The sequence below is a fragment of the Scatophagus argus genome, chromosome 21 (genome assembly GCF_020382885.2).
Source record: "Scatophagus argus isolate fScaArg1 chromosome 21, fScaArg1.pri, whole genome shotgun sequence".
NCBI lineage: Eukaryota > Metazoa > Chordata > Actinopteri > Scatophagidae > Scatophagus > Scatophagus argus.
The window spans coordinates 17,031,860-17,572,957 of NC_058513.1; the positions used below are offsets into that span (position 1 = coordinate 17,031,860).

The 541,098-nt window shown below is 44.1% G+C and overlaps 23 protein-coding genes and 1 long non-coding RNA gene across 46 annotated transcripts; 10 read left to right on the forward strand and 14 right to left on the reverse strand.

Annotated features, from left to right (window-relative positions):
* Positions 1-8,632: 8,632 nt before the first annotated feature.
* thrab (thyroid hormone receptor alpha b) lies at positions 8,633-163,445 on the reverse strand. Of its 4 annotated transcripts, none has more exons than XM_046377791.1 (11): positions 163,121-163,445; positions 99,683-99,751; positions 72,339-72,417; positions 35,994-36,374; positions 27,213-27,274; positions 22,825-22,925; positions 21,887-22,034; positions 21,404-21,609; positions 15,879-16,025; positions 13,700-13,958; positions 8,633-12,776 (listed from the first exon to the last, which is right to left on the reverse strand). In XM_046377791.1, exons 4-11 carry the CDS (start codon positions 36,047-36,049, stop codon positions 12,526-12,528), a joined length of 1,230 nt encoding a protein of 409 aa, XP_046233747.1. In that variant the 5' UTR covers positions 36,050-36,374; positions 72,339-72,417; positions 99,683-99,751; positions 163,121-163,445; the 3' UTR covers positions 8,633-12,525. The 4 variants fall into 4 exon arrangements, with proteins under 4 accessions (XP_046233747.1, XP_046233746.1, XP_046233748.1 ...); XM_046377790.1 differs by lacking the exon at positions 163,121-163,445 and adding an exon at positions 118,708-119,194; XM_046377792.1 differs by lacking the exons at positions 99,683-99,751; positions 163,121-163,445 and adding an exon at positions 118,708-119,194.
* Positions 163,446-172,183: 8,738 nt separating this feature from the next.
* On the reverse strand, positions 172,184-176,839 carry ormdl3 (ORMDL sphingolipid biosynthesis regulator 3). 4 transcript variants are annotated; one of them, XM_046377806.1, is made up of 4 exons: positions 176,713-176,839; positions 175,515-175,738; positions 175,003-175,154; positions 172,184-173,772 (listed from the first exon to the last, which is right to left on the reverse strand). In XM_046377806.1, the coding sequence occupies exons 2-4, from the start codon at positions 175,686-175,688 to the stop codon at positions 173,637-173,639; spliced, it is 462 nt and encodes a 153-aa protein (XP_046233762.1). In that variant the 5' UTR covers positions 175,689-175,738; positions 176,713-176,839; the 3' UTR covers positions 172,184-173,636. The 4 variants fall into 4 exon arrangements, with proteins under 4 accessions (XP_046233762.1, XP_046233761.1, XP_046233760.1 ...); XM_046377805.1 differs by having other exon boundaries at positions 175,515-175,724; positions 176,645-176,835; XM_046377804.1 differs by having other exon boundaries at positions 176,645-176,835.
* An 8,454-nt stretch (positions 176,840-185,293) lies between these two features.
* wnt3 (wingless-type MMTV integration site family, member 3) lies at positions 185,294-203,898 on the forward strand. The gene is made up of 4 exons (XM_046376922.1): positions 185,294-185,373; positions 197,292-197,533; positions 200,244-200,509; positions 202,652-203,898. Exons 1-4 carry the CDS (start codon positions 185,294-185,296, stop codon positions 203,129-203,131), a joined length of 1,068 nt encoding a protein of 355 aa, XP_046232878.1. The 3' UTR covers positions 203,132-203,898.
* A 3,261-nt stretch (positions 203,899-207,159) lies between these two features.
* Positions 207,160-225,708, reverse strand: LOC124052536 (vesicle-fusing ATPase-like). The gene is made up of 22 exons (XM_046376921.1): positions 225,553-225,708; positions 223,805-223,890; positions 223,589-223,685; positions 222,660-222,699; positions 222,067-222,233; positions 221,805-221,912; positions 221,475-221,550; positions 220,675-220,830; positions 218,910-219,109; positions 217,783-217,948; positions 217,540-217,614; positions 217,039-217,226; positions 216,300-216,395; positions 215,568-215,724; positions 215,237-215,370; positions 214,794-214,860; positions 214,606-214,685; positions 213,101-213,235; positions 212,766-212,879; positions 209,308-209,363; positions 209,009-209,081; positions 207,160-207,654 (listed from the first exon to the last, which is right to left on the reverse strand). The coding sequence occupies exons 1-21, from the start codon at positions 225,562-225,564 to the stop codon at positions 209,051-209,053; spliced, it is 2,241 nt and encodes a 746-aa protein (XP_046232877.1). The 5' UTR covers positions 225,565-225,708; the 3' UTR covers positions 207,160-207,654; positions 209,009-209,050.
* A 1,344-nt stretch (positions 225,709-227,052) lies between these two features.
* On the reverse strand, positions 227,053-234,344 carry psmd11b (proteasome 26S subunit, non-ATPase 11b). 2 transcript variants are annotated; one of them, XM_046377509.1, is made up of 13 exons: positions 234,187-234,344; positions 233,141-233,242; positions 232,804-233,000; positions 231,630-231,687; positions 231,270-231,464; positions 230,072-230,216; positions 229,887-229,947; positions 229,455-229,517; positions 229,054-229,179; positions 228,566-228,601; positions 228,429-228,480; positions 228,183-228,325; positions 227,053-228,070 (listed from the first exon to the last, which is right to left on the reverse strand). In XM_046377509.1, the coding sequence occupies exons 1-12, from the start codon at positions 234,275-234,277 to the stop codon at positions 228,183-228,185; spliced, it is 1,269 nt and encodes a 422-aa protein (XP_046233465.1). In that variant the 5' UTR covers positions 234,278-234,344; the 3' UTR covers positions 227,053-228,070. The 2 variants fall into 2 exon arrangements, with proteins under 2 accessions (XP_046233465.1, XP_046233464.1); XM_046377508.1 differs by having other exon boundaries at positions 227,053-228,075.
* An 856-nt stretch (positions 234,345-235,200) lies between these two features.
* On the forward strand, positions 235,201-241,129 carry cdk5r1b (cyclin-dependent kinase 5, regulatory subunit 1b (p35)). 3 transcript variants are annotated; one of them, XM_046378179.1, is made up of 3 exons: positions 235,201-235,506; positions 236,767-237,861; positions 238,447-241,129. In XM_046378179.1, the coding sequence occupies exons 2-3, from the start codon at positions 236,957-236,959 to the stop codon at positions 238,466-238,468; spliced, it is 927 nt and encodes a 308-aa protein (XP_046234135.1). In that variant the 5' UTR covers positions 235,201-235,506; positions 236,767-236,956; the 3' UTR covers positions 238,469-241,129. The 3 variants fall into 3 exon arrangements, with proteins under 3 accessions (XP_046234135.1, XP_046234137.1, XP_046234138.1); XM_046378181.1 differs by having other exon boundaries at positions 236,770-237,861; XM_046378182.1 differs by lacking the exon at positions 238,447-241,129 and having other exon boundaries at positions 236,767-237,865.
* Positions 241,130-242,332: 1,203 nt separating this feature from the next.
* On the reverse strand, positions 242,333-325,665 carry myo1d (myosin 1D). Its single transcript, XM_046376529.1, has 22 exons — positions 325,153-325,665; positions 308,856-309,064; positions 308,181-308,274; positions 306,742-306,907; positions 306,174-306,227; positions 305,821-305,916; positions 305,065-305,181; positions 304,115-304,318; positions 303,576-303,721; positions 303,342-303,456; positions 302,800-302,970; positions 291,229-291,299; positions 289,452-289,526; positions 288,784-288,916; positions 288,023-288,189; positions 284,959-285,166; positions 276,055-276,278; positions 275,242-275,380; positions 274,630-274,734; positions 274,327-274,440; positions 268,334-268,488; positions 242,333-246,532 (listed from the first exon to the last, which is right to left on the reverse strand). The coding sequence occupies exons 1-22, from the start codon at positions 325,245-325,247 to the stop codon at positions 246,376-246,378; spliced, it is 3,015 nt and encodes a 1,004-aa protein (XP_046232485.1). The 5' UTR covers positions 325,248-325,665; the 3' UTR covers positions 242,333-246,375.
* On the forward strand, positions 260,892-262,630 carry LOC124052366 (calponin homology domain-containing protein DDB_G0272472-like). The gene has a single exon (XM_046376530.1). The coding sequence runs from the start codon at positions 261,026-261,028 to the stop codon at positions 262,514-262,516; it is 1,491 nt and encodes a 496-aa protein (XP_046232486.1). The 5' UTR covers positions 260,892-261,025; the 3' UTR covers positions 262,517-262,630.
* A 739-nt stretch (positions 325,666-326,404) lies between the features above and the next one.
* LOC124053061 lies at positions 326,405-330,636 on the reverse strand. Its single transcript, XM_046378022.1, has 9 exons — positions 330,622-330,636; positions 329,712-329,786; positions 329,417-329,479; positions 328,649-328,699; positions 328,531-328,573; positions 328,246-328,428; positions 327,899-328,168; positions 327,501-327,590; positions 326,405-327,084 (listed from the first exon to the last, which is right to left on the reverse strand). Exons 2-9 carry the CDS (start codon positions 329,784-329,786, stop codon positions 326,678-326,680), a joined length of 1,182 nt encoding a protein of 393 aa, XP_046233978.1. The 5' UTR covers positions 330,622-330,636; the 3' UTR covers positions 326,405-326,677.
* Positions 330,637-333,427: 2,791 nt separating this feature from the next.
* pdk2a (pyruvate dehydrogenase kinase 2a) lies at positions 333,428-340,522 on the reverse strand. Its single transcript, XM_046377495.1, has 11 exons — positions 340,310-340,522; positions 339,569-339,710; positions 338,992-339,063; positions 338,546-338,730; positions 337,687-337,776; positions 337,495-337,572; positions 336,997-337,070; positions 336,803-336,901; positions 335,373-335,483; positions 334,897-335,010; positions 333,428-334,708 (listed from the first exon to the last, which is right to left on the reverse strand). The coding sequence occupies exons 1-11, from the start codon at positions 340,425-340,427 to the stop codon at positions 334,565-334,567; spliced, it is 1,227 nt and encodes a 408-aa protein (XP_046233451.1). The 5' UTR covers positions 340,428-340,522; the 3' UTR covers positions 333,428-334,564.
* Positions 340,523-346,336: 5,814 nt separating this feature from the next.
* Positions 346,337-391,751, forward strand: tbkbp1 (TBK1 binding protein 1). Of its 2 annotated transcripts, XM_046377443.1 has the most exons (11): positions 367,138-367,226; positions 368,775-368,903; positions 369,038-369,153; positions 370,980-371,105; positions 373,416-373,520; positions 375,151-375,298; positions 377,141-377,343; positions 377,859-377,920; positions 383,264-383,379; positions 384,941-385,719; positions 386,917-391,751. In XM_046377443.1, exons 4-11 carry the CDS (start codon positions 370,986-370,988, stop codon positions 387,043-387,045), a joined length of 1,662 nt encoding a protein of 553 aa, XP_046233399.1. In that variant the 5' UTR covers positions 367,138-367,226; positions 368,775-368,903; positions 369,038-369,153; positions 370,980-370,985; the 3' UTR covers positions 387,046-391,751. The 2 variants fall into 2 exon arrangements, with proteins under 2 accessions (XP_046233398.1, XP_046233399.1); XM_046377442.1 differs by lacking the exons at positions 368,775-368,903; positions 369,038-369,153 and adding an exon at positions 346,337-346,798 and having other exon boundaries at positions 366,968-367,226.
* A 26,882-nt stretch (positions 391,752-418,633) lies between these two features.
* tbx21 (T-box transcription factor 21) lies at positions 418,634-439,079 on the forward strand. Of its 2 annotated transcripts, XM_046377254.1 has the most exons (7): positions 418,636-419,567; positions 430,095-430,249; positions 433,095-433,216; positions 433,565-433,723; positions 434,516-434,577; positions 434,893-435,179; positions 438,396-439,079. In XM_046377254.1, the coding sequence occupies exons 1-7, from the start codon at positions 419,020-419,022 to the stop codon at positions 438,416-438,418; spliced, it is 1,356 nt and encodes a 451-aa protein (XP_046233210.1). In that variant the 5' UTR covers positions 418,636-419,019; the 3' UTR covers positions 438,419-439,079. The 2 variants fall into 2 exon arrangements, with proteins under 2 accessions (XP_046233209.1, XP_046233210.1); XM_046377253.1 differs by having other exon boundaries at positions 418,634-419,567; positions 434,893-439,079.
* Positions 439,080-439,138: 59 nt separating this feature from the next.
* Positions 439,139-451,308, reverse strand: osbpl7 (oxysterol binding protein-like 7). The gene is made up of 22 exons (XM_046377255.1): positions 450,712-451,308; positions 447,914-448,119; positions 447,654-447,797; positions 447,519-447,572; positions 447,321-447,434; positions 447,083-447,235; positions 446,848-446,971; positions 446,321-446,439; positions 446,124-446,213; positions 444,998-445,151; positions 444,764-444,870; positions 444,485-444,653; positions 443,712-443,858; positions 443,453-443,589; positions 443,124-443,261; positions 442,663-442,726; positions 442,434-442,512; positions 441,923-442,067; positions 441,657-441,807; positions 441,283-441,409; positions 440,930-441,052; positions 439,139-440,438 (listed from the first exon to the last, which is right to left on the reverse strand). The coding sequence occupies exons 2-22, from the start codon at positions 448,040-448,042 to the stop codon at positions 440,330-440,332; spliced, it is 2,577 nt and encodes an 858-aa protein (XP_046233211.1). The 5' UTR covers positions 448,043-448,119; positions 450,712-451,308; the 3' UTR covers positions 439,139-440,329.
* Positions 451,309-451,759: 451 nt separating this feature from the next.
* Positions 451,760-454,379, reverse strand: mrpl10 (mitochondrial ribosomal protein L10). Of its 2 annotated transcripts, none has more exons than XM_046377199.1 (5): positions 454,272-454,379; positions 453,885-454,051; positions 453,374-453,541; positions 452,897-453,041; positions 451,760-452,546 (listed from the first exon to the last, which is right to left on the reverse strand). In XM_046377199.1, the coding sequence occupies exons 1-5, from the start codon at positions 454,309-454,311 to the stop codon at positions 452,326-452,328; spliced, it is 741 nt and encodes a 246-aa protein (XP_046233155.1). In that variant the 5' UTR covers positions 454,312-454,379; the 3' UTR covers positions 451,760-452,325. The 2 variants fall into 2 exon arrangements, with proteins under 2 accessions (XP_046233155.1, XP_046233154.1); XM_046377198.1 differs by having other exon boundaries at positions 453,374-453,538; positions 454,272-454,326.
* Positions 454,380-454,569: 190 nt separating this feature from the next.
* Positions 454,570-458,129, forward strand: pnpo (pyridoxamine 5'-phosphate oxidase). Its single transcript, XM_046377197.1, has 7 exons — positions 454,570-454,949; positions 455,812-455,936; positions 456,026-456,125; positions 456,320-456,373; positions 456,469-456,597; positions 456,675-456,745; positions 457,314-458,129. The coding sequence occupies exons 1-7, from the start codon at positions 454,641-454,643 to the stop codon at positions 457,477-457,479; spliced, it is 954 nt and encodes a 317-aa protein (XP_046233153.1). The 5' UTR covers positions 454,570-454,640; the 3' UTR covers positions 457,480-458,129.
* Positions 458,130-459,113: 984 nt separating this feature from the next.
* On the reverse strand, positions 459,114-464,341 carry prr15lb (proline rich 15 like b). 3 transcript variants are annotated; one of them, XM_046377201.1, is made up of 3 exons: positions 464,143-464,341; positions 462,449-462,488; positions 459,114-460,066 (listed from the first exon to the last, which is right to left on the reverse strand). In XM_046377201.1, exons 2-3 carry the CDS (start codon positions 462,455-462,457, stop codon positions 459,704-459,706), a joined length of 372 nt encoding a protein of 123 aa, XP_046233157.1. In that variant the 5' UTR covers positions 462,458-462,488; positions 464,143-464,341; the 3' UTR covers positions 459,114-459,703. The 3 variants fall into 3 exon arrangements, with proteins under 3 accessions (XP_046233157.1, XP_046233156.1, XP_046233158.1); XM_046377200.1 differs by lacking the exon at positions 464,143-464,341 and adding an exon at positions 462,804-464,128; XM_046377202.1 differs by lacking the exon at positions 462,449-462,488.
* A 1,169-nt stretch (positions 464,342-465,510) lies between these two features.
* On the forward strand, positions 465,511-470,393 carry cdk5rap3 (CDK5 regulatory subunit associated protein 3). Its single transcript, XM_046376559.1, has 14 exons — positions 465,511-465,667; positions 465,923-465,968; positions 466,136-466,267; positions 466,466-466,566; positions 466,711-466,759; positions 467,060-467,238; positions 467,375-467,511; positions 467,688-467,832; positions 468,170-468,271; positions 468,384-468,465; positions 468,570-468,658; positions 469,413-469,618; positions 469,786-469,957; positions 470,255-470,393. Exons 1-14 carry the CDS (start codon positions 465,662-465,664, stop codon positions 470,318-470,320), a joined length of 1,512 nt encoding a protein of 503 aa, XP_046232515.1. The 5' UTR covers positions 465,511-465,661; the 3' UTR covers positions 470,321-470,393.
* A 695-nt stretch (positions 470,394-471,088) lies between these two features.
* nfe2l1b (nfe2 like bZIP transcription factor 1b) lies at positions 471,089-479,232 on the forward strand. 3 transcript variants are annotated; one of them, XM_046376558.1, is made up of 6 exons: positions 471,089-471,348; positions 472,390-473,196; positions 474,194-474,415; positions 475,141-475,230; positions 475,391-475,483; positions 475,745-479,232. In XM_046376558.1, the coding sequence occupies exons 2-6, from the start codon at positions 472,639-472,641 to the stop codon at positions 477,122-477,124; spliced, it is 2,343 nt and encodes a 780-aa protein (XP_046232514.1). In that variant the 5' UTR covers positions 471,089-471,348; positions 472,390-472,638; the 3' UTR covers positions 477,125-479,232. The 3 variants fall into 3 exon arrangements, with proteins under 3 accessions (XP_046232514.1, XP_046232512.1, XP_046232513.1); XM_046376556.1 differs by having other exon boundaries at positions 471,091-471,348; positions 475,328-475,483; XM_046376557.1 differs by lacking the exon at positions 471,089-471,348 and adding an exon at positions 471,400-472,289 and having other exon boundaries at positions 475,328-475,483.
* Positions 479,233-480,814: 1,582 nt separating this feature from the next.
* Positions 480,815-484,714, reverse strand: cbx1b (chromobox homolog 1b (HP1 beta homolog Drosophila)). 3 transcript variants are annotated; one of them, XM_046376562.1, is made up of 6 exons: positions 484,532-484,714; positions 483,516-483,597; positions 483,019-483,175; positions 482,671-482,824; positions 481,620-481,714; positions 480,815-481,484 (listed from the first exon to the last, which is right to left on the reverse strand). In XM_046376562.1, exons 2-6 carry the CDS (start codon positions 483,568-483,570, stop codon positions 481,343-481,345), a joined length of 603 nt encoding a protein of 200 aa, XP_046232518.1. In that variant the 5' UTR covers positions 483,571-483,597; positions 484,532-484,714; the 3' UTR covers positions 480,815-481,342. The 3 variants fall into 3 exon arrangements, with proteins under 3 accessions (XP_046232518.1, XP_046232516.1, XP_046232517.1); XM_046376560.1 differs by having other exon boundaries at positions 484,543-484,696; XM_046376561.1 differs by lacking the exon at positions 483,516-483,597 and having other exon boundaries at positions 484,532-484,682.
* A 960-nt stretch (positions 484,715-485,674) lies between these two features.
* snx11 (sorting nexin 11) lies at positions 485,675-493,955 on the forward strand. 2 transcript variants are annotated; one of them, XM_046377211.1, is made up of 7 exons: positions 485,675-485,880; positions 486,976-487,010; positions 487,304-487,390; positions 489,488-489,588; positions 489,841-489,936; positions 490,045-490,269; positions 490,920-493,955. In XM_046377211.1, exons 2-7 carry the CDS (start codon positions 486,987-486,989, stop codon positions 492,208-492,210), a joined length of 1,824 nt encoding a protein of 607 aa, XP_046233167.1. In that variant the 5' UTR covers positions 485,675-485,880; positions 486,976-486,986; the 3' UTR covers positions 492,211-493,955. The 2 variants fall into 2 exon arrangements, with proteins under 2 accessions (XP_046233167.1, XP_046233166.1); XM_046377210.1 differs by having other exon boundaries at positions 485,676-485,880; positions 486,971-487,010.
* A 141-nt stretch (positions 493,956-494,096) lies between these two features.
* skap1 (src kinase associated phosphoprotein 1) lies at positions 494,097-525,388 on the reverse strand. 3 transcript variants are annotated; one of them, XR_006842033.1, is made up of 14 exons: positions 523,748-523,981; positions 522,779-522,884; positions 522,178-522,203; positions 521,847-521,963; positions 509,042-509,122; positions 508,838-508,921; positions 508,632-508,756; positions 507,737-507,800; positions 505,854-506,057; positions 503,486-503,539; positions 503,255-503,364; positions 495,115-495,217; positions 494,911-495,013; positions 494,097-494,743 (listed from the first exon to the last, which is right to left on the reverse strand). XR_006842033.1 is itself a non-coding variant. In XM_046377215.1 (13 exons), coding segments are annotated over exons 3-12 (933 nt in total). In that variant the 5' UTR covers positions 522,179-522,203; positions 522,779-522,884; positions 525,246-525,388; the 3' UTR covers positions 494,097-494,743; positions 495,115-495,124. The 3 variants fall into 3 exon arrangements, 2 of the variants coding, with proteins under 2 accessions (XP_046233171.1, XP_046233169.1); XM_046377215.1 differs by lacking the exons at positions 494,911-495,013; positions 523,748-523,981 and adding an exon at positions 525,246-525,388; XM_046377213.1 differs by lacking the exon at positions 494,911-495,013.
* Positions 525,389-525,431: 43 nt separating this feature from the next.
* Positions 525,432-531,203, forward strand: LOC124052688. Its single transcript, XR_006842034.1, has 3 exons — positions 525,432-525,688; positions 526,866-526,961; positions 530,259-531,203. It is a non-coding gene; the product is annotated as an uncharacterized LOC124052688 (long non-coding RNA).
* A 264-nt stretch (positions 531,204-531,467) lies between these two features.
* Positions 531,468-533,678, reverse strand: hoxb1b (homeobox B1b). Its single transcript, XM_046377218.1, has 2 exons — positions 532,563-533,678; positions 531,468-532,293 (listed from the first exon to the last, which is right to left on the reverse strand). The coding sequence occupies exons 1-2, from the start codon at positions 533,119-533,121 to the stop codon at positions 531,983-531,985; spliced, it is 870 nt and encodes a 289-aa protein (XP_046233174.1). The 5' UTR covers positions 533,122-533,678; the 3' UTR covers positions 531,468-531,982.
* Positions 533,679-533,850: 172 nt separating this feature from the next.
* Positions 533,851-540,426, reverse strand: LOC124052682 (homeobox protein Hox-D3-like). 2 transcript variants are annotated; one of them, XM_046377216.1, is made up of 3 exons: positions 539,958-540,426; positions 536,121-536,472; positions 533,851-535,066 (listed from the first exon to the last, which is right to left on the reverse strand). In XM_046377216.1, exons 1-3 carry the CDS (start codon positions 540,126-540,128, stop codon positions 534,486-534,488), a joined length of 1,104 nt encoding a protein of 367 aa, XP_046233172.1. In that variant the 5' UTR covers positions 540,129-540,426; the 3' UTR covers positions 533,851-534,485. The 2 variants fall into 2 exon arrangements, with proteins under 2 accessions (XP_046233172.1, XP_046233173.1); XM_046377217.1 differs by lacking the exon at positions 539,958-540,426 and adding an exon at positions 537,501-538,569.
* Positions 540,427-541,098: the final 672 nt, after the last annotated feature.

The following is a 541,098-nucleotide window of genomic DNA, read 5'->3' on the forward strand; positions in this document are numbered from 1 at the left end:
GATACCAGGAGGCTGGGGTTTGTAGTATTTACGTCATATCCTGTACTTTGTCAGTCACAGAAAAGCAAACTGAATAAACTTAAATACTACTCTTAAACTACTCTTTGTATTACCCTGAAAATATAGAACATGTGGCCTCCTCCACCTCTGGATGGAGACAGAAGGAGAGCGCTCCACTCTCAGTACAGTGAATGGCCATGTGTTTCCCTGTGTACTGTGTCCTCTGTCCACTGTGCAGCAGAGACCCCAGCCCAGGATGTACCTGCAGACTCTGTTACACTCTGCAAGCACCACGACTGATTTCATTTGCTTTCCCTTTGGCTTCTTACGTGCTGCTTCACTGATCTCCCTTTAGCATGTCCTGATCTTGGACTGCGATGGCGCACAAACCTGGACCTTTCAGTCGCTCACAGAATTCAGTGCAGGAAGAATGTTGAAAATGCAAGTCAATAGTGTGGATGTTTTTATGTAACCTGATAGTGTCATAGTCATATTACATTTTTTTTGGCTCTGGGAGAGCTTTCATAACATAAAGACTAATAGCTGACCTTGTTTGCAGTTCAAGGTGTCCTGAAAAGTTTGTTAGAACTGCAGCTTATGGGGGGGAATGCTTTTGGGCTGATTGCAGTACTGCAAGAGGCCACAAGGGTAAGCTGGATGGCGGCAGTGAGTCCTGCTCATAAAATACATCTATAGTCAACACAGTGCGTATAAATAAAATAAACAAACAAAAAAAACACTGGCGCAGTGCTGCCACTGGATTTTAACAGCAGCATTCTGCCACTGGGGGCAGCAGTGAGCAAACTGCTGCTGAGAGCACTCAGGAAGGTGAGGGATGAAGAAATCCTGCGCCATCTTTAGAGACAAAGTACTTCTTGATTTGCGTTACTTTAACATTTCTGAGCGCTAACGAAACTACGTTCAACATTCTCCCCACAATGAACTTCATAAACCACAGAGTGGCTGAAATATCCAAGTTTCATTATACGTACGATGACAATCCTGCATTGAAACGTCACGTCAATGTTTTGCGCTTCTGTTGTTCCCAGAAGTCTCCAGATGACATAATAAAATAACAGGACTCGCCTGGATTACAGTCTGTATGGAGAGCCGTGACAGCAGGTTGACATTCCTTTAGTACGACTGACAAAAACACCTCACATCCTGTCTTTGGCACCTTCCGACTAACCCTGATCCTGACCGGACAGGTTGGGAGCCCTGAGCGTCTGCAGAACACATCGCAGTTTTCCCAGCAGCCTCTGCAGTCACAGTGAAGCAAGGAACTCTTGAAGTAGAGATACAAAAGTAAGAAAAGCAGTTGTATTAGCTGTTGTTGTTTGTGGGTTTTTTCATTTGCATGTTGATTTCTCTGTACGTTTTGGAAAACATCTGCTGCTGGTTTGAAGTCGTGTGTTTCCATAGTAACAAATACGCTGAGCAGAAAAAACAAAGACGTCCGAAGCGAACCCGGAGAACAACACATCTGCTGAGTCTGAGGTCGACTTGTTTCTACTGGTTGTACTCGCTGAAATATCCAATCACACAAGGCTCGCAAAATGATTTGTGTTTAAACGTCCAGACCTCGAAATGTTTACGTTAAATCAAGACAAAGTAAACTCCTGCATGCTGTCCATTCATTCAGATCTACACACAAATGTCCTGACCTTCACTGTTTACTTCCCTTGATTTATCATATATTCTGTTTTTCTTCTGTACAGGCGCGTAAACATTCTTTCATTGTGAGCCTCTCACTTTGTAACGGGACAGTGGATTGTGAAATACAGACACACAGACAGTTCAGAGACATTTGTACAACATAACCCCATCGACAAATAAAGTCTGACGTGGAAACATCTACCAGCACCGACTGCTGCGCACAAGACGTAGAACTGTGAGTGTCCACCAGCGAAACATCTGTCCTGCTGCCGAAGCGGCGTGTGTCTCTTCGCTAAGAGTTTTTCAGAGCATACATGCGAAGCTTCCTGTACATGCGATGCCGAGTCCTTTCAGTTGTAAACAATGTGAGCGTAACGGTGGTACAGTAAAGAAGACGTTCCCAGTGGACGTGAAGCCTTGGAGAGGTGACGGTTGGTGATTTTTGCTGGTGCTGTATAAAGTGGCTTGGACCTGCTACAGAGTGGAAAACGGTTTCTAAATTGATCCCTTTGTTTAGGTTTCAAAGTTAGCTGAGCAGAGAGCGATTTCCTCCAGTTTTGCATACAAGAGTGGGCTTGCATGCTGTATGTGCCAAGAGAGGTGAGTTTATGGTGTTTACGCTGTGAGGATGTTTGACAGAAGAGGGAACAAAGGAGACGCGTTGGACCAAGAGCAGAGGGAAGAGAGGGGACGGAAAGCACCCTTTGAGGCCGGTTTTAATCAAACCTGAGCAGTTCTGAACCAATTCAAAACCTTATTTTCAACCTGACAAGCATTGCATATTTCTCCTCACAAGCACAGATCTCCCCCACACTAAACCACACATAGTTTATCTAATCTCTGATCTATAGCTCTGATTGATAGACTGTTAATAGATGGGCTAATTTGTGTACATTCTTAGCTGTCTAGGCATGTGATTTCCCACCCGTTTTACAAAAATACCCCACGACTATAAATCTCCTAGCAGCACAAAACTTTGCCGCTATACCACCTATAAGTGCTCTTAGTTCTGTCTTGGGATTTGGTGCACTGGGCAGCTGTCTCAAACAGAGGACAGTGTCCACTCAAAGCTAGTCAACGTGCTTAGTGGCCTGATCGGGAACTCCGCGTGCCACTGGGTAAGGGATGGGGCGAGTAGTGTCAGCTCGTTATCGATACATCTCTCTATTTACACACAAGTGACGGCCGAGAAACACTTTGTTAACAGTCACAATTCATAAATCACAACAGTCTGAACGCACATCTCAAATGCTGCAAAAATCTGATGAAGCCCCCACAAACAGATTTGGCACTTTGATTCCACTGTTCAGCTCGTGGGCTTCAGTATTCTCTCCTGACGGTTTTGTTGTTACGCCCCCCCAATAGGGGGATACTGACTTAGATTTAGTCATTTAATATCATGTGTTGCCATAACCTAAAAATCACCCTGCACACTAATTCACTTTTTCCACAGGATGCATTTTCTACGAGCCGGCCTTCATAATGCATCCTGTTGTGCCCTATGAAACCTGCTGGGCAACAACACCACAGAGGACGAGGATACAAAAGCGATCAATAAGGCCATCATTTGGAGAGAGAAACAAAAGCCCTCAACTGCATCCTTGGCAAAAAAATAAATAAAATAAAACAAAATAAAATCCACTCTGTTCTGCGAGTAACAGTCTGGCTTTTGTTTGTTTGAATCGCTGCAGCTTTTCTTTTGAAATATCACCCACTCTGGCAGTTCGGTCTTTGTCTTGTACAACCTCACCCCTCCCTCATGTAAACGGCTCTCAAGACCCCCCCATTAGCCTGCTGAACACAACGTTAGATACATTCTTCAAAGGGAATAATATGACAGGACTCTGTTTTAGTCTTCTTTTTCTTTTTTTTTTTTTTTTTACAGACTTCTGTCACGTACCTCGGCCTTAAAAGGTGCTTTGGAGGGTTCGGGAGGGGAAAGCGAAGCAGGTCGATTGAATATCAGCACCGGAGACGGCGAGCACAGCTCTCTCACATGGACATGGACGCTGAGATTCGCATGCACACACACCTACGTACATGCACGGCCTTGGTTTCAGTCATGCCGAGGATGAAGAGAAAGCACACTGAAACCGAACAGGCGGGCGGACGGAGGAACAAAGCCAGTTTGCCCGGCCTGGATGGGAGCCTCGTACTGCTGTATGTACACCATTAGCCAACTGGGTGAGGGACGGCTGGATATTGCTGCTGGCACTCTCACCATAAAGGGAGAAAGTGCAAAGACTCAGTTATTACTGAAAGCGAGGGGTGACTTTGTTTTTGCACACTCTGGCATGTTTTTATGGGAGAGGTCAAAAGGGGACGTTCTGGACCTTTAAAATAAAAACAGGCTGGCCCAGAATAAAAGTACAGACAAACAAATTCTTCTAGGCTTTTGTTGTTTATGGAAGCTCATTTCTGCCAGGAGAAGAAGATTAAAAAAAAACAACGTTTTGAGTTTTTAAGTAAAAAATATGATATCGTGTAATAATTTGGAGGTGGCAGGCCACAGCGAGGAGACACTGAGTTGAAATCTTAACTTTTTGAGTCCAAGTGTGAGCTACTATATCAAAATCTCGACTTCTTTTTTCATAATTTATCATGATGTCCCTCCTCGATGTTGTGAGGGTGCTGGCACCATGAGGGGATAATCAATTGCATTGCGGGTGTCCATGTTACAACCAATAACATAACGGTGAAGCAGTCAGAGAAGAGAAGCGAGTTTGCCAGGAAGACTCTGGACAGGATTGTTTGACGTAAAACTTAATCCAAATGTTTTCTAATCATCAAATGAAGCTTCACCGACTGACCACCCGATGCCAATCAAGTGGCTTAATCTAGAATTCTATTTAACCTCCAAGCTTGGTGATTAATTAAACTCCTTCTGATGAGATTTTAATCACTGATGATTTGATTTTAACGATCCAAGCGAAGCCTTTCTGGCACTCCGGGCAGCAGTTAACACCTTTGATTTTCTATCCTCTATGTTCACATACGGCCTTACTTTATTATACTCTCAAACAATTTCTGCTGCATCACACAACACACTCGCCAAAAATACACACAACATAAATCACACGTACACTCATGCATAAACTTGTTTAAATTCATGCTGAGTGTGAGAAGGTAGTTCTTTAGAGTAATGAAAGGCTGACAGGATGATAACTAATTTGACTGCACACCCAAATTAACTTCTTCACTTGCTAACAGTCTTAAATTTTGTCCTGCTTGTCCATACTGTCCGTCTGGGAAGAGGGACTCCCTCCTCTGCTGAGACTTCCATTGTTCACCTGTTCAGGACTTTTTAGGAGGAAAGTTTCTCCTTGTCCCAAACAAGAGTCTGAGCATAGCGAGCGTGCAGACGACAAAGTAGGCTTTTTATGGCAGAAATGGACTTCCATACGGTGCAGCACCAAACCCAAAGAAACACGATGCGCAAACACACCCAACCAAACAACACAAACAGACAAACACGACACTCCCCCACGTCCACACATGAAGAAATGCGTTTTCACTCGGGGTTAAGAAAGCGATGAGGGCACGATTCCTCGTGATCGAGGTAGACTCAGGATCCGGTTCCTTGAAACCTGGATGTCTACACCTTTTCAACCTCATTCACGAGCCAATGCAGAACAGAACAAAAGGTACACTGCTGATTGTAAACTGAGAAGACAAAAAAAAGATGAGCTGGTTTTTTTCATCTAAGGTTCATCATCATTTATTAGAAAATGTTCTTTTACCTGAGAGAATCCTTCAATAGCTTCCTTTACCCAGTCACAAAAAGTGGTCTGTGTTTGTGTGTGTGTATGTGTGTATGTGTGTGTGTGCGTGTGTGTGTGCGTGTGTGTCAGGAATGGGTCCAGCTGATGCTCTCATGAGTGGGCGCTTTTTAAAAGCAATCACAACATTCGTATTCTCCCAAAAATGTATGAATACGATCTGATGAGACGGCAAATGCGTCAAAAGGTTCACTCGCTCGCTTATTGCACTTCATTAAAAAAATAATTGTAAACTTTATAATTATAATCTGCCTAAACTCTACGTTTTAGAAGAAAAAGAATTTTAGAAAATGGTGGGAAGGGGATTTGGTTTGGATTTTTTTTATTTTGTCACGATTATTAAGATTCTTCCACTTATCGCAGGTTGGTCTGGGCCATTCAAAGTGCATTTCAGTTAAGTGCTCAAGTACAACTGATGGTCAGCAGGTTGCAGATGTTCATCTTAGTGGGCTGATGTGCATTTCTCAAACCACTTCCTCACCAAAGCACCATGACGTCATGGGTTAAGTAGACTTACCACATGCATCCCACTGCTGAACATCGACCGCCCATCTTACTCTTAAACATTACATTAACTTGGTCACAGGTTAGAAAAATTAAAGCTCTGCACACATACTGCAGAAGGACTGAATTTAGAGGCTTGGCTAAATCACCAAATAATGAGAGCATGGCGCCAAGTAGACACAAGTTGTACCCAAACCTCCAAACAACACACGTGCATACACACACACACACACACACCACTTTCTGAACAGTTTACAAAAAAACAGCACATCTCATAGAATCCTTATTCTCCACAACATCACCAGTACCCCTCCTAGTTGTTCTACTGTGAAGAGTTACTGACTCTGAAGACCAGCCAGTGAGCCGGGCTGAAGGCCTGCTCATCCGGGCAGTCCTGACCCTCGCCCACACAAAGCAGCAAAGGTCTTAAAGGTCACGCAAAGAACCTCTGGATATCGAGCCAGGCCGAATATGACGTGAGAGGCAAGACCAGCTCGTTGCTGTTACGTCGAGCTCGTCTTTCGAAGGGAGCTGGAGGAAAATTGCATAGACATCTTGCTACTTGTATGTCTTCACAAACTACATTTGGCATAAGGGGGGTGGGGCCAAAGACAACCAAAAAAATAAAACATCACAGACAATATCCTCCCCTTGCCCAACGTGTCAACATGTGAGAAGAAACCAGGATCACAATACAGGAGGACGGGATTGGACGCCCCATGAAGCCAGCCCTGAACGGCCAATGATCAATTTGGGTTCGTAGACCAAAGTGACTTTCAGGTCTAACCGGTAAGAGCCGAGTACAAATATGGTGCTCGGTTCAAACTGCCATCATGGTCTAAGACTCCATTATTAGAACTGAACTGTGAGAATGCACGTTCTTCTTCTGCCATTCGGGTTTGTTGTCCAGTCGATGTGGTTTAGCGTAACTGTTTTAAGTCACATCTGGATTTTTTTTCAGGACACAAGACACTGAAAGTGACAGAGTAAATCCGTTTTATGACTACTTTATATTAAAAACTGAGCTTGCAATTTTCCAGGCTGGCTTCTAGGAGACGGTGGGGTGGTGGACAAACGGGGCAAATCCATTCTGGACTTTTCCAACTATGATGCGGGTGTTTTGCAGCCAGCGTAGCTGACAAATACCAACCGGCTGATGTTGTGTTCACATCTCCCCCTCCAACCCCACCCCCCACTTTATCCAACAACACAACCTCACCGCCCTGCTAAACTTTAGCTTCTGCGGCTGCTGGCGACACCCACATCACAAGTTTGGAGTGACTGAATCTGAGTCCATAGATGAACACACACACACACACACACACACAAAGACAAAACTATAGGCATTCATGTGTAGCGTGTCATATTGTGTGAGGGGTACAAATCGATCTCTTTGCAAACAAGAAGAGGCACAGGGTTGATGATTAATGTCACGGGGCACTTGAATATGGACCAGCATGCACATGTGAGAGAGTGCACACATACACACGTATGAAGCATCACAACATTACTTTGTTTTTGTTTTTTTGTTTTTCTGTTTTATCCCCTCTTACATGACAGCATAATGGAGCGGTTAAATTCTCTTGCAATAAAATCTTGAGTGTTGTTATGTTTTTTGTATTTACATCCTTGGTTATGGCCAAAATAAAACGTAAATGAAACGAAAAAAGAGTAAAACAAAAACAGAAAACATACAAAAATACATAACATACGATTGCACCTTGCAGATGGGCAATATATCTTCTCAGTTTTGTTGGTTGTTGTCTGTAACGTCTTATGTGGACACCACTATCCTTTCTGCTGGTGTGTGGAAGTTAGGGTCGTGGGTGCCGGGCTCAGGTCCAGCCCCCCCCCCCCTCCTGTCAGCTACATTCAATACCATAAAACACTCAGCCATTACAAAAGTCATAATCCCTCAGTCTCTGGGCCTTTCACATTTTGAGTTGACGGTCTATAAACTGTGCCTTTTAAGTTGGAGAAGTGCTCATGTTAGCAGACGATCATCGTCTTCTCCCGCCATCCGAGGACCAAATCAATAAGACAGAGAGCACGAAAGCTTGAGGGAAGAGTCCTTTTGTAACTTCTACTGATGCGTACACACAAGCACATATTATCTTAACATATACATTTTTTTAAAATCTATATATGCATCTCTGAACTTTCACATGTGCCTGCAAAATATGACTCCTCCCAAGTTCCTTTGAGTTTTGTGTTGTGTGAGGTATGACAAGATTGTTTCAGTTTTTTTTCTTTTTTTTTTTTTTTCTTTGTATTTTCAGTTTCTGTTGCATTATTTTTCCTGTTTAGGTCTCTTTTTTTTATCTCCAAAGTTGTATTTCATATAAAAGAAACAAAATATAAAAAAAAGAAATTCCTGTTTTTGTTGGTTGTAAATTCCTCCTGATAAAAGGGGACGGACAGCTGGACAGACACACGGACAAACAGATCAGTTGGCTTATCAACACAAACTGTAGATGTGACAAAGAAGTGAAATATTTTCTATGTTACACTGCACGCATGGTCAAAAAGTGACTACAGCTGTTTTTTTTCTTTTTTTGTTTTTTTTTTTTTACACAGAGCAGTTTAAGCGTCAAAAAACAAACAGAAAAATAAGAAAACAATGATAAAATGAAACAAACAAACAAAAAAAATCTCCAACCATTTTGTTCAGGAGTCTTTTTTTTTTTAAAGTCATCTCTTTTCATTTTGTTTTATGGATTTATAATCATATATCTTTTTTTTGTCTTAATCTAAATCAGACTCAGAAGGAAAAGCAGCATCATAACCCCTTCTGTCACACACACATTACCCAATCAGCTCACGAGGACAAAAAGGACATCGATAGGTTCGTTTCTTTTCTGTTTTTCAGTTCTTTTACAAAGATGGGTTAAAATTCCAAACCTGCATCTCTGGATCTCTTTCTGATCCTCACCATCACAAAAGCTGGAGGTCATCCTTTCGGAGGGAGCTGAGGGGGTGTGGGAGCGTGGGGGGTGGGGTGGGGCATGGGAGCCGGGGCTCATACGGGGTTTGAGGTGGGAACTGAAGGGGGAGACCGTACACACTCGTAACATCTGCCCTTCCTCTGAGTGTTTGTTAACACCGTCTCTACAACTGGCCACAGTTTCGCCCTCTGTCGCCCGCGTCGATGATGGCAGCGAGGGCGGCGGCCCTCGGCTTGTTGTTTTCCTGTCCCGCGCTTTCTTCTTCTTCGCTCGCATCCTTGCGCTCAAGTCTCTCGTTCCCATCGCTGCTGCTGCTGCTTCGCCGGTCACATTCATCCGGTGGTACTGTAAAAGGACAATGATGGCAAGCCTTGTCTGACAAGGGAGGGGCTGGGATCCTGTTTGATCTGTTTGGTTTTTTTGGGGTGGGGGGGTCCTGAATTTTAAATTCTCTGCGGGAAAGATGATGGGACAAATAAGTACTACAGGGAGATTGAGTTAAGTGCTACACAGCCTACCCTCCCACGCAGGGACCGCTCTCCACCCCTGGGTGGGTCGGATAAAGGATGAGGGTTCAAATGCCGTTGGTCTAATACTGACGACAGGACAGGTTTGGGACTGAGCCCGCTGCGACTGCCAGCCTCTGTTACACAGAGCAGCCAAAACACCACCCTGCTATACGCAGGACAGTGGGGACACTAAGGGGGTGTGGGTTCAACTGTGATGAGTAAGGGGCTGAAGGGAGGGCTGCTGCAGTAGTGCAAAAACTCCACTCCAACACCAGCCTGGCTGGGTGGTGGGGCTGTCATACCGGTGATGAGGTGCAATTCAGTCTGAGCTAGGCTCCAGAGAGGGCACAGTCAAGGGCTGGAGTGGGGCAGGGCAGGTGATGGATGCTTGTGGAGGGGGGGGGGCGATCTTCAGATCAGACAGTCAGACCAGACTCCGCCGTTGTGCCCAAAGGTGGCGTTTCCAGTTCCTCTCTCCTTCCTCCTCCCAGCACTGCTCCAGACGCTGAAGAAGGGAGACCTGGCCGTCTGTGACGAAAACTCGTGATCCCTGCCAGACGTCACTCTGCTTACCTCTGGGGGGGTGCAGATTACTCATCCTGTACAAGTGCCCAGTATGAACTACTGCTTGGCATCCAAAATAAAATAGATTTTCTTAGTCTCTCTTTTCTTCCATTCTCTTCTTGTAAGAGCGGTAAACCCATTTAGATTTGGCTTGACCCGAAGAATTGGAATGGACAGAGCGGGCTTTCACAATCAATTCAAAACTCTTGAATTGTCATTTGGCCAGTACACTACGATATCTGCCACGGATATCTGCAGAGGGATATTACTGTGACTGTGGTGAGTATTGGGTAAAGTGCACGACACTAAAGAGCTTTTGAGATGCCCCTGAAGAGGCTCCACTTCGGTTGAGAACATTCCACCTTTTTACGTCTAATGCACCGTCCATGCAGGAAAGAAAGCTTATTTCCGTCGACATAGTTATGGAGATCCGATGGCAGTCATCGTGAGCGCACTTTCGAAGATCGCCATGATGCAGAAGGAAACCGCCCTTTCTGTGCATGCTAATTCATCGGCCGCGGCCGCCAACGGGCTTTCAGTTACTCTCTGTTATCTATCCTCCTGCTGCAAGCGTCGACGGGTGTCAGCCGGGCTGCACGTCCACACTGTCCTTCGTCGCTTTCGCTGTGAGTCGATTTCTGCTTTGACAGAAACACGTAAATCCAAATTTCAAAAGATGACACTTGGTCCCATATAACAAAAAGAGATAACCCGAATGTAATGGGTACCATTCCCTGGAGCCGGTAAGACCCTCCGGGGGGATGGCTGGCCCTCCTGTCTTCAGTGGTATTTCATTTCAACCAAGTGATAGCACTGAGGGTGTGTGTGTGTTTGCTGTGAGTGTTTTGTCGTTCCATGACTACAAGTGTGCACATACGCAAAAAATGATGCACATTTGTGTGTTAATCTACACATGCGCCAACTCGAATGGTGTATGTCTGTGTGTAGGCTGTGGGCAGCTGCCCTGTGTCCACAGAAGTGAGGTAGTGCCTGACACCACAGGGGCAGTGTTGCTGCCCCAGCCTGGGGGTGTGTCCACTTTGAGGTAAATGGTAGCCTTCTTGGCATTTGCCTGCTCTCAGTGATGCCCATGGTAAAAAAAGGCAAATGTGTATGGAAGCCTGGAGGGGCCACACTGAGCTGAGTCCGTGAGGAGAGGACTCGGTACAAACCCTGCAGGTTAGGGCTGTATATCAACACTGCCGCGCAGTGCATACAGTAAAATGAGGCATTCACGTTACTTTGAGGTGATGTGCGTTTTCATGTTTGCGTGTGTGTGTGTGTGTGTGTGTGTGTAGGATGAGCTTTTTTTGTCTTTCTGCTGGTTGCTGCTATTCAAAAGCTGCTCAGAGGCTGCATTCGGGAAGTTGACCTCTGACCCCTGACTCTGAATCTGCAGTCCACTTTGTAAACCTTTCCTTTCTCTATCCTTCCCTCTCCTTCCAACTCCTCCCTTCTTTCTTTCTTTCTTTCTTTCTTTCCTTCCTTCAATGCACTAACTCCTCTGAGGGAGTGAGAGAGAGGGACTTAATTGTCATTCAGACAGTAGGCTGCTGGCGCATGCAGTACGCTCGATGACAAGGCAAGTCTGCTTGTGTGTGTGTGTGTGTGTGTGCGCGCGTGCATGCGTGCGCGTGTGTGCGTGCACTGTATGTCACAGGAGCCGGTCCGATGACACAAATGAAGGTAGATATGGAGCCATGGTCTGCACGTTTTTCAAAGGTAGACAACACAATTTCATAAAACTGGAGTAGCCTTATATAAATATAGCACCGGTTTCACTGGGATCTAAGAAGAAGAAGAAGAAGAAGAAGAAGAAGCTCCAAAAAACATCTGTAACGGCTCAGATTGAGTTGAGGAATTGATAATGAACTAGGACTGGTAGCTCTGCCTTAGTGCAGCCATTAGAGCACTGCTGAAATTTCAACGTGCAGTGTTTGCTGATTGTGTGTGTGTGTGTGTGTGTGTGTGTTCCTGCATGACTGTGAGCAATATGTCACTGATGTCCATATTTTCTGAACGACTGCTTTAGCAGTTATTCTGAAATAATACTGAGAGGTGTTGACCAGCATGAATGCTGGAAACATGGGCTTCAAAACTTGTCAGTCGGTTCCTGGGGGGGTTTGGGGGGGAACAGACCCCTGCATAAGAGTGCTGCTCTGAAGAACTGAGGTGGAACAGGCTGTGGCGGTGTGTGTGTGCGTGTGTGTGTGTGTGTGTATATCTTGGCAAATGGCTACAACTCTTACTAGATAAGACATCATGCTCAGACAGAAGGGCCCCCACACGGATTGTAAAACAGGGGTAGGTAAAAGGAGGAGAAAGAGGTGGAGGAGATGGTGTCCAAAAAACAAAGATCCTCTGTTTGCTTGACTCTCCTGATGCTGGTGTGTTGTTATTGTTGGTTCCAGTTTTTTAAATCACATACTGTAAATGCGATGTCGGAGAAATGCAGATTCCTGCCGAGAGGACTCTCCCTCAATCCTTCCCCTACAAAAATGATGGCCCTTCCCATCTCCCAGTTTGTCCCAACTTCCTCTTCCCTTTTCGCGTGATGGCGGCTGCGTTTCACACCTCCTGGTCCTCGAAGACCTCCAAGAAGAGCGGAGGGAAGAGTTCGTTGGGACACTCCACCTTCATGTGAAGGAAGCGGCTGGCGTGGCAAGCCCCGATCATCCGCAGGTCCGTCACCTTCATCAGGAGCTTCGGCCAGAAGTGGGGAATGTTGTGCTTGCGGTAGTTGATGTAGTGCTCAAACGCCAGCAGGTAGGTCTCCTGGCACTTCTCGATCTTGTCCATGCAGGTCAGGCCAGATCGGTCTGGTCACAGGACGAGTCGGCGTCGAGGGAAGGAAAGACAGGAAAACATAAATGTTAAGCTTAAGAAGAGAGGGAGGAAGAGAGGAGGGAGGGAGGAGATGAAAAATTATGAATAAGAAATCAGTAAGTTGAGGTGGTAATGACTGTGTGTGAACACTCTGACAGGAAGTGTTGCTATGGACACTTACCACTGTGAAATACAGTATTCAACAACGGCTTTTTTGTTTGCTTAACCAAATGCAGTATGAAAGACACTTATGGAGTCTTTCGAATCTGTTGAATCTAATCCGTTCAGCAGCTTCAGCTTTTCTAGTTAGCAAATCTAAGTAATTTAATGTGGTGCTGGTTAACCACACCAGCCAAACAGTCCGCGTTACTGAAGCTCGCTGTGAATCAGCTGGCTTGTACAGTTGGCGAATTGAACAATAAGTTTGTTTATTTGTATCATCAACTCCTGTTTTCAAACTCTACAGCGCAGCACCTCACAAATCTCATTAAATATTCTTACTTCTTAATAACCTGTGGACGCCCTGGGGATAATCGCACTGCTACTTGTGCACGATTACACACATCCTCTGTTTGTTTGCTTCCTGAGCATATTATGTGACGTGTCCTAAAACCAAAATGTGTGAGAGTTTCAAACTGAGAGCAAAGGCCTTTTAATCACATTTAGGTGGAGCTTTAGATTTCCTCCTTCCAGCACTGAATATGCATGTGGACTTCATCTTCTTCTGGCTGTAATTGCATTCTGAATCACGACAGGCTACAATATATATTTTCCAAAGCAGCGGGTAAGGACTAGAAATATGCAGTATGTGGTGCAGCAGAGCCTCCAAGGGAACATTTACATCACATTAAGCTCAAACTAAAGACACTGTAATGCAGCTTCACGTTTTAGAAAAGAACCTGAAGTCAACAACAACCTGAGCTCATGAGCAGCACGGCCTGCAACAGCGCCACCTCGGTGTCGTCCAGGTTGAACTGTGCCAGACTCTTGCCCAGATCGAAGATGGCGTCTGACACGACGCCCAGGCCGCCGTTCTTCAGCTGCTCCCGCTTCACCGCCATCTCCCCGCTCAGCGTCAGCGTCTCGCTCTCGGGGTCGTAGCGCATGGCGGCTCGCAGGGACATGATCTCCATGCAGCAGCCCTTCAACAGGATGATCTGGTCTTCACAAGGTAGCTGGTGACAAACAGGATTTTTTTTAAACGTTTAACAAAACAACAAGGTTATTCTTCAGGATTTCTTTCACTCTGAGGAAAATGGGCAGCAATCTTAGCTTCAACTCACTGACAGTGTCAGATCACACCTTAAAGTACTCATGATGACCCATAACACTGTAAATGGACTCGCCCCTTCTTATCTGACCCCACTAAACCTCCTGTCCCACACTGTGCATTCAGCTCAGAATTCAGGCCTGTCAGTCCTCAGTGTTGAAAACAAGTCATTTGGCTGCTTTTACAGACAATCTGACTTCATTAAGGCCTTTAAATGAAAACCTAAAACCCATTTCCTCATCTCAGCTTTAAGTTAGCGCTCAGCCGGCACTCCTGTTGCCGGCACCTTTAAGGTGGATCAGTCTCAGTCAACAACAAACTGCGTTTCTCCTCCGTTGTTGTTTCTGTATTCCTTAAGCTGCAAGCTGCGTCTCTCTCTGGTTTTCTCCTCCTTCTCTCTTTTAACTCAGGCTCTTCTTCTTCTTTGTGAGGGCTTCCTATTCTTTGCCTGTACTCTATAGACTGCAGGTATCAGAAACGTCATTGTAACATGTGCATTCTGTCCTCTTTGTCCTTCATTACTTTTTGTTGAAGCTTGTTTGTTCTTGCTCCATTTCGCTATATTGTAAACATTACACGAGTGTCGATGGACGCTCAGTAATGATGTAGACGGGAGTGCAAGCAGGTCCGAACTCCCCACCAATCAGCCATTCAGGAGTCGGAAGAAGAATTAGAAAGAAAGGAAGGAAGTAAAGGAAGACAAACATGTTTTTCAGCTGATGGATGCTCTGATTTACTATCAGGGCTGAAAGCCATTAGATTAAATGTGCTGAATTACACCTCACCTTAATGTAAGCTTGCTTTGCTTCTTGTCTCACTGCTCTTGACTGCAGAGAGGATTCATTTGAATTCATCGGCTTGATTTGTGCCTGTGAGCTTTGCGTCACTTTTAGTGGCTTGGCGAGTGCTGCTTTTCTTCCTGTGCTTTCTCATCAGCAATTCACCACAGCGAACACGTCTCATGTCTCATGGCTAAACTGTCCCGCCACCTCCTTCTTTGGATTAAGAAGTCTTTGTTCACAATATAATCAATTATATTGTCTCTAAAAAAATCACGCATTACATGCTTCACTGTCTGGAATACTAAAACTCCATCTGTAAAATTAATAGAAAATCCAGCAGCAGCATGACGAATTTATTCTAGTTTACATACTCATTTGAATAGTAACATCCATCATAATAGCAACAAATGTGGAACAAAAGAACAATCGAACTGATTTAAAATATGCTGATTAGAATAGTAACGACCCTACTTTCAAAAGTATCTGTGATTTGTGGTCTTAAAGAAGGGTCCTGTGATTCATTACAGACTCCCACTCACACAGCTATTCTTTCCTCACACACACACACACACACACACACACACACACACACACACACTGCAGCTGTCCCACTAGACAGCAACTCAGCTGCCCTGATAATTATTCAATCGCACAAGGTCTCATTACAAACAGCAGACACAAGAAACATGATTACATGTTGCTAATTAAGGCGGGGCAGACAGGAGCTGAGGTCCTTCTCTGATTGTCACCAGCAACAAAAGCTGCTTTTCGAAGCCAGACATGCTCAGTGAGCGCCACAGCGAAGTGTAAGCGATCGGCATATTAACCCGGGCCTCGTGTTTTTCTCTCCAGCGACAGAAATATTTAGACTCTTGGCACAGTAAGCTGTGAATGTGAATACTGCCCATAACTCCTGTCCCACACGTCGCTGAGGTGCTGCTAATTCTGCTACACAAATTCACCTCCTAAATCTCCCATTTCTTCAACCAACGCACGCTCAGCGGCCGACAGGAGCTCGGCTGTGTCTGCTAACCAGCACTCACCTCAGAGAACATGGGCAGTTTTTTGGCAAAGTCGACGACTCGGGTGATGGCAGGAGTGATGATCTTGGTGAACTCGCTGAAGGCCTCCAGGTCCACCTTGTCTCCGTCTGACGTGGGCGCGACCGGGGACTGGCCGATTTTGTCTGGCTACATGGGGAGGTAAAAGCGGGTGGCTGATTAGAGACCAGCTGAAAATGGTATCAGACATGACAAGCAAAAGAGCCGTCTGTTTTATTTCATTTTATTGAGAAATCCCACGAAAAGACCAAAAGCATTAACGAGCTGATTGGACTCATCCATGTTCCATAAATGCTCCACAAACTGTTCCTTTGCCAAAGGTGCTGCAGTTTATTTTGACTCAGCTCGACATACCTTCTCCTGCTGCTGGAAAATACTCACCAGAGCCTCAAATGTGCTAATCCGCAGCTGAAAATACTCCTCAGCAAATTCAGCTTTTACTGCCGCTTGAGTAAAAAAAAAAAAAACTTTCCGACCATTACTGAGTCTTTTCACCGTATATTTGAGATCTGATTTACGCTTACATTTACACAGTGAATATTTGCAGCCTTACCTCTGAGGTGGAGCAGGAAAACGTATATAGCAGAGGAGAGGAGAACATATCTGAGCTGAGCAGGTCAAGTGTACTACTATATGAAAACTTGGTATATGAGAAGAAGTTTCAGTTGATGTGAGTACGGACGTGTCCTCAGAAGTAAAGAGCACAAAAGAGTAAAATTAAGTTAGAGAAGAACTGATTTCGAGTAAAATATGGCAGAGGAAACAACAGAGTTTTAAATGGTTTTACAGGCTTTTTGCTCCTCTCTACAAAGAGCTCACTTGCCTTGGGAGACAAATTAAACCAATTTATCAGATAAAGACAGCAGACTGTGCTCCGTGAAAGGAATGGGACACTTCCTCAAACAGATAGCAGTTACTGCGGAGTGGAAACTGCAGCTCAGTAATACACATGTTTACAGAGCTGTGTGAATCGAGGCCGCGGCTATGAAAAATACTGTTTCACCCTCCACTGAATAAAGCGAGTGTCAAGGCTGAAGTCATTTACTCAGACTGGGCTTCAACAATAAATGGGATGAGATAAAAGTATAGAAATAATCACCTCGCCAAAGAACCATCAATCACCATCATCCAGAGGGGGAAGGATTGCGTAAATCAGTGCAAACTTGGCCAATCCTTTGCTGCGCAGCTGAGAGCTGAGCAATTACGGAAAATTTGAAATAATCACAGTAATAACTTTGAATGACTTGTCATGTGAGAGCCAAAACAAAGCCGTGGGTTCACCAACTTAAAACCTGGCCAAACAAAACCAAAACACTGTGTAAGTTATATAACAAAATGTTGTCTTTGTAATTTGGATGTAACGACACTTTAAATACAAGTTTAAAACTACCTAAAGGAGAGTTTAACCATCCTTGAACAAAAATTTAAAACACAACACTGCAAGTAATGACAAAAGTGTGTGTGTGAATTCGCTGTGAGTGGATGTGCTGTTTATCTGTGGATGTCCCTCACATCTCAGGCCTGTAGGGCTCCACGTGGACTCGTATGAGTTTTACTGAGACGGTTTATTCGTCGCAGGACCATCTGGGTGGCACTGCGGGAAAACACTTGGCTACAGTAAAGCTGCAGAGCTGGAGAGATGTGCAGCGATAGCACGAAGCCGAACGTGGGATAAGCTGTCCCAAAACAGGCGTGCGATGAAGACGTTAGGACTCTGACGTGCACACAAAGTCACAACAAAAGCAAACTGGAGAGGAAGAAAAGGGAGGGGAACTTCCTTACTGCAGTCTCATCAGTATTGTGGCGAGCCTCAACTCTTGACCTTTTATCAGATGGATGAGAGCTGCAAAGTTTGCTCCGGCACAACCCGGAGAAGAGCAATGAGGGCGAATATGTTTTAATCTGGCTGATGGATGGTCGAGCCGCTGTGCTCTGAACTGCACACGTGGTTAAGTGATTAAGATGCATTTTTAATGAATAAAGATAAATGTATTGTTTTAGTAGAAAATATCACCGAGCAGTCGCGGTGAAACTGCCTCAGAGGAAAGTCCGATTCTTACTGTCCCATAATGAATAACATTACTGTACACTGAAACCAGGACTAACTGATCAATACTCACAACTTAATGGTTACTTTTCCCCACACTGCAAAACCAAAATGAAACAGAGACATCTGAACCTCCGGTTGTTTCTTCCCAGGTATTATTATAAATCATCTGGTAATAATATGCTGCAGCACAGTGCGCTGCATGACAAGGTGAAAGGCTCACCTCATGACTGCAGCACTGCAGGTACGCGGTTCAAAAAATGCTGATGTTTTTCAACGTTTAACTCTGAGCTCAAACAAAACCATATGTCCCCCGCACACCTCCACGCTGTTCGCCTGGTGTTACTCAGTCCAACGGCCAGAAGGAGACGGGAGACAAAGTTAACAAGTTCACAACCTATTGAAAACAGGAGATTTGTGTGATTCTGAAAGGTTGCCTGAGGGTTTTGTGCTTCACTTGGCCTGGAAAACTAAATAAAACACCTGGAGCGTAAAATGTGGACGGACCTTTACGGGCAGGATAGCAGGAAATAAAGGATAGTTACATCCTGCCGTATGAGTAAATATGAGTGAAATGCATTCATATGTGGTAATTTCAGCAAATTTATTCCATATGCACATGGAATAAATTGATTATTTTTGGATCAGAAGACTCATTTCTACTTTTTTTGTCAACACTGGGACATTTTTGTTCCCCCATCAGATGGGAAGTCGATCTTGGCTTCGCACACGTCAAACTACCTTTGAACTCAAAAAGGCAAATCTTTTAAGAAACACATTAATATGCAAAAAGCTCCATGCGTCTGATGCATGTGTGGTTTATGCTTGGATTCTGGCCTGTCATTACTTCACATCAGTCACTTACAGCATGATGAGAGGTGTGTTGCGTCAAACACGTGCTAATCAAATGGCTCTCAGATGGACAGACGTGTGGACACGCACGTACACACACAGCTGTATGAACCGAGTCTCTTGTAAAAGTTATTTCCAGATGCCTGCCCACAGAGCGTGAGGGAGAGAACACTGTGTAGCTGTAACTCCGACCGGCGGGCAGGACGCAGGAGCGAAGCAGGCTTCAGCAACGTGCTGCTGCTCGCTTTGAATCCAACCCACTGAGCTCTTTAGTGCCCAGTGAAGTACAGCTGCTGCTGATCAGGTGCCAGCTAACAGGAAATGTCCTGGTCACATCTAAGTCTAACCCGAGAGCTGAGGTGTTGGGATGGGAGGCGTTCAGGATATGAAAGTGCTACCAAAGTGACTGTGTGCTGTGTCACAGTTTGGACAACAACTCTGAGCATCCTTTCGACATCTGCAGGGTCTTGAATGAAGACAACAGATGATATGAGTGCGGGTGTGATGAAAACCCTCCCACCCATCACGTCTCGCACATCTTCTCAGTCCTTCCATCATTAATATTTTGAATTACAGAATCATTCATTTATCAATTCATAGTCTGCTGGTGAAGTTTACTTTCCAGACTGGATCCACATGCAGCAGCACTCTGTCTGCTCCGCGTACTGAACTTAACCAATTCAGGTCAGTAATTATTTTGCCTGCATTTCTTTGCTGCTCTGCTGCTTCTTTCTTCTTCCCTTTGCCAAAAGGCCACAGTCCTTTGCTTGACTTGTTGCCGGGCTTACTGCAATCAGTGCATCATTCAGCAAAGTCACCCTTGACTGAGTCGTCATTTGCGAGTTGAGGTTGAGTGTGTGAGGAGTGGTGTCACTGCTGCAGTCCTCTCAGGACTGAAGAGGCTCATCCCGGTCGGCTTAGCATGTAAATTTAGATATTCAGGGTTCGGTGGCTGCAGCCTCCAGAGTCCTGTTAGTGGGTGAAGCCTGTGTGAGATGAACCACGCTCAGGGCTTTTTCACAGCACCGTGGGTTACTGTACTGATCAGCCTTTTAAATCCAGGCTGCGTGGACCTGACAGCTCACTTCACACAAAAACAAATTAACATACAAACTGGGTTATGAATTTATCTTTTCTTTAAGGAAATTCTACTCTTGCACAGTCCATGTGTTAAGTTTTCAGACCCTACCAAGTTTTTTCGCTCGTACACTCAGGAGAAAAAAAGGTGAATCCAATTTAAAATGAGCGTGAAACATTGAACACGTCTGAAAACATTCCCTGTGTGCTGTGCCTTATCCCCATATGGCCCCCTTCCATCACACTCGGCCATATCCTTCTTGTTGCCTAGCAACTCCCTCCACAATACGTCCACTACGTCTAAAGCGCTTTCAGCCCCTTTTCCACTGAACCCACACGCACACACTTGATTCCATCACACCTACACCTCACAGATCCCAGCTTCCTACAAGCCCCCTCATTTGGCCATGAGAAACTGTTAATGAGCACTTCAAACAGGGTGAGCACCTCAGATAATCCACAGCCAAACCATGAGGTCAGCGTCTGTCTGATAGCAGCCAGAGACGCAGGGACGGGGCTGTCCAGGATAAACGTTGGACCAGCGCTGCAGGAGGACAGTTAAACAGAGACACTGTGACTGCCAGCATCCCTGCCAACTCGCACATGAGAGCTCATGAGTGAGGATTTGCACTGGCTCAGATAAGGAGGGAGCTCACAGGAAACAGACGGTAAAAAAATAAAGGGGGAAGTCAGGGTAAACTCCGAGTGACAGTGAGAGAGGAAACAAAGAAATGAAGACGGGAAAGAGATTAAAGCAAAAAAAAAAAAAAAAAGAGGAGAGTGTCGAGGTGTGAATGAAAACCATGAGGGGAATTAGGTCTGGTTAAGAGCCCAGAAGGATTAGGATGAATAAACCCCCAAATGCTGGAGAGAAGTGAGGAATAAAGACACGGGGAAAAGAGAGGGAAACAGAAACAGACAGCAGGGAATACAGAGCGATAAAGCAATAAAGAGCTACTCTGACAGTCAGGCATGTGAGGGAAAGAGCCTCAGCACACGCAGATGAAATGAAACGCTATCATTTCTGATTTTAGCGCGCGTGTTTGTCTGAGGACGTAATCCATATTGTCCTTCTGCTCGCCTCTGATGAGTTTCAAAGCAGAAAAACTGAAGCACAAACACTAAAAGCACAGTTTACAGTTTGAAATTACCCCTGAGGCTGTGTCACTGCTGTTGAAAGTGGGATATGCACAATAAGCTTCATGCACCATAAATTTGTTTTATCCTTTGATATGTTTTCTTTAGCAAAGTGTCACATGTTAACGACATTCTGGTTTGTTATCTCAGATTGGGCTGTGCTCAGCAGATTAACAGCTGCAGCACTGACGTTGATAAAAAGAAGTCAGACAGGGCAAAAACAAACATCCCTCAGCTTTAGTTATCAGCCTGAAGTGTTGATTTATTTATAACCTGTCCGATGGTCTGACTGCTCCTTTGCCTTCTCAGTGATACTGTTCTGATCGCTGCAATTAATCATAAAAATCCTGAGCTAATAAACCAGAATTAGCCTTTAAAATCAATTTCTTCTTACCAGGAATTTGCGTTTCTGTTTCCACTGGGAGCCCTGAGCGTTGGTGTGTCTGTGGGCCTCCGTCACCAGGTGGATCAGCTCCCACTCGTCGCCGGTGGGCTCCGGACGGTTCTGGAGAGTTTTCACCATTTCCTCCTTCTTGCGTCGCTCCCTGTTCTCCTCAATAAGGCGCCGCTTAGCCACCCGCTTTGAGTCATCCAGCACCACTGGGAGGAGGGAAAAGGCAAACAGGCGAGAGAAAGCAAAGGAATGCAATCAGCGACGTCTAAAGATGCAGCTTCTACATAAAGTTTCTACATAAACCTCCTACACAAAGTCCTCACATCGCTTAGCTCCCTTGATTCCCTACAGCGTCCTTAAATCTTCCTTTCACTTTTCCTAGGAGTTTCAGACTACAATATGAAACGATTAACTTAAACAATAAGCGGGACTCGTGTCCGTTCTCTCTGTCTGTGTGGTTAAGAACGCAGGGGCAGCACTCACAGTCCATGGCCATGCCCACCGCGATGCACTTCTTGAAGCGGCAGAGCTGACACTGGTTGCGGGTGATCTTGTCGATGATGCAGCAGCCATCGTACTTACAGGAGTAGGAGGGGTGGAGGTTCTTTTGAATGGTCCTACGGAAGAAACCCTGCAGACAGACAGACAGACAGGCGGAGGGACGGACAGTTCGTGGACAAAGGAGAGGAATGCAGAGACAGAGAGGGACATATAAAGAGGGTGGAACAAAATGTTGAGTCTACCACAAAGTTATGCTGTTTGTCACAGGCCGACACTTCGTCTCCCATTGATGCTGCTTCTGCGTGATTGAATTAATTCAGAGATAAAATCTTTCATCTGAAATTTGCTCCTTCTTGCTACTAAATCTGAACCAATTTGCTACAAACATAAACACCCAAGTGCTGTGATTGTTGGAGGGCAACAGTGCAGGAGTGAGTTGAACAAGTCATTACTGGGAAATCAGTTTTGACTGCATTATTAGATTAAAAGTATTCGAAATCTCTGCATTACTGACTGCTCAGCTAACAAATGAGCACGATTCTGATGTCCTTAAATGGCGGCCGAATCAGTCAATCACACGTCAGATGCATCAAAAAAGCCATCAGTGGTGCCTTGGATATCACAAGTCGAACAGAAGGAACAGAAGCAGGAAGACAAACGATACAAGACTGACAGGTTGTACAAACATGTCCGCATATCATCTCTCTGTGGCTGTTGCACTCACATCGATACCAGTGACAGTGTCTGTGTGTGCCTGCGTGTGTGTGTGTGTGTGTGTCTGCGTGTGTGTGTGTGTGTGTGTGTGTGATATCGGAAGCCTCAAGAGTCTCATTTTGGGTTTTCTGGCAGATATTATGCAAATTCTAAATCTGATGTGCCTAAAACTCTGGGACTGTGTGTGTGTGTGTGTGTGTGTTTACCTTGCAGCCCTCGCAGGTAATGCAGCGGTAGTGGTAACCTGTGGCCTTGTCACCACACACCACACATGGCTCATCCTTTTCGAGGTAGCTGGGGATGTACCCTGACAGAGAAAAGCAGAGGCAGGCGAAATATAACAACATATCGTTTATTTTTCAACCGTGAAGATGTTCCACACAAGCCTCCTGACACACACGCACACACACACACACCCGATACGTCCCTTCACCTTATTCCTACTCCTCACCACTGGAAAAATTTCCATCCACTGTTCTCATACTGTAGAATAAACACACCACAAGCTGGAGTTACGAGCTTTCCAACTCTCTCTACCTGTTTTCAGATGTCCAGTGTTTTTCTTGGGCCGAGCAGAAGCTTCCATATAAGATGCAGTACGTAAATACTCAGAAGTAAGAAGGTAAAAGTACACATAGTGACCGAGAAAGGAAAGGAGCACAACGTTTTGTAGTGACGAGTTCCGGTTTTGCCCGAGCGTAATCTTAGCATACAACAGTTAGCCTACAGTCCTCCACATTAGCTTAGCGACAACACGGCAACATGTGACCTGCACAGTAAGCACTTTTCCAACAGGGAAGCTGTAGAAGAGCTGTGGAGCTTTTACAGGTGGATTCCCATTTTGTTTGCCTGTGACAGGACGACATGATGCACGTTCTTGCAGATTGTGCAATTCCACTGATCACCAGTGGGCGGCAGTGATGTGCCAACAAATCCAGCAATGCACCGGCAAAGGAAGCGAAGAAGTGACTGCCAGGATGTAAACAACGTGCGATTCAAAATGTTTTATGAGGAGGAAAATGCATGCGACTTATTTCCCAATAAAGACCTGCAATTCGTTTTGGGTGAGAAACACTGAATATAAACGCAACTTTTGTTTCTTTGCACAAAATCCACAGGGCACGCTGAAAGGTCCACAGCTCCTTCAACTTGTAAAACAACAGGCAGTTCAGAAATATTCCAGATACATTTAGTAAATTCTACCACACCCACACAGTGGCTCTGATCCATTGCAACTGCCTCCCTCCCTTTACTTTACCTTCTTTTCAAAGTACAATATGTGATCCAAATGTCCGCCCTGACCCAGGAGACTCTAATTACTCTCTAATTGACAGAACGAACACTGGAAGACAACTGCCTTTAAGTTTTTAATGTTTTCTGGTCTAACATGTTTGTAAACTTCAGCTTGTGCCTTCATATTGACTCATGACATTCATTTTTCATCGTTAACTCATCCTCTTGAATTACACACATAATAAACATCCCTCAAATCAACGTGGTCTGAATGGGGTCTTTAGTGTTATTATGATCTGACTTCACCTAAACAGAATTAGTTCCAAGTATAAGGTATGTAGGTAGTATAAACCTGAGTGATCTAAATTTAGAGTATTTGGATTTTTCTCTCTCTGTGCTCGTCTTCCTCTCTCCGTAGCCTACCGTTTGCGTTCAGCTCAGGAATAGGACGCTTTGTTCTTTTTCCATACGAGCTGTAAGACCAGCGAGGCTGAAGGAGGGAGCACAGACACACAGGAAATAGCAGATTTCCAGCCATTTCGTATGATATATAGCTCAGAGACTGGGAGGGGGAGGAGACGATACACTGCAAGTCACAAATGCATAAATGTGGGTGTCAAGGTCTGAATGAACACACACACACAAACTACACAGGGTGTACATACATGTGTGTGATGTTCATATCACATATATATGTGTGTGTGTGTGTGTGTGTGTGTGTGTGTGTGTGTGTACCAAGGCGTGGTAAGAGCTGTGACTGGCAGTGTCAGTTGGGCTCTGCCTTCTGGCTTTGTTACAGATTTTAGAGGAGGAGGAGGAGGAGGAGGGGGGGGAGCAAGAATAGGATGGTGGGAAAGAGAGAAAAAAAGAGGAGGAGGAGGAGGAGGAGGAGGAGTGAGGGGGCACAAGTGACATTTTGGCCAAATTAGTTTTTATATACTTTCAAGGAGCCTGAGCTCTTCCTGTTTATAAGCAAAAAATCCATTTGGAATCAAAATATGAATTTGGATTGGGGGGGGGAGCAAAGCACTCAAGTGAAGATCTGTGTGGAGGAAGCGCCCAACTGTGTTTGCTAATAAAAAAGTAGTGAAAAAGGATGAAACTCAGAGAGAGAGAGAGAGAGAAAGAGAGAGAGAGAGAGAGAGAGAGAGAGAGATCAGGAGACAACGAGAAAACAAAACAAACTGAAAGGGGGAGGGTGCAGGAGGAGAAGAGGTGTAAGAAGAGGCAGAGAGAAGAACAACAGACCAAAGGCAAGATAACAGGAACATCAGAAAACCATCATATAGGAAAAACGTCAGGCCCACTGTGTTGGCAAGGCAAACAGCAGCAGCCGGATCTCCGAGTCAGCCTGCTGTGGCTGTGTTTGCAAGCCGAGCCAAAAATCAATACTGCTGCAGCTCTCTGGCTCTGGCTGCCCGCCCCTCCCAGAACAAGCCCTGCAAAACCTCCACCAACGAAAACCCGGAAAAGAGAAGGAGATTTTTCTAGTGTGGCTGAGGCAAGATAAATATTTTGTCTTCACAAGTTTCCCAACATAACATAACATCTGCCATTTCATTTGTTCAATGCGTGTGGATCAGGCTGGTATGAATCAGGTCCCTGAAGGAGTCTCGGGATTGTTTCTCACTCGACAACAGGACAGCGAGGTGATGTCTCACTCCGTAAACATCAAAGATGTCAGGACACAATAAACTATACACTCACTGGCTGCTACTTTTCCCATCCTTCACAATACAAAGGCTTCATTTTATGGTATTTACGTGTGACTCTTTGTTTATTATATCAACTGTCACGTTCAAATTGTTCATTTTGTTTAAACAACAGAGCCAAAGTGATTTAATTTATGGTTTATTTCACAGCATGAATGTGCAAATCCTTAGACTAGAAAAGGGAGAAAACACCAATGTCTGCCATGCTTATTTGATAAATTAACTATTTAATCAATAATAACAATGGTAATGATGAAAAAACCCAACTGATTAACTGTTACAGCTGTGTGTGCGTGTGTGTGTGGGGGTGTGTGTGTTTCATCACTAGCATGTGTGGGTGGAGCAGCCAAAAACTTGTGTACACAAGCAGAAGTAACAGTTTAAAATAACTGCGTGAGTTCCCAGTCGGTGTCTCTCAAGTGTGATCACAGTACAAACAGTACAATGTACAAAAACTGCTCTTTTTCAGTTACTCCCCTCCTGTACTACACGGTGATGTTATGATCTGTCTAATCCTAACGTATTTTTTACTTTATGAAAGTTTATTCCAAAGCGCGCGTCTTTGCTTAATGTGCACGGTGACTTAACTGCATTAGAAAAGCTGCTCGTACGGCTTCAGTGTCCTGCCGAAGCGTCAGCTCTGATGGTCGAGCTCCCACAGGAAAACGCTGACATCATTACAGAGGATGTAATTTAATCTCAGAAAGCCGTGCCCCTCAGGCAGACATATTGTCATACTTTCCCAGCTCCAGTGGACCGTGGCAGGTAGAATCTGGTACAAGATTCCAGCAGTGAGCCAGAGAGGCAGGCAGCAAACCTGCAGGGAGGGGAAACATGTGGAGCGGACTGGCCTGGGAGACATATTTCATAAATGCCAAATCATCCATCCTGTGGACTCTGATTTTTATGTTGGTGTGCCTCCCACCCAATCTCATTCAATATCTCCCTCTCTTGCTTCCTTAAGCTCTGGGGATTTGAAGCTGTCACTCAGACGGCGTGTCACATCCGACAAGAAAGCAGACGGAGCAGAGAGCTGTCGTTTATTGATGAGAGTTGCCAAGATGTTTTATTTTTTCGTTCTGGAGGTGACAAATCGGAAGCGTAATGTGCACAAGGCAGCGATGAATAATGTAACACTGGCTTCTGTGCAGTCACTCAACAACTGCCTGAATTCACTGTGCTGAGACTGACGGCTGCGATTCACACCAGCAATGTACCAAACGCGGCTGGAGAAGTGATTTCTAAACTCTCTGTTTCCCTGCGTTCGGAGAGCTTTTGTTCTCTGAAGGCGTGCAGCCTCTCCATCAAAACACCAGATTTTACTGACACCACAACCACTACTGATTCTGCGCGTCCGTCTGATTCTTTTCTCACTGATTTCTGATCAGTTTTCCAAGTGGAGAAAATGTAGGCCTTCAGCAGGTTTTCAGCATCAAGGCAACAGTTTTGTTATGTGTGTGAACACAGTGTAGAAAAGGTGCATCCATGTGTCTCAGGTGTGCAGGAGCTCCACTGTTTAACTGCTAGGTAATTTGGAACTGGTTCTCCACTGGAATTCACAAGCTCGGAGGCATAAAAGTCCAATGGATCAAATAGTGTGGAACCGGTTCTCTAGTGGAACCGGTTCTCGATTCCCATCAGTTACTTACCAGTCATACTCTTCACCGAACATTGGCTGTTCTTCCTCTTCCTTTTTGGGCCATTGAGCCACCTGAGAGAGAGAAAGAAAAGGACAAAGAATGGAGAGAGAAAAACAGTGAGATACGAGTAAAACACCTTTCTGTATCTGAATGCAATAAACGCCTGACTGGACGGGTCAGACCGCATCTGCAGTTCTTCCGACTGGCAATGATGACGATCGGAAGAATCAAGCTAACGAGAATGTTTTCGTAACACAAAAAGGCGTGCGATCAGACGCCATCTTCCAGGTTACGCATCTCACTAAAAATCAAATGTTCATACCTGGCGTAAATGGTGACTATGAGGAGAAAATATAAAGCATGAGTGTAGACAGAGTCATCAGTTCATGAAAAAGAAACTTAACAGGTGTCGAGATATTTGTTGGCATCCCGTAATCCTGTAGCAGCTACCCACCTGCTGCCCTCGTTAGGTTAAAAACTGGGAGCCTGATTCGCCACCACTTTACGACCAACAAGTAAAGGTTTAATCTATGTGCACTATGTCAGCGGAGAAGGTTGAGTGGCTGTGCTGCGCAGAAAAGGCTCTGTTCTCCAGGGTTCACACTAAATCCAAGCAGCAGGAAAATGATTTTGTGGGGGATACAATTAACCCCCCCGACCCACCCACCCAAAAAACAACAACCGAAAAACAACTCTGACAAAACTGTTATGTATGAAGCAAAGCAGCACACACATGCACTGAGGAACACCTGCAGCCACACTGACACATGTGAAAGGCATGTAAAGCTCAGAAGGGAACTGGCTGCTCTGAGGGGAATTATGAAAGTGCCGAGATGGAGGAGGGTGAGAGTTAAGCTGATGGGGGAGAGTCTGAGGGAGAGTCGGTGAGAGCTTCTTGTCGGTGCTGGATGTGTTTTTGAATCCCAGGAGTTGAGCACTCAGGCACTCCTGATAGCCTCCAGCTCTCCTCCCACACCACGGCCCTTTAATGCCAGCTCCAGGAGGGGGAGCAGGACTCCATTAGCACCATAAATAAAACAAGGTCCCGCTCTGTCGAGGTGCACCACACACAGGCCGACGGGTTACGTTCGCTCTGTGATGGAGCTGTTTTACAGTGAGTTCTGTATCACGTAGAGGAAACGATCCCCCTCCTCGGCCGCTCTGTCTCATGTTAGACCGCATGGTCTCTGGAGGTCTACATATACAGGCTTATTTGTGATTTTGAGCTGCATGCATTAATAAAGCTCTGAGCCAAAATACCATGACTGATTGACCACAATACACCTGAGAAGATCTTGTACAGTGTGAGGAGGAAACCATATGGGGCTCCTTTCCGGCTCCTGACTTAGCATGAAACTTTTCCTATGAGCTTTTGTTTTCTCAGCAATATTGTAATATATACTTTATTTACATACACTGGGCCTTCACACTTCAGTATAATTCAGTAAACTACATCTACCAAACTCTCACCTAAAACTCCATTGTTCACCTCATCCAAGTGGCTCTTCTGTCCCGACAGCCGCTCGTATAATATGACCACGTTTCACACCACGAAACAGTGTTTCCCCACAGAAACACAACAATATGGCTGCCTGCTAAGCTCGAGAGTGGCTGTAATTGAGCCTAAATGCCAACTCAAACTGCCCTTCACATTTTACCTTGGATTCAATTATAGCACTGTCTTGTTTTCAAGTTGTGCTTCCCTCTGCCCTTTTCAAAATATATCAGATGGCTTAACAGGGCATTAAATTACCAGTAAGCCTGCTGAGTTAAAGTTTGATTTATTTGTTATTGTTGTGCCTGTAGCATCTCATTAGAAACTCATCTGTGGCACAAGTAAAGCACATAGTGTTCCTGTCCTGCAGGCTGTGGGAGGAGCATGGAGGACATCTGACAGGACGACTCTCTCCAAAGGCTGGAGGAGTGAGGATGCTAACCTACGAAGCGAAGGCTGCAAGGTGGACATTTCCAAAGCCTTTTGAGCAGATGTTACATGTTGGCTGAGAAAAACCAAAGCAGAAAAACAAGGTGGGGTTTTCTGCTACTAAAATGTAAATGTTGCTCCCTCTGCCAGTTGGCATCCACATCACTCCAAACAGCTGCTGCAGGCGACAGCCGTCAAATTGTCAGCTATATGACATGTGGCTGCATGTTGATTAAACTGGATAAGAAAGAATTCAGGTCTCTAGAACTCCTACAATGGCTCACCTTCTCTCTGCATCGAGATCCTGCACCCCAACAACAACAACAACTTCATAAGCGAAGATGTCACATGTTAAGCAACTGAAGAACTGGCACAGCAATGATACAAAAATGAAATGATAATAGAAATGACGCCTCGCTGGTTAAGCTCCAGTTCTGACCCTCTATTAAGATCTGATCAATCCCAAAATAGCATCCTGAAAGAATTAGCAGCCTCGCAGCTTAAAAAAGAGCTTAGCACTCTTGGCGGAGCCTCAGAAGTGCTTTTCACTGCTCCAAGAGCTCTCAGTGGAAAGATTTAGAGAGAGAAACTGTGTCAAGTGGCCCAGAGAAGCGAAAGGAAAACAAAACCAAAGCACAGAAAAACACAAAACACGCAAATTTAGTTCAGTGCGAAAGTTCCCACGTGTGGTCAGATGCGCTGCAGGAGGCGTCGCCTTAAACAACAGTTCAGTTTCTCGTGTATGTTGATGGTTTCAATCACTCTTTTACAGAAACATCTGAACAAATAAAATTGATTTGGGTACTTATGCAAAAAAGCTGGCAGCTTGGCCAGATTGAGAAATGTGTCAGACAGCTGGTGAAGCGCGTGGGCTCATGCATGAAAACATCAGCCACAACTGAGTATTTTTTGATGGAATGTGAGTTTTTGCAGGTTCAGGCACGACGCCGTGTGTTGCACAGGCAGACCACAGAGCGCTTTTCAATTTCCAACTTAAACTCTGACGGGATATGGATTGCAACACACCTCTAAATATGCAAGGTCCCTCACAGTGTGCCTCTCAGGAACCTGAGCCAACCCCAGCAGAAGCCTGCACACTGTGCTTTCCCTCCATCCCAACCCACACTCGGTAGGTAAATGAACTTGTAGGAGTTTGATTCCTGCGGCTCGAGAGCTGTGCAAAACACGTGCACATGTTGCTTAAACAACAACAGGAGAGTCAACAACACCAGCCTGCAAACGATGACATGAAAAAGACTTACAGTGCCGACCTGATGACGCAGTGGGGCTGTAAAATATGCATGGCCGACGAGTTGCTGAAGTTTCTGACTAGCTGCTGTAACGGCCCTCATGCATGGACTCAGTCTGTCTGGGTTTCTCACTCTCTCTCACACCCTGATGTGTCTATGCTATCTTTAGCCTGCTGACCCACTCAAATGCATTCTTCCTCTCCTCCCTCTCTCTTCTCCAGTCTATGGGACTTTCTTGCTGTGCTGATAGTACCACCCAGTCTGTCCTGATTGGAGGACAGCCAGAGTCTCCACCTGTGACTCTGACAGCGACTGTGGGGTGTGTCAAGCAGGTAACTGCCGAGCACAAAAGCATACCAAGATGCAAAGCAACACAGCAGGTAATTCCCCTTGAGTTAGCACACTCAAAGAAGAGGGCTGCTGCTGTTCTGTATGATTACTGTTGTCAACAAATCCAATTAAAAGCTCAAAGCCCAAATGTGTTTGTCCAATTCATTTCATCTTTCTGTTGTATAAGATGAAGTGATGAATAACAAGTGAGATGAAACAAAGGGAATGATTTAACAACGTTAAGTGGAGAAGCAGTAGTTTGGGAGTGTTTGAAAGAAAGAAAGAAAGAAAGAAAGAAAGAAAGAAAGAAAGAAAGACAAAGGAAGAAAAAATATTGGCACTTACGCAATGGAAGTGAATGCAATTTCACTTCACAAAAATGTATTCAGAAAGTCCATACAAAACCTGTTGACAGCAAGCTCTGCAGATTACTCACTGCAACAAGGACATACTGCTCTTCAGGTTTGTTAATATCATCTTCATAGCTGAGATAAATTAAAATTCCAGCCGCCTCCACTGTATTCGGGTGGTGGCAGAAAACCAGCAGACATGCTTTTCAAAACCAAGGCCAATAAAACTAAAGCTATTTGCAGTGGTCTTAACAGAAGACAGTGAGAAAATGCGTCGGTTGTTATCTGGCTGACCTGACCCTTTACAGTGGATAATGGAGGACTGAGAAGCACCTTCTTTGAAACTCACAGAACAAAGCAAAGACTCTCTGAAATAATGCAGAGAATTATATCCATAACAGCGTGTGAATGAGGCCTCCTGTCCTGCGTTTAGTGCTCTACAGCAGCCTATTGTTCAGCACACACGCTACAGGCTTACAGCTGGGTCTGTCCCCGTCCTATACATCCAGTGCGCATGGACACTTTGTTCCCTCGTGTGTCCCGCCACCGTCTAAATTACAGGCTGGCCAGAAGGGGATACAGCATGCCAACTCAAGACAAGACAGCAAGACAACTCCCTGCGTCCACAGCCGATAATAAACGTGCAGCTAAATCCTCAGACATATACAGCTCGTTACATCCTGTACTATAGGATTTAAAAAAAAACTAAATTGCTGCATTTAGCCTGTGTTTAGCTGCATTTATTTGACATCCCGAATGCATTTTGCATCTATAAATTCACTTCCATACTGAGGGCTGAAATATTTCCAGCTGTAATCCAACCACATGTACGCTGCTGAGTGATTAAAAACAAGCCTCTCTAACTGAAATAACCCCCACAAGAACTTTTTTCAATGAATTTATTTATTTATTTTAAATGAAGAATGCAGAAATCAGCTGTTCTTTCATTTTTTTACCTTCCAAGTTAAAATGTTGTCACGGTTTACTGTCACGGACAGCGTTCGTACTCTGATTAGCAGAGTAACTGCTAATCAGAGTAGCATTTTGTGTGGTTACCAGAGTAGCTGGTATTTATGTGAACACCTTCATCACCTGACAGAAATAAAGGTACGCACAGTAACTCCCATCCTATTCGAACAGGCTTTGTGTTTCAATCCCCAGCAGGCAAAGAACTACGTTATGTAAGAAATCATAAAATCCATAGCAAGAGTAATTAACAGTGCCTCTGACCCGGGCATGAGAGGACATCCTGTCTTCACGTCCAGAGGAAGGAAAAACTGAATCTTGTTTACTGAAGACACAGTGTTCTGTAGCATGGCGGGGGAAAGAATCGCATCAACGCAGACACAAGGGCTGCGGTGGACATTACAGTCAGTGAGGAAGAAAACACAGGGAGGAGGAGGAGGAGGAGGAGGTCAAGAAAACAAAGTAATGATATATTTTACATATGTGGCTTGGAAAAGAATTTCTCTCAGTGGGTCAACATGCAAATGTTTTCTTTTTATAGCAGACAGCTCTGACCCTGCTTTTCTCTCTGTGGGGCTGCGTGCACGGCAGATGGATCTTCCTCTCTCTGCGTGAACAGGCAGGTTTGGTTGTGTTCCCAGACGCAGATACTGTGAGCTATTATCACCCATCTCCTGCCATTGACAGCTGAGCACAGCAGCTCATACCTGTGGTGAACATGGCATTCTGACGAGCACTGATTCCCCATCCGACACGTTCAAAAGTCAGAGCAAAAAGACAAACGGCACTACGTACAAATTCACCAAGTAATAAAATCATGACATCACGGGACCTCCGCCCTGCGATCCGGTTTCGCACGTTCCCCCCTGAGGCTCTCAGATCATCGGTTGAGAACAGGCCTCCTGAAGAGCAGATCAACAGCAAAGCTTTTGCCACTGTAAACGCAACACAGTGCAAGCTGCGCTGACACATGACGCAAGCTGAAACTCCACTCCCACGTCTGAGCCAAAGGCAGCGTGATAAAGTGATGAGCCGATATCTGAAGCAAACTCAAAACGGAATCCAACTTTTCTGGTTTCAGCAGCTCAGAAACCTTCAGAAAAGTGAGTGAAAAGTGAGCTGTTTGATTATCAGAGAATCCTCAGTGCTGAAAATGTGATGAGCACAGCATCAGACAACCTTCAGTCCACAGGTACAGGCGTCCTGCGCTGTCTGCACGCTGGTAACCACAGCATCACTTCAAAGAGGCCGAGCAGTTCAAAACAACAGGCTGGCAACATGCAGGCGGGAGGGGCAGAGATTTAATAAAATCACACCACTGACATCCACTCTGAGCAGCAACTGCTCCAGCCTGAAGCCCGAGAGCTTTTAATTATGTGTGAGCGCTGCAAGGCCCTGCAGCCAGCACTTCCATACAGGAGCCGCGACACATGCGGAGATGGTCAAGTAAAGCAGAAATGCCAGCGCACGGGCTCCTACATCCACAAGAACTCAACAACTGTTCCCATCCCCCCGCAGCAGAGCTGTTAATCTCGTGACAGGTGTCCATGTTAGCTGAGGAATCTACGCAGGCTCCACCGGATTGATGTTCTTAACACGAGCTGGTAATACGGCACATCGGGAATCTGATGCTGCATTCTGGGCTGCCAGCTCGTCCCTCCACATGGCAGTAACGGCATGGGCTCGTGGGGTTCACATAAATTTATTCTGGTGGGATACAGATTGCAACACACCTCCGAATATGCAAGGTCCCTGGGCAACCTGAGCCAACCCAACACACACACACACACACACACACACACACACACAGAGGCTGCGACTGCACGGGTAACTTACAGTCCAACTGTGTCAGCAATCTGGGCAAACACTCCACTCTGCCCTCCCTCCTGCTTCCTTCACTTCATCTGACTGCTGCACCCATACAGGTACTGTTGCCATGCCAACAGCCCTCGGGAGGGTATGGGAGGAGAGGTCTCAGCGTAAACCGGACGTGTAAGAGCGACAGTTTGATTCCTACGGCCCAGTAGTTTCAGATAAATGTAGAAAGAGTCAAATCTGAACAGCCTGAGTCTGCTGCTGCCTTCATGTGCTCCTCCTGCCTGCTTGGCTAAAAGTACTAAATGCATGTTGTAAACAGCAGCGCTCTGATCAAATAATAAACCTGCTAAAATGTTTCTTTAGCCATAATGTTTGAATTATTATTATTGTTATTAGAAGAAAGGGATATTTGAGGTCTTGATCTGACTGGTAACACTTCATTTGAAGGGGTGTACATAAGACTGACATATCACCTGTCATAAACATGACAGCCATTTTATAAACTCTGGAAATCACCTTGATAGTTGTTCCCTGTCGTCAAACTGGTGCTGTAAAACTGAATGACATCTTAATGACAAGTCCAATTATGCTAACTTTAGTTGAGGTCAAAAAATCAACCACACAGTTTAATGATGATAACATTAACACATCAATAATGTCTTTATGTCTGACAACTAGGCCTGCTATGACATGTTTATGACAGGTTATGATGTCAGGTCATAACAAAGACTTCTCAAACAATGTTATGGCTGGACAGTTTTAAGTATCTGGGTGTCCACCTCAACCATAAACTGGACTGGTCACATGACACTGATGTCCTGTACAAGAAGGGCCAAAGTCGCCTCCACCTTCTGAGGAGACTGAGGTCCTTTGGAGTGTGCAGGCCCCTCCTAAGGACTTTTTATGACTCTGTGGTAGCCTCTGCTATTCACTACGCTGTGGTCTGTTGGGGACCGGGCAGCACGGACCAGGACAGGAAGAGACTAAATAAGCTGGTCAGGAGGGCCAGCTCTGTCCTGGGCTGCCCACTGGACTCCGTGGAGCAGGTGGGTGAGAGGAGGACGTTAGCCAAGCTGACATCCATCATGGACAACACCTCTCACCCTCTGCATCAGACAGTGGAGGCTCTGAGCAGCTCCTTCAGCAGCAGACTGCTACACCCTCAGTGTAGGAAGGAGCTACAGCAGCTCCTTCATTCCCACTGCTGTTAGACTGTACAGCTCAACAGTCTAGTCCTCTTTCCTACCTTATGAGGACTCGTATATATAGCTGTATATTGTACTGTGTTTACTGTACTTGTAAACTGCTAATTTAATTATCTACCTTTGCTTTTTGCCCTCTTTGTCTGTTCTTGTGAGCTGCCATGACCAGTGAATTTCCCCACCGCGGGATCGATAAAGTTCATCTCATCTTAACTTTGCATAAAAAAGGTATTTTCTGTAGGCACAAACATGTGACATGTATTTATACTTCCAAACACACCTTGTAGAAGCAACACCTTATCAGCATTACAGCTCTTAATATTCCCAGACAGAGAGATACACCTAATTATTTAACTTTCTTAATTCAGAGGACATAATGTCCCCTAAACTTATCCTGGCAGTTTGCTGATTAAGTGAACTCCGCTCTCGGACCAAAGCAGATTGTCACTGACTGATAACCCTCTCCGTCACACAGAGGCCACTTCCTCTAGCAGCAGCACTGTGACAGAGGCTCCATTCCACTAATATTATGTTTTCATTAATGAGAGGGGCTTTAACAATGCTGTGTTTGTTTGCGTTCAGGCTGGTCTGACTGGCTCTGCTCCTCAAGAGCTGAGGAGGGAGGAGCGTCTGGGTCAGACGTAGCTGTAAGGCCTGCTTCTCTGAAAACAATTCAGGCGAGAGGAAGAGAGTGGCGGCGCAGGCAAAAAAGAGACCATGCTGTTTAGCTCGTCTGGGGGAAAAAATGGCCCAGAGACATAAAAACAGAGATTTAGACGATAAAAACGAGACTGAAAATAAGGATTTTTTTTTCATGTCCTCAACAGGTCTGCTTCATTTCAGGGATCTGTTAGCACCAGTGCAAAGGAGGGGCTGACAAAAAGGCCCTCGAAAAAGAAGCAGCGGAGAATTTGTCCTTGAAAATAGTAAGACGACAGCGTCCGACTCACCGTTTCTCTTCTCCCTCTGATGGGTTAGGGTCCTGCTCCTTGGGAACGTGTTCCATTCACCTTAATTCCATCCAGCAGCCAATCATGAGAGACTGAGGCAAGCCCCACCCTCGGATGCACACTTGTCATTCGCCGGACGGGAGGGGACAGTCACTGAAACATGACAGGGTCCCGTCCCTGAGGTTTTGGGAGGAAGGTTGGGGTGGGCGAGGGGGGGTCGCCAGAAGGAGTCGACCCCCTGAGAGGTTGGTGTGTGTCGGCTCGATGTGAAACTGGAAGATGCAGGAGGTCCTGTTGATGTAAACGGGCAGGCACTGGGGCCAGGACTTGAGGTCAGTGGGTGTCAGTCTCAGAGGTACGGGAGGCGGAGTGGGATCCAACCTGTAAGAGAACATGGCAAACAGTCACATTACTTTGTCTCAAGAGCTGAAAGCACAGAAGAAGATTAACTGGCCCATGGATTAATTATGTTGTTTGTACCAAAAGAATCACGGTTTCCAACATTTCAAATGTGAACAATTGCTGGTTTTCTGATAGTGAACTGAATATCTGTTGGGAGAACAAATCAAGATGCTGAAAATAATCATTAGTTTCAGCCTTTTACTTTCCTCCCAACAGCACAGAAGCCAAAAAGAAACCCCAGCCTGGCTGATTTGAATAAATCTGACTGGTGGCTCCAGATTTCCAAACCAGATCCGAGACGCAACACGTTGCTTTATTTCATTAATGACCGTTAGCTCAACAGGCTACGCGAGGTTCCCTCTCCCCACTGGACATTGTTTATCTACCCAAAAACACATGACACGCAGGGAAAACTGCTGCAGTAAGAGAGAGGACGGGACGGTGGCCTGGAGGGTCAGAGGGGAAATCTGCCACCTTCAACTGCAGCTCCGACAACTGGATGGTTCCTGGAAAACTGTTTAAGGAACGTCACCTCTTACCTAAGGTTAAGCAGTATTAAGATGAGCAGCTGAATCTGTGTGTGTGTGTGTGTGTGTGTGTGTGTGTGTGTGTGTGTGTGTGTGTGTGTGTGAGCGCTCAGAGGGTCTTGATCCATTAGCCCCTGCCTCCCTCCTCTGTTGTCCAAGGAAAGCTTTATTCTTTCCTCTGCTAATCCCTGACTCAATGCCTTTATAATCCGGAACAGTGGGACACGGGGCATGAGAACGTCCTTAGACATGACTGATATGATTGTTGCTTTTACTGCTAATAGAGAGATTACAGGCCACACAGAAAACAACCTTTCTCTGCTGGCAAATACGTGTACATACATGTTGGAGCCGGAGTCGTGTTACAGCACACTGATTAACGTCGCCCAAAGCTTTCTGCGTGAAGCTCACGGCAGACCTTTAGAGAAATCTGATGCTTTTAAACATCTCAGTAAAGCAGGTTCTGGTGAGAAGATGATTTCGGTGATTCATTTATCATTTAAGCAAAAATGCCAAACATCAGCTGGATTTGCTGTAAATTAAATACCTTCGGGTTTTGAATATTTTGTCAGACAAAACAAGCTCATTAATAGGCCCTGGGATGTTGCAATGAGAATGTATTTATGTATGTGTTTACTACAACAGGGTCTGTGGATCATCTTGAGTAATCAGGTCGTGATTTCTCTCCTCCTGTTGAGTTTTTTAAAAAGTGTCTTCGAGTTCCTTTACATTCAAGAGAAGGCAGACGTTTGTACCGCTGATATCTCCAACAGTCTGGGTGAACTGTCCCTTTAACTCAAAGGAGCAGTGACTTTAATGCACTGAGTGAACACTTTAGCTTCAATCTAGATGTGAATTACACACTCTGAGGCTGATGAAGTTCTCTAACCTTCACCGCGTTGAAAAGCTTTGAATGAGCTTAAAAAAGGCAGAAGGTTTAAATTTACGACTCATCAACACGCAGAAACGAATCAAACCAGAGATGTGATTCAAGAGGACGCAGCGCAGGATGAACTCATTCAAACCACTTTCAACCACCTTTTCATTCACTGCTGCACTGACAACAGCTCATTAGCATCTCAAACATATCACCAACTGCCATCTCTGCAACCTCATACCCGTTTATTGAGTGTCTATTGAAAAGCACCTTAATCAAAAACCTCATTTAACATTAACAAATCAAGCATGCACTTCAAAACACTGCGACACACAGTACACACACACACACACACACACACACACGCTCCACTCAGGCAGAGTTCATACTTTGGTGTGAGGAGGACAGCAGAGTCACTAACCCAGAGGCCTACCACTAACTGAGTGCTCCTCTCTCTGTCGTGTCGACTGCCGCTGCGAGAGGCTCTGGCCTCAGTGCTGCCGTTTGTGTTTGCAGCACAAACAGTAGGTTGTTTACCGCGCCGGGGCAGACGAGCAAAACGGGGCCCGTTGTTTGACCGGCAACAGAAATTAGTATCAGCAAATAAATGAACACATGTCTCACCTCATTCAATTAGCGAGAAAAGCATCTACGTCCTGACGGTTCATTTCTTCCTCTGCCTTATCGTCTCTAAATCCAAAAATAGCTGCAGAGTCGCAACAGGCTGAGACAGGATGAACTTTCTCCTCCTCACTTCTTATTGAAGGAAAGTAAACTAAGATGACACGGCGGATGGATGCTTTGCATGTATTTCCCCTTTTGAAAAGAGGCTGAAACAGTTTGTGGAGCCAGTGTCAGGGTTTCAGCGCTCTGCGAGGCTCGTTTCACCTGGGCACAGCTCACCGAATTCAAGAGGACCCGACGAGCTGTAGAATCTGTGTCCCCGTTAGCAAGCCGGTCTAACTAGCTTCTATCTTCATCTTAGCCTGACTCTCACAGAGCATTACCTTTCGTCGTGTGTTTATGCAGGTAGCAATAGCTGCCACTGTCAAAACTCACAACACACAACACACTCACTGAACACACAACACTGCAGTCAAAGGCACTTCCAGAAGAAGACTCAAAGTACTCTAATAAATCTAATTACCCCCCCCATGGGGCATGTATGCAGTCTCAACTCCTGTGTCCTTGTATGTACTCATTCGCCCTTGCTCACACCCAGGATGTTATGCTTATATTAACATCCTATATATCCAAGGTCAGGGCATGAAAATAGTTTGTCATGTGGTCTGGGGCATGCGAGTACATAACATACTGGAGCTGAGGAAAGGCTGTGGGAATGGGAGGAGATGTGGAGGGAAAGTGAGAGAGAAAGAAGCGAAGATTTGTGCAGCACTTTGCGGAGGGGGGACGCTGGAGGAAAACTGATGACAGGTGAAAGAAAGATTTGATTTAGGTCCCCTGTTGGAAGGACGACAACATAAACCTACGTATCATGGCTGGAAGACAAATAACAGGAACAGAACTGGGAGTGTCAACGGGCAAACGCAAGGTGTTCAACTGGTTCTGAGCACGAATGTACATATATAGAAAAATGAGCGCACACACACAGTACCAGTCATTGTGTAGCTGCTGTATAACCCAGCTCATAGTGAGACTGTATCAGGAAACAAATCATGTGTTAAGACATGAGGCTCTTTAGTTTTATGAACTGCTTTAGTACTTCTGTAACAGCCAAGATCTTTATTCTAAGACTATAAAAAGAAAAAAAAAACTCTCTGTGTGGTTAAGGTTAATATTCACACCTGCGCTTTTCCTGCTTTGACAAGCCAAAATGTCTGGAAACATCCCAGCATGCAGTTACACGAAGCCCCTAAAACGTATCATCTGAGTATCAAACACGAGGCTCTAAAAACCTTTCAGTTTGCTCACCGGCGGAAAACAGAAGCCGTGGTCAGTGGGGGTTAAGGTGCCGACTTCGACCAGCAGCGTCCACGGTTTCGCGTCCGGCAAGCAGCTTCTACTGGATGTCTTTCCCCATTTCTGTCCCCTCATGTCCTGCCACCTCTCCACTCTAACATCACACTGTAAATCAGCTAACTTTGCTTTTAGCTACAGAGGCAGCCACAGGAATTTATTTAGCCATATTTTGATGCACCTCAGAGATTCTGGCAGGAGAAAGGCTGAGAGAGTCCCAGTCAGCATAGACAGGGACTATTAGAGGTCATATTTAAGTAAAGCACCTCAGAACTTGCAGGAATTGCTTTAAGTTTGTGTCCACTTGAGCACACACACATAAACAGCTCAGCTCTGCTTTCTAATGCACAAGACAACATCTGAAAGGCTGCAATGAAGTCACACTGAGCGTAATTCATGCAAAAAACGAGTGGTTTTCACTCCGATGCTGGCTCGAAAAGTATGCTATCTTCTGTGAAAATAAATGCCAACTTGTGTGCTCTCTGTACAGTAACATATCCTTTGTAGAGTGTGCACGCATGATCACACACACACACACACGCACACACACATCAACTCACATGGCTCAGCCGCATGCACCTTGATTCTCTTCTGTTCCAAGACAGCTTCCAAAATTTAATTGGGCCTGCAAAAACTGGCATTTTTACCTCAAGCGGGTTCACCTTTAATTGCATGCTCTGAAAAACAGCCTTTAAAATGCATCAAAAGAATACCTAGTGAATGCATGCTGGTGCCTGGAGAAGCTCAGAACTAATTAAACACAACCCACTCTCTTTCTTGTGTGATCCAGGCCAAAGAGACCGATGGCCCTCTGCTCCTCAGATGAGGGAGGAGAAATAAAGAGCAGGATGAATCCTTTAGTGTGAAACAGTGTGTGGAAACGGTGCTGAACTCCGGTAAGAAATCATTAAGTTCAACAAAGTACTGATACAATTAGCAGAAAGGAGATGGGGAAGGTGCGACTCCACTTCCTTTCTTGTTCAGAGCAGCAAAATAATTTGGCTAAGGAAATAAGCTCTCACTCCTCCCTCGTTACCAGCGCTGAGGCGCCCTTGAGCACGGCCTGCAAAGCCCAACTGCTCAGTGGCCAACAGGTCAGGATGGACGTCAGAGTCGGAGACTTTGCATCAACATCCCAGTCGAGTTACAAACTGGGAAACTTTGATTGTTCTGAAGCACACGGCCAAACCAACACAGATGCCTCCTGCCAGCAGGAGAAGCACCTTAATTAGTCTTTAATTAAACCCAAATTAAGTTAACACAGTGTCATACTGTCAGCGCAGAGAACTTTTTCCCCGCATGTGTTGTGGATGAGACGCGTGAGGCTCTGTGTTCTGGTACGAGTGCTGCTCTCAGTAAATCTTCCCTGAATTGAAAAAACTAACAAACAAACAAACCTAAAAGTTTTCCACAACAACCAATAAAGTATTAGCACATCCAAAAGTAGACAGTAAACAGTAAGTCTGTTCGAGGTGGTTTTGTCTGTTGTGTCTCAGCCTCAGACTCATCAAGACTGATGTGTCTTGAAGTGTGGAACAGTCGACTTCCTGAAAAAGACCACCACCATCAGCTTTCCGTTTCTCTCAAATCCGAGGCGTCCAGTGCAACTCGCCACCTCTGGAAACTCCTGAAAAACTTTGAAACTAACTTGCTGAGTGACATCAAAGACAGATCGACCAACCGCATGGCTTTTTCTCTTCGTGAAACACGTCTCAGTGGGAGAAAGTTTCCTACAAGCTGCCACGGTGGTCCAGTTTGAAATCGAGTAAAAGAGTAAGCCAGAAGTTTTCGGGTGTCCAGTGCTGGGAAGCGGCGTGACCCCCGTGGACACGTACCATCAGGCTTTCACTCAGGGCTCCTTGACTAATGATTTGAATCAGCAACTTTAAGGAGGGCAGCCGAGCTTCTTGCAGCTGCTGGCGTGTTCCTGCATGCAGCAGATCACATGTCAGCTCAGGTGTGTTAATTTCTTATTGCGCTGAAACAGACCTCCAACGTTCACCTCACGCAATTTTAAATGCACCAAGAATGAACCCAAAATAACCACACAGTGATTTAACACAGGATGTTTAGAAGTCGTTATTTGCTTCCACATTAATGTAACCTCAGCGTTGGTGCAGTCGAGGATGAGGGTGCATACGTGCTCGGCTGCGGCGAGCAAAGTTCAGCCCTTAAGCTCCTGAGGAGAACCCTTGTTAGAATTCACACCATGACAGCAGACGTGGGGTCAGCGCCCCCGAATCCCGCGGGTGGCCTGAGCAATTAGTGGTTAAGTAATGGAACCGGGCCAGGCCAAGTTGTTGATGTGGTGCATGCCGTCTGATGGTGGGAGAAATAGAGGTGGAAGGGTGTGTGTGTGTGTGTGTGTGTGTGTCTGTGTGTGTGTCTGTACCTCAGGGTCATAAGTAGTCACAGCCAAAGAGATCATGTTTCATTATACGTCTCTGCTCACTCCCTCGCCAGGCTAATTACTGTCAGGGGATTATTAATAGGTGCTAATAGGTCACGGAAAAGTGACTAAATGCTATCTGTGCGGCCATTTTTCTAAATGTGACCTTGTGGGGTCTGACTATGCACACGCAGATGTGTGCATACACAAAAGTGTTAATGTTCAACTTATATGTGTGTACACGAGTGGCTCGTCAGGTACGGGACAAAACTACAGACTGTGCATTCATTAATTTATTTATTATGGCGGGATCAACAACAGATGACTCGGCAGCGTGCTACGCCTGAAGCAGGAAACAACTTAATACAGACATGAGCCTCTGCTTTCAAACGCTTTGCACTCTGACCTACTTTGACGCTGAGCTGTCGAGCGACGATCAGCGGCAGTCAGTCCGTCTCGTGTGTCCCGAACGTAGATGTCAAACAAACAAATGCTTCCCTGAAATTCTGACATGTTCTTTTGCTGGGTTTGTAAGAGCACGGTGTTTGTCACAACAACACGTTTACTCAAAGAGCCCCCATTTCACTGTTTGTATCTGTAAGCCTTTATATGGCACACACAGCAAATCCCTCAGAGCAGGGTGGCTGAGAGTGGGAACGCGGTGTCCTACAGCGACTCTGATGCTAACTGTATGTTTCCCACTCTGTTTGCATGTGTGTTTGGGTATTGCATATGGATACGCCTGAACCAGCAGGACGAGGACAAACAGGACATGCGGGGCAGACGATGTTTTTGTTGCCGCTGTCGTTTCTCTTACTCTTTCAGCCTTATCTGTCCCTGTCACCACTTTTCTTTCCTCATCTCCTTTATCTCGCTTTCCACCCTTTTTCTGATCTTTCAGAAGCAGCTACAAACACATGCAAAACAACTACAAAGAAGGAATAAAAAGACAAACAAAGAGACAACAACTACCAAGAGATAAGACACGACCACAAGAGAGAGGGAAGGCGGCTACGAAGCCACAGCACAGAATGAGACACAAAAACGAGCTTTGTGTCTCGTTTGGCCGTCTTACTGCTATGTAGTAGGAGGGAAAGAGGTCCCATCTGTCCCCAGGGGTCCATGTCCCATAATCCATCCACGATTGCAACAAAGCCCCAGAGGTGGCGGGGATGAAGATGTTGAAAGAGGAAAGAGAGGACAGAAGAGTGTGAAGAAGAGCTGGCTCACGTCCACAACAGGCAGACTGGAACTCTTTGAAAACGACAAGGTACCCAGTAGCACCAGCCAGTTTTCTGTCGCTGACCGCTGAGCAGGACCTCACACTCAGCATCAGCGAGGCAGAGCTGGCTGCAGCCTGGCACTGACGAGCAGTCGAACACATAAATTTACAAATGACATCTGGATAAATGCAGATGCAGCTAACGATGCTACCAGCCTCTTCCCTCCCGGCCTCACAAAGTCGCTCATTCTTGGCGTTTTATTGTCCCACTGCAGCAGACACGTTAACGAGTAACATCACGACAGGCTGAAACAAACACAGCAGATGTCACGTTTGATTTTGACTTCATTTTCCTTTGTGTGTCCTGTAAGGCTGCACATGGAACTAAAGATCATATCCAGTCAGTTAACTTGTCCGTTACTGTTTTCAGTTTGATGAATCGTTTAGCCCTGAACTGGCGAGAAAAGTCTAACACAAATTTTGTCAAGCAATATATAATATATTCAGTCTAGAGCAATATGAAGCAGAACCCAACAAATGACTGAAATCAGTCATGAAACCTGCTGCACATTCACTTTCGGTCAGTCAGCGAAACATTCAGCTGATGGCTCTGGGGCCTGGACGCTGAGCAGTGCGGCACGTCTTTATTTTTTTGCACTAAAACGCAAAGCAAAACACATCTGAGGTCAGTAAAATACAACACAGATTCATCCGATGTTCATCATGGATTTTTAAAAGAATCTCACAGCAGCAGCAGCAGCAGCATGAAAGTTGATAGAAAAAAAAAATAAAAGTATGCAGGATTTATTTGCAAAGGGTTACATACACAAGACAAACTGGGCTGAGGTTAGTGGGAATAAAACCCAAGGACCTTCTGTGACCAGTTTGTGTAATTGATGAGACTAAACACAAAACGGCACATTTTGTCAGCGCGGGCTAATCGAGGTAACGTATACTTTCACAAGACTTACGTATACAGAAGAAGATAACAGAACACACACGTGTGTGCTTGCAGCCAAGGTCAAAGATTAAAGTACATCTATAAATAATGTTCACATATTAACTCTTAATCTATGCGGCAGTGAGCAAAAAGAGAAGGGGAGAGAAAAACAATGTGCTCTTTCTCTCCCTGCCTCGCTCATCCCTCCTCTTCCCACCCTCCTTTGGCAAGGACAAGCTAAGGTGCTGCCAAGAATGTGACTGCATTTGGAAAACAAATCCAGCTCACTTCTCTTTTTTTCCCACTTCTTCTCTTTTCCTCCACTGGCGGTTTTGCTATTTTTTTTCTCTTCTTAAGGTGGGCTTGTGAATGCTGCAGAGCGCCAACACCTTCTTTCTCTATGGATTTCAAACTTCCTGCCTTTGGCTCAGCTGGACGCGTTCGCTTCAGCCTCCGCTAACTCCGCTAGCTCCTTCATCCAGACGCACGGCCGGCTGGTTCTCCTGCCTCACGCTCCCTCGTCGGCCCACCTTAAGAAGAAGTGCCCTCTGTTTGAAATTGTTGGACCCCGAATGTGTGTGTGTGTGTGTGTGTGTGTGTATTTTCCCGATTGTTTTCCTGGAGGTGTCCACTTCCCCACACTTGTTCATTTCCTCACGGCTAATGGAGCTAAGTGTCGGCTTGCAACAAGTCAACGCAGGGATGAAGAGAGATTTCATTATTATTGGATTGGGAGATAAAAGTTTTTTGTAAGGAGGAGTCTGTGCAGTTTCAGCATGTAGAAGACCAAAGTTTGCACAAAAAGTCATCCCATTAATGTCTTTAATGATTCAAAGTATCTAAAAAACTGCTTTGCAAGTCATATTGCGGCACACTCGTCCTCCACATGAGCAGTTTTAGTTCTTCTGTTCCCATTCATGCTTGTCAAATGAGCCAGCTGATTTAATTTAAAATTCAACTGATTGTTTAAAGGGTTTTCAATTAAGTCTGCCTTTGATTTGGTAAAAGGTTTGTTTCTGTCTGCATAACAAATTCAGCCTGAGCGCACAACCCTCACATTTCCATTTAATTCCTGTTATTTTCCCACAAATTCCTGTTAATTCCCAGGGAAAGTGTACACCTTGAATATTCCTGGAATTTTGCAGCCCTGCATGCGGGTAACGATTGGAGACAGCAGTCATGCCAAATTTCCTTCTCAGGAAAAGGCAAAGGTGTCAGTATGTGCAGGTGGTGTAATTAGATCGGCTAGCAGAGCTGGGAATTACATGTTAACTGTGTGTGTGTGTGTGTTTGTGTTTGTACTATTTTGTTGATGTGTGTGTATCCAAAATTAGGCAGATTGAGCTGGCATAACTAACACAGCAGGCAAGCGGAGCGGGTTGTGTGTGTCTGGGCCCTGAGCCTAAACTGCAGCACAACTGTGTAACACACACACACACACACGCACACACAGTCACTGTTGCTTTGCCCTCCCTCAAGCTTCCCTCACTTCATCTCACCTGCTGCATCCTCACAGGTGCTGTTGCCATGCCAACAGCCCGGAGAGACGGCTCTTATTCCCAGATTAGAGATGCAGCAACAGGGAAAAACTCCCTGCAAGGCCACAGCAAGGACAGATGTCTGAAAAGAACAGCAAAAACTACACACACATGTCTCCTAACGAGGAAAAAAAGACAGTTTGTTTGATTTCTTGCTACAAAACACTTTTTCCAGCGGTTGAAATGACTATCAAAATGTTTGTCAATTAAAACATTTACCAAATGAGGAGCCTGAGAAGATCTGGCAAAATAACCCAAGGGAGGTTTATCCGAATTACATTCTCACTGTGTATTAATACACACGAGCATCGATTTTAAAGGAGCTGAAGGTGGTTTGTTGTCCATAAACGCGCACTGAGAAACAAATTCTCGTCTCCCAAAGTGGTTGTGAAACAACATCAATTGTTTGCATGTGTGGAAATGTGTGTGTGTGTGTGTGTGGGAGTTTACAAACAGGGCTGGGATCCAGGCACCAGCCTCAGCTCAAATAAAACAAATCAGACTCGCGTCAGGCGTATAAACGCGGGCACAAATAAAATGATATAAATAAATATGTGCAGATTTATGAGGTAAAACAACGAAGCCTCAACAAATTGGGAAGGGGTTCTGAGCTCAGCCCACAACGTGTCCGGTCTCCTCACTGAAGCAGGTCTCTGCTCATGGCAGAGGGCTGTGGCTTCAGCACCGGCTGTGGGTGGAGGTCCAGGAGGTTTAGTAATCTGATCAACAGGCCACTACTGATTCCTGGTGTGCAGGCCTGTAATTCTTTGAACTTTAAGCTGACCTTTACATTTTCATCCTGTTCAGCTTGTGCTCAGTATGGGGCCTCATTGCCGGCTGTCTGGCCTAAATACAGCAGGTCCAGGTTCTGCAAGATGCTATACGTCTCATGAACCCGCATGACACCAACTGGCCTCCTGTCGCCATGTATAAGATGACACCCAGCGACAACACTGAGGGCATTCTGACCATATTTGAGATCTCAGCACCAGCGAGCAGCTTGCCTAAAGAGGAGTGATCTGTGTCGGGCGGGTATTCAGGTCATGTGTGGCGGACTCGTCTTCCAGTTAAAGATGATTTCATAATGTCATAATGAATTAAGGCTGAAAACACCAGCCCTTACAGTAAAACCAGACCTGAATTATGCCTCAGGTTCTTTCTTAATTTCTTAACTGATATAACAACATCACAATTAGCAGTTAACCTCGAGGGCATCGTGTGCTCACAGCACAATTTTCTGTCTTTTCCATGCAGCCACAGCGCATGTTGAGAGAAAGAAAAACATCAAATTAACGTTAAGAATCAATTTTTGTACCACATAAAACCGAGTCAGATTTCTAGTAGACGAGAATTTGATTGCGGTATGAATCAACCCACACTGTGACTGTACTTGAATGTAGACACAGATGTTTTTAAGACACGTTCACAAACCTGCATGCGCACACACACACACACACTCATTCACACACTCGATGCTCTGTGTCACCTCCACCCCCCTCGAGTCTCTCCATTCATCTCCACATCTCTGTCACCTCTGTAATGAGCAATAAAACACATACAGTAAAGAGACCACAGACACACACACACATACACACTCACTCACTCACTCAGGACTAACATGGTCACCTCCCACCCCCCCCCACCCAGGGGTGTAATGAAGCCTACAAGGCCTGGTGAGGCCCCTGAGCCATAACTGCACCCCCATAGCACTTCAATCTCAATCTTCTCCGGAGTGAATGAAGCAGAATCTCTGAAAGAGGAGAAGGTGGTGAATGAGGAGGGGGGCTTGGTGGAGCCAACGGGCTGGAAGGTGATTTTCTTGGCAGACAGTCTGGTGGGGGGTACTGAGGGCCACAGGCACCGGTTCCCACCGACTCCCGCCCGAGTGCCTGTGTGGTCCTGGATCTGCTTCACGCTCGTCGTACACAACAATCGCACACAACAAGATGCAGCTGCCCACATGTGAACCGGAACACAGGCTAACATTTACAAATATATGTTACACACACACACAATCAAGAATTGTACACATGTGGTACACACACACACACAGCGTCTCCAGTGGTGCAAACACTCCACGTTGTTCACAGATTAGGGAAGGACCACATAAGACAATAGTTTCACATTTCTGTATTTTTATTGATGTGAGAGGGCCCATTTCTCTGCTGCTACTTTACTACTGGAATAATACTAAAGTTAATAATGTGATACGTGTCCCTATCAGGGATTCAGCTGTTGTCTGAACAGTATCAGAACAGATCAAGAGGACAGCTTGCAGTTTCTGTGCTCGTAAGTGCGAGAAACCAAACAAAGACAGAAGAAGAGCACGAAGAGAAACAGCAGACAAACACGTTGAGCACCAAGTCAGAGCGATGAGTTTGGAGCTTTCACTGCAAACATCCCTGAGGAGGGGAAAAAAAAAGAAACGGCTACTCAACCCTGTCATCCTCTCTGCGCTTTATCCTTGTTTTCTTTTCACTGATGTTTGATGAACACAAAGACAGAGTACATACAGAATCAGTCCTCAGGCAACAGAGGCAGGATGTTTCTCGTTAGTGTGTCTGAGTTCATCCTAAGTGCCGCTGGTGTGTGTTTGCCTAAAGACCTTGAGGAAAAACTGCATCCGTGTGGCAGTCCATACATGACGCGCCCAGGCTGTGTGTGCGTGAGATCAGAAAAGAAACAGTAAAATAAGACAGAAACGTCTTTGAAGTTGGACGTCAGGAAGAGCTTTCTGCTGCCTGAACATGTCTCCGAGTGTCTGTCGGCGTTACAGTTTGGAGTGACGGCGGAAGCGCAGAGGAGCGACAGCAGCAGGGTGTGCTTCTTCAGGACGTTCAGACAGGCTGAGCAGCGAGTCTACACCTGAGTCGACTGCATGTGTGCAGATGATTTATCATCGACATCACAGTGACTTCAACTGACTGCGTATTTGGTAAAGCGAAGGTCCGGACGCGTGTTTTACAGACTCGAAGCGAAGGCACAGAGAATCCAGGATTCACTTTCACACTTTTAACACACGTGAAATCTTCTTGTTTTATTTCCTTAATTGAGCGTGCAGCCGCTTGCCTCCCGGGACAAAATGAAATAAACCGCATGTGGCAAAGGTTGAAGAAACTCAGCTGCGTCCTTAGACGGAGGGAGGGGCGGCAAAGGGCAGGGCGAGCTGTCAGCGGCGCATCACCGCCACCTCGGCTTTCTGTTTCTGCCTTGGTGGGTTGGAATCTGCGTAATGAGCGGGTGGGCCGTCGGGGCTTTCTGGCAGGGTATCCATAGCTGGTACAGTATGTGTGTTTGTCTAATCACATTAGAATTCATGTGAATGTGTGTACTGTATGTGGATTTAGATGTAAGTTAGATGGGAAGGCCTCTAAGTAAACCACACTGCTTTTGTTGTTTTAAAATACTTATTCAATGCCACACACTAGTATTTGCCATATAGAATCCAGTCAACAATTCTTCAAATGACAGCATCCAAAGTGCAGAAATATGCAAATATTTTTCATTTCAGAGGTATAAGATGTCTCCTGAAATCCGCTCTCAGTGTTTGTGAACGTGTTAGCCGGAGATCAAACGTGAGCGCAGAGGAAGGTGAAAAGAGGCTTCAGGTGTCAAAGTGCTGCACGTTCATCACGCTGCACAGTGAAGCAACACGTTTTCGAGTGCTCCTGTGTGTGTTTCACTGCATGTAATTTGTGGGTGTTGCATGTGTGTTCAACTAAGGATGGGTCAAATGCAGAAGACAAATTCAGTGTGTGTATGTAAAAATATATATACTGCCAATAAAGTGATTCTTCTTCTTCTTCTTCTGAAGGAAGAAATGAAACAATGTTCCCCCTACAAAATAAAGGTCTGAAACATCTCTGGCCAGTTCAGCACACTCAGGTTGCTAATCATCTCCTCTCCGTCGTAGGACTGACCGTCATCCTGTCACTGTCAGCCTGCTGTTCCATGGGTTTGTAAAACTTCAAATACAAGTAATAATTTAAATTTATGAACAAAAGCGAGAAAAAGTAATCAGATGCGGATTAATGTATAAAGGAAATGTGCATGAAAACCTGCAAACGTGGCAAAAATCTGAGCTCTGTACTTTAATTAACCTGTGTGTGCTGGATGAAAACGTCTCTTGGACAAATGGAACATTACGTGTGCTTGGTTAGTTCAAGTCTGAGTGCTTATTGCCCTCGAGGGGAAGACAGCTTCGCATATGTGCTGCACGATGGGGACAAGAATGAGGACGAACTGCAGCGGGACGATCCTGTTCGACCAGATATGGGACGGCCGTTATGGGAGACAGATTGCGACGGAAGCTCCTTTACACCTCACAGAGTCTGTGTTCGAAATAGCACCCCACACACACACACACACACACACAAACATGCCTTCAAGTTGCGCACACACCAACACAAGCATCAAGCAGGGACAGACGTGCGTACAGAAACCCGCCCACGCTCGCTGTATGGATGCATGCACATGGAAAATGGCAGAGGGGTTCACTGCGCTTATATTCACTTCTCCACCGCAGGCTGTTTAAGGCTGCTGAGGAACACACACACACACACACACACACACACACACACACACTCCTTCTCCCTCATAGACCATACTGTGCAGCATTGTATTAATTTGCCCTGCTGACCCCTGCGAGCTCCAACCCTCAGACTGCTCACAATCAAAGGGAGGCCAGAGGACAAACGAAGACAGAGACAGACCGTCGGCATGGTTCACCTCACACTCTGATCCGTATACATTTGATTTACAGTGTGTGCGGGTGTATATGGCTGCTTGCACGCATGCATGCGCACACACACACACACACACATCATAGGGGCAGGAATGCCGTCTGTCGCCACCTTACAGAAACACACCTGTCTGGATTAACAGGTGCTAATAATAATTCATCTCTACACGTTGCTCTGTATGTGTGCAGCTTTTGTTAAATCAACACACCTTGATGTTACTGCACCTACTTTAACTCACTGGAACATTTCTTAAAAGGTTATGAGTGTGGGTTGCAGACTTATTTATAAGGGGATGATTTTGGCGTTCAGTCAAAAATCTGTCGAGGAAAAAGAAAACAAACAAACGTCACAAAGTTCAAAGTTTGTAGATCAGTTGATTTAAGATACCCCTGAAATGCAGTTAAACACATTTTTCCACTCTATGCTGGACCGTCACAGTCATAAAAACCAGCTGAGACTTAATAAGACTCCGATTCATTTATCGAGTGCCAAACATTCTCCAGTTGCAGCTTCTCGAATGCGAGAACGAACCGCTTTTGGAGAAAAAGGCAGGAAGACACTCGACTGGTGTTTTGGGTGAATGTGGAACTGTGACAGTACAAATGAAGGTTTTCTAAAGCCTGCAGCAGGCGAGTCATTTTACTATGAATCCAATACAGCAATAAGACAATTTTGGTCATTAAAAGATAACATGCTTACATTGGAAACGATTAGGGACAAAATCCACTGTCCTCAAGACTGCAAATATGTCTCATAGGTTTATCTCAAGTTATACAAATGAAGGGGGTTTCTGTCAGACTCAGCTTCGTATTAACTTCAGACATTCTTTAAAGGCACTTTGCTGAGAATGAAGACTTTGTTCCCCACCACTTTCAGTGTAAGAGCATTGGAAAAGGAATCTTTTAATGGCTGCTATGAACAGGAATAACAGATTACAGTGAGCGAAAAAACTGCTTCGAAGTCCACATGGGCACGTGAGGACTGCCTCCAGACAGAACTGATCTACATCTGACCTACACTATTCCACTGAATCTGAATCTGTGCCTTCATGGCCAACACATCAGCGTCATTACGTTCCACACACCAACACAGAACAAACATTCACAGGAGGAAGTCGAGTACGAAAAGAAGGAAAAACACTTACATACATTAAGATCACGTAACACATTACAGACATACCAAAAACAGTTTCCCAGGCGTGTTTTAAGCAAAGATAACAATGCAGAATGTAGAGCACAGGGGACAGAGTGGGATTCTGTCATTATATGCTGCTATTGTTGAAATAACTCCTTCATTTATCAATCTGACACAACCAAGACTAACGAGCTGCTGCCTGACAATCAATTAATTACCATAACTGGCTATTCTAGGCCTCACAGGGCATAATGGCAGATCCAGTACGTAGTGTACAGCCAGCAACCGCTCCCACAGCTCTCATTAGTCACGTATGAAGCAACCGGCAGCGACATGAAGACTTCAGAACCTGAGATCAGCAGCGTTTTTCCCTGAAACGGTTAACTCATATCTGTGGGAATACAGTTCAGGGGAGAGCTGTTATTCTTCACTGTGCTACAGGAGGGCGTGAATTGTGAATAAGCTCTGCCCGACGCCATTAGGCCTCGTGCGGGGAACGCGGGGATTCTGGGATGACTGTGGCGTTAGAGCAGCATCACAGATGGAGACATAATGGGAGATGATATGTCGCTATGAGACATTAAGCTACAGCAGCGCATGTCGGATTTGCTCTTCTTAATCTGAGCGAAGGGCTGCGATAGAGCAGTTTTTCTGAAATAAAGCTTATTGCTGCTGCAGGAGGAACAGCTCTGAATATGTGATGACGTGACTGACTGTGGCGAGATCGTTACTGCTCACTGTATACCCTGTGCCCAACATTCGGCATAATGAACAGGATGTTTAACTTTGACAGTGCCCTGATGGTGGGAATATTTAGGAAATACTGATACAGCAGTAAACCTCAACTTCTAATGCACGAATAAGTTATGCTAAAAATAAGTTCACAAATTACAGGCCAGGCTGTGTCACTCCACAAATCCATTCCCTGAGCTGTGCTGCAGCAGCTGGTTCAGCATCCAAACAAGCGACGGAGGAGAAAGAGCGGAAGCCGGCAAAGCGAGGAAGACGCACAGTTTGCGTCTCAGCTTTAGCTTTGACCCACCCAGTGGAAAAAGTTTCAACTCGCACATCAGAATCAATAACCATATAAATGCAATCAAAACTAAAAAAAGATCAGCAATAAATATGAACATGTGGTCTCATGTCTTGTTGTCTGTTGAGATGTAAGCAGTGAAAAAACTATGCCGCCGCACCTGAAGACAAACAGCCTCATCACAGACAGCAGGCCTATCGCAGCTCCCTGCAGCTCATGTGGTCATATCATTAGCCTAATGGGCCGCAGATTAATGTTAACATGCCAGCAGAGCTCATATCGCTGAGATCTGCAGGTCGCTGCACAGCCATCAATAATATAATTGCCTGACATGCTTTGTTTTCTGCTGGTGGCCTCCTACTGTGCACGTGTGATCTTTCCTTGATTACACAACAACCCGTCTCAGTTTTCCTTTGTCGTGAGTGGGTCATGATTACACTTCAGAGTGGGAGCAGGCGTCTTTTCCTCTTTTCTTTTACACAGCAATCTGCAAACTTCTGTTTTGTTTCATGTTGCCGTGTTACTCCTGCTTCATGCTCGGAAACAGAAAGGAGATACACACAGAAGTTTGATGGAGGACTGATCAGATGAGTGACACAGTCTATAACACGCCCTCTATTTAGTCCACGTGATTTGGTCCTGCTGGGCCTACGTCAGGTTACAAAATGCCACTGTGTACAACAAATCATACTTTAATAGGTCCGCCTTTCTCCCTGCCTGAACAGAAAATTGGTACCATGAGAGGATGTTAAGTGAATCATGCGTAACATGTAATTGATTTACTCTCCTGAATCTTACTGGATGTTTGTGTGGCTGCTGATGAAGCAGAATGAGGCACTTGAAGAACTTATGACGGTGATGACTTGTGATGGTGTGGAGGAGGTCGGCTGATCAAGGTGCTCCAATCAGCAACAAGGAGCCGTGTTTCTAGACTGAACGACTCCCCGCCTTATCCTGAAGACGTGCTCATGTAAATCATTACAAAGCCTCATTTTTATCTTGCATGTGGACACAATCTCCAAATGGCACAGGTTTCAAAGCTCCAGGGCTGCAACCGCAGTAATCAGCTGAGCAAAGTACCAGAAATGTGTGGTGAATGACTGCTAAATATCACCATAAAGACTTCCCTTAACCTGCACGGCAGCTGCACACAGCGGACATGCAGCACCACTTAGACGCTGCAGACGTGTTTGTGCGGGTGCAACTGCTACCTGCTGCGGAAAAATCACCGCTTAACAGGATTGGGAATTCAAACCATTCACTTTCTGCTGAACACAATGTCACAGCTAGAGGGGTGCTGGAACGCTTAGCTCCACACACAGGTGGTGGTGGTGGTGGTGGTGAGACACACAAGGCTAAGAGGCATTTGGTGTCAGTGAACAAAGGTGTGAAAGGGTTAAAATGGTGTGTTGTCTGTGTGAACAATGTGGCAACCAGTCTTCAAGAGGCGCCGAGGTGGACCTGAAACATCAGACATGAGGCGTAACCTTTAAAACACCATTTGTTTAGGTCGTTTGTACATTATGGGGACAGTCTGCACATGTTTAAATCTTATTTTTAAATTATCTGTAAGTGATTCATTTTTCCACTTTTTCTTTACTCTTGAGCCATTGCTTCCTTGTCAGCGTTGTTTTCATTTGATCCTGAATGGGAAAGCATTTTGTCCACAGAGTCTAGAAATGAATCCCGGCTCATCCCGGTGACGTCTGATCGTGATGACTGAGATACTGCCGATGCTGATGGCTGACAGGCACATGTGATGAATTAGCGATACAGTGCTGTGAACAGGCACAGTTCCAGCTGTTCCGTTGGAGACCCTCGCTGAGGAAACACAAGGCGGGTGAACCGCACTCAGGGATGATGACTTATGAATGTTCCTGTCTTGGTGTGTACGTGTAGTGTCAGTTGTGGATATGTATTTGGTTTGGTTTCATGCATTTGGCCACAGGTTTGTTTCGTCACAGGAGCTCTGAGCTTCAGCGCTGGGATTTCAATCTGGATAAGAACTCCAACAGCAGCAGCATCTCAGACAAAATCTAATTTACCACAGCGAGGTGACGAGCTACACTGGAGAGCTTTTCTTTTCTTTTTTAACCTTTTAGCACTCTGAAGATGTTTGGGGAAATCATGAGGTGTGAAGCTGTCAGTTGCTGTCAGACATCTGATAACCAGTTTGAAGTATGACACCTTTTAACTCGAGCTGAAGGGCCCTCAGTTAAGTACAAGCAGAGCATCAAAAGCGTTCACACGACTAAGAACTGAATCAATGTGTCAAAACATGTGTACACGAGTTATTTTAAAGCAGGGCCACTTCAACATTCAGTGCAGAGAATGAGACAAGGCTTGTTTAAATAAAGCTAATCTGTTAAATTTGGGTTTGCGCTGTTGGTGCCAACTCAAACTCACACATTTAAACATAACCGTTTAAAGGTCAGCGGAAACATGGCGGCAGGAGGTGTTGAGCATCGCTGTCATCTCTTTCTCGTCTATTAGAGATAACCCTCTGCCTGTTTTAGTCATGACGATCAGTGTTCAGCTTAATCCGGGTGAGACCTGAACCGAGCTGCTTTCACACAACTTAAACAACCTTAAAAGTTTTGGAAAGCTGCTGTCATTTGTGGCTCTGTTTGCTTAGACAGTCTCCCCGCCGTTCTGATTTACACGTTAATAGATCAACAGTCATTTGAAATCTGTGAAGTAAATCATAACGCTGTCACTTCTAGCTTGAAATGTTCCTCTGCCTCTGACATGCAGTGATGACAATGACATGAAAATCAAGCGCTTCTATCAGCCCAGACGTCCATTTTTATTCCTGTGGGCTCTCGCTGGCTGCTCCTATAGATATGAAAATAAGCAGAAGCTTAAAAAGCATCAGTGAGGGCCGAGCTGCTAGCAGTTAGGGATAAACTTAAAAAAAGTATTTGGTAGAGCTACACTGCCAAAAGCAAATATGTATTACGAGTGAGCGAGTAAATGAGGCTCCTCTTTTGTGTAACTGAACTTTTTTTGTTAAAACATTCTCTTTTATGTTTGCACAACTCCCGTTTTGCATCCCTAGACTACTTGTGAAAGAGTAAAATATTAAAGTCTCTACAGATACGCCGCGCTCATGAGCATAAATAATAAGGATGGAGCGTCTGTTGAAGTGTTATCAATGAAAGGCCAAGAGCAACGTGACATATTTAGCTTATTTTCCCCTTAGATTAAAATCTAACACCTGCACTGACAACAGGTGGGGATGAGCACCACAACCCAGTATCATCCTGGAGCTAAATTTATTGAAGACTATAGTATCAATAAGCTCCGATGTTATCGTGGGATCTCTCTCCTGGGGTGTATCATATGTGCAGGGGGCGGGGCCAGTTGTTTCCTCACACACACACACACACACACACATGGCCGCCGAGCTCGCAGTTCATCACTCGCTGTGCTGTTGCAGCTGCTACCGGGGCTGCGCAACATATCGTTACGGCATCCACGTTGCAATGTGCGCTTGTGTAATTGTGTCAAATAGGGTAAATTATCTCAAACACGTCAGGCTACAGCAACAGGAAAACTCACACGAGATTCTCATTTTGCTAAACCAATCTACAGGAAAAGTGTGTTTGTCTTGTAGGCCTGGTCACCTTTCACCACATAGCTTAAGCACACATTGTAAGAACATCATTAGAAATGGCAGATTACCTGTAATTACCTGTAAAGCTGCGAGACACCGTTTGTGGAGTTTATCAGGATTTTTCCCTGTTCCCTCCCTACTAGTCGTACATGTGAAACCCAAAGCGAAGAGGTGGCAGAGGGCTGAACCGACTGAGGTATTAGAGGACAGATCTCGCTGTGTGTGTGTGTGTGTGCGTGTGTGTGTGTGTGTGACTGCATGAACACCACACACCAACACTGAGCAGCCCTGCTTGCTTCTCCAGATTGTTCATTCCTATACAGCAGATATGAGAAAATAAAGCAGTGTTTATTCTGATATCAGTTGTTATGATTCCAGCCTTCCTTCGGGCTGCAGCAGTTTTGTTGCCTGCCATACGAATGTCTTTCTGTGGAAAGTTTTTTTTTCTTTGCTGCGTAATGGGGCTATAAAGCAAACCTGTGCTCTTTGATCTCACTCAAGTTTCAGCAGGGGCTTTGAATGCAGCACGCCTATGGGGATGTTATTTACTGAGCGTTCGAACATCTATGCATTATTTGTGAAGCTGATATAATGATGGCAGTACCCTCTTGGTGCCTTTATTGGCTAAGCAATGAACCATAACCCATTAACAGTATCAATGCATGGATTTAAAGCAAAGTCAGTAAACTGTGACCTCATGCAGCTGGCAAACTGCACCACAGCTGAAACTGTTCAACTGAAATGCATTTATGAAGCCAAAAACCTATATGCAGCCTAATCCTCTCAACAAAAACACATAAGGACCTACTAATATTGCTCATTAGGCTCATTCTATGATTCATTCTGTGATCTGGATAAAACCCATCTGGCAACAAGAGCTGCTCATCATAAAAACATTGATATGAGTGTTGAAAAATATTAAAAGCACAAAGTCTGGGAGTTGCCAGACTGTGCAGGTCGATACACAAGTGCATCACTTCTGCTATAACTCATTACAGCAGTTATATTTATTTACTGTAGCACCAAAAAGGCCAGGAAACGCGGAGAAGATTCAGAGCCAAGCGTGATGACTCATAATCACGGGCCCCCCGAGGCTTCTCCGCAACTAAACAAGCAGTCTAAACAGATAACCTGGACAGCACACTGCATCCACTCATCTGTCACACTCAAACACACACACACACACACACACACCCCGTACACGATCACGCGAGGTAGCACACGAGACAGACCGGCTACTCTGGCTTCTCCGTGCCGCTCGCTAACGCAGCTAGACATGCATGACTGATGTCAGCTGGGAAACATTAAAATAACATGGGACCTTAGGGGACCAGCAAAGAGGATTGGAGCCATCCTGCTTCCCTTCGCTAACGGTCCCTCAGCACTGGGGGAGGCAACACGAGTGTGTGTCCCCTCTGTAACCTCTACACGCTGCAGCTAATCACATTGTATGTGGCCATATAATTACCTTGCTCATTAGTCAAAATCCCGGGTCATCTTTATTAACCGGCAAGCGGTGCGTTGTGGAGAATGGCCACATGTCGCTGTTGTGTCTATGTCTAATTAAATGCACTGCGCTCGCGTAGATTATCAGCTAACAGCCATGTAAGATAAAAAAAACACCAAGCCGTTTGCAGTATCTGGTGCTGTTTTTATTTACATTGTAAAAGTGAGAAGAAAACACGTTTGTTAGGGGGAAGTGATGCATCGGCTCGACTCCACGCGGTCTCTGCTTGCATGATCATGTGACCTCCGACAGGACACGGAATGTCAAGTCGCACGCTCAGAAGATAAGTGGCTCATTTGGACATGTTTCTGTGTACATAGGTCATATTGTGAATTTTTTATCAGCTAACAAGATGTACGTATGAAATGTAAATTAACGGAACAGAAAAACAAGATACCCCTGTACACCGTCCAAGGATAAATTCCATCTGCGAGAAACATTTTCCGGCTCTGGCAAGCAAATATACTACTTTTTCCAAAAAGTGCTTTTTTTCTTGTCCTCTACAGTATGACAATAACACGATGTTCCCATATGTTATGTATCAGTATTTTCCAACATATTATGAACCAACCAGTTTCTCCTTCTCTCTCATGTCTTGTCCTTGCGAGGCCCCTGACCTGAGGGCCCACAATGTGACTCCCACCTGTCATGTTTCTCCATAGTGCTCTAAGAGCGCTGAAAGTGGGTCCCATAAAACTGAATGCTCACATACACATTCCTCACATGCTGGACATCCACCCCCCTCCCGTAGCTCCACACATGCAGCACAAGTGCCACGACTCGAACACATGCTGGGTGTGTTCAGACAGTCGAAACTGAACTCTTTTGCCCGGTTCAGATCATCTTACTCGTCATAAAAGCTGTATATGTTTTGAAATAGCTGGCTTCTCAAAGTGGCCTTTGTCCCTGTGCCCTGGCAAACAGAGTTGCCATGGTAACAATACCCTGACACAGTGCAGTACATGTCAATCAACAACTTCAGCGTCAACCTTGCATTATTTTCTATTCACAACAACCAAAAAAAAGAAAAGAAAAGAAAAAGTACTCATGTGTACGCATATTTTGGAAGGTATTTTCAACAGGTTTACAGGAGCTAAGAGGAGATTCATGGAGACACTGCAACAATAAAAATGCACGTACAAGATGCATGATATTTAAGATGATGACCCAAGTATGAACTACAAACTTTCTGACTCACTACCAGATGTTGACAAGCCAACTGAATGTCTGCAAACTGCTGACTCTGCTCCTCCTCCTCTGCCTACCTGTGACAGGTTAACGTCAATCTGCCAGGTGGGAACGGGTGTCAGGGTACCAGACACAGTACAAAAACTGCCAGCACAGCATCGGACTGATACCTGATACTTTTCTTGGTGCATCCCTTCAAGCAGATAATCACACAAAGCTGTCTGTGTGCTTCACACCAGTGAAACAAGCGCAGGCGAAACAAAAAAAACACATAAATCCTGCATGAAATAACCAAAACTGTTGGCAGAAAATTCTGTTTTCTCAAGACGTGAGAAGCTGACTGAGCTGCTTTCCGGGTCTTTAAACCCGACTGCTACAGGCAAGAACGCTTAGTGTTTGGTTTTTGTGTACATTTGAGGATACATTCCGCCCTTTTTCTTAAAAGCATCAATGTTTTTTCTTGAGTTCAACCTAAGGATTTGCTCCTGAGGCAGTTGGCATCACTCAGGATCCTTCCACACAGTAAGTGAAGGCATGTGGAGCATGTGGATGTGGATTCGGACGGACCCTGCGGTTTTAACTAATGTGAGCCTGCTGAAGGACCTCCTCTGTCACTGACATGCTGGACATTACAGCACAGGTATTAACATCTGTGTACAACACTGGTCACGCAGCCAAACATCTGGAAGTTTGGATGCAGCTTAGTCCAGTTCTGTGACTGATCCCAGGTCTGTCTCTCTAAAAAAGCAAAGACCTTCCTTCTCCACTGTATCCTACAAGCATCCACACATACTCACAAACCAAGCACAAAAGCACAGACACCAGTTCATTTATAATGTGTGCTGCAAAGAAAACCAAGGAAATTTGGTCCAAACACAAACAGGATCAGATTTTTTTTAAAAAAGTGAAAGCAAGCAGAAGGAAAAAAACCCCAAAAGAGAAAGAAAATATCAACATTGGATGTTGCTTTCTGAGCCATTAAACCAGAGCCATTAAATCAATTTCCTCTAATCTGCAAAGGGTCACCCCGGAGCAGGAAATGCCAGCCAGCAATCTTCTCAAGGGAAAAGCAGCTATTGTGCCTGCACACAGACCATAAACTGAAGATCTGATTTAATAAAATGGTGCCTTTTCCCTCTCTGCTGGGGAAGGTGCCCCATCTCTTCTTTCATTCTTTTGTTGGCTAATTCTATCAGCAAATCACACACCTCATTACCACGACTAAGGCACCTGATTAATTCAGAGATCCAGTCTAACAGGCGGGGAAGCGGCAGCGTGACGTATGTTATGCTGGTATGTGTGTGAGGTGGCTTTTAAGGTGAGCAAAAACTGCTCTGAAAAGTGAGAAGAAAAATGCTCCGTACTTTAGAAAATGTTACAACGCACAAGCTTTTAGGGAAATGCTTTAACAAAGACAGGAAGGCCAGATGTACCGCTTCGATTTCAAGCGTGCTCGCTTGCCACACGGGAGCAACCTTTGATGAAAGAGGAGCGTAAAGATGGCAGAAAGTGGAGGAACAACGGGGGAGTCTCACTCTGCTTCAGACATCAACGCCTGTCTGATGCCGTCCCATCGTTTGTCCCATCTGAGTGAGTCAGTGAGGAGACAAAGGGGACAAAGATACGGCAGAATTAGGACATCAGAAGATTTTGGGACAAGGTGAAAGAAGCTCTTTATTAATTAACTGAATCTGGAAGTTTGTCTCCAACATCTGGTGTTAATGTCAGACTTCAGTGTCTGTTTGTCCCTGAGGCACGAGGATGGATTTCACTCTCTTTTAAACTTTTAATTAATTTATTTTTTGGCTGAAATGTGTCTGAGCCTCGTTCCCATGACCTCGTGTATCACATACCCTCCCTGACAATGTCCAGGCTGCCTCGCTCATGCTGTTGTTTCACAATGCTTTTGTTAAACTGTTACCTCACCATGCAAATGCATTATTATTATTATGACTATGCATCACCTGAGGTAACAGCGTGACACTGTTTGTGCAGGATGATAATGGCTTATGTCATCCGATATTCTCTCAGGATAACTGAGTATGCTGGGTGGCTTGTGATGCCTTTTGTGTGTGTGTGCGTACCCTGTAGCCTGTACCGGTCCATTAGCTGACAATGGAAGAGTGTGGGGAGGAAACTACCAGAATGTGCCAACAATGCTGTGAAATGTGAGAATCTCTCAGCAGCCGGCCACAGAGGTGCATCGCTCCCTTTCATTTCTCCTTCTATCCAAGCCCTCTAACATCGCCCCACACCCCTTCCCTTATTACAAACCCGTGTGAACGTGCTGTATCTGCCTCATATTATGTCACTGTGTCTGTGAATGAAAAAAACAGTCTCGGTCGAACAGCAGAGGCTGCACTCTGGCACTAAACAGCTTCTTCTCTTCCCCGTTCGTTACCCTTTCAGTTCTCTTGTTGCCGCAACACATGTTCCAAACCACAACTTCCTGGTGCAGCCGTGAGCTGATTGGCTTAAAGTGGTACATACCCCCGACACACCCACCATGAAATACGTACTGAGGTTCCTGGCACAGGTCGCTGGCCTTTCTGCCTGGGCAATTAGAGGTTTGAATCTCTGTTATGCATCTGTGCACCCACCTACACACATGCATACATGCGTAGAAATATCAGCCCGCAGACAATAAGAAAAACACACACACACACACACACACACACACACACACTAGTGCTCGAGTCAGACCAGGGGCTGTGCTGTGCAGGACAGCTGCCAAGTGCGACTGGCTGTGTCTAAACACATCGCTCACACCTCCTCGCTGTGTTTTTATTCCACTGCTCTTTCACTGATAAGCTCTCAGTAGAGCACTTAATGGGATGAGGTGCTGCTGAATGCAGAGAAGCTTTCATAGATGGGACAGCGACTGTGATGATGTGCAGCAGGCTGCATGTGGGGAAATAGAGCAGGAAACCAAAAGTCATTCATATGGGTCAAAAGAAGTTTTTATGCTACTGAGTGTGATGTATTTTCATACTCTCTGTGGCTTTTCCAAGAGCCCGCCCTTTAAACCACTTAGCCCACAGTGGGAACTTAATCACGGACCACCTATAAGAGCTTTCCACATCGCTTAGCCACTGATGTATGACTGTGGATGCAAGAATGAATGACAGTGGACACAGACAGAGGTAGAGACAGTAAAAGAAATATTTCCTAATGATCTGCTAAAATTAGAAACCTAACAGTGTGGCCTGGAGAAGAGATCCGTTTCGTTCTGCTCGGCTGTCTTTTATAGGGGCTGAAAATTAAGTTAAGGAAATATAAAAGTGCAGTTTTATATGATGAGTAAACACTTGCAGCAGCACATGGCGCTCACTGGGGGAACTCCAGCTCTGCCCTTCTGGCTGTCGACCGTCACACACCAAAAACACCACGAACCTTGGAGTTCAATCCAAGAAAAATGAATGAACTGTACATAAAATAAATAGACCAGCTGAAATAAAATCTGTCATGAAACATCGTAAAAAAGGCATCAAATCAGTACTTTCCTTTCGCATTCTGACTCCCTGTGGTAAAGAATGCAATAACCAGAGAAGTTTGGCTCAGCGTGTTTGCTTTCTGTACATTTTGGAGTTACTTGAGATGGGTTTCAAGTTAAATGAACAGAGCGGATCTCCAGGCTCCGCTGACAGGTAATGACACTAATCTTTCGTAGCAGGAACTGCTCCAACAGTGGTAATGAATTTCCCCTGAGTCAGGGAGAGCATACGGGTGGCAGCACAGCAGAAAGCAGAATCATGGCTAACGCTAACGTGGCCGGGTCATCATTGATTATGGTTATTAAACAGAAAGAAAACGTGTCTCATCTCATCGTCCTGCAGCAGCACAGAGGTGACGGGAAAACGTAAAACGATAAATGAATAAGGTTTAGCACGTAAGGTAGCAAATTATTACGAAATACAAAATACAGCTGAGGCTGATGGGAATGTGATGATACCACGTTTATCAGAAACCAAGTCAATATGCCAAGAGATTTCACTAAAGAACAAAAAGTCAGAGCATTTCCAAATTTGGATAAATTCTCATGGGACCATGAAAATCTGCAGTCTATGCGGTAAATTTTGAGATATTTTAGAGAAGGAGTAAAAATGCTGACTTGGAGGTAAAACCTCACGGGATTAGAAAGCCTAAAGGGTTCATCCCCCTGGGGAACATGAATGTCTGTAGTGAATTTCACGACAATCCATCCAGTGCTTGTTGAGACATTCCAGTCTGGAACAAAGCGGTGGACACACCAACCTCAGACCAACATCCCGAAGCCATGGCACTAGCATGCTCAGAAAGTTAGATCACATATGTGGTAATGGCTAAATCATAGGCCGACAGTTGCAGCGCAACAGGATCAAGGTCAAAGCATAAATTCTGCAGGTTGTAGCGAAATAAAACATGTTTAAGCAAAAACCGTTCAAATTAAGTGCCTGCAAATGCTCAGTTCCTAACCCTAGATATAATATTTCACCCTCACCGTGACGCGTACAGCTTAGTGTCCAGCCATCTTTCAGACTACCATGTTGCAGACTGACTTGAATTAATTAAGTCTCAAGGCCACTTTTCCAGTTTCCAGACCTTGTCCTATTTCAATAACTCACAAGCCGCCGAGGCTGCTCTGAGGACAGGAATAAAGAAAAGCCGAGAAACAGAAGACGAGAGACGGTGAGGAGAGTAAAGGAGGGAGGGAGGAGGAAGCCAAAGCCTGGCAGCTCGCTGCATAAAACCAGTCTCTGGGGTTGTGTGTGTGTGTGTGTGTGTGTGTGATTATGGCAGTAATTAGCTGATCAAACAGATAGACAGTGGGCCAGGCTCATGCAGTGGGTGGGCTCCAATAATCCAGATCATTAGGTATGTGGTTTATATGTGGCTGGTGAAATCTGCCGTTAAGCTCCAACAGCACTGCAGGATAACACGCTAATCACATCTCTGACTACGACCCCCAAACCCCCCTCGAAATGTCCCTGTTGTTGATAAAAAGCTTTTCCTAACAAGAATCTTAAAACTATTTCTCTGGCAGCCAGTGGCTTCGGAGTGAAGGCAAATTCCAGAAAAAACATGCTAAGGGGTTTTATGATGTGATAAAAGACTGATGGAAACAGATTTTTCAAACACACCTTCTGTTCCTTCTGCAGACTAAGTATTTATGTCATGCTTCCTCCCACTGTTACAAGCCTCCAGTTCACCAGAAAGTCCCAAAAAGAAGGAAAAGAGGGGTACATGGTTATAGTAGTACTACTAATTCAAGTGCAGACGGGGGCCCTTTTTTAATTCAACCCCTCTCTCAGTTGGTTTAACGCCTGATGAAAATCAGGTATTCTATATTAGCCTGTATAAACTTGTAATTGGAGAACTACTATAGTCCCTAAAAAATAGGTTTGTAATGAGGACAAGAATGCAGTCAGAGAACAGCTACGACCTGCCACGCTCCGTCACAGCCATCTTTTCTATATCACATCACTGTAGTCTCTTCTTGAAATGTTGCTAAAGTTCCAGAAACCTTTCAGACCCCGACCTGCAGCTGGAGAGCAACATGTCCATAACAGTGCGATGACACATACCTAATGACAAGGTTTTTCGAGGTGCTTTTATTCTTACAAATGTGACCTACTAAAGTTCAGAAACAACAACCGCTGAGCGTCTAACTCTGGCACTCGTCAGAGCTTTTACAGTGCAGCGGGTCATATCAAATTTCTGAGCGTGAACGTACTTGTCGTGTGGGGACTGACCGGACGGAAGCCTGCAAACCAAATTAGGCCCCGGCTGCTGGTTACAGAAACCAGGCCCTAACTTCTATAACTGGCCTGGACCAGGACTGAGCCTTCCACCTCCCACTGCATCCCACAGTGCAGGATAAAAGCGCTCTCAACATCTCGTTTCATCTGTCCCACGGCTGCCACGTCCTTCTAACCACATTTACGAGCTGATTGACGGGACAATGGCCAGCGCTGCCGTTTGCGTTCACGTGTGGTCGTTTGATCGGCAAACAGCCGCCCTGTATGTGCTCTGATGTCATCAGCCAGGTGAAGTACTGTACACACAGCGGGGGAGAAATACATGTTGACATGTGCGCAGAAAAACCTGAAACATGATTTGGCAGCGTAACAAGGATTTCTTTATGCCCTTACTCCAAACGTATGTTTTTAAACACGTCAAATTCGTTCCGATGTAGCTGCCATTTTGGGATAAAATACGGCGTGTGAATATTTACATTCTGTCATACTTGAAGTCACTGGGGATTGTAAACTGTAAAAGAAACACACGTGCACAACCTAAAACAAGCGCATGCACATAAGCACATTTAGCAGGCTGCTGAAACACACACACACACACACACACCAGAGGCACTTATTTTTTTGAGTCTTCTCCAAGTCTGGTATCTGTAATAAGCAGGCGCTCGTGCTGAACAGCTTCAGTGTGTTTCTGTTTGTGAAGCGAGACGACGGCGGCAGGTGAGGAGGGCCGAGACGAGCCAACAGATCGGGATGGAAAGGAAGCGGGCGAGTCGTTAGAGCTGATGCTGCCACAGCGGCAGGGAGACAGCGAAGAGGCTTATTTGTTCCAGCCGATTATCTGAGATGATTGCGCTCGCACAGTGAAATTTCATGATGACGGCCTAAGACGCTGACCTCGAAGCGATTTTGTGGGGAAGAGAAGAACAAATCAAACTGTAATTACTGCCGTGTGAATTATCAGCGACATCTCTCTGGGATACAGATACTGGTATGCACGCTTTCCAGGCAACGCATTGATGCCCTATCAGTATTCCATATTTTCTGTCAACAAATCCCACATTCACAGTCCCACATTCTTCCTCTGTGCCATGGAGCTCCAGTGTTGTCCAAAAACTGTTAAAAACACATCAGGCTGGACTGGCTAACATGAACACACACACACACACACACACACACACACACACAATGCAGTTTATTCTGACCCAATCACCCATTCTGCTGTTCACTAGAGTGTATTAAATGTGTATTAATCCAGAGCCGGAAATCCTCCCCAGCAACTGCAGTATTTACACTGCAGGACTCAACTGTAAGAACTGCCAGCTTGTCCGGGTAAAAGCAAAACGTCGCCTCGGGTAAGTCAGTCTCGCAACTGACTCGCTCAACTGGACAAGAGCCATTAAATAAGTTTGCTAAACTAAATATACTTTGACCCATTTTTAGACATTTTGTGTCTTGAGGTTGGAGAGCCTGGGAAATATGAAGCGATGGATTGGGATTGTTGGTTTTGGTCTTTTCATGGGATGTGTTAAAAATAAAGATGCAGAACAGCACCAGCCTTAACCTTTAATGCCGCATGAAACAGCTGTCTGTCGCGGCCTGTAGCGTTAAAGTCCTGCGTGATGCGGTTGACGTCCAGATTTCTTTTTTGCACACGACACAACAGCATAGTTTGGTCGGTCACATTTAGTTGTCAAGGACAATGTACAGTACACAGCAGCAGTGCAGCAAGCAGCCAGCAAGCTCATAAAAATGCGGGACCTTGAGTCTGGGTACGTTTACTGCTCAGACATCGCTGTTAGCGGTCAGCATAACAGCTCATTAATGCTAACCAGGTCTTGGAAGAGCAGGCAAAAAAAAGACCCAAAAAAAGCATCTGAAAGTAAGGGCGGCGCTGGGGGAGCTGACATCCAACAAATCAAAATGCCGCAGGGAAATGAATGAGTCTGGTCTTCAAACCACCACAAAACTCACTTGTGTATGACAGCTGCAAATACCCACACCCACTCAGAAGCATCAGCGGCAGCAGTGAAGTGCGGCGGTCAGCTGCGAGGTCAGCACTGTGTACTTTCTGCGCTAATGTATTCAATCTCTAGTTAAGCTAATGCCTGTCAGGGTAAGAAGAAGAAGAAAAAAACCTCCTGCTCACTTCAGTCAGTGTGTGAGCAGGTCGACCACACAGAACACACTCTTTCCCTGCCCGCACCCACCGTGTTTGCCAGGAAACCATTCCCCCCGAGCTGAAAGCAAATAGCCCCCGAGCAGCAGATCAATGAGCTGTGGACAGGGTGGCAGCACACAGCGAGTTAGTTCAGCTGATAATGTTCTGATCCCCTGAGTGTGTGTGTTACAGGCTGGGGAAGTGGGGGTCCAAACACACAGCGGCACACACTGCTGTGTGTGTTCGTCCAAAATGTGTTAATTCCTTCATTTTTGTCTAATTTCACTGACACATTCTGGTGATGCACCATTTTTTCCAGTAAGTAAACATTACTGGAAGCTCTAATAAATCATGCATTATGGTGTTCACAGACGGTTTCATAGCACGTCTACATTACACACAAAGTCAATACAACACTGCAAAGAGAAGAGCTCGCTAGCTTACAGCTCATGTGCTGTAAACTTTTCCAGCTGTTTCAGATCAGATCAGACTCTGATGAACTTTTTATTAAATAAGTCAAATTGTCATTTATGTCTGTAAGGGTGTGTGTTATAAGCAGAGTGTGTGTGTTCCACTCCGTCGTGAAAGACGAGGGAAGAAGACGAGCGCTAACGTCTCACCCTGCCACGACTTCACTATGAGCAAAACAAAATGGGAGCCTCTTAAAGATAACATCTAGAGAAGAAACTCCATTAAGTGAGGAAAGTCATGTCTTAAGCAACTTCTGTGTGTGTGTGTGTGTGTGTGTGTTTGTTAACCAACAGAGTGAGGACATTTTGCTGTTTGAAGGGTAAGTCTTGGTGTTAAGGTGCACAACAACAACAACAACAACAGGTGCACAGTGGGCCTGTTTTTAGAGGAAAACTCCTCTTGAAGGCACTGCAGCTTTGTGTTAGACACCAGAGGAAATGAGAGGAAACTCGGTGTCCCTGAACCCATCCCTGTCCTGTAACGATACAAAGGCTTTTTTAGGTAAAAGCATCATATTGATTACACACACACACACACTCACACAGACACAGACAGACACTAAAAACACCTGAGGTCAGAGGGGTCCACACTGCGCAGGTGTACATGTGCGTTAAGCTACCTGTGGGACCGCTGACAGTAAACCGAAAGGGTACATGAGTTCAGCGAATATATAATGGACTCTGGCTCGACCACATTCCTACACTCCCTCACAGCAGTTCTCTGAACACACACACACACACACACACACACACACACTGTCAACAACAGCAGAGAGACCTCATGTCACACACTGGCTGCTTACATCAGTGAAACGCAGCCCTTTGGTAGGTAATTTGGGTAATATGCTCCAGCCTAAGATAGCATAAAAGACATTATGTGTAATGTGTGATGTGTGATGTGTAATTTTCCACAAGAGGCAGACTATTATTTTACTCACATGTAAAATAAGTTGCTCTCGGGCTATGCAGAGCCCCAGGGCTGCATTTACAGAAAGTTACAGGTGACAGCATGACAGCATTTACTCACAATTATTTTATTTAATACCTAAAAAGTTATATAAGAATCAAATCGCAGTGGTTATAAGCATCATCATGAAAAAAAAAAACACTAAATAAGGGCTTGTTCTAATTGTTGTGCATCAAATTAAACCACTAAAACACCATGGCACATCATGGCAAACATGAGATTAAAATCCAGTGAAAAACATTCAGAAACAGATGGACAACAGGCCTGTGATTTTGAGTAGAGCATTATGACTGACACTTAAAATAACTGAATCAGTGAGGACTGTGAGGATAAAAGTCAGCGTATTGTGACGGGGACCAGGACAAAGGAGGGACTGGTCTGAAGGGTTCTGAGCTGCTGAATTTATTCTGCCAAGATTATCTTTACTTTGTTCTTACGTGTGACAAAAGAGTGGCTGGATGAAAAGTGATAGATCTTACTGCCAGATTATACATCACTTTATTTTTCCAATTTCACTGCTGCTGCTGACACGACCGACTCTCAGGCTCTGACTTTACTGTGTGTGCGCAATAAAACATACTATATATACACACATGGCTGCATTCAACATGCACCCACTACAAAAATGTGCATGCTACACAGTTTGTGCATGTGTGTATGAGGTGTGTGTGTGTGTGTGTGTGTGTGTGTGTGTGTGTGTGTGTGTGCACGTGCACTCTGCAGCAGCTATGTCAGCAGCGGTCCTGTAGCACCAGGTGAGATTTATGAGGTGTTAAGAATGCTTGCCTCCAGTCCAGCGAGGGGAGATCCCACCTCCTCGCCGGCCCCTGCCTAACACCCCGCCTGGCTGCTAGTTAAAGACACACAGAGGTACTCATAGACACACACTCACACGTCTGCTTATGTATGCCCATACGTGCACATCAACCCCTGGACCTGAAAGTGTGAGTCTAATGTCTGCACCATCCCTGCTTGGAAAGACTAACTTCCTGGAGCTGAAGACGCCTTCTAAAATATCCCCTTTATGCAGTCCCACTCCAGCCCGCAGCGGCTTTCTGTCCTCTTTGTCCGACCAAAGAGCAGGGACATGTTGTCCTGCGAGGACCTCTCTGATGGAAAAGCTTGGCATGGAAGGTCACTGCTGGAACCAGCGACAAGGCAACACGTTTCACAGCTTTTACAAGCATCATGACTCACCGAGACCTTTCGCTTTAAAGGCTGACACTGAAGATGCTCTCCTTCCAGACACAAAGTATAGAGTTGCATTTTCTGTTGCAGCTGCTAAATATTGCATGGACCGAGTGAGCATGTAAACACACACGTATATATTTTGGTCCTGGTCCTGCCATCAGCTCAGCAAAGGGAAGCTGTGTGGCTTGTGAGCTGGCACCTCCTCACTGTTCACTGCTGATAGAACATATTTTGTGTATCATGTCAGAATCGAGTCAATCAACTGAGGGACCAAGTGACTAAAGCGCTAGAGGACAACCTCTGTTTGTGTCATGTTCAGTTCAACACACAACACATTATACTGTACTGCTTGTACCAATGAATCTGCTATCTGTGCTGAAGGAACACCTACTCACGTCCCAGACCAAAAACTACATTTTGAGTTCAGTCCATTCATTTGCCCCTGAACATTTCCTTTTAGTTATATTACATTCATGCAGAAATTTGGTTTGCGAAAAAAAAAAATCCAGATACAAAATGCTTTTATTAGAATTCTTAAAGGGTTTCGACCTGTGTTATTGTTAACAAACCACAGGATCGCTTTGCTTTTTCCTCGCAGTAGCAACCACCACCAACTCAGGACAGAGCGGGAGATTATTCATTCATTCGGTCAATAATGGAGACATGAAAGCAGACAGAAACGCTGCCAGGCTGGCAGCCTGACGCGATCACCAGTCAGCCTTCTGTTTCCCAAGAGATTTCATGCCCCGTGGCTGACAAATCTGCACAGTGAAGCGAGTTTTATTAGAAACCAGTTAAAAAGCAGGTGGTGTCATTAATCAGTCATTACAACAACAATCAACATTAACTTCATGGCGATACGTAAAACTTGTCTATTGTCTATGTAGTTCAAGATCGTGCACGACATCGTCAGATCGTGTACGACATCGTCAGATCGTGTACGACAACAAATCTGTGATATTACGGTGAAATGATCACCTGTGGCCACAGCGGCACTCACATCACTCACTCCAGTATCACCTGCATCCAGTTCCCACAAGCAGCAGTTAAACCTGTGACTCACACCAGGTCCCTTCGGTCCAGTTTGAGCTCCCGACCATTAAGACCTTTCTCACCAAGCGCCCGTCCAAACCGCTCTGGGAGTTATTCTGTCTCACTGTGTCCGGGCTGCCATGCATTATCTCCCTCTGCTGCTTCCCTTAATGCTGCAGGGACTTAGGGCAGGATTAAACCACAATTATGCGCTTCCTCATTCTCTCCAGCTGTGCGGGAAGAGGAGAGGAGAGGAGACAACAGGACTATGGGAGGCACCGGAAGCAAAAGCCGACTGATGAAGATTCTTTGCACAGAGTCTGAGAAACAGAAATTAAATGAAAGCCGGCATATGGTGCTCCGTCACCTCAGCTATCACGTGGTTACTTCAATTTCCTGTCCTTTCCACAGAGGAGAATCCTTTTACTTAAAGCCAGTTCTGTCATTAATGACCATTCAAACCTGACAATACATTAAGACAAGTGTGAGGCAACACTCAAACATACGTCACCTCAAAACGGTAAACGAGAAAGCACTAAAAGAGCAAAAAAGAAACTGAAAAGGATGCACGTCTGCTCAGTTTAACTTCTGTTGCTTACTGTTAGCAGATCAGAGAAAGCCTGAGCTCTACATGCACACATTCATAAGTCAAATGGCAGAGTTATTGCTGTAGCCTACATGCATTAGTGATGCAATAATCACATTCAGCTCAACTGACAGAAGTGAAACTGGCACATTTACATCTCTAACCACAAAACAAGCGGAAAAGCATACAGCATTCAAGACTGAGTTTTAGTCATCAAAAATCATCAAGCTTCTGTCGGGAAGCAGCATGCAGCAGAAAAAGATTTCATATCCATCACCTTTAAAGTGGACACAGTAAACAAGGAGCGAAGGTTTGTAAAGCTGAGGGGAGCTGCAGATGAAGGTCATCATTCTCTGTGGGTTCATCAGTGCCGACAACCTCTCCCTCACTGTCACACTGTCTTTGTCATTACAGACATAATATACATCATAATATAAACATAAATTACAGCCACTTTAAGGCCCCGAATGTGACTTGTGATGTCTCAGGTTCAAGTCGGACCAGGAACGTCATTTCTCCTGATTTCTTGTTATTTCCCTCTACAGTAAACTCAAAAAAAGAGATAAAATGCTTTAAAAACATAAAGAAAAAACTTTATGGAGCCTGACAGGCTAAACAGGGAGAAAAAAAAGTCAATAAAGCACTTCACGGTGCTGAATAAGCTTATATTGCTGCGTGTGCAGGAAGAATCACACAAGGTGACCCAGATGAGTGTGACAACATTTATATGAATCTTTCATCTAAATTGTGACAGCTGAACTTCAGACGACACTGAAACTTTAAAAGTTTTCAGAGCGGCTCTTGTGGGGAGCGTGTCACCCGTGCATCCAGAGGACCTTACACTCTCATCCTACTGGTTATAAGATACAGAACGGTGAGCGTTCAAGGCCGGACGACAGAGAGGGCACATGTGGAAAATAATGGCCGTACGTGATTATCGAGCGAACACGGTGGGAGACATCCAGACGACATAATGAACCGTCATACAGTGCTGAGTGCAACAGTGCTGAGTCCAGGCCCTGCTGAGTCTGTGATGTGTAAACACACACACTAAACATGCATGAACAAACATGAACCAAACACATGGGGAGATGGGCAGAACATGACCTACCAGTCATACTGGGTGTGTTTGCGAGGGGTTAATGATTTCCCCGGGCCTCCTGCGTCGTGTGGTCCTCCTTGTCTCCGCCCTGGAAGACATAAAAAGAGGATTGTTAGGGTGCGTGAGCAGCTGAGGGTGGAGGGAGGGAGGCAGAGGAGGGAGGGATACAGCATATAGAAAACAAACAAGGCCATACAGTACAAAGGCCAGCGAGGACAGCCACCCCTCCTCCCCGTGAAATACGCCTTTCCCTTCTCTCCTCACTCCTACTTTTGTCTGTCTTCTGCAGACTTTCCTCCCCTCTCGCCTTCATCTTAGCCTGAAGACAACTTGTTTTTCGTTCCCTCTTTCCTTAACTGTTTATTTATATAACTTAATTGTTATATTGCTGTAATGTTATATTTGTCTGCCTCTTTCCGTTTCTTCCTTTTGTTGCCCTTGTCTTTATTCCTCTTCCTCTCCGTTTATGTCTTCCCTTCCTTCTCCCTCTCTCTCTCTCTCTCTGTGAAAACTAAACTCTATCCTCAGAAGCCATGGCCTGCTTACCTCACGGACAGACATGAAAGCCAAACACTCATCCGCGGGCCTGCGTCACAGTCATGCTATAATGGCTGCAGAAAGCTCGTGTTGCTGGTTTTAATGTCTGCATTGAATCAGCCATCTTTAGGTCCAGACTTTGAGGTTTACTAACCCGTCCTCTCAGACGAGGAGCCAGTGCAGCTAGCTGTGCTAACGTCAACTGTGAACTGCCAGGCTTCCAACATTACAGCAGATTTATTCTGAAAGCGAAAAGAGAAAAATTATGTCAAAACTGATTCTGGCGTCTTGACGTGTTTAGCCTAGCTTAGCGTTTAGACTGGACAGCGGGGAAACAGCATGACTGTTCATTGTAAAAAAATAAATACATTTTAGAAAATGCACCTAACAACCTAATCTTATTAATAAGATTAGGATCACTAAAGGAATTGTAGTACATGTTAATTAGTGAGCTCTTAGAACAATTAGACAACAATTAAAACCACTCAATGGCTAATTTCTTTTACTGCTGTCAAAAAAAGAACCTTTTGTAACATCGGTGCTGATTTTAACTAACAAAAATGAACACTGCACGAAAACAGGAAGTGACAGACCTCAGCTTCATGCAAAACAGCAGTGATAGTGAGCTGACGGACAGACATGTCAGCGTACGTTCTGCTTCAGTAGGCCTTTTGACCTTTTAGTTCCTATTTGTCAACCGCAAAATAAAAATCTGACTGTGCACATCTTTGAATGCATCTGTTACCTGGTGAGGTTTCTTAGAAAATGTACGGCTTCATACGAGAAAATAAAACTAAAGGTGTAGAGCAGAAAACATGGACTGAATGAACGAGTGGAAATGCAAAGTAATGTGATAAAATCTGTCAAAATGAGAAAGAAGATGGGAAGAAAAAATGTCTGAACTGGAAAGTGTTTTGACACAGGAAATGAAAGAGGAAGCTGCTGTGTTTTTATGGCCCCCTCGGACAGGAAGTGCAGGAACTAATGCATCTGCATGTGTGTCTCTGGCTTGTACATGTGGATGTGTGAAATTAGGAAGCTTCTCTGTGCAGTACTTATTTGGCAATGTAGAAGTTATCCTGTCATAACTAACTCTGGTATTAAAAAGGGACTGTTTGGTTGTTTTATTCTAACATTGGATTTTCACTTGATTTTGTGGTGGCATTTTAGGTATTTGGATGAAATATCTGGAAACAACTCGTAAGTGAAGCTTGATTTTTCAAGAATTTTATTCAATAGATTAAAAAAACATAACAGCTTGTCCCTTTAAAAAACATATATAGCTTCCCAATTTAAATTAGATAAATTAGATTAAATTAGTTTCTTAATGTGACAAATGCATCCTAACCTAAGCTCCACTTATTATCTTCTTTGGAGCTTTCCAATGAACAAATGTGCTAAGGAAGACTACGACAGGAAGTCAAAGGTTCAGAGAGAACTCAGATACTCCATAAGATGTTCTACATCCTGACAAAAACTATATAGACAAAAGTATTGGGACACCTGGCCTGGCTCACAATCTCCGTTCCAGTTCATCCCAAAGGTGTTGGATGGGGTTGAGGTCAGGGCTCTGTGTGGGCCAGTCAAGTTCTTCCACACCAAACTCATCCAACCATGTCTTTATGGAGCTTTGCTTTGTGCACTGGGGCACAGTCATGCTGGAATAGAAAAGGGCCTTCAACAAACTGTTGCCACAAAGTTGGAAGCATAGCATTGTCCAAAATGTCTTGGTATGCTGAAGCATTAAGATTTCCCTTCACTGGAAGTCAGGGGCCGAGAACAAACCCTGAGGAACAGCCTCAACCCAATACTTGTGTCTATACAGTCTACAGATCTGATATACTGTGACGATCACCTATTCTGAGTGTGCACTTAATGATGTACATGGAAAATGTGATGAAAAAGACAAAAAAACATAAGGATGGATTGCAGCACTGCAGCGAGTTGAGAGCTCGGGTGTCTGGAAGAAGGCGAGCTTCAAAGTCAAGTCTTTTCATTTTGCTAACCCCTCCAAGCACTGCTATCGCTGCTGCCAGTGCGGCCTTTTCACCATCCTGCCGACATGAATGGCTCCCTTTGTTGCAGTGAAACTCCACTGGCAAGTCTCTAATTAGCTGGAGGGCTCTTCCCCTGCAGTCCTGCATGGGCGAAAAGGACAGGGCACAAGGAGGGAGGGAGCTCACTGCGAGGGGCCAACCTGAATGGAGAGGCAGTCATACGATGTCCTCCTGCTGCAGCTGAAACTAACTAATTTGTTCTGAGAAGTGAGGAGGGAAAAAAAAGAGTGTGTATGTGTGTGTGAGAATGAATTTCTCCAGGCTGGAATCTAACAGGTGGTTAACCAGCACTGGGTTGTCAAAAACCAGTATGAATCCTCCAGTTGGTATTCACACTGAATTGCTGGGGAGTGGCTGGCCTACAAAAATGTAACACCTATTCTGCCTGTCAACAGCTGACGATTGGCTCAGTGTCTTATTTATGATCGTTGGTCACGTGACCTGAGTTTAAAGGGGCACGCCACCAGTTTCACACATGAAAGGTCAGTTTTTCCGAGATGGAAACAGTCTGTGGCTCCGAGGGGATAATATGGAAAAAATAAAAAACAACCGTCAGTCGGGACATGCTGAGTTAGACTTGGAGCTTAACATATCTGAAAGAAAATATTCCTCAGACAGAAACCATCTAATGAAAAATGCATTGTGGGAAATGTAGGATTCATGAGTGAACCTTGCTAAGGACTAAATGTCATCTCAGGCTCTGGTGCTTCGGTTTTGACAATTTTTTTGCTGAAGTATCTCTGTCCATTCTACAATCTGTATCAATAATGCAACTTTCAGATTATTCTTACATGACCTCAGCGTATGGATCACGATGGCCTCCCTGTGTTCTGCATGTTTGCTGATGGGGGTAATATGTCAAGTTAGATTTCAGTAGCCTTCGTGTGGCATGTGATCACATGCTTGTTCTATATTTGCACTAACTGGGTAGCCATCTTATATAAACTGTCTGATTGAATACTGGTACAGCATCAGAAAGTACAGCGCAGTATATGAGGCAGGTGTAGCAAGGGTCATGCAGTACATTTAATAAAAACGTTCAGGGTACATCGCATCGCCAATTACTTGCTCTTTTCCTTGCACCGAACATGAATTTGTTTTTTGTATTTTTTTAATCTAGACTCAAAATTATGAAAATTCGTGAGCGACAAACACACCTTCGTTTAAACATCACCTGATGCCAACATCTGTGGAGGCAGCTACGCCAGATGTCAGATCTAAAGAGGCACCTTCCTATTTACTGTTGGCAAAGTGAAAACAGGTGCTGCGAGTTCATAATACGAGGCTGTGAGGTAGCAAAGGCTAATGAACAAAGATTCATTATCAATATTGCATAAAGTGCAAGGTTGACTCTCAGCTACTGAAGATCACAAATCTGAGAAGACAATGAAGTTGTTGTATTAGACAAGAAAATGTACTCTTAGTATTTGTTCATGTGGATTCATTAGTGCTTAAAGACATACACATGGTTCTTGACCAATCAAAAAGAAAAAAAGAGCAGCCTCTTAATGGGAATTTCAAATTATCTGATTGTTCTGAATTAGCCTTAAAAGCCTGGAAATGTTTCAGAAAAAAGGGGGGCTTTCATAAGATCCATCAAAGGCTCAGTCTCATGTTCACCATGACTGATGGTTTGATGCCTATCTGACCGAGTCTGCCCTCCAGATCCCTCCAGCACCACCACATCTTTACATTTTCAAAGAGAGACTATAAAACCTCCCTTGTAAATCCAGTTTATTAAGTTTTAACGCGACTGCCTGCAAGCTCTCGTTTAAACAAATTATGGGATTATCGTGTAAGTACTTCAGAGACTGTTGTGCAACATATTTGTCCTGCTATTTTTCAATCCACCAATGAATACAATAATTAGTTGGTTCAAATCAAAAGGCAGAGCTGTTTTCTTGACATTGAAGCATATGCATCAGTTGTAAGCCTTGTGGCGACTTAAAAGTTCTACATTTCCCTAGAAGTAACTTTGATGCGGGCTGTAAGAGAGGATATGTGCTTCCCCAGCTGTCTAAAAAACACCAAAGTGAAAGCACCACCATCATGATCTCACAAGGAAGTCTAAAACAGAAGCAGAGTCTTCCCACTTTAGAGGACACTCAACTGAAAACATCTTGAGGGTGAATTCTGTGAGTGGGCCCCAAGTTCACCACTACATACCCCCTCTGTGGTGGCATATGCAAGGCTTTGAAGTACAGTCAGGGAGGAGTGTGGGGAATTCACTGGCCTGTCAGGACTATGAATGATGGATGGAATAAATCAGAGCCTGCCTGGCTGTTCTGCCTCCAGGGAGACGGTCTAATGATGATGCAGACCGAGCCGTGCAAGGCTAAACATCGCAAGTCATAAAGAGCTCTGCAAAGTGTCATCTCAAAATACAAAGGCCTCAATTACACCTCCAATTTCAGCAAAAGGGATCACAATCAACCATCAGACAGGCAGGCAGCTGTAGTTGCCTCCAGAAATACTTTGACATGCTCGCATAATAGCTCAGTGTTTTTAAATGGGATGGTCTTGTGAAGTCAGAGCTGAAGATGATTGTAAGTGAAGTATACACTGCAATGGTTTTGATCAACCCGTTATCTAGTGGAGGGAAATCATGTAATTTCTGCAAAAATGCCGGCCAAGATTCCACTCTGCGTGAAGGATATTCTTGTGGCTTGTCTGTGAGAAAGAGCTCAAAACCAATCTGTAGAGTCTTGGTACAAAGCAGATCCCCTGTTAAATGGCTTTGCCAAGTTCACATGGAAACAGGGCTCCTTAGCTCCTTTTCCGCCACTGAAATTGCAGGCCCGGGGGTGCACCAGGCCTTAGTTGACCCCCCACTGGGCCTAAGAATCAGGGTTGTTTTTTAAATGTAAAATATTTTTGAGATGTTCTTTTTTTTTCGTTTTTTCTCAGTTGGAAACAGAGATAAAAAGGCTGGAAATTAGCATTTCTGAGATCAGTGTTCTTTGCCCTCACTGTGCGTACAGAAGGTGGTCGGAGTCTGCTGTGTAACGCGTGGATTTCTGTGAATCTGTTGTGAGTTTGCTGATGTCCATGTGTTTAAGGCTATTATGTAGGTTTTTTTGACTACATATCATTTTGTATTGGGCTGAGACTGCTGCCAAAAAAAAACCCCACACTGGGAGTGTGGCTGAACGCTTCCAGAGCCCACACTGACAGAGGACTGAGGCTGCCGCTGCTGACATGCTGCTTTTGCTGGGAAGAAGTGAAGACAACGTTCAAGAAGACTTTAACCACAACAATTTTCAGTGAAGGACACAGTTTGCGTGAGAGAAGAGAAAAATGAAAAATGAAAAATGAAACACAAAACACAAGTACTGTGAGCGCCAAAGTGCACCACCTAAAAGCAATAAAAGTACAAAGACATCTCTAGTTTTTAACAACGAATGAATCTGAATCTGATAGTAATCTTTGAATGAACTGCAGATTAGACTGACTGTCTGCTGTCACTCGTGTATCTCTCGCATGAGAGTCCTTTAGCGCAACATGCAAACTTAAGTAAGTCAGTGCTGATCAAAATGGACCTCGTCGCCGAGTTTCCCCACACGAGCAGACACATGTTCAAGCGTGACTCCTCTCAGACGAGAAGTGGCTGCTGCCAGCCCATTGTGTCATGTGTATGTGGTCTGCAATGCGAGTCACTGAAGGCATCATCGTGGTAGAACCGCGACATGATGGACATTGCATGACAGCGGTACATACGCGTAAACATGTCTTTTTTGGGAAACTGCATTGGCCATATGGAACTGATGTGAGTTAGGGACAAAACATTTTCATGCTACTTTGGCCGTCGTTCAAAACAAAAACATGTTCTGGGTCTGAGCGCATTTTTTTCACCCTGTAAATGAAACTTATGATGCAGCCTTTAACATCAGGAATCAGTTCTCATGCCATGTGCGCTCACTGTAACTGTGGATAAAACCGTTTATTCACACACAGATGGACAGGGTGTCTCCTGCATGGAGGAATTGTTGGCGTCCTCCAGAGATGTTTTAGCCAGCATCAAAAGGATAAGAACTGAAAATAATGATAGCAATTCAAATCCACTCCAAATGTCTTAAAAAGCAATTTAGCAAACAACCTGAACGGCTTGAATGCACCGCTGTGAAGTTGGTGCTAATGGGAGAGGGGATTTCCTGTGACCTCTCACTAAATAAAAGCCATATTTCAGGTTAAACTCTTAAAAACGCTGCCCAGCAGGGCTACGACTAATTTTCATTTTGTGACTGGCCTGATGAGTGATGGATTTTGTTGGTCCCTAAATGTCAGAAATTGATGAAAAACGCAGGTCACTGTGTCCCAAAGCCCACGGTGAAGTCCTCAAATGTTTTGTTTTTTTTTGTTCACAACCAAAAGATATTCAGCTTACTGTGATAAGTAAATAAAGAAATCTGAAAATATTTGCATTCAACAAGCTCGAATCAGGATTTTGACTTTATTTTCTTACTCAAACTGATGAATCAGTTATCAAAACAGTTGGCGACCGTTGCAGCTCTAAAGTGTCCTTTTGTGTCATGTGCTACCTCCTCCTGCAGACACACACACAAGCTACAGGAAATGTCCTCTAGCCACCATCTGCATGTCAGTTCATTCAGGTTGGGGCCGAGGGGAAGGCGGGGGCACGTTCATAGTGTCACACCAAGGGCGGGCGTTTTTGTGCCCGTGAAGGACTGTATTCTCTATACGAGCAGTCATAAAATGCACGGAGGAGGAGGAGGAGGAGGAGGAGGGCAGCAATAAGGGGAGAGATGACGAAGATGGACACAGAGACTGAAAGACCAGACACAAGGCTTCGTTGATGAGAGGCCGCACAGCTGGATGTTACAAGGAGACAAAAGGGGGGGTGGGCAATGAGAGGACCATGATAAAGAGGGAGAACACAATGCAACAGGGCTTGTCAAAATGAAAATTTACTGTGGGCCAAGCTGCAAATAGCTCTGCTCCGTGCCCTTCACACTGTATTTATGAAGTATGTGTCGAGAGATGCAGGAAGAGGAAAGAGGAAGGAAGCCACGGAGCTCTAGAAATCTTTATCTGCACATGGACATTTTTTTTATTTTATTTTTTTACTGCCAAGGGTTTGTAATCAATGTTATCTTTACTAACTATCAAACACGACACCACTCCATTTTTACAAACTAGAAATATGTTTATGACCCAACAATGAGCTCCGGTCCACATGATCCCGGAAGGAGAAAGGAAGGAGGAAGCTCAACAGGTGCATGACAACAGCTGGGTCCCACCAAAGCTCAGGACGCACATTAAATCACTGTGGCCTCAGAGCCACAGCCCAGAACAGAAGCTATCATCGTGGAGGCTAAATGCGATTAGTGTCCGGCGGTAATCTAGGGCCTATTCATTCCTGCTTAGGGTGGGTGACACATTTGATTCAGAGGATTAGTCCACCTCTCCTCACAGTGCAGGGGAGGGGAAATCAAAGGACCCACATTGGGGGAGCAGTGAGAAAAGGAAGGAAGGAACTGCGAGGCAGAAGAGGAAAGAATATCAAAGAAACAGAAAGGGGAGCAGGAGCCATGAGCCCAACACTCTTCCATAATTAAAGCAGACAGTTCCTTTGTGCAGCCATGTCATTAACATAACCCAGAACACTGCAGGGGCCATGGGTGCACTGTGTTCTGTAGTTAGTGCCTTCAGAACACACGTGACGAGAGGCCGTAAGACATGAGGAGCCGTCTCGTGCTGCAGATTCTACCACATTCAGGTGCACCAGATTCACCAGACAGATAAGTCATCAGCCTTATAGTGGCAGAAGTTCTATTTTAAGTTCTATTAAACATGGAGAGGAGGAAGAAGGAGGAGAAGGAGAACAAACGCAGCACACGGGTTCAGACAAGCTAAATCTTAACCTGTCCTGTCTACAGGTTAGCCAATCAGCAGCGCAGAAAAGAGCATTTATACAGTCCAGTACCACCTCAGAGAAAATAAGTTCCTGTGGCATTAAACAACATTTTAAGAGTCCCAACTTTAATGACTTTAATTTCATGATTTTCTAATTAACCTTTAAAACGCAGCTTTGCCCTCAGCGTGTTAATTTAAATTGAATTATAAATTGTCCCAAGCAATGAAAAACTCACCACAGCAATCACTTTCGTGTCCACAAATAAGCCAATTTAGTACACAGCCAGGCATGCATACACACACAGAGACACACACTCTGCCACTGACAATTGAGCAACCTCCCCAAAACTGCTTTAAGACCACAATAAGAGACATTTGGGAGTTACCAGTTGAGATCAGTCACACACAAGCTGCCACACGAAACACTGAGAAACCACGTGACGCACCACATGTGGTTATGAATATGTTATCTAGGACTCAGTATCTGTCTCTGGCCCATCTGCAACCGCTTTTGCTGCTCGATCTCGGCTTTTGTTTGAGGTTGAAGCTTTCCTCTTTTCCGCTGCACAAATGAAAAACAAGGAGGTGCATGCACACAGACCTGACGAGGAGATCACGTAGCACAAGTCACGATAACAAAACTCGTGTGTGTGTGTGTGTGTGTGTCTGCACACACAAACACCAGGGCTGGGAATCAAGCAGCTAACTCGTGAAACAAAACCTTTCGTTTTTTGTTTGTTTTTTTGTTCATGATGGTATCACAAAGCAGCTCTTTCTTCAGAATTATGATATCCTGCAAGACAGTCATCTGTGATACATGAGCAGCTGAAGATAAGATAAACATCTTAAAATTGCATAATTGTAAAATCAAGAACTAATTATACTGCATATTGTTTTTGATTTACCACCTAATGAGGAGCTGTGAACAGAAGTTCATAGACAACCAATATGATGAAGCGCTACTCAAAAACACACGCAGACTAAGCCTCACAACACACAGATATATGAGAACATCAGTGCCAGTGTCTAAATGTCAAGCAGCCGTTGCGTAGCTAAATGCTTCCCAGAGAAACAGTTAGGAGTTCAGAATGTCTGTGATGAAAGAAGAAAACATCTCAGTACCACAACAGAACCTACTTTGATTTTAGCGTATTGCAGATTAAAGCACTGCAGGCGTGTAGCTACATGGATTATTTGCTCCACACATCAGCCAATTGACGCTTATCAGTTTTTTTCCTGCGTTGAATCGATCGCCCTCTAATACAAATATGACAGCGCTACCACAGCCAGAAGTGGTTGGAAATGTTGTCCAATTCTGATTCTTGACAAAAGCGTTCAATTGCCTGTTTGGCTCATCCTCACAGTCTGTACATCCAAAACTTCATGTTAATTTCAGCCTAAAACCGAACGTGCTGAGACACAGAAGTTCAATTTAAATTGAAAACACGTTAGACTTTGTTTATTTAAAGGGCTGAGTGGTATCAAACTTGAATACTTGTCAAAACCTGTCATATGTGGAAAGACAGCATCGAATGTCTTCCAGGATTCAGAATCATGTTTATTAATTCCTGGACTTGATATTTTCTGATGTTAATCGTATTTTTGGAGATTTTATACTGAGTCAAGGCTCTTGTACTGCTGTCAAATGTGTTGACACCACATTTTGCTTCTTATAACAAATGACAAAGACGTTTTGTAGAAAATCTCAAAGGCATGTGAAAAAGTATCTCTTCAGTCCATTAAGACATTTAAAGAAAAACACAAAATGCTGTGAACAGATTTATTGTCTTCTCACAGAAAGGTGAGCGGCATGAAGTGAAAGAAATACTGCAAGAAATTCACAGAAAACCTTCAACACACAAATCCTTAATGTCAAAGAAAATAATACGTTACCAGTGGATTGATACAGATATCACACTGTCACAGGAAGCAGACACACACACACACACACACACACACACACACACACACACACACACACTTTGCAAAGCCCTTTCAAACCTCAAACTACTTGTATGTCTCTGTATCTTTATGTGTTTTTTCTGGGCTCTTATTATTCACTGCTTTCCTCTGTGGATTCCCATTTTATTTCTGCATGAAAGCGCACGGCGGAGGCCTACAATGTAAGCCCTATGAGGTTTCTCTCTCTGCCAGGGTGTGCATGTGCTAGCTTTGTTACATGGTCTCCGCAGACACAGCTTCTATGCAGACACAGTCAGGAAAGAGGGGGGCTGAATCTAGACTGTCAAAGAGCAATGGCACGACAGAGCGAGCGAGCGAGCGAAGCCTGAGTCGGAAAAGACGACAAAGGCAGAGAAAGTAAAAAATGAGAACAGAGTGAAGCAGAAAGGTGACGAAGTTCAAGCGAAGAGTTTTTTTTTCACTTGCTTTTCTTAAAAAGTGAAAAGCATTTCTGGGGTTTGTGATGGACTACAGCGCGTGCAATTCGAATCCTTCATGAATACAGCAACTTTAAACAGACATTAATTTGTTGGCAGTCAGAAAACGTCAGCTCCCATGAAGACTTATCCAGGATACAGTTACTGTGAAGGTTTCCTCTTTATCCCTGACATCCACACACACTTTCCTTTCACTTTAGCTGTAGTTTTGGTTAAATCCCTTCTTCCCCACTCCTGTTACAGCCATGTCCGGACTAGCCGCATGTTACTCACGTCAAGCTGCTTAGCTTCGCTGAGAACAAATACTGATAACAGGGGAACATAGCTAAGCTGCCTGTGGTTCTTTCCAGAGGTAAAGAAATCTCCCAAACAGAAAACCTCCAGGCCTGAAAAATGAAGGCAACATTGAAAAATCTGCAGTTCCTCCAATGGCCACTTGAGGCTGGCTCCACAAGTGAGTCAATCCCCATTGACCAGAATGCCAAACTTCCCACCTCTGCAACAGAAATAAACATGTTAACATCCTGCACTGAAAAATCATTGTGCAGTTAACACCACTCGTTCCACCTGAAGAATCTCATCCAGCACTCTCAAGACGTGTTGAAACCCTCCCTCAGTCAGAGCCGCGAAACTGTTTTGCTTCACGAGAAATCATTTCATTTTACAGTCATGTCTTAAAAGCTGAATTCTTTAGCAGGACTTAGTGTAGAACACGCCCTTGTTTGTCTTAGCCCGGCTCCAGCTTTTAATGCTGCTCTGCTCTGCACACTACAGTAACGTACACTGCATTATGGTCTTAAGCGTGGCGTTGCACTGAGCTGCATTCCCGGGCTCAGTAATCCTCTCTTCTCCCTCAGACTCAGGACACAGATAAGAAAGGTGTCTACCTCGCTGCCTGCTCGCCTGTGAACACTGACGTGAGAGCGCATTGTCCCAAGCAGGAGAGCTCTGTACCGTGAATCTTCATCGAGTGAAGTCGCGAGCATCAGGTCGTGTGAGCCGACTGCAGATTACACAGAGTTACAGCCTGCTGGGGCCTTTCGGTAACAGTATAATAAAGGCAGTGGCAGAGTGTCATTTGAAGTATGACGAAAGTGACAGAAAGCGCTTTGCTAACATCAAATCAGTAACAAGACATGTTCAACCCTTTTGAAGAGCAGCAGGTCTCACTCCTGGAACAGCAGGAAAGGTTTCCAGAGGCACAGCATTGGGGAATGTCATTCTGAGCCTTTTCACTTCAAGGAACACTTTTGGCAAATGCACTAAATTAGGTTCTTCCTGAGAGTAAGATGATAAGATCAACATCAGTCTGAAGTACAGAGCTGTTAGGACACATTAATAAACTGACTGAAGGTAACCTGTGGGGTTTTTAACTCGATCTCATATATTAGCTTATTTCAGTTATGTCAGTATCAGTCTACACTGTGTTACAGGTGAGAAGAAACAGGTGAGCTGGACACAGGGTCTCCATTACAAAGTTTGTCCAACAGAAAGCCCTCAAGATTTACTTTTAACAGCCACAATCTTTAACTAAAAAAATTAACGAACCCTCACTGAAACATTACAGCTAAGATAAAATGTTTTTGTGTTTTTTAAACTCCAGCTCTTGCTTGGTTTATAATATTCAGCCCGTCTTGGCATGAAGACTGGATGCTGGGGCAAACAGCTTGTCTGGCTTCCTTTAAAATCACAAATGTTTACATTTCTGTTCATGTGAGATTTTAACAAACATGATTTCAATGAATCAGCCGTAACAAGTAACATTTAACATCTGAGAATTTTCATTTCATGTGTTAAATTACAAAAAAAGGCTGTGATTTGTACCCAAACTCAGGTGTCATCGCAGCACGCAATGTGCAAAACGAAGTTAAAGTATTGACTTTAGAAACAGATCGTGTGAACCAGAGGTCGTTAACAAGGGGAAATACAACAACTGAAAGCAGATTTTGGTGCATTTCCTGTCATAACAACAGTGGTATTTGAATTTGTCTTAAGACCCTGCAGAATCAGTGCTGGACAGAATCAAAACAAACACGAGTACAGTACATGAACTCTGTAGTGAGTACAGTTTCCTGCTGAAAGACAGTCAGGAGCTCGGTTTTCCCAGCTGATCTGAACTTACTTTGACTTTGTCACAAGTTCAGGCCAATTCCCACCTCACTCCACTCCTCTCTCCTCGCCAGATAAGCACAGCTACAGCGGAGTGGAGGTCTGGCTGGGGAACAGATGGGTGTCTGACAGGCAGCGAGTAGAAGCACTGTACGTCGTCACTGTTGCTTTTCTAAAACCAGAGCAACAACAGCGCCGTCGGCCGCAGCGCACTCACTGCACAACGGCGGCTGGCCAGAGACTTCCTGTAAAGACGCGACACTCGCTAATATGCATCTGCATCGTCTTTAACCTGCGGCAGCTCACAAAACTCATTTTCCCACGTGTGGGTGAGTGCCGTCATCACCGTCGAGAATCTCTTTTGGTTTGGTTTCCTCGGTAACAGTACAGAACACTTCATGACTCCTGATGTTTTACAGCCTGTGGATCACATGACACGTGGGGTGTAACTGTTGCTGCAGACACGGACCGAGCCATAACAGAGGAACTGCTGTGCTTTTGGTGCTCCAGCACCCCTGTGGACCCATCAGGAAGGAAAACGTGAGAAAACGTGATGCCACCGACACGGTGCATAATTGATGGCTCAACATATGAGCTACTATGCTTTGTTTGGATCGGGTATCTCCAGCAGGGCGGCACTCCTCGTGGAGTAACTGCACACTTTTCTTTTGTGCTCAGAGAACTGGAGACGTGACGGCTTTACGATCTGTGATAAAAATTTGCGATAAAACAGAAATACAAACCGACATCTGCTCAAGGTTCCTGAGAAGATTTTCTTCAGGTCGAATAAATGGTCGATGTACTGTACGTTCATTTGAGAATATTAAACACGGACAAGGTTGCCAGCTGAACAGTGTGAAGGGCCTGTAGTGTCTTCAAGAGAACTTGAAATGCTGTTAGCCTGTTATTCAAAAATAGAAGTCAAGAGCCCTGGAGGACATCCTGTGCTGGTTGAGATGAATACATTACTGCTGAAGTGTAAGGTCGGGGAACAGCTAAAAGACTTCTAACTGTCTGATGCAACAGCTTCCATTGCAATGTAAAGGATCTCTGTTGTCTGATGATAAGGCCAGGCGGCCATTTTGGTTGATTTCACTCATTCAGTGTGACATGTTGCTAACGTTAGCCACCTTCTGTTTGTTGTACTTTTCTTTTGTCTCCATTTTGTGGTCACCACTTCACACTCATCTGGCTCGGTAGCTAACAAGCTCTGCAAGAGGATGACGTCCTCATTCTTAATCCTGATTTAATGTGTCAGCTGTTTCTCTCACTGTGGGAAACGGCAGCCATCGAGCAGGACACCAGACATTATTTGAAGAGCTGAATAAGTTGGAGGTGCAGGTGGTGGACTAGCTTTGTGTGTAATGCCCAGAAACAAACACGCCGCCATAAGCAGCTCTATCTGCCAACTGTGTTACAGACAGCAGATCAAACAGGACAACCTCTAATGTAATAATAATTGGGAAAAAAGTGATCCTTAAACAAGTTAGCAAAGCTCCGCTACCCATTTTGGGCTTTCAAGATCGACCACAATGGGCTCAGACTGGATAAACACGCTGGAGTTTACATTCAGTGTAAACTGACTGGGAACAGAGGGGGTTGTGTTGGATGGATTAAGACTGCTTTGCCAGTTGAAAACAGAAACCAGGATCATCTCACTGTAACAAAGGATGTGCCTTCACAGAAAACTTGTGATGTCCAAAGCCCTGCGAGCCACACGCACTCTTCCAAAACACTTTTCAATCCCTTGCGAGCCTAAATACGTTTGACGCCTTTGTGTGATGCTAAATTAATGCACAGCCATAAAGAGCCAAGTGCACTGAAAATATGGTAATCATAATACCCACACTCTTTGTCTTTTTGTCTTGAACGCCTGGGGATTATTCCTGATGTTACTTTTAAATGAGGATGTGAACAGTCATCACTAGACTGTACTCTAAGTGTTTCCAGGTATCGGCACAAAGCCATTCCACTGCTGTGGCAGAACTCACAGAAGGCATGAAAAATATTAAGTCCTTGCTCTGGTCGGACAGTAAGAGCTGACAAGCCGGACGGGGGAAGACGACACATCAGCTCTGCACATGTGTGTGTGCGTCCCTCCTTCAGAGGAGCCACCAAAATGGGAATCTGAACCAGACCAAATGCAACGGACAACTACAGGCCCACTGCAGAGGGACAAATGAGCCGAGGGAGGCGAGGCAGGAGGGGCTGAGGTTGGCGCCGCAGCCGAACTCCTTAAGTCTCCGGCTTAATGCGCAGCAGGCATCTGAGCATCTCGCACACGCACACAAACACTTGAAAGCTGTCTTGAGCAGCTCTATACACACTAGGTCTTCTGTATGTGAACCCACATAAAAGCAAAGCAGAGGCACCCCTGTGATGACGCTAACAGAGGTTAGCAGATCGTGGCTTTGCACCACACCGGCGCAGTGAATCAGTTTAAGGCAGTTTGTTAGTCAGTGCGACGGACACACGTGATGTATTGCAGAGGAAAACAGAGACGGAGTAGATGAGCGAAGGATACAAGAGGAGGTCACGCAGAGGTAGAGGAGTCATGGGGGGACTCGGATGATGACAGGATGGGAGGAAGAGGAAGAAATCCTCTACTCGACTCAGCTTTAGGCTCCAGGATAGACAACATCTGTAGAACAAATTTTCTTCTGTTGGACCCCCACCCCCTCCCACCCACTTTTTCTTCCCTCGCAAAAAAGAAAAGGCAGATCAGGGAAGAAACAGGACTAGAACGAGGCTACCAAATGCATCTTTACGTTAACATAAATACCAAACTTCTGCAGGCTCTTTCTGACAGCTTTATGACCTCAAAATATGAAAGATGTTTGCTTCCTCTGGGAAGAAGACTTAAAAACAAGTTGTGGAGTTTCCCAGTGGCACTGGTTTACATAAAATAAGTTCGATTGGTTTTGGAATAATCTGACACACTTTGGACATGTTTCTTTTCTTTCTGAAGGCTCTTCCTTTATCAGATTTGACGTATGTGAGAGTGCAGAGGGAACTGAAAGTTATGAGAGATAAAGAGATTTTAATGACCAACCACCCCTGAAGGACACCGGGAGCGACGTGGGTCACAAAGATTAGCTCAGCGTTGCTGGACGAATTCATCACATTGTGACAAAGGAGAAGGAGTGAGAAAACAACAGCCAGACAAGAGGCCAAAGTTATCTAACGGTCAGCGAAACCTTCGTGGGACAGACTGACTGTCAGCCTCCTCTTCCACACACACCAGCAACCCCTGGGGTCAACATGTGGGGTGACAGACGAGGAGGGAAGGGGCCCAGGGTGCTGCAGCGGCCTGCAGTTGATTTAGGATTTTTGAACGTGAGCCAAAATTCCTGAAGGAACACCATAAGCAGGGGAGAAGGGGGCACTATAAAAACCAGTCATAAAAACCAGCCCACAAATGGGGAGGGAAAGAAGGAGAGGGAAAAAGGGAAAGTAGAGAATATGAATGTGTAGTGTGCAGTGTGTGTGTGTGTGTGTGTGTGTGTGTGTGGACATGCTGTGTGTTGCTATGGTGAACAAGATTCTGGGAATGGTGGAAGAATTCCAAACAGGAACACTGGGGGTGCAGTGTGTGCATGGAACCAAATGGGATATCCAGTGGTTCACATGTGTGCATGTAACTCTGTGTGTGTGTGTGTGTGTGTGTGTGTGTGTGCGTGTGTGTGTGTTAACTGTGTGTTCACGTAGAGGAATAATTTCAAGGAGTGCAGTACAGCACGATGGGGCTGTGACGGTAACCCCATGACTGTAATACCTTGGCGGTCGTGTGATGCAACTTTTTGTGTAGGGTCACATGATACGCGTGCCATGTGTTTAAGATCAGAGATGTCACACTCGCCTCGTCGGAAACGCAGCCTCTGATTGGTCGACAGACTCAACGCAAGGAATTATGGGGCTGACGGTGAACGACTAACAACAACTGTAACTGACAAAAACAACACAGAAGATAATTATGTTGGATTTATTGTTAAGGATTTCTTCTTCTCTTTTTTACAAGGTCTTTTAAAGGACGCATGAAGCTCAGGTGGTGAACTACCTTTTCACAGAGGTAAGAAAAAAAATCAATACTGCTACGGCCCTACAGCACAAGTTAAAGAGGGGAGGACGAGGTGATCAGGTTTAAGGATGAGTGTGAGCGCGAAGCAGGCAAAAGTGAGCCCGAAAAGATGAAAAATAGAAGAAAAACAAGGTCATAAAACGTGTTACGGTGCCGTTTAAGAGGGCTGGGCGTCAGCTGAGGATTTAGTGTTTGGCAGTTTGGAAAAGAACTGCACACCACTTGGAAAGCACACGTGTATGGTCTTAGTGCTAATGCACACTCAGAGATGCTCAAGATGAAAATAAATCATTTCATGCACATTTTCCAAATCTGATCTCTTGGAGGAAGCTGCTGAAAAGCTGGCAATGACGCTAGTATTTCATTCATGCTTTTCAATTTGCTAACCTTGGGGATCTTTAATATTTATGTGCACTTTGGCGGAGTGCACCCTGTTTAATAAACGAATTGTAGACAATAAAGCACAATGGCTGCAGGTCCTCTAGCGAGAGAGCCACAGTTCTCTCCCTCCATGCTTATGCATTTCACCTTTTATCTAAGGCTAAGCAAACACTGTTCCCTGCCTTCATCCATCCATGTGAGCCCCTGTTGGATCAGAGGGCAAACAATTTGTTTAAGAACCCACAAAACTCCTCTTCCTGTGAATCGGCCGCCCACCACGAGGTTAAGACTCCTCTCATTTCTCTTGCTCAGCTACCAGAAAACTGCAGCAAATTCACCAGACAGCCTCCTTCAGCCTCTCGGCACCTACAGGGTTTTAAAGGCGTTTTAAATGTTTAAAACCTGCATCGAACTTCGGGATTCACTGCACCGATTCTATACGTGACTATCTTTCATAAATCACTCGTGACACATGTTCTTTAAAATCATTCCAGAGATAAAGGGTGGAATATGTTTTGTATAGACAGCAACACCTTGTGAGACAAACTCAACCTGCAGCCCTCTGCAAGCCTGATAGTGATCATAGCACCTGGTCACAAACCTGTGCAGACAGGTGCAGCTCCAAACAGTGATGACAGCTGCATTATATAATCCTGTCATTAGATCCCCTTTTGTACTACTACAACTACTACTACTACTACAAGTACTCTGCTGTTAAACTAACACGCCTGTAACAAAGACATCTGACTAACAGTAACTGTTCTTAGACTGACAGACTGATAATGTGCTCAGAACAGGCCTGCTATTCAAAAATGAATTTATGAATGTTGGGTTTGGAGTCGAGGCTCAGGTTGCACGCTGTGCTACAGCCCTGGGCCTATCTTTTACAATTTTTAACTCTAATGAATTTTAAACAAACAGTCTTTAACCCCTGTCTCCGTTTTTCCTGAGACACTGACGAACATTAGTTATACTCGTGGACACAGTTTCCTGGTAGACCGCCCTGATGGTGACAGATGTGGTTGCAGGGTGGCAGACTTAACGTACATGACTGTATGTCATCTCCTAATGCAAATCATAAATACATCAGCCCTTGAAACCCCAGCCCTTAACATAAGCACATAAATTTGAAGTAAATCTAAGAATACTGGTCCCTACAGTTCTCTTCTTGCTCTGATGTAACCTGGTGTTGGTTTTAGCTCAGCCTAGACTTGCAGTGATCCTTTGGCCCCCGGCTGTGTGTTCAAACAGGCTCAGTGAGTCTATTTCACAGAGCCCCCCCCCTTTGCCTCCTCTTTATCAGCACCTTCTATTTATAGCTCCTTCACTGCAACGACACAGCTTAGTACAGTATGTTCCATAAAACACAGGCCTGTCCTGACCACATCCCCAGGCATGCCTCTGCAGTCGTCCCCCACTCCCAGTGCATGAGCGTTTGGAGGGTGTTGGACAGACACACACACACACACACACACACAGCCTTGGTCACACAAAGACACAGGGACACGCAGACAATGATTCAGAGACAGCACACAAGGACTGACATTTAGGGGTACAAACAGACAAGGACACACACATATGGAGTCAAATATAGCAGGTGATGCACATACTGGAGTGAAGAGCAACACACACATTTAGATTTACAAATAAATACACTGTATGTATTACGATAAATCATACAAATCTGCAAACAACTAAAAAATTCACTGCTTCCAGCCTTTCATACGGGATTATTTGATGGTTTTTGTCAAACTTCGTGTTAGCAGACTGAACGTCAGGCATCCTCACAGCAGTTAAACTGAAACCGTCCGGACACCCGAGTGAACTCGCCACGGGTGCCGTTGAAGTGGGGAGCTCACTTCACCGCTTACGAAGCAGCGGAGGGGTTTGTCTCCCGATGGCGCCAAAACTAGCCTTCCCTCTCCACTGTTCAGCTTAAACACAAGCTCGTTCAAACTCACACATTAACACTGAGCTGTTTCACCTGCAGGAACCAGACAGACGCGGAGCTGTCAAGCAGAGGGTAAGGACACAGGAACATTACAAACACGTTAAGCTGACTGATAGGAACTCAGCAGCCTCGCTCAGACTGAGGCAGCGTATAGAGAGTTCAAAGGTCAGGGATGTGGTTGACCAGATTCCAAGGAGGAAAAGATAAAGAAAAACAACACAAAGGTCCAGATTTGTAAGGGAGGGGTCACTTTCCATCAGCTGAAAATGCTCAGATCTGACCACAAACACCAAGATCAGGATCTTCCATATCGTTATGAAGCCTGACAGCAGTCCGTGGAGGAACAAATCCTCCAAACCGATAGGCCGGTCGCACTCGCAAAGAATCCACAAAACGCAAAACAGACAAGAGGCAGATGAAGCCCGACCTGGACCTGACTGGCCTGATGTGGTAAGAGAGCAGGAGAAATCATCCCCGGGACCGGGATGTCTGGAGAGCGTTTACCCGCGGCTCAAAGCCGTGCCACAGGCATTAAGTAAGTAAAAACTACTTCTGAACAACAATTCAACAACTTTCAACAATGCACAACAGCTTAAAAATGTTCAAAGAGAAAAGCGACCTCACAAAGAGCCAAACACCGAACAAGGTTTCTAACAGTGTCTTCACACACATAACACACACACACACACGCACAAACAAACACAGGTGTGTCAAACCACACTGGCACCATTTCATCCAAACTAACCTTGACAGACTTGGCTGAGGTTCCGCACACAAGGTGCTTTGCCAAAAGGCACGTGGGCAATTTATGTAATGGAGATAAAACCTTAGCTGGCAGCGCAGAGCGTGATCAAACAAAGAAGGAAAGAAGAGAAAAAGGCTCGGAGACACAAAGCAACATTAACGCCGGTGAGGTGAAGCATTAAGATGAGAACATCAAAACAACACAGAGTGAGACCTCTCCAGTCATTTGGAACTAATATGTGTCATACGAGTCATACCTGTGGCTGCTGTCTGCATTACTCTGACATTCACAGTATCACTCGGGCTGGCAGAGACTGAAGCCTACACTCAGTTAATGTTCAACCTCCCATCAGGCTACATAATGAAGACGTGACATGAGCGGCTAGACCTCTGCGCATGGCGGAGCAGGGAAAAATGTCCCAACGTGGCTTCGGCGAGTCGTGGCGTGTTGAAAGCAGCCCAACAGCTTATAGAGCCGCGTCTTTAATGAGAAGGTGCCGAACGCAGTTCACTGATCTGGAACTCATCCAAGTACAGTACAAAAGGTAGGCTGATGCATTCCTGTGTGCCCATCCCCTCCATGTCTGCTGGAAGGGGAAAATTCTTTGTCAAATATACTGTTCATGTTGGCACAAGGGGAGGTGGTTTATGTGTTGATTTATATCTGAAACAAGCCTTAATGCATCTGCTTCTTTAAATGACTTGTTCCTGTCCTCATCTGTCTTTAATAGCATCTCTGATGAGAAAGAACGCAGCAGAACCAACACTTCAGACCACGTGGACAGCTACAACAGCGTCCACTGTGTGCAGCGAGCCAACGTTCCTATCCTCAGGCGTTTAATACTCTTCCCTCTTCTCCAGTTGTTATTGGAGTCCTTCAAAGTTCACTTCATTTGTGTGGCAAAGGAGTAGGAGTGAGCAGGGACGACTGGAATATTTGTGGCCTGACAACAAAAGAGCTGGAATGTCCTTCTCTAAACTGCTTAATGCTGCCCACCACTCTCAAGCCATTTCTGCCCTCTTTTCCCTCAAATGTTTTCTGTTCTTTGTGTTGTTTTTTTTTATCCTTCTATTTGTCTGTGTCTCTGCCCCTCTAGGAGTAGTGGTCTGGCCTTGATTATGGATAATGTTCGCTGTATCCAGAGCTAACCATGTTTACAGCAATTTGGACACAACAAACATGCTGACTGCAGATATTCTGGCTTTTGTTTTCAGCCTCACAGAGGTGCCCGTGGCCACAAAGACAGCCTTTCTTGGGCAGAAGGGAGCTCTGAAATTAACACCAACTCTTTACACCCGCACCTCTGGATCGAGATAACTGCTGGCCAGAGTACACTCTATCAGATCCGCAGACGTGCACCCAGTATAGAACCATATGAGCCAGCATGTTCTTTCATGTACAGCAAAATGACCCACTTTCTCCTCAGGCATGATGTATTGTACAGCCAGGCTTATCTGCACCGATGCGTTACTCATTAAACTTGTAAACGAGCAGCTCTTTTGTCCTCAGCCAGAGGTAAGAGATACAGCGAGGTCTTAGTCTGCGCCATACATGCTGTCTTTATCTATAATCCTATAGGGCTGAACCCTGACAGGGTGAGAGCGAGAGCGCACGCAGCCAGCGCCGTCTGGCGTGGTCGAGTACTTTGAACCTGTTTTCTCTTTCCGTGTGGATGGCGGCACACAGGCACAGTGGACTGCATAGAGTATATACAGTTTAATGTGGGGGTGGAAACCATGTGAGCCGAGACTTGTGCTCGTATCACCCTCTGCTGCACCTGTTCAGGGCCTCAACTGACACCGCCTTGGGGAGATATGAAGCAGAGGGGAGGGGTGGAAGGAGGACAGAATGTAACGCAAGAATGTGGCCCGCATGACTATTAGCACATTTACTACTGACTTTTAGCGCTCAACACTGCACGTTGAGTGTGAGCACAACTGTGACAAACAAGCACAGAACTGCTTTGGATCCTCTGTCGTTACAAAGAGCAGATCGAGACACCAGCGTGACCGGATTTAAGCATTTATCATGAAATCTTGCAGAAAGAAAGAGGGATTCATCGGGCCTGCTCACATGACCAGTCACATAAAGTGACTCACGATGGCTGGCAACAGTTTGGGTTTTCCAGCAGATACGTATAGCTGCGTATTTACTGAGCCTTTGCATCTGCAAATGAATGTTTAATGATCCAGAGTATGAGGACCTGTCAAAAATAACGCAGCAAAACAATCAGGCGCCCGATGAAAGCTCTAAACCACTTCATTCCTTTTGTGTACGGTAATTACCATCACAGCAAAGGGAGGCTGTCCTCACCGAGAGGCTCGTTCAAATACTTCAGTCAACAAGGTCACACATTCACATCCTGCGTGTTACCATGTACACAGGGATCTGTTAAAAATATCATAATGACATATTTCTTTTAAAAACACAACGCACACAATGCTTAACCACACATCAGAAAACTCTGCCCAGCTGGTAGTCGCATCGTAAGTTGTTTTAGAAGGCAAAGACTGAAGACCTGCTTTGTTGTTGAAGAACACGCACACAGAACTCGTGGAACTACAGATTCAATAGGCTGACAGAGAACACAAACAGTCATTATACAAAATCAACCCTTGATTGGATTGTGATCGAAACTCAAAAGAACAATTAACCGCTTTTTCTGTTGATTGATCGTTAGTCTATCAAAAATGATCAAATGTAACATAAAAACTGTGATCAGTTAAATTCAACCTCACCTAAAATCAGATTTTGCATAACCCAAAGGCTCAGAACTAAAAAATACTAAATTTACTCCAATTTAAAACTTAAAATAAGAAAAAAAAAGCAGAAAAAAGCGATAAATTCACACATTTGAGACGCTGGAACCATCGAATCATTTCAGTCAACCCACTGATGAACTGACCAATCACTGCAGCTTTACATTACAGGTTCATCTGTTATCAAAACTGTGGCTGATTAATGCTTATCAATTTATCAACTTATCAAATCAGGCACAATCACCCACATAACACAGGCGGAGGCAGTGCTGCTGTCAGTAAACAAAAGAAATGAAACAGTAATGTTATCAGCTATAACTACACTACGCCGGACTGTAATGTAAGCACTCAAGCACACAGTATCAGACATAAAACAGATAAAACTTTAAATGCACTACCTTGACACACACCTGTGACAGGTCGCCACGATGTGATTGCCACAGCTGTCCTGCACACTGTGGTTTAATCACACACACCCTCGGCCGTGTTTCATTAACATCTATATCAGATGTCCTATCACGTTCAGTAATTAGAAATCGGCACGTCACACAATCCCCTCGGACCTCGCCGACATGTAGCCGCCACTAAAGGTTCAATAGCCTGCAGCGGACAGGCTACGTGTGCGTCAACATCCCGCCGCCGTTGATCAAGTTGCAGTACAGCGGAGAAAAAGAGCACATGGGGTGCCGTCCGTACACAGAACCAGAACGCTGTTTGGGCATGTAAATACATTAAAATGTAAAAGCTGTAGAAATTTGTATTCCCAGCAGACGAGCTGTCGCTGCAGGGCCAGGGAACATGAGCTCCCAGTGAAACTCAGCGAACTCACAACAGCTCAGTCCGGTTTGCCATTCACTGTTCGTCTGAAACTGGCTAACACTTGATACAATCATATCTGTTTCTCGCCGCCGTATCCAGTTGGCCGTCTGACAGGAGCTGTTGTTGCAGCGGCAGCAGCCCAGTGAGGAACTCAGCGATATGCAACATGAAAGACGTTAACTCGTCTCAGCTGTGATCGCAGGTTACCAAGCCGGGGTCAAAGAGTCGAGCCACTCGGATAGCAAATCGGCTTCACAAACATTTGAGCTGTCAGCACACCTCACACTGTCATCTATATGTCAGTCTGTTCTGTCTGTCCTGGCCTCAATCCACAGTTATGGCTGAGTGATAAAACAGAGAGCTCTCACAGCACGAGTTCAGCTCTGTGTATCCTGTCCTTTGAGCTGCTGAAGATTTAAACTGAACATGACTTCTTATTCTTGTTGTGTACTGAGACTTTCCGATGGCTCCTTTGAAGGCTGAACACATCAATCTTAAAGGTTCAGTGTGGGGTTTTTGAGTCTGGCCCATTTTGTCAGACAGTTGGAGCTTGGACCATACAGCAAAAGTCACGTCAGATAAGATGAAAAGAACTTTCAGTACAGATCGGCCGGTGATATGTTTGAGCTAGTCCAGAAATAGTGTTTTCTTTATCATCAGAGTCGGTTGTTATTCAAGCAATATTTGCTGGGTTCAGCTTCCCAAAAGCTGCAGTAGCCTCAAATGACTTTGGACGTGGATAACCTGCAGTACAAACAGGGCATCACAGAGTTAACAGGTCCCGGAGGCCAAACACATCCAGCCTTTGGAGACATCATAACATCGTAGCTTTTAGCTGCACCTCAATCAGCTCCAACTAATACAAAGCTCTGAGAGGTTAGCAGTCACAACCAGGAACAATATTACCCAACGATACTCTACAAACACTTTCAATTCTGCTCACTGTGGTTTTGCACTTTTCCGCTTGGGCCTTCCCTGACCTCAACCAGCGCCCGTCTTTAATACACATGTTGATCTGATCGTATGAATGAAACAACAGTATCAACACAATGCTGCAAAAGAGGAACATTTTGTGTTTTGCTGAGAGGAGGCAAAAACCACTTCCTTTCAGTGAATGAGAGAGCTGTCCAAGAAACCGCACAGTTTCACAAAATACCACCCACTCTATCTCTGTGATGCTGCAACCTAGCATTACAGCTGCATCTTGTTTATCCTGCTCTGCAATAAAACCAAGTAGCGGAAAGCCTCCTTGCCTTTCACAGCAAAAAGCCCGACACATTAGAGCGCCACGCCCCCGCCGCTACGCTTTGACCCAGCCAAGTCTGCTGGCTGCGACGCAGGTAAAACTGCCTATCACAGCTTTAATGCGACCACAAATTAAGCTACACAAAGAGATACAAGTTCAACCTGGGATTAGTTGGCATCATTATACAGTTATTGTTTCCTCAGTTACTGGAAATGTCATTTAGCTGCACATTAATTAATCTCTGGCTCCTTTGCAGAGCAAAAGAACATTTCCGGTACTCTACTCTGTCTAGACATCCACGAGCCTGGAGGCTGGTTATTAACTTTGTTTATTGATCACCGAGAAAAATGCTTACTCAAATGTCACAAACAGCAAAAAAGAGACAATGTTAATACAGCGACAGCTGCGTCGCACATCCCTCTGACTGCAGTGGTTTCATTTTAAAAGTCACCGTGTCTCTCCTCTGCACAGCATTAACCGTCATAAAGCTCACTTCTTCCAGTTAGTGGCCGGCTGTGCCTGAATGGCCATCTGAGAAATTCAATTCACTCAAATTGAAATTGAGGTTTAGCTCAGGAGCCGCCCAAACGCGTGTGCTGGGATTACCCGGCCAGGTGGTGAAGCAAACTGTCAGAGAATAAAAGTAATTCACCCGCTGGCGGCGAGCCCACGCACAGTTTACCCGTCCTGCTTTACGGATCCTCGCTTCTCCCTGGATGGAGATGAATGTTAGCAGAGCTTAGAGATAATCTGTGTATGAATTCAAATGTGTGTGCGCATGTGGATGTTTGTACATATTTGTCCATTTGATTATGCGTGTGTGCCTGTTTGTATTTGAGGCTGTGAACGTGTGCCCAGGTGGGAGGAGGGTGCGTACACTCGTCTGTCTGCGAGTGTGTGTGTTTGTGTGTGCCAGAGCGGCAAAGTGATTCTCTTGATGGTCATGACAGCTGTGCAGAGAGCAGTTCGGCTCGCAGGCACCTGAGAGCCACGAGGACGAGATGTGTGTGTCGGTGCAGCGCCAGCGCTCACCTGTCGTCCCTCTCACAGAAGCCACTTTGTCTTAATTCGCGTTCTCGGCCCTTACAGCAGTTAGGCGAGTTGCTAACAGAAGGCAGGCTTGAAATGAAAAAGAAAACTTACGTTCACGTAAGAAAAACGTTTGCAGCCTGGAGAATCGCAGCGCCGACGTACAAAACTGTGCTACACCTGTTGGTTCTCTGCGTCTACAGCCGTCATGTTGATGCGTCAGATATATATTTAATTAATGTTTCCTGCATCTTTAATCTCACTTTTCAGGTCATGGAAATTAGGCTGCCACTCAAAACTGCTCCTGCCTTCTCAGCCAACGGACGTCACCACCGACTCTTTACATTTAAGTTTTTCCTTTTGATTTTTTAGAACTGAAACGGATTCAATACTGTATTCAGATTCTATAAACTGCTCTAAAACCACAGCTGCTGCACGTGTCACTGCACAGCACAGGGCTCAAGCTCAGGTGCATGTACAAAGCAAGAAACTGCAACGTGAGAAGGCTCATCAGTCAACATGAAAACCATTGTGAAGCAAAGGTGTGACCTGTCAGCGAGGCACCACACGGTAACCTGGCGATGGCGAAAGGGGAAAAGTTCAACGCTGTGCAAGACCGAGCTGTTCGGTAAGAGCGCTAACTGATGAAGCAAGTGTGTCCATGTTGTGCCTGATCAGCCCTGAGTGATTCCCCAGTCCTCCACATGCAGCACGGCGGCGTGGACGCGTTCAGCCAACATGCACAAAGGTGAGGAGGACTGTGACACACAGCCAGAACGTATTATTTTACAGAATATTCAACGAGTGATTTGGTTGATATTCAAAGATATGTATGGGGAAGGTAAACGCTTATGCCTTTGAATCACGTATGTATGATAGAATGCAAAGTTTTACGACATCCAATTTGATTTGTAAATGAAGGCTGGTGCAACACGTAAAACTGCCATCGGGCTCATATAGCAGAGGAAGAAAGCTGCACTCGACGACAGCTCTGCGGCCTTTTAGAGCACTTGGGACTAATCCACATTGCATTCTAGATCATGATCCAGTTTACTGAGACATCCTGACATGCAAAAGGCTGCGAAGCTGGCACACCTGTCAGAGAGCTGTGCTGTATAGCTCAGGTGTACTGTACATACAGGATCCCTCCCCTCCCGAAACCAAATCTGATATCTGCACCTGTGGAAACAAGACACGGTGCTTCAGCGTGGAAAAATAAAAGTAACCCCGCCTCCACACCAGTCTTTTGACTTTGTGACACTATCGAGGCATCACTGTGACTAAACACTCACAGCTTCCAGAAGCGCTGAGTCACCCAACAGCAAAAATATCAACCGCCAGAGCATCCAGCCATAAAAACATGTCTTACCTTGGTGGTCAGTTGTCTTCACTTTACATCTGATCCCAGCTGTTATCCCGACACAGGTCTCATGGAACTCTGCAAAAACAGACAATCTGTGATTCCTTCATATCTTTGCCAACAAAAGAAAATCATCCATCAGGGCAAACACTCCGGAGAGTGAAAAGGCTTACAGAAGGATCCTGTGAGACAGGAGTTAGCCAAATCCTACAGTGAGCCATAGCTCTGCACAAGGAAATCCACATGGCCACCGATGCATGCATGCACTGCCAAGTCAGGGATGACATGGGAGGAGTCTCGAGAGTTCAAGAGAGGAAAATCCCAGGAGGAGGTGCGAGGTCTTCTTGTCTATGCAAACCGACTTTAGATTTTCATGTGACCAGATTACCACTTAAAGGCTTAGCAGTCTAATCCTTTAGCCAAATGAAGTGTCTAACTTAAGGCTTTGGCTGGCCAGAGGAATCAAAGGCAGTTTTTAGTACGAACGCTGAAAGACTTTCAGGATCTCTTCAGGAATGCATTTCTGCTCAGTAGAGGTAATCATCTCTATTATTTACACCTGAGGTACAACAAGTAGTGGTGTAATGGAACCTAGTTGGTCCACGAGGCAGACTTGGAAAAAAAAAACAATTAGAGAGTGTTCCTGCACCCATGTAGTAATATTCTATGTGCAATCATGTGTTTGACAAAGTGGACCTCAGCCCATCCCTGTGTGCCAGTGACTGCGCATTTCGAGGCTCCTTTAATGCCTGATCCTGTCACCTGTTACCAGTGAAGCTGTTTACCTGTTTACCTCCAAACAGGTGTTTACATAAATATAACATAAATATATTGTCTTCATACAGTAACTGAGTACATCACCAGCTGTTTTGGAAGAGGAGCTGGACATCATTTCACTCATTCTTCTACTCAAAGATGTCGCACTCTTGGCAGCCAAAGCCAGCCAAATAATTAGCTGTAAGCTCTCAGCAAAGTGACAATGAAAAATGCAGCTGAGAATGTGAGAAGCCACCGCTGTTGTTGATGTCGAGTAGATGTTCCTGATAAAGAACATGAATGCTTTACATGCCAGTGCAGAAAACTGTGCTAAGGCAGATGGACAGAATAACCCTGCACATGAACGACTGTTGAAGTACATGATATCATACTGTACATCACATCCAGTCATCTGACACTGAACAGAACCAAAATCTGCCTCTTCGCATTGGATCAAATAAAGTGGCTGGCAGACGCAAACTGAATAATGCTTCACATCTGTGGCTTCTCACACACACACACACACACACATTAACATGAAACACATGCAACAACAAACATAAAAACACTGAGGCTTGGGGTGAAACTAAAATGACTTTCATCCTCTTCCTAGTTTTGATTAGTTTCATCAAATGTGGGGTGTAAAGATTAACTGAGCGACCAGCTCAGACACAGTGAATTCTGCATGGAGATAAACAATCTTTGCAGTTAACTCCCTGTGTGTTGGTTCCCACACCCAAAGAAATGTCAGACTACTGTGAACAACGTTGTCTGAAATCCTCACATGTTCACAGCTGTATAATGAAATAAGCCCATGGCACCTCAGGGATTGCATAAGAGAAGGCAGCGCGTTAGCAGGCGACACAGCGAGGCGAGCGCTGCTTGCTAACGTTAGCAGCTAATGCCGCTTCCAGCTGGCCCAGAACTCCTCGTGGTTACTGTTGCTGTGCTGGAGACTGGATGAAGATAGATGGCACTGACCCAGGAGCAGAGATAAACAACACACCAAAAAATGTCTGCAGCATTTTTGTGGAAAACTCATTCTACTTTGGGAATAGCTAAAAAGCTGTCCATTGCACGACTGCCGATGTTTGTGAACATTTCTGAGGCAGAAGACACGCACATGCAGTTAATAAAACGTCAATTTTAAAACGTCATTCCGGCCGACAAATGAAAGTCAGGAGACAGAAGCTGTGATGCATTTTCAGGTTGTGTTTGTGGGTTGTGTGTTCTCTGCTAATATGTTCGATCTCTTAAAGTACAGAGATGAGCTTATGCTATGCTTCTGTATTTTGTCCAAACAGAGTCTGTGCTGCCTTTTGATGTGTTTTTGAGACTTTGAAAAGCTGCCTTCAGGCTGAGGTAAAGCAGCGCAGATTAGCGCACTTTGCACACCACAAGTTTCAAATGTTATCAACTCATATCCTTTTTCCATTTCCAGCCTTCTTCAGGGCTGGAATAAAGTAGGCAAACACTGAAATACTTCAAATATCAGCTTCAGTAACCACTCAACCACGTGTATGTCACCTCACATTTTCAAAGGCAGTGAAGCCAGTAAAAGGCCTTTAATTTTTAACAGAATGCACCGGAGAGGTCAAAGGGTTTCCACACTCACTTCCATGATGATTTTTTCGTTTTGAATCCACTCCACCGGACGCAGCTTACCTCCTCCACAGGTCAGATCTAAGGTGCAGTTTAAAGCAACACCATTCAGGGCAGCCATGCATCTGATTCCCTGGTTAATCCATATGCTAAGCCAGCTCTCAGCCACTCGGGGACAGATAAATATGCATCGGCACAGGCGGGACAGATAAGAGGGTCAGCTGCTGGGTAGCAGGGTTAAACCTGACAGCAGCTGAGCCCGTCCACAGTATCTGCCCTGTTTCATTTTCACCAGAAAAAAACATCTGAAAGGCCTTTCATTACAATTTTAGGGCACAGACCAAAATGCGTCAGATCAATCAGAACCTGAGGACAGAAGCAAAGCTTTGTTTGGAAACTTTACTTTAATTCTATAGACCTGATTCAGGCAAGTTTCTTGCCAGGCTGCTTGTATTTAGCCAGCATCTAAGATCAAATAACTTTGAGAAAACACGATTATACTCTTAACAACAGACTACTGCGTATGTATCATAACTCTATAGGCACCAGTCACTACAGAAAAACTGAAACCATATCCATATTGTGCAGCCTGCCTTTAACAGCTTCATTGCACCACATTTTTCATGAGGACACTGATAGTGGTCGTAAAATAATATCATAGGTAAACATCATTACTGCAGTCATTGAGCTGAGCAAATATAAGATACGGCGGCGGGGGGGGGCTGACATGAGCCACTTTCATTACTATTCCAGCCTCTGAGCGATGATGACAGGAAAACAGATAGAAGGAGGAGCAGGAGCTCTTCCTAAACTTCGGTGTACACCAGTGGGCCAGAATACACATTGAATTATTTAGTCTATGAGTGGTCTTCGCATGAGCTCTAGTCTTGTGACATACTTTAGTGCACAAAAACAAACAGCCACAGCGATAGGTTGGCGCATGATTTCGAGGTTCAGCAGATGGCCACGACAGATTAAGGTACGAGCTCTATGGCAGGGTTTTAAAAGCTTTATCAGAATATCAGTTTTTCCCTGAGGCACATGTACAACTGACCACATTCTGAACATAAGAACTTAGATAAAGAAATGGTTTATGACAGCTCAGACACTCTGTGTACAAAATGGAGGAAAATCACGAAAGCCAATTAACGCGCTGCGTCTGGGTTCTCTGGAGCCTCAGCCGGCTAACTAGTTCCTACCATCTGTGTGGAAAGCATGTACGGAGCTTTACTGCAGAAACTGACGCTGGACCGAATCATCCGGCAGCCCCGAAGGAGAGTTTCAAAAATCCAAAAGTCAGAGAAAATCTCTTTTGAGACCGAACAGCGAGTGAATAACAAAACGAAGGAATGCCTGCAGATTTATTAGCTGCATTCTTGGACAAGCTACACACAAGGTGAGATTCATTCTCCGATGGCGGCAAACACATGTTTCATTTTAACAAGAGAGCAGACCTGAAGGATGACAACCAGCAGTCAGAAGTGTTCAGACTGAGGAAGACCACCACACTTCAGTTTACTGTCTTAAAACTGCACTGCATTTAAAGCTGACGATCAATATTCCCACCATCTGTGTACCTCTTATTTTCACTAAGCCTTAAAAAGGAAGGCTGTCTTATATTCGGGTCAGGACAGTGTATTTATATAAGCCAGCTCATCTGCTCTGCCATCATCCTGCGACAGCAGCATTCCTACTCATCTTCCAGCCTTCTCAGAAGACCTTTCAGAGCATATCTGAAATATGAGCACAAACAATCGCTTCTCGGCCTTTTGCCTAAGACAGCGGTCGCCTCCTTTTGGTGATATCTCATTTGCCTTCCAGTGGCATTTGGTTAATACCAGCTTTTTGGAGGATATTCCCCTTAGGGGCAGTCGTGGATCAGCAGTTAGGGTGTCGGACCCGTAACCGGTGGATCGCTGGTTCGATTCCCCGTCCCGGTGTCCATGGCTGAGGTACCCATGAGCAAGGTACCTAACCCCCACTGCTCCCCGGGCGCTGCACGCGGTCGCCCACTGCCCCGGGTTTGCTGTGTGTGTCACTTGGGTGGGTTAAATGCAGAGCACGAATTTCATTGGAGTGAGTTCCCTCCAATGACGAAATATGTCACTTTCACAAATGTTTATTACTTAAATAAATGGTTTCAAAGTCAAACTTCTTTATTTTACACGGCCTTTAGCTGTCTTTTCCCCGTTTGGAACCCAACCCAACTTTATACTCATTGTGGCCTTTCATCTGAACGACGTCCTGCTGTCAGACTTACAGCATAGATGAAAGCAGCCATAAAGGTGTGGTGGTTACCTGCCACACAAAGCACAGTACATTTACTGTTCTGGGAACTACGTCACTGCGTAAGTCAAACATGTTCAAACAAGCTCAATATTTGGTTATTTGTGATATATACACAATATGCACAAAGGTATTGGGACACACCTCTTTATTACTGAATTCAGGTGCGGGATGGGGCTGTTTCTCAGGGTTTGGACTCGGCCCCTGACTTCCAGTGAAGGGAAATCTTAAAGCTTCAGCACACCAAGACATTTTGGACAATGCTATGCTTCCAACTTTGTGGCAACAGTTTGTTGAAGGCCCTTTTCTATTCCAGCATGACTGTGCCCCAGTGCACAAAGCAAAGCTCCATAAAGACATGGTTGGATGAGTTTGGTGTGGAAGAAACTTCAGGTTTTCATTTGAAGTTTGACGTTTGGCTCCGACACAGTATGTCTAACACATTTTTATGCTCATCGTGCAGACCAACATCTTTCAGGCAGACTGTGATGCTTAATCTTCACAATTAAAAAAAAAAAAGAAATCTCTCTTGTAAGATGACAGCGTCCCCCAGAACGAGACTACAGCCATTGTTAATCTTTTTAGTCAAATCTGATGTTTGGGACAGAGTTGTTTGTCAAGAGCTTAACATCAGAAACAACATCAGGCTTTTCCATTTCAAAAACTGAAATTGGACCATACAGTGAGGAAGAAAAACATCTGACCCATTAAGTCATGTGCTTTTCCCAGCTCTTGTTCCCAGAGCTGCAAAGATGCAAAGAAGAACTGACTGATTAATCAGCAACTACTACTGATCACTGAAACATATTTTCAGTCTTTTCTTTCCAGCACGGCAAAAAATGCTGGTTTCAGCTTCTCGAATGTAAGCTTGTTTTTGGGTTTTTCTCTGCTGTGGGAAATTCAAACAGGCATTTTACATGATAAGTTCAGAAAGTGATCTGGCCTTGTCTCTTTACAGCCAAATGACTAAATGAAGTACTCGCTGTGGTGAGATCACCGATGAGTGGATTCTGAGGGGATCCTGCCTGCAGTCTGTTTCTGAGAGATGCCGTCATGCAGCTACAACCAGCACTTTCTAATAGAGCAGGACTAAGTGCTCTCGATGCCAGAGAAAGGCCTCAGACAGGAAATGTTGCAGGCTCGCTGACACTTTGCCAAACCACCCGCTGAATCACATCCATCTGTTTGCATATTATGCAAATCAGTTACTTAAGTGTAAATCAGACTAAATGTGTGTTCATCTGTGTTAGAGAGCTCCTTTCCAAATCAGCTTACTATCTCCCCGGACACATTAGCATCACTCTGCACCACCTTTAGGACTCCACCTTCAGCTGTGCTCCTATCCAGGCTGCCTTACACAGAACAAACCTCATTTCCTTTATTTTGACTTGTCACAGAGGAGAGCAGCATGTTTTCTATGATGCTCACTCCAGCTCTAATCCTATTCATTGTTCCTCCACAGCACTGTGTGTGAAATAAGTCATTTCCACGCGGGATTAATCCACCGTGCTTTACTTTTAGACCAATCTGCTGGTTTGCATACTTTAAGAGCTTAGCTGTTACATGAGGCCTCACACACACACACACACACACACACACACACACACACCGAGGGCTGTAACTGAGCCAATGTGGAGATTGATCAGCTGGGCCGTGTCCAAATTAAAGCCTGTCCTCTGCAGACATGCCGAGCATAATAACTCTCTCCTCTTTGCACTTTCCCTTGGCCAGAGAAAACAACATGCACGGGGGGGCAAGAAAAAGAAGAAGAAGGAGAAGAAAAAGAGGTGCAATTGGATAATGTCTTGACACCCACCGCAGAAAAAGGAATGCCTGGCTCTCAGATGTCTGACCCATTTTCTGCTCTCGCCCTCTCACTTCGCTTTATCACTTGCTTCCTTGTTTCCTCTAATCTACAGTAAAGAGGCCGTCTGACTCAGAGTCCCTCGAACGTCTATGAAACGCGGTGCCACAGGAAACCTACATACCAAAACACACGTCACTTCACCAACATACCGAGCCTGAGCTACAATACGCCACTGCAAGAACTGGAACGAGCAAACAGGCCACGCTGTGCCGAAACAGCCAACGATTTTATATTCTCTGTGTGGGCTTTTATGGGGAATATTGTGTGTGTGTGTGTGCACATGTGTGTGTGGGTGTGTGTGTCCTATGAGAGGCAGGCACATGTGCCGTATGTGTTCAACAGTATGCACAATGAGAGGCCTGTGCTCCAACAGAAACGGTTCAATAATCAATTATTCACTGGCTGGAAATACACTGGCGCCCGTTTCTAATAATAAAATCAGTTTGTAGGACTGTTAGATACGAAGGCGCAAATATGCATCTGTTATATTTCACATTAGGCCTCGCTAATGGATAAATTTAAGTGTACTTATGTAGAATAATGAGGAGTAATTTGCCTCCAGGAGCATCGGTGCATATAAGCATTTTTACATCATACAGTAATCTATTGACTCCCATATTAGCGTATACATGGTGTACACAGTGGCACGTGGCAGTTCGGCCAAATTACCAAAAATAAAAAATAAAAAAGATATTTCTTTGAGCACCACAAACGGTGGTCACTTTTTAAAGACTTTGCAAAAATGAATCCATGACATTAAAATAAACAATGAATGTCTTGTGTGATTGTTTGTCTGTCTTTCTTATGGCTCGCTGTGAGCTCTTCACCTCAATATGGCCGAGCTGACCCTTACAAACATACTGAAATACAAATTCAAAGGAGAGCAAAGGCTGAAATGATTAACAGGAAAGTGAAGATTTGTGTTTACCGGGGAAAGCCATGCAAAACAGTCTGTATGGTCCTTTAATTATTCCTGGTGCTCCTTCAGTTAATGTACAGTAGTGACCGCCTGGTTGTACAGCAGCAGAGCACACATGCTGAATGAGGGTCAGCGGGAGGAGGAGGACTATGACTGGTGGGGTGGCGGGGGGGCAGGGGTCGCCTTCGGTCAGCTAATCCCCATGTCAGATCAGGGTCTTCAGACACACTCGTGCTTAGCACACTAACACACACGCACACATACAGGAATATCAAGCAGAAGCAATGGCCTGTAAACACTGTACCGTCACACGACACCCACAGAAACAGGCCCACACAGAACACATGAAGTCACAGTCCTCCTAAATGCTGGCTCCTCGCTCTAATGTTATCTTGTTATAGCTCTCTCTCTCACTCACAAACATGCCAGCAGGGTCCGCGCTGCCTGCTTTGGCACAGAGGAGGACTACAGAGGTGAAAGTAGGGAGGGCTCACTCTGGGGACCAGCTGGAGCCTGTCCAATCTGGACAAGGGTCAGGGACACGACTGAGAGAACACAAGCAGCATTTGGAGCCTCTTCTCAGTGCCCGGCCGGCCTGACACCCTCGTCAGTCACCGCGGGCCACCATCCAGCCAAATCAACGAATGCTTCGTAGGCCAGTTGGATCATTATGACTGTTCCCTTTCATACCTTTGCATGGACGTAGCAATAAATCCATAAACTCCACAGAGTGAGTCAGAATGAAAGTGAAAATAACTGAAAATTACTTTATTAATTCAGTGACAAATACAGAACTGTTCCAACAATTCAGGACTGTTGGCAGCTTGGTGCTCCACTCAGTGTCATCTTGCATTACACAAAGCCAAACAGTTGTTGTTGGGAACAGCACTAAACACTCTCTGGTGACAGTTTAGACGGAGCTGTACAAACAGTGAGGCTGGCTGACTTAAAAATGAGCCGTAAGTGTCTTTGTGTATATCACTACGTGCAGCACTGAGCAAACACTCAGTATCTAATGCAACATGTGTTCCTCACTGGGTAGTGGCCTGTAAAAAGTTGAGTGATAACATTTTAACTAAGAATAGCTGCCTACCGGGTCTATCTGTGCTGGTGTGAATGCGTGATTCTACATGCATGCATATCAACTGTACGAGTGGCTGTGCAAATGTGCAACACTTGCATGCAAACTCTCTGATCTTACGTGTCCAGTGTTGACGGGCCGAAGCTGCTGCGGGGCGGCGGTGCACAGTAATCACAGAGGGATTGCCTCACACTTTGCCGCTTAAGTTTCCTGTTACCCTGTCCAGCTATGTCGAAGGAAACATGAGCCCGTCTTCTACACCAAACACACGGGGCTGCTGCAGAAACGCAGCGCTCCCACGAACAGTCCCGCACACACGCATGCACATAGCCCGCACTGACACACAACACAGCTCCTGCCACATGCCTACACATGATGCGCATGTGTGAAAGACGAGGTGTTACTTTCATTATCAGCGAGAAACTGAATCAACTTTGACCAGCGTCTACTGCCTGCCAGATTTGGCTGATTGGCTGATTGGCTTCCACAGGGGTGGAATGTGCACCCCTGCCAGATCAGCAAGCTTCTTGATTCTTTTATAAAGACACAAATACACACACACACACACTGCCTCAGGGCGCTTGGCGTTCAGTTGGCACTCTGGACCTCCCAGTCAGTAGCTTATTCTTCTGCTTGGCAAGAAACACCAGCAGGTAGAGATGAAACACATTCCCGGGCTCAGGTAACATGCCAGGCAAATCCCAGGTTTAATGAAGCATTCAAATTCAACAATATCTAGGCTGTGTGCAGGGAACTTGGAGATCCTATACTGTTACGTTAATGGTTGTTTACATGTCCCACATTGCTCTCAAACTACTACTTCAAGTTTCTGAAGGCTTAATTTTAAGTGTTGGGATGAGGATTCAGTTATGTTTGATTGTGTTTATTAAAGGCAGACTGCCAGCACAAGGCCAGTAATTCGCCTGTTATTTTAAATCAACTGTGTGATTATTTGTTAGTTTTACACCTACAGCAGAACACATTTCCCTTTCAACAATCCGGAGCACACCTTTCACCTAAATCTTACTGTGACGCATTAAAATCTCACTCCAGAGCCAGAGTTCAAATGATTAAAACAGATATGACACTTGGTGTGAAAACCACCACTGACTGACTGAAATATATGCCTTTTAGTCACAAATACTGTAAGAGCAACTGTGAAGCAGCACTAACAAACTGGCACCTTCAAATAATTAACCCCCATCACCCAGTTTTTTTTCTTTTTTATCTTCCATTTAAACAGCTTTAAGGTTCAAAAAAGTCATCTTATTCCACCCTCTCTGACAATATTACATAATTAGGGCTGCGACTAATGACTATTTTCACTGCAGATTAAACTGCTTTTCTGGATGAATAGATTTGTACATAAAATGTCAGAAAATATTTGAAAACTGTTTGTTGAAACAGGCCAAATTGCAACAGGATATTTAGTTTACTACCCAGCGTGATAAAAAAAGAGGCTCAAACACTCACATTTGGGTTTGAGTTGGGCTTGGCTGCACAGCATGAGGTTGTAATAACAGCTTTAAAAGGTTAAATCCATATGGAGGCCAAGCATCAGCAAATGAAGCTTGCAGAGTTGCTTTGCCCCTTCTCAGGCAAGATTGTGACCTTTGAACCATGCCTCTAAAGGGCTGCCGTAGATGCAGAGCTTAAGCGGAGGCAACTGGACTTGAGTTTAAAGCGAAGACTTTAAGTTTTTCTGTGCAAGATGAGCTGAATGACTGCGAATCTGCGCAGGCTGCTGTGGATGCTGCTGCTGCATCTGACAAATTCTGCCCACAAAACCACAAATCTTGATATAAATTTATATTAAAACACAATGTTTTTGAAATCACATGCCAAAAGTTCTAATTTAAGTTAATCACAATGATAATGCCTCATCAGAGAGCTTCTTTTTTTTTTTTTTTTACAGCTCAGTCTGTAATCTCGGTCATAAAGCACGAGGAAACTGGCACAGTCACAAATGACAGGTGAGCCGCTGTGTGCAGGAACCTGAGATGATAATAATCAAGCTCTGCCATCTTAGCATCAAACAAACTGTTAAAAGGTGACTCACTCGTATTTCCTGTTACCAACACAGCCTCAGCAAACCACTGCGTATCCACCTGCAGCTGTAATATAATGGCAGACAATTTCCGCCGCCGTCACTGTTCGCTTATTGAATTTGATTAGAATTCACACGGCTGCTGCCAGACTCCAGGAACGGATGACACGTGCGATTCCTTCATCGAATGCACTGACCAGACTCAGCAAGTGGCCGAACCAACTTCCTCTCAAAGGCATGTGGCACCTAATAACGCAATAGCTTCCTGAAAATGTAATAAAATTTGCACTTGACAAGATTGGAAATGTAATGAAACTCAATGTCATGTAAAAACCTGAACAATAATTTTGTGAAATGTCCTGACTGATATTCTAATAACTTTTTTTTATTATCATTTTTTCAAAATTGCAGGTGGAATAAATTTGACAGACAATGTAATGTCTAACTTCGTGTTTGGAAACTTTGGCTTTGAGTAGAATTTGATGCTTTCAACAGGTGTGATCCTGTGCATTAAATGAAACTCCCTGGTTAGAGTGCTGAAGGCTAAACAGCTGATCATCTGAAAATGTCATAAGCTCCCAATAGTGTGATAAGGTATTGTATCAGTGATGAAAATGTTCTTACAATATCATCAGGGCATTTTGTTATTCCTCACCTCATTACTTACAAGTTTTACTGCATTTCCAATCTAATACACCTGTTGCCCCGTCAGACTCGACCGCTGTGAAAACCAGACATGGAACCGAGGTCCAGGACGTTGGCCAGCCCGGGACCCAGCTGGCTTTGAATCAACAGGAGAGCTGTGTGCAATGACCTCCGGCAGGAAGCGACCTGCCGTAACTCAACTTATTATAACCTCAAAGGCTTCAAAGCACAATCCTTAAGCTTTAATGACTTCTTTTAATGTCTAATTATAAAATTTTATACTTTAGCAGCACAGATTTATCTTATTATACTTAAACTGTCATTTTAAAGTGATAGCGCAGAACGGTGATTCCCAATCAGGGGTACTTTTAGCCCAAGAAGTACTTGTGCAGTAGTTTTACTAGCTTCACACAACAGAAATTACTGACCGATTGAAGAAAAATATTCACATATTGCTCAACTTCATAATTGTGATTAAAACCGTACAGTCAATGTTACAAAGTTGGCAGCTGAAACTGAATCTAACGGATAAACAGCTGAAATAGTTTTGCTAACAATAAATAAACAGCTGAACATTTAAATTAAAATTAATGGGGACTAAATGGTGCGACTGAAATCAATACATTTTTGAACAGCAGAATAATCAATTAACAGTTTTTTTTTTTTTAGCTGGATGTAACGAACACATGACTGAAAAGCTCAGAGTAACAAATAACGAATTAACAGCTACAGTTAGCTTACAGCGATGGGTAAACAATTGAAAGAAATGGATAAACAATTGATGAGCCTAAAGCAAAAAACAAATGGCTGAGCTTTTATTCTGGTAAAGATTCAGCTGTTTAATAATAAAAGTAACATAAATAAACAGCTTCAAATATCAAGAGGTGGAGCTTTGCAGACGCTTGCCAAACCATCAGGTGCTGGAAAGAGTCCATCCAGATTTCCTCGAGCATGACAGATTACGAAACACGGAGCAATAAAACTCCAGCCTTTCTTCTCCAAAGCCAACCATTTATCCAGCTCCTCATTCAGGGGTGTTCAAGAGCAATTCAAGCCGTGGAGGCTTTGTAGGAGAAAAAAGAAAAATAAAAAAAAAACCAACATATCAAATCCTACTTTTATTTGCAACAGCATTAAGGAAAGAGCATTAAGCTCACTCTGATGGGATATTAAAAAAAGGTCAAACTCTTCTGTACTCATGGCTGTTTTTCTCCTGCTGTAATGAAATGCTGACCTATATACTCCAGAGCATGTTGGAAAGGCAGAGTAGCCATGGTGGGACTTGGATCTCAGCCAGAACTCTAATTGTGGGGTTTTATAAGCATCTCTTTGCTCAGAGTTATTCATTACCTCAGCAGATAACACGTAGAAGCGTGGAAAATTTCCAAGTGGAATCACGGATTTGTTCTCTTTCCTCTCATCGCATGCATTTTACACTGCAGCCTTCATCAATAAAGCCCCCCATCCGTGCTTTGCTTTGCCTCTGGGAGGCAGCCTACTGTGGCAAAGCGCTCTGTGTACTACACAGAGTACAGCAAATACACAACACTGTACAACGCTGTGCGTACGAGAGCTGAGACCATTAGAAAAATAGTTTCATTTGTCCCAAACTTTCATTGGTATCGACATGTTATGGACCAAACAATTAACCAACTGATTGAGACATTAATCTGCAGATCAATCAATAGTCAAAGCAATCATTGGATACAGTGCAAAGTATGTATGAGTTACATTTTACTGTATGTACAGCATACAATAAATAATCTAACACCACATCTGCAGCAGCAAAACATTTATCACTTTAAAGCAACTCTTCAATTACGTTTTATTACCTTTAACTCCAATTCCCTTCCCTCTTGCCAACATACAAACTGACTCATATTCACAAATTAATTCCTCTTGGGAGCTCTGATTATAAACTGATTATCTTCTGCCCCAGGGGCACCGATACCGAAATTGTTACTGCCAGCTTTATCTCAAATCCACATGAAGGGAATCCCGGCGTACGGCACAACAGCTCAACGTTTACGGCACAGTAGAAAAAAAAGCAGCCACTTTATTGTCTTGGGAAGTGGTTGTTTAATATGTCTGCAAATGTGTAGTGACTTAATTTCTATCCCACTGCATAAACTGAGGCAGCACTCACACAGTGCGAGTGAAAGCAACTCAGCGCCAGCAAATGTGGGATGGACGCTCCCTCGTAAAGTGCTCCGCTTCACCCTGGCAAAAATAAACCTCACGGGTCTCGGTGCCAAGTATTCCCGTTGATGAAAAGCCAGTTGTGAGTGGCCCCAGTTGTAGCCCGGCAGAGCCAAGCTGACTGGTGTTAATAAGTGAGAAGTGCGGCTGTGTAAAACAGCCTCGCTGCTCTCGCTGGCAAATAAAGGCCATTTTACAAATTATTATTTTCCCTGGTGATTTTGGACGGCGTTGAAGCAAAGTCTGGCTGCTACGGAGAGCAGCAGACAGCAACAACGGCTGCAATGGCAGAGAGGAATAAAGACAAGAGGAACCTCTGGTGACCATCTGAAGCCTCTGCTCAACAGAAACAACTGAAGAGCCGGAAACAAACCTGCTCAGGGAAGACCAAAGGGAGGGGCAACACATTCACACAACGCTGGGTCTGTAAGTGTGTTTGTGTGTTAGGTGGTGGTGGGGTGGGGAGGGGGCGTCCACTATCTGAAAGACAGCAGGACCCCCAGTGGTCTGTGTGCAGAATGCACTGATAATCTCTTGTCATGTTCAGTGTGACAGCATGCTTATCAGTGATGGAGCTCCGTGGGCCTCTGCAACACACACACACACACACACACACACACACACACACACACACACCAGCAGCCGCGACAACACACTGAAAGGTTAGCTTCATTCTTCTTGGCTAATGAGGTTTGAATTGTCAGTTAGGACACACCCAACTCATTATTATACACACACACACACACACACACACACACACACATATATATATACATGTAGACATACACAGTGCTGGTTCCAGTGTCTCAATGTAAACATGTTCTACTTTTCCGTTTTGTGTCATTGTTTGTTTAGTATTTTTCTGCTGGGCTGAGAGAAGTTGTGATGATGGACATTTTACACTATTTACTCTGATCAGCAGTGAAAATATAAACCTATTAAATAATACATATATATATAATTACAGAAGCAAAGCAATGACTTGACTTTGGTTATATGGTCACAAAACGCTCCGGCGAACCAGAGACCTGAACCCTGGAGCAGGATTTGTGCTCAGCGACGTGACGTCAAAGCTAACTCTGACTTTCAAGTCTGTTTGACAGAAGGCGGCTAAATTATTACTGCCAACATGTAACACTTTTCATGTCAATGCACTCATCACTAAATCCTGCTTTGACTTATTAAAGTCATAATTCCACTTATCTCACGGCCACAAAAGAAACCTTATAAAATTATGCATTATGTATGTATGTATCGGCCATAACCAATCATACACATAAACAATCTTTTAATCAATCAATTTTTCTTGGATTTGTTTTATTAAGAACAGGAACCAAGATACATACAAAGCAGCACATTTTACAGTTTAAACTTGTCATGGTGAACAAACTATAATGGCAGCAGATCGTTTGGCATTGCTGCGCCGCAGTTTCTCGTTACTTGCACTCAGAACTGGATTTTGCTTGTGAGCAGCAGATTTTTCTGAGGCTGCGAGAAGGTCACCCAAACCAGAAGGTCGTCATAATTTCATTTGTGCTTGGAATTAATAAGTATGCATAATGCACAGGCACAGAGACTATTGTTTGTCATCCGAGCAAACTTTTCATGCATAAAGAGGACGATTTATTCGCTAAAATGAAAAGAAATGCAATCAAATACTCGAGCGCTCTTTGATTAAAATTTGGTTTGTTTACAACAAGCGTATAAATACACTGCGTTTGTAAACACAAGCTATACAGTAAAGCATCACAAAATCTATTAGTCGAGTTCCAGTGCAGAAACCCGTGATGATCAAATTTTGTGGTTGGCTGCATTCGGCCTGGCTGAATAGATCCTTCCATCTTACACATCCATAGCATATGGGTGGTATAATCTAATTAGTCATAGAGGAAAAGCACAGACAACGTGGTGAAGCACCTTGGGGCCCCGTTTCTATAGGATGAGCAACAGTCAACTGAGGTCAAACAGAAAGGCAAAGAGGCAAGAGAATAACAGACGTGTGCTTCTGTAGTCTGGGATGCTCATTTATGGAGGAAAAGGCAACATCAAACAAGTCACATGTGATGCTAACCTCGGCTAATTAGCCTTGCTGGCCCGTAGTTATACAACGTCCTCCAAGGTCCAGTGAGCATGTATGAAAATGCCAGAAAAATCCAAATCAGGGTTACGAAGTCATGAGCTTGACATATGGACAAACAATGTGGCTGCTCCCTCAGGACATCCTCTCATGACATCAGTTTGTGAGGCAGCGTAGGACTGAAAACGTCCTCTCACTGAGTAGGCAGATGTACAGCAGGCTAAAAATGCTCTGGAAGCACTTACCTTTCAAAGCAAAAGAACCTTTTTCATGTCAAAGACAGTTATATTAAAGGCTGTTTCATAAATAATCGCTTGACGTAATTTTTACAAATTTTGCACAAATAGCTTTATGAGCGCGACGCTAGGCGAACATTAGCGCTGTTGTGTTGGGGAAATGCTTGGCTGTGTGGAGATTTATGGACAGATTCTTGCATGGGACATGCTGAAGAACATTAACAGCAATAAAAATTCCATCAAAGACAGGAAACAGAAGTCGGACTCTTACATCACCAGATGCTGCTAAGTGGTGCTATGGCGAGCTTGTCAGTTGTTAGCCTGTCTACGTACTGGCTTTACGTTTGAGCTTATCGGCTACAGGAAACATTAACTTACATACTGACATCATTTACACGGAAATGCCGTGTCTTCGTAGTCACGTTGCTTTATTAAATGAAGAGAGGATACGTTACTGTTATTGTCATCACCGGTTAACTGTTGTGTCCAAGATGTCGTCGAAGAATAGATCATATTGTACGTCATATTTTTTTAACCTCACGGTGTTCTTCTCACTTTTGCTCTGGTCTACTAGTTCAAGTTCAAACTTCCACTTAAATGACAGGGAAATTAGTCATTAGGAACATCCCTACTCTTGACATATCGCACTACCCCGCATGCCCTTTGCCTCTCCAGACGGCTCTGACATCATTATACAGCAGATACAGAGCAGGACATCAGCTGCACAGCCAAGGTTATATAAGTGAACCCTCTATGTTTAAGCACCGCTGCCAAACCGTGGGGAATAGGAAGGGATGGGAGTAGCCGAAGAGGGAGGGGAGGGTGAGAGTGAGAGGAGGGTGAGGGGGTTAAGGGGAAGGAAAAGGAGCGAGGAGGCCAGGAAGAAAGACAGACAGAAACAGGGTCACAAAAAAGGAGGCCCGCTGGGGAGCTCGCTGCTGGGAGGGACTGAAGAAGGTCACCTCTGGGCCCCTGAAGGAGGCCCAGCCAACGAGGGGGAGCGAAGAGAAGAGGATATAGACCAGGTCACACGGGGCAACACCCATCCACCTTCTCTCATGTACAACGCAGTTACATCACTCGGTGGGAGCAAAGCCAGTATTTCCGAGGCCTATCCGTCCATGCATGAAAAAAAAACTGTTTACAATAAATGAAAAGAGGAGCAACGCAGCGCCAGTGTGTGAGACAACATCGGCTAAATGTTTCTGAGAGCTTATCTGCTTGCGTCTCGTGGAAGACTCATCCAAGACGTCTTTGATCACACTTGGTCTATTCACAATCCTGAGAGAAAATGTTTATACTCGAATGGTGGATTTTTACTGGGCTAATAATCAACCCAGGGAGAGAACACTGATTTAAACTGATGGCTAATGATTAATGAACAGTCGGCATCTGGGGCCATACCAGCTGATCTCACATAAATATCAGATGTTTTAGCCCATTTTTGTATAAAAGCCTCAAGACTCTGCAGTGGTTTGGCACCACACACATTTACATAAAAATGACAGACGTTATTTATTACTAATATATGCAATCTTACATTACAAATACCTAAAGAAAAGAAAAAGCTTCCCAGTTTTCATCCAAACATAAATAAAACAACAAAAATTCTGACATCTAAGGCTGAAAACGTTTCACTGTTGAATCCATACACTCCACCTTTCAAAATAAGCTTGAGTGTGCCAGAGGAAATGTTTCTGTTGCCAGCTTGATGGATTCAACTGCGAGAGCACACAGCTTTTAGCCTGTCACTTTCCATCAGCACAGTCCAAGATACTCCTGCGAAATGAATGTGACTGAGAATGGAGATCCTGAAAAGGCTCCGAGAGGGGTGCTCGCATTCGGTGATTTAATAATTACAGCGTTGTAATGTGGTGATGCAGGCCTTCACACACAAACAGCTGCAAACTCAACCAAACTGTCGCCATTACATTAATGAGCTGCCGCGCTCAGTCGCCCAGATTACTTCAGCTGGAGATTTTCACATGGTGTGAACGACTGTCAGTGCTGCCTGTCAGCAGTCAGTCAGGGCGATGGGACATCAGGCTGTATTGTTAAAGTGCTTCTCGGCAGCTTTAAGCATTCGACTTCTCTTACAAGCAGTGCATTCATATCAAGGCAACTTCCTTCCTGAGCAATGTTGTCTTTGAAACAACAGTGCACCCTATTGTACTGAGTTGTTACGGGGCATTTTTTATCTAAAACACGCCACGCCACCCCCCCCCGTACAACTGAGTCACAGCATCTGTGGTAATTTAATACCCGACCCTGACAGTTTTAATGAAATGCACATTGTGCCTCGCTGCAACAGTCTGCTCTGATGCTGGCAATTTCTGATGCACATCAAATTGTGACAAATAAAGAATTCTGATTCTGATTCTGATTCTGACATCAGCTGGCAAGATCACACTGTGATTATCTGTGCTGCAGTCAGTAATGTGACCAGGAAGTAAAAAATTGACTAATTAACTGTAAATGCCAGCCTGCGAGGATCACATGGATCATTTATACAAAATAACAAACTACACTTCTACAAATCATTTCTGGAGATATAATTTGTGTGGATAATACAGTCGAACGAATGGATTATGACTGTTAAGGACCTGATCTTCACACACTGGATGTGGTTTGAGACTAATGTGAGCCCCCCCCCCCACAAATGACATAAGGAAACCCGAGCTGACTTTGGGTGTGTTTTGTTGTTATTATAAAACTTCATCTGGATCAACAGCACTATCATCAACACTAGAATGGTGTTAACAGTAGGAAAACTGATGCACTGAAACTCACTTCTGCAACATTTACAGCAGATGAGACCAAATTAGGGTCAAGTGACTGAACTCAAAAGCTCCCAACAGGACCATCATGGGTGTTATTATAGCTGGTGAGCCTTAATCGATCGGTCTATCTGCTTCTGTTTGTGTGCACGTGTGCGTGATTGGACCATGCGCGCGCCAGAGTGCAGCAGGCTTGAGTCCAAGTTCGGGCCTGCGTGCACCACATAACACAAGCATGATACACTAAAGGGGGGAAAAAAGCACCACTAACGCACCGCTATGCACTCACATCCGGCAGCGTTACCGTTCAACTGACACCAGCCACTAACCAACCAGGAGGAGGAGGAGGGGGGGCATTGTGGCGGAATGGCTGCAGACCAACAGACCCTGCCTCCTGTACACTGAGACCCGTGCGTACCTTGGCTGCTGATCTGATCTGATCTGTCAAAGCAGCCCAGGCTACTGAAGCTAGCGCCGCCAAACAACCGCATGCAACAACCACGCCGCGTTAACGTCGGCCGAAGCCCCATAACGACACTTACCGTCGGTTAACACCACGCGGTCCGCGCACCAGCTCGGGCTCGGATATTAGGGCAGTGGGCGGAAATGAAGCGGGAGAAAGTCCGCGGGTCTCCTCCGGTGTCTGCACTTGTGTAGGCAGCGCTGAGTGGCTCCACGTCCCCCCCCCCTCCGAGCTCCGAGCTCCGGTCCTCCGCTCGGCTGCTGCGCCTCGCACTCTTTCAAATGATCTCCTCTCCTCTCACGGCTCCCGTCCTACAAGGCCTTTGCGTGGAAACGAGTAGATTGTTTCGCCCTTTGCTGTCTTCCAGGAGCGTTTGGACGGGCTGCAACGACAGGAGGGGAAGGAACCAAAAAAGAAATACTACACGGCTCGCTCCTCCCTCCGCTTATGTACAGTACAGAGCAGCGAGCCCGGCGGTGTGACCACTTTATTCAAACTATCTACCGCTCTCTACAGGACCACCACTGTACAGCACACACTGTACACACAAACACATGTTGGGACGAGATGCGAAAGCCTTATTTATTGACTTCACCCTGACTGCACTGAAGCCTCCTGCTTCCTCCTCCTCCTCCTCCTCCCTGTGGGAAGGTGAGATGAGTCCACCTTGTATTAGGGGATGGCAAATTACAGAAGGCACACAGCTGGGTGGCATCTGCTGGTTAATGTCACTGGAAAGACAGTTTAACAGGGAATAAAATAAAGATCAAGTCGATACAACTGAGTGTAAAGTATGGCTGCAACTACATATTATTTAATATTATTTTGTCAATTGATCTGTCAGATATTTTTATATCAGTCAGCTGTTTAGTGAAAGGTCTGAAAATTTTGTCTTTAGACGCAGATATCGTGGCTACAACAATGTAAAATCAGAGAAAAGCAGGGGGTCGTTACTTTTGAGCTGCTAGAACCAGCAATGTTTGGCATTTTTGCTTGATAAATGCCTCAAACAATATGGACAATTAATTCTGTGACAGCAGCTTTGCAGACATTGAAATTTTGTAGGCAAACCAACCCCCAAAAGAGACAGGTTAATCAATAATGATAATAATAATCATTACTTTCAGCCCCAGTATTGATGTTTTTAGAAGCCAAAGCAATACATTTCACTCTGTATCTTGATAACAGAAGTGAATTTGTGACAGAATACAGCATTGATTTTTAATTTGTAAGCAGTGTTGTGCAACACTGCGAGTGATCACAGAACACACACACACACACAAAGCAGAGTGGATCAGTGGATCTCGTCAATAATCCCTGGCTTTTTGTGCATTGTTCCACTTATCTAACACCAACAAATCTATGGATCCAAGTACATGGGAGGATGGAAGAAGGGAATGATAGTCTTCCTCGTCATCATATCTGCATCAAACCTGAGAGATGATATCCTCCAATTATTCTGATCAAAATAATAGCAGGAAAATCAGAACCTTCTTTCCCCATTACAAAATTAATATAATGGCTGCAAATGGGCCGCATGCTGACAACACCATCCTGAAAACATTTAAGATCCCGCTGTCAGTGTAGCTGGGGAATCTGTTGACGTATGACAAAGTGAGGGCGTTTTTTAAAAATTCATACCGTCACATCACGGGGGAGTCCAGCGTATTGAAGGCAGGGGCCGCGAAATAGCATTCAATGGGATGGCTTCAAACGATTTCTCCTTCCGCTCCTCAGTCTCATGAGAAATTCTGTGCTGAGCAAATGTATGCTGGCTGAAGGCTTCAAACAGTTAAACATTTCTGCCGCTAATCCAGCAGACACACATGCAGGAAGTCACCAGCAGCGTCTGACACTGAATGCGCTGAATGCCCAGAAAGGTGACATTTACATTTGATGGTTTTCAATTTCAGAAGTGGAGGAGGTGGTAGAGGAAAAAGCAAACGCTGCTGCAGCACACGCATGAAATATTCGATATCTGCGTGCCTGCACTAGGCTTGGACATTTCACCATGTGGAAGCACATAAAATATCTTGGAGCAAGATGTTGCTACTCCCATGCTGGTGTCGTTTTAGTAGCGCTCGGATTTCCAGGAAGAGTCTCTTCTAAAAACAAAAAGAATAAAGAAATAAAATCAAAGCAGATAAAAACAAAGGACACATTGAGAACTTTCACATGCCGTTGAATCAACTCTGCATTTGATCTGATGTTAGTTTCTGTCCCCATTTTAGGGAACAGTTCACCCAATAATGAAAACTAAGTCGTTCTCTGCTCAAGCCCACGCGAAACGGAAAGTCAGGTGAAGTTTCTTTGTCCACAGAGCTCAACAAAACAAAACAGCATTGCAGCATTTTCCTAAAAACTGACAAAATTGGAAACTCATAAAAAAAGGCAGAAAAAAATAAGTAAACAAGGTGGCTCCATACTGCTCATCTGGAGTAATCCAAGTCCAGCTAATCCAAATGTGTCAATATGTTATTTACACCCTCTTTTAAGCAGATATCATCACTTTGGCTGCTAAGCTGAAAACAATAGCAGGCGTCCCGTCTGAAGTCTCAAGCACGAACTTGAACACAAGTTCACCCCGACAGCGCGGTTGGGACGAGATGATCTTCATGGTTACATATTAAAAAACAAGCTGATGCTGCAAACCCCGGGCTCGAGAGTCCCATCAAGCATGTCATTATACGCCCATCCACCACTCCAACCTTAGTTTTGGCTGTGCTTCATAAATGCCACTCTGAGCTTTGGCACTGGACGCAAGTCGTAAACTGCAGAATCGTCCAAATGAGTGTTATTCCTGGAGAGGCTTGGCTGTAAGGGAGCTGGAGGACGATGCCATGGGAAGCACATCTGGCCTGAAGAACCGCTGGGCCTGACTGAGCACAGCGATGGACAGATGGATAATGGTCCTTCTATAAGAATCCCACCACAGACTGTGGAGCAGTACGGACGCAGCACCTGGTACGTGATTTGGGTTTACCATCCACAGAAGACTCAAAATTCAAAGGAGGATATAAACACAGTCAACTTGTCCCCAGGGTCATGTGATTTCTTGAGTCGTTGGTTTGTTTATTTGTATTGGTTGTTATTTTCCCATTGGCTGCCTGCATCCTTAGACAGTAAAAAATAAAAATAAATTACTTGCAATCCCATAAAAGAGACAGCAATGATTTATTATCTCCTTGTGTCTTTGCATTTTACCTGCACTTGATCATTTTTGTTTTTTTGTTAGCGCTTGTATTACCCCTGTACTGAAATGTGCTACATAAATAAACCTTTGCTGTATTGCTCTCTTAAAACATTGTATGGCTGTAAAATCGTTCACAAACATACAGAAATCAGGCCAAGACGCTCAATTACAGGCATTCATGAGAAAATGAACGCATACAGACACACACAAAGCACTTTAAACCTTGATTATCTTTCTACCTTTCACGTCTAAGTCCAGCTTTAGTTTACAAAATGTCCTAACTTGGCATTTACAGCTTTTGCCAATCAATCCTGTTTTTCATTGCATTTCAAGGGTTGTCCTTGACAACATGAATGTTGTGAGAGTTTTGCCTCCGCTTGGCAGCAGGATTCAAAATTGGATTAAAATAGTGGAAACATGAGATTAAGCCCTGCATTTGCTTTAACTGCGGTGCTTGAGTTGCACTGCAGCTAACTGTGGTCTCCGTTAGCTCCCGCTGCTCGCACTCTCAGGGAATTAATTCCTGCATAGCCTCTTTTACATTTATCCACAGTACGGCACATCAACAGATTAGATTATGTAGAGATTATACTTTTTACATTCAACATTAGTTCATGGGCTTTCTTTAATGCACACAAGTAAGCACGGGCATGATTAGTGATGGACCAAAGCACTGATCAGTCTTTTGAGTAAAAACTAGGTACAAAAGAAAAAATTGCTGTTATGGTTAAATAAGTCAGGTTGAATTTACGATGCGCGTTCTGCAACGTCGCCACCACTGGAGGGCTTTTCTGTGTTTTCGGTGCTCTTGCTGAAACAACTGATGAAAGACAGCCTCCATTTATTTGTTAGGCAAAACTAAATATGATTTCTGTAGACCGTTTGTGGATGACTCTTGCCTCAAAATGGAAAAAAAACAAAAACGAAACAAAAACATGTCAATGTCAGGGTCATGAGCTTTAGACCAGATGTAATCCAGCGGTTTTAGAGTGTGGGCCTTTCACAGACGAAGCCTGGAAAAAGGTGTCCCCTCAGCCCCTTTAGTTGACTTGCATAGTTTTGCTTGGTGATTATGTTATTTGATCCTACATACACTCAACATCTGAGCCAAGGCAGCCTGTTACTGCTGTTTGACCTAACTTAACACAACACAAAGTACACTAAAAAGATTTATCCTCAGGTTTGCATTAGTTTCTGATTCTGGGAAAGTGCAAAAAACAAAACATTCCTAAACAACCAAATCACACGCACACATCCATATGTTATATGATCTTTTGAGAACTTCTGACAAATATTTTTTCACTTCCATTCACAGGACCTCCTCTGAAACTGCCTGCAGCCCCCCTGGGGAGGCCCGCCTCCTGCTTTGAAAACCTCAGATGTAATCTGTTTCCCTTCATTAAGAGACAAGAAGTGTTTGCCATCTTGCACACTCAGGGAGGGTCTTTGTGCAACAATAAATCATCCTCCAATTTTTGCAGTATTTGCAGCTGAGGAGTCTGAGCTGATTGTGTTGATTCATTATCAGTTTTATTAAAACTTGCAAATTAGTTCAGTTCAGCTGGAAAACATCTGATACAGACAGAGGTTCAGCAGGTTCAATCCCTTGTTCAGTCTCACACGAGAGGACAGAAGGTCGAAACAGGTGTGCAGTGGTCATCAGTGACACCCGAAAGCCAATTCACTTTCATTTCAGCATCATTTGCACTTGTATACTTGAGCCTTTCACTGATTATGTACCACTGAAGGGAAGACCAACTTTAATGGCAGGCTGTGACATTTGCCAGCAGATCATCCCTTCGAGAAAGCAGGACTACAAATGAGCAGCCTGAGCCTTTTGAATATGAATGCAGAACCCCAGCAGCATCCACCATTTCAACCCAACCTCTAACAGATCTTCATGTCCATTGGTTGAGGTGTAACACTTTCCAACTAGCCCATATGCTTGTTAGAAAGATGCAAACAAGTGAGAGTTAATCTGACAAATGGCTGTCAAAGCCTGATAGCAGACGGGTTTGCTCTGAATAATGGATCACCTGACCTGCAGCTTGTCCTCTGATCACCTGACCTGCAGCTTGTCCTCTGATCACCTGACCTGCAGCTTGTCCTCTGATCACCTGACCTGCAGCTTGTCCTCTGATCATCTCACCTGCAGCTTGTCCTCTGATCACCTCACCTGCAGCTTGCCCTCTGATCATCTCACCTGCAGCTTGTCCTCTGATCACCTGACCTGCAGCTTGTCCTCTGATCACCTCACCTGCAGCTTGTCCTCTGCCTTAAAGGCATCAGTACGTAACGTGATGTCTCTGTTTTATACAGAAGCCGCCGTGTTGAAGGTTAGTGGGTGATTCACTATTAATCAACTGCAAAACTGACTGTGATTCAAGCAATTGTTGTTGTTGTTGTTTTCAAGTTGCCAAGAGAGACTTTAAGATATCTTGCCTTGACAGAGCATTGATTAATTTTTTCTAATTAACAAATTGACATTTCAGAAAATTTTAACAAGGAAAATGAGTTAGATGATTGCACCTCAGTGGCAGATTATTTTTCTTTCTTGAAAAAAGTCTCACGGGCTGAGATGAGACTCGATAACATGATGGATGTTACTGCAGGGTATAATAAAACTTTAATCTAATTAACCCCTGATTTGAAACTTTATGACCCTTTTTAGCACTTGTCACTCAATATATTTACAGTCTGTAATCATCTCCTACTTAAATGGTTTTCACCATTTGTAGCGGGTCCTCCATTCCCACGCTGGATTGGAGTTGGATGCACAAGAAGCAACACAACATGTCACCCAGCGTTTCTGTTTCTGATTTGGCCTCATTGATATCAGCCTCACTGTTTACTCTCACAGCCATCTCTGCATTAAGTTACTGCTAATGCAAAAAACTGCTACTGCTGTGACAGGAAACACAATGTGCTTGTCATGGGGGTTAGTGCTTCATCAAAACTAATTTTCTGCCTTTTTTATTTTGCTTCAGCAGGGGCTCAGTTTTAAACACTGCAAACTTTCTGATACCCTCCTGTTGTGTGGAAAATGAATCACACCACGACTGATGTAAAATCAAATCTTGGTCGCAATAACTTTTGTCCATGTATGTCGTAACAACGTGACTTTATCTGGCTGCAAACACATACACCTGTCGCTCTGCTGTTGTGTTTCTGAGCTGCTGGATGAACAGTTTAGTTTCGTTAGGGTTGGTTTTTTGGTAGCTGATTACCAGTTACACCAATGTCTCAACATCAGAGTAAGATTAACACGCGGTGTTCATAAGATCTCATGAGGAGAACTCGATAAACACGTCCACAGCCTGCTGGTTTGATGCTGAAAAATGTGCTTCTCTAAAGTTATCTGCTGCAGGGCTTTCTAAAGCTTTAACACAGGAGGATGTAACCATGACTGGGTGTACACACTCACAGTGTTTTCTTCTGGTAGTTTCGGGGATATCAACCCAAATGTATGCTTGTTTTTTCAAACTGTCATGCAGTACCTGACTTTCCCTAAAGGCTGTCAGCAACAACAATCGACATGTCTGTTACTGTCCCTTCCTGTGCAATTATATCAAACCAACATGACATTTTTATTTTGTCCTTTAACAACAAGCTGCTAAAATGCACTGACGGCTTGCTTATCTGACATGACGAGCCTCCACAAATTCATTCATCTCCAGATTCTGAGCCAACAGACGTGTACCTTGTGTAGACCATCACTCGGTTGTGCGGTATTACTGTTTTTGATCTCCACATGATGTTTTGTTTTCACCAGCCCCTGGGCTTTTCATCTCACTGATAAAATCATTCATCATTTCTGTGCCCTTCCTTTATTATTGCTGTATTTGGCAGTTTGAAGGGTGAGAATCCAAACATTCTTTCTCCTCACTTTTCTGCAATAAACAACACAATGTGAGCTTCTATGGAAAAGAGAAAGTGTTTGCTGAGACCAGTAGTGTTAAGGAAGCCAAATGACTCAACGCTGGCCAACTCTCGAGAAAAACCTGCAAGCTTCAGGCAGTATTTCTTCTACCCATGGGATGCTCTTGTACGAAAAAATATAAAAATACCAAAAAGGAATTACACATTTCACATTTATTAAAGGTGCTGTGGTGAGTTGGATCAAAGGATCAAATAAGGTGAGAGAAAGAATCTAAGAATAAAACTATTAGTTACATTTGTGATTATTTTGGATTTGTGTGTTCATTCATTAGTGGTATCTTTTTACATCCCTGTGTTCATGATCTTATCAGTTCATCCTTTACTTTGAAGCACTCAGTTTCCATCACTCTGTTTCTTGAATTTCCCTCGGGATCAATAAAGTATCTATCTATCTATCTAGGGAGCTATTTACAAATAACCGATTAACCTTCTGACATTTAAAGGTAAAATATGCAGCAATTTCCTAAATGAAACTAACACCTGCCTGCATTTCCTTGTTTTCTCATTATTTTGCTGTGTTTCTGGGACAGACATTTCTGGGCGACACGGTTTGTGCAGCACTGCAGCATCCAGAGGTCTGGACTGGACGTAACAACCAGGCTTGCTGTCTGTTTCTCAGCCTGTCATCAGGTGATGCTGGCAGGCAGGCAGGCTGAGCAGAAGGAACAATTAGAAAACATTTGATTTCTCTGATTGGCTGCTTTGTTTTCTGCTCTCTCATTCACTGTGTAGCTCTCTCTCAACGGCCAGAACATCTGACATATTACCCCTTCAACAAAGATGATGATATCAGTACTGTCAGGCAGGCTACACGTGATGGATTAATTGTAAGATGTACAGCAATGAGACATCATGCACCCACTCGAATGACTGAGCTTTAGAAAACAGATCACGTGCATAAGTTTGACGATGGATAGATGGATGCGTATGTCACTCACAGCGGTTCATGCATCAGATAAGTCAGTCGGGAAGATGATACAGAAAATCGTCAGTTTCTGAAGAGGACCACTGCAGGTAAAAATGGCAGAGACATCAGTGAATTTTGGCTGATGTGAATTCAGCTGGGAAATCTGTGAAAAGACTTTTTCTTCAGCCATTCAGTTGTTCCCTGTGGAGCTGCCTTGTAAACATGAAAAACTTTAGCTCACATTCAGCGCTGAATGTACTGAATGCACTTTTTTAAAAGCCAGCATTGTTCACATCCATGTTTACTAGCTTGCAGTATTGCTGTTCCCTTTGTTGGTGCACTGCTGAGATCAGTGGAACAGTGTGTACAGTGTCACCGGCCCTGCCCTTGTGTATGTGCTCGACACAAAATGGGGAACCAGTCGCAGAATCGGCTCCATAGTGCTGCTCGGCGTCAAAAAGCCCACAGGAAGTCTTTAACAGAAACTGCTTTATGAAGTCCAAACATCTATTGCGTCTCTGATATGATAAATGTCACCTGATTATCAATAAAAGCAAGGCGACTAAACCACAGCCCCTTAGTTTATCTGGTAATTCAACGGTGGGCCCCAGTTATGTTCCCTGTGTTACCATGGCAACAGATCACAGATTGAACTTGTGGGTTCAGCTCAGTTTGCTGACGAATCCTCCAATCCTCCTCAATGTGAAAGTGAGGTCAGTGATCGGAAATCAACTCAGAAGCCACTTGTGCTCTTGAAAAACCAAACTTTTGTGCTTGTGCTCGTTGACTCTTTCTTTTAACCAAGTCTTTGGTTTCACGTGCGCTTGGCTTGGCGGCTCGTCCTCCATCAGTTTCACGGTAAAACCTGTGAGTGTCACTTCTTCGACTGTGGCCCCCTGCAGCCTTTTCATCACAACACGATTTATATCTGGATTTAGACACAAACAGCTTATCTTTGAGACGCATCCACCGACTCATTTCCCAAACTTTCTCTGCGCTCCAAACTTGTTTCATCCCTTTGTGCCTTGCTCCTGAGGAAGCTGACTCATGTTCATCATCACAGTGGGCCATTTGCATTTCAGGCCTATTTTCATCCGATCTATTTTTCCTTCTCAAAGGAGAGGCACTTTGATGTCCCTCAAATCTCATTATGGCTGGCGCTCAGCACCGGCAAAGACTGATTTCCTTTGGTTTTGCAGTTGCGGGGAGGAAATGAGAGAAGCAAAATCCCTGTGGAGCAAAATCCAAATGGATATGGCCGGTCACGAGGGGAACCCTTTGAAATGCACAGCGCCAACAGGCTCATTCCATCATGGAAACGTACCTTGTTTAGCGTGATTAACAAGACTCAGTGTGACAACGAGACGTGGAAGTTAAAGTCTGAAGACGACACGTGCACACTCAGGCAGACTCAGCGAGAAGCCTGACCTCCACACAGATGGCAGCGCCCAATCCTACGGTTTTATAGACTTGATTCTAACACTTTAATGGTGCTGTAATCAATAGATTTATATTAACAGTGCCTCGTGATGTAAAAAGGGTCACTGGTCACAGGGTCACAAGCCAATCGCCTCAGCTCTATCTTCACTGAATTGTCTTCAGTCCTCAGTCTGTCCACTCTGTGAACGCTTACGCTAAGCTGTTGTCATAGTAACTGTTTTTGGCGTGGATGGCCCTTAACAGCAGCTCCAAACTTGCAGAGAGAAACTCAGTGTAGACACGTAAATGAGGAAGCAAACCAACCCTCTGTAAGAATGAAACTGAGAGTTTCATTTTAAGATGATGGGTTGCACGACTCTCTGCTACCAGGTGACTGAGAAGCATACTTACTCAGGCACCTTGAGCTGCCCAGCCAGTCTGAGTCCTTCATCAAACACTCGTCAGACTCCACCTGGCTGAGCAGCACAGTGAGCACAATAACAAACTACAATACGACAACAAGTAATTAAGGCAGAGAGATAACTCCATGAAACTGATGGCATATGTAGAGTCTGCCCCTCAAAAGGGCTTGATTTGTTTGGGAAAAATGTCGCTGTGGGTCAAGATGGGTCAGTGTTTTACTTTTGACCAAAAGAAACAAACCGAGTTCCTGACAACATGACAGCACAACCTGAAAACTCCGGCCACAGTTATCACCACCGCTCGGGTGTAAACATATCCTAACATTTAAATTAAAATGAAAAGACAATGCTTTTCTCTTTGTCACGTTGGCCGTTTGCCTGATGAGGACGAGGTGCAGTGGAAATGTTTCCCTTCTATAGTCTAACAAAACTTTGTGACACGTCGACTTAAACAGCTTGTGTCAAGCACAGAAACGACTGCAGAGATGTGACTGCAGCCGCAACGATCTGATTGGGTGCGAATGTTTGCGCAGTGTGTTTATGTCCACCCAGCTGCCAAACCTGCTGGTCGACCCTGAAGTTTAGCTTATCACATGTCAGGAACATCCACCAAGCGTGAACATCAGGGTTTGCAAAGCAGACATATGTGGATGCGTATACACATGAAGACCTTTGGTGCAGTCGGACCGCAGGATTTGGAGACGCAATCAAGCTGCTTCTCTGGGCCTTCTGGGCCGAGCCTGCCCACAGATTTACTGTGAGGAGAACAAACATTTATTCAGCATACGAGTCGGGGTTGATGGGAGCGTCCTGTTCATCACATCGCACAAATGTAAAGCTGAGTGCTAATGGCTGCAAAATAACGGGCTTCTTAGACACTTTGCTCCTGCCAGAATATCAACGTATGTGCGCCATCTTTCTCTGTTTCACATAAACTCTGAGACTAAGTGTGTGTGTGTGTGTGTGTATGTCTGAGTCACGTGTCCTTTTTCTCCATCTATCCTTGCAACACCCAGTCTAAGACACAAACACACACATGCATATAGACGCAAAGTTTACATTTGACAGATTGTTGTCTGGACGCAGTCCCAGTGTGAACAGGCCACGTTTGCTCTGACTGACAGGATGATTTAGACAGAGCATCTGCAACATCAACATGAGTACCGAGGTCATATGGCCACGCCTGCACACACACACACACACACACAATCATGCACATATGCAAGCAACCCAGGAAGAAGAAGAACTAAGACTAAATGAAAAAAAGGAAAGAACAATGTGTTGAAAAGAGTGGGCCAGGCTTATGGGTCATGAAGAATGAAAAGGGATCAACTAAAAGCAGACAGAGAAGGTCTCTGACAGGAATGCTTTATGTCAACATGTTGCTGGCACTGAACTGCAGCCTGCGTCTGTACGTTTGGTTGATATTCCTAAAAAGTAATGAGCTTTGATTTTTTTTTTGCACAATAAGGAGAGCCTCTGGGTGGAAGATCAATGTATTAGGTTATTGTTTTTCTTTTCAGTGGAAGGTTTTGCTTTTTAAAGCTGGAGAACAAAGAAAAATATCCCTGGAAACCTCAGAAGAGTCAATGAATCATTAAATACAGTATTTGATTTATGAACTTGTGATTTATGCATTATTAGCTCAGAGCATAGAGGACGAGACGTCTTTCACTGACCAGCCAAGTCCTCGCATGAAAGACCAGTGCGCATTGGTTTTAAGGCCATAATTAACCACAAGTTGCTCCTGACCCTTTTCCTCAGGTTTCTCTATACAAATGCACAATGTAGTAATGCATGAGCGTCAGCTCTGTAGCTGGATTGTATCTCCAGCGTCTGTAAGGGTTCATTTTGAGAAATTTATTTATTTTATTTTATTTTTTCAATGTTTTACATTTCTGTGGAGAGGGAACTCAGACAGAGAACAGGTTATCTATAATTTGTCACTAATAATTTAAGGATTAGTCACAAATATGAGCACATGTAGGCTACTTGATATATTTTTATTGTGGCTGCCTGTCAAGCTGCAATAAAAAACCTAACTCCTAATCATCCGAGGAGCGGGAATATCGCTGCAAGAACTGCCATGCAGGAACACCTGAAGCACCTTTTCAAGACGAGAGTGGCAGTAAGACAGCACCATCCGGACCCCTTTTTGTCTCCACCCGAGCCTGATACAGTAGGGTTATCAATCTGAGTAGTAGTAGTCGTCACATTAAATAGATTATTCTGTTGTTACAGTCTGTTAATCATTACATTTCTTTGTCCCTCGATGAAGCAAAGATCCATTTGGCTAACTGCATGTTACAGTGATGAAATAAATCCATGTCAAAACCATTTCAGGTCAAAGTATTATTTGTTTGTTTTTAAGAGATGTGTCTTTTTGTTTCAAATATTCCATCCTTAGATGAATCAGTGAGTTAGGCGCAGCCCTGGAGAAGATCAATACCACCTCACATCGTGTCACATGTGTGAAACACGAGGCTGAAACACCAGCATGTTGGGACCGCTGCTGCCCAGAGCTGCTACAGCATGCGTCAGTAATTTGAGACGACAGCAGGTAATAAAATGTTTTATTCCTCCACAGTGTATTCTCTGTGTGAAAGTTTGTACTCGAGTATGCACTGAAGCCACCAAAATAAACCCTGAGGTGACGTCTTGTCTCTCACCTGCTTGAAAACCAATGCGTTCAGGCTTATGTTAATTTGCATCTCTCGCACATCAGAAAGAAAAAAAAGTTTCACCCCAAACTGTTATTCTAGCAAACAGATTTTAAAATAGATGTGATAACTCTGCACGCGGTCTTGAGGCCTGAGCTGCGGAGAACAACACCTCAACGGCTCGACGGGGCACAAGCCCACCTCCGTGAGCGCGGTTCCATAAGCTTTTACGCTTCAATTGCAGTAATTCGTGTGTTGATGTTGAGCTGGTAATAAAAACATTACAGAAAAGTAGAAGAGAATTGCAGCTCTGAAGATAATATTTCAGTTGGCTTCTGTCTGTAATCAAGGCTGACAACAAAGGACCCAGCAGGACTTTTGTGTTATGACTTTGGTGCTGCATGCTGCATTGTGTGCTCCCACCAGTTACTGACACAGTCATGTGAAGCTCTGCATACAAATAACAACAGTAACAGCTTGTCCATCTATCCTCAGCCTACTGGGGAGCAAGTCACCATTGTAGACAGCATTTTAGATTCTCTGGAGAATCAGTCACTTGGTAATACATCCATGGCAGATACATAAACACACCGCCATTCGACAGCGAGAAGGCCAACACCCATTGTTGGGCACCGGAGGTACAGAAAATACTTCAGGATGACAGCATGGCATTTATTTTCCTGTTTGAGAAAGTTTCATAGAGATAACACAACACAACACGTGATTCAAGAGTGCTCCTCTGCACAGCGTAGTGTCATAAAATAAAAATGTGTGTCTGCCTGCGAGATACAGACAGACAGATTTGTAGGATGCCGAGGGTTACCGGTACATGTCTCTTTTTCAAAGTGATAAATGAGACAACACTGACGGTGACAGCTGAGTTATTTTTGATAGATTGTCACTCTGCTGAAATGTACATGATTTTTCCTGTGTTTGGTGTGACAGCTCAAGTGGAAATTCAGTTGAAGAATGAAGTCAGGGTGAATCGCTTTGTGATTTACTTTCCTGCGAGGCCTGCTTTGGGACACTACGGACACCCTGTCAACAAGATGTTCAAGGTGACAGTCAGACCTAAAATAACGGTTATGATTGAGTCCGAGTCCTGCAACAGCAACTCATTTACAGCAGAACTTCAATCATATAATCAAGACGCAGCAGCAATACGTGTGGTGCTGTGAGATGCACATTTCAGCCCACTGCAGCCACACACTGTGTACAGGCACCTGAGGCCTACGTACTGTGAACGGGCACCCATAGCGTATGTGCACAATGCACTTATGTCTCCATGGTGACAATGAGCGAGAAACAATCTCAGATGTTTCGGCGTTGAGGTTGAAAGGACATGAAATCACAAAGAAAACTGCACTTAATTAAAACGGAGCCACTGCTGGTCTGAAAGCAGACGTGTCAACCCTTCGCCTCCTCACCGTGATTCACTTCACCACCGCCAATCTGCTGTCCGTTCGCTGCTGGTCAACCTTGACCGGAGACTATGTTATGTTAGCGCTCATTTAAAGGCCAGGGCCAAAAAAAAACTAAACGCAGAAAAAATATATATATATTCTTGTCCAAACATGCAGATTATGCTCCAGTTTAAAGGATTAGTACACCCATAATTTGAGGAAAAACAAATCACCTGTTTTGTCGTGTTAAAATGTTTTGGATTTAGCCGATTGAGAGACCTGCGACGCCACAGCATGTGAAGAGCTCTGTAGCAACAGACTGATGTCCTTGTCGCCCTGCCTCATCCACAGAGCTAACAGTTGCGTAGCTGCACTGTTACATGCTTTCTGATGCCAAACTCACTGCTCTTAAATGCATTTTCATGCCTTGGAGAGAAAAAAAGAGGCATTATTATGGATTGTCAAGACCACATAAACTAGTGGTTTGCTTGAGCATCCAGGCTGTACAATAAATAGGGCACAACTTGTCACACTGGTTTTACATCAGAAATCATCACTGACGTATTTCAGAATGGCAGATAACAAAAATCTAATTTACTGGAAAGTCAAAACATGACCACAGAAACATCTGCATGCCTACATCCCGCTAGAAGTCGAAAAAGATGCCTGTGAGATGAGCCGTTAACAGTTCCAGCACTCTGCATGCAAATGTTTAAAATATTACATGTAAATGTTCTAATAGCCTTTCAAGGCCGAAGGACACTTGGGGTTGTAGCTCATCATACCTTTAAGTGGCCCTCATCTCTTTTCGAGCAGCTATAGAAGCGCCTTGATCGCCTGTGTTTTGGCTCCTGGGCTCCTCTGCATACTAATGCTGCTGTTTGATAGAACGAACAGCCTCCAGAATCCCTCTGCTATCACCTTTCTTCTTCTGCCAAGCAGGGCACCATCTAATACTCAGGCTGAGTGCATGACTGTTTGAGTGACAAGTGGGGAGAAAGCCTGATAACACATAATCATGAGAATGCGTGTCTGTGTAATTTGTGTGTATACAAAATGCATGTGTGTGTGTGTGTGTGTGAGGCAGTGTAGAGGCATGTCCAAGACTGGTTTCCCCTCTGCAATGCGTCAGGATTCCAGATGCAAAGCCAGCTCCTGGCAGCACTTATAAGGCCTGTATGTTCTGCAAAAACGTGCCTCAAACACATGCCAGCAATTCTGCCTGGGAGCTGGCATGGATGTGAAGAAAATTTTGAATATTTGTCGGTCCATGCGGGTGTGTGTGTGTGTGTGTGTGTGTGTGTGTGTGTGCGCGGGGGACAGACAGCGTTGGCTGGGTGGTGGTGTACTGTACAAAGATCACTTCATTCTGTAGCTGTGCTGAACCCACGAGGGGAAGGCACGAATTCACTTAGAGACGGAGATACAGAGTGCTGTGTCTCATAAGTGACTGAACTGTTCAAAAGAAAATTTGAAATTTTGATAAATGATCTGCTGGCTCTCAATACTTTTCTGTCATGTGAAGGGACAGGTGTTGTTAAGATTTATCTGCAATAGTTTTTAAGAGAAAACATCTTAAAAGCTCAAAAACAACAACTTAAAAAGAGAATGAACACTGCTTTATTTCCTCATATGTACTGCATACAGAAACAAACTCCCACTAGCTGCCACTGTGAAGGGCTGTGTGGGCCAGTCAAGTTCTTCCACACCAAACTCATCCAACCATGTCTTTATGGAGCTTTGCTTTGTGCACTGGGGCACAGTCATGCTGGAATAGAAAAGGGCCTTCAACAAACTGTTGCCACAAAGTTGGAAGCATAGCATTGTCCAAAATGTCTTGGTGTGCTGAAGCATTAAGATTTCACTTCACGATTAAGCGATTAGTCAGTCAACCAAAAATTACATTTAACAGGTTGATAACGAGAATATTTATCAGCTGCAGTCCTAGAACAGATTACAGGACAGGCTATCCTGACCTTAAACATCACAACCCACCTGTGCATGATTTCTCCATCACCACACACCTCAAACAAGCAAGCAAAAGTTAGAAGAAACAGACAGCAAACTAAAATAAATGTTAAAGCCTACAGCTCTCTGTGGAGAGTGTTTACAGTTTACATATTCTAAGCACAGATGTCACAATGCCCCCTCACGTACACACAGTCTGTGCAGTAAACGTAATTCACTGATCATATTCACACCAATACCACCATAAACAAGATCGCAGGCTGCACACAGGATCAAAGCTGTGCTCCGCCACAGACCGACGCTGCAGGTGCAGGGGATTTACCACAGCGAGGAGGCTGAACAGTCCTGCTCAATATTCATGGCAAAGGAGGACAAGATGAGTACATGTCCTCCAAAAAGGACTTCCTGCCTCCATGTTCACAGCAGCAGAGAAATAAATCAGAAAAATCCTGTCGTTTTAGTCCAAAGCCGCCCTGACGCTCATGCTTATGCACTACAGGCCACTCCAGTGGGGAATCGCTTTAAATCCTTAAGATGTTTGTCTTCGTGACACGTTACAAGAATCTCATTAATCAAAAGTGTTCAAGAATTTTTGAGGATGACAAGTCACAACTTCTGCTAATCAGCTTGCACTCAGTCTCAATGCTTCTGCTGGGTGTGAGGAAATGTCAAAAAAAACATTTTGGTCCAAAAAGTCTGTTTTTAGAATTAACTTGCATTATAATAAAGGTATAAAGTGAGTTTTGAGAAAACTGTACTAAAATGTATTTATAAAAACATTTGTTGCACAGCCAATTAGTTATTACTAGTTTTTACTAGCAGTCAGACAAACATGATTTTACTCTCATGGATTTGGCTTCAAAAATTCTTTATTGTCCGTTTTTTTTTTTGTTCCTTCTCAAAATAACACCTTTTTATGGTTACATAACATCTGACGAAATGACAGATTTCTTAGTTCTTTCTTAGTCTTAAATTCAGAGAATCTTCTTTAAAGAAGTGAAGCTTCGTCTCTTTGGCCCTCACCAGGCTAAGTCGCACTGTCAGTAGCTTCTAACACGGAGGAGGAGGACGAGCTGCTTCCTCGCTGTACAGTTAACTTTTTGATTAAGTGGAAACGCCGCTGTGAAAAAAGGAATCGCTTGGATGAATTTTAAGAACACTCAAAGAGGAACCAGATGCTCCTCTGACATAATGTATTGTCAAAATGATTTCTATTGACTATATAATTGCTCTTGAGACAGTGACTTGGTAGGGGGGCTAAGAACAGATTGTATGTTTAAAGGACACAGAGTTATTGATGCCGACAATGTTTTCATATAAAGTTCCTTTAAAATATCTAATGTGATGGTAATAGTAACAGTAACAATATGTAAATGATTATTCTGCCTTCAGATTAACTCTTTTGAACTAAGGCACAACTCAAAACATGTGTGTCCTCACACAAGACTGGCATGAACACTCGCTGTGCCTTCACAAGACGGGCTAACGTACTTTTATTTACCGTGCTGAAGGGCTGCCCTCCACCCGCTGACCCTCCTCACTTAACTCACCTCACTGAACGTACCTGTTTCAAACGGAGCATAACGCGAATGAATCCCAGGCTTTCACAAACCGACTGCAGCCTTTTATTTCCTGTTGTTGTTTTCATGAATATAGTTATGTGGATTAAAAAAACAAAGCTTGCAGATTTTCTTTTTGTAATCAAGTCACTCGTTTCAGCCTGAGCAGCCTGGTTTGTTACCTCCAAACCACATTTTCTTGCTTTCTCTGTTTCGCCTCGTTTCAAAAGTTTGCTCCAAATTCGCTTCACAAACAGACTGTTTGATGGAAACGTAGTTACAGCCACAGTGCTGCAAACTATGTCAACAACCACTTCCTGATTCCTGATTCACTGCTCTATCTCGTACTCTTTTACCCACCTAAAATCACCTGACAAGAGAGAAAGAAACAGAAATCTTGCAAAAACATCTGCTGTGGCTTCTGGACGTCACTGTTGATAATCACAACAAACACACGCGTGAGCACCATAACACAGAAGCTACAGCACAACCACCTCATTTCTCCAAGAAAGCCTACGCTCTCAACAAACTGATGGAGCCGCTCGGTTACCTTGGTGGCTGCCTCTCAATCGTTGAGGCCTCAATGAGCCTTTGTGTTGTTGATAATGGAAGATCTACTTGCTTGGTAATTGCGAGGACCTGAGAGTTGGACATAAAATAGCCCTGGGACAGATGGGTTTGTTTATACTGGAGTGGCCTTGATTGAAAAGTGTTCTCCACGCCTGAAAACATTACTCCTCATTCACCACAAAGAGAAATGCATCTGTCGGTGCTGACAGCCTGTCAAGCAATCACACTATGGGTTACACTCGTGTGCACATATGGACAAGTGGGGTCATAAGAAAGAAAATGAGGACAAAAATAAATACACTCTGCTCTCCCAGGTGTTTTGCTTCAGGTTAACTGACACTTTGACTACAGATCACCTCAAAGATGAAAATATCAATCACACCTGTGTGAAAATGACTGAAGATCACATCATTACAGTCCAATAAAATACACTAGTTAGTAAAACACATATGAGCACAATATGTCCAATCAGTCAGTCTGGTCAGACCAGCATTTCTGACTTCCAACTTCAGAGGACAATCTGTACATTTTAATGAAATCATCACATCAGAGATTTACTCACAGAGCAAATCTGAACAGATGAGCTGCATTTTGGTGACCTTTTGGTACTTAAATATCCATCACAGACAACAGCAAACCATCCTGACAGATCATAGAGGGAACAGAGAGCCTAAGAGTCTGAAAGGAGGAGGAGCGCGAGATTAGCCAAAAAGACAGCAGAGTACTCTAATATGTGTACTGTGCCACATACAGCTACAATGTCCTTGATTGGAAAGTAGTGGGCAACCTTTCACAAATCTTGTCTCAGAAGATGATACTAAAAGAAGACGTGATGCAGCAAAGAGTCTGTGATCCCACTTTAAACTCACATCAAGACCACACGAGGAAGCTCTGCCCCCTCATCCCCTCCTCATCGTCTTCAATTCATCTGCCGTTCACATATCATGGATCTCACACAATGCCTTATCATGCCGCATCCCTGGAAGCACGGCTGTCGAAAACCTCATCTACGACTTGAATCTAAAGCAAACACAGCGTCTCCGCTCCATCTCTGGGTCTGCGCACCCATTTCTCCCCAGACGTCTCTTATTGCACACGGGCCTGAGAAAACAAGACGCCAAAAGCAGTGGAGGAAAAGCTGCAGTGAGGTATGCGAACAGGAAGAGTGCGAGCTCTAATTTCTCATGTGTGCTGGTGCCAAACCAAATGTCTTTGTTGTTGGGAAGTGTTCCCTTGTTTAGCTCTCAGCGATTCCAACTGAGATTTCATTTATTATCATCAAATATACCATGTAATGAACACTTTGGGTAAAAATAAACATATGGAGCGAATGCCAAACACAAGAACTCTGCACCACAGAGGCATGCAATGCTCACTGGGATGATACACTGACTTATTTTTAATGCTCAGACTGTGCTGTATGAGGACGGCGTAGCAGCTTCTAATAAGACTGAGTGTAGCCACATTCATTAAAGAAGGCATCGATTGAACCCCAGTTTGTGATGCGCTGAAAAACAAAGCAAAATCCAGACAGCAGATTCTTGGCTGACATTTTCAAGTATGGTGACACTGAACTGTCCTCTGAGGACCGTCCCTGGTGTGTGTGTGATCGGTGACACAGAGCAGATTGAGGGCCCAGTGTGTTAGCAGGTCATGCCTGTGCACAGTGTGGCACAGTCCTGGTCCAGTTGTACTCTAAGCCCCTTTTGCTCACTGAGGCGTTTCTCCTTTTTCTTCCTTTTTACCCGCTGAACACAAAGCCAAAGCTCACATACTCCTCCTGCTTCCTCATCCTGCTCCTTCTCACTTGTTTTCTTCCAAAAATAAATTGCTGATTCAATTAGTGGCATTTCAGATTTAACTGAATGATGATGTTTGTCAGATATGGTGTACATTGCCTGGAAATGTAAACTTAATAGATGAAACAGCCACATGAGAATGTGTGTTTTGACTAATCCAGTGAATTTAATGCCTAAAAAACATGGACATCAAATAAACCAGTCCTGCTCACTGATTTGTCGCTTTGTTCACCCCAAACTGCACCATATGATCGCACAGAAGGAAACGTGCGGCTCGTGGACGGGAGGCTTAATAGAACCAGAGATATTAACCGGACTGCTAACACTGCAAAACTCTGACGTTTGTTAAATGTCTTTTCTATACATCATTATGTGGTCCAACACTGAGCCTCAGGCAATATCTTTTCCACTCTCTGTTTCCATTAGAGAGGAGTATATTTCTGCACTGTACTGCATATGCTGCAGATGTGTCTCCGAACCAGCACTGCTGCAGACTCTTGGCACAGCTTGAGCCTCCATCACACGCTGTCCAAAGTTTCCAGTTCTTGGCTTCACCGACACCCTTGGCTGCTGCATCTTTCTCCAACCACACCAATGAAATATCAGGCTGCCAAAGAAAAAACAAAAAGCCATCTTCCGATCACACGTACTGTAAGCTGACCTCGCTCACATCTCTCCGTCTCTCTTCCACCAGCTCTCTGTCTGTAATACTATGCAGGCATTTTAAAAGGCCAGCAGGACGAAGGCCCACTGCACTGGAGCAGATCCAGTAAGTGCTTAAAGGAAGGACTGAGAGCTTCCCTGTAGCTGACTAATGCCTTCGTGTAAATCATCCCGAAGAGAAAGAGAGCAAGAGAACGAAAGGGAAAGAGAAAGAAACAGAGAGGGAAGGTCAAACAATAAGAAGCAGATGAGGTGCATGCTTAGAGACTAAGAAGACACAAGACACAAGAAGATTATTTACTGCAGATTAGATTACCATCAGAGGAGCAACGTTTTGCATCACTGCTCTTTTCAGTTTAGCTACTGAGACTACACACATAAATGAGCCCTGAAACACGTCACCTGGTTTGCATGAAGATCAGTGAAAGTAAATATATATATATATATATATATATATATATATATATATATATATATATATATATATATACAGTATATTTTACAAAGTGCATTTTAGTATGCTTGCATTAGCATTAAGCTCAACGCACCGCTGAGCCTCACAGAGCTGCTCGCGTGGCTGCAGACTGACAGTCTTGCACACTCTGATCACAACAATTTAACATGCATGTCGTAGGAGCAGTGGAGCTTTTCTTCTGTTTCACCTATGCAACACTTGTGTGCCGCCTGTTATTTGCCCATTCGGAGCCATAAAAGCTTCTATATCCTTAGTAAACAATCCTTGTGTTTTTGCAGTGACTTGCTAGTAGATAGTTTTTGGCGTGTGTGACTGTCATCACAAATAAAAGACTGTGCATGTGCTTTTGTGTGTGTTTTCAAGAAAATGGAGGTTTGTGTGCAGGCCCAGTGTTAGTTCCCAAAAATAAAGCCCCTCACACAACGAATAACAACCCCCATAACAGACTCAGCTACAGGAGATGCCAGCTGGTCCAAAATCAAAGACATTTTACTGCTAAGCTCCAATGCGGCCGCTCCAGAAGAAAGAATCAATTTATTAAAAGCATTGATATTCTGCTCGTCCTCTGTTTTCAACATCTCATCTTTCCTGAGCAAAGCCCACACTGATATTTCCAGCCGCCTCTTATTGGTTTGGTTAGCACTACAGGCTCAACGGATGATTCCAGAGAGGCCGACGTGAGAAAATCAGAGCTTCACTGATCTGTAGTTCCACACAGAAGTCTTGGCTTTTCTATTTCCTAATATCACGGTGACCTTTGTCAGATATCAGGGTCAGCTTGTGTCTGCAGGTACTGTGTGTGCGTGGGTGTGTGTGTGTGTAAAGGCTGAGAGGATGGATTTCACAAAGAAACATAGCAACAGAAAGACTGGAACAAAATTAAATTCTCCATTTTCGTTCATAGTAGTTCCATTTGTTCACACATAAATAAATTAATTAATTAATTTCCAGCGTCAGTGAGTTCCTTCACACAGGAAACACAGGAGGCTGCTGAACAAATTCACCACAAGTTTATGTTACGGTTGTCAGTTTTACATTATTTCATTCCTTGTTTTTTCCCCCTTTTTTTCCCTGTTAGACAAACAGCTCTAAATGATACACATTAGCCTCAGCCACCACTGCTGTGGTGAAGAATACACTGCGAGGAGGGAATCAGTCCGGCCTGTGGACCGCACCATCTTAGCGCACATCATGGAGGGTTGACCACCGGTCAGGATACGCTGCTGTCCTTTTCCCTAACATCAACAGGTGTCAACTCTTCAAAAAAAGCAGCAGATTAGTCCGTTTGATTGATGGAATGGGCATCAAATAACAGGAAGCTCTGCCCTGCAACATGTGAGTTATGGGTTTCATGTGCATCGATCCGCCAGTCATCTAAAAGTGTCCATGCAGAAAAGAAATGAACTGAAATTCCTCTTCTCACTTTACTACTGTGCTGCCAGTGAGAGGTTTTGGGCTCGAAACGCATCACACCAATAACTGTTCGTCGCCAAAGGTGTCTCCAGAAAGAAAAATAAATAGTTTGGTTTAGTTTGGAAATGTGATGCTTTACAGCCAACATCTGCAGGAGTATTTCGAGTGTCGAGTTGCGCGAGGCTGCGCTGGACGAATTAAAACTGCCTGCGCGGGTGGCGCTGCGCCAGTGTGTTTCCATCACCCCATCTGTCCAGTTTTAAATGTATGCATGTGAACTTGACCACTGTGTTTGTGTGTAGGCTTTGAAAGAAATGAGCTTCGATAGCTGTTTAGTGGTAATTGAGTGGCTAAGTGGCTGAGGACATCCTGCCAAGTCAGCAGCAGCACAGGAAGAGGAAAAGAGGTTTGGCTCTGGGGGGCCGGCGGCTACATTACCTCCCTCCTGCATATTAAATATTTAACATCCATCCACATTATTGTCAACTGAGGACAAAAATGTGGACAAATTACAGGAATGGGCCATAGATCAGGCAGCCGACGTCAGATCAATGTAGTCCATCATTCCTGTATTTGGTAGCAGAGAATTTCTTATGTCAATTTGCGCTGTAAAAGCGTTCATTTGACCACCTCGGCGAGGCAGCTGTGGAGAATTCACGACATATCTTATCTTTTATTACACAAATAACACCATGTCTGCTTATCAGATACATTGAATTGCCTCTCATCCGGTGGTCGTATTTATTTGTGAATCTCTAGGCCAAGCTATAACTTCTGTTCCTTACAGCCTCCCATTTGTAGACGTCCATTTTAATGTGGCGTAAGATGCATCCGTTTCTCATGAATACCTAATATCACATTAAGGTGAAGGAAATCCCTCAACAGTTTTACAACCGGAGCATCAAGCCAAACACTGCTTGCAGCATTCTGAGGGAGCACAAATCAGACGGCTGATGTATACTTATGTGGTGCATCATTTATGTGCGTCTCAGTCTGAAATTCAGCACTTTAAAAGGTCATGCAGATCACGGCTTAGATTCATGAAGACAAGCATGGACTCAGTACGGAACAGCACAAAAAACAATACAAAAGACAAACACAACAATAATGAGAAGTAAAACCAGGAAAACTGTGGACAGACGTTTGTCCGTCTAGCACCTGATTTCGATGCCACACACGCATTCCTCACATCAATAATTTGTGAATCACAGTAAAAGTAGTGCATACAAATGTGCCTCGATCTTGTGCTGCGCTTACGTAAGCCAAATCGAAACTGTCAGACAGTTTACAAATATTTATCAAGACCTAATTTGTGTTTAAGTGCATTATGCATCAGATTGTATTTATTGCACCGCTACAGTTATGCCTACCGCGTACAGTGTGATATTTACTCTCCCTGTTTCATTTTCCTTGGACATGACACTTTCACAGATTTCTCAGTGACACCATAATTAACTATAAGATCAATAGGACTTTAGACAGCTAAAAAAAAAAAAAACAGTTCATATATTATTTCCACAGTAGACTGTTAATATGAAGGCAAAGATGAAGCCATGGCAGCAGTGCATAATTAGCATTAACATTCCCTGGCCTTAAGAGTCTCGAAATACCCAGCTACATACTGTAGATGGTTTGTGGTGAGTTATGCTGCTCTTCTGTAAAATGGGCTGTATATCCAGAGATTTGTGTGGCTGTGGCTTTAAAAGGAAAATGAACACAATGTTCCTGACTGTATGTTCCAGTGAACTGCAGGACGACTCACTCGAGCTGATATATTTTCTATCATCACAGAAAAGGACAGGACAGGACTGCTGCCGCATCACAGTTTAGGGGCTCAAGCTCTGAATGTCTAGACAGAACACATTATAACAAGCCTACAAGGCCACTCTCACTTGTAAACCTGAAATACCATGTGACCATATTTACGCAGGAACCTGTAACAAACGCCCCGGTACCTCATAGTCTTGCAGTGCCCCCCACAGGATACCCCAAAGGGACACGGTTGTAAGCGACATATCTGTGTATTTTAAGCTAAGCATGATCTTGTCATAACCCTAACCAGGTGGTTTTGAGCCTAAACTTAGCCAGCTGCTGAGCATAGAATTGTCACAACATAAAAGTGAAAAGCTTCCTCCCAGTGACACTCCACGGATCCAGCTTGTGTAAGGCGACACATCCCGTCAATGAATCTTCTTTGTCTTGCATTGTCTCTGTCCTGTCATGTGATCAGGAGACCATACAGATTTCCGCCGTAAACCACAGTCTCAATGTTTTGTAGGAGGTGAATGAGAGAAACAAGGAGACAATTATGAAAAAGGAGCTGCACCTCCTGCAAGCTGCCTGAAAACTGTCCACACAAGCCTTTGTTTATGTCCAACATTAACAACGTGCTCCCATTACATGAAGCAACAAAGAGCCACAGTACCTTTACTGCACTCTGCTCCTTTCACAGAGGAAAAGTAAATACCAGGGAATGATTACTCGGCCCTTTATTTGCCGTGTCAACAAATGCAGGGAAACATATAGCCCAGATGGCACATTGCATTGTGGGAATTTGGCAACTGTTCTTTTTGCTTTCAGCATGTTGTACGGCTGAATAAACACGATAACGAATGGTAGAAATGAGAAAGAAAACAGACTCATTTTGATAAGCCGGCTTTTTAACTGGGGCAATGTGTGAAAATTTGATGTGCTGTGAAAAATATTAAATTACTGTTATTAGTCACAAATTAGTGTATCTCATCTGACTCTCAGCACGTTTACAAGCAACACGCAATCAGGGTGACGTCTAACCCACATGTTCATTTCATCTGCATTCAGATCTGCATTCTCGCCCAGAGTCTGCTTATCGCTGAGTGAAATCGTGACCACGATCTTCCTGCCTGTAGCTTCCTATATAACAGTCGCACAGTAGCTGCTGAACCACCGTGTACTGCTGTAAGGCTGTCAGCACAGCAGAGCACACACACAGAGGTAAAGATGCACTGAAATACCAGTTTATTAGACAGGCTGCACAATCTAACAGCATCCTGCACTGAATCATGCAGCAGCATGTATAGATAAGTAATTCTGACATTTACTACACAAGCATTGCACTTCAGTGTATTTTGAGGTACTTGTTACTTTCTGTTTCATGATATTTTAAGGAAAACACTACAGGAAATACTATACGATAGAAACTGACAGTGGCCTCTGGGATCACTGTCCTGTGACACACTGCTCTGGTCTATGAGAAGTCCTGAACATGCCTTCTATTCAAATAAGCAAAACTATGTGCTGCACCACTTAGGCCTTCTCACACTAAGGTATATATGATTATTTATACATTTTGTTATTCCCTCCATAACTACCACTTGTGCTGAGAGAAGGTGCTGCTGCAAGTGGGGTCAATTTGTTCTGGCTGAATGAATGAGTGGTTAGAGCTTGGTATGTCACGGGTGACTGCACTCTCCACCAGACCTCTAAGTCACCAGACAGCAGCTATTAGTGCACTGCCTGAGCCCTGAAGGGATGTTTCAGCTCTCATCAGGCAGTAATGAGGAGAGGGAGTGGGAGGTATACAGGGTCATGTCTTTGCTGCTGCTCTGTTCACTATTAATAATATATAGTCGGAGATCTATCTGCAACCTAAGGTTTGTACAGTCTGCCTTGAATGCCGCCCATTTACACATTTATTTGTAGCTCTATGAAATACAGCCGGTTGTCAAATTGCGGTTGGTGAATGTTTACATGCTAAATGCTGGAACTACCGCGGTGTGACTCCACCAGCCGGTCAAGTTGCAGTTAAAATCCAGCTTGTCTGCCCAGACTCATTTCTCCAAAAGACTTTGATATTTAATAAAAAGGTATGAAGTGTATTTTTTGGCAATATGGAAGTCATTGTATAACTGCAGTGGGAAACTAGTTATCCCCACTTAGAAACTATTTTTTTACAGTGAAGTATACAGAGGACTCACAGAGAGTCAGGACAGCAACTGGTCACTTGTTCTCTGAGCTGTAGGCCACAAAATGTTCTGGCATTTTCAATAGCTCACCTCAATAACAATAAGGAAAACACATTAAGGACACATTTTTTTCTTTCAGTTATGATCACTATCATCCTGCCTGAACAAGGCTCCCTAAATGTTCACACAACAGCTGCTGAATCACTGTTTATACATTCAATACAGCCCAAAAAAGATTTTAAAAAAGAACATTTCTGCTATGAAAACAATACAGCTAGTTTGAAGCAGTATATCTGGTTAACCTTTCAGCATGTCAATCATCACCAAGTCATGCTTTGGCTGAGATCTGTGAGGTACCAGGACTGAGATCAGGGACGTGAAGATGGAGTGTGAGAGTGTGTGTGTGTGTGTGTGTGGGTGGGTGTGTCTGTCAGTATTCACTACAAAGCGTTACTTATTTCCGTCAGGCTATCATTACTTGTCACAAAGCACTGAAGCCACATGCGTAAATGCTGCGTGTGCACAAAAAGGATGCATGTGCCACACATACTGAGACAATATGTGCACGTCCACATGTGAGAGAGAAAGGCAGCAAAATCAAACGGCGGCTTTGTTCAAAGCCATCATTTTAGCACATCATACGTTTCTATAAATGTGCCCTCTTTAACAAACTGACTTTGAAGCTTGAGTAAACAGTTTCTATATTATTAGACACAAACTGTGCATGCCAGAAAAGAGCTAGTTGGTGAACTAATGCTTACGAGCTAAGTGCTAAAACGCTGGTACCGCTTGTCAGTCACAAGAGCTCTAATGGCTTCTCTTCACTTTCTTTGCACTGGGCTGTTTACTCAACCCTGGTATTTTACGCTCAAGGCTGTACATCCCGCTACCGGTCAGTGAGCAAGCTTGTTAGCTCATTAGCTTAGCTTGGCTGCTAACAGAAAGCTCATACGGGTCTGTTCTGTCCGAGGTCAGGACTGTCAAGACCGTTTTCTAAAATCATTCATCAATGACAAACTCGATGCAGATTTTCTTTCCATCTGCAAGAAAATTCATGATTCACTATTTTGCCGTAAAATTATCTTTTATCCAATTACGTAAAATTAAATTAATTAAATTTTGAAAAACAAATTAATTTAGCCACTAATCTGGGAATTGGCTCTAAGATCGCATTTACACAGTTCATTTTTTTTAACACTACATGTTATTAAGCTAACTCTAGTTTTTCTCTGGCCACCTTTGGAGGTGGTGCAGGATTAGATCTTGGGATTTAATGTGGATTTGCACTAATTAAAATCTGATAACCCAGCATGCCTGTCAATTAAAGGTGTAAATAGGGTTGATGTTTATTTTTAATCGATTAAAGGCGCAGACTAATGAGCACCACATGGCATGTCTCTGTGATGTACACAGCTTCCCACTAGGAGACAGAAAGCACAGATATGGAGCTCTGCAAGACAAGAAAATGAGTAAAAATGCATCCATTTCATAAATCCCAAATACCACTGAGCTGCTGGCATGGTGTGGTTCAGACTGAACCAATCATATGGAAAATTCAAAACACTTTATTGGCTCTCTCCCTCTCTTATTTTCATCCAGCTCTCTTTCTCTTGGGCGAGCAAACAGCCAGGGAAGATGGAAGCTCAAGAGCTGGAAAATAACTGACAAGAAAGCGACGATCCACACGCCTTCCAGATGAAGACGTACTGTCCATCTCCATGAAGCTGCCATCTGTAGTGGCTTGTCTTAGGACAGATAAAACGTCCTCGTTGATGGTGCTTCACAGTAGTTGACTTTCGCTGAATTGATGTGAGTCTACAAAAAACTGCTCAGGCTCCTTTTCCTGTGTTTTGATGAAGATGATGTGGTCTCAGCCACCATTTCTGTTCTGAAATTGACTTGCAGCTTGACGGACAGCAGCTCATTACAGGCCACTTCAGATGTTGCTGATTTTGCACACTGCGTTGCATTTTCCCCTCCATCTCCACCATCAGCCTCAGATTTCTATTTACATCCCATAAGAGGAAATAACATATGACAAAGCTGGAATGCAACTGCAGGCCTACTCCTCTGATGTTGGAGTTAAAAAAGAAAAAAACTGATCCTCATCAAACCCCTCTGATTAACCAGAGGAGGAGGGATGGATAGAAAAACAAACAACAAACCACTTTAACCACATATTTTTTTATTTACAAGCAGGCAGGAGAGCTAGAGACTAACGGACGCCTGCGCCGTCATATATTGTACCTTAATATTGCTTTACGGTAAGAATCAAAGATCTGATTTAAAGGTCTGAATTGCCAAAACGTGTGTTTGAACTGTAGAAGGACTCTCATACATTCTGAATGTGTGAGAACTTGGCATCGTGCTGCGCTGACGGCGAAAGAATATTGAACGTTTACCGCGCTGTTCGAGTGCAAATGAATGCAACACTCGTGAGGACGTGCGATACTTGACATACAGCAGTTTGCCCGACAGCAGAGACAGGTGGGAGCAGGATCAGGCGTCAATCAAGACACAGAGCACACCAGCAGAGGTCCATCAGGACGGCGTAACCCTGCACCCAATTAACCTGTGAATCATCGACTCTGATGAGATGCTGTAGAGGGTTAAGCGTTGGGAAATTGAACAGGGCTGCTGCTAGTTTTCTGTCCTACCATCTAATTATGTGTATTTAGCTGGCGTTCCAGGTGTAAATCAGCATCTGATTAGAAAGCTGGCCAGGGGAAGCCCTAAGCTCTGACAACTGACTGAAGTGTTGCTACTGACAGTGCGAGCAGAGCAATGAGCCACAGGTTGCTTGCATGCTGACTTATAAAGGAGCGTCTACAATTTCACAGCATACTATAATCTTAGGGTACCCACTTTCTTTATGGCAGCGTATATCAAAGGTTTGCTCACAGACACACAAGAAAACACTCCCCACTTGCCTCCAACGGTGTGTCTAGCTTTGATATTTTATATTCGTCAAGTGTGTAAGAAGTCATCTTTCTGTGATTCTTGTTGCCAATACAAACAAGGTGAATGAAATTTTATTTGTGGTGTGATAAAAAAAATTCAACACCAGCATCTCTTTGAGAAAAAGATTTGCCAGGTGGATTAAGGCCAAAGGATGTCACATCTTGACCGATAACGGATTGTGGAGGATGATACCACTAACTTATAATAATGAAATACGGGCTAATATGCATTAATTTTCACTGTTTCCAATTCACCTGAAACAAAAGTGTAGCATTTCTCCGCTGCGGTCACTTGTGACGTCTTGCCAGCACATGCGTCGTCAACTGTTGGGTGCATCGTTTGCCAGGTGAGGATGATGTGTTGAAAGGATTCATCACAACTCATCAACGTGAAGGCCGTGGAGTTTGTCCGATTTTGGTTGTGATATTTACCGCTTTCCTGGAATACATCTCCAAACCAACTGGGTCTACATGCAGAGTCAATAATTGTCCGTCTGACTCAGTGCTACTTCGGCGGCACATTTCAGGGCCCTCCGCCTCCACACAACCGCCCACCAAAAACACAGTCTTTAATCTGGCTGTGTTTCTACACAAGTCTGCGTACGTCACAGGAAATTCTCAGATGCAATGCTGTCTGTCGGAACAGGGAGGAAAAGAAGCAAGAGCCTGTGAATGCAATGAGATCAAAGCTCAAGCAGCTTCAAAGAGAAATATGATTTGAACACATGTGCCTTATGTGAGTTTAGCCATTACACGCAGCCCAACAAAGACATATGTAAGAGCTCTGTCTTAAAATGGTCTTATATAAGAGTTGACTGATTTTGTCAGTGGTCTCTGCCTCTTTATGGTGAGAGTGAAATACAGATGGAGACAACGTTTTCACTAAAAGGAATCCCTAACTGCCTTTTGTGCAAGCTGGAAAATAATTATCAAAATGCTTTTAATGTAATCATCATAAATCTATTATTTAACATGGCATTTTTTTTTCCTTCAGGCATTACTTAATAATGCAAACCTCACAATGATTTGAAAATGGGTTGTGGAGTGCAATTTCTGCTAGGAAGATGTTCACACTCTTATTCTAATCTTCCTTGAGATTTAAAAGTCAAAATTGACAACTTTGTCCTTCAGATAACTGCGGTCTCCTCTCAGGACCTTATTTGCACCCAATTCCAATTCAAATAATGCATTTTAACCTCCATGTTTTTAAGCCAGTGCAGTTAATCAGTTATTTCTTTCAAAGTGTAACAGAGAAAATACGCTGAATATGAAGAATCAGAGTTTAGCGCCACACCAGCCTCAGATGACCGCATCTTTTTACTCCTGCTGGCTTTGCATAAGTGCACGTCTGACAGTCACAGACATAATATCACTGCGGTGGTACTCAAAACCCCTGTATAAATACTGTGATATATAGTATGTAAACAATGTCATTTTTTAAGCACCTTTCCAGGAAATGTGTCACACAGTCACTGTAGACATACTGTTACAGTATGCGTTGAAAAGTGTAAAATATAAACTTTTCAGTGAAATCTGGTCCAGTTTTAAGAGGCAGCTAGACGTCGTTTCTGGCCTGTGCTTTTTTACAAAAAATTAAATAATCTGACTTTTTTTTTGTGCGTGTGTGTGTCGGGGGGAGGCGGAGGTCTCTGCTCTTTTTGTTACATAAATCTCTGTTAAATCCTCAAGTTTCCATTGCCTTGTGCTAATAAAAGCATGACCAGGTACCGCCGAAGCAATCGTCTTCACACAGCTAATGCTGAGCTGCCATCCTGCATAACTCTGCCAGCTTGTACTGTGTTTCCCAGCAGAAATTCACCGCTGCTATGCTTTCAATTTGTAATAAATGATGCAAGAAATCACAGATTGTTTAAATCGCGAGCTAGCAGGTAATTGCTGCTCGGTGTATAAATATTCAAGCTAAATGTGTGTGAGCATCAAGCACTTTGTATTTATTAGTCACACTCTTTGGTGTACCACAGAATGAAAACATATTGGGCTACTTTTATTTCACGTCGACATGATTGATGTAACATTTCAAAGACGGTCGTCCTGAGGTAAAAGTGAAGAAGTGAACGCACTCGTATTTATTAGACAACGAAACATCGCAGTGTTGTCTCCTAATGAGTCTGAATGAGACATCTGAGAAGAGACATTTTCACGAAGAGAACAGACCGATTTGTCATCCCATCAAAAATAAATGCAGGTGTGTGTTCTGTTCTTTACCTGAGGAAGACCGAGCACCTGCAGTGACAGACATGACACACTCCTCTCGCTGCAGTATACTGCACAAACACACATCGTCAGCACTCCACACTCCCTGCTGTGCCGAGTCTGCTGCTTCCTTGTGAGAAGTGACCAGGAAGACCGCGTGGCCCACGTTTTATACCATCAGTGGTTTGCAAGACAGACATTACTGATGTCTCCTCTGGCCTAAAGTGGCTAAAGAAAAAAAAACAAACCCCCACTGGCTGTTTTCAGAACAGCTGAAAGTGAGATCACATAATCAATTGCTGTGATTGGTTGTTTACATCTGGATGGTTTTTGATCTGAACAAGTCGTGTTGGACAAAGTGGTGTCCATTGATTTAATGGATCACTGTAAGCCTGCCCCTGAGCAATTCCCAGTTCAAGACCCAATAAAACCTCTAACAAAGTTGTTTACAAATATAAAGCTCGCCCTCCTGCTGGTCAGCAGACTTTTCTCAGAGGTGTCAGAATCGAAATACTGATCTTCTCCATTGATGTCCGGTTGCAACAACTTCCAATTTGGGGCGTTAAATGTGCTAATGAATGGGATGCCTCAGACCTCATTATGATATCGAACACGAGTTAAAAGTCTGTTCTGCCCTGCTGAAGGAAAGATGATGAAGCAAAGTCCAGGCGGACTTCACTCAATAAACTGAGGCAAATAGAGCTTGTTAAATGAGGGACTAAAGATCATTGTCATTGATTTGGTCCTGCTCTTCTTTTGGTTTCCAATTAATTTCAAGCCACTTAACTTGAGATATTAATGAAAACTAATGTTTATACAATAATAGAGCCCTCATTTTGTTCGTTAGATGAACTGGACTGCGTATCTGTGCAAAAAAAAAAAAGGTTTTGTATTGAGAATTTTAAACTGCTGATGTGACTGAAGCGAAAGTGAACTGACTTAAAGCCCTGAGAGACACACTGTGACGAGACACACATTTAATTCCACACGGTGGGTTTGCAGAGACCTTAACAGACACGTTCTGAATGTAAATGCATGCAATGTCCTGCACAAAAACGCACGACTATAGTTAACACATCGATAATGTGCTGCAGTGACATCCACCATAAAGACCTTCAGTATTATCATAACTCATCAGTATGAAAATGATATTTTATGTTTTAGAAGATCTGTTGCAGGGAAAAATACAGTTTTCATTAGCTTTGTTGCCCTGCACAAACTCATGGAAACATTTTTCCAGCTAGAAAGCTGTCAAGAAGACACATGAGGACTGTGACTCAGATAATGGAGTTTAAAAGGGTGGATTAGCGTCTTCCTTTGGTTTAAATACCATAGTTTGCTTGTTTCAGAAACAGTGGTCCTATGGCAACCGCTTTGCTAGAAATAAACAAGAAATAAACGGAAACAAACAAGTCAAGATCACTAATTCCCTATAATGCTTAGAAATGAAAATTACGCTGAAATGCTGATTACTGCGCTGAAAACCATACATAACTGTAAGCAGTACACCGCACACTACAATCTGTAGACATCTGAAAAACGAAAACAGGCCAACCACACACAGCTTTTTACTTTTGTCACTTGTTCGGAGGAAAAACCTCCTTTTCACGATGAAATTCGAGGCTCTTTTGTAATAGAGTCACGGGATTCTTTAAAATAAACAAAACAAAAAGTGTCTAAAAGTACAACTTAAACAGTGACATTCAAAACTCGACCCAGTGTGTGAGGGGACACAAATTTCTAGAGCTGATTATCAGCTGACTCAAAATATTGTATTAAATTATGTAAGTCATGCAGGAGAAGACTGAAAAATGAAAAGAAACCGGAGGGTGAACTATATTAAATCTGAGCAGGGAGCAGATGCCCTCGAGCTGATTTACTTATTTAATATATTATATTGATTTAATTCTGATTTGCGAATCCTTCTCCTTCGGTGGCTTATTATGGTGCTGGATGCAATTTTTTGTCCCCGACAGCTTGCCTCAGGTACATTACAGGTGAACAGAGGACAAAACATCAGGACACCTGGAGGAAACCTTATCAAAGCTACACAGCCAGATACTGGCAGAAAATGATGAGAAACATTACATCCTTTTCACCCAACTTGCTCCAAGTTATATATATATATAAAAAAACGAGCGACAGTTGACAGCTCTTGTATTCTGCTGAGAGTGGGAGGATTAAAGACGGCGAGAAGATGAGAAGAGAATGAGAGACTATCTGAACAAGCCCTTGCAGTGGGGCAGATTACCGACTTCATGAAGCCCGTATCAAAGCAACAGCTGGAGGAAAAAAGCCGTGCAGAGACACACGAGGACGGCTGCAGAAAAGGGAATGAGAAATGCAATCTGCGTAATGGACGTGCGCACAAACAACTGTGTGTGCACGTGTGTGTTTCCATGTATGTATTCATACACAGCTCAGCACCAGCCCACCCTCTGCATCTTTAACTTTAAAGGAAATTTTCCTGTGAAGCTCAGCTGCCCTGCTCTTCTGGGCTAATATTTTATACAGCAGCAAACTAAAACCTTGGGATGAATTCAGAAGCCCTCTGATTGAGAACATCTTAAAAAATGCAAACCCCATCAAAGAGCTGCACTCTGAATCCATATGAAGATGCGTCTGGCTCCAACTCTCAACAGCCACTTTCTTCTCTGGCCTTGATGTAAACCCTCTGGGTTTCGATTATTAAAAGCTCTTCCCATTCCTAAAAAAAGTTTTACAATCAACAATTTCCTCAAACATTTTTTGCTCTGACAGTTTTATGTTTAATTCTAACACCTGTTTGGTTCTCATTAACGTTCCAATAACTTACATTTTGTAATACATGATCTAATAATTTATCTCAACTCTGCATCTCAAAACTAGAGCAAAATTCATTTCCTGCAGAAGATCATCTGCCCCACAGTTCAGAGTAAACACACAACATTCAGTTTTAGTCATGAGTGAAGACAATCTGCATCTGTAAACACAAACCAGTCAGACACAAAGGTCAGAAATGAGAGAAAAAGTAAAAATCAGAGCAGCTACACTGATGATATCTGGAGCATAGAACCAAACACGCTGACCTTTAGGTACTTTAACTCAAGTAAAATAATACAATCTTATCTTAATCAATTTATTTATGCTTTTTTTTATAGCCCCATATCTGGTGAAAATGTGTGTGTGTGTGTGAATCAGAAGCCAAATGACAGCATCAAAATTTTCCCTCCTGAAAATCTTCACTATTAATTTGGATCAGTTTTCGTGGTTCAATCAGGAAACAGCAACGTGTGCTGTTAATCTAATAAACAAGAGGCAAAAAGGAAAAGAAGTGGCCATGAGGTGATACGTGATGAAAGCAGGCTAACTGGCTGCCGAGCTGGCAGGCTTTAATAGCCCGGCTTAAATCTCACTTCCGCCCTCACTGAAGTCAAAGCCATCATTATGTGAACCGTTACAGTTGAATTTGGAAGTGCAGGTGCTGCTCAGTAATCAGTGCACTCAACAAAGGCAGCAGAAAGTTACATAAAACACACAAACGTTAGAGTGAGGTGGCAGTGGGGGACGCAAAGGGGTCAAATCAACAGCAGTGTCACATGTGGAGACCACGGACGTTGATGATTAAACGACAGAACACGACTGATTATGAGTGACTAATACAATTCTGATGCACCTTAATGACAAATCCTTTGTTTGTGATTTGCATGCACAGGAGCTCGGGTCATGTAGTGTGGACCTGCAACTTTCCTCAGCTCATCAATTTAATAATGGAATAATAAGTGGAGTCTTTCTGCCACAAAGTCTCTTGTTCCAGTTTCTCCAGCGTGAGGATTTGCTGCATCTCTGTGTCCTGTCACATCCTGCGTCGGATGCTGCGATGCTGACTTGATGAATCACATCTAGTGACATATCCTTTTTTACATGAACACTTAACATGACATCAAATACGTGGAGGCGTTGTGACAAACAAGCTCTGAGAGGGACATTTTACAGCTGAAGAACAAACAAGGCATGAGAAACCTGTTGAACAACTAGTTGTGACAATACAGCAACGTGGCCATCAGATCATCCACATTTACGTTAACTTTCATGTTAAATATTTCACGTCTCTTTGCTCCCCGTAGCTGAGTGAGAATGGACAGTTTCATGTTTTTCTCTTTAGCCAACAGTTCTGAATATTCATCAACACAAAAGAAAACATCCTATGACAAAGCAACAGGCTACAGTTTCATCCCAACGTGATTTAATATCTCCTCGACATTTGCTTTTGTTGGCATCTGTTGACTGGCAGAAGCTCCACAAACATCTCAGAGCTGACCAGCTCAAGGCACAGACACACAGTCAAGGTGAGGCCCATGGATATTTTATGAACGACCGTGACTTGCTTTTTTCATGCCGTACGGGAGACAAACATCATTTATTTATCCAGCCTGATGTAAGTGGAGCATACACACAGTCTCTGTCATACTACATGTTTTCCTTCCAGTGCCTCAGACTCACGCATTCACCGTGAACTCGCACAAACTCACATAAAACCCTACACATTTGGCCACGCGTTAAATCACTTTTCATTAACACAAGGTCAGGCATTCAGAACACACATGCGCACACAGTTCATGTGCCGACAGAGCTTGGAGCGCGGTTAAAAGGTGTGTGGGCTCGGATCCACCAAGCTGCCAGGCGCTCTGGGTTAAAAGCTTTTAATATGAAAGATGGCGACCACAGCAGCACATGAAAAGATAACACAATAGGTGTGAGAGGACGGGATGACAGAAGACCTGGAGGAAAAGAGAGAATAAACTGGAAGGAAAAGGAGAACAGGGCGTGGGGGGAAGGGACGAATAAAGTCCAGCAGCTATCGATCTGGTAAGGCTGCAATAATGATTCTATTGGTTATCATCTTTTAATTAAAGGGGTACTCCATCAAATCTGCACTGCACTCCCATAAAGTCCAGGGGCTTGTGAGAGAGAAAACAGTGAATGAAATCAAAGCAGCAGAGGGAAAGATGCCCTCAGAATGGGTAAAGCTGCAGAAATACTGGATCCTACATTTCCCAGAATGCAAATAACATTTTTCTCCTCCAGAGCCACAAAAGATATCATCCAACTGGTTTTACAGGCTCTGTAAGCACCCATGACCCATAAACCGACTTTCATATGTGCCACGTGTGGAGCAGAACTGCCACGATTAGTCAATCGAATGAAAGAAAAATATTTGCCGACTATTTCGATAACCAATTAATTATTTTTCCACCAATAATGTCAAAGATTTGCTGGTTCCAACTCCTTAAATGTGAGGATTTCCTGCTTTTCTTGTTTGTCAAGCTGCAGTTGTTTGCACAGTCACACATCACACTTCAATGCTGACTGTCTCAGTGACACAAACAACAAGTCACATGTAATGAGGATTTCTTTTCTCTCCTCGCCCCCAGACATTTTCTTCCTCTTACGCTGGGTCTTGGTGTTGGAACTGATGCTTTGTTGAGCCAGAACTGTAATGCAGAACTTATATTAATGCTTCAGTTAAGCGGCATGAATCACAGAAATCAGTCCAAGACATGACTTTACTAACAGCCTCAGCACGCTGTGTGTATCCGCCTCAACTGGAACTGCAACATAACACTTTCAAAGTCTTCTCTGAAACTGAGCCAGTGAATGAGGATTTCAGACCTTGCTAGGAACACTCCGTCTCGCCCTATATGGCCAATAAAACATTTAATGCTGTGGTAAAGTTAATAGCACTTGGCAAGGCAGCACCATCTTGCCAGCACGCACTGTAAAACATCAGTCTATTCTGTTCCTATCACTCCATTTCCCCTCAGATGCACATAAAAAGACAGTGAAATTGGCTCTGAATCAAGCCTAAGTGTGCTAAAGCTGTAAGGCTTTTACAGTGCACCGTAGCAGGCAGACATTTTGGGATTATTCATTAAATATAGAGTTTTCTATTTATACTGGGACCCCCACGGTAGCTCTGGTGCATGTCATCTCCACATCTTTGTCGTATTAACGTGGGAAAATAACACGCGTCTTGTCAATTATGCTCGCTGGGATCCCAGCGCCGCTACGCTGCAGGACACACGAGCCGTCAAACCTCAGCCAGAATCACCTGTCAGCTCGGTCACAGTCTGAGGCTGTGGACGCTGCAAGCGTTCCTCTGGGAAAATCACACATTAAGCAAAGTCTACAGTCTAAATGACTGAAGGCAAAGATCAGTGCGCAGAGGAGCGTTAAAAAGAGGGCACGTGTTGAGACGCTGTACCCTGGTGCAGATGACTGAACATTACCCAGTGCCTGCCAGTCCTACCATGACCTAAACTGTGTCCGCTTTGGGAGGCAGACACAGAATAAAGTTAAAAAAGTCTTTTCAGCATTAAAGGGAGGGTGAGAGAGCCTGACAAGCCTTACCTGACACAAGCTTAGGGCTGGGTAACGGTACTCAATGTAAAACTGGCTGAACTAGTTTATGGTTCGTTTGTTTTCTTGTATAAAAATGTCTTTGTATTTCACTGCCTACACTAGCCCCCAACCTATAAATCTGTCAGCTAATTTAATCGCCAGCGCAGGCTCCAAGTATTGTTTCAATGCATTAACGTCATTTTGGACAATAAAGTTAACTGTTACTTATAATGTTTGATGGCTCCAAAATTGTGTATTTATGCATAGAATATGTATGAATATTTGATAGTTTTACTCATATCAGTATTAAAATTCCAGCATTAGTCGGGTTCCACTCAGGCTTTGCATCACGTCTGGTATTGAATCATTTAAAGCAATACCCAGCCCGCCTCTCAGCCGTTTCTCTCATTTTCATTGGTGTTGTTTAGTTTGTAAGGACAGCTTTTCAATTTCGTCGCGTCTCACTCCCCTCCAGCGATTTGCCTTTTAAACAAATGGCTAATCTCTGAGGAAATGTGCAAATGGCACAAAGTGAGAGTGAGCAGATTGTAATGGGGATGCAGTGTGTGGCTGTTCATGTGGAATTTTAACAGGCAGCGAAGCAGTTCTGTATGCACACACATATTTCTTGGAACAAAATCTCTCCCTCTCTCTGTCACTATGTGCTGCCTGAAATGAATTCACTTTCCCACATCAGCCAGAGGAAAATGTTATCTCCAGCGAACCAAAACCAATTTGGAATTGAATAAAAGATGTACTTGCCCAAATGACAAATGATAAAACCTCTGATCCCTTGTTGTACACTTCATTTCTTTCTATTGACACCATGACAACAGTTTGAACAGCAGGAACGTTGTTAGTCTCAGAGATAATCATTTCCATGCAAATAAGCAGAGCAGACGGGTAGACGGCACACTTAACGAGCACTGCAATATGATGCCCCACGGCTGATCAATAAACAACTTGTGGAAGTGACTCATCACCAGCGCGCTCACCCTCCTCACCTCAAAGCGAAGTGCTGAGGCAACGCTCTCCCAGCGGCCCCTCCACAACGGACGGGGAGAGATGTGATGGCCCCACTCAGACACAAGTGGCCTGCTGGCAGCGAGTCCATCTCGTCTCATTGATCTGCTCGGCCCGTATCTAAGAAATATGACTGAGGCCTGATTCCCTAATGGGACCGCAAATGCAAGCAGCAGGGCTCTGGCCTGTCCACATGATGTATGCCAGATGGACGGGCCACTCGTCTTCCCATTGTCAGCTAATCGCCCCTCCGCTGTGCCTCGTGTCCAGGTCGGTCCATGGCTAATAGCCGGCAGACCGTGTCTCCCACCCTCAAACCCAACCCCCACCCTGCTTCAGGTCAATGTCATACATACATACATACATACATTTATTTCCCCCTCAGCCCTTTTTGCTCCGTCTCCCTCCATCCACCTTCCCACAGGGGACAGGCTGAGTGCTGTGTGGTTACTGCTAAGTGTTGCAGTTGTGGTGATAAACATTTCTAATCAAACGTATGGCTCCTTTAAAAGACGCGGCATCGTGACTCTGACAGAGTACAGTACACTGTGTTCAGGCACACACTGCTCACAGCTACACACTATCTGCATTCGGACAGGCTTGTAGAATTTGCTCACTCTAATAGCCAATATTCAACTCAGCTGAAGTAATTATATAAAAGCCGACCAAAGAGAAAAGACAGTCGGTCTGATGGTATCTTTGCACAATATTGAAAAGGTGGCTGATAAGATCAGCCCAATCGATCATTTCGAAGGGTAATATTTTCTTTTCTCGTACATAAATTCAAGTCACTTAATCTTGGTATCAAATCTGAGAAACTGTATTAAAGTCAAGTTATTAAAGTAAAAGTGCAAGACAAAGTGAGCTTTTACTCATTGGACTATGAGTATCAGCTCCCGTGTTTTTACCTTTTAGTTATTAGACCTCAAAAGAAAAGTAAACAAACAAAGACAGAAAAGTATTAATAGGCAGATTCATAAACTTGTTTACTTGTTCTTTTGATTTAAAACAGAATCATGATTTATTAAAATATTCAATTTAGGGCAAAGTAATCAGAATTCACATTTCTGTAACTACAGTTTAGACATAACATTTTGAAATTGTAACAGCACCAAAATTTAAATTTAATTTTAAATGACACCCAACTCTAATCACTTTATATATAGAACGATTTCCCCTGTTTCTTTTCTTCCGATTTGTTCAAGCCAACCTGATTGGCTCGTGACCATAAGCGCAGCGTTTGTGCCAGTTTCGCGACCTTTCAGCCCCTCGTAGCGTCTTTATCTCTGAGCAGGTGTGGCGTTGGGGCTCGTGAATAAGTTCATAGCTTGTTGGAGCTTCTCTCTCATTCTTCCTCTCTGGATTGCTGGATCAGGGTGTTCTATAACTTATGAATAGTTCAGTTAATGTTGTAAATACTTAAATTGTTGGTTTAATCCTCTCCCTCCATTTGTAGATTTTTCTGTGTGTCCCCATAGTGAGTTTGTTGACCATTTGGCTCAAGATTTCTCTGTCTACCTTTTATATGACTTAAGGCCCGCCTATGACCACATTCCCATATAAATGAGATTCTTAAAAAGGCAGAACAAAAATAAACTGGGCTATGACAGGATTTCACCACATTCAACACTGTGGGCTCTTGGCAGCACTTTTGGCTCAGCATCACTGTCTGCCATTATGAAACCAAATTTAATGTATTCAGGTCATATTTCCTCACCACATGCTTTGGAGCTTTTACTGACAGGGTTGTGTCCCGCATCACGGTTTCGTTTCAAAAACTGATCCGTTTTGTGTCACTGCACTGGAGGGAATGTGGCTTAGCGGAAAAACACATAATCTCTGCCTGATGTGTCGTTATTGACTCTGATATTCAGGCATAACCGGCCATTAAAAATGTGCATTTTAACTAGCTTTGCCCATTTAAGAAAAATGTAGTTTTAAACAAAACATCTGGCAGTGCCACTGCTTCTGTGGCACACCAGACGGCTCTGCTATATGCTGAGGTGATGTCTTTAATATACAGTGAAGTGTATAACATCATGTGGAGCTAGTGTTTGTTACTTTAAAGAGAAAAGAGCTGCCAACACCCACGTGAGCCGTCGTTACCACCGGACGCGTGGCAGCCATGCTAACGCTAGCCAAAGTGCTGCTTCTCAGAAGATGACAGAAGACGAATAAGAACGATGACAAGCAAACAACTGAAATGTGTTGAACAGCCACACACATTTCAAACCTGGGAGCCTGCACTGCAGCGTGCTTTCTCCAGGCCACAGAGGAAGCCAGGACATGGCTGTACATGGGAGTTAATGGGAGAGATGTACTCGCTGTAGCAGCCACTGCGACTGACCTCAGTGCTCCTCACGAATCAGCCAAAGCACTCAGCTCAAGCCCAGGCAGGGAGGAGAGAAAAAAAATCACTGTGAATAATTTCTTAATGCTTTCACAGAGCAACAAAGAGGGAGGGTCAGGGGGAGGGAGAGAACGGGAGGACAGAGACATATCCAAAAGTTGAAATGGATGATAGTCAGACAGAGAACAAATAAAAACTGGAGACAAAGAGAAAGAGGAGAAGCAGAGGAGCGTGATGATACATAAAGTCAGAGTAAAAAGGAGGAATGGATGAAAGATGTGTTGAAATGAAAAGGGGGTTGGGGTTGGGGGGTTCGGTGTCCAGAGATCCTGCTTCAGTCTGCATTATTCATAGCAGCGCCAGATTCATCCAGGGGTGACTTACATCACTCATCATTTACATGCTATAACCTATGAATTATTAAAATAATGAGTTGTGGGTCTCATGATCCATAAAGTGTAAGGACGACCTCCCTGAGGGGAAACATTGATTTAGAGGTCAGTCACAGGAAGTTAAACCCGGAATAAACTTACATCAGTGGTACAGGGTAGTCACAGTGCGTCTTAAAACATTCATTCATTAAATTTTCTCCAGGAGAAAAGAAAACTACTGTTAGGACTGGTAGTCCCAGTTACCTTTTCTGGACTCTGGTGTTTCAGTAGTAGTTTTTGTAGCAGCACAAGCCATATTAATTTTCTATTTTTGGAGCTGTGCTCCCACTTCTTGCTACCTTGTTCTCGCTCCCTCACATAGTCTTTACTTGGGCAGGCTGCCCAGGTAGTACATTAAGACCACAGCAGTATTAGGGCAACCTAGAGTAGCATTTCATTTCTATTAATTTTTTATCCGTCAGGGAGAACGATCACATCTGTGATCAATTAATGAGTGGACAATCTAACACTATCACTCTATCCCTCCATTCTACCAACAATTGCACATGCTCTGTAGAGAAATCCCTCCATTTTCTGTACCGCTTATCCATCAGGGCTATGGGGGGACTGGAGCCTATCCCAGCTCACTACTGGCGAGAGGTGGGGTTCACCCTGGACTGGGTGGCGAGTCAATCGCAGGGCCGACACAAAAACAGACAACCACACAATCACACCTGGTAGCCAATTAACCTAATGTGCAGGTTTTTGGGATTATGGGAGGAAGCCGGAGAACCCAGAAAGTCAAAAAAGCCACACAAGCACAGGGAGAACATCAAGAACAACTCCACACAGATTTGAACCAGGAACCCTCTTGCTATGAGGCAACAGTGCTAACCATTGCACCACAGTGGTGTGGTTGGTGCCACACTGTGGAAATCAATATGTTTTAGCATCAGTGTACATGAGCCCTGTTTGGTGCATTAAGCAAGCATCAGGAGGGCAGATGCAAACCGATACTCACTGGTCATCCACTTGCACTTGTGTTGTGTATTACTTCGTACCCGCCTCCTAGTCCACGTCTCAGTACACCAAAATTCCTGCCTCTTCTTGCCTCAGCTGTCCCGAGTGTCGAGGCACCAGCTCCCCACGGGCTAACGCACAGAGATTCTTTATGTGCTGATCTCTCTAATCAGGACAGAAACGTAACTAGTCAGTCTTTACTCTCTATGACTGACATACACAAAAATACAAACGGATAAGCTGTCACAGAAACAAGAGGCCCGTCTGCGGTTTAGGGATCAAGACGCCAGCCATGAACCACCAAGTCCCCGGTTCAAGACCAGGGAGGGACCCTTGTTTCGTCTGTGTCTCTCTCATTTCCTGTCATCTGTATTGGTACTGTCAAATAAAGCCACGAAGGAAAACTAGTCTCACATTATATATGTGTTATCATTTACCAGAAAGTGTATATTTTTGATAAAATACACCTGAAGATGTGACGTGCCGACATGATTCCTCCATTTATCTGTCCATAACCGTAAATACACAATAAGGTGAAAAATCATCTTTCCAACAATATTATCAATAACATATTGGAAAAAAAATGCTAACAATATGATATCCACCAAGCTTTTCTATCAGCAACTATAAATAAAAGTTTATGATAAACTTTAAACTTATTTATACGTTTTTTTTGTATATTTTTAATTTTTTCACTACATCTGCTCATGATTTAAGAGCCATTTGAATTTTCCACTGAATCCAAATAAGTCAGACATAAGAAACACAGAGATTCAGTTTCCCATCAATCCAGCCTGAAATATGCCAACTACCAGAGGACAAACAGTCCACATAAGGTATTGTTAGCATTGTTCTGTATTTACTTTGTATTTAAAGGCTGGAGGTTTGGCAGAGAAGGGCCGCATTTTAATCTCATTTTATGAACTATAATATTCTGGGAAGGTGTCCCATCTCCTCGTCTCTCTTCCCCCCTCCTAAGCAGAGTGTTCTTGCTGTACACATTTACCGTAGCTCCTTTGGAAAATATGTACTGCACAGAGTTCAAGCTGCGTTAAGTCGTGCAAAGCATTCGTTCAAATCAATGCAAAAACCACAAATAGCTCAGGCTGCCCGCCGGTAAGTGCACATCAGATTGGTGGAGCAGCTCACAAGGATTTATTAGCAGATTTGCTCTAAGAACTGGCAGAACTATGCTGCAATACTGCTAACTAGTTGTGGTAAAGGTTCTCAGTACTTTACGTGACTTTATGATGAGCAGGAAGAACCGTGTCAATTCGGCAAAGCAATACACTGATATTTGATATATTCATGGCTAAAAGTGCATTTTCTAATTCACTCTTAAAAAAGAATTAAATATACATCAATTCACTTGCGAAAACTAGGTGTTACAACTTCATGAGCATTTTTAGGTCAGAAATGTTGTGATGTTTTTGCACTTTTAGTTGTATCTTTAAAGGTTTAGACTTTGACTACATTGCGTACTGTTTAGCCTGATTAAACCTCCAGGATACATCTAATAATACTGTCAGACAAAAAATAAAAGTTCAAGTGATTATAGGAGAGGAGTTGTTTTCCGACTGTCATATATTTTGGAAATGTGTATCCAGTATCTGTGCCAATTGCAGTCTTTCAATAATTTCTTGAGTTAACTTTCTTTGACTTGAGCAAACCACAGTATCAAGTCACAGGGTTGGACAATAAAGTATATATCATGTCTGGTTTGTTATTAGCCTGAAGCAATTTTGTTTAAATATCAAAATAAAATATTTTAAACTCAATGACAGGAATCATTCAGTGGTGTTTTGCTATTTATCTGCCACCAGCAGATAGTCAACCTACCTTTACTTTAGCATGTGCCAGCTAGCATTACCTGCACGGCCGCCATGTTGTCTCCTGTCATTTCAGGGCCCGCGCCGTTGAACAGAACAGGTATTACTTTCTCCATATTCGTGTCCTAAAGGGAGATATCAGACTTTAATCTGATAGGACGAGTTTAGTCAACAGATCCTGCATAAACAGCCGGAGGTCGCATTTACTACAGCAGGTGGCAGCAATTAAATGAGCAAATGACTGGGCGGGGCGAGGCAGTGAATGGGTGCGTTTGATTTAAGTTTCAGCTCGTAGCGGATGATTCCTGTGGGTACAGCGCAACACCACAAAACTCTGTAAATGTGCTGTTAATGTACGCTGAACACACAAAGGAAATGGAGCTCCTCCCACCTGGAAAAAAGGTAATAAAACCTGGTCTCTTTACAGGTTATACTGCGTGATATTCGTGAAATAAGAAAACTTTATTTCTTTATATTTGATTACCTTGCTGAACAATTTTATTATTCAAATGACTGAAAGTTTATCTCCGATGTAATAAGTGGAAGTGGATGAAAGATAACGCAACACCAACGCTCTCTTGACAAGGACTCTTGTCCTATTTTTTTTAATATTCTACAAATATTGAATAACATGAGAAGTTAAACAAATTAATGAGGCAGTCAATGAAACCTTTTAAAAAATTATCTTTTTATGAATGGTGGTGAAAAAGCTCCTTCATCAGAAAACAAGCAAACACAAAAGTGATTAATTCTTTAAAAACTGAATTTTGGTTGCGTCAATTTTGCTCGTTGTGAAAATGATAAAGCATGTTTTTTCTTGTATGCTAAATAGGAAAAATAAAACAAACAGTATACACCAGGGACATTAGTATTGTGTGCCATTTCAGTGTATGGAAATGGGTCACAGCATATTTCACAAACCAGATTCCTAAAAAAGCTGGGACGAGGTGTAAAAACTCTGACAGAATGAAAACTGTACAGACACAATACGTGAAATATCTTACGTCGTCAGCTTTTTTAATATTCCTAAATACGTGCTTCACTGGTAACAGTTTATAGGTTCACGACTGAGTATGGAAGAGGTGCCGAGGTTCTCCATTCACACAAAAGACACAGCAGAATGAAAGAAAGAAAGAAAGAAAGAAAGAAAGAAAGAAAGAATGAAAGAAAGAAAGAAAGAAAGAAAATGATGTCATTTTAGTTAAAGAGGTTGCTCTCAAGATCTTGCTCATTAAAGAAAGTTTAGAAAACCTAGTGGAAGATCATTTAAAAAGTTTGACTGCAACAACTGTCCAGAGTTCAAAGCAGAAAGGTCCTATTTAATTATTCTTCAGAAGCAACATGCCCTCAAGCAGCAGCTGTCAGTGAGACTTGGTAATAACACAGGAGAGAGACACATTAAAGTTGATGACAAATGAGAGAAGACTCTGGCAGTTTCTTTTGAACAGCATCATATAGATCAAACTATTAATATCCAACTCAGTCATAAGACAGACTTGCATTTTTGCCACATTATACAAAACGGAGATCAACCGCATACCAATGGTAATTGGTCCAATTTTTAGCACATTATTAAGAATAGTGTCAGTTAAATGATTTACATTCAAGAATGCAGTCCTTCGATTGTCCATTCTTTGCAGAGTAGATCCCACCCAGTAGATCACAACAAAGCAATTTGTTGCTTGCAGTGATAAGATATAATGAAACTCTGCAGGCCGAGCTGCAGTAGAGCCTTTCAGGCACAGGCACAGTGCATGACGACGCTTGGTGATCAAAGGCAGAACCGCAGTTTTATGTCATAAAAATGCTAATCGTTAATTACTGCTAATGATCAGAGTGGACTGAGTCAGATTAAAGGGTCTGTTTCATCGCTGCACTCCCCTTTGAACTAAGCAGAACATTGATGCAGGTGCAGGAGCAGGTTGACACGTGAGCCAGAGAAAACGTCTGATGAAAACTGTGGAATCGCTGTGATCAGTCACACTTCAGTTGTGTGCTGAGATGAGCATCTGTACGCGGTCGAATCCAACAGTGCTGGGCGTGTTCTGTCACAGGTTTTATTTCCTCTGGAGCTCGACTCGGATACTTGAGTTACAAAGAAACTAAGGTCAGGAGGATACAAGTATGCCAGTGAGCGAGACGGTGGTTGGATGAAATCACTGCATCCTTCAGACTCGTGATGAGAGTGCGGCTGACGTTGTTTCTGGTGGTTGGATGGTGTTGGATGTGCTGGTCATTAACAGGGCTTTTTCTTCACACTGCTGTAATCCCACAAACCAGTGTAGGTAGTTAAAGGTGTGCTTCTTTACCTGGTAATTAGTATGCTAGCTGGCCTGACATGCTAACGATCGAAGCTCATGTTAGAGCAGATAAATATGCTGTTTAATCCATTCTCACAATTTCAATCTTGAGTTTGTGGCTTTGAAAAAGGCTTCAGTGTTTGCAGAAATCCAAAGTTTGACAAGCCTGCTGTGTGACGGTCACCGCTTGGGGGCCGAGTTTAGTTTGTCTGAAAGAAAGTGGAACACACATTACTCACAACACTCAAATCAAACAGTAAAATTAGCCCACACTGAACAAATCTAAATCCAGATTCTGTTACTGCTTAGTTGCTGCTTAAAATGTTTTCAGAAAAAAAAGTTGTCTGCAAGGTTTGGCTTTAAAATGGGAAATAAGGGTTTGTAATCTGACAGCTGCCATTTTGTTTTTTTAGTGTCAAATCACCAAACTCAGATCAAACTATTAAAACAAGGCAATGTTGATACAAAGCTTCTCTTGCTGACTTGCTCATGACTCGGACTCGTCTCAGACTGAAGTGAGGAGGGCCTGACTCCGGCATCTTTCTCAGCATCCTCTCCTCCCTCGCTTCTTCGTCCTCCCTTTTTCTCCCCCTGCCTGCAGTCTCACAAAGGGAGATAATAAAACACAACAGAAGGTAACACCACCCACCCACAAACACACCCACACACAAACACACACATTGACAAGCACTGTTGGAAAACAATGGGGCTGCGTGTCCTTGAAGAAGGCAAAATAAAACAAAAAAATAACACAAAGCCTGCAAAAAGTGCTCAGTAAGCCCAAGGTAATTAATTAAAAACGCTCAGATTTAGTCACGGCTTAATACCCAGCAGTGCAATGCTAAATTGTGCTGAAGTGAAAGCTAATTAGGCCCGTCTCTTAAGTCATGATGTGTTTTATTTATGATTGTGTTTCGGGAACGTTTTCTCAACTTATGCAGCACTGCCATGGTGACGGGGAAAATTTTACACCGCTGATTTTAAACTCTGGGTGTCACAGAGCATTCATAAATCTTATTACTGGGTGGAATGAGCGTGTTAATGATGTAAAAGAAGAACAGTTTATGAATATTCATAGCGCCTGTGATAGATGTGGGTCCGTCGTTGTGAAGAGGCTTATGGCTCCACCCTGGGCTGACGGCTCATTCTTGGAAGCTCTTCATCATTTGAAGGTGTCACAGTGGACCAGCTCATCTGCAGAAGCACTAAAGCAGCTTTCAGTCTCGAGTCAAACAGCTTGGGCTCAGTGAGACTCTTCTGAAGCTCCACACTGTTATCACAGCTTGATACGTTCTTATAATTACTTGTTCTGTTTTATTAACTGCAGTAAATTAGGACGGCTTCACGACGCACAGCATCAGTTTACAGGGTGGAATTAACACCAGCCAATAATCAGATGCAGGACCATTTCTGCTTTTGCTGCTTGCTCAGGTAGCACAGGTAGCACAACAACATCAGGAAGCCGCTAGAGCTGACGTCTCACAGCGACTAGACACAGACTATCTTGGGAACATTAAAACTACTATAAAATGCCTGACAAATAATTTTCTCAGGTTTACTAGGAGCGATGAGACTTGGGAGGCTCCATGAGTTTTTGATTGTTAAGCTCATGATGAATAATTAAGAAGGATGTTTGTGTCAAGACTCAAACTTGGCAACTGGCTGCCGCTAATGTAGTCAGGATTATTTAATGGTGGAAAGGAAACCACAAGATTTTAAACAAACTTTTGAGAATAATCATGTTTATTTTAGTGATTGGTTGGTTTATGCAGAAAAACAGCTGATGATTTTGTGCATTTGTTTATGAGACAAATTAGATTTTGTGAATTGGGAAAGTTGGGTGTTTTCCCCAAAGAGATAACTTCAGCAACAGATGGAAAAAAACAAACAACTTCAAATTTCTGTCTGACTGAACACTGAGGGAAACATTTGGAATAATGAAAGTACACAACTGAAGGACATTTCAAGGAAGAAACCCTATAAATTCTATCTTTAAAGCTGATTTTAGTAAGACTGACACGCACATTTGTGCTGCCACGGACTGTTCTGCTTCATGCCACATCTGCTCGTCACTGCCTCCTCAGCTGAACGCTTCATGCCGCCCATATGATTTTCCTGTGCTTGGCAGAGCAGCCATTAAACAGTCGTGCTGTACTCTCTGAGAGCCTCATTTCGGTGACAGCTCTGCAGCTTCGAGGGGAGGCTGTCTCCTGTCGTCAGTCCTGCCCTTGGCTTTCTCAGTGAGTTCAAAGACCCCGTAGGGTATCCAGAGCTCATAATTAATTTATCCAATTCTTGTTTGGTTCTATTTATAGTTAACCGCTTCCGTACAGTAACTACTTCCTTCTTCCCCTCTGCATGAAGCAGTCGTGATCAGGCACGTTATTAGCAGGTCGAGCTGTGTCAGTGTCGCAGCGGGGCAACTGAGAGGTGAATCTATGGCTTGTTTAATCTCATCTCTGTTGCTGTCACATCCACCAAAAAACAGAGCACACACTGTGGGAGCCTCACAACACGGGGCATGCATATTTCAAATGCTCGATCCGAGTAGATGGCATCGCCACGTGTTCTCTCGGTTGCTAAGAGCTCGACGGGAGGAGGGAGGGAAGCTGCCTTTCTTGCTAGCGAGGCTGTCATCCATATTGAATGATGTTTTTGGTTGTGTAGCAGCCATGTGATTTTGTTTTGCTCCTACAAGAAGGCAGACATGCTGCCCGCCCAGTCAGCACAAACTCTTCATCGAGTTACAGTAAGACAGAGAACAAAATATGGAATCACATAAAGGGTTCGTTGCTATTTATGATTTTCGTCTTTATTTCTCCCATACCTTTTGAAGTCTCTACATCAGAGGGAAGACACGCGTGATTATTAGATTCAGCAGTGTAGAAGTGCCACAAGGAAAGAATTACCAGTAAAATATACTTGAAGTATCAAAGTAAAAATACTTGTTCTGCAGAAAACATGGTCCCTCCTAATCTGACTACAGTAGTGTAGTAAATGTACTTTGTTACTTTCCAGTTAATACTTTAAATACATTTCAGTGGCTTCACCCAGTGGTTCCCAACCTCAGGGTCAGGGCCCCCACGGAGGGCGAGCAGATAAACCTGAGGGGTCTCCAGATGAGAACAAAATGATTCTGCACAAACATGCGCATTTCTCTCTACTGCCATGAGAAGACTGAACATCAGGCAGTCACTTGATTGTTACTGGATGAATAAACATATAAACCTCTTTGTGTACGTTTAATCCTGATTTAATTACAGACCGGAACTACAGCACAAAGTGGTGAGGCTGCACAGAATACAGCATTCATCTCACTGTGCAGGACATAAATTAGGTCTGGATATCATGGGGCAGATTAGTGATGTCTAAAACATGAATCTTTTGCTACTCACATATTGTTTGCAATCATTCGTCTGCACACACGCCGTTAGCTTCAACTGCACATCTTCCTACATAAAACATTCTGTACATACACGTTCGGACACATATCACCAACATGTTCGACCACATGACTGTCATCTTACAGGGCTCTCGCTACCTGTGCTCGAACATGTTTTCCTTTAACACACAGAGGCACACATGCAGCTCAGCTTTTATGGGTCAGCCGTTCACAGACTGTTTCAGCAGGAGAAAGGAAAAAAAATAACAAAATATCTCATGAGACTGTAAATCTGGATGCGCATAAATGAGTGAATGAGCAGAAAGGAGAAGAGAAAACCTCTGGACACAAAAGACAAGAGGAAAAAGACCAATAATCTCTCCCTTGCGGCATTCCTATTTATAGGGGTAGGATGTCGCTTCAGATTAAGGTCACCGACAGCCGTTTGCTGCCCTCTGCTGGACAGAGTCATCATATTTTGTAAAAAAACTACAGTATTCTGTGTACCTGCTCCAAATCCTTTACACTGAATTTTGATCAGGAATAACATGATCACTGGACAGGTTACCTTTGAACGGTTAGCACAGACTACACATTATGGTGCACTACATGCCTCAAATCTCAGCCACATGGCACAGGATATAATTCAATTAATTGGACCATGAATTCTCAAACCACATCCCACGTTGGCCCCAGGCTTTGCTCTCTTAAAGCTCATATGACATTAAAAGAATATGAAAACGTAAGCCTCTGAATCGAGGGTCTGAGGATGGAGGGCGTCGCGTGCTGTACAGATTGTAAAGCCCCCTGAGGCAGATTGGGATATTGGGAAATGACTTGCACACATGCATTTTGAGAGGAAACGTAATAAGACTTAAAGTCAATTACATTTACGTTGCAAAGATATTAAAAGAAGAACAGTTCTACCCATTTCATTGTGGGGCAGAGCAGAAGTGATAAAGCTGAATATTTTACCAGGATTATCAGCTGCACCAATCAAATCCTCTCCTTTAGTATCGTGTTATTTGACTTATAGCGTTCGATTCTCTTTGTCATGTGACTAAATGGACTGAGGAGAAGATTCAGCAAAATGTAGCCTACAACATCCTCAAAAACAAATAAAACAAACAGACAAACAAAACATAAACCCATCCCCACCAAAAAAAATCAACATGAAGCAGCTTTGTATTACTGAGTCTCAAGGCTGGAGACTACAGTGAGGATTCCAGCAGAGGGCGCTGTCTACATTTACATTGGACTTATGGCCTCAAGACAACTCTTTCTAAACTCGTGTGACAAATTCTGTTCACATCCAAAGAAAAGCTCATAGTGCGATCTGGTTCCCTTATGTTCAAGAGAAGGTGGACGTCTCTACAGCCGATATCTGCACATTTCTGCAACTGAACGACAAACTGCTCCTTTAAGACGCATGAACCCCACACCGGATATGAAATACGTGGTTAAAAACATCCCTTCCTCTCCACAAACACTGGGCTCTTGCTAAATCTTTGTTTTTTCACAGGAACTGATCCACCAGCATACCCTGATACGCCCTCATGCCTCATCATGACTTTCACTTGATCAATGTTTAACAAGCCTGAGGTGTTGTGTAACAGACCGAACTTTGTACAGCACTAGTGTCAGCTTGCAGTGTCCAAATAAACATGGGAGGATTTCTGAATCGAAGCACCAGTTTGGGAAGCGACAGATAGTACAAAGCAGAAGACTTAAGCTGTGGGGTCTACAACACGTAATTGTTATTAGTCTGCTGTACTACAGCCAAACCACAACTTCTCAGTGAGCACTAACAGAAGTGATGACTGGGGACACATCAACATCGTCAACATATCTGGTCAGTTTGAGCTGAACACTGACAGTCTGAGACACAACAACGTGGCTACAACACAACATGAAACAAAGAATTTTGAGATGATAGTTGAAAAATACTGTATTTTGGGTCAAGCACTCAGACAGAACATTAACATCAACGTTTCCTGCCAAAAGTAAGCACACTGACGAGCAAACAGCAGCCAGGAGCGCAGATTCACATTTACACCAACATCCAGTTCGACCTTCTTCTGGAAACGTGATGAACGTGTTTTCACTTTGTGCTATGAAATCCCACAGCTTGTCGCTGAAGAAAAGCCCTTGTGGTGATAAAATCTCACACACATCATGAAGAGGAAATGAAAGCTGCAGCAGACCCGCTCGTACCTACGAACCCACAACTCTTTGGTTCTGTTGGTTCATCGATTCTCAATTATGTCAATCTAATACATCAATCTGCTAAGAGAGCAACACGTATTGATTCAGCTTTAATTCAAATGGCACTGCAGCAATCACAGCGACTAAGCTGCATCTAAACTCGTCTGCTGCCACTGTGAGTAATATTTAATTTATGCTGCTATGGCTACTGCTGTTACTACTGCGCAGTGAAACGCGGGGTCAAAACTGTTCAGGAAAAGGTCTGACGCTGTTTGGTGTCATAACGTTCAGTGAAACAGTAGAAACATTTGATTTTGATCTGCACTTCAGTATAATGTTTAACGTTTAACTTTGGCTCATCATTCATTTCTAAAGCTGAATCGAGAACAAAAATCCCCACGTTGAGGAATCGCATTTGAAAGGCACAGTTCATCCCAAAATCAAGAGCACACATCTTCTTGTGTCAGCTGTGGTCAGAGTCGCAGAGTTTTGGAGATATCTGCTGTTCTCTCTCGAACGAAATGGGACTATTTTGGTTCTGTATCACCACGCAGAAGGAAGTGTGCTTCCACCTTAGCTGGAAAGAAATTAGTTCCTACATGAAACTGCTCACAACAAGGTCTGTGGATGATCTCACCTGGGTCACGATCCCCGGAAAGAGACACTGCCTTTCAGTTTTTCAAATGCATTTTATTTCCATTTGAAAAAGTCAAAGAGCAGCCAGACGTCTCTACAGCTGGCATCTCCAAACCTCTGCAACACCAACCAGAACAACCACGACGGATAAACAGCGACGCAGGAAAGAGGAGAAACATCTTGATGTCATCTTTGACTTTGGGATGAACTGAACTTTAAATGTGACAATGTGCACCCTAAAATTTTTGTATTATTTCTGCACATTAACAAACCAATTCAAAATGAGAAGAGCTGTTGTGTGAAATGGGTCTCAGACACCTCAGCTTCCCAACAGCAAGTGCAGTGCAACGCTTAAACTACTACTTCAATGTCCCTGACGCTTTCAAACTGACAGTAACTATTACCTTTCAGACATTTCTACTCTAATACGAAGCAGCTCTGTAACAACTCAGTCCCTTTAGCGCAGACTACAGAAAAAAAATGCAATTTTCTTGGATTTATGAAAGGATTTGACAGGTTGAAGAGGACACAAAATATTCTTAAAAGATCCAGGCTTGGATTAGACTTCATTTTGCGGATGCTGCTACAGTGAAAAAATAAAATCACCTTCGGTGTTTAATAAGCCAGCATCTCTTTCCAGTTGCTGTGTTTGGAAGCAATCCCAAAGCTGCACTACAGCCGGCAATTTTAAATTAACAAGACTAAATGACTGCCGTGTGAGAAGGTTTTGCTCAGAGTGGCACCACACAGAAATTTAGCATTCATTCGCAGAGCTTTATAGCATCTTTTAGTTCACTGTTTTTGGTTTTCTGGTTAACAAACTCAGAAGTGATCAGCCGTGTTTCCAGCAGGAAGCTGCTTTCAGCTAAAAGCTCCAAACACCCACAGCTTGCTGCCTGCTCAGGAGCTGGTGGAGACCAAAACAGCACTAAGAGGAGAGTGAATGCTGGACTTGGATTCATCAGGTGGCATAAAACACGTCTCCAAGCGAATGCTTCTGTTGCTAACTGTCTTCTGGTAATGTACAGAAGCAACTTTGGCAGACATTTCAGTGCTGCCTCTCAGGATTGTTTGATGCCAATAAATGGCTACAAGATTCAACCAATGCAGCTTTAATTCAGGATGCACTGCAAGGCTAACGTATTAGATGACATTAGACTGCATAGGCGTAGTGAGGACAGAAATACTTATCTCTTAACTCACACTGCAGAACGTTGTGGATTTGCTGGATCAGTGGATTGCTCTTAATTTTATACAGACTGTACTTTGTACACACAGGCCAGATGACTGAACAGACAGGAGGCTTTCTGTGACTCAAATCGGGACAAGAGGAGTCCAAATACGGAAATGGGCAGATAAAAATAAGAAATGCTCAACTTCCCAAACTTGGCCCTGAGTGGAACAGCGAGGGCTAAATATAAAACACTGTGGCTTCTCGTGTCTCGCCTCTGCTGCAGTTCACAGGTCCCTCACCATCTCATTAGAGTACCGCTGGTCTCCTCTGGGCCCAGAAACCTCAAGGAGGAGGAAGCTCCTTGTGTGAATGAAGCTGAATAAATACAGCAGTGTGTCATTACTTAGAAAATAACTTTGATTACTGCCTCAGCGTGCCGGTCGGTGTTAAACGGCACATGACGTTTGTGCGGCTGCATTGTCCTTTGGGCCTGACACCTGTCACATCAAAGAAAACTGTCCTTTCTATAGAAACAGACATAATACTCCTTTTTACAAATGATTCTTAAGGGTCAGTGGAAAACATGTGACTGAAAGAAGGGCCACAGACAGTCACTACAGCACTCCTGTCCCTTTGTCCTCTCTGTAATGTATCTTGTGTCTCTTTCCTGCAGTTTGGTACCATGGCAGCATCCCCAGCAGGCTTCATTTAGAGCGCCGCTCAGCAGAGCCGAGAGCCAGACAGTCACGGATCCTTGTGGATCTGCAGCTCTTTTGTGCTCTCAGCTGTCCACTGGGACTTAGACAAGGAAGTGTCCTCTTCTGCCTTGTCAGTACTTATTAATCCCAAAGATCCTGACGCCGTGCAGCTGGGGCAACTTGGGGATGAGTACAGTGAGCAGGGAGACGGTGTTCACCACAAAATGGACCCGATCGTATTTGGTGTAGAAGCTGGTTAGTATGTACCTGAATCAAAGAAAAACAAGGAGGAGAGAGAGCGTCACAGACAAGCCTGAGCAACACATCAAGCTTACTTAAGTATGTAATAACCTTTCACTTGTATTTCTCCTCCTAATCACTGCACACAGTGCCAACATCTGTGAGATGGTTTCAACACAGTGAACAACAGGACTGCAACCTCAGAAAATATTTACAGAAGAAAAGCATGCACATGCTGCATGATGCCGCACAACATCTACATATAATCCTCATCTCCACAGAGGACCATCAACAGATGGAGAGAGTGGCAGAGCAGCAAACAATCAGAAATGCCTCCAAGGTGCAGCCTGAACGCTGACAGATGATGCACAGATGTGCTTTTCCTGGTGGGACACAATGAACTTCTGAAGCCTCTGAGACTGGTGGGTAAAAGTGCAGCCAACAGCCACAGTGTTCAGGGCTGAGGGGGCAAATCAGCCCCAGGGAATCAGAGTGCTTCCTCTAAACTGAACTCTGCTCCTTAATAAGGACAGAAATGGGCACTAAAGCAGCACGGAGCAATGATACAAATACTGGGCTATTTAACAGAGTGTGAGATGGGCTGATAAGGAAGCAGCAGGGATGCTAATCAATTAGTTCTTTGTGTGTGCTAACTCAAAAACAGAGATGCAAGAAGAGTACAGTTTCTCTGGTAGCTGACTGATTAAGGCTCCTGACATGTGCAGAGGACTACAAAGCACGCACACACACACACACAGACACCTGGTGTGGACGGGTGGGAGGCCAGTGAGGGAATGTGTCCTTGTCATAGTAAAAAATTAATAATTTCCCTTATCGCTTTCTTGAATCCCATCAAGGACCCCACTTCAAGAACAACTGCACTAGATTATCCACGTCTGAGCAAAGACACGTCAACATCAGGGCGCCACATTTCCACTAATTTTTATTTCTGACGTCTTCATTCTATTAAGACGTTACAAAATATTTCACTGGGGCTCCTCGGTGGTCGTCTTTTGAACACTCCTCGAAGACAAACTGACGCCTTAGGGACGTGTCTTTGCTCAGTGGGGACGGTGTTTGCCCACCGAGGAAAACACGACACTCTGGAGTTATTCTGGATGGCCTGTCAGGCTTGAGTGCTCCATGAGGCGCCCGATTCTCAGTGTGCACTCATGTTTAGATCCACTGTCAACGATCAGCCGCTCCACCCAGCTGCCACACAACAGAAGGCCGAGTGGCCTTTGGAGGGCCACTCACAGGACAATGGGCGTGATGGTGAGGAACTTGCGTGAAGCGGTGAACTGCACTCCGTAGTCCATCTGCTCCCAGTGTGTCAGGAGGCGAGCCTTGCCCTGATCTGGGGTCTCAAACGGCGTCCCTTTGACCGTGTGAAGTAGGAGGTACATGCACTGCAACAAAGACACAAAGTCAGACCAAACATAACCTTTAACATATAAAAGCGTAGAAGTAAACTGTACTGGAGGTTCAGTGATAAGAGACTAAGGCTTTTGTCGTTCACTTATTTTTCTCAGAAACTGAGGAACAGAAAGACACTCATGTGTGATCATTACTGGCATTTATTAACAAAGTAAGTGATTAAGAGTGGTGAAGCAGCCAGTCCTCTGACTTTATGCGGAGATGTCCGACCACATGCCAAAGCTGTTCACAAGGCTGCACCGAATGCGTCCACCACTGACTTCACTTGTTCAACAAATGTTTAAGTAAACTGGTAGAGCCGATGGAGCCTGAGGGCCTTCTGCTCCACTCACCAGGTTGTGGATGAGGTTGGTGAGGGTCCAGACCACGGGCACGCTGGCAAAGGGAATGCTGAGCAGGATGATGTGCAGGAGGCCGATGCCCAGGATGTAAGACAGCCACATGCCTCTGCTGTTCATCACTCGGGTGTTGGGGTTCACCTCGCTGTGCGCCGTGCCCACGTTCATGACGGCGGTCGTGCCGATCCGAAAGCACCGTACCTACTGTAGGAAACAATCTGGTACGATAAACAGAAAGAACAGGCTGCTTCTGTGAAAGGTTCTCTGACAAATTATGATCCATGTGGTTATTCAGACTTTTGGCAACAGAACTGAACTGTGACTCAACAGCACTTCCTGTCAAATTTTAATTACAGGACTTGATTCCTCCTAACACCCCACTCAGCTCATTTCTGTGTAGGAACTGGGGCTCTATTTAAACCTAAAAGGTGTTTTTGAGACAAAACGAATAACAGTGGATGTCGTTGTTACACTTCAGCATCCCCTAAATTAATCGTTTTGTAAATTATGTGCATCAAGGCAAATTTTCTTATCAATATTACTCATTAATATTACAATAATGGCAGTGATTTTATCCATGTGGCTCTGACCTACGTGCTTCTGACTCGATCTCAAACAGCCTGCCTTTCACTCATCTTCAGATGCTGTGCACTGAAGCAGAATCGATGATGATTTTAGCGGACACCAGCCGGCCAATCAGAAAGCAGCATTTTCTTTGTCCGCGATATAAATGGAACTAACGCGTAACTAAGGCTAAATTAAGATTACAAGTTAAGTCGGCTAATTTTAACAAGTCAGACAAACTGCTGGGCACGTCGGTTGTGTCAGTATGTGCTGAAAGAGACTGACAAGAGTAAACAGCGTAACAAGCGCTGGGTCATTCAGGCATGCAGTTTTCTTAAGTTCCCACAGCCTAAAATGCAACCGACTACATGATTATCAGCTGCGCGTTACTGCAAGTGGGCCACTTAGCACCGCTAAAGTTAAAAGTATGCTAATATACGTCAGTTATAACTGAGTAAAAAATACACTCACTGCAGAGAAAAATGGCTTCAACTCCGACCTGTACTAGTCCGTTATCACAGTTTTTGTCTTATGGATGCCTTCGCTTATGTAACTGATACCATCACTGGGAGCCCGGCGAGGCTCCGGTGTTTCCATCAGTCATCCCGTAGCAGCTCTCAGTCCTCACCGCGATGCTAACGGTCGTGCTGCGGGCTGCTCGTGGACACACAATCAAGCGAGACGCGGCCACTTTTCCTTCATCTTCCAGACAGCAGCTGGTGACAACACAGCACAGCTCATGATGTCACGTCACCGACGTTCGTGTTCACGGCTGCTCATCGCATTCCGCTGTGATTGGTCGCTAAGTGTCACATGGCCAAGGCTGACCAATCATCGCTCAATGCGTTTGCAGAACGTGGGCTACGCCCCCCTCAGCGTCACAGCGGAGGAGGGATCCGAGGAAGGGGGCGTGATTGATTCGACAACGGAAAAATTAAAACATTTTTTTTTGAACGAGGAAATAATAATTTATATATACATATATATGTGTGTGTGTGTGTGTGTGTGTACGTGTTTTTATGATCCCATGGGGACAAAAACCTGTTTGCACAGCTACACGTGGGGACTCACCTACCTGATGCGGACTAATGCAAGTCCCCATGGGGAAATGAACAACTTTAAGGGTGAAGGGTTAGGTTTAGGCAAGTGATGGTTGGTTTGAGTAAGTCTGTAGGAAATGAATGTAAGTCTATGTAATGTCCCCATTGGGCATGAAAACCTACACTGTGTGTGTGTGTGTGTGTGTGTGTGTGTGTGTGTGAGTATACATATATATATATATTTTACCGTTCTCACCATATTAGTTTAGACTGTTAGCATACTATCATTAGCTAATTTGCAGTAAACAAAGAAACACAGCTGAGGTTGTTAGGAATATCGTCAATTTTACACGTATTTGTGCATAAACCAAAGTATTGGATTAATTAAAAATCTGAACTGATTGTCGCACGGAAGGAAAAGAATTTCATGGCAGTCCAAGTCAAGACATTTCACACCACAAATGTCATTCTCATGGCGGAGCAAAAGTGGGGGGATCGTCCTCCTGCTCTGGGGAACATGAATGTTTATGCAAATTTTATGGCAATCCATCTTGTAGTTGCTGAAATATTTCAGTCTGGGTCATAGCTGTGGTCTGACCAACCCACAGACAGACAGAATAAAAGGCTGACATACCTCTGCAGCTATGCACGCTAAAAATAAAACAGCTCTTACAGCTATCGAACTGATATGAAACAAGTCACTTGAGATAAGGGTCAGTGTGTATTATAGTTCTCCAGATATGATTTAAATTCACCTCATTTAGAGTTTCTGTAATTAAAACCCCTGTTGTTTCTGACGCCTCTCTGGTTAGCACTTGATACTTAAGTACAAAAGGAGGCCCTCGACTACTTATGTACCCGAGGTGAGAGGAGACGATGCTTGAGGCAAAGGAAAAATGACTGATACTCTGGTTCCAAAATCAAAGATCAACAGTGTCATGTTCTAGGTCCCATGATAAACCCTAATACTAATTTAGGTCTACAGTAGCCTGAGGCCAAAGGGGTCATCTGTGCTGTACTGGCATGCGATACCTGACACCTGCTGTTTGTTAGGGTACCCCTGTGACGAGTGGCAGGAAACAGGTTTGGCTGACTGACAGTGGACTCTCTCTCATATGCTCGTAGCCTTGGGTGCTGTGGCTGTGTTAGCTGTGTAAACCTAGAGGTCTGTTCACATGCAAACTATGGATGACAGTAGCGTGAGATCACTGCTGGCACCGGAACAATGGCCAAATACATGACATGGGTAAAACAGACCTCAGGAGGTGGGGGGCGGATGATGACGCCCACAGACACAATGTCAGATCCACAAGTCGTCAACTGCACACATTTCACACTGAGACGCACAATGTAGATTTTAAAGAGAGGCAATAGCAGACGTGCGGTGATTAATGACAAATCAGGCGTTTTTTAATTGGTATTCATCTGAAATGTACACTCCAAACCAAAGCAGGAGGGCGAGTCTGGTTTTTACTGTGAGAAAACCTTGGCTAACGATGACAAAACCCAAAGCTTCAAAGTCCTGCAGTCGTATCAGTTTCTTCACAAGCACGTATTTAATAGATGTTTAGATATGTTCCTCCATAGACAACACTTCTCAGCACTGAATGCCCACAGGTCATCTGGCTGAGCCTCCCACACACACGTAATGTAATCGCCTTAACGGGACTCATGCCAGTAATAAAAGCATTTAAACATTTTCTTCAGTGCCTGTGAACTTAAATGCTTTATATGCAAAGATTTTTTTTTCCTCGTGCAGATTTAAGAATTCATAAACCTGTAGCTACAGGTGAGTTTGGGGTAGAATGTGGGAAATTCACCTTTATGTGCCAATTGCCCCAACACAGCTGGTCCAAAACTGTTCCAAAAACAGCACTTATTTAGGATTATTATAATGTAAATTTCTCATTCATTTGTATTAACTTTCACTGTTGGAAGAGGCAGCATCATAGGTCGTAGCTAATATTTGTGATTGTACTCGTGATTATTTGGTCTTAATTTTGAAGGCTGTTGGAGAGAAATCACACACTTTGCTCTTGGCTTAATGCAGCCTGCATTAGTGATAAAGACACACAGCTTTAAAGTAAATACGCCTACTTACAGGATAACGTTAAGCTGTTTGGTCTTTGATGTAGCAGAGAATGCAGTATTACAATGAGACACAGAGCTCTTCTTTCCTTTTCCTGTTTTGAATCATTTTAAACTGAACAACTTTTTGACTGTTGATCATAAAAAATGAGAAATTCTGAACAAATTAGCTTGGATTGTGCTAAATTATAATGTGCATGACAACTTTTTATTGACTTGAGCTGTAGTTGTCAAGTCACATTGCAGGTTCTCGGCTTTATGCTTACAAGACATTTCATGTTCGGCATGTGCTTAATGATAAAAAGCCTCTGATTGTGAGCGACCAGCAGGTGTCACCATCAACACACACTGAACTGATGGCTGCCATCCTGAAGTCTACACTGTGATGTAACCGACACAAGCACAGTCGAGATGAAACATCTTTTCATACACGCATACAGAATGATGATAATTCAGCTTATTTAACCTCATAAAATCTAATGACATGAATCTGAAATGCTTAACACTTTTGCCTCACGTATGTACAGCACTCAGTTATCATTAGGTACATCTGGTTAAAGTCAATGCACTGTAAAGCAACACTTATTCAGTAAGTTAAAATGTGCAGTTTTTGTTGAAAATGTTTGTATTTCAAATCTTTTGTCAACCCCATTCATGTTAATCAGGTTTACATCCTCTAAATTAAGTAGCATTAGACCAGGTGATATCTGACTGCAGTCTGATTAACACTTAAAATATGCAGTATCATCTGTATTCTGCATTCGTCGTGCTTCCTGCCATTTCATCTGTGAAGTTTGCCAACAATTTATTTTGACCAGTATTCTGTATTTCCAGCACTTTCCACACGTCCCTCCAACATGAATATGCTCAGTGACCTCCACAAGTCCTGAACCTGAGTGGTGTACAGACCAACTCAGTAAGCCAAATTCATTCGTTCATTAAATTCATCACAGCTGATAAATATCATAAAAGAGGAAAATATTCCTAACTTTGTTGGGAAATGTAAAAGGTTGAACATCTGATTTGTGTGTGGTTAAATGTGTCCTGGTTCCCATTACCTGCTGCTACTAAGCAGCGAGAATGTTGCTTGAAAATACAGAAGTACGCTTGGCCGTTATTACGAATGTGCTCTTCAGGTCGACGGGGCTTGTACGGCCTGTAGATGAGCTGGATGTGACAGGAATGACACTGCTGGGGCAGTTCTCTCCAATAGCAGAGGTGGACTTGTGACCCAGGCCGGCTTGGATGATAGCCCCGCTGGAAAAGGCTGACGCAGGGAGTCCATTATTGCCCCTGGAGGAAGCTGAGGATTAGAACACCAAAGAATTTCAATAAAAGAAGTGTCTGTTTGGGGGTCGGCGAGGGGCAGAAGGATGGTGGTGGTGTTGGGGTGGGGGGGTTCCCCTCATTGTCCCAACAGTGATTGAGAGCAAGAGGAGGGGAGTGGGACGGCATTGTGTTCGCAGCTCCTCTGAAGAAGGTGGTTATTAGGGGGGATGGCTAAGGAGGGGTGAGGGATGGGGAGGCTGTTGACTCTTCATCTTGTGTGAACAAAGTCTCTGGCTCATAGCCCTCTTCTGTCCCTCTGTCCTGGACTCCCTTGTTTACGAGTGCCATGAATTCTGTCCCTCTCGACGGGGACCCCCACCAACTCCAACCTGCACCGCCGCACATTGTGGGGGCTTAAGTGCCCTTTAATTAGGCCGCCTCAGTGTCCGGCTGAACACCGCTGAGGCTTTAGGCTCTTCCCCTGTGAGACCTTGCTGAACAGCTCTCACACACACACAGACACACACCAATAGAGAGCTTCCCTTGCACAGAGGGAGGAGATGAAGTGTTTGCTGCTCTAATGAAAAAGGTTTATTTGGGGGTAGAGTTCTTGTCGTCTTTGTCCCCTGTCTTAAAAAGTCCTGACAAAGGCACCGATATTATCTCTAACTCTCTCCCATTTCCAGGACACATTAGCAAGGACTCTGAGGTGAGGCAGCCGTCTCTGAGCACCAAGAGGCACATGACTCCCAAAATTCCCCAGACAAATCATGACACCAAACACGACGGACTTCCTGTGCGGACGGAACACACTGCACACCAAGACTTTATTATCACTGTCTGGTATTAATTAATGAGGCCATTACTTCACAGAAAGAGGCGAAAGAAAATCTGGTTCGTGGTCATGAAATTTGAACGGGAATTTTCCACATTATGAGTGTGAATTCATGCAAAAATATGTAAAGGAGCGTGAATTCACATAAATTCACCCATCATCCACATACACGGCCAAACACATGCACCGCTTTGTCATTGTGATGGAGCACATTGCATTATCATGACAGCAAAAAAAAAAAAAAAGCTCAGGATCCGGAGTATGAAGGGGGAGGTGGGCAAGAGGCATTGGGAATTTGCTCAACTGCTCCAGCAAAATGAGTAATTTCTGGATGCCCCATTGTGTGAAGAGCTTACAGGGTGAGGGCTCTGAAAGGAAGAGGCAAAGGGAGGATATAAACATGGGAGCAAGTGAAATAAAGTGAAAGATGGGAGGAATGAGAGCCACAGAAGAATCATGAAAAGAAGCAGGGCGGGATTGGGCGTGTTCAGGAACTTTTTCGCTACAGCCCACTGTGTGTAGATACCCTCCTAATCCTGGTTTTATTGGCTGCCTGTGTCCAGCCATGCTGGTCGGATTGAGTAGGGAGGGTAGAGAGGTGGGGGGGCGAACACATGTCCCTCTTTGTGGTAATACGCTGATTAGGCCTGAGAAAGAGCCGGACCTGGTTACGGCTTTTCTCAGGTCACCGTAGAAACCGGCCCGGTAGGGGACCTCTCCCCCTCCCGTGCACCTACTGATGCAGACACGCAAGCCGAGGCCTTCCTTTGCAGAGGTCTGCACAAAGCACCACGGCGAGCGTTCTTGAGTCACAGTTCGTTTCGAGATCGGGCTCCAGCGTTCTCGCGTTGCACTTGTGGCCTCAACCTGAGAAACGTGTTGTTCAGATGCAGACGGCAGACCGACTTCTTCGCCTGCACTCGTAAATCAGACCCCCGTCACATTCCCCCGTATCCATCCCTGGCCCTGCACACCGTCTGCAGCTCCTACAGAGCAACTGTCATCCAAATCCTAGAGCTGAGCTCGGCACATTTCTGACGATGCTGTGACACACAGCAATGTTCATGATCGAAAGCAGACCTTCCTCATTGTCAGCACCGCGATGACATACCGCATCTGGACTTGAGGCACTGACAAGTCATCTTTATTGGTAGAGTGTAGAAGACTCCCCACAGCGACTGGCTGGAGAGCAGGCTTCATACTACTTTCACAAAGATATCTATCAATTATTGTCACATTTAGAGGCGAACCCCCCCCCCTCCAAACACTCTTCTCAAACAGGGCGGTAGGTCGAGTGCTGCTCAGTCACTGCCTGTTTCCCTACTTTCTTTGTTATGGAGGAATAAAACAGAAGGGGTGGGTGAAGGGGGGGCACTCCACTACTGACCTCCAGACTTTGGTCACTGCGCTCTCCCTCTGTGGTGGGCACTCAGCCTCCTCCTTGCAGGAGTGCACGCTCCCAGCCCCTGCTGAGCAACCTTCCAGCCCCCTCAGTCCACCGGGCTCCCTCACGCCCTGGAGGTCCTCAGCAGAGAGACCACAGGGCCCCCAGGCAACACACATCAGGGAGAAGGACGACTGAGATATTTTGCTCAGGTGTAAGCAAAGCTAACACCTTTAAAAGAGTAACAGAATCTGTAGGGTGATAAACTTTACTGTGAAAGTACGATATTCGAGTCATCATCATCATCATCATCATCATCATCATCATCGTTGTGAAGTCTAATGCAGGACTAAAATACAAAACTGTGTCTGACAAAAATTATTTTCATTTATTCATTTTTTGTTGCTACAGTATCAAATCAGGATGAGGTTAATAAAACAGCTCTTAGGATGTCACTGAACCCATTTTGACCTTTGTCACGTGGAAGCAGATCTCCCAAAGGCTGGTTTCCATATGGCTGTGCACACTCAGTCTGTTGTGAAATCCATCAGCTCTAATGGTGGCGCGTTCAAGAGTATCAACTACGTTTAAGAGTATTAACTGCCATTTTTAAATCATGTCTCTTGCTCAAAACGTGTTTTGGTGCTTGTTTGCACTTAGACTTGAAGACATATTTAGTTAACATGGAGTGAGGTGATTGAAGATCTCTTTTTCAAGAGAGTCCGGACCAACACAGGCAGCAGTACAGGTTACAGTTACAGAGAGGAAACAGACGTATTACACTAAAGACTTTTAATGATGTCAAAAAAGAGAGGAATTCAACCACAGAAAAAAAGACAATCTTGAAAGACAATCTCCATCTCTACAACAACATGTCACCATCAGACCTGCGTGAGGCAAAAATGTAGCAGCAAACTGGATTAAAAGAAATTTGAAGTTTAAGAAACCTCAGAGCCTCATAAAAAGTTAGCTTCTTTGAAGTCGAGCATTGAATTTATACTGATGAACCCCTTCATGACCGCTTTCAAAATGTCTTCACTTTTCACCCGAATATTAAACTTTGATAAAATGCTAGTAAAGAAAAAAATTATTCTCGAAACCAAGATAATTTTCTTCTTTTGGTACAGAAATAGTCCCCAAACACACCGACACACATTTTTAATAATGTTAATATCTGTGCAGCTCTGGGTTGAAAATCTGATCTGCTTCAGTACTTCGATACTATCGAACGCGGATTTTGTCTCACGCGGTTTGAGGGAAGTACTGAAATATTTTTTGACAGCCTCGCTGACTGACGGTCCTTTGAGAGACAAAACTCCTCACCAGACTGTCATCACTACAACTTTGTTTGTTTGATCTGCGCCGGGCTCCTTGTTTGTATTCATCCTGATCAGTTTCCTTGTGTGTGAATCGAATGCACTTCAGGCTAAGTCCATCACAAGTGTCCCACCCTCCTCCTTCACTCTCTATCTGTCTTCCTCTCTCTCTCCTCCCCCCGTCCTGCGGCTGCTCGCCCCGCAGCCCATCAGAATGACAATAGTATTGATGTAAAATGTGTCGCCTTTGGGCCGCTGAAGCATATAACCCCTGCATGCCTGGCCCAGCCACCACCACACTTTATGGCTTTATTGTGTCCCCTTTTATGTCCTCCCCTGTTGGGGTGGGCGGTCAACAATTTAGAAAATTCACTGTATATGTCTCCTTGAGTGGTGGCAGAGATTAGCCGTGTGTTGACATGTATGTGTGTGTGTGCGTGTGTGTGTGTGTGTGTGCACTGTATGCATGCATATCCGGATCAATTAGTCAAGGCACAAACCCCCCAAAAAATCAATATGTCAACATGTACGTCAGTGTGTGTGTGTGTGTGCGCGTGTGTGTGTGTGTGTGTGTGTGTTGCTGGCCTTCATCATCCCTTCGTCTACCTCCAGCCACATTTTTTTTTTCTGGGTGATCACGGATGAAACAAGTTGAGTAGCAACTCCTCTCTACCTTTTTCATGTGTCCCTCCCTCTCTCATTTCCCCTCCCTCCCTCTTTTCACTCTTTCCTTTCTTTTCCACATTACCAGGGGGTGGCGTGTGATTGACAGATGGGAACGAATAATAATTTTTTTTTTTTCGTAACCTAAGGCCATCTCCTGTGATTGGCTTGCCAGCTGACATCTCCAAACCTCATTCCCCCCGCCTCCCCCCACTCCACCTCCCCCCCCTTAATATTGGGCCTGTGGATGAGGCATCCTGAGGGAGAAAAAAGTAGAGAGAGAGAGAGAAAAACATATCTACCTTAGGGAAGAACCTCAGAGAGAGGGAGGGAAGAAGAGGACGGGTAGGAGCGTGTGTGCATGTGTGTGAGAGACACTTATTCTCTTAACTACTAGGAGGCAGACACACTTTTCCTGGCCCGACTCAAAGAAGGGGGGAAAACAGGAGGAAGATTTTTTTTTTTCTCAATATCATTTTAATCTTCCCCCTCATTCAACAATCAAGCTGCCCTGAAGCTTCCTTTCCTGGAAACTCTTCTTCACTGCCTGCTGGAAGTTCTATGTATTGATCCATTTAGCCTCTCTCTCACACACACACTGCAAGGCTTACCTCATGGATTTGTATCTGATTGGATATTTGATGTGTGTGTGGTTGTCCAGCTCACGGGTGCTTGGAGGCTATCCCATCTGGTGGTGAGTACAAATCCACAGTTTCAGCATCAGAGCCTATAGCCGCATAAAGAGAGGGAGTCTTTTCGGTCAAATGATCATTTCTGAGAGGGCAGAATGTGCACTTTCAGTTGACTGCGTGGAAAAATGTTCTCCGGCCCAGTCCAAAGAATCTTAACCTCAAATACTAGTGTAACGGAAAAGGCTCGCCGTTCTTTTCCCCTCCACACTCACGTCCATTTATCATATTGGAGTATGTTGTGATGCAAAGAGGATGAATTTTTAGTTGAGAGACCATTAAATGGTCAAAAACGTAGAGTTGGTTTTTGAATCTGAGGAAAAATACATTAGTGGTGTGGTTGCCATGTTGATGTGAATTGTCAGCAGCTCTGTGAGGCATTTGCACACAACAGTGTCAGTCAGCAAGATCATTTATTATTACATAAATTGTGGCTGTGGCTCAGAGGACAATGACAACACTGATGTTGCTCAGGAAAACTCATGAAAACAAAGCATCCAAAACAGCTCCTGTTTCTAAACCATGATCAATTGCTTTCTTGAAATGCAACCGTATAATTTTAGCAGCGCCACAGGAAGTACAGACATTACATGACTTATAAGATGAGATTTTATTTTCTTGTCTATTGTATATTAATGTTCTACATTCAAGCCGCCGGCACCCAAACCTGCCGTGAATTGAGCCTGACTTGTTTTGGGCTTTTCTGTGAGATGCATAACACACACTAAATGCAAATTTTTGCTACTGACAAAGTTGCAAACAATTTTAAAAATACTGAAATTTTGCAGTCTGCCATGGGGCATCAGCTGTTATTAAAAGAATCGCTTTTTTTAATGTTTTGTTTTGGAAAAACAGTTAAGCATATCATTTTGCTTTTCGGTTGCACCACAGTTCACCCCCTCCACTACGGATTTGTCAGGAGACAATATGTTTAGGTGCCGCAGGGTTTTATTCTTTGTTAAATTATCCCAGATCGCTTTTGGCAGCAGCAACTGAAATTTAGAGGTTTATCTCATTACAAATTCAGCTACATGCAGCTGACCTCATGGCTCCTGATCTTCTTTTGTAACATAAAGCTTCTATTTTGGAGATATTTGCGTAGGCGTATGACAAAGCTCTTTTGGCTCACGACACAATACTTGTCAGAGCTACTGCACTTTTAGTAGCCCAACTAGCATGTGGTCCCGCCATAGTGCTGTCCAAACCACGAGCATCCTCTGGTTTCATTTACAGAGCAGGCAGCTGCCAAGCACACAGGCCACAGGGCTGAAGTGTTAATGGCAGAGAGGACTTTACACCCACTCCTGGCTTCAGCAAGAACCATCAGACAACAGTGACAAAGAGCCCGAGATTCTCTGGCTGTGAATTACCTGCAGCTGTTCTGTTCAAGGAGCTTACATGACACTGGTATAATGTTCGAACCTCAACAATGCACACCACCTTTGATTTGGGTAACAAATTTTGAAGTGTAGGCTGGGTGAGGGGTTGCTCGGGTGGGTGGAAAGATGAAAAGCCGAGCCGTAGCTCCAGGTGACCGGGCAGGTGCTGAGGAATGGGTGTCAAACAGCGCTGTCAGTGGCATCGCCCCGCGGTGTCGAACATGTCCGAAAGGAGACAAAATGAGGTGGTGCGTCAAACAAGAGGGTGCCGAGTTTCAGCGAGGGCCCAGGCAGGCTCCTCTCGGCTTCTGTCTCAGGGGCGAGGACTCGGCCATAAATTCTCCAGCCAAGGTGGGAAGGGGTTGGAGGGAAGAGGAGTTTTGACTGCTTTATGCCTGGCAGCCTCGCTTTTACAAGATTGGGTGTTGAAAACAAAACAGAGCATAAATAACTCCAGTGATATGCACATATGCAAGGACAAAGATGAGGTGCAGCAGAAAGAAAAGGCGCAGCAGGCTAATGAGGTGGGCTCTGAAAGGCGAGACAGAGCAGTGAGCTGCCTTTTTGAAATGCAAGAATGTTGTGGAAACAGTAGTTTTGTGTGAAATGGCCAAAATGAAGGTTTGAGAGAATTCACGACAGCTTAAAGCAAAGTGGCAAACACACGTAATCCACAGGTCTGACAGCATCTCCGTCTGCTTACCTGACAACACCATCCTTTCTGCGTGGCTTGAAAATGAATGAAAACATCTTCTGTGTTTTCATTTCACCTTTCAACTTATGTTCAATAATGGAGGAACATCAACAACTTGAAGGGCTATGACAGAGTCATGGCCAGTTATATTGAATTAAACCTGTGTGGCCTTAACTCATTAACTATTTCAGAGGAGCTTAATCCCCTCTTTCAGCCCCAAAGTGTGTTTGTGTTCCTTGCAAAGCAGCGGCGGTTGTAAGTGAATGATGACAGTCGCTTTCAGTGAGGCGTTACCTCAGCTGAATTTATTCCAACAGCAACCATCGAGCATCCACCAGCACTGATTATCTGTTATATCACGCCACACAACCACAAGTCGTTTAAATCCAATAACTATTATTGTCTTAATCCTCTGTTATCATCACTGCTGTGAAACCTGCAGGAGACGTCCCGCACTCCATGTAAATATCTGCGGTGCTAATTGTCACCACAGAAATTTACCCCAAGCATTCTGCTTTTCCCCAAACACTCTTCAATGCGCAGGATTACTTAACTTTTACATTGTTGTGGTTATGAAATGAAACAGAGACAGAAACACAGATAAACAGATGGTCCGTTGTTAACTGCTGCATACCAAATTGTTCTTGCTTTCAAAAGGTGTTAAACAGAATCACAATGATGGCAAGAAAACAAACTGCTGATGCTAAAAATCATCATCTTTATCTACATAAACTACAGATGACTAGCATCAATCTGCTGATTATTAGTATGATTAATCATGATTAGGATTAGGTAAAAAAAATCCTCATCACATTTTCCCAAAGCTTAAATTGCTCCTTTTGTCCAACCAACAGTCCAAAATCAAAAGACTTTTTATTTATGACAGTAAATGAAAAGCAGCAAACACTTACATGTAAGAAACTGGAAACAGCAAATGTCTGTCATTTTTGCTTGAAAGATGACTTGTCGGTTATCAGCATAGCTGGCAAATAATTTTCTTTTGATCGGCTAATTGTTGCGTCTCTTATCTCCATTGTCAGTATTTGTTTGAATTAGCACACCTGGTACGGCTTTGTTTCACTTCCATGGAGGGGAAAAATGACTGGCAGACTGACTGAAAATCAGCATCATAAGGCAAACAAGAAAAGACAAAAAAATACTGTTTATTAACAGTGTAAAATTGTGAAGGCATTACACTTATAAATACAATTACGTAATGAGATTCTGTGTATTTTTAAAGCTTTTGGTAGCTCAGTTTTAACATCCTTTAATTAAAATTTGGAACATGTACTCTAAAAACCTAAAGATGGCTTCCTGACTAAAACTGTGTTTGCCATTTGAAGCACTAATTCTGGAAGTTTAGGGAACCACTGGGGCCTCAATAACCTCAGGGACATGCGAGGCTATCTGGGTTTACCAAACTGCCCAGTCTATACACAGACCTTTCCAGTTCAACCTGAGCAGCTTAAATGGGGCTCTGGAGTCCATCTCTGGGTCTCAGGAATGTCATTATCTGACTGTGACACCCCCCACCTCCAATCTTCAATCCAGTCTTCAACCCCAAAACCCCTACCGCTGGCAGAGGGATCACTTAAATGATTCTTACAGCGAGAAAATCCTCCGTCTGCCGTCTTGTGTGAAAAGATCAAGGATGTTTGGGTATTATTCTCAACAGTGCAGTGGAAGGTGGAGAAAAGAGCAGGAAAGTCCAGAAGAATGTCATTCATAATGAAACTTTTGGGGCTCCATTATGAATGGCTGAGGGCGGCCGTAGGGCCAGGGTCAAAGGCAATATCGGGCTAAAGCCCAAGAGAAATGTCTCTGCAGAGAGTGACGTCCACAGGGAAAATGGAAGGAGTAAATTCCTTGGAATAACTTCTAAAGACACTAATGCCATTAAGAGGTCTAAAAGATCTTTTGTCTATTGCAATGACCAAAAATTCTTCACGTGGACTTAAGTGAGAGTAACGTCCATGTGCCGATCCAACACGTTACTTCACAAAACATTGAGACTGATGGTGGATGACTTTATCCAGTCCAACCTGAGCTAGGTGAGATCTTCAAAGGAGAGTGGTATTTCAAAGCAGCAAAGGCGAGTCCTAATCTTTGCCCACCATCAAAGGACATGCAATGTGCTCTTGTAGGAAATGACAAAGTCCCCCAGCGCTCAGCTATTAGCCGCTCTAAAACACAGGCCAGGACGGTTCCTCAAAGGGAAAACGGCAACGGCCAGGGGCAAAGAGATCATTAGGGGACACGTGTGGAGGCACAGACACACAGTATTTAAAGTCTTCATTACCTGGCTGATCTCACCTGTATGGCTGGTTGCAGATGTTAATTATTAGCAGCAAGCAGTTTCTCTGACACACAGGGTCAGCGAGAGAGATGTACTGATCACACCTGTACAGACTGCCTTCAGTCAAAGGCCTCAGGCCACTGACCAGGTCAACAGATGGACTGAGGACCTACAGGAGAGAAAAAAGGCATCAAAATCACCTCCAAAAGCTTCATGTTTATTCTCATATCCTTCTCATATCCTAACATCCTTCTCAGACGTCCTTGGTTTTAGAGCCAACTTTTCTATGCTGATAGCAAATTTGGAAAGAATTGGAATAAAGACAGCATGTGATATAAATGACAAAAGGAAAGTTAGAAGCATTAAAAACACAGGAAATTGCAACGTTGAGGTGAGTTTCATTGATGTTTTGTATGTAACAACAGGTTACATTTTGTCTGAACACAAACAGAAGATTTTTCCTACTTTTCATTTAAATCAGGAACAATCAGATCAAAGAGTACGTGAACAAAACTGAGAGTCTGACGCCAGCTTCAGGGACTTTCTGTATGTAGAGACTTGAAGTCCTTCACCCTAATTTCAGAAAAAAACGATTAATGGCCAGAAACAAACAGCTTGTTAATCCCCTTCGAATCACGCAAACTACAACTCTAAACAGCACCAACATGGTGGTCACCGTGGCACAGAGAAAGTATTAGAAGTTCATTCACTTAGTTCATTTTTTTTATCCTTTTTTATTCATCATGTTACGTTTTGGGGAAGAAGGTCCTGAGAAAGCAGGCCTTAAGCTACGAAAGGCTGAAAACCCCCTGACTCACACGGCTGTTGGGTGTGCAGTCTTACTCATTACGTATTTAAACTGATTTTCATGAGTTGGGTTTAAATTGACAAACATCATATGTGCACTTCATGGCACAATTCAAGCGTCCCGTGATGGTCCACAGGAAGGGGAGGGACTTCACCTCTGTTTCATCTGCACCAACAAAGTTCTGATGTTGACAGGCAAAGTCATGCATGTGGGTTGGAAGATGGGAACCTGCAGGTTGATGGCAAAGGGAGTTTGGGTCTTGACCAGCGTGGACTACAGGCAGTGAGGGAAACGTCTGTGCACTGCCAAGCTTTGTTAACCAGTTTTAATGCAATTTCACACCTTTTTTCAGATGGTTTCTCCAAATCAAGTGAGCACGAGAGAGTGATTTTAATGACGTTTAAAGACACACTATGTAGGGTTTGAAATTTCTGCAAATAAATTCCTGGCACACGATGGAGGATTCCAGGCGATCAGTCACGAGTTATGATCTACATAGGATGCACCAGCGCTGACAATTCAAACGACGGTGCCAGCGAAGTTGCCCCCGATAAGCAGAGGCAGGGAACAATGCGCTGTTTGAGCTGTGGTGCTTTCACGCGGTCCCTCAACACTCTCGCTCAAGACAGCAGCTCAGACTCTGTCGTGTCCACCTACAGGCAGACCAGAGACGCCAAGCATAGAGTCGCACATCATGCGTCTGTCGGTGTCTCGTTCTCCGCAGCGCACCTCTGCTCAGAGCTGCTGCTGCTCTCGTTCACTTCCTGACAGGCAGGTTCACAAGTTTACAGCCTGTTCAGTTTCCCTCTTCATGTCTCCAAACATGTGACTGCAGGGGCTCCTTGTCCCAACTCCCCACTCTCTGCAACAGTCTGCAGAGAGGCAAAGCAGGTAGAAGCAAAGAAAGGCAGGAAGAAAGAAAGAAAGAACAGGTTAGAACATTTTTGAGGGGTCCCGTCATTTTTTATCTGATCAGCCAGGAGCTGTTGGACTACAAATCAAAAGTGTGCCAAAGAAAAAGAGAAGACAACAAAACACAGACAGCAGCTCTGCATTCCAGCCTCCACCAGGAAAAGTCCCATCCTCGGGCAAAGCCGGCAACTTTCCTTGGCCCACTTACTCTCTTTCGCGTGTCTTTATCTCTCCGCAGACTCTGTTGTGGGATTTTTAAATGAAATTCTGACGGCAGTGTTTTCAGTTGCACGCCTCTGACTGCTCTGCCAGGGCCTCATTTAGCAACATGAAGTCCTCAAGGCAAATATGACAAGTTGAGCTGCGGCGTCAACATATAGAGGTAAATTAGAGGTAGATTAGAGTTTAATGCAAACAATATTCTTGCAGTCTGTCACTGCAGAGGCCTCTTCAGCAGCCCGGTTCTCACAGAACACATTGGGGACTCTGCGCTTCAGGCACCAACCCAGCATAAGCTAACATTAACTTCTCCTTAACGAAATAAGTTAACTTGTTCAGACACAGTACAGAACGACTGGCACCCATCGTCAATAACCACTATGGCAAATACCTCAGATTTTTATCAAATTTGAAGCCAGTATCAAATTTGTTTGACTGTACTTAGCTGCAGCTTTAAGCCAGTCCTAGTGACAGGAAATAACTGAAATGATTGTAAGCTGCTCTTTGCTGGTCAAATAAAAAAAGAGGAGATAAAAGATGTGATGAAAGATTAATTAGATCATCAGAGCTGAACAAATCCCGGTATTTTACTTATTTATAGACTGCAACCCAAAGTGTGTCTCTGCCCAGATGAGGTGTAGTTGAATGTATCATCGGCTCCTCTTGACCTGCCAGCAACAGGCTGGAGAGCATCCCAGCCTGTGATGAAACTGAATGGAAAATTATATCATCATGTGTCAGCAGTTTTCAGTTTGTCCTGCAACAAGGGTGCAACCCAATTAAGGCTGTTACAGTGTTTGCACAGAGTGGGCAATACGATTAAGGCATCCCATCTCTTGCCGTCATCTCACTGATAACATTGTTGGAAGTAGAAACGTACAAGTAGCAACACAACCGTGCAGCTCAGTGTGCCTTCACGCATGCACGCAGGCTTCAATGAGTTTTTGAACAGTGCCTAAGGAATAGTGAGAGATCGTGACAGGCTCGTTAATCCCTCTCTTTACCTTTCTGCTTCACTCTCATACTTTGATTTGTTCTGAACTCCAAACCACGGAGAGCTTTGTACCAACTCAGCCAATCGACACACGACACTGAGCTCATTTTGTGCCTCTCAGACCAGCACTCACGGATGATCATTTCAGCAGAAAGCCAGTGGTTGCACACTGCACGCTCTGGTACTTAAGTCCAGTTTTGATATATTTATACTTTGAGTATTTGCAGTTAATGTTACTTCACACTTTTATTCATTTTAGAATGAAATAGTAGTAGTATTTTTTTAACCCCGCTACATTTATTTAAGGCCTACAGTTACAAGTCAATTTGAAGATTCAGATAAACACAAATTAAAATGCAACATGTATTATCTGTGGATAATAAACAGTAAGTAAGTATGACAGGAGCCACACTGCCTCTATGAGAGCAGAGTATTTTGTCTAGCAGTGGATAAAACTTAATATCATTTTAATGTTTTAGTTTGATACCTGCAAACTGAAGTAGTTCCTCTCTAACTGCATGAAAAATGAGGAATGATTAAAGGTGCAGTCCACATTTTTATCCAGCATGTCACGTAGGGAGTCATGTAACATGGGAGGCACAGAGCTGAGGTTTAGTTAGCTTTGTTTCTGCTAAATATAAACAAGTCAGCATCTGGAAAATTTCCAGATTCATCAGATCTGGAAGGATGTGACTCAAGGGACTCAGTTTGTTGCAAGACAAACGGTTAAGCAAACCTTTTTTTCCCACATTAAAATCAAAGATGGCAGCCAGAAGTGACACATTAAACACAGATAATGAAACCTAATCCTTTAAATTTAAGGTTTTGGTGATGTCTCATAAAATGAGCGAGGGGGACAGTAAACAACATTAGAGACAAGCTCTGAGCCACTTTTAAGGTTAAGAAAACAAAATGCATGAAATCCTCCGGGTGAAAGTTTTTGTTGCACAACCATCTGTATGTATGGAGCTCTCAAGTCTTTGTCATGTTACTCTTGTGCAATACAAGCTTCTGTTTCAATATCCAAAATGTTATACAGAATAGTCAGGACCAGGACCCAAAACACTGTCGACACTTAGGTTTGCCTCGAGCAGCAGAGATGCTGATCAGAGTGTGACCACACAGTGATGGTCATGAACTTCATACGCTCTCTGTAGGCCATCAGGCAAAAGGCAGCGAGGTCAGATGTCACGTTCTGCTCGACAGGTTCACAGGGTCACCTGGTCCTTTTTGTGCCTCTGGACACAGGAGGCTGTCACACAAAGAGAGCTCATCTGTGCACGGTCATGTGCAACACACTGACCCCCGTAATGCAGACCTCCCACAGGAGCGGCTGCAGCTCATTTCTGACAGTAGGAGTCCTTGACTCACCTCTCCACTCAAACTGAGCTTCCTCAGAGGCAAAACACAAACCTGAGAGATGCGACAGAGTAAAGCCCACGACCCTACCTTTCCAACCAAGCAGCAGAGGTTGTATCAGAGATTTTACTGGGAGTGGCTGAGTCAAAAGTTTTTGTTGACAGTGTTATAGTCTTGATTGCGTGAATTTCCACTCTTCGGCGAGGTGTGTGGTGGAATCCCTTTGTTTCCTCTGTTTCATTTCTGTGGTTTCCAGAGGCCCGTCATACTTTCACATCAGCCCAGTTTAGATACTGAGAAAACCCCCAACCAAGCCGTAAACCCCCCAGGCCAGTAGAGGCCCCATGCGGACCTGCCTGGGCATGCACCTGCCAAGCCCTGCCGCTCGCTGCTGCTCTGCTGCTCATCTCGTTCCCTGCAGCAGATTCCCCCGGCATTCTGCCTCTGCTGCTCCCTCACTCGGTTGAGACACGTCGCTCGTGGCTTCCGAGAAGTGAGGCAAAGCAGGCGAGGATCAGCATGGCACACATGTGGTCTGCATGCATGAGTCTGCGTGTGTGTCTGTTTGCACGATATGCCTCATAGCCCCTCAGGGTTAAGACTCTCATTAGCACCTCGCCAAAAAGATATCCCTTTCATCTCATCTGTCCATACGGATCAAGCGAGGCACATCTTTTGCAAACAAAGACAAATATACTGGCAGACCCACAGCCTGTAGTCTAAACATGCTATGCCCACCACAAAGTCCCATGCGGTTAGCTAATTGATTCCATCAGAAATCCCAAATTCACCAGCTAAGCTGGTGGGCAGGCAGTTGAGCTGTGCTGAACAGAACCTGAAATGCAGCAGAGGCTGGCACGGTGGTTCAAATACAGGGACATCTCACTCGAGCAGGAGAGATTTTCCTTTCAGCTAAATGACTGATTTTGTTGGGCAGCATGTGGCAGTGTCGAGTTCAGATCCAAGCTGTGTGCGGGGCATCATCCACTCTGGTCCATCCCATGACTGAGAGATTAATGGGCAGTAACCAAGCTAGCAGACAGTGTAATTAAGGTCCTTAGTCACTCAGTCACCAGACGGAGTGAAGTCAGCAGCACTTGAACTCACTGATGTTGGTGGGAGTGGGACTGGCAGATGAGCTAATGTGGCTGCCTGCGCTTGGGTACACCCAAGACATGAACATGAACAGAGATTGATGAGCAGTATGAAATTACTAACTCTGCACTGGAACATCAAATTGGGCAAAACAGCATTTAAGTTGGATATGAAAGAGACGAGACTTATTTTTCCTCGAGCAAAAGAGGTGTTTGGAATTTTGGATAGTTTATGAAACCGTGCTCTCCTTGAGGACCTGCGATCCAACAGGGTTTCATACTGAAACTTTAGAACTGTTTGTTGTGTATCAGTGTCAGTCAGGAGGCCCATGCCAAACAACACAAGTGGTCGACTGTGCGATCATCGTATATTCCATTAGATCAGCTGGAAAAGCCAAACAGCTCTCACGTCTCGGTGTGTAAGCGCCACTCACTAACCCTGTTACCTGCGAGCCTGCTGTAACAATGCTCACCTGAGATCAAAAACAGTGTGTGGGAGGGGAGAGGGGCGTTGGGCGGTGGGGGGCAGGGTTCAGCCATATGTAGAAAGCAAAAGCGCACATGAGCTGTGAACTTATCTACGGGGGGATTTTTTCCCTGTGACTTCAATGGCTTGACTTTTGTGTTGGGGTGGGGCACAGCACCGCACTCATCTGTCAGAGTCAGTAGCTGCTGTGATTGGGTTGCGCCCTGCGGGGGTCCTGAGGTCATCCTGAGTGGCGCTCTGATCTGATCAGCGTCAATTGTTCCCCGACGATCCTCTCACAGCCTCCAGCGCCACGTTGTCCGCCCAGACTCGGCCAAGTGCTGGAGTGTCTGCTGGTCTCACTGGTGAAGCTCTCCTCCCAGCACAGCTTCACATCCCTGTAGACACCCAAATAACACACACATCTGAAGAATGCAGACCTGCACAGAGACACGTATGCTTCTTCAGGTGATGTCTTCATGCCCACAAAAAAATTACCAAGAAATCTGAGTGAATGCATGACACTGTGGGTGAAAGAGTTTGAGCTTGTCATACAAAAAGCATGTTAAAACATGGGCATGGAAAACATGTTTTCTCCCTCTCTATTTCAGAGAAATAAAAAGCAATTAAAATTAATTACCCGAATGAAACTATAATGGTTTCTGGCATCACAAGCTGATCTTAGCTGTCTCGATGTGGTGATTAATCCCCGCTTAGGCACATCTGCACGTGCCTTCTGGTGAGGCAAATATGAGCTCTTTTCATCCATCAGCAGCAAGCTCAGCTGTATGCGCCGTCAGTCTTTTAAAAAAAGATCAGCTACAGAGGAAAACCGCAAACGAATGATGGAACTGCAGAGGCAGGTGGTTTTGCATATTTGAAATTGTGTTCGGGGGCTTTTCACAGAGTAAGTAGACAGGTTGTTGTGTGTTATCTGTTAGATCAGCAGGTCTGCGTATGCTAACAAGCGGGAACACTTTGAACAGTCAGTACTAATAGTCTGTATCCCTGCCCTGAAGTGGGCCCATTAGCTTCACGACCTGATGGGAGAAAAAATAAATAAACAGAAGCCTTTGCGTAAACTATATTAAGCAGATAAATCAATAAAACACTCAGTTTCGATTCACTGCAGTGTCACAGAGCCACGCAGACAGTTTAAACTGAGATGAATGAACACTGAGGCCTCCCTGGCAGATCACCATCATCGTTACTGTGAGCCAGGGTTTATAGAGGGCACATACTTGTACTGTGGACTGCAAGCAGTATCATTTCCCACATCCAGATGGGTATCATATGAGATTTTCCTGTAGTTCCAGTGCAGATGCAATAACAAGCCAATGTTTTTTGAGACCACACGCGTTTTTCTACCTAAACTTTTTTGTTCATTTCAAAATGCCAAAATTCTCAAATGTTGTCTAAACTGCAGCACAAGACTTAATTCAGTTGGTTACTGAATTAAAATTATCCAGAATTGGCAGAATGTTGATAGAAATCGGGGACCATCTGACCATCCAGTGTCAGCCTTCAGCACTTGACGGTTTTTGTGCAACAGACAATTAAGTTTTTAACTTGTGATGTGATGGCCCGTTAGGTGTCACTCTGATCACGTTGCACTTCTTTTTGTTCCTCATGCTTTGGTTGACTACTAAACACAGATGTGGATCTCTACTCTAATGCTGTCCTCCCTCCCTGTGCGTCACAGGTCCCTGGCCCTCGGGCAGCAGTACTCGTCTCTGGGCTCCCAACCCATCCTGTGTGGCTCCATCCCCGGCCTGGTGCCCAAGCAGCTGCGTTTCTGTCGCAACTACATAGAGATAATGCCCAGCGTTGCCGAAGGTGTCAAGCTGGGGATCCAGGAGTGCCAACACCAGTTCAGGGGCCGGCGATGGAACTGTACCACCATTAAGGACAACCTGGCCATCTTTGGCCCTGTGCTGGATAAGGGTAAGTTATTTAAAAGGGCTTGTTAAGAAAAGAGTCTACCATACACTGTCTTATTGCTGTATTTTAAAATGATGAACGTATGCATCTGAGGCTCACGGTATAAAATAAATGATCGGTGCGAAACAACACCCGGCTGTAAAAAGTAGGTTATGTAGCTGAGGCTATTGCAAGCTGTTACAAAACATAGCACTTAACAGTTTCCACCCTAAGGCTCAGTGCTGCCTGTTCTCCAGGCTTTTGCTGACAAACGACTAACTAGGGCAATTACAATAATATACACCTTTCCTGGCTGCTGTGAGAAATGAGAATAGGTACAAGCACTGACACATTAGTCACCTTCCATCCATCTTTACCTTCAATATCACATTTGTCTTCAGAGACAGTGACTTCTTTTTGGTTTTCCCAACCGTGTTTACACTGTCTTACATGAAAGAGGGTCAGTGCGGTAAATCTATCAACGAAACCTGACAAGTACAGCAGGTACACTGGAGACAACCATCACACGCACTTCACACGCAGAATACTAATTGTAACCACACTAACTGGATCCTCCAAACAATCCCTTGAAACCTGACATTGGGAAACAACAGGCACAGGTGTCTTGCTCAAGGACTCGGGGTCCCTAATTATTAAGGTAGAAGTTTGTGTGTTGTGAGCGAGGCTGCTGATTGGAAATGAATTAGCCTGTATGTCAGAGGGGAAAGAATCTGGGCAGAAACGGGCAGCACGAGCAGTCCAAGCTCCTCAGTCAAATAAAAGGGAGAGGGGAGGCCAAATGAGATTACAGGCAATAGAAAAGGGCCGGGGGGCTCCGCTCAACCCCTACTGTGCATGAAGGCCAGTGCGCGCCTCACACAGTCCAGCTCCCACGGACGCCCCATTCACACGCCCTTTTGACTCTGTCATGAAAACATGCTGAAAGGGGATCTCTCCCAACCTAGCCTGGGTGTGCGCTCTGGGATAGGGAAGCAAAGGAAGGAAGGAGGGAAGGAAGGAAGGAGTGAGGGAAGGAAGAAGAGCGAATCATTTAGGGGGTGATGAATGGAAAAGTTAGGGAAGGGAGAGCTACCCAACCAGCAGCCACCTTGAGCTGGCCATGTTGGTGGATGCCTGGAGGAAGTGGGGGGTGTAGGTCCTGTGGTGGGTGGTGGTGTATGGGATTTCAGCTCAGGGTGTTGGCAGAGGGGTGGCTGGAGAGAGCGAGAGAGTGAGGGGGGGGTGGTGGTTTAGGGAGTTTAGGGAATGCCAGCTCCGGGCAGAGCGGGGCTGTGGGGGCGCGAGTCGCTGGGCCCTTTGTGTGGATAATACAGTGTGACACAAGGGAAACAAAGGCGGATTGATGGGCCCAGCAGGTAGCAGGAGCAGCGCTAGCCTTGGCTAACAGCCAGGGGATCCAGGGGCCCAGGGCTCACAGGCCCCTGTTGTGGAGGGCCCAGCTAGACTTGCCAGGGTGAGCAGAGATGCCGAACCTGAGGACCGCGTGTCATCCAATCACGCAAGGATTCACTGGGGATTTGGATCAAAACTGTATCCCTTTCGCTAGGAACGAACGGTGAAGAGTTCAGTTAGCACTTCATTGTTTAGATTTTATATGATAAATTTACCTTGTTATTTTTAAAATATTACTGGACATAGTTGTGATTTACTGTATTTCAGTAACTGAGGATCACATCAGATGACTTGTTCACTCTGTAAATTATTAATGTGCAGACATTCAGAAATGTCAAAAATGTAACCATTAGCACAAATGCTGACTCTTGTGGCATCAGATAAAACATAAAAAGGTTATTTTTGTTTCATGGCTTTGCTTATTCAGGGTGGGAAAATCTGACGAACCTTCAGCCAAACAGAAAACATTGTTGCTTGTTAGTCTGATTGGTTCCTGAAAGCCTCATTGGCAGTTGAACTGCTGAGGCATTTCTGGCTTTAGCAGCAGCTGTGGTCTGCAACATGCGGGTTTTATTCTCTGGTCGTGTTCACACAAATCTCAAACCTGTGATCACGCACTTGTGCGTATCGCAAACTGTGGTCACTGCTGTACATCTGCGATGTTCTCCGTCTCCTGCAGAGCTAGCAGACTGTAAAGGGTGAGCCACGGTAAGTGTGCTGTGATTGTGAAACAATGGTGTCTGGTTACATAATAAGCTGTTGCCTTCAAAGGAGGCGTAACTCCATCCCTCAGCGTAAAAAAAGAAACCGGCCGACACACTGCTAGGTTTCACCAGAAGGCCTTGGGCTCTGAGCAGAGACGGGTAGGAGGGGAGGGGGTGACAACATTCCTGAAACACTATCCAGATGCAAAGCAGCACACCTCAGGGATGACAGGAGGTCACTGAGATCCCGCTGAGCAGTAGGCCCTCCTGACACGACCACAATGGACTGATGTCACTGCAGGGACTCTGCTTTTAGGCTCCTCCATGTGTCCTGTGCTTCCTCATTGCTGGTGATGATCATACAGGAAACAATGTGAACCAATGTTTACATAAAGTTTTTCTATAGGCTTCTTGTTTTTCACAGTGGCAATTGCCGGCTCATAAATGTGCCTTCTCAGTGATGAAGTGTTGTGTTAAATGGTTATCGCCTAGAGGTATCCCTTTCATTACCTCTGTCTGGAAGTTGGCAGCTGTAAAGATTGTCTTGTCCATATTTGACACAGTCTCTACCTCTCTCTCTCTCTCTCTTCCTGTCTGTCTCCATCTGTCTCTCTCAGCAACCAGAGAGTCAGCGTTTGTCCACGCCATAGCCTCAGCAGGCGTGGCGTTCGCAGTGACACGCTCCTGCGCTGAGGGCACGTCCACCATGTGTGGCTGCGATTCCCACCACAAGGGACCTCCTGGGGAGGGCTGGAAGTGGGGTGGCTGCAGTGAGGACGCGGAGTTTGGGGTGCTGGTATCCAGGGAGTTCGCCGATGCCAGAGAGAATCGTCCAGACGCGCGCTCGGCGATGAACCGACACAACAACGAGGCAGGACGCACGGTAAGAACAGTCAGACATAAATGAGGAAAATGTGCTGATGGGTTTCTGTTTTTCACAAGGAAATACACCACCTGATCAAAAGTATGTGCACACCTGAGCATTACAGCCATATGTGATTGGTAAACTTGGATCATGAGTAGTAGTCCAACACCTTAGATAAGGCCTGGCTCACAGTCCGTGTTCCAGTTCATCCCAAAGTTGTCCAGTGGGGTTGAAGTCAGGGTTTCTTCACATCAAACTGGGGAAACCTGTTTGGTACGGACCTGATTGTCACAACAGGCGCACTGTCAGGGGCGAAACACAAACCATGAAAACACAGAGTTGGATAGGGCAGTCCACATACTTTTGGCCAGACTGTGTACAAATTGCTCACCCCGAGATTAAAGTGATCAGACAGCAGTGGTTTAATAGCATGAGTTGTGCCAAATAGACCAACTCTAACAGAGGCAGGTTGGTCCATGGTTGAGTACAGTTTGAACTGCAGGATGAAAGTGTCTCACAGCACTGCAATGCATCACAGTAATTAGACAACCTCAGCACACATTGTGTGCACGGCAGCACAAGAAGAAAACTGACACCGAGCTGCAGTAAACAAGGGACAATGACCCGACTGTCTGGTTCTATCCGAGAAAGCTTTCTGTTCGGGATCCTAATCGTGTATGTGACGACTGGGGATTTGGTATTTGACTTGTCCGCACATTTCTGAGTTTCCACTCGAAAATCAGCCCTTGACTTTGAATGACTGGTTAATTACTGATCTAAGCAGCACCGTGCCCCCACCTCCCCCAACGCCTCGCCTTTCATGCCTTGCATCCCAATGAAAAATTCCCTGCCAGTCAAATAACCCGAGTGAGTTGAGGGGGAAAAGAAGGAAATCAGCACCAACTTAAAACATCACTGGCTGCTGTCACTGCTTGGAGAAAACAGGCTCCCCGGCTGCTTGCTGAGGGGCAAATGGAGGGACCACACGGTAACAAGACAGCCCTTTGATGAGAGCGCACAGGAGCAGCCGGGGAGACCGCAGGAGCTCAGTGAACAGCAGTACTGTCAGGAGCCTCCTCTCCTCTCCACCTGGCCCTCTCACGCTCTATCATTCAGCCCCGGGGCCTCTGGGACTCGATGTTGGCATGACAAGCTCCACAGTGATGTCACCAGTCCATCCACCTCCCTACCTCTACCCCCACCCCCCAGAGGTGCCCCAGCCACCTGCCTTCCGCCCCAGCTGGGGGAATTTTGCAGCTAAATATAGCTGTTGAATTAAAGCAAAACTAAATGAAAACACAAAGGTAAAATATGCCCCACGGCAACACACTCACAGTGTGAGCCAGTGACTTCAGAGAGAATTAGCACCAGCGCAGAGCCTCAGTACTTCGCAGCTGCATGACACTTAAATAAACTGCAGCCAGTGGCGTATTGTTTTTCTTGGCCTGCTCTGCAAGTCTGCAACTTCTGACCATAAAATTCCAACAGATCTCGCTTGGTGGTGACTTGACTGCCCCCAAAAGCACTGAGTCATCAAATTAGGACATTTTAGCTAATGAGACTTAAAAGGAATACCCCACTCAAAATCTACCTGTTCAGCATGAAAACCTCCGCACCCATAGACCTTGAAAGGTGGCCCTGAAAAGTTTGTAACTTCCCAGAGGATCGCAGGTGTTGTGAGCTTGAATTCAAAGCAGTTGAAGTGGATTCAGTGGCAACTGCAACTGAGATAGTGAACTCATCACCGGCGTGCAGCTCCAGAGCTCTGCCTCAGGAAGTGTGTTAGGGATTTCTTGGCTATGCTGAGCGGATGGATCCACTGCGGAGAAGTTAACTCTGGGTTTAGGAAGTTTCCATAGATATTATCACACCTTTTGTTGTGGCTTGCCTTTGGAATCCATTGCAACCTTCAAAGCCTTCAGCGAGCGACTCCTTACACTCAAAATACACATTTTATAGTGGAGTAATGCTTTAGGGTATCTGGAAAACAGGTTTTGAAAGCTTAAACATATTGAGTGCTTGTCTGACTAAAAATATTTTTTTATATTGAGTCATATTTAATTGGATTCTCTCAGGATAGGAAATGTACAAACAGTATGAGAGAAAGTTAAGTTTTGGAATTGATGTTGTTTTGAACATTGTGTCCTCTGTGTTCCTCAGACCATCCTTGACCACATGCACCTGCGCTGTAAATGTCACGGCCTGTCAGGAAGCTGCGAGGTGAAGACGTGCTGGTGGGCGCAGCCGGACTTCCGCATACTGGGCGACTACCTGAAGGACAAGTACGACAGCGCGTCAGAGATGGTGGTGGAGAAGCACCGCGAGTCACGAGGCTGGGTGGAGACGCTGCGAGTCAAGTACAACTTCTTTAAGCACCCCACCGAGCGTGATCTGGTCTACTACGAGGGCTCGCCCAACTTCTGCGAGCCCAACCCGGAGACCGGCTCCTTTGGGACGCGCGACCGAGTCTGCAACGTGTCGTCACATGGCATCGAAGGCTGCGACCTGCTGTGCTGCGGCCGCGGCCACAACACCCGGACTGAGAAACGCAAAGAGAAGTGCCACTGCATCTTCCACTGGTGCTGCTACGTCAGCTGTCAGGAGTGTGTGCGCGTCTATGACGTTCACACATGCAAGTGAGAGAGGCGTGTGCTTTCAGACAAACTGAGTGCTGGACTACAAGCGCTGCCCACCCGCCCTTCAACTCCCCGGATCCTGCACGACTTCCCTGCCTCCCCAGACTCTGCATCCCACACAGAAACATATTCATCAGCACACACACTCAGGCCCTAATGGGTAATGGCACATCAGTAATGGATGCTTCTGTACCTTGTTTTTGTAAAAACCCTGATCTAGAACCTGTCTTCCAAACCACTACACCCATTTCCATAATCACTGACCAGAACGTGTCCTGTGTTGACCTGACTGATCCAGTCCGCTCTCATGGGAAGAAGCTAGACTTGTGCCACTTTCCCTGCAGCATCGGGCCCCTCCCCTCCCCCTTGTCTTTATTTATTTCCCCCTCCATGCCAACACGATGTTCGCGGCATGTACAGTAACACTTTTTACCTGTGAGATTAATGCAGTAAGGAAAAAAAAAACAAAAACAACAAACTTTCAGACTCTCTTTGCTTTTGAATAAAAAGCATCTTCTAACTAACACCTCACTTCTCCGGCCAGTCTGGTCGGTTTACCTTTTGTTTTGTTTTTTTAAACTAAATCAACCTCTTCGCCATCACTTAGTCGTAAGTGATACTGAACATGTCGGCAGCCCCAGGAAACCATCACTTTGTAACTACTGAACCGAACTGAAAACAGCAGGCAGGTGTTGGAAGTGCCGCAGCCCTGTCTTTTGTTAACTACTGAGCTGATGAAATCCTCAGTGTTGCTTCTCCCCGCTGACTGACTCTCCTGCAACAGTCAACCCAGGAGCCTGGAAGATATATGCTACAGCCTGATTTTATAGCCCTGCATTTCTGAAATATTACCACTGGGCTGGGACTGGAGGTATGCAGCATGTGTGTGAACAAGCATGCCCATTCCACCAACTAACAACCTGACACATGTATACGTATGCACTATTCAGTTACACATAACTCCAGCTGGTAAACATTTGAGCGTTGTTAATACGACCAAATTCTTTCCCAATGCAAGCTAGCAGTTCTTATGAATGGCGACTTTGTTCCGGGCTCCATCGACCTGTAAATTGCTCATTATTTCCACAAGTGTGATGCAACGCAGTCACGCGTTATCCAATCTGAGGAGTGTTGTGTGGCGAAAACAACCGGAGGAAGATAGCGCTCAAATTATATGAGCAGAAGATAATTTATGGCTGTTTCATTTAGAAATTTTATGCATCAAAGTGGAGTCAAGCTTTAGCATGCTTGTTGTTAGTTCTGGTCGTATGAGCAAAGTGGTTTTTGGGAGATCTTTTTATGTAACACTTCATGCATTCATCAGGTTCATCTTGGAGACTTTTGACTGAAGCAAAACTGTAAAAATAAAACAAAAGGGGGGACATGTGACGACATGTGGAGACCAGAGTGCAGCGTAGGTTCCCTTCCTTCTCGCCATGTTTTCTCTCAGTCGGACAGCTGAGGTTTTTAAGAAGCCGATGTTTAAATTTATTCCTGTCAGTACACCCCAAAATGGCCTCTTCTGTTTTGATTTTGGAGATACTGGAAAAATTGACTCTAATCATGTTTTTCTCAGAGGGACGGCCCAGTTGACGCTAATTTCTAACAAAAGGAAATCATTTAAAGATCACCGAAGACAAATTGGTTCTTTTGGGCGGACAGAAAAGCTCGTGTATATTTTTGAATTTAGAGAACATTAAGCAGACGAAGGTTGGGAAAGTTCATCAGGAGCTCGATGATTTATGTGTGTGCGTGTGTGCGTGTGTGTGTGTGTGTGTGTGTGTGTGTGCGCGCGCTCATGATGGCTGCCAGTGACAAACAGACGTGAACGGAAAAACGGATGGATGGATGGATGGATGGCAGGCTGGCTCCTCACAATGGTGGAACAAGCCGTGAGAGGTTTCCACACAACATGTTCTGACAGTCCCACCTGTTTCCTATTAATTATATTCAGCAACAACAGTACAAGTTACCCAGTAGTGTATAGGCTGTCCTCTCTTTGTGACATAGCTTAGCATTTGTGTCATCTTCTCGCAGCCCTCCTTACCTGGGCCCACCTTTGTGTTCAGTTCAGACCCTCCCACACCCCTCCCGACTTCTCCCGCTATATCCAAAGTTTTGTACAAATGTTTTAAAGTGAATAATTCCCTTTTTATTTTATAATCGTAAATGTTATGTTTTTATAAATATTATTTATTATACAATGTATATATCTGTATGACTGAACTAAGATTATATATTTGAAGAACAAAACTATCTCGTGTCTTTTGCTTTGTAACCACACTTTGCACACACACGCACACACACATTAATTAGAAAGCAATCTCTGCATAGTAAATAGTACGATTAGATATCTCATCGATAGATACATTGATCCCTTCTTTAGCTGTGTCACATGTTGCAGTCATCAGAACATTCACTTTAAAATAAGGCATTTCAGGAACATTTTCTTTTTGTCAACAAATCCCACAGAACGACCAAACCCAACAATGATTTGTCTTCCTCCGTGTCCGATGTCGTCCAAAAACTATTAAAAATACATCATCGAGCCACATGTTGCACCGGGTGACATGTTCCCTCATTACCGCGAACACACACACGCACACTAAAATTTATTTTGACGCAGGCCCACATGAGCCATCCTGCGGCCAGAAATACTCACTTCAGCGCTAAACGTGTATCCGCCTCTGGAATTAGTCCCAAATAAATGCCCTACGTGATCCAGTCAGAGCGACGTTAGCTTAAAACCACAGTGTCAAGTAGTTTTAGATCATCACTGAGCCTTTTTTACAGTATAAGCTGGTAACGCTAACAGAAAACAGTCCCCTGTGATTGTGACAGGCGGCTACTGAGTTTTTACTGGAAGCTACTTGTCACTCAGTAGCTGCTCAGTGTGATGTATGGCTGATGCTGATGACTAAGAGTCATCACTAGTTTGTGCCACTCACAGCTCCGAGTTAATCAGGAATGACTCGGGTCAGTGTGTCACAGAAATTAATGAACTAATCATCAGCTAATGTTTCATTAACGTGGCAGCCGTCAGTCTGTTCTCTGCTAACTTATCATCAAGTCCAGGAGTCAGTCAGTAACAATCATCAGGTTGTTCCTCATTCAGTCCTCACTCGTTCCTTCAGTTATTACTCAGATTCTTATTAACTGTGTTGTAAAGTGTTACTAATGAACTTTTATAAGGAGACTGACTAACACGGTGGGTTTTTTTTCACTTTTTCAGAATTTATACAACAAAATCAGCCTTTGCCTAGAAATCAGCTGGCATAAAATGAAGAGAGAGGTTGAATATAATTGAAAAATGCGAACAGTAGGACATACTAAAACTTGCATGATGATTAATCATCAAAAGAACACAATAAATGATGACCTGTGACATATGAAACATATTTCACTGAACCTCTTGAACTACAGCATCTTGAAATGTATGAACAAAGAAGGAAATCCATTACGCTTCGCTACTGGAGACAGAAAACGATGCTTAAAGCTAAGAAACTCTGGTTCTTTCTTGCTCCACCACATTTTGTAGCCAGAATTCCCATGACAGAGAAGTTACTGATACCTGAACCAAAAGTTTTTATCTGATAATTTTAAATTTGATTTACTTTCTCCGTAGCTCACACACACGCGGCAGCAGCTACTTGCTAAATGTCTGACTGTGTTTTCTGGTTGAGCTGTACACTGATTGCACAACGCAGATGCTGTGGAGGTTAACCGCAAACGTCTGAGTCGGATCATCTCATTATGAGGTGCCACATTTCTTATTATGAGATTATTATGAATTATGACACAATTATGAGATAATTGTGTCATAATTCTAAGCCAGTTTCTGCTGATTTCATGTCATAAATATGAGGAACACTTGATACGTAAAAACTACTGGCGGCAGATGACGTGGACTGTGGCAGGTTGAGGTTTCTGGACAAACTGGACAGCGTTGGAACTGGATGTTCCTCTGTGGACCTTCTGCTAACTTCACTTACAGCATTTGGTGGTCATTCAGTACTCAATTAATTTCAGAGGTTCCTGTTAGTGATACCATTAATTTATTCACAAAATAAAAAGGTCGGAAACAGGCGAGTACACCACATGATAAGACAAAGTGAGATCTTTAAGTCATGGAATGATCAAATTACAAATCTGTCATACGGACAAGGCCTACATAAACAAACAGTGTTGTGATTAGTGTTTGTGCATGCACATCTACGTTCCATGTAAACAGATCTTTTAGTCTTGACTCTTTTATATATAAAATCCCAGTGGAGTGCTAGGGGCATCACATAGAGATAACAGCACTAGTCTTCAGGAAACGCATTATGCACAGATACATTTTCTCTCATTTTACATGCTCACGTCGTGCTGAAGGGGAGGAGGCCGGCTGGCTTGTTGCTGCAGTGCAGAGAGAAGCGCACAGAGCTTCAGGGATGGGAAAGGAAGGATGCAGAGGGAAGAGAGATGGAAACGATCTCTCGCTTACTTCCTCCTGCCCGCTTCTGTCGGGCCTCCGTTCCTCAGCAACTGCACGAAGAGAGACAAATAAAAGTGAGAAGTGACAGCCAGTCAAAGGAGACTCGCTGCAGCAGGAGAGCACCTGTCTAGTCGACCTATTTTTAGGCTCGCTGTGCGCTAACTATACCATAAGTCTCTGAGGCAGGCGTGTGATGTGAAAGCTCTGGCTGCAAGATAAAAACTTGTTGGAGTTTTTGTTGTTCATCACCCTGGGCAGCCTCTCCTCATGGGGCACGTGTTCACCAAGCAGGACGAGCAAGTTAGCCAGACAGCTTTGAAAAAAGAGATTTTTCTAAAGCAATATCAACATGTGAGAATCAGTCAATGTTAACAATAATTAATTGTTCGACAGATTCAGATCAGCCGGGATATAAGACAGTACTTTCTGATGTTATTTTGTGTTGTGTCACCTGTCGCAGAGTGTGTTTGTTCTGTTTTCACATGATTATGGTTCACTGTGAGTCATCCATACCCTCATAACCTACAGGATTAAAATTTTATGATCCATATCCTGTATTTTAAAAATACCCAGTTGAGGAGGCATAACCTGAAAATATTGTTACTGAGTAACCTGGAGAGCAAGAATGTTCAGGAATAATAACAAGACGGAAGAAATAGTTCATTGTTATGGAAATATTTATTCTTTTGTCAAAGGTTAGCAGTTGTTTAGCTTAGCTTAGCATGAAGACTAGAAACAACTAGCCCTACTCTGTCCGTAACAAAACAAGGTAGCAGGTAGCCAAAGGTAAAGACAACGAAATTCACCTACCAGCAAATCCAAAGCTTACGGCGTAACAAGTTATATCACGTTTGTTTAATATGCACAGAAATCCAAAACTAAAAACGGCGAGGAAGACTCCGGGAAGTCACTGCAACCGACCAAGCAATAGTCCCACAGATAACGCCTGACAAACTGACACCTCGTCAAGCTCCAGACGGAAAAGCATCGGTAAGAAAGAAAATAAGTGTGTTTCCCAAAATGTTCCTTTAAGGCACTCGGGTGATTAAAACTTACGATGTAGAATTTGTGCCAAAAGGTTTGGCTTTGAGGTAGAAAATACATAATGTAACATCTAATAGGGAAATCTCCACTCCAGAATTACACACTGATGTATGGACAAAAACAGCAGAAAAAGTGGATTTTGATTAGTCGCACAATTAGCCACACAGGTCACTCATTTATGAATCTACGCAGCCCCACACAACACAATGGCTCTGGTCATTTTAAGAACGGCTTCTATTTTACTAAATCGTTAAAGTGAACTCAGTTTACAGATTTCTACATTAGCTCCCCTCAGCCCACACAGGAAATGATGCGATGACAATGTGAGCATGTAGCCTGATGCAGGCCCTGCAGTCTTACCGTTGAAAGGCGCCTCTTTTTCACTGCGTGGATCCACTGAGTCTAGACGGCCACAAATTTATTGGAACCCAGTCTGCCGGAGACAAAAAGAACAAAAGTCTATTGTTAATTGCACTCAAAACCTAAACATTTTGTGCTTCTTACTCGTGTCTTTCTTTGCTACATTTATAAATGGAGTCTGGTAAAAACTGACATGTGTGTATGTTTGTGTGTGTGTGTGCGTGGGAGTGTTCAGTGTCACCAATGATCCCACTTTTCTCAAAGGAGTCGAGTTAGAAAGAGGAAAGAAAAACACTTACGCTCCTTCATCCTTCAGCAGACTCAGGAACTTGCTAACTCTGTAGCCCGCGTCCATCTAAAAGACAGACACACGTTACCTCTGAGTGCGTACAGCCTAATGAGCTCTGATTATTAAGAACCTGTTTCATTTAAAATACAGAAGCAAGGTCTTGAAAAGCCAGAACGATTTGGACTAGCGGCAGCTCCTACTATTCACACCTCAGATTGTACAAACAGGATTGCAGCGAAGGGGAGGGAGAGAGGAAGTAAAATTAATGGCAACCTATGCAATAACTTACAGTATGTCTGGAATCGCCTGTAGCTACCACAGTTAAGACATGGGAGCAGTCAGAAACATTGGAATGAGAGGAAAAAAGATAAAGAAGCGTGTGTGTGTGTGTGTGTGTGTGTGTGTGTGTGTGTGCCTGTGCCGTGGCTGTTTGCAGCATGTCTCGGCAAACACACGTTCATACTTCTTCAGAAAGGGGTTGGGGTGCAGGGTGCAAAACACGGCTGCATTTGTGCATACCACAGCAATTACACAGCATCCAGCCTCAACAAACAGCCAGCGCACATCATCAACATACCACAGACACACAGTCAGGGGGGGAAATTAACACCAGCCAGCAGTCGGATTTAGGTCAATCTCTGCTGCTGCTTGACACAAGTCTGCTACCTGCTTTGGTAAACAAATGGCGGATGGAAAAGTCAGGAGCACTGAAGAAGAAGAAGCTGCTGTGAATCAAAGCACCTCTGGATCGTACACTTGTAACAGCTGGAACCTACTGTGACAGGTTTAAATGTCCATTCCTGAGACGAGATCTAACTGAAAAATGTGTTTTAGAACCTAATTCAGTTCAAGCTTTGTAGGAGGACTACAACAGTGTAGCAAAGGCAAAGACATCCAGACTTTCAGTGCCCCATATGGATCAAGGCTGAAAATCACCACAGGATTTAGCTTCCCTGCATGTTGTATTGGACCTGTGTCTCTTTTCTGTTGCAGCTCCCAGACCAAGATGAGATAAGCTGTATTAAATCACTGTGATAGCATCAGGGTTATTTTCTCAGATTGGACAATCGCTTCCCAGGTGCCACAGAGGGCATCCTGCAGCGTAAAAACACCTTTATTTTGCAGCAGGAGTCATTCAGTTTCTGTGGAATCACCACGATTGAGGAGCAGGATACCACTGACTCCTACAGAATAAACTAACTGTCCTGCTAGCGATACAGATTGATATAGCTAATGAGCTTTGCATGCAGAGGCTTTTTCTCTGTATGATGACACCAATAGAAAGCTATTGTGATCAACCTGAAAACTCTTCCTGATAGCTAAGGTGTTAGTGATTCGCTCACCAGCAACAAGCCAACCTTGAGATGTAAAACTGATGCTAATAATGCTAATAATAAATCAGCACCAACAGTTGGACCTGAACCAACCAACTCTGCTCTGCTGTGCACAAAGACTAAAGCAGTTAACTCTGGAGTGATGTCTTCTGTCTTGTTATTGAACAGGCGAGAGCTAACAGAATAGCTGACTGATTAAAGAAAACATTCAAGTACGTAAAAAGTGGATAAAAGTACGACTCAGATGGCCGAGCTTCCCAAGAACACAGCACCTCATTGAGTGATGTACAGCCAGGCTTGACTTTTTGCAGCACCAGGCAAATTGCTCATCCTGGTGTTTTGACAGGGTCATGGCCCCTACAAGGCTCTGCAAGTAAATCATTTGGGTACAGGACAAACAGAAATAACTACACCAATTTCAACAGGACTCTCAGAAAAATGCAAAAAAAAAAACAAAATAAAAAAACAAAAAAAAAAACACCAAACCACAGGCCAAACCACAAAACCCAGAAAGGAATTTGAAAAGGTGAGTAGACTTTATACATGCTGTACTTATCTACATGCATACAACTGGTGTGTTGAAAGGAAGCCAAGAATCTGCTAGGGGTTGGTGAACCATGTTTTCATTTCCACAGTTGGATGGGTTTAATGTACATATACATATTTTTTTAACCTGCCACATGTGCAGGCCCCCATGATGACTGATCTTAATCGAATTTGCTCTAAATGGTAGGTACACCAAAACCATGAAGTGTGTATGATCGTAATGTAACGTGAATGTAACTTGGAAGGCGTCGCAGAATATGGTTTCATAACTATGAATGCACTGGGTCTCAACCGATTGTGAACTAGAAATGTACTGGATCCTTCTGCTCAACAAATCATCAGCAAAGCCACACAGTTTTTCATTCCAGCTAATAAGATGACAGTTTTTTGTGACGGAGACAGATTGTGTTGACTGTCGAGAATGCCGGCCAGATGTTGAGGATGAGGAGGGACAGGACGCTCTAGCAACTCAGACCACACTATTCAAAAAAACAATAATACACAGACTGTGCCAATTTGAAGTTTGTGCTTCAGAATAAAAAAACGTGAAGCCATCAGTGAGTTACCGAAAGACACAAATCTATTTGACCTTTCTGTCTTCTCACACAAACCAGGGCACTTGGAGTTGCATCAGCATGACATTTAACAAAAGAACATCATATAGCTGCTAAAAAATGTAAACATTTTTCATCTAAGACCAAGAGTCTACAGCCACTCAAAACCACAAACTTCAACCTCACAGTGGTGCAATAGGAAAAGTCAAGAGATGACCAAATTCATTAGGATCAATCCTCTGGGAACCATGAACGTCTGTACAAAACATTTCATGACAATCAATCCAATAGTCGTTGAGATATTTCAGTCTGGACCAAAGTGGTTGACCAACTGACAGCCACAAACATCTCAGCATTACTTTAGGGCCTGCGGCTCTGGACGTTCTGAGCCTTTGTCAGGACTGTAAGGGTTTGAGGTGCCTCCTACTGGAGCTTCTCCTCCAGCTGCGTTTATCTGGATCATACAGTAATAAAATTTATGTCCCTGGTAAAGAACAGGTATGTCTTTATGAGACAGAATAATCACAATTGTGACCAAAGAAGTATTTGCAGTTTATAGCGTAATCAGGAATCAAATTTCTGTGATTATAGGTAATACTATGGTATTGTTTCCTATGTTTATATGTGTTTGGTATGTCCTTGCTTATTTGGAAACTAGACTGTAATTAACATGATTTATAGCTGCGGTGTAAGCTATACAAAATAAAGAAATGGTAACATTTATCCTCCTGACTCTGCCTTATTTTACCAGCTCTGTGCCCTTCATTATAACAAATCCCGTCCTTTTTACCGTTTTAAATAGCTTTAAAGCAGATGGCAATCACTTCTCTGGCAGACGATCACTTTTTGGGCATCTTCTTTTGTTGTCTGCTTTACTTCTCCGCCCTTCTCCTGGGCTTTATATCGTTCATGGCAGTGGTGCAAATATATAATAAGATACATATATGTAAAGTGAGTATTAAAAGCGTCATAGCTGCTAGGAAAGTTTAAAAAAAAAAAGATGCAAATGCAAAGAGGGAGCGTCTCTTCCTCACCTGCACAGACATTTCAATCAGCATGAGCAACTTTTTTATGCCGATCCACAGACTTTGGCCCTTCACGGCTTTAGCTATGCTGGCCCGCTCTACGTCCTGAAAACTGCCCAGCAGCTGTGAGGAGAGGACAAAGACAGGAGAGCGTAAAGCGTGGGGTTAAAATGGTTCTGAATTAAACAACTTTAACACCTTCGCTGACAAAGCAAATGTCACTAGAAAACTGGTTGAACATCTTTAAAGTTGTATTTAAGTGCTGATACATTTCAGGTGGCTAAGTGTGTGTGGTGTGTGTGTGTGTGTGTGTGTGTGTGTGTGTGCATGCGTGTATGTGTTACCTCCAGGGCCTCCACCAGCTGCTCTCCCCTTGAGATGTTGGGAATGTGAATGGTTGTGCTGAAAGCATCCAACATCTCCATTTCCTGGAGGACGTCTTTACGACTTGTGGTGCCGATGATCAGCAGCTTACGACCCTGAAAGAGAGGCAGACGAGGCTTCAGGCTCTAATGTGCTTATTCAACCCATCGTTTGATCATATTCATCAGCTGCTTTCTTCTTATCAGAAACGGAAAGAAAGACACTGACAATCACGTGTAATTTAAAGACTCTTACTATCATCTGGTTTTGAGCAAAAAAGGAAATAAGGGAGGATAGAAGAGATTCTGTGGTACAATAACTCCAGATTAAAAGTATGTGTTATGGATAGAAATGGAGATTCAGCCATACAGATGGTGGATTCTCTATGTTCATTTGACAGCACTGTGCGATAACTGCAGGTTCACTGTTAAGCATCCAGAACCTTAAATGTCAGGATCTGCTGCTTTTCTTCGACATTCATGACAGTAAATGAAAAGTCTTTGGATTCTGGGCTGTTGGCTGGACAAAACATGCAACATGAAGACGTCACTTTGGGCAAACTGTCAAAATTTTGGCAGTCGGTGGTTTGGTGCCTCACAGTGAGATGTAGGACCACCAGATTTCACCATATTTCTCTCATGACTGTGCGATTTTAAGCAGTTCCAGATGAAGGCTGAACGCCTTGAGTCACAACAAAAGTGTCGAGAGTGAAAAAAAGGACAGGAGATAGAAGAAGAGAGGACAACAGGATGGGAAACAATAGCGGAGAAGACAAACATGAGCGGAGAAGGAGGAAGAGAAGCTAAAGAAATGTAGCTCCTCTAAGCCGACGAGTTGGAGAGGGACCAGGAGAAGAAGACGAAGGAGGAGAGGCAGAGGAGTGGCGAGCAGACAGGGGGATTATGGCGGCCGGCTGCCCCCCCATGGCGTGGGGGGTTGTGATGCTGCATGCAGATGAGGTGCCACACAGGCGGCGGTGCTGCCAGGTCCTGGCTCTCTCACAGAGCCCATTCTCCTCCCTGTCCCCCTGGCCTCCCCCGGCCCCAGGCACCCCGCTGGGCCCAGCGCTTTACAACCCCAGAGGAGCACTGCAGCCAGGCATTCAACACCAGGCCCCGCGCCACTTCTCATGCAGCCATATAGTGGGGCTATACTCTCATTCACAAACCCATCAACAACAACACACACACACACACACACACACACACACACACACAGACTACAACCAAAGAAACTATGAGAAATGGGTCTCTACCTCCACCATTCACGGTGAGCATAACAGGCCTGGACCAAAACACTCGCTAACAACCGTACACTCACACACAGCCGCTCACACATGCCAGTCGCAGCCAAAGACCTCCAACAACTCTTCACCAGACTTTGCACTGGCATCCACAAGAGCTGCTGCCCTCTCTCTGCCACATCAGGACTAGCAGCCCAACAGTGCATGTGCTACAAATAAAATGCACAACAAGGTGTTTGTTACCTTTGGAGGAGGTTTCTTCAGCAGCACCAGCAAAGCTTGTAACACCAGGTTGGAGAAACGAGGACCAATGGGGACGTAGTCTGACGAGATCATTATTTGATCAGCAATATTCTTACTTCACATAAAGTTTGAATCACAGTTCAATTTATAGCAAAATATAAGTACAACTTTAGGTCCTGGGGTCTTACCTAACAGACGTTCAATGTCATCCACAACCACACAGCTCAACTGGGACTTGTAGGCATCTTCAAAAATCTGTCACAGAGAATAAAAGGGCCAGCAGGTCCGTATCAAAGCAGAAAACAGACACAGAGCTTATTATTTAGTTTATTCCTTTGTTATGGTATGAGTCAATGCCTGTCAGTTCGAATCTAAATGATGCCTGTAAATGTTTTCAATTTAAAAAAATGTCTTCCATATTTGTGGAGCGAGTCTCATTCACATGTGTCAGGCAATAAAGCTATTAAATGATGATTATTATTAACAGCATAAATCTGCCATCTGACACTTGTCAGCTTGCAAGACACATTTTTCACAACTTTAAATAACACTTTAAATAACATTTTTTGTATTTTTCCAGACTTTACTCAGCCTGTTAAGAGTTTTAAAATCGTCAAGTGTCAAGTGCTACCTTTTTGATGGCTTGACATTTAGCGATCTCAGAGTGTCCAATCATCTTGTCAGGAGAGCAGATCTTGATAAAGGGGAACTGGGAGTCTTCAGAGATTTTAGCAGCCAGCGCTGTTTTCCCACTGTTAGGTGGGCCTGTGGGAGCAGATCAGTCACAAATCAACACAAATAGTTCGGCTAAACTTTCCATTTTCAGTCAACCATGATGGATATCGTTCACACGTGGCCTTTCAGAGGGTTTACTGTGTGATCGACTGTCGCATGCTGACTAAGGATGTTTGGCCTGAGAGTGCGTGTGTGTGTGTGTGTGTGTGTGTGTGTGTCGGTCCTACCCTCCAGCAGCACAGAGACCAGCGGTGTGCGGTCGCTGTTCTTCGTCTGCTGCACCAGCAGCTCCCCGTCCTCTAGGACCGCTGAGACCGGGTCACCCCATCGGATTATCCCGTTCATGATGTAGCTGGCGTAGTCCTCCTGATTGGTACCAAACGCCTGGACAGGAAGACAGAGGGAGAAAGGATGAGGCGTGTGGGGTCAGGTTAAGCTCTGTGTTATTAAAACACTACAGTTACGGCTGAACACGACAACAGAAGTCTGCAGATGTGAGCGTGACATCAAGGACATTCTTAACCACATGAACTAGACCAACTGCAGTCTAAATGATGTCCTTAAAATGTGGTTTGTTAACATATGAAATGGTTTAGATCCATCAGGTTTTGGTGGTGCGGGCTGATCAGAAGGAGAAGAAACCAGATTCTAAAGTACTCGTCATCTTGACAGAATGAGACCATATTTAAATGTGTGACTTTAGATTTAGATTCATATGTTATGGTGGAACAGTAACAGATTCAAACAGATATGAACTATACACAAAGTCCTCCACAAAATCTCAGATTCAGTCACATGTATGCTGATATTTTCAGCGTGTTTGGGTGGGAGAAGGTGGGGAGAGTGAACTCTTCTGAACTTTGGGTTATTTGTTTTCTAAAAGCTATGAATGTCATGGTAACCTCATGTATGTATTTGACAGAGAAAAGGGGTGGAGAAAGTGACACAAAGCAACTTACAGGTTTGATGTCGTTATTCAGTGAGGCCATGAAGTCAAGCCTGCTGACCTGCAGCTTCTCTGCCGTCTCGATGTTCACCTCCACTGTGTTACTGGCCTACAAACATGAACACACACAAAAGTCGAGCGACAGCAAATAATGAGTTACGTTCATCCCTGGATGAACTCCACGGCTCCCACTAATGAGATCCATTACATGAAGCGCCACGCATTACGGTTGCACAATGCATCAGGAGACAGAACGCTCCCTCAGAGCAGAGAGGTCAGACCGAGAGGAGGAGGGAGGGAAGACTAAGTGTTTAGGGGAGTGAGGAGAAACGTCACAGCCATCAGACATGAGTAAGGCCCCTTGTCTGTCATTTATCATCACCCTCCAATATCTGTGGGGGCAGAACACTTAACAGATGAGAGCTTCATCTTATTTGTGTGTCCCACTGAGATCTGTAGAATGGAGCCTATGCACCTGATACAACACACACACACACACACAGCTTACAGCACAGCTCCACACAGCAGTGTAGCAGTGTACTATGCCCAGGTGTGTGGCCTGCACCTTAATCTTAACAACAGAACATTACTGCACTGAGTGCTTTTAAAACATTTTTTAAGTTGCTTTTAATAGCATGAAAGATTAATACAAGCTGACAGATTTGAGTTTCAACTGATAATTTTATTTTAGATGTGAATCTGGAGTGTAAATGGGAGCAGTAACATGCCGAGAAGCGTCGGAGGACTCTGACCTTGATATGTCTGTTCATGGCAGTGGACTGTGCAGCTCTGACCAGACCCTCCAGCTCGGCACCGCTGTAGTTCTTGGTTTCCACGGCCAGCTCCTTGATGTCTACGTCGCCGGCCAGCAGGTCGTACTGACGCATCTTTGCCGTGTGGATGTGGAGGATCTGAATGCGCCCCCTCTCATCCGGTAACCCTGGAAGAGGAGAAGGGAAGTAAGAGACTTCAAGCTTCAGTAAAATGAGTTTTCATTTCCTTAACTCAAACAGCCATAGCCCGGACTTACCAGAGTGAAGCGCACTGTTTAAAAACACTTTGGTTAATGGTTTGCACTGGCGTTGATCTATCAGTGCATCTTTTGAAAAAACTACTTTATCTTTAAATGTTCACTGGTTTGAAGAAAAAGTTTATGTTTTCGTTAAAAAGAAAGTTGTATTTTCATTTCCAGTCTGCAGTGATAAACTGTATGGAGTGAACATGAGTGTGGCAGCTTATCAGCACATTCTTACCAATCTCCATCTTCACCTCCAGCCTTCCCGGCCTCAGCAAAGCCTCATCTATCAGGTCAGGCCTGTTGGTCATACCTGAGGGAGCGGCAGATGGACAGATAAGTGGAGAGGAGAGACAGCAGAGGAAAAGGATGAATGAGACAGATGAGTTAGAGTGCAGATGTTCACAGGGATGTGCTTGTGAGTTTTCTGACTTTGTGTTATTTTCTGGAAATGGAGGGGGAGAGTGTCATGTGTGAGCACCTATGACCAGGATGTTGTTGAGCTGCTCCACGCCGTCTATCTTAGACAGCAGCTGGTTGACCACAGTGTCGTGGACTCCCGTGCTGCCTGCCATGGTGCCTCGCTGTTTGCAGATTGCGTCGATCTCATCAAATATGATGATGTGAAGGCCGCTGTTAGCGCCGAGCTGTTCAGAAGAGAGACGAGGGGGGCAAATGGGTGACAAAAGAAAGAACAAGAACACACTGACTTACTGAAAATAAATAAATAAAAATGCAATTACTTGGTTACACGAGTATTGTAGAGAAACAGTCTGATGTAATGGTTTTCCCACTAATTCCTTATACGGTACAATGATTCAGTTTGGACCCTGGCTCATGAGTTGCTTCTGAGCACAAAAAAATAATTGCAAATATTTTTTAAAAGGTTTCTCTTAAAGAAGCATTTTGTTTGTGCTGTTGTGTCTTTTACATGGGTATCCAGCACCTCCATCACTGCTGTGATGACTTTCAATAGTAGTAGACATAAACGCAACAAGACGACAAAGACACTGCAGATACTTTTCTGTCAGTGCTGACTGTCAACAGACAGACAGATGGAAAAAGTGAGGGAGTAGCAGGGTGGGGGGTTATCCCCCATCTCCAGACCTGTCACTCTCAGCCATAGCATTTAAAGCAGGTGTGGAGCTGTCCTTATTACACACTCGATGGTGTGTGTGTGTGTGTGTGTGTGTTTGTGTAGGGAGGTCTAACAGGAGGTCAAAGAGAACCCAGCCCCTCATTAAGTGGTGAAGAGTGAGGCTTGACGCTTGTGTCTCACTGTCCAAACTGACCGTCACTGCTAGGTTTGAGTGCACAACGGCCTACTCCTAACACACTCACTCACTCATATATACACACACACACACACACACACACGGCAGAACCTTACCAGAGTTATTACAGGTACGTCTGGCTAAAGGGCAGATCTCTCCACTCCTGGACAAATTAAGTTTTTCTGTTTGAACAGATGAAATGCTCATCTGTGATCTCTGGGGACAGACTGAACCCTGAGATCAGACTTACTGCGACTCTTTATCTAATGTGTTTGATAAAAGTTTTTTATTAGTAAGTCTTATAAAACAGGATAAACATGCGTCCTCCCCTCACCCTCTTCTGTTCATCCTCTGCGTCTGCGAACAGCTTCCTGATGTTGGCCTCAGACTCCCCGACGTACTTGTTGAGAATCTCGGGACCGTTGACGATCTTTGGCTCCCGGGCCTTGAGCATCTTGCCAATCTGTCGTGCCATCAGGGTTTTACCGCAGCCTGGGGGTCCGTACAGCAGGATTCCCTTCACATGCTTACAGCCTGGAGACAAACACACAACCAGGGAGAGAGGAACGGGCGTCCAACTGAGCAACAAACTGGTACACAGCAAACATTTCTGCTGGTTTTAGAGCTCATATCTTTGATATATGCCAGATTTCTGACTGTTCTCATCACAGCACTACTGATTTCCTTTGTTTTTTTCCCTCCACTATAAAGATCAAGTGTGGAGACTACAAGCTCTCCACTCCACCGAGTGTACAGTGTGGGTCTTTTAATGGCCTTTTGCACCTGCTTAATGACATTTAGCCCAGACTAATTGAGAGGCCCAAGATAACCATCAGAGCTGCCATTTGGGCCCGCTGAAGGAAAAGCAGCCAGGATGACAGGTGGAGGGGGTGGACGGATGAAGGCAGGGAAAAGTGATGCTGTTGTGTTTGGGAGAGAAAGCACTGAAGCTTCTGTCTGCCTGCTTCACCTCTTGGGGAGCAAAGGGTAGACAAGGTTCCAGACTTTCAGACTTTTGCTCCGACGCACACGCAAAATGTGTAACACGCACACGCACTCCATCAGCACCTGCTCTCGCTGCTCCCCACGCCGGCCAATTACAGCTTCACCTTTAGCTGGATGCTCTATCAGGGCATGCCATCTCATTACAGCAGCCAGCTGGCCACAGCCAAAGGCCGACTCATGCACACAGCCGGCCGGCTAAAGGTCAGCACACCCACTGTCGGACGCTGCCAGAGGCCCTGAGCGCTGGGCCTGTGGAGTGTACCAGATGTGAGTATTTGCCAAGCTGAGAAGTCTTAACAACAGGTTTTCACAAGACTTGCTCTAGGTCTGGGAGCAAGGATTAGGGCTGATGTGACTGTGTGCACATGCGTGTGTGTGGGATGGGAAGGTTTTGTGTATGAGTCACAAAGAAGACATTACAATGGGCTGCTGTCCTTTGCAAAGTGAATCATCATAGTAATCTGACAGCTGTCAAAGATCTATTAATGAGTGTGCACAGGGATCACAGTCAGAGGTTTTTAGTTGTGGTCGAGGCACCACAGGACAACGTTGCCTTGCTGGATAATCAGCGACTGTGGGTTTCAGTGTTTCGGGCAATGACTACACTCCTCAAAGGAATTATTCAAAGTTTCGCTTGCCATGATGTTGATTCAAGGATTAAACACAAGCTGCATATAATAACTAAAAACAGTGATGATATTTGCCAGGTACTAATCTGTTTGACCTGATAAATACTGAAAGATACTTTATCATCTCTGAGAAAGACTTAAGTTTTAGCTGCTCAGTGCAGCTGTTGAGGAAGGACTGCACACGTCAAATCTAAGGCGACAACACTGTTCTTGTTCTGACTGATGGACTTGGGATGGGATTTAGGGAAGTGGTCCTAAGGAAAATTTGAGTGAGGTGATTGTGAAAACATCCCACCCTACAAGAGGAAGCCATTTTGTGCACCTGTAGATGATGAGTTGATAAAATGACTCAACCCAGAAGATGAATAACTGCTGGATGATCATCTGATTTGCAGCCAGACAGGATAAAAAGGCACAAAGAAACGAGTGAGTGATGGTGGGATAAAGAGAAAGAGGGAAACTCACCCATCTGTTCTACTATGTCTGGAGGGAAGACTCGTGAGGCGAAAGCTCGGCGAAAGATGTCAGAAAACTCCTTGTCAAGGCCACCAATACCCATTTTCTCAAAGTTCCAGTCTGGGCTGATGATGGACTGGCGAGACTCTCGGGTCTTGGCTTTCCCTGGAAGGGGATCAAACAAAGAAAAAGACAGTAAACGTTCAGCTCATAAGGACAGCACAATGTTGTTTATTATTTACTGTAAAAGCACCTCTGACAACTCTAAGACATACAGCAGTGACAGTCAGAAAAGACTGTTGGAGGTATTATTTTGACTGTTTACAGTGAAATGCATGTAGTGCATCAACTAAACTCTGCTTGTTAAACTAAGTGAATGTTAAATAAATGACCACAACACCATGTAAGCAGAGTAGATTACATTTTAACCTTGTTATGAAGGTTAACTGCCCATCAGGTGGCCACCAGCACGGTTGGATTGACACTGCCAACAGGGTGTGAAAGGGAAAGTAAGCCGACCAAAACTGTGTCAAGTGTGCCCCCTTGTGGCTTTACAGAGAACTGTTCTGCAACCACTTCATGTAAAAAAACACACTTCAGTACAGGTGAGGTCTGCAGCGGTTTTAGCAGCTCACTACCTGTCATCATCATGTCAGCTTTAGGGGCTGCATGTGACATTCATACTGGCTGTTAACTAATGAAAGAGGAAGTGAAGTCACTTCAAGTAATCAACTATTCATACTGTCTTCACTTTTCAGTAGATGTTTAACAGCTGGCTGTTTTAAGAGGCGAGTTTTGTTGACACTCACCAACCAGAGTCATGGATGAGCTCTCTGACTTCTCAAAAACCACCTGACTGTTTCCCAGCAACAGACCGATCTCAATCTGAGGAAAGAAACAAAACAGATGATAACCATTCAGTGGTTACGTTTACTCTGCCACAAGATTAACTGCATGCATTTTAAAGAAAGATAAGATAAGATAATCCTTTATCTTGTGGCAGAGTAAACATAACATCGTGCTAAATCGAGCACCTTACATAAATTGCATTAATTAAAATGAATAACTTCAACACAATCTAGAGAAGCCTCTAATGGTGAAGAAGATTACACGACAGTGACAGACTGTTCTCCGGATACCTTTGGTTTCTTGGCAGAGGCGTTGTCTCCTTTGAGGATGCTGGGGTCCATGGCCTCAATATCCTTTATCAGCAAACCAAATAGCTTATCACAGAAACTGAACACCAGCTAGGAAAAACCACAAACAGGGAGTGAGGTGAAATTTAGGAGAGAAGGTCAGAAAAACACTGAATTACAGCATTCTATGAAGCTGTGATTTAAGATTATGATTTAAGTCTGCCTCACAGTAATTCCACTAAACTGTACAGTAAACTCAGAGCACCTGCTGGCCGACGCTGAAGGCCTGGTTGTTGAAGTGCTGGAGGAACTCGCTGGCCATGTGGTCCGAGTCGTAGGGGTTGCTGTCTGCATTCTTCTTCTGCAGGAAGTCAATTTCCACTGTCATGGTGCTTATACACTGTTTGGACTTGTCAAACTTGTAGTTTGTTACTGTAGAAAGCAGAAACAATAGGATAGGTGGTGAGGTTTACAGACTGGACAACAGCAGCTCTCTGGATGATTTCTGACTGGTGAGGTCTCCTCAGAGCAATCAAATCTCAATTTGTATTCCAACCGTTCAAATGCAGTGCGGATGGTTCGGGCAGCAGATGTCGCTATTCGTGGCCGTTACGAAATGCTTCCAAACAGTGAACCACTTATAATGATACACTAATCCCCCCCTCCAAACACACACACACCCACACAGAGCCTCGACATATCCATCAGCATCTCTGACATCACTGGACGTCTTTGGCACAGAGAAAGAAGACACGATTTGATGCATAACTGTTCATAAGATCAATTCATTGTCTTTTTATGGAATTTGAAAGGCAGCTTAGGAAATCTTCAGTCACATGGTATAAACACGAAGCTCACCTTCAATCTCTTGTCCAATTGAGAGGCCAGCCCATTTCCTCTGTAAAAAAGACAAAACAAGTGATTGGTTTAGTTCGGGAAGTACTCATTTCCTTCTGTATTAGGAGACGTTATTGCAATGGAAAAGGGCCATCAATTAGGTAACTACATTTCCCAGAAGGACCACGTTATCAGACAACGGACAGAAATACTTCAGATGAACAACACAACATGTTTCACAGAGACATGAGCGTAACATTCCTCTGCAGCATGGTCTTATTTCACAACACAACACATCTAAAACACACAACTCACATATAAAATTTATCTCTAATGGTTACGCATTAGCTGTGTTCTTCAGATGGGCGGCCAGCGATGGCTACCGTGTCAAATATGAGCCAATCAGTCAATAGACACTATTCATTAAAGGTAAAATAAGACCGTCTTGAGGAGGTTACAGTAGTACCTGAGTGCCGCTGAGGCTGCCAAGTTTATAGACGGAGGAAGAGCAGGCAGACACAGGCAAGGCAAGAAAAGGAAAAAGCAGCAACAGACAGATTGAGACAAATAAAGACGTCCGAGCGAAGGAAGGACAGACAACCACACAAGCTGAGGCAGAACTTTTCTGAGGGGACATCTTGACTTCAAGTCACATACTGCAATCAAGGTTTAAAACAACAGAATGTTTGCAGAAAAAACTGATAGTCACTGGTGTTTGTAAAGCACAACCTGTTAAATACCTGTGCTACTCAGACAGAACACACAGGCAGATTGGTATTTAATTTTAGAAGGAACAGACTGGAAGAATAGCCATCATCAGCTAAATGTGTCAAAAAAATTCATTTTGTCTCACAAAGTGAAATCACTCCTCGTGATATGTGAAGAGAACAATTCAACAGCAGTGAGAACATGTGCGAGGAAACGCTCTGCTCTAAGACATCAAAACCTACCTGCGGCAGGCTGAAGGCAATCGTCCCGGGGTTGACGCTGGGATGCGTCTTCAAGGTGAACACGTACTTGTGGGTTAAATTGCGCACCGTCACATGTCTGCAGTGAGATGAATGACCACGTGTCAGTACAGGCGTTACTGTCACGCACACACACACACACTATGACACACTCCTTATAGTAGCATGATGCACACTATCAGAGGAAAGCCCACTCACAGTTCAAAATGTGGCTCCTTCTCATTGACGACGGCGCAGTTGGTCAGCGACAGCTCATCTGTCGGGCATCGAGCCGCTTGCATAATCTGAAAAGAGAGCAGAAACGCAAACTTCTTCTTCAACAACCTCAGAGCTACTTAAGAGGAGGCGAAGTGAGAAACTGGATGTTAAGCAAAGCCACAGCTCTTCCACCTATACTCTTGACTCAAATGCACCTTCTCTGAAGCTCCATGAGTGAAGTACAGGTGTAATAAGGACCATCACCCCAGCCATTTAAAGGTATAAGAAAAGCTCGATCTAATTAAGCCTTTCTAAGAAAACGACTGCTCTCATCCAACAATCTAATTAAATGGCAGCAAACTGAGCATCATTGCTGACCTACATCTCAGAAACATTAAACTTAATCTAATTCAAGCAATGTCAACATACAGGCTAGTCACATTCACTATGATGCCATAATAATCTCACACTGTTGATTTTCACAGTAAACTGTTTCCTGGAGAGGCAAGGTCACATTCCATCATTAGGATCCCACAGACAAAACCGACTGCTGCGTGACTCCGGTGTGACAAACAGAACGCACAACCTGACGGCAAAATATGCAAATATGGTTGGCACCAAATGAAGATTAAACTGTAGTCAAATTACTGCCCAAGGTTCTTGTATAAAATACTTCAGAATGTACTATTTACAATTGACCTCAAAGTCTTTTATTGTGTTATGAACGTTTGAATTTGTTGACATTTTATGTCCTCGTCCTTAAGAGAGACAATATTCCATGTCAGCTGTGTCTCCTCATAATTAGAGTGACAATAAATATTATCTTGAAATTGAAAATGTGACCCATGAATTTTACCTTTAAGACAATGAAAAACTGTCCTCTGATTGTGTGAAAGGCATTCCTTACATAGTTTCCACGTAATCAGCTCAAATGTAAAGTGTTAATGAGTTGCAGAAAAAAACCCGCAAGGCCACATGATCAGGGAAACTCTCTCATTATGGTGTGCTGAAAAGAAAACTGTTTTAACTGTTTTAAATACACATCAGATGGCAGGACAGAATCAGTTCAGTCATTTTTAAAAACAAAAACAAAAGATAAAAATATCAGTGAAGGCTCCCTGTAGTTATGCATGAGACTGCAGTACTTTTACACTAAACAAACTGACAGCTGGGTGTATTTGTCAACAGCTGCATTTACGAAAAACACACACTTTGTTCACACTGAAGCTATTTGCACATGGCCACTGATGTAAGCCACAGATCAGTGATGACAAATTCTGATGATTTCAACATCAGTCCAGTTTAGCTGGCTGTTGTTGTTCCTTTTCAACCGTTTACCGCTGCTGCACTTCCCAGGGCCATCGCTGATTTAGCCTTCAAACGGCGGAGCTGGATTTACAGCGCTCAGCAGCATTCTTATGTCAAAGTCAATACCCGTACACACTTTAGTGACCGTGTGGCTAAAGTATCCAAGCTATTAGACATATTAATTTACATCTACTACAACAAAAGTAAATGTACTACATGCTAGCAACAGTCTGGTCATGAGATACTCTATTCCTCTTCCGGGCTGAGTACGAAGTTTTGAATGACATCTGAATCTGCCACACAGCCAAGTGCTGTGCTGGCTCACTTTACGTGTAAAAAAGCCTCTAGAGATTTAAGTACATGTTAGGTTTAGTATTCAGCGGTTTCTGCTCGCGGTGTACTTGTACTTCTATTGTAATACTCGCTTCAAAAAAACTCACCCGAGCGGTCATCTTTGTGTTTTAGCCGGTTCAAGTGTAACTCAGCATGAACGCTGCGCTGACACAACAACTGCAGTAAAGAGAAAGTGACGTGCTAAGAGGCGGGATCTTCGGACGTACAATGATGTCATCACGCACCCCGACGCGGAAAAGGAAGTCAGATAAAACTTAAAATTAACGCAAACCAAAGCGCTTATGACACGATCGTTTGTGCCTTCATAGCATCCTGAGTGATTGTCTTGCTCATCAGAAAAATTCATGTACTGAAGTAGGAAGTCGAAATTGTTATTTATTTATAAATTTTATATCAATAGAGAGAGTTCACATTCACAGAACAAATTATTTTTTTAATTTTATTGGAATTAGTCTATGACAAGAAATGGGTATTTAGCCAAAAAGAATTTTCATTTTAAAACACATAAGTATGTTATGTCTTATGTTCTAAATATTTTGTATTTATTTTCGTATGTCTGAAAAACCCATAGTAAATACAATGAAAATTTATTTTTAAACTCATCTGAACATCAGATTAAAATAAACGAAATTTCCCAGTAATGGGATTAATAAAGGATTATCTTATCTTAGACTGTCTTATTTAAAATTTGTTTTAATTTGAGAAATAAATGTTGATATTAATCTGAGGATGTCAAGGCCGAGGTTAAGATTTCAGAAACATGAGAATATAATATAAAAAAATAGTTTGAGATTGCGAGGCAAAGTACAGTCTTTATTTTGGATGCTAAAAGGGTCACAGTGAAAAGCTGTACCTTGGCAAACAAATACTGAAGGACATCAAATCTAAAAAGTGTCTTTATGACGGAATATTTGAGGAAGTCTTCTTGACAGCTACATTTAAAATGATGAATGATTGTGCTTCTCCCAGATATGGCGAGGAAAAGTTTGTGGCACTTGTCTGAACACTAAAGAAAATTTTAATTTGTTCTTAAAAATAGCAAATAAGTTGTAGAATAAAACCCATTGGTGACCAGTAGGTTACAATAGAAAATGTGTTACACAGTGAAAAAAAGACAACTTTTGCACCCAAGTTTGACGACATGGGCTCACACTGTTTGTTTAAAAAACACCAAATAAAAGACAATCCAAAATTGTCCACTGAACTGATTTAATGCCCTTTGATGTGAGGTGTGACACATGTAGCAGCAGGAGGAAGAGACTCAGGTGAATTCTGAATTTTATAGCAAACATCTGTTGACATGATAAAATACAGAATTCACTAAAAAATGGCAACCTTTCATTTCATCTGGAGTAACTTTTAAGAATTATTTCTGACTGCTTAAGACACCTTCCCTCTGACAAAATTCCACTCATACATTTTCTGGGTCACACTCCCAATCTTAAGTGCATTTCAAGACACTTTGCGACATAAATCCACAGCCTTCTCACCCTCATACTGTAAAACAAATATCACTGAGTAGTCAGTCAAAGTTACCACATCAAATTACCATCTACATGTTCTTTTTTGCAAGAGACAAGACAAAATCCTTAAAATACAAAATATTTATTTTGAAAATGTCTTTATAAGAGAAAAAAAATCAAAACAAAACAAGAAAAAAAATCAAAACCAAATCAAAACCATACAAATTGTTTGGTTACTAGCATACCACACTAGTGCTAGAAACTAACAATGGAGAATTGCTCACTCAGGGATAACTCACAGACGCTCAGAGGCAATAAATCTCCACCTCTGCCCTTTGATTTCATATTGCACCCAAACACTGAGGCAAAGAGAAGCGCCGAAAAAGTGGCACGAGTGGTGAAATGGCATTCTGTCTCTTCTATGACCTTACATAAGCAGGGCGGGCAGACATGTGGCAACCTTCTGATTTTCTTTCTTTTCTTTTTCTTTTAAAACGAAAACACAAAACCAAAAACAAATTAAGTGAGTTTAATACATTTCTGAAATACAGTGGATACTTAACTGTTGGCATTGATATGGAGAGGATAAAAATGAAAACTAGAGGGAGCTCTTTGACCAAAACTCAGAATCCCAAGGAGTATCCCAACCTTCCAAAAACTGAATAGTGTGCTTCTGAAATTATGGACAAGAAGGAGAAAGCCTCGTTTCTGCGTTCGCAGTTGGTAGCAGAGTCGGAGGCTGCAGAGGTCAAAGTTGCACCTTTGAGGTTGCAGTGGAATCAGCTCAAGGCTCGGTAAGCCCGACCTTATAGCAGGTATAAACATATATGTATTCTTAAACCTTTAAATCTTTTTATTGTGGTTGTACAATATTCCCTGATGGCCTGATTTGGCCGCTGAGTGTAATACAGAATCCTGAAGAGATATCAAAATTAAAGAGGAAAAAAAAAAAACAAACCAAACAAACAAACAAGAGAAGTGATGAAATTGTCCATTGAGGGAGAGGAGGGGTAGTTTGATGGGGGAATCCTGTTTGTTGCAGTTTGTGGGACTTTCGTTGCTCTCCCTTGTCCCCTTCTTAAAATGTTACACACGCTGGTCAAACACACACACAGTTCCTCCATCACACCGCCGTGGCAATCTGCTCTGAGGGCGAAAGAAGGCACGTTTAGTGTGGACACTACATCAAAAGCACAAAAGCCAAGCTTCACCTCTCTCTCTCTCTGTAGAAATATTTTTTTGTTTGTTTTTACCTATGTTAGCTTCTTGGCTTTGTTGTAAAGTGAATCCACGACTTTGCTCATGTTCTGAATTGTTTCCAAGGCTGCTTCGTATGTTTTGTCCACTGGGGGCTCATCAAATATGATCAGGACGCCTTCACCTTGGTCGAGGATTCCTGCAGCCGTGTCATAACAACATATCACAGTACAATGAAGACTCTGGTGCTGCGTGTGAAATGTCTGACATGTATTTTCATAAGAACAGACGATTCTGTTTACCGTGAAATTTTTTGTCCAGAATCATCTGTGATAATTTCCTCTCGACATCTCCCTATAAACACAAAGAAATTAGTCACCAAACACATTTTAAAACTTTCAATACTGCAGACTAATTGGTTAACTGCATACATGCCTACCTTTGACAGTTTGATTAGACTTGATATGTGTTCTATCTGCAAACGGAAGGAGAGGCAAATTAAATACAGAACTTAACAAGCATCAGATCATCAAGATCATAAACATAAACAAGTAAAATAGTAGATAAATATGTCAGCTCTGAATATGGAAAGAATGTTCCAGTATTAGCTTTGAGAATGACTGTACGACCCTCCATGCAAAAAATACAATGTGAGATTAGATTATCACTGGGCATGTAAAAACGGGACAACTCTGATTTGATCATGTAAAAAGTGACTGATATGGGCCAAAAAGTCATACATGCTCTCACAATAAAAATCTGTCCTGTTTGAATATCCCTTAAGACAGTCTGAGAGCACAAAGACAACCCAGGCAAACAAGAAAATTTGATTGAAAAGATTTAGGACTTGGTAATAAATGCAGCAAGGCTCAACTGTAAGGTGCTACAGTGACAAGTTTTGTGAAGCTCAGCCCAGCACATCCTTACCTGTACTCTGGAAAACGGCTCAATGACTCGGATGAGGTTTTGTTCCAGCAGGCTGTCATACAGCTTGGCCAGGTGAGTGTTGATGATCGGATCGTCCCTCAGCTCTGCTCTGTACTCTGTTAGTGCCTGAAGGACGAACAACTGTGACTTGAGGCAATTTGTGTGAATGCATGTCACAAAAACTTTCATAGGATGCGTTATATATTCAAGCTACCCATGGAACAAGATTTTAGCCATTAAATATATTGCAGGTGTAATCATCCAGAATAAAAATCTTTCTGTGCGTTCTGCTCAACACCCAGCAGTCGAAAGGAGCAGCAGCTAAAGAGAAACAGATTTTCACACAGACAAGGCACGAAAATCCATTAAGACAGATCTGACGGGAATAAAGGGATTCTCACCTTTTCAAAGTCTGCTAATGATCTGTTCTTGCTGGCCTGGGCGACACATTTCAGTGCGTCTGTCTAGATGGGTCATGACAAAAAAATAAAAAGAAATTCTAAACGTCATTCCAGAGAAACAAAGTGAATGAAATTATTTTCCTTCACAAAACAGGGATGACTGTTCAGTACAGTGAAGGCCATTTCCTATGAGAAGGATCACGACAGAAACTGAAGTAACCGGAAAATGATTTTACTGATGTATTACAAAAAATAGGAAATTGCAGTGTTGACAAGAGGTTATTTCAGAAGGTCTTCTAAAGGCAGCGAGTGATGTTGTGTGCAGCAGAATATTCAGGAAAAACAAAAGCAACTGATGTATGCCAACAGTTGAAATAAATTAGACTGCTGCTTTGCTCAGTCTGCTGTGAGCAGGAAATGACTGGTACGTGCCTGTCGGCCGGCGTATCGCAGGGCCAGTTTACCACTGATCAGGGCTTGAACCTCCTCTGGTCTGAAACACATAAATAATGATCACATAATAAAGTCAGTAATGTTCTTGGTTCAGAGGTATCACGTGGATGCCAGGACAGGTGCATCATATCAAAATAAAGGCTGTATTTTGACTTCCTACTCACAAGTTGAGAACGATTTTGCACAGAAGCATGTATTTGAGGGCTGTGATGGCTCTGGGACTGTCAATGGAGTCGTAGCCCTCGAAGGCCTCAAAGAAGTAGGAGTAGGCCGTCTTCCAGTCTTTCTCCTCGGCTGCATGGATAATCCCTGCAACAGAGATGACAGTTAGTATTTATGGCCAAAACAAACCATGTCAGTCCCTGTGAAATGCCAACATAAACTGGACTAACCCGCTGGGCTGAATATAAACACCACAGCTGCTATGTGATCGTACGATTCAAAGAACTATTAAAGCCACGTGTGGAGCTTCACAGAAGAATTAGCCAAAAGTCGTGTCTCTTTTTCCATTTCACACTGTGTTGTAAAGCCATGAATAACCATGACACTACACTGCCCCCCAGCGCCTCTGCCGTCACGCTGGTAAACACAAAGCGCTGACTCAGAGACATCATCTGCACAAAATGAGCCGAGTCACTGAGGAACAAACCAAATATAACTTTTTCGGTCTACTGTTGAGAAGAGTTGCTTCCTGGAGTTTTCACTACTATTACAAAAATGTAATATATCTAAACCACCATAAAAATGATCACCACTATATCACTTCAATACAAATATGAAGAGCAGATTCAAAAGCATTATCTAGTTTGTGGTACCATCAAATAAGACACTGTAGAATTTGAATTCTACACGCATACTTCAGACTTGGCTGGCGCCCCCCAGTGGCAGAATCAAGAAGAGAGCTTAAGAAATCATTTGATTACAAAAATAGATAAACAGTCCTCAAATAAACTCAACACGTTTCTTTACTGTTTGGATCAGGGAAGTCACATATCTTCTGGAAGATGAATAAATGTTTAAATTGTTTGTTGACATGTTAAGTCCTCCCTTAGAAACCGTTTGCTGCTGCAGGGCTTCTTCCTCGATCCTCCCTGAACTGGCAAAGCTCCGCTAAGTTTCTGCTATGACAAATCTAAACATTAAATGATAAACGCTGTTCCCAAATACATTTTGGGGTTTGTTTTTCTCTTCAGGTACCAGATGGTAAAACTCTCATTAAACAGCTAAACAACATTTTAAGCACTTTTAAGTGGTCCAATGTCATGTTTCCATAGTTGTAATATTTCCTGTGATACTAATAATACAAATAATTACACACATCGAACACAGAAACAGGAAGCGAAAGCAGAGAACCCAACTGACCTGACTGCATGTCCAGAGCTGCCTGGAGCTTTGGAGGACAGTAAATGGCGTTGGCGGTGGTCCTGGCTGAGGTGAGGGCTGCGCGGGCCTTGGGCAGGTTGCTGAGAGCGTGGTACGTCTTACTTTCAAGCAGCTGAACCTCTACCAGAAGAGCTTTGTCATCCATCTTTTTCAGCTCCTGGAGCAACTGGGAGCCTGAGGCAGAGAGGATGAACAACAGTTAATAACATGTAAATTAACTGCTGCAATGGCTAAATACAACCAGAGTGCCAATATAAGTTGTTCTTTTTCGTCTCATCTCATCAAGACAGACGCTACCATTTATCAAAAGATAAAAATGTCCCGTCTCCAAACACTCACCAAGAGCCAAGGCCTCCTGGTATCGTTTGGTGTCAAAATAGAGTGAGATCAGTCGTGCCTGGAAGAAGAGAGAACGCTGTTAGACGAACAGAGAGGAACACAGATCTGACAATCAATCACCTGTGGAAAAGCTGCAACAGGTATTCAGGAAGACAAAATGCCATCAGTTACAAGAAAAATCAAAAGTCACTGACCTCAGGAAGCCCCAACAAGGCTCTCAATTTCAGAAATTTTGCACAATTGCTTAATTAAACTGGGACATTTGTAATCATTTACATGACTGTTGTTTGGAGAATATTTTTCAGACTGTAGCATGTCTGTAGAGTGTCCCTCTTCTCAGCTTTCACACATTCAAACATGCCAGAGTTTCATTCCATTATTTCCTTGTACACTTTATAAACAGTAATAATACAAAATCTTACTGATTATGCGTTTTACAATTTGGTCAAAAGCTCCAGATATTCCTGGCTGTGAGTGTGAACTTACTGGCAGTCATTTGGTCACAAAGTCCTCATAGACAGCAGAGTATAGTAGATGTATTAGCATCTCTCATTGTCCCTTTCTTCACACAAGCTGTACAGATTTGCTTCAACACATTTATCAAGTGTCCTCTGTTCATTTGGTTTTGATCCAAAGCAATGACTCAGGGGCGTTGTTGCATATCAGCTAACAACCAAACGCAGTACTATAACCTGTCTGAAATCACAGTGACATCCACTCCACAAGTTGGAACATATTAAGTTTGAGTCCCCCGACAGCAGCGGTTTATGTCTGGGGGTATCGCTTTTGTTTTCAGTATCATTAATCATGAAAGGTGTTGTATGTCAGTGCTAACTAGGGTTGGGTAAATGCATTGGCTGTTGGGGGATATGTTGTACCCATGGTTAATGTCTTTAAATTCCTGCCTCATCAGGTGTCAAACATAATGCAAATAATTAACCTTGAACAGCATAATTTGTGTGCCAGAAGGTGTCAAAGGCCTTTGACAGCCCTGTAACCTTTGCTGACACAGTGTTACCCAACTCTTCACTTGAGTATCTCCAAAACATGCGACAGGGGTTATGTTCCACTTGAAGACCTTCCATTTCAGAGATATCTCCTTGTACGCTGCACAATATCAAGTTACATTTACATCATTTCATAGCATCTGAAAGCTTATACTACACCTCCTTACCTCCAGAGCCTGTCGTAGGAAGGTCCTCTTTTCAGCCTTGGCCCACTCAATGCATTCAAGACAAAGCTCGACCTCCTGCCCTGTTGCTGCCTCCATGTCAAGAAAGAGGTCAAGCAGGGAGCGGACCAGCCGGGCAGCCTTGGCCTTGCTGATGGAAATCAGGAAAGGCCTCACAAATTTCAGCAGACCCCCAAGTTCTGAACACCACCACACGCCAAAAGGGAAACAAAAAATAGATATTTCAGAGTGGAAACAAAGTACAGAAATAGATCCATTATGTGAAGGCTTGGTTGAAAAGTAAAGTACAGCACAGAACGATCAAAGTTGGACTTATTACCTGCAGCCTGTCCGGTCTTGGCCAGGAGTGTCCCCAGCTCCAAAATGCTCTGTTCTTTAACCCTGACAGCTTCCTCATCATTCTCTTGAACATCTCTCCTCACTGTTAAAGAAAGGCAACAAACTGACATCAGAACCCACTGCATTTTTATCAAAGTCCAACTGCGCCAAAGTAAGACAATCAATCCATTAGTGTGACTCGAAGTCTTCCAAGCACTGGAAATCACGATTTGACAAAAGCAGCAACTCTTCACACTTCAGATGGAATCAGTGAATGTTTGGCTTTTTGCTTGACTAACAACTTAAACAACTTCAGCTGATTAATTTTCTGTCAGATGCCAAAAAAATACTTCGCCCAACTACAGAGAAAAGTAAACATTTGGTCACGCTATTTATACGTGAGAGAAATAAACAGGGAGTACAGCTCGACAGCTGACGGTCTGTAATGACAAGGCAATCTGAAGTCAGTGAAATGTAAGCACTGTTTACAGTTTGTTCTAACGCGATTTCCATTTCCTCTTGTGTTTACGCAACCAAAACACATAAGCAAGCATTCGCCAAAAACTCAGAAATAAATCTTATTAGTAATAGAATATGTACTTGTTATTTCCACTGTGTCAGAGGGCTGCCTTTCACTTCATTGGCGAAATGTGTTAAAGGCTTTTGACAACAAGCTAATGACGTTAGCTACAATAGCAATCGTGCTAACGTGACAGAGTTGAGGAGAGCTAATGGCTGTTAGCTTAGAAACTGTGGTCAAAGACACGACAACACAAGACCCATAAAGTGTGAAAAAATATAACATTGTTGAAAACTACTACATATTTCACGCCTGGGCCTAAAGTTAGCAAAGTGGCTAACGAGCCAACATCCACTAGCAGTTGCCGTTACCCACGGTTCAACAGTGAGTCAGCACGGCACACAGCCGGCTCTTGCTATTAGGCGCTACGAGCTAACATGCTAACCTCGCCACCACTGACTGAGAAACAGCACATTACAGTGGCCAGAGGAAAAGTGTCCACCTCGAAACTCTATCAGAACACCTACCTATAGAATGGAGAATGTCGATAGAGGCGTTGCGGTCCGTGCTAATGAGAGACTGGGCTCTCTGAAATTCAACCACCGCTGCAGCCGCCATCTTCCTTATTCAAAATGCTGCTTGAATGAAAATTACGTGCTGACACTCCGTTACTTAGCGTGTGTGACGTCAGTGTGTGATTTGCATGTTGGGATTTGTAGGCGATTGGGAAACGTAGTCCTATCAAAAAAGTGGCGGTGGGGGTCGTAAACATGTAGGCTGTCAGCAGCTCATTTCAGTATGCATTTGATTTGATCATATGGATCAATTAGGCTTCATAAAAGCGATATTAAAATTTGTCTGCTTATTTTTGTAAGACAAAAGGGATCACAGAGTTTGCTCGTGAGACGTTTTGTTCCTATATTTAATAGCTTTTATGTGAAAAAACTCCATCCACTCCGGCAGTTTAACACCAAATAATGTATTTAAAATTATCCAGGATTTAATGTTGTACTTTCACAGCTTTGTGTCGGTGTCTTAGACGAATCCCCATCGTGTTGATAAAAGACGACTGACTGATGTCCAGCACTGAATAAAACAGCAATATTTTCCCAAAATGATAAAATGCTAGATTGGTGTGACCATAAGTCAAATGAAGTGCACAGACAAACCTTCACTGGTGTACTGTCTAAATATTACAGACTGCTTGAGGATACTGTAAAAGCCTATGCGGAGATTAAAATAGGATAATGTAATACAGAGATCTTTCATTCAGGAAGTCTTGCCCATTGAACCTCACACAGTCCGAGTGCTTACAGGTGCGTGCTCTCATGTTAGATTGGTATTTGGTTAGGCTGGTGCTAATGGTGTTATGAAGAAAAACCTCCTCGGAGTTCACTGGGCTCAGTTTGCGGGAGCGCCTGCTGTGTGTGTGTGTGTGTGTGTGTGGCTATAGGCGGAGTTGTTTCCCAGCAGAGAGGCAGCACCGCGCACGGAGCGCAGAGCGGCGCCCCACCACCGCCTTTGCGTCAAGCATCCTCACGCAGCCAGTGACACACAACACAACATCAGCCCTCGCAGCATCCGCATCTCACGGCCAGGAGGACCAGGAGCACATCTTCATCCAGGCATCCATTCCACAACTGCCTCCCACCGCCTACACCAGGAGTGTTCATCCACCGCTTGCTTCCTCTTTTCTTTTCTGCATCAGCTCGGATTATTTTCTTTGTTGCATTTATATTCTCCGAAATGGTTTTACGTTTTAATCGCGTCTTGTAAGGAAAAACAAGCTCGGGACGCAGAGCATCATCGTTACAACGCAGTTCTACCCCCATTGAACAGGAAATCTGGTAAGTTTGTTTTGGTTTTTGGAACATATTCGTGTCGAAAGTGTAGTAGTTTAGATTGCAGAGATCTGTGGATTTATTATTTTTTAAAACAGGTGATGCGCAGTTTTTTCCAATTCAAAAACTATGATAGCAAATTAAAAAAAATATGGATATTAAAATTGTAGGCGAACAAACAAGATATTGTGAGCTTTAAACGGATAAGGGGAAAGATGAGTGTTTTCCTAATTTTTGAAGCCACCGCCTATCACGGCCAACATTTTGATTTCGACGCAGACGCTCAGTTTCAGCACCACGGAGAGCACCCGATGTACACAACCGCTCATCACAACAACAAGGAGCCCAGCGCATCTTTTAGTTTTAGCCCGGTAAGGTCACATTTAAAACTGGCCTGTTGGGGATCGCTCCGAGTCGGGTTGATAACAGGGTGATGGAATGGAGGGGATCGAGCAGCTTTTTTATGGCTCTGCGCAAGTGAGCAAAGTCGATCCATCGACCGCCTTTCGTGTGCACGGGCACTGCAGTGAGGATGAAAACACGTCGTGCAAAGAAAGAATCACATATTTATCTGTTAAATGAGTTGTAAACGGAGCTAAATGGCATGACCTTGGATTTGCGCTTTAGGATGCCGAATCCTAACGCATCCGAGCACGACCTTCACCTGTTAATAAGGTGTTTACGTTTCTGTCTTCCATTTTAGTGAGGGGGGTGGCGCGTGGCTCACTCGTCGGCCATTGCCCATAAAATATGAATGTCCCATTATGAAATGTTTTTGATTTTACCATATAGGATACATTTCAGTCAGACGTGGAGTCCAATGTCTTTGGATATCTGATGCGGAATCACCCAGATTTTTATTTTCTTCCGTGATCTGCTGCAGATGAATGCAGGCTGTGGCACAATTCCAGACCAAAATGTTTATGTTGGGACGATTCGCCTGCTTTTCACGCTGATCATTTGCAGCGAGGATGGGTTTATACTGATTGAATTAATTAGTATCAGCATAGGCTGATCCATTCCACCACTTACTGAGTCAAATCAATGCTGCTAAAAAGCCTGATGTGCTGTCAGATAAACCACTCAGGCTCACATTCATCAGGACATTACAGAACAGATAACTGTGATATTATCTAATGTAGACTGAACAATCTAACGTGAGATCATACACATTTTGTTTGCTATTTGTAAACACTGATGGATAATTTGAAGGTAATTGATCCTTCACCATTTATTTTTCTGATTATTGATCTTTTCTGCTCCCAGCAGCGGCCATCCGGAGACACAAGCAGAGAGCTGAATTACAGCAGCTCACAGGACAATTTCCTGCTTGGCTTTAGATGCCAAGCGGCAGCCTGTAGCCCGGGACTCGCTTTGAGACCCTCAGGATCTCCCCTGGCAGACGCTCTTCTGACCCAGTGCGGCTAAAGCCCCTGGACGCCCGCCCTCAGTCACCATGGGAACCGTGCTGTCTTTGTCACCCAGCTACCGAAAGGCGGCTCTCTTTGAGGATGGCCCGGCCACTGTGGGCCACTACACAGCCGTCCAGAACAGCAAGAACGCCAAAGACAAGAATCTGAAGCGGCACTCACTCATCAACGTTCTCCCATGGAAGCGGATTGTAGCCGTGTCGGCCAAGAAGAAAGGCTCCAAGAAGGTGCAGCCCAACGGCAACTACCAGAACAATGTCACCCACCTGAACAATGAAAACCTGAAGAAGTCGCAGTCATGCGCCAACCTGTCCACCTTCACCCAGGATCAGAGCACTCCAGCTCTCACCAAGAGCTCCAACAACACAGTGTCGTCTGTCAAGAAGGCCCCCCTGGCCAACTCCAACGTGGCCCCTGGGACCCCAAAGAGAGTGATTGTCCAGGCCTCCACCAGCGAGCTGCTGCGCTGCCTCGGGGAGTTTCTGTGCCGGCGTTGTTACCGCCTGAAACACCTGTCACCCACTGACCCAGTGCTGTGGCTGCGCAGCGTCGACCGCTCCCTGCTGCTGCAAGGCTGGCAGGACCAGGGATTCATCACCCCTGCCAACGTGGTCTTTGTCTACATGCTGTGCCGCGACGTGGTCTCCTCCGAGGTGGCCACGGAGCACGAGCTGCAGGCCGTGCTCCTCACTTGCCTCTACCTGTCTTACTCCTACATGGGCAACGAGATCTCCTACCCTCTGAAACCCTTCTTAGTGGAGAGCTCCAAGGAGACCTTCTGGGACCGCTGCCTGTCCATCATCAACCTGATGAGCTCAAAGATGCTCCAGATCAACTCCGACCCACACTACTTCACTCAGGTGTTCGCCGACCTGAAGAACGAGAGCCAGAAGGAGGAGGAGAGGAGCCGTTTGCTCATCGGCCTGGACCGGTGAGGGGATGCTGGGGGTGGGGTGGGGATGGGGGGGGTCAAATGGTTCAGAGGAGGAAGGGGATACTCCAGTCTGGCATTTTATTTATTATTGCCCCAACTGCGGTTGGACTTGGCCAATTAGGAAGCATTTGACATTAGTTACACCTTTGTATCTATTAGGAACACAACCTTCGACTCTGGATTGGGGGGGGATTTCAAATGTTTGCATTGTGTTTGCTAACAGATGAAACGAAAAAAAGTGAGAAATAGGATTTTAAAGGCAATGTCAAGCTTTTTGTCTCTTGAAAACATGAAATAATCAAGGCCAAATTCTATTTTCAGACAAGCAAAAGAGGGATTTTCTCTAAGCCTGAGAATGAAAGCTTTTTTGTCAACGATACATAAGCAAAAAATGCCAGACTTGGGTAAATCCTTTGCTAACATACAGATGTATATCTATATGAATTCAGACAAAAAAGACAAAAAAAAATTAGAAAAGGAAGCATACATCTACAGCAATGAATGTGGACAAGACTGAGGCTGCAGCAGCCTGCCAGTGACCTTCTGACTGTTTGACGATGTGATGTGCACTGCCTACTGCAGGAGGGTGAGGGCCATCGCCTGACTGGCTTTCTTCATGCATCGTGGATGAACATGCATCCCCGGCTGCAAACTCCTGGCTCTTTGGAATGCCGACACCACATCCCCTTCATTCATACGGATACGACTGGACATTTTTGTTTGTTTGTTGCCTGCAATGCATATCTGAAAGAACAGCAGGGGCCGTCAAAGCTGGATCCACTTTATTGTTGTGGGTTTCTGTTTGTGGCTTTGCAACAGGACTGCACAAGGGAAGACTGAATGGACAATAAGCAAACACTGCATTGTGGGACTTTTGATAAGAAGACCAGAGGACGTGTGGCCCATGATGAGTGGTCATACTGTGTGTGTGTGTTCAGAAACACCTGCTTTATTTTCTTCTAGACAAAAAAATAAAAGAACAAGTTAATGGCTGTTTTACTCCCCAGAGGCTTACACCTATGGAGGCTTATTTATTGCTTTTCTGGAACAAGTTTTCTTTCAATTCTTTTTTTTCTTTTTTTTTTTTTACTTAGAAATGTAATGTTTTGCACGTGTGCCATGCAATTTTACAGAGTTTCCGGGAGGGCAGGAGCAACTATTACTTTTCTTCTTTTTACTTGATTTGTAATCCAACTGCATCTGCATTAGAGAATGCTGTGAACAAAGTGACACTAGTTTTTTTAGCTATGCTTGCTAAAATAGGCTATTTGTTTACAAGGGAAATTCTTTTTGTACTTTTGTCTATAGGTTGTGTTGCAACCACTTTGGAATGATTTTTGTGCTTATGATTCAGCGTAGAAAATGTTAAAACAGTGCCATATCTTTGATGAAAATCCCACAGGTCTGAGATACTGGACTGTTTGTCTGGCTGTTGACTGATCGGGTGGGTTTTCTGGTAACTACTTACTGACACCTAATTTATTGCCATTTATGTATTTATTTAGGCACATTTAATGTAAATGAGATGAGAGACGTTGAAAAGGGAAACACATGGAGAGGCTACGGCTGGCTTAGCAGGTGTGCTTATCTTTGGTGGGAATGAAGATTGATCTGGTTTACGCAAATGAATGTTGTAGGATTGTATTGATGAATACCCAATTGAAAATCCCTTGGGTCGAAACCAATGTCAAATCTGACCATCACCAAAGTGACATCATCAAGGACACCTTGACAGAACAACACATCATTGACTTTACTTTAAGAAAATGTCCTAAGAACATCTTTGGCCTGCACGATGAGCTAACCCAACCTGCTGTCCCACATATCAGAGAGAAAGCACACACATTTTTCCAGGGGAATAAATTATTTCAGTGACACTCGTTCAGCATCACTGCAGGAAAGCACAGCTTACCTTGAGGATAATCCATCAGCATCACCTCTTTGTAAATCAAACGGGAGGTGACATCACATTAGAGGGGCTGTAGGAGATGAGGTGACCTCCACAGGAACAATCACATTTTCAATCACACTGCAGTGTGCGATGGCAACGACGTCCAAACCAGGAAGCATGCAGAACAACTGAGACACGTACTGTTTTTATTTTCTAGGAGTACATGAAGCTACTTAACTGCAGCCACAATGACTGCAATCATTGGAGAAACGACAGTATTTCCATCTAGAAATGTGTGAGAAATGTTTTTACTGGTTTTCACATCTCAATATGGACAAGTTGTGCGCACTCTCTTTCTTTCACAGTGTTCTGAAAATTGGTCTAAAAAGCATGACGGACTTTTGGTCCCAACAATGGAAGGCTCGTCTCTGCTGCAGTGTTACTGTGAGGCAGAGAAGAGCTCTGAGGGACACCACCTGAGCTGTGGGACTGTGTCCACCATGTGGAGTTAGATCAGATCACTTGGAGTGTTTGTACTGGCACAACAGGGGGACACGCACTTTGGACGGGCTTCTGCTCTGGCAGATTAAAGCAGGGCATCGGGCTAAAGGGCCTCAATAAGAATCTCTCTGTCCACCGGGTTGAAATGTGCCATTCATTTCCACTTTGCATCATTGAGTAGTTGTTTGAGAAAATACTTTCAGAATCTTATAAAATATGAAAAAAAGACTCGAGTGATAGTTAAAGACTTCTGTCAAATTCTTTTCTGTATCTCGTTGCGTACTTTGTAGATTTAAAGAAAAAAAACAACAACAAAAAAAAACAAAACAGTGGTCAAGAACTCCAAAAAGAGAGGCATTGGATGGCTGCACATGTGCGCGAATGTGTGTGTGTGTGTGTGTGTGTGTGTGTGAGAGAGAGAGAGAGAGAGAGAGCGACTGACAGCGTTTTATTTGTACAGAAGAATGTGTGACATGTTGTTTTCCTACACACATGGAGCATACACCAACCACACCAGTACCTGGACTTGAGGGAGGGGTGTCGATGCTGTTCAATAAAAATGTTCCTTTTCTTTTTCTGTTCTTTTGAAAAAGACAAACAAGCTGTTGCTGTAATTGAAACTTTTTTTCTGTTGGTTTCTGCTTATTTTAATTTATTTTTGTACTGTGATGGAAAAATAAAATGCACTGATCGTTCAAGGCCACCACTTGTCTCTTTGTGCCTCCAGCTGTGGACTGATGTGCGCTCATTTAGTTTTACATTATTCAACATGTCTTTAAAAAACAAACAAACAAACAATAAAAAACAACTTTATTCATACAAGGAAGTTTCACTGAGGAGGTTGCACACATTCATGCCCGGAAGCTGCCATTACATTTTACTCAAATATTCTTAACAACAGTCACTTCTGGGGCAGTTGTGATTCTAAGTTTAGGCTATTAATCGTAAAGTGACTGTTTAAGGCAGACCTGGGCACAAAGGGCCGGTGTGGCTGCGGGTTTTTGCTCCAACCAACCAAGAGCACACAGTTTGACCAATCAACTGTCTGAAGACTGAGATCAGTTGATTAAATGAGTCAAGTCTGGTGTGCTGCTGCTTGGTTGGAAAGAAAACCTGCAGCCACACCGGCCCTTTGTGGAACAATTTGCCCAGGTCTGAGTTTAAGGTGACCTTGAGCAAAGACACTGAAACACCAACGTGCCTGCGATGTGTGTTTCTTGTGTGTGTTATTGACATTTGATAGGAAACACAGAGCGTCCAGCGGCCTAATGGTGGAGACACATAATGGATCCTCTTGGCTCTCCGCAGAGGACCTTTGTTGTCAAAATAGGCTAAATAGATTTTAAAAAAAGAAAAAAAAAAGATATAAAAGACAGCAATTCCCTTCCTCTCTGATTGAAGGTGTTAATATGTGGAGTCAGTGGCTCTGGTGGATGTTTGAAGAACAAACATCCTTATACGGTGCTTTTGATGACCCGGGAGACCCAAAACTAAAAGCTGTGACTCCCTCCTGTGATAATCAGTTTGGTTAAAGTTAAAGTTAAAAGTTAAAGTTAGAGACAAAGACTGGGAAACATGCGCCCCTGGCTGGGAGTCAGTGCTGTATCACCACACACACTGAGAGTCCCCCTCACATAAATTAGTTTGGGTCAGCTCACTCGTCACAGATCACTCTCTGTCCATTAGCTCCCATTTATTTAACCATCAGGGCAGCCAGTCCTGTCTTAGTCACCGCCTTTGGGGGGAAAAGAGACAGAGAGGGAGAGAGAATCAGTCATCCATCAGCCAGTGGCTCACAAACCCCTGCTGAGGTATCTGCTGATGGCTGACACAGTGGCAGTGGGAAGCGGCGTTGTCATGCCGACTGCAGGGGTTTTAACCGTGTCGACGTCACTCGGTGAAAACAGCTGTTAGTGGGTGGATTAAGGTTGAGCTCGAACAGGCTATTACCACACGGCACGTTACGGACTGGGACCAGCCGAGGGAAACGTCCGAGTCCACGCAGCATCAGTCTGATGTGCAGCTGTCCGATCACCCCCTCACACACAAGCTTGGAAATCAACTAAACGCAGCAGCTACTGAAGCAAATAAATTTATTAATAAAATGATTAGTGAAATATATTTTTTCATTACAGGACATCATGAAATGCATAATCTGCATTTACACAGAATACATTTGCTCAAAAAAATAGTATTACAACGGTGAAGTTCCCTTCAGACTCGATCTGGAAGTTACAGGTTGGTAATCACAAATATTTAGAATATAAACTTAATATAAAATTAGGCACATACTGGATGACTGGTGTATACATACAGAGTTTGTTTAAAGCCAAAGAAATATGGAATAAATAATCAAAAAGAAAAGTGGAATTTGTTCCCCTTTGGCTGGACAGGATTGATAAGAGAGTCAGATGCTTCTGGAACAAAAACACAAACATCCCACGATGAGGAGCAGTTACAGGGAGGAACACGATGGCACGAGTCTCCAAGTGTTAACATTCATGTCTGACATTCTTCATCGCCCATTTTAAAGGGGTAATTACAAAAGCCAGTGATTTTTAAACTTGTCATGAAGTGCATGTAATGGAAAAGTAATCTTTGCTGATTTGGTCTGCACACGCACAAACATCAATTTTGTTGAATTTGTTATCAGTAATAAAAGATACAGAACGACAATAACCTTTAGTAAGTTTTGGTTCCACAGTATTTACATTTCAGGTCACTTTTAGTTGCTGAACTACTAGCTCCTATTGTCTGATGCTATGTTCTTGTTGCTGGCATAGTTTCTCGGTTTGTTTCCACACCTCCCGGGCACAGGACGGCCGAAGGAAAAACCCAAAACAAATCAAAACAAAAAAACAGAATAACGGGAAAACCTTCGCTGCCCTGCAGGACGGTACAGTCAGCCCAACCGGGCGAGAAGCAAAGTGATTTGACTGAGGGAGGAAAGTGGAGAAGGAGGGAGGGATGAAGCGAGGGCTGGAGAGACGAGAAGAAAGCCGAGGGAGTAGAGAAGGAGAGGAGGCCGAGCGAGGCTTTGTTCTCCAGCCCCCTTTTGCCTCGAGAAAGCAGAGAGAGAAGCGCTGAAGTGAGAAGTGACATGGAGTCCATCCTAATGATGAGCGGTGAATAGCAGAGCAGAGAGGAGAGGAGAGGCCCTGTGGGAGATTACCATGCTGAAGGATAAGGAGAGCTGCAGTGTTACAGTCCACACACACACACACTCTCTCATCAGGCAGCTCCTGTGCCTGAGCTCCTTTGAAAACCGTCTATTAAAGCTACCCATGTCACTTCCTTAATCCATGCTGCGAATGCACCAGTTTCCCCAAACAACTCGTTTCTGCATCAAAGCGCCTTATCAAGCAACAGGACAAGGACAGCCACCACAAAGCTGCGAGGTACAATGGAGATTTGCTCCTTCCAAAGACAGGGGGCACGGACAAACTAATTAAGATAAACGACTTGTGTTCAGACAACACTCGGGCACAATTAGAGGACTGTGCCGCTGTGGCTAAAATGACTGCTAGCCAGTTTTCCTTATCGCTGAAATGAAGTGCAGAAGAGTGCGTCTGCCTCCTCAACTAGGCCAGACGTCGAGGGAGGGAGCTCCGATTCATCACCTTGGGCTGTCCATCCTTACTTACGACAGTCAGTGCTCTTTACTTGGTCAAATCTCTGCCGGAGGAGAGACGATAACATTTCTGCATCATATGATGACCTTCATATCGATATGCCCTGAATGAATTAGTCACATTCAGCAACACTGAGACTTCTAGAGCTTTTGACCCTCACATGAGCTTCATGAGTAGAGTTTGCTCAGCTGTCATGGAGTTATGAGGGTCATTTTTTCCCCCTGCTTACTAAGGACTTCTTTGTCCATGTCTGCTTTGAAGCAGAGCTTCAGAGTGAATTCTCATCCAGCTGAGAAAACAGCCTCACCACAAGGTCCATTAAGAAGCTGCTCTGGTGCCATCACGTGCTCTTTGTCCGGAGATGGACTTTTTATTATTTGGCAGAGCAGAGAGCAATTAACCACCAGAGAGCGGAAGAGGCAGGGGAGGGTTCGGTAAAGGAGGAACTAACCGTCACCATAAAATTCTCAATGATAACAACCAGGGAATCACTAAGTGTGCCACCGGCCGCCTGGCTCGCCACAGTGGAGTAAAGTGCGTCTCTGATCTATCTGTCATGTGGATGTCTGAGCACATGAAGACTCAAAGCTGGGACGAATGAGAAGATCAGCATCGCTGCACTCAGTGTGCTTGTTTGTAGGGTGAAGTAAACCTTCACAAGCTTTGCTCAACTTTACTAGCAGCAAACCATCTTGAAAGTGTTGCATCCTCTTTTATTTTACATCCAGACACTCATGAGACACACTTCAGTGTTCAGATATGAGCCTTAAGCTCGCTTTGCTAATCTGTGCTGCCATTAATTTATAAAGCAGGTGGAATAAGAACATATTGTGATGTGCTAACACTTACAAAAGAATAATTAGAGTGATCGGTTTCAACACATTCGACAGTTTGCGAGAACAGTACAAACAAAAGTGTTCAAGTGCCGATGAATTAATTTGAGTGATTTGGCTTTGAGGACAGCGAGGGGAGTTCAGCAGCAGCGTCGGATGAAAACCAAGTCTCTAAACAGTCCGAAAGTCAGTGCCATCATCGGACAGGGAGGTGAACCGGGCCAGCAGACTTCATAGCCCCTCTGTCTTCACTCTGTCACTGTGGACACCAGCCAGACTCTCAGTGCCAGAGCCAAGAAGAGGAGAGCTGAAAGAGCGAACCAACACACAACCAGAACACACACTCTCTGATGAAGAGGATGTATGTCATCGGGCCTTTCACTCAGCACAAAGACAGCAAATGAGACTACGTTCAGGAGCTGCAGTTCACACGGGATCGTACATTACTGGCCTCTGCTGCTAAGCTAGAGCATTAAGTCTTACAGTTCAAGAGCAGATGAACTCAAATTACCTCTCGGGAAAAAAAAAAGCATATCTTCATATTTGTCATCTGTTATTCAGTTTTCATTACAGTATCCCTTTTATACTTAAATGCAGTATAGTATAGACGTTCGTAATTAAAGTATATTCTAACCTTTGATATGTAAGCTGTATCCGAGTATTATAAAAGTACAAACATTGCAGCAGAGAATATAAGAAGCAAGATTTAAATTAGTAGATTTTAACGCTTTGTATGGAGCAGGCCGCGATGTTCAGGATATGCTCAGCACATCCTGTGACGAACAAACTAACCACGAATCCAACTGGGAACTCGTGCCTCAGACACTGACTGAACCACCGCATCACATTTTCACGCTTTGTTCCCATTTGTGATTGTAAACATTTGACGAAGTAAAAGTGGACTTCATCAGTAAGTGGACGCTGCATTTCCTTTCGTTTACCACGTCGGTCGGCTAGTTTTCAATTAAAGTCGTTAACATTTTTATTCCTTAGAATATAAATCAAAAAAAAGTGTTTTCTTCTCTTCCAGAGCAGATAATCAAAGCTGAGTGTAAGAAAAAAAGCCATACATAAATATCATCTTACTTCATTTTTGGGGGTTTCGCCTTTGATGTGGCTCCTGCACAGGAAGTTGCAGGGATTATAAAATCCTGCAAAGCCATTGAACTTTTTTTTTTTCCAAATTATGCAACATCAGTGGTTCAGAGAACAGTTGCCACATAATCTCCTCTCACCTTGACTACCACAATTTTTCATCGACAGTAAAGTAAATATTGCACAAAACAAATCATTAGAAATTTGGATTTAACAAAGGAAAGAACACCACACCACTCTGGTGGATTATCCTGTAGTGCATTTTTTAAAAAACAAACTGTTTAGCTAATAACGTTTTGCATGTAGGCGCATCATACACTTCCTGTTTGCAGTGACACTGCACAGAAATCTACCAAACGGGTCAAATTTGGCATGGCTTTGCATTGTGAGGATTCAATTAACCCAATCCTCCTTCAGAGCTGCTACTGTCACATGATGAGCAGCTCTGCAGAAAAACACAATAACTGAATCATTATCATCATCATCATTATCATCATCATCATCTCGGCCTGGTTTTATATCAGCTGTCACTGTTTTTCTGGTTTTCGTTTGGCCTGGTTTAGTTCCCAGGAACAGCCAGGATGTAACCGGATCGACTCTTGGTGAAGTCTGGCTGTGGTTGGTTGATCTTGGGCTCCACGATGACTGTGCACTTCCTCCCGTTCATGCTGCACTGGATGGGACTCGCGATGTTGACCTGCAGCTTCCTCTTCTCACTGCAGAGAGACAATAAACGATTGGGATTTTGGCAGGATGCTCACCAGGAAACATTTAGAGATATAATCAAAGTTTACTCGTGCTCTTAATGCTGCTGCTCCAATACACAAGCAGCTTGCCTCAGTGGCTTCACATTACATTCAGTCATAGTTTAATGCACAGGAATAAAATATGCAGATCCATTAGTGACCTGTGTGTGTGTATGAGAGAGAGAGAGAGAGAGAGAATGTATGCGAGAGTGTATGTGAGGAGAAATATGAGGGCCATAAATCATTGTTGCTCTCACACACAGCATCATAATCTCACAAATCCCCCCTCCGACACACACATGACTACTGTATACTTTTATATGCGCAGTCATACTCTCTCTCACACACAAACACATTACTGTTTGGGGCCATAAATCACACTGACTCACACATAAACACACACACACAACAACAACAACAACAACAACAACTGTTCTGCATAAACTCATTGAGGCACATTATCACAGCCAGTCTAACATAGCATTAGACCCTTACAGTCGGACTGGTGAGCATGAGAAGGATGCTGCATCGAAGACGCTGTATTACTTTACCCACACATATACGTGTTTTCAGTCACTCTGATTGGACGTTCATGCTGTGCTGTCACCGAATTCCACGAACCGACTACATGTTCTGCTTGTTACGACGACGCTGCAGGGAGCTTAAATTTGATTTGACTTTTAACAGCTCTGAAGTGCTGGCAGAGAAAATGTGTAAAACAAAATGTGTTTGTCGGTCTGTATTGTTCACAGTGCTGTTGGTCCATGTGGTATTTTGTTTACGTGAGTCCAGGCAGAATGAGCAGCATGTGGCGTTTTCTGCTTTCACGTACGCACATATGGATATTTGTGTGGGCGGTGGTGACTTTTCCACCATTTTGTTGGAGGTCATCGAGGTTGAGATCGTGCCATCGTTCAGGTTACCACCGAATGACGGCGATATTTCTGCTCAGAAAATAAGCATGATGAAGTGCTGTGGTGCAGATAAGAGCTTCAATAAGGCATTTTAAACTCCAAAATAATCTGCCAAATGTGCCCCCTTCTGGACAAAATGAATGTGCAAATGGTGCAATTGAACTATTCAGGCAAAAGTTCAATTCAAGTCAAGTAGATAAGAAATATCTTTGTTATCCTGACACACATATTAACATTATATATGTTTGGCACTGCTGTGTGGACAACTACGTTCCATATGACAACGGCTAAAGGCTACCACATTTAGGCTAACGTAATGTAACCACAGCTTGTAGTTGGCTGCCATCCTTCACAGCACAAATATAAAGAATTGCATGTAAATACATGAGATTTATTGTGCTGTACTGGATTGGATATTGAGAATCATGGAATTTCACTGGCACTTAAGCAATCGGCAGGAACTTCATTTCCCAAATTGTGGAACTATACATTTAAAAAGGGCAGCAGTTTAATTGAACGGTGAGATGATGTAGATAGATAGATAGATAGATAGATAGATAGATAGATAGATAGATAGATAGATACACTTTATTGATCCCAGGCTGGGAAATTAATATTAGCATGTAGCTTCTCGTATGGAAACATTCAAGCAACAAAGAGAATTTAAAAGAAGCCATGATGAGTTGTCTCTACCATCATGGGTCTGTGATGTGGGAGTGCAGCTGTATTGTAGTAAGATGAGTGTATAGAGTGTGTGTGGGAGAGAATAAGAGCGTATACGTTGGGTTGTGCTGCTGCACGTCATGAAATCCTCTCACTCAGGAGAGATTGTGTGTATGCGTACATGTTTGAGCACGCTGACCAAGAAAATTAAGACGAATAACAGAGAAGATGTCAAGCAGCAGTCCTGCTGAAGTAATGATCCATATGGTGTTGCTGGGCTGGAGCTGCAGCAGCGCAGTTGGCTTTTAGCGCCTGTCACATCGAGTTAGACCATTACTGCGTGAATGGGTGCTTTGCCTCGTTTGCTCTTAAACAGGATCGATGACGGGAATCAAAGAGTGAGGAGAAAAAGGCATTCATTTTGACAGTGCGGAGAGGGAAATGTGATGTGGTGTAAGTGTGCAGGGGGAATGAGAAGATGAAGTGTGGTGGATGTAAAAGGCTGACGTGCGATAAACACACATGATCTGTGCGTTCACTCGAGTGCTCGGGCGTGACACACTTTCTCACTGGCACAGTCGCCGATCACGGCTGCCCGTGGTCATTCGTAAACAAATCCATTAACTGCAATTACTGCCAGAGTCACACCAAGCCGCCCATCTCGGTCCCTCCAGTCTAAAGTTGGAAAAAGAGAATCGAGGACCCGATGACACCGACTTGTTGCGCAACAACAATAAGTCATAAACAACAAGCAAAAGGCTCCTGCTGCCCACGCTGTACTCCTCTGCAGCCTCTCTGCATCTCGGCTCATGCAGAGTGGAGAAGCTCAGGGTAGCGCTGATGCTGGTTTCCATGGCAACCCCCATGAACTGAACTCCCCCATCTGTCATGGCTGCCAGCCAGCCAATGGTACTGTGTGTGTGTGTGTGTGTGTGTGTGTGTGTTGTGTCTCTTTCTCTGTCCGTCTCTCATCCTGTTACTTCTCCATCTCACTGAAATGCCGGAGGGGAAACTGTGCTGTGCTCCTCGTGAAGGGCAAACAGGGTTAGACTCACACTCACAGAAACACACAAACAAATACACACACAAAACCCTTACAAAGCTTCCAGTGGGTACACCAAATGAGTCTCTGACACCTTTCTGATCGGATCCAAAGATCTGGATCTGGATTCTGGATGAGCACGCTGGCATTCCAATAAAAACCAACAGAACACTTCATCTCTGAATAGAAAATCACAATCAGTGGAGTCTTAAGGTCACTGCCCGCCCTTTCCCATTAGAGGCTGGCCTGGGCCAGTCAGAGCCCCGAGGGCAGACTTAGTCCTTCACTGGATGGCCTCGCCGACTGGAAAATCAATTTTTTCCTTTTCCCTACCCCCCAGTTCCCTTTGTGTGTCTTCGCCCTTCATGCCATGTGAGTCCAGGCTCACTTGCTCCCAAAAGTACATCCTCTTTCTTTGGAAGGAGGGAGGATAAGGAGAAGGGAAAGAAGAGGGAATGTGAGTTTAAATGAAATAGAAGTGAAAATAAAAGTTGGGAACAAAACTCTGGAGGCTCGAGGAAGAGTTTAAGCATGGCAAAAAAGAGAGTTTGTCGAAAGTGATTTCTAGGAGAGACAAAGTTAAAAAAGTAAGGGTGCTGAAAGGTATCAGACTGAAGAGAAGTGCTGCGGAATGAGAAAGGGAAGTGGGATGCAGGCTATTTTCAGGTTGAGCAGCCAGGATTACCTCCAGTCTGTGAGGCCATCCAGTCCTACTTCTGAGTCATCCCTCTAATAGTGTACCTGGCTCTCCCCCAAGCTCTCTGCTGCTGAAAAATATATGAGCGCTGCAGGTGGGGAGGAGGGGCAATCTGCAGAGCTGACTTGCTATAAAGAATCTGGACTTTGAGGAGATGATCAAAGTTGGATCCTTCCCCACTTCCAACTAAGATGACAGAGCCATTTCAGAGCGAAACAGGAGAATCATAGGACATTATGCCAGCCGGTGAAGGAGCTAAAACAGTGGCAGTGAAGAATAAAACTAATTCAAGGTCGAAGACAGAAAAAACGATCTGATTAACATGTGGTCAGATAGCACTGGGAAGCATCGTTACAAATTTATCCGACTTTGCTCTTCAAATGAGCATAAAAGCACTTGAGCGTCCAAGTCCCTCCGTCGTATTAATCAAAGATATCATTTGTATTCCAGGCACAATCCTATTTAATCAACTCTCGAGGAGACGGTAATGAAGGAGACAAATATTTGCATCAAAGGAAAATGAAGATAGTTAGTCACTGAGCAAGATAAACGATAGAGATGGGGAGGAGGCCAGTGATTATGAGCAGTGCAGATTCTGTGCCCAAAGTATGCAGGAACACAACAAATAAACCTTCCAATCAGAAGCAAAGGACTGTTGGTACACAAACAAAACAACACACACACACACAGTCCCAGCAGGTTGGTACAGACATGAGCAGGAGGTGAACCCATGCTGTTAATATGTCAGAGACTCAGAGCTGTTCTCCTCCACACACACACACACACACACACACACACACACACACACACACACACACACACACACACACACACACACACACAGCACTGACCAAGTCATATCATTTTCTTGATAAAAAAAACAAAACAAAACAAAACAAAAAAAAAACACTCCAGCATCAATATTTCAGCTTGTGAGACCACACTGAGATCAAGACAGAAAATGCAAGGAGTGAGAAGAAAGCATCCACACATGTATACTGCATGTATTCTCCTGACAGTGTGTGTGTGTGTGTGTGTGTGTGTGAAGGTCAGGCACCATGCGGCAGGGCTGAAGGAAAGCACACTGCAGGCAGAACCGCGCTGCCTTCATGACTGACGGACAGCCAGGCTCTTCCTGCACACTCCTCGTGCACAGCAGGTTCAGACAGTCTTTCAAAAGCACCGCACACATGGACCAGGAGCAGCAGGGAGATTTAAACGCTGGCTGCAAGCTCTGGATGGGATTATGTGGTGCAAATGTTAGACTGTACGCTTGTTTCCAGGTATCGTTCCCCTTCATGGTAGTGACAGTAGAAACAAACAGGAAACAGAACGAAACGAGGAGGATTACATGCCACAAGGCCGGGATTAAATCAGGGATGTTGCACTTAGCATGCACCTTAGACCACTAAGCCAGATACTGCTCAGTAATACTCACTGCTGCATTGCATTGTGGGATATTTATGCCAGCGTAGTGTTCAAAGCTTGAATTTGGGAATATTCACACTATTGGTTTCAGACATGCTAAAAACACCTCACATGTTGTTTTAGCCTACTAAATAGCATGCTAGCATGCCATTTTTATGCTAGCTGCACTCTGAGGCTGAACTGAGCTAAATGCTAACACTGATGTACTTTGCAACGTTCCTCCACTGTGGAGTCAGCCCATACTTCAGTATCCCTTCATGCTTTTTCTAGATTTCTCTCTCCCCACTTAAATACATGGATTTGCATTTGACACCAGACCTGACACAGCATCTCCCTCTTCCTGTTGCCGTCGCACCTTCTGTCTGTGTCACATGGCCGCATCACACGTCTCACGTGCTCCCGTGTCTTACATTCATACTGCAGTGGAAATGGAAATGCAAAGCAGGCAACACAGAGCAGCACAAACACACGGGGCATCCACACACCTGCATCAGACCGACACAAATCTGAACGGGCCTTCACTAGGAGGACCAGTTGTTGTCCTGGACGATCATCACCGCCAGTATGGATGGATGAAACTGTGCAGGCTCCGTCTGCCCCAGTTTAAATTGGCTGGGCTGTGGACTGGTTCAAAGTGTGAAAACTGCTTTGTGAGTGCAGGTCTTTAATTAGCATCACGGTGCCCGAGTTATACAGATCTGATAGTACTGCAACTGCAGACGTGGTGTATGAATTATAGAGAAAATGCAGAGGGAGAGGCTGAACTCAAGCAGTTTTGATGGCATGGTGGGTGTGTTGATGATGCTTCAGATTATCACGAGGAGGAGGCGTCTCAGGAGTGCAGACATTATTTAGATCAGCAAAAGTCACGGTTAACAAATCAGAACCAAACTGGCCTGTAGATAATTTGTGCATGATGCAGTGTTGCACTCATCCTCTCTAACAACTTATTCAAACTTTTCACCTTTCAAATAATTTACTAAAAATGCTTCAGATTTCAGCTCTAGTTTGACAAAAGGCGTCTTTTTGAGTGTTGTAGAGCCTGACAAGACAGCTGCAAACCACCGAGAACAAAAACTTCTGCTACAGCCTTTTTGAGTTATTCCGGCAGGTTTACTACACTAAATTACGACACAAGGCAGCTTTTGCTCGCAGTATTTACTAAGCTGTAAAAGCACAGTAAATATGGGTATGGATGTCTCCTTTCATGTCTAATTGTGCGTTCCCTTTCACAGCTGTTATCTTTTCTCCTTGCAGCAGAAGAAGAGCTGTGCTCACAATGGGAGAGATTACTAAAGTAGGACATCAAAAAAAAAAAAACGGTGAAAAACTGCACTAGGAGCAAAAATGGTATCGATTAAAAAGTGTATAGAAGGGGGGAAAGGAGGGAAGAAAAAACGAGAGGTCAGTGTACATGGAGAAGTGCAGTCCAGGGGTGGAGCTGCCAGAGCGAGGCTCACATCAAAGATGCGGCTGAGCGTCAGTGCTGCCGCAGGCCTCTGCACGAGACAAAGAGACGGGTCAGGAGATATGCAAACGTGAGCGCTGGATGACACCGCGAACCTACATGAGCATCAAACTCTCCAACATGAGAGATGCCGTCCCGTGAGACTCATTGGACCGTGCAGTATTATGATAGCTAAACCCAGAACTCCCATGAGGCTCCATTTGAAGGTGGATCATACGTGAACAGTAAACACCAGCTAAAAAGATGTCTGCTTGTTAATATGCCAAGCAAGTATTTCTGCTTCTTTATGCACAGTAAGCGAGATCTGGGGTGCTGCAGTGGGGTGGAAAAGAGGTGCTGACTATCAAGAGGCCCCTCAGGGCCCCCGAGGTGTCTTGAATAAAATGCCTTTTGTTATCTGTGAATAAATATTTTATACATTTTCCCCCAGTTCTCTGTTGTTGGGTTGAAATCTCTCAAAGTGGAAACAAACATACTGCAGCTGTTGTTGTGTTATCTGATGAAATCAGTCACAAGCAGCAGCAGTTTGTCACTTTATCAGTTTGTTTTTTATCTGCTCTCCACCCTGCACACAAAGATTCTGCACAGAAGACTACCGATGTGAAAAACTGGGCCATAACAGGCAGCGAAACAGTTTTAAAAACTATGATTTTAATCAAATTTGTGGATTTTTATACTAGACAGACGCTTTCAAGTGATTTCTTGTTAAAGTTGAGGGACTTGCAAGAACCGGACAATAAAGGCCCTGCATCCTGATATTTATCAGCTGGACAGCCTCTTAACAGCTTGATAAGAGTCTTGGTTCACTAAAAATACACAGTGAATTGAATCTACTTAAGATGTTCAGGAATTAGATTCATGCTGACTTTGAGATGTTTATCTTTTTATCATTAAGACAAAATCTATAGCTTTTAAAGACTCCTGAAAGGACTGAATTTAGTCCACATTACATCAACATATCAGTATATGAAGATGCACATAAGACAATCCAGTTTTTCAGGCTTTAAACTGACAGCCTGCACGTTTGAGGCTCCCTCCACCTGAGCCTGACAAAATTAATGTAGTGCTATGGTTATTTGAAGCTTTTCAAATGTTATTGGACGTTATTGGATCAAGTTCTGACCATACAAAGAATCCTTTTTATGTCTTCTTGACACTCAGAGTTGACTCACACTTTTAAAGCCGTTTCTTTCGTAACGTTTGTGTAAGGGTCCAGTTTCTCCTGTGGCCAGAGCTCACAGGTCACCTCGGAGGAGAACAGAGGGTGGAGTGGATGGCAACATGTGGGCAACCAGTCAGCCCACATGGCATCTGGACACACACTGTTCCTACTCCCACAGAACAGCAGGTGATTGATGGCCGTCAATAACAGCCACTCTTGCAAGCTGGCGGAAGGAGTCCGGTGTTGTCAGATGGCTGATTAAACAAAGGAACACGCTTCTCACCTCTACAAGTCTCTGTTCAAGAGATCAGTGGGATATGAAACAGAACTGGAAATGGACAAAGGAAAGTGGTCTTTCTCGAGGGGGACAGTGTGGTTGCTCCACAGATGGTGGAGGCCATCTCACACTGCCACACAGCAGGACGTTTAAACAAGCGTGTGTTTATGTGAAGGAGGGCGACTCCTGCCTGTTGATCTGGTTGTTCTTGTCTCTATGCAGCGAAACCAGTGAGCTAAATCTCAGTCACTGCTCAGCTGCGTCTTTGGCCTTTCAGAAGGACTCTCCGCCACTTCAAGGCTGAATGGAGTTAGCTTAAGAACACATTAGGTGAATCAATAAGCTGGCACACGGTGAGTCACAACTGAAAAGACAGGCAGGCAGTCTCAATTAGTTGCTCATTATTGGAGGGAGACCACTCACTTCTCGAGCGGCTACGCCTCCAATTCTGTTCATTAAAGGCGATCAATACCTCAATCAAAGGTTCATCTGCTCTCATCTGCGGACATGTTGCCATTTTCAGTTCAGTGACGCTCGGTTTTGCTTCTTTATGACTTTACAGTGAATTAAACAACACACAAAACAATCACGATCAATTCATGTTTTTACAATCACTGCTCGCCCTGCAAACACAACCCCCACTCCAAATAGAAAACTGGGCTGCTGTATAAAAACTAAATTTAACAAGGGGCAGATCATTTTCTAACCCTTTTGTAATTTTATTCTTAATGTCTAAATGCTCAAAAAAATAACCAAACAGTTGTCAACACCTGCCATGAAAATGTTTCTGCAGTGTATTTTTTTGCAGTGTATTTTCCAACACTGTTGATGAGCCGCTGAGGGAAAGCATCTTTAGGTCTCGATGTGACACCGTTTTTGTATCTCATTTATGTATCATTCATTCAATCCTCACTGAACTCTTCTGGTAAAATGTCCTTGCAAACGTTATTAATTCAGCTAAAGTTTTTTTTTTGCACCTTGAAGCAGTAGCTCTTTTGTATAGTTTGAAAAGTGTATTATTGTACCCAAAACTAGTTTCCAGGTGCAGACCTTGGAGATGTTTTACTATTTGGTCCCAAATCTCTTTGCACAAGCAGCCACAGGTCAGCAGAGCGGATTTGCTCGAGGATAAAAAGCAGAAATGAACACATGACATGGAATATTATGGATATAAGGAAAAAGAGGGCAGAGGTGAAATGAATGTGTTATAAGAAGGAAATTAGAGTATGGGAGTAAAGGGATGACGGGAGGGAAGCAGAAAAAATAAGGATGATGAAAAGACAGGTGGGGGAGATTAATGGCAGGTGGGAAATGAAGAAAGGAAGCAGGGGTGGAAGGAGCAGGGAGGGAGGGAGGAAAGGAAAAGAGGAGGTGAAGGAGGCCGAGGAGGGAGGAGAGAGTGTGTGCTGAGCCAAATCATAATTGGCCTGGCAGTGGGAGATGGTGTGGTGCTGTTGCTGGGTGGAACATGTGTGTTTGGGGGGGTGGGGGAGGAGGATGATGATGGGGGTGAACATGGAAGTCAGCAAAGAGATGGAGTCTATAAAATATCAAGGCCTCTACTGTACCATCTGAACTGTACAGCACTCAACTGATGCTTTTATCCAAAGTGACAGAAAGACGCTGGGCAACAGTAAGTGCACACGTCATATACATTCAGAATGAGTGAAGCTCCTCTGGAGGTGCAGCCATGAGCAGATTAAATATAGCTCACATGCACATCCCTTCACATTTTGACTACTATATATGTCCACAAAAGAGAGGAGATCAGCAATTTGAAGACAGAAACCTGACTTCATGAATCTGCAACTGAAACTGCACCACCTGTAATGGTTATTTTCACCAACAGCCTAAAACCCCCCAAAACATTTGGGAATTTGAGAAAGTGGAAGGAGAGAATTTTTTTGGCTTTGAAAGTGACATAAACAGTTGGTTGGTTGTCAAAATATTTGCAGATTAATTTTTCTGTTGATTCACTAATCCATTAATAGGCTGATTGTTTGGGCTCTAATTGTGATGCTTTGCTGTGATGAGTCCTACGCCCAAGCAGACACTGACTGTACCCACATGATTTATTTGGCTGCAAATATTTCCACTAACTAAAGAAACTGAAGATGATCAACCTAAACTACTGCTGCGTTACTTCAGTGTACTACAAATGTAGTGATTTCTGTACAAATATATGATAATATACTGAAAATAGCAATATTAATTATATATAAAAAGCAATTGTTACAAAAACAATGAAGGCCTAATTTATGTCATAAAAGCATTTGGGCAAATTCGTGCTGAGCCTTTCACTCAATCTGCACTTGCAGTTTGTTTGCAATTAGCATCTGATTCACAAACACACAAAGTAATTACGCAGTCAACTGCTGGGACAGCATTTAACTGCATTTTGCATTTGAGGGGGAGCCTGAGAGGCAAAGTTCAGAGTTGGGATTTTAAGATCAACGACTCATCATTGTGCTGAAACAGAAATGTTCATTAACAAAGTATCAGCATTCCAAATAATAACCAAGACTGCAATTAAACTTCAGAGGCAGACGATTTTCCCTGCAAAACCGATCCCCACAAACGGTCTGAACGTCACTAAATCCAGCAACACTTTTATCTCCCACCATCAGAGCGTGTTTGAAATGAGGCTTAATAAACGAGTGGCAAATCTGTCAGAGGGTCAGAGCTAATTACAAACTGTTCGCATCATGAGATTACGTGGACTGTTGCAGTGTCTGAGGATGCAATGATCAGTCAGCTGCTGTGAGAGATGCCGTTTGTTTGGCCCACAAAACATCGGAAAATCAGAGCACCAGGTGATGTGTTCAAGGTTAGTTTGCATGATGAATCTTCACATTTTGAGACGCTGGAACCAGCATAAGTTTGACATTTTGACTGACAAATGACTTAAATGTCAACCCGTTCAGCGCACATTAATGAAATCACTTCACTGTGAAGCTTCATATCTGACACACTCATCTGTCACCAAAGCCAGTGTGCTTACGTTACACAGTAAACACAAAACCTCTGCAACACAAGAGAGAGAGAGAGAGAGAGAGAGAGAGAGAGAGAGAGAGAGAGAGAGAGAGCGAAAGCTTGTTTGGCAGTAATTTAGGACTGACTGCAGTGGGAAAGTAGGTCAGACCAAAGTCACACATTCTTTCATTCATACACAACTTCTGACACACACACACACACACACACATTTTTACATCTTTGAATATCATCTCTGATGCATACTCTCTCTCTCTCTCTCTCTCACACACACACACACACACTGGTCCGGCCACTCGCCATCCGTCAATCCACCCAGCCGACCTTCCACCCCAGGCTGTAGCGCAGCACCAATGAGACGAGCAGGACTCCCCACTGGCCCACATAACAGCATCTCTGAGCGCGTGTGTGTGTGTGTGTGCATGTGCGTACGCGCAAGTATCTTTTTGTAAATTTGTAAACTTGCTTGCAATTGCAAATTGGATGTTATATAACGACTATGCAGAAAGATTATCCTTGAAGACCCTTTGGTGACAACACAGAAGTTTTGCACAAAGAAAATGACTATTGTCAATTAAACAACACATTGTCTTTGATACCAAACAATGGTTTACTTTTTAGAAACATGAACACGTTTCCCCACAAAGCCCATTACTTTCTCTGACAAAAAGAAGTTCTTGATCGCAGAAAAGCTGTAGAGGAGGTTTTTCTCCACTAAAATTGGCAAATGTTTGACTTCAATCAGGAACAAACTGAAGAAAGAATAAGAAAAGAAGTTTACATTTTAGTTTTGGTTTACACAGGAAAAGAGAAGCACACTTTATCCTAATGTCTGCAAAGCTCAGTTAAAAGCTTGTGCTGATTGTCCCTCCATCCCTCTTTTGTTCTCCATCTTTGTTTCTCTCTAATCTTTATATTCCTCCCACAGTTTTCTGGTCCCGTACTGTTTGGTTTCGTTGGCATGTGTCTCCGTTGCTCTGTGTCTGGTCTGGGACGAGATGCGCCGTTATTATCTGCAGCCAGCAGGGTTATTAATGGATCGCATACGTATCAGACAAACACGGTTGCCATGGGAACTGCATCCGCAGCGCCCCAGAAAGGAGGGAGAGAAAGAGAGAGGGAGGAAGAGGAGGAGGACGAGAAGTGGAATGTGAAGTGAAAAACAAGAGGTTGGGGGGGTTGGGGGTTGGTGGAGCAGCAGTTGGGCGGGTGATTAATGGTGAAAGAGGAAATAGAGAAGGAAGGATGGAGGGAAAGAGGAGAAGAGAGAAGCCCACTTCTATCAGTCTGAAATATTTGATTCAGCAGAAAGGGTGACCTTGATGAGGAAGACAAAGGCAGCTTGGCTTCCCTCTCTCTCTGTTTTCTCGTATCACTTCTCTCAGCCACCCCCCTCTCTCATCCTTCTTTCATCCCATTCTTATGAACGATGTTAGTGCCATCTTCAGATATAACAGAAAATGCACTCTGACACATTTATTGTGCTTAAATATTTATTGCTCTGTGGAGCTAAAATACTCAATTTTTTAAAAAACGACGTGAATAGAAGCCCTTCTTTTAACTAAAAGGAGCACATCAGGGATTGTGCTGGTTTTATCCCATGTATTTTACATCACAGCTAACTGATACTCAACAATTTAAGAGGGTATCAGCCAACATGTGAGTGATGTGACAGTTTGTAGAGATGCAGACTAATGTTACCAAATTGTTTCACGTTGGGGGGGGGGGGGTTATTACTGCCTGATCCCAGGCAGTCACTGATTGACAATAATTTACATACAATGTTGAAATAAATTATACTTAACACTGTGTGGTGATGCAAAAGAACAACACTGTGGCTTCAACGTGCTTTTTACATTCAGCACTAAAAACAACTACCAGTGATATTTCCACTACTGTTAGCTTGTTCTCTTATCTTGTAATTTCATTTTGAATGCCACTTCCAACTTAGTTTTAGTTCTATGACTTCCGGTATGTAATCCCTGGACTGTCATCATCTCTTTCAATCAGGAGTTAATTTCTGTTTTTATGTAGCTTGACAGGAAGATTTTGTCCAGCCCGGTGGGAACATGAGCCTATCGTGTACTTCAACAACATGAAATACATAAATGCGGTAATTGTTTCTGATGGGCTAACTAAAACCGCAAGTGAATCAGAACTGACTTGAGCACTTCAACAAAAGTGTGCTTCTTTTTCAAACTCAACATCTTCCACGTGTCCTCGCTGCTTATTTCTCACTCGATTCATTTTGCATTGGTTGCAGTCTCTTCCCTCCCTCGCTCTCGCCTCACTATTCCTGACACACCATCACTAACACTCTCTGAGTTTCCTCCTCTGCTCTAAATGTGCTTTGTCTTCTGCCTTAGCACTCCCTCCCCAAATCCCTTCTGCAGTGTCAGAAGCAGACAGCGGGGAGGTACATGTCCAGGTCTTCAGGGAAGGGGGGCAGGAGCAAGGGCAAAAAACGAATACCTGTATTTTTTTTTTAGATTTATACTTATCTTGTTGTTTATCCTATTTTTATATCTTTCACTTTTTTTTTCTTGGTCGGGAAAACTGCAAGTGCAATGTCTGTACGAAAAAGAATTTCCCCTCGGGGATAAATAGAGGATTTCTGATTCTGATAGAACCACATCACTCTGACAGATCAATGAAGGACTGTGGACTGCACGCCACCGCTGACTCATACTGTGGGGTGGGTGAGGAGGGGTTGAAAGAGAAGGAGAGGAGGAATGAGAGCTAGTGGGAGGGAGACAGATGGTGGTGGTGGAGGTTAGAGTGGAGTACGAGAGAAAGTATGAATGGATGAAGACAGATGCTGCGTGAGGGAAGTGAACCTTTAAACGTCTGTCACAGAAACAGATCTGGACAGTTTACAGAGGGGGAGCGAGGCTGAGAAGGATGTCCTCGTGCTCACTGTAGGCCCAATGAATCACGGAGGGCCACAACAAACGACTAAATATCGTTTCATTCAGTTACAGCTTAATGCTCCTGGGTGTTGGGACTGAGTGTATATAAATAAAAAATAAAATTAATGAAAATGTACATTCTTGAAAGTCTTTGCTGATTTCATATTTTCCCTTTTTAGACGTGTGATGCATATATGCCAGTAATTCAGTCAGTTATTACATCAGTGTTTCAAATCGTACAATCTTTAGTTTCAACTCAGAATTGGTAGAGTGTTTTTCCTTTTCTAAACCGTTGCTCTGCAGTCTGGTGGTCCAGACAGTGGATACTCATGTATCTTTTGCCAGGCGGCATGAAGGTGACGGGGCTGTGGGTGAAGGGGGCATGAGAGTTTCCTGCAGATCCTCAGTACAGAAGTGCCTCAACTGTCAGTCAGCAGTGGCCGAAAGGTTAGAGTACTTGTCCTTCCCTCATCAGCACCACTGAGGTTCTCACTGGCAGGCAGAACAGACTGCGGTTGCACTGGGCAGCTTCCAGGTGTGAATGTGTGTCACTGTGTGAATGTGATCAGGGCCTTCATGCTCTCAGCGAATCAACAGAGGTAAAAAATAAACAGCACTGTTGCTAGGCAACACATGATTGAGCTTGCAGAGTTTTACCAGTCCTATGATGTTCCAGCTTCAAAGCCAACAGAATGCTAGAATCTGATGACATCAGACTTGACATCAAAGTCGGACTGCAGAACTCTGAAATCAAAAACCCAGGAATACCACAACAGTCGAGTCAGATTCACTCGGATCAGCTACGAACAAGTGACGTGTCGCACAGTCAAGTCGATTTTACCTTTGAGAAAGTCCTCAACAAAAATCTACAGCTCTCAACAGCAAACTACAGTGTACAACAGACAAGGGACCATGGACCAAACAAACAATCCCGGAAACAGCCAACAAGCTGCTTTCGCTGCTCCACAGGTCTGTTGGGCCCATGCAGCGCTTCCCTCAGATCCTGCCGAACTGCAGCGCGAGCTTCTAGACGCTCGTGGCGCCCTGGAGGAATGGGGGTCTCAGAGAATAAAGATGGGACACAGGATCCACAAACTGAAATATGAGGTCAACAGACGGGACATGTTCATAGACCTCAGGGACAGAAAGTTCAGTGACGAAACACAAAAGAGCCGTGACACCATCGCACAGCATGAAGAAGAAATCTCCAACCTGAAGAGAAGTCTCCAGTACATGCAGAGCGTTCAGGAAGAGAGCGTCCAAGAGAAAGAACACATGGCAGCCAAACTGAAGGCAGAGCGACAAAAGGCCTCAGAGAAAACCAACGAGCTGCTCGTGCTGAACCTAGAAAAACAAAAGATTGTTCTGCAGCAGAACGATTTGCAGAACATGGTCAAGCAGCTGGAACAGCAGCTCCGTCAGAGGGACAACGAAAACCTGACTCTCAGGAAACACAATGACAGCCTCTTTCACAGCCTCACTGAGGCCAACAAAATCCTTCATGCCAGAAAAGCTGAATTTCTGGAGAGCAACAGAGCCTGGCAAGACAAATACAAGGCTCTGCAGGAGAAGTTCAGCGACAAAGAACAGGTTTGGGACACAAAGCAACACCTGGAGGCAGAGAAGAAGAAACTGTCTGAGAAACAACTGAGTTTGGAGACGACAGTCCAAAAGATGGAGGAACAGAAGAAGGAACTGTACGAGAAACAACTCAGCTTGGAGACGACAGTCCAAAAGATGGAGGAACAGAAGAAGGAACTGGAGGAGCTCCGTCACAAACTCAAGGAAGTCAGACTCCAGCTGAGGACCACCACAGAGAAATTTCAGCAGAGCGACGAAGCTTGGCAGACAAAACACGAAGCTCTGCAGCAGAAATTCAAAGACGAGCTGGCCCAGATAGAACAGAGGTGGGAGAAACACGTCAAAGAGCTGGAGGAAGAGAAGAAACAACTCGCCGAGGAAAACCAGAACTGGCAGATGACAGTACAACAGCTGGAGGGAGAGAAAACTGAACTGGAGAAACTCTGTCAGACATGCAGGAAGATTCAGAGAGCGAGGAAAAAGAAAGAAAAAGAAGAGAAAGAAGAGATGAAGAAGAAAGAAAAAGAAGAGAAAGAAGAGATGAAAAAGAAAGAAAAAGAAGAGAAAGAAGAGATGAAGAAGAAAGAAAAAGAAGAGAAAGAAGAGATGAAGAAGAAAGAAAAAGAAGAGAAAGAAGAGATGAAAAAGAAACAAAAGGAAGAAAAGGCAGAGATGAAAAAGAAAGAAAAAGAGGAGAAGAAAAAACAAAGAGAGGAGAAGAAGGCAGAGGGCCGCTGGGGTCGGAGGTTCAACAAGAACTACGACAGCGACAGGGTGGTGGAGGAGGCTGCTGGTTGTTCGGCTCAGGTCGACCAACAGTAGTTCCTTCTTCCTTCGTCTGTCCTGTCTCCACCCTCCCTTCACCCTCTGTCTCCATCACCCCTTCCTCTTTCCACCTTCCCCCTCATTCCTCCCCCCACCTCGCTTCCACCTTCCTAACTCCCCCGTTCTCTCTCACAGCCACCTCTTTCCAAGACACTGAAGCTCAAATTGCTCCCAATTCGAGGACGGCACAGCGGCTCACAGAAACACCTCCACCTCGTTTCTGTGAGCAGTTTGTATATCTCCCTGTGTCCATGTAGGGTTTTCTCCTGGTGCTCAGAGTTTCTCCCACAATACCATGAGCAAAAACCAAAATTAAATTGCTCATGAAAAAAAAAAAAAAGTCCTCAGAAACTGGAAGTTCAATGCCAAAACACAAAAGAGCTGTGATACCATCACCCCTTCCTCTTTCCACCTCCCCCCCATTCCTCCCCCCACTCCCCCATTCACTCTCACCCATCCTCCATGTGGGGTTTTCTCCTGGTGCTCAGGATTCCTCCCACAATACAAAAAAAACAAAAACATGCAGCAAATTCATCAAAAAATATTCAGCAAAATTAAATTTCTCATTAAAAATAAAATAAATAAAAATCAAATTAAGAAAAAGTCAATCATATTTCAACATGCTTGCCTCTCCGAATAAACATACCGAGTATAATACAAATGTAAGACATTATGGTGGCACAAAGTGCTGATATCTGTCATCAAATATTGTTTTCTTCAAGTCACTGTTAATTTAAATAACACTGCAGTTGTATTTGGACAGGATCTGTGTGATTGTAATGGTCACTGGGATGGAGGGTGAGAAACCATACGTCTCAAATGAGATTAAAATCACTGACCAGTTCAGCTAATACTGAAATAACTCCTGTCTTAACGGCTACAAAAGTCAAGTCTTACTTGAAATGTTCTAAAAGATTAATCATCTCAACAAAGTCATGTTTGACGAGTCAAATTACTGAGGATATGGAGGTTTGTGACGTGTCAGTGGTCCAAATGGATTCTGAGGCAACTCCCTCGTTACCGCCTTCGATATGTTTCAGTTGTGTGTTATGTTGTGTGTGGTTATGTTAAGGTACAAAAATCACTTTGAAGAAAAGATCATGATGTGGCTTTAAATACCTGGTTTGGTTACTAATCAGAATCAGAAAGACTTTATTGCCATTGTAAGTGAAGAGGTTTCACATTACCAGGAATTTGTCTTGGTGATTGGTGCATACATAGAACGTAACAAGTAACATATCATAGAGGAATAAAATAAAATAAAATAAAATAGAATAAGGTAACACAAAATAAAATAAGATAAGTAAAATAAATATGTTTCTGGAGGTAGTCCAAAAGTGAGGTAGTGCAGGGTGGAGTATAGTGCAAGTGAGTGAGGTAAACAGTGCAAATGAACAGCAGGTGGATAATGACATGAAAGAATAACTTGAAAACGTCCAGACCTCTTTTTAAAAATAATACGTTTTCAGCTGGAAAATGTCCTGACAGTTGCTAAAATGACCCTGTTTTACCCACAGTAAGTGAACAGCAGTCTCAGGAATTCACAGATTCTCTCTCACACACACACACACAACCAATCTACTGCACAGGGCTTTTCATTAGTCCGGGTGGACATCACCAGCGGTGGCAGCAGTCGGTGGACAAAACCTAAGCTGTTGCTACAGAAACAATCCACAGCACTTTTATAAGAAACCAATTCCAGCTGCTTACACAACACAGAAACTACAATGACAGGAAGACAGAGGAGATTATGTGATCCGGGGATTTACAAGAGCCGGTCATGGGGCAACTTTGTCATTAGGTCGTGACTGACACACACAGAAGAGCAGGAGCAAGAAAAATGTGCCGACCGGCTGTGAACGACACATTTTCCACAACAGGATCTAAAGACGTCTAACGTCACCGTGACCTGTCAAAACACGCCACTTTTCTCGCCTGTTAAAAGCAACAAGAACATTTGTGCACAAGTGTGATGCTGCGTTTGATGGAGTGGAATATTTAAACTGCAGTTTATCACCTGTGAGAGTCGAGGATGTGGATGAATAATTCAACACCAGGTTATTTTTACATTCAGGTCTCAGTGGGAGGAGTGTGAAGCAGAGTGGAAGTGTGTGATACAACGCTGACTGAGAGACAAACCCGCTTAGCAATGCTGGAAACCTGAGCAATAAGAAATAAAAATGATGAGGTAAAATGCATTTACAGATTCAGCGCTCAGCTCGGTCACTCGCTAAGCAAGAGTCTGCTCGTCCCAGACACCTGAGAGCAGAGTTTCATTGTCAACAGCTTAACAGCATGTGAAAAAGAAAACCACAAAGTACAAGAGATTATGAATAATTAGTGGCTGAAAAGAGAAACTCAGCTACAGAGTGGAGAATATGACGTGACTCTGCTGTGGTGAGCTGAGATTATCATGCATTTGTATTTCTGCACATTTTCAAAAATTTTTTCACCTACTTCTATGTGCATTGCGTCCTTGCTTTTAGCCATTTCTGTCTTCCTGCAAGTCCAGTACAAGTGCAACTTAAAACCTGAGACATATTTCTGCAAGTGTTCACATCAATCAATCAATAAGGCTGACTCTGAATGCACAGGCGAACATGTAGGAAGCTTGATAAGCAGAAAAAACAAACAAAAAGAAAGAAAAAAAACAAGAGTACAAAGCAGGGAGACATCTAACGGTGAACTGGGAATAACAGCCAGTCTCTTATATAAGCCCAGTTCCCATAGGCTCAAATTCCCTCATGAGAAAACCTACAGTAACCAACAGGACAGGGCGGAACATATCGCGAGGTCTTCTGGATGTCTCATCCATTTTGCAGGGTTTGTGTGACAGATGAAGAGTGTCTGCTCTGCTATCCTGGCAGCAGACGGTGGAAGTGCTGCAGTCGTATCCACACACACACACACACACACACACACACACACACACAGCGACATGGGGGTGGCTCTGTCTCATCTAAATATAGGCCTCAACAGCAGCAAGGTCTTAAATATTTCATTGCCTCCTCTCCAGAAATGAAGACAGGGGAACCAAAAGAGAACGAGTTTGGGAGAGGGAGGGAGAGATGAGGAAAGGGAGGGGAGGGGGGTGGGCCGCAAGGGGTTCATCAATACAAAGGGGATACAGTCAAAAATAGGAAGCCAAAAAAAGGCACGAAAGAGGGAGTGAGGCAAAGGAATGATGGAGGACGCATGGGAGTCTAATCCCCCCCCACTCCCTCCTTTTTATGCAAATTAAGAATGAAGTATTTCTGAATTTCCCTGCACAACTGGTGCGTCATGGCCGATAAGAGGGTTATCTTCTTACTGCAGAAATCACTGAATCACTTCAATTTCAGGCAACTCGGTGTGCTATTGATAAGTTTCTGCTTTAAAAACAAAAAAAAAGAAAAAATAAATAAACTGAAATATGCCAGCCAACGAAATCCACTCCAGTCCTCACAAAAATCAAAATGCACAACAACATGAAAGAAAACAGATTAATGCCAAGCAGATTTGGAAACTGTCAAAAACAAACCGCGCCTCACGGAAACTCAAGTATCCAGACACAAGCCTTGACAAGCAGAGGGTTTATTCCCAGCGGCGTGTCGTTCTGCTTTGGCCTCGCTGTCACTTTGAGGAGGATAAAGTGTTGCTTTGTTGCTGCTGTAAGCTGCCCTCCTCCCTGCTCACTATTGTGCATATTGTGCAGGGTGCGGCATGGTGAAGGACAGATAAAGGTTAAAGCCACATCTACAGGGAGCTGCAGCGGTGGGACGCTGCATGCAAAGATCATGCAAGAGGGCGGATACACAAACACATGCAGTCGCATGCAGTTCGCCTCTCAGGAATTCCCCCTCATGCTCACACACACACACACACACATTTACGCATGCCGGTGTGCCCTTTGTTCTGTCACGGTTTTGCAGTGATGGATGAGTCGGCATGCGAGGCACATGGGGGAGGTCATTACATGAGGCCTTTCTCAGCCCGACACCCACAGAGAAATGAGCTCCACAATGGAACAAGATACCATCGCGGAGTGGCTGCGACGGAGCCAAAGCACACCTCCACCTCGACACACAGACAGAGCGAGACAAACAGATTCAGCCGCACACACACAAACATGAACACACCAGTCAATACATGTGGCTGACTATTGTGGACGAGTCAATTCAATAATCAGTGAAATGAGCAACTTTGGTGATCTAAAGTAAATAACTCCAGCAGCAGGAGTCAATTTGAAAAAGAGTTGCTGTTTTTAATTTTATTCTGCTGCTGAAAACATGCGTTTGTATTTTTGAAGGGATGTTTTGAAATGTGGATGTTTGGCCTTTCTGGAGTCACAGAATCAAATTCTGGCAAAGACGTGCAGAGATGAGGAGAAACAAAACTGAACTATTACTGCTATGTGTGTCTGTAACAGATATTTGTTTTCAGCCATGTTAGTGTCATAGCCCTGAATGCTGACCTGACCTCCTCTCAACAACTATTCGGACAGATTTCTAAGCATGAGGCCAACAACAGGCACATCTAATCATTTGCAGCAGTACAGCTGGGTAGGTGCACTGGGTTTACACACAGGAACAAAAAGTCCAGTTAGTACAAGAACTTTTTCCCTGTGCAGAAAGTCTGAGAGACGTATGTATGTATGCTTCGTCTGAACCGAACACACGCAGGGCTTTTCACTTAACAGACACGACCCTGAAGGCCTAACTCAGGACTTACATCAGCTGGGCTCATGGCTTTTACACTGTTAACATTGTGGAGAAAAGCATTTTTTGTCCCTTTGTTCCCCATCCTCTCCTGGGATTACAAAACACAATGAGAGCAGATGAATGAAGTCACTTTATTCACGCAGCGGCAGTTTTTTTTAAATGATTTTTGTGGAAGGTTGTTAGAAGGGAGAAAAAAGCATTTCAAAGAATCGAAATGTTTCCCTGCTGATGTAACAGAATAACCTTTTACTTGAACTGCCGCACGATTTTCTGATGAAACCTACAGAAAACGAGTGAAGCGAGGACAAGCCAAGTCCAGTTCGATGCTAAAGGTGGTGGGTGGCCGCTCGAATTTCCTGACGGTAAGTGAAAAGACGAGCAGGCCGACCGCAGTAAGACTAAGCCCATGTGAACTTAACTAAAAGGAAATAAAAAGAGGAGGAGACACTGAGTTACCACATCATATCAGGTTTCAATATCCAATCTGTACGTTTTACCTTACACTCGTCAACAGAACAAAACAGCATATCCTGTGTACAATATTCTGATTATCTGCATGAACTGAATAGGCTGCTATCTGTGTGACAGACGCAGGATTTTCTATTCTAGTTGTAGCTGTGGAAAGCAGAATGAAAAGAGACGGCCCTGAATTGAACCCTAGAAGGTTCATTTAATCTACATGTGGAGGCCGGGGACAACATCAGCGCCAGCCCTCACAGCATCCTGTCCTGAGGAGAGCTCTGAGCTCAGATTAAATGGACATTAAGGTTCAAGTTAGGACGACTGTGACTCTGTCCTCGATGTGCCACATAATCCTCCTGCCACAGGTCACATCAGCTCAAAAACGCACATCTGGACCACTGGATGTCACTTCACCTTTACAAAAATGTCATGTCTCCCTAAATGTGAGCTAGAATCACGACCTCCTCGTTGTATGCCATCAAGCAGTCAATCAGTTTAGGTCCATGTCCAAGACGGGAGCATAGAAGATTAGTGATTAGCCAGTCTAAGTGGACGTTTGGGCCAGCAAATATCAAATGGATAAATTACTACCTCAGAATCAGAATCAGATTCCCTCCTCCACTTGTTGCCCGCTGTCTTCCCCACCACTCACCTCTTGAAGTGGCTGAGTAAGGTGCCGACCAGTTCCCCGATGCGGCTCTCTGTGGCAGGCACCATGCCCTGCAGGCACACCACGAGATCCCTGCTGTCCTTGGTGTGGAACACAACCAGCTGGTCCTTCCCGGGGGACACGCTTACTCCTGTAACCTGGGACAGCGCCGGAGAGGGAGAGGACAAGTGATTAACCACAGATAAACAAGTACACAAAACCCAAATAGAAACACACAAAAAGTAAGAATGTTGAGAAACAAATAACCATCAGCACTGTGGATAAAAACCAAACACGGCTCGTGTACGGACGCTGATGCGTATCAGGAAATTGAGTCGGCGAACCCCAAAGGACGTGAATTCACTGTGGTTGTTCCACCAGGGTACAATTCATCAAGCTCAACCTCCACAGGAGGTAAACATGTGCATTCAGCAGATCTCCTGTTTTAGTGCGAGAACAGAAACCTGACAAAAACCTACCGATTGTGTCGTTTAATTCAGCTGATGCTTTCATCAGTAAGAATATATAAAATCTCAAATCTGCCAATAGACCTACGACTAATGAAGACATTTTGACATGTCACAAAAGGACAAGCATGCTATGTCACGTTAAAACCAGGCAGACAAAGTGCTCACTAATTAAGCCCAACTTTGGCCATAAATTTCAGAATCAGGCCATTTGCTGCCAGATTAGCTGTTGTTTGACGTGCAGACAGACAGACAGACATCATAGTGTTAAAACCTTAGTGATAAACTTGGACATCGTCGTGATGTCGTGTTCAATTTCTTGTAAACCTTTAGAAGCTTTTCACCTTGACAAACATACAATACTGTAAAAAAAAAAGAAAATCTGTATCTGAGTATCTGGTGTCTGCTGGGTTAAGGGATTTCTCCCACTCAAGACTTAAATTAGCTCTTACAGTAGAGATTTATTGATCAGAGCCTCCCCGAACGGCACACCAATGGAGAGCAGCTGGGCTGAAAGGGGAATCCCGGCTTTGCGGTTGGTTTGTTTAGCTTTACAGGTCTTCAAAGTGCACACAAGAGGAAGAAACCAATAGCTTCACAGGTAAACACATCTGAGGAGGTGAAGGAGCTCATTATCAGCCCTGCATTGCTTTCTCTTTTATCCCCTTTCATACTGTCATCTCTCCTCCTTACAGCCTCGCTTTCCTCTTTTCTTACTCCCTCCCCTTTAGGTTTTTAGCCATTTATTTCCCTCTTAATTTGTCTTTCTAAGCTGAACTGAGGCGGCGCATGTCAAGAAAACAGCCACGGGGCAGCCAGTCAGGTAACATTAATATCCTCTCCCCAGATTGCAGTGCTGGGACAAATTGTCCATCAGTGCAGGACAGGATGCTACCGGCGGCTAAACAACCAGCTAGCGTATTTAGCCTCAACATGACGCCTGTGACTTCAGAAACAAACACTTCATGTAATCACCACGAATTAAAGCCTAAAGCGCTGCCTCCCCATCTCACCATCCACCCACAGTTAATTACAAGGAGACGATTACATTTACATTTATATTAAAGGCTTAATTGATTGGAACGACAGTCAGTGTTCTAATGAGCTGGGTAATGATACATTCTGATTCGTTCCTCGTCTAATTTTTTGTCTTGATTCCCCAAACCAGTTTTACCCCGAGTATGAAATCCGTTAGAGGCGTTTATCTGCCCAGCCATCTGTTCAAGTGTTTGTCTGGCCGACTCGGACGAATCTGACAAAAACTTGAGAATGAGGATACATTTCATTACAGGAAGTCCAGCTTGTTTGTGTTGAGATAATAACGATCAGGCTCCCTGCACGTAACACAGAGCGAGATGGGTCTAATGAATTCCTGGAGGCAATCTGTGAATACGAGCGCACAAAATCAGTTTTGAGACGTGTTAGATTAGCTTGTCAACAGTGAAAGATTTTCTGCTTCTCTTCACCTTTTTAAGACAACAAATTAAACGTTTGGGTTCTCGACTGGAATCGAGCGATTTGGAGACGTCAGCTTAAACCTGATGAATACTGCGAAGGTCATTTTCACAATTTTCAAGGAATTATTCATCAAGAGACTAATCAGCCGATGAGTTGCAGCCTTAATTATGATGTGAACAGGACATAATATTCTAACAGAGTCGTGTCAGCGATCTGCATCTCACACCTTTTGGAAAATGCCAGTGTTAATCCTGGATGGGTTGGGGTTGGATCATACTGACAGAATTTCGGATGTTGTCAGAACTTTGGTGAACTTATCTCATAGTTCGAACTGGGATCAAACATTCGGATTGAAGCAGATGCTCTTTTACTCTACTAGTTGTTTTTTAAAAAAATGGATAAATCATGTGGCTCACAGTTCTGCTATGTCTATATTTTATATTTTCTCATTCAAGGACTGTGAATTATTACTGTTTGACCCTGGAGGACGACGTCACCCATGAGGGACAACTTTGTTGCTAATGTCTCGTTTGGGTTTATAAATGCCGCATTGCCAAAGGGAATGATCAGTAAACTCGTGTGCACTTGTCAGTCAAGTGCTCTCTGATCTGATCCACTTACTAGCTACATATCACATCTCACAACAGTCCTGCAAAGACAGAAGGGGAGGAAAAAGTAGCGAGCGCGAAGGGTGTAGGCTCTGTGATGAAACGATTCTACCACAACGAGCCAAGCTTTGCAGCCATTCACGCTGTGAGGCTATGAGGGCACCAGTGAGCCAGACAGTGATGGTTACAGGGCAAAAAACAGTCAACACCCTGCGAGATGCCTCTAAGGCGCGTGAATTTATGGGCACAGTTCATGCTCCATCACCTCCTCATCCTGATCACACGAATGAAGGCAGTAGATCTGCATCAGCTGAGGCTCCTCTTTCGTTCAGAATAACACGATGCACATGGACACCAAACCAGCGTCTAAGCGGCCACACCGCAGCTGTTGGCGGTGGAGGGTTGAGAACGAACACGCAGAAGTGAAGAGGTAGACGGGAGTGAAGGAAACAGAACAAAAATCAAGGCGGGAAAGAGCGCGAGGCCGCGGGGATCACAAATAAAAGAGCGCACAGACAGGAGAACTATTTGTGCACACGCCTGAACGACACCAGACATCAGCTGATCTGCCCTGCCGCTCGGTATCCATGACAACGCTGTCTCCTGGGAAGTTGCCATGACAACAGCGGGAGGAGAGAAGCGGCAGCAGGGGTGGGGTGGGGAGGAGGAAGAGGAGAAGGCAGGAACAGACTGAAAAAAAGGAAATGTGAAAAGGAAAGAAAAGATGGTGAGATGAGCCACTGATGCAGTACGGATATTTCAACATCAACAGTCTTTGTTTTATTCAAGACAACACAGTGTGACGGTCTCACGTTTGCTGCACAGGCATTAACTGGCATATGAAGTTGTTGGCTTCTCACTCTATAGTGAAACCATCCACCAGCCTCCTTCTGCTGCCCTGCAGGAGCAGCAGTAAATACACAATACAGTGCAGCCGTGTGTGTGTGTGTGCGCGCGCACGTACGCACAGTGGGGTTAGCCTATGGGTGCTAATCAACAAGGAGCTAACTGCTTTCCCCTCTGTTTGACCTTCTGCGATCGATGGCTAAGCATCACGCTGCTGTGGCTCTCAGACTGCAGGAAATCTCTCCATCTCTCCGTCCTCGCGTCGCTTTCTTTCTACACTTCTTCACCGCAGTCAGTTCACTCAGACGCTCAGCTTGACATTTACTGTGTTAAAAAAGAAAAAACAAAACCCCAAAGGCCTGGTGTTATGGATACAGCAGAGCAGCGGATTCAACCAGAGATGTGATGGTGACCTAAAAGATGAATCTCAGCGCAGACAGACAGTCGCAGTCAATGCTGAAACATGTGAAGACGTTGAGGTTTGTGGGATATGATATATAAGACCCGTTCAGTGTGAACGGGTCTTATATAGTGCCTCATGGTGAAGGACCTCACGATTTTACCATTTTTAGGCCCGTTTTTTCCTTTTTTCCTGATTTAAAAGATTTTTCCCAGAACATGTCAACTTATTTGAGTCTGCTGTGTGCTCCCCTGCCACTGACCCTCATCTCTCACTCTCACTGAATGAACAACGAGCAGAAATCTCCTTAACTCATGCTGTTCTCTCTGCCTCCATCTGCCTCCATCTGCCTCTCCTCTCCTCACTTCCTGGTGCAGAGCTACAGACTTTGGGTTTCCAGCTCCGAGCCATCTAATTCCCTCTTGTCAATCTGTCAGATTGAACACTGGGGTGTCTTGTCTCACTTGTCACCGCACGCCGGCCTCATATCTCACTCATCTGAGCAGACGACGGGGGCGTATCTGCCCCGCAGATTAATGCATCACACCTTCACTTCCTGTCTCGTTTCTGCCCCACCTCCAAGGTCAGCGGAGGTGTGGATAAACCGCACAGGCAATATTTGTCATAGCAGAGCTCGACAGGAGAGACGGTTAAATCTCTCATTAAGAGTTTGCTGATTAGATTTGTTAAGGAAAGATTACCAGTTTGCCCCTTGAGGATCTATTTGATTTTTCTTCCTTCAGAGGGAAGAGATGTTAGCTGGTCATCACCACTTCAAAGGGCTGCTTGAGTGTTAAGACTTGGTTTTAGGATTATGGCTACAAGTTTGACATTCTGATAAATCTGCTTATCATAAACTGTCAGTAGTCCAGGGTTTTGTTTTTCCCGCTGTTTCATTTCTCTTTCTGGCCTTTTTTCTGCTTTCTCTCTCTCTGTCAGAGGTTCACTGAGTGTCTTTGAAGACCGACCATTCAAGGATAAACTGTCTCCTCTCCATGGACATATTATATAATGAAATGCTCCGCTACAGACCAAACGTCTTCCTGGGCTTAAATCGAGCAGTTGCCGGCATTCATTGATATTCACTTGTTGTCCATATTAATGCAGCATAATACAACATTCAGATGTGAGTAATTATGAGCATACACTGTGTTATGATGGGATGAGTCTCCATTCCCTCCCAAATCCAATCACAGAACCCGAAAGCGGAGTCTGCGTAGTAATCAGTGCACATTATTTGTTAATATTTACTAAAAATACAATCACTGCTGCTGTCTGTCTGTCTGCCTCCTGTCTCTCTGCATACCATACAGACTGACAGCTCAGAACTGTTTGGATCTGTTGAGAGCTGCATGAACCACATGACTGCACGGCGGCGAGGACCAAAGTGTGTCACAACGTCGAGATACCAGGAAAGGTTGTAAGAGTGGCGTCGACCCTCAGCAGCTTCTCTCCAAGTATCAAACTGTCTTTATCTGACTACAAAAACTACAGAAATAAAAAAGTGGATATAAAAAACCAAGCAGCATGAAGTCAAAACACACACACACACACACATGCAGCCAGACAAACACACACAGGACACATTTGCCATGGAAACAGCCTCATGTGCTGTGTGCATGTAGCAGCCTTAATGGGCCTATCACAGTGTGAATATAAATCAAAAGCAGCCAATTGTAGAGCTGGAGGAGATTTGTGCATATTGACATGTTGCCACAGGAGAGCACGCTGATGGGAAATCAGATGATGCTGTCACCTCTGCAGCAGCTTCAGGATGTGCAGGAGGAACATTAAAGTCAACCAGAAGTGCAAGAATATCACATCGCCTTTAAAGTCTTACTTATTAACCCCTGTAAAATGTTAGGAAATGTAAAGCTGAAAACATTAAGGTAACAGAAAATGTAAAGATGACAAGCTGGCACCACCAAATGTTTGCCATTTTTGCTTGCCTTATCAGTTAATTTTCTGTTGATTTACTAATCAATAAATCAACTGACCGTTTCAGCACTAGTCTTTAAAACGCTCTAATCTAATCTCTATTAATAATTTATTGCAGGATAAAAAAAAAAAAACGTATTGAGATTCAAGAGAAACAAGACGACCATTTCAAAGTTGCCAAGAGCGTCTGTAACCTGTCTGGAAATCTGCAGTGAGATGCTATTAGACCAGAGTGTAACGAGCCGCCCGCGTTTGGAATAAATAAATGTGGTGTCATACGTTGTACAGGGGGATGCTCTTCATGGGCTTGTACTGCTTCAGGGGGTCCATCTTGTACAGGTGGCGGTCGGTGATGAGCACCGCCCGGTCCTCCGCCTTGTGGAAACGGTTGATCTGAGAAACACAAAGCTCCTCATTAGTCACCCCACAGGATAACTGCACACACACACACACACACCTAAACACCCTGCAGGGAGATGGAGCTAACCAGGAGTAGATGTGTTTATTTGTTTGCGCACACAGATGCATGTTGTGACAGCGTGTGCATGTTAGCGGTGAATAAATGCTCTAAAAGCCTCCCACCTTGCGCACATTGCAGGAGAACAGAACTCGCATGAACTTGTCTTTCCGCTGAAGCTCGCTGGAGACCAGTGTGAACGATGAGGCTGAATCAGGGCTGTCCCGCTTCTGTCGGCCACAAAACAAAAGGACAAACAATCCAGCTTCACCAAGTTCACATAATCACCTTCTACACTCTGACTGGGCTGGACAGTAAAATCAAAATCCACCAAATTACTGACATTATCATCCTCCAACAACACTGTATTTACTATATTTATATTGATAAAAACCTGCTGTTTCACTTTCTGACTGAGGGTTAGACGATGGGTTTGATACTCTAATAAAGCTGCTGTGAGCAGCTGGTTAGCTTAGCTTAGCTTTGCACTCAGAGAGGGGAACAAGCTATTTGTTGGCTGGGAGCAGTAACTTCCTGTCTTCACTGTTTCAGATGTTTAATCCATCAGACGCATGCTGTCGACATGCAGCGCTAACAAAGAAACACAAGCTGATGCAGGACACACAAGCACACAGTTAAAGACAACCACGCATAAACAAACCTCACAGTCTGTCTTTCATTCCTTGTTTTCTCTCTTGCCGTACATATGAATACCCACTGCCATCCCGCCGACTCACCAGGTAGTTTCCTTCCCAGGCCCTCTGCAGACCCAAGTCAGCCCTCTGGCCCTTCAGGGCCTCCAGGCTGGCTACCTTGGCCCTCACCTGCAGGGCCTCTTCTGGTGAGAGGCCTTTGATCAGTGTCCAAGCCCACCACCTGGAGGTAAACACATTCAAACACACACACACAAAGTGAAAAAGTAAGAACAGAGGAAAATCGACTTTCTGCACCTGCACACGGCCTTGATATTCGGGTTGGCGGGAACGGCAGCAGACCCCAGCTGTACTGTACTCATTGGCCTTTCACTCACACATCCTGACAGCCAACATCATTCTCTGGGAAGTCTATTTTCTTACAGTGCTCAGCTTCAAGTAGAAAAAAGCAAACAAACAGACGTTGGGATGAAAAGCAGTGATGAGTCTTTGATGGAGGAAGAAAAATCAATGCCCAGCGTGAGCCCAGGGCAGAAGGAAACCTGTGCAAGCTGCTTCAAACGGACTCATCTGGATGTAAAATAACACCCGAGGCTGTGCGTTCTCTCATGTGGTCGCAGTCAGATCCACTTTTAACTCGGCCAATGGAGGAAAACCATTTTCTTCAAAAGTGAACAATTTAACACGTTTTATTTTAAAACGGCTCATCCTCTGACTCTCATCCTGTTTTGAAAGACATAATTGAGAACAGATGGCACATCGTTGAGCGTTTAAATGAAGTTTCACTTTTCATTCGATCTGTGAGGACCCCCAACCTGCTTTGTGACCCACTTAGCGCAAATATAAATTCAAACAGTGACATCAAAAGGTGACGTAATGTCGACGATGTCATGTCACCTGCTATAGATGCTTCTGAGTGCCTCTTCAAACTTGCGCAGGACTTTGGGGGGCGTGGGCCACTTCACATGCCTGCCGTAATCCTTCATGGAGCGGACGTTTTTGAAGCGCCTGTTGACCTCGCGGATGTAGGACTTGACCTTGTAGCGTCGGTAGGCCTGCAGGATGACGAGCGCCGCCCTCATCCGTCGGTATCGCATTCTGGCTTTGGTGCCCCGCCACACCTGCACAGGACACAGGACAACACAGTGAGAATGTATGCAACTGCAGTTAATTTTGCCTTAATTTACAGTTATACAAACAATTACTCATCATTAGAATTCATTACAGATATTTATATCACATCACAGTTATACATCAGGTCTTGTAGTGTTTGAATCACGTGGGTTTGGACTAAGATAAGGGCTAAATTTAGGACACCACCCCCCAGCCTGCCTGTAACCAAACACAGGTTGAGTGGCTACCAGACCCTCTAAAACATGAATAATGAATGTAAGTGGGACTCCGGGGAGGCATAACTCCTGATCTGCCCTCACTAAAATCCCTCCATATGCTCCCCTTTTACGATCTTCTTACACACAGATCCTCTCAATTACGTATTCAACTACGCTGTACCTAAATTTAAGACCTTACTGGCCATAAATAGTCAGCATTAGAGTGCATTTAGAGTCACTGACTGATCAGTCACAAATTTAAGGCAACACGGTTCACTTCTGGACATCACGTAAGTGTGATGCAGAACAATCATGGAGATCAGTTGAATCTTTCAGAGTGTGGGGGTGGCCCGAAGACACAGAAGAGGATTTCCTGCATTTGCATATTAAAACTATGGAGGAGGCAGTTTGCACCTAATGAGACTGGTGGTGTAATAATTTGCAGAGAAGAAGATAAGTCATGCACTGCTGGATTATGGAAGCAGCAGATTCATTCAGCTCAAGCTGAACCGCATCGGCTGCATTTGTGTGTCTGAAGTGTGGAGTGCCGTTATTTTCTACTGGGAAATGTCACTTTTTAATCAAAGGGAGGCAGCATGGAGGCGCCTCCGCTGGAGACGAAAGAGAAGACGCCTTCTGAGGAAGCTGAATCATACTGAAATCAATACAAGGAAGCAGGTCATCCATCTCAAATCACCAAGCCAGTGTAATCATACTGTGTTTCTCGGAAAAGGGAGGTTTAATTTGGATCTTTTAAGCCCTCAAGTTTATGTAACCATGTGTTATGTCCAGTAATCTGACATAAAAAAAGAAAAATCCGTCCCCAGGATGTCAGCCGAGTGAAGCCTACTGGCCTGGTTTAGGGGTATAAAATGTTTGATTCTTCGGTGGTTTTCTCTTAATCATTACAAATCGCTCTCACTGGGTCAGTAGACAGAAATGAAAGGGCAGATGAGAAAGCTCCAACGTCCGTCCGAGTCTTTGTAATGCAAAGCTCATCTCATCTTTGTTTCTATGGGAAGGGTTGACAAATTCACACACTAAATAATCAATTAAAAACGTCATCGCGGAGAGCATGTGTTAATCTTATAGCTGTTTGTCTTCGAAACACTTCGTCTTCTCTGTGCCTTCTTCATGTTTGCTCGAGTATAAAAATAGCTAACGCTGTGTAAGTCTCAAATGGTGCTTCTCTGGCAAAATGGCAGTGGCCGACCTTTTCCTCCGTTTCCTCCTCAGTGTTGCCGCACTGTCTCTAATACATAATGCATGAGAGTGAGAAAAGAGGAGCAACTACATATTCATCACTAGCCGAGCCCCGACTTGACTCTCCCACATGCTCAGGGTGGCAGCGATGGGAGGACTGAATGGGATTTCACTGCCTGTTCTGACTTAGTCTTCTCTGTGGACGAGGCCAAAACTTACTGTCGTTCCTGTTCAGACGGTGAATTAGGCAGCGTTTCAACAGCAGGCGTCGGGTCACACATTGCTGTCAAAACAGCACTGGTGTAAATACTAGACTATGAGTGCATTTAAATTGGAATTTGTGCCTCTTAAGGTTAGCAAATAAAAATAATGTGGGACTGTGTGAATACATTCTGAGTGGAGCTGCTGTTCACGCCACTGGATTATTTAACTCATTTTTTATTAGGTGCAGCTTTTCATTATAATTTCTGCCAGGATTTGACTCATACTTATAGGTATAAAAACAATTTCCTGTTTACGACACAACTCAGAATAAAAAAAAAAAGGTGGATAACTGATAACCTCCTCCGTTTTTATTTCATATAAGCAAAACAACCCACGTAGCAAACCGCCATCAAAAAGTCGTCTATGTGGAAATCAGTCTGATTTTCACTCTGCTGTGCAGATGCAATGAAAGGTCAAGGGTGATGTGGACAAATCATTTATTTGACATTATGGACGGTGGTTTGAGCTGATGAGGATGAACAGGATCTTATAGGTGTCATAGGGCCATATGACTTAAGGTGGAATTACTACACACAGGATACTCCACAGTAACTGTGTGTAGATGCTGTCATTCACTTCGTGATGTACAGTACAACGATGATGTGAAGTTTACCGTCATCTCACGGCTGAATACGACGCTGCGAGACCAACGTGAGCACATGCTTTTAATCCGACACGTTTGTGAGGTGCGTTTGATTCGGCGTGCGAAATCCCCTGCAACAGAAACCTGTCGGAGGAGGCACACGCTGACCAATCACAGCTGAAGTAGCTCCGTTAGAGCAGCAGTAATACCAGGTATGAGTATCAGTGCAGTATTAGTATCCTGCCTGACACGGTGCACGGTGCACGGAGCACATTACGACATGCAGCTTTAGGTTTATTTATTTAAACATATTTAAATCCTTATTTGTTTCTACTTGTTTTAAATTTTGCTAGTGTCTTAGCCTCACATATTGTTTTGTTTTATTCACTTCATAAATCCTTAAAAACAACCTCTTTTATGTTTTATACAGTATATGTTTTATAAAGTTTTATAACATTAGAAAATTCACCTGAAAGTTTTCATTTAAAGTACTTCCGAAAGATACATTTTGTTTCCTTATTTCTATTTTCATTTGTTCTACACATTTTGATGTGTAAATTTGGTTGCACTTCAAGTACTGATGTGCCCTGCAGGCTGCAGTACAGTATGAAGTAGTAGCAGTATAAAGTAGTTTTATGGTGGTTGACACAAAGATCTTATCATAACATGTCACACATACAACATCCAACACATCTGATTATATCTGAACCCGTGAACACCTTTACTTCTTAATTCATTCAGATTTATCAGTGTATAAAACCCCCCTACACACACACGCCGTCTGCTCACATGATACACTGAGTAACAAAGCAAAAAGTGGCCAAATTGGATCTTCACTGAGCTCGGTTAAGATGTCGCCTGCATAACATCCACATGGCGCCCGAGCCGATGCCAGACAAACAACTGTGTTTATCTACGCTACAAATCACTAATTAAATCGTAAACGACTGAGGCTGGAGGTGAGCGGCAGAGCGGCAGAGAAAGAAAAGCAACCGTAAAGCAACAACGAATCACATAACAGCAGACATAAAATGTCTCCACTGTCGTCGGAGCCTCATTAAGGTGTGTGACAGGTGGGAAGTGGTGAGAGGTTAGAGCTATGACGGGGCCTTCCAGCCGCCGCCCACTCGGGCACAAACACCATAAACACATTTTCTGCCTCTCAAACAGCGAAGCAGGATGGCTGTGATGGCGCTGGGGAGCTGATGAAGATGACACTCGGGGGGATGTGGATAAATCAGGCTAATAACGAGGCCCCTGACGGTCTGCCCCTTTACTCTGCAGGCCAATAAAGCCATCTGATCATCCTTTTAGAGACTCTGCCATCATGGAGTCTGCCCTCCACACGCTTTGGGACCCGGGATTTACGAGCTCATCAAAGCCAGATTGGGGATCTTTCGCTGCAACAAAGCGGGACAGATTGCTGGGGTTTTATTTGGGGCGGGGCGAGCGGGCTGGTTTGAGAGGCACGATGGGTAAAAGCATTCACAAATCACATGTGCCAGGGCAACTGGTGAGAGCCGGCTGAGCAGATCCAAACAGGAGCCTTTCTGGCTATTGAACGTCTTTAATCCTAAAGTATTGGGGCTGCAGCTCTCGTAAAAGACCATTAAGTCAACTGCAGTGTTTGCAGTGTAAAAGGTCCAACATAAAAACAGTCAAACAACCCTTCACCTTGTTGTCACCTAGAGGGGGGGAAGCAAATTCTGACATGGAAAGACAGATAGGCCGGTCTGCACCATCGACACACTTGACTGCAACCCACTGCTGAACGCCTGAGTTTCCACATCCTCTGGGGATATTGAGCTGGTTTTCCAGTGACATGCTCGATGCACACGGTGGGCGGGTGGGAGGTGAAATCAAGAGCGTGTGACACAATTTAGCGAGGCTGCAATGTGCTCTGACCACAGGCTGTCACAACGAGACATGGCGGCCGAGGCACAGGCCAGCAGTCATTATCATAAATCAATAAAGTGCTCGGGTGAGCAGCACACACCCACCAGTAAAACTAACACCAGACTGCTGACGCTAATTCCCATTCCTTCCATCACGACTCCTGGTATTGTGTCATTTGAAATTTTCATTTGGCTCTGGGCTAATATAGCATACAGCAACCGTAAAGCAACAATCAAAAGCATCAAAGCGATCTCCGACAGTGCAGTCGAACTAGGAGGGACGGTATTGGATGGTATTGAAGGGTAAATTGAAAGGCTCTGAATGGCCCATCCATCAATTAGATGTGACTGGACAGAATAGATTGGAAGAATATTGCCAGTGGTCAGCAGTATAAGCTTAAAGTGACACTGACTATTCACAAGACTTTGAAGGACACAATAAAATCAACCTAAAGAATGAATACTGGATACTAAGCATCTACTAAAACTATTGTTTAAAAGAAAGAAAGAGTCAGATAATCACGGCAGCGTCAGTGCAGAACTTTATGCACACTTAGGTTTTCTAAACATCTGCACAGATGGTAAATATTTTATCCTTAGTATGCACATTTTATTCACATAAATCCTCTTCAATTGATGCTAATGATCCTAAATATCTGCATTTAGAACTCACCGGAGCTCAAACTGTCAATTTATTGATCAGTCGATCAACAGAAACTTAAAGGGGCCCTGTGGAGTTCAAACTGCACCGAGTGTCCAGTACGACGAAACGCACTGGATGCATTTAGACAAGAAGAAGAAGAAGAAGGAACACTTCGTAAAACTGCTGGCAGTGAAACAGTTTGATGCCAGACTCAGAGCAGGGATTTCTGTTTGTCTGTTTCAGTTGGGACTTTTATGTAGAAAAAACTTTGACCGCTTTGTCAAATAAAAGACGTTTTGGGGAGATTTGGCGACTGACAAGTAGAAGGAAAAAAAAAAGTAAAGTAAACGTTGGCTGTGAGCCATGTGTCAGTTGCCATGGAGAGAAGCGAGAGTTTTTATCCTTGCCAAAGGTGTTGTGTACTGTAGGATATTTATAGGCTGCAGAGCTGAAAGAACAAAAATCAGTCAATTTTGCAGCCTTGATATTCTGAATTTATTCTTTGAAAATTGATTATATGACTAAGGAGAGCTGAAAGGTCAGGACAACAAGCACTAAATGCAAATCGCGCCAGAGGTTTACAAATTAAGCACAAACGTGTCTTGCACTAAAAGGGAGAAATCAGAATGAGTGTGAACACAATAAGACAAAAACGCAGCTTTGTGAGAACAGAGGAAGCTCATTTCCTTCATAATCCTGCAGTGTGATTGTTACAGAAAAGTTAAAGCAACCGCCCCCCCCTTTGAAGTGTGTCAGGGTTCTCAGCCGTTAACGATAACTGAAACACTTTGCAGGTTCACAGGGGGATCGGAGGATTAGAGATCAGGTTTCTGCTGAGGTCTAGCAGGAGGCAGATCAGTTCTGGACGGTTGAGCAGAGAGGAGGCAGTGCTGGCCTTGCACTAAGTGGACCTGCTGTACACAGGAGGGCTACGCAGAGCTGCCAGCGCCTCCAAAAACATCTTTTAGCTTATTAAGGCACAATTTACCGAGCAGGAAACGCTACAAAATTAAAAGCAACCCTTTTTGTCCTCTTTAGACGTCTTTATTTAGCTGCTGCTCAGACACACAACCCCCCACCCAACCACCCCCACCCCCCTTGGCCTCGGTGTGAAAGCCGACTGCCTGAGACATAACACTCACCACGTCTGATAAACCCACTGCTACACAGAGACTATGTCAAGCTTTGGAAAGCAATTAAGGCGGCAGCTCAGGATACACTGGGGAGGGTCTCTTTTCTAGTCATCGTTGGTGCTCCGGCAAGCGCCGACAGTTAATGCGATGTGGATGGCTGAGCTTGAATTTATGAAATATTCATTTAAACACGGAGAGAAGGTGGGGGTGGCTGATGTTTAATTTATAACATCTGTATTTATATGGTGGATTGTGTGCCTTTTTCTTCTTCTTTTAGCCATTCTTCCAGTGTCCATTCCTTAAAGTGGGCATGATTAGACTGCCTCGAGGTTTCAGTGTTGTCGGTGCACGATTGCACACAGAGGATGAAGAGCAATCAGTGGTAGTGCAGCCAGGCCCGACTGCAATAAATTTCAGGTCGGGTGGATTGACTGGCTGGAGCTCCACAAGAGTGGAAAAGATGAGGTGAGCACATGAGGAACGAAGTGAAGGACGGAGAAACCGGCAGGATTAAATGGAGCTGGGAAGGAGCCTCCTCCCCTCCTCCTGTCCCCAGTCCTTTTCTCCAGCCCCCCCCCCACGAAGGGGGAGGAGACGTTAGGGCAATTCAGAGACAACACCACAATCTGGACAGGAAGCAGCGCCACAGAGGGGAGCCACTCAAATTCAGTTGCCAAATATTTTGATTATCGATCAATCATTTTAGTTTTCTCAAGCAAAAATATGAAACATTTGTTGTCCCTTCTTAAATGTAAGTGAATGTAAGTGTTTGCTGCATTTCCTTGTCATGTATGACAGTAAATGAAGAGCCTTTTTGCTTTGGACTGTCGTTTGGACAAAAGAAGCCATCTGAAGACGTCACTTTGGGCTCTGGGAAAAGCGATGGGCATCTTTGACATTTTATGGACTAGAGGACAAATTGTAAAATAATCATCAGGCTTATCAACAGTGAAAATAACTGTTAGCGGCAGCCCTACACTCAGCCTGACTTCTGTGCACATTCATGCAGAGACCGTGTTTCCTTTGTTGTTTGATGGGGCAGGCTAAGGGGTATTACTATAAATCCACAAGGCAAACGGCGGGACGAGAAGTGTGTCTGAGCCTCAGTCGCAGGCTGACACCCTGGCACTGTGGTCCCGACTGGCATACGGCAGCGTGGTGTGCCAGGTGCTGATAAGGGGATTGCTTGGCGCAGCAGATCAGACTCAGGCTGGGATGCTTGTTTGAGTAACAGCGTGGCAGACACAGGAGTCAATGCTGCTGTCGCACCACCATTTCACAGTGTGTGTGTGTGTGTGTGTGTGTGTGTGTGTGTGTGTGTGTGAGCGTGTCAGCGTGTGCATATAGCAGCGTGTGAGCATGCATGTGAGAAGCACACACTGCAATGAGTGACCCTAACACTGACAGAGGTTAAGATTAAACACTCCTGCCCCGACACCTTTGCTGCGCTGTGATGTTTGTTTTGGTGGAAAAGCTGCGATTCCTCTGGGCTTCGATTTGGCTATCAAAGCCTGCTCGTCCTGGGAGATGCAGGACGGGATTCTCCCGAGGGAGAGGTGGAAGGACGTCTGTGGGAAGAGTCTGCAGAGGGTCATACTGATCGATGCAGAGGTCACACAGTCAATACACTCCACGGGTTAATTTGGCTGGACGTCCCTTTCATGTGTGAGAGCAGCCTGGTGTGGAGGAATCTGCCCACGTGATTCTCATGTAATTACAGCTTGGGGAAAATATATGAGTGTCAATCACATGGTCCTCAGGTGTGGGAGCTTCAAGATGATGCATGCAGAGTGGGCTTCTACCTGCCTGTCAGTCAGAGATGACATTTTGAAGCGCGCCGGAGGATCACATGGCGCATCGTTAAAATTCGACAGCCAGACAGAGCAACAGCCCACGTTTACAAACCAATCTCTCCCAAAGTTCGGCTGTGCACGCTGATCTGACATGTCAGCCCAGGCACCGTAACCAGTGAAGGTGTCATCGAACCACCGATGCATGATGGGCTTACCAGTGACCGAGACATACAAACAGAGATCAAAATTCACAACAGATCACATGAAACGTGTCCAGCTGAGGAATAAGAGGAGACGGTGTCGAACCAAACTGTGGATATGGCAGAATGATTGACATAAAAAGGCAGAACACAGAGCACGAAACACCTGCTTGAGTCAAAACTCTGAAAAATTTCAAATTATAGAGATCTGTGATTCATTACAAGAGCTGCGTGGGTGAAAACTCAGACAGACGAAAAGGAGGAAGCAGAGACGTTCACCCTGAGAGATATAAGAGACTAATAATACAAGACTAGATTAGCTCCAAAAATACCACCGTGCTTGCATAAAAATTTCACTGGAGTTTCTCTGGTCTCTGAGGTTATTCATATGCAGAACAAGAGCTTGTGAATTTCAATGAGGGCACGAATCGGGCCTTGAAACCAAAACATCCTTGTGGTCTTGTTTCCAGGCCCTCATCAGATAATAGCTGTTGATGACTGGCAATCAGAGATATTCACAATGGCAGATGTTCACATGCTTCATTATCATCAAATACTGAAACAGGATTCATTGGTTCATTGGTTTAAATTCAAGACAAAATCAGAGAGAGATTAAACAGAATTAAAAAAAGGAAGAAATGTGTGAATGGCTGACTATAGGGGGCTTCTCAATAGATTTCCCATCTTACAGCACAGTTTTCACAAATTGTGAATAAGTCTTGTCTTATATGCTACTTGGAGAGCTCAGACTCTCACCTTCTGCAGGAAGAGGACGATTCTTTGGACCATTTCGGCCCGCTGCTCCTCCAGGCTGAAGAGGGTACGCGGCGTTCGGATGAAGACCTTGGTTTTGCCGTAGGCCACGTCGTGGTCGAATCCGCACCCCTGCAGGAGCCTCTTCACGGCATCTTTGTCTGATGGCAAGTCATGGTTTGGCCACGTAAACTCTGAGATCATCTTGTACCTGAAGGAGGGACAAAGAGGTCGTGTCAGGAAATGCAGCAGCTTCCTGCTCAACCCTTCAACGTGTCGTGAAACAAACTCATCTTCATCGTATCTTTGAACTTGTTCAGGTTGTTAGAACGCTGATGCAGCCGCACAGAGCTGCTATAGCGTGGCTGAACACTTGTTATTACTCTCATTTTACTGACTTTTTATTAAGTTAACACAAAATGAACAACACAAAATCACCTGAAAATACTCTCATTTCTTTGCACCTGAACAATCTGTGTGTCTCCTGTGTGCTTGCAGATCCTCTTAATTACCAAGCAAGCACGGGATTTTGCTCCTGGTGTGGTGCCATGGAAATCACATCACTTAGTACATGAAAAAGGGGATTAATTAGCACATCGTGCACCTGCAGCCCGACACATGAGGTGAGGGGTCAAATTTCACTTGTAAGAGTCTTTTCAGCACTATAATTAGGACTGAAATATAGCACCTTCAAAGAAAGCTTTTAAGGCCTTCTACTCTTTTCCTCAACCATCAGCCTTGTGTTATTTCAGGGCCTGAGGACGCCGCAGACGAGGAGTCATAACAAGACTGAATACTTGCACTATACTTCCACCCTGTACTACCTCACTTTTGTACTACCTCCAGAACCATATTTAGGATTCAAGGAACTTTACTGTCATACCAGCTCACATTCACTTCTTATCTTATTTTATTTTGTTTTAGCTTATTCTATTTTATTTTATTCTACTATTATATGTTACTCGTTGTTACGTTCTATGTATGCACCAATCACCAAGACAAATTCCTAGTAATGTGAAATCTCTTCACTTACATGGCAATAAAGACGATTCTGATTCTGAATATTCATCATAAAGCGATGAAAGTTATTGTACAGCTTGAAGGATATTCACCCGAGCTGAGAAACAACTTGTGCTGCTGTTATGCAACAGAATTCCTTCCAGTCTAAGCATGTGTTCCCACAAAAGCAAGACACGACATTTTAAATCGATCCACATGAGGAACGGCTTTAAAAAGCGCAGTGACAGGCTCTCTCTGCCACTCACTTGAAATATGTATTTTCAAAAACGGTGACATTTAGACGTCTATGAATTCACAACATCTCCCGTATGTTTTTTTGTGTTTCAAGAACCCTTTCGCACGTCAAAGACTACAATCCACAGAAAAGCTCCCGTAAAGAGTTGAAAAGCTCTCCGTCTGTCGCAGACTGCATCCTAGCGTCGTGTCACAGCCGACCCACTGGACAGGCTGTGATGTAAGGCCAAACACAACAGGGCGATCGGACTGACAAAGTTGGGTAACTTGTTAGCATGTTATGCAAAAGACTCACTTCCTAATCCTCCTTCCACTGCGATGGTTTCTGCAAGGGCAGCAGGGAAATGTGACAGCTGCGGAATAAGGACAACAACTGTGTGTGTGTGTGAGTGTGTGTGCGTGTGTGTGTGTGTGTGTGTGTGTGTGTGTGTGTGTGAGTGAGACAGATATATATATATATATAGAGAGAGAGAGAGATTGCATTATGGACCATCAAGACAAAGACATTTTGTTAAACTCTACAGCAGCCTTCAGATCTCCTCTGTTCCACAACTGGCACAGCGTGAGTCAAGTGGAGTGGACAAGCGAAGGTTTCTGGGTCTTCGCTCCCACTTGTCCTCCGCAGGGACACATAAATTGACTTTAGAGACTCCATGGATGCACACCTGTCCATTGATCGTCCCTAAACTCCAACCCTGATCTTTCGTGCACGACATAACAAGGTCAGGACTGGAGATATTTATGTGTTGCGAGGGCAGACTGTTTTCATTAATTAGCTGTTCGGTCTATGAATAAAGAAAGTCTTCAGATGTTGCAAAGCTTTCAAAAATACAAAACACAGACAAGCAGCTTTTCAAAGACATTTTAAAAGAATCTGAAACATCTTGTGGCCTGCTGAGGTGTATGACCTGAGTATACGGTCACTTATAAGTACGTCACACCCAAAATATAGATAAATATGTAGTTAGATTAAAGGAATCCCTCTGTTTGTTTCCAGTGGCCTGAAATATCAGCGGCTCATTGATATGAGCGCAAGCCTCAGAAATCCATTATTGGATCTCTGCTTGCAAGCTAATTAGTGCTAACTGGGATGAAGACAGACTTGTAACGTCTGAGCTTCCACAGTTTATGAATAAAACATGAGTTATTACCACAAGTCATTGACTAGTAAACGTCTGCCTCTTCACCACATTTAAACAGAGTAATACACCGAAATGTTTTGCCACAATGTCTCCAGGGAGTATTTAGAATCCAGCCTGCTGTTAATCTCTTAATTTGAGTAGGAAATAAAAAGTAAACCCAGATGATGATGATGATGATCATGATGAAGAGGTTATTTGGTAATGGCTGCTGGATATATAACTGATAAGCTGCTGGATTTGCTAAAATGCGAGCTGATTATAGTTACACAACACATATTCACACCACATAGTCCAGTCATAGCCTAGACTTGACATGTAATAACTGTCATGGCTGTCCAGCGTGCAGCCGCAGGGGTTCACGCTTCACGTTTGCCCATGGAGAGTGTGTGAGGTGTGTGTGTGTGAGGTGAGGGAGGGGTGTGTTACTCAATCGCTTCTTCTACCCAGATTCTAAAGTCAGCCCCCATGAGCGAAAACTTAACCTCCAAATCGCAACCTTCACATGAATGTTTCTCTTATATCCTCTGAGACAAATGAATTAAACAGGTAATAATAATCAGTAATAATAAATACACATTCTGAATAAATATCTTCAACTGGCCTGTAACGACGACTTGCAGCTAACCGGCCTGACGCGTACTAAAGAAGGCACTGCGTTATGTCGTGGTTACCTCTGGAGGAAGCGAGGGTACGTCTGTCTGTAGGCGAAGCCGGCACGCCGCACCCTGACGTTCTCCAGCAGCCCGAGGTACTCCACCTGGTGGCGGCAGCGCTCGTGCTCGAACAGCAGGGGGGACTTGACATCGTTGGGCTTGATGCAGCGAACATAGTAGGGCTCCTGCAGGGCAACAGGGGGCGACAGTGAGTTCACAACTGCAGGGCATGAAGCTAGTCTGTGTTCAACACTGACAAATAATATATTTACATTATTGATCACACACCGGAGACTTATATGGAGCACAGATGTGACTAATGACAACCCCACTGTGTGTCAGTTTATTATGTGATTTACAACTTCTTTCCAATTATTCTAATGCTAAGCTAAGCTAAGCCTTCGTGTTTTTGTTGAAGAAAAATGAAGTAAACTGATTTAATCTTTGAATGTGGCAGGAATGATCTGACGATGAATCAATTAGCCGAATACAGAAAAGCTTACTGATAATCATTTGAAACATTTTTTAGCTACTGAAATGTTGCTTCCACGTTCTCATCTGTGAGGTTTGGCTGCTTTTCTTCTTCTGGTCACAGACGTTTTATTATCTTCTGGTTTTGACTGCAGACAAAACTAACAACCTGCTAATTTCACCTTCATTGCTTACAGACCGAACAATTAACGGATTTATCAAATAAAAGCAGCCAGCTGGTGAAGTCCGTGTTCTGCGTTTTTGGAAATGAATCTCTCGTCCGTGGTTCATCGTTGTCGACTGCTCACCTTGGAGGCCAGGTTCTCCACCAATGAGATCATGGAGTTTTTGAAGAGCGTTGCAGCCGTCAGCGGCCGTTTGGTGACCTCAGTGATGCTCAGTTTGCCCTCAGGCCACATCCCCTTCAGTACCGGGTTAGAACTGGACAGGCATGAAAGGCACAGTTAACATCAGAGCACAGTTCAGTGATTTTGCTCAGTTTGTTGCAAATTTTCAAGTCCAATCTTTTGGGGTTTTTTTTAACGCAGACACATCAGACCAAAATGTTTTCATCATTTCAAAGCAGTCGTGTTCAAACATTTTTGGCTGCAATTCAAATATCTTTTGCTTGCAAATATCTTTTGACCCGTGTTACGAGTACATTAGAAAGCACATTAGGCAGGTTGGGAATTACATTTATATTCAGCGGAAGAAAAAACACCAGAGGACTGAAGAAGAGGAGGAGGAGGACGATGACGAGGAGGAGGACGAGGAGGAGGAGGAGGAGGAGGAGAGCAAGCTGAGAGGAGATTAGTCGTACTCTTCCTGTCATGTTTTTTCTACAGGGGTGCCATGTAATCAAAGTGCTGCAAGGAGTACAGTGAAGAGTGTGTGTGTGTGTGTGTGTGTGTGTGTGTGTGTGTGTGTGTGTGTGTGTGTGTGTGTGTGTGCGTGCATGCGTGCGCGTGTGTGTCACCTGTTGTACAGCAGTCTCTTGAAGTCCTGGAACAGAGTGTCTTTGTTCTTATCTATGAACCCCACCACTGAGTACCTGTGAAGAGAGGGAGGCAGGTAAATACATGCACACACACACATGCACATAAACACTCACACGCGCACACACACACACACACACTTTGGTTCAGTTTGCACATGCTGTCCAGCTTACATGCTGTCCCCTGGGGACACGCTGTTAACTACGCCTTTCCAACACCGGGTCCCCTCAGACGGGACAGAACAGCCTGACTTTTGAACCACCTGACTGCACGGAGTTTCTGTCACGTGATTGGCTCATTAGACAAGAGCAATAATGAGCAGGCGTAGGAATGTACCTAACATAGTGGCCACCAGGTGTAAAAATCCTGGTTCAAGTTCATCTGAGTGTCATCTGTGTTCATCTGTGTGTGTGTGTGCGCGCGCGCTTCAGGCTAATGTGGGCTGTTAGCGACGGAGCCGCTGTGAGATGGTGTAAGAGTCTAAGAGGTCTAAGTGGCTCAGGGATCAATCAGGCCTGCTCCTCGGCCTGAGTCGGCCCCCGGGTGGCACACACTCAGCGCTCACAAATGGGCTCAACACGTTTCCCTGAGAGCACTTTTTGGGTGCTTAGTGTGTGGGATTTATTCATCTGAATGATGTCCAAGTACTCCGGGGAACAGGAAGTGGGGCTGTCATTCAGGAGGGAGGACGTTATTCAATCAAAATGTAGCTTAAATGTTTGAGTGTGTGTGTGTGTGTGTGTGTGTGTGTGTGTTCTGGAGCTGTGAAGGCAAACAGTCGGCTGTTGCACCCTTTCAGTTTTAAATATTAACCAAACAAGTTTATTTTATCGCTGCCTCTTATTGTTGCCATCGTGCCTTTTTAATCCCATTTATTTTTGCTACTGATGCCACTTTACTCTCAACTGTTGTGCTGTTCAATTTAATGTGCACTCTGGTCAACTCCAGCTGCTTTTTAAACAAACTTGACATTACAAAAACGGCTCATCCAATTCTGTGATTTGCCCACAATGTGAGCTTGGTCACACGTGTGTCCTGGGTGCTCATTAGAACAGAATACGCTTTAATTCAATTTAATTAGCTCCATGTCACGTGCACAAAATAATCTTTGATCAGTTATTGCACATTCGCACTGACGGAGATTAAACCACGTTTTGATTTCAGGTTATTTCACGCTTTGCCTCCTCGATGCAGACAAAACCGAGACGTGCGTTTGATCGTCGATTTCACCTCTGACTTTGTGGTCAGCCTTGCAGCACCTGCTGGATTTGCTTCGTCCACACCCAACAGGTGATGTCACAGTGTATTTCCAGCATTAAATTACTGATGGTCAGGTTTGTCAATGTGGATGAAAACCACAAAAATTACATTAAAAATAATAGAAAAGAAGATCATCCTTGAGCCTGGACATTTTTACACTCTGCTCTTATTGGTGCACCAAAATATTGTTTTATTATATTTTATATGAATTGTCAAAAGCAAAGCAGGGATCAGAAGAGTGATGGGTCCCAATTGGAAAGTGGTGGCCTATATTCAAATAAGGAGTGTGATAAATAGAATATAAAGACGGCGTGTATGAGTGGTGCTCCCACGTCCACCATCAAGTCCCATCTGCTCCTGAGGAGGCCCGGAGTACAAGACCGTGGTTTTAGCAGGCAGCTCCGAGGCATGAATATGTAAAAATGTACAAATGTGGGAAAAGAGCGTGAATCACCGGTGAAAGCTTTTCCTGAATAAATAAAACTTTGAGATACTTACACCACGTCTCCTGCGTAGTGCCTGATGCGAAAGTCTCTGTCAAACTCCAAGCTCTTGTCAGTCGGCGAGAGCTGCAGAGGGAGAGCAGGAATAAAAGCTTCAGTCATTCAGCGTTAATGTGGGAAATCACAGTGTCACACAGAGAGCATCAGTGCTGCAGCGAAAAGGCTTAAAATTATAAAAAAGAACTACAAAAGCTTCAGTGAGACGCAGCTTTTGGTTCGAGTTTCTCTCTTCTGTTTTACTGCGGAGGAAGACCTCGTTCATTCATGACGTCATGATTTAATGATTAAAGTGTTTGCAGGATGATTTTTACCAGCATCTTTGCCTTGTGATGATTTTGGGATTTTAAGGAAAATGTGCTACCTCATTTATGTTGTACTTATGTTGTATTTCAGCTTATTTACACAATTGACTAATTTTTACTTTGTCATGTCTCCTTACATTAGTTATTGTAACGTGCTAAAAGATGAAAATATAATAACAAAAATAAAAAAAAAATAAACAGAAATGACAAAAAAATGCTTTTGGGAAAGTCTGGAGGTCTTATTCTCTAACCCAGAGGTTTAGGCCTGGAGGGGAGCAGGAGAAGTTTCCCTTACAAATGCTGGCTGTAAGTTTGGCTTCATATGTAAGTTTGTTTTATCCTCCCTGAAGTTGCAGATGTGTGGCATCTGGACTGCCTGCCTTCTTCAGCCACACGAAACCACACGAAAAGAACGTTTAACAAAACCGCTCGAGGTAAAGCAACAACAGACGCAGCGACGTGGAAAACACCAGCGCTGTCGGGCTGGATAAAGTCTTACAGAGAAGAGGAGGGACAGGACGAAATGTGCAAGACGTGACGAATGAAATTCAAGAATGGGGAGGGCGGCGGAGACGGGAGACGAGGACTGAGAAGGAGGAAAAGAAGGAGGAGGCGGAAGTGAATGTAGCATGATAAGAACAGACAAGCAAAAAAGGTTTGTGTGTGTCTGTGTGTGTGTGTGTGTGAGAGAGAGAGAGAGAGAGAGAGAGAGAGAGAGAGAGAGATACTGATGGTTTTATGTGGGCCAGTTAGCAGGAAAACAGGGAGAAGCAGGAATGGAAATGCAGAGATGTCTGTCACATCCTCACAGCAGCTTCTGACGACGATTCGGCTTCCAGTCACTGAAAGTATTACGCTGACAGCAGAGATCAGAGGGAGAGAAGTGGCGAGAGGTAACCCACCCTCTCCTAACAATCCCAAGGAGCGAGAGAGAGAGACGCGATTAGCATACAAGCACAGAAGGCCACGAGGACAGGAAGCAGCCAGATTAAAGCTACAGATAACGAGGCTGACTGATCTCTAAACTGTAATACTGATGGAGGAGTAAAGTACAGACAGACACACAATACAGCCAAAAGCATGTGGGTGACCAACACCTTTAAATTTTACTATGTAACCCAGTGCATGGTTTATCCAAACAAACAGAAATACAGCTGTTTCTCAGGGTTTGGGCTCGGCCCCTGACTTCCAGTGAAGGGAAATCTTAATGCTTCAGCATACCAAGACATTTTGGACAATGCTATGCTTCCAACTTTGTGGCAACAGTTTGTTGAAGGCCCTTTTCTATTCCAGCATGACTGTGCCCCAGTGCACAAAGCAAAGCTCCATAAAGACATGGTTGGATGAGTTTGGTGTGGAAGAACTTGACTGGCCCACACAGAGTCCTGACCTCAACCCCATCCAACACCTTTGGGATGAACTGGAACGGAGATTGTGAGCCAGGCCTTTTGGTCCAACATCAGTGTGTGACCTCACAAATGCTCTACTGCATGAATGGGCACAAATTCCCACAGAAACACTCCAACATGTTGTGGAAAGCCTTCACAGAAGAGTGGAAGCTGTTAGAGCTGCAAAGCTGTTTAGAATGTGATGCCATTAAAGTCCTTGTCCCAATACTTCTGTCTATATAATGTTTAAAAAGGATCCTCAGTAAAACAATATGCTGGTTTTGTATTTCTCAATATGGAGGTAGAGAGAGAGACTGTGTTCACAAACATACAATTATATTTTACACAATTCTGTGCTTCCTTTTTGGGCATTTCCTGTTTCCTGCACAAAACCAGCTCCAAGAAGTTGATGGGGCTGTCCTGAGTCTTGACCCTCAACCCCGTCCAGCACCTTTGGGATGAACTGGAACAGTGAAGCAGATCTCATCACATCAGCGTTGGACCTCACTTGTGTCTGAATGGCCAAATCCCCACCGCCATGTCCCAAAATATGGTCCACAGAAACATAATGCTGAAATGTATAGGTGTCCACACACTTTTGACCATGCAGTGTCCTGAATAGTTGCATGGAAACCTGGACGTTGAGGTGGAGGAGCAGAAGACAGAAAAACAAAGCCAACAAATAAAACTTTTACAGCCACGCTTGCCTTCTACCGAGATGCTATTTCTGTGAAAATGTTGAATGAGTCAGCGAAGGGCTCAGTGCTCTCAGACACACACACACACACACACACACACACTCTCAGACAATGAAAGAAGGAACAGTCCCTCCTGACAGGAACGATTGTAAACACAATAAAAACCTCACAGGAACAGGCAGATCTACATCAGAGCTGAATGAATCAGTCAGCCTTGATTCAGGTCCAAAACCCGAATCAAAACCACCCAGGAGCCCAAAGTAAAGCCCTGACAGATCCAAGACACATTCCTCAGAGAAATCAAAAATATTTTCCTCACTGGCACTTCAGAAATCCACAGAAGCATTGAAGTACTTCCACTAATATTCTCTGAAGTTCTTTACAGGAACCCGCTCAGCAAACACAGACGCCACTAAAGATGATTTAAAGCACTCAGTTATCCTCACAGCACTGAGGGCCTCCGGCACCCTTTGTGTCAGATCTCACACTCAGGATCTTCATTTCCTCTGTGTGTGTGTGAGTGTGTGTGTGTCTGTGTGTGAGTGTGTGTGTGTGTGCGTGCCCAGTAGAAACAATCCTGTTCCAGTTCTGATGAAGTCTGTTTATATTCCAGTGATTTTATAACCTCCAGAGTGGACACAGATGGTGTTTTCAGTGCTTGTAGGATTCAGACTTTTAATAAACAAAGATGTCATGTCATGAAGTTTCTCAGGATCTCTTTTGGACTGAAGAAAACAAGCGGCATTTTACCAAGAAATTAACTGATTAAATTAGAGTGTAACTGATGCTAAAAAGTTGTTCTGTCTGTCCTTGACTGACAGCAGCCATGAAGGTACAACAGAGACTGAAACAGAAACGGTGGCCTGTGAAAACCCTGACACCATCTGCTAAACTGCAAGAGAAACTGTGAATTCCTCTTCAATTTAAAAATCAGCGCAGAGTAACACCCTGAACCCCCAGTCGTTCCAGTGAAAACGCTAGCGATGCTAATCCTGGCAGTAAAACATAATGTTTATGCTGAGCAGCTTCAGGCGGACGACTCCATGAATGTAAAGCAGAGACAGAGCTGAGAAAGAGCGACTTCAGCAGGATTTCCCAGGACCGACGTGAAATACCAGCAACACGTGCAGCAGCACGATTATCTCCGAATCGTTTCATCTATTAAAATGTCAGAGCTGTGATGTGACAGAGCTGAGGTTTCCTCAAGACCACAGTTTATGAACCGCTTGCTTGTTCCAACCAAAGTCAGAAACCCAAAGAAGTTCAAGTTAACAATCAGGCAAAATAAAGAAAAGCAGCAAATTAATATATCTGAGAATTTTTGCTTAAAAAATAAGTTAGATTTTTCTTGAGACGACTTGTGGAGATGCAACAGCAAAATAATAATTCAGTCCTTTAGCCTTCATATCAACCTCGCCGTGTGGAGCAGAATTACTGATTCAGAAGGCTTCAGACACAGTGCGACTGAGGTGCGACTTGGAGAGCAAAGTGACACGTGAAGAAGAAGATAATTAAGGCAGCAGATGCGGAGACTGAAACACAAATCAGAAACAGCAGCGGCGGAAAACAGGCAGCAAAACTGTGAACAGTGGGAGAACTGAGGCGAGAAGGCGAGAGACGGGAAAAAGGGGGGAGAAAAAGGCGAGAACATGGCGGACTGACTCAGGTAGACACTGCGTTAACGTGAGCGGAAGTGATAATAAGATGCTTCTGCTTCTTCACTTCTTATCACTGACTGGCATTAAGATATCGTCCACTTTAAGGACAGGAAATGAAGCACAGGATACTGAGTGCTTTTTGCCTGCCTCACATTCATTATTCTGTGGGAAACACACAGCAGTGAAGTCAGGCCAACCTGAACCAAGAGTGGGATGAAAAGAACAGAATAAGAAGAGCAAGGAAATGAAGAAGAGGAAGAGGAAGAAAGAGGGGGAAAACACCTCTGGATTTTATAAAAATCATCTTCAGTTTGGAATATCAACAACGCTGAGAAGGTAGATTAACTATAAATCAACTTCAGATGAATTTAGTCAACAAAAACTGAAAGCACAGGAGACGAAGCTATGAGGATCGAGATGAAGAAGAATCAGCTTTATTGACAGTATATATATTTTTACATACACACACTGAATTTGTCTTCTGCATTTGACCCATCCTTAGTTGAACACACACATGCAAAACCCACAAATTACATGCAGTGAAACACACACAGGAGCAGTGGGCAGCATCAAGCGCCCGGGGAGCATATTGGGGGGTTAAGTGCCTTGCTCAAGGGCACATCAGCCGGCTAATGAAGGGGGGGGGCATTTTATCGCATTAATCACTCCACCACACCCAAATTTTTCCTGCCCGTCTGGTGGGGGAATCGAACCCGTGACCCTCCGATCACAAGCCGCTTCTCCAACCTCTAGGCCACGGCTGCCCCCAGCCTCTCGGACTGGTTCTCGAACCAGAGTTTGAAAGTATTTTAACAAATTCAGCTGTCAGACCAGAATCCTTTTGAATCCCTTGTTGCACCTCGATAGCTTTGGATTTTAACATTTTAAAGTAAACGAGGGCTAAAATACCGACAAGTCTAAGACGTCTAATTGCCTTTGAGGGTAGAAACACGACAGCTTCGTTCACAGCTTGTGTTAATTACATCGATGTGACACCTTTAATTACCAGCTGTAGCCTGCTGTACTTCACGAGTTACTTCATCCAAATACTGAACGTCCTGAGTCAGAACTACGAGGCTGATGAGAGAAATTGAGTGAATTTATCTAACAGTTTCCAGAAAATGTACTCGACCACAATTTTTATCAACACCACAATTGACATAAATCCAGAGGTAGAAGATTTGATTCTTATTGCTTTCAGCTGTCAAGTAAGTGAGAAAAGTCTGCTGACAATTCAGTTGAACTGGCTCAGCTGTTTGACAAGGGAAAATAATTTGATCCCAAAATTCAAAAAGTAAACGTTGCAGTCTGTGTGGTCATCACAGGATCAGGTTTCCACTGCTGCTCCCTTATCCAGGCCTGGCAACCGTGTGGACAGCTTTTCAACGCACACTCCAGTCGTCTCTCTGTGTGCGGACAAAGTGAAACCTGCTGGTCGGTGGACTCCTCATGTTGTTGTCAGCCTCTTGCTGTTCTGTGCACAGGGATTTTCTAACCCTCCCTCATCACCTCCTGCAACCACTTCTCCAACCATCCTGCTCGTGGCCTCCTGCTCTCCATAAACAGCCGACCCACGAGGGTACCAGCCAGACCCCCGATGAGCAGCGTCTGACTGTCTCCAAACCTGTCAAGAACTCACAGTGGGTACCTCGGGAGCTAATCCAAGCGGCAGATGAGGACATGGATTTTGCATTTCATGCCCAGTGCACTGAATGGCAGCTGTCAGCGCATTAAAACATTTGGTATCGGGCTGCTCCCTCACTCTGAACCGACGCATACACGAGTACAACTCATCTGACACCATCACACTGTCTCAGCACTGAGCTGCTGCAGACTACAATCCACTGCTTCACGCTCTCATAGACTTCAGTTAAACTCCTCCACGTGTCCTCGCTGCTACCGATGACCTCCTGCCTCCCGGAGCTAACGAACCCACACATGGCCCACGAGGCACTGAAACACTAAACACAGACCCTCGATGTGCATTCATACATGTGGCAGCAAGCGGAGGACGGACACACACACACACACACACACACTTATACATCCCATTAGCGTCCTACACCTGTAAGCGCCACGTGCTGAGATGCTTGAGAACAGCAAATATGGACACAGAGGAGGAAACTGAGACAGAAAGTGAGAGCGGAAGTGAAGGCAACCCGAGACTGTGAAAGAGGAGGAAAAAAGCCGAAGAAAGACGAGGGAGAGGCAGGAAGCTGAACTACTGTGTCAGCAAATGATTAACAGCAGAACAAAACACACATCTGGGAAGATGGAAGCAGAAGTTTTGATTAAAAAGTAAGGCTGACGTTATGCTGTATAGTAAACAAATCCTACAAAAAGATGAAATCGCACAGCGCATCACTCGCTCTTCCTCATTCCCTCCACAAGCCCACTGATTCCTACTGCGGACGGCGCATCGCCAGGTTTTCCTAAACGTAACCACGTATGTTTGAAGCCTAAGCCTCATCAAACCGAGACTGAAAAGTTAAAATGATCATTAAAAATTTCACAGGACAGGAAGACCGGATTCCCGCCATCGGCACTGTGCTGGCTTCCATGGATTTGTTACCTGCACTGACTGTTATTTCTCTGTTAAAGTAAATTAAGACTAAATGGTTCATTAATTAAGGACTATTTTCAGCTGAGGATTGTTACACAACAGGGCAGATGTGGGACTGACTAATAATAAGATGTACTGTTTAAATACATGATAATGAAGGAAAATGTCACCCACTGCAACAGTGTGACTCACTGATGCCACCAGCTGTCCATCAACACCTGCTGGCCGGCGCCACTGGCACGTTCATCCGCTCTCCACAGCACTTTCTCGCCGGTTGTCTCTCTTCTCATTTTGTTGTTTAGACTTTTAAGATGTTTGTTTTTTCTCTGACGTTGCATCATTCTACACACACACACACACACACATGTTGGAGTGTTTCTGTGGGAATTTGTGCCCATTCATGCATTTGTGAGGTCACACACTGATGTTGGACCAAAAGGCCTGGCTCACAATCTCCGTTCCAGTTTATCCCAAAGGTGTTGGATGGGGTTGAGGTCAGGGCTCTGTGTGGGCCAGTCAAGTTCTTCCACACCAAACTCATCCAACCATGTCTTTATGGAGCTTTGCTTTGTGCACTGGGGCACAGTCATGCTGGAATAGAAAAGGGCCTTCAACAAACTGTTGCCACAAAGTTGGAAGCATAGCATTGTCCAAAATGTCTTGGTGTGCTGAAGCATTAAGATTTCCCTTCACTGGAAGTCAGGGGCCGAGCCCAAACCCTGAGAAACAGCCCCATCCCAATACTTTTGTCTATATAGCATCAAGGCAGAAGAATAGCTTTTTGGATGACAATGGAGCTCTGCGGCACAGAGGAAACTGCCACAAAGACAGTGAGAAAAATAAAGAGCATCACCAGTCAGTCTGTTTGTGCTGCAGTGACCTAAAAACAGTTTCAAAAGACGTATGACTCAAGTAAACAAGCGCACAGTTTGTTGCCAGTAGGTCAACAAGAGTAAAAAATTTATGAAAGTAGTTAAAGTTCAGTGTGATTAAAGCGCACCATCTAACACATACAATCTGATGGAAAACGAGAGGAGACAGTCGGGTTTCACTGCACCAACGCACATGCAAAGAAGAAAATCATCCGCAGCGCATCAGAAGTGAGCGTTTTTCCCTTTAGGTAAGACGTCTCTGTAAACAAGCCCAGGGCTGCAACGCATCAAAGGCGCCCGATTAATTCGCAACAAGGCCGAGGAGCCTGGGAGCCAATAAAAAGAATTTATCATCACCAGACTGCAGAGCAACACGACATAACGAGATCTGAAAGCTCATTTTAGAAGCCACCACAGAGCGCGTCAGTTAGCGATCTAAACTTTATCTCCTCACATCCTTTCTCCTCCTGCGTCTGATCCGTTATCAGGTCCATCAGGACTGCAGCAACACGTTCCTCTGTGTGTGTGTGGAGTGTGTTTACGGTGGAGTGAGTGAGTGAATGAATGAACGGACAGACTTAACAGGGAGAACAGCACGTGTGTGTGTGTGTGTGTGTGTGCTGCGGACAGCAGAGTCGAGCGCCGTTCGGTCCTGGATGAAGGTTGAGGACATCAGGGCCGATCGAGTTACAGGAACAGATCCTGGAATAGACGTCTGACTCACCGTCTTCCTGCTCGTCTCCTCAGTTCTTGGCAATGAGGCTCATAAGGCACATGTTGAACACCGTGAGGCAGAAGCTGATCATATTCGATGTGTATATTCTGTTTGTATGGCGGTGGCATTGAGAGACGGGATTCACTCTCCACCTTTGAAACAGCAGCTCCACAAAAAAAAATTGCAACTCTGTGCCCAATTTACAGCAGGACACACTGTACAGTCAAGCTGCAGTACTCTGCTTTATCAAGTGACACACATATAAGGCCCCTTAAGGCAAACAGCAAAACACAACAATGGACGTACTATCACCTTAAAGGTGAGTGCAGGCGAATGTGTTCACCAGCTGCTAACTTTGGCACTTGGTGGCAGGCAGATGGAGTGGGCACACTGGGTTACTGAGGTTGATGAGAGCCTGGTTTTTGGACCAGAAAACCAAAAACAATGCGGTACGAGAGTCTAAAACGGAGGAACAAGAGGATCCGGATGATGACTCCCTGTGGTCCTGTCCCCACAAGCCTGCAACTTTATCTGTGGTCATCTGATCCACTGTTCATATAAGAAACATATGAAAATCGACTGTATTTCTTGCTCTGTTTCTGTTTCTCACTCTGTCCTACTCTCTCTCTCTCTCTCTCACACACACACACACACACACACACACACTTTAGATTTTTTTCCATCTTCACACACTTCAATCGTGGCAGACAGACTCGAGGAGATGTGAGCTATGAGGCTCCAGAGCAACGCCAGGTGTTCCAAGTCTGCAGAGCTCGTGCACACTTTGTGCCCTCACAGCCTTAAAAATCTTCAGAACTTTCCCAAGAGCTAATTTGCATCCTGAGTGTGGGATTGGGTGTCTATTTTGGGTCCCGTTCACACACTGAGAGGGCGTCTCTCTGTCTCTTTCTGTGGCAGGGAGTAATTCTGCAATCACCAGGTTCTACTCCACTCACACTGAAAGTGAAGAAACCCTCTCGAAATCCAGTGGAAAGTCTGCAGAATAAAAACTATGAAACCAAGCTGATTTTTGTACTTTCAGAAGAATACGTTTTAGAGATTCAAAGAGTTTGAAGTAACAACGCGAGTATGACCAAAAACAACAGGAAATCAGCACCTGTGTGACATGTTTGTACTGTTCCGCCTTGTGCAGGGCAAACACGTTTTTCCTCTAGCGTTGCTTCACAATGAGACCGGTGGTGGCAGTCTTACTGTCACATCTTTGCAATTAATGTTCATATGGGACAATTAAATCACTGACAAAATTAATTACTCTGATATTAAATCAGCGTACAAAAACACCTCACGGTCAACAGCGGCGTCGAGCATCGTTGGGTGCTCATGAAAAACTTCCAGTGTGTATATTTATCATCTCTACGCTGTACTTCACTCATATTTGCCAGTCCTGGGCGGAGCTTCCTGTGATGACACAGCTGATAACAAGTGAGAAAAAGGTGAACGAGCATCAGTCTGACATGTGTCATGTGTGCGTTAGTGCTGTGTATTAATAAACATGTATACGTGTGCTTATACCTTGCCTGAGGTCCCTTTGCTCCAGCAGATTTGCCCATAGATTCATTTCAACAACATTAAAAGTTATCCTGAAGCCTCACCTCTAATGAACTCAGGCCAATTTAACTTTCGTGACCGTTAATCTAAACGGTAATACACGCCGTCTGTCTCGCCCCCCCGAAGGTGCCCTGGAGATCGACTAAAGCCCCCCAGCGATTCACACGGCTTCCTGACAAAAAGTGTGTTATGTTAATGTTGCCAGGCAACAGGACTTCAGACCGTACAGAAAATAAAGATTTCTGGCTAATATTGATTCATAGCAATGCTGGTTCCAACAAGCAAACAGCTACCACCATAAGTTTCAACCCCTCATTTCACACGTCTTTTAAAGAGGAGCAGGTCAGCGAGCAGCAGAAGGGCGACAGCGGGGAGCATATTGACTCCAGGATGATGGTAGTAAAGGGACGCTTTGCGAATCGATACGGCCTGCAGCACAGTGCAGTCCTAAGCCCATGTCTCTGTCCATACAGCTCTGTTGTCAGTGTGTGTGCGCCCATTAGCTGGCTCAGTATTATTCCCTTGCATCACAGGAGAACACACAGCTGCCTCTGAACAGGCTTCCTCCCAAGGCGCCTCACTTTGTTGCTGTAAGTGGTTTGATCATCAGCACGCCGGCCAGGAATGCACAGCATACAGATGTTTATCTACGACTTTTATTTTCTCTGCATCACCATCCCACCCCCTCTCCTCTCTGCTCCTCTCTGCTTGCTTCTCCTCATAAATTTGTAAACACGTCCCCTGCCCGCCTCCCCTCCTCCTCCCCCTCCCGACACCCATTCCAGCACAGCAAAGCACCAGCTCCACACTCTCCCATTGGCTGACAGTGACATCACTTGTGCAAAGTGTCGAGTCAGACTCCCGCTCGCTCGCTGTCTGACGGCTGGCGCCCTCTTGTGTCCGCAGAGGACGCTGCTGCGGGTGCAAGTCGAACTGATCGGCCGTCCCAAACACCCTTTTACGTGTTGAACATCCGCAGAGAAACACACTGACCCCAGATCAGTGGTGATGCGTGACTTTCACCTTATCGGAGTCATCTGATCCCAAACAGAAGCCGAGGACGTTGGCCAAGTGAACTGGCTCATGTTTTGTCTGTCCGTACAGGCCATCAGACTGAATTAGACTGAAAGCCTTCCTGATTATCAGAACTAACTGGATCACGTCGGCTCCCCTCAGCTGCTGATGGCTGCTGACTGCATGGTGTAATCTGCCCTCTGGTGTTCTCAGGTTACTACAGCATCATCCCGCATCACCACAATCTGATATACTGCTGGGTGTCTATTTTAAGGTTTGATGTTCTTTTTATTGTTTGGCTCGTTTTATTAGCTCATAAATTATGCCAGTAATCTGTGATGAAACTCAACCGTCATGCACTTTAAAATCCACGAGATCAAATTCAGCAAATGGCTGCAAGAAATTAAAGCTGCTACTTTAGAACAACATGCAGGCTATCTTTTTAAAAGGAACTGATTGTTTTGGTTTGTTACGTGCAACAACATTCAGTTCAGTATATTGAAGAAGAAAAGCAGCTGTTTCTACGTCACAAGCATAAAGTGAGTGGGATCTTCGCTTGATCAATTAAACTAAATGATTTACAGATTCTCTGCTGGCTAATCTTCTGCCAATGGACTCATTGACAAATTAATCGACAAGTCGTTTCAGCCCTTCGTGGGACACTGATGCTGTTATAGAATATTGCAAAGAGCAGGCAGGAGAGCTGTGTGTGATGCAGATCACTGGACACATGAGGCAGCCTCTGGATCAAAACGGCAGCACGTCAGATCTGTTTGCTGTTTCCTACCTTGCGGCTGGTGTAGTGGGCGTGTTTGGCCAGCTTGACATTCAGCCCTTGCAGGAAAACCTCATCGGTGACTTTGCCGACATTCATGCAGGCCTCGTCCAGCACGGAGAAGATGCCCTTATGCTGCTGCTCCACCAGATCCACGATGATCTGGTTATTGAAGTAATCGATCTAACGACAAAGGACACAGAGGAGAGATGCTTTTCAGTGTTCACTAACTTAATAATTATTAAAGTCTTCCTATGCTAACATATGAAAATAAAGCATGTGGTCTCCAACTGGGGCACAAGAAAACAGAATTTGGAAATAATTTATTTTAGCACAATATTTCATACAGAAATGTTAAAAACTATTCTTATATTTTTTTTGCTATAATGGGCTGTATGACAAGTGCCTTTTGAGTTTGGAATTTAAAAAGAAATATTTTTTTTTAAAACAGAAGGACACAGAGGGTAAGACGAGAGACAAAGATGGTGTCAGAAATGAAAAGATGCCCCCAAACCATAACTAAGTAAATAAATAACCAAAAGTGTCCTCCATACATGTTTCCACGGGATGCCTTCGCGCTGATACTCTTCCTGTTCCTGCTTCAGCACCAGCTGGATGAAAAGCTGCTGCAGCTTTTCATTGCAGTAGTTGATGCAGAACTGCTCAAAGCTGCAGGAAACAGAAGAGAATAAACATCAAGTAAATCAGATTTTCTTTATTTATAAATTTCTTACTGATAAAGATGCAGATGCTCTTTCTGCCGGTGGAGTATTTGGTCTGATTCAAACCTGTTGTTCTGGAAAATCTCAAAGCCATAGATGTCCAGCACTCCGATGACCGTGTTCTTCCCGTGGATTCTGGCATCGTAGTTCTTCACCTCAATGATGTCATTGATCCGTCCCACAATCCAGCAGAACAGACGCTCATACATGGCCTGGGAGGGCGACAAAAAATAATACTCATCAGAGTAAGTAAAGTGTGCAGTACACTAATTGGGTGGTAGCCGGTGAGAAAGTGCCTTGCTCGGGGGCACAGGGCAGTCAAGCACACAGACAAATAACAGCAACAGAGCGAAATGTCACAATATCAGACGTTTGTTCACAGCCCACAGCGCTGCTCTTCAGTCTGCCCACATGCATCGCTTCCTCCACCGTCTCCAGCCGCTGCCTGGAGTCACAACACTGTGACTCACGCTCGTGTGAATCAGTGTGAACCGCAGTAAAAATGCTGCCAAGCGTTTAGCGAAATGTCACAACCTGGCGGACATCAGCAGGTCCATGTTGTTTTTCTTGACAGCCTGACTGCATGTCATACTCTCGCCTCCCACCTTGGCTAGAGCGTCCCGTCCGTAGCTGGCCTCTTGTGCCGTGTGCTGCTTCTCGATGACGTCTCGGCCCGTGGCCACCGTGCGGTAGAGCAGGGCTTTCTCCACGTTTTCTTCTTTGGTGGACAGCAGCTCCCTGATCACAGACACCAGCTTTGTGTTCTCTATCAAGGTCACGTCGCCGTCCACGCCGAAAGTCAGGTTACCCTGAAAGGACGGAAGATGGGGGGGTGGTCAGCTTGGTGCTCACTGTTCAACATTAGATAAGAAGGTGGAAACAACTTTCATGTGTGTGCGCAACATGTGATTCTAAAGCTAGCACGTTAGCTTAGCACAGAGGCTGCAGCAGGGAGAAGCGTGGCTCCCTGTGAAACCACAACTTGTTATTTTTGTGTGCAGATTAAACAAACAGGAACTAATATGTTAATTAAATTTGGAGGTTTGGACAAAACCAGACGAGCTGCCTCCTCCTGTTTCCTGTCTTGATGCTTCGCTAAGATAATCGCCTGCCAGCTCAAGCTTGATGTTTATAATGTGGGAGTTTTTCTCAAAATAGGTGCTTTTGTAATACAGGGGACGTGCAGTCGACCCTAAATAGAAAAATAAAGTTTCCAGTAATTAACAAATAATGTCTGAATGTTTACTTGGCTCTAAAAGGAGACGTTCTTTCAAAAGGATTCTTCTAAAAATCAACATATGTGTAAAAAATAAAAATAAATAATCAGAACCCTTAAATTGTCCATTTTTGGTAAGATCTATAGTGAGCTGTTTTTGAGCTGACAGGAATAAAAAGAAAACATAAACATTTGCAAACCCTTCCACTCGCTATCTTGGCAAAGACATCGTTTCACTTTGCCAACACAACACTCGAGTGTCTGCAGTCTGCACGCAGGACGAGCAGCAGGCTGGGACACAGCTGGACCGAGCAGGGATTTGATATTATCGAGTATTACCAGATGGAGGATGGTGGCCACGATCTTGTAAACGGTCTGAATCTCATCCCCAGTGAAGCCGATCACTTTCATGGCATCGGCTACAGCTTTGAAATCAGCCCCATCATTGATGCAAGACTGGAAAGAGAGAAGGGAAGGAGAAAATGTTGGAAAAGGATGACAAGGAATTAGTGAAAGGAAACAGGGCTGAGACTGGCTTTTTAAACATCTGTTGACTGTGTTTCTCACACGATAATTTCCCTTCCGTCTCTCAATAACCACGCTGGGATATCAAACTCCCAGAGTTAATTAAATTACAAACTGGTGCTGAAGTGCAACGTCTCGTTATATAAAAATAGGAGCCGCTGAGGCACATGGTGTACAAACCGCCACCTCAGCTGTTTGGTTGGATTGTGCTCCATGACATCAGGCTGTTTGCTGCTGTCAAGTGGGCTTTTTTTTCCTACTCATTAAGCTCATGCAAAGATCTAAATTAAGACATCCTCTGGAGAGCAACCCAGAGATGATGACTGCTGAAATACTTTTTCTACATTTGATACTTTACACTCCAAATATGTCATTTGTGTGGTTTGTTTCAAAAACCTGTAAACTGTGGTGAGTAAACACACATCCGTGAGTTGTACACTGGGTTGGATTTAACCCACAAACAAACAAACAAACGTCTCGCTCGCACTCTCTCAGGCTTTCGTTTTTTGAGGGGTTTTATGCACTTCCGTTTGTTTGCGTGCAGACTAAATTGTTAAATGTTTGGACTACCTTAATCTGGCCTCCAACTTTGATGTAGTTGTAGGCTGTCGGGTCCTTCTGGATGTGAAGAGAGCGCAAAAGGGAGTCTGGAGCTCCTCTGAGCAGCTGGTGGAGGACCACAAACAGACGCAGTTAGCTTACAACACTTCATACAGCGGCGACTAAATACACACACACACACACACACTGTTTGCATTCCACTTTAAGCTGAATGCATCTGTTCTCTCACACTCAACATCCACGCTGCAGGGATTCATATTCCTGCTCTTCTCTTCAGTCTTAACAAAATAAACGGGTGCATGTACGCACATACTGTCCAGACCCCCTCTTCACGTGCAAACACACAACAAACACTTATTCACCTGGTAGAATGAGTGAAAGCTCCTCTCTCCTGGCTGCTGGAAAATCACCCTGGACTGTCGCAGAGAGACCAAACAGCACAGTGTCAGACAGCCGTCTTCAAGCCGCAAACAAAAAAAAGTGAGTAAAGTTTTCGCTGTCTGAACGCAAAAGCTAAAGGCCGGTGGCTTGTGGTCCTTTATGTGGAGCTTGTCTTCTCACAGCACTTTGAGACCACACCCAGGACTCATGTTAAAGTCAAATAATGACTCTAATCTGTGCAGTAATCAGAAAAGGTTTTTAATTTCCTGTAATGTCTTGTTTATCATCATGCAAACCCTCAGATTTCCAATATCCTGCACCCCCACATGGGGCGTTCAGATGGCCAGGTCTGCAATGGAGGAACAAGGAGGAGCAGTCCTGTTTGGGATTTATCAGCGCATTTGGAACACATTTTGAGCAGATGTTTGCTTTGTACCCATCAGCACCAACAATACAGTCTTTACTCTACTAAATCAGCAAGAAAAATCACTGACTTCACTGTCACCAGGTCATAGGTGTGTCTTCCTTTGTTAGCTGGCAGGCCTTTACCTTTTCCAGCAGGTAGTTGTTGATGTGGCCTCCGATGGGATCTCCCTTGAAGTCAAAATTGATGTCCATGTACTTGCCAAAGCGGCTGGAGTTGTCGTTGCGGTTGGTCTTGGCGTTCCCAAAGGCCTCCAAGACACAGTTGGATTTAAGCAGCATGTTTTTCACCCTGCGGGGAGGCAGGGTGACATTACAAGTTCAAAGGCTGACTAAGTACAAGCAGGTTAAAAGAGTGACTCATACTGATAAAGAACCCACATGTGTTACGACGCAGCAGTATTACAGATCACAGATGAAGAGAAAGTCCCACATGATTTTAAGATCTGCTTTACTTCCTCCTCGTGGCCATTCTTTGAGAAAAAGTTCAAGCTGTTCTACTCAATGATAAGACATCACTAGCGACCAGCTGGAGAACATAGCGGAGCAACGAGCAGCTAAAGAGCAGCATACACCTCTCAGGTCATCAGAAACTCCACTGTAAATGATTGCTAATGTTGCTTATTGTCTGCACATGAAGAGGGACGACATGACAGCACAAACAATGGCTGGCTGCGGTGCAGGTCAAACAAAACTGTTATGTTCAACGGTGCAGACTCTGGCTCCAGATGACATAACCAGCAAACCATCATATCCCATACACTCTATGGCAGTGGGGGTTTTTGTGCTCCAAGTGGCCAAAAAATCTAATACTGCAGGTTTAACCGGCACAGTGACCTACGTTTTACCTGAGACTGCTTGGTGTGTGCAGTGGGGTTTTGCAACCAGCAGCTTTAAGACGTTTGAATGCATCACCAGCAGTTTGTATTCACCATTTACCTGCAGTACAGTACAGTCGACCATCATACCTTTAACGCACACAAATCTTCTCTCAATTACTGACCCACATGTTGTCAACTTTAAATCAAAGCTTATCTCTTGCTTTTCTGAGTACATCTACTTTATAATGTCAAGTTTCAACACAGTTATGACCTTGAACTCACCACAATCTAAGACGATGACTATCTGGCATATTCCTTCACTGGAAGATAACAATAACTACAACAGCAGAGATAACATAATAAAGCCGACCATGTAATAAAGGTCTGACAGAAGATACTATAATCAGGAATGAGTCATGGCGTTATTGTGGCCTTCACAGGCACTAAAAAGAGCGAAAGACCTTTTCTTTTGTGACACGGTTTACGGTTTGCTCTGTGGTGGGCGTCTCACGCAGCCTTCACCTCACATTAAAATATCATGTGCGCCTAAGTGTCTGCAAAAAGGGCTTTTGTGATGAATATTTTCCAGTAAATTGTTTGTGCAACAGCAGAAATGATGCATAACAAGCGAGACCGCAGGCAGAAAGCCTCCCTGTCCCAGTCTGCTGTTTAGTCTCCAAAGCAGGCGTGTGCACATGTTCTGCAGGGTGTTCAGCTTTAACAGAGTCAACAGCAGCAGCTCACCTTTCAACCTCAGCCCTCTGATTGGGATTGGTGATAGCAGCAATGTATTGCATTATATACTTGCTGGCTTCCGTCTTTCCGGCCCCACTTTCCCCTGCAATTAAAGAGAAGAAAAGAGCAAATTAAACCAAACCTCAAGCTATTTGCTAACCCAGAGTGGTCAAAGCTGGAACACCAAACAAATAGAAATCTGAGATTTTTTTGTCATCAGACCGCAGAATAAAACTCATAACCAAAGCAAAATATGTGTTTTGAATATGAGCATATTTCAGTTGACCACACTTGATTTTTATCTTTTAATGGGAGACCAAATTGTTTCCTTGTCTTCATTTGGATTCATGACATGTGGATTTAGAAGGGCTCAGTTCCTCTTCTGGCCACTGAGTGGCGCTGCATCCCCTACATGCTTCTCCATGCTGTCACACAGCTTGGGACCACATGAAATATTTTTAAAACTTGCTTTTATTTCCAGCTTATTTTCATTTTATCAAATATCAAAGACTCTGAAGAGAGAAAACATCTGAGTGGAAATAACACATTTTTGGAGAAGGACTTTATATCATAAGTCCAAGAGGATAAAAATGGATCCCAAACTTATTATTTGTAAATGTGCCAGAGAGTAAAAGACCTTTGTGCGTTTTTGTGTGGCCCATGTACGGGGGCTTCCCGTGTTACCTGAGATGACAATACAAGTGTCTTTGTTCCTCCTCTTCATGGCTTTGTAAGCAGCGTCGGCGATGGCAAAGAGGTGGGGCGGCCTCTCGTACAGCTCACGGCCCTTGTACTGTTCTATGGTGTCGCGGCCGTAGACGTTCATGGCACGGTAAGGATTGACTGACACCACCACCTCGCCGATGTAGCTGTAGATCCTCCCCTTCTCAAACCTGAGGACACAAAAAGTCTGTTTTTCAAGCAAGCAAGGATTTTGTCATGGAGAAATGCATTTATTCACTCTTTGGCAGAGAGTTGACACCACACTTAAAAATCAGCCTTTAACATCAAATTCGGTTCCTGCAAACTACAGTAAATGAAAACTGGCGCTGAAACCAGACACGCTCTCAGGGTCACTCAGGCACATCCATCGTGCAAAGTAAGTTAACTTTATTAGGAGTGTGAAGAAGAAAAGCTGTGCTTCCATAACACAGCCCTCGGCTCTCCTTTATGACAAACTACACATCAGCTTTTATTAACACGTTTATCAGGTACTGAATGCGGTAAATATTATGACAGAGAGCTCACGGCTTCCCATCTGTCCAAGGGTTCAAATCTGACAGAAGGCAAATGAAGAGTTTATAGCACCTTCACTTTATCGATGTATTGTGATAGAAAAGATGTGCGTCAAAGAAAACATCCATTTTCTCTTTTTTGTGTCAATGCTGCAGCATTCAAAGATAGTTCAGACAACCGTGAACTTTGTGCCAACAGTTTGTGTTCATCCCTTTGCTGTGACAACATGACAATGTCCAGCGTGCACAAAGCCAAGACAATAAAGGAAACGTGTGGGAGACTGAGACTGACCTCATCGCCATCCAGCACTGTTGGGATGAATTTGAACGCTAATGCTGATCATCCAACATCAGCGTTGGACCTCACTGAGGCTCTTGTGGCTGAGCAGGACCAAGTCCCTGCAGCCAGACTCTAATATCAGGTGCTAACACCCAAACACGTTACGCGTCAAATTGTTACGAAACACGTCTGTTTTCTGCTTTCCTTGTTTTGTCTTTTTTTCCCACTTTGTCTTCGTAAAGCACTCGGTCATCTCTGGCTCTGATAAGTGTTATGTTCTGGTGTGCCCTCACTGTTGGAGATGTACTGCAGCTCGCCGGGTCTCGCCCTCACTTTCTGTGCCCGTCTCTCCTCTCTCTCCACCCCGGGCCGCCTGCCTGACTTCCTTCCTCTCCAAAGAGGACTAGGATCCCAGTTTCTCTCAGCAGAAGAATGGTCTCTTTCTTCACAGCTGCCAAACCTCTGCCGCTGCCTTGCAAACAAGGCCAACAGCATATTTCTCCAAAACAGGCCCAGCATGCCTTCGTAGTGTTTGTGATTGTGGTTTTGATGTAATTGCCAGATAAATACAATCAAGCTTGTGTTTGTTTAAAGTATCGCCAAATACTGAGAAGTCATTTTTTTAAATGAAATCCTGACCCCTGGAAGAGCTGCAAATCAAGCACTGAAGAGTCACGCCTTCATGTTGCTGCAATGAGCAATGCCTGCGAACTCGCAGGGCCGCGAGGCTGCTGACAGACGTCTGCGACTCTCCCGGTTTGTCAGAGTCTCCTAAAGCTCGACTTTTTAAGTGAACATGGGCCGCGGCCTTTTAATCCATTCTTATCTTTTCTAAGCTGGTAAAAGTACCAACACAAACAGTAAATGATGATAAAGTAATTTGGATGTTGACTGAGGGTAATAAAAATTAAATACTGATGGTCATTTTTCCCACACCCACAAACACAACATGAGGGAACAGCAGAGTGAGGTGACGTAAAAGGGCTTTCATACTGTCATAAACTGACCAGGATTAAAGTGAAATATAAGTTAACTCACACGCGTGACAGTGAGTAAAAACGCAACACAACGCTATGCTGCAGGATTATGTGCACTTCAGTATACTAATGCAGTAGCTACCAACAACACGGCTTCACCATAAGGCTGTAGGAAAGTATTGGCATGTCATGAAAATCAGCCGATAAAGGCCTTAAAATGAAGCACCGGTCCGAAATGAACATTTCTGATGATACTGTAACGCATTCCTGCTCACAGCACACGTTTGGATTAGCTCATCCCTGTGTGTTCACATTTGTGTGTCAGTATTCACGCTGTATGTCACAAACTGGCACCAGCTGACAATGACATGGGACGCTCATGTGTCCAGGACAGTGTGGGACAACCAGAGCACCAGAGGCTTCGGTGTAAAATAAAGGATTAGATGACGATGGAAATGAAACCTTTCCGACTGAATTCAAACAGGAAACGATGAACAGAGGACTTAATTTAATTCAGGCTGCCACTGATTTCCATGTATTTCTGAAAGTCACGCAGCAGACTCAGCTTTCAGCTCTGCAATAACCACGTGACACGATGTGGACTCAAGACTTTTCAAATCAGTCTTTCAGTCATTCAGTCATCAGTCATAAGGATCAAATGGAGCTGCTGATGGGACAGAAACAGATTTGGAGATGACACAAAGACTGGTTTAACTCCAGTGACACCCAAAACATACCTGTGAATAACAAAGGGACTAAATACACTCCCTTTGTGCCCTGCACTTTACTTCACAGCCAGATTATGTGCTGTTTCAAAGGGAAGTTGGACACGCCTTAAATGCACCTGTGAACTTTAGACCATGCGTTTCAGATTGTTTAAATAAGGTCCGTCTGCAGCATTCATTCAAAAATAGTCAGCAGAAATGTGAGCTTGTTTGTGGGTCTAAACATGGCACAACAATGGACTTAAAATGTGTGTGAACCATATTTTCAATTAGGCAAACCTGACATGATGTAACGCAGCAGAAAATCATCCACAGGCCTACGTCACTGCACCGAGCAAGAAGTTGGCTTTAACTTCTCTCAGCGGCTAAGCTAACATGCTAACTTCCTCCCTCGGTGCTACAGAAAAAGACCCATTGTGCCCTGCCCTCCCCTCGGTCAGGAGGCTGCTGTGTGCCCGCTCCATTGTTCAGATGTCAATCAGAGGCCTTTGTGTGAGACAGGCCCTCCCCCTCCACGGGCCGACGCCGCGAGCTGCCCACCTCACGCACATGTACAATAGCCTCTGGGGGATCGTCAACAACGGTTTACACGCTGGGACGAGTGTGTTTGTGTGTGTGGGTGTGTGCAGTCCCAGCTGGGGATGCAAAGAAAGAAGGTGACAGAGATGTCTAACATACTTTCCATATGGGACACTGAGCTCGTTCCAAAGAGGGTGAACGAATGTGCTTACCAACCAGAACACAAAGATTCAACATTCTGTAAGCTGAACACAACTAAATCTGTGGAGCAACTGTGCTGCTGCACACAGCATAAAATGCAAAACACAACACAAACATGAAATTGATCCAATTGATATACAACAAGTTAACCATAAATCAATGAAAACTGTGTTATAAAAAGTCATAAATGTTCAGTGCAAACGTTGCATAGCTGCACAAAATGGCAGAATATATGGAATATTTTCTATTATTCAGTGTGCTGACGGCTCGGGGGATAAAAACCGTGGTTTGTGATATCACTGCCCAGTAACAGGAAGAAGAAGTAGGCAACAGTTCAAAGATGTGGAGGCCGCGATGGGTGGAGTCGTTAATGATGTTGGTTGTTCTGCTGAGGTCATGGTGTAATACTGTTCAAATACAATATATTAAAATATTCCACTTCTATTGAGTGACATGAGGACATTTTGGGAGGGAGCTACACACACAGCATTTTTGTATCAGTGTGGAAAAGAGGTTCTCGATCTTCTTAATCAAATCTCCAGAAAATGTACATTACAGCACAAAGACAAGTGACAAACTGCAGGAAAAACACGAACAAGTGAGTGCAGACACCTTCTGCAGGGACGCATTAGACCCGGTCAGCACGGCCGCCAAAGCAACAGATGAAGGAATGTTTCCATCACATCGTTACTGATGAGTAATGAATGATAATGATCATTATCCCCCTCCCTCTTAACTAGAACCAGTCTGTAGAGCTCATGGTTTCCCTAAAACATGACTAAAATAAATACAATCAAAACACAAAAAAGGGCGCAAACTGTTTTGATAACTGATGAATCAATTGTCTTTTGCTTCTGGACTGTTGGTTGGACAAAAGAAGCAATTGGAACAATGAAAACAATCATCAGCTGCAGCTCTGTCACAGTTTGTGGTTTCCCAGCTGTACCACAAAAACATCAGTTACTGTCAGATGAGCAAAACCGTGAGATTACATCATTCAGGTGTACGTCACAGAGATGTTTCTGTAAATATTATTACAGGGAGTGTCTGTGTGGCTTTGTGGTTTTCATCTTCCCACACATTCACAACACATGACACACTGGAAAAACAAACCGCAATCAACACACAACATCATCGCGATGGCGCTACATCTTAAAAAGAGAAGAAGAATCAATCAGTCGGCGGCTGTCAGCTGAGACGCAGGGCTGGCTGATCCATCTGTTCCACTCTCATTTAGGAGGATTTAAATGGACACACAGGACGGAGATTAGAGAACCTCATGGGTCATAACGGTCTCCTATTTATAGGTGCGCAGAGACAGAAGCAGATTTATAACCGCCAACGCCGTCATCTGTCCGCTTGCTTTTTCATTTTCACACTGAACTGGGCAGAAACCACAGGTCAGATAAACACTGAGGCTCTGCGTTTTATTTCTGAAGGGTCTTGAGACAGGAAGGGAGGGCTGACGGTCCATAAATCCTCACAGTAACAGCACAAAGCCTCGCTACATCATCCTCCATTCCCTCTTTTCTGTCAGTCCAGCTGTGAAGGGAAGTGAGTCGTAACTGATCCGACCGTGTGATCTCGTTCCAAAAGGACCCCTCACCTGAGCCGCCAGGAAACGACAGACAGACAGACAGGCAGACAGACAGACAGGCAGGCAGGCAGACAGACAGACAGACAGACAGACAGGCAGGCAGAGGAGGTAAAACAGGCGTGAAGAGAGAGGGAGGTGGAAAGAAGCAGCAGTCGCACCTCTGACTACTCCTGCAGACTATGGTGTCTAATTTGGGCCAAAAACAATCAATAAAATTCCCTGAAATTCGTATCGATTCACATCACGATCCCCTGGGATTGAATCGGACCTCAGCTGACCAGTGGGACAGGAGAATCATGTCTTGGTTCTTTCACAGTTCATGATCCGACCCGCCTGTATGTGAGACTTTGTGAAGTGTTTGTGGTACGAAACGTTACAACTTAACCGCGATGGGTTGGAGAACGGTTCTACTGGCTTCTCAGATGCCACTAGCTCCACCCGCCGCTCTGCATCCACCTCCACAGCACCAGCATGAGTCTGCGGCCCCGCCGTGTTAACTCACACTAAATCAGATGCAGACGGCAGCGCAAAGACGTTGGAGACGTGACATCAAAGATTCGTCTTCCACAGAAACAAAGTCGGAAATGTTCACTCTGCCCATCAACACACACACACTGATGCACCAAACCCTACAGCATGTATACACACACTCCCGTCAGATGTGAATTACAGAGCAAAGCTGAGCACAACCACTGTCTCCAATCTTGTTTGGGTGGGTCTTTTGTATGGTTAACTTAAGGAGGAGCGCCAGCGATTTATGACATTTTCTCACCGACGTTGCCGCCCCTCTTCCCCACACAAAAAAAGTTCCAGGGAAAAGTTAGGAGGTAAATGCAACTAAAATAATGGTGAGAACGCCACCCTCGACATCTCTGCCCCGAGGCCGCACACACTGGTGTAATTATGACATTTTATGTGACCGCCTGCCTCTGCTTAGCGCCGAGATTTGTCGGGAAATCACAATCTTTCAGCGGGATCCAACACGAGCCTCTGCTTGAACAAATCCTAAGCCCATCCATCCATCCAGGGCCTTCATCAGAGCGTCTGCAGCACACAGGATCGATTAGGTCACACAGAGGTCAGACACAGCTGGGAGTTGGAGTCAGCGCTTCTCTCATAAACCGTATTTAAACCCCTGGATGTCGTAAAAACTTTATCAGCTTGTTAGCTGATTGTCCTAAAAAGCAGAATTTCAAGGAAAGTTGATCCAGACAACAAAAACACGTCTGACTTTGTAAAAGGAGAGTGTGTCCTACATGGGGACTACGGTGCAGCCCGTGGCCTGCACTGGTGCGAACCGCACCGGCACGGGTCGGCATGGTTATGTTTAAACTTCAAGGTTGTTCTGGGAATTATGAAGGGAGATAATCTGTGTCTGTTCCACTTTTATCTCTGAGTTCATTACCATCACGTCCTTGTTTAGACTAATAGCAGTATGCTTTGGGGCTTATCCCACGCCTGCTGGGTGAGGGACATCTTGTCTTTCAAAAACTGGTTTTCTTGCAGAGCAGCAGACGCTGCTTTGTTCATCTCATCTGCGTGGCAGGAGTCCACGCTTCTTTTTTAAAATGTTGTAAAAGCAAAGCTGAGGAGAGCTTCGAACAACATTTCAGAGCTGCAGCTGATTTAGTCAGTCAGTAGATAATTAAATTACTGTTTCAATCATTTTTCAAGCAAAAGTCTGGTGGCTCCTGATATTAAACTCTGGGGTTACTCTGGGGTTTTGTCATGATTTTCTGATATTTCATAGGGGAAACAATTAGTTATATAGGAAGAGGAGGCTCAGCGAGGAGGGATCATGAAAACTGCTCTGTCGCTCATTGTGAACGGGTCATCAAACACCTCAGAATGAAGTCAGGTGATGAACTGAACAGATCCCAGCCGGTAACAGCTTAACAACAAGTTAATTATCCCGTGTTGATTAAATATGGCAACTTGCTACAACTACTCTAACATATACAGCCAAAAGTATATGAACATAATGTTACAGCCATGTGTTACTGCTGAACATCTCTTTCAACAACCGTGAGCATTAATCTGCAGCTCAAACAGCCTCCGCGCCTCTGCTGTCAGGGTTTTCCACCAGACTTTGGAACCTGGCTGCAGCCACAAGGCGTTCCAGTTCATCTCAAACGGGGTTGAGGTCTGGGCACAGCGCAGGCCAGCCACATTCTCGCACACCAAACGAGGAAGACCGTGTCCCTATGAACGACACTCTGAGCGAAGACAGTCGGCTGTGACAGACAGCTCATACAGAGTAAAGATGAAGTGTAACTCTTGCTGCTTAAAGGGTAAAGTAGGCCTGTCACTGTGTATTATGTGGTGTCTGGTCGTCCATTTATCATCTCACTGTGACAGCTATCGGTCCGTGGTGGCTAATAAAGTTCTACTCTGCTGTACGACAAAGTTGAGTTTGAACATCACACGAGGCTTTTGTCTCAGAAATGCTGGAGTTTTCATCTTGGGGACCCAGCAGAAGTGAGTCGAGTGTTGCTCTGCTCCACCTTCCTGCATGACAGAAGCCTCCTTCACAGCTTGCAGCCATCAGACATCTGGGCTCTGCATTAGGGGATTTTCCGCTGCTTTGCAAAGCCTGCTTAGTGCTAAACAGCAGCTCCCAGACTGTCAGTAGGAGACGCAGCACGTCAACACATAACACATCCACCCAACATCAATCTCCTCCCAAAGTCAGAAGCGGGAGCTTCCCTGCTACCGACACAGCTGGCCTGTGCCGAGGCTGGAGCACGGAGACAGATTATGTAAAACTTCTTTTTCAGTTCGAACCCCAAATCATGTGTTTTAAGAGTTTCACTATACAAAGATGTTTTGAAATCTAAAAAAAAACAGATGCAACATGACAGATGATTACATCTGATGACACAGACTTGACTTCTTCTATCTCATAACTAAAGGCCGCGTCCCACTTTCCTGCCCTGTAATGATGCCGTGTCTGTCTGAGAGTAAATGGTTTAATGTTGGTGAATTAGAGACGCACACACACACACAGAGGAAGACATCCCATCTGTCAGTACAATAAAAAGCCCAAACACGAGGATGAGCAGGATGCGGTACAAACACACTCTCACGGCTCCCTCCATTACTGCAACCAGCCAAACAAGCAACTTTATCTCAGGATACCTTGAAGCTGACCGGGCTGAAAACGTTACAGCACAGTAAGAACAAATAAGCCACCGGGTGACATACGAAATCTTAAGGAGTTTTTATCAGATGGAATACAGGCAACAATATGATCACTGATTTTTCACACATATCGATACTGAATGATGAATGTGACATTTTTGTTGTGCATGTTACAAGCAGCTTACAGCAGCATGTCTGCATCCATCTCACCAGCTCTCCTGTCCACAGCAACACCTCTGTGATGCCGAGATATCATCTTCATCAGCCCAGTTTAGCTCAAGCGAACGCAGATTTTTCACTAACGGCGACAGAAAATGATTAATTGTTCTATCGTGTAAGCGCTCTGCAGGAGAACAACAATCATTGTCAAGTTGTAGCCACAGCAGAACGAGTACTCTCAAAAACAAAGCCATAAAAGCATGCGTTAACAGTAAGGAGGAGCGTGTGTTGCATCCACGCTACAGCGTGTTCCCGTGACGCTGGCGGGTCGGGATACTCAGGGGAAATGGGAGCCATGTGTAAACAGGCTGGCAGCAGATCAGGTGGCTGACCCTCCTTTCTTTGCTGACTGGGAGAGCAGCCACCATCCACCAAACCCCCTTTACACACACACACACACACACACACACACACACACACACACCACCACCACCAAGATGTTACTGTAACACAGAATTCAATAAAAAGGGCTTTCTGGGGAAATGAAGGGAGGCCTTGTGGTTGGCTTTTCAGTCCTGGCTGTCTGCCTGATGCAGAACCTGTTTATGCTTTCACACACTGGCCAGCGGCAACTGATGCTAAAAATCACAGCGGGCTCGGCTATGAAAAGGGATGACCGGGTGGATTTGGAGAGAAAGAGAGTGAGAGGAGAAGAAGAGGAGAAACGAACCTTTCCAAGAGAACCAGACATTACTCAACATGCTATTTCAGGAAGGCCCTATGATTTCTATCGGGGCTAAAAGAAGGGCAGGGAAGAGCACAAAAACAGACAGATGGACAAAGTGTAACAGCATGAGAACAGACAGAGGAAGGGGAGAATGAGTGGGATTATTAACTATACAGAGTAAAGACAAAAGATGGAAGAAACAGTCAAAACCTCCAACAAGTTCGAGTCCTGCAGTCTAAAGTAACAGTTTGTCCCCTGTGACAGATGAATTATCATATATTACTTTATTAAAGTGTTAATATTAATGCACAAGCAGAATTTGATTGTTAAATTACAGTTAGGTAGTCTAGTTCAGTTCAGTGGTTCTCAAAGTAGGGCTCAGGGCCCCATCAGAGGATCATGAGGGAAATCTGACAAGCCGTGAGAAGATTAATGGAAACACTATTGTATTTTTATATGGACACCGTTGGAATGACACTTAAATAAACTTGAACTTGAAAGGAGGAATTAAAGGGAAAAAATCTGACACACACACACATTTATTTTTATCTTTTGAATTTTTCTTAAAGGCGAATCAGCCTTTAGTGGAACTGCTACCTGAAAGCTGTGAGCTGTGGGCCCAAGTAGACGCTGCTTTAGTTTAAGGGGTTTTGTACTCTAATTAACAAACTTATCATGAGTTTTTAAATTTAAAATCTCAAAACAGTTTCTACTGAAATGTAGCTACACAACATTAAATGGAAATACTAAAGTACCCCAAAATTAACAAAATACTTTGCATCACTTTCTACAGGCTGCTAAAGCACAACAAATGAGCACTGAAAAGTAGCCGTAAATAATCCAGTATGTGTGTGTGAGTGTGTTTGTGTGTGTGCATGTGTGTGTGTCACTGATAAGTGACGTGAGCTGCTGGCTGTGAAAGTGAGTAAGCTGTTCCACCCCCACCGCGGCTCGAGGCACAGCTCCAACAGGTGGACGGGAGAACAATACATCACCAGGGGAAGCAGAGGATGACATCATATCCACCTCGGACACACAAAGGAAACCACCTGAGTGTGTGTGCAACATCAGCCTTCTGAGTCACACGCATTGCTGGTTACCCTCAACACAACACCATGCAAGATGATTGCTGACGACCTTAAACGCTCATCACTTCAGCGAAATGAGCTCAGATAGGAGATAAGCGTGTCTCCTGTGTCTGTGTGTGTGTGTGTGTGTGTGTGTGTGTGTGTGTGTGTGTGTGTGTGTGTGTGTGGGCTGGACTGGCTGGGGAACGAGGCTTCTGGGAAGTTGTGTCTGGGGTTAATGTTGCAGACAGAGGATGCGGTTGGTTGTTAAATCATGAGCCAGACAGCACTGACACCTAACAACATCACATCGTCCGGTCACACTGAGCCAACGACGAGGCTGAAAATGATTCAAATTCACGGACATTAATGTATCAGAGACTGAAACCTTAAATTTCCTCTCAGATGACCGGGTTCCACTTCATCCACACTGTCACACTGGTTGGTGTACTTTCCTCAAACTTAACCTTAACAAAGTATGCCAAACATACAACAATTCACAAAGTTGTCTTAACAGCTAATAAATGGACCCTGTGGTGGGGAGGTCTCCCCAACTGCTGTTTCCAGGGTCGGGATGAAGTCTGAACCCCAGCAAAGCAAAGTTTAATTTCAGATCAGAAAATATCCTCTCAGACAACCACCTGACCAAGCAATCAATGCCAGTTTTCAATACTTTAAGACACTCGCCGCTACAGACACATTTAGGTCAGAACTCAAGAAATAATTAGGTTTGATTTCCAGTCTTAGTAAACCCCACATCTCATTCTGGCAGCGGCGAAACAAGCTACTAAAAACAGAATAAAAACCGGTGAAGGCTTGTGCTAAACGGCCTCCTCCCGACCCCGCCTGCCAACTCAGGCAGTCCACAAATGAGACGTCTCTGGGAGCTGGCGAACCTATTTTAGAGGGAATAAAGCTACACAAGCACAGCCCCTGTTTATGTAAGGATGGTAATGTGTTTCAGATTACAGACGGTTGTATGGAAATACTTGTGGCGAGACTGGACTTTTCACTGGTGGATTGCAGGGGAGCAGGCCCACAAGGCATGTCTCAAAGCGCCTTCCATGAATCCGTCAGTTCGGGGGGGGGGGTTCAGTTTCTTCATGACTTGCAGGAAATCTCCTGGGAATGTCAGTGTGAGGTACTGAAGCAGTACTTGAGGAGCATTGAGGAGTTTTTATGAAGTTTTGACTACCAAGACATAAAAGAAGTATATTTTACAGGCACAACTGACCTACCATCTGCCTCAGATCCTGTACATCTAAGCCTAAGGCTGTGACTGACACTGCGCACCCTCGCTGCTGGTCTGGGAAGGCCAAGATCTACAGGGCAAACGAGCAGGAAGCTAACAGGGGAACACAATCTTAGGATTCATCTATAAATATTTCTCTTCCAGTCGCTGACCACCGCTAAGAGGAAAAAACTTTAATAAGCGGGTTGGGATTAAATATTTTTGGTGCACGGTATCACCCATTTTCATCTTTGTGGCATGGTATGAACACGTCAGCCAGAACTGCGTCCTCAGCTCGTGGACTTTGGTTTTATTACAGAGGAATGAACAAAGGCATAAAAAAGCAACTATGTAAAGGTCAAAAAGTGCAAAAAGAAAGACCGGCTTATTTACTCAACCATAACTCACAGGAGGTGCACAAAGGCCGAGCCTTGACTGTAGTTTGTCCTCCTCTAACCCAGCGACTTTGATCCCTGTGATTATTGTGCAGGAGAAGGACAGAAGAAGCAGGGTTGTCCCCCTCTGCACCACACCTCTTCTACCTGCAGCTCGAGCGGTTAAAACAGGAGAACCATTGTTCCTTAAACAGCAGACGAAAACAATTTGCCAAGTAATTTCACGGTTAAATCCAGGAAACACCGCGAATGCACGGACAACTTCAACTTCAAAGGTGTTGCCTTGTGAGTTACATAAGAGGTAGGAGCTTGTGTCAGTGCAACAGAGAATAAATTCCCCATCATTCTGAACCTCACCATGCTGCCCATGTGCCTGTCTGCACACAGGATTCAGCAACTGGTCTGGGAGGAGAAGCTGCAGGAAACAATGAAATGTGAGGAGCAAAGGCAAGCGGAAATGCCAGCCTTCCTGCCTTGTTGGCCTGCTCCATATTATTGGAGACTTCCATTTCAAAGTCCTCTTTAACTCCCCATAGATGGGTTCAAAGGTCAAACCACTCACAGAGTCAAACAAACAGGAGCTTTCAGAATTTCAGCACAATATTTTTGACTTGTTCAGACGTGATATTCTATAGATAAAAACAAAGGACGGTGCAGTCCTGAACAAAGATTTGTTTGTCTGGCTGTTTGCAGCAGATAGCTGCACATACCACCTGCACATCTGGGCAGCTCAGACCTTCAGAACGTGCACCTTTGGACTGGGTTTGTTACAGGATATAATCTCCTCTCGGAGTGTAACACCCGGTCCTGTGAAGCTCAGACCCTGTCAGGTTCCTCTTGACCAGTTTTCATTCATCTAAACAAAAGCAGATTAAAAGTAAGCTTTCACTGTGCAGAATGTGTGTCTTTTAAACTGGAATATCAGACACCCATTAGGAAGAAGAATTTAAAAAATCCTTCCATAATTACTTGGAAAACACAGAGCAGGAATGTTTTTTCCTGGATTCCAATGGGCCGACAAAACAACGCTGCCTTATAAAGACATTGAGCTGCAGTAAAACTGTGCTGGCTGCTGGGATGTACACACACACACACACACATATGAGCTTACAACACCAGAAGACATACAACATGTGAGTCGGAAACAACTTCCAGCCCTGTAGTCATTACTCTGTATTTCAGCTTTCTTTCGACAGATTTAGGCTGAAACAGCAGATCATGTCAAAGCTCTCCTGAAATCAATCATGCTGAGGAGCTTTTGAGCCACACACCCAATCATCACCCACCATCTGCATGCCTGATTAGTGGCATCACTGTGGACAATAATTAAATATCATGTATTTTGATACTATAATTCCCATTGGCCTGTAACTCACAGTATTACCCATCGTGAGTCATTTTAATTGCACATCAGTTGGTTCTCCTACACAAACACACGTCGCTTTGGACGGGCCGCGTTTTAGTCCGACGAGTTTTATCTGCTGACTGGTCAATTCAGGCAAAATTCCCAAGACCCTCCAGGAATTTGGCTTGAACTTTTATCCTGCCAGACATCTCTACAAAGAGGCTTGGCATCTGCTGGGCTCTATTTAGAGACTGGGAGGCTCTCCGGAACAGGTCACACAGTTCAACCTCAAGTCAAACAAAGTAAATGTCAACTTGAACAACCGTGTTCCACCACACCGAGGGGAAACAAGCAATCTTTTCCAAATCAGAGCTCACATGCAGCCGCCGAGGGACTCGATTACCGACTCAACAAGGCAAGGGCTTAATGACACAAGTAGAAATCCCCGTGCACAGCAGTGTGATTCAGCTGCTTTCTACTCCAAGTCGCTAAATGAAAAGGTGGCTGCACACCAAAGAGCAACTTTTGATCCACTTCAAATAAAGATATTTGGGGATTTTCACAAGTCCTGGAAGAGCAAACAATGTGTGCTTCTCAATGAGCGATCCTGGTGATGCGCACGCACACACACACACACACACACACACACACACGCACACACACACACACACACACACACACAACACTCTTCCACTCCTCGTAAAAATTTTCAAATAAATTCATTTTGTTAAGTGGGTCTGGAGCTGAGTTTGGTGTGCAGCCCGCCTTTCCTCATTACGCCAGGCCTTTCACTACGAGGCTCAGTTCCCCCATGCAGCGTAAAATGCAGCCGGGAGAGACGTGCAGACCAGCTTCACCAGCTCCAGCCCCCCCCGCCACCTCTGGATCCCCCCGCCGAGTGGCCCACTCAGTCTACGGGAAAACGAGCAAAAAGGAAGCACTCCTGGCTGGTCACACCCTCGACAAATAACAATCTGCACACGCCATCTCCGGAGCGAGCTGTCTCGCTGGAGGGAAAACAAACAGACTGAAAATGGGAGAGAGTTGGGAAAATGAGGCCTGGTGCAGGCTGGCCGCTCTCAGGTCTTCTCGTCTGGCTGCCAGAGCTACTGTACACACCACCGCAGCTTATTTCATTTAAGAGCCATGGCTACAAAAACACTGCGAAGCAGAAGTCTGGTAGGAAACACGCACGCTTTTACAGCTGACACTCTGTCCTCCCCAGCTTCGTGTTCATACACTTAATCAGGCGAGCACATTCAAGCTCAGGGCTGCAATGATGATTCTCTTCATTACCATCTAACGTCATCGACAGTTTCAAAAAGATTTCCGGCCTCACTGGCCTTGACCAGTCATACACATTAGAACCTGCTTTGCTCGACTCTCATTTGCTGCTGCTTGTTTTAACACCTTATGTTTGGGTTGTTTTGTGGAATAAACCAGGAGGCTTCAGGCATCTGAGCCAAAAAGCTGGGTATTGTATTAACATACGTGCTGGAACGTTTTAAGCAAATATTTACCTTCTGCTGATGACCACTTTGGTCAAGAGTGACTCACCCGTTAGCAACAGCAACATGCAAACCTGCTCATTACCCTGCTATGAAAAGACACCTGGAGGGAAACCTGTTTACAGGTGCCATAAAACCAGATCACCACGTGGGCTGCCACCGACGGTTACTTTCAGTATCGGTTCATCTGCAGATTATTTTAATGATCAAATCGATCAATCATTTAGCCAACCAACAGTCCAAAACCCAATAACTCCTCATTTACTGTCTTAAAGAAAAGAAAGAAAATATCCTGACATTTGAGAAGCTGGAACCAACAAAGGGTTGATATTTTTCACTTAAAAATGATGATTAATAAATCATCAAAGTATCTGGCAGCTAATTTTCTTTCGATCAGCGAACAAACAAACTGACTGATCCTGGCAGCTGATCTTCGCTGTTATCATCATCAGTTCTCCACCGTCAGCGATCTTCATGATTAAAACATATTTGCAGGGACAATAAAGAACTTCAGCTGCCGATTTTCCTCCTTTGTGTTGTGACATGTTCTGATCTATGAAATGACCTCAGTGTTTCTGAGCATGAATTAAGCACGCAGACTGTGAGGAAAAATGCTTGAAACTGAATCGAGTATGAGAAGTTTGGAGCCAGAAGGGAGACGGTGGACGAGACTTTTCAGGTGCCAACAGGACCAAACATCCTGTTTAACCACCTGGACGGCAGAAAAGAAACGAGCAGCACGTTGGTGTGCAGGACGTCACTTCCCGTCAGCTCGGCAGCTCACTGCACTTGGCCGTAGAAGGGAAACCATGCAGCCAAGGAGCAAACTGCATCCTGACAAATCCTCCAAATATTTATCCTACCGCTCGTTACTGGCAGCATGTTGACTACTTCACTGGGACTGGCTGGAAAATACAGTTTACCAACCACTAGTGCGTGAGGCACAGAGAAATCCTGACAAGTGAGGTGATGAGGAGGAGGAGGAGGGTCTGCCAACTTCATCACCCAAACCAGTTCTACAAGGATCCCCTGGGTCTGCATTAAGTTTGCTTAAATATCTTCAGGTTTTTTAAACGGTATTAATATGACACCCTAAATCAGTTTTAAGCTCACTCTGACCACAGATTTCTCTTTTTGCCATCAAGTCTCCACTGCAGAATCTTCTGACGTCTCCTGCACCACGACTCTCCACCACCACCGAGTCCCGCTGAGCAGCTCCGGGATCAGTTTGCACTTCCATTACAGACGGCAGAGGTGAGGAGAGCAGACGGGGAAACTGATTCCAAGCCACAGCCCCTCTGGAAGGCAAACCCACACAGTCCTCTTCATTCACAAAGCTTGCCTGACATCATGCTTGACTCCGAGCCACAGACAACACAGCTGATAGAAACCGGTCTGCGCGGCTGCAGTCAGAAACGGGACGGCAGTCGCTTGGGTGGAGTCTCGTGCAGCATTTTTCAAAGGGTTTCATCGAAAGAAGGCATCAGATGAATGCAGCAGCGCACGGAGTCTCCATAACAGTTTCAGCACGAACGACTTGCTATGGCTGCGTTCACGAGCTGCTCAGACACGCGAGACTTCACGTATCTAACACAGGTGCAACATTTATACAACTTAAGCCCACACGTTGGGCCACTTTTGGTCGTTTCATATGTTTTAAGTGGCCAGACAATTCCAGAGAAAACGAGAGTGTGAAAGAGCAACAGGAAGCACCTGTCGAGAGGATGAAGGTGAAAACACGTTTCCGGGTAAAATGAGGGCAGAAAGATAATTTGTCCTCACACCTGTTGATAAACGTTTGCCTCTATTCTCCTCAGCACGGGTGTGGTGGATCTCCTACAGGTGAGCGAGCGGTCGCTGCAGGGCCGACTTACCTGAGCTTAAGGTTAGCCATGAATTCTTCCATAGACACGTTGTCCAAAAGCACAAAATCTGCTTTTCCAAACTCCAGGCTCTCGTGCTCTGCCATGATGCGACCCTTTCTTCCTCTTCCTCAGAGCTCGTGGGGGAAAAAAAATCAAAATAAAATATTTTAACAACTGGCTTTGAAGTGGCCACAGAGGGCGGACATTGGCGGGCGTCTCCGGGCTGCTCTCCTCAGTGGGCAGCCGTGCGGTCGGTGCGCGCTGCCGCTCGTCAAGCTGCAACTTCACTCATGTTGAAATAAGGTCGAAAACTGTTCAGTAATGTCCCGCAGGTACAACTACGTGTTTTGTTTGCCTTATAAGTCCGTCTTCTCTGTTAGGAATGGAAAATGAACCCAAAATATCCTCATGTCCACAAAGTTTCCTCTTCACGCCAAAAAGTCCCCCTCGTCCCGTTACACCGTCAGCTCCGTCCGTTTTCCTGGAGTTTCTCTCCTGTCGTCCACACCGACCATCCGCCAATGGGATACAAACCGTGTCTCCCAAGCCCCGCCCACCCCTCCCCTCCCGGCCTGCGGAGAGGTGTGGGTCAGCCTGGCCCCGTGCGCGTGTGCGTGCGTGCGTGTGTGTGTGTGTGTGTGTGTGAGAGAGAGAGAGAGAGAGAGCTGCAAAGCAAATACTTGCGGAGACCACAGCTCCACTGTTTTCTGATACATATTTGAGCGATGACGGGGCCACCTCTAAGTTGTAAAACACATCATGTCTGACTTTTATGATGCCCTCCGTTACCATAAATGGGCAAAACGGGCCCTCATCAGGATTTTCTCAATGGGACGTGGAGGAATAAATGTGGACAAAAATCTACAGCAACAATCTCAGATGAACTGACTGACTTTGAAGACACGTAAACTGAGCCATCAGGTCCGCATCCTGAGCTTTGATCCGGCAGCGTGTGAACCTGAACGAGGCCTCCTGTTTGAAAGCTCCGACACAGGAAACTGGTGTCAGTGCGCCACCTTGTGTAAAACCGAGGCAGCTACCACCTCCACAGCGATGGAAAAATCAGATGTGAGAATTCAAGACCACATATTCTGACAAAATCTCGTACAACTACTTTGTTCAGAATTACATTTTTTGGGCTAACATGCAACTCAGATTCAGAGTGTTGGGTTTAATACTTTTTCCAGCAAAGAAGAAAATATTAATATTTCATATTTTGGTGGACCTGAGAGGAATAACCTGTTATCACAGCCACATTAGATTCTGATCAACAACACACCTTTTATTGACTTATTCGTTAAATTATTTTAATCTCTGCGTGTAAGCAGTAAATCAGGTGTTTGTGCATCACTTCAGGCATTTAGCTGACACCCCAAAGCGGTTTACACTTACAAAACTCCAATTTCACTCAAAAGAAAGTAATGGCAAAGAGAAAACACGTTACAGAAATCAGCTCCCATTTGACTGAAGAGGACGGACATACAGACACAGACTTTACAAAATGTTATGTGTTGTCAAAAAAAAAGCACATATTTTATCTCATCTGTACAAGCAGTGAGCCCCCAAACGTGATGGTGGAGGACGCAGCGTTGGCCCAGGACCTCCCACAGTTGTGGGTGACATAAACCACAGAACCTCTGCGGAGGAAGGTCATGTACGTGGACAAGCTGCCGACCGTGGAGGGACGGGAGACGTGTGTGTGAGACACGGTTACCCAGTAGTTGTTGACCACGAGCCACAGATCAGTCTTAAGACCCGCGTTGGCTGTCTGAGTGGAGAAGAAGAACTGGTAGACTCCATTAACCGGAGCCCTGAACGCTCCGGTTCTCCGGTCGAAGGCTCGGCCCACGTTCACCAGCACATTGCTGTACTTGATTCTGTTCACTTTTCCTTTGAGCTGGCCAGGATAAGAAGCGAAGAAGTGGATCTTTATGGACGCCACTGCAAGAAGGGGAGACTATAATTATTTTGAATACAACCTGAGGAGGTGAAATGTGAAAGCTTTTATGGACACAGACAGGAAACAGAAATGTTTTTATGAAGGATCCAGTGACCTCGGGGTTCAAAGCCTCAGCTTCTGCTGCACCGGTTTTGGACCATCCTTTGAATCATCTGGCTGGCAATATGCCTTTAATCATCACACTTGTCATTTTTTGCACTTGTTCGAGAAGATTTCCCCAAAATAAATTTTAAAATTAACTTTTGACTCCCTTTATGTTTCTTAAAGCGACCACAAATGTTTAAACAACGAAGCGAGGTGAAGATCTGTGAAGTTTGCATTCATATCTCACGTCCAAGCCAACGATAGTCCAGAATCAGAGAAGTGAGTTGGTACGTTTACAAAGACAACAACTTACTTTTGTTTCTCTTACACCTCCAGTTGATCCTGTCTCGGCTCACACAGGACTGCGACCTGGTGCACCGTCCGCAGACCAGTGTGTTGATATCTGAGAAAAGACACACAGCATCAACCAGACCTCATCCCTGAACCAATGACGTCACCCCGTGGCTTCACGAGCCGGTCACTGTTTGTTTAACTTAACTATTATTTTAATCTTTCACAGCGTCTTCAGTAAAACATGGACCCGTTTGGAACCAAAATGTGTATAAAGTAAAGATCATATGTAGGATTTAATGCACAATTCTGGAATTCGTGACCGAACTACCTCGTGTCTGCACTGTCAGCATAATTTCACTGAAAAAAAAAACTTTTCCAAAGCTTTTCCAAAGGAACGACGCGGTCCCCGTTCAGTACCTGCACAGTACGCCAGGTAACAGGCTGACGGCTGGGTGAACTCGTAGACGTAGTAGTTTCCGAGGCACTTCTTGACCCTGATGGGCGTGGACCTGAAAGCGCAGCACTTCTTCTTCCAGTGGCCACAGACCTTGCGGGTCACGATGCCATCCCTCCTCTTCGGATGAGGCCCCGCCAGCCACAGCGGGGCGTGCGTGCCGCACTTGTTGGAGGGGACGCACCTCTCGGGCATCTGAATGCTCTCACCTTTGTAGAAGAGGCGGTACCAGCCTAACAAGAGGACGCAGAAATAATCAGAACCGTCACCATCACCACAGCAGGGACATTCCCGCAGGAAGTCAAAGCACCTATCCACTTGACGTGGCGGTCACACTTCTTGTTCTTGGTGGTCGTGTTGGTGGCTCGCCAGGCCTGGTCCAGGACCGTGTAGTGGAAGCAGGGGTCACGTCGTCTCCCCGAGTCTTTCCCCGGGAAATGCAGCACGTCTTCCTCGTCATCACTTGGACCATAAGTGAGGACGTTTGTTCCTGCTTGACAAGAGACATTTTCATTGGAAACACGGAGTCTGCGGAGTGCGAGTGAGCGGGGCAGATCATCGTGTTTGTCCACAGCGTGTTGCCTTCCTGACTCACCGACTTCCCTCCGAGCTGCTGTCTGATGGCCTCTTACGTGCACCTGTGAATGAAGGCGAAAATGACGCGTTCACGTGCTGATGTTACATGTTGGAGACACCTTGTGAGGAGGCCTCACCTGAGTCAGAGCCTCTCGTGCTGTTTGTTGACTGCGCAGACTCGCCGTCTCCTGCAACACAGAAACCTCATTCAGCAAGCCGGGAAACACTTTGGGGAGGTTTAATGGCGTAAGGAAGGGTCTAAATGTTTTCAAATACTGAGGGAAGAACAGATTTAATGAAATTAAAATAAAAAAGTAAGGAAATTTAAGGAACGCTTTAAAAGAACATTGATAACATAATGCAGGGAGACGAAATACAATCACTATAAAGGTCAAAGGAATAAACAAAATTGATTTTTTGTTTTATTTTTTGTGGCTGGTCAGTCGTTTCATTGGTGGATTGAGTTGGCCGGGGTGGGGGTTTCAGTGGGGGGAGTTTTTACTCCAGTGGTCACCTGGACTGAAATATTTCCAAAATTTTGGCTAAAAGAAAACAGAAAAACATCTGCCATTAATTTCGCATGTAATACTACATGTAATACTAAAATATTACAGTTACTTTTACTATTGATCAATTGGACAATTATTTTCCCAATTAATCTGTTTATACTCATCTTTGTCTAGAGATCGGAAAACATAATTAACAAAATCACAGTTTCCTGAAGTCTTCAGATCTTTTCTTTTGTTCGACCAACACGACAAAACTCTAAGAAGTTCAGTTTCCAGCCATGTAAGACCTACGAACCAGAGAGGTTTGGCCCCTAAAACAAAGACCTGACACAGTCAAATGATATCAGAATCAAATGAGTGAGCTAATCAGACAAAAAGTCCGGTATGTCCCAACACCTTGAACGCAGCAGCCAGTCGCTCAGCCACTTGGTGTTCCGCGCTCCAACGCTGCAGCTCAGTCTGGAACAAAACGAAATGACAGAAGCTGAGTTTGTGACACGACTCAGTGAGTAATTTGGTTTTGATCTGATGTTCTGTTCTCCTTCTAAGCGCAGTGTGACAGTGAAAAGTTCTGTCTGCGCCAAACAACATCTGGGGAAAAGCCCAAAACTTTTGTTGCATAATGTATGAATATCGTGTTCCATCTGCCTTCCAGCCTGGAAAAACATCCGCGAACAAAAGTCAGACTCACAGAATTTGTGCTCCTCGAGCAGCCAAGTGCACACGATGACAGTGTTACAAAGACGGCCACAGCTAAGACAACCATCTGGGGACAACAACAACAACAACAACAACAACGGTTGCACAATAGTTATGTAAAAAGATGACAGTTACATTGTTTACCACTGACTCACCGTGCAATAATCACATGGAATTACTGTATTAATAGCTGCATGAACATACAGTTCATGCACAGATGATTTTCTTTTTCTGTATCAGATAGAATTTGTGGGCCTTTGAATTATTTTGCTGTTACTGTGGAGCATTCAACAACATCACATGAGATAGTGCTGCTAAAAATATGACAGGAACAAATTTAACTGAATTGACATGTATTTTGTATTTTATATTTTTATATATCTTTTTCTTAAGTGTGCAGTTTTAATTTTCTGCTGACTATAAGTGTGCTTTTAAGCTGAGAATCTGCACAAAATTTCGTTATGCTTGCATAATGACAATAAAGACTCTTGAATCTTGAATCTTGAATGAGTAGTCATTATGTTTGCTGCTGCTTGGATTGTATGAAGCAATAGATCAGACTGGATGGAGTAACTGAACTCTGGAGGGTTAATGATTTACAACCCAGATGCAGTTTAGAAACAAACTGAGCGTGCTCATTTAAAACATACAGTGCAAAACGTTATTGTAAAGACAGAATCAGCTCAGTCTAACTTTATTCAGGCGTTGTTTTATGGCTGGTTTGTGGTCTTTTTCGGCAGCTGTGACGTGTTTTCAGTGGTTTGATTCAGTCTTCAGGCTCTCGAGTCGCTTTGCACACACGGACAACAACATGAGCTGAATTTAACACACAGTGGGAAGCAGAAAACAGCAGAAGTGTCCATGGCGCAGTATATGACAGTGTGTAGTAAATGGAGATGTACCTTGATGGCTCCAACAGCTCACGGGATGGAGGCCATGTAAGTGCTGAAAGAAAAATAAACTGTTAACATTAAAAAGATTTAAAATACATTTTTACGCATTTTTTTAATGTCACTTCCATGTAAAAATCCAAGCACATATTTACTCTTAAGTTAAGTTACTCTTACCTCTTTATATCAGCATGAAGAGAAACTCAACAGCCGTCTGAAAACGTGAATCCGTTTTTATACTCATCAGCAGGCGCCACAGCGAAGCACCAGCAAAGGGGAAATCACTCTAACAGCATCATAGGTGTTACTTTTCACAGAATAGTTTGCAAATGTAGACATGAAATTAGGACGTCGTTGGCAGTTTTTCAGTGTGTGTGGTCAGCAGTGAGTGGTAAAACTGTTACAGTTGGTCTTTTGCCTGCACGGTTACCTCACACTGTCCACAGACGGATGGAAGTGTGAAAACGGTCAAACCGGCACTCGTGTGAGGGCTGCACCATTCATTATCAAAATTACACTTAAACACGTAAACAAGTTGGACTCTGACTCTGTGGTGCAGCACACACTCTGCCTTTAAAAGAATTCAAACTGGGGGAAACAGTTTGACTCATTCACCCAAGAGGCGGATGTTCCCGCCAAACGGACCATTAGAAGGTTCCAGCAGCAGCAGCCTGCTTTGAGCACCTTTACCCCTTTATTATGATGACCCACTCGCTTCGGTGTGCATCTCACACCAACAACAACACGCTTCAGCTCAGTTCAGCCCGTTGACAGAGCAGCCAGAGCGCTTTGTGAAACAGGAAGCCCCTCAGCACACGTGATGCTCCATGTCAGTAACAGGGGCACCAGGCCGTAGGTCCCCGAGGGATTTGACTGAGCAGAGCCAGCTTGTCCTCACACTTCACTCTGTTGTGTTTCGGTGGTCTGTCCCCACAACCCCCTGCAGGTGAATTTCAACCATTTAGCCATTTTGCTTGGTATTTCTAAGGCTCCTTTATGACTTTTAACCATACTGATATTTTTTATTCACGTCATAATTTGTATTTTTCATTAGCCGAGTTACTCGACAGTCTTTGCACACGCTCTGCAGGAGTTTCCCCCTGGGTAAGATTCCCTGAAGATAATCCCTCCTTGTATGATGTTGCATAAATCTGAATGATTTCACTGCAGGTTTTCCTCTTCTATTTGCACACACTACACACTTCATGTATGTGGAACTGGAGAACTGGAGCACATGCACATATGAGACATGTCCCTGTTGCCATGGAGAGTTTACCAGCCTTTGGTTTGGATGAGATAAGGAGAAGGGTGCTGTTAGAATCCTTCCACTCGTCGATGTAGCTCTGGCGGCCTGTGGGGTACACCCACCCTCGTTCAATGGCTGTATTTAGATCAGCTGCTGTTGGCTTGTTGGCCCATGTAAACATGAGACTGACCGTAAAATGAGCTTCGCTTGACATCTGCCACCCGCAGGATCCGAAACAGATGGGCATCCCCGGAAAAAGAAATGTGTCAGATTAAACATAGCATCTACAGGCTGTGTCAACGACATTAAATTAATAATACATATGATATACTTGTCAAATTTAAAGGGTTTAAGAAGTAAATTCAGATTTTTTTTTATCTCTTTATCATTTCGTAGTGATAGTGATCGCTCAGAGGTGGAAGACATAACCTGTAAAAATACATTCAAAACTTCACTTAAAATATGCGTGTTTTAACAGGAGAAGGTACTGAAGTATACGGAAAGGAACTAATTATGCAAAATTTCTTTCATATATTGTGATATTAAATCTATTGAATTATTATTACTACTGTTGGATCTCATCAACTACACACTGTGACATCAAAGCAAAACAAAACACACAGTAAAGACACACACACACACACACACACACAAACATGTTGTTAATCATCTTGAGACACCTCAGATTCATCTAATCAGCGCCCTCTACGACTTTGCATGTGTACTGCAGTGACAAAGAATAAGTGCAAAATAAATGCAGTGTAATAAATACAAAATAACATTCCCCTCTGAAATGTAGTGTAGGAAGTACAAAGTACCTCACAAATCAAGTACGACACTATGCAAATGTGCAGAGTTACGTCTCATCTCTGTGTCTCTTTTCATATAGTGTAAATAGAGCAGAACAGAAGGCTGCATTCTTCTTCTTATTATTATTAGACCTCCTTCAGGCTCTTAATCTAAACCTGCCCAAGCCTCACATGTCCCTGGTCTCTAAGAACCACAAGACCGTGACTGCTCTGCCCCCCTGTGATGACCCCTCTCTTACTGGGCTCTGAGCCCTGTCATTTCTTGGCATACTAGTGCTGTGACTCTTGGCGCCCACACGTAGGGGAACGCCGGCAGAGTGGACGCTTTTACTGGCATGTGGCAACGTCGGCAATACTTTCTGAACTTGATCTCATGGCTCAGATTCAAAATAGATCCAGTGACACCACAGTACAAACTCGAAACTCTTTCTTTCTCCCTTTTTCTGTTTTCTGTTCCCCCCGCCCACACAGCTGTGTTTCAAACTTAAAGGGGCAGTTCACCAAAGAATCAGAAATAGACATTTTCCCGCTTACCTGTAATTTATTCATATGAATTGTTTTGGTGTAGTTAGTCAAGGTAATCTACAGACCTTGTTGTAGGAACTTTGACTACGAGAAGAGAGGAAAAATGTGTATTTTTTCAAATTTTGGGCTGAACTGTCCCTTTAAGAAAAGATAAAACCAAAGTGATCCTCCACTGATTGACTGATCTCTGATTTATCACCAACTCATCAACACACACACACAAACATTACGCAGGATCTTGTGCTGAAGTTGATCTTTTTTATTATTTAGATTGTATTTACAGTATGTACATTAGCTTCAGTCTCAAAAAGTGTAGCTATAAAAATAGCCTTTCATATTACCCTATGATGAAGATAAATTTAATATTACAAAAGAAAACTGTGTTTTTCAACACATATGGACCCAGGGCATCTTTTCCTAGTATGGCACAGTGTAACATCTGAGCCTTAATGGATCACACAGACTGCTGGAGAATTCAAACGTGACATGGGCTGCCTTTGGGGTTTAACAACCCCAGTCTCCACTGAACTCACTGAGCTAAAAGCATTAAACCTCCAAAGAAGCGTGGCTGATGCTCTGCTGGCTGGCTGGAAAACATCACAAAGAACTTGGGCCCCGCACTGTTGCAGTTTCTATCAATATGAATGCACAGGAAAGAGTGGAGGACGACCAGCCTGGTCCAGAAAACCCATGTTAAGATATCTCTGTATCTTATCAGTCAGAGCGAACGCCGAGCGGCTCAAAAGTCAAGAGCTCAAACGGATATCCATGCACAACACCACTCGGCACAAAAGTCATACATTTGTTCAGATCAGTACTACAGTACTTACAGCTTAACAAGGTGCAACATAAGTATTATTTTAAATAGTTCAAGTACTTCCGTGACATGAGCCTTTGGGTGAAGTTGCTACTGTAAGGCCTGGGTGACATTCCCTACACCAGATGCGACCTGGTCCTCTGAATTGTTCCCCTCCCCATACACCTGCTGTGGTAACCTTTCTGTTGCTTTGCAGCAGTCCACTCACATCCTCACATTTTCTTTTTAGACACAACATCACACCCACAACATGCTGGGTGCTGCACCCTGTCTCCACCTGCTTGTGTTCACTTACGCTTCCTGTTGCCGTCTCAGAGGTATTTGCGACAAGTACTGTCTGTATGAAGAACCCAAAAGGACAACAGGGACTGGACACCACATGCTACTGCTAAAACCAGGCTGAAATATGAGAAGAACCTTTGCTTCAGTCTGCAGATGACCCTCATGTGAAAGGCGTCCACATCTGCCTGGACAGATGAGGACATGACAATATGAACACAGAAATGCTGAAGGAGTCACAGTACGTAGGGCGCGAAGCACCAGTCCTGGAGGACATTTTCACTTGGCCACCTTAAAGTTGCTCAGATCGAGGGGCTCTTTGCTGGGTATACACCAGTCGTCAGCCTCTTGGCTCACTTTGTAGTTCTTCAGAGCAGTTTTGTTGTACACCGGCAGCCTCTCGATGGAGTCTGTGGACAGCGCCTGGAGGGACAAGAGGACAAGATGTAATTACCAACATCCTGTCATACCTGCGCCGGCTCCACAGGTTCACAGAGTTTATGTCAAACAGCAGCACAAGGCAGCGCTCTCTCTCTCCACGTTGTGCTGCAGACTTTCTAACTCTTGGTGTCTTGTCACAGTTTCATGCCTGATCACCAAGTCTGGCTCACCTTCAAGTAGATGACAGCGTCAGTGCCGTGGCCCTCCATGGAGTAGAGCTGCAGGTCCCCCTGGAAGTACTTAGCATAGAGACGAGAGATGGGCAGACCGTAGCCGAAGCCAGCCTGCACAGACAGAAACAGAGGGGATCAAGGGTTTAAGGAGGCTTTGTTCACTGTTACGCCGCAGCTGCAGCAGCCGCCAAAGCAACAAGCAGGTCTCCTGTCAAGTTCGCTTTGTGTATGGCAGGTCACTCATTTCTTTGAGAAAGAAATTATGCTAGGATTTCAATTTTTAAACAGGAAAGAGAACCTAAATAAAAAGGCTAAATGAGCAGCATTTGGATGCTTGTAGGCAGTACAGAAATGCAACAAAAAGGCATATGGCACAATTAACAGTAACAATACTTGTTTTTCAATACACGTAGGAGTGAAATGGAGTTAATAAATGCAGTTCTCTGCACCGTGCCGCCTGTATCTCTGCTTACCAGCGGAGGCCGTGTGTGCTCGCCTATCTGTGGAGCAGGAGCGGTGGAGTACATGTAGCTGAAAAGGTTCTCGATCCTTCGGAAGGGGACGCCACCACCCCTGTCGCTCACCTACAGATGGAGAGAGAATAATGATGAGGTCCCTGAACAGCGCTAAGCACCCGCCTGCCACGGACACTCGCCGTCAGACGGAACAACAGAAGCTAAGTGGCCTTCTGTTTGTTTCCTCTACATACTGTGAAGGTGAATGTGCAGGAGGAGCAGGGCCTGCATTTATCAAAGCCTGCTACTGGCAGAGGAGGAACATCAGAGAAAACACACAATAAGGGGAATCTATTACAGAGTGGTTCACTCGCTCGCCTTTTTCTCCTGAACTCCAGCTGGCTTCTCTTAACCTCCAGAGCTTTTTTATTCTTAGAATAATTTGCAACTGTTTTTACATCAAAAGAATTATGACTTTCTATGTCTTAGTGTGTAGTTTGAAAAATAGGAGTAAAAGTGAAATTACACCTCGAGCAGACCTGGAGTCAAACTAGTACTCATTTGGTGACATGTTTGTGTTCATCTGATGAGTCAAGGTCCAACATTCACTCAAAATAGTTCTTTGACTGCTGCTTCTCCAACTGTCATGTGGTGCTGGACAGGTAGCATACAGCAGGTTTATTTGAGCAGTTTGGCTGAAATCAGATCCTGCTGCTGAAGGAGAACCAACAGAACAACAACACTGAAACCACAAGCTGAAAGACAGTCAAACAGACCGGGCTCAGAAGAGCTGCAGAGTGTGGTGGAAATTCTCTGTGGATTTGTTGCTACAAGCAACACCTTTCAGGTCACACACAGAAACTGGATCTATTCTTCATCTAAAAATATTGTCTCGTCAGGGTTTAACTCTTACAGCTCACTTTAAGCAGTTTAACGTGTTTTGTTTATTGTGTGGTGCATTTGGCGACACACAGGCACTAAGAGAAGGTTTAAGAAGGCATCCAGCCAGTGAGCTTAATCTGATAAGAGCTTAATAGCTCATGTAATTGACGGTTAAGTCATTACATAATCAGTTTCGAGGAACATTCGAGTCAGCGGCCAAAAAAAAGGTGGTGCTCGTAGCGTTAAAAGCTGAGGCGAACTGCACTGTGTGTGCAACACAGCGGTATGATTAATTCATCTAATAACAAACTGATCTGCAATAACAAGTGTAAAAGATTAACTTGGCGAAATAATTGTGTCTTTACAGGCTTCATTAAACTTAATAAACATGTGCTGGTTCACAAAGAGCTTGCAAACATCCCAAACATCTCCCACAGGCTGATTTAAAGCTCTAATCCAGCTGCTTACGTTATGGGAGGAGACTCAGACAAACACACAGAACAAGCGAGACTGGATGCTGCATAGACTGTCAGAGTCATTTCAGCAAGCTGTGATTTGCATCCCACCTTGATCGACAAGTCCTCGCCTCCAAGAGACACCCGGACCTGAATGGGCGGGAGGTCGTTGCTGTTCTCGTGGGTCTCAATGGTGGCCCTCATGGCATTCTGCAAAAAGGAAAATACAGAACAATAAAACTGCTGATTTTTAAAATAATTTCCCATTTGTTTCTCACTATAACATCATCCAACATGCGTCGCACCTTAAAGAGCTCGAACAGCATGTGATACAGGTGGGAGGGCACGTACACGATGCTGATTGGAAGGTTCTTCTTGTCTGCACAGGAGAGGAGAGCAAACAGTGTTTCTTAATTCCATCCACTCCATTTAAAATTCATCACCCTCAGCACTCATGGATGCTCTCCATCAGTGGCAATTATTCTGCTCTGCTTTAGGTTTTAAGGTTTGAGAGGATGGAGAGGAAAGGGTCTTTGTGTCAATATTGTCCGATGCAGTCGGCGTGACCCACTTAGCCACACTTCAGCTTCAGTGCTATAATTAGAGGCCCCTCAGGTCCATCTGGCTGAAGGTTTTACATTACAAACACTCACACTGTACGTGCACAGAGAGGACTTGGCTCTAGCTGTTCTTTTTCTAAATCTTTTGCACAGACTATGAGGTCTTCTGCCCTGTGGGCTCTTGGCATTGACAGAAAAACTGGATTGTATTTAACCTGCCAGACTGAATCATTGTCAACTTACTGCTCATCTCCTGTAGTGTCAGATCAGGGGAGCGGAGATAGTACTGATCACACAGCATCTTGGCACTGTGGAAGGCATCTGGACAAAAGGACCACAGCGTTAATGTCAGTAATTATGAATAAATTAAACACCAAAGTTGGATTTAACGCAGCTCACCGAACACATCTAACCTCAGACATAATTCATATTTACCCTGGACTACATCTCCCACTTGACAGTGAGGGTCAATGCTCCCAATGGTGTTTGGGTGGACAGGGTTGGCAGTACCGTCGAAAATAAGAGCTGCAGAGGACAAAAAACATCCAGAAAGCAGAGGGTTAGCTGACCTTATTGGCTTACAAAACCTTTTACACGACAAAAGGACGTCACTTTGGTTCATCTTCAGAGAACAACTGCTGCATTGAGTCTCAGACGAGTATTCTTGTTTCCTCCCTGAGATCCCAGACTGCATTTTTTGTTGTTGTAGCGATAAGGACTCCTTGGTTGAACAGTTTTGCAGGGGGGCACTGACTGCCTCCCTGGTGCTGGTCTGGATGCATTTATTACACCGTTTGCTCTGAAAAACTCTGGCCCTTGGACAGGCGTAGTTGATGACCTTTGCTCTACAAACACATCAATCAACAACATCCTAAAGAAGACAATCTGCTGTTTGAGTCGTTGCAGCATTTGATCTAATGAATAAAAATTCTTCTGCATTTCCTTCTGTTTACATCCCCCATGAACTTTTCAGCACACGCTGCACGATTAAACATACATTTTATGATGTGAAGCCTAATTCGAGTCCAACTGCTGCCCAGGTGAGCAAAAGACATCCCACACAGAAATCTGTAATGAATTTGACAATTAAGTCTGTGCATCTTGGTAGACAGACACTAATTTTTCCCTTTGGGTGAGTGACAGTGAGGACAATAACCATTTCAGGAATCTAGTTCATAAATCTTCAAATCATCTTGTGTATGTTTGTTGGCTGTGTTGACTGCAAAGCCGGACTGTCTACAGGCTCAGTGCATTTTCAGACTGAACTTGACGGTGAACATTAAACGTTACTCACTGTGCTGGTTGATTAACATGCGGATAGAAATGCGGCTCATGTAGAAACGGTCCAAAAAGTACTGGATGTTCTGGTTGGTTACCGGGTCCTGGGGGAAAGCCTCTTTGTATTCTATGATTCCTTGGGCCATAGTCGGCACGACATCATTGTGCCTGTTTCTGATGGTAACTAAGGCATCGACAAATCTGTAGAAAAAGGACGTAAAGACATCCGGCTGTCATTAATTCTGGTACACAAGCAGGACCCCATGGCATCACACTTTACTGAAACCAGCCTGAAACAACTTGAGGCTTCATTTGAACATAAGAGTGAAGGAGTGCTCTGCAGGTGTAAAGAGACGTGACAACTGACTGCAGGTCAGCGGATTAGCATGACAAACAAGCTCTGAAAGAGAATCTTGCTTGAGCCAAAGGCTCCTGAACAGGCTCAGCGAATGTGAAACTTACTCTCCCAGGACTTTGTAGTCATCAGGATTCTTGTCCAGGAATTCTAGGATCTCCATCAAACTCTGGATGTACCTGACAAAAAAAAAAATCAGATGTAAAAGACGTCCACACACATAAACACATGTTGTGAAATGAGACAGCAAGAATGTTTATTAGTCTTTAATCTTTGTCAGGATGCTCTGGTCGTGGTGCTTTCATCACAAAGGAAAGAGAAGCGGACTCTCTTGAAAACACGGTCACGTGACGAGGCGAGAAACTAGGCTAAGGTTCACGGCTGAGAGTCCCCTCCCCCCTCGCCCAGCACAGGCCTACTTGGAAGGAATTCAACGCTGTCAGAGGGTGCTGTTTGTATGCATGACGTTATCACAGTGGGAAAATAAACTGTCCTACTGGAAGTAAACAGGTCAACAGCTGTTAGCCTCTCATTTGTCCAGTGATGAAATTTGGTATCAAGTATGGCTTCAGTGAATCACCACACAGACTTTTGTTCTGAGATGCTCAGTGTTCAGTGAAAAGGCACCACAGCTGTTATTGCAGCTGATGTTAGATAACTTTCCATTTCCCTGGTTTGACTTACCAGCTCTGCACCATTTTCACAGATGGGGTTGTGAGCAGTTTGTCGGGTAACAAGTTAATTTCTTTCATAATGTTTGAGAGTCTCACAGGCAGCTCCTGCCTCAAAAAGACAAAGGAGGTCTTCTCACAGGCATTGATGGAACCTTAACGAACACAGAAAAAGATAAAGATTAGAGCTGAAGAGATGCACTGGAGCACTCTGTGTTTGGGACTGTTGGCTGGATGAAACAAAAAAAATAATTAGCATCTCATTGATCATGGGAACAAACGTTAGCTCAAGTCCTAATAATAAATACTTCTATGACAAACGGGATATTTGCGTTGTTAATCGGCATTTGGCGCTGCAAAAAGTGACATTTCTTCCATGCAAACGTTCGTGTCGGTGACACTGAAATCCCGTGCAGAATCTGCCTGATAGCTCATGTGAAAGCCCTGACAGACGCTTAATGCCAATGAACTCGATGTGTCCTTCTCAGGGCCCAAGCAGCACAGCCTGAGCTTGCAACAGATATGATGCAACACTCTGCACTGTGACCACCACAACACCCCAGGCAAAGCGCGCAGCACGGCCCCTCAGCAATGCTCACCTCTACGGATATGCTCTGGATGTTCTGTCACAGAACTGCGCTGCATTTCTGATCAGATCAGATCACATCTATAGAGGTCGAACAGTCGTTCTTCCACCTAACTAAGTCCCTCATTACATCGAAAATGACCCATCTTGACGGGGATCGATACTCACCGAAATCGAGGAATTGCTTCATGGAGAGCGGAGAAGGAGAAAATTTAGAAAAATGTTCGATGTGTTTGGGCACACTGGCCAAGGAGGCGTTTTTCATTATAAACCTAACGAATTTCATTATTGCTTATGATGAACCACACCGTCCGAAGCTTTGCTACTTCTCCAACTGACCGAACTGCTATCATGCCGTCCAATGAAAACAGGAGGTGGCAATGGCGGAAAAGTATGGAGCTCCAGCCAATGGGAGGGCGGGGATTTTTATTTACGTTCCAGACTGGCCAATGGGAGTCGCCGGGGGAGGGATTTGTACGGTTCAGGCGCTCCCAGAGACTTTCCCCTGATTTGCTTACGTAAGTTTAACTAACTGCTCAGTCTTGACACAAACAACCACGTGAGTGAACAAATGAGGTGATTAGAGGTCACTGTGTCGCTGGTACTGCCTCTCACCAGTGGAGGAAAGTGTTCAAGATCATTTAACTGAGTATTTCAGCTCGGTAACTAGTGGCTTTTCAGTGGAAGAGATATTCACATCCTTAGCTAAAAGTAGCAATACTGCAGTATACTGTAGACTAATTAACAAAGAACTGCAACTGTCAAAGTATCAAAATACTTATTATGGACAAGGGCCCATTTTAAAAATAATAACTATAACTTTACAATAAATGTATGGGAAGCTGGAAAAGGTGACATTTCAATCTGAAATGTAATGCGGCTCCATCCATCTCCATCCTTATCTGGATGATACCACGGTCAGATGCCCTCTGTACCTTGTTTACTTCCTCCTCTCCTGATGGACAGAAGTTCAGCCTCTGTGAATGATTCTCTGGAAGCTCGCCATCTACGGTTTTGAATAGAAATGCCTTTGTCAGGGAACACAGCGTCCCGGTCAAATCTGCCATTGCATAAGCGGCGGCTGCGTCAGTCCAATTGGGATTGTCCTTGTAAAGCCAGCCTGTCCCACATCTCTTCCAAAACATTAGTTTACATCCTTTGTGAGTTGCATGTGGGAAGCAATAAAAGCCTGAATGTAATACTGCAGTGCAATGTCGGAAATCTGCACCTCAAAATATCACGGCTCGTTTCAGCTTTGCCAGCTCACAGCAGATAACGCTGATCCCTGCTAGACGATATTAAAACAAGTATTAGTCATATTGTTTTCAAGTGTCACTTGTTTGGCTTTTTTAGTGGTTGTTGTAGAATATGAGCTCCATCTAACAGGACTGAATCCTGTTACACCTCAGGGTGTTTTGAGCTGCTTTTAACAGAACATTTGCAATATGATGTTGACCTTGCAGTGTCTGGATTTAAATACTGGTGAGTTTACAAAAGAACTCGTCGGCAGCACATTTGAATCTGCCTGTCACAGCCAAACATGTCCTTCAGGCAGGTGAAAGACTTTGGTCAGCAGATTGAATTCATGATGAATTTTATCACCTGTGGAGATTTGTTTGTGTCTGACCACTGGACATTGAGGGCAGTAAATATATTTGAACAACTTAATTTCATATTCCCTCTTTATCACCCCATTTCACTCATCACTAATGTGAAAAATAGAATTTTTAATGTAAACAAATGATGTTTCTTAACTTAAAAGCATCCCAACATAGTGTGTGTGAAGTTCTCCAACGTGATACTTCTACTCCATGAGGCTTCAGGGGGAAACACTGAGCAGTTATAGATGGTAGCTACTTTGCATGTTCAGATTTTAAAAGACACGAGTGTTTTGAATATGAAACATTATAGACTAAACTACCAAATAAATGAGTTCCATCTCCGCCAACAACATTAAAGTACTGCAGATGAGCCAGATGTAACTGATCCACAATAAGCAGTTTATTCATTTAGGTTTCCATCAACATACAAGCTGATTCAGTTTCAGATTCAGATCCACAGAAATCCCTGATCTCAGTTTACCTTACATAAAAATGATTCCAATGAGCTTCAAATATGTAGATTTTAAATTTGGAAAACAGAACTGATATTGGATCAATAGCCAGGATCGGCAGTTTTACTACTGGGAAAGAAAAGGTTCGACCAGGATCCCTACACATCAGTCAAACGGGTCGTTCTTGTGCAAAATGAGTGCTTTCATTTTTGATGCTTCAAAGCACATTTCAGTGAAACCACTGGACTGATCTCTGCTTGTCTTATGTTGTGGCTTATTAGCTGCCAGTAAAGAGCAGCACCGCACACGTTTTATGAATCCATTAAAGACTGTAGCTCTTTCCAGTCTATACGTTTCATTTGAGTTTCATTCTGAAACCACTTCAGGCTGTCGCTGTTCACAACTGGCCCTGGAGACACATCTAGTGGAGAGTGCATAACTGGTCAGGGGTGAGGGTGCTGGGGGGGCAGTTGTTAGCTACCCCCAGTACTTTTCCGCTCTCCATTGGTCTGCATTCCTGCCGGTAGCCAGCTCCTATTCCCCACTGTCAACAAGCAGCAGGGGCATATCAGGCTAAAATGTTAGGGCATTCTGTCAGAGCCATATTGGGTGGGGGAGTGAGTAACTGGACAACAACAACTCCAGTGGAAATTTCCTGCCTCTGCAGGCCGGGAGAAGCTGTGGATGGCCCCTTTAGCAGAACTGGGGACGGATTTGCTTCAAAAGGATGCAACTTCATCATAACAAAAGATTAAAAGTTTGAATCAACTCAAGTTCTCATTACACGCTCCTGCTCTGAAAAGACCCAAACATTTAATAATTAATCAAGCCCATTGCATTTTAACAACTTGTCTGGCCGGTGTAATCATTACAGCATTGTAAGTGTGAGTGTTACGTTCCTATTCATGAAACAGCTGAACAACGTCCCACTAATCAAGAACATGAATTAAGTTTTTACATTGCCATTGTAATTATGCCAAAAGGAGCTGCTGGTAGTGAACAATGGAGCACCGGGCGGCACGTACAGGACAAAGAGAAAACTTAAGCACAAGCCTGGAGTGAACCTTCACAGGTTATGTGGTCTAAATCGACCAACATGTCAAAACAGAAGGAAAACTCGCAGATCTCTTCTGCCTCATCCTCTGCGGTTTGTCAGGCAGCAAAACTGTGCATCAGAGCCAACATCTGACCAGCATCTGTCTGGTTACTGCGCTGAATCGCAGCTGTCTGAACCGCCGCTCTGCGCCATCCATCATCCAGTGTGTCAATATCTGATCTCACAATTACAGCATGATCAAATATTGTGTTTAGCCACTCAAAGCACTTGGTTCACAGTTAAGAAAAGAGTGTTGTCTTGGTTAGATATTGGCCCAAAACACTGATCTGACTTATATGACAGGGCGTGTTTACTGACTCTGACAAAGAACGACATTTCCAGCAAACAGGGCTGCACCACGAGGCTTAGAAAGTGACAGGAAGTTTAACTTTACTCGTGACTTTACTGCTAATCTCAACCTAAAATTATGTTTCGTTTACTCGCAGTCACTTTCACTTGTTGATTTGTGATGAATGCTTTGTTGACAGCTCGCTGCTGCTGCTTTGTTACATGTCTTTTACAAATCATTTGTTGCCCACAGGCTAAAGGCTCAAAATATTCAGCTCCAGTTCCTCTGCCCACTGTGTGCTGGATGGACTTCAGTCCCCTGTGAGAGACAGCGAATAAGCATCAGCGAAGAAAGTGAATGAATCAGTGAATTCATCACGGCATAAAACACGCCTGTTTATATGGACGTTATGTTATATAAGAAAACACCCACAAGCATGTTGTTTCTTTGATGAAATGTGCGCTATGCAGTGTGAGGGTGATGGCTGCTCTTCCTCTGAGGGATAATTAATAGAAAAGAATATTCCTGAAATTAGATTTAGAATTAGAATATTCAGATTCAGGACTCGCTGGACTCACTGATTCAACTGAGGTAAATTTCTTTGAATCAAATTTTAATCTTAAACCTTCGTCTCTTGTGCCTGTTTCATCAGAAACAAAAGCCATGAACAGTTTTTTAAACAGCTTCAGTGTTTGTTTTTTTTTGTTTTGGAGATTAATTTCTGGAGTTTGGCACAACAGCACACTGTGACTCTGATGACTTTCCTCACATGATCACTGAGATGAATCCTAACGGAGAATTAAGTGAACAAACCACAAAAAATATTTCGATACACATAAGAAAGTCCTTCATTTAACATTCAGTATGCATCATGTCAGTACATATGAGGGCTTTCAGTATTCAGAGCCCTTCGTCAGTGAGCTCGAGCTGAGGGCTGTTCTCCACCTTTAGCCTTCCAGGTGAGACAGCATGAGGCTGCTCGTCATAAAGAGACATTTAAACTCCACTGACTGGACCTCCATAAACAAACACCAGCAGTCAGTTGTATTGGCTTCACTGCTGGCTGAGCAGAAATCCACAGCAGCACAGAAAGCCAAGATATATTTTTGGATCAAATAAGTGAATGACTTAGAGATTAGCTATACAGTCACAATACGTCAGTCTGTATATGTGAGCTGTGCAAACATTCGGCAGCCATGATGTGTGACTACATAAAGCTGAGTTATTTTAATGCTGTGATCATTGAGCACAATTTAAATTATAAAATAATAACTCTTGTATATCACGTAATGTAAACACACTCGACAGTTATAATACCAAGTTGTATATAAAACAGAAACCTGAGGGAATACTATGCATAAAATAAAATGTTACATGTAAAAAGCTGCATTCACATGACTTTCTGCACTGATGAATCTCCACATCCTGCCAGTCGCTGTGTTGTCGGTGTTTGTTCTCCTGTCCTGCTCAGAAGCACGAACCCTGATAGCTGTGTCATCAAATTCTCAGATGACACAGCTATCTTGGGCTTAATGCACAAAAATAGCAGCCCATCGGTGAGAGTTGTGAAACGGTGTGATAAGACCCATCTCGCACTGAGATGGAGGAGACACTTTTTGATCCCAGAGGTAAAAGCCTGTGGTTATCCATGATGAATCCATCACTCACATCAGCTCCTGCAAGAGGCTCGGACTTCACGCCGACAAAACACGCCAACCCGGGAGAGTCATAACTGACAGATTGTGCTCCTGATTTGATGACATGCAGATAAAATCGTCCCTGACTGAGCTTGTACACTTCCATCACGTATGGTCCATCAGTCAAGAAGTGGACTTTAACTGCAAGTGTACTCGTATGTTTTTGTCAGCATATTAAGAGATGTGCAACATTATCTTTAAGATGACTTACAATTCATGTCCAAAAGTTTGTAGATACCCCATAGGGGCTATTTTATAGTTCCAGTACAATAAAATTAGATTTAAGACAATAGTGTGCTTGCCAGCATCGGCTTTGGACCTCAGTGCTGCTCCTGTGCCTGAACAGGAGTAAATCTCAGCAGTCGGGCTCCAACATGGTGGAAAACAGCAGATTAACGCTTATAGTTAAGAAATGAGGTGTCCACATACTTTTGGTCCTGTACTGTATCTATGATTTAGAATGACTTCATGTCAAGTGTTGCTGTAAAATCCTCCAAAAAGGGAAAATTAAATTTTGAGTGTGAGGATAATTCTTAGTGGAAATAAAAACATTTGAATCTAATCTTAATCTCATGATAAAATACTAACTAAAAAGACTGAAATACTTTGGTGCAACAACATTTTCAGTGTCAGGTGTTTATCTTATTATTATTTTTTTTACAGCTCACCTGAAAGACATGTCAATGACAGAACAATTTCTCATTCTTGGCACAGGTCATGTGCACCACAAAAGTGGGGCATTGACCCAAATTAAGGGTCCAGGCCGTGAGGAGTCAAATTTAGAACATTATAAACTGTGTTTCTCGTGCCTGACACTTGCTATGGTTTGCCAGCTTAGCCACATTACAGACGCTTTCCCTCCACAGCCTGGGAAACAGAAGGCGTGAACAGTTCTCATGTATGGAGGATGCAGCCGCTGGTGGAGCCATGTGGCTTTGAACGTAAGCTGTTGAATTGTTTGCATTCAGCTTGTGCTATGAATACTTTTCAGTGTGGTTATCTACTGCGCTCATCCTGGTCCCTCTTCTGTCCAGAAACTGTGCAAGGACCATCTGCGTCTGGCTTTAATTTGAATTGTTAGGGGGACAAAAACGTAAACAGGAGCGTTAGATCCACGACTCCTCAGCGCAGGATGCTGACACAAACACGTTGCCTTGGCTCTCCTACAACGCGGGGTGACTCAAGCAGCAGACATAGATGTTCTCGTTAAGAGGAGAGACTGACGCTCCTATTCCCGCGACATCATCATCCCACTCGAGTGGAGCTCCACGGTGTGCGGTGTGATGCTCAGTCCTGCACAGTAGCAGCTACAGGAGGCGTGCTTGTTCCTGCCACGGGAGCCCACAGGAGGAGGAGGAGGAGGAGGAGGTCCACTGGAGCAGAGGCCAGCAGGTTTTAACCGGGCATTTGACACACGGTGAAAGCGGGCGCAGTTTTTTTTCCTTTTTTTTGGAGGGGGGGTAGCTTTGCCCCCCCGCCTCTACCCGAGCGATGGCAGCCACGGATCGATCAGCGGGAGCGCGTGAGTTATCCTCTTCATACAATCCGTGCGATGTGTTTTTTCATGTGACGGACACGATGTGTGCCGGAGACACACACGGCAAACTGGATGTGCGAGAGCGCAGCGCGTCACAGCCATGTTTTAGTCATGGCAGCAGCAGCCTCCTTTTGAAATGGGCCAAAACGCGGGGATGTAGGATCCAAAAAATACTCGTGTGTTGTGTTTATTTACTGGTACGCGCAGTGTAGCTTTTCTCTTTTCTCTTTTCTGTGCAGTGGTCACAGCTGGCGCGGCGCTTTGGCAGCATCAGCACCACACGGAGCGATGCTGTGGCCGCAGGCAGCCTCCAACTTCAGCTCAGTGCTGAGGGAAGCGGGCAGCAAAAGTAGCCTACATGTGCTGGAATCTTTGGCCTGCTTTTAATCACTGCGTGTTGGTATCCCTGAGAGTTAGGGAAGGAAGGAATAAACTCGCACTTTGTGGTCCTCCTCTCGGAAGATCATTTGGATTTTGCAATACACGGATTATATAAAATATACAGACGCTCCGTTCAGCAGGCTACAGCAAAACCGAGAGCCAGTAAGAATATTTAGAAAGTTAAAGATTATCTTCTTTTAAATCTGAAAATGTGTCAAAATTTTGCGCAAAACACAAGAAACCAAATGTGGACTTAACAGAATGAATGAGTGTAAGCCTGATTTTCAGTACAACAAAATGCATCAGTTTACATCCCTGCGAGAATATTCAGACACTTTGTGGATGAGGATATCTTTTAAAATTTGAACGATTGTCATTACTTTGCACAAAGTAGGCTAAAGATTGTGCCAATTCATGATGCGGATGTGAAGATTGTTTACTTGATGTGTGACCTGCTGCTGTTACTAAATCAACTCATTAGGATTCATCCCCTGGGGAGCATGAATATTTTGGTAATCCTGGAGCCAGGTGGCGGACAGACAGGCTGACGGTGCCTGTCCTAGCATGGCTAACAGACTAAGGGGTGTTGCTCTGTGCCTCAGATTAAGGATAGATAAACAAAAGAAGAGACCAAAGAAGAAGAGATTGCTCGCCTTTCTCCTTTCATTGGCAGAATTTGCATGTGAATGTGGCTGTACTCAATACTGCAACAGAGCTGTGTCAGATTATGAAGTAGTGAAGTGAGTCCTGCCTTGATGGCACGCAGGGTTTTGTACAAAGTGAGGCTTTCGGGGAGATGGAGTCAGACCGAGTCAGCAGTGGATTAAGAGTGGACGGGGTGCTGAAATGCAGCTGGGTTCATCCTGGCTGATCTCTCACAGCTGAGAGAAACGGGGACGGCTGATAACTTCTAACCTTGAAAGATGAGCGCCTGTGCGGAAGAAAAATCCTGACTACTTCCTCATGCTGCTGGCATTCGGATGTCTGATTCAGGTACCTCACATGCCCAGACAGGCCTGATAATTAGCTCAATGGCAAAGTCTGTCAGTCGCTGGCTCTGCGGAGGGTCAGCAGGTTATATCAGTAACTCCTCATTTTTACTTGCCATTCATGTGCCTCACTGCTCCGTACACTTCAGCCGATTGCCATCACTTCATCTGAAGCTCGTTCAGCCATCTTGTCAATTCGCAGGGGGTCCCGTCCGAGGGAGGTAATTTAAGGAAGTGAATCATGGCTTCAGGCTTCCTGCTAATCACCAGTCACGTAACCACTGCACTGATGTACAGGATCTCATGGGTCTGGGCTTGTTTTTCTGTATTTCTGCCCTTGTTAATCATGCCCCCCCCACACACACACACACTTTTAAATTGGATCCCAGTGAGCTCCCGCATGCTTGAAGCTGTTGTATAATGCACTTTGTTATGTGCTGATGAGTGCTGTTGATGCTGCTTCTCTGAAACACGATGTGCTGTGAAGTGAGGTTAGAGTATGGCAGTGATTTTATTCTCGTGAGCAAATGGGCTCTCGGTCTGATTATTAGATTCCTGTCTAAGTCAGCCTCCCAGTCCAATACAATACGCCTCAGTCAGGAGTGTGTTTTTTGTTTGGTTTTGTTTTGTATGATAGCATCAAGCCATTTTAACGGGAACGAATCACGGCCGCAACAGGTTGAGCTCGGCTCCGTCGCCATGGAAGACTCATAGCCAGAGACACACCGGTCGAGTGTCTGTTGCATTTGTGCCGTTAATCGGAGTGTTTTTAGAAGCTGCATTGTGCCCGCTGACTTTGAGGAGGGCTGTTCTGGAGTAACTCCTGCAATGTGTCTATAGAGAGTGTGTGTGTGTGTGTGTGCGTGGGGTTACTGACGCAATCAGCCTGACAACATTGACACCTTGGACTGAACAGAGAAAGTGTTTTTGTCTGTTGAATGAATTAACTTGCAGAAGCAAATGGGAATTACGGCTGAAACAGTTGCTGTTGGCACGACTTGTTCAGTCATTTGGAAAATGACACTGAATCACATCCTTACGTGAAACCATGCCGATTACACTGTCGACACTCAAAGTAACACATTATACGACCTCGTTGGAATCAGAATGATCTCATAAAAAAACTTTTTAAGCCTGATACAAAAAGCATTTGCAAATCATCGCCTCGGTATTGCACAGTCAAGAAAAGCAGCGGATTATTAAATCTATTTCAGCTTTTCCAGCAGCACATTTTGAACCCCGCAGATCCCTCAGATTGTCTTTCTGCAAACTGCACACTGAGTCCTGACAAGCATGTAATATAAATATGTTTGTCAGTTATTATCATTAGCAATATTCTTCTTCTCCACATCGATGAAAGCATTAATTAAATTTACATATGATGCAAGGCTCAGATTCTCATCTGAAGTCACAGGAAGCTTTACACCATGTTTGTCACATTGGCTGTGCAGTCGTACTTCCCTTTACAGACTTTGACCGTATGTGGAGAAACCATCACTGATTGTCAGCAGGAAACGTTGTTGACCCATCAATTTTCTAATAGTAATTCACATCAAAACTCATTACATGCAGTCATATGTTGTTTTGGACATTTTAACAAGCAGCTAATCCGGTCATCTCGCTGTAGGGACAGTTTTGGCTTTGGCTTGCACTTTATGATGTTCTCTTCCCTGAACCTGATTGTCCTCTTTCACAGAATGTGAGAATCAGAGCCGTCAGCACGTTCAGAGCAATAACGGCGAACAGAACACACTGTTTTCTTCGTCCAGAACTTAATTGTCTTCATCTTCGCTAGTCAGTTAACAAGGTCCTTTTAGAGGCAGTCCTAACATAAAAACACGCCCAAATATTTAAAAAGGAAGTCAGTCAGGCAAACAAAAGATAAACCATGCGAGCGATCTTTCAGGTTTGTCGCTTTCTTTCAAAAAGCTGCAAAAAGCATTCCGCCAAAACAAAACCGCTGGATTTTCTTATTGCTGTGAAACCTTGGCACCTGCTTTTCAGCTGCATGGGTGAAGAGCTGCTTGTGTTTGTCAGAGTGTGTGCTTCATTTCCTCTCTCAGCTGAGAGTTTACTGTAAATCAACCCCATCACGAAGGCAAGAACAGCAAGAAGTGCAAGAAGTGCAGGTTTCTTTGAACGCGATGGTCGTGACAGCTTTGTCCTTAATGATCGTTTGCTCCAGTGACATAGGGAGGCAGGTTTCGCATAAATAAATAAAACTCAGAATTAGATATAATGATGGCTCTAAACGAGGATTATTCCTGTTGGTGAGAGGATAAAAATAATATTTATGATCAACACACAAACACTGAAAGAGAGAGACTTTAATTCTGCTGACCTTCTCCTGTGATCCCTGGCTTTTTTATTGCCGCCATGACAATGAGGATTTGGGGTCTTGACCATTTTGCAACTGACAAATTGCCATGAAATTGGGTATACATTACTGTGTTCCCCTCAGGAATATAATATCTCTTTGGATCCATTATCTATTCATGTAGCGCCACCATCAGGTCATATATTTAATTTATCCAACTCTTTCTTTCGTGACCAAATTCCTGCAACTGACATTCACATCAGCGTCGGGTTTGTGTTAGTGCTAAGTGCTAATCAGCAAATGTTAACGTGCTAACATGCTAAATTAAGATGGTGTCTGTGGTAAACATTAGCGTGTAGCATCAACCTCTCAGAGCTGCTTGCGCTGTTTACACGTTGCCCCCAGATAATGTTTGACATCTGGCATCTCTACTAGAATTTATGCAAAGTTATATGTGTTTGAACAGCGTTTGGCTGCACAGCATGCAGTGATGAAAGAGTCAGGAGTAGCTCTGGACCAAAAGAGAAAATCTAACTTTTTGGTCAGACAAGACCAAACGGTGGCAGGAGAGACTGAAGCCAGGCAACTCGCCCACACATTTACCTCAAGTCTAGACGTTTAGAGATAAAGAAATTGATCGTAAGTCCATTTCACAAATGAGCCTCCTGGTTACCAGCTAATATATTTCAGGAATGAGTTAAACCCCACTTTAAAAGTTTGAATGTAACATGGCAGCAAAGGCAACACAATCTAAATGAGGTTTTATGGTAAATGTTTCAGTCTGAAGTTGCATTAATAACTTGCTCTGCACTCTGCAGCTTGATGATGCTGTAGTTTCCACTGAGCACCTGAGAGCCGAGCTCAGACACCAGAACATGAGGTCATTTATCTCACTCGGCAGCATCATCACCAGTGGGCAGGAGATTCAGCACACACACACACACACACACACACACACCCGGGAAGTTTCCTGCCTGTGAACAGTGCTGACATAATTCACAGAGAGCTAATTTATGCAAAACCCATTCCGTTTTCCTCCCATGTCTTCTTCATAGTCATTTTTAATGTTCCCTGCCCCTGGCTCTGCTCTCTCTGTCAATCTACACACTTATACTATGATTACATTCACACACATAAATATGGAGGTTTATGTAAGCTACTTACGTACTGAATCACTAAATGAAGAGGGAGAGCAGAGTCCCTGCTGGTTGATGGAATATTCATAGACAGCTTTTAAGGGTCACAAGGGGTAAAGGAAGGGGGGAGACAGAGAGAACTAAGAGGGAACGACGTGCTGCTGCACTCCTGCCTTCACTGTTTATCAGATTTTTCCATTTAAGCCTGACTCTTGAATAAGTCAAAAGCTTGCAATGCAAGACTCAGTCAGATCTTTTGTTTCATCCGTTTTAAGTGTTTGACATCTGCGAAATTAGAGTTTTGCAACCGATCATCATTCTGGGTGAAGTCGGGAGATAATGACCATTTCCAAAAGATCTTAACCAGTCACGACTGGTGACTAAGTGTTAATCATTTTCAATACAGCAAGCACCAAAATCCACTTAACCAAAATATGTCCTCAGGCTCAGCGGCCTGAAAACAAAGAGGAGAGGATCTTTTTGAAGTCTGCTTGATAAAAGCGTTTGGTTCCACAGCACAGAGAATTTTTTTAAAGCTGTGCTCAGATCGAACGAACAGCAACTTTATTCTTCTTCCTGTCACTCAGGACCGCTTGTGCAGTCGGTGTTGAGTCAAATCAAACACTCAGCGTTGCAGCTGACCGAAGTCTGATCAGTTCATCTGACTTTGTATGAAGTCACGTCGTCTTGAAATTCGTTTCGTCTGAAGTACTCTGCTGAGAAGCTTCATTCGGTTTGTTTTCACTCCATATTTTTCTTTATTTTGCTTCTCTCTCTCTCTCTCGTTTTTTTTTTTTACATAACTGTGGTGTGGGCCAAGGCAGTGACCACTGATTCTCTCTTTTCTCTTGCTTCTGAAAGAGCCATGGGCGGCCCACCTGCATCAAGACTCCCCACTCTGTCAGAGCTTTGGCTTTAGATGAGTCACTTTGCCATATTCTTTCAGGGAAGAAAAGCCTCACCTCTTTCCAAACTGCTGCTCTCAGAAGCAACACGCTCACACCTCCCACTGCCCCGTCCCGCCTGCCTCCATTGTTCAAGAGCAACCCCACTGACTGCACCAAACAGCACCGAGCCTTTTCGCAGCAGTGAAAACCGATAAATGTGCTTTCTCTCTGATATGGAACCTTGAACACTGTGTGACAACTGGCAGGGTGACATAACAGCGTTGCGGTTCTGTTACTTTTGTTGTTAGAGGACACCTGGTTGCTTGGGAGACCGGAGGAATGTGATGTAACCGCAGAGTAATGTGACCACTCGCTCTCCGTTGCCCACTCAAGGCTCTGAGCCGAGCGTGGAGGCATAATGTAGAGTAATATGCACAGTGCGTCTCCGTGTGTGTGTGATCAGAGCAGCTAAAAGTATCTGTGTGTCAGAGAGGCCCTCAAGTACCAGCAGAGAGTTGTAGTAAAAGCAGAAGAAAATAGACAGTAGAAAGGACCTTGTGTGTGTGTGTGCACGCGTGTGTGGAGACTACATCCTGGTTTGAGAAAGAGGTAGAAAGTCCGCTTTGTGCCTGGAGTCTTCATGCTCGCTGGGGATTCACGTGATTCTTTTTGTGTCTCCGAAAAACCAGGTTACCCACTTGTTTGTCACTCGTTACTGGACTGCCTAAACTCCCTCCGGTGCCCCTAAAAATATCTACTTACACTGCGAGAATGCCCCAGCAGTGCTTTGTGAGAAAATGTCTTGTTGTTGACATTTCAGAAAATGTTTGCTATTTTGATTCTGCTGCCGCTGTGACATTGTTCCTCTGCTTTTATTAAACGAAACACACCAAAAAAAAAAGGGCTGAGTCATGCGTATTGTCGACGCAATCACATCTCAGAGAACAAAGATGCCTCCTCCTGTCTGGAATCAGACCTAACAAACAAACTGTCGGCAAATTGACACGGAGGACACAAAGAATCGTTTAAACTGGGAGATAATGTGTGTGTGTGTGTGTGTGTGTGTGTGTGTGTGTGGTTGCAGCAGGGCCTGGGCACAGCGTACACATCTTCAGTACAAAGCTAGCATCTGAGAAGGAAGACTGAGAGGAAGCAGCGAGTGTCTGTGAGTGTTGTGTCTGTTGCATCATCTCATTGTGCAGAGCAGAGCAGAGGTGGACGTATGCAGGTCTTCACTTCAGTGACTTTGAGAAGGAGGACCAGCTGCTTTGTATTTACAGCCTCCAAGTCTTTGATGCCGTGTGTGTTTTGTGGGCCAACCTCAGCAGACAAGCAGAAAACGTCTTGCTAGGCTGCAGCTCTGGAGGACATTCTCAGGTCTGTCTTCACTATGTGGACCAAAGTTTGAATGAGCAGATCCCTGTTTGGTCTTTTGCTTTGAGACAAACTGGGAGAGGACATTTCCACGATACGTCTACAATCACGTTCCCATTTGATTATTTCATTATTTTAATTTCTAATTTCACATCTCGTCAAGGAACAAGAGGCGAATATTAGCCACTTGGCCAAAATAGATAATGAATAAAATTCTTCAGCTGACTGTATTGGAAAAACTGTTGCAGGTAGAACACTTAACACCAAACGTCTGCAATAATGTCACTCAAACATCCATCTAATCATCCAGACCTGAGGCCTGAAAACCTTGGCGACAGCTCAGTCCATGGATCCGGACTAACAGACTTTCCTGTTCCACTGAAATCCCGTCTACTCAGGGTCCGGGGACGTGTCCGAGCACATTGTGTTTCCCGTAGGAAAGTCTTGGAGGTGTTGTTGCTTGTGTGGGCTGCTGTTCGTGGAACTGAAAGCCAATAACCAGATGAACCGCTCACGAAGGACGGAGACAATTAATTCTCAGTTCCTAGTGCAAATCAATAAGGTGATATTGATTATTCAGGAGGATCCATCTCCTCACTCTCCCTGTCATTTCTCCACTCTGGGACAAAAACATCTTACATAACGCTGCTCAGAAACACGGTTTTCTCTCCACGTTTTCCACGTCTCACATCCCTCACTGTCGTAGACGCGGCGAGATCCTGCAGATATCTGACAAATGAGCGATTATGAACCGAGGACAAAGACAAGCGTGCGCACACACACACACACACACACACACACACACACACACCTTTGTTCAGCGTGTGGTTGATGTCGCAGTCAGAGACCTTTTCTCAACACCTCTTTCATTTCACGGCAGACGATTAAAGATCGAGAGGAAAACAGGTGTCACATGTGTGCACAGACTTACTGTGTACAGAACGAGAACGAGCCGGAAGCCTTTTCCTGTGTTTCTTCAGTTAATGATGAACGTGCCCTCCAGTGCGGGTCTGCATGTGTGAGGTGTGCAGAGACACGTGAAGTGTGTGTGTGTGTGTGTGTGTGTGTGTGTGTTAATTGGCTGCTGAACGCAGTCCTTCTACCTGTTTGCTCTCAACAGAAAGCACAGCCCAGCCTGCAGACGTCTTTAGCCGGCTGTGCTGTCGCCAGCCTCCTCAGGTCACCACAGTAATTCTCTCTCTCTGTCTGTCTGTCTGTCTGCCTGTCTGTCTCACTCCGCTGGCAGCTTCATCTGACTGTAGTTAAGTGGTGACTGCTGGCGTATGCACACCTCCTCCATTTACTGCCCTGCGTGTATCAAGACTTTAATTTATGCTTTGGTCAAGATTCTCATCGTGTTTACTTTGCCAACAAAGCTCTGTAAACCCATGCATCAGCGCTAGTGTCCATGTCAATGTGTGTGTGTGTGTGTGTGTGTGTGTGTGTGTTCTTATGTTTCTGCCTTCAGATTCACTCCCGCCCTCCGTCCCCCTCAGACTTCAGTAGAGCTGCTTGAGTACATTTCCTACTGTATGTCCCTTACTCCTTCCTCCACCCACCTCACAGTGTCAAACACACACACACACACACACACACACACACACACACTTACTCTTTTGCTCTCCCCTTTCTGAACACTCAATCTGCATGAGAAAATAAGCATCACAGGGCAGCAGACAGAGGGAGGGCTGGAGGGTTTGCTGTGTGTGTGTGTGTGTGTGTGTGTGTGTGTGTGAGTGAGAGAGAGAGAGAGAGAGAGAGAGAGAGGACTAAGGGAAAGAAGAGCAGCCTTCAGTGTCTAAGCGGTGGTGTCCTTTGCCAAGGACAGCGACTTTCATTAAAGTAATGTACTAACACCTTGACAAAGAGACACACGTGCGGCTGGAGCATACACGCACACACATTGAGAGGAGGTGAACACACACTCTGTATTGTTTGTTTGTTTGGGGTTTTTTTAAACCAATGACACCTTGATGAGCAGAGCGTATAGATTATGTTCGCACACGTGCACACACGCGCTGCTCCCACAATGCACTGCTCATGTTTATCATATATTCTTTCAGATCCAAGCCAGAGCTCTCACTTCATCTTGTCTCTGGACTCATCCAACAAGCAGCAGCAGCGTGAAACTATTAATTAATCAGCACACACACAGCTTATCAGATCAGTGCTGGGAACCAACTAACCACTTTTATATTTTCTCTCTTGAGCAGGTTCTCGTAGTCTTTTATTTCTTCAAATAAGAGAGGCCAGAGTTAACGTCACGTTTATGCAGCTCGTTCTTTTGGGTTGTTTTTTTTACTGTGATTTTTGACTGGATTTGAATCCGGCTCCCTTTTTTAAACCCCTTCTACATAAGACCCTGCCTTGTTCTACATTTTTCGATGCATTTGTTTCGAGCATTTCCCATGCATCTGGTGTCTCGAGAAATTTCCACTTGAGAGCAATTAGTTTGCTTTGAATGGAGATGAAATTGAAACCTAAAAATAAATAAACGCATAATGGATGTGTTTGATAGTGTAACAGCTGTGTTTATACAGGCTCTCTACGCATTATTTTTCATTTCATGCGTCTTTGCCATACCATTTTTAGATATTTATGCGTGCGAGTGTGTGATCAGTCTGTCTTGTCGTCAGTGCAGAACAGACAGCAGAACAGACACGCTGGAGGAGGATGTGATGTTCTGTGAAGCACACGAGCCTTAAGATGCAGGGGGAACGAGAGCGAGAGCCAAGTACGAGTCAGGGATGCTGGCGCTGGAATGATCTGAGCTGCTGTCAAGGTCTCGGGCTCGCATTAATGTATGAATTCACGGCGAGGCGGAAGCTCGCTGAGGTGTGTGCATGTGTGCGCGTGATGGGATCTGACTGACGCCGCTTTCCACGTCAAGGCTGTGAAATGATAGCGTGCTGCACCTTCCTCACCGCCTGATCCTCCCCCTCGCAGCAGCTCGGCAGCTTCAGCATCACCGAACAAAACCACAAGATCAGGACCACGCTGGGCCATGTACTTTAAATTAATTACAAAGCATTGATAAATAAACCATAAGACTCATCGCAGCCCACAGACGGTCGGCGCCTCCCTCTGTGCTCCTCAGTGCAGCACGGGAGGCTGCTTTGATATCACAGACTCTTAAATGAGGGCAGCTGGACTTTTATTATCGATCTGTTGATTATTGTTCAGATTATAAATTAGTTTCATAGTGAATGAAATGTCAATCTGAGTGAAAAATTCTGAACTTAACTCCCAGAGCCCGAAAGGAAGCTGAAGTTGATCAGTTTTCAATTACATCAATAAATAAAAGCAAACCAAGAAATCCACTGGTTCAAACCGACAAAGCTTGAACCAGTGGATGTTTGACACATTTTGTTGATAAATGATTTAAAGACTTTTTAACTTTTTACATAAACGAACATCAAATGCAGTCAGTTAGCTTATTAATCAGCTAGTCATTTCTACAGTACACTAACTCGTGATCACAATAAATGTTTAACCCCAAAAACAGCATGATGCACATCCCAGAATACTTTTCTTGGAGGTGAATTCATAATAACATCCAACTTTGAAGCCGCAGAACAAGCTAGACTTATCGTGATCGTGTTAACAAACAGTTGCTTAATGACACACTTCGTTTAGATTCAGATCTCGCCCTTTTTCGCTCCGTTTTTCGTCTCCTGATCTGAATCTTGCAGATGCTCCACTGTTCACCAGCTGCTGTCTGACTAACTGTCTTCTGTCTGGTGCTGGACAGGAAGTGGGAGTGTCCTCAGGGTTTATCTGAGCTTTTCGGGCTCGAAGACACGACAAAGTTCTGTGGGTTTGTCACCGCGAGTGACACCTGAGTGGCTCTCACATGCTCTTTTCACCACCTTGTGCGTCTCATCGGCAGCCATCTTTGCCTCCATCCCGCTGGTGTGGCAACTGTGCACCGAGAGAAGGCATCACACTCGATTTCTTAATGCGCTTTGTAACAGCTGAGACCAAATTACAGGCTTTGTTTCACTGGGAAACACACTAGTTCTCGTGAGTCATGCAAGGCACTCACCCTCTGTGCGTTCTGCACGCACGCCACACGTGTTCGTCACTGCATGTGGTCGTGGTTAATCAGGAGGGCCGAGAGAAGTTGTTAAAGGAGGGTGGGCTTTAATTACAAGAGGAAGAAAGAGAGAAGTCATTCTTATCTCGTCCTCTCTGCCTTCTGGGCCGCAGCTTAGCTCAACTTTGACTCAGATTTCAGAGTGAGGGAATCCAAGTATTGGATTGGTCGTAGCATTAATGAGTAGATTATTGTCTTTTATGGGAAAAGTTCTCATTCAAAGTCAAAGACAGGGAGTGTTTTTCCCCTCCCACGGGGGGGCTGTGATGAACTTTGCTGCTGGATACCAAGATGGATGAATGACAGAGAGAAAGAGCAACAGAGGAAGAGAAGAGGAGGTGGGTGGGGGGAGACTGATGCTTCACCACGTCTCTGCTGGAGAGAAAGATGAGTGGAGGTGCAGAGCGATGGAGCAGACACAAAACAGAGAGGGGAGGAAAAAAATACAGCAACACAGCTCATTGTCTCCATCCTGCCCCTGCCATCAGTCTCCAGAATGGCAGCTGCCTTACTCTCTCTCACACACACACACACACACTCTCACACACACAGCCTGCCTACGCTGCTGATTCCCAGAGTGATGAATCATGGTGCGGTATGGCATGGCACAGCACGGCATTTGTTATAGGTGGTGTTTTTCTCCTGCGCTGACAGGCCGTATAAGTGCTTTGTATGGTGTGTGTGTGTGTATGTTGTAGATATGGACGGTAGTGACACACGGCGTGGGGCTGCTGCTGAACTGTGTGTGTGTGTGTGTGAGTTGTACGAGTACATCACGTCCTCAGGGTAACCGAGTCTGAACGCCTCAACTGCTTTGTTTAACGGAGCTGCGGCGCCTTCAACCGGTACAACACGCGAAGAAAACAAGCTGGATTGTTGTGTATTTATTACGTGTGTTTCAAATGTTTGTTGCGTTACTCTACAATTAAGCACGACTTGATGTAATTTCGTTCAGTATGATTTAATTTAGTCGGTTCAGATTGCTTTGCAGAGGCGCCGGTTTGCATTTGTAGCACTTATGGTGCCATAAAAACATTTGCTGGGTAAAAAAGTGCGGAGAATCACTTGAACTGGAATGAAAGAATGTGTTGTGGTGAGTTAGACTGAACACCACAGTAAGAAAAGTTAATTATTCAGGCTGAGGTAGTAAATTATTAAAGGCTTAGGGATGGAACCTACACGATGATTTATGTTGGGCAATATAAGCATATTTTGATTTCATTTTTCATTAATCACAATGTATCCACCAGCACAACACGGTGGTGTTAAATTAAATTAAGCTTCCCTGATTTAAATGAGGAAGTTTCTGCTCAGCTCATGAGCAGGATTTATTTCCAGCTTCCCATACAGAACACATTCATACTCGATTCCACAGATTTCAGCTTTTAGAATGTGTTTGATACCAAGAAACCCCCCAAAAAACACACAATTTCTCTAACATTTAGGCTTGCAGGTTTGGAACAAATATTCACAGAAAATTGAACTGAACAGTTAATTAAATATATGAAAAATCTAAATAATTGTGAACCTCTGATCTTGACTTGTGAGAGAAGGTCAGTTTAGCTTGTGTACAGATTGATAAATGCACCTTTTGACGAAATGTGCCTTTTTGGTATTTGGGATTTTGCATCTATGAATGGTCCACTTCTAATTAAAGACTTCAAGGTTTGGATTCTGGTGCAGTAAACTAAACTAAACCAAACGAGACCACAAGCTGAACATTTTTTCCTCGAATGTGCAGGCGCTCAGTACTAATTTGAGCACCGGAGGTGGTTCCTCTGTATACCTGACACACACAGGCAGGTGAGAATGACGATTTCTCAAGGCACCTGACTCAAATAGTGTTGGCTAGTATCTGCTGGCATTTGTTTGAAACAGCCTGCAGCACCAGATGGTTGGGTTTAATCACATCAGGTTGGAGTTAAAAGTTATTAGGCTGCTTACCAAAGAAGATGTGGCTTAGTAGATGTGCTCCCAGATCAGCTCCTTTTACACCAAATTTCAACTAAAAAACGATCAAGAAACGCTTTTTTGCCGTTACTCTGAATACGGGTATGAAAACACTAGCTGTGTCTTCCTGTACAGCTCCTGACTCCCTTCTGGCACTTAAAGTGGGTAGAAACTCAAGCTGTTATTACACTTGACCCTGGTCTGACAGCTATCAGGGGTGTTTACCCACAATGTGATCCCAAAGAGACCGAAGCGTCCATCAGCACCAGTGATGGACAGTCGAGCTGCTTAGCTGCCAGCGTGTGCTGTACGGCAGAGTTTCTGCTCGGAAACTGTTTCAGCTACCAACATCTCGACCATATATATGGACAAATGTATTGGGACAGCTGACCATTACGCCAACCTTTAATGACAGCTTCCACTCTTCTGTGAAGGCTTTCCACAACATGTTGGAGTGTTTCTGTGCCCATTTGTGAGGTCACACACTGATGTTGGACCAAAAGGCCTGACTCACAATCTCCGTTCCAGTTCATCCTGAATTTACTTCAGGATGAACCTCATACATGTGAATACGTCTTCCACAACTGCTTGGTTGTCAGTATTTGTTGGTTTTCTAATGCCTGTGGCTGAAAGATGTCTGCCAGAGAACTGATCCAAAGCACAGCGTTGATTCAGTACATTAATGCATCAATAACTGCCTTGGCCACACACACACACACACACACTCAGGATCACCTGCTGGCATGTTAATTGGTTTGGCCTTTTTCAACGAGAGAGGAGACTTTTGCAGAGGAAACAGGTGCAGCGGCGTGAAGCTCGGCATCATGGGAGCATTTGGCTGATGACAAAGGCGCATCACCTCCCTGCCCTGGACTCTCCATCCACACACACCCTGTCTGAGTCAGAGGAGATCAAACGTCCAGCCTGTGGGGATCACAGGGTGGCATCGAGACGAGCTGGACTGTTTAACCCTGCCAGACAGAGAGGAGGGAGCTGCAGGGACAGAGAAGGGATGAGAGAGGAGGTTCAGACAGGAAGCAACGCGATGAAATACATTCACAGCTGGGGGAAGGAAGAGGGGCAGATCGAGAGGAAAGTGGTCGCATCTCCCTCGTCTAAGATCCAACATTAACAGCACACACACTGCAGGGACTCACTCTCATAGTTTCCTCTTTGATCCTGGTTCTGTTATCACCGCAAAAACCCAGCCTTGACCCAGCTGGCTCTTATATATTTATACCCTGGGATCAACAGAGACACAGGAATGCGCTGGCAGAATCTTGTTTGTACCCAGGCTTTCTGGAGAAAAATAAGCAGCAGCTCCTGACACTGGGCTTTGGTTTAAGCCACAAACAGAACGTGCTGACGATCTGTACGAATATACTGCAACCCACGATGAGCACACAGACCTCCCTTTGAGGGATCGATCGTCTGTCGCTTCAGTCCTCAAAATATGATTAGCAGTATTTTCAGAAAACTTATGGGTTATGAATAGATGAGGCTCGTTGTGGAAATACCCTGCAGAGACTTTTGCAAATGCAGTTGCTTATAATTAATATTTTGCAGTCAGTGTGGCAAAAAGATTTTTAATACTGGGTGTTTTACATAAATGCTCTAGTTTTATTGTAGAATACTAATAAAGGTCGATGGCAGCCTCAGATATGCTCACTAGCTTAGACCTTGCATGCGTGTATGAAGGTGGGGAAGTAAGAATCAGAAGAATAGAAGAATCAGCTTTATTGTGTAGTATCTGGAGATTAGTATGATTGATGTCTTCCTGGATTTTGTAGACTAGTACAAATGATGTTTTCCTGAGTCCAGCAGGAGCATCAAAGTATCCAGCAGAACAAGATCCCAACCCATCCATCCATTTTCTATACCGCTTATCCGTCAGGGTCGCAGGGGGCTGGAGCCTATCCCAGCTGACTACGGGCGAGAGGCGGGGTTCACCCTGGACTGGTCGCCAGTCAATCGCAGGGCCAACACACAAAGACAAACATCCACACACTCTCACACTCACACCTAGGGGCAATGTAGAGTAGCCAATTAACCTAATGTGCATGTTTTTGGTATTGTGGGAGGAAGCCGGAGTACCCGGAGAAAACCCACACAGGCACAGGGAGAACATGCAAACTCCACAAAGAAGGGCCCAGACCGGGATTCGAATCAGGAACCCTCTTGCTACGAGGCGACAGTGCTAACCACTGCACCACCGTGCCGCCCAAGACCCCAACCCCTTCCTGGAAATCCAGTCCTCCTAAACACATGAAGACGCGATGCCTGGCAGCCCTGCTGGGAGATGTTCATGAGCAGCGTGTGATGAGGGGAAACCCAGCTCTTTGTAATTTAAACTGCTTTGATTATTGTTGTGTTTTCAGGTGTTAAAATAAGTAGGTTTGATTGCTCCCTTTATTTAACCTTGTTTCGCTGAAGCCTTGACATTAATGTGACAGCGTTCTATTCAAACTGGAGCCGTGTTGGAGGAAAATGTCATCAGGTCCAAACTGTTCTTGTGACTTTTATGAAAATGACTCGAGCAGCTTGTTTAAAAAATGAGACCCACTGAGCGTCACCCGTTCAGTTCGTGGCTCCAGACTCTCCAGGTCCTCTGAGGACGACAGCACAGCTTCGACCTTTCGCTCCGGTACGTCAAGGAGGTGGAGAGCAGCTTTACTCCCTCGAGAGAAAAGGAAAGAAAGGGCAGCAAGGGAGGAGGAAAAGAATGGGAGAAGTAGTCTCAACGGGATAACATATGCCATGTGGGCTCCAGGTAATGTATGACTTCTTGCGGTAATCGCAGTAATGAAGCAGGGAGCTGGTTGGCAGCGAAGCAAACGCTTTCACTCCTACAGTACAGTGAAGCCCCGAGAGCCTCGGCAAATGAGCCCGGAGATCCAGGAGATAGAGTGGATGGTGTGTGATTGGGAAGGAGGTGGAGGTGGTGGGGGTGGGGGCGGGGGCGGAGGGGGTGAAGCTCGATGAGGGATATTTCGGCTAGCAGAGCAGGAGAGGATAAGCTTAGTGGGAGCTGTGTGATAAATGCCTCATTGCTGTGCTGCCAATGCGAGGAGCACAGAGGAAAAGGACGTCCCTGAGTCCCTGTCCTTTATTCTGTCCAGTCCGAGGACACATTCGGCCTGTCAGCGGTCACTGTCTCCACCAGAGCATGTCAGCTGGTGGACAGTATATATTTTACGTGGAAATTAATCGGAAAATACATTTCCAGTGTGATCTTGCTCCAGTTAGGGATGCAGCCTGTGAATAGCTGCTCCATACGCTCCTGAATCATAACATCCACTCGGCCATTTTTGGCAGATTTTTGGTATATGGATAATTATGTCCTCGAGCCTGAATGTAGGCGGATGGTGTGTGCCGTTTCCAGAGGACTTTTATGGAAATGTGGTCACTGCACACAACAAGGTGAGAGCTTAGACTGTTAATATACATTTTTTCTTCCAAACAGAAGCATAAATTTCCCCGATTTCCCCCACAGATCAATAAAGTGTTTCTGATTCTGAAACCCACTGTGGCACGTCTTCTTGTGTGACGTGTCTAACAAATTACGTTCGTTTCTGTGGAGGTAATTTTGAGACCCAAACTGAACACGGTTAACTGAGCTGTGCTTATGGAGCCTTTGGTTAACGTGTCCAAGCTGAACGAAGGCTTTTAAAGCCAACATCCCACCTGAGTCCCGTGGGCCTCATCCAAGAAGCCCTCATATCTAAATGAGAAAACTGTTGTTATTATTGCCTTCCAAAGTGACCCATAATCACAGTTCTAGACATGGAGAAATTATTGTCTGTTAAGTCTAATAAAGAAATAAAATTAACTCACAAAATATGAAGAATGTAAATATTATGATCTCTTTCCCTCAGAAAAACTATACAAGCCTTTTAACTCACCCTAAAACACATTTAATTCAACTGAGACATAAATGAAATAAAACTCATTACAACCGTCTTGATTTGTTTTTCCACAGTCAGCCCTGGTTTGGTTTCCTCAATCCAAAGAGCAAAATGTGAAAATATTAACACATTTGTTTTCTGCTTTAAGTGTTAAATCACACTTGATCATATATTTCCATACTATGATGCCGTTTCAGTAGCTCCTGTCTCTGTTGCTTTATGCAATAACGTAAACAGAAGCCATTTTGCTCACACCGAGTCCAGATATGATGTTGGAGTGACACCGTTTGCCTGAGAAAAGTGCACCAGACCTGACGTGCTGTCAGCTCAGTACACATCGCAGGACCTTAATATGTTCCCGGTGTAAACACAGGTGCTGGTGCAGCTGGCAGGTGACCGACACAGCCCGTCTGCTCGATCAAACAGCCGTTTTTTGTCCACACGTGAATTTCCTCTTCCTTTGTGTGTTTGTTTTTGACAGCATGTGCACAAGTGTGTGCTTGTGTGATCGCCTGTGCATGTGGGAGTGCATCTGGATCATCCTGTTCGACCAGCGAGGAAAAGAGCCGTAGATTGGCTGAGGCTTTATGCCCCCCCCCAATCTCTTAAAACACAAGGAAAATAGCAGCGTGGAGGAAGGGAGCAGATGAAAATAGCTCAGTAGGCAATCGCTGACTCACAAGGCAAAGCAGGGTGTCAGGAAGGCATCCATTCCAGTATGCATCAAATCAACTAGCTGTTGTGTAACTCCCGTAAATCAAACTGCACTCGGTTCTCCTTGCTTCAACTAGTATGACTTTTGTGCAAGTGTCCTCTTTGTGGCAGCACAGAGAAAAAGGGAGGTGAAAGCACAGGTGCCATTTATCACTTTTGACGGCGTTGCTCAGAGTCTCTGAGGCAGGAGAGGCGGGCTAAGGCCGGTCGGCTGCGGCGTGATACGGTCAGCTAACTACCCAGCTCATTCATCACGCCACTCAAGGAGCGTAGGCCGTCAGAGCTCGTGTTTTTATAGGCAGTGCGAAATGGAACAAGAGCACGAACCAGACTCATATGTAAATCAGAGTCTGATTAACATATCTGCTGCCGAACATGCGCTGGTTACTCATGCACCTGCAGGGCGGCTCGCTAGAAACGAGTCTGGCAGCTGGAGGAAAATGAATATGTCTTCATGCTCACAACTGTCTTGGTTTTGATCGAGGTTTACAAGCATCCTGGTTGTGTTGTGCATGTAAACATCTTCAGATTTGTGATCACCGTCCATATTGCGTGCAGGTGCAGCCCTGAAACTCAGTCACGGCAGAAGACGATGTTGATGTGTTCTCCGTGCTGAAATGAAAGTAAAACTCTGGTAACGCAGAGGATAAACTGCATCGTTGCTCTCGTCTTCCGTTAGCGGTAATTAGATTAAGAAGTTAAAGCAAGTAAAGTGAGGAAAACCGCAGTTTGTCCAGGAAGCCAGAGAGCAAGCTCAGTGCAGAAATTACAGGTTTGCCGGATGTTGAGGAGACAAAGACAAACCTACGCCTCTGTGAACCTGGTTAACCTGTTTTCTTTTAAATTAGATTTTCGTCAGACACACACACACATACACACACACACAAAAACACATCTGCAAACAACCACCTGATTTAACTCAGATTTTCAGGGCATTTTCTGTGCAACTTTGGGCTGAGGAAGCTGGAGGATTTATCGACTTTCATTTTCCATTGTGCCAGTTTTACTAAAGCTTCACAACATACAAAAACAACATTTACTTGTTAGTTCGCTCTTACAGCATATCTTTTCACTTCTTCAACTCTTTTCAGCGATAAAATCTCTAAAATCTCAGTATGCACATCCTGCTCAGGACTGTAAGTTTTCAAGGCACACAACAGTGAGAAACAGCGAAGGAAGGAGTATAAATGGGTTCATAGAAACTTTGAACATCTCAGCCCTCAAGAGACACAAAATCTGAGTGCGCACTGAAAGCTAAGTGCCCTGAAAAAAAACATCTGTACGGAGGGATGCAGTGGCATAACAATATTTGGTAAACACAGAGTTAGACTAAAATCTGTCCTTAACAACAATATCAGCTGTACAGACATAACAAGGACTCGAGTCCCTTCTTCTCTTGAGAATACATTCAAGACTACATTGAGGAAGCCTGGTGTTAAGCTGAAACATTTTCACTGTATCTCTTCACTTCCCAGTTTGTCCCACACGGGACAAACTGGCATCGCGTCCAGCAAAGTAAAGTTTGTTTTTCCTTCAGTCTGAACAAAACTTCAGAATCATGTGACAGGGAGATGAATAATCAGGTTTCTCCCAGGCAGCAACCCCTGCGGCTGAAAAATGAAGTCAAGGCAGAAGTGCCAAAATCTGCAGTTCCTCGAATGACCACCTGAGGCTGGCTCCAAAAGCGAGTCAGCCTCCATGGACGTCCATCTAAAGACTTTACAGCAGGGATCAACACGTTTACAGGTTTACAAGTTTTGATCTCTATGGCAGACAGGTATATGAGGGCTGAATTTGTACCAATCTCACTTGTACTGAGGCTTAAAGTTTCAGATAAATGCTGTTCTACTAGACTTCACCTCAGCTAAACATGACCTCTCAGCCTCTGTTTGTGCTGTTGGTTCCTTTTAGGGAATTTTTTAAAAGCAAATATGACTTCCATTGGACTAACGGCTCTTCCAGGATCCTGCACCTCTTTGCCCAGAATTAAGTGAAACCCAGCATACACGTGCACATAAACATCCTGAGTGTGATGACTGGATAATTGTACCTGCACCTGAAGGGATGAGAGATAGTAAAGCACTGAGTCATCTTTAAATTTTGACAGCGTCCCTCAGTCCTCCTGCTGCGTCTCTGAACCCACTTCGCTTTTGAATATTTTACTTTGTGTGTGCCAGCAAGCCGACTGCTCTCAGCTGAATTCTGCTTTGTTCTTTTTTTTTTGTTTGTTTGCTGCGAGTAGCTGCCTGCTTGATGTTTCAGCACTGCTGCAGCACTGATAGTCCACCTTCGCTAGAAATATGAAATGGTGTTTTTTTGTTTTTCAGCGGGAACATTTAATCGAATGGAAATAACCTGGACATTTAATAATTAATAAGCCAAAAAACGTGTGTGTCTGTCCTCAGGTTGAGGCTCTGAGTGATGCAGTCTCTGTTCGGCGGAGGGGAGCTGGGGCTGCTGGGAGGCGGCGGCGACACAGGGGGCCTGAAGGAGGATGGCTGCGGCAGCGTGGCGTGGAACTCCTCCGCCCTGCCCCCCGACGACGTCTACTCAGCCTCCCACTTTGCCCTCATCACCGCCTACCAGGACATCAAGACGAGGCTGGCCTGTCTGGAGCGGGAGAACACCAGTATCAAGAGGAAGCTCAAGATGTATGAGATCAAGGTGAAGGATCGCAAAGTGAAATACTGCAAGACTTTAGTAAACGAATTATTATTGTTTTTTCAGTCCTTTTTGGTATCAGACAGAAGGTCTCCAGTACTGACAAGGACAAGGCCGGTTAGGTTGTTGATTTATCGGAAGTGTTTTGCACCAAATTGATAGCCCACAGGAGCTCAGGTAAGAGTGAGAAAACATAGTCCTATAAAGTACACGGACTCCTTTTACACCAGGTACTCACTTGTCACCTGCACAGGGTGTCTGCACACTGAGGCGAGGTTCCCCTTTGCCTTGTTTTTGTCTGCTTTGTGATTAGATGTTGGCAGAGCTGGCAGACCTGTCAGCGTCCCGGGTCACGTGAGGCTTAGCTGCTGTGTGGCTCAGCTTCAGAGTTGTTGTCTGCAGACTCTTGTTGGAGTCAAGGGACCAGTATTAGGGCTGCAATCCCTCCTGTTCCCTCCCACTTTTGTTTAGCGTTTGTTTCCTTATCCAAATTAAAAAATATATCCACATTTTTAGATCAATTGAAATGCGCGCATGTAGTTTTGGATTTTATCTTAGGTTTATGCCCGTAAAGCCTACCCTGATTCCAGAGAAAATGAGCTGTGCAAGTCTTTCTCATTGCTCAAAATGTTATTCTGGATCTAAAATCCATATCAGCTTAAGCTTTAATGCACAAAGTCTGAGGTGAAGTTGAAATCCACCTCCTGGGCCAAAAGGCCGATATGCAGTACAGCAGGGCGAATGGTGTGGGAGGACAGAAAAGTGAGGAAAAGTGGAAAAATAAGTGGAAAGAGGGAGTTAAATGGGCAGAAGGATGAAGTGCAAGACACACAAAAGAGAGAAGAAATGAGGCAACAAAAGGAGATAATGACTCAAAGAGCAGGGGGGAGATAAACTGCTGAAATTAAGAACAAAGAAGGATTAAAAGGGAAAAAATCCACTCCTGGAAATCCTTATTATCATTAGTCTGTGGTTTACTTATTTCAGGAATCATACGGTAATGAAGCTGTAATGTATACCTGCTTTCCCCTCAGCTCGTTTTGCTTCAAGTGCACGAGGTCTTTCACAATGCTGCAGAGATATCAAAGCACTCGTTTTGTTTCACGAGAGCAGAGAGGACGAGATGCTCCAAATCACAGAGAACTTATCAAAGAGGCTGCTGTTCTTGAAACGCAGAGTAAGACAATTCCAAAAAGATGCAAGCTGTTGCAGCATTATGGCCTCATAGGGATGCTGTTCATCAGGAAACCGAATGTGCTGTGAAGTCCTGCAAAGTGCTGCTCCAGGAGGCTTTGATTCTGGAGTTGGAGACTTGTATCAGAGCAGTTCATGACATGCTCGTTGTCTTAGTGTTCCCGCTTCAAATGTGATCTTTTGTGTGATTGATCTTTTTCCTGAGGCTTAGTTGTTGTTTGTCCAGCCAGGTCAGGTGTTGCTGCCATAACTGGTGGCTGACGGCGAAGGCGGCCGTTGGTGCTGCAAAAAGTCACGTTTCAATCCACTTTAACAAGGACGTGTTCAGCAACGTGTTCTCTGTGTTTGCACGCTCAGATTCTCTGCAAATCCAAATCGCAAAATAAGTTGCATGGCTGTTCAGGGGTGTGGACCTACACTCACCAGGAGGGGGCGGTACCCAGTAAGAGGTACGGGTACTCATGTGGACAAAAAACAGAAGTAGCAGTGAGTACCCGCCCTTTTAAGGCAATGTCTTCAATACGTTTTGACTTGTAAGTTGGAGTTAAAGGGTTGTTTTTTTGCCTGATTGTCTTAAATATTAAAATTAAATCAGCAGTTTGATTGTTTTCTCCTGACAGATAAGAAATCCTACATCCTTGTAGTGAGCAGCTGTTACTGAAGGCTGCAGGCTGTCACAGCGCTGTTGACTTACTCAAAGCAGCGATTTGTTCTGGGCCCATTCCCTGAGAGACAGGTGTGGATTTTGGGAGAGCAGGTGCAGATGTTCAGCATGGGAGTTGTCACAGCTGCGCCTCTGTAAACACAACGTGTGCCTTTTCTTCTTTTAGATCTGCGTAATCAATCGAACATCACAATATTGACTCCTGACGTGTCCAAGTCCGCAGAATTATTATTTATTTTATGCTTTTTGTGGACGGGTTGCGAGTTTTGCTGCAGGATTTTTCTGAGTACAAGATGCCCGAGTACAGCTGCTGTGACGATGCAGATGGGATGCTTCCTGCTGCGTTGAACATGGGTTGATGTGTGGTTGTTCTCCAGTTTCCTCGAGCTCGGCGGCGTGAGAACTGTTGGAACCCCTCGGGGGGGTTTTGCCCACGTTGCGAACATTTACTGTTAATCTGAGCAGAGGGAGGTGTTCTGGTTAATGGAAAAAGGTTGTTTGCTCCTCAAATAGACGGCAATGACTTCACAAGTGGAATGAAAAGCCCTCAGTGCTTATGGAAGGCACTCTGAGTGTAAATGCATTCATTTAGGTTAAAGCACATGCGGTTATATAACTTCTGTGTGTTGTGTGTTTCTATCATCTATCAAACAGCAGTTTCAGCACCATAAAGCAGACAAACTGCTTACTTTGAACTGAAAACAGCTGAACATGCAGTGCAGCCCTAATGCATACTCTACAGAGTATCCGCGTAATCGAAGCCACATACAGTGCAACCATTTCTGCAACATGTTTCCCTTCATGACGTATGAGCTGTAGGCAATGAAGTGCCGGTATGTTACCTCATGTTCTTAGAGGAAAATAATTAACAAATGCCAGAGCAAAAAGACCAAAACCACCAACGAACCGACTCCAGTGTTGTGTGTATCAGCCTGATGTTTCGTCTTCCTCTGTGCCACAGAGCTCCACTGTTGTCCAATAACTATTTAAAACACATCAGTGAGTCACACCGCTGCATTGGATGACATGTTCCTCCATAACCATGAACACACACACACACACACACACACACACACACAGCCCTGCTGCTAAAAATACAAGCACTCCAGGTGAACCCATGACTGAAAATATTCCTCAACAAAAGCACAATGTGCTCCTGTTTGACTAACGCTTCCTGAGGACTTCAGGGTCCAGCTGTTTTTAGGATTTACTGAACCTTTTCTAAAACATGAAGCTTTGTTTGTTAAGCGTTTTTAAAGGTTAATAAGTAGTGAGTGCCTGAGAGCCACAGACGGGACAGACTAACACTTTGTTTTGCTCTTTTTAAAGGGATCTATTAGCAGTAACAAAAATACTGAATATTTCCTGCCTCATCCTTCAGGGAAAGGAGACGATGAGGATGCACTCATCCACGTTTGTGATACCAACTGTTAAACATTACAGGGCCTCCATTTGCTCAGTGTGTATATGGACAAACAAAGATGGCTGTACAAACTGACAAACAGCAGCTGAGCGTCAGACCCCCTCAGATTGTGCGTTTAGAAAGTAGGCTATGACTAAACTTATTTGCTATGCCAATTCAGATTTTTGTTTTTTTTTAGGCGAACTGAAAAATGAAATCTAGTTCATGAGGGAAAAAAATAAAACATGATTTTAGTTAAAACACCCTGATCCTCTGAGTGATATCTGGGCCAAACAGAAGCTGCAGTTGATGCAGGATGAATCTTTAATGATCTCAGTGTGAAAACTGCGGGATGCAGCAGGAGGAAAAAAAACACAAACAAACAAAAATTAGAAATAAACATAAGGGTCACAATCACTGTGAAGCAAATCATGGTTGCTGCACGTCCACGTCTTCTACGTGTCTCTCATGTTATTTTGTTCTTGTGTTCCCGCAGTTCCCAATGATCAGCGAGTTTGGCGAGAACACAAACTCCTACTGCTCCTTTGAGAGCAAAGAGACGGCGCTGCTGCACTCAGAAAATGACAACCTGCAGCAGAGAGTCAACATCCTGACCCACGAGGTAAGAGGAGACGTGAGGACAAGAGGGGGTGGGGACAGACGGAGAGGACAGAGCACACCGGACAGAATGAAAGTCGTATCACACCAAACGTTTTCTTTCAGTGCTTGAATTCTACTGAAATCCTCCCTGCATGTGAATTAATTGAATTAAAAGTGAATTGAGGCCAATCCTGGTGGACTGAAAGGCATCCAGAACTAATTAAGCTCTAAAGCTGCTGTCCAAGCAAAATTAGTGAGTTTGTGTGTTTTTAAGAAACCGTCCAAGCAGCTCTGTGAGATGGGATTTTCACGCCGGTGATCTGTTTCTGAGATGCGGGATAACTGGGACAAAACCTGGCCAGGATTTTGTTGAATGTGGACGTCAAAAGAAAGTGAAAAAACATAAGTCTGGTTTTCCAAAACGTCCTGCAGTGTATGCTGGGATAGCATACACAACATTTACACTTAGGGAGGATTTCAAACGCAGCGGGACTAAGAATCAGAGTTCCTGAGTTTCTTTAATACACTTGAATGTAACTCCCTGCTGAATAAAGTGTGGGACAGGAGAGTGACAGCGTTCATAATGCGCTCGTAACTCTGCCGGTTCTCTGTGGTGCGAAGGAGAGCGTGGGGATACAGCAACGAGAAGTGAACGACACAGGAAGAAAGAGGAAAGAAATGGTGTGTGGGAGCAGCAGAAACGATTAGCGCAGGACACACAAGGTCACACGGCTCTGACACCGGGCATTCACAGTGATGAAATGTGCCACGGCTCACTGAGCATGCTCTGTTGGGACAGGACCAGCCCCACACACACACACACACACACACACGCATCCTTATCCTCTTCCTTTTGGGAAAACAGTGACTTGCAGTTATCGAGGAGGAGCAGAGACAAGGTGACATATTTCCTGTCATTTAAAGGTCACAAAGCACGAAGCAAAACAAAAAAAAAAGTCATCCATTCAGCGTGACCGTAAACCTTCTGCTCGCATGACAACCAAGGCCGCCAGCTGACCATGTTGTGTCCACGTTTCATTTGGGAATATTTCAAGTCAGTCAGAGGCACAACATGGCAACACAAGGAAAAACGACTGCGAATGCTGCCCTGATGCAGTCAAGAAGAACTGAGACATCTCTGCAAATTTGGACATAAGAGGAGAATTCTGATTTACTGCAATGTGGGTTTTGGTTTTATTGTTTTGGAAATCTTTCTGACTGCTAACACAAACGGTAATCTGAGAACTAAAAACATTTTGATCCAAAAGTGACGGGTAGAAAACCTACCAGAATCCGCTCTTCCCTGATCTCTTCTTCTGCAATTTTCATGGCAGTTAGCGCCACCTACTGTTTACCGTCATGCATATTCATGTAACACTAGCGAGTGTTAATTTGCATTTTGTGTTAACAAAAAGTGATCCTCCCCGTCAGAGCAGATGGGATCCTTGTGTTTCACACTGCCATCACATGAGGTGTTCTGTACTGCTGTTTGTAAAAGATACTTAAATGAATACTGAGCCAGCGTCAGTGCCTCAGAGGCCCAATAAAACAACACATCGATCCCACGCACACGATCCAGGACGAGGTGCAAATTTAAGGAGAACCTTTTTTGAATTCAGGTGCCTTTGGAAGTGTCGTTTCTCTTTACAGAAAACAACCTCAGTCACGATGCCGTCGACAAGCCGTCCTCACCTTGGTGCCGGCTTTCTGCGAGCATATGTTACCATAGACACACCGAACAGGCTTCAGCAGCGATGCACCTCTTTGTCCTCGCCGGCTTTCTGCGTGTCTCACTCGCTTGCTGCTGCTCCCACTCGCATTATCTCTGAACGAGTTCTTCAGCAAATAAAAGAAAGAAAATCTCCTCTGTATCTTCGTCTGCCTTCAGATTCTTTTGATTTCACTCAGTTTGGTGCCCATGACCGCCCTGAGATCTGTCCGAAGGGATGTGATTATGATGATAATAACCCCTCTTATTATGCCACAGCGTGAGGGGAACAGAACAGCAAGACATCAAGACATTCTTTTCTTTTTGTGAAATAGCGTTGAAGAACGTCAAAAACATGATTTATTTATTTGTCGAGATGAGGGAGACTGTGTGCCTGCCGAGGTGTTTTTAGGATTTTTGGTGTCCTAAATGTGCTTGGTTACATAACAGTTTCTTAAGAGACACATTTGATGACTCTCACAGTGGAAGTTTTTGGTGTTTTTTTCCCCCTCTCCCTCTTTGTGAGGAAGTTTGAAAACTGACAGAAAAGGAAGGAAAAAAGTAAATGTATGTCAAATCTTTCTTCCTCAGCCTCAGCTTCTCTTTCTCTGTGTCTCGCTTCAGCTCCAGAAGAGAAAGGAGCGAGAGGAGCAGCTGGAGGATGTGATCCAGGCCTACGAGAAGATTCACATGGAGAAGAGCAACCTCCAGAGGGACCTGGACAAGATGGTCAGTTCACTGCGCTGTGCGTCCCTTATTTCACAGTAGATTTACACAGGAGCCATATGGCTCATTAATGAATCCTGGCAGTTTCACACTCTGCTGATGGTGAGCAAATGTAAGGCCGACATCAAGAACAGGCTGTGACCGTAATAAAGTTATTACATTTAAGTCACCAAATATGGCCAAAAGTATATGGACAGGCTGCATGCTGCTCTCCAGCTAACGTGACCCTCGTGTAGGCAATCTGCAGGCATGTGTTTGAATAAAAATCAAAGAATTAAAACTTGCATAAAATTTAAAACCCAATAACACATGCAGACCGCTGGGGAATAAACTTCAGAGTCCTTTCAAAAGACACCAAAACCATGCATGTGCTCGGCTTTCAGTTTACTTCGCCTGAGGCAGACGTTTTAGGGCAGTAACTACAGGATAGTTTCACACGTTTTCAAGTTGGTTTTAAAACTGAAATGTAGGATCCAGTGTTTTAGAAGCTTCACCCACAGCCTAAAAGTGCTTCGATTTTGGCCATAAAAAAAACGTCCGTCAGACTCCCCCATTAAAGGGCCGACCGTCTAGTCTCACCCCTCTTTACATACAATCCATGTCTGAGGATGTGACTGGAAACAGCATAAAAGTCTTGTCAGATTCTTCGCATCTTGCAGTGTCTTATATTTCTGTCCTGAATCTGTCCTGACACTGGCTGTGTAGTTGGCACTCTCACAGCACAGACAAAAAGAAGAAGAAGAAGAAGAAGAAGAAAGACGAAATGCTCTGGATTACTTTGACTGCGCACTTTAGACTACGTCGCTCATTTCAAAGTAATTTCCTTCTGAGAGAAGCTTTTTCATTACTTTTTAAAGTGAGTCAACAGTCCTTCAGAGAGAAGAGTCCTCTCAGAGTCATTCAGTGAATCTTCTCCCTTGACACACACACACACATACTCTTGATATTTTGTCTATAACGGAACATAAGGTTTTAATTCAGCAGGTTATGATAATCGCACTCCTACCATCCCTATCATTTAAAACATACTAGAATCAGTTTTTTATCTTTATCCTCTGACTGCTTTTGTTAACTGCAACTTTTTGAACACATTTTTGTGACAAATCAGAGTCGGTGCAGAGCAGGTAGAGGCTTCCAACTGAACAGATTGGCTGGCTGGTCTTTCCCAGCTCCCCTCTGTGATAATAAACCATCTCGTATGAGAGTGAAGTCCATTGAGCAGCTCTTGCCGAGCAGCATCAGCAGTTTTATGCGCTCAAAGCGATTAAGGGACGAGGTGCGCCAAAGACGTTGGAACTGCCACCTGCCAATGACAGACAGAGTGTCAATATCACCTGAAACTGTGGCTCCAGCTTCCTGCAGGGACTCATTGAGCTTTAGCCCTCCAGCAGGACACTCCACGCTCACTAATCGACCCAACGTTCATTCTATTTTGCACGATGACGAGAAAAGCTCAAAAAAGTGAAAATGAGATGGCTACAGATATCGGCTTTTTACTGTCACTTCCTGGAAATGAATGTCGACTCACCCCCCTGATATTCAGTGGCCTCAAACACATCTGCAAGCAATGATTTAAAGCACGTGCCAGAGGATGTGCTGTATATAACCTGTTTGAACGTGTGCGTGATCACAGACCAGCCTGGTGGAGAAGCATGTCGAGCGGATCCTGGGCCTGGAGTCAGCTCTGAGGCAGAGGGACAACAACCTGCAGAAGCTCAACATGCAGCTGCACAGCAAAGACATGCAGTATCTGCAGCTGCACGCCGGCCCGGACGCACACAGTGAGTAACTGTCAGCTCTCACTCAGGATGTATAGAAACTGCATGTTGTGTTGAAACATACTGATGACTGATTTTTGTTAGCACCTTGCACTCCTGTCTGCATTAGGACTTTTATTTGGTTAAATCACAAATGAACGAATGAGGCTCCTCACCTGAGCTGCAGCTTCTTGCTATGCGTGACTTGCTATGCTAACAGTTCAATGTAATCAGTATTATAAAAGACGCCTTTAATTATCTTTAAATATCATCTATTAGCGTTTACATTTCCAGCCGAGCCTGCTGATCGCATCAGCTGTAATCAGAGGAGATCAGTGAGTGTAAACTGCCTGACTGCTATGAAACGAGGCCCAAATTACTACAATCTGCTCAAAACTATTTTTTTGGTCCTTTCACAAATATTTGAACCTAAAATAAATCAGGACGTTCATAAAAACTTTGGTGAACAGAATCAAAGTAGCTTCCAGTTGAGTGTCTTAAAGTGATGATTGAGATGGATTCTTAAATGGTTTTTATTGCGTTTTATTTTGGCTTTGTCCAACAAAGTAACTTTACCATACTTTAGCTTCAAAGAGAATTTCAGGAAAGTTTGCTGATTTTTCTGATAAGATCATCAGCTGGAATAGTATAGTTTATATTGTCATACTAGAGTTTATTTAGATTTCAGTCGTTTGGTTAATCACTGCTCATCTTTTCTCTATTTCTCAGTCTTTAATTGAATCCAACAGTCTGTCCTGACAGCATTTTAACTGAGGTCAGGCTGATCCTCGGCCTGTTGGAGGGAAGCAGCTCGGACGTTTTGTTCCAACTCGGCAGTCGCAGCCGCGGAAAAACAGACTTCTGATCTGTGAGGGCGCCGCTGATGGAAATTCAATCATTCTGGCTTCAAAACATTTGGAGTAAAGTGCCTGGTACTGCAGATTTGAGGATTTCTCGGTATTATTCAGCCTGTTGCTGCCATCTGCACCTCTGAGTGATTTCTATTGTGATTAGTCTCCGTAACCAAATGCTAGAAAACCTGTCAGATAACTCGACTTGTAACAATGCAAATTAATCGTGTATCAGAAAAGAGATGAAGCTTCACACAAGGCGGGTCACTCCACTCCACTTCCACTGACAGAAAAAGCATGTGAATCAAATCTTCAGTCACATAAGATTTTGGATTATTAAGAGAAAAAACATTTTTAAAAATGCTGATGGCGTCATTTGAGCTGGCAGAACTGAAGCCAACCTGCTGTAAGAGGAGTTTGTGCTAAGAGTCAGTAGATGCTAAACTCTGCCCTCTTCAGCGACGTGGGCGGCTGATGGAAACATGGCAGGAATGTGTCACCGCCACCTCAACAGATGCCTGCGTACAGGTGGTATACCCTGATGAAGAGGAGGTATAATTTTGCATCAGACTCCCATATTTAATGGAGAAAAAAATGGCACATGAGCTTGTTTTATTCTTTGATGGGTCATACTGCTGATGAATGTGTGTGTGTGTGTGTGTGAGAGAATGGGGTTGAAGAAAATATGTTGTAGTACTTGTAGTGTGTACTGCATGTGTGAGCTGGGATGTAAAAGATGATAGTGCTGCGCCGTCAGAGTGTCTTCTGGCTCAAGGACTGAGCAGAGCTGAATCACCAACGTGCCCACACAGATCACATCACCCAGGTACAAGCAGAAAGATGCTGCCCTTGGAAGAAGTCAGCTCTTTGGCTCTTACATACTCATCTATTGTCCAACAACCGTGGACGGAGGTGCATTAGCCAGGGGAAAAGACATGAAAACGCACTGTTTTCTCTCGTGGGTATCGCGTCTACATTTTCTCTTCTCTTCTCTTCTCTCTTTGTCCCCTCCCAGTGCTGGACTGCCCAGCCTTGACCCTTCAGAGCTCCCGCAGCCTGGACGCCCTGTCCGACCTGAAGCTGCAGCAGCTGGAGGCGGAGCTGGAGGGGGCCCGGCACGAGGCCCAGGGGGCATGTCAGCGGGAAGAGGAGCTCAAGGGGGAGTGTGAGAGGCTGAAGGACGAGATGAGGAAGCTGCAGAACAGCCAGAGGGACAGGGTCAGTTTGTTTTAGTCCGCTTGGAGTTCCACAGGGGGAAGACAGAGTTGATCACAGCACTTTGTTGTTATGCAATCCCTGGATTGTCCCAACTGATTTGTGGCATTAAGAGACATGTAAACGTCAAATCAGTTGCAGGTGTGAAACCACAACATCTTTAGGCTTCAGCTTTTGTACAGAAGATACGAGCAAAATATAAGATGTTAATATAACCACAACAAGAACAAAATGTAAACTTTCCAAGTATATTAACTCCTCTGTTTCTTCAAATAATATTGCTAACGATATGGGGCCTCTTGAACGACTTCACCTCTACACATAAAGCCATAAAGATCCTCAGCTGCACACATAAACTCACACGCAGTGCTTGAATAATTATGATCAGTGACTAGGAGCATTTTTTTGTCTGTTGATGCTACCCTCAATCATGTCTTGATTGGCTCTTTCTGTCAGATTTTGCCCAATATTCCACCAGCACCTGCATGCTAATCTAATTTCACGCTCTACTTCGGCAGGAAATGACTTCTCCGTGCAAGCAGTGTGATGTGGAGTGGATAAAGAAGGTGGGAGATGAGCAGTAAGTGACCTAAACCGATCTCTGGGGCGAGGGAGGGGAGGAAATAAAACAAGCAACGATGGGAGGAAATCACGAGTTGAAATTCAGGAAGGGGAGATGTTGGTCGAGGATTATCATCCACTTCAAGGGAGGGAGAGGAGAAAGAGTGTCTGTTTTTTCCTCCTGCTGTGATGTGCTCAGGCCGACCTCCAGAGGCCTCATTAGAGGCCAGATGAGCTCTCCATCTCTGGCTAACTGGGTTCTCACACACCATTAATAAAGGAGTCGTACTATCTGTGCACAAAAGCTGCCTCTACTACTAACCCTACTGTACGTGCACTGGACTGGAACACTGTGGCTCAAGCAGATTCACTCTGACCAGTAGGGGGCAGTCTAAGCACAGTGCAGGAGGATTCCTCCCTGTCATTTTCCTCATGTCTGTGCGTGTGTTGGACATCTTTGTCCGACATCGAATCCAGTCTCATCTCTCTGTCTATGCATTCTTTTATTCCTCCATAGCTGAAACTACGCCACCATGAGTGACTCAAGCTGCTGCGTTTCCTCTCATCTCTCTTCTCATCTCACTTACAGCCAAAGACAGAAAAGGTGTTTAACTTGCACTGAGAGGAAATAAGTCGTGCCAAATTGCCCACAAGCTGTTTACAAGGTGTTACAAGTTTTAAAAAAAAAAAAAAAAAAAAAAAAGGTAAAACCACAGCAGGTTGGGCAGATGACTCCCACACAATGAAACCCCACAAGCGTTTCGGTGAGGAGCAAACTGAAAGTAAATGATGTGCAGCAAAGAGAGTTTTTAACTGAGTGTGTGGTGAAAGCCTACTGTTTTTTCCAGACCTTGGTCACCTTTTGGTTTTACTCAACAATATCATTTACTCCCACTGAAAAACCTACGATGCCCATACCCCGTTTCCTGGTGCTTTTTCTTGTAATTGGGCTCATTTAGTGTAACCAGCACAGATTGATATGGAAGACTTTGCATGTGCTGTGCTGTCTATTACCACACCACCTTTGCCCTAATAAACACTTTATGATGTCAGCATGATGAGTCTGAAGGGGAAAATTTGTGTTATTTAGGATCAGCCCAGTCACCAGTGTGAGTGTTGTGTGTGGGGATAAGTTAAATTTACACATTTCATATCAACATTTCTTCAATATATGATCATATTTCGTTCAGATTACACGTACATGAGCTGACTTTCTCATCCAGAAAACACAAAGGCGGGGCGGCTGCCAACTGACAGACTTATGTTCACTAATCTTAGCAGCCGCTGACGCATTTTCTGCCGTCTCTGTGGTGATTGGCCATTATGAGCCAGAACTCGAGCTTTTCCTAACCCTAACCTAAACCGAGCCCGACTCCAAGCACAGTGCCGTCACAATATAAAACTGAAAACTGAAATTTAACGTTGAATGTTAAAGTTTAAGCTCATCTGTGGTCTGCAGAGAGTAAAAGTGCCAGCATTTATTCTGCACATTGGATTGTCAAAATTCAGGCTTTTGTCACTAAGCAAGTTTAACTGTGATACTCTTCAAACTTTTTCACTACACTGAAACTGTTGACACCAGCAATAGAATTAAATTGAACCGAAATTATCTCCCATGAGTCATAAAACGTTCTTGTTTCTGTCATGTTTTACCTCTTCATCACATCTCACTTTCTTCTCTTTTTCACCTTTTTTTGTTTTGTAAGAAACAGCAGTTTGCCGCCGATTCTACAAACCCGTCACATCTTTTGTGACTACATTTGTGGAATTTCGTTTGCCTCACTAATGATACTTACAGAAAAAAACCTCACCAGCCACAAGCCACGCTGCTGTAAGTCAGCCACCTGGCAGTACACCCCCTCCCCTCCTCACTCGTGTACACACAGTGACTGACTAATAGCTCTTCAGCTTTCACAAAGCGAGACCCGTTTCCAATAAATCACAACACGATGATTTTAAGTTGAAGTGGAATTCCCATTTCTTGTTGGAAATTTGAAAATGAAGTAACTTTACGAAACGAAATTGAGCTTGGCTTTTTAACATTTTTTAAGTGTTGCTTTTAGAAATCCATTTTTCAGCGTTTTAATTGATGATTAAGCCCACCTAAATAATCGCTTAAAGTTAGCAGATAGGGAAACTCAACACTGAATGCCTGGTGCACTGCGGCTCGGCGTGAGAACTGTTTGACACCTCTCTGGCTTCAGATGAAATGCGCGTTGTAGAAGACGGGTGTGAAAAGCCCCCACCATTTAACACTTTGTCCCTCCATGAGGCCGGAGATACGCAGCCAGGACTTCAAGTCAGTTTGTTCATTTCTTTTAAGAACCACAAATGTGTTACTGCTTGCCAGAAAACACAACCACACAGTCACAAGTTTAGGAGAATATTCATGAGACACATCACGCTGACCACCACGCCACATCATTAATGTGAGCGGACTGAGCTCCAGGAGGCCTCGAAGAAGAGCGTCTAACAGCCGACAAAAAGCTCTCGCAGGCAGCTGCAGCGGTGGCTCGCTGTCGTCTGATTGGACCAGAGGTCAGATTTCAGCCCACGTTCGCTTCGCTTCGTCTCCCACGCTCACGGCGTGCAGCATACGCTTGTGCCCGATCGATTCAGTGGCACGAATCTTTCGTCAGTGCCTCATCTGCATTATCACAACCCACCTACACACTGTACTGTGCACTGTACCTCTGTGTGCGTGTGCAGTTACACACACACACAAACAAAGAGAGAGGAAACAAGTGAAGCAAACGTGCAAAGCCTTTTCAGACGTACAAATACAAACTGGTTTTGCAGAAAAACAGGTGATGGTTTGCGAAGCCCCGAGTGTTCACACGTGTGCTGCACTACAGGGTGCCATGAGTGAGAAGGGTGTTGCATTCTGACCCCAGTCCCTCCGACAGATCGTCAAAACGCATGAGCTAAATGGAAAAACGAGGTTTAGCACGTGTGAAAAGGAAGACGTGCATGAATGTTGAACTGTAGAAAATTATTCAGACAAAGAGAAGACAGAGCAGAGCCAGCAGGTCACCTGAGTGCAGTCAGGACAGGATTTACTTTCAATGGGCGCTTTGGCGATAATCAGTGTTCCACTGCCTGCTCCACCCACCATGCCAGTAAGTAAGCTAATGATTGTGATTTTCCTTCTGATGCACTCAGTGTGTGTGTGTGTGTGTGTGTGTGTGTGTGTGTGCTTGCGGGAGGCTTCTACTGAGGAGCCGCACATCAGTATGTACAGCACATTTTTGCCACAGATGACCGTGAATCATTGTAGTTTTAGCACTAGGTTCCACCGACTCGAGTGCACCACAGAGATGGATGCTGTTTGTTCTGAGGTGGGGGCTGGATGGGGGTTTGATGCCCCACTCTGTCTGAGTCATAGCAGGCAGGTGGAAAACTTGGTGGGCCAGTCACAAAGCCAGTGGAAGTTATGACTGATGTTCAGGGTTGGGCTTTGTTTTTGGAAATTGTGCATTTCCTTGAAATGGGGTCCCTGACTTTATTTCACTTTATTTTCTTAATTTTATTTTGGGATGATAAACTTGACTGCTGTGTGATTTCAAAAAACAAGACGCAGCATCACGACGTCGGGCTTGGCTCCCAGTGTTTGTAAAATATCAAGAGGTGCAGAGGTGCAATTAGCAGGAAGAAATCTGCAGTGTTCCTCTAAAAACAAACCCAGACCCACAGTGTGCGGGTGTGCTGGGCCTCATATTTTTAATCAGACAGCGTGTTTTATTTGCTGCGTGGGAAGGACACACACGAGCGTTTTTGTTCTGTTTTATTGGTTTCTTTGGTGCTGGCGTTGCAGTGGAAGTTCACTTCCATTCCTATTTGTGCAGAAGAATTCCCCAGGATATGCATATGTGTTGTTTGTCATTTTTTTATCTGCCACCATCTCATATGGAGGAATGAGCTGAGTCACATGCTAATCAACAAAAGAGCTTATATTATCAAAGGTGCTTTATCAGATCTGAGTCAGGCAACGAATGTCGTCTTTTTCATCTGCGCGTTTCCGTTCAGCGGCAGCAACATTGGCCCTCAGGAGGTGTTTTGTTGTTGCCTGTTTTTAAATATAATCATTAAGTGATTCATAGTGACTGCAGAGTTTTAAAGGCAATGCAAGTGTATTTGTGCAGCACAAAGGAAATTTAGAGCATGTAGCCACAATGCAATGAAGAAAGAAAAAAGAGATTAGAGTGCAGATAAAAAGATTAGAAATGTTTTTAAAGGAAATGAAAAGGTTAAGACCAGAAATAAATAAATACAGGATACGGTTCCTGATGAGTTTTTAAGGCTCAGCCAAAGTCTTTAACCTTTTAAAGGTGATTAAACTTGGGGCAAGTTTAATATCCACTAAAACTTTATTCATTTGTTGTTCTTTTCTTTTATGAAACTAAGCCGACCCGGCTGGTCCTGATACAAGAAATTACTCACACTGGCAGTAATTATCTTATCAGATTTCAAGTAAGATTTCATGTTGTGTCAGCAGCCTAATCTACCACTGCTGGTGCCGGAATGAGTAAATTTCAGGTCAAAACTGAGGAGTTTATAAAAAAAGATATTTGAGATAAGCTGCTCGTTATCTGATTTGAGGTCAGCTGACACCTGCAGTGACTAACTACTACAGTTGCCTTTTCCTGTATGAACAAAATCCTAACCCGTAATGCAATCTGCACTATCTAAATCTCTCTTTTAACCACATACAGTGAATATCACTCTTTGCCCATCTAAGCTGTCCAATAGATGCTCAGAGCAGTGCAGTGTGCTCAGAGATTGGTCCTCATATCAGCCTGCATGGTGCTTGTCTCGCACTAATCTGTGTTGTGGGATCCGGATCGGTTTCAGACTAACAAGACAAAGTGAGCTCGTTGCCATGGGTGAAAGACACGGAAGCGTGTCAGCCCGCCGTCCTTGTTTACGGTTCTTGAAATAGAGCTGCTCCGCCAGTGCGGCCCCTGAGAGAGTCATGACACATCTTGCATGAAATGGTGTGATTTTAAGCACTTCAATTATGCGCTGTGACTCGCGCTCTAAAAATAAAAGCCTGTAAGCCCCCACTCAATTAGCTGTCCTGATTTGCGAGGCTGTGTCAGTGCTGCAGAGCTCATTGGCTTTAAAGAGAAGATGAGGATCAGCGTGCATTTGTGATGCACTCCAGCTGCAGCGTCGTACCCACCACAACAACATCAAACAAAGACTTTCATTAACTTCTGTCAGTGGTGTTCATTTCGATGATTAAGAGAGATTACAGTGTTTGTACACTCATGCAGTTGTAATGCATTAACATTCCACCAACACTGCAATATTCTGTAACGACAGTGATTATGATAATCACATAACTGCCTCCTTCCTGCAGGGTGAATCTGGCTCTGGCCTACACAGAGTTAACAGAGGAGCTGGGACGCCTGCAGACCCTGAGCTCCAAGCAGACGGAGATCCTGAGGAAAGCGTCACAGGAGCAGGCTAGTCCAGGTTAGCATCTGCAGTATTCGTGTAAAAATACTGCGTGTCACAAACGTGGAATTCCCGGCTCACATTTAGCCTTGTTACTTGAGTAAAAGTAGCAATAAAGCAACACAGAGCAAAAGTGCTTAATTACAACAAGGTGCTGCATTCAAAGTTATTGTCAATCAACAGTCAGTTTCTCTTATTTCTATAGTTTTATGTGCAAAATAATTATTTCAAGTAACTGATGTCTGTGCCCATAAATGACCAGATGAATGACCATATTTCCCTCTGAAATGTACTGATAGAAGAAGGAAAGATGAAGTTAAAATACTCAAGTAAAGTACAAATAACTCAACTTAATGAGAAGAATTTTTTGCAGGCACTTAAATGAAATATAATCAAAGCATTTAGCTGTCAGGCTGTGCCTTTCTGACAGCGTTTAAAAAAGAATTCCTTGTTGATATTTATTGCTTCAGTTTTCCCACTGAAAAAGAAAGACAGAAACCCATGAGCTCGTAGCAGTAGCAACACCTTTTCTCTTCCTGCACAGGCGGTCACATGCACACATCTCGCAGCTCGGCCACAAACCAAAAGGCTCCACAAGCGTTTTGTCTTTACCGAAAACAAACTGGAAAATTATCTTGCATCAATACATCAATGCCAGCACGTTTTCATGCATCGAACAGTCTGAGAAACACAGAAACCATCCAAATCTGCGCTTCACGTTTCCCCGAAGTCCTGCTGCGTCAAATTAGTCTAGAAAATGTGACTTGGATGGCGTCTCTGCTAAAGAGCTGCAGGAGCGTTCAAGTGATACAAGTGGCTCTTGGCTATTTTTAACAACAAAACAAACTCTTTTTGTGAAATAATTGGCGAGATGGGAGTTTATGTGCAGCCCCAAAAGTTGTTCTTGGTGTTGCACTTGAAGAGAAAGCGTGAACTGAATTGTCCCATTTGACTGTTTCCTTCTCATTCGGAGGCACTCGAGCACAAACACCCCCTCCCTTTTAACACCTCGACTAACCGGCCAGAAATGTTTCCTCTTCAATATGGGAAGTGAAGCTGAGGCGGTGACTCATCAACATATCTTGTAATTACATGAAACAGTACGACTGTACATGTGCAGATCAAAATCTTTCATGAATACCCAGAGTGCATTTCTATTAACTGGATATCCTGCTGCAGCACCTCGAAGAAAAAAACCTGCAGTGCATGAAGTGCCTGCTGATAAAACGCAGAAGAGCGAATTCAGTGTCTGTCAACAAGATAACTATCTGTGATGGGAATGTCATGTTTTACAATAATAAACACCATGAACCGTTTCCTCTTGCTTGCATGGAAAATGTTAACGGTTTACCGTTTTAGTACGAAAGTGTTGTTCTTACACCACATGGCCAAATGTATGTGTATAGATGTTGGCATTTCAGTTCATCTCAGAGCTGTTATATACAAGGCTAAGGAACTGTTCTTCATGGCCTCCCACAGACTGTTTGAAAAGCACTTTAAATCTATAATGAGCAGCTGAACGTGTCCACATATTAATGGCCATACACAGTGTTTTAATGTGTTTGTTTTATTCTCTCAGTCCAGCGTCACTCGCCCATCCACCACCAGCGCCACTCTCCAGTATCTCAGCGCCACTCACCCATCTCACAGCGCCATTCTCCAGTCCCTCCGCCGCACCACTCCCCGATCCAGCAGAGACGTTCCCCAGTGCTGCAGCGCCTCTCCCCAGACATGCACCGCCGCTCCCCCCTGCTGGACGTCAACGACGGCCCGGCGTCCTACTCCTGCCGGCCACCCAGTCAGCACCTGAGGGCCAGCTTCCAGGGTCGTCGCAGCTACTCCGAGGTCACGGACCCCTCGGCCTACCAGTGCCCGCCCCGCTTCTCCCTGGACCCCGTCTCCACCCTGCCAAAGCCCCGGCCCTACACTGAAGGTTACCCAAAACAACAGCCCCAACATGTGGGCTCCCCTCACGGTGGACTGCAGCACAGAGGCTCCCCATCTCCTCATCAGGGTGGTGCAGGAGGAGGAGACAGCGAGAGCTCCATGCGCCACTCGAGAGAGATGCCGTTCCCACTGTCCGAGGTGGCTCACCTCCATTTTGAGCCCCCTCCTCCTTCCACACCGGCCCCCCATCCGCCACAGTCCTCTGAAGATGAGGAGGAGTGGACCTGCCCGCATCCCATCAGCCCGCCGAGAACGCTGGGCGTGCTCTCTGCCGCCGTGCCCAGCGGCGTCATGAGGGGCCCAGCATCGTGCTCAGCCTTCCCCATCCCTCAGAGGCCTAACACCCTCAGCTGCCACCCGCAGCCGGGGTACATGTCAGCAGAGCACGCTCAGTCCTGGCCTTCTATCAATGTGAGTTAAAAGATGTATAAACTTGATTTCATCTGTGTACCAGCTACACTTTCGAGTGATTTCGAAACTGGTAAAGTTACAGGAGTTCACCCTCGTGTCATTTAGTCACAGCTGAGCTGTTTCACAGAAAATAAGGTGTATTTAACCCCAAGACTCTTTCCACTGCATACAGCTTTTTTCACGCTGAATGTGAAAAATCATCTCAAAGCTTCTGTCTCCTCCCAGTTCCTAGTTCCTGTAAAGGAATGTTAAACAGAAATACAGTTATTTGATATTTTTGTGAGAGTGAGAAGTTTGATACCCGTCTGATATCAAAGTTGTACTTGCTTTCAGTCTTTAAGCTAAGTGAGACAATCACAAAATGCCCAGTAATAGCATACAGTTTGTACAAATGCCAAAGCCCTCAGTAGGAATTAAAACTACTGGCCACAGTTTCATTTAACCACATTAATACAGAATACCTAACCTTAACAAAGTCTAACCAAACCTTAACTTTAACCATTTTCTAGTTAGAAAATAGCCTTTAATTTTGTAACAATCATTTCAACAGCTTCAGAAAGCACAGACTAATGATGTCCTGCCAAGATGGCTGTCAGATCAGGATACACTAACACTTTGTTGGATAAGCTCTGTGCTTTGCACTTTGTGACCTTCAAAAAATCTGAAGAATTAGCAAAGCCATTTTCCTCCCAAAGTACCCAGAACAGTTCGTGCCAGGAAGTCCTTTTAAAGAAACTGAAAGCCTGTTGTTGCCTGCGTTTCCACTGTGGTGTGAAGACCAGGGAAAACTAGGCCGATTATTCAGCTGCAGCGTGAAAGCGAGACGACGAGAGAAGCCTGGACTTCGCTGTCGGTCCACATGTCGTAGGCTTTCGTCTGTGACTCCATGCTGATGTAACCAAAAAAGAAGCTGAGTTGCATTTGAAGATTTTTGAAAATTCTGGCTGAAATAAAATGCTACACGTACTCGATCACTCAGAAATATTCAGTGCTGCAGGCCCCCACCTCTAAAGATCTGACTTTAGGAGAGAGTACTCTGAGGAGGGACTTTTTGGGAGGTAAAATAATGTTAATTGAACTTAATTTAGACCCTGGGATCTGTGGTGGGAACGCAGCTTAATCCGAGCCGCTGCAGCAAGCTGCCGACGTCATGTGACTTATCCCCATGTGTGTGTGTGTTTGTGTGTTGCTCCGCAGCTCTGGATGGAGACCGAGGAGAGTGACATGCGAAGCTGCCCTCTGTGCCAGCTCATCTTCCCTGTCGGGTACCCTGACGACGCCCTCATCAAGCACATCGACTCCCACCTGGAGAACAGCAAGATCTGACTGCCACGACTGCTCTCTTCCTACGGGTTACGTACGAGACTGGCAGACCCGGCCGAATGGAAAGTCAAACTTAGAATCCCAGGCGATCCATTTTACTGGTGCAAAACCAGTTAGCTATGTGTGATAATCTAGAGGTAGGGATGCAACATGGGCGCGGGGATCTGTTGTATTTGGGGAGTATTTAAACACAGGTCTGTGACGGATCTGTGAGTCCACATGCAGTGAGTCCCTCGCTGATCGCTCCTTGAGACAGCGCTGCCTGTATAATCAGCGGCTCTGGTTGCTGCCGTTTTGTTGTGAGTCCTGTTGTGTGGTTTCAGACAGTTTGAGGTGTCGTGTTGTTTTTTTTATTTTGCTTCACAGCTTCACACACACTTTGATTTAGCAACGTAAGCCAAAGACGAGGTATGAGGGGGCAGGATGGAAGGCTCAGGAAGCGCTGCATGTCAGGAAGTTAGTTTTGGTGTTCATCAGTACGAAGATCTGAGGCGTCTATTTTCAAACTATTCTCACCACTCAGCTTTAAACACCGTAGACCTGTTTGGACAGTTTCTCTCGCACACATAGGACAGTTTATTTCGTACAGGATTCTGTGCATTAAGCGCCAAGGAGAAGTGATCTGGTAGAAGCTGGCTTACCAAAACGATGTGACAGATTTACAAAGTCATGTGGGGTGATGATTAGTCATTTGATTGATTGATTTGACAAGATTTTAAGTGTTTTAGGATTAACTCTGACTGACTGTCTGCCAATCAGGGCTTGATGCCAGCTCACTTTCGCTTCTCGAAAAGGAGGAAGTTTGTTTCTGTGGCAGTTAAAGTGTAAAACATTCCAGTCTCACTTTTCATCTACCGATAAAAGCTGGGGAATATGAATATGAAAGTATGTTTGAATATAGGTGGTTTTACCCAAGCGGAGTTATGATGATGCCCTGCAGGGTGGGGCACTGATGTGTCTTATTTATAAGCGGAAGGACATTTTTTTCTGTCAGAATATACCTTTATGCTTGCGGCCTGTTCAAAAAAAAAAAAATCAGTATCTCAAAAAGTATCTTAGCACTTTAAGTTAGCATAGCCTATACAATGTACCTGTTCTCAGTCCCCATATATATTTTCCATGTATAATTTAATATTTATATTGTCAATCTTTAAGGCAAAAAAAAAAAGAAGATATATTTTTGCAAATGTTAATGCACCACATGTCTCATGTCGGTGTCTCTCCCATGTGCTCACACACTGCTGTAAATAGAGAAGTCAAAGATCAAAATCTCACATCACGGGATTCCTGTGCAAAGACTTTAAAATTAGCAACTGGGATTCTCATCGGTCTTCCTAAAGAGCTGACCTTCAAAACAGTTTGATGTCACAACTGCCCAGACCACCCAACAAAAAAGAAAAGAAAATAACGCAGGAACACACAGCGGCTGCATGAGATCAGGACGTGCGACCTGCCCTGAGGAGAAAGTGGCAGGCTTTTTAGTGTACTGTATTTCTATCAGAAACATCATCTCCAGTCAGCAAAGTTGTCTCTGCAGGGTTTCAGCAATGCCAATACTCTTCTTTTTGATACATGGGCTTAGTTTTTAATCACAAGTGGAATCTTAACTTCAGATCTGCTTGTGGGACTCGAACTTCTTTTTGAGAAAAAAAAAAACAACAAAAAACCAAGTTACACTGATGTCAGCTAACCTGAGGCGTTCAGTTACATGTGCAGTCGCTAACGTGGGGATGTCCCTACTCTCGCACCCCTGCATTTAAACTGGTTTGAAGTTACTGATGAGCACACAGGACACTGACTGTGGCAGCAGGATGATGTAGGACAAATTTCTGACAAAAGTCCTAGCATTGGCTAACTTCTGCCCACCTGAAGTACCCTTGAGCAACACGCTGAAGCTCTACCAGCTCTGGAGGATTCGTTCCAGGCTACGACTTTCCTATGAAGGTTTAGAGAAAAGAGAATTTTTTTAATAAGGGAGTCAAGGATTATCAGATTAAAGGAGGACTCTGGTTTATTACCTTTTATTGTAGTGGGTTTGGTTTCGATAACACTGTGCTCACCTAGCAAACTGCTAAAATCTGGGAAAGCAGCAACACCTTTAAAAAAAATTTAAATAAAATAAAGTGCTGTTGTTAGCCAGCCAGATGAGCTCCTGTCAGTGAGAAAAGTTTGTCTCTATTTTTTTCCATTTTATTCAATGAAACATTACTGAAGATGGGACATAAAGCTCTCAAAGCTCATTAGCTTAGCTTTGTCACTGATAGAGTTCACAGTTTATTTTTAAAAAAACAAAATATTTGTACCATAATTTGTCTAATAATTACTTTCTTGTAGAACAGTTTTTGTCCTGCAATAGAGGCAGTTAAATAAAACTGGACAGTACAGCTCAGCTGAGAAGCTACGATAGCTTCCTCCATCTTGAATTCTCTGGCTTTCTTTTTCCCTCAGAGATCAGCGTGGGTCAAAGTTCTCCCAAGTAAAATTTACTTGGATTTTTACTCGAAATTTATTTGAATTTAGATTTAGTTTTTGCAATCACTGTTGAGACTGAACAGTCCTCAAAATGAACTTTATCCATTTTTAGGTCAAGACAAAAAAACAAAACAAAACAAAAAGTGAATCTAGAGTTTATAGTGGAGGCGCTTTGCCTTTCCTGAAATAAAGTCAGAGGAAGTGATGGCACCTTTATGCAGAGCAGAGGTCACATGCTCAAGGGGTAAATAGTAAATAAACTGGTTTCAGTTGAACAGTTGATCATGTGTCAGGATTTGTTTGATCAGTGGATGACACTGATTGATTTATCACATTTTGGCATCAGTTAATCAGAGAGCTCAATGACTAAACTCACTGAAGTCGGAAGCTTTGTGTCGTTATGTTGTTTGCATCGATGGCATCTTGATCAGCCAGAGAATTTATTTAAACCAGACCTCTGCCTCATCCTGTGGCTGAAATCAGAAAGAAAAAGAAATCAGATTGTGGGGGTGCACCTGCCACCTCCACAATCCACTTCCTGTGGGGAAACCCTGAAAACAATTCAGAATTTCATCAGAAAAAGGCTGACATTCAAAGCTGAAAAATGAACAATTCCATACGTAAGAAATTAGACTTTCTAACCTCCCACCACATTAATCATCTTCATGACCCCTTGTGGTGGCCATCTGCTGCCATTCCTCCCCGTCACACTTGTTTTTGGCAGTTTTGTCACACTCAAAAGTTTTTAGCAGTTTTCTTGGTAATTGCAGTGTTAACTGAAAAAACGGACTCTAAATAAACTGGAATTGTCCTTTAAGGAACTACATCCTGAGGTGTACAGTGAGGCAGTACTGAGATAACTGACCATGAAAAAATCGAAGAGGGCTTTAATGACTCCAAATTATTCTATACTGTATGTATTTTCCTGTATCACTTTGTGTAAAAATATTTAAAGTTGTGTACAGACAGGTATTTTGCAAGTGTGTACGGCTAATGCAACATGTACTCTATTATTCAACAACTTCAAATTGGAGTGTCTGTAAAGCAGTTTGTATAATCCACCACCACACTAAGTATGAATTATATGCGAGTTATATACAAGTACTACCCGACACCTTTCCTCTTTTACTCACTACGCAGTAGTACGTCCTCTAGTCAACTAATATCCAGCTACAAATCAGTTTTAAGCTGTGGGATGTGAGCACTTTGAAGCTTTGTCACATACTACATCATATGATCGGGACTGACTACACAACCAAATACGAATGTTTGTCTCAAGGTTTCAGTTGTCATCATACAGCAGAGAAAGAAAGAAGCAAAACGATGGAAATGTGCACAGTTGTCCGTCTTCACCGATGGTGGCTGCATGTTTCATCGTGGCGCACTCATTCGCCATCGACAAACTGAAAACCACATGAGGCTTCAGCTGCATTTAGGTTAACTTAATCAGAGAAACTAGTTTGGCTTTTAAGCAATGACAACAAATCACTTCCTGTGTTTTGAAAAACGGACGACATGCTGGCGGGTTTCTTGTTCGTGTCAGAGTGTGAGAAGATGCTGCACTGTGGCTGGTGGTGCTGGGATGTCGTTTTTGCAACCACAACCTGTTGGGCAGCAGCAGCACCAGCAGCAGCAGCAGAGCGATCATGTCCCACTTGACCTCACAGCGCACACACACACACACACACTTTTACTCTGCAACACATCCGCACACACACACACACACAAGCTGTGCTGAGGTCCGTCACATTAAGACTACAGGTTCAGGTTCAAGTTCTCTATCCTTTAGCTTTTGTCACCCTTAAAATCTAAAAACCATCTCATCTGTTTTTCTTCTCTTTCTTGTGTGTCCTGACAGCAAACTGACTCCTTGGTTTACTCAGGTGCTTAGCAGAGAGACAAATCCAGCGTTAGATTAAAATGAAACATCTCTTTAAGCTGTCATAATATCCCTCAGAGGAACTCAGGAGACAAACGAATAGGTCCGACAGAAACGGTCTGACTTGTCCTTCTCGTCTTGCTCGGCGCCCAGGGAGACCTCAGCACTAATGAGAAGTAACGGCTACTCTGCAGGGTTCGAGTGGTGGAACAACACTGCTGCCATTCATGGACTTTTACGAGTGTGATAAGCAAACAGAAAGCAACAGCAGAGGTATTCAAAGAGTCACTTTTTCTCTCTCTTTCTCTAATATTTCTCTGTAAATACTCCTAAAAATAAACTGGAACTTGAGCTGAAATACTGTCTGAACTGGCCTCTTTGTGATGTTGTCATTCGCTGCTGGCTGCGCCTCACGTCCTCTCTTTGCTGATGTTAACCTCAGACGCACATGAAGATGTGCGTGAAAGTCAATTTCCATGCTGTTAGAAACATAAATATTATCTTAAATTGCTCTAACCACAAAAGATGTTGTGTTATAAGCATTGAAAAGAGAACATAAGTCCAGTCCACATGCTGCCTACTCGCTGCAGATGAACTTCTTTTCTCAATGGGTGTTTTGCATGTAAAAACCACCTGGAGTGAAATTCGAGCCTGAAAAGCTTTCACACGTCTCTGATTTTGAATGACACGTTGATATTAAAACAAACATCATTCACCACTCGACTGCTGAAATTGCTGCAAAACCATTTAGCCGTGGAGAAGCGGGCCGTGGTTTGACTGCATTCTAACATGCACAAGTTCCTTCACACACACACACACACACACACACACACACACAGGCTGTGATGGTCGTGTGTGTTTTCATTCCATAAAGGATCGTTTACTCATTTCACTCACGTCACTTCACAGATTGATTTAATCAAAACTGAACAATTTTCACAAATTTCCCTTACAGATAAGAATTTTAATAATAAAGATACCATCTCATGAACTGCTTATCCTCGTTTACATGAAAAGCTTCACGACTGCTGATGACTAACTGTGATTAATAACTGAAACCTGAAGGCTTTGATAAACGAAAAGCTTGTCAGTTCGTCAAATAAAAATTCCCAAAACGTTTTTATTATTCTATTTATTATAACTATATTTTATTATTCTTTACATATTATCGAGATGAAAAAGATGAATAAATATTTAATAACCTTTGAAAAGACTGATTCATAATATATATTTTTTTCAGCATGTGTGTTTTCTTTTTTTAGTTGGTTCAACCATTAGCAAACATTTTTCTGTTTTGATGTTTACCAACCATTTATACCTCACATTTTAAATCAACTTGTTCTTGTTTGTTTCATTTGATTTGTACACAAAGCGCATGAGGAAACATTATCTTCACTATAAATATGAACTTCAACAACAACAAAAAAAAACAAACCCTGACCCATTTCAAGCGAAGTCAAGGTTGTTTTGTTCACCTCAATTCACGGCCTTCCCTCCGTCATGTCGAGTGTGTTTCCTACATCTTTAGCTGTGTGCTGCTAACCTCAATACACAGCCTACCTCAGGAAAAAGAAAAATGCACCCACCCATCCGGGCCACAAAACCACAAAACTCCGGTAGACTTATATGAAAAGCAGCAGTGAAAACTAACAGAGAAAAACCACACGAACTCAAATAAGTGATGAAAAGCAACAGTTTGTGCTTGCTGATCAAAAACATCTCTCTCCTCACGCACGCACGCACGCACGCACGCACACACACACACACACACACACACACACACAACACACACCCTTCACATACACATGAACAAACACACAGTTCTTAGAAGTCACAGTTTTTCCAATAATCCTCACATCACGTCTTACCTGTTGCATTTTATCAACAAGGTGACTGTTCAATAAACTGTGATTAAATGTAAAGTTTATAGTTTTTAAGCAAAGCACAAAAGTGAGAACATTTGCTCATGTTGGTCACTTCACGTAAAATAAGTCAATGTGCCATGAAATTATCAGCGCCAAACAGACTCTGCAGTAAACTGCTAAATCTCACATGTGTGTGTATTTTTGAGTGATTGGGTGTTATTGTGTGTGTGAATGTGAATGACTCAGCCCGTCAGGCTCATGCTGAGACAGAAATGTAACGCACACTGAGTGTTTTTTTTCCTGAGTGGGACAAAAAACACTCACTGTGGTTAATTTGGTGGCGGGGGGATCCGTCTATGTTGTGGCCCATCAGCGTTTACCCCACTCGTTACTAACAGTCACTGATACTGACTTCTTGACGGGCTTTTGCTTCTTAAGCTGAGTGTGCTGGAAACGCGACAGTGTGCTGGTTTCTCTTTGAGGAGGACCCTGAACACAACAGGTGCAGACGAGTGCATTAATTCAGGGGGTTTAATGTTTGACGGAAACGTCACAAAACCACAACAGTTGTGCAAGAGTTTAATGTGCCGAGAGCCGCTGAGGAAGTTTGCCTCCGCTTCTTCTCTTTTTGTCTTTTTGTTAAATCGCAGTCCAAAGCAGACTTTAAGTTCTATTCATAACATTTTAGTCTTACAGTAAAATAAATTCACATGTATTTCAGTGATTTTTCTACATTGAACTCTTTTTGATTTGGACCAAAAGTGAAAATGTTTTTATTTGGGGCTTTGCAGCTTTTTATTTTTTTTTTAACCTCTCTTCTTGGACATAAAATATATCATCAAAGCAAAGTTTCCTTCATTTGAAGATAAAGGAAAACTTTTTCTATCCTATGTTTACTTTCCAAGTGGGAAGTGTTTCACCAGCCCACTAGATGGCCACATAAACCACATAAACCACAGAACTTCCCCCTGCTTCCCCGACACCACAGGAGACCCCAACTCTTACGTCGTTTGTCCTCACAGTTCATTTCAGAAAGAAAACTTCTGCTGGTTGCATTTAAACCCAATCTGTTGTCCTTCAGGGTCCATTTGATTCACACAACAGGCTGATGTGCGCTGCAAAAGTTTATGAAAAAGATAAGAACAGTGAATTCTGGCTCTACTTCACATTTGATTGATATTCAGTAAATGTTACATTAAAACAAAGTCACAGTGAAATTCTACATGTACACAAATATGTGAATATGTGAATATGAAAATATGTGAACAAGAACCACTTTGTATAAAAACATGAAATCACAGGGAGCCAAAAACTCAACACTGAGACGTCTGTGGGGGCCATTTTACTCTCCCCGTGTAACTGAGTTATGCAGTCTGCATCATATCCCCTGAAGGAAACATGACAACAGTGAAGAAGGTGAGGTCCACTCCAGGGATTACAACGAGACCACACACAAGATCACAAACACCTCAGCCGCACAGTTTGGAGTGAATTCAGTCACGAGTGAGCTTTACGCAGTGATACGGCCGATCATCAGGCACAGGTTCACCACCTGCTGTTCCAGCAGGAATCAGTGCTGCTGTCCCACACGCCTCACTGACGACATGTTCATTATGTCAGCTGGCACAAGGCCCAGGCCGGAGATCGAAACCCTCAGTGCTCTGGCTGAGTGAGTAAACACGCAAGCCAAAAAAAACACATGCAGCACCATGACACACAAACACACATATTCACACAAGGAACAAAGACAAAAACACACAGCGACACACAGCCAGACCCCCACATGTGTGCACACACACACACACATATCCATCCCATCACACACACACACGTTTACACGCTCTGACACTCCAACACGGGTAATCTGCACAGATAGAGGCACAGCCAGTGTCGGCGTGAGGCGGTGAACTGCGTTTGAACCGGCGACCTCTGTAACTCACCCATATTGATGGCAGGCAGAGCCCTCGCTCACAGCACAGCGCTTCAGCAAGCATAGCATGGCCTCAGGGACTGCAGGCGTCAATGGGGGGGTGGGGGGATGGGGGGTGGGGGGGCAGCGGATGGATGGAGGGATTGACAGACGAGTGAAAAATATTGCCAGTCAAGTTTATCCGAGTTTATCTGTCAAGGTGTTGCAGTGGAATAACAAAGAGGCAGTGAGAAACGTGAACTTACAGTGTGTTCCTCTCAGTAGGAAGGTTCAGTGGACGGAGTGAACATGGAGGTTTGTGCTTTAATTGTTTCTACTCTTCATCCTCAGGGAACAAGATGAGAGTCGCACTCATGCAGGTGGAGCTCTAACAGGCATTAAGCTGCTGACGCCACTCGGTTTTCTCACCTGATGTGGATGTTATTGTGCCGAAACAGGAGAGGGACAAACACAAACTGTTACCACAAAGTTGAAAGCTCGCTGTTGTCTAAAGGAGCAGTTCCCAAAAATCCAAGGGATCACAAGAGGATGACAGAGGGATAACAGAATCGTGTTTTTTATTCCTCTTCCTCTAACTTGGGACATTCTAAATACTTACAACTTCTGATGTGTATAAGGTGTCCACATACTTGTGGCCACATAGTAAAGTGTATGCGTGCTACGTGTCCCCGGCTGTGGGATGCGACTGAACAGATCATGTGACCTCTCCAGGGCCACACAGATTGGCCTCCTTACTAGCATGAGGGGTGATTTGGAGGTGAGCCGTTGTCTCTATGAATCATTAATGTCATTTTCATGTATGATCATCTGATCTTGCATTAGCGTTGCATCGTAAAGCCGAGGACATCCTCTGGAATCCTGTATGAAAAATTTGGCTTCGTGCGATATCACACAGCAGCACAAACATTCATATTAGCATGTCCTTATTATCCATTAGAGCTGTGAGAAGGCAACTACAATCGGCTTTTCTAAGAGGTGCTGGTTTTCACTGCTTTTTACTTTAATATTTGATGAAGAGCAGGCAGCCGCTGACGTCTCACTGGGGTCTTCGCCGGGGTATCCATCTGACACACACAACCAGTGAGTTCATCTTCATCCCACTGACATGGAAGAAATGACCTTTTAGAGGCAGGCTGAGTTCGTGTCCTACCAGCTGAGATCACTCTGGCTAGAAGAGGATCATTTCAGAGCTTCACGGAAGGTTGAAGAAAGGTTTTGAGGGTGGACACCACAAAATATTCAGCTATTAATACAATATATGGTCAAAAGCATGAGGATGCGTGAACATTGCACCCACACATGGTTCGATGCATCAGTCCAAAGAACGCTGTTAAGTCAGCTTCCTCTTTCCTGGTGTCAGAGTTTCCACAAAGCTTTGCTTTGTACCACACTGAACATCATTGTGTAGCGTTAAAAGTTTCTTTTAACTGGATTAAATGTGCTTGTTTTCCATGTGGTGCTGCCTTCAGTGAGTATTAATTGCAGAAATTATGGACTCGGATGACTTGTTCTGCAATTCAAACTCGATAGAAACAATCCAACTCGTCTCTGAGGCAAACAAATGCAGGCAGGTGCTTGAGAACCTGCCAAATCAACCATATGGCCCCTAAGGTGGAAGGAACAGGAGTGAGCGCACAGAAGCTCTCGTTTCCTTCACACAGTGAAACGTTCAGCTCAGCGGCTTACATCCAAGCTGTGGGTTCTGGTAACAGATGTGACAAAGGTGTTGTAGCCCGGAGCAGCCCACTTGACCTCGGCTGCTTTGGGTGAGAACGTAGATGTCTTCTTTGAAAAGTGCTGATCCTGTTTCAACACTTGTAGCTTTATTGTCACTTACAATATGGAGTTGAGCATCACTCTGGTGAAGAGCGAGGCTGCTCTGGTCTCTACTCGGTGACAGGACAGAGATGGAGAAATGTCTGTCTGCAAACACATCAGCTCCGTGATTGGTGGGCATATTGCTCGACTTGGGGAGTTTTCATCATTAGCCCGCACCGCCTGACAAACGGGCGGCGTGGCCCCTTTTTTTCCCTTACAGGCGGCAGTATCACAGCTCTGATCTGTCACCCTTCGCTTGCCTTAATGTGTGAAAGCAAGACGTGTTGCGCCTATTAGCACTTCTTGGCAAGGCTGGCATGCTGATCCCTCATCCCCGGGGAGCCCGGCAATATGGTGCCGCATGGTGACCGCCCGCCAGCCCTGGCTCCCGCTGTCACAACACATCACACATCCCCAGCAACCACCGCCGCCACCTCCTTTCCCACCACACCTCCATCACTGTGGCTGGATGAGTGACAGGAGTGCCAAGCAGCCAGAGCTGGAGGACCTCTGGGTGGAATAAAAACAAAAACTTTTATGGAGGGGCAGCTCACTGTTTGTTTTTTTTTAAATCACTAATAACATAGCAGCCATGTTTGGTTCAACGGAGGGCGTGTGGTTGAAATGAACTTGGACTGCAGCAGACATCTCACACAGCTGATTTGTTTCTGTGCTCGTGTCTCCCAGCACGTTGCTTTACTTCATGCACGGTTTGGATGCCCAACAAGTTTACAGCTCAAATTCTTAGTCTGGTAAAGATGGCAGGGAAGATTATGGAGGAAGCTCCCCCCCACGTTTTGGAAGAAGTCATCTCACGCTTGGGAAAATTTTTTTGTCTTTATTAGCTCACAGGAAATGAGGGGAGAAGGAGATGTCAGACTCAATCTGAGGATGCTGCAACTGCATGCAAGCTTTAAAACAGATAAAACAATATGGTACATCTTCAGAGTGGGTCTTCAAAACAAACATCAGAGATATGCTGTAATAGATTTTAGGCATCTCAGTCCAGTCCTCTCCATAAAAAAGTAGCAAGTAGGCTTTCAGGTGTAAATCACAAATTAAGACTGTTTTAATTAAGGCAAAGTTTTCACACTGCTGCTGTCCAGTCATACAGAGTGAAGAGAGGACAGGCTGGGGCAGCAGCTTAGCGGAGGGTTCGGTTTAGATCTGTAAACGGTCAAATCACTGAGTGTGCTGCCCGACGACCGGCACTAATGCGGTTAATATAAGCCACGTACGCAACCAGGACTTTCCATTCCATTCCAACTGAACGCTTTCACTGCACGGTGAATTTAGACAAATAACCTGGTTTCAGACCTCGGAGTCGCCGCCCACACGAGAAACAGATGCAGCGAAATAAAGGATGAATTAACCACCAGAAAAGAAGACAGCCTCACTTTTTGCTTTATTAGTACCCAACCAAACACGCCCCCTCACAAAAGTGACTTTTTGAAGAGTAAGCCATTCAAAACCAGAACACGGCAGAGCTAAACACCTACAGTACACCAAACTGAAAGGCTTCTTCGGGGGATGATGGAAAAACGGTATATTTGGAGAATCATGAACCGCAACTGCAATACAAAAAATGACCAAGCTGGAAACAGAGGAAACATTAGGCTGAGTATTAATGATGTGTGCCTGTAATAGTTTCCACTGTATATTCATGACATCCCTCCTATCAGACAGAAGAGACTGTGCTGCCCGGATCAGCATGTGAAGATGAGTGGTCTCTCAGTCGGTGGAGACACCATCGACTGTGTGAGTCATGAGGCTTCCACTGACTAAGTTTGAGTATGGCTGACCACAAACACAAACATGGCAGCCATGCATGTGTGTGGGATCCTCCCACAATGTCTGTGCTTCTGCAGTGACTAGAGACTCAATGTGACTTGACTTATTACACAGCTGTTTTATTATTAGTTGGTGTTGTGTGCTTTGAGTGCAAACGAAAAGGTAAGTCTTCCCCTGTGAAATTTGTTTATATCAGATAGAATAGTCCTGTCTGACTACTGGTTCAGGCTTAAGTAGCACCAATCAAACACGTTTAATAGGATGTGATGACTCAGTCTGGTCTGAGGCCCAAACAAGACGTGTCAGCTTGGAACCCTTCACCGCCTACACACAGTTTTCTGGCATTCAAGGAGCCACATTTCGACAGGTACGAGCTCTATCAATAAAATCTGCTATCACCGCTACAATCTGAGGTCTGCGTCTGCTTTGGTTTTTAAACATTTTCACATCAGCATCTCAAGAAGCACTACACAGTGTCAGGCGCAAAGCCACAGTCTTCACTTTGTACGTGGAGCTTTGCACGCAGTCGTGTAATGAAAAGGTCAGCTTAATGGAGGGAGCATCTCGATCCACAACCACCGCACACCCAATCCATACCCACCACACTGAACACAGTCTGTGCTGCTGATGCGACACTACGGCTTTCAGCTGCGACGCCTCTGAGGTGCCTGCTGTACACGGCCATCATCGCTGACCCTCTCCGCCACCCCAGAGGTGACCACTGGGCTTCCTCTGGCGCTGTGATGCCTCGCAGCCTGAGGACCAGTGACGGACAAATTCTGACCTGGAACTGAATAAAAATTCCATATGCCAGGGGCGATGCCTTGGACAGTAAAGGATATAATCCCTGTGCGGATGGCAGGGAGGTGAGGAGGTGTGTGTGTGTGTGTGTGTGGGAGGGGGTGGGGTGAGAGGAGGTGGAAGTGGGTGGGGTAGCAGGGGTTCGTCTGCTGATCTGTCACAGCTCCACGCCTGGCTGGCCATGCTCACATTAACACTGACAAGACAAAGAGGCGACACAGACCGGCCTGCAGGGATCTGAGCGTGGACACGTTCTGGCACATGCAGGCGCTTACGCGCATTCACGTGTGTCCACATACACAATTTGAAAATGAACAATAACTTCCTTATATTGGACTATAGGATTTTTTCTGCACCTGAAGTCTTAAGCCTCCCTCTTCATCCCACCCATCTTCGTTTCTTCTTCAAAACAGATTTGCTGCCGTCACCATGATTCAGATGGTCAGTCGAGTGTTATTTTTAAAACACACACCCAGTCAGAGAGAACACTTAAAATATTATGCAAACGTTACCACAAGAGAAAACACCCATTTTTACAAGCACACACAGACACGCACGCACACACGAGAAGTTCAGAGGAACAAATTATGGTTCTCAAACGCTTTGGCTGACAGATGAAAGGTGGCAGAACGCGATGCCAAAGCAGATTGCACTTTGGGACATCTCTGCTTTGGACAGCTTCAACAAGCAGAGGGCACCAGGCGGTCACCAGGGGCAAAGCTCCGGTCAAAGGGGGCCGGCACAACATCCCGAGGAAGGTGTCGGGGGGGGGGGGGCGAATGGCAGGGGGGCTTCTGGGGCGCACGAGGCGTCCTGTTGTCACCGTAATGTCAGCCCGTGTCAAGTGCAATCATTGTTAGCTGTAATTTTCTGAGCAATTAGAGTGCTTATATTGAGAACGCTCGCCAGCTGATAAACACAGGAAGTAAACTGAAGAAGGTCCTCAAAGCTACACTGGACATTCACAGACATAATGGTCAGCTCCGCAGTCTTCCACATGTTCTCGCTGTCGTGCTCCCGACTGGGATGCGTCGCAAGGGGGGCCCAAGCAGCACGCTGTTTTGTATAGTACAGTCATGCACCAAGTTGTTGTCCATCTAACAAATGAATGCAACTTAAGGACAACTTACAGAAAATAGAACTTGCTATAAATTTAAATCAGGCGTTTGCTTGTGCAAAATATTTGGGAAAAAGAAAAACTGGAGGTGAACCACAGCTGAGTGCTGCTGGTGCGTGACGGTCATGATTTGGAGAGGCCACCTCGATCTGACACAGTTTAAAGAGGGGCATGTGGTCCCAGTCCTCACCCAGTACTCACAAACCGGGTGATGACTGACTGACCTCCCATCATCACCTCACACACACACACACACACACACTCACACACACACTCTGACTCTAATCCACACTTCTGTCTGGATCTCGTCACCTCTTTCAGTGGAGGTCAACCACGTTTAAAAAGTTGCAGGAGCATATTGTAAGTGTAAGGAACGGAAAATCTGTAGTCTTCCTCTTTTGTCCTTCATCCGTCTCTGTTTGAAATTGAGGAATGAGTGTTTCAAAGCGGTGCGTCCTGCCTCATCGTCATTAGCGTTCATGGATCCTGCTGCAGTTTGTTGTGTGTGCAGTCACACGTTGATATAACATTATATATATAACATTTAGAAATATTTATTTGCCTAAATGTTCCTGATGTCTCCAAATCACACTCATGACACTCTGAGCAACCCTATGCTGGTCTTTAGTAGGAAGTTCTGCTCAACTGTGAACTGGTGCTCAGACCACAGGAGAGAAAAAGGAAGAACGATAATGTGAGAAGAAACTCAAAGATAGAGAATTTGATAATAGTGTGGGAACCTTTATGCCTTACTTATGTGTGTGTGCATCAACATAGACCTGCTGTGGATTAAAACAGAGACATTTCAAGCTCTCTGTCTTGCACTCACTGTGTGTGTGTGTGTGTGTGTGTGTCTCACAGACACACACACACACAGCACCTCCTTCTAAGACTTTCACAAAGCTTTAATGTCTCCCACCACACGTTCGTCCTTCCATGTCACCCACTGTTTAAGTGACACACGTCTATCTGGGACGAGTCCCTGCCTACATCCTGTCTGCTCACGTTGGCTGGTCCCTCGTCACCAGCGGCCACCCAAACACCAGCATGTGTCTCCACCGAGCTCGGATAGCACGGGGATCAGGATATGACACCGGCCAGGATCTCAGCCTGAGCCACCAGCCCTGACAGCTGCTTCAGAGGGCAAAGTACAACTGTGATACCTGCAGCGACGATCAGCAGCCATAGAGACAAAGGGTCAAACATCTGTCACAGTGTGTGTGAGAGTGTGTGTGCATGAGTATGTAGAGGAGAAAATGAAAAAAATATGGCAGTACTGTTTGGTTCAGCTCAGCCTGAGTATCTCAGTATGTAAATGTGTCTATAGGACGGAGTGTCCAAGTGCCCAAAAGGCTTTGAAAAATAAGATTCTCAATTTTGATCAGATATCTACCGATTTTAATTACAAACTTTTCAGTTTTGGACTGTATGTTACTCATTTCTTGTACAATTGCTTGTGTAACATTTAAAAGAGGTTTGGCTTGTTTTGTTGCAGTTACAGCTACACAGTGAACGCAGAGAGCGAGCGATGGAGAAGCGAAACTCTTTTTGACGTTTTACGTTTTCATCGAGTCCCGATCTCATGCTGTGAATGTCTGACACCCAGAAACGTCCTGACACGGCACAGTTGTAAGAGAATAAGGAAGCACAGACAGGCTGTAGGTCAACACAGGTTTGCGTGAGTCTATTGCTCTACATTATATCTATAAAATATTCTGGCTATTGACAGGAAGTCAGAAAGACAAACCAGACAAAGATGGGGGGAGATAAACACAGAGAGGATCTACAACAGATTCAGGTCTCCTCCGCCTCCCCCCTCCATCACATTTAGGTGCTGGGTGTATAAATACCCCACTTTGCCCCAGGGTCAACTCAGCCCAGCAGGACCCTCTCTGCCGCCCTGCTCAGACCACCCCCTCTCTCTTCTCTCCTCCTTGTCCAGCTCCCTCTTACACTGCCTAATTAGGATCTTGGGCCTCGTTAGAGCCAGCAGCCCCGGGGGCCCGCTGATACAAAAGCTGATTCTATCTGACGTAACAAGTCAATGCCAAGGGGACAGATGCTAATTTTAATTAATTAAACGGAAGGGTCAACTCGTGACAAACAAGGGCCAGAGGGAGGGTCGGTCGCCGGTGTGCTTGGACCAGCCAGACCCCTGATCCTCTGGAGGGGCAGATCAGCCCAGTTGTTGTCATTACTGCTGTTGTTCATCTCACAATGCTGGACCCTGCGTTCCCAGATGAGAACTTCACAGGCAAGTCGTGGCTGGTAGGCAGAAGGTGATTGGAGGGGGAAAGAAAGAAGTTGGCATTCCACCTTGTTAGCACAAATTATAACATGCACTGCCCTTATTTGACTGTGACATTTTTTGAGAAAACAATGCTTTACGAACAACGCTTCGCCCACTATAGTTAACACTAAACCGATACATGAGATCTAGACTATAACAGCGGAAAATACCTCAATTTGGGCGGGACTGTTTTTATTTTTCAATTCATTCATCAAGATATCTGTCATGTTGCAAAACATATTTGCCAAAGCTTCACAGTCTGCCTCATTTATTTTTTGTCCAGGATATATATTGTAATAAAATATCACCGTGACCTTTGTCGTATCAGTCGCCCTCATTTGTGTGGGGGGTCTGAGGTAACAACCACAGGTGCCCACTCATCAGTTCAGACCAAACCAACAGCGACGACGAAACCACTGGCTACTGATGTCTGTCTGATAAAACTGTCAGCTCTGACTTTGGCAGAAATGTTTCAGAGTGGTAGATGAGTGGATGATAATGCTGGATTGACTGAGCTTATTCTGCTCAAGGTGTTGAACACTAAAATAAACAGCCACAGTTTTTTCTTGTTATTAACAACCCTCTCTCTCTCTCTCTCTCTCTCTCTCTCTCCCTCTCTCTCTCTCCCCACTGACCTACTTTTGGCATTTGATCCTGACTGGAAGATCAACCCCTAGAGGGTGCACAGTGTCAGCCTTGTACCACGTCAATTCCCACACAAAGGGCACCCTTTGTCACTTCATATTTTCAAGGCTCCAAAACCCTGGCTTTTTCATTGTTGTTTCTGGCAGGGGTCACTTCCTGGTGGTGTCCCTGCCTCCCTGTCGTTCTTCCCTATGGTGCACCTGCTGCCGCTGTTGACCATCACACAACGGAGAGCCAAATGTTTCCGTTCGCAGATTAAGGATCTGAGCTTGATCTACTCTATTGACAGAGTTGACTTTTTGATATTGCATTTACAATATATATATATATGTGATGTTACCAGTGCAAGAAAAGTCTAAACTCTCAAAGCCACGAAAAAAGAGTTTTGGTCAATGGGCTATTTAACCCTCTTAAAGGATTTCCAGTTTATTGCAACTTGAGTCGTATTTTTGTAGCTTTGGCCATCATTTCTATGTGTTGTAATAACTTTGTGCTCACCAGAGTAATTGCCGAGGTCTCATTCTGGGGGGCACTGCAGCATCTCTAAAAGAAAGGGCCAAGAAATGAGCACTCAGTCTGACAGGATGGAAACAAATCAGCAGTTTAACAAGACTTTTAACCACTCTGACAGTAAAATTAGAAGTGAGCACACCTGCTAAATCTTAAATAAGCCTGAACTGTGAAGTACTATAGGTCTGAGAATTGTTTACAACAGCTTGATAGTTTTATTATTTAAATCTACGTGGGGCTTTAAATCTACAACATGCAACATCCACCATCCTTGGACTCTCCATTCAGATAAAGAAAAACTCAGATACAACAGATGTTATGTGTAGAGCACTATATTAAATTACAGTACAGACAACAAAGAGAAATGAGTTCGTCTAAGCTTTGGTTTGAACCTGTGTTGCAGTCTTACTGCTCTTGTTTCATGTCCTGCTGAATCTTTTGTTTTAAGAAATATCATAATGAGTCCAGATTTTAGCAATTAACTTGGCCAGACAAGATACAACATACAAGATGGACTTAACATTACTGATAGAATCAATGACTAAATCTACTAAAATTACATCTAAGTTCTACTAAATCTCATTTACCCTTTGAGTCTTTGTGGAAAGTGAAGAAAGTTTTGTTCAAACTACTTTCCCGACACTCCCTCCCTCTCGTCCATCTCCTCCATGGTCTATGACTCAGAGACATGGGGCATTTTAACAGGCTGTCCTTGATGAGGCCCAGCACAAATTACCCAAAGTGCCATCTTTGCCATCGCCACTTACTATCTGACAGCAGGAGAGTGAGGGCTGCTCCTGGCAGGAAGTGAGCCCAGAACCTGGCGTTATTGGTGCCCAACACCGGCCGATCGTCACGGCCAACGCTCCGCCGGGGGTCAGCAGCCATCACACACGGCGGCCTAATGCTGCTGATGAGAGAGAGCCCGCCTCGCAGGCCTGTACACCCCTGAGGTGTGGCCACTCAGCGTCAGCTTAACCCGAGCTGACAGTGCGTCCACCACTCGCGCAGGCTTGCACGCACTCACACACAAATTCATAAACATGACCACAGCCACACAAACACACACACGCATACAGTGCAATTCTTAAAAAAGACCAGAGCTACATATGATATCACCTCCACAAGAAACATTTATATATACTTAAAATACAGGCACAGCAGAGTCTGAGCTAAAAGCAAACAGGGCAGACGTAACCATGTCAACATGTAAGCATGATATTTATCATGTCCAGCATCACAGTTTAGCCTCTTAGCAAGTTAATATTTGCTAAGTGGCACAAAATACAAAGTACAGCTAAAGTTGGAGAGAATGTCACGGTTTTTGCAGGTATTTGGTCATAAAAAAGGGTATGGAAATGCAAGGGTTCAGTTCAGTTATTAGAATTTATCCTGCAGTAAAATGAAAACCTGTAGCAAACAGTTGAGACATTTCACTCAAAGCCACTCAAATGTCAACCTCAAAGAGGCACTAGAGCAGAAGTCAGGGGATAACCACAGTCTGTGGGTGTCTTCTTCCTCCATCTCTTTCACACCTATTCACCTAATGCTTACTAAGATATTTCAGTCTGGACTGAGGTGGTGGACTTGCTAGCAATGCTACCTTAGAGTCATTCAGCTGGCACGGCTAAAAACGGATGCATAAAGTTGATACGTTTACACAAATATATCCAAGGGTGTAATCACCATTAAAATGAAAACAAAGGTCTGAAGGGATGTGATGGTTTTCACACCTGCCCTGGTCATGTGAGCATCGTAGTGTGGTTAGAGACCAGATTAGAACACAGAGTGGAAACACATTCATATCACATCCACTGTGTGCAAATTACAGCACATCATTTAGATATGGTGCAACTCTATAGCAGTTATAACTTGACTGTGGAACCTTTCTTGTTTTATGAATCCCAGCTGAACTCACACAGATAATATTCCTCTACATCCCTCACAGCAGGCTGGGATTCATCGCTTTGCTCAAGTGCCCTGGCAGGCAGTGAGGGTGGAGGGCCAAGATGCAACACCAGGCAAGTAGTGCTCCCTGAAGTTTAAAATGTCACTTCAAAATGTCACTTCAGATCTTGCCATCTGAGTCATTAGTGAGCATCAATGTTCCACATGAAAAAAATTCAGGTCTGAAACTGAAATTTTGAAGGTGACATTTCCACCATGTTACATAATCGGGGAGTTTTAGTCAATTTTAGTCAGCCAATTCAGATACAGTCAGTTTATATACAAAAGGTGAACACAGTAAAACACAAAAGGATGTTTGGCTGTAATGTTCTTGCTACCCACAAGCAAACCCCAGCAGCAGCAGCCGCCATTCAGTAAAAACACATCAGAAACAAAGCTATGAGATCTGCTGTGTTCGGGCATTTCTAAACAAAGTAAGCAAATTAAAAGCCTCAGGGTGTTGTGGATACAACTAAACCAAACAATGCAGCAGACAAGACAAGCAGTTTCAGAACAATTTAGAACACATCAAAACCTCACAGCAGCATGCAATCAGTCAGTCACACATCAAATTTACAAGAATCCATCAAGGTAGTGTTGCTAAGCAGCAGATAATTGTCAGTATGTACAGTAAGAGCATTAAGTCTGTATGGGTGCTTACCTTAATCTACAGTCTGAGAAGCAATATGAATGCAAATACCTTCTGAGGGACAAAAGCTGATGAAAACATGAGTGTTTTCATACAATAAACATTTGCAATTGGCATAATGAAACAATGGCAACAACCAAAAGCAAGGCATGCGAAAAGCCAGTTCAGGACTCAACACAGTGCAGCAGTAACAAAGCATCACAATGCACATGCAAAACACCAGGCCACATTAAGAAATTAATGCAACAATGAATATCAATACAAATGCATATCAGCCAGCAGACGCTATGTTCGTAGCTTTGTGACACAAAAACACAAACAGAGTGAAGAGAGACGAGACATCAGCTCAGGGTGCAAGTGATTTAAAAAAAGCAAGTACTTAGCCTGACAAAGTGAAGCAGTCACGTGTGGCCTCTCGGTGAAACTTGTCAAAGTGTCTCTGTGGTCCCACACACAGCAGGACAGAAAACTCTTCAAAAGTCAGACTTGAAGTGTGTTTGAGGCCTGCAGCTAGCAAGACCGACAGGGTGGCTAAATCCAGGCAGTGTACAGCACAAATGGCGTTATTTCCTCCACCAAGCCACCCTAAAGCAACAGAATAGACCTGTTGTATAGCATTTCTCAACACTGCAGACAAGTATCAGCAGCAGAGCGTGTTAATGCATGGAAGCTAGCTATCATAGCAGCCATGCAGAGCAGCAGAGCTAAAGTGTGGGCAGGGCATTAGCCTCCTGCCTCCTGCCTCCTGCACATGGATGGTGCTTTGGGCCACACTGAAAAAACTCAGCAGCTATTTGATGGATTGATATGAATTGTAGTGGATGGACCAACATGAAAGAACATGTTGGAGTTCACTTTGATGACCCCTTAGCTTTTCATCAAAGGGTGAATGGATAATTTTTCCAACACTCACTGGTTTATGGCTAAATTCCATGAAACTAATGAAACCTCAGGACAGTTTTTGTTTTTTGTGCTAAATAGTAATTTTGAGCAAGCTAACATGCTAAGGATGGGAATATGTTGATCCCACATTATAATAGCTGAACATAATAAACAGCAGCATTTCCATCAATGAGCATGTTAGCATTCAATTTTCTTAGCAATTTAGCAATTGTGAAAAATTGTGCCAAAAGAAAGTGTAAAAATAAACAAAAAAAAAAACAAACAAAAAACAAATGAGTGTTCCAGTCAAGGAACACACCCAGTAATGTCAGTAATAATACTGACCTACACATCAAGCTATATTACTGATAAAGAAAGGCCTTGAAGAATATGTCCTATCTCAGAATCGTCAAAGTTCATGTTGTGAAGGACAGTGCGTTCGATGAGTGCTGGGTGAATTGGACTTTAGAAGTTACAGTACCTGAACCACAATACTCTACTACACTAACGTTGCACACATTTTTCATTTCTTAAACTGAGTGACATTCTCCATTGTTGTGGTATGATGTACAGTTAAAGACACATTATTTATTTGTTTACCTGTCCAATAAAGATTTATTGAAAAGAAGAAATGGTTCTGGGTCTGGGGTGGGCTGCAGGGTGCTGGACGTGGACTGGGAGGGGGGGTGAAAGGAAACACCGTGGTGTTGATCTCCCGGAATGTGGCATGCCAGAAAGCTGGCTCGACTGGCACCAAACCAAATGCCTTCAGCCCCCCCGCCAACACCACCACCATGGCTCTCACTCTCCCTCTTTTCACTCATGAGTGTCATGTCCCAAGTCCAACTCCCCCTTTCTCTCCTCACTTCACTCCCTGTCTCTCTCTCTCTCTTCCACAACCCATGAAACAGGAGAGCCGTCATCTCCGCTTCCTCCGACAGGATCAGCGATCATTCTGCCCAGGCCTCCGGACAGACGGCATTCCTTCCCCTCGCTGCTGCTGCTGTTGCTGGCCGGCTGTTGCACCGGCCATCCAGAATAGATCTCTGACGTCCGCCTGGTTACTAGAATACACCGACGTCCCAAGAATCAAAGGAACACAGATGATAGACGTGTGCACGCTCGTACAAGCAAATTCATTTATACACAGTGAGGCAAACACAGAAATGCTGAAGATGTTGCTGCAATGTCAAAACAGAGTTCGCAAGGTTCAAGTCATCATGGCTACACCACATCGAGTGTACCCTTCAAATCGCCATGTCTGGCATGCAAACTGAGTGCTGGGGCCGGGAGGAGGCGTGTGTGGCCTAAACAGTGACCAAAATTTGACCTCTCAAGTTAATTGCACATATCAATACAATCAGTCAATTCCTCGTCCAGTGAAACATCTCAGCATCTACTGGACTGATCGCCACAAACATCCATAGCTCCCAGACAAAGCAGCGGGCTAAAAGGTCAGCTGACTTTTCCACTAGCAGAGTTGTGAGGCTGATATTTGTGGTTTTGAGTGAAATATTTTGACAGCTATTGGATGCATCGATTTGAAATGAGGGACAGACGTTCATGGTGCCGAGAGGATGAACCCAACCAACTTTGGCGATCAGTCAGCTATTTATTTAGTGCCAAAATCCAGACTTTTTTTTTTCACTTTTTCCATTCCACTGGGGGAATTTGTTGTGCCTAAATTTCATACGGTGGAGCATAGATCGTATAGTTGGACACACTTAATCTTTGTAAAGTCTAAATCAGGCTGTAAAAATGCTTCAAATTAATATTACAAAAAATATTCTGGTGGTGGCGAACAAACTTTTAAAATGCTGGGGAGGAAATGAGGGAGGGGTTTGGCGGCGGATGGCACGGTTGTCACTTTTGCTGCCATCCATTTGCATGATTCATGTTGACTGAAGCCCTGCGTTTGTCAGGGGAGGTGTCTGCAGTAAAAGTGCCACAGCCCTCCAGATTGACACTCATTAGTGAGGGGCTCCGAGGCAGAGGGGGGCCCGCAGGGGGGCAAGAGGGCAGCGAGGAGGGCGAGAGGCCACATCCCACTAAAAATAAATGATTTCTAATGATTGATACAGATAGCAGCAGACTGATAGGGCCAGATGAATCAGAGGACTTAGGTGGTGGCGACGGCAGGCAAGACCTCTGGTTGGCAAGTTGTTGTCAGCTGAAACACCGCTCAAAGCCACCATGTCCAGCTAAACGTGTCTGATCGGCATGCTAACGCTCGCATACATAGGCTGCACCACCTCAAAACCAATACACCTCCCCCTCCTCATCGTCACTTGTTGTGTTTGACCACCCCTAGCAGTGCCCCTCTGCCTCCTGCCACTCAAGCCATATACACAAATACACACACTCACATTACACACATTGCACACAAATGCCAGCGCTCGCCCAGGAGCAAATGAAACACAAAGGGGCTGCCGGACCCCAGTGTCTACCCACGCACGCACAAACACACACGCACACACACCTCTCGGTCTCAGCCTCCTGTGCTTTAACCCTGCTGCTGTACTTTCCATGGCTTGACAAACCCCGGGACACTGTGTCCATCACTGTGTTTGTGCATTAAATCCACGGCTCAGGTCATTCACCGCACATGTCTCAATCTGCCAATCATTCAATCAATCCTGGCTTCATTACGGTGATTGTAATATCAAGGCCCCCAGCATCAAGCTTGCAGGATGTTAAGAAGCAAAGAGGGCAGGATTATTTTAATACAGCATTCAGATCAGATTTTCTTCAAAAGTAATCTTCTGCTGCACCTTCTCAGGCGTTGTTCTTCAAATACTGAGTTAGTGCACAAGGAGGGTCAAAAGTTTTCTGTGCACCTTGGACTGGGAGGTGATGACAGTAAAAAGTGAGTTTGAGTTTTCCATTTATTCCACAACTAAAATCCTAGAAAGGACATAAGTGAGGGAGAGAAATTACAAAAATATGTATCCATTATTATCCATCATTATTACCCAAATAGTGTAAAATAATAGTAACAATGTCAAAGACAAGTGTAGATTATGTAGGGGAGAAAATGGCTCTGAAAATCTTTGTCTCAGCAATTATTTTTTATATTTTGACGTTCATGGACCCCAGGTAAATATGATAAAAGTCACAATCCTCTTTGAAAGCAGTCGCTAGTAGCTAATAAAGCTGTCAGTGTGATAAAGAAGGTGTCTGAGAGTGGGAGTGGATGAGTGAAAGCTCACCAGGTCCTCCCCTCTGACAGACTACAGTCAGCCCTGTCAGCGGGGTCAGATCCCAGTGACCCTGACCCCCCTCCCCATCTGAGCCACATTCAACTGTGCACAAGTGGGCAAGGAAAAATGTTCATGGAGGATGCAAAACGCAGAGTGCATCCTTTTTCTCCGCTTCTCCCTTCACAGGCCACAGTGAAGCACACAGTGTTTCTTCATGGCAGCAACTAAATATACCAGGCACCTGGCAGAGGTAGACAGTGGGAAAGCAGGAGAAGGCAAAGGAAAAGTGGCCAAGTGGGTCAATGTGACTGCAAGGACAGCAGAGTGGCTGCTTTGATCATCTGAAGCTAAAATGCGGCAACTCACTCCTATTTAGTTACAGTTATGGCAAAAGGATTCACCAGAGCTTGATGTTTGGTCTATTTGTTAGAATCAATCTCGTATCTGGTTCCCCATGAACATCCCTCAAACTGCATCGGTCAAGTTACAGTAACTTCAAGGATTGTAAACCAGTTTATCAAGCATCAGTATGGAATGAAGTGGGCAGAGCAGACACAGTACACACAGCATACAACAGAAAACATATAATGCACTGAACCTGTATGAGGGTCAATCAGTTATGAAGTAAAAAGATGATGCCTTTGACTGGATAGGTGACACGGATCCATGGAAATCCTTGGTTGAATTGATAGCACCTGACACCTCGTCCAGCAGGATTTATGGCCTCCTAATTAGGCATTAGAACAAGCGCCTATCAGGGCGGCAGCTGATGTACATCTGCTGCTCTGGATGAACAAAGACAACAGAGCTTGTTACAGAAAGAAAAACATACTGTACTTATCCGTGCCCGAAATAACTTTATCAAGTCAGGCAAGCATCATAAAATAGGCACACAGTCATAAAAACAAATAAAAGTGCAATGTATGTACTTGTCACTGAGTTTTTGGTTTATTTTGTCTGTCTCATGCTTATTGTAATCTTTATCAAACACAATAAAATGTATGCATTTTTGATTTTTGAGGCAAAAGCGAGCAGAAATCATGAAAATGGGATTACAACATTATTTAGAATTAAGTAGAAGTCTGCATTTTAGATTAGCCTGAATTTAACATTTTTCTAGAATTCAGCAGTCTGTTTGGAGGAAATATTATTCACTCTCCTTGAGTTGGATGAAAAGATATACACTAACTTTGAAGCTCCATGCAGGCGATGACTAGCTTAGCATTAACACTGAGTGTAAAAACAAGAATTTGCGGTTTCATGTTATTTCTTGGCGAGCCAGGCTCGTTGTGCTGTTTCCTGTCTTTATGCTAAGCTAAGCTAAGGTGTCCTTGCTGTAGCTTCATATTAAACACACAGAGCACACTGTGGTGGGGGAGGTGTCAGTCCTCTCAACCGATTCTCAGTAAGAACATTTGAACCTTTTCTTTGAACGCGTCCGTTTGGTTGAGTTCAGCACAAAAAAATCGCATTCAGTCTCACCCTCATATCTTCTCTCTCACTCACATGAAAACAAACTGACACAAGCTGGCAACATGCTGAGCATGTAGCATACTCTCAGCCACCGGCCAGTCGAAACACAACCACACAACCACAACCAGCCATTCACAATTTCAGTTTTACCCAATGTCTGTGTGAGCCGTTTAATAGTCAGTAACTCTGACGTCTGCTCGCAGTCATTCCATAATGCTTCTATAGGTTGGCTGTAATTGAATCCCCAGCAGTAGCTGCAGCGTGCAGCTCACCCTGTACCAGCTGAACCTGACAGTAGCACTTAGTATAGCTGCTTCGACTTCAGCCAGTGCTAATGTGAATTCCCCAGCTCAGTGAAATGAAAGGAATCTTTAACACTCGACTCTATGTGTCCCGTGGTATATTTGTTTGACGGAAGCACTGGAGAAGCAGACAGAGTGCAAACGGTTCTTCAGAGTTTTGTCTGAGCAGAGTGAAGACTGAGTGCTGTTTTAAAAAGAACTAGTCAGCTTCTCAGTTAAACTTAGAGATTAATTTAAACGCCTGAAAGTCACAGTGAAAGACCTGACACATGCTCCAGTCTGTGATCAATATGTTGCATTCAAGTACCACATCATGAGTCAGAGCACCACAGAAAATGCAGCTGATCTAACTTTGGGACTGCAGCATGAATCACATATAAGGTCTTTCTGCTTGACTGAAATGAGGCCTCAAAACAACATTTTGCAGAAGCGGAAAGTGCCAGTCCGATGGGTACAAAAAGATTCCTATGAGATCACCAGTCAGATATGTTAATCGCTGGCGTCAAAAGCAGAATTCTGCTCTCGTAAACTAGAATCTGAAAAACAGCCAGATAATGGGGAAAGTGGTGACTTGAATCTGATCAAGAGAATGTCAAGCTGAAGCAGGTTTTAGCCGTTTGATATTTCCAGGTTGAAAAGTTGCATCTGTAACCGTGTGGAGTCGGTGCCTGAGAGCTGCTGCTCGTTGCCTTAAGCTTTCATGTACCCTCTCTGTGTTTATGGGGGTTAGTGAGGGTTCAAAGGCTAACACGAGAGTGCACACCGTCCCATCACTCTCGGCCACAGCACCCTCCTCTCTTTAACAAGGAGAAAGTGGCAGGTCTGGAGTTGTCACACCACAACATGTGCCAATGGAGATGAGCCCCACTGGGGAAATCGAGGAAGCGCCACCAAAGCAAAGGGTTTCATGAACGTTTTCTTACATTTTTATTAAACATCCTTAAAGTTAACATAAGAAAACAAAGCTGACCTAGCTGTACTTCAACATGTTGTTTCAGGCAGCTCAGATAAGACGGGAACCCTTTCCGAAAACATAGCTTAATCTTCTTTATGCTGGATTGTCATCTGAGACCTGGGAGTACAGCTGCAGGTCTAGTGTTGCCCCGTGATGGCTGATGGATGTCTGACAGGACAGATACCCACCCAGCATTGATTACCAGCTAATTATAGGCTAAGGAAGTGGCAGCTTGTTTGTTTCTGGGTTGCTGAGGAATACATTTGCACTTCACCAAGAGTTCATGAGCTATCGAGTGTGAATTCCGCTGAGCAATAAGTGCTATCTTTTCTATCTCACTCACCAGATCTCTCCATTCTCTCCTTCCTCACTTAATTCCACCACCCTCTGCTTTCACAGCCTCCGTGGGTGGTGCCTCCCGAAGCCCTCGTTCACACCCCGTGCGGAGATTTGAATAAACATATGTCGCGTTGATTACAAACCAGCGAGCCTCAGACGGGAAGACGTTTTTCAGGAGCCACTTTGGAGAGTCTTGAGCTCCGGTTAAGTCTGCCTAATGAGAAACGTTTACATGGTGATTATGAGGAACATCCTCACTCCTCCTTTTCACCGTGCCCAAACACCTGCTCCCAAGCTAAAGCCAGGCTTCATCACATTTTTATCACGGTCTTCAGTAAACTTGTCAACGCCTCAGCATGGTGTAGAAACAGAATTACCTCCAGTAAAACACACAGTGGGTTAATTTCACTGTATGAATCAGGTACCAATAAAGAACTTACTGCATACTTGCTGTGTACACCCCCCCCCCCCCCCCCCCCCCCCGTCCTTCTTGTGTTACTCCCTCATTGCCCACAGTCTCGTTTTGTTCCACTGTGTCCCCATTTAGGTACCAGTAGGAAACGTTAAGTATTGATGTTGTAAATCATGGGCTGTTACCAAATGTTCATACAGTACATGTTGATGTGGTCTACACCAATTCAGTTCATATTGTTTTTAAAAATCCCCAAATAATATACTGATGTCTCCCAGCCAGGGGTCTGGGACATTCAAGGAGGTTGCAGCATAAATATGAGGGATTGTTGAGACTGTTTATGTTTCAACAACTGCCTGAAAGCATCAGATTTCTGAAGCGTCCTGCTGTAGTAAAAGCTCCTTGAATCCTAGTTATCGCAGTTGGGATTTTGGGATGTCTTCATTTTTTAAGAAATGTTTCCATGATATCAGTTTTGCTGAGTAGATTTCTTTGGCAAGCTAGTGATAAATCTTTTCTTCCGTGTGATGATAACGTCATATTTTTTAATTAGTCTGCTTGCTGCAAGCGCCAAACTGGTGCTCAAGTGAAATGAATGCCAAGGCTGAACATTGGATTTGATTTGTGAACTCTGTTTCAGGCATGCCGTGCCCACCCACATCGGCGGGATGTCAAGACACGGATATTTATGGCCGACGGGTTATGCACCCAAAAAGTGCAGCTGACTTTAAACGCAAGCAAGGAGGATAACAAAAATATAAGAAAAATAAAAACACAACAGTAATTGTTAATTTGAAGACAGAGGGTGGTTTCATTTCAGACACTTGTGGCTGCAGTACATAGGAAGCGCATATTAACGACAAGCATATATGAGTTTGACATAGTGAACGTTGTGGTCATGAGTTAGAGCAACATGGAGCCTCCTCAGGTTTCAAACGGGGGCTGGTGGGCCTTTCTCGTGCAGGTTCAGCGGGAACAAGCTGTAAGTGGTGTCAACATCCAAACTTTATATCTGACTTAAGGTTTCACTAAGCCTCAGACAAACTCACATGTAGTCCAAACACATGTACAGCAGGTCATTATACAACACTGTCCTCCCAAGAAAAACGAGAGCATCAGCTGTGTCAGACAATGTGCAAAAAAAAAGACGGGCTTATGTTCAAGTGACAAAGGCCTCTAATGGCTGTAGTAAAAGCTACTCCTGTTTGTTGGGAGCAAAAGAGGAAGTTAAATCATGTTATCGAGCCACAAAGGCAGCAGAGGGAGGAAGCAGATGAACTTTTGTTTGACTTTTCGGACCAAAGTTCAGTTTTGGCTTCTTTTAACCGCGACCACAGTCGTTCGTTAACCGTGAATGTCCAGGGTGTAGGGTTTAGTGACATCTAGTGGCGAAGTGGCAGATTACAACCAACTGAACACTTCACGTCTAACACTTCTCTACGATGACTACAAATAATGCAACAAGGCCCTCTCCAGAGTGAGTTGATTGTGTTCACAGGTAACATTTTTTTCATATTTAATATATGGTTTCTTTTTATATCTATTTCCAGTGAATTAAGTGGGTACTGGAGGTGAAACCAATGAAGAAATGTCTTAAACCTGCATTTTTTTTCTAATGGCCAGCAGGGGGCGACACCACTGGTTTCAAAAAGAAGTCAAACTGTATGTAAGCTAATGAGAAACTGACCCTATTTCTCACTTGATTTATTACTTCATTATTCATTTTTCTAATTTTCCATTTAGAGTAACCGAGACAATAAAGCAGGACGTGGGCAGGCGTGGCTGCGTTGTGATCGACAAGGTCACAACATTAGCAAAAGCAAACTCGAGAGAAGTTCATAATGACTCTGTCAAGATCTTCATCTGAAGCATGCTGAGGCCTTTAATGTCAGCCGGGAATCCACACTGTCATCCGTTACAGAGGGACTGAAACTTTCATCATTTTCAGATTTCAGTTATATTTTACACCACCCAGTGATTTCAAGGTGTAATTCAATCTGATAATCATCAGCACATCTTCCTTTTCACAAAGTATCATCTGTTTTAACTGAGCCACTGAGCGATACTGTTAATGAAGACATGTTGAGACATCCGCTGGTGTGCCCATCTGTCACACCTAAATCTGTCAGCCCACAGAAGCTGTGTACAAGCCCACCACGACGGCTTTTACTACATTCTTTTACAGCCGTCGAGGTTTTACATCAGGGTTCAGTTGCAGTGCGCACGTCTGCACATAGAATCCACAATTCATAACTCCTGCTCACCCTGACTGACTGATAATCCCAAATGTTTCAGGTGCTTCGTCAGGGTGGGCCCGCGTCACAGTTAGAAATGCTTCTTCCTGTTTCCTGCGTGTTTTGCCTCATGCCTACACGAGCCAGCTGACCTGCTGATAACACTGCCAGGAGAAAATGAAAGCTGATTGTGCTTCACAAGGTGATGGCCTGAGGCTCTCGCCGGAAGCAGGGGGGAGCAGAGGAAGTGGTGACTCCTGCCGGAGGGGGGGAGGTGGACACGCCTGGCTGGCCGTGGCGTCCACGATGTCGCTCACACTGAGGCCCTCTCGCCACCAGTGTCAACACTGATGACTTCAGCGCACGCCCTTATGAGCTCACCTTGCTAGGAGAGACACAGGAAGTGGGATTAGAGCAGTGACAGTGTCAAGGGGGATAACTGTGTCATACCTGCACTGGGGGGCTTACATCTATTAATGTGTGTGTGTGTGTGTGTGTGTGTGTGTGTGTGGTCACACAAACGCAGCTGCTTATACCTCAGGGTTACCTCTTTCACCTGTGAGCATGAAGCCGATTCTCCATCGGGACTGGCTGACCTGCGACGAGCCACTAAAAGGCTTTAAAGAGCGGAGAATTTTGCTGCTGTGTGACAAAACACTTTCTGTTTCATCCAGACTTGAACCGAATGACGTGACAGCAAAACACAATGCTTTGACATCACAGGAAGTGCTTGTGAAAGTTAATTTTAATACCTGACATGGACTGAAACCTTAAACTGGAGCTTTCAGAGGTGTTCTGCTGCCCCAAATGCCAAAATGCTGAATTCATACAATTTGTTTCAGTCCAACACTAAGACCCATTTAAACATGCAGATAATGTTGGCCTAATACAAGCCCGTAACAAGAACATTCTGCCATTTTTCAGCTTGGATCTTCTTCTCGTGTCTGTTATGACTGTGGAACAGTAAAACTTTGTCACTTCAGAAGTGGGCAGGTTTGAGAAACGGGTCCTAACAGCTCATAAAGAAACAATCTCTTCACTCGAACAACAACATGGCTTTGGTCAGTCTATTGACATGAATATCTACAGGGTATTTTTTTTTATCAAGCTGGGCATCTTTAACAAATAAAAGAAAAAGTGAGAAACATAATGAGAGCAAATGAGCTTCATCTTTGGATGGAGGATCATCACCACCTGAACCAAAAAAATAAATCGGTTCAAAATTTGTCAAAATTTGTCAAAACTGAGTGTTTTGTTTGCTATATTCAAACATTTATAAATATAAAATCACAAATATTCAGTTTTGGATTCTTTTTACCGCCAGTCTAATAAGACCATTAAAGCCATTTAATTTTGACCACTCGGTCATAAAACAAAACAAACTGCAGTTTGTTTCACGATTCAAACAGAACATAAACATTTACTCCGTCAGGTTAAAGAAAGAAATAATCACTGATTTCATTTAAAAACGCTCCAAATTCCCGCGCCAGGGAAGAAGTGGCAGCATTTTATTTCACTTTTGACCGAATGACATAAAACCGTTTTTTCCTGTTATCGAATAATCGTCAACTTTAGACGAGCAAAAGTCAAACTGTGTTTTTTAGGATGAGCTCGAACTTAATCAGATTTCTTAAAACGATAAGAAAATGCATGAAGTCAGTGATCTTCTTGTTACGGTGCATTCAATGTCTGTATGTGAATTGTTGGTGCTCGGTCAGAATTAGGGAACTACGGTTAAACAGTTGGCCTAATTAACGAATTAACGGATTTATCTTTAACTTTAATACCCACAACAGGCCCATCAGAAGGACATGAATTATTCATGTGTGCAGAAAATAAACACAATCCCAGCAGGAAGTTGGTGGCATTCAGCTGCAGTTTTAGAGCAGTTATTTTTGGGTGAATGTTATTTCCTGCATCATTTTAATAATTCCTGTAGTGTCTACACTGTAGGCCTGGTGTCCAACATGTTTTAAAGCGTGAGTATTTTTCCCACAGGGCAGCGTGCGTGGTGTGGGCTCAGTTACTCCGTGATGAGGGGATGGCTCTCTCATATCTGGAGCCTATCACGTCCTGCCTCGATCTGCCTCAGACCCACCTACAAAATGTATATATCATAGGTTAGACATCTGAGCATGTGTTTGACTCACTGACTACTCCTCACGTCAAAAAAGACAAGACAATCGTCCGCTGGGGTGATTTGAAATAAATTATGTTCAAATAGTCTGGTGTCTGTGTGCGGGATGGTTTGGTATCTGAAATTACAGGCGCTGACCCACCGACACATCGAGTTCTGAAGTTTGTGGCATGTCAGTCCGCTGTGAGTAGCTGAGGATAACAGTCCACACTGCGCTGTTTTGCCATTTTTTTTATTTATTTATTGTTTAAATTGCACATGCTCTTTTTCAACTGGACACCAGAGCGGAGCCTTATGACATTACGCACAGAGCGAGCGCGGGGCTGCAAATGGGCGGCATAGGTGGCAACCTCTACCTCAGCATGTTGAATGGGACTGAAACGCAAACTTTCGGAAAGAACAACGACATCAGCAATCACCTCCACCGCGGCTGCAAGGATCTAGCCGAGTTAAAAATGGGGATTCAGGACGCGAGGTTTTACTACCCGGACTCGGTTCAAAGCGGGCAGGACGCGCTGGCTCTGCCGTACCACTCGGACCAGGCGGTGGGAGGTTACGCAGCGCAGCCCGGCAGGTTTTACGCACAGAGCCTCAGCAGCTGCCCGTACGGCGGCGTGCGGTCGCCGCCGAGAAGTGGAGCTGGACAGGGTTACATCCCGACGGCAGGAGACGGGTTCCCTCCGGGCGGTAAAGACTTGTACTCTCCTGCCCCGGAGAATTACCCGGCCAGCTTTCAGCACGGCTACCAGCGGGCGCCTCTCTACCCTTTACCTGGGCTACAGGTGTGCGGGAAGACTCAGGCTCTGCTCAATAACTACCCGCTATGGGCCAAGTTCCACAAGTTCCAAACCGAGATGATAATCACCAAACAGGGCAGGTAAGTCTGACAGGCACCTTCAGCAAACATCACTTATTTTTCCTGCACTGATAAAAAGCGCAGGTGAAGCTGGCGGCTCACTTTAATGGGCAGAGAAAAAGGGAAAGAATTTGCAAATTACGCGCCGACGTCCTTTTGGTTTTCACACAATTTCTAATTCACTCACTGCGAGCCTTCCCTTGATGACTGGCAGATATCAGTACATCTCAGTCACTTCTCACAATTTCACATAAAGTCAGTTATTCTGAGAAACAAACGACACCTTATTTGCCTTGTCATGCTGGTTTGCTGTGACCACCAACTGGCCGTCACAGTTTAATCTTTTAGCTTCTGTTTACTACAGGATATCAACACCTCAGTGGTCAGGTGACAAACTGTCGGCAGTTTGGGCTTTTTAGCTGGGATAATGATGAGAAGGACCTCTGCATATACTGATAATATTACGTGCTTCGTTATCTGGTGAAATTTGCTGCTTTTTGCTGCGCAGAATTTGGACAGAGTCATGACTGACGTGTGAACAGAAATTAACTAAAACGCACAATCGTCATACGGTAATTTATTTGTAAAGGAGGGATGCTGCTGGAAAATTAAAAACACATTTTTTGTCACACCTTTTGTCATTTCTTTGCGAAAAATAAAATGGAGCAAATCAAAATTTGCTTCGGGCGGAAAAGTCTTTCCGGAGCCAGAGAAACGACGAAGAGGAGCAAAATATCATTTGCAGGCTGAGTGGTTGGAAAACATTCAGACACCTCAGCCTGATCTCTGCAGTCACGGGGGTCTCCTCGCGTTAACGCGGCGGGGATTTAACCCCCAGATGTTGACTAATCAATTAAATGTGACCCCTTTTGTCGTGATTAAAGGGCACCGGGTAACTTCTTATTCCCAGCGCTTTGCTCCCCAAAGGCATCGATTATTTCATTTAATTTTTTCCTCGTCAAACATAAGAAACTTCTCCCTTTCTTGTCAATTTAATATGAAAAAGGCTCCACATCAAACCAGCGACAAATCAGACAGTTTTTGAAGTCTTATCTGTGCTCAAAATGAAAGGAGTTTTACAAGGAGAGGTGATATAAGTGAGATAATTAAACCTCAACGCGATATCTGGAGTAGGCGGCTTTAGAAGCGATAAAACTGAAAATGAGATTTAAAAAAAAAAAGAAAAAAACAAACATGTAAACGCGTCTGGGAGGCTGCTGACCTGAGAGGGAAGAGACGGCGCTGCGGGCCCCTCTGATGGGTCACCGAGCATTCACACGCAGCCACGTCGATGGGGATTAATTCACTAATATGCGACACTTGTGTTTGACAGGAGGTTTCAGGCCACAGCTTTCTCATGGCACACAAAACAAGCGCTGATATTTCTGCTGACTTCGCCCTGCCTGACAGCTTTGTTTCACTGAAGTCCCCTGAATTAAAATTAACCTCACATTCATGTTTTAAGCTTCTTGTTTTGTTCTGTGTGGTTGTGTTTTAGTCTGGAAACCAGGAGGAGTCACAGTTTTAGAAGAAGGATTTCAGTTTAGCAGCTGCAAGTTACAGTCTTGTAAAATATTCCCCTTTGACCTGCATGGTTTCTTTACTTTCCAGTTGACTTGGAGGTTACACCTGCTCTCAGAGCTATTCTCAGTGCGCAGAAAATGGAAATCACGAAAACCTTTTTGAGGTGGTTTCTTGACTTTTCTTTAATGTTTTTATTTTTAGTGCAAACTTGAACAAAAAAGTGCACGACGCTGATGATGCAAAGACGTTTCGATGCCTCACTTTGTGACACCAATTCTATAGTTACAAGGACTGTTTGAGACATTTGTCAAGTTAATTAGAAATGTTAGAGTGTGTGTGTGTGTGTGTGTGTGTGTGAGAGAGAGAGAGAGAGAGAGAGAGAGAGGAAGTTTTTGAGGAGGCAGAGAAAGTTTCAGGTAGTTTGTGTCACAAGTGCATTGTGTTCTTTTCCTATTTTTAAGAAGTGTGTATGTGTATGAGTGTGTGTGTGTGTGTGTGTGTGTGTGTGTGTGTGTGTGTGTGTGTGTGATCTGAGATAAGCAGTCCTGGCAGATTGCTGTTTAGAAACACACACTCTGTGTTATCTATTGAGTCATGTAATTGAAATACTTTGATATATTTTTATTTCAAAACACAATATTTCAACACCCGCTAAAGCAAAGACAAGGTCACACACACACACACACACACACTAGACTTTTCCCCACCAAAGTGTTAATACTACGGGCCCTAACAGAGGGATCGGTGATACGGGCACAGAGGTGTTATCCTTCCACCTGAGACAAAAAGAAAATTTCAATGTCGTGCAGAAACCACAAACCTCATGTTGAGAAAATTTCAAGTCCTGACGATGAAAATGTTCTCACCCTTTTGTGTTAACGCCCTCCCTCACACGCAGAGCTGCAAGCGATGAAGAGGCTCAGGTGAAAAACTTTTTTTATTTTTAAAGAACATAACAAAAAACTCCTGCAAGATTCTGGAGGAGCCCAGCACAGAAACTGCACCGAGGAAATAAAAAAAGTTTTCCGATTTTTCAATATCAGAGGCGATGCCCTCCTTAAATTTTCATCTCGGGTTCAGGCGCCCACAGTAATTTTGCTGTGATTTTCGAGAGAAGTCCGAGAGACTGCAATGTTAATCAAAACCCTGGTGTCTATAAGAAAGAGAGAGGGTGAGAGGAGCTCCAGAGAAAAGTGCAGGGTAGGGTCAAACACCACGGAGCCTTTAGATGGCCACGCTGAGAAGGTGAGGCATCTTTGAAGTTCAGGAAGTAAAAGACTAGGCTCTCTCTCTCTCTTTTCTCCTGCTTTCTTCAGCCTGCGCTCGACGCTCGGCGTACAGCCTGACAGATCTCTCAGAAGTTCGGCTCGTGCACCACACCTCGGCTTTGAAACCTCGAACGCATTTTCACGGCCTGCAGCAGAGGCTGGGGTGGGTGGGGGTGGTGTTGGTAGGGGTGGGGGTGGTGAATTCATCTGCACCCTTCATGAGCTAAATTCAGACCACCACACTAGCTGATCTGGTTGATAACATTTCAGGGCCTGCACAGCCTGAGTTTGACTGATGCATTAAGGCAGAGTGCACAGAGCTGCTGGCAGCCGGCGACGGCGTCGAGGTCCACAGCAACACGTCTTCCAAACACAAAGAGGCTTTTTTTAATGCAAAATAATGGGATTTTCTTCTAGTAAAAATAAAAATGTGAGACTAAGACTGAAAAGAGAAAGTGAATCTTTTCTTTTTTTGCTTCATTCATTTGACCATCGTGCTGATCCCACACCTGGGGGGGAGTTCAGACTTGAGTCAGGAGGACAAACTTTTCCCTGCTTTGGTTTCCAAGAAGCACATTCATGTGATGGGGCTTTTTATACATTTGGAAAATTAAATATGAACTGATTTGAATTAATTGTAAATCATCAAACCATGAAGTGAAACTTTTTGCAAGAAAATTCAAAGGCAGTTAATCACTTGTTAATGGATGAAAATGAGGTTCTGCTTGACCATACGGTACAGTGTGTGTGTGTGTGTGTGTGTGTGTGTGTGTTCTAAGAAGGAGATAAGAGTGACTAAGTTCTTAACACACTAACATCTTTCAGGGAAATAATGCAGAGCTAAAGGTCCACACTCAGAGGAATCATGCTCATGTGCTCTCTCTGCTCCACTGAGTCCAAACCGTATCAGTCTGATGTCTGGTAGTTTTTCAGAGAGGAAATAATTCTTTGATTTATTTTGCTCCCAAGAATAGTACTGTAGGTACTTACTCCAAAGTACTGCTATGAGCGGCTGAGGATTGAGTTCCCTTACTGCAGAAAAGCAGAATTATCACAATAATCAACACACGGAGGGAGTTTAAAAAAGTGCCATCCGACCTTCAACATTTGCACTTTTACTCTCTATATATAAAATCTTAATCGCTACGTAAAGTAAAAAAAAATATATACATATGAATATGTCATTTACATTTTATACTTATTGAATAATCAAGATTATTTCCAATGTAGGTTTGTTATATTTTGGAAATGATCACTTCACATCACCAAGGAAATTAGAGTGGGCGCCCGCCCTGCAGAGCGCGGCTGCACACATGTCAGTGCAGCAATGTTAAACTACTAAATAATCGTGTCAAAGAACAATTTTAAGAATGAAACTTCTCATTACGGACACTGAAAGATGTTTAAGGAGGAATGTGTGGAGGCCTTGTGTGTTAATCGTCTCTCTCTCTCTGTCTGAAAGCAGAAGTGGGACTGTTTCAAGGTTTTGACAGTATGACTTGTCACTTCCTGTTCAGCTGTTTATGTGTGCGTACGGCATGTATGCAGCTTTTCGCAGAAACATCTAGTGCCAATATTTTCATACAGCTCAACGAGTGCTTCCTCTTACCGATTAAATATCCTCCTTTAACAACTGGAGTCCACAACTCGAGTCTCAGGCCCATCCCCCGCTGGCCACGACGCCTTCGTTTTTCACCTGAAGCTTCCTTATATTTTCTTTCCAAGTGGTTTAATGCAAAATTTTAGGCAGAGCGAAGTGAAAAATAAACTGCTAATCTGCTGTGCATTTAATCAAAAACCAAATATGAAGCCCATTCCCTCACATTTTAAGTTATTTGATTTACTTTATGTCAACAAATTCGCCGAAGAAACCAAAACTCAAGAAATCAAGATGGCGCCGTCCCAGATGGCAGCCTGTAGCCGCAGCTCCCGTCGCTGTAATTTCCCAACCTGGGATCAATAAAGTATATCTATCTATGTATGTATCTAAAACTAAACATCCTGTCTGTGTCTGAATCAGTGCCTGATGTTTCTTATTGTGCCACAGAGCTCCATTGTTGTCCACAAACTATTAAAACCATTAAATGAGTCACAGTGCTGCACTGGCTGACTTGTTCCTCTAATTAAATGAATACACTCAGTAGTTTATTTTGACTCGATGTCACACACACCTGCTGCTGGAAATACCCACTAGAGAAACAAATGTGCATTAATCCGCCGACGAATGCGTTGTTTCCTCCTCTGTGAGTAACGCTTGATAAAAACCACCGTGCCCAGCTGTTTCTTATTACTGACCACTTTTTAAAAGACAGAATTATTGAAACTAGCAATAAAAATTTAGCACCTCAGTGTGTTACTTGAGGTGTCACGGAGAGTGTAGGGAAGATTAAGGTGTTGAGAGACACACTAACATGTTGGATTTGGTTCTTTCACAGGATTTCTTGACAATAAGAAAAATACAGATTAGCACCAGCCTTGCAGCGTGAAATCAACAGTATCACATGACACACAGAACTGAAATTTCAAAACGTGTAGTGGCCGAATTCCTCTGCAATAAGTCAGCAGAGCAGCAGGAGTGTCCGGCAGCAGCTGTAGACTGGCATGTTTTCATCACAGATGATCGAGCGTACGCACGGTGACAAAAACTGGACCTGAACTCCTGTCCGGATGAATCAGCGGGTGCGCTCATGTAGAAAAGTCCTCTCCCCGGTGAATATCCAGCTCCTCTTCTCCTCTCCAGCTTCTGCCTTGCATCCCCAGGACAAATCCTCCACCCCTCCTTCCCTCCCTCCCTTCACTCCACCCTCTGCTCTTTCCTTTTCCCTTTCTCTAACCTCTGTTTCCCCCCCGCGGTTTCCCCTCCTGTGCCCTCTGTCTACCCAAACTCACCGCCCCTCCCTTCTTCCTCTCTCCCCAACATCCAGACTATTTTGATTTTGTTTTTTTAAATGTCACCACCACAAGCACCGTCTCTGTATTACTGGCTGGTTTGCCACATATCTGTTTCTATGGTATTTTGTCTGAAAAGAGACTACAGTTATGAGTAGTCATGTGCGTATACACCTGGATGAGGCTGAGGGAGCGCCAGGCATCATTACTGTCACCTTTCCAGTGAATCAGAGTGGCACGGTGACAGGCCGGTTAGGAAGTCTGCCTGGCGAGCTGCAGGTTTGACTCCCACTGATGCCAGTCCATGTATTTGTGTATCAGTCTGCTGCAAAGAGCCTTTTCTAAAATGCAGCAGTGAGAGTTATTTCCTTGTGGTTTCAACTGTCATGCAGAAACAAAAACCCTGCATGTGTCAATATAGTCACAAAGCAGCACAGCTACTGTATACTCCATTGCCACCACACTGACAGCACGTCCACGCTAACATGTTTTTGTATGTGTGTGTGCGTGTGTGTGTGTTTTAGCTCATCTCGGTGAACTCAACAACGCGAGCGCCGCCCCCACATGCAAATAGTCCTCTGTGTTGTGTTTTTGTACGGATTCCCCCGTCACCGAGTTCTGATTTCCTATAAAAGGTTTTAGTTTAAATCAATTGGCAATATCAGTGGAGCAAAAACGATAACTACTCACCTACTTTCTAGATTTGTCTCATACAGTGTGGGTGGGTTGATCCATTCATATGCTGAACAGCCAAGTTTCTGTTTTCACTTGTATTAAAGACTGCAGTGGAAGAGGAGCCCTTTCACCTGTTCTCTGCAGGCCACTAAAGAGCTGCTGCCACGATATGGTTTCAGCAAGAGCTATGATTGATTGTTAAACTGGACTCACCATGTAGCCAGAAAGACCCAACAGGGACTGCTCATGGCAGGGTTTTGTCTTACCGCTGAAGGGTAAAAAGTGTGTGTGTGTGTGTGTGTGTGTGTGTTCAGTCCACAAGCATTAAGAGCCTTCATTTAAAGACACAATCCAGGATACATCTGAATGTTTCAGTAAGACTTTAACTGCTTATGAGCAGGCATGTCAGTGTCAAACAAGTGTCAAACTACCGCCCAACTTCCTCAAACTTCAAACTTCCTCATTTATTATCAATAAACAGCAATAAGGAGGTTATTTTAGAATCATGCAAAATCTGCGTGATGCCTAATCTATCGTTTTACCAAATTTTCCGACCAAACATTTTGGAAAAATCTGATAAATATGCAAAATACAAACTCAATGAAAAAATGCACGAAAAGATGTCTGTTTTTACAGCATCTTTAATACATTAGCTGCAGTAAAGCATTACTATAGTATGTGTGCAGCGACAGCCTGGGCAGCCAAGAGATCATTTGAAAAGAAAAAGAGCCAAATAATTTCCTAAAACAGCAGGTCGGTGCAATTTTTAATCAAATGTTACTCAGACAGGAGGAAATGGTGCTTTTGTTGGGGACTATTTTCAGCAGCCGATTGACGCACATTTGGTGCACTAGTGAGTATTTGTGGCAGCAAGACCTTTTAAGTGGGACTGAAGATAAACTACAATGTGTGTGTACACACACAACCAAATACAGAAATCTATATATATTTATATAAACGTAGGAAAAATGTTTAAAGAAATACCTGCATTAGCTTTGAAATGTTGTCTAAAGGCAAGATGTGGAATAAGAACGTTACCTAAATCAAACAGCCTAAAACTGTTTTATTAACAGCATTGTGTCTTAAAATTTGACGGTCATACCAGCGAGCTTCACAAATTCACCGTGTGAGGCAAATACATTTTTAATTGGCTCTTTTAAAAGTGTGTGTGCTCACATCGAGGCAACACGACCCAAATCCTCATCAGCAATGACAGGCCCTGCAGGTGTCCCAGTGGCCTGCTAACAGTGGCCTCGAACGCATCGTCTCTTCACACACCTCGCTTGTTTTTACACCACTAAATGGCCAAAGTGCTTCAAGGGAGGACGCACTGAATTTAAATGAGATAACTTTCCACACAGAGAAGATTTTTGTGATTTATCTAAGTAGCACTGACAGCATTTTCTGGACATGCTTTACATAGTTCACCTTCAATTATTCTAAGTTCAACTCTTGCTTTTGTGTATTAATAGCTTAATGATAAAATACTGTACTGATCTTATCGACTTGTTCCACCCACGCCTAAACATTTTAGAAAAGAGAGAAGAAGGCGTTTCTGAAAAGGAAGGTTTTTTTCTTTTCTTTTCTGAAGTCCTTGCTTGCTGATATACTAATTTAAGCCACACACTTTATAAAGTTTCCATACCTCGAAACTTTCTTTCGTTTACCCCTCATTCAGTACAACAGCAGGCTGCAATTTGACTTGTGCTGCAGACGAACTGCAGGCAAACTCACATTTCACGCAGAACAAATCAAACGGAGAGCATCACTCATTACAAATGCTCCATAGCCTCAGGTGCTGCTGGCCGCTCGAAAACAGCTGGGCCAGATGTCAAACATGTTGCCCTGATTTGTTAATACCAGCCACACACGGGCGGCCTCCTATAGACCCAGACTGCAGTGCACGTTCACGTGCAAACACCAAGCCTGGATGAGGATTAAGAATGGATCCCCATTCAGTGGTTCATCTGCTGATCTTTGGATACAGTGGAGATTGTTTCTATTTAAAGGTGCAGTGTGTAGGATTTAGTGGCGATGAAAAACACACAACAAAAGGCCTTGTCTAGAGCCAATGCTGAGTTTGACCATTCTGGGCTACTGTAGAAACCTGGTGATGCAACATGGCAGGACTGACTCCCTCTGTAGATATAAAAGGCTCAGCAGTTCTTAGTTTCACGTGATAAAACACTAATGAAAACACTGTGTGTATTATATTCCATTTGCACTGACAGAAATTGCTCACTGGTTTATGTGATTTCTCTCTGAGAGTTAAACAAGATCGACACCAGACTCGTTTCTGGCTGTGTGTGAATGAAAGCAGTAACATTGCAGGGGCAAACAGGTGAAAGGTTACCTCAGTCTGGTGACAGATGATTACGTGGAGCGAGGAAACCAATCACAAGACTCCGCTGATGACATATACGAATTGGCGGCTTGTTTACTTTCCACAGCCATGAAAAAGAAACAAAACATTACTTTTCTCAGAAGTTGATCAATATCAAATACATTATAAGACAAATAGTTTACCTGCCATTTCCAGTTCTTCTTCTTCTGCTTCTGCTTCTTCTTCTTCTTCTTCTTCTTCTTCTTCTTCTTCTTCTTCTTCTTCTGTTGAGTTTTATGTCAGCTGGCATACTTAAGTGTCGTATTACTGCCATCTGCTGGACGGTCCCTCGCCCTGTCTGTTCATGAGGTGTAGCTGTAATGTAGCTGAATGTGTGAACAGGAGAAATCGCTAGCAGCACCTGAAAGATCATCCCAGCGTTTTGTCAGGAGATCTTAAGGCGGTAACATCAGTCTGTTTGTCTGTCGGGAGTTTGGTCACTTTTCTCAGTGAGTATTTGATTGATTTGACATTCACGGTCTCCCGAGGATAAATCCCATCGATTTTGGTGAACCAATGCCTTGTCCTGTAGCGCCACCAGCAGGATGACATTTTTTCAGCTGTGGGTTTGAAAAAACAAAGTTGTTTGCCAGAGGATGAATTCTAACAACTGTGGCTATCCAAACTTGAATTTATCCATTTCTTCTGTCGGGCTTCTGGCTGTAGTTTTATATTTGCCACACAGTTATGAGAGTGGTATCGATCTTCTCATTCAGCCTCTAGCACAAAGCTCCATAATGTTGAACTACTGCAAGATGAAAAGTCACCACAACAAGATGACAAATGTGTGACAGACTGGCCTGATTGTAATATTAATGTGGTGAGGCGTTTATGGTGCTTTGCCCTGTGTAATGTAAAGTGGGTTAGTAATCTTGAGGCAGTAAGAGCCTCTCTGTCATCACTACATGCACTCTGAATGTTTAATGCATACAGGAATGTGGCGTTCTCGACCATCACAAGTGGATTATAAAGAATATGGACTTGGTCTATTTCAAAAGTTCTTCGGGATAACTTCTGTCATGATTTGGCACTACATAAATAAAACTTGTCTCGACTTGTATTCGATGTCCATGTCACATCTTTGTGAGGTTCTTCTTGCCTCGGTTTAACCTTCCTCGGGCCGCGGTGTCCAGGGACGCCCTGACCTCCCGGTTACCCCGTCTCGCTGAAACCAGCTGTGATCAAAATAAGTTCAACATGTAAAGCTCCAGCAATCAGGAGCAGCTTCTGGGACATCTTTTATTAACAGCAGCATTAAATATTCACCTACACTCTGTGTACCCCTACACCCTGTCAGCCTTCCCCTCCACCTCTCATCCATTGCTCTCCATTCTTCAGCTGGTGAAGCAGAAGGCGAACAATGCTGAAGCTGTGAGGTCCAGACTGGAATCATGTCCTCACCTTACCTCCATTCATTATTGTCCTGAAAGAGCACTTCATTCTTGTCCTCTTTGTTTGTGCATTTGATGTTCTGTCTGACTTCAGTGTCCTTTGTGGGAAGGATTTTCTGAGTGTCATCCAGGAGGACTCGACTGCTTGTCTTTGACAGTGATGACTGCTGAAAAGAGCCATTAGCTGAACAAATAAGGACAAAATGAAATGAAAATGAAAGCTCAGTGATTTATCAGACATGTTTTAGTCATGCCATCACTGTCACTGTTTCAGCATCCTGGATTGTTTTGTCTTTGCACAATTTAGATTTATATTGTGCTAAATCACAGCAAAGGTTGTCCCATGGCACTTTCCAGCTAGAGCAGGTCTTGACTAAACTCTTTAACGTGATTAATCTTTCCCTTTGTGTATTTCCAGGAGGATGTTCCCCTTCCTGAGCTTCAACATCAGTGTTCTGGATCCGTCCGTCCACTATAACGTCTATGTGGACGTGGTTCTGGCTGACCAGCACCACTGGAGGTACCAGGGTGGCAAGTGGGTCCAGTGTGGGAAAGCGGAGGGCAACATGCCAGGTACATTTTAAACCAGAGTCCACAGTAAAACCCAAAGTGATGGGTTCATATTTTCTCTTCTGCTTCTACTCTGGGAAAAATATTTTTACTCCATTACGCTTAATATAAAGTTTTATTTTGATTTATATTATTAGTACATCAATATAATGAGAAAATAAATTATGATTCATTATTATGAATAAACCTACTCTGCAGGATCATGAATTAGTTAAAATTAGCTCCAATTTTACTGTTTGCAACATTAAACACATTAATGCATGAATAATCATAATCCAATAATTCAACATACTGAATATTATTTTGAAATGGGCCGTCCTCCATATAATGAGTTCTTTTACTTTTTTGTGAGTTTATTTGACAGACTTTCGCTCCTTTGCACGAGTAAAACTTTGAATGTGAACCTGACGGCTGATATAAAAGTGTTTCCTTCTCACCAACAGCAGGTCTTTTTCCTCTTTCTTCCATTTCGTATCAGTTTTTGAAGAGATGATTAGCAGAGTACACAGTTTGCCAACATCCCATCGCTTGGAACACTTTGCCCAAATATTAATGATATATTTTCAAAAATCAGCCACTTACCCCCAGGAGACAAAATCATGGACAACAACACTCACATTTCCTCCTGCTGCAGATGATCGAAACAGCAGCTGATGAGCACAAGTGCTGGTCAACCAGAGAGCCAGAGGCAGCCTTCAGCTCAGTGCACGCTACACGGAAGTTCTCGAGGAAGTGGTTTATTTAGCAATATTGTAGCAGACCTACATGCATACAGTAGGGAAACCAAAATGTGCATCATGATGCGCACGCAGTCTGAGAGGTTTCTGTGGACATTTTGATGTTGCTTTTGCTTGAAGTCAGGAGACTCACCGTACATTCGGTTTAGTGTGAAGTGCTTCTTTAAAGCTGAGTCTGAATAGGCTTAATGACACATTTCAAAAGCTTAATGTTGGTTTATCCCCAGTTCAACCACAGTACACACACACACACACTCACTCTGTGCAGTCAGATTTTGACACATTTCAGCTTTAACATGTCAGGTTTTTTTCCAGTTATAAATTTAGGAAAATTCAAAGAAACCACTTGTTGAAAAGTCACACAAAAATGAAGAAGGTGGGATTAATTTAGATGCTGAAGTTGGAAAACAAAGTGTCCATGATTAGAAAATGTAGGCCATGTCAGTAGCTGAAGAGAGTGTTGGATGGATCACATAACTTTTCAATACTGTGAAATATCAGCCAGGCTGCTGTTTCACCCCCCTCACGGTTTTCAAAGCACTGTGACTCCTGGAAGCCTCCTGGAAGCCTCCTGGAAGCCTCCTGGAAGCCTCCTGGAAGCCTCCTGGAAGCCCACCCCAAAGGCACACACTCGGGCCTTCTTTCCAAAGCTGCATTGCTTTGCACGTGATCAGATCGTTTCAGTTCAGCTGCTCACAGTTTCTCCACAGTCTGGACTGGCTGGGTGTATCCATGCTGGTCACCAGCTGCACTTCCCCGAAGCCTCTCGTCTGTTCGGATTTGTGGACGGACAAACTTTTCTTTTGCAGTTCTGTGCAAAACTTGGATTTTGTTTCTCACTTCTGTTCCCATCAATGTGCTCTGTTTCTCGGTTCAATCAATATTCCTTCCTGTTCACACCTCAGGAAAAAAACAATAGCAAGTCAACCAAAACGACATAGCATGTGTGATTGATGATAGACTAACCACAATTATATAAATGAGAGAAAGCGTAAGGTGTTGTCACACATGTGCCAGGTGTTGTGGAAAGGTGACTGCTGATATGCTGCACTTGTGGAAACTGTGGTGAAGCAACTTTACTCAATTAGATTTAATATTGCACTTATGTGGTGTGTTCACATAAGGTTAGCAGGTCATTGTGGTAACACTGTGAGAAATCACAGCGTTGAGATTGTATCCTGCAATAAGAGTACGTCAAATATAAAAGGGATGAAAACAATGTGGTTCCTGTAACAGAAAATATTTGCTCATTTCAACCACAGATGTGTTTTATTTTGGTAAAATATGATGGAAAAGAGTTTTTTGCAGCAGCTTCTCATCTTCCCACTTGTAATTAGACCGAACCCGCCACATGAAAGTGATTTGTTTTTTAAATGCTGGCAGCCAGCAACATCCACAATATTAAACTGCATGATATTTTTTACTGTCCACGCTGTTTTTAGTTTTTATTGCAATAAATCAAACATAAAGGGCTGTTAGACATGAAATAGCTATAAATGAAATAGTAAATAGCTTTCTTTTCTCTCTTTTTCACCAAAAACAACACGAATGAACAGATTTTTGTGATAAATGTGTGTTAACGTAGGGCGGCATGGTGGTGCAGTGGTTAGCACTGTCGCCTCATAGCAAGAGGGTTCCAGGTTCGAATCCCGGTCTGGGCCCTTCTATGTGGAGTTTGCATGTTCTCCCTGTGCCTGCGTGGGTTTTCTCCAGGTTCTCCAGCTTCCTCCCACAACACCAAAAACATGCACATTAGGTTCATTGGCTTCTCTAAATCGCCCCTAGTGTGAGTGTGAGAGTGTGTGGTTGTTTGTCTTTGTGTGTTGGCCCTGCGATTGACTGGCGACCAGTCCAGGGTGAACCCCGCCTCCCCCCGCGACCCTGACAGATAAGCAGTATAGAAAATGGATGGATGGATGGATGGATGTGTGTTAACGTGGGGGATTACATTCAAATTCATTCACTCTCAAACTGCCTTCTGATTGCATCTTTGAACAAACACGCAGGTTTGACTCAGACTGTCTTTCGAGTGGTTTTCTTGACTTTAAAGAATAAAAATGTCGTTCAAAATGCTCCAAAAGTTGCTCAGGGTTTGCTTTTTGCACTTCCAGGGAACAGGATGTATATGCACCCCGACTCTCCCAACACAGGAGCTCACTGGATGAGACAAGAAGTGTCGTTCAGCAAACTGAAGCTCACCAACAACAAGGGCAGCACCAACAACGTGGCACAGGTACTGTCAGTTTCCTGTTCTCTGACTGAAACCCCCACATGTGTGTGTTAAAGTGTGCATTTGGGTTATCAGTGCAACACCAAAATGCAGGCTTCATGTTAAAAACCGCTGCTTTAAGTTTTGTCTTCCTGCCAATCAGTCATGTTTCTGATCAGTGTTGGGAATGTTGCTATGTTGCTTCCTGTTTGATTCTCTACAGTTTTCTATCAAATTAAGGCGAGAATTCAGAAAAGCAGATCTTAAACGTCATAGCCTAACAATAGCGGACATGGGATGTCATTGACCCCATCCTGTCCTGTCCTGTCCTGTCCCATCCTGACCTGACCTGACCTGCGTCTTCCGCTCCAGATGATCGTCCTCCAGTCGCTCCACAAGTACCAGCCTCGTCTTCACATCGTGGAGGTTAAGGAGGACGGCTCCGAGGATCCCTTCCTTTCGTCCAAAGCTCAGACCTTCGTCTTCCCGGAGACGCAGTTCATCGCTGTCACTGCTTATCAGAACGCAGATGTAAGTCAGATCCGCCACAGCTCCTACGAAACAGATAAATATGTCCTTAACTTTAATCAGATCAAGGCCTGAGGAGAAATTCTAAATTACTCTCAACTCTCTTGTATTTATGTCCCATTTTGGACTAACAAACAGCCATCTGTTACTTTGTTTTCATTTCATTTACACACTTACTTATTGCCAGCCTGCATAATGAGGTCACAGCAGCACAACACCTCCTATCACTTCTGAAACACCGTCTTAATGAGGTCTGGAGTTCAATGATTCATGTCAGAGCCGTGTTTCAGATAGATGCTTTGGTTAATGCATGCATGCATCAAAACTTCACAAGCACTAATTTGCATTCCTTCAATCTACTGTAAGTGTAAGCATGGCATTACATTAGAGGCGCTGAGTTCAGCTGAGAGCCAGCTGACCTGAGCTGACCTGAGTGCTGTAGCTCAGTCCTCTGCACTGTGTGCTGTGTGTAGCATATCTTTAGCACCTGTTCAGACATATTATGTGCTGTATTCAAAAGCACAATAAGCTCACCCTGTTTGATCATGTTTATTCCATCACGATACACAGATGAGTGCATACTCGTTCAAATCAGGAATTCTTTCTAACAAGAGAAGAAACTGCATATTATCTTCATTAATTAGTTGCGTCCTCTTCTTACTGCTCTTTTGTTTTCTCTCGCATGGTTGCTCACTCTTTCTCTTTCTCCTGTGCCTGCCTTCTCTCGTTGCCCTCCTCCTCCTCCTCCTCCTCCTCCTCCTCCTCCTCCTCCTCCTCCTCCTATTCCTTACGCAGATCACTCAGCTGAAAATAGACCATAACCCCTTCGCTAAAGGTTTCCGCGACAATTACGACACGTAAGTAATTTGTTGAGAAAAACTGCCTTTGTGAAGAGAAAACAGCACATCTTTATTTGATCTTTGCATTTGCTCACCATAAATGGTGAGACTGGGTTGCTGCTGGTGTTAAATGTGCTCGTGTCTTTGTTTAAATATTGAATTAGATGCGATTGCGATTACTGTGCTGCTCGAGCATGCTGCAGTGATGCAGGGTGTGAGGGGCTGTGAGATGTTTGATAGATAGTTTGAGGTTTGGGCAGGAAATAACACCTTCTATTTTTTTTTCCCCTTCTCACACTCTCTTGTCTTCCCCTCCTCCTCCCTCCTGCCTAGTCTGTACGCTCCTCCCGACTCTGATCGCCTCACCCCCTCCCCCACAGAGAGCCAGCAGCTGCTGCCAGGGAGCTGCTACCCCCAAGGCTACCTCTCAGAGCAGTACATGAGCCCCCTGCCCCAGAGCCGCTTCTACGGCCGCGAGCCCATCGGTATGGGCCAGCAGCACAAAGACCAACCCTCCAGCCCTGGTCCTCACAGCCGCTGGTACCTGCCACCTCAGCAGGGTGTGGCCCACAACCGGCTCGACTTCGCTTCCTCCTACGAGGGCGACTTCTCCGGAAACGGTTTGTACAAGCCCTTCCCTTTCCAGACATCTGCCCACCATGCCCTCAGCTACTACCCAGACCATCCGTTTGCATCTACTAGCGTGTCTGTGTCAGGGGCCACCCCAGCAGGCTGGACCACCAGCCGGCCCGCCCATCAATACCTCAGCCACACCAGCAAGCCTGGACCCAGTCTGGGCTGGTTTAGACCCATATCGTCCTCTTCATCCTCCTCATCGTCTTCAACATCACCTGGCAACCCCAGGCTGCACCCTCCCTCACTCCTCGAGTCTCTGCAGCCGCCCCTGCTGCAAGACAAGCCCAAAGACACTGTGGAGGTGGTGGGAGAGGACGCCTGGCTCGAACCCCCCGTCGTGAAATCAGCAGCCGCGGTCGACTCAGGCCTGTTCGAGGGCGGCGTGGGGGACAACAACAAGAAGAGGAAGGTGTCGCCCTACACATCCAGCACTGAAAACTCCCCGCCTCCACGCAGTGGCGAGGTCTGCGAGAAGGACAGCAACAGCGACGCGGACTACTATGGCTATTACACCCACTGAAGACCTCACACATGAACCACAGTGTCTTCAGCGTCTTCCCGCACCGCCCTCATGGACACGTGGAGGTCTGTCCAGTCAGTCTCGATAAAGGGCTGGAACAGTGTTTGCTTCAGAGAAAAACCAGAACCACACAACAGAACGTGCAGCCTCATCTACTGTCACATCAGTCCACACAGTCTATAAAGTCTCCTCTCAAAGTGTCAAACGATTACAGGAGGAACTTTCAAGGTTACTGTCAAAGTTAGCGTTGAACAGGAGTGGACGTGACTGGGACACTGCCCCGGGGTCACATAAACACCACAGAGACAAACAGACCTGTGACTTTAGCCTTTGAAACATCTGGAGATTTGGGTGAAAAAAAAAAGATCTGCATATCTGCTTGCTGACAGACGCCTGCAGGGATTGTCGGTTCTTACTGCGTCAAACACTTTCTCTGTCTCTTTTGCTCTGTCTTGCCTCTGTGTGTCTCTTCCTTCTCACCTTCAGCCATTCACACATACTCCCACAATATGCTCACGTTCATTTCCCCTGATGATTCGGAGCAGAATTTGCATTTCTCACACACACACACACACACACACACTGTCTTCCCTCCAACCTGGCCCAACACATTTAGTGCAGTGAGCGCCCACCAGTGGCGACAGAGGAGCATCGCAGTGCAAAGTGGACAAATGCCAGGAGGTTAAGAGAGCTTAGCGAGCACATGTTCTGAAGTACAGCCGCTAATCTAACTAAACCCAGCTCGGACACCCTTTTCTCTGTGTGTGTTAAGTAAATCAGCAGCCACAGCGCAGAAGTAGCAAGTCCTTACAATCCACTATATCTCACACACAAACAGAAACATGTGGTTTTTGTCCTTGTTTTTGTACAAAAAACAACAAAGATTTGTCGGTTACAGTCTGTCAGATGTGAGGATTTGCTGTTTTTCTTTGTCATACGTGTTGACAAACTGCATACATTTGGGTTTTGGACTGTAGCCCAAACAGAAAAAGACAATTTGGCACATCAAAAACGACAAGCAGATAAATTCAAACCACCACAGCTCACGGCCCTCTTCAGTGGATCAAGTTGCCGTGTTGTTTCCAAACATATGTGACTGCATACAGCTGTGATGAAGCACGCTGGCGGCTTCAAAACGCGAAGGTGGTAGTCGATTAGGCTGCATCCTTTGAACTGCCCCTCGCTGGTAGATGTGTTAATGCATCGGTCTGAATCCGATCTGTATACAACGGAGGCCTGTGACCTTTTAAGAAAGACACTTTTTATCTCCTAATTTTGACTTTTTATCTCAAAATTATGCTTTTGATTTTTATGACTTATGACTGAATTATGACTTACCTTATGGTCCTCTCACTGTTGCAGCATTTTTTTCACAAAAATTCAGAAAATGCTCCCCATTTCAGGTGAAGCTCAAACTCACCTGTTGCACTGTCGAACTCTCAGGTAATTTGAAGACAAGTGATATAAAACATTTGCACGTCCTCGCACCAGGCATAATCAAGACTAGCAGAGATCTGTTTCTGTGACGAGGGCCCTCTGTTACGGTCAGTCAGTGTGGAAACCCTCCTGTCACCACACACAGTCTGCAAGCCTGCGAGCTAACTGGACAACAGCTTTGGCAGAGGAAAGCGTGACAGCTTAAAACACACCAGCACAAACTGCACCCAGCGAGCACAAACATTCGCATGTATTCAGATTAGACTACATTCAGTAAGTCTGTTTCTGTCTGTGACTTTTCCTCTGCAACATCTTCATCTCTCCGAACCTCAAACTCTTCCTGTACAGTAACAGCAGAACAACGTGTGAAAAATGGGTCACTCAGAGCGGCTACTGAACCTGAAGGTGAACAGACACTGTCACGATAAACAGGAAGCACAAAGTGACCAGGCAGACACAGGATTTCCCCCCTGGTCTTGGGCCTGATCATGTTGTGACGCCGGCTGACAGAAGCCTGGGCCTCCAGCCTGGTGACAGAAATGAAGAGTGAGGCTGCAGTCAGCGCTGATCAGAGATCTGCTCCTCATTCCTCACCAGGTGTGCTAATGGCCTCAGACAACACCTGGGGCGACAGACAGGCGCTCACTCGGTGCAGTGCAGGGTTACTTAAGTCTTTTTTTCATTTTTTACATGAATCTGCACTCCTGAAACGAGCTGATGAAAACGCACCAGCAGTCCACACTGCACACATGTTTGTTTACTCACCATCTTCTACAGTGAGAACATCCAGACGAGAGACGGACGTGTCTGGAAGAGGAGACAGTTAGCTTAGCATAAACAGCTAGCCTAGCTCTTGAAGCTCATAGCCCTTCTTAAAAGCACTTGAGTTTTGGTCCAAATCAAACAGACGGGATGTAAAATGTTCCCGTGTCAGCAGTGGAGGTGCTGGTGGGCGGGTTTGTTACCTGTTTGCCTCAATAAAGGCTCCTGGTGTTGACGAAGAATTTGAGCTGATTTTCCACAAGTGTTGTGTTAAAACTGGGACTTAAACTGGAATTTAAAGACAATCACAAACATGATGCAAATTTGAATCTTCTGAAGCACTTGATAAAAAAGGACAAACTGTCTGACAATTCAGACCTTTAAATGTTAATGAAGTGTTCATTTGAAGATGAATACAGAATGAATACATGATTAACTGTTGGAAAAAAAATGTTGCTTGCGTGTGTTTATGTTGACACAGAAAAAGCTGAAGATTCTCACTGAAGGTCACAGTGGACAAATCTCGTTTCAAGTGCAATTAACAGAAAAGAAGTTCAGAGTTAGTGATGGCTTCGCAGAAACATCGAGAGCAAAGTTTCATGTGATCACTGACCGGTGGATGATGTCAGTTTATTTAGTTCAAGTGCTGTGGGGGGGTGGGGGGTTGTTAGCGTGGCTGATCCTGCATCCACATGAGGGCAAATATCTCAGCAGATGCCTCAGGAACGCCCCCTGCTGCATGTCTCAGCTATTACAAGCCAATCTCTGACGTTAAACCTTTAATACCTCCATTTCCCATGAGTCTGTGCTTCCCCTTGTCACACACACACACACACACACACTTCCCCCAGTGAGAGACTGTGTGTGGGAACTGTGTTTCCAGAGGTTTTACTGAGTGATGTAGAAGTAGAGGAGCGAAGACGGGAGACCAGAGCGGGCAACAAGCATGTTATTTTTTTGTTGTGTGATCCATGTGTTTCTCTGTCCGGGGAGCAGTAATAACTCCTGTCACTCTTTCAACAAGAGCTTATGAAATACGATGCATAAACAGATAAACGATGATTTCTGAAGGGGAAAACTGTTATTTATTAAAGGTGGCATATTTGTGTATTGTACTGTTGTTGTTTTTTTATTCACAAAATTAAAGCTTACATGTTACAAATGCGCCTGTTTTGTGTTTCTGTGTTCTTTTAATTTAGTCCAGGCAGAACTGATTGGACCAGGAGGCACATTTTCTAAAAGCTGCATAGCAACAATGAAAGAATAAAAATAATTATGTGAGAATTAATATAAACATTGTGAATAAAAATGATTTTATTTTAAGCTTGTCCACATCACTTTCACACAAAAGTCTTATGCTAGACACATCTGCAAGTCAAGTGCAGTTGCAATAAATGAATTTATACCACTGAGAAATAAAAACACAGCTTTGATATCGACAGTTTAAAGTGCAAATACACTCCATCCAGCTGGATATTCTTTTCGCTATTAAGGACATAAAAATAAAGTGTAATATCCTCTCTTCTTAACATGTGTATACATACCGAATGCTGGTAATAATCATTTTTTAAATAACAAATAAAAAAGATGTTTCTGCAGCCGTGATACAAGTCAGCAACAACCAAAGCATTTAGACAGATACTGTCTTTAGCTTTGTCAATAAAACATCCTCTTTAAGTCAGTGACAATCAACTTCAGCCTGATGTGTAAGCAACAGGCTGGAGGACGTTTTAACTGCACTGTAACTACGGCAGCCTGGAAGGGAGGCTTTTTACCCTCTGCTTGTAATACTTGTTTGAACACTTTATTTATTCAGGCATTTGCACCATGCACAGTGTTGTAGTTATTATAAAAATATCAGAAAACTGTATATTCCCAATCAATTCTGCAATAAATCAAATTAGCACAAGCCAGCTGGCCCTTTGGTGACGCCTGCTTTTCCCACATCGACTTCAGCACTCAGTTCTTATAAAATGCAGTAAATCAGCTGAGAGGACATAATGTGACTGAATGTTTAGGTTTAATCCACTAACAAAGTCGGCTTCCCTTACAAACCTGACAGACAAATGCAACTTACTGTCTTCTTTCAAGTCATTTGTTCGTTTCAGCATGTGCCGAATGCCGAAAACTGAAACTCTCAAAAATATAAACATACATGTAGTGATTGGAGTAATCTAAAAATAAATAAATGAATAAATAAAATGCTTTAGAAAATGCTGTGTAGTTTGACAGGTGACTGTCGGGTTCCCATGAGCCAGTCACGGGCGTAGAGGAGGAGCGAGAAGAGCTCAGCAGCACCGTCTTCGCCCTGCAGGTTCCTCAGAGCGGTTCACACATGCTGGCTGAATACCCAACGCTCATATCTTTCTCTCTCTCGTGTGATTTTGTCTGGCGTCGCTCGTCGCTGTCGTCTCATCACCACAGAATCACGTTTTCGAGGTTAGCAAAGCCGGGGTTCTCCCTGAGCTTCCAGTAGGTGCTGTTTGTCAGCCACACGTCCCGTCCACAGGAATCTTTGGCTTTCCTGAAGAAGGAGACCGTGATTTCCAAATGTGATAGATGGATATTGCTGATGAAGAAACACGCTTGTTCTTTGCTGTATCACCATAAATCAAATGGGTTTTTCACGTGAAAGAATGCAAATACACGAGTAATATGGAAATATACTTATACTTATTTCAGTTTTTTTTCATGCAAAAGTTCCTGTAAAATTATTACAGTTGCTGGTTCTCAATTGTGAAAATTTGCATATTCTGTTTATCTCACATGATAGCAAATTTAACATTGTTGGTCTATGGATTTTTGGCCCATTTAATGGGCCGAAGAATATTGTAATGGGCATTTTTCTCTGTTTTCTATAGAAAATAATATTCAAAATAAACAATAATTGATTGATTGATTAAAGACTGATCAATTTCTGGGCTCAGATACCTAACCTGACCGAGACCTGTATGCAACCAAACAGTAAGTTTTAACATAAACTAGCAGTCGTAGCACAGAAAGAGACAAACTCACTTGAAAAAACGTGGAACGTGTTCTTCACCCCTTTTGCTCAGCTCTTTTCTCCGCTCCCTCTGAAACTGCTCTATGTCGTCTTTCTTTTTGTCTGCCTCCTCCACCTTTCCCTCCTCCAGCATCCTGTCAGTTAGAAAATCACACGTAGAGTCACTTTATTACCAAAAATGTTACTGCTTTTAATCTCAGCAGATAATAAAGAAGACTCAGGTTGCATAGGCACATATAAAGCTACAGTTTCATGAATTCGAGGTGCCCATCAGATGCTTTATCCAGGCATTAAAACATCAGGAAGCAGCAGTGAAATCAAAGAAAAGCGCAGTTAAATTTCCCAAACCGGGCAGACCCCCCACCTTTGGTCTGGCCGCAGGCGGCTGTCTGTAGGAGGCAGGAGTGGCTTCAGGTCTGGGGTGAGCTCGTTCAGCTCCATGGCGAAGGTGGAGAAACCATAGTACAGCAGGTAATCCTTTGGCTGGGGATCTGTGGGGTGACACAAGCCTCTCAGGTGAGCTGCTGTGCAAACGTGACACTTGGATTTATGCTGATTAGCAGTTTTGGCAACAGGGAATACTCGATCATTTCACTTCTATTTAAACCCTCCATCTCTAAGAATATCAACAATCAGGCAGACTTCAACACAGGAAACACCTCAAGGACAAACACACGAGTAAAGACACGAGTGAAGACGTCCATAAACAAGTCTTGTGTGTGATGATCATGGACTCACTTGGCTTCCAGACACATTTCGGAGTGGGCAGAGTGTCACAGAAGATGCCTTCATGCCACAGACCTCCGAACCGGTGAATGACGCTCCCACTCTGGTCGAGCACCGTGCCCTGAACCTCGTTCTTGTTGGTGTCGGAACCCCAATAACGAGACTAAAACAAAATACAAACTTGTCAGTCAGAACCCTGAGATATGCCTGAGACGTGGAAACAGTCAGATCACTTGAAGGGAAAAGGTCTGAGCAGAGCAGGAAGTGGTTTCATTGACCTTGACGAAGGTAATCTTGCAGGTGCAGACGTCGCTGTTGAGGTTGCGGATGGTGACCTCTCCGTAATGCTCCAGATAGCGCTGCTGGCTGAGGACGTTATGGATGCAGGTCACGACTTTGTTCCACTCATAGTGGTCTCCATACCTGGAAAATACAGCAAAATTGAGTGATTTATCAAGCGAAAATGTCATTCTCTGATCTGGATTTGTCCAATAGGAATGTTTGTTGGGTTCTCTCTTGAGGATCTGAACTCTTGGTTGGACTAAATAAGCAATTTTAAGATGTCACATCATTATATATGTGAACTCTGTGGATGAATGCTTTCAGGTTTATTCTGTTTGCGGTTCCTGAGATTGAAGTATAGTTTAAAACCGGGGGAAGTGTTTCGTGTCTCACTGGTCCCTCATTGTTCTTCACATAGAGTCTGATTTTCACCTCCATGTAATGACTAGTGTCGTGTCTCATTAGAGTCATTTTACAGAAGCAGACAGATGTGCGCAGACTCTTTACCTTGGAAGTGTGACGTTCACCATTCCTGTTGGCAGAATCTCCAGTGACTTCCCCCAGAATTTATTTTTCCATCGCTGGTCTGTTCAGGAATAGAAACAAGAGTTCTTGAGAATATTTCTGATCAGCTTTTCAAAGGCATTTCCTGAGCACAACCAGAGCATAAAAATACATGTGAATACTGGTAACAGAAACAAAGAACAAAACTGATTTGATGATAGAAGAGACTCACCTTGCCAGAAGGAGAAGTTCTCTGATTCTGCATGGCAGGCAGAGATGGGAGGATGGTGGCAGACCTGGTGGAGTACAGAGACAAGAAATCTGACCACATGGACCATCAGACTTGTCAGAGGGAGCTCAGCTTTTGTGTCTCATTTTAGTCATTTTAACTGTGGAAGAAGAAGAAGCACTGAAGGAAGACGGTCTGGTGAGCTCACTCCACGCAGTTACAGGTTTGGGTTCTAGCTTAGGTTATTTCTTCTTTTATGCTGAAAAACTCTTGTGTTGTTCTCCCAGTCTGATTTGGGATCTTTGTGTTGTTCTCCTGGACTTGAGCTGTTAGTTATTTATTAATTTATTAATGTACGCATGCATGTTTTTTGCCTGTTACTCTATGTATTTGTATGCCTGCCTCACCTGCAGAAACAGATGTCTTGTATTAATGCTCTGTTTGTGTAGTACTTCCTTGGATACCTGCTCACTGATGAGGCGGAAGCCCCGGTCCTCTCTGACACACTCGTAGGTCTCCCCCAGCACCGGGTTAAAGGGTTTGTAGCGGTTTCTGAACGTCGCCGTGGAGTAACCAGAGATTGCGAAGGCAGCAATGTAAACCTGCAAAGACAAGAATATAAAAGCTGACTTGCTTCTGCAAATAGCATGTAAATACTCCCCTACATTTCCCTGACTCATTAGTGAAGTCTGGATTATAATTTTGGGGAACATTATCAACTTGCAAGCAGGTACACATAAAGATTTATCAGCATTGCTACAACAAATCCAGGAACACGTTTGAACAGTCTTACCATTCTCTGGTAGGGGTCTGGTGTGTTGCTGGCTGTATCCAGCAGCTCACTGTATTCCAGCTCCTCACACAGCCTCTGCAGCAGGTTAACAGGCTCGTTGAGAGCAGCAGGCATGGACACTCGAGCCAAGTCTTTACCTGAGGAAAAAAATGACACGTAAGCCTCTGGAAAAAAAAAAATAAAACAAAAAAAAACATTGTGTATCAGAAATTATCTCTATGTTACTGCAACGTGGTGTGACTCCTCAGTGGGTCCTTGCCTATGTTGTTGTAGAGGATAGCCATGAGGCCCACGTGGCTGTTGTCAGGACAGGGAGCAGGCAGCGCAGTCCGCCGTCCGGTGCTCTTTGGAACAACACTGTTAGGGGACTTGGAAATGCTAGCATGGTACTTCCGGGTGGCTGACGCTGCAGTGTTGGTGAAAAGAAATAATATTCAGCATACTGGCAATCAGGAGCAGAGATGAAGTCTGCAGTCAAGGCCAGTAGCTGCACTGAAGCAGATAAACTGCAAACACAAGAGGGTCTTGAACATGATTTCATAAATGTGGGCAAGAAATATTGGGCTGATGGTTCCAGCACTATGTGAGATTAGCTGCAGACAAATATACACATGGACATACATGACCTAACGTGGGATCCCCTCCAGATGTAACAATTCAATTCAGTTTTATTTATATAGCATCTTTTGCAATCAAAATTGTCTCTAGGTGCTTTACAGAGACCCAAAGCCCGAACCCCCAAGCAAGCAGACAGTGGCAAGGAAAAACTCCCTTTTAACAGGAAGAAACCTTGAGCAGGACCCGACTCACAAGGGAGAACCATCCTGCTGATAGACGGCTGGGTATGCCTGTAAGAAATATCATGGCAATACATTCTGTACAGATACTACAGTCTGGACCAAAATGGACTGACAGACCAACAAAACCTGAAGCCTTCTGCTGGTGCAAATTCTTTCACATGTTGAGAATGGAAAAGTTCCCATGGTAGAGTAGCTAAAATTAAGATAACACACATCAGGTGCATGCACCCACCATGTCCTTCCTCTGGCTCAGAGTTGGTGGTGCTTCCATCACTGAGTCCTGACTCATCAGACACCTCAGAGGAACTACCACAGAGGATATCATCGCTGGCGTCGAAATACTCCGCAGCTGAATCTGCCACTGAGGGAGGCCCGTGGGATGGACGCCTCACTGCTGCAGGCTGACAAGAGAGGAAGAGAAAGAGTGGAGGACTCAAAAAAATCTTCCATCAAAAACCACGTGGGACCACATGCCAGAGAATCCAGAGGACGGGTGCAGTATGAAGCTCACCTCGGCTAATGTGTTTGACTGGTGGATGTTGTTGGTTTCCCAGAGTTCCTGCAGCTTCTGCCTCTCCTGGGACAAAGTTTCGTGCACTGACTTCAGGGAAGCAAGCACTGACAAGTGATGAAAGACAGAGGAATTAATATTGGTGCTCAAACTAATATTTTCCTTCTTGCATAATCTTCATATCTTTGCGGTCTCCCTGATCTTGTCTGGATGGATCTTTCTTGTTGTTCTGACCTCGTAGTGAAATGGCGCAGATGTCCTGCTGAATTTTCTTGCCTTCAGGCGACATTGTGACAGTAGGAGGGGACAGCTGGGAGTAGACGTAGTCAGGGATAGAGGGGACTGAGGTGCCCAGGTGAGGCGAGCTGCTCAGGTGACTGGAGGACAGCTGAACAGAAGAGGATGGAGGACGTGTGATTCATTGGTTAATTTTAAAATTCCCTCGTTGTTGGTCAGTTTGGGCTTCACAGTTGTGCTATCCAGAATAGGAAGTTTTAATCCTGAGCACAGACAGCTGTTACTGCTGTTATTTCATACTATAACTGCACTGCAAAGTCACAGCTAGAAGTCTTATCTGTGTATCTTTATGATCATCTAATCTTATTTACACTCGGTGCATCAGGTGGACTGCCGCTTTAGGTCTCTAACCTGCACCTCTAGTGCCACAGCCCTGCAGGGTTTTCATCCAATCAGCTACTTCACTGTGTTCCTGTTTTAATCATGTCATGTTTGGTAGGAAAGAAAACCTTCAGAGCTGCAGCAAGAGGCAACCAACATTACTCCTGGATATAAAGAACAGTGAAAACTACAGAAATCTGAATGAAACACAGCTTTACTCGACTGATCTATTGATTTATCTAAAATTCTAATTATTAGGTCAATATCGTGTCAGTGCTACGCTCTACTGTATGGAGAAAAACAGGATATTCTGGTATGAAGATATGTTTCACACAGACAAACCTCACCGAGTACAATTTAAACAATACACCGTTACCATTTTAACCTGAAAAAATTCTGTTATGTCGTCATTCATGCAGGTACAATTCAGTGTGAGGACGGCACCTCCACAGTGTGTAAACAAAGGACACCGAATCATTTTTATGAATCAAGTTGTCTCATGTTATGCCCCTTGCCAACTCACCGATTTAGTAATCCCACGAACAGGCTTTGAATTAGAGAAAGACCCCAAAATGTTACTGGAGGGTTGGGATGTCAAGTTCTTAAACCCAATAAGGTTTTAAAAAAGCAACACTGACAATAAGTAATTGATGATTTCAAGCAAAAAACAATTAGTATTTCAATTTTAACTCTAAACATGAACATTGAAAGTGTAAAAGAGTAAGTCACAGACCATTCTTACCATTCCCAAGGCCTCCACTCTGGACAGGGTTCGAGAATGGCCCCACATCTTCCCCGACCTCGACTTCTTCGGCTTCTCAAGCGAAAGATTCTGCGTCAAATAAACGGATTAAAATCAACAGAATATGACATAGTGTCTTCAGGTGATGCTGGACAGAATGGAGTTGGGATTTGGTCTCGCTGGTAAAATTAGTCAACCTGTATGCTGATGATGCGCTTTAGGTCCCCGTTAGTGAAAACATGGCCCGTCTCCAAGCCTTGCAAGCTCTGGATCAGGCGGTTTAGCTCGGAGAGATCCAAATGGCAGCGGTTCAGCTCTGCAAAAAGACATGCAATCAGTCAGTGCGGTTATCTGTCACATCAGTACCTGAGCTGTTCAACAGATTCCAACACAAGAGCTTTGAACTGGTGAGAGTTTCTCTTTGATTGGTGGGCAGTTACAAAAACCTAACATTTACCAAGAGAGATAGAAATGCAGGGCACACTTCCAGTAGTTGTTTTCTTCAAGTGCTTTGACTTGGAATGCATCTTTAAAAGAGTATTTAGTGTTGCACTAACCGTCAGATTATGCTGGTGGAGTTCAGCCACAACCACCCTGCAGCTCTCTCTGAAGCCACAGAAGGCTTTCTAAAGCTTTGAGAAACCTAAATATTATCCAGACCTCATTCCAAATGTGTTTCTTCTCTTTCACTGGTTTGTGAATGTTTGTAATATATGACAAATACCTTGAGCACAGGTGTCCGGGTCGAGACTTTGCTGCAGCCAGGCCGACACTTTGCTGTTCACCGCGGTGTTAGCGGAGGGCAGCACTCCTGATGCTACAGCTGATTCTGCAATGCCTGCAGAGCTCTGGGAACAGGAATACAGAGACAAGAGGACACAGGAGTTCATCTAAGACTTACTTCGAGTCACTTGTTAAGATTGTTGTGTTAAGTTCGACTTTGTTTCAGTGATAGTCACCAAATCTCCATTCCTCTGAGCCAGGCCAGCCACGGTACCAGGGGACAACGTCTGGAGGAAGCCACTGTGAACATGAGCTGCCTCGTTCTTCTTGTACAAGCGGTGGGCTTGTAGCTTGGTTACCCAAATGTAGAAGAGTTCGTGGCTCTTTGCCTTGGAGAGACAAGCAAAGTCTTTACAATCTAAAGGCACCATGTTTGTTTGAAAAACAGCAGCAGCCTTCAATAACCACGTCTACCTTCATGTGATAGAGAATGTCCCCTGCATCCAAGTCGATCCGATTTGACTTCTTGTTTATCGACATAACTGCAAGGCTAACGTCCAGAGATCCCTGGACTCTTCCCCTGGAGACCTTGATTGGAAAAAAGGTACACTTAGGTGTTTTAAAAATTAAGTAGGTGAAAAATCCTGTCATAAAAGTGCGACAATCACTTACATCCTGTTGATTTTTGGAGTAACGCAAAATCCCTGACTCCAAGACAAAGTATCGCTGAAAGAGAGATCAAACATCGTCTTTTTTGGAAGCCAAGTCAACATCTCAGCAGAATGACCGAGTGAATGGACGTCTCACCTTGTGCCAGCCTTTCAGTGGCCACTTCCTCCTCTTGAGGAGATACCCTTCGCAGATACCTGGAGTGGGCATGTCATTAAGACTGTCACCTCCTGTGGGCGTTTCTCCCTGGAGGTCGTCAATCACTTCCCAATCTTTGATTATCTGTGGACAGCATGAGCAGGAGAAACACCCTGTTTACTGTTTCAACGACAGTTCTGTTCTGGCACGCTGCAGTGCTGTTGTATGATGAAGAAGTTTTAGCTGATGCCAAACCTCACCTGTCTGGAGTGGCGAGATGACAGAGTGCTGCTGCTCCGAGAGTGGGATGGCTTCCATACTGGTGAGGTCTTCTCCAGGCCGCTGGCCAGCGATTGGCTGCGATTGAGTGAAGACCCATACGAATCCATTTGAGACCTCAGACTCCCCTGCCCGTTGTGATCAGCTGGTCGTTGAGAAAGATCTGCTGCAATGTGCCAAAAGCTTCCTGTAGGGTCAGCGAGGAGCAGGTTAGAAAATGAACTGCTTGTAACTATTATACACAATCACAAGAAACTCATAAGGCTTTAATTCAAGGACTTATTAACTATCAACTGACACTTAATACAAGGTTCTTAATATAAAGTGTTATTAACTGAAAATAGCAAAGTCATCATTGATTTTCTGATTTCAGGGTCAGATTCTTTGATTAGCTAACATACTCACTCTGATTTTAATGTCTCATTTTTATCAGAAGTTGTACATGAGAAGTTTGATATTGTCCTTCATGAGGAGCTCAGCATGAGGGTAAGACAGCTCCCCCAGCAAGAGACCAAAGAGAAAGTGTTAACCAGGCTCAGCAGAGCAGGAGATGAGGTAGGACTCTGGGTAATCCGGTTACCTAACAGAGGTGAGCTCTCGGTTCATGTGCCGTCATAAATGTCACCCACACTGAGCTCATCACTCAGCAACAAAACAAGAAATTCAGGCCCGAATCAGATAACTGCTGAGAGAATATTTCCCAAACCTTGTGGCTAAATATCAGTTTGTCTCCAGACATCTTACACCTTTTTATAAAATGTACTGTCAGTAATGCATTTAAACACCCCTCATAACGTGCTCCAAACGAGTGAAATATCCCACATGTAAACATCATTCTTCTTCGCTGACTGTTTTAGGCTCTTGTTTACAATATAACTGCATGGACAAATCAGAAGTCAGAAGAACCTCATCCCTCAGGATACTGTGTGATCTGTACAGCCGCTGTCTGTGACACCATGACCAATACCGCCTGCAGGGAGAGGATTACCAACCTCTGCTTAATTGGTTTTTCAGGGGATGTTTTTAGCCGCTCGTCACTTGGATGTGGAGAAACACGATCCCCGAGCAGGAAGCACTGACACAACATAAAAAAGGCAAAGTTGCTGACCACAATGGAAGCAGGACAAATGAAAAATGTCTCCTCGATTGATATCAAAGCAGTTCAAAGCGACCCGTTTAGTTGAATCCGAATTGAATCTGCATGGAGAAAACACTGCAAACTTTATTGACTGAAGTGGGGAGGACATTAGGAAATCAGTAACACAGTGAGCACACAGACAAACTGAATGGACACACAGCGTCTGGTGTGTAACATCCACACTGATTTCCCTCTAGATAGAGAGATAGAGAGATACTTTATTGATCCCAAGGGAAATTCAAGATCTATTCTAAATGTGGGCAGAAGCCGCCTGGCTGCTGTTGCGTAAGAGCTGGACAGGATGAGAGTAACTGACCTCAGTGATGTGCTGGAAACAGGATGAAGGGATTTGCAGGTTTCTGAGCTTGTTTACTCAAGGAGGAAATTAAAGAATATTCTACAAGTGAAAAAAAAGGTTTTGATCTCAGGTTAGCACAAATAAAACAGTGCTGCACTTATGTACCAGTTTCAGCTACTTGTACTTCATTAATGCTTGTCTTTTCCACCACATTTCAGAGTGACATGTTTTTTTACTTTTATTTTAGTGACTTCACACATCAAGATGTTTGCAAACAATACACATAAAGATCAAAGGGAAATATTTGCCCAACAGATTTAGCCAGTGAATTAGCAGCTATTTTGCTAATTGACAAAGTAGGGGTGGACAATCTGAGGATTTTAGGTGGTGATTGACCTCGAAAAGGCTCACAGTCTGCTTGTCAGGTGAATCATGGAGATCGCAGTACTGAATGTCCCTTTACTTCTTTCAGATTTCGTGAATGATGCAGCGTGTTTACATGAAGCTTCTCAAATGTGCAGCATTTGCTGATTTTCATTTTAATTATTTACATTTAATTCATTTTTAGGTTTGGGCTGTTGAACAAAACACTGAAAATAATCATTAATGTGTATTTAATCACCAGTTCAAAATGAGCTTTTCCTCAATCAACTACAACAGGAAAATACAGCTTTAAAATTAATTTGTGAATAATTAAGTTATTTAATATGTAATAGTTTAACAAATGCCATTTTTACGCACTGAAATGCTTACAGATTGGGGGAAGTGGCATCAGGAGCCCATTACATGGAAATGCAAGCCAACAGAACAAGTGAAGTGAGGAGGAGGAGGCACCGAACTGCACGATGCCACAGGATGGGGTTAAGATGCAGAGATTATCACTGCTGTTATCTCGTTTTCTGGAATGAAAACTGCAGCCAATAAAACGTGGAGATGAGTGAAATATTCAAACATTTATTAAAGAGTTTTTAATTCCCATTGCAGCACAGCCATTTCAAACAGAGTGAGTGAGGCCTCTCCGGAATAAAACTTTATTTAAATCAGAAAATGTTAATAATTCATTTATATTTAACAGTATGTGAGTGTGTGTGACTCTTACTAAAGAGGAGTCACTCACACTCACTCACACACACACTCACACACAGCCCTTTAAGGCCCATGTGAAGTATCCAGGCCTGTCCCTGCTCTTATCTAAAGCCCATTAAGAAGTCACGGTCCCCTCACACTGAGTAATCGAAGTTTTTAGCATTTTAACCAAACTGCTTCTCTATTAAACAACATGAACAGGCAGCCACGACACATTCACGGCAGATATTTCAGCATATACACATTTACAGCCTCACCTGGACTTCCCCTCCGACTCTCATCATCTGTGGCGGTCCTCTGCGCCTGACGAACCCCACAAGGGTCTCATGTGGCGTTTAAGGGACCGAGAAAAATCACCACTTGGCCGGAGAAAACGTCTTTCCATCGAAATCCACTTCACACACAAAAAAGGAAATCAAACTGCATGTTATCTCCGCGGTTAATGACTAATTCTGATCACGTAATCTCACCGACCGAGCGCGCCCTCTCTCGCGGTGAGCGACACGAGCTCGCTGCAAATCCAAGCAGAGCGCGCGCCGTGCGCACCGCGTCCCGGGTCATTATCCGCATTAGCTGGAATTACACTCGGTGTCTAGCAGGGATGCAGTGCAGGGTAAATCTAGCCAACCTCCAGTCACTCTGCACGTCTAGTTCACTCGTGTTCAGTGTAAAGCACAGAGTTTGAAATAAGGCCTCATCATGCTGCGTTTAACGCTGAAGTTGTGCGTTTGTATGTGCTGATCCGTCTCTGAAAAACATCTGTATTAGGTGATATGGGCTCTTATATGTCGATCATTCACTGCAGGTCACAATGTACAACTTATTTGTCACGATTCTTAATATAACAGCCTGTAAATGGTGCGGGTGATGCCTCCCTGTGTGCAGCTCCCTTCACTTAGTGATAAAACAAAGCATTTTCAGTCATGTTGTCAGCGTAGTGATTCTGTGCATCTTTACTTTGTTTTGTGGGTCAAAAACGTGCTTTAAGACATTCGGACTTTCTGTCTTTTGCAGAGGAGTGCGAGCGTCTGCCTCTGTCTGTGTGGCAGGCCATTATAGACTAACTGACCCAGATTACACGCTGTAATCTGCAGATTAACGCATCGGGATCCGTGACCGCTTGTGTTTATTTTGGCTGGAGTGCTTTTCATGATGCTACTTCTGCTTTACAACAACGCTGCCACTCGGGCTGGTGCTCTGCTGTGTGAATTATGTATTATGGCTTTGACAAATAATATCACTCAAAAACTCAAATGCACATCAGACAAGTCCTGCATTAAATAAAACTAAAAATGAGACTGGGCAACAGGTTGTGCAGACATAGTTTATTTATATTTATGTGACTATAACCTTAAAGAAACAGTTCACCCAAAAATGAAAATTCAGTCTTTATCTGCCAGTTCCCATGCTGCTGGAAATGAGATGTTTATTTGTCTGAGTCCCCATCTGCTTGTGTCGTTCAGGAGAATGCAGAAATGTTTGAAAATGGATTTGAATGATTAAAATGGATTAAGAAACTCTGAGTTTCTCTCCACATGGGGGGGTGAGTATACAATGACTGAATTCAAACTTTTGGGTGAACTGTTCCTTTAAACAAAGGAAATGCTTTTTTTGCTGCAGTGTCCATCCAAGCCTTCCATTAACAGAGCGATGTGCAGTGAAAACATTCAGTTCTGCAGGCTGCTCCATTCACAGCAGCCACAGTCCTCCTGTGGGTACAGTTTGGTTGAATTTAGCACCAACAGAACTGCTCCGCTCAAATTTTGAAGATATTTTTTGCAGACTTCCATCCATCCATCCATCCAGCATCTCGTCATTCTAAGCAGCTGAAAATCTGCGAGGCAACAACCCCAGTAACTTCCTCTGAAGATCTACGTGGCTTCCTCTGCGCTGTCGTTGGAGCTCTGCTGTTTGACGTACTGCTGGAGCAGGGCAGACAGGTGGGCCGGGTGGCGCTGCAGCATGGAGGCTGTGCGGGAGGTCAGCATCATCAGCCCGCTGATCACTTCGCCCTGGACGACAGTCAGTGTCGGCAGTTTGGAGTAGCTCATCACCCCCTGAGCGCTCAGCAACGTGTTGTCTATGCAGGCTCCTGTTGAGAGACGAGCAGCGTGGTGGTGAACGAGCTGCAGTTGAATGCCTCACTCACAAAGTGTCAAACAGGTATCTTTAGGATTTTCTGATTGCTTGATGACATACATTATGGGCTCTAATAATTTGAGATATCTTTATATTGATGTTAGTCAGACATTAGTTAGACATTTTATACATTCTGAGCAAACAAGTTGTATACACGGCAGATCATTGGGCCATTACAACAAGGTGACGAAATTACTCACTCTCAAAAATATTTATGTATTAGTCAGCTAAATGGCCTTTTCACTTTACCAAAACTTTGGGTATGAAATAAGTATTTCATGCAGACACAGAAGATAAACATACCCAGGAGTGTCATCTGCGGGCTGGCCCTAAGAGTCGTCAGCATCTCCTTCACCTTTGGCTCTTTGCTAACAATAAGAACTGTCGGACCGATGAACAGCGGGGCCATGTTGCAGTACCTGCTGTCCTTGAGGAACGACCGCACCACCTGAAAAAGGGTACAATCAAAGATTAGTTTAAACTTCTCAGTTTAATCCTCGGATTTCACTAATATGCAGTAGCTGTAAAATAAGGGCCATAAACCGCAAGTAATATGTTGTAATAAACAAAACAGCTGGCCCTGGTGGGGTTAAGGCATCAACCGTGAACCAGTACCCAGACTGGGGCTTGATAAGTGTCTTTCCCCATCTCTACTGTCTGCTATCTAATAAAGGGATTTAAAACAGAAAGAACTTCTGCTTGGAGCATAAACTAACTGGTACAATCGACGTGCTGGGTACAAACTAGTCGTAAAAAAAACAGACAGAATTTTTATATTACCTGGTTGGGAAAGAACCTGACAGTGATGCCGTGTTTATAAAGTCTGTTCTTGAGAATCATCATGTCTTCAGAATTACTGCTGCTGTTCTGGGCGACAGCGACCATCTTACAGTCCTGGAACAGCTTCTTCAAATCCCTCTTCATGACCAACATCAAAGAATTCTCCTGCTAGAATAAAAGAGAGGAGTTTGTGTCACAGTGAAGAGGATTCAGCAGAGCTACACTCTATACACAACTTTAGGATGAACTGGAACGCCAAGTGTGAGTCAGGCTTTGGAGCCCAACATCAGCATTGGACCTCTCTGATGCTCTTGACCCTGTAGCCAAGTTCTCACTCCTGAAACCAAAGGAGCAGAGGCTACAGCATCACACTGTGTGATGTTCAGCAATCAGATGTGGCTGTAAAGCTTTGTTGTATAGCAGGCTTCTGGCCACATTAGCTCTTCAGACAGGGTAGGGCAGCAGAGAAATTGTAAAACCATGTCAGCGAAAGGACAGGAGTATTACCTACCTCCTGGACTACTTTGGTCTCGGGTGGGTAGGCGTCTGGAGGAATCCGTGGAGGAGGAATATACCGTGTAACAGCTAGGAGCTTCTGTTTGAGGATGTGAACCGGTTTCCTGTGGCGAGTCACAGACTTGGAGCCGTGCCGGACACTCTGTGTCAGGGGAAGCCATCCTGAAAGGCACAAAATCTGTTAAACACCTGCTAACTCTCAACTTGCTGTGCCTGAGGTGCCTCTATGCTAATGCAAGGGCTAACTAAGCATCGGGAGCTGTTAATCTGAAACATTAACGCTGTCAGCATTAAGTTAATTCTATAAATACAGGAAACAGAGTACCAACTCACTATAGCCAGATATCTACTGATATAAATGCAGTTTCGACCCATTCATTACCCTGTTTCGGTAGTAATTTTACACACAAGGTCGCCGCCATGTTTGAGGGGGATAACGTTACTCAGGAAGTGACGACAAGCGTAAATGCTGCATTCAGATATGTCGGCAGAGAGAATGTTATGAATTATTCTGCAGCTTTCGCTCATGAGATATTTGTTCAGTCACCAAAAATTGCCTCGATAACAAGCTTGTTACGGTATCATTTTGTTTAGATGGAACTGTTGGTTTTGCTGCTTTGTAGTATCAGGTATGACTTGAATGCAGCATAATACGTCAATGTGTATTTTTTATTTTTTTAAAATCATATCTGCGGTATAAACAATCCCAGATCTATTCTTAGCCTCAGACAAAAAATGTGCTTTTATTTTCATGCAAACTGTTGTCTCAAGTAAACATCTGGTCCAGTTTCAAAACGTGTTGCATCACATGTGTTGCATAACATTTTACGGAAGAGTAACGCGTGGTTACGTCAGCGTCAGTTGGACGAGTATGAGGCGCATACTCGGTACGAATTTATTGAGGCTTTTCGGTGTATCTGGTGCAAGTCCTCTTTCTCAAGTCCCGTCGACAGTGGGACAACAAAGCGTCTTTGCACTGAATTTCCACCGGAAATCGACGAGTGACTGTAAAAGCATGGACCTGAGTAACATGAGGAAGAGCTACAAAGGAGATGAGGAGGTGAGTGGGGTTCACTGAGTTACCTGTGTCAGTGAAATATGTGTGACTGCAAGGTCATGATGGCGTAAGTCCAGTGTTAAATGTACAAATACTGCAATGTGTACTGTTTACTGTGTTTTAGTCTAACCTGGTTGCCTTGAGTACCGTAGGCTTTGTGGTGAAAACAGTAGTGGTGGCAAGTTCGACTCTTTTTACTGAATCGAATCATTCACTCTCGGACAGTAAATTGAACGAATCTTTTTTTGAGTCATTTCGTTCATTTTTACAGCAGGTAGCGCTGTAGCCCTTTTGTGGGCGTTGTACAAAAGGTTCACAAACACTAAATACAGAAGGCAACATGGTTTGCTTCAGCTGACAAAGTGTAATACACAAAATGTCACAAGCAATTCAGCCTAAGTGAAAACCTGGGAAAGTAAATACACACCACAATAAAGTGACTTGTGTCCTGCATCCTGCCTGCCATTGTTGTTTAGTGACGAGGTACCTGTCACGTGACCACTGAACGACTGATCGACTGACCGATCCGAGAACGAACGTGCTGTTCGAACAAACGATGAACGAGAACGAATTGCTTCTTACAGAGCCTGCACTGCCTGTCACGTGACAGCTGGTAGAGGACAAGTGAACGTAAACAATAAAAACAAAAAGTAACAACTAATAAGTTCATTCATCCAAATGTTCAAGGTACTGCATGAAAATGAACGAATCGCTCACTGAGAGGACTTATTACTCCCAAGTCATATAAAAGTTTAGTTCACACTGAACGAATCGTTCACGACATCACTAGAAAACAGGGACCCTGCTTGTTAGAGCATTAGTGTTAGCGTCTTCTCAGTGCATTTGTGTGTAATGTTGTTCCCAGTGCTTTGAGGAGAGCCAGCTTGTGTCTTTGGACCCAATCAAACAGTTTGGAAGCTGGTTTGATCAAGCCACCAAGTGCCCTGAAATTGGGGAGGCAAATGCCATGTGCATTGCCACCGCCACCAAGTAGGCAACAACCCCCTTTTGAGATGAAAGATTTATTTTCATTACAGTGTTTTCACAGTCTAATGTCAACCTTATTTCCGTCTGTGCAGAGACGGACGTCCATCTGCTCGTGTGGTCCTGCTGAAAGGTTACAGCAACGAAGGTTTCCGTTTCTTTACCAACTACGAGAGCCGAAAGGGTTCTGAGCTGGTGAGTCTCGCTTTCCTTCTCTGACTGTCTTGCAGCAACCATGTCGGCTCATTGCTTAGTCAATATAATGCATGCATGTTATGTGCAAATGTGTCAGACTTCCTACTTTTTTTGGTTATTATTATTGTCAGGTTTTGCTGGTTTTGTACATGTATTTGATTTGATGTTGTCTCCTGATGTGTCTTTGCCCACAGGAGAGTAATCCATATGCATGTCTGGTCTTCTACTGGGCACCTCTCAACAGACAGGTCAGCAGCTTTCGTGTGCTTATGTCTTATTGTTAATATCTCAACTGATTTTCACACAATTAATGTTTCCCAGTCATTTTCCCTTTCATATACAGATTCGCATTGAGGGCCGCGTGGAGCGAATCCCCTTCCAGAACTCCTGTGACTACTTCCACTCCCGACCAAGGAGCAGCCAGATCGGGGCCGTGGTGAGCCGGCAGAGCGCTCCGGTCCCCAGCAGAGATGTGAGAACTCAAACTGTGTCGTGCAGCTGATACGATAGGGTTAAAGGCTCGAGTTCTCACCCTGTCTTTTCTTTTAGTATCTAAGACAGAAAAATGCAGAACTGGAGGAGAAGTACAAGGACAAAGAGGTGCCGATGCCCGACTACTGGTGAGCGTCTCGTTGTGTTCTTCAATCTAGAACCATTTTGATGCAATAGAACTACGTTTTAGAAGATGCAAAGATCAAAGCCTCTCGCATTCAAAACCTGTCTGTTAGCCGAGTTTTGGCTCGGACTCAAGACTCAAGACTCAAAACAGGGAAATGACTCGTCTGGCTCTCACTTAAGGAAACAAAATCTGCTCATCAGCACTCATGAAGATCACTAAATTTAACACTTTATAGCTCATCTGAAGACTCGGTGCTCCTGGCCAAGAAATGGCTCAGCACAGATTTTGCTTTTAAACTTTTGTGGACTAAACAAATAAGGTGCACAAGGCGTTTTGTATTTGTATTATGTTTGAGGACAGCAGTGATATTTGTTGGGTTTTATTTCAGGACCATGATTGTTCTACACTGAAGGGGTTAATTAGTGAGCTTCAGAGATGCTGCAGGGCAGAGCCAGACTCCAGCTGCGTATTTACTCACAGATACAAGAGTGTTGTCAATCCTCGCGTGAAGCGAACGCGTCTTTACAGCAAGGCTTCTCCCAATATTCCATCTGTTCTTGCGTCATCAGGGGCGGCTACCTCGTCAAACCCTACCTGATGGAGTTCTGGCAGGGTCAGACCAACAGGCTTCACGACCGCATCGTCTTCACCAAGCCGAAGGACGGAGAGTCTGAGCTGGGAGAGTTTCAGCACGCTGCAGAGGACGGCTGGGTGTACCAGCGGCTGTCCCCATGAGGAGGGCTGCAACAGGCTGCCACATGCGAGGAAAGAAAGTTCACCTCAAATTTCACCTCATCACTAAACAGCAGCTTTGCCTCACCTGGAAATCACCTGTAGGTACTGATGGAAACCATGCTGATGTAGATCAAGTAGGAGCTAATGTGTGTCAACAAGCCAAACGTTCACTGTGTTGTCTTTGAACCTAAACGTTCTCGATGTCAGTACGTGCAGTTTTTTCAGAGGTGTGACGCAACCCGAGCGAACTGTACAACATTTTCCATGCATTGTGAAATGAAAAGAGGCCGTGGGGTACACAGGAAGTAAACTGAACAGCTGTGGAGAGCAAACTCCACCTGGTCTGCTCAAACAATGATTGACTGTAAAGCTGGTTACTCCGCTGTGTTGTAAGGACGTGAAAGTCGAGTTTTAGGCCGTTTTGTTGACACTGTCGCACTGAGATGTTAATTCAGTCATGTGATTTACGCTGAGCTCAGGTGACCCCATACCTGCCTTTTAATAATGACATTAAAAGAGCTGATGATTTGAATTGTGCCAACTGTTACGCCTTTCGTGTTTGTCTCGTGACATCTGAGGTCACTGAATGTTGTGTTGTCTGGAATTAACTGTGGAGCTGAGCCAGTAATAAAGTTTAATTTCTAACTGAGGACTGAGCGTGTGTGTGTGTGTGCGCGCGCGCGCACACGTGTGCGTTTGGCCAGCAGGTGTCAGCAGAAGATCAAAGATCAACAAAACTCAGACTCAGAAGACAAAGTATACATCAGCACGTTAGTGGAATGTAGTGTTTAGTTAAGTGTCGTATTTATATACAAATTTGATGTATTTTAATGCCACTTTCTACTTCTGTTCCACTACATTTCAGAGATGATGTAGCCAATCTGCCCAACAGTATATAATATACAGCTAAGATGATTAGCTGATTAATCAGTCTGTTGAATTAATTTGTAGCCATTGTGCTGATCAAGAAGTCATTTTTTTCATTTAGTTCCAGCCTCTCACGTGAAAATGTTGAAGTTTGGCCTAAACAAACACACGTAATTAAGACCACATTTCTCACTATTTTCAGTGAGTTTTTTTCTTTTTTTTTTTTAAACAAACCAAACAGTTGATGAATGGAGAAAATAATCAGCAGATGACTCCAGAATGAAAAGGATCGTTAGCTGCACCTCCATACAAAACAATTCAAAATGAGCTCCAGCTCAGCTGACTCCAACAGCACAACAGTCACAGAGGACGTCTCACTACTTCCACTTTGAATACTATGAGCACCTCGTTCTGATACTTGTATACTTTTACTTGAGTGATGTAGGACTTTTAACTTCAACTGCGAGTTTTTAGCACGTGGTAACTGAAGTAAAGAATCCGAGTCCTTCGTCCACTGCGGCTCTCTGCACTCAGTCTGTGGGCTTATGTAAGGAAGGCTGTAGTACAAAACCTCCTGGAAGCACGGCCCTGTATAAAATGTCAGTGTCTGCTTACTGTTGCCATGTCAACCAAACCTGCACACACACACACACACGCACAGGCGAAAGACATACTGTAACCTTAAACCGAGATTAACACACCGGTTGGCTTAAATCATTGATCTGCATGTTCAGCTAAATGTGACACAAACACAAAGTACTCGTTTATATTAACTTATCTTAAAACATTTTATTAAAAACAAAAAACAGTTGGTTTGCTTTAGGATTTCAGATAAGATTATATAAACCTTTTTTTTTAATTTACCATATCAAGTCTTCATAATCAAGTCTCTGTTTACTTTGGTCATAAAAATGTAATAAAATTTTACAGACGTGTCTTCACTCGTGTATCGATTGTGTAAGACATAAAAAAGCAGGTTTGATTCCAAAAGTTCACCACATCCATAGCAAAACAAATAAAAAGTTAATTTACGATGTTGTCGTCACGAGGTCTGACTTTTCTGTCTGGACTGTCAGGCCGCAGATCATTTGTGTGAGCACAGAAAGTTAGAAAAGAAAAGGAAATGAGACAGAAGACAAACGTCTCCAGCACTTCGTCTAACGGTCGTCTAAAGGTGTGAGTCCGCTGGTTCCGGTGTCCACCTGGGTGTGGTGCCTGGTAACAAGCGTTGATCCGGCGTGCACGTGTGGGGCCACATGGTTGTGCTTGTTTAGATTTTAGCCTCTGAGCTTGTAGAAGCCTGACGCTCATATATGACACATTTGTGATCAAGTATGTGCATTTTGGAGCTTGTGTGCTATTTGTCAGTCAGTTTTTTATGGTTCTCGTCAGTGAGGCTGTGCTCCGAGAACAGACTGGGGTTCTCGGCCAGCGTGGCACGGACCCTGCTCTTTTCCTTGAAGCGTCCAGAGTGGGAGACCTTGAACTGGCGGCCCTTGGTGGCAGATTTATCCACGATCTTCTCCAGTCTCACGTTGAACTGGCTGTCCACATGGTCTGGAGGGGGATTATTGCTCGAGTGCTCTTTGTTTCCCATGTTGCTGCCATACTCGCCTGGGATCTCGTACAGAACCTTAGCCTCAGATTTCTTCTTGCGCGAGAAGGTCAGCTTCCACCAGCTTGGATCGGCCATGGCACCAGCAGAGACTGAAGGACCCGCCTGAAGGGCAGAGTTATAACAAGACATTTTCACGCTCAGACATACAAACTTACCACATTATAACAAGAGAGTTTTGTTAGCAATATTTATTTATCTTAGACACAAGAGGTTTAACTGCAGCCACTTCAGGAAACTGGCTGCCCTGTTTCCTAGAAGTGCAACTAATTTGCACTAAATATGTTTAGAGTTCAGGGTTGGAAAAGAGAAAGCTTACATCAGGAGAGACTTCAGAAATTTGGTCCAAAGTATACTGATGCACATTTAGGCAATAAGTCTGATCTGATGAAGACGCACCTTCAGTGAAGTTCACTGCCTGAATCCATGTGCCTCAGTAGCCAAAAGTCTCTCGAGATGCAGTTTGTCTTGTTATAACATGGAAGACCTTACATTAGAACCTGATAAATCACGTTGCTGTGGCGTTAAACTCGCACCGAATGAGGAAAAGATGTGCGAGGAGAACAGATACTCATCATTTACACAATCTGATTCGGTTCTGCTTCATGCTTGTGTTGAGACGAGACGAGACTCTGCTGTCGCTGAGCTCAGTGGATGACAGCATGAAGCAGCTCATCTCATGACAAACATTTTGCTGAGCAAAAGGTAGGGACGTTTCTCCTCGGCCTGCAGCTTTATGGCGACGACATGTTTCAGATAAAACATCCAGGGGCAGTAAAGTTTATTGCGGGGATCAAGTTGTCATCTTGGACACACCTGCAGCTTCACCTGAGGACGTCTACAGAATTCAACAACCAGAGAGTCTACAGCCACGCCAGCATTATTCATGGTGGTTTTTGAAGACTGATTCTGGTTTAAGAGGGTTTTCACCTCCAGAAGGATCCTGTCGTTTAGCCCATCACGTCAGGAGATAAAATTTACTGAAAAAGTAATTCACTTGGACAGCCAGCGAAACGAGGCCTTTCACATCCAAATGATTTTTAAGGTTACTGAACATTGTCCACTTTACAAAACTGCACGTTTGGATTTACAAACTTTACATTCATGTAGGTACAAATTGTCCTTTAGAAATTGTCCAAAAGATTACACCAAAGAAAACTGACATTCAGTGCCAGAAAACATTTTTGAACAGTGTGACCATCTGACCCCGCATGTCTTTTTAAAGTTCTTTATGTGTCCCATAAAGTTACCAGTGAGAGCGCCTTCTAATGTTACGTCCCGCACTGTAAGTGCAGAGGAAACTAAAGTACTTTCCTTTAAGTCCAACATTATACGCTTTGGTTTTTAAGTTCTAATCATCATTTCATATATTGTTTCTTCCCCTGGTGTTTATTTCATTGACTTTTTCTGACTCTTCTTGATCTTGAACACTTAAATAAAGTTGAGTTGAGTTTAACGACCACAACTGAACCATCATGAACACCTGAGGAAACTCTGCTCTCGTCCGCTCATCCGAAGGCACAAAATCACCAAACTGCTGTTTCCAGTATCGATTTATGACTGAATAAAATTAGACAAGGATTAATAAAGCACTCAAAGTTTCACTGACTTGTTGGCTGGTCAAATATTTCTCAGGAATTTGGACTTTTGACCTCAGTCTTTCTAAAATCCTGGTCATCATCCGATTGCTGAGCTGCATTTTGTGCACTAAACGTCACCCGTGTGTGTGTGAGCTGAAGGTGTAACCTGACGGCTGAGGACACCTGACACTCCGCCCTCAGCTGATAAATTAATGAGCACCTGAAGCGTATCCTCTGTCCCTCCCATGCGATCTGATATGAAGTCAGAGGGGACAAAAAGTGCTCTGACTGATGAAGAGCCAAACCGCCGCCCTCATGAGGAACCAGGAGGTCTGTTATATAAAAGCAAAGTGAGGGGGACTCTTGAGCCTCTGGATTTTCTGTTCACGTGAGCTCAGAGTTCAGGCCCTCAGCTAGTGTGAGTTTCTGTTTCCTAGCAGGCATTTTGATAAAGCGCCTTCCTTATGAGATGGATATTAACTCGCCGATGATGATGATGATGGTTTTTTTTAACCACGTCAAGTGTCTCATAAAACGTTTATGATACGTTGTTTCCCACCAGGCCTGGCAACACTCCTGATTTTGATTCCTAATCCTAAAGTCTTCTTTCTAGCTTTTTCCAGAGCGTTCAGCCACATCTGAGTTTGCACTGATGTTCTGCAATAATCCAATAATTCTTGTATTGTTTTTCAAGTTTTGTTTCTTACAAATGTCACATATGGACCAAATTTACCAGTTTGAGAAACGCTATGATTTCGGCTTTACAAGGGCCGACAGGAAGCAAACAGACACACCAATCGTCCTCTGGTGTGGTGTTTTTATCACGCAGCGTATATGCAAATACACAGTCCAGTCCAGGCCCTTTGCAGACACACTCGTCTTATCTGAAGCATGTGATGTTACGCACCTGGCACATACAAGTAGTGTCAAGGTTCAGGACAGACGCGCTGGAAGAAACAATAGAGAAAACAGATTTTGATTTAATGTTGTGATAAGGTTTGAATCGAAGCGTATGTTACTCCTCGGTCCAGTGGTGCTCCACTACACTTACATCTGACCTGGTTTACAGACACTCAGGTGACAGAAAATATTTCTGACATGCGCTTCCCAGCCTGCTGTGTCTCAGCTTTTTAATGCAACTTTTCATAGAAACCCAAACACTAAATCCAGAGTGTTGTTTTCTAGCAGAATCTAGCGGCATGTTGAGCCTGTAAGTGAAGGCAGGCTCCTCTGTGACAAACGTTTACAGAGCATTAACATACCACTGTTGACTTTCCATTGAGTAGTTTCAGCAGAACAAAGTGACTCTGAGGGCTGGCAGCACTTTCACACCGCGTTAAGTAAGGGAACACAGCGGCACAACACGCACTACATATTTCTTTTAGTATTCCATGTTTGACTTAGATGTGACCTTTGGGACAAAAAGGCCTGTTGACATAAAAGAGGCCCTCCATAGCTCTCTTTAATAAGTTACTATGTGTTCTGTTATGTGTGGGTGAGCTGCTCAGCAAAGCCTCAGAGATCACAGCGGGGAGGGAACACTGTGGCCACATTTGGAAATCACTAACCAGCCGCAAAGCCTTTTCGAGAGCACAATGTTTGAGCTGCACGGTGAGAGCTGGAGGAGGCTCCAAGGGCACCGAGGTCCCTCATACTCGAGCTGAAGGTTCATTAGATTCTCAGGTTTCCTCCCTCGTGCCAGCTTCACTGCAGACACGTAACAGCAGAGCTGAAGGAGTCTGTGAAATGGTGTTTTCTGCCTGACGTTCATAATGATTAGCATCAGTTTTAAGAGTCTATAATTTGCTGTGTTGTTTGTTTAGTGGACGTGGAAGTCACAGAAAACTGACTGACTGAGAAAACATGACGAGTGCAGATGGTTCTGATAAGGCTGCCAGGTCCAAACAAGTTAGCAAATTTCCAAATGTGGCATCCTTACTCGCTTTAATCTTAATTTAAGGATGGTTTACTGTTCTCACTGAAACTGAGTCACCTGCTCAAACTTCACACAGCCGCTAACTGGCACCAGCTGAAATACCCTGAGGTGAACAGTCGAGTTAAAGCACATGTTGTTGTTAATGTCAAACGATGGCTTCCTGCCTCTTGTACACAAATATATCTTTTGTTTTGTTAAACATCAGTGTAAAAAATAGAATTACAGCCATCCCAATTTCCTCTAAAAATGTTTAGAGAATGTTTAAATTGTTTTGTCCACCAAACAGTCACAAACCCAAAAATATTAATTTCACTCTAGTGACAAATAAGAAAAAGCAGTAAATTCTCACACTGGAGAACTTGGAACCATCAAAGGTTTGGCATTTTTGCTTTAAAAGTCATCTGAAGTGGCAGTGAAGTCCCAGACTTTGTCGTTTGAAGTCTGACAAGGTCTGACATGTTGCATTTTGTAGCAAATACATGAGAAAGCTGTAAACCAAACCAACACACACAAACCGAATGTGTTGCATTTACTGGTTCTGTGTGTGTGCTCCGTCATCCTGCACCTCCACAGACAAGAACAGCTCCAGCAGCAGTGTGTTATACACGTTTGTATTTAAAAAACATTTCAGGTACACAAATGTGTGTTGTTGTTGTTTTTTTTACCTTGTTGATGACTGAAGGAGAATTTTTCAGATGTGAAACTGTCCCGCCATTCTTGCAAATTCTTTACTTCCTCTCTCTTTTTAATTCTTCTTCTCAGGTGATCAGGCACAGGTGTAGCATCTCTCCCTCTCTCTCTCTCTCTCCACACTCACACTCAGCACACACCCTCCTCAAACACACACTCGCCTACAGCTGGCTAAGTGCATGAGTGACTAAACGTTGCAACCATGTGATTTAGTGAAACCTTTCCTCAGGCCAGCCCAGTCCTCGTCAGGATCACTGACATCAGAGTTAATGTGAACTTGAGAGGTGAGCAGCCTTCCAAACTGCAAATAAACTCTGTTTTATCAGCCTCGCTTTAAAACACAGTCCTGCTTTAATGTGGAATTTGGACGCGGAATAAAGTCATCTTTGTGTTTGAGTTTTCTCATTCCTGTTACACAACACTGAGCAATAAGAAGGAGAAAGCGATACAGGCAGAGAGAGACAGACGGACGGACAGACGGACGGGCAGACAGACAGACGGGCAGACAGGCAGACAGACAGACAGGCAGACAGGCAGACAGGCAGACACCTAAAGGATCGTGTGAGCGAAGTGAATGGCCCTGATGTTTTGCATGGGTTGTGAACCCAGACAGTGGATGGATGCTCACTTTGCAAGTTTGGTCGCCATTCAAATGACCTGAAATTAAGCCTCTTGAGAGGCACTCCTGCAGGGAAGCGATGCCACTGTTCAAACAATTTTTATTTCTGTCCAGCTGCCAAAATGATTTGTTATTCCTTTGGTTTTCAGTGACATCATGTGAGAGATTTGTGCATAAGGTGGTACAAGTGCTGTACTTGTATTTGACTTCATATTTCCATTCCTCCCCATATAAAATATCACTTTTTGCAACTTTACTACATTTATCTGACAGAAAAAGTTGCTGATCAGATTAAGATTTTACATAAACAATAAGAATGGAATACATTTTAAAAATTAAACTAGTGTCTCTAAAATTTTTTGGGCTTGTGTCTCCATACAAAAACATACAAAAAAGCGTGGGTGCTCTTGTCACATTTCAGACAGAAGAGTAATTTCCCCTCTGAGTGTGCTTCGTTTAAATTACTGCTTGGTATCCAAGCGCGTAAAGCTATTCAATATTTCACCAAAGTATTGCTAAAAAATCCAGATCCAGAAAAAAACAGCAAAAGGCTTCATATTTCCTTACAAACTACTGTAGTTATTTTCATCTCAGAGCAGCAGACAGTTAAAGGACGACACCGCCCTCTACTGACGGACTTTGACTCTGCACCAAATCCGGATCTAACCCACCAATCAGCTGCCACTGTCAGCATAGTGACATTTCATTGGTCGATCCTTTTAGCCAATGTAACATTGGCTAAATCTATTGGCTCTCCTTCTCGTAACGTGTCATAAACAGTAAAATACGGATGGTGACAACGGTTCTGGATATAAACCTTTCACACAGACTTATAATGATAAAATCTTGAAAGCGATTTGAAAAGTTGAAGAGAAATGGAGGTAAGCTGAAGTTAAGTCTCCCTGACTCGGCTTTAATGACGCTGTCGGCTAACGTTAGCTGGCTAGCTGTCACACAGACAAAGTCCAGTTAACTGAGAAATTGCCAAAGCTTAGTAAAGAAAATACTTTGGCTTTGTCTTGAGTCTTATTTCTGATTTATGCATAGCTGTTACAAATCAAGAATTGCTACTGTTACAGAAATGAAGAGGCAACGCAGAAATTGCTAATGTCTTGACTGTTTTCTCACTTCGGCAGAATATTCAAAACCTTCCAATTGACATACAGACCAGCAAGCTTTTGGGTGAGTCAAAAGACACAAATGTAAAGTGAGCTATAAATTCCATCTGTTGCTGTCAGCTAAGGGCCCTCTTCTCCAGCAGATCTGTAACCTGCTGTTGTCTTAAACAGATACGTGAATGATACCAAATCCACAGATGTTAATGCTGTTGAATTGTTGCGTGTCCACAGACTGGCTGCTGGATCGACGTCACTGCAACATGAAATGGCAGAGTGCAGTAAAAGTTATCAGGGAGAAGATCAACGCTGCCATCCAGGACATGCCAGAGAACGAGGAGATCAAGCAGCTTCTCTCTGGCTCATGTAGGTTCTTTATAGCTCCAGATTATTATCACCACAGTTTAGCTATTTCTCTAATCCTGAAAGGCTCTTCTTACCAAGAAAAAGTTATAGATTCAGTCATACTTTTACAGTCATACTACTACATCTTTGTCTGTGCACTACCCTCTGTATGAACGCATACAAATTAGCATGTTTTATTTTGTTTGTTTTTACTGATAGACATTCACTACTTTCACTGCCTGCGGATAGTGGAGATACTGAAGGGGACTGAGGCTTCCTCCAAGAACATCTTTGGCAGATATTCATCTCAGAGGATGAAGGTGAGAGGATTCAATTTGAGTGTTAATAATCTGTACCACTAACAAAGTGGTCAGATATCTTTGTGCCGTGTTCCTCTGCTCTAAAACGTTTTTTCACTGTCAAAATTAAGGTTTCAGTTGTGATTTCTGTTTTTGTTGCCACAGGACTGGCAAGAGATTGTGTCCCTTTATGAGGCAGATAATGTCTATTTGGGTGAGTGTAATGTAGAAACAAGGGAAAACCCACATCTCCATGTGTTTGTGATTGTGTGACAACATCTGTTTTCACCTTTCCTCTGTGTTTTATTGGGTAGAAAGGCTGCTGTCATTGTTGTCATTCTCATTCTCTTGGAATTGATGGTTTAAAGGGGTCTCTAACGGTGAAAAAGTAGATGTTGTTGCTTTATTTTAGAGTGATTATTATTGGATATGAGGAAATAGCATCCAGTTGTAGAAGCTGCACATAAATGAAGGTATGGAATTCTTTAATGTAAAAAGAACCTGTGTGTCTCAGCGGAGGTGGCCAGCCTGCTGTGTCGCAACGTGAGCTATGAAGGTCCAGCTCTGAGGAAGCAGCTGGCCAAAGCCCAGCAGCTGCAGCAGGAGCTGAGCAGGCGTGAGGTGGAGTGCCAGAGCTCAGCCGCTGACATGAGGGAACGCTACCATGCTGCCTGCAAACAGTACGGCATCAGAGTAAGTAGAGGAACGTTCACATATCAGAGTTATGTCTTTTACTCAGAGGCAAGTGAAATGACATGATGCATGTCCAGACTGTGTGTGTGTGTGTAGACATCCTTCGTCCTGTTGCTTGACTCTTTTCCTCTGACAGGGAGAAAATGTGGCTCATGAGCTTCAGGCTCTGGTCAAAGACCTGCCGTCAGTTCTTGACGAAGTCGGGAAGGATGCAGCAAAGTTGGAGGAGCAAATCCAACTTTATGCTGCTTTCACAAACTTTGTATGTGGGTGGTGAGTATGTTAATACAGTAATAAACAAAATACAGTTTATTTTTATTCACACTGCTCAGCCCTTCTATTACTTGTGATTATTAGCTTAGACAGCTCAGCTCAGTCTGGCAATAATACAAGTTTTTAATAAAACACGTGGGAAATTCTTACTGTTGGTCACATGTTGTCATTTGTAGGTCGGAACCAGTCGTGAACATGCTGACATTTGCCCAGAAAAGAGGAAACACAACATTTTACGAGTGGAGAATGGGGAAAGTCCCCACAGTTATTGTGAGGCCAGTTGTGGAAGAAGCTCCTTCAGATTCAGTCTCAGAGGATGCGGTTGGTTTTACTTTCTCTGTATTATGTATTATTCAGGGTCTTCCCATATGTGGACTGCAGGAAAATCACTCCAGCAAATGTTTTATTTCTTTGGTTCTTGTTTTATGTACACATTCTCTTCTAAACTGTCTGGTTTTGGTTCTGCAGTTCACATTCTTAATTCAGATTATCACGGATGCAAAAATGGATCTAAATAGTTAGAAAATTGATGTAATACAGCAATAAGACTCATGTGGCAGCTCTGTGCTCCTGTGCTATCAAATGACAGATTAGGTAAACTAGATATATTCATACGTCTACTTATAACTGATTTTCCTCACTGCTGACTGCGTTTTAGATTGACTGGGGGGACTTTGGCAAAGAGACTCGTGATGTTAATTCTGGCATCACACTTGAGGATGGAATCGACTGGGGCATCAGTCTGGAGCCGAGCTCCGAAGTGAGACACCTTTACATATCAAATTGACTTCAGACTGTACGGATACTTGAATTCAGAAAAGTCTGGGGACTACTGCTCTAACAAACCAACTCCTGTCTGTCTTCCTGGACAGGACGCTGGTGCTGGTGGGATTGACTGGGGTGACAGTGACGCAGCTCCCATTGAAATTGAAATCGTAGATGCGGGCACAGACTGTAACTCCTTTTCTTTTCATCAGTCACAGTCATGGCCCTTAAGCTTATCACATGCTCAGCTGTTAAAGTGTGTGTTTGCCAAAAGCAAGTGTGTCTTGTTGTAGGTCCTGAGGGGGAGGCGAGGGGTGAGGATGCTTTATCTATACTGGAGAATTCTCAGTCACGCAGCCAGTTCATCGATGAGCTAATGGAGGTAAAGACCAGTCAATTAGTGTCAGAGTTCCCTGGTAACACCATACGTCCACTTGATTTTTGTTTTGTGACTTAATGTGGGGCTTTAACTAATTTCAGCTCGCTTTGATTTTACAATCTGAAAGGTCAATGATTTGGTTCAACCTCACTGCTCTTGTAATGTCGTCTTCAGACGCAGCTTTTTGTAACGAAAAAGATTTAAAAGCCACTGTACTGTTTCCTGTGAGCAAATATTGGACTTCGTTAGTCAGGTGGCCACAAACACGACTCCAGATGAGTCATTTTGTTGGTCTGTATGTGCTGGACGTGTAAATAAACAGCTAACAAATTCATCCACATCAACTTGTAAATCGTCTCTATTGTTTTTACAGCTTGCTTTTACTGTCCCCAAGTGGCCAAAAACAGTTAATGCAAGCTCCATCAGCTTTTCTGTGGTAGTTACTGTAGTGGTAACAAAACGTGATTTTTATTCAAAACCAGTGACTGCAGACAACAACAAGGAGTATAAGGATGTATGACAAATATTAGTAACACCAATTCACAGTATTTGTTCTAACTTGCAGGGAGTAGCAGGTAAGTTGCCAGTCAGAGAAAAGTAGACTAAATGGAAATTAGTGCGAGATTTAAGGTTGGTTGAAGGAAGGATGCACTGTTAACTGTGGTGCTTCAGTTTTGGGCTAGTATTTAGATGATGGATTAGATCAGCTTTCAAATTTATCCCAAACAAGCGACACTGGTGTTTTGTGTTTGTCCAGCTGGAAGCGTTCCTAACACAGCGCGTGAGCGAGATGGGAGAGGAGGGAGACGTGGTAGCTATGAGCCAGTTCCAGCTGGCCCCTTCTATCATCCAGGGACAATCCCGTGGTCACATTCAGGAGATGCTGTCAGAGGTGCAGGACCTTCGGGGCCGGCTCACCTCTCTTCGGATGCAGCACCTGTTTATGATCCAGGCGTCACCGCGGTATGCGGCCATAACATAAATGTTTGTCAATACACAGAGTCTGCGCCTACAAGCAACAATCGAGAAATCTGGCATGGACATTAGAGGATAAGAAACAAAAATGAGCATTTAATCCCTTTGCTTTTCTTCAGAAATCATCATTATTTTGTGTAAAATGTGTTGTTTAGGTATGTTGAACGTGTATCAGAAGTGCTGAGACAGAAGATGAAGCAGGCGGACATTCTGGTACTGAAAGCTGCCACAATGGCTGAGAAAAGACAGGAAGCCTTAGAGGAGCAGTCCAGACTGGAGCCTCGTGTTGACCTGCTGGCAGGATGCACCCGGGAACTCCAGAAACTGGTATTGGATTATTATTTCAATTTATTTATGTTCCAATAGGTGGCACATTTCCAGCTCTCTGGTGAGAGAAAGTTATGTAACATTTTTCTCCCCTTATATAATACAGTAATTATAGGACGCAAAGGAGCTTCAAATTTTAGAAGTCTAAACATGAGTCAGAAGATCATTATATTCATGATTATATGTATTTTTAAAATTATGCACTTTAATCGAGAGAAGTGTATCATTACCCAGAGGGCTCATAATTGACAGTACTATTGCCAGATATCGATAGATAATTCTTGTTTGTTTTTGCAGATTGAAGCTGACATTTCAAAGAGATACCACAAAAGACCTGTCAACCTGATGGGAGTTAATATCTAGTGAACTTTGCAGACAGTCACTAAACTATTTTGCCATAATCTGCTTGGAGAAATAAAAGTGGTATTTAATTTTGGATCTTGTCTGTTCTTTGCATTTTCTGGATTAACACTGACTAAAAACATTAGACATTTTAGAAATGAAACCGTGTTTTCTGTGTGTGAATGCACCCACTATGTGCTTGTTTAAACTTCATCATTTTGCTTTATTTGATATAATCTTTTTTTTTTTTTTAACTGCATTGGAGTATGTCTTCGATATAGAACAAGGGTCACTGAGCAAATTATTTGTATTGCCCTGGTTTGTTTTTATATATAAAACAAAGTACTTAATAGAGCATATTAAACAAAGGGAAGCATAAAATACTAATACATTCTATGGGCTGATTTAAAAAAAATAACGTACATGTAGGCATGCTTGTCATACTTAAATCTACTAAAACCAGCTGCAGAACCAGATTAATTTTATCCACGTGTATTTCTCATTTTTGATCATGTTAAGAGATTAATTTGTAAATTCTGTAGTGAGTTTACTGAACTGGAAAGATGGGAAAGATTTGGAAAACTCGCGCTCATGAAAAGAAAATCTCTGAAATAAAACTAGTAAATTGATAACTTTTCACGGTTTGGAAAATGTTCTTGGCTCCTAACATAATTGCAGGATTTGTTTGGAATAAAAAAGCAGTCTATTGAAGAAGCTGTTCTCCACTGATTATCTTAACAGTGTGACTTCATTGGAACAATCTGTATAATACTACCAGCGGGGGAATATTAGTCGGCTGATGAAAGCTTGCCACTAGAATGTTCTACGCATGCTCTGTGTGAAAGCGTGTTTTGGTGTCAAGCGGTGCTGCTAAGCTAGCCGGGCCAGCTAGCAATTTTGCAAGTCATGGTGGGCCATTCAGCGAGGAAAGGCTGGAGAATGCTATATCAGGCGCCACTGTGGAACTGCTAATGAAACAGGACTTAATTACGTCTCTTAGGTAGTACTGGACGTTTGGGCATGAAGACACAGTTGCAAAATCTTCATGCGTAAGTATTACATTAAGACGCTTTTAATTAACTAATGCGTGAGCAGATACATGGATTGCAGCGATTCGTGGCATAAGCTAACGTTGACAGACACATGTATAAATACGCATTATTTATGGGCAAGTTAATGGATACGGGCGTATGTCTTGTTTAAGTCGTAAGTTAACTTTTCAAAGTAGGTTAACGGTTAAGATAGTTAGCGGCCAACTAGCTTTCAAGGCTAACATACTGTAGGCTTTGAGTTCCAATAGTAGTGAAGCATTTTCCGACAACCCCACCCACGCCTTATTTCTATTGGCCGGGAGTGGCTGGAGTCATTTGTCGTCACCCAGTTTGAGGCCTGTGAATGGCTATGCAAACGTCAGTCATCTTTTCACCACTTGTTGCTAGGGAGATTGTTTGATGTTAGCCATGGCGGAAGTGGGTAGTCAAAATACAAGTAGAGGTACCTGTCACTTTTTAGGGTAAACAGAGATGCTATCTAACTAGCAAATGTGGCGACACGTCATATCACTGCTACTTTATGTTATGTAAATAGGCGATCATACACGTGTAATAGCAGCAGCTGGATCTCAAAACACAGAGTAGCTAACAGCTAACGTCATAAGGACGAAGATAGGCGCAGCTGTGCGAGAGGAGGGAGGGACCCTGCCTGTCACCTAACGTTGTCGTTGTTGCGTGTGCTAGTCAGTCCAGGGAGCTTTCTCGACTCTTTCATTCACCTTCAGCAGCACCCATAAGAAGTAGTTGTCCTGTAAAGGGTGGGGTGATGCGTAAAACTCTGTGTTCCTCATCTCTGGTCTGCTGAATTTCCGAGAACGGAAAGGCATTGCGCGGTGCCAGCCGACATCACTTCTGTCTAGTCTTGGGAGGATGGAGTGGTTGCAGTGAGCTAGCAAGTCCTTTTTTCATTTACATGTGCGAAATGCAAATGTGTGTAGGTAAGACTCGTGTGTGTTAGAGTTGAAAGCAGTGTTATTATAATGTTGAACTAATGTAGTCTGCATTAGAGCAATAAAATGTTATTTCTCACTTCCTCAGGAATGGGAAGATGAGAACCTGATGAAGAACAAAGCTTTGAGCACAGACTGGACTCTCTCAGAGGAGAAACCCCATCTTGGACCTTACATGCCTTTTAAACGTTCAGACTCCTGTTGAAGACCCTTTCCCCTCACTATCTGTAACCACTTTTTATGTTCATGTATGCAAGTAAAGAAGTATTGATCCAAGGTATTTGGGCCCATTTTTGTTTTTATTTTTTACTTTCACCTTTTGTTCCTTTGTAAAGAAATGCTTTACCTGAAAAAGTACTTCACAGAGGGCCTGATTCAGTTCACCATCCTTCTGAGTCTCATTGGGGTGCGGGTGGACGTTGACACCTATCTGAACAATCAGCTCCCCCCACTGAGAGAGATCATCCTGGGCCCTAGCTCAGCCTACACGCAGACACAGTTTCACAACCTGCGCAACACGCTGGACGGCTATGTCATCCATCCAAAGAGTGTGGACCTCGACCATTTTTTCACCACTCGACGGCTGCTGAACCAGGTGCGCCAGCTGGATCGCCTTTCTGTGCCCAGTACCGAGCTCAACACCTGGCTAGTGCATCGTGACTCTGAAACTGTGGTGTCCACCAGTAGCCAGTCCAGCCCCAGCATCACCCTGGACAATGGGGCCGGCCTAGAGGACGTTAACAACCCTGACGCTACCCTGGCCATGAGGGGAGGAAGTGGAGCACCTGAATCCACGTACAACCTGAACTCAGCGGACAGCAGCCTGGGAGCTGTGGCCCCAGAGGGCAACCAGGAGCAGAGCAGCAGGGAGGGCAATGACGACCTCACCAAAGAGGTACCGCAGCTTGTTTCAGCCTTGCCTCTGCTAACAACAGGGGAGCATGTGTCAAAAGGTGGCGGGACACACCTCCTTTTGAAACTTGCTTATGGTCAGCACATTCACCATGGGACAAGTGAGATTTAGTCATGCATTTGTGTTAAAAGAAATCCAGCTGTTGAGAAAATAACAATGTTAGATTGGATGTAAATTTTTTAACTGGCCTAATTTAGTGGTTAACTATTCTTTCAAGCGGCAATCAAAAGGCACAGATGAAAACAAATAATAATTACAATCAGAAAAACACTTAAAAATTTTGTAAGGCAACTTAATAAAGCGGTCCTAACTAATGTATGAGTATCAGTTTTCAAATTTGTATCGGTAAACGTATATACCAAGTTTAAATGTGACATCAGTCATGACCCACAGCCCTCGTCTTTTATCAGTGTCTGATAATTGTTGTTACTGTCAAACCAGTTGAGTCACATTCAGTACAGCTGTGATTTAACATGAACACCATTTAATGTTGTTTGTGGGATCCACAACATGTCTGTCTCTGATAGTTTATTGTTGTTGATAGTTATATTTCTGCTAAATTTATCATTTTATTTGTTTGAGAAAAATTGCACACAATGTGCATGTTGATGCAGTGGACTTAGGGGTGACACAAAGTCATGGTTGGGCTGTAATGAACCAAGACTTCTTTCTGAACACATGACAACCACCATGTCAAAGTGTTTGTCATGGTAGCATCATCTGACAACATTTCTTACTTATCTAATTATCTGCCACTCTCTCCTCCCAAAATGACCTTTGTATAAAAGATAAGTATGAGTTTATTATCACAAGTTAATCATTTCAATCACACATGAACCAGATATGTTGGGTATCATTTGTTCCTTGCTACAGTATGATTTAGATCTCAATACACTGAATTCCTACACAGTACCTGGTTATTAAATTAACTTTTCTCTGCACAGGGCCATTTTTCAATGGGTGCTATATGTTTTTCCAGGACATTGACTTGATTGACATCCTATGGAGACAGGACATCGACCTTGGTGCAGGAAGAGAAGTTTTCAACTACAGTAACCGTCAGAAGGAGAGTGAGGAGGAAAAGCCAAACCCCCATGAAAACAAAGACGGGAATGAGGAACAAGAGAGCTGGAGAAACGGAGTGAACTTACAAGAGGCTCAGCCAGTGGACGGGGAGACGGGAGAAAGTATTCCAGAGCAGGTTTGTAGACTAAAATGGATCTCTGTATCGAAGTGTTTTCATCCAGTGGGAGGTGGTACATTTAACTGTCTCATAGCACATAAAGAGAAAAACAGAAACTTGTTAGCTGCACACTGGTGATAAAAGATAATTCTGTGTGCCGAATATGAGTTTTTAATAATGTGGGATTATTTCCACTCAGTCTCTTTTCACCATTTGTCTAAACATTGCGGGTTTCACGTCACACCAGTCGGTGAGTTTATAATCCACCCATAACCAATAACTGCACCAGCACCCTCCTTTTGGTGTCAGTCCGCTGCGGTTGGTGCTGTTGTGTAGCTTCCACGTGGACTCTGGTGTGGTTTGTTTGTGGTGTGAAAGCTAAGCAGACCATCCACAGAACTGTGTCACAGTGGATATGATGTTTAGCCTGCTTGCTACCACAACAACTTAGAGTGTGATCTCCCCATCTGTATAAGTTACCTACTATGTAATCTTTATTTATGGCAGAGCATTTTGTAACCACGTTAACAATATCATCACAGTGTGAGTGCGGGGATCTTCAGTTTTCAAACAGTTGTGTTGAACTTGTGTCATTCAGTATAACACATTCAGTGTGTCGAGACCAAAACTAAAAGGCAAGAATGCATCTTTTTTGGCCCGGCACGTGAACTGAACTGCACGTGTGCAAACACCCTGACAGAATCAGTACTTTGACACTAAAGGTATTTCTCTTCTATTGCCAGCTCCCAGGTATCGGCTCACAGACTTCGCTGTCTCTGCAAGAGTGCTTGAGACTGTTGGAGGCCACTTTCCCTTTTGGAGAAGAATCTGAGGTAACATAAAATTCCTTGTTTTGTTTGTATTGGGAATATTGTAAAGCAAGATACAGTGAAGTTGTTAATGTTTTTACTTTATGACATTTTCCTTTAGTTTCCAGCCCCAGTTGTCACCCCAGAAATACTTTCCAATGAAGAATCTCCTTCCACATCTCAGGGCCTCCCTCTGGCACCACAGCTGCCCCCAGCAGAGCCACAGTTAGACCTGGAGCAGCAGTGGCAAGATATCATGGCCATCATGGAGCTACAAGTACGTTCCCTCTTCAAAATGTGTCTGTTGTTTACTTGTGAGATCTATTTGGTGGTCCTCCTCTATTAAAACTATATCACTTTAGGTCTAAAGCATATTTAAGTATGAAAAAAATGCCTCTTTTGCAAAGTGTGAAATAATTTAACCCTAAAAATAGAGAAAATACAGATCTAATCTCCCAATTTCATCATGGAAAAATGCCCTTTACAATCTGAGAAATATGTGAATATTTCCCCCTAACAAAAATGTTTCTGCTTAAAGGCAATGGAAGTGAACAATACTTCACTCAACTCCAACTCCAGCAGTATCAATGGCACGACTGGGACACCTGAATCAAACACAGCAGGAAACTTTGAACTTTCTACTGGCTCAACACCAGTAAACCAGGATGTCAGCCTCCACCAGGCCTCCCTCCCCAGCTGCAGCCAAGACTTCCCCCAGATGTTCAACCCCCAGCTGGGCTCTGTTAGCATCACTCCAAGAACCACCATGCCCAGAATTTCTGCCAGCAACTCCAGCAACATCAACTCCACGTTTGGAGCCACTAACCTGACCGGGATCTTTCTCCCACCGCACATTAATAGCTCTAGTAACAACATAACATCCACACCTGTTCTGCCAGATCCATTCAGCACCCTGCTGGAAGAGTCTATGCTCGATGAGATCAGTTTGCTGGACCTTGCCATGGAGGAGGGCTTCAGCCAGGCCCAAGCTTCCCAGTTGGAGGATGAGCTTGACTCAGATTCCGGTCTTTCCTTGGACTCAAGCCACAGCCCGGCCTCCCCAAGCAGCTCTGAGACCTCCTGCTCTTCAGCAGCATCTTCCTCTTCAACATCCGCCACCTTCTCTGAGGAGGGGGCTGTGGGCTACAGCACTGACTCTGAGGTTGCCACTGCAGAGACAGAGGAGGGTGCTGTTGGGGGTTATCAGCCTGGATACAGTAAGCTCTGCCGGATGAGCTATCAGGACCCCTCCCAGTTCCACGGCCTTCCTCAGCTAGACGGCATCAGTCACAATCACACTTACAACCTGCCACTGTCCTCTGCGTTCTCCGAGCACCCAGATCTCCCCGTTTCAACTGGGAAGAAGACTGTCCGCGACAAGCAGCACTCAAAGCTTCAGCCTCATCCGGACTTGCTGGACAAGCACGCAAGTCGCGATGAACGCCGAGCCCGGGCCATGAAAATCCCCTTCTCCAACGATAAGATTATCAACCTGCCTGTTGAAGAGTTCAATGAGCTTCTAGCCAAGCACCACCTGAGTGAAGCCCAGCTGGGCCTCATCCGTGACATCCGCAGGCGAGGAAAGAACAAAATGGCGGCCCAGAACTGCCGCAAACGTAAGCTGGACACCATCATAAACCTGGAGCAGGGCGTCCAAGACCTGAGGCGCGACAAGGCCCGTCTGCTGAAGGAGAAGATGGAGTTCATTCGCTCCATCCGGCAGATGAAGCAGAAGATGCAAAGTCTGTACCAGGAGGTGTTCACTCAGCTACGGGACGAGGAGGGCCGGCCCTATCCTCCCAGTGAGTTCTCGCTCCAGTACAGCGCTGATGGCAGCGTGCTGATCATGCCCCGCGGCGTGACAACCGCTGAGCAGAACCGTAAGCCCGAGAAAAAACAAAAAGACAAGAAGAAGTGAGAGGTGCAAACTGCTGTTTATCATATAACTTTGCTAAATCAATAAGAAAGATTTCTGCAGATGCAAGAGAGGTGTCCTTTTTTCCTTTAAGAAGATTCTGGTGAGTAGAAAAATTGTTGACTACTCTTCCTGCATTAGTTTCTCCCTTTTCATTCTGTTCCCACATTATTTACCTGGAAACAACTTTGAAGCGGAAGTAGCTCTTCGTTTGAGTACTGATATTTCATTATTCAGACGAGGGAAAACAATAAGGAAGGAGAGGAGGGATATAAAAGGACACAAAATGAGCTATTAGAGAAGTTTTAGCTGCTCTCGATCCTTTTGCGCCAAACCACTGAGGACGGAGAAGATTTGCAGGGTGAAACAAAGGAGCGGTATCGAGAAAAGTGGGGGTAAAACAACACTGTCAGCGAGTATGGCTGGAGTACCTATGCACGGAAAGTTTTAAAAGACTATCAGATCACATCCCACCCTGAAGACTTGTAGTGATTTTCATTGTCACTGAGGCTTTTAAGTTGCAAATCTTCAGGCAAAAAACAGCATCTATGGTTGTGAGAGATGAGATACCAAAGGTTAACGGAAGTCCATCGTTTTTAGGATGCCATTAACACCTATACTAACCAAAGGTTGTATGGTGCACACCGCTTGATCCGAATACATCTTAAACGCTCAAACACTGCACTCTAATTCTGTAGGTTTGTATCGCAAATTCCAGTTTTTGAGTCAGTTTGTTGGTTGCATCCAAGTTTAGGAGGCCCTAAAGAGATTGGGTTTGACATGTGGAAGGAGGATGTTGTAACGAGAAGGAGTCAGAGGCTGAGTGTTCCTGGGCTGGCCACTCCTAGAAGAGGCCTGGAGGTGAAGTCCTGCAAGAGGAGCAGATGGATGTTTTAGGGAGGAGGCACACTGCATTGCTAAATGTATCAACTTCCTTATAAATTATGCATAGCACTGTAATTTGTCTTTAAAAGGCTTGGCTGTATGCATTTTGCCGTGTCTGTCGCTATTCCTTCGCTGCAGGTTTAAATACAGGAGCTGCGTTTAGGAAGGCTCTTATTAACTGTTCATAATCTGTAGTATAAGCAAGGTTATAGGTCTAGCCACATCAGCTTTATGTAAAAGTCTACACCAACATTATTTGAAAACTTCACGCAGAGTCGTGATCTTAAGAGGAATTCAACATACTGTGATGGGCCAGGAGCTCCAGAGGAGAGTACTGTATGATTAGCACCAACTCCAGGCTGTCACAGATCAAAATTAGGGATTTTTTGTTTTGGTTTGTTCTGTTTTTTCCTCCTGGTCACCTTGTTTGACACATTAGTTTAAACCGGGCTCAGTTATCGCTGTGGTGTAGCATTTTCCCTCTTCAGTAACTTGTTTGCCAACGTTCCCCCAGCCGGAAGCCACTGGAGGAATTTTTTTTAACTGCTGTAATGCTGAGGTGTTGTCGTAAATATTCTGAGTCCTATGTTTCTCTGTGTTGATGACAAAGTGAGCCGCGGTGTTACACGAGATAAAAGTTAATTGAATGCGTGACATGACGCCGTGTGTTGTGGCCACTTTGATTTGAATGCCTTTATTTCACAATCTCATGAACCTTCACTTTAAATGTTTTGAGGACAGAAGAAAAATGTCCTCAAAGTAGAAGTGCTATTACTTGTCTATCTGAATGAGGTTTGTCCGTACATGTTAAATCAAACTTTTTAGGAAAAAAAATAGGTGAGGTGTTGCAGTTAGGATAGAATATTTACCAGAGGCTGAACAGAACCCGCTACATTAAGATGGTGTCCAAAAAACATCGTTTTGAAAGGAGAAATGTCCTCATATAATGTGATATTCAGGCATGAAACTGGTTAACATTCACTTCAGTGTAACCCAGTACCACACCAACTATTTAGTACTGCTACTACTTAGTGCACTTTTTTTTGTCTGTCTTGTTATGTAAATATTTTCATGTTTGTGTTCGTCATGATTTACATAGTTTGTCAAAGGTCTCCATAACAGTCTCACCCTCTGCTTTGAGTTTGGATGTAGTCCCCCTCTGTTTTGAGATATTTGCTGGCAATCAAGAATTGTTTCTATTGATTAATAAAGTGTTTTTATTTTCACCTGTGACTCTTGTGTTCTAGTTGTCATGAATGGTAAGTGGTACGTGGCCTTGGCCCAAAACAGCAGATTTGTGAGTTATTCCGATAACCTTCAACCTATAGTTTCACAATTTACGCCAGTCCGTGTTTCCAGTTTGCGGTGGGAGAAATTTATGATCGTGTAGGAATGTTAATGTGTCTCATAAGGATGTTTAATTTGCGCGTTGACGTGGTTACTCACAGGCCTTCACTCTCGGCATACTTACGTGAGCAGACTCTGGATGTCTGGAGGTACAGAAAGGACGAGTGCTGGAAAAGTTCCAGGCTCCCTTAATAATTATGAGCTAAAAGATGACACCGACACACACGCACACACACACAGTGTCTGGTGCCCTCCTGTCAGGTGATATGAGAATCTGCACGACAAACTGTACAAACTGAGCGAATGTCATGTTACCTAAAGCTTTTGGTCAGGCTGTGTCCATGTATACATGCTGTGCCAAGATCCTCTCTGTCGACAGATCTGTGTTTGTATTAAACTTATATCAAGTAAGAACAACTGAGGCTCATCGAGTTTATTCTTACTGTTCGTCCCAGTGAAGGCTGAACGTTTTCTGCTCGCTTCGATCTCCTCAGCATAGAGCCAGCTGTAGAGTCGACTCCGCCTCCTGGAGACCTCAGCGGATGTGAGAAAAATCCTGCTGAGAGTGAATATGAGCAAAGCTGCTGGACCTGATAACTGGCCGTGTGCTAAAAACAAGCCAGTCAGCTCATTGGTGTCATTACTGACATTTTTAACATATCGCCCTCACAGGAGACTTCCCATCTGCTTCAAGTCAGCCACCATCATCCCTGTAGCCTGAAAGTCTGCAGTGTGTTGCCTAAACCAGTTCCACAGAGGATGCCGTCTCCTCTGCCGTCTACCGAGTCTTCACACACCTCGAAAATAACAACAGCTTCTTCAGAATCCTGTTCGCTGACTTCAACACAATCTCCTCAGTGAAATAGTTTAAAGTTAAAACAGAGAACCTGTCCTGGACATCAGAGATCTCCCCTTTAATGACTTTTTTTTTTTTTTTTTTGAGGAGCAATCGAAAGCACCACAAACTTGCACTGTGTGTGCGTGGCTCAGGACAGGAAGGCCCTGCAGCGGGTGATTTCAGCAAGGTGAGGGACCTGCAGAGCTCAAAGGACAACCGCAGATACAGAAGCACCCGCTGCTGAACCACCGGACTACAAGGGCAGCTTCTTCCCTCAGACCGAGACTAACAGGCTACAAACGAACCACAACTGGAGCTGGGTTGTAACCTTGAATGTTGACACAAAGTGCAGGCTCCTGCATTTATGATAACTAAGACAATCAGCTTCTGGGAAAAAGCCCCACAAGACAAAACTCGCTAGTAGAGCTGCAACAATAATTCATAAAAACTAGTTATAATTAATCGCCAGTTGTGTTTTCTGAGGTCATTCAAACCATTATATGGTATTGTATAAATTATTTATAGAAATTATTTTTAGCAGTTTTTAATGAAAACAAGGCGGTTGCAGCCCTACTATGTAATGACCCCATTGTGTTAAAAGTGACACAAGCATGAAAACACAGTAACAAAAAGCAGTTTATTCTCCAAAACTGACAAGCAAGACATTAATGAAAAACACTACAAAGATTACCCATGATCAAATGAATCACTGAAAAAGATCATCACCATACACCAAACGGTCCTAAAGGAGCAGCTAAGATGAACACAGTTTTGCTCTCAAAAGCAACAACCAATCAAGTTAAAAAAAATAATGGCACATTAATGAAATAAAACACCTTGTTGACGACCGAGCACTGGACCAAATGTTTTGTGAAACTGATACTGAAGTAGCCCGAGCAGCTTTTAGAAAGCTGGAGCGGATAGAGAAAATTAACACTGCGTCATACATGTGGGGTTCAGCTGAAGCGTATATACAGTTACATTATATCCAGATAAAAGCAGAACTGTATGAGTGATACTTCACCAAAAGACGAATAAGTTCAATGGTGTCTTGCTTGTCTCTGCCCCCCTCCTGATCCCCCAAATCCCCCGTCCAAAGTACAATGAAGTTCAAAACTACTCTTTTTGTCCCCCTGCCCCTTCGCCCTGTGTTAGTTTTTGTCGTCTTTTTTCTCGTCTTCGGTGGGATACGAGTGCCAAGTGAGTCTTTCTTCGTAGAACGAGATGACCACCTGCGGACACTTCACGTTGGCCTCCTTCGCCGGCACCAAGTCGGCTTCGTCGGAATTTTTCCTGCACAAACAACACAAAAATTGGACTGACGTGCATTTGGCACAAGAAGACACATTTTAACCTCCAACAAGCCGAGGCAGTTCTTCACACACTGATGTTCCGGTTTCAACAGCTGCAGTTACGGCATATACGAACCATTTCATGAGGAACATGAGTTCTCCTGTGGAATCTGTGGCACCAATAATCCTTTCTGGAGCCAGCCCTCGAGCAAAGCCCCTTAGCTTCTCTGTCTGAGGATCAAACAGCAAAACACAACTTCAGTCAAGCACAAAACAACATTTCAGCATAAGCGCTAACCAAACGCAACACGTCGGGGTTCTCTTCAACAGTCCTGTCTCTTTGTATACGTCGAATCCAAACGTGCACCCTCCAAATCAAACCGATGTCTGGTCCAATTCCTCACAGCTCAAAGTGATGTCTCTAAGGGTCTTGTTTGGTCTGACCAACGGTCCATCTGAAGTTATCAAATCTTAACACTAATCCATTAGCTGAACTATAATTTCAGTTCTACATATCTGTGCAACATTTTAAGGTGAAATGTTGTTGTCTTGTGTTGTTAAAACATCTGTTCGAACTCTGGGTAATTTGACCAGCTAAATCTGGTGAAATCTGCACAAAATCCACATGAGCCCACTAGCAGACTTGACGAGTGGTGGATATGGACAGCCTGAGGCTCTCGCAGACGTCCCAGGAACGAGTCTACAAGTGAGGTGAAGTCTGGACATTTGGGACTGAAGGGGAGCCTGTCGTCACGGCTCTGCTGAAGAGGACCCCTGGATTTCTCTATGGTTCGCAAAACAGCAACCTTGTCTGCTGCGCCTCATCAGGAGCAACTGCGACGTAGTCTTCCATGACAATAAAGTGCTGACCTCAATGAGGTCTGAAGTTAGCCTAAATAACCACAAACACCTCTGCATCCAACCAACTTACTCTGAGCTGGTGTAGAGTTTACTGAAACTTTTAACTGCTCTGCCCACACAAAATGCAGAAAAATGTTGTGTAGATCAAAATAGTTTTGTTTTGTGTTTCTGCCTTCTCTTTTGTCCATCCACCAGCTAAAGAAAACACCTGAAGGGTATAACACAAAGTGAGATCAATGGATTACAGAGGGGTTTTTTCAGTATCACAAAGGTGGCTTGATCGCCATGGTAACGAACCCTAAGAAAAACAAAGAACTGGGACTCACGTCATCTTTTTTCTTCTTTGTTTTACTTTCATCTCCTTCTGCATCACCGGCCGCCTTCCTCTTTCCATCGTGTGCCGATTTCTGAGACTGCAGAAATTCTGCAATCAAATCTGGGCAGTCCAGGTTGTCTTCTGGCTCCCACGTGTTGTCTTCTCTGCAACGCCAGATCATAAAAACACCTTGTTAAATGTTCTGCTGCGTCATTCTATTCTTGGTTTTAGTTTGAATGCAGTCTCTGACTTAAAGGGTTGCATGAGCAGGATAATGATAAGAAAAGAAAGAGTGGATGATGTGACACATGCAGAAATCCCCTGACGGTTTTTGAAAACTCCCCCTGAAAACACTCACTCAGAGAAGCCTTTCCACTTGAGGAGATACTCTACTCTCCCTTTCACCACCCGCCGATTCAGGACCTTTTCCACCACATATTCTTCCTCCTCCTCCTCTTCCTCTGCCACGTCATCCGGCTTCTTGTCCTTCTTCTCAGATGAAGTCATCTTGCTCTCTGATGGGTTACGAACAAGAGTGATGAGCAGATCGTTACTGATCCTGAAGACACACAGCCTTAGACTAGAAACTGAAAACTCTTTAATGCCAAGATTAATGTTCAGTGGCAGAGTTTGACAAGTTCACTTCAGTTTGGGACACGTGTTACTTTGTCTTGTTCACAAATGGAGGGTAAAACATTCTGCCGAGTGCAGTTTCAAGTGGGCTACAAACATTTATCGTGCCACTCTGTTAACACACATCACTTTACTCATTCCTGGACTGTTCGACACACACCTCATCGCACAAGGACAAGTGATACAGAGAAATTTATGTTAGAAAATAATGATATATTAAACCTTCTGTAACAGTGGGGCCATCGTTAGGGGGCTCTGTAGTCAGGCTCATACTCATCAGGTAGACCTGGAGACCAGCAGGTTCCTGGTCAACGTCAAGATTGTTGCATGATGGAAGCAAGCCGGAATCAATGTGGTAGAGAGCAGAAGACAGCATTGGAAAATGGGATTTATTGAAAGGATACATGGGTAACAGTGAGAAGAAATTGAGGGTTAGCAGAAATGTGTTTCACGTTTAAAAACCCAGTGTGTGTGTACGTCTTGAGTCTGTCCTAGTTAGGGATTTCTATTTTAACAGGGACTGCCCAGAGTTACCCATGTATCAGTACCTTATGACATGTGTGACCTCACTGGATGTCTGGGGGCGGGAGGAGGGGGGCGTTTTTTATTTGCAAAAATATGGCCCTGATCAAATATGTCATCGCTCACCTTCAGTAAGAGGATTACAGACTGACTACCTCGATATGTGTCACGTGACTAACCGACGGCAGCGCGGTGACAGACCGGAACGTGTTGATGGACGTGTCCGCAGGTAAACTGCCAGCATCAGTCACCGCGTTTGCAGCGGCGACTTGGCAGAATGAAACATCCCGGTGTAAAATGCACGGCTGATGACAAACACACACACATGCTATTTCACAGTGGCATTGTGGCTATGCAAAACACATCCTGCGTGCTTAGCTAACAGGGGGCTGTGCTGCTAATATAAGAAAGCAAACAGAAGAAAACACCGCACGACAAAGCCTCGAAAGGACCCCCGTTTGCAAGCTAGCTGGCGTCTCCTCCATATTGCCTTCGCGTCGGCAACGAATGTAACATACGCCGGGATGTCCGTCTGTTGAATGGACTCTTTATAGTCGCACATCATGTGAAACGCGTCTCCTAAACTGGACAATAACGCTGGCGTCCATCCCCATTGAAAATATGCACATTAACGGCTAGCTAACGTCACACTCGTGCACAATCAAACGTTACCGAACACGTTTGGAGGGAGGAGAGAAGACAAAAATTTAACTCACCGATGACTTACAAATTAATTTTTCAAACTTCCACCCGGACCGAAACGAACACAACGCGAAAGCGTCTGTCTCGCAATTATACAGTAACAACGCCGTCGTTTGTCCTGATTTGTGGTCAAAACACAGAGCCGCTAGCTTGACTACAGTGAAATGTAGCGTTTCCGCCCCTTCGTCTGGTATGAGAGAAGAAGAAAAGCCCACTGGTCCTCAGCTTCACAGACTGCACAGCGTGTGGATGTACTCACCGTGTGGCGGGAGCAGGTCGCGCTGCCTGCACATGACATACAGATCTGTGACTGCAGAGTGTAAGCAAGCGGCGGACTGGATCAATGGAAGGGCCCTTACCGATGGAGGAATTCGGCAGGTGAACGGAGCACGTTGTTAATCCCACTGGGAATGTATGTTTCCACACACAGTGACACAGAAGTCCCCTAATACGCCTTTAATGATTCATTAGTGTCGCCATGAAAAGACGCTAACGTTTGTCATCTGCACGGACTGAAAATAAACCCTTTAAACCAATAAAATCAACAGATTTTCAAGAGGTACATGACTTTACTCTCGAGTTACAAGCACTTTAAAATATCTGACAAAACAATTTATTGTCAGTTTAAGGTTTTATTGGGGGTAAGGGTTTGGGGTTATGTCAGGTGTCACGTATATTTTGGTGCAAGTAAATGATATTTTAATAGGAATATTCTTCAGCATTTGGGTGTACCTCACACATGGGTAAACAAATGGGTCGTAATCGATTAATGGATCGTAACATACAAAGACTTTGTTAATGTATTATCTCCGCTGTTTGAAGGAATCTTCTAAGCCTTCTTAATTTTTTATTTCTACATCATAATTTCTTCTTAGTATCAAAAAATGTATTTCTCTCTTTACCATATTATTTTTTATCATATTCATTGTAAAGTTTTAGCCACATTTCAGCCTTTATTCAGTACCTGATCAAACACCATGTGCCGATTATGTGATTCTTTTTAGTTTAGTTTATTTATTAATTCAATAAAATACTATATAAAGCTAAAATGCTGAGCTTAAAGAAAAATAAATCAAATATTTAATTTGATTTTTTTTTCAACGCAATTTGACAAAAAAAAAGTTCCACGCCCCTTCCGCCACTTACACGCGCCTGCGCGCGCGCGCACCCGGAACCAGATTCGTCACGGTGTGACGTTGTTGTGCTTGTGACTTGCCAAATGGAGATAGAGGGTGTTCGCGAAAACAAGCCTCAGTGTTTGAGGGATTTGAGCTTAAATAAAAGCAGCAACATCGACGAGCAGGACGACGTCGACCACAGCCGGCTGGAAACCACCGCAGAGGCCCGCTGACGCCTGGTGAAAGTAAGCGGTTGTTCAGCCTTTAGCTCGTGTTTCCCTTTAGAAAGGCACCAGCTGTGTTTAGGTTTAGGTGACCCAGCCTTACATGTGGGTCGGCTGGGCATCGTAATGCTGCTCAGCACGCTTTGCACGGAGCACGTCCACGACGTGGGAAGCTAAAGTTGGAATACTTTCGTCTAGTTCAGGTATTAGTAGCCGTGGCGTCACGTGGACGTGAGTGAGTGAGTGATGGAAGTTAGTTTCTTCGTGTCTCTGATGATGGCTGTCTGCTTTCTGTCTTCCGTCTCCGCGCAGTTTCATTGACATAAGTGATGAAACGATCATTTGTCATGAAGTCAGTCGCGAGCTATTTTAACATTTGACTCATCGTTTAAGTCATGCTGTTCCCTTTGTATTGTTTCGGGCTGCAGTCGGGCAACAACAACAACAAAAAAGACATTTGGAGACATCACGGAGAGCATTTGATATCAGACAAGCGAACTGCATATTAAACCAGTGGGCCGACAGTGGAGCTGCTTGTTAGCCGCTGGTTGGCGTCCTTGCACCGGCCTCATTACTGTTGTGCGGGTCACCAGGTCTATGAAGGCTGTGGCTCTTCCGTCTGGCGCGAGCTCCACAAACAGTTCACAGCCTCCCACCACACACATTCTTATCAATCATCAACAGTGATAAGATAAGCAACTGATACAAAAGGATGTGAACAGAACTGCAGTGACAAATCATATTTATTCAAACCAAAGTCTGGCTGCATATTTTCCCCCTGGTCGTCCAGCCCGAGCTGGAGGACCTCTGGCTTAAAGGAGTCTTTGTCCACCAGCTGAGTTAACGGCTGCTGATGGAGGATTTTACAAAGCGGTAAAGAAACACAACAAGCGACTGTAAGTCCCACACAGGTGACTGCTTGTTACTCTGACATGCCCTGAATGGCACAGACAAATGCCTGCCATAGTGACTCAGTTGATTTTCGCTGACCAGTTTCCTTTTGGGGGATGAGTCATCGACTCATGACAACACAACAGCAGACGTCCACCGTTTGAGCTTTTGATCCTGTTTGTTGAATTGTCTCCTCACTGATTTCTCCTCTGTGTTGCAGTGCAGCACTCGGTAGGATGATCAGCAACCAGGAAGAAGATGTAAGTAACCTCCCACTCTCTTCTTCCACATAAACTGGAATCAGTCGTTTTCTAAAGTGGGTTCGTTTGTTGGTGAAAGCTCTCAGGAAGTTTCTGTCTCCCCTTTTCAAACTTCCACTTCACAAACGTGAAAGAACAATACCTGCTTTGATGCGTGTGGATGCATTTGAGGAAGTTGCTTTCTGAGAAAAGGTGGCGCGTGTCGTGCCCAGACAGGAATCTGATCTCAGAGCTCGGTCTGCCGGTCTGACTGTGATACAGCAAAACACGCAGACTCTGTTTCTGTCCCCCAGGAGTTTATCGCAGTGCGGGTCCAGGATCCCCGGGTTCAGAACGAAGGCTCGTGGAACTCATACGTGGATTATAAAATATTCCTACACGTGAGTATTGACACTTAAGAGACAAAGTGGTCACTTTTAGGTGAGCTGCTTGGGAGTAATTTGTCTTCAGAGCTGAAACATACGTTCATCGTTTAGCCGATTAATTGATGACGACTACTTGGGTAGCTGATTGATCATTTAAGTCCATTTTCAAGCAGAAATGTCAAACGTTCTCTGGTTTCAGCTTCTCCAGTGTGAAGATCTGCTGCTGTCTTTGTTTTATATTTTGTAAATTAAATATTTTAAGTTTCTGACTGTTGGACTATTAGTCATAAAGAAGGCAGATAACAGAAACTCACAGCTGATAAACATTTGCAATAAAACTGAAAATCTTTGTGTTAAAATTTAACCAGTGATGGAATGTAACTAATACACTTTACTCAAGTACTGCACTGAAGTACAGTTTTGAGGTACTAATACTTTGCTTGCATATTTCCATTTTCTGCTGCTTCCACTATGCAGATGCCAAATTTAATTTATTTGTTTTGTCAGCATTTGGGCAATAAAAAATCCCAATAATCTGAAAGTCTGATTGATCAGGCTGATAATCGCTCTGTCTGTAATTTGAAGACAACATCTTGGGCTCCAGAGGATTGAGAGGAGCATTTTTCACTAACGTCCAAATATTTTTGGAAAACATTCGTCTGAATCATCAACGACAAACACGTGTTGGATTCAGATTAGTTTTACATAGCGATTACGTAGAACAAAAGACGTGTTGATGAGTAAAATCCTTTGAGTAGCCTTTAAATTAAACCAGCCTCACCTTAAAATAAGAAAGTTTCTCACCTGATAAAAATCACTGGTGGTTTTATACCAGCGTCGTAGTTGTCGTTTTTTACTCTAATGTACAAACTGGTAGTATTGTGTGAAGTCAGTCTGTCTCGTACTGCACATTCCTTCTGTATGTGTCAGCGCCACACCATAAGAAGACCCCTTTCGGTTTCAGTTGAAGCTAACCCCAGCGTGTGGAGACCACTGGGAGATGAGGAATGCTGTGTCAGCAGCAGGGCTCCGTGCCCACATGAGTGTGTTGTGTTGACTCATGAAACAGGTGAAAGTGTGTCACCTCACTGGATCTTACATCATCATGCTTGAGGGAACTGAAACGCACGCGACGTTAGAATCACAAATGCAGAAGTTCAGACCAGCAGTTTGTCGCCTCGCGTCCACATGCACTTCTGCCAGCGCGTGTGGCGTGAAACTACAAAACCACTTCATTTGACTATCTCAACTGTCTAACATCTTTAGCCTAACTTGAATCTGATGGGCGTTTCCACCCAATATTTTTAAATTTGCCGTCATGTTCATTATTGATAAAGGTGCATATTGTTTTCTCAATAAACAGTCCAAAAAACACATGATGTTAAGTTTATCATCATATATGACACATAAAAGGCTCACATTTGAGAAGCTGAAACCAGCAGACGTTTGAGTTTCTCAATTTTCAAAATAATTTCCTATTTAATTTATTTCAGTTGACTGAATATTTGACTTATCATTGCTGCTCTGATAATAGGTCTCAATTATGGTTCCATTGAGTACATTGAAACTATTTGTCCATGAAGAAGCGACGCTTCGGAGGACTTTTCACCCTCTAATGGAATTTGTTCTTCTGCTTTAATGACATTAGCTCTGCTTGTAATTGATTATGGCCTGTGCTGGTCCACAGAGGTCAGTGGACTGTGTCACACGTCCCTGGAAAACAAACCTGACATGTTATCAAGCTGTGGCTCTGAGTCATCCCAGTTACATTAATCCTAAAAGCGGACAAAAGCTGGTATGAACTGATGACTATCGCAAAAAGCTCAGTAATTCTCTAAAAGAAATGTTTCACAGATGTTACTCAAACAGGAGGAGGTTGTGCATTTGTTGGGGACTATTTTTTTTGCTGTGGATTAATAAAAGATTTGTAGCAGCAGGATGATGCATGTGGGATTGAGTCAAACTGCAGTGGTGGACACACACAATAATTAATAGTAGCATCCTGATGTTGGTTTGTCTGTCTTTTTTTGCTTTCCTTTCCTCATACTTTGGCTCCGTATAACCTCGAAGTGCTCAGTGTAATGTATGTATGTATTTTCTTTAACTCCCCAGACCAACAGTAAAGCCTTCACGGCCAAGACGTCCTGCGTGCGTCGGCGCTACAGTGAGTTTGTTTGGCTCAAGAAGAAGCTTCAGAAGAATGCTGGTTTGGTGTAAGTTGTTGAGTCAGTCCAGTCGCAGTGCAGGCGGACACACAGTTAACATGTAGCTGGTGAACACAGCAGAACGGCAGAGTCCCATATTTCCCTCAGGAGTTGGTAGAAAGCAGAAACTCCAAATGAATGCTGCTGTTCCCGTTAGCTCATACATTCAGCATCCGTAGATCTTCGAGGCTTGTTTGTTTGATCGACATGTTTGGTACATCAGCCAGGCCTATTGAAGCAAACATTTTCTTATCCTTCTAGGCCCGTCCCAGACCTTCCAGGGAAGTCTTTCTTCTCCTTCAGCAATGAGGACTTCCTGGAGGGGAGGAGGAAAGGACTTCAAGCTTTCTTGGACAAGTCAGTTCTTCTTCTGCTGCTTCTGCTTTAAATAAAGTATTTGAGCTGCTGTAAAACCCAACACAAGCTACACTGATCACACATTTTGTTATTCTCTTGTCCCTGCAGAGTGGTGCACATGACCGTTTGTCTGTCGGACAGCCAGCTCCACCTCTTCCTGCAGACCCAGTTGCCAGTCAGTCACATTCAGGACTGCGTGCAGGGCCACACCCCCTACTCCGTGACCGACGCCATCCTCACCTACGCCTCGTCCAATCAGGGCTTCGCTCAGGCTCAGGAGGACGTCTCCATCAAGGAGCCAAGTTTGACCATTTCGTATGAGTCCATGGAGAGGTATGGATAAAGACCTTATGATGCGGAAACAGCATGTGGACTGGTGTTGTATGCACTGAATTTAAAAGATGGCTAAGCTCTGACTCATTTTCCGCCAAGAGTTGGACAGAAGATCGACACCACTCTTGTTTGTGTAGGCCTGTCATGATGACTGCATATCTTCTTTACCTGATGAAACATGTCCATGACCTGGATTGTTTTTCCTGACCTCAACAGGGTCCAGTGTGTTTGCTTGGATAAGAATGTCACCAAAACATTTAAGCCACAGCGATACCAAGATAACTAACAGGATTTTCGCTGCCATTATAGGATTCGTTATAATTATTTGTTATTTGTGGGACAAAATATCATCCAACAAAAGAAGTTAACATGACAAGCCTTCATATCTGTTCAGTAAATATGAAGTTAAAACCTGTTAACTAAAAGGAACCAAAATCTGTCTGCTAGCACCTGCCCAGCCAAGAAACAGTCCAACACGTAACCGCCTTAAAACCTCAACTTCTTGTTTGTACGGTTTAAACAAGTAAGATATGGCACAATATGTTAATTATTTCGCTCAGAAGTGCTGGTGCAAGTGGCTGATTTTTGTTATTGTTGGACAGAATCAGTATGGTTTTAAGCATGAATATTTTCTCTTCCCCCCTCCACAGCCCAGTTCCTCATCAACCTTGCCTACAAACTAAAGAGACCTTCAGCCCTGAGCTTGTGTCAGTGAGCGACTCAGACCCCCTAGATGGTTTACTGCAGCCCTGCGATGACAGTGAGGTTGAGGTGCAGCACAAGGAAAAATCCTCAGTAAGAGTCCTCCAGAAGAACAACCATCTAGAGGCCATTGTTGAGGACTGCGGTGCGACAGAGGTGAGCTTTTTTCTGGGCGACAGCCAGGATGACCCTGAGAGTCTGAGCCTTGCAGAACAGACCCCGCAGAGGAGCTGTCAGATCCAGACACCGGTGGAGGTGCACTCGCCCATGGGGACCGGCTTCGAGGTGAACTGTGAGGTGGACAGGGTGTCTGAGGGTTCAGTAAGAGAGGAGAACGTTACGACTGTTGCCCATCCAGACACCGAGGAGAAAGCTGATCAGCAGCAAAGTTGTGAGGAGGCAAATACTGAAAACAAATTAGAGATGGAAAGAAGTGTGAATTCAGTGGCAGTTTTAGATTTTAAAAATGGTGAAACCGGATCTCAGGAAGGCGTCTGCTCTGAGGAGGAGGCTCTGGAACATCACATCATCTCCGAGGTTAACGGTCTCGAACCTGTTGCAGAGGTCAACTGTCAGAGGATGTTAGAGAATTCAAACGAGCCAGACGATGAAATAAGTGCCAAATCAGAGAGCAAAGAGGAGGCGCCGCTTGAGTCCAAACTCCAGGAAGAGAATCACTATCTGCACAGTGCGCCACGGGTGGAACGTGGAGACGACGACGCTATTCAAAAGCAAGTCGAACAGGAAGAGGATTTGGTTGGGACCAAAGATGAGAGTGATGATAGTGATGATGATGAGAGCCACTCGCTGCCTTCGTCCAATGAGAGCATCGTCAAGGTCAGCGATGAAGAAAGTGACGAGGCGGAGGATTCGATACAGACCGCAAATGGCCGCTTGAAAACGTCTCGCGAGGAGGTTACTCTCTGGTCAGAAGTAGAGTCATCCAGCAGAAACATTTTGGACCTACACATGAATGGAAAAGAGGACATGTCCAGCCAGGAGGACATACGGCAGGAGGAAGACCTGCAGTACCTGACCGAGATAAACGACTTGAGTAAATCTCTGGACCTTGACTCAACTGTAACTGGTGGAGATTTGACTGAAAATAGTGACTTCAGCATCTTGGAGACCAGCTGCTCTCCCGGATTGGCTGATAGCAAGCGCACAGAGCAGGAAACGGTCCCTGCGCTGTCACTGGACGCCTCAGCAGAAACTCAGGAGGTGGAGTTAACCTGCTAAATAACACTTTGTGACATCACCGTGGTGTCGTGGAAGTTGCTGTCTGTCAGACATGTTTGATCACACGCACACAGTGGGAGCTACTCATCGTATACCGTCTTCACAATGTGGATGTTCCCGTCTGCCAGCCTGAGACATGTCATGTTACCAGACATTATATCATATAATAATTCAAGTTTGTGCTGTTATGCAAGTTGTAGGTCTTACCTTTTTAAAAATTTTAATTAATTTTAAAATTCATATCCTTATTTACACTAAGATTCACTCAGTTTTTCTCCTCTAATTGGCTGCTCTGCAGTGGCTTCTTGGGAACAGCAGGAGGTGCTAAAGTTCACAAAAGGATGCATGCGTCTTAGGGTTAATGTATCCATAAAGAGCTCAGGGTTTTATTGTTGTGTAAACAGATGACAGTAAGATTTTTTTTAAAATCATGTGTTATGTTATATTGCATAGGATGTCGAACAAATTATGATGGTGATAGACACTTGAATTAAAAGTACAGATTCACACTTTTTTAAAGACCATATTAACTCCCTCATGTCTTTATGTACTTTGAAAGAGTTTTGGTTGCTGTAATTGTTCCTCATGTCAAGAGACAGCTTCCTGGTGTGAACATTCAAATCCACTTTTTTCTTTGCACCCAAAAATGCTTTCTGAAGTTTAGCTTAAGCTAATAGGAGGCTTCAGCAGACAGACCGTGTTGGTGTCTGACAGTACCAGTTTCAGTCTGTGCTTCCACGGTGTTTAATGTGGAGCTGCAGTGAAGGGACAGCAAGAAAAAGAGGGAATCTCATCCAAGCGAGACTTTAACTTTGCTCAATGGACAGGAGGAACAATTGCAGGAACTGAAAACAGTTTGTGTGCACTGAAAAAAAAAAATCACTGGAGAGTCCCGCATAATTATTCTCACATTTATGCCTCACTTAAGGCAAAAATGCAAAAGAAATCACTGCATTATTTTATAAGTCAGGATGGGTTGTTTTGTCTACAGATGAAATGCTGTGCCACTGAGCAACATTAAAGCAGTTTAGTCTCATGTCCACACTGAGGCCAAGCTAAGGTGGACTGAGCTACTTACCTCCCGGGACACGCTGCTCTGAGGAAACCGCTGAGTAGGCAGCAGTTAACCCGATATTTACGGTCAGATAGTGGATCAGAGAGGGAACGGGAAATATTTGGCCTTTTTTAGTCTCAATCACTGGATTGTCTTAGTGATCAAAACTCCTTATAGAGGAAACAGAGAAATAACAACTGGTTTCTATACACTAAGCGCCGTCATTGTCAGTGATGCTAGGGGCTTTATTACTTTTTGTTGTTGTTGTTGTTGAATCACAGCTTTAATTCCCGTTAGTCTGAATTCTGTGTAAGCTGGCTGCAGTTTGACCTCAGCCTTTTTGTTCCTCACACACTACTGTCGCTTGTCATTCTGATTCAGTTTGTTGCATTTAAAAAAGGGACCCAGAGTTTATTTTGCCGCTGCACTCAGAAACGAGTCTCCTCACTCATCCTGCGTCACAGATTTGGGCTCGAGTAGGTGGGTTGTACTGTGCCACTCTGTTGTTTGTAAAATGTTTGTTTTCTTGTTTAAATGGCGTTCAGAGGCTGGGCCCCCCTTTTTAAGGAGATCTCTATTTTAGAACATGGATCTACGTGGTCAACGATAACCTGAGTGATGGTGTCCATGTAAATGTACAAAATATGGTCTAATTTTATTTACAATAAATAGTTTACCTTCCTCACTCTTACATGCGGTTGTTTATTTCTTTGGATTCACATTTCTGACATCACACACACGTCTTACCAAACGCATCTCGTGGTTTCAGATAGCAGAGCAATCCTGCCACCTAGTGGCTGAAAACGAAACAACAAGTTCGACAATCACATCAACTGACGGATCGGACACGAGCAGTACAGGCAGCTGCTATTGTAGCTGATATTATATGCAGTTTCAGAATATTTTACAATTTGTACAATACATCTGCTGAGTTTTAAATTCATGCTGAGGATGAAGGGAGAACAATTGGCCTCTTGCTCATTTTAAGCAGTGAACTGATGAATGAGTCCACAATAATTTACTATTTGCTGCAGTCATTTTCATTAGTGGTCGTTCTGTTATTCTTCTGATTAAACAATTCATTGTTTGATCTATGAAAAATTAAAAAGTGTCCAAAGTTAAAAATTTCCTGTCACGATTTACCAGAGGCCACAGTGAACCATTTTTTTTTTCAGTCAAAAACCGAAACATATTCAATTTATAGAGAAGCAGCACATTCTCATATTTCACACACTTTTGTTTGACTTAAGAAATGACTTAAACAATTATCAGATTATCAAAATTGCTGTAGCTTAATTTAGTCTATCATCTGACTGGAGTTGCTTTTGCTCTGGTTTGGGTTTCCAGGTGGTTCACTGAACGGGGACAAGAAGTGCTGCAGCAGGTTTACATGGTATCATTTACAGAATAATCAGAGAGATTATGTGACAGTGCTGTGTTTGAAAATCACAGCCGGATGCGTCGTCAGCAGCAGCAGCGCTGTAGAACAAGAAGAAGAAGAAGAGGAAAACACAATCAGAGAAACATGCATTAATAATTAAGTGTTCATTTTAGGCTGTGCACATCTAACAGTATTATGGAATCATTTTCTTAAATAGGACAACTGACGCGGTAATCATGCTTTTGTTGTACATATTTATTCTCACCCATTTGCCCACTGCACCGCTCAGACTGCTTTATGCAGTACTTCTTCCAGCCAGCAGATGCCATAAATGGCAGGTCAACGACTGAATATACCTCAATGGCAATCTGGATGAGTACCAGGGGGACCGTTTCTGTGTATTAGGCCACAGTAATGGTCCATAATGCTGATGATAAGAGAGAGAGAGAGAGAGAGAGTGCCTCGGTACCTGTTGGAGCTCAGAGGATGTAGGCGGGGACCAGGAAGTCCTTTGGGACGATACCCACAGTGCCGTTGAGCTCGCCGACCCACCAGCCGTGAATGTTGTACTCCTGGACCCAAAATGAACAAATAAACAATCTTTAAGTCTCTGAGGGGTCCAAAAGACAAGTAAACGAAGCAGGATTGGACTGTTTGTCTCACATTATTAACATTAGGACACCCATTCGAATGATTTGAACTGCAATTATACGTGGCCCCGATCCCTTACAATAAGAAGGTTAAAAAGCTCTTGTTCTGTGAGTCAGCTTCAGCAAAGGAAATCCAGGAGATGGTAGATCCCGCTCACAAAACGGCCACAATATTCTCACAGACGTTAGCCTCCAGGGTTTTCATGCAAAATTGGGAGAAAACAGTAAACAAGACTATTGACACAATGAGCATCTAACATAAAACAGCTTCTGTTAACTGCTCCAAAGCCCCAACAGCAGCCTGCCTGTTTTCCACACTAATTATAACAAGACTTCACTTCTGTGCTGTGATTAAAAGGAAACAGGATCAGAGGCGTCTGTCTGTACGAAGAGAACGTAGTGCTGATTGTGCTGTCACAGATTAAAGACACAGTAACTGCTCGTTTAAAGAACAACTTTCACCAAAAATGAGCCTTTTTTTTTTTTTAAATAAACTACTTTAGGAAATTATTTGGGAACTCTTCTGTTTTCTGGTGATCATTTAGAATAATATTAGATATTTTATAGACTAAATGATGTTGACATAAAATACATCAAAGTATTTTGAATCCAAAAGTTTTAATTGGTTAAATTCATAGATGAATATAAAATTAAAGCATCTCTTTTCACTAAAAAATACTTCCACATGTATTGTGTTTATGTACTTAATGCAACTAAAGCTCTTGTTTTGACTGACTGAATTAAAAAATAATTTGTGAGCTGGGAGGAACAGGAGGAAAACGAGGTTGTCAAAAGTATCAAAGCATTGGTACTTTTTTTAATATCATGTTTAAAACAATAAAATATCCAGAAAGCACCAATGCTATAACAAAAAACAGATCATCAGATTTCCGATCAGATTTTGAAGCCAAGGCTGCACAGAAATTAACAAACGTGTTCAGCGAATTTGTCCTCCACCAGCACAGTCTGCAGGTTCTTCATTTAAATTTTTGCGTGCTCAGGACTATCGATTGTTTGGAATTCTGGTATCACGGCAGCCCTACAGGAAAGCAAGTATCCTCCGATATAGATAGATATGATTTAGACACACTAAGCTGCTGTCATTTGAGGCTAAAATTTGACTCTAAATAAAATAAATAGGTCAAGGTTTGACGTCAGCTGAATGAATCACATTCAAATTCATGTCAGATAAAATGTACACACTCTGATCCACAATTAATCAGCTACAAGTTTGTTTAACAAAATATTTTACAGAATCTAAAAAGCGTTTTTCCAGATCCTAAAACAAATACATTTCATCACTGACTGAAACAGCATTTTAGGAACAACCACTTCTGCCCATCTGATCACAGCAGCTGCGCTCTAACTGGATGTGCAGCAGATCAATATCTGGCCAGAGACCAGAGGGGCGTTAGAGCTCAGCAGAGGAGGCACCAGCCGGCCCTGATGGAGCGGAGCCCTCGCTCGGCCGCTCTTCTCTCCTCTGTCCTCCAGCAGATTGAGAATGGCTGCATGAACGCTTTATCTCAGCACGGAGGAGACGACGAACCGCCCGACTACACACAAGCACATACAACAAACGTGCAAGTGCATGTAAGCAGACACACATTCATATAAGTTTGGTGTTTTTTAGGTTGTTGTATCCTGTGATAACTCACATTTCTCAGATCAGAATCGGACGTCTTGCTCCTACAGGTTCTAGTTGGAAAAACACACACACACACACACACTCAGACATGATGGATGGCGTTTTGTCAAAGGTTCAGCCTGTCATCCAGACCTGACACTTCTCTCGAGCCAGAAGAACGAGGCCTGCAGCTAATGAGTGGTGTTTGGACAGCCAGGATGAATGGATCGCTTAGAAAGTGATAAACGACAAGACTCAAGTGTTCTTACTGCACAAACAGGTACCCACAATAAGTAGATTGTCCACCCAGGCCTCATCGCTCCCCCCTGCGAACCTCACTGACAGCTCTGGAGGGGATGTTCCAGTATGGCTGGCTCTCTGACAGACTCTCACTGGCAATTCAGCGCATGTTTGAGCTCATCACGAGGGGGAAAGTTAAGTCTGAAATGGTCTTTTTATGCTCCCCATAAGACCGCAGAGGGAAAAGCCCGGTTGCGGAAAGCTGGCTCTGGTTTCCATTCGTGATGGCACGAACAGAGGAGGAGGAGAGGGGAGACAGACGGACAGGGAGGAGGCATCGGAGAGAGGGAGCGAAACAGTTTTTCTCTCCCTTGGGGGCGTCGCAGCACTATTCCACCGACCGTAGTGACAGAGAGTTTTATTTATCTCCGCGGCCCATCTGTGCAGTCGGTCTCAAATTCTCCCTGAGAAAGGTCTTTTGGATTATCAGCGCCGCCATTTTAATACAACTGCTACATCACTGAGTGGGTGCCAATGGCAGTGGAAGTCTGTCAGGCGTGCAGAGTCCATCTTCCTCATACTTGAAATGGGTTCATCCAGAGTACACCTGCTGTAATAGGGACATTCCAAGAGGCGTGGAGAGTAAATTATCCAAATGACAAAAACTACGCTAGCTCCTCAATGTCCTCTTCCTTCTGTTTGTTTTCCTCTTTTTCTCTTTTAGGTTGATTTGTTTTCGAGTGATTTTGCATCTTGAGCTATGAAATGCTATGGTTGGGGCAAAGCGCAGGCATATTTCGGCCCATTGTGGCACTGTGAGTGATTGGACAAGTTGCTTAGTATTCACCCGAAATGGAAGACGTTCCCTCCGAGATGCTCTGGGGGGAAAGAAAAAAAAAATCAGTCGTCCCTGCCAGGCTGAGTCTGGGGAAATGTCTGGTTTTATCTCATTAACAAGATGTAGCAGGATACACACAGAGGTGACACATATCAGAGCCTGTGTTTGGTGCAACCTGGACGCTGATCAAATCTGCTCAGTATGGGAGCGGAGGGACAAAGGGGGGCCAAACAGCGCCGTGTCGTGGCGGCTGCGGCGCGTTGACTCGCTGACCTCCTGGTGACTCCTCCGCCGAGAGAGCGGGGAATGAGCGTGGGCGGGGCTGGCACTGAGAGTGGGTTGCCATGGCAACACCTGCAGTGTACCGGCGCGATCGTTTATTTACCACTCAGGGGGCTGGCTAATGGTGGCATTCTGATAGGCCCATCGCTCATGTTCCCGACCGGAGGACGGATTGACAGCTACCCGAGCCTGGAGCGGGGGAGAAGGTGAGTCGAGGTTGGTTGGATGCGGTGAAAGACAACGGGCGAGGCAGCTGTCGCATCACACCACCATCATGCACCTAAACACAACACGGATTTAATATCCCACTGATTCAGGGGAAAAAAAACAATGCAACATTTGTGGGGAAAATGTAAAATTCTTTTGAGATTCTGACCGTCTTCTTCCTTTTCCTTTCTCATCTTGTACTCAAACACACACCCATGCTCCCAGATGAAACACACACACTCGCACACAATCCCAAATGCATACAAACTAGGGGGAGTGCTAATAAGCCTGACACATGAGGCATCTCTCCTCGGCCACCAGCTGACTGAGGCAGGCCTTGGGCGTGATGGAGCGCAGGAAGTCTCTCATTGCCCTGCCGCTGAACCCGCCGCCTGGGTGTTACAATCTCCCTCCCTCTCTCCCTCCTTCCCCATCTCCAACCCCCCACCCTCCTTTCCTCCTTCCATCTCTCCTGAAGCAGCCTTTCCGCTTGCATCCTCTCTGTTTTTTTCCGTGTTTCTCTCTCCTCCTCCGATACACTGCAGCTCTCAGCTCTGCAGTTCTTCCATCACCGGCCACACTAACAAAGAAACATGGACACCTCTAACAGATAGAAGCCCCATGATCTGTAAGCCGTTATCAGGTTAGCGAGCTCTCCCCACTCCTCACCAACGACCTAACAATACCTGAAACTGTGAGGGAAACCTGATTATTTTGGGGAGGTTGAGAGGATTCTGTGCCAAAAGAAATCTTGTCGAAATCCATTCAGAAATATGGACGATCATTCTGCACAACCAGAGATCGAAATGGCTACTTAGTGTCCATTTTTTCCAAGTGGGCTTTTAATTAAATCAGTGAATTGGCTTCAAATTGGAAACATGACAGAGCATGAGAACGTTTGAAAATATCTCAGGGACGATGAGATTTAATAAAAAGAAAACCTACTCGCTCCTTTCTAATGCACGCCTGGGATTACAGATAGCTCCTTAACTTAATAGCAATTTAAAGTGGATTTGTGTATGCCACTGAGTGTCTGTAATGATGGCTGTTTACGCCGCCCCTCATTTATAATAATTAAGCAGAATGGATTGGGGGTGGGCAGCTCGGACGCGGTTCTGGGCTATTGGCTTGGGCTGAATAATGACCTACTGTAGTTGACCGGGGGATGACCGCTGCCTCCTGCATGACCCCAAACCCCAGACTCACCCCCTGCTACTTTGGGTGGTAAATAGGATGTCTTGCCTGTCTATAGCGTCTTGGTGTCTATGGCTACAATAGCAGCTAGGGGTCTTTAAATGGGTGTGTGACAGAAAAAGGAGAAAGGAGAGGGGGGGGACAGGGCTCACACAAAAGAATAAAGGGATCCACTCTCTTTGTGTCTCTTGCTTGACTTTTCCCATCTGATTGTTTGTCCACTTTTTCCTTTTCTTCAGCTGCATTCAGTCAGTGTGGCCCATGGGCGGCGGGCCACACCGGCTTGTTAAACACAGAAGAAGTCTGTTATGACCCTAAAGTGGTCGCCTAGCTAGAATTCGAGCAGCCATATAAACAAAATGTTTGCGCGAGCGTTTGATTTTCTTACTGCAGTTTCTAATACTGTAACTGTAAATCTATGAGGAGACTGTAAATCACAGCGATTAAATCTATAATCAGCTGTTTGTATAAGTTGTCATGTAGTAAAACCGTGCAGTTTCAAGCCTCGTCTAGAAGCCACCACAAGGTGTCAGTGGTGTCCACGTTCTCATTGTCTCTAACGAGCAGCTGCAGCTGGTCGAATGTGATGTGATGCTCTACTTTGGGAGACGTGCCGGATTGGCTGGCCCGTCTCTGTCTCTCTGGGTTTTGGTTGGATGGCGGATGGAGGAGGAGAGGCGAGCAGGGCGATGGAGAGAAAGAGGAAGAGGTGGCAGCAGCGCTTGCCAGAGTTTTAAGGACCCTGGATGGGTTTGTGCCATAAATCTCTTCCCACTCCATCCCGCCGTTCTCCATGAGTGCCTGTGGGAATACAGGAATGTGACAGCTGACCTGTAGAGCCCATGTTGTTTGATTCTGGATACATAAATTAGAGGGCAAGAATGCAGGACAACCTTATGGTTTAGTGTGGGACATGGCCGACACCGCACATGTCAGGGACAAGTGAAACTATAGCTTTTAGGCACTGTGATAAATTAATCTGATGCTATAACAACACGTTGTAAATCTCTGACAAATATCTCACTGCGCATTTCAGGCCGTGATGCAGAGGAAATGTGTGTGAAACATCTCAACAATTTCAATCGAGTTAAAAAATCCGTGTGTGAGTTTACAAAAGAATGGAGCTCACCGGCATTTGTCATCACACACTAAAATGTCAGCGTGAAGCCATAATGCGCATTAGAAAAAAATGCAAGCTCTCAGAAATGAAATGTCAGAGCGAAACTCACAAGACAGATTTCACCGTGTGTTTGTACCTCATGTATCAGCGCGCTGAGCATCACCATCGAGCTCTGCGGAAAGCAAGTTAGGCATCGCTGAAACCGACTGCAGAGCCACGCTACGAGATTAATTCTCTTGAACTAATGGGATTCATATGAGTTGTGAGGTTCCTAATTTATTTACTTTGTCAGTGATACACAGATATGCGCACACACACTGCGACACCCGGGGGGGGGGGGGGGATCACAAATACAGTAAAAATGCCCCCACTTTACAGTAAGTGAGAGATCAATAATGATGGATGAGGGCCTTTTATACAATCGGCATGTTCTCCTCAGTTCACAGCCATATGACACCACGCCTGTGGCTATCCCGTTCTGCTCTTCAGCAGTCAATCACATCCCAGCTTTAAAAATAACAGTTTGTTAGCACCATTGATTTAGCACTTAGAGCGTGTCCTTATTACCTTGTAATTATGGTCAGTGTTGACATAACAGCACAGACAACCAGGCCTCCCACCCTCTAAGAGAATTTATGGGCCCTGGTTTTATTACGGCCATTTCATGTGTCTGGGTCCCCAGTTAAGCGACAGACTTGAGTTCTAGCCAAGGGCCCGTATTTCACTCATCGAGGTCAGGGTTCTCAGGAATCCCCCGTAAAACTGAACGCCGATGGGGGCCTGCGTGTACACACAGAAGACGCGGGGAAGCCCTCCCCAGGGCTCATTAAAATAAATAGCCGATTACAGGCTATAATACAAATAATGCTATTCATGAGGGAAATGTGATGCTTTTAGGACGCAAAATGGGACACGGTTGGAGCCGTGTCGTCAAACACAACATTCGGAAGCCGTCCGGAGATCACCTCTGAATAATTTACAACCAGACCCTCGCTTTAAATCCATTAGAGGATAGTTAGAATACTCTGCCGTGGTCTGTCACTGTGTTATGACTTCAGCGTACAGCTGGACAAAACAAGAGTAATCTCTGTCATTAAGATTTGGAGATACTACAATCAAGTTTGGCTTACAACCTGGACTTAGTTTGCTTTTAAATTCTTCAGTGAAGCGGAAACCTGATCCATACAGTGAAAAGTAATACGGCAGGCAGGGCTGAGGCTGTTCATGAGGCGGATCTGTAGCACAGAGCCGGGTCGCCTTTGTTTCCCCAAGTAGGCTGCCTTTGTCATCCTTACGTGAAAAATGGATGTGGCTGTTTTGACATTTTCCCCTATCAACCAGCACACACAGACAGAGAAGGCTGGCATCTCATTAATCTGAGACTGCCAAGAGAACCTCAATTAAAAGTCCATCTTCTGTGAAGGGCATATTTCACCTGTGCCATATCTGCTCTTACAAACAAAAGGCTCTATTTTGTCATTTGTCTATCTAAAGATACATTTACTCTAAAAGGGTTTTTTTGTTTCTGCACTAAAATCACCCAAAATATTTCAAATAGTTAAAATTCAGTGCAATCCAGGTGTTGATTAAAGATGCAAGAAATTAAGTGGTTGAATTTTTCGATCTCTGCCACATAATTACCAACAACAAACAAAAAGCTGAATATACTGTAATTTCTTCCTCCCTCTGCTCCTCAGATAATTTAACCTAAACACAAAACATGATGATTCAATTTCAAACCGACCAATAGCTTCGGTGTGGAAACAAGTCCCTGTACGCAGCAGAGTAAAAGTGCCCAAATTACAAGCCATTGATTTCCAGTAGGGTGGCTTTTCAGTGGTAGATACTCTGCATGTAACTACAAGATGGCCATAAAACACAAGGAAATAGATTGAGAGGAAAGAGATGAGATGCAGGATGGCTTCACCTGCAGTTTATGTCAAACAGAAAGGAAGAGCTTCGCATGGCTGCCTACTCAATTAACCCCTGTGATAGAGGCTCCATAATGAACAACAGCACCATTACGCTGCGCCCCGAATGGCACTTCACCCTAGTGGCCTGGGAAAAAGACAATACCACCGGTGGTGCCTCGCTGCTGCATCAAGACACAAGTGCTCACTAACGGAGGAATTTAGATGTTGGGGATATCAGCAGGTTTGGGAAGTAAATGAGGACAAAGTGATTACTGGAGTTGATGTTGTTTAACCCTTAAATAATTACACATTATACATGTCTGCGTCACATTTTTACTCATTTTAAACTACTGCAATTGCTCCAGTAATTATGTCAACGAGTCAAGGGGGCAATCAGGGATGGTTCCCATTAGAGATGAATGGCAGAACGGCAAGCTCCCATTTCCACTGATTGGGAGAAGTATGTCCTGCAACCACAGAATTCAGAGAGGAGCTGAAATAACCTTCTCGGATTATTTCTGCTGATGGCGATGCTGACCTTGCTAATGATGTAGATGAGATCTCCTCTCTGGAAGGCCAGCTCGTCTGGCTCGTCGGGCAGGCAGTCCCATAACCCCTGGTAGTAGTTTGCATAATCTGATGAACAAACTGAGAGGAAATGCAGAGCACAAATTTAAACCAAAGAACGAGACAATGTGCTTTTCCCAATGTAAACTATTAAGCGGGAAATTTGTTCACATTATTGAGAGGACGGAAATGAGGTCCCGACCTTGTTTGTTGGTCCTCTCCTCACTCTCATCCACTGGATCTGGAAAATCCTCATCTACACAAACAAACAACATGATATTTGCAACGTTATCCTTGTTTGAATTAAAGGTCATGAAGAACCAAAACATTTTAATTCCATCATTTAACAGAAAAAAAGCTAAATAAAAGAAAAAAAAACCTGACTCAAGGAAAACCTATTTATCAGAAGGTTTCTGTTTGTGTCACACATGAAGGACAAATCTGCAGTACAAAAGCATGATGATAGAAATAAATAACCAAATAAATAAAATGGATCATCAGGCAGTCCCTGATGCTGATGATTATGAGATAAGATGCCTATTTTTCTTTAACCAGACTGAAGTCCTCGATGATCGGTTTGCTCAGATTTATCAGAGAGCCAGGCAGGAAAAGTTAAAGAGAAAGAGGGTGTCTTTAAGGCGCGTGGAGGCGGACGTGTCATTGACTACGGGGCGTGGCAGCCGGTGGTCTGAGGGGTGACACAGTGATATGCCTGCCCTCCGTCTCCCACATCCATCCTTAACAGGAGCAGGCTGACAGCAACGCCACAACCCGGCAACACTATCCACCTTCCAGCACAACCTGCGCCTCTGCTTCCAGGAAGACCAGGAAGGTCCACACACACACACACACACACACGCACGCACACACACACACACACACACACACACACGCACACACACTGTATATCCACATGCATATTTGCGATCATGTGTACAGTCTGCATTTGGATGTGGAAAGTTTTTTATGTGGATCTTCCTCCTGCTTTGTCTTTCTCAAACTCAAACACACACAAACACACACATTCTGACATTTCAAATTTCATAACCAGAGCAAAATTTTCTTTTAAGCAAGCAAAGATTATTATTGATAATTATGGCATTATTATCACACCAAAGCAGAACCAAAAAGACATTTTAATTGTGTTTGCAAAGGTTCCAAACATTTGTTTAGCACTCTTCAACAGCTGTACAAGAGAGCATCTTTCAGTGGAGAGGCCACCGCTATGGGCCAACGGTTTCTATATCCAAGTGATTTAATTTTCCAGTCAATAAAATCAGTCATCAGCACCAGAGCCGATACCACCATTGCTCTGCAATCAGCCTGCAACTGAGCCATGTTCACAGTTTTTGCTCTGAAAAATATATTACATTTAATGTAAACAACTTCGCTAAAATAACCTTAAACTTAAGTGACAACTCTTGCAAGCTAACTTGAGCGATTAAAGAAAGCAAAGACTACTATCAGGAGTATTTCTAGTTGTTATGAAAGGAAGATTTTTTCCTGAATAAATTTCAGTGAAATCACTGAAAATGAGATGTAATAATTTAACAGTATCTAATCACTGTGTAGATGCTGTAAGTAAGCACAGTGAGGTGCAGAATGATTGATAAGTGAAGGGGTGAGAAAGTGAACGAAAGAGCCCGTCATTCGATATGCCATCTGTGGTCAGGGTCTGTACCTCTGCCCAGATGGCTTTGAACGCCGGCATGACAGTCTGAAGAGTGATTTCCCTCTCACCACTGATTTTGGCAAAGGTTATGTACTCACTGAGTGAAACAGAATCTTGATGTATCTTATTTAATAGAAAGAGTGATGGACGACGGCCCAGAGAAGATCAGATCACCGCTTTTGTCCTTCTCGGGATCTTGTAGCCACTCTGACACATGGGACCGTCTACCCCTCGGTAGGGACTCACAGGCACTGTTCTCGGGTCTTGTAACATTCTCAATCAAACTCTAATTTCTATTAAAGACGTGACATTAAGAGCTCCAGAACTATTTTAAGCCCTGAAAGATGCAGTTTTTACTTCCTTTCAACTAAATTGCTGTTGCTAGGCGATTTTAGCCAAAACTCTGCTTAGTGGATTGAACTGTGGGCTATTTGTTGCCTGGCAACATTAGCTAATTGGACTTACTATGACAGAGCATTGGGAGCTACGCGGCTCTTGCTGATTTTAACAACATAACTGCTTCTCAACAGACAGTTCTCAGCGAGGCTGGAGGAAGGTGATTTTCAGCCGGCGTGAAGAGAAGCTTTACTTCCCGCCCCGTGTGTCTCTGCAGCAGCCGATTTAAAATGAGTGATCAGTCTGGGTTTTGTGGTGGTAGGGAGGCACCTGGCAGCACAAATTTCACAGCCAGCAGAGATCATCAGAAATATTTCTTGCTGCAAAAATCCCTTAGGGCAGGAGTGTGTGTGTGTGTGTGTGTGTGTGTGTGTGAGGCAGAGTGGCTGTGTCTATTTGTCTGACTGAGTATCATGGGAGTTTGTGTGTCCAGCCCTTCTCTCTATTTATCTGTGTGTGTGTGTGGTGTGTCTCTGCATGTGAGGTAACTACATCCTCATACCTGGCAGCACCTCGTAGATATCCTCCTCGTCCTCATCGGCGGTCCTCGTCTCCTGCCCTGCTCCCCACCTGCCACTCTGAGAGGCCGGGCCAGCACCGGGCCGAGGCAGGGGAGCGCCCTCAATGTCATCGTAGGTCTCCTCATCCTCCCCCTCTTCCTCCTCCTCCTCTTCATCGTCCACAGGGATGATGTCGGAGCTGAGATCTACAGGGGAAGGAGAGGCAACGTGATGGGCGGCGTTAGCGACAAGATGGAGCACAGCCTGGCATAAAAGACACGCACATGCATTAAAGGGTAAAGTAAGAGAAATGTTCATGCAGTCCTGACTGCACAACAGGCGAAGGCGCAAGCCATACAGCAGCAGTGACAAGCACTGGAGGCTTGATTTCTGGCTGCAAATAACGTTTACTCTCACCATCTATTAATGTGTTAATGCTTGCATTTGTTTTGTAAATCACTCAGTAATTCCAGGCCAACAAACAGTCCTGATCTTCTTGAGGAATACAAAGCTAGCAGAGCCCTTTAGATCTTTAGGAAACACTCGGCTGGAGGAACCAAACAGAGTGAAGCTGCTTTGAGTTGCCACGCTGCACACAGATGGATCCAACTTCTTGATTATTTAAAATGTGCCTCAACCCGCCACTTTCCAACTTGAATTAAAAACTTTGTTGTTCTCCTGTGCCTGTGACTGATTGGTTTCTCTACTGCACTTTTATTCCCTTTGTTGAGCAACCTGCAACTCATTAATGCACTCTAACTGTATTTCTGGTATATTATATTTGTATTTTTTAAATTTAATTTGCTTCATTATATCTCCCTGGAATAAAAACTAGTTTTATTCTGACTTAATCAATTTTATTCTGTTTTTTACAGCTTATGAATGACGATCTAATGCTAATTCTAATCTGTTTGCCTACATAAAGCACTCTGTGTTTGAAATGTGGTACATAAATAAAGCTGCTTTGCCTATTGATTATGATGCATTCCCCCTAATCGCATCTCTTGCTATGTGCCATCTCTCTTTCTCCTCCCTGTTCCTTTCTGTATTTCTACAATCACTATCAAACAAAGGCAAAACACCAAATATTATCAGAAAAGTCTGCCTCTTTCTCAGGTAAATTCTGGAGGGTAAATAATCTTCCGGATGCATTTCGTAGTAAAACTGGTCTGGAAGTAAGTAAGACAAACTGCAGAGTGTCTGTTACTTCCCGCAAATCAGTGGCCCGGCCTGAGCCCATTTTAGAGTAGACTAGGCACGACTGCTCGTTCAGATGGAGGAGCCGTCTCATTGCAAACGACTGGCCACTGCAACACAGGGTATCAGATCCTCTGCCGTACACCAGCGGCCAAGCAGAAATCAATGTCACTGGAGGATAACCAGAACGTCTACCAATCAATTTCCTGTAAGCTGGAATTCGGTAGGAGAGTTGGGGGGGTTAGAGGAGAACGAGAGCCACACAGCGGTGCACATGACATGGTGGGTGACATGTCGAATGAGGAGATTCAGGACTCGTGTGTTGGGCTGCGCAGTTAGTGATGGATCGGGTGGTTTTCACCCGAGTCAGTGATGATAAAGGGCTCCCATTCACTCCTGACCTTTCTGCCCCTCGGAAACACAAGCAAACTTTAGTGAAAAATTGAGAAAAAACAAGGCTGGGAGGTTTATACTGCTTTAACTGTATTTTCCGTTTAACCTATGTGGTTTTAAAAAGTCAACTTAAGTCAACTTTATTTATTTAGCCCTGTCTGAACATCCTGGTGTCCTTTATTTTTAAACCCTTGTTGCAAATGAAGACACACACACAAAATAAATGGAGAAAAAAGAAGGTAAAACCACACACACAGCAGGCACCGCACTAAAGCACAAAGAAATGCTTGCTCACCTCGGAGTATAATCTTGATCTGGTCCACCCATTCTTTGGCCTTTTCAGGACTGCTGGCAGCAAACTGGCAGGAAAGAGTGACAACAATCCTGCAACTGTAAAACTATACAGCATAAAACTATAAAAGATTTTTAATCTTTTGACGTATACACTAACTCTCTATCCAGCTGTCTAATAAGGAAAAAAAAAAGCAAATATAATTTTTAAAAGATTGGAGCGACTGGGGAAGTTGTGTTAATGTGTCATTCACGCATGTGTTTCCAAATGGCTGATACTTAATTTTTAAGCAGATACAAATATTTGAGAGTGAGATAACAATATAAAGCCAATATTAATTTATTTAAACATAATCATGTGTGGCTCCAACTAATGATTAACTCAGATATCCTTTAACATAACAATCATTTTCTCATTTAACAAATGAAATATTCACATTTGATGAAAGATGAATATGAATTTCTGGCACTTTTGTTTAAATAATAGCAATAAAAAAATGAATTGACTGTCAGAATAGTTGCCGGGTTTTCTGTGTCAGTTGATTAATTAATGACTAATTATTTCGGATCTCATCATGTGACGTATGCATTTTTGATAGAGCACCATTAAATTTATTTTTTTGAAAACTGAAGAACTGTGACCAAGATACGCCCTGAGAGGGACATTTAAAAGTGAAAACTTTGTATTTCTTGTTATTTCTTGTAGCTTCTCGCTGATGTGCTGGCTGGGCTTTTGAAATTTTCACCAAAGGAAAAGGATCAATTTTGTGTAAAGACACTCCTACAGCATTAAATTTAATTTCTAAAACAATATCCGTCAATCTGTCTTCCTTAACTTGAATTCAGCGACACACACTTTTGATTAGCGATCTGTACAGGTGTGCTGTGGTGGTACAGACCTGGAAAGAACGCCGTCCGGGGGCAAAGAACTCAAAGCAGGAATTTTTCTTGGAGTCTTTTCTCAGGTTGGTCACCAGCTGCACGTCGTAGTCACTGATATAAAAAGAGCCCTTCTGGTGTTTATCTGTAGGGAGGAGCAAGCATGTTGGGATGTTATCAGTTTATGAACCTGTAATGCTTCTGTGTGTTGGCACGTCAGACAAACCTTTTTCACTGCCAAAGTAGTAGAATATTAGATCGTTGAGAACACACCACCTCTTTTGCCACTCTGAGCCAAAGAAGCTGTGATCTAGAGGGAAAAAAAAGAGCACCGTGATCAGACAAAATAAGTCAAATGTTCATATTTATATTCTCAAATGGCTGTGGTTCTCCAGGTTTGAGGTTTTTTGGTAACTAGATGCTGTTATACCTTTTCGTTTCTTCTCCAAGTAGCCTGTCTTCAAGACTTTCTTGACATCCTGGGGTGCCACAAAGGGAATGTCATCGAAGTCTGTGAACAAAGAGAATTAATTTAACTATGAAACTGTGAAAAGTGACCAGTACAACCTGTCAGGGCCCAGCCAACAGTACAAAACCCAAGGATATTCAATTTCACATCTGAGAAACCAGAATCAGAGTTTAGCATTAGCAAAGTTTAGCATTTTTCTCAATAAATCAGTTCAAATGCTTATTTTCTTATTGAAAGTTTCTGTGATTCAACTAATCTATTAACTCACTGATTGTCTCAGCACTAACTTCTAACAAGCTCCACTTAAAATGATCTCCATTCCCAAGGCAACACACACACACACACACACATGGCATGAATGTAAAGTCTCCACGCCTGTGGATCAAATACATCCCTGCGAGGCTTTAGGAAACTTGGATCAATACATTTACAGTGCTGCTGAGCACTGCAGTGCACGCATCTGCTCACGTTGCGCTTTTAATGGGAGTAACCTTCCTGTGGAAATTCAAACATCTCTCTCCAATTTGCAAAGTCAAATTTTAAACATGATAGGACAATAACAAAACTTAAGAGGCTTTATTTAATTAGTGCAATTGTTCGGTAAGCACCACACGATGCTGTCCACTTAGTGTTTAGCCTACTGTGCTATGAGTGCTGAAGAGAAGTAGCTTTAAAGAACAGTACACTAAATTACTTTTTGCACTGTACACATAATGATATTTGTTTTTGTTAGTTTGTTGGACTTGAAAGTTCAGATCTGCCCAATTCTCTTGCTCTCATATGTAATTGGACACACCAAGTATATAAAAGACCTACAAATGATGATGTTAACCACAAACAACAATATGACTATGGCAACGCAGCTGATGCGACACAACAAATAAACACCAGTGCCTGATAGTGTGTATCACTATCATCAGAAATATATATATGTACATATATATATATATATATATATATATATATCAGAAAATACCAGTTGGCCACTACATCTGTTAACCAGCTACGTCAGGTTGAAATTAGTTTTGAAGTTCTAACAAGAAGTCTGCTTATTTGGCTTTTTGCCATTAGTGGGGAACTTGTCAAGCTGACTCCAGGTCAGCCTCAAGGGTTGTCTTCCGCTCTGTGCTTCAGCAGGAGTACCTGGCTTTTCCATGTGTCAAAAACAAAGCAAAGCTTCCTCTGAATTCATCAGTCAACAGGCATTAGCCTTGCTAAAGCAACTGGGGAGCAGGAACTGCCTTTTTAGTCTGAAACACAGGAACAATTTAAAGAACGTTTACACTGGTCAGAGTGACACCCCATTCAGACCACTGACGACAGGGGGAATGCCTGGAGTCCATCCCTCACAGAAAGGAGCTGTTTGACTGCTGGGAAAAACCAAACATGTCATCCCACATCTGGGCCCTGTGGTTTAAACAAAGAGCATCCCCCATCATTAGACAAACAGGAACCTCTTTCTCATTCATAAAAACCAGCAACATGAAAAAGCTTCCCCAGTTTAACATCCAGTCCAGCCATGTGATGCTCAATCTGAAAGTTTTCAGCCTTTTTCTCAGTGATGTCCGTTTGAAAAACGGAGCAAAATAAAGCTGATATTGGCTTTTTGCTGGACTAACATTCCAGAGATTTAAGTTCACAACAATCCGATCCGGCCTGTGATCCGATAACCCGGCACCGCTTCAGCTCTTCGTGGGCCTGACGGATGAGTGGGTCATTCCAGAGCAGAGCCCCAGACACCTCGCCGCACTAACACGCTCACATATCATCAGCCTGCCTTTGTGGATGGACTGACCGGTGACACTATAAATACAGAGGTGCTAAGGACTGTTTTGTCAAAGAGGACCTGATTCAGTACATCATAACAAACAGCGGTCATTATGCTCCTCCACCTCATCTATCCGCCGGCAGTCCGTCCATTTTTTTCCTGGGCCTGCTTCCCTGTTGCGGCCCACTTCTAATCCCCTCATCCGTCTGCCTCCCTCGCTCTTCATTTATCTCAAAGGTCGAGCCCGGCTAATAGATGAGGAGGTGCAAAATCAACACGGGATCACTCTGATCTGCTTGAGTCAATAAACATCACACATTCATGCGTGTTTAACACTTTAACGCAAGGTTACGTGACCTCGCTTGACTGTCCTCCTAACGCGGGTACGACACGCACCGACTTCAGTGAAAATGGAAACACAAGAGTTCTAGATTCTTCCACAGGGTAGCAGCAGAACCTAAACACATCGCACCGCTTTATGCTGCTTGATCCCACCCTACGCAAAAGCAGAATCTGATTGGTCCTGAGTTAACAATGCCTCCTTTAATGAAAATTACACACTAACACCTCTTTGGGACCCATGCAATTTTAAGTGGATATTCAGAGGTAATGTTGTTTGAAAATGTGTAATTTAGGGCGTTAAAAAACCCCAACAACCATCATGGTGTTTGAGTTTTGAGCATGACTACAGGCACAGAGAGACACATTAATGCATCTAATTAAGGCCTCATCAAAATCGCAGACAGACGGCACTCTTTCATAAAAATCATAAATTGCATTATCAATTATTCAGGGCAATGCCATGGCTTCATTTTCATCCCTTTTGCGTTTTAATTAGCACCATCCACAGCTTTGGTATTGACATTAATTTGATGGCAATTTATTGATATTTCAGCATAACCTATTTAGCTGAGTGCAATTACCAACAAAGAGAAGCGGACAGATGAGATGTTAGAGTCACGTCACGTGTTTTGTAAATCAAGTAAATCAAGGTGAGGAGTTGCTACAGGACACACTAACTGAATCTAACTGCTCTCAGTGGTCATCAGCAAGAAAAGACATGAGTCACTCCGTTTCCAAATGGAAGGAAATAATCAATAGAAATTGACCAGAGATATGCGTTTAATTGATCCCGACAAAGGAACACTTCCATAAGCAGGCTGACCTGTGTGCTGATAAGTGCTCTGTTCTGCTGCCTTCCTTAACTTGTTTTAAACTCGGGTGGGTGGTTGGGTAGGGGGGTACACAACAATGCATCTGAGCTGCCAGCAGTTTGCCACAGCTGCAATCTCTCATTTGGTTATTCACACTCTCTCAGCATGGTGTTATGAGCTCAGCGTTGATCCCGCAAGAAAAGGCTGATTTATGTCAGCATGACCAGAGGGAGTTAATGTATTCTCTCATTAAAATCCACTTTACTTAGGCTGAAAGTCAATCAAAGGCTGGATAGAGAGTGAATCAAAATGAAGGGAAATGGTTGGGTGGGAGGACTAATATGTTACATTAGATCTAACGGTGGTCATAATGCAACAAAGATGTTATGAAAAAGCAAAAATGCACTGAAGATGTTGATGGTGCTACAGAAGATGGAAAGCAAGCAGTCGCTTTAGCATCTCTTCTTTGAGACGGCAGGAAGGCAGAGAGACGCGACAGCGCTGTCACGGCTCAGGCTCAGCAGGGGAACATGTACTTCCACAGGCAGGAAGCGCTATTGTGTCCACAGCTTTAGAAACATCTACGTTAGCCAGTTACACAGAGAAAGTCTGTGAGATGAGGGGAGAAAAAAGCCCTAAAACTAAAAAGCTTTTTCTTTCTTTTTTTCTCTAATCTGTGCTGCTTTTTATGTTTTAAAACTTTAGAAACATGTTGCCTGAAGTCATGCAGATGTATATTATTTAAAATGCAATATAAAGAAGATGATTTATTTATAATGTCTGACATACCAGCACTGTATTGTCATATCGGTTGCCTCCTCTGTTCTGTGTGTGTGCTGTGTGAGTATTTGTCTGAAAGTCTGTATTTCTGTCATTCTTTGTGCTTGTAAATTTATACTATATTATTTTAGTTTATACTATATTTGAAGTCTCATCTGGTGGTGTAAATTGTCGTGAGCACCGTATGTGTTTGCTTTGTAATTTTTTTTATTCATGTTGTTTGCTGTCGAGCTGTGACTGGTAATTTTATTTCTCAAATAATTGTTTACTCTGAAAAATATTGCCGATTACTTGTTCATCGACGCCACATTTTCACACAACTCACTTGGTTTGACCAGCAGTCTAAAAGACTGAACTTTACTCGTGTAATAAACTAAGAAATCCAGCAAAGTCCGGAAAATCCAGAAAATTGTATTTTTGGAATATTTGAATTAAAAATGCCTTAAAACAATTAACAAAAGGCTTTATGATTATTTTTTTCTATGGGGTAATTAATTAATAAGCATATTAATTGATTAGCCAATAAAGAAATTAATTAATAAAAATTTAATCTCAGCTCTATTCTGCTTTTTGCTGCGCTTGTTTTAATACCACTGCCCAACCAAACGGTCTAGTGAACAGAATGAAAATAATCTATATAATAAAACTTATAGCTAAATCTGACAGATTTACATCACATTAGAGAAATTCAATACATGCTGTCCCTCAGAGATAAATAAATAAATAAACGTAAGAAAGGGAGAATCTCATTTTTTAAATCCAGAGGCACAGAGAAAACTACAACATACTGCCAGCAAAACACACGGGTTAAAAGAGGCCACTTTTAAGGGTTTAATACATCTACAGCATTTAGGAGAGGGTAGAGGAGGTGACCCCCTCACAGCACAGGTAGGGATCAAAATCAGCGAGTTATCATGCGTTTTCTTTCTGCTGTGCTTAGTCCTTGAGCGCTTTCATAGCGCCTTTCGATGCAAGAGGTATTGCATTGAATGCAGCATCAGGGGGCAGGACCTGACCCCCGTGTGAACTCTGCTGATGAGGTGAAACAGAAGGCAGAGAGGCTCCCCCGGCCCTGAGGGGGCTGCAGGGAGGAATGCTGCTGACTCTACAGACGAAGCCAGCGAGACCGCAATCCTCCTCGATACTGTCCTTGATTAGGAAAAAGGATTCACTCGGTGCACCTTCACCCACCCGGCGCTCAATCTGCGTGCAGGCCGAGCTAAATTGATGCATTTTTCCTCATTACAGTAGAAGGCCTCTGCTGCATGTCCCTCCAGCGAGGCGGCCGTCGAAGGGGAGGAGAGAGACTGAGAGGCTCTGAGGTTAAGGGCAGAATGTCCTCCCTGCCCTCCTCTCCTCCCTCTGATTTGATTAGGACTTCAGTCATCGATACATAAACCGTGTTTAGAACCTCCTAATGCATGTGTTTGAACCAAAGAAAACATGCAGTGCATTATATCAGGCTGCATGATGCCTGTATGGTTGTCTAATAAAGTTTAATGGGACTGGGAATTTATGCAGGAGTCATTAAGGATTTTTTTTCTTTCTGATCAAGGATGTCAATGAGATTACAAATCTTAAATGTCTGTCTCCTGACTGAAGATAAAAACTTTACAACTGAGCGAAGCAGAACAGAGCAAAAACTTTTAATGCCGACACATATTAAATATTTTGCATCACAGTTCTCTTTTCTTGAATAATCTGGAAATTGAGTCATATTGCAGCATCAGTGCTATGCAGAAATATCTGACGTTTTTCTCTCTTTTGTTGTCTGACTTAGCCTGTTACACTGGATGCAATTTGGAAAATATTTCTGTGCCTCTACAACGGATTAGATGCCAAGTCATTCTAGGCTCCGTTTTGCTCTATTCCTACCTTCCAACATCACAGGCCGGCCAGTGGAAAGACACTAAGGGGCTAAATTTACTATGTGACATCGGCTTCCCCCTGGGCAGCCATAAGCAGCGTATACAGCGACCCTGAATTTCCCTTTTCTAGATTTACTACCACTATTCAAATGCTTAACTGCAGATACAATGATCCTCTAATCGCTGGGGATGGTTTTCAGCTGCTTCACTGACACAGACAAAAAAAAAAAAAAAAAAAAAAAAACAGTGGTAAGAATATAAATACCAACAATGGAAGAGTTCAGGCCCACAGGAGAGCCTGCAGATCTGTGATAAAAACGAGATATAACGCAGTCAATGACAGAGCCTGGAGGCTAAAACACTCACAGAAAATCAACGCACTCGCCCTCTGAATGTACAGTTATTGCAACTTTAAAACGCTTCTGTTATTTCCACTAAAATGCTTTAAATATAATTTTAGCAATGAGAGTAAGTAAATATGTTCCTGAGAATCGTGTTATTGCACTGTTTTCAGGGTAATATCTCATGCCTGTTACCTTTTTTTATGTAACTGCTCTTATTTTATAGTCACGGCTGTTACATATTATGCCAATAAACAATTATATGATGCCATCATTCGCTGACTCCTGTCATAAATCACCAGTGAGTCTCAGGGCAACAGGTGTTACAGAAAATGTATTGTGTGGATGAAAATAAGGCCAAATGCTCCTAAAAAAATCAGCATCTTGTACAAAATTGCAATTTGTTTCACTTAAAAAAAACAAAAAATATTTATTTAAATTATCTTCAGCATACAAAAACCTTTTTTTTTGTTTACCTCAATAATATTCATATAAATAAACAGTTAACCATTTACAACTCATGAAAAGATTATCTACTCGGCCACATTTTTCCTATCAAGTTTTACTGTGTTATAAATCCATTCCTAATATTTGCAGGAGAGAAATACTGTGATATACTGAGAATATTTTTAGTTGCTTTCCATCCAGGCTTTCATAAATAAATATGAGTAATGGATGAATAATTATTTAATTTGGCCTTTGGGGAGAAAGACGGAACATGCCAAAATCCTTTTGCACTTGTTTTACTTTCCATCGAAAGGAATATGGATTAGCTTAAAACACCCTCAATAAAATAATAAAAGTATTGTGCCAGTACATAACTTAATTAAATTTTGTGATAATATTTATTTTTGTATGACCAGTTAACAGTAAAGTAAAAATAAAATAATTGTGGGGGAAAAAAGGATTTTGCCAGAATTCAACTTTTTTTTGTAATAATTCAAGAACTTTTCAAATGTTTTTGTCTCATCTACTTTAATTCGCTTAAAAAGTAATTTGCAAATGAACTATAAAACAGAACAGCTTTGCTGTGCTTCACCCAGAGGAAAACAGTAAATCCACCTCTATGACAGTAACTACCGCAGGAGTCGTTTCAAACTGAGCTTTTGACAATAAACAAATGAACTCATAGAAAAATATACTGCTATATAAAACAGCAAGGACAATGATTATTTAAGTTTTTGGGTTTTTTTAACAACGTTTTACCCCATGCCACCAAAACTGACGAGCATATCAAATTTAAAAATCAATAATTTAACCATTTTTTAACCTGGCATTTCATAAACTGTTTTCACTTTAACTGTGATCTATATTCTTAAGTTAATTATCCAAATGCATAACTGTTTCGTTTAACACAACCAATCACAGATTTCATTGTGTCAAACAGGACAATGTTCCTTCACTATAAAACGTCTCAATCGACCGGCTTCTGATGCCATTTCTTTACGATGAGCTAACTTACGGCGTGGGTCACCATGAATCAGTGATAAAAATTCCCAATGTGGATAAGCAATCTTCAAACAGCATATGAGCCCACGGCAGCTCTGTCCCACTTGGCACACACACACACACACACACACACACACACACACACACACAGTGCTGGCTTCCAGTACTGAGATCCTGGTGTAAAGAGGAATACATCCTAAACATCCTCGAATAACTCCACAAGGGCATGTTAATGACCTTAAAGTGCTACATTACAGCAACAATTAAACAGAGGGATCCCAGAGGCATTGGGAGCGGCCGTGTCACTGTCTATGTAGAGGCCAACACATCTCTCCCATCTCCATTTATTTCCCTAAGAAATCAGCAGGGCCACCTGGGCTTGGCATTGAAACTTCATTCATCTCCAGAAATGGATTCCAGTGGAGGGCAAAATCAAATTCTCATTTGCAAGGCAGGGGGAGAAAGAGAGGGAGTGAATGCAGGAGGTACCTGGGAACGCTAACCTCTGGGTGAACCCGCCGCATCTGATAGTTTTGCTATTTGTCTGTGACATTGACAGCTCTGGGGGAGATTAGGAGCCACCCTGCCCCAGCTTCCCACTTTGCATTCTGCCTATGTGCCTCTTTACAGATGGACTGCTGCACATTTACCTTCGCCTGTTTTCCCTGGGTTTCAACAAGGCACTACACCAGAGGCAACAGAGGGATGTAATTATATGGGATGCAACAATAAAACAAAGCAAATGAGGGGAGAGCTGCATCACAAGGGCTTACAAACCGGGAGGATGCAAAAAACTGCACGGTGTGGCTTTTGGTGGGGGGTGAAGCCGGAGATGAGAGTGATGGATGCCCTTCGGTTAAATACGTCCAAATCCCCCCTTCAAGCCACTCTCTTCTTGCCAGGCAGTGTGAGTGAGTGTGTGAGAGAGAGTGTACAAGATTAATAGTGTAAACAGCAAGGGAGAGAGGGAGAGAAAGGCAGCCAGGAGAGAGAGAGAGAGAGAGAGAGAGAGAGAGAGAGAGAGAGAGAGAGAGAGAGAGAAAGACTATCAGCATCTGCAGCAGCACAGTAGCCCTAGGGGGAATAGAGTGAACTTTTGAACCCTGGTGGCAAGCAGTCGCAGCGATGCACAGAGCCTGCTCCTGCCTCGTAATGTGTGTGTGTGTATGTGTGTGTGTGTGTGTGTGTTTTTCCAGAAAAGCACACAGGCAGCAACTGAAAGAGGAAAGGAAGGAGTGAAGGAGAATGAGGAAGAGTGGAGGTCATTAACATATTCCTCGCTTCCTTGCAAACTAGCAGCCGCAATCTAAATGTCATAAAATCCATACAACGATGAATGCCGTGAAAAATTAATCTCCAGGCGGATATTCTGACAGAGAGATACAGTAGATGGATATCATAGAGTCCAAAGAAACTTCATGACCGCTGGGCGTTCTCTGACAGGAAGGCCAATCACTCACACAACTTTGGACCGAGTGCAGACAGGTCACAGGTTGGCCGAGCAGGAGGTCAAAGGTCAGAAGTTCAGTATGTGGGCAGACAGCATGACCACAGGCCAACAGGCCTGGGAGGAGGTCATCTATGCAGACCCAAAAATACTCTCCAGGTGCTGCGTACAAAAGAGACAAGCTGGAGTAAATGCCACAAAGCAGTTTGTTAAGCGATGCCTCTCGTTCTTTAAGCACCCAGAAACTTCTCCACAACTTAATGTTGACATCAAACACAGACGAGGGCCACTTGGCGCCTTAAACACGATGCTGATTAACCCCTAATGGAGCATCAATCCGTCAGCTGCCGTCATTTTTCCTACTTCACCCACTAACAGACCCGGGCACGCACCTTCAAAAGCACTTCACTTTAAATGGCTTTTTCAAGCTTCAGCCAAAATGACAAAATTTAGATTTAATATTCTATTTACCAGCACCGTGCAGTAATGTTGAGACTGTGCATCGGCTCCTCATATTCAAATGAGAAACAGGCAACAGCAAGACATAACTTCAAATTGGTTATCCTACTGCATTCTAATGCAAGTAATTGGTTTCGGAAACTGGAGAGTAATCACTGCCAGGAGTCACATTCCTGCATTCTTTAAATAGAAAATAAACAATCCTACACAACAGAACACACTTGCATTAGAACCAATTAACTGATTGAACATTTAGGTCAATTTTCAAGGTAAACAAAAAAAAAAAAAAAAAACAATCTTTAAATTATGAGGATATTCAGCCTTTTTTTCCTAACATTTTTCACCATCTTTGGACCAAAATGATTCATTGATCAATCTGGAAAATAATCAGCAGAATATTCAAAATAATCGCCAGTTGCAGCCTTATCTAACAGCTCTATTTTTCATATAAATCTAAAGAATTATATGCAGTAAATATATACAGTAAATCATCATAGTGTATGCAGGATCACAAAATCAAAAAACCGATAAAGTGGCCTGATATGAGTATGGCAGATCATAGCAGGCACAGGCAAGTTTTGTGTGGAAATTCTTTAGACCCAGCATCCACACCTGGGCAAATTAGGTGGCACATCATAACAGAATCATTACGATCACAAAGACGAAGAGAGAGACGCATCAAAGGCGTCATCTTTTCTGCACGCCTCCCAGAACAAAGCTCTTCCTGCAGTGCTCTGTCATCGCTGCAGCTTCACAGCAAACATCCCCGAGCGCCAAGCGGTGCTCCCCCAATCCAACAAAAACAAACACGCCATTTCAACTTCGTAAACTTGACCTGCAAATAGCATGACAAGACTAAAAACCCCACATCTCCAGCTGTCTTCCTGGGGTCTATTTGTGTGTGTGTGTGTGTGTGTGTGTGTGTGTGTGTGTGTAAAAGAAGACTAATCGCCAGAGGGAGAACTTTTGCACGTAAATTTGTTTATGTATGCAAAATGCAGAGGAATGACAAACATTGGAGGGAGTGAAGCAAATATCTTGCAAATGTGTGTTGAGCCCCAAATGGCACAGCGAGTGTGTGGGTGTGTGGCGGGTGCTGAAGGGGGCAGACGAAGCCGGGGTGAGGCTGCAGGCGCGGTCAGGTCACCGGTGCGGTCGGCGGGTGAAACTCAGTTCACATTACCATGCAGACACCCGGGCTAACAATGGAGGCTCCATCTGTTCCTGTCAGCCATTACAAATCTGGTGTCACCCAGTCCGCTGAAGACAACAGGCCACCGCATCTAATCAAACGGCGCAGGCTCCTCCTGCGTGTAAAAGCAGCCATCGACTTCACACTCACTCACTCTCTGGTTAGGGAACAGAGAGCAGCGAAGGCAGGCAGTCGATTACCACGGATAATACATCCTCCGAGTCACAAAGTCTCTATTGTGTACAGTAGGCTCAAATAAAATGATACAATTAAACTCGAGGAAAAGAAAAACTCGATTTTCTACCTTTCACTAAAATAACAAAATTATCATTAATTTTTTTGTGCTACAAAAGGTCAGGGTTAGGAAAATTTAAATAAACCCAAATCGTCCCCTATGGATGACTGTTCCTCCAAAAATGTCACTGATTTCATTAAATGGTCATGCCATTATTTCCCACAAACACTCCCTCCTCCATTGAAACAGACCGCCTAGCAGAAAAGCGTGAGCCATTTCTTTCAACTGGCGGTGAACAGAGAATGAACTATGAACTCCACATGCCCTTTTAGTGAGGACACAGGCCATTCACTACGCCAACATGGTCGCCATCTCCCGGCACACAGATTTTTCTTACACAATCAAATGTTACGATCATTGATCCAACAATAAAATGTCTGTTTTAAGGTTAGTTGTTCGGTGTCAGGGGACATTAGTTGTTGATATTCAAAGCTAAAATGCAAATTAAAGGAAAAAAAAAGATTCTGGTAGTGCTGCATAATTCTCACATTTAACACCAACAATGGCGTGACACAACATTCGAGTGTGAGCAACTATTGCATCTGCAGTAACAGACGGCGTAGTTTGCAGATGTGCGTGTTACCATTATGGCCGTAAGGGAAATTTTTTAAGCATTTTTATAGTTTGATTTTGTTTGTTTCCCTGAGGAAATCTCGCCTTGTTTATTCTGATATGAACAATTCCAAAAAACGAATTATCATTATCTTGTGGTCCATCTTCCCACCATCTGCCGTGATTTGTTCACTCCATTTTTCCAAAGTTGAGGGGAAAGATGGCAGTTACTCTTCTGTGGGCAGAGGAGTTCATTAAGTCATTACCAAAGAAGGAGATCATTTTTGACTAAATCCAGCTGGCATTTAAACAGTGACAACATATTCTTTTTTTCCCCTCACTGGCAAATTCCACAAGATTCCAGCTTTACCAGAAGTAGGGTAGAGACGGGCACCTGAGGCAGCCAAGTCAATAATGCCCACCTGCGGCATGTCACGTCGAGGGCTCTTAGCTGGCGCACAGAAGTCAGAGAGTCAGAAACACAAAAAGTCTTAACTGGAGGGAGGGCAAGTCCGAGAAAGGAAGACAGAGAGAAAGATTGATAAAGGGAGAGAGGGATGGAACACACATGGCCCCTCAGGTACAGTGTTGTATTTCAAACCCGGTTGTGAGAGAATAGAGGGGCTCGGGGTCAATCAATCACTGCATTAGCCTGCAGCTACAAAGCCTCCTCTCTGTGTGGGCCGCCTCCGTGCCTCCCACAGTCCACACATACAGCTCAAGGGGACAGACCAGGAGAGGAGGATCTGCCACTGGAGGGAGCTCTAGGTCACCAATCGGGCCTGAGTGAACCACCAGCCCCCTTTTTCGCCAGCATCAGGACAACCTACCTGCACACTGGCCAGGAGGGAGAGGAGAGGGAAGAGGAGGAGTCACTGATGTCACAGGAGTGAGGCTGCGAGGTAGGAGGCCAGCGAAGGGCAAAATTTCACACATGTGGTCTGTTTTATTTCAAATGAAGAGGACGAGCAACAACACACAGCAAAAGGGTCTGACTGCACTTCCTGCAGAGAGGTGTAGGTGTGCCAGTGTGTCTGGTGAGGCTCGTGTGTCAAAAATGCATTTGTGTAGTTCTGTCAGAGGAACACTGCATTGTCTCCTGTGACACTGACTCCTCCTTTTCACCTTTTTCCTTCGTGGGTGCAGAATTTCTCACACATTGTGGCCTCTCAGTGGAAACACATGTTCACACAGATAACAGAGACTAGAAGGATTCATTATTACAGTTAAAGTTTCACTCCGTTGTCCTTGTTTAAACTAGATGGTACGAGCTTGTGGCAAAATGTAATGTGGGCTTGTGTCTGCTTCTCAAATTTAAATTCTTTCCTTTCTGTTTTAGCTCATCTTGTGAGGGCCTTTATGAGCTTAGATCTCTGCATTGCGCAAATAACCTAAAACACACCCACACACACACACACACACACACACAGGGAATCAGAATGAGGACTGTTGTTAACTTACACTCTGGGGCTCCATCATCTTGGTTGTCAGAGGCTAATGAGGCGTCATCTGATTGGGCAAAGCGACCCAAATCGAAACTGCGGTTGTCATCAGAACCATCTTCTTCCCGATAGTCCACTGAGTGTGTATGTGTGGGATAAAGGAAGACACAAAGCAAATGTGAGGGGGTGAGTCACACAAGCCAAGCCTGCAAGACTTAACCTTCAGTAGTATTGGATAAACTTGTCAGTAATAGATATACATATACACCTGAAAGAACTCTGTAGTCGGTGTAGTTAAAGCAGTATGTGATACTTTGATAATAGAGGTTGTTCACAGTAATTTTACTTACTTGCAAGGGGGAATTCTTGAGGGTTCCTGTAAAATCAAAATAAGCACAGATCAAGATCTCATGCACTGAAAAGTTTACTGTGCTTTCATTTTACAGGCAACTCAGCTCCAGTATTGCTTCATAAATTCAGTAATTGTTTCCTGTGTAGCAGACCACAAAACCACAAGTGTTCTGTACCAGTGCATGCATTTCTTATCATGCAGTGCAGTCAACACCAGCACAGTTGTTTCCGCAGTAAACTATAGTTTCATACAAAAGTTTCAGTTTTTTGGCTTCATGGACTGTTAATCCGTCTTGGAAATGACACCACTTGAGATGAAAACAGGCGACGTGTAAGATCTTTAAAGAATTTTAATAACAATAAATAAAATCAAGAATGAAGTCTTGAAGGTGACACCGTTAGACTAAATGAGCTCGATCTAATGTAATTTTGCAAACTGTGTTTAAAGCAATTACAGCAACAATTAAGGTTCTTCTGTGGTGTTAAGAGCAAAACTCAGATAATGGTGTCATGAAATTACATTGTGACACTTGGCGAGTAACACAGCTTTCTGTATCTCTTGGTAAACACACAATGCTGCTTCGAGAGGTAAAATCCTACCTTTCATGGACGAATCTGAAGTTACCCAGCAGGATTTGACGTGCCTCTTGGGCACTTTCACTGAGGTCCTCATCTTCGAGGAGCTCGGTCACAAACAGCTCGCAGTCTGAAGACAACAGAAAACACTGTAAGCATGATGTTTGTGGTTTGCTTTTTGAAGGGCACACACACTAAGGGATTCAAACATTGTGAATAACACTGTTCATGACCCCCAACGTTTTATCAGCACTTTCACAAAATATCTTAATTAATAAACACTCATTATAATGGTTTTTTTTTATGAATGGTTGTTTCTATAATGGTGACTGAAGACAGGCTTCGGAACCTAAAAACATAAAACTACTCCTTGGGTGACTTGACCTGTGAAAATTAAATCCAACCAGTAAGACGTTACCTTTTCAAATATCTGTAAAAGGAAGTTATTATGATTAATATTTTTGCCACTGTGTTACTGAACTGAAACACAAAGAACCACACAAAAGTCTTAGCATTATCCAGCAAAGTGAGACCGATTCTTGTGAAACAGGTTCGCCCACAGAACTTATCTGATTCAATTTCTTTATATCCTCACATCACAAAAACAAACGGACATATGCAAATGTTCTTCCAAAGGCGCTGTTTGATGGCCTGGCAGTACATGCAAATGTAGTAAATGCCAAGGTGTCATCATATTGGGAACAGTTCACAGCATAACACAGGGGGTCAATAAATATGTTGTTTTTATGTTATACTGTCTGCTTTTGTTTGTACAACTAGAAACAACAGCAGGTGTGAGAATTTTCTCTTACTTAACCGTCTATGCATTCACAACTAAGCAGCAACAGAACATTTGTACATTTTAAATTTCATTTTGTTGTGATAATCAGCCTTGCTTTCCCTATATTTCCACAGTTACACTCCTCTTTGGTAGCATAAATTAAAAACAAAACTGTAAGGTTCGCTGTACAAATAAATAAATAAAGACATTACCATCCAAAAGTCTCCTAATATCGGTGGGGACTGTCGCCATCCCGGGCTTTCACCTTTCCAATTCAAGACACTTTGGATCGACGACTTTTCAGACTTTTTCAGAGTCTTCACTCTTTGGCTTTTTACTCCACGGAGCAGCTTATGTACACTGAGCCATACTGTTACAGCTCCATGACAAGGACCAGAGCCAGGCACAGCATCTAACCACCTGTGTCCTCTTGTTCTCAAAACTGACTTCCGTGCATTTATCTAGATTTGCACAAAATTGGGTGGAGCAGGTGCACAGATGACAACTTCCTCCACACTCTGGTTTCTCAGTCGAGGTGACACAATTTGACTGACACTGAGAAAACCCCTCTGCCTGAACTACAGCAACACTGTCACAAACAAAACCAAAGCAGAGAGCCATGATTATGTACGATGGCTACTTTCAGCAGCAGTGGAGCATAGAAAAACTGTCTGTGATAAAGATTTGAACAAAGCTAAGAAAAAACACAAATGTTACGTTCATGTGGGTGTTTGTAAAAACATGCAAATCGAAACTTTGGACAACGTACATCTCTACCTCTCTTTTTTATGCTTTCCTTTGTGTATATGTGGATGTTCATCCATCCTATAAAAAATAAAAATAGATCAAATGATTTTATCTATTTCACCGTGTCAACAATTTGTTCTGCTCTGTTGCTGTTTTTTGTTTTCTGACCACCTTGCAAAGTGGGAAGAGCAAACATACAATTTCCCCATGAGGATCAATAAAGAACCACATTAGAAATAAAAAAAATACTAATACTTGTAGGCAAAACAAGATTCCTGTTAGGAGAATTTAAAAAAAAAAAGTTATTCAACCCTTCTTGGCTGCATGTGAGAGCACCTGAAATGCAAAGTGGGTCCCTTGAAAACTTGCCCAACTAAAACAGCTAAATAATACCTAAATATCACTCTGAAAGCACACACTGCACACCAGCAGCAGCATACTGGAGATGTTATTCATTATTATATTTACATTAAGCCCAGGAATAAACAGGCCTTATACCCGTGACATAAAGTGATGGCTGCTCTTGTATGTTTTTCGCCTAATAGGTTGTGGCCAGTATTGTTCATCCTGTGCTAATATAATCCTTCACCATAAGAGTGGAGAGACTCAAACAGTGGTGACTGTTTTATACAGTATGTCCCAGTTTTCTAGTGAAACAAATAACAGCCTTTTGCTATTTTGGATAAATTATTCCAAGTATTTCATAATTTTTTATACAACCGCGGGTATAGACTGTTTATTGTACTAAATGTAATCTAAAAGTGACCTAAGCAATATTTTACAGAGCCCTATTTCTCTCACTTTGGTTAGCTATTACAAGCAACCGCTGATGAGACATTGGCCTAACTAACACAGCTACTAATCATCAGAGAGTATCTGAATATAAACTTATCAGCTCATGTTTGAATTTAAATCTCACTGTTCCCTTGCTTGATCACGAGCTGGAGGTAATACTTTACCCACCTTTTGGTTTCCTGTCCCTGCATCACCGACTATCACAGTAACATGAAGAAATCATCTTTTAGCATTTAATCCAAAGTGACACAACCAGTTGGGGGCGGGGCGTCACCGCTAGCCTGCTAATTGACCTTTAGCCCGGAAATGGTAACGTAGCACCTTTTTTTCTTATTTAAAGTGACTGTGTCTGTGTGTCTTATGTGGGAGCATATACTTTGATCACCTTACCTGTCTACCATTCATATACAGTGTAAAAGTTTTTACTCTTTAACACTGAAGCCGGGCTAACCTGTAGTTAGCTGAGGTACCATTAGCTAATTTAGAATATTCTGACGTGTTTAGAGGCCGTTAGCTAGCTGTTTTAACCTGGAGGGCCTTGATTAGCTAACGTTAACTCACCTGGTCTGTGAAGGTGGACGACGTTCCTCCTCTACCAACATTATTTATGAGTAAGTTCATATATTTACAACATAATGCCACCATAAAGGTGGACATTTTTTTAAAAAAAGTGGTTTTGAATTTATACAATTTATACAAGCGACGTTTTGCCACGGCTTTTGTACATGCGCTGCTTTCAAATACTCATCAGTTACTGAAGTTGTAAAATCGTAATTCAAAGATGTGGTACATTCGATGTTTTTAGAGGCCATACAATAGTAAAAGATTATTAACATTATCTTTACTCTAAATAGCAGTTTGTGTCAATTTTTGGAAATTCTCACTTTCACTGTTTAAATTATACAAATATATATTATAAGTGTTCACCACTTTGCTGGATCTTTCAAGCTTATAAAATAATTATACTTCTGACAACACGTGAATGGAACATCATTAAATTGGTTCCTCACTGTTTCAGATATGCTTGAATGGTTTATATTACCAGTTAAGGGTGAACAGCAATGGGATGGCGTGGACTGGGCTTATATATACACGGCTGACATTAGTGTAGAGGAGGTATGGGTAGAAGTACTGACAGAAATAGAGGTGGGCCTGACTATCACCTTATTGATCCCGTGTTACTGAAACACTACAAGGAAAGCCATCAAGAAAGCAAAGCACAGTCAGACGCTGCTCGCATCGACAGAATACACCAGATATCAATCAAGGCTGTGCTGGAGTGATGTTATATTTGTTTTGTCTTTTAAAATGTGGAATGTGTATTCAAGCTGGCAAGATAATTATTCCATATACTGGGCAACATCACACAGACACATGCACAGTATTAGTTGCTATTTCACTGGCTATCGAGCCTGAGTTTTTTAACAAAAATGGGGAGTTAATGCATCATTTTGAATCAAACCTAAATTGTAAAAAAATAAAAGGCTGTGTCCATGGACAAGAGGCACATTGAGTTTATTTCTGTTGACAATTCTTTTTGTTTAAACGCAATAAATAAGAAACTTAAAAGGTTTTCTGCTTGCTGCAGTGATCCCAAATTGTGTAATTCATTGCGTTAGGTAAAAAATTACCCTGCTGTTGCATTTATGCTATTAAATATGACTTTGTTTTCCCTACATAAAGCAGTAATAGAAGCAGCAGTTTTGTTTCAGTGCACTGTCATATTTTAATAATTTTCATCCTTAATGCTACTTCATGATGGTCTCCTTCCCTGTCATTTCTCAACAGGAAGCCACGGGGTCAGGCCGAGTTGAATCCCATGTCAGAATTGTCCCCACGTTGACCTGCGCCTGACTGGCCTCCCAGCAAAAAGCCCCTGTGAAGGTAAGAGGAACTGGGGTCCCCTCCCCTGGAAAAGAGGTTCCCTCCCCTTGACAGCTCCACAGAGCCCCAGCCACCTGCCTGCTGGGTCAGCCCCATATGAAAAGGGAAGCTCTTTGTAATCCGACGGGGATTACACCACCCAACAATGCACTGCTGAAAGAGCGACAAAAGCCCTGTATCAAACGCCGCTGAGGGGGAGCAAGGCTATGATCTCCCGCTACTACCAACACTGACTCCTCCGCCACCTCTCATCTCCCCAAGAGGCTCTCCCCCTTTAGCATTCGCTCCCTCTGTCCTCCTTCTGCCCTCTCATCTTTAAGATCTGGCCTTTTATCAGCGCATTCCTTTTCATTTGCATTGCAGTGTGGGGAGGGACAGCAGGTCTCTCTGATCTGATAGAGCCAGGAGAGAGAGTCAGGAGGATCCTCGGGGCATGAAGGGTGTGTGTATCTGTATCCTGTCTTGCAAACACACACACTGCATTCTCAAGAAGCTATTTTGCAGTCCAGAGGGACAAATAGTGAAGTACCCATACCTGTCTTTCAGGCTCTGTTTGTCTTTATTTCAGAAAAAAGGAAGTGCCGTAGCTGAGGGCTGTGTTTATTTTCAAATTGAGGAATTCATCTTTAAAATTCTATAAAAAGATTAAAAGTTGTATTTAAAAAGAGGCAGAGGACTCAAACTCACAGCTTGGCATAAATCACTCTGTCAGAATAGGTGTCACCTTTTCCAACAGCAAATATCTCAAGTTGGTGCTCAAATGTTGCCCTAATTTAAACATGTCACAGCATATTCAAAAAAAAGGTGTTTGGCCTGATTCTTAAGGGTCTGTGGTAAATGTTTGTGTTGGTCGAGGAGATAAAAAGAGGCAGTTTACTCTTCGGATTTCCTCACAATCATTGTATTCCCAACCCACCCATTGCTCAAACATGTGTCAGTGTAGGGGGGCTTTGGTGGCGGTGAGGTAAAAAGTGATGATAGATTGAGGACACAAAAGACAGAGGAGCAAATGTGTTGTGCTAAATCTCCAACCTTCAGTCAGCCACATATCGACTGAGTCAGGGAGTTACCTCAGCTTGTGCTCAAATCAGCGAGAGCCCCATAAGCACTGAATATAAAATCATTCAAATTGTATTATGTTAGGATATATGAGCCATTTCAAAATATTAATTCAGCATTATTTGAGATGTCTGTTAAGAGTAGCAGTTACAGCTCGCCGTGCCTCGACTCGACTGAGTGATTACACACCTCTATTACATGTGATATATGTATGTATGAGAGGGACCTATTTTTCATTACCAAGACATTGTCCCTAGAGGCAGTTGTTAAAGAAGAATATGAATTATCCCCCTGGAACAACTGGCCCTTGTCGTGAACCAGGGACAGAGGAAGAGGAAGGGAAAAGGGAAGCACAGCACTATTGATAGTGGTGGGATTGAGAGACTGGAAGGACGCCAGAAGAATGTGTCTGCCTGTGCCTGTGATCCTGCACACTGCCGCCTCTCCCTCTGTCCAGTTAATTGGAATACAAAGCAGAGCGGGGTCGATGAGAGAGTGGTGGTGAGGAGGAGGAGGAGGAGGAGGACTGTGTGGGGTGGGGGGGCCGAGCTGCTGTCTGTCTCCAGCAACGCTCAACCTTCACTGCTCGCTGGGAATTGACTGGGGAACCAGCAAGCGAGACCGACACACTGTCACTGGTAAAATGAACTGTCACCTTGCATTTCTCAACCTCTTGGCAGCATCGAATTGGCCGCTTTGAACCATGTGACGTGACACTGATTGAGTTCTGGTTTTCCCCTCTTGGGCTCTAAAGGAAGAAGCCGGTTTAATTTCCAGTTTAGTGTACAGGCTGTCCATGCAAAGTATCCACGCAGGGGCACATGGAGCATCTCTTCCAAACTGTTTCTTTCCACCAGAGCTTTCATGGGGGCTCTATTCTTCCTCGCCACCCCTCATTATTTCATTGTGCTGCTTCGTTACTCTGCCTCTCAGCTAGTCTTGTTTTTCTTACGGCATATAGTCATGGCGGTCTGACAGGCACACGAAGGAGGAAAACTATTAGGGGTAGCCATTTGGATCCTGGAGGCAATCCCAGGGAGTATTAAGACGTTAACCCTGGCCAAGTCACTTGTCTCTCTCAGTTACTATGCTGATGGAGTGGGGAAAAGATGCAGTCGCAGGGGGACCCAGGAGGCTGGGGCTTCAGGTCGGCTGGCGCTTCCAGATCCAATCGAGCCTGACTCGGATGGGGGATGGTTGTCAAGAATCTCCCAGCCTGGGCTAAAAAGAGCCTCAGTGCCATAACAAAGGAAGAAGAGAGTGTGCCATTCATAACTAGGCAGCATTTCTCCATGAGGCTTCAGTGTGACTTAATACTGGTAAACAACCCACAGAATTAGAATAACATATGTGACCATTCAGTGTCATTTGCTTATTTTAATTAAAAACACTTTGTCACCATCTTAAAAGGTGCTAAAAAGTGTTGTTTTCAGTATTGAATGATTACTAATAATGTCAAACATCTGATGGTCCAAGCCCCTTAAATGTGGTGCTTTGCTGCTTTCAGTTGTAGTTGCTTTATAGTAAATTGAATATCTTTGGATTTTGGACAGCTGGTTGGGTGAAATAAGACGTGATGACATCACCTTCAAATTGTGATCATCATTTTCCTCTATTGTTTTACCCCTGAAAAGGTCTCTTATGTATTATAAGTATTGTCGATATCGCCCTGTTTAGTGGATGTTTCTGTTCTGCACTTCGCTCACCGTCGCTGCATTTATCTCTGTGCCTTGTCACAGTAATAGTGTATGTACTGCATATGTTATAGATAAATGGCGTTAACCTAAATAGCCGTGTTTGATATCTGCCAGTAAAAATTACTCCTCTGCGGTATCTTTTAGATGACCAACCCCCCGTTATCCCATGAATACTGTATCTAGTATCCCTTTGAAGCCGCGGGACCCTGCAGAGTGACATGCGACAGAGGAACTGGTCAAAAACCAAGGAAGTGAGCCTGGCAATAGACTTGTAAAAGAGCCTGCAACAACTGCAAGCAGCATGGGGTACAAACAGCACTGGGTTGACCTCAAACAGAGTGCCGGGGCGAGGGGGGTGCGGGTCGGCTAAAGATGTGTAAGATATCTGAGGGGAAAGCGGTTTGCTGCTGTTTCCATCAGGTGTTTGTAGCACTTGATTTTTTAATTTTTTTTTTTTTTTTTATTAGTGACCACACAGGATCTCCGAGTTCATTTACAATTTTCTGCTCCCCTCTTCTCCTTGCCCTACATTCTCTGGCAGAAGGCAAAAAGAGGGCCGTGCTGCTCCGAAGGTGAAAAACATCCTCCTCCTCCTCCCCCCTCCTCTCCCCCAGCTGAACATCTGTCTCCGCGGTGTTGGCTGCAGCACCGACTCTGACACCTCCAGATGGAGAGCCCACTGGGAGCGCTGAGGTATTACCAACAGAGATGGCAGGGATCACACCTCTGGAATGAAGTCCCACACTTGTTTTCTGCACTGTCCCCTTTCTTTTGTTGTTCAATCTGTCACTATTCACCACATCGATTGTCACTTCCCCAGTCCTTGGCCTTGTGACTCATCTGAAGAGGAAGCTTTTGGCTAAAGAAAAAAAAGTCTGACAACAAACCTGTCGGCCATTTTCTAATTTACAGTAATGGGCCGTATGGTATTTCAACTGTAACTCCTATTAGTGGAACTGTATTAATTTTTAATATAGTTGTAGGAGAACTGCATACTCATGCAGATATATTTCAAATGATTGCTGATTTCCATTTCCTAAAAACATCTTTTTCAGAGGATTTAGCACAAACCTGGACTCTGACTAAATGGCCTATAGACTTTTTAGTCTAACTATTAAAAGCGATACCTGCAAAAACCTGAAGAATGAGAGGCCTGCTGTTGACTTCTCCAAGCCACTCTGGTGTCTTGACAGATTGACGCTGCGTTCATTTGTGCCTGAACTCTGTGTGAACCTCAGCTTTAGGAAAAAGGGCACCAACAGGCCAGTGCTGCTGGGGCAGAAACTGTGTGTACAAACCCAACACCCAGTGCAAATATTGAAACTGCTGCCCCTTCACCATCAGATGAAACTTAGCTGGTCAGCTGGGACAAATGTTTAGCCAAAGGTGAAGCCAAAATGAGCACGGAAAGGTTAAATAATCCACTTGGTTTCTGTGTTTGTTTGTTTTTAAAGGAAAATTAAAAACTAACTAAAGTTATGTAAAATGCAAGTGGATGTCATTGCAGCCCGTGTCAGCTGTATCCAAGCAGAATTTGGGTAACAAATCCAGGGTGAGACCAGGTTCCCTGGAGTTTGTTGTCATGTTTAGAGCCCCTGGAGGTATTTCGAGGTGAAAAGGTCACTGGGAACCACCCCATGTGTTGTGAAAGATCCCTCTTGTCACATTATGCAAGGGGACTTTGGAGAGACTATTAATGGAAGTAAATATAGAAAAAGAATTTATAATGCGATTCAACAACATTCTCATTTAGAACAATTTATTATATACATATATTTTTTTAAAGAAATAGAAGGAAATGATTTCAAAGGGAGCAAATTTTGTATGAAAGTAAAAATTTGATTGAACTTAAAAGGGATTATCAGCCTTGTTACAACCTAAATGTTTTCTTTTTGCAATTAACAGCAAACACAAAACTTTTTGTCTCCATTTTATAGACTTTATCAAGCTAAATCATCACAACAATTGTTGGAAAATACCCTGTAAATAAATAGTGCAAACACTGACACTGAGAACTTCAGTGCAACAGAAAACATAGCACGGGCTTATGACAGGCAGCTTTCAAACAAAGAACGGATGAAAAAATAACTTTTAACATTTTTACAAGTTTCTCGGCATCCGATGCAGAAATGAACGCACCGTCAGCTCAAGCTCTGTATGCACTGCACAAGTCTGCGTGCATTTTTCACAGTTTTTCTGGAATGGTGCGACTGAGGGGAAGAAGTGAGGACTGCGCAAGCCTCCACAGTCATATTTGTTCTTTCGTTATGGTTCACAGTCCTTCCCCTTCGCCTTTGGAGGGGTGTCAGGGCCGGCGAGTTTTTCCACGGGGCCCGCACTGTTGACCAAAACGCAGCCCAGTTTCTCGCGTTTCTTCTGCTTCATCCTGCGGTTCTGAAACCAGATTTTCACCTGCGTCTCGTTGAGCTCCAGACTGGCTGCGACCTCCACCCTCCGTGCCCGCGTCAGGTACTTGTTGAAGTGGAACTCTTTCTCCAGCTCGGTCAGCTGCTTGGTGGTGAAGTTGGTTCGGATCACGTTGTGCTGGCCGGGAACCCCGAACTCCGACAGGACAGCTGTGGAGAGAAATGGATGAATGGATGATGGAGGAGAACATAAAAGTCACAGAGCTGGAAGTGAGAGTGTCAGTGTGAGGATGAGAAGGAAAAAATGCAAAACATTAGTCGACAGATTTAATTTTTTAGGACAATGTAAAACACTTAGGCGCCATTATATCAAGTGATTTGTGTTTTACGCACTGTGGGTCAATATTACCTCCGGGGGTCTCATGGGTTCTCTAAATTGCCCTTGTGGCTCTTATTCTCAGGTCTGAGGACGAACTAACCTGTTTTCGGGGGGTTCCTCTTCACTTTCATCCAGTCGAATGTTTTAGACGTTTCCTCCACGTGGTCCAAATCCTCCCTCTTACTTTGGGGCGGTAACCTGGCGTAAACACTGTCTGAATATTCTTGCAGCCTCTGGTCTCCGTTGCCAAAATGTAGATATTGACTGCCGGTGGCAACTGCAGGCCCACAGCTGTCCCCGGTGTAGGGAGCCATGTTTGTTCCCAGCGGTGAAACTTGTGCGTGAATGTAGCTCCGGTCCTGTTCGGGTGCGAGGCCGTACTGGTGATGTCCGTACTCCAGAGGCGACCCATACATGGAGTTACCCGCTGTTGCAAATTGCAGGTCGAGGTTGACGTGTGTCTGGTGGTGCAGAGGGAGGCTCGGGCTCTGGTGTGGCGCAGACGTTGCTGCAACTAAGCGCCCGTCCGGTGCGTAACTATCACTTGTTGCGCACGAGTTGCTCGACATGTATCCATGGTTCAGATTGTGGTATCCGGCCTTGGGACTGAAGATATTTGCTCCCCGGTTGCACACGGGGTAGTCTAAGTAGGAATTCATCCTGGACCCGGGCCTATTGTTTGTTCAGAGCTTGATCAAGACAGAGCAGTCATTAATCGGTGCTCCCTTTGCCCTGACCTTCTAGGTAGTATGTCAAAGCTGTAAAACTGCCTTCCACCCTCATATCACCTTCCTGACACACCATGTGACCCGACAAACGCCAATGGCAAAGGACCTACAGCACTCTGTCAAGTCTGCGGGCTCGTCCATCAAACGGCTCGCATTTACATGACAAATGCTTCAATCAAACTCGCTCATCCAGCTGATAAGAACACAAACATGGGCACACATTTTCAGGCGACGGCGTTAGAGGAGCGCGGGATGACAAAATGTTAAGATCATAAACGATAACACATAATAATAATATGGGTTTAGTATCAGAAGTATTATGACTTCCAAAGAAGTGAAAACGGGGCACAAATGATGTATTTTGTTGTTTGTTTTTATGCTAAAAGTTATTACATATGGACTGATAAATTATTTTTTGAACAACCATGAATCCCACTGAAGGTGAACACAAGCATGAATAATAAACATTAAAATCTGGGTATTAATGTTTCCTCTAGCCTACTTTTTTAATTTATGGCCTTTGCGCAGTTTGAGCTGGTGTTGTTTCTGTCTTAATTTGGCGTAATTCTCATGGAGCGTCGATATCCTAAACTATGAATTTATCTCAAAATAAATTTTAAGGATGTATTGGCTTATTCCCAAAACATTTCTTCAGCTTTGACTCGGGAGCAGCGCAGTGGATTCATCCATCATGCGCTCTTTTTAAGAGACTGACAGCTTGTGTGGCCCACTTTGCCCATAAAAGAACAAAGACACGTTTAAGAAGCATACAGTTTATTTTCAGGCTTCTTTTTCTCGCGCTTGAGAGTTTAACGACACCAAGACTGGGCTAATATCTTCCAAAGGCCTATCACGTCCACACTCATCCGTAATTAAGAAAGCGTTAATGTGCTGTTAGAGCAGACCTCAAGTGCTAATTAAACTTTAACCAAAAAGGGAGAAATTTAGCATTTTCTTCCTACGTTTTGGCTGCGTTACAGTCGCCTGTCGTCTTTGTGTACTGTCTGTTTTGCTCTGGAGAGGAAATCTTGACAGATCACTTGTAGCTGCAGCAACATTTTAATCTAAAACATTTCCTAATGTCTCTGAAAAAAATGATTCAAAGACGCCATGACACAACAATAAATATAAAACGCACAAGATGGATAAATATGTATAAATACGAATAAATAAGACTAATAGTTGGATTAATTAGCCAAATAAATAATGCAGATGCATGCACCAAGACAAATGAGTGAAGTCTTTTATAAATTAAAGGGAAGGTTTTTTTCTGGAGAGTCGAGCTCTTCAGTCTGCTACAGATGAGTCAGTTTTGGAGCTTGCATGATTCTGTCCTGAGTGCAGCTCTGTGGGAAATATGAGCCGTCAAGATCCACGTCTGGGTCTGCAGTGTGTGAGCTGCCGTGCGTGTTGTACTGCACGTTAAACAGCGGGCCGTGCGTGAAGCCTGAAGCGGGATACTTGGAGTAGTCTGCCGGGTACGCCGGCTGGGTCTGCTGCTGTTGTTGGGGTTTGAGCGCAGGGGAGGCGGGCTGGTAGTCCCCGCCCAGATGGACATAACCCAGGCTCGACAGCGTGGGGCTGCCCGGGGCGGAGGGGGACGACGGGGATGAGGAGGAGGAGGTCGTGCTGGTGCTGGTGAGGCCCTGCACTCTCTCGTCCTTCTTCTGCTTCATCCTCCGGTTCTGGAACCAGATCTTGATCTGCCTCTCCTGGAGGTTGAGCAGACTGGCCATCTCCACCCGCCGCGGCCTGCACAGGTAGCGGCTGAAGTGAAACTCCTTCTCCAGCTCCACCAGTTGCGCGCTCGTGTACGCGGTGCGCGTCCTCTTGGAGGCCGGGCTCGCGCTCGGGCACTTGTCGTTGACGGAGGTGCCTGTGGAGACAGAGAGGAGGAAGGTCAAAGAGGAAGGGACCACCGGGTCAGAGCAGGAACTGTGAGGGTCTGCTGGGTCCATGTTTCTGCATTTCTTCCTTACTTTCTGCGAGTCTGACTGGCGTTTCCTGTCAGTTCTCGGTTTAAATAACTGACGTCCTTATTATGATCATGTTGTACCAAAGTGCCCACAGGACGTAGCTGTGAAGAGCGGGCCTGTTCAGCCAACCTAACTGGTATAAATAACTTTATTTTGTAACTGTGTATACAAATAAACGTGTGTGTTTAAATGCCATCCTAAAAGCTGAGCTCAGGGTGGGTTTATTCTTCTGCTGCATGCCGGACTGTAGCTTCAGGAGGAAATAGAAGATAATTTTACTCAGTGAATTGTTTAAAAGCTTCCTAAATAAAATATGCAAAAAAAAAAAAAAACTGGCAACAAAACGCGAAGAAAAATAAGTTCATTACGTTTTATATGCTGACAGTTTGGACGTGGAGGAATCAGGAGGAATCAGGTCCAGGATATTTCAAAAATGGTGACATTAAAGTTCAGCTTGAGGTGATGAGTCAGCAACTGCAGCCAATACGTGGATGTTTGATCTCTTCCAGAGATTAAAAGGTTAAAGTTGTATGCTGTACAAACAGTAAAGGCCTCTGAGGTAAACTTGTAGTTTTGGGTTATTTAAAAATAACTTGAATAGACTATCAGGCTCTTTAAAACCTGACGTACTCCACTAAAACCTCATTTTATAAACTTGGATTTTTCTGAATTAATTTTTCTGTGCACTACAAATATTTCTATTATTTTATTTGGTACTCAAATAACCCCCACCCCAAAATAAATAAATAAAATAAAATAAAAATAATATCCGAGTCAAGGTGTTTCTCCTGCTGCTGCATGTCTGACTGCAGCTTCATTAAAAGCCTTCTGATCTTTTGACCCTGAGAAGAAGAAAATATGAGCTAATTTCCTCCGTTAACTCCATAAAGGCTCGTTAAAGGGCGCACAAATGAAGAGGCCTCATTTGCTGGCTGCTCATCATGTCATACAGACCTGCGGTCCTCCTGCCGTGTCTCTGGTCTGAGTGTCTGGACTCTTTCATCCAGGGGAAAACCTTTTTGCTCATGGGAACTTTGGGGTTTTGTTGCTTTGACCTCCGGGGAAACGCGCGCTCAAACGTGTCCGTTTGCGCCGGTCGGTGGTGCGCGGCTGCGTGCTGTGAGCAGCCGAAGCCGCCGACTTCACCCAGAGCCTGGCTGAAGAGGTGGTGCCGCTGGACGGTGTGTGCAGAGCTGCTTTCCTGCATTTCCATGCAATGTGCACCGGGGGCCCCTTTGACCTTCTGACGGAGCGCTGGCAGCCAAATGTCACATGGCAGGTTTCCAGAGAGCCCTGGGCTTCTGGCCTGAGAGGATCCAGGGGAAAAAAGACGGAGACAGAATCAGGGAGGAGACCACATGATCCATCTTATCAACTCAATAGTACGCTGACATGAATAGCAAGCCGAGAGGCGACGGGAAATCAGGGGCTTTGGGGGACACAAACCGCCTGAAAAACACAAATCCGAGGATAATCTCGTACAATCTGGGGAGAAATGAAATTATTTTCCTGTTGTTTACCCCCAACAATTAGTGTAGACCTCAGTGAGGCTTGTTTTCCTTTTCATTATGTTGTTAAACAGCTGAAGCAAACGAAGAAACCATTTCAGGTTATGAAACGCGGTTATTTCTTCTTATTATTATTATTATTATTATTGTTATTATTATTATTGTTATTTTGTCCAAAAACGGATTAATGAAACCAACAACAACGGCAGCGCATGGCAAACAATAAAACCAATTAGTCCACGCACAGACATAGAAACATTAATTAAGAAAAAGAAAATAGATTTAGCACAAGTATGAAAGCAAATACATTAATTTGATTCTTTTCTCCGCTGTGTGTTTCCTGAAATTAGACTGGGCCTTTGGATCAAATAAATAACAGCCTTTATTCGGTTAATGGATAGTCATGTTTCTAACATTTTCAAGGAGGATAAAATGAATTGTTCCATCACAATCTCCTACAAAACTCATCCATCACGAAAAAAACTAAACAGAATAATAAAAGAGTCCTTTGTGCGCTGCGGCCGTTTTATGGCCTGAACTGCAACGCGATCAAAAGAAAAACCAGCCAAAATCCTCGTGAAATTCAACTCCTCTCACGTTCTAAACGCAACAGAATTGTAAAGCAGCAGCTTTAAGGGCAGAAACGGAGAGAGAATAAGTCTGGAGGCACGCAGCTTTATGAACTCTGGTTGAACCGCGGCTGGAGTCAAGCTCGTAAATCATAAAGACACATAACCCAGTCCGCGGCACAACAGCCCGGCTGCCTCACACCCACAGCCCACATTCAGCAGCTCCGAAACAAACACGCCGACAGCCTCCCTCTCACCTTTCTGGAAAGCCTCCCAGGTCAGAAGAATCCCCGCAGAGGAGGCGAGCGGCTCCCGCATCAGATGATGTGACGGAGGCTTTGCGGAGTGGACAGCGTTTCTGCAGCTCACACCGCCCTGCACAGCATTTCTGCACACTGTGTGTGTGTGGTGTGTGTGTGTGTGTGTGAGGAAATACAAGCCCTTTCTGCTGATCATGCAAGCTCAGTTTCATATGATAATAAGCCCCTGAGATAAAGATCACACACGGTTTTTGGATGGCAGTTAGAGCACAGGGAAAATCCCGAAACATTAAGGTGGCTGAGGAGAGGAAAAGATTGGAATATTTCTGTTTCTGACCCTCATTTGAAGTTGATTTAGACAAGTGAAAGGGCCTTTTAAGAAGACGCCTCCCTTCGGTGGCGCGAATTAAAAAAAACAACAAAAAACCCCCCAGCTTTTTAAACTTTTTATTCTGAAACGTTCAAGCTGCGTTTTCAGCCCAGAAATCCTCCTCGTGTGAACAGACAAGCAGCTACGTCTCCTGTCCCGTTTCAGCCCTCCTGGGAACGCGTCCAGCGCTGTAACAATAAATTCAAACATCCCATTTAAGAGCCGCGCCAGAGACGCCATAAAACACCCAAGCAAAGAAAGCTGTCAGTATGTAGTCTGAGTTTTTTAACGCACTCACATACCAAGTGCATTAGATCTTACTTATGTAATGAGATTTTTTTTTTCTAATTTAAATGAGTGATCCGATGGAGTCGTTTTAAAGCTCTAAAGGGGAGACAGACGGTGGAAGTTGAGGCTGTGATGAGGCCCGGACTCGAGCTGATCCTGGTTTTACACCATGAACCAATCAGATTACTGCGTGGGGGGGGATCGATCTGATCTCTCTTTGATCTCTCATCTTCGTGTTGTGCTCGATCGCTTTGATTGGCCCTGAAGGCTAATATTTAACTCCAGCTGCGTTAATTAATGCAAATGAGCACCTTTGATCTGTGAGCCATGCAGTTCATTTGAACCTCACGTCCAAAAATGAAAGTTAGTGAGGAAGCCTATTTAGTTTAATTTTAAAGACAACATTTAGTGAAATGTCTCTTTAGCTTTATTTAAGAAAAAACAATAACAATAATAATAATAAAAAAATAATTTTTAACCTGTTTGTCAGAAATCTCTTAGCAGAAGGACCACGTGTACGTTTTGAGCAGCTTTCAGCCACATCTGATGGCTTTCAGTGGTGAAAGTGGTTTCTAGTGCAGTAAATAACTGCCAGCTGAGCTCCAGCTGCTGGTGAAGGCCGTGAGGTGTGGCTTAGAGCTCCACGGTGAGTTGACCTTTGTGTCAAAAAAAAACTTCATGGGGGAATTTCTTTGCCTCCTGCTGAGGAGATTATAATATTCTGTCTTCCCCGGTTCCTGCATGTCAGCACAGACAGGTGCACCTGATAAACTGGTACCTTACACGAGCAGACGCACCATAAATCTCACAGATAGTCTGGGTGGTGCTATTAAAAGTGCCATGTGAACACAAAGAAAATCAGCAAACTGCACTGTGCTCAAAAAGTCTGAATCGTGCTGTGATGTATGAGCCAGCCGGAGACGAGGAGGAGGAGGAGGAGGAGGAGGAGGAGGAGGGCATGCAGATGATCAGTGAGTGTGCTGAATGAAATATGAATATAGATTCACATGTGAGCCCTGTGGCCTGCAGTGACACGCGGTTATCGTTTAGATATGACAACATCCCTGAGCTGCACTTTTACCTCTCGTCTTCATCGCCTCCTCCTCCTCCTCATGCTGCCTGTCTGATCTGTGATGGACATGCACACACACACACACACACACACACACACACCACCTCCACCCCTCCACTCAGTCTGCAGGCCTGCTGACAAATGCAGCCACTGCAGCCTCTCTTGTCAATTAGCTGCAGGCACCACGTGTCCACCAGGAGGGGATTTATGGCTCTGAATTAATTCAAAGACAGTTGAGTCAACAGCAGCAGCAACCTCAGCTCACACACACGACGCACACAGTGGAGCAAATGAAGAAATAATCTAATAAATCTAATTAAAATAGTTTTTAAAAATCAGGCTTTAAGTAAAATTTCTAAATTCCCTTTTTATCCAATAAATCAAGATCAAAGCCATAAATAAAACTTTATTTTCCATCTTCCACTTTCCAGCTATATGCAGACTTAAGTGATTATTATTTGTCAACAACTTCTCCTGCAGGAAGCCATCCGAGGAGGCTGCTGTAAACAGATCACTCTATGAAACACAGTTGTAGTGATATGAAACATGCCTCCATAGGAGAAGTTAGAATTGTTGACAAGCACATTAACCGTTTAACACTCATTTTATCTGCTCACAGCCTCTTTGTAAACCAGCTGACTGCTGCACATCAGATCCACACTCACACTCTGACTGCTGCACTTCTGCTGCCAGCACAGTGAAAAAACACGTGTGGTTAACTTACTTTTTGTCTTTGGGCTCGGTCCTCCTCATCGAGACGCTCGCACTCTCGCTGCAGACTTGGAGTTGTTTGTTTGAGGTCCTCCTCACGTTTCCCTGCAAAGCAAAACTCCTCCTCGGCTGCAGGCAGCGCAGTGAATAGAAGATGAACGACGTGCCGAACAAAGGCCCACATTGAAGGCCTGTCCTGCAACTTTCACACATGTCATATTCTCCAACAATGAGCAGCTAGAAGAAGAAGAAGAAGACGAAAGAGAAAAACACTCAAACAGTGCAGCTTATTGACTGTGCTGAGGGCCTGCAGCTCTCCACGCAGACCCTCCTCTCGCCACGACAACAGCCTCAGGAAACTGCAGCAGGGCCCATACTGCTGGACGTACAGGAAGCAGCGTTTTGCTGACCTTTAGGCGAATGTTTTTCTTCCCTCGAGGTCAAGTGTCATCACCTACATACTCCCCAAGACGCGAATTTGTGGCTGCTGCCATATTCACACAAATTCGGATCTACAGGGTGAATATAGATGACAGGTCGCCAGTCTGCACGCGTGCACAGGGACAGAAGCTGCAGCCTGCTTAATTATTAACTAAATTCAAAACAATGCACTCAGATACTTACTTTTAAATGTGACCTGAAGGGTTTAGAGCCCACTGTTGGCTTTATTAATAGTGAATTAATCATTAAGGTAGGTTCATCAGCACAGATGAGAACAGAAAACAATCCGGTCGGATGGTGTTTCTCCCCTTCTGTTGGCTAACAACACAGTTTAATAAATTCTCTTATTTTCTGTAAGTCATCAGGTCTGAGTTACAAGAGTCAGTGAGTCTTTGATAAGGTTTGAAATGTTAATAAGCCGTTAATGTCAGGTTTGGTCTGAAGTTGTCCGTGTTATTAAGTGATTAATAAATGCAGCTGAGTCAGAGGAAGTTTGCACGACCTGCGGCTGTTGAAAGGTACCAGAAAAACACTTCAGTCCAGAGTTCAGACATCAGTGTTTCAGCTGTGTGACCTTCATCGCACGGGGATTTTTATTCTTGGACTTTGACTGGTTTTTAATATTTGCAGGCCGTGTAACTCAAGCTTTATCTGCCTTCAGGCTCACAGTGATGGAAGAAGAACTCGGATCCTAAAAGTACCAGTCACACACT

What these genes read in the sequence shown, in the direction of transcription:
- thrab (XM_046377791.1), bottom strand. Translation starts at nt 36,049, where the DNA reads ATGGAACACGTTCCCAAGGAGCAGGACCCTAACCCATCAGAGGGAGAA. An exon ending in AACAGAAACGCAAATTCCTG is followed by an intron (nt 16,026 to 21,403) that starts GTAAGAAGAAAT and finishes CTCCCCATGTAG; the next exon opens with CCAGACAAAATCGGCCAGTC. An exon ending in CGTGCTGCTCATGAGCTCAG is followed by an intron (nt 12,777 to 13,699) that starts GTTGTTGTTGAC and finishes TCCTGTGACCAG; the next exon opens with ACCGATCTGGCCTGACCTGC.
- ormdl3 (XM_046377806.1), bottom strand. Translation starts at nt 175,688, where the DNA reads ATGAACGTGGGCACGGCGCACAGCGAGGTGAACCCCAACACCCGAGTG. An exon ending in CCAACCTCATCCACAACCTG is followed by an intron (nt 175,155 to 175,514) that starts GTGAGTGGAGCA and finishes TCTTTGTTGCAG; the next exon opens with TGCATGTACCTCCTACTTCA. An exon ending in ACCATCACGCCCATTGTCCT is followed by an intron (nt 173,773 to 175,002) that starts GTGAGTGGCCCT and finishes TCTTTGATTCAG; the next exon opens with GTACATACTAACCAGCTTCT.
- wnt3 (XM_046376922.1), top strand. Translation starts at nt 185,294, where the DNA reads ATGGATTTGTATCTGATTGGATATTTGATGTGTGTGTGGTTGTCCAGC. An exon ending in TGGCCCTGTGCTGGATAAGG is followed by an intron (nt 197,534 to 200,243) that starts GTAAGTTATTTA and finishes TGTCTCTCTCAG; the next exon opens with CAACCAGAGAGTCAGCGTTT. An exon ending in ACAACGAGGCAGGACGCACG is followed by an intron (nt 200,510 to 202,651) that starts GTAAGAACAGTC and finishes TGTGTTCCTCAG; the next exon opens with ACCATCCTTGACCACATGCA.
- LOC124052536 (XM_046376921.1), bottom strand. An exon ending in GGAGGTGAAGATGGAGATTG is followed by an intron (nt 217,227 to 217,539) that starts GTAAGAATGTGC and finishes CTCCTCTTCCAG; the next exon opens with GGTTACCGGATGAGAGGGGG. An exon ending in TGAATAACGACATCAAACCT is followed by an intron (nt 215,725 to 216,299) that starts GTAAGTTGCTTT and finishes CTTCCTGTCCAG; the next exon opens with GCGTTTGGTACCAATCAGGA.
- psmd11b (XM_046377509.1), bottom strand. Translation starts at nt 234,277, where the DNA reads ATGGCGGCTGCAGCGGTGGTTGAATTTCAGAGAGCCCAGTCTCTCATT. An exon ending in CAAGACCGGACAGGCTGCAG is followed by an intron (nt 233,001 to 233,140) that starts GTAATAAGTCCA and finishes GGTGGTGTTCAG; the next exon opens with AACTTGGGGGTCTGCTGAAA. An exon ending in TGCAAAATCGTTCTCAACTT is followed by an intron (nt 229,948 to 230,071) that starts GTGAGTAGGAAG and finishes TATGTGTTTCAG; the next exon opens with ACCAGAGGAGGTTCAAGCCC.
- cdk5r1b (XM_046378179.1), top strand. Translation starts at nt 236,957, where the DNA reads ATGGGAACCGTGCTGTCTTTGTCACCCAGCTACCGAAAGGCGGCTCTC. An exon ending in TTGCTCATCGGCCTGGACCG is followed by an intron (nt 237,862 to 238,446) that starts GTGAGGGGATGC and finishes TGCCTACTGCAG; the next exon opens with GAGGGTGAGGGCCATCGCCT.
- LOC124052366 (XM_046376530.1), top strand. Translation starts at nt 261,026, where the DNA reads ATGGACCAAACAAACAATCCCGGAAACAGCCAACAAGCTGCTTTCGCT.
- myo1d (XM_046376529.1), bottom strand. Translation starts at nt 325,247, where the DNA reads ATGGCAGAGCACGAGAGCCTGGAGTTTGGAAAAGCAGATTTTGTGCTT. An exon ending in AAGAGACTGCTGTACAACAG is followed by an intron (nt 288,917 to 289,451) that starts GTGACACACACG and finishes ATGCCTGTCCAG; the next exon opens with TTCTAACCCGGTACTGAAGG. An exon ending in TGGAGAACCTGGCCTCCAAG is followed by an intron (nt 288,190 to 288,783) that starts GTGAGCAGTCGA and finishes GTTGCCCTGCAG; the next exon opens with GAGCCCTACTATGTTCGCTG.
- LOC124053061 (XM_046378022.1), bottom strand. Translation starts at nt 329,786, where the DNA reads ATGGTTGTCTTAGCTGTGGCCGTCTTTGTAACACTGTCATCGTGTGCA. An exon ending in AGCAGCTCGGAGGGAAGTCG is followed by an intron (nt 328,429 to 328,530) that starts GTGAGTCAGGAA and finishes TCTCTTGTCAAG; the next exon opens with CAGGAACAAACGTCCTCACT. An exon ending in CCGCCACGTCAAGTGGATAG is followed by an intron (nt 328,169 to 328,245) that starts GTGCTTTGACTT and finishes TCCTCTTGTTAG; the next exon opens with GCTGGTACCGCCTCTTCTAC.
- pdk2a (XM_046377495.1), bottom strand. Translation starts at nt 340,427, where the DNA reads ATGAAATTCGTTAGGTTTATAATGAAAAACGCCTCCTTGGCCAGTGTG. An exon ending in CATGTTAATCAACCAGCACA is followed by an intron (nt 337,777 to 338,545) that starts GTGAGTAACGTT and finishes TGTCCTCTGCAG; the next exon opens with CTCTTATTTTCGACGGTACT. An exon ending in AGTGGGAGATGTAGTCCAGG is followed by an intron (nt 337,573 to 337,686) that starts GTAAATATGAAT and finishes CCTTTTGTCCAG; the next exon opens with ATGCCTTCCACAGTGCCAAG.
- tbkbp1 (XM_046377442.1), top strand. Translation starts at nt 366,984, where the DNA reads ATGCAGTCTCTGTTCGGCGGAGGGGAGCTGGGGCTGCTGGGAGGCGGC. An exon ending in TCAACATCCTGACCCACGAG is followed by an intron (nt 371,106 to 373,415) that starts GTAAGAGGAGAC and finishes GTCTCGCTTCAG; the next exon opens with CTCCAGAAGAGAAAGGAGCG. An exon ending in CGCCGGCCCGGACGCACACA is followed by an intron (nt 375,299 to 377,140) that starts GTGAGTAACTGT and finishes GTCCCCTCCCAG; the next exon opens with TGCTGGACTGCCCAGCCTTG.
- tbx21 (XM_046377253.1), top strand. Translation starts at nt 419,020, where the DNA reads ATGGGCGGCATAGGTGGCAACCTCTACCTCAGCATGTTGAATGGGACT. An exon ending in AGCGGAGGGCAACATGCCAG is followed by an intron (nt 430,250 to 433,094) that starts GTACATTTTAAA and finishes TTGCACTTCCAG; the next exon opens with GGAACAGGATGTATATGCAC. An exon ending in TTCCGCGACAATTACGACAC is followed by an intron (nt 434,578 to 434,892) that starts GTAAGTAATTTG and finishes CCTCCTGCCTAG; the next exon opens with TCTGTACGCTCCTCCCGACT.
- osbpl7 (XM_046377255.1), bottom strand. Translation starts at nt 448,042, where the DNA reads ATGGATTCGTATGGGTCTTCACTCAATCGCAGCCAATCGCTGGCCAGC. An exon ending in CACTGAAAGGCTGGCACAAG is followed by an intron (nt 447,573 to 447,653) that starts GTGAGACGTCCA and finishes TCTCTCTTTCAG; the next exon opens with CGATACTTTGTCTTGGAGTC. An exon ending in CCCGGACACCTGTGCTCAAG is followed by an intron (nt 446,440 to 446,847) that starts GTATTTGTCATA and finishes GTCTTTTTGCAG; the next exon opens with AGCTGAACCGCTGCCATTTG.
- mrpl10 (XM_046377199.1), bottom strand. Translation starts at nt 454,311, where the DNA reads ATGGCGGCGACCTTGTGTGTAAAATTACTACCGAAACAGG. An exon ending in AAAATTACTACCGAAACAGG is followed by an intron (nt 454,052 to 454,271) that starts GTAATGAATGGG and finishes TGTGCCTTTCAG; the next exon opens with GATGGCTTCCCCTGACACAG. An exon ending in CCCGCAGATGACACTCCTGG is followed by an intron (nt 452,547 to 452,896) that starts GTATGTTTATCT and finishes GTCTCTCAACAG; the next exon opens with GAGCCTGCATAGACAACACG.
- pnpo (XM_046377197.1), top strand. Translation starts at nt 454,641, where the DNA reads ATGCAAACTGTTGTCTCAAGTAAACATCTGGTCCAGTTTCAAAACGTG. An exon ending in TGCATTGCCACCGCCACCAA is followed by an intron (nt 455,937 to 456,025) that starts GTAGGCAACAAC and finishes CCGTCTGTGCAG; the next exon opens with AGACGGACGTCCATCTGCTC. An exon ending in GTGCCGATGCCCGACTACTG is followed by an intron (nt 456,746 to 457,313) that starts GTGAGCGTCTCG and finishes TTGCGTCATCAG; the next exon opens with GGGCGGCTACCTCGTCAAAC.
- prr15lb (XM_046377200.1), bottom strand. An exon ending in ACACTACTTGTATGTGCCAG is followed by an intron (nt 460,067 to 462,448) that starts GTGCGTAACATC and finishes TCTGCCCTTCAG; the next exon opens with GCGGGTCCTTCAGTCTCTGC.
- cdk5rap3 (XM_046376559.1), top strand. An exon ending in ATTCATCTCAGAGGATGAAG is followed by an intron (nt 466,567 to 466,710) that starts GTGAGAGGATTC and finishes TTGTTGCCACAG; the next exon opens with GACTGGCAAGAGATTGTGTC. An exon ending in GGCAGATAATGTCTATTTGG is followed by an intron (nt 466,760 to 467,059) that starts GTGAGTGTAATG and finishes TGTGTGTCTCAG; the next exon opens with CGGAGGTGGCCAGCCTGCTG.
- nfe2l1b (XM_046376556.1), top strand. Translation starts at nt 472,639, where the DNA reads ATGCTTTACCTGAAAAAGTACTTCACAGAGGGCCTGATTCAGTTCACC. An exon ending in GAGAAAGTATTCCAGAGCAG is followed by an intron (nt 474,416 to 475,140) that starts GTTTGTAGACTA and finishes TTCTATTGCCAG; the next exon opens with CTCCCAGGTATCGGCTCACA. An exon ending in CTTTTGGAGAAGAATCTGAG is followed by an intron (nt 475,231 to 475,327) that starts GTAACATAAAAT and finishes ATTTTCCTTTAG; the next exon opens with TTTCCAGCCCCAGTTGTCAC.
- cbx1b (XM_046376562.1), bottom strand. Translation starts at nt 483,570, where the DNA reads ATGAGTATGAGCCTGACTACAGAGCCCCCTAACGATGGCCCCACTGTT. An exon ending in AAGTGGAAAGGCTTCTCTGA is followed by an intron (nt 482,825 to 483,018) that starts GTGAGTGTTTTC and finishes CTGGCGTTGCAG; the next exon opens with AGAAGACAACACGTGGGAGC. An exon ending in CAAAGAAGAAAAAAGATGAC is followed by an intron (nt 481,715 to 482,670) that starts GTGAGTCCCAGT and finishes TTTGATCCTCAG; the next exon opens with ACAGAGAAGCTAAGGGGCTT.
- snx11 (XM_046377211.1), top strand. Translation starts at nt 486,987, where the DNA reads ATGATCAGCAACCAGGAAGAAGAT. An exon ending in TCAGCAACCAGGAAGAAGAT is followed by an intron (nt 487,011 to 487,303) that starts GTAAGTAACCTC and finishes TCTGTCCCCCAG; the next exon opens with GAGTTTATCGCAGTGCGGGT. An exon ending in CTTCAAGCTTTCTTGGACAA is followed by an intron (nt 489,937 to 490,044) that starts GTCAGTTCTTCT and finishes TTGTCCCTGCAG; the next exon opens with AGTGGTGCACATGACCGTTT.
- skap1 (XM_046377213.1), bottom strand. Translation starts at nt 523,787, where the DNA reads ATGGCGACAGTCCCCACCGATATTAGGAGACTTTTGGATG. An exon ending in TCAAGAATTCCCCCTTGCAA is followed by an intron (nt 521,964 to 522,177) that starts GTAAGTAAAATT and finishes ATACACACTCAG; the next exon opens with TGGACTATCGGGAAGAAGAT. An exon ending in TATCTACGAGGTGCTGCCAG is followed by an intron (nt 503,540 to 505,853) that starts GTATGAGGATGT and finishes TTGTTTGTGTAG; the next exon opens with ATGAGGATTTTCCAGATCCA.
- hoxb1b (XM_046377218.1), bottom strand. Translation starts at nt 533,121, where the DNA reads ATGAATTCCTACTTAGACTACCCCGTGTGCAACCGGGGAGCAAATATC. An exon ending in GAGGAACCCCCCGAAAACAG is followed by an intron (nt 532,294 to 532,562) that starts GTTAGTTCGTCC and finishes TTCTCTCCACAG; the next exon opens with CTGTCCTGTCGGAGTTCGGG.
- LOC124052682 (XM_046377216.1), bottom strand. Translation starts at nt 540,128, where the DNA reads ATGTGGGCCTTTGTTCGGCACGTCGTTCATCTTCTATTCACTGCGCTG. An exon ending in ACCGAGCCCAAAGACAAAAA is followed by an intron (nt 536,473 to 539,957) that starts GTAAGTTAACCA and finishes GGATCCTCTCAG; the next exon opens with GCCAGAAGCCCAGGGCTCTC. An exon ending in ACACGGCAGGAGGACCGCAG is followed by an intron (nt 535,067 to 536,120) that starts GTCTGTATGACA and finishes CTGTCTCCACAG; the next exon opens with GCACCTCCGTCAACGACAAG.